At 48.3% G+C, this 510,252-nt stretch overlaps 3 protein-coding genes and 1 pseudogene across 11 annotated transcripts; 3 read left to right on the top strand and 1 right to left on the bottom strand.

The window, feature by feature from the left end:
* The first annotated feature begins 59,089 nt into the window (after positions 1–59,089).
* Positions 59,090–60,229, top strand: LOC101418714 (interferon gamma receptor 2 pseudogene; annotated as a pseudogene).
* An 18,563-nt stretch (positions 60,230–78,792) lies between these two features.
* ABCC1 (ATP binding cassette subfamily C member 1 (ABCC1 blood group)) lies at positions 78,793–214,289 on the top strand. Of its 4 annotated transcripts, none has more exons than XM_058286381.2 (32): positions 78,793–78,919; positions 114,386–114,562; positions 115,639–115,764; positions 118,905–119,042; positions 120,268–120,393; positions 133,147–133,208; positions 134,825–134,956; positions 144,197–144,427; positions 145,097–145,274; positions 146,324–146,485; positions 150,336–150,428; positions 152,011–152,214; positions 161,360–161,506; positions 163,205–163,292; positions 166,526–166,601; positions 170,156–170,282; positions 173,730–173,906; positions 175,286–175,453; positions 177,277–177,454; positions 182,905–182,934; positions 185,665–185,755; positions 189,902–190,022; positions 192,284–192,491; positions 194,574–194,884; positions 200,028–200,227; positions 201,718–201,844; positions 202,380–202,481; positions 206,480–206,626; positions 207,856–208,014; positions 209,279–209,445; positions 210,445–210,639; positions 212,705–214,289. In XM_058286381.2, exons 1-32 carry the CDS (start codon positions 78,872–78,874, stop codon positions 212,811–212,813), a joined length of 4,605 nt encoding a protein of 1,534 aa, XP_058142364.1. In that variant the 5' UTR covers positions 78,793–78,871; the 3' UTR covers positions 212,814–214,289. The 4 variants fall into 4 exon arrangements, with proteins under 4 accessions (XP_058142364.1, XP_058142363.1, XP_058142366.1 ...); XM_058286380.1 differs by having other exon boundaries at positions 177,277–177,460; XM_058286383.2 differs by lacking the exon at positions 182,905–182,934.
* A 3,613-nt stretch (positions 214,290–217,902) lies between these two features.
* On the bottom strand, positions 217,903–268,272 carry ABCC6 (ATP binding cassette subfamily C member 6). Of its 6 annotated transcripts, none has more exons than XM_058286375.2 (32): positions 268,151–268,272; positions 267,632–267,814; positions 266,091–266,216; positions 265,844–265,972; positions 262,805–262,930; positions 261,606–261,667; positions 259,783–259,914; positions 255,419–255,622; positions 254,452–254,629; positions 252,234–252,395; positions 249,208–249,300; positions 247,731–247,934; positions 246,237–246,383; positions 245,405–245,492; positions 244,539–244,614; positions 242,423–242,549; positions 242,051–242,227; positions 239,887–240,054; positions 239,281–239,455; positions 237,900–237,975; positions 236,342–236,462; positions 234,802–235,009; positions 232,767–233,077; positions 232,401–232,538; positions 229,925–230,124; positions 227,886–228,012; positions 226,453–226,554; positions 225,151–225,297; positions 222,133–222,291; positions 221,887–222,053; positions 219,718–219,912; positions 219,102–219,352 (listed from the first exon to the last, which is right to left on the bottom strand). In XM_058286375.2, exons 1-32 carry the CDS (start codon positions 268,184–268,186, stop codon positions 219,244–219,246), a joined length of 4,653 nt encoding a protein of 1,550 aa, XP_058142358.1. In that variant the 5' UTR covers positions 268,187–268,272; the 3' UTR covers positions 219,102–219,243. The 6 variants fall into 6 exon arrangements, with proteins under 6 accessions (XP_058142360.1, XP_058142358.1, XP_058142359.1 ...); XM_058286376.2 differs by having other exon boundaries at positions 242,051–242,203; XM_058286377.2 differs by lacking the exon at positions 232,401–232,538 and having other exon boundaries at positions 217,903–219,352.
* A 3,373-nt stretch (positions 268,273–271,645) lies between these two features.
* On the top strand, positions 271,646–327,018 carry LOC101414346 (BOS complex subunit NOMO1). Its single transcript, XM_004471884.5, has 31 exons — positions 271,646–271,920; positions 277,606–277,695; positions 279,192–279,237; positions 282,508–282,608; positions 283,949–284,055; positions 285,929–286,001; positions 288,564–288,716; positions 289,257–289,394; positions 289,693–289,782; positions 293,292–293,397; positions 293,820–293,970; positions 297,757–297,931; positions 299,415–299,556; positions 300,629–300,760; positions 301,791–301,927; positions 303,498–303,585; positions 306,273–306,336; positions 306,886–306,981; positions 309,276–309,494; positions 309,599–309,681; positions 310,459–310,618; positions 310,731–310,857; positions 312,387–312,500; positions 313,347–313,474; positions 314,389–314,530; positions 317,370–317,453; positions 318,594–318,704; positions 320,571–320,672; positions 322,013–322,132; positions 325,932–326,024; positions 326,381–327,018. Exons 1-31 carry the CDS (start codon positions 271,756–271,758, stop codon positions 326,510–326,512), a joined length of 3,669 nt encoding a protein of 1,222 aa, XP_004471941.2. The 5' UTR covers positions 271,646–271,755; the 3' UTR covers positions 326,513–327,018.
* The last annotated feature ends 183,234 nt before the right edge of the window (positions 327,019–510,252 follow it).

Raw genomic sequence — 510,252 nt, 5'->3', positions numbered from 1 at the left:
AGTATTTTAGTCTTACCTTCATATTTGAAGGGCAATTTTACTGGATAAAAAATTCTCTGCTGCTAGTTTTTCTCTTTCAGTATCCTAATTGTATCATACCACTGTCTTCTCATCTCCATGGTTTCTGATGAGAAATTCCCATTAAGTCTTACTGGGTGTCCCTTGTATGTGATGGTTTGCTTCTCTTAGAATTTTATCTTTTTCTTCGATGCTTGACTATTATGTGTCTTGGAGTAGATCAATTCAGATTTATTCCGATTGGGATATGCTGCACTTCTTGGACATACAGGTTCATTTCCTTCATGTGAGTTAGGAAATTTTCAGCTATTATTTCCCTAAATATTCTTTCTGCCCCTTTTCCTTTTTCTTCTCCTTTTGGAATTCCCATGACACATATGTTGTTGTGTTTTGTGTTGTCATTCAACTCCCTGAGCCCCTTCTCAATTTTTTCCATTCTTTTCTCACTTCAATTTCAGCTGTTCTATCTTTGGTATCACTTATTCTTTCGTCTATCATTTCAAGTCTGCTGTTGTATGCCTTTAATGTGGTTGGTTTTATTTTTTTTAAAGATTTATTTATCCCCCCCCCCCCATTGTGTTTCCTGTCTGCTTTCTGTGTCTATTTGTTGTGTGCTCTCTGGGACTACTCATCTTCTCTTCAGGAGGCACTGGGAACTGAACCTGGGACCTCCTATGTAGTAGAGAGGTTCTCGACCACTTGAGCCACCTCAGCTCCCTGGTTTGTTGTGTCTCTCATTGTCTTTCCTCTTTGTGTCTCTTTGTTGCATCATCTTGTTGCATCAGCTCACTGTGCCCCCCTGTTGTGCCAGCTTGCTGTCTTGCTCATCTTCTCCAGGAGGCACCAGGAACTGAACCTGGGACGCTGCCTTGTGGTAGATGGGAGCTCACTCACTTGAGCCACATCCACTTCCCTCTAATGTGTTTTTTACCTTACCTATTGTGTCTTTCATTCCCATGAGCTCTGTTACTTTTCTATTCAAGTTTTCAAATTCTTCTTTGTACTCACTCAATGTCTTCTTGATGTGATTTATCTCTTTAGCTATATTGTCTTTCAACTTATTAATTTGATTTTGGAAACTTTGTGTGTATCTTGTTAATTAGTTTTCTCAAATTCTGCATCTCTTCTGGTGCTGTAATATATTCCCTGTCTTGGGCCATGTCTTCCATTTTCTTAGTATGGCTCATAATTTTTTGCTGCGATCTAGGTATCAGATTAGGATGGTGAGTTTACTCTGATGCCCAATTTCTCTCTTTCATAGGGATTTAGTGGTGGGAGGCTGTAAGTTACCGCTGTTCTTTGATTCTTGTTTCAACCTGGGTCTTCAGGATTGCCTCTGTTAGTTGCTCAAAACTGGGCCCTAGACCCAGTAATGGTTGCAGACACACTTTGGTGCTCTTTGGCAGCCCTCTCATTCAATGCCTGGTCAGAGTGTGGTTGCTGCAGTATGAACTGGATTGGTGTGATAGAGGATCCTGACTGGAAGCTAAGAGCTCATAATTCAAACTTCCTTGGAGATAGTTCTCCAACCTTTGCTGACAGCCTCCTCCTTTTTCCCAGGTACTCACCTCTGTGTCCTCAACAACTAGTCCCTGTCAGTAGAGGGGGAGACTGAGAGGGTGGGATCTCTTTAGTCCCTTCTTGGCTCCCAGGGAAGACAATGGCCCAGCTCCACCTGGCCTGGATGGGCTCCTGGGACACAGCACACCAAATCTGTGGGGCAAAAGCTGAATCAGCCTTAGGCTGTGTCCCTCTCTCTCATCTTTCCTGGGGAGGTGGATCCCTGGGGGCCACTTTGTAGCCCAGAGGCCTGAGAATTCACAAGTGTCTTTAGTGTGCGGAAGGGTGCCGGCAGCAGCAGCTGTGGCTTTGAACTTACCGTTTTGCCATTGCGATTATTTTCCTTTGTCCCTCTCTCTTCTGGGTGGTGTCCAGCCTTCCCTTGGAAGATTTTTTTCCAGGCTATTTCTGCCTGTCTTTGAGCTATTTTTCTGGGAGAGAAGAGAGTCCCTTGTCTTCCTACCCCGCTATCTTCCAGAAGTCTCACAAGCACTTTTTAAAAAAAAATATTTTTTATTTAGTTCTCCCCCCACTGCCCATTCCCCCTATTGTCTGCTCTCTGTCCATTCACTGTGTGTTCTTCTGTGTCTGCTTGTATTCTCATTAGGTGGCTCCAGCGACCGATCCTAGGACCTTCCGGAGTGGGAGAGAGGTGATTACTCTCTTGCAACACCTCCACTCCCCTGTTCTGCTATGTCTTCTTATTTTCTCTCCTCTGTGTCTCTTGTTGCACCATTTTGCTGCGCCAGCTCTCTGTGGCCAGCACTCCTGTATGGGGCTACTTTTCCCTTGCGAGGGAACTTTCCCATGCAGGGCAGCTGTCCTGCACAGGGCTGCATTCCCACATGGGCCAGCACTCTTTGTGGGCCAGCTCACCACGTGGGCCAGCTTGCCCTCACCAGGAGGCCCTGGGCATCAAACCTTGGACCTCTAATATAGTAGACGGGAGCCCAATTGGTTGAGCCACATCTGTTTCCCTCACAAGTGCTTTTTAAAACAGACTGGGAGGAATCCTAGGTAGATATTTTTTAATATCTGGAAGTCTCGTCATGTATACAATGTATAGTATGTCAACAAAGGTTTCAGAGAGAGGAAATACTATTTGTTTGTATATACATAAGATACCTCTGAAAAGATTTACAAGAAAGTGCTAACATCTAACTCTTTATATAAACCAGCATCACCCAATACCAAAGTGAATGCAACAGCACATTAAAAGGATTATACACCACAACCAAGCAGGATTTCTCCCAGGAGTGCAGGGGTAGTTCAGCATAAGAAAATCAGTGATTGCAGTACATCACATTAATAGAATGAAAGGAAAAATAGTAACACTTGATGCAGAAAAGGTGTTGGGAAAAAGGGGGTGCTCATTGGGACACAGAGACTGATTATAGGCAGAAAGTTTTTTGGGAAGCTCTCCCAAAGGAGGAGGTTTGAAGAATAGACTTTAGCTTTCCTGCCGGCATGGTGGGGGTCTGAAGAGAGAGTTTAGCCCACTTCTGGAAAGGGGGGATTTGAATTTATATAGTACCTTTCTAGGCAAGGAAATGATAGTCAGTGGGAGGAGGTTGAGGGTCCGAGAGAGGTGCAGGAGCCAATAGGAAGCCTTAGAGGTGAAAATTTTCCCTTGTATGGCTAAAGGGTAGTGAGTTAGGGAGTTATGCTTTCTTTGAATGCTTAAGAAGCAGGTGTTGCTTTGATCTGCAGGGAGTGAAGGTCTTTATCTCACTTTACTCCCATTTCCACGTGGTTTCTTTGTTCAGCCTTTGAGGAAGTGCTATGATTCCAGACTCATTTGGGAGGCAGGGACTTGTCTTTCCTCAAAAGCATGTCACAGGGAACTGAGTCACAGCTTGTTAATTATTGCAAACCTCATGAGAGGGATCCTCTAACAAAAGGCATTTGAAAAATCCAGGAACACTTTTTTAAAATGGTCTTTGAAAAACAATTTAATTTATTTGAACAAAAATAATGGTAGTATTAACTGCTTAATATGAGTCAAGCTTTCTTTTGATTACCTCATTTAATCCTAACAATATTCTGTTAGATATCATTATTCCTATTTTACAGGTGAAAAAAATTAAGGTGTAAGGAGGTTAAATTCTTAGGCCAGATCACACAGCTATTACTGACTGGAAAACACAAAATCTCAATCATCAGAATACACATTCATTAAAGATGCACTCAGGAAACGGATGTAGCTCAACCAATTGGGCTCCCATCTACCAGGGTTCGATGCCCAGAGCCTCCTGGTGAGGGCGAGCTGGCCCACACAAAGTGCCTGCCCATGCGGGAATGTGACCCTGTGCAGGAGAGCCACCCTGCATGGGAATGCCACCTCGCACAGGAAAGCTACCCTGCACAGGAGTGCTAGCCGATGCAGAGAGCTGGCGCAGCAAGATGACACAACAAGAGACAAAGAGGAGAGAAAATAAGAAGATGTAGCAGAATAGGGGAGCTGAGGTGGTGCAAGAGAGTAATCACCTCTCTACCACTCCAGAAGGTCCCAGGATTGGTTCTCAGAGCCACTTAATGAGAATACAAACAGACACAGAAGAACACACAGTGAATAGACACAGAGAGCAGACAATGGAGAGAATGGGGGGGGGGGCAGAAATAAATAAATCTTTAGGAAAAAAAGACCTACTCTGTGCTAGAGTTAATACTAAACATTAACCACTTGCATAAGTGGTTATTAACCTCTTCAAGGTCACAAAGTATTTTTGAAACTGCTGAAAGTTATGGAAGCTCTCTTCAAAAATGTCCCCAAAGCAATTATTTGCATACATTTTCAGGGAGTTCAAGGATCTTCTGAGCCCCATCCATGGTTAGATCTCATTGTAAGAACTGCTGTTTTAAGTAGCAACATTTTAAAAATAAAAACACTCAGAACACTAAGAATAGAAAAAAAATTCCTCAACTTGATAAAGAGCATATATGAAAAACCCACAGTTAACATCATACTCAGTGGTGAAAGACTGAAAGCTTTCCCTCTAAGAACAGGAACAAGACAAAGATGCCCACTGTCACCACTGTTATTCAACATTGTACTGGAAGTTCTAGCCAGAGAAATTAGGCAAGAAAAAGAAAAAGGCATACAAACAGGAAAGGAAGGAGAAAAATTATCTCTATTTTCAGAAGACATGATCCAATACTTAGAGAATCTCAAAAAATACACAGGAGAGCTACTAGAGTTAATAAATGAATTTAGCAAAATGATAGGATACAAACTTAACATGCAAAAATCAATGGTGTATCTATTCATTAGTAATGAACAATCTGAAATCAAGGAAATAATCCCACTTATAATAACAACTAAAATAATTAAACATCTAGGAATAAATCTAACCATGTAAAGAGTGCTTTTTGGGGTAAACCAAGCTGGGACAAATATATCCATCCATCCATCCATCCATCCATCCATCCATCCATCCATCCATATATATATATATATAAACTTTCATGGCATATCACTGGGGTGGCAGAGGAGGGGAGGCATTGAAACAGAAGCAGAATTCTTATGTGATTCCTCCATACAGCAATTATAAGTTTCAAGTTCTTGACATAGGAGAGTTACAGCCATCTTAGGTGACCATTCATGAACTTTGATCTGAATCCATGACTTCTTATGATGATAATTTGCAAATATCATCTTTTGTTTTGTCATCATTCAGTATATAAGCTGATGCAGAGATACAGAGATATGCAACTGGCCTCTACAAAGAACCTTCCAAGCAAGGGGGAGAGTGCTACTTACAGGAAGGGACTTGAAGTGCCTTCTCAAATAACAGAGCCTTGTTTTGATGTTTTAACAATCTAGTTTTGAGGTTTGGTGAATGGGGCCACCCCATTTCTGTAAATAAATGCTATTGGATCATAGCGATACCCATTCATTTACGCATTGTCTGCTTCTGTGTAGATTATGTGCAACAGAGACCATATGGCCCATGCTATGCTGAAAGCAAAACAAACAGACTTAGAAAGGGGTGCAGAGCAAGTTTATTGAGCTAAAGTGGCATTAATGCAGGAGCAGCACCAAAAGAGGTTCCTGCTCAAAGGGGTGAGCTGGGGAGCAGCTTATCTGGCTGCTTGAGACAAAGGAGAGGTTATGGGGGAATGGGGACAGATAAGGGGACATGATTTATGGTTAGTACGTGTGTTCTGTAAGCTGCGTGGGCTACAGGGCTGTTTGGGCAGGGAGTCCTTGAGGCCCAGATTATTAATTAGCAAGCAGGATGGGGATGTGGGATTGTAGCCATCTGGTGAATGTCAGCAGGCTTGCTGGTGTCAGCTGGAACCCTCTGTTACAGTCCTTCCTCTCAGGATGGGGCAGGGGGTTTTATCACCACCACAAAGGATTGTTGGTATGTCAGCTTGCTTCAGTCAACCTCTCTTTCTCCTTTATAATGTAACTCCCTGGAAAAAAATGGAAGCTCAAGCAAATCAAGATGGTTAGTAAATTCATTTACCATTCCAATCTCACACCCACAAGCTTAACATATTTCATCTGACCCTTCAAGAAAAATTTGCCAACTTCTGAATTCTTCCACAATTTTCTAGGTGAGGAGTAGATTATTAATGAATCAATCATTATTTTCTAAGCAATAGCCAATAAGAATAAAAACAGCAACTAGGGTTCATTGACAGAACTCTGTGTGTGTATTTTTTCATGTCATCCTAAAAATAACTGGGAGACAGATACTATCATCCCTCTTTTACAGATGAGGAAACTGAAGTTTGGAGAGATTGAGTAACTTGTGAGTAAGTAACTTGACCCTAAATCAGTTGTCTCCAGTTCTCCCTAACAGTGTCTCTCAGTCTCCATCTCTCTCTCTCTCTCTCTCTCTCTCTCTTTCTCTCTCACTGCTGGGTCTTTGCATGTGCTCTTCCCTTAACCTGATAACTTCCTCGCTTCCTCCCGCTATCCTCACTAATTTCTACTCATTTCTTCAGGTTCCAATTATATGTCATTTCTTCCTAACTCTTTCCTGGCTAGATTAGGTTCCTCTCCTTTAATCTGCTTGGGGAAGCAGAAGGAGCTTAGAGAAGGGAAGGGAATAGAATTAAGTGGACATGTACCAGCCACACACACTTTCCCAGGCTCAAGATCATGCTCCTTTCTTAGGGGTAGCCCCCTCACACAGCCTGGTGCATTTTGCATTGTAAAGGTCTGACCCCTTACACCAGTTTGGACAATTCTGCTGGGTCATCTCAACCCCAGAGTTTCCTAAGGCCTCGGTTGGGACTGCAGAGCAACCCAACTTCTTGTCCCCCTCCCCGAACCCCCCTTCCCTGGTTCTGTTCCCAAGAGCCCTAGCTAATAAACTGGCTGCATGTTGACATCTCTCTAAGAGTTGACTTCTCAAGGAACCTGAGACTCGATCCCAGAGACCAGTGACAGGCACCTACCCCAGTTCCTGGGTCTGACTCATCACTCTCAATTCCACAGCAAAGGGCGTTTCCTGCACTGCATCTGGAAGGCAACAGGAACAGCCAGCCCTCAGAACTCCCCAGAATTTCCCCACCCCACCCCAGTGCCCTGGCAGCACTGCCTCACCTGGGCTGTGGTTCTTTAACATGCGGTGCCCACGCTGGACTGTTTCATGGCCAGTTTCTAGTAGAATGATTATTTGTAGGATGATGGCACAAAGTCCTGCAAACCACCAATTGTCATGCTCCTCTCATAGATGAGGAAACTGCCACTCAGAGAAAATTCAGCAACTTGGCCCAAAGCGATTGGACTCTGAGTGGTGGAAATGGGATCTGAACCCGGATTGGGGTGGGTCCAAAAGCCAGGCTTTCCCCCTTTATGGTAACTGAGAACATGGAATTGATAGGAGCTAGAGGCCTCCAATTCTGAACTCTGTCATATATACAGATCTATACACCTCACATTTGAACATTGTCATGTTCTCAAGTGGTTTTAAAGTAGAGGTTTTTGGGGGTGGGGTCTGGATATGAATGTCACTCCTTTAGAGTAAAAGCAGATCCTCTGAGATCAGGTGGCTTTCTCATGCCACTTTCAACAGGTCATTTTCAGAAGGATGAGCAATCCATTCATTCAGTGCCTCCTTACTAAAAGGATTAAAGATTAAGGAATTCCTGTGGTAACTCTTGCTGAATTGTGTATTAGCTGAACTTGGCTGGACAAAAGCTGCCTGTTGAGTGCAGAAGAGTCAGATTTCCTTTACCAAGATTTAGCTAAATCTTTCATTCCAGTTGAAAGATTTCCTTAGCAGCTGCCAGTGAGACGGGACAGAGGACAAAGGGAAAACCCACAGGAGGAATTTTACAAATTGGAGGGGGCTGCTTTACAGAAACGGCATTACCTCATCAGACAAGCCCAGGCAACTTTTGCAAATACGAGACGCCTCTGCATCAACCCTTTGCAGCTCTTGACACAATGGCAACCAAACCCAAGCTGCTGGTTCAAAGGAATGGGTTTGCATCCCAGGGAATTCAGATTCTTTCTGAACTTGCTAAGGAAGAAAGCAGCAACTCTCTTTGCTCGCAATATTGTTGCGCTGTGTACTAGCCTAAGAATAGGAGGGGCTGTTACTTTTGAGCCCTCACCCTTATGCCTGTGCTATGTGAGGTATTTCATGCCCATCAGCCCAGGAGGTAGGTACTACTGTTAACCTGATTTAAAGATGAGAAAAACAAGGCTTAAGGAGGCAATGTGACCTGCCCAAGGTGAGACAGCTGTGGGAGAGACCTAGCCAGGATCGAGACGCAGTTTTATGCTATAGCCGGGGTTTTCAGTATTCGTCGTCCTAGCAAATGGGCAGAAGGTTTGCTATTGCAGCTGCACTAGGCATATCTAGTCTGGTCTAGGTGGCTGGTATAATGAGTTCACAGACCCACGCAGTAAGGACTCTTTCATGCTGGGGGGAAAGTGTAGGAGAAAGCAGAGGCCCTCTCCAAAATCTCTCCCAGGTTTCTTAGCAGTTGTCCCCATAAGGGCTTCCCTTTCCTCTCTGGTCTCTGACCTTTGCAGGGATAATAATACACAGAAAATGAAGACGCCGGAGGGTTAAGTACCTTGCTGAAGGTCTCGCTAAGCCCCCAGGTGGCTTACGGCAGAGCCAGGCTTGAGCCCAGCCAGGCAAGGCGGTGTGGGGAAAACCCGCTGCGCCAGCTCTCGGTCGCGTTCTTACAGACACATCCCTGGTCACCCTGAAGCTCTGATTTTTTGCCAAAGACACCACTGCAGGGCTCTGGTTATCTTCACAGGCAACCGAGTGTGAATCCCAGGTAGCTGTGTGACCTTGGGCAAATTGCTGCGCTCTTCTGTGGCTACGAGTCAGCTAAGGCACAAAAAAGCACTTAGCACAGTGCCCAAGACATAGTAAGCCTTCAATAAATGGCTATTTCTCTGGCATTCTCCCCTTTGGCAGTCCCCAGCCCAGCCTAATCCTCTTCTCCCTCCCTCTGTTGCTGTCCCCAGAAGGTTCAATTGCCTGGATTCAGGCTAGAAGAATACGTTTCTGCTCCTGTTACTTCTTGTCAGTTTCCTGGCCCTTCCCCTCTAACCTCCCCAGATTTTCCTCATTCTCCAGTTTTCAGCCTTACCTCCCCCTCAGCTAGGAAGACCTTGTGATCCCTCTACTTCGACCCTCAATTTCTCTGTCATTTAACCTTCTATTCGTTCATTCATTCATTCCTTCATTCCTTCATTCCACAAATATTTACTGAGCATCTGCTATGAACCAGTCATTGTGCTGGTCCATAAAGACACTGGGGTGGGCAAAATAGACAGGGTCCTGCCTTCACAAGGCTCACAGTTCAAGGGGGATGACAGCAATTAATCAAATAATCAGACAACTATTTTATTACAAACTGAGATAAGTGCTACAATAAAAAATGCAGAGGCTATGGGAATGACTAAGAGGGAGGTAACTAAGGGAGATTCAGTATACTGCTATGTAACAACTAGCCCACTCCTTTATGGCTTAAAACAAGAGTCATTTCTTGTGCCCACAGGTCTGTAATTTGGGCAGAAGGCAGCCTGAGCAGCAGGTTTGCTTTCCCCACAGCATTGTCAGGGGCAGCTTGATTGGCTGGAGGAGCCACTTTTTTTTTTAAATTGTAATTCATATCCCATAAAATTCACCAGTCTAAAAGGGTGTATTTGAAAAAAACAGGTGAAATATGGGGGCATTTCTGGGACTTGGGAATTGTCCTGAATGACATTGCAATGACAGATACAGGCCATTATATATCTTGTCATAACTTACAAAATTGTGAGGGAGAGAGTGTAACCTACAATGTAAACTATAATCCACGCTTAGTGGCAATGCTCCAAAATGTGCTCATCAATTGTAACAAATGCACCACACTAAGGAAGGATGCTGTTAATGTGGAAAGTGTGGGAGGGGGAGGGAGCAGGTCATCTGGGAATCCCCTATATTTTTAACATAACATTTATGTAATCTAAGTATCTGTTTTAAAAAAATTAAAGGTGTATGTAGAGATTTAAAAAGAGTGCATAGGAATGGGTTTCAGTGCATTCACAAGGTTACTCAACCATCAACACCCTCCAATTCCAGGACACTCTCCTCTCCCTCAGAAGAAACCCTGTATCTCTCAGCATCACTCCCCAATGTCCCTGGCAACTACTCCTCTGCTTTCTATCTCTATTCTGGACATTTTGTATCAATGGAGTCATACAAAATGTGGCCTTTAGCGTCTGGCTTCTTTCACTCAGTGGAATCTTCTCAAGGTCCTGGAGGACCCACTTGTAAGAGGGCTCCCTCGAATGACCGGCAAGCGGGTGCTGGCCGTAGGTGGGGATCCAGCCGGGGCTGTGGGCCAGGGTTCCCAGCCCCGCCCTGCCTGTCGTACCCACGGGCTGCTTGGGCTTCCTTACAGCATGGCTTCCTTACGGCACGGTGCTCGGGTTCCAAGAGTGAGCATCCCAAGAGAACCAGGGGAAGCGTTCCACCTTGTGCAATCTAGCCTCGAGAGACACAGCAGTCCCAAGCGTATCTAGATTCAAGGGAAGAGAACATAGGCAACATCTCTCCGTGGGACGAGTGTCAAAGTCACCTCGTAGGAAGAGCCTGCGGGATGGGAGAGATAATTGTGGTCATATTTGGAAAGTACAATTGCCCGAGCTCCCCTGAGGAAGTGAAGTTTGAGCTGACAGCTGAGGGATAAGTAGGTAATTTAGGTGGAGTGCTGGAAGAGCATCCCACGAAGAGGGACTAGCATGCGGACAGGCACTGAGGTGGCACGATTGGCCCCTTTGAGGACTGAAAGCAGGCCCACGTCCAGGCAGGGGTTGATGGAGCAGGACCCGGTCGGCTCTGTGTGCTTCCTGCTCAGCTTCCATCACCCATTCGTCCCGCAACAGCGCTCACTTTCCAGGAGCTGTTTACTCCCCACTGTGTTCAGTGCACCGCAGGAGTGGGCGTAAGACCCAAGACTCAAGACATTGCACACACCCCACCAGCCTCACCGATCAACCCAGAATCGGGCATGTGACCCAAGCAGAGCAGGGATGGGGGACTCAAACCGAGACGCTGCTGGAGCTTTCCAACAAGGCATACTCTTTTTCTTTTGGAGGTTGTTAGGCAGGATATAGCCTGGAGCATCTTTGCCCCTGGGCACAAAGAACCTGGCTGAGAATGACACCAGCCAAGAGAAAAGCAGGACCAAGTGATGGACTCTGTTGAACTCCTGGACCATGCCTAAAGCCAAATATATGGCTAGACATTTTAAATGCATGAGGCAATACATTTTGGCTTAAGCCGGTTCGAATTTCTGTCACTTGAAACAAAGAGTCCTCTTTAAATTCACTATGTTTAGGATCTGGGTTGTCCTGCTACTCACTGTATCTTCTTCCTTCCTGGTACACACCACTTTGAAAGTGTCCAGAACATCATCTGGTGATTTAAACAGCCACGGTCCCTGGCCTGTCTTTCTTCCTTCCATCACTCCTTTTTTTTTTTTTAATCGATAAATGTTTGCTTATTGCGTCTCAGTCTAAGTGTCAAAATAAGTTCGATGCTCCAACATTAACTATACAGAATGTTCCCTTCTTGAATAAAAATGATGTGTAATCACACCAATTGTCTTGTTGGACAGTAAGTAATCAAATAGAACATACATGCCATTTTATGGGGCAGTTTAAAATGCCCAAGATTTCTGTCTCCCAAAGGATTTGTTTAGATTAAAGACTTCTGTCTTTTCCGGAGGAGAGAGCACTCTTTGGCATATTCAGGCAGGTTTTCTGAGAGAAAGCTGGAGGAACGGATCAAATCAGCAGCTACCCGTCCGCTTTACTTGTTTTCACTAAATTCCCAATTCCCTCAGCTCAAACAAACCAAAAGAACTCTCTTGATTGGTCAGACTTTTCTTAGCTGCAACTTCAACTCTCCTATACAGGAAAACATGTAATAATGAACATACCTGGAAGTTTGGGTGCTTGGCGGCTCTAAGAGCTGGCTGGTTCTCACAGCCTGCTCCTTTTCTGTGGGTTCTCCTCGCTCACCCAGAGCCACCCCTGCTGTATATGGCATCCTGAACAAATTAGAAAAGGAGGCTGCTCTGGACAGACAATTGTTAAAAACATCTCCTTCCCGGGAATGACCCAACCTCCTGACAAGGGGAACCCAAGCTGACTTTGTCCCCAACCACCTCGTCAGTGCCCGTCTTCTCCCTCTTTCGTGGGTGGGCAGTTCCCTAAGGGTTGGTGAGATGGCTGCAGCTGCCTGGGCATCACATTTAACCACGACAATGTGAAGGGGACGAGAAATAACAACTCCAGAATCCCTCCCAGCGTCTGGAAGAACTTCCTCCAAAATGTTTCGCAAACCTCTCCTTAGGTCTCATGAACCTGAATTAGATCATGCATCTGTTTTTCAAAATGTTTTTTTTTTTTAAAGATTTATTTATTTATTTAATTCCCCCCCCCTCCCCTGGTTGTCTGTTTTCTGTGTCTATTTGCTGCGTCTTGTTTCTTTGTCGGCTTCTGTTATCATCAGCGGCAGGGCAAGTGTGTGCGGCACCATTCCTGGGCAGGCTGCACTTTCGCGCTGGGCGGCTCTCCCTATGGGGCGCACTCCTTGTGCGTGGGGCTCCCCTACGCGCGGGACACCCCTGTGTAGCATGGCACTCCTTGCGCGCATCAGCACTGCGCATGGGCCAGCTCCACACGGGTCAAGGAGGCCCGGGGTTTGAACCACAGACCTCCCATATGGTAGACGGATGCCCTAACCACTGGGCCAAAGTCCGTTTCCCTCAAAATGTTTTTGTTCTTAAACTTTTTATTTTTAAATGGTTTCAAGCTTACAGGATAGTTGCAAAAATAATACAAAGCCCATAGAGAGAACTCCAACATCTCACCCCCATCCCATCCCCCACCAGACACCCAGATCCACCAATTTTTAATATTGTGTTACACTTGCCTTATCGTTCTATCTGTCCATCTATCAATCCATATATCTATCTGTCTACCTAAGTATTTAATTATTTTCTAAACATTTGAGAGTAGGTTGTATAGATCATGCTCTCTGGACACATCCATGTACATTTCAGAAGATCAAGGATATTCATTTATATAACCAAAGTTCAAGAACTTTAACATTGCTATAAAGCTTATAATCTATATTCTTTTATTGAGGTAAAATTTACATAACTCAAAATTCACTATTTTAGCCATTTTAAAGTGTATAATTCAATGACTTTTATTAAATTCATTATGTTGTGCAATCTTAACCACCAGATATTTTCATCAACCCCAAAAGAAACCCTGTACCCATTAAACAGTAGCTCCCCTATTACCATTTCCCATACTCCCTGTCAACTACCAATCTGACTTCTATCTTTATGGAGTTGCCTATTCTGGACATTTCATATAAATGGAATCATATAATATGTGACCTTTTGTGTCTGGCTTCTTTCACTTAGAATAATATTCTTGAAGTTCATCCAAGTTGTAGCAAGTATCCATAACTTTTTTTTCTTCTCGTGTCTCTTGTTGTATCAGCTTGCCATGCCTGCCTGTCATGCTTGCTCACTGTCTTCTCTCGGTGGCTCTGGGAACTGAACCAGCAACCTCCCAAGGTGGTAGGCAGGGGCTCAGTCGCCTGAGCCACATCTGCTTCACCTCAGTAACTCATTTTTGTAGCTAAATAATATTCCATTGCATAGATATACTCTTCTGTTGTATCAGTTCATTAGTCGATGGACATGTGGGTGGCTTTACTTTTTGACTATTATGAATAATGCTGATGTGAACATTCAAGTCCTTGGGAGGTATATGCCAGGACTGTAATTTCTTTGTCACATGTTATGTCTATGTTTAACTTTTCGAGGCACTTCCTGTTTTCCACAGCAGTTGCCTCATTTTACATTCCCACCCAGCCATGTATGAGGGTTGCAATTTCTCCACATTCTTGAAAATGCTTGCTATTTTCCATTCTTTTCATTGTTGCCATTTTAGTGAGTATGAACTGGCATCTCATAGGTGGTTTTCATTTGCATTTCCCTAATGACTAAAAACATTGAGCATCTTTTCATGTACTTGTTGGCCATTTATATATCTCCTTTTTAGAGATTTCTATTCCAATCTTTGGCCCATTTTTAAATTGGGCTGTTTGTCTTTTTGTTGTTTAGTTGTAGGAGTTCATTAAACATTCTAGACATAAGCCCATGGCAGATACATGATTTGCAAATATTTTCTCCCATTCTGAAGATCATCTCCTTTTTTCTTGATATTAAAGAGTATTTTATTGTAAAGATAGAAAGGACCCACAATTTCACACTTTTCCAAGTTTACAAAAACTCTCAGGATAGAGAATTCTTCATGTCTGTCTTACCAGCAGAAATTAGGAAAGGAAAAATTCACTTCCTGCCAAACTGAGCAGAGGTGGTCACACCTTGGCCTCTCTCAAACATCTTTTCACAATCCACCAGGTAATTGACTCCATCAGTGATGATCTGAGCAAGTCCAGCCTCAGATCTATAAATCCCACCTATGTGGGAAATATTGTACAGATCTGCACTGTTGCAGTTTCCACACTGCCTACGTCATGCTTTGCGAGTCTTAGGTTCTCCAGGATCCTAGAAGAGCGGGAACCCTTGCTAAGCTTTGAGATGATAATGTGGATGCCAGCTCATAATCCTGTTCCAAGGTTGAAGGGGTAAGTCAGGATGTATCCTAGGAGCTCATTCCTCATGAACTCCCAGGCTTGTTCTTAGATTAATTGTTCTACTTCATTGAGCCTACGATAGAATTGTACACTCTTCATATTGGTTCCTTTTTCTATAGAGATGACCCTGATATGGTCTTCCTCATTATCCAGATGAGGAATATCTTGCCATAATTGGGCATTGATGAGCCGTTGCTGGTCCTGCTCTGTCATCTCTGACAACTCGTAGCAGGAGCTGGACAGATATCCTAAGGACCTCCTGTAGATTTCATTTTCACCCTCTTGATAGTGTACCTTGATACATAAAAGTTATTAATTATGGTAAAAGTTTAACTTATCCATTTTTTTGTTGCTTATGCTTTTGGTGTGATAACTAAGATTTCACTGCCAAATCCAAGGTCCTGGCAATTTAGCCCTAAATTTTCTTTTAAGAGTTTTATAGTTTTAACTCCGACATTTAGGTCTTTGATCTCTTTTGAGTTAATTTTTGTACATGGTATAAGGTAAGGATACAGCTCCTTTCTTTTGCCTGTGGTTATCTAGTTGTCCCAGCATTGTTTATTAAAAGACCATTTTTTCTCCACTTGAATGGTTCGATCTATATATCTATCCTCATGCTAATACCACACTGTTTTGAATAGTTTGTATTCAAAGTATTGTAGCTCTGTAGGAAGTTTTAGAATTTGGAAGTGAGAGTCCTTCAACTTTGTTCTTTTTCAAGATTGTTTTGGTTCTTCATTGTGCCTTATAATTCCACATAAATTTTAAGATGAGCTTATCCATTCCTGTGGGGAAAAAAGGCAATTGGAATTTTGACAGAAATTGCATTAATGAACTAGACCTAATGGACATATACACAATACTGTATGCCCATGGATCATTCCCCAGGATAAAGCACATGCTAAGTCACAAAAAAAGTTTAATTAAAAAAAGATTGAAATCATACAAACATCTTCTATAAACACAGTGGGATGAAGCTAGAGATCAATAATAGTAGGAAACTGGAAAGTCCACAAATATAGGGAAGGTACACAATACAATCTTAAACAATGGGTCAAAGAAGAAAGAACAAGGGAATCAAAAATTATCTTGAGTCAAATGAAAATGAAAATATATCCAAACTGATGGTGCAGTTTTTTTGCACTGAAGTGGATGGATGCAATAAAGTGAAGGGATGCAGTGAAGGAAGTGCTCAGAGCAAATGTCATAGTTCTAAATACCTACATTAAAAGAGAAAAAAGAGCTCAAATCACAGACTTAAACTCACACCTGGAGGAATTAGGAAAAAAAGTGCAAATTAAACCCAAAGCAAGTAGAAGGAAAGAAAGATTAGAGCAGAGATAAATGAAACAAAAAATAATAAAACAATAGAGAAAAAATGGAAAGTTAGTTCTGTGAAAAGATTAAAAAAAAACCAAACCCTTAGCAAGAACTGACAGACAAAAAGAGAGAAAATGCAAATAACTAAAGTCAGGAATGAAAAGGGGGACATTATTACCAACCCCACAGAAATAAAAGAATTTTAAGCATATGCTATGAACAATTGTATGCCAATAAATTGGATAATCTAGATGAAACGGACAAATTCCTAGAAGCACACATACTACTTATACTAATTCTAGAAGAAGAAATCAAAGATCTCAACAAACCAATAGCAATTAAAAGCAGGAATCAGTGATCAAAAACCTCCCAAGAAGCCTGTCCCAATGAAGATGGTGGAGGGAGAAGTCTTCAGGACTCTGTCTACCCACAGAAGCTTTGAACAATCAGCAAGAACTGGCAGAAACATCTTTCTCAAAGCTCCAGAACATAGGTAAAGGACTGCAGTAACAGGAATTGCTACATTCCAAGCAACAGCACCAAGTTCGCTGAAGATCCCTGCAAAGAGAACATAGCCTACGGGTCTCATAGAAGAGTATATCCCTGGTACTTTGGGAGCAGCCAATCTGCCATAACTAGCTTTTTGTATTGCCATGCAATAGAGAGAATTAACAAAGTCAAAGGTTGGTTCTTTGAGAAGAGTCAACGAAATTGACAAACCCTTAGCTAAACCAACAAAGAGAAAAAGAGAGAAGATGCAAATAATCAGAAATGAAAGTGGAGGCATTACTACTGATTCCACAGAAATAAAAGACATCATAAGACGATACTATGAAAAACTGTACTCCAAAAACTGAATAACATAGATGAAATGAACAAATTCCTAGGAACATATAAACAAGCACAATGATCCCAGAAGAAATAGAAGACCTCAACGAACCAATCAAAAGTATATATATTGCAACAGTCATAAAAACCACTCCAAAATGAAAAGCCCTGGACCAGGTGGTTTCACACGTGAATTCTCCCAAGCATTCAAAGAAGTATTTTTTTTGTTGTTGTTATTTTTTTTAACTTTATTTTGTACATTTAATAATTAAAAATATAAATAATAATTTAAAAATAAAAAACAGTTAATAAAAAACATACTTTTCTCAACTAAATGTACTGGATACATATAAAAAAATTTTGAATCACAAAATATGTTATACAATTTTTTTGGTTTATAGTAACACAATCATACAGTATTTGTCCTTTTGTGTGTGGCTGGCTTCACTCAGCATAACGTCCTCTAGCTTCATCCATGTTGTCGTATGCTTTATGACTTCATTTTTTCTTACAGCTGCATAATATTCCATTGTGTGAATATACCACAATTTCTTTATCCATTCATCGGTTGATAGAAATCTGGTTATTTCCATGTTGGCAATCATGAATAATGCCGCTATGAACATTGGTGTGCAGATGTCTGTTCGTGTCATTGCTTTTGATTTTTCTGGGTATATACCCATTAGTGGCATTGCAGTGTCACGTGGCAAGTCTATATTCAACTTTCAAAGAAGACTTAATACCAATCTTCCTCAAGCTCTTCCTAAAAATCGAACAGGAAGGAACACTACCAAACTCATTCTATGAAGCTAACATCACCATAATACCAAAGCCAGATAAAGGTACAATGAAGAAAGAAAATTACAGACCTATTTCCCTGATGAATATAGGTGTAGAAATACTCAATAAAAATCTCACTAATCAAATCCAACAACACATTAAAAGAATTATTCATATGATCAAGTGGGTTTTATCACAGGCATGCCAGGGTGGTTCAACACAAGAAAATCAGTGTATTACATCAGATTAATAAATTAAAGAAGAAAAATCACATGATCTTATCAATTAATGCAAAAAAAAAGCATTTGACAAAATGTAGCATCCTTTCTTGATAAAAACACTCCAAAAGATAGGAAATGAAGTGCACTTTCTCAAAATGATAAAGGGCATGCATGAAAAACCCACAGCTAACATTGTACTCAACAGTGAAAGACTGAAAGTTTTCCTGTTGAGATTGGGAACAAGGCAAGGATACCAAGTGTAACCACTGTTGTTCAATATAGTATGAGAGATTCTAGCTAGAGCAATAAGACAAGGAAAAGAAAAAAAAGCATCCAAATTGTAAAAGGAAAAAGTAAAACTTTTTGTTATTTGCAAATGATATGATCCTAAACCTAGAAAATCCTGAAAAATCTACAACAAAGTTACTAGAGCTAATAAACAAGTTCAAAAGAATGGCAGAATATAAGATTAATAAACCAAAAAACAGTAGTGTTTTTGTACTCTAGTAATGAGCAATCTGAGAAGGAAGTCAGGAAAAAATTCTACTTATATTGTGACTAAAAGAATGAAATATTGGGAAGCGGACTTGGCTCAACCGATAGAACATCCTCCTACCACATGGGAGGTCCGTGATTCAAACCCAGGACCTCCTTGACCCATGTGGAGCTGGCCCACGTGCAGCGCTGATGTGCGCAAGGAGTGCCCTGCCACGCAGGGGTGCCCCCATGTAGAGGAGCCCCACGTGCAAGGAGTGCGCCCCATAAGGAGAGCTGCCCGGTGCGAAACAAAAGTCCAGCCTGCCCAGGGGTGGCGCCGCACACACGGAGAGGTGATGCAGCAAGATGATGCAACAAAATAAGAGACACAGATTCCCAGGCTGCTGACAAGAATAGAAGCAGACACAGAAGAACACACAGCGAATGGACACAGAGAGCAGACAACTGGGGGGGGGGGGGAGGGGAGGGGGAAGGAGAAAGAAATAAACATTTTTAAAATAAAAAAATGAAATATTTAGGAATAAATTTAACCAAGGACATAAAAGACCTGTACTCAGAAAACTACAAGGTAATGCTAAAAGAAGTCGAAGAAGACCTAAAGAAATAGAAGGACATTCCATGCTCATGGATTGGAAGACTAAATATCATTAAGATGTCAGTTCTACCCAAATTGATTTACTGATTCAATGCAATTTTGATAAAAATTCCAATAACTCTTTTAAAGAAATGGAAAATCCAATTATCAAATCTTTTTAGAAGGGTAAGGGGCCCTGAATAGCCAGAAATATCTTTAAAAAGGAAGAACGAACTTGGAGGACTCTCACTTGTGGACTACAGTGGTAAAAACAGCATGGCACTGGCATGAAGATACAAACAGATCATGGAACTGAATTTGATTGTTCAGAAACAGATCCTCACATCCATGGTTATGTGATTTTTTAAAAAGGCTTTCAAACCCAATCAGCTGGGGCAGAACAGTCTATTCAACAAATGGTGCTGGGAGAACTGGATATCCATATCCAAAAGAAATAAAGAGGACCCCTGTCTCATGCCTTATACAACAATTAACTGAAAATGGATCTAAGATCTAAATATAAAAGCTAAACAATAAAACTTGTGGAATAAAAATATAAGGACACATATTCAAGACCTGATAGTAGTTGGTGGTTTCTTTTTTCAACTAAATTTTATTCTATTTTATTTTTAAAGAAGCTTTAGAGTACATAAATGTTACATCAAAAACAAGGGATTCCTATATTCTCCATCACCTCCCCCTCCCACATTTTCCCCATTAACAACATCTTTCATTACTACAGTACATGTTACAACTGATGAACCCATATTGAAGCATTGCTACTGACCATGGTCTATAGCTTATAGTATGGTTCACACTTTGCACCGCACAATCTTATAGGTTATGACAAAATATATAATAGCCTGTATCCGTCATTGTAATGTCATGCAGAACAATTACAATGTCCAAAAAATGCCCCATGTTACACCTATTCTTTCCTCTCCCTCCCCTCAGAAACTCTGGTTACCACTGCCTTTATATCAGTGTTACAAGTTCTTCTATTACTAGAATAATAATAAGTCTACTTTCGTCCATAGTTGTCCTCCCCTTATGTTTATTCATTCCTCAGTCTTGAGGATTTGGGGATGGTAATGGCCACTCTGCTTCCGATTGAAAGGAGGCTTAGATCCCAGGGGGCAGATGGGGGGAACTGTCTTGCTTACTGTTACAGATAATCTCTGTTTTGGGGAAATGGGTGTTGTCTCTCATCATCCTTTTGTTAGTGGTCCTGGGTGAGTCTGAATAAATGAAGAGTAGGTGTTGGCTGCAACTCTGCTGCAATTCAGGGCTCAACCAGCATATGATCAACCAGAAGATTTTACGGGACACGTATTTAATGGGTATAGTGCTAATTATATAAAATATACATATTCAAATAAAAAGGACATAAGAATCATGTGTAGGAAAATTATAAATAAGTCTAACTCTGATACATTGGGAGATAGGTTTCATATATTCCTTGACATATATTGACAGTGTGCCTAATTCCTAGGGTTGTGTGCCCTGCTAAAACCTTATACCCAAAGCACAAACAATGAAAGAAAAAATGGATAAATGAGACTTCTTCAAACTTAAAAGCTTTTGTGCCTCAAAGGACTTTGTTAAGAAGGTAAAAAGAGGGAAACGGACTTTGGCCCAGTGGTTAGGGTGTCCGTCTACCACATGGGAGGCCCGCGGTTCAAACCTGGGCCTCCTTGACCCGTGTGGAGCTGGCCATGCGCAGCGCTGATGCGCGCAAGGAGTGCGGTGCCACGCAAGGGTGTCCCCCGCGTAGGGGAGCCCCACGCGCAAGGAGTGCGCCCGTGAGGAGAGCCGCCCAGCGTGAAAAGAAAGAGCAACCTGCCCAGGAATGGCGCCGCCCACACTTCCCGTGCTGCTGACGGCAACAGAAGCGGACAAAGAAACCAGACGCAGCAAATAGACACAGAGAACAGACAACCAGGGGAGGGGGGGGAATTAAATAAATAAATAAATCTTTAAAAAAAAAAAAAAAAGAAGGTAAAAAGACAGCCTACTCACTAGAAGAAAATATTTAGAAAACACATTCTGATAAGGGTTTTATTTCCATGCTCTGAAAAAAAATCATATGACAACGAAAAAGGGGCAAGCAATCCAATTAGAAACCAAGCAAAAGACTTACATAAGCATTTTTCAAAAAAGGAAATATAAATGGAAAAAAGCACATGAGAAAATGTGTAATATCACTAGCTATTAGGGAAATGCAAATCAGAACTACAATGAGATATCAACTCACACCTCATAGAATGGCTACTATTAAAAAAACAGAAAAACAATAAGTGCTGAAGAGAATGTGGAGAAATAGGAACATTCCTATTGGTGGGAATGCAAAATGTAAAATGGTGCGGCCTCTGTGGAAGACAGTTTGGTGGCTCCTCAGGAGCTAAATATAGAACTGCCATATGATCTGGCAATCCCTCTACTAGGAACATATCCAGAAAAAATGAAAACAAGAATATGAACAGACATTTGCACACTGATGTTCATAGCGTCATTATTCACAAATGCTAAAAGATGGAAACAATCCAAATGTCCATCAACCAATGAATGGATAAACAAAATGTGATATATTTATATGATGGAACGCTATGCTGCAGGGAAAAAAAATTCGGACACATATGACAACATGGATGAACTTTGAGGACATTATGCTGAGTGAAATAAGGCAGACACAAAAGGACTAATACTGTATGGCCTCACCAATAAGAACAAATTGTGAAGAAACAACAAATGGAGTTAAATATCGAGTACAGGTTACTAGGAACTAGGATGAGCGTTGAGAAGGGGTACTAATGCTTAATGTATACACAACTTTTAATTAGCTTGACTGTAAAAGTGTGGAAATTGATAAGGTTGATGGTAAAACATTACAGTGAGTTTAACTAAAACAGCTGGCTTATAAATGTGATTGTGCCTGAAAGGGGACGTTTAGGGACGTAAATGTCAATTGAAAGAAAGCTAGGGAATGAGTAATACAGTGAACCTGGTGGGGATGAGGAGTGTGGTTAACAGTACAAATACAAGACTGTTCTTCTGTGAACTAGAACAAGTGTACATCACTATTACAAAGTGGTAAGAAAATGGTGATGCACGGGGGGAAAACAATGTAACTTATAGACTATGGTTGACAGCAATATCGTAATATTCATGCATCAATGTCAAAGAAGGTACTGTATCAATGTTAAGGATTAGGAATGGGGGTATGAGATTTTTTTATTTTGGATTAAGGAAAACATTCAAAACTTTACTGAGGCAATGACTGTACAATTCTATGATGAAAGTGAGAGTCACTGAGTGTGCAGTTTGGATGGATAGTACAAGGCATGGGCCTGCATAACACAGTGAATCATGCAGTGGATGACGGACTGTGGTAGACAGTGCAAATATGAGACTGTTCTCTCATGAACTACAACACATGTACAATACTAATACGTGGTGTTAATAATAGGGGGGTGTATGGAAAAATATACCAAATGTTAGCTGTGGATCACAGTTAGTAGCTATATTTTGATGATGTATGGGAATTCTGCACTGTATGTGTGATTGTTCTATAAACTCACAACTTCTCTTTAAATATTACAAAAAAAAAAAAAACAACTATAGAGGCAGACAGTCTGGGACAAGGGACGATGCAAAAATCCTCAAGAAAATACTAGCAAACCAAATCCAACAGCATATTAAAAGAGTTATACACCATAATCTAATGGGATTTATCTCTGGTATGCAAGTTTGGTTCAACATAATATAATCAATTAATGTAAATATATCACATTAACAGAATGAAGGAAAAAACCACATGATCATCTCAATTGATGTGGAAAAGACCTTTGACAAAATACAGTACTCTTTCTTGATTAAAAAAAATAACACATAGAATACTGGGAATAGAAGGAAACTTTTTCAACATGATAAAGGGCAGATATGAACAGCTCACAGCTAACATTCTATTTAATGGTGAAAGACTGAAGTCTTTCCCCCTAAGATCAGGAAGAAGTCCAGTATGCCCACTGTCACCACTGTTATTCAACACTGTACTGGAAGTTCTTGCCAGAGCAATTAGGGGCAAAAAGGAAATGAAATAAATAAAAGGTGCTCAGATTGGAAAGGAGGGAGTAAAACTTTACCTAATTGCAGATGATATGATCCAAAATAGAGAAAATACTTAAAAATCCACAACAAATCTCCTAGAGCTAATAAGGAAAGTCAGCAAAATGGCATGGTATAGGATCAACACCCCAAAATCAGTCGTGTTTCCATACACTAGCAATGAACAATTGGAACAACAAATCAAGAAAAAAGATTCCATTTACAATAGCAACTAAAATAGTCAAATATCTAGGAATAAATCTAACCAAGAATGTAAAGGACTTATACACAGAAAACTATAAAGCATTGTAAAAAGAATTCAAAGAAGAGCTAAATAAATGGAAGGATATTCCGTGTTTATGAACTGGAATACTGAATACTTTGAAGATGTGATGGCTACTTGCGTCAACTTGGCCAGGTAAAGGTGCCCAGTTATTTGATCAAGAAAGCACTGGACTAATTGTTACTGTGAGGACATTTCATGGATATAAATATTAGTAAGTTGTTTGCTTTTGTGGCTAATTAAATCTACAATTAACTGAGGAGATTGCCTCCAGCAATGGGAGCTGTCTCATCCAATTAGTTGAAGGCCTTAAAAGGAAAAGTGTTGATTTCAGCAGTCAGAAGAGAGAGAGTTTTCTCTCTAGTTTGGCCGGCCAGCTTCTCCTGGGGAACACAGTGAGGACCTTCATCGGACTTCTTGGCTTGGGGCCTGCCCGTTGGAATTTGGATTTGTGCACCCCACAGTCATGTGAGACAATAAATCTCATACTATTTACAGATATCTCCTGCTGGTTCTGTTTCCCTAGAGAACCCTGAGTAATACAGATGTCAATATTACCCAAAGCAATTTATAAATTCAATGCCATCCCAATAAAAATTCCAACAACCTTCTTTGCAGAAATGGAAAAGCCAATATTACAATATTTCCACCAACAGTCTTTTCCATCAAGCATCTCACAATTCTGCCAGCCTACCCAATTAATAAGTCATTTCCACATTTTTGGTTTTTGTAATAGCAGCATCCCACTTTCCTGGTAACAAAATCTATTTTATTCTGCTGGCCTACCAAAAGCAATATATCTGAAGCGGGTTGGCTTTCAACAACAGGAATTTATTAATTTATAAAGCTACAGTTTCAAAACTGAGAAAAATGTTCAAAACAAGGCATTGTCAGGTGATGTTTCGTCCTCAAAAACTGGCTGCTGGCAATCGTGGACTCCTCTGTCACATGACAAGGCACATGGCAGCATCTACTGGTCTTTCCTTCTCTTCTGGGTTCTGTTTCTTTCAGCTTCATGCTTCTGGGTCTTTCTCTATATATATCTGAATTTCCAGTAAGAGGATCAAGACCCACCCTGGACCATCCTTAACCAAAGTAATCTAATCAGAAGTTCCTACTTACGATAGGTTTACACCCAGAGGAATAGATTAGCTTTAAAAACATTCTTTTCTGGTTTCCATACACAAGATGGACTTCAAGATGGATTCAAACCATCACACAAATGTTCATGGTGGCATTTTTCACAATTACCAAAAGACGGAAGGAACTCAAAACTCCACCAACCAATGAATGGATAAATAAAATGTGGTATATACACATAGTGGAATATTATCCAGTCATAAAAAGGAATGAAGTCCTGTTATATGTGATAACCTGGATGAACCTGGAAGATATCATTTTGAGTGAAATAAGCCATACACAAAAGGACAAATATTGTATGCTTTCCCTGATTTGAAATAATGAGAATAAGCAAACTCACAGAGTCAAAATCTAGAATAAAGACTTCTGGGAAGATGGCCGATTAGAGATACACAGGACTCACTTCTCTCTCTCAGAAAAGTAGCCAGAGGACAGGCAGAAATGGCTTGGAAAAATGTTCTAGGGTTTAGAACACCGGGAAGTCTTGACAACACCCACAGACATAGGAAAAGAATTTCAGCAGAAAAACTGTGAATAGAAGCAGCAGCTGCTGCTACAGGCACCCTTACCCCACCCTCAGAGCAGTCAACTTTGAATTAGCTGGCAAAGGGCGGAGAACAGCACTTGAGTAAGTCTAATTTGGGAGGATCTACATAGCCTTGAGGCAGGATCCTCTGTCACATTTTTGCAGTTAGTGTTGCAGCAAACACACCGACCAGGGTTTGAACTCAGAGACCTCCCCAAGAGCACCATCCACTGGTGAAATGAGGATGTGTTTGCAAAGAAATTAAAAGTAGGTTAAGTAAAAGAGGCTTTTGCCAGCTATTTCAGCCTCCCTCCTCAAGGCCCTCAGAAGTGGGTCTGCAATTCATTACTGAGTCCATCTCCTGAATTTGTGCAACTATCAAGGACAATCCTAAAGACCTAGAACAGGTTGAACCAAGAGTCAAAGTTGCCCACAACCTCCTGCCCCTAAATCCCTATACAAGAGAGAGAAATTGAGCATCTGAATAAACTTGCCATCATAATCAGATGCCTAAACATGGGTAAAAAATTACAAGCCATACTAAGAAAATGGAAGAAATGCCTCAGCAAAGGAATATATCAAAGCCCTGGCTGAGACACAAGATTTGACATAACTAATCAATAAGGTTCATACAAATCTCCAAAAACAAATCAATTACTTGAAATACAATGTGGCTAAAGTTGAAATACAATATGACCGGGAGTGTCAAGAAGACACTGGGAGAGCACAAAGAAGACTTTGAAAACCTTAATCTGAAAATAACAATTTATGTGAATGAAAGACACAGTAGACGAGATAAAAAACATGTAAGAGGCATACAACAGCAGACTCAAAATGATAGAAGAAAGAATAAGTGATGCAGAATACAAAACAGCTGAAATTGAAGAGAAAGAAGAACAGAGTGAGAAAAGAATGGAAAAAATTGAGCAGGGTTGCAGGTAGTTGAATGATAATGTGAAGGTGGCAGACTTGACCCAGTGGTTAGGGCATCCATCTACCACATGGGAGGTCCACGGTTCAAACCCCGGGCCTCCTTGACCCATGTGGAGCTGGCCCATGCACAGTGCTGATGTGCGCAGGGAGTGCTGTGCCATGCAGAGGTGTCCCCCGCATGGGGGAGCCCCATGCACAAGGAGTGCGCCCCGTAGGGAGAGCCGTCCAGCGCAAAAAAGAGTGCAGCCTGCCCAGGAATGGCGGCACACACACGGAGAGCTGACACAACAGGATGACACTGCAAAAAGAAACACAGATTCTCATGCCACTGACAACAACAGAAGCGGACAAGGAGGACGCAGCAAGTGGACACAGAGAACAGACAACCAGGGTTGGGGGTGGGGGGAAGGGGAGATAAATAAATAAATAAATAAATAAATAAATAAATCTTTTTAAAAAAATGATAATGTGAAGTGCAACAATATATATGTCATGGAAGTTCCAGAAGGAGAAGAGAAAGGAAAAGGGGCAGAAAGAGTATTTGAGGAAATAATGGCCGAAAATTTCTCAGCTCTCATGAAAGAAATGAATTTACATTTCCAAGAAATGCAGTATACCCCAATCAGAATAAATCCAAACAGACCTATTCCAAGACACATTCTACTCAGAATGCCAAATGCCAAAAATAAAGAGAAAATTCTGAGAGCAGCAAATGAGAGGCAAACCATCATATACAAGCAACGCCCATTAAGACAAGGCAGACTTCTCATAAGAAACCATGGAGAAAAGAAGACAGTGATATGAGATAATTAGGATACTGAAAGAGAAAAATTGCCTGCTGAGAATTCTCTATCTGGCAAACCTGTCCTTCAAATATGAAGGTGAATTTAAAATATTCACAAACAGACAGAAACTAAGAGAGTTTGTAAAGAAAAGAATCTACCTTTACTGGAAACATTAAAGGGAAAGCCTTTAAGCCCAAAAGAAAAAGACAGGAGAGAGAGGCTTGCAGGAGAGTATAGGAGGCCAGGCTAACAGAAAGGATAACCAAAAGAGTAAAAAGACCGACAAAAAAAAGATATGACATATGAACACCAAATAATAAAATGGTGGAAGTAAATAATGCTTTTACAGTAATATCATTGAATGTGAATGGATAAAACTCCCCAATCAAAAGGTATAGGCTGACAGAATGTATTTTTTAAAAAAAGTGAGCCACTGATATGCTGCCTAAGAGACTCAACTTAGACCCAGGAATACAAATTGCCTGAAAGTGAAAGATTGGAAAAAGATACTCCATGCAAAAAAGAGCAGGGGTAGGTATTCTAAAACCAGACAAAATAGACTTTATTTATTTATTTATTTTAAAAGATTTATTTATTTATTTATTTCTCTCCCCTTCGCCCCCCGGCCCCGGTTGTCTGTTCTCTGTGTCTATTTGCTGCGTCTTCTTTGTCTGCTTCTGTTGTTGTCAGCAGCACGGGAATCTGTGTTTCTTTTTGCTGCGTCATCTTGTTGTGTCATCTCTCCGTGTGTGTAGCGCCATTCCTGGGTGGGCTGCACTTTCTTTTGCACTGGGTGGCTCTCCTTACAGGGTGCACTCCTTGAGCGTGGGGCTTCCCTACGCGGGGGACACCCCTGTATGGCAGGGCACTCTTTGCGTGCATCAGCACTGCACATGGGCCAGCTCCACATGGGTAAAGGAGGCTCGGGGTTTGAACTGCGGACCTCCCATGTGGTAGACGGACACCCTAACCACTGGGCCAAGTCCGCCGCCAAAATAGACTTTAAATGCAAAAAAAGTTGTGAGATACAGAAGGCCATTCATAAAATGGACAATCCACCAGGAAGATATAACAGTCACAAATATCTATGCATGTAACCAGGGTGCCCCCAAATATGAGACAAAATATGAGGCAAACTCTGGCAAAGCTGAAGGGAGACATAGACATCTCTATAGTAATAGTTGGAGACTTCAACACACCACTCACATAACTGAATATAACAACTAGACAGAAGATCAATAAGGAAACAAATAACCTGAACAATATGGTACACAAACCGAACCTAACAGACATATACAGCACATTGCACCCCAAATCAGCAGGTTACACATTCTTCTCAAGTGTTCATGGATCTTTCTCCAGGATAGACCACATGTTGGATCACAAGGCAGTTCTCAATAAATATAAAAAGACTAAAATTATACAAAGCACTTTCTCAGGTCATAATGGAATAAAACCAGAAATAAATAATAGAGGGGAAATTTCACAAATGTGAAAGGCTAAACAACACAGTCCTAAACAGTCAATGGGTCAAAGAAGAAATTGTAAGAGAAATTAGAAAATATATTGAGACAAATGAAAACAAGAAGATAGCTTATCAAAACTTATGGAATACAGAAAAGACGGTCCTGAGGGAAATTTATAGCCCTAAATGCCTTTATTAAAAAAGAATTAAGGGGAAGTGGACTTGGCCCAGTGGATAGGGCATCCGCCTACCACATGGGAGGTTCACGGTTCAAACCCCAGGCCTCCTTGACGCGTGTGGAGCTGGCCCATGTGCAGTGCTGATGCACTCAAGGAGTGCTGCATCACTCAGGGGTGTCCCTCACATAGGCGAGCCCCATGCGCAAGGAGTGCGCCACATAAGGAGAACCACCCAGCGCGAAAGAAAGTGCAGCCTGCCCAGGAATGGCACCGCACACACGGAGAGCTGACACAGCAAGATGAAGTAACAAAAAGAGACACAGATTCCTGTGCCGCTGGCAACAACAGAAGTGGACAAAAGAACACAATGAACACAGAGAACAGACAACCAGAGTGGGGGGGGAGGGGAGAGAAATGATAAATAAAATAAATCTCAAAAAAAAAAAACAAGAATGAAGAGCTAAAGTCAAAGACCTTAACAAACTAGAAAAAGAACAGTAAACCAATTCAAAGAAAGCAGGAAGAAAGAAATAATTAAGATTAAAACAGAAATAAATGAAATTGAGAACAAAAAAAAAAAAAAAAAAGGAGAGAGAGAGAGAAAATGACAAAACCAAAAGCTGCTTCTTTGAGAAAAATCAATAAAATTGGCAAACCCTTAGCTAGATGAACAAAGAAAAAATGAGAGAGATACAAATTTCGGATTTTATTTAAAATCATAAATGAAAAGGGGAAATTACAACTGACCCTACAGAAATAAAAAGGATCATAAGAGTATATTATGAGAAACTGTATACCAACAAACTAAAAACCTAGATGAAATGAACAGATTCCTAGAAATGCACAAATAACCTACACTGACTCTAAAAGAAATACAAGAACTCAAGAAACGAATCACATTTAAAGAGATTGAAACATTCATCAAATATCTCTCAACAAAGAAAAGTACAAGGCCAGATGGCTTCACAGGTGAATTATACCAAATATTTTGAGAAGAATTAACACCAATCCTGTTTAAATTCTTCCAAAAAACTGAAGAAGAAGGAAAATTGCCCAGGACATTTTATGAAGCCAACATCACCCTAATACTAAAGACAGATAAAATTCTACAAGAAAAGAAAATTACAGACCAATCTCTCTAATGAACATAGATGCAAATTCTCAGTAAAATACTTGCAAATAAAATCCAACTGCATATCAAAAGAATTATACATCTTGACCAAGTAGGATTTATTCCTCATATGCAAGGGTGGTTCAACATAAAAAATTCATTAACATAATATACCACATTAACAAATTGAAGGAAAAAGCCACATGATCATCTTGATTGATGTAGAAAAGGCATTCGACAAAATCCAGCATCCTTCATGATAGAAACACTTCAAAAAGATAGGAAAAAAGGGAAGCGGACTTGGCCTAGTGGATAGGGCATCCATCTACCACATGAGAGGTCTGCGGTTCAAACCCCGGGCCTCCTTGACCCATGTGGAGCTGGCCCATGTGCAGTGCTGATGCGCGTAAGGAGTGCCGTGCCATGCAGGGGTGTCCCTGCGTAGGGGAGCCCCATGCGCAAGGAGTGTGCCCCATAAGGAGAGCCACCCAGCGTGAAAGAAAGTTCAGCCTGCCCAAGAATGGCGCCATACACACGGAGAGCTGACACAACAAGATGATGCAACAAAAAGAAACACAGATTCCCACGCTGCTGACAACAACAGAAGCAGACAAAGAAGAACACACAGCAAATGGACACAGAGTGCAGACAATGGGGGAGGGGGGGCGGTTGGGGGGGAAAGGGAAGAGAAAAAAATAAAAAATAAATCTTTAAAAAAAAAAAGATAAGAAGGAAAACTCCTCAATATGATGACGCACATATGAAAAACCCACAGCCAAAATCATACTCAATGGGGAAGGTTGAAAGTTTTCCCTCTAAATCAGGAACAAGAAAATGATGCCCACTGTCACCACTGTTATTCAATCTTGTGCTAGAACTTCTAGCTAGAGCAATTAGACAAGAAAAACAAAAGGCATCCAAATAGGAAAAGAGGAAGTAAAACTCTCACTATTCACAGATGACATGATCCTGAAATGTCTACAACAAAATTACTTGAGCTAATAAATGAGTTCAGCAAAGTGGCAGATACAATATCAACCTGTAAAAAAATCAGTAATGTTTCTGTACCCTACTATTGAACAATCTGGGAAGAGAATCAGAAAATAATTCCACTTACACTAGCAACAAAAATACTCAAATACCTATGAATCAATTTAACCAAAGATATACGTGACCTATATTCAGCAAATTAAAAAAAAATGCCAAAAGAAATCAAAGACCAAAACAAATGGAAAGATTTTCCATGTTCATGGCTTGGAAGACTAAAGGTCATGAAGATGTCAATCCTACCCAAACTTGTTTATAGATTTAATGCAATATTAATCAAAATTCCAAAGACTACATTACAGAAATAGAATAGACAATTACACATTTATTTGGAAAAGAAAGTACACTTGAATAGTCAAAAGTAATGTGGGAGGAATTTCACTCCCTGATCCTGAAACATATTACAAAGCTACAGTGGTCAAAACAGCATGGTATTGGCATAAAGATAGACATATCCCAGTGGGATAGAATTGAAAGTACAGAAGTAAACTCTTACCTCTATGGCCAACTGGTTTTTGACAAACCTATCAAAGCCATGTTAATGGGACGAAACAGTCTCTTCAACAAATGGTGCTGGGAGAACTGGAAAGAAACTAGACAGAAGGTACCAATTAAAACTTAAAAAAAAAAAAATCCTTGGGCCAACACTACACAGTGAGCCCTAAGGCAAACCATTGACTTAAATTATAGTATGATAATTTAAAAAGTGCTGTCATCAATTGTAACAAATTTTCTACACCAATGCAAATTGTTTTTGGTGAGGTGGTATATGGGAATCCTGTATTTTTTATGCATGATTGTTCTGTAAATGTACAACTTCTCTAATAGAGAGAGAAAACAAAACAAAGCAAAAAAACCTCCCAACAAAGAAAAGCCCAAGACCAGAGAGATTCACTGGTGAATTCTACCAAATATTCAGAGAATTAACACTAATACTGCTCAAACTAGGGCAAAAAAATGTAAAAGGAGGGAACACATCTTCCCGATTCATCATATTAGGCCACTATCCCTGTAATTAGGATATCATAAGCAAAGAAAATTATAGACCAATATCCCTGCTGAATATAGATGCAAAAATTCTCAACCAAATACTCTCAAAACAAATCCAAAAGCATGTGAGAAGAACCCATGATCAATTGGGATTTATCCCAGGCATGTAAGGTGATTGAACATAAGAAAATCAATTGTTATTGTATACCACATTAATAGAATGAAAAGAATAAAGACACGTGATCATCCCAATTGATGCAGAAAAGGCATTTGACAAAATTCAGTACCCCTTACTGATAAAATTCAGTGAGAAAAACAGGAATAGAAGGAAATATCCTTAACATGATACAGGGTATATATGAAAAACCCATCGTCAACATCATACTCGATGGTGAAAGGCTGCACACTTTTCACCTAGGTACAGGAACAAGGCAAGGATGCCACTGTCATGACGGTTATTCACCATTGTACTGGAAGTTCTAACTAGAGCAATTAGGCAAGAAAAAGAAAGAAGTTGGAAAAGAAGAAGCAAAATTCTCCTGATTTGCAGATGACATGATCTTTTACATAGAGAATCTTGAAAAATCTGCAATAAATCTATTAAAGTTAATAAATAAATTCAGCAAAGTGGCAGGGTACAAGATCAACATGCAAAAATCAGTGGTGTTTCTATACACTAGTAATGAATAGTACAAAAAGGAAATCTAGGAAACAATTCGAATTACAATAGCAACTAAAAGAATCAAATACGTAGGAACAAATTTAACTGAAATGTTAAGGACTTGTGAATAGAAAACTACCAAATATTGCTGAAAGAAATTCAAGACCTAAATAGATGGCAACACATTCTGTGTTCCTGGATTGGAAAACTAAATATTATTAAAGATGTCAATTCTACCTAAAACAATTTATAGATTAAATGCAATCCTAATAAAAATTCCATCACCTACTTTGCAGAATTAAAAAAGTTAATAATCAAATTTGTTTGGAAGGGTAAGAGGCTCTGAATAGATAACCCATCTTGTAAAAGAAGAATGAAGTTGGAGGATTCACACTTCCCAGTTTTTAAATTTATTACGAAACTATAGTAATCAAAACAGCATGATACTTGCACAAGAACAGACATATAGACCAGTGGAATCAAACTGAGCATTTGGAAAGAAACCCTAACACTGCTGGACAATGGATCTTTAACTAGGGTGCCAATTCCACCCCATTGGGAAAGAATAGTCTCTTCAACAAATGGTTCTGGGAAAACTGTGTAGCCATATTCAAATGAATGAAAGTGGACCCCTACCTGATACCATATACAAAAACTAACTCAAAATAGATCAAAGATCTAAATATAAAAACAAAAACTATAAAACTCCTAGAGGAAAACATAAGAGAACATCTCCAGGACCTTATGTGAAGCAGTAGTTTCTTAGGCTTTACACCAAAAGGACAAGCAACAAAAGGAAAAACAGATAAATGCAAGTTCAAAATTTAAAACTTTTGACCATCAAACCTCTGTCAAGAAAGTAGAAGAAACCTACAGAATGGGAAAAAAATATCAGGAAGCCATATATCTAATAATGGTTTAATATCCAAAATATATGAAGAACTCCTACAAGTCAACAACAAAAAGATATACAACCCAATTAAAAAATGGTCCAAGAACTTGAATAGACCTTTCTCCTAAGAACATATATAAATGACTGTATTACTCAGGGTTCTCTAGGGAAACAGAATCAGCAAGGGATATCTGCCGATAGTAAGAGATTTATCAGAGTCTCTCACGCAGCCGTGGGGATGCACAAGTCCAGGTTCCACAGGCAGGCTGCAACCAGGAGCTCCGAGGAGAGTCCAGTGAAGATTCTTGATGAGTTCTGGGAGATGCTCGCTGTCCAAAGACGAGCTGGGAAATTCTCTCTCAATGCTGGAAGTGCTTCCCCTTTTAAGGGATTAGACTGATGGGGTTAAGCGTCATTCACTGCTGATGGCAATCTCCGTGACTGATGCAGTTATAACCAACTATCTATGATTTACCGCCGCAGTAAAGTCAATGGTGACTGAGGTCCACCAATGCCCCAGCACTACAGTCAGCCCAGTGCTCCCCTGACCAAGCAACTGGGCACAATTACCTGGCCAAGTTGACACAATAGCCTAACATCACAATGACCAATGAGCACATGAAAAGATGCTCAACATCACTAGCCATTAGGGAAATTCAAATCAAACCCAAAGAGATACACCCTCACGTCCACTAGGATTGCTCTTACTGAGAAAACAAAGAAGCAAACAGAAAACAACCAGTGTTGGTGAGGATGTGGAGAAATAGGAACCCTTGTGCATCTGTAGCAGTTTGATATAATTGATGAATTCCAAAAGGAAATACTGGATTATGCTTGTAATCTGATCTGTACCTGGGCATGGTTGAGTTATGATTAGGGCATTAAGTCCCCACCCCTTGGTGGGTGAGGACTCACATAAAAGACATGGTCAAGGACAGGGTTGAGGGTTCTTAATGTTGGCGTTTTAATGTTATAGTTTGATGCTGAAGTCTTAAGCAGGAGCCCCGGGGAAAGAGACAGAGCCGTTCACCTGATCGTGTACAGCTGACCTTGTGGAGAGAGGCAAAGCCTAGAGAGCCTCATAGTCTACAGCAGACCTTGTGGAGGAAACAGAGGAGCTGAGCCCACAGGAACCCAGGAAGCCTGAACCCTCGCAGACGTCAGCAGCATCTTGCTCCAACATGTGAAAATAGACTTTGTGAGGAAAGTAACTTATGCTTTATGGCCTGGTATTTGTAAACTCCTACCCCAAATAAATACCCTTTATAAAAACCAACCAATTTCTGGTATTGTGCATCAGCGCCCCTTTGACTGACTAATTCATGCATTGTTTGTGGGAATATAAAATGAGCAGCCACTGTGGAAAACAGGTTGGCAGTTCTTTAGAAAGTTAAATATAGAATTACCATATGAACTAGCCATCCTACTTCTAGGAATACATCCAAAACAATTGAAAGCAAGGACTTGAACTGATATATGCACATCAATATTCATAGTGGCGTTATTCACGATTGCCAAGAAGTGAAAGCAGTAGGTGAACAAAATGGCACATACATGCAATGGAAAATTATTTGGCTGTAAAAAGGGATGAAGTTCTAATGCGAGCTACAACATGACTGAAACTTGAGGACAACATGTTGACAAAAATAAGCCAGACAGAAAATGTCAAATATTGCATGATCTCACTTACGTGAATAAGCAGAATATGCCAGTTAATAGAGTCTGAAACTAGAACACAGTTTACCAGGGTTTGGGAAGAGAAAGGGGAGGTAAAGTTTAATTGGTACAAAGTTTCTGTTTGTGGTGATGGAAAAGTTTTGACAATGGGTGATGGTGATGGAGACACAATTTGGGAATGTAGTCAACACCACTGAATTGTATATTTGAAAAGGTTCAAATGGGATATTTTCGATTGTATATATATTAACACACACACACAAACCATAGACCTGTACAATGGAGTTACTGCATTGAATCTGTAGATCAATTTGGGGAATACTGCCTTCATAACATTATATTAAGTCTTCCAATCGATAAACATAGCATGCCTTTCTATTTATTTTGGTCTTCTTTAATTTCTTTCATCAATATGTAGTGTATTTCAGCGTACAAGACTTTTACCTCCTTGGCTAAATTTATTCCTAAGAATTTTATTATTTTTAATGCTGTTATAAGTAGAATCGTTTTCTTAAGTCCCTTTTTGCATTGTTCATTGTTAGTGTATAGAAATACAACTGGATTTTGTATGGTGATCTCATATCCTGAAACTTTGCTGAATTTGTTTATTAACTGAAGCAGTTATTTCGTGGATTCTTTATGAATCATGTCATCCAAGGATGGATGTAGTTTTACTTCCTTTCCAATTTGAATGCCTTCTATTTCTTTTTCTTGCCTAATAGACCTGGCTAGAACTTCCAGTACAATGTTGAATAAAAGTGGTGAGGTCAGACATCCTTACCTCCTTCCTAATATTAATGGGAAAGTTTTCAGTCTTTCACCTTTAAGCGTGATGTTATCTGTGGGTTTTTCATATATACCCTTTATCATGTTGATTAAGATTCCTAAAGTCCTAGTGCATTAAATGCTTCGTTATGAATGAGTGTGTTAGATATTGTCAAAGACCTCTTCTTCAACAATTGAGAGAATTGTGTTTTCTTTTTCCTTCATTCTATTAGTAAGCTGTATCACATTGATTGATTTTGTTATGTTAAATCACCCTTGTATTCCGGTGATAAATATCCCTTTGCCATGATGTATAATCCTTTTAATATGCTGCCAGATTCAGTTGGCTAGTATTTTTTTATGCGCCTCCCCCAGCCCCGGCCCCGCACCTTGAGGCTTTTTGCTTGCTGTCTGCTCTCTGTGTTCATTTGCGATGTGTTCTTCTGTGTCTGTATTTATTTTTCTTTATTTCCACCACCCCCTTGCGGCTTGCCTGCTGTCTGCTCTCTGTGTTCATTCGCTGCGTGCTCTTCTGCGTTTTTGCTTGTCTCCCTTTTTTTGTTGTTGGGTCACCTTGCTGAGTTGGCTCTTCACGGCACTTGCTAGCCAGGTGGCACTCTGTGGTGGCCGGGTCAGCAGCTCTCCGCAGCATGAGATTGAGCCTGCCTTCACAAGGAGACCCCGGGATGCGAACCCAGGGCCTCCCATGTGGTAGACAGGAGCCCAACTAATTGCGCCATAGCTGCTTCCCAGGCTAGTATTTTTGAAAATTTTTGCATCTGTAATTCATAATGGAAATTAATAGTAGTTTTCTTTTCTAGTGATGTCTTCGTTTGGCTTTGGTGTCAGGTAATGCTGGCTTCATAGAAGGAGTTAGGAAATTTTCTCTCCTCTTCTATTTTGGGGCAATTTGAGAAGGACTGCTGTTAATTCTTTGAATGTTTGGTAGCATTCACCAGTAAAGTATCTGGTCCTGGACTTTTCTTTGATTATTTATTCTATTTCTTTACTTGTTATAGGTCTGTTCAGATTTTTTCTTTCTTCTTGAGTCAGTTTTGTTTTGTTTTTTAAAGATATTTTTTATTTATTTCTCTCCCTTTCTCCCTGCCCCGGTTGCCTGTTCGCTCTGTCTACTTGCTGTGTATGCTTCTGTGTCTGCTTGCGTTCTTGCCAGTGGCACCAGGAATCTGTGTCTCTTTTTGTTGCATCATCTTGCTGCATCAGCTCTCCATGTGTGCAGCGCCACTCCTGGGAAGGCTGTGCTTTTTTTGCACGGGGCATCTCTTCTTGTGGGGCGCACTCCTTGCCCGTGGGACCCCCCTATGTGAGGGAAACCCCTATGTGGCACAGCACTCCTTGCGCACATCAGCACTGTGAGTGGGCCAGCTCACCACATGGGTCGGGAGGCCCTGAGTTTGAACCCTGGATCTCCCATGTGGTAGGTGGATGCTCTATCAGTTGAGCCAAATCCACTTCCCTTGAGTCAGTTTTGATATGTGTTTTCTGGGAATTAGCATATTACATCTAGGTTGTCTAATTTGTTGGTATACAATTTTTCATGGTGTCCCCTTACAATCTTTTTTATTTCTGTAAGGTTGGTAGTAATGTCCCCACTTTCATTCATGATTTTAGTAATTTGGGTCTTCCCTCTTTTTCTCTTACTTCTTGTTTGTTTTTTTCTTAGCTAAAGCTTTATCAATATTGTTGATCCTTCCACAGAAGTCAATTTTGAATTTTAAAATTCTATAGTTTTTCCATTCTACTTAATTTATCTCCACTGAAATCTTTATTATTCCCTTCCTAGTTCTTGCTTTGGGTTTAGTTTGCTCTTCTTTTTCTAGTTACATTAGGTATGATGTAACGTTACTGACTTAAGAGCCTTCTTTCTTTAAGAAAAAAAGTAGGCCTTTACAGCTATAAATTTCCCCTTGAGCACTGCTTTTGATGCATGCCATAAATGTTGTTATGTTGTGTTTTCATTTTCACTTATGTCAGAGTATTTTCTAATTTCCCTTGTGATTTCTTTTTTCACTTATTAATTGTTTAAGAATGTGTTTCACTTTCACATATTTGCAAATTTTCCAGTTCTTACTCTTTAATTGGTTTCTAGACTCATTCCATTGGGGTCAGAAATGATATTTCAGTAAATTTCAATCTTTTAAAAGTTTATTAAGGCTTGTTTTGTGGCCTAGCATGTGGTCCATCCTGGAGAATGTTCTCTGTGGGCTTGAGAAGAATGTGTATTTTAATACTGTTGGGTAGAGTGTTCTATATTTGCTTGTTAGATTTAGTTGCTTTTTTGTATTGTTCAAATGTTCTGTTTCCTTATCTTTTCTTTAGTTGTTCTATCCATTATTAAAAATGGGGTGTTGATAACTCCAACTGTTATTGTTCAATTATTTATCCCTTCAATTCTGTCAGTGTTTGCTTCATATATTTTAGGGCTCTTTTATTAGATTCATGTGTTTATCATTGTTCTATATCTTTCATGGATTATACTTTAATCTCTATATAATGTCTTTCTTTGTCTGTTGTAGCAATTTTTGCCTTAAAATCTATTTTGTCTGATATTACTAGAATCCATCTAGTTCTCTATTTGCATGGAATATCTTTTTTTCATCCTTTCACTTTCAAGATATTTTTTCTTTGGATCTAATGTGTATGGTATGTGTTAAGTCATGAGCCCCAGGGGAAAAAAAAATTCTTAATATTCTTTTTAAATGTTTAAATGTTTTTGTTATAGAAGTTGTGGGTTTAATAAACAATCATGCATAAAAGACAGCATTCCTATACATCACCCCATTACCAGCACCTTATATTGGTGTGGAATATTTGTTATAATTGATGACGGCACTTTTTTATAATTGTACTATTTTTAACAGTGGTTACCTTTGTTACAGTTGATGAAAGATTATTAAAAGAGTACTATTAACTATCATTGATGATTTACATTTAGGTGTATATGGAGATATACCACTCTATTAACAACTCTTTGTATTAGTATTGTATATTTGTTATAATTCATGAAAGAACATTCTTGTACTATGAACCATAGTCAATAATCTAAATAAGTTTCACTGTGTTATACAGCCTTATGTAATATCACTAATTTTTATTCTAGCATCATACATGGCATGAAGTTTCTCCTTTTATCCATGTTCACCTGTCTAAGTCAGTGATGTTAATTACACTCACAGCAATGTGCTGCCATCACCACCATCCATTTCCAAACATTTACAGTTAACTTAAATAGAAATTCTATGTAAATTAAGCATCAACTCCCCATTCTCTAATCCCAGTCTGTTCTCTGGTAACCTATTTTAACCTATATTCTAGAAGCTAACTCTGTAAGTTTGCTTATTATAATTAGTTCTTATCAGTGAGGTCATACAATATTTGTCCTTTTGTGTTGGGTTTATTTTACTCAGCATAATATCCTCAGTGCTCATCCCTGTTGTCACAGACATCAAGATTTCATTCCTTTTATGGCTAATAATCCAATATTACATGCTTGCCCATGATCAGGAAACATGCCTTTTTCTTGCTTAGTTGTATTCTGACTCTTGTAGGAAATAAATAGTAGAGTTGTATATTGAGGATACAGTGTTACTGGGTTTTGCATTTACACTTTTAGTTATCCTTTCTCATAATATTCGTTTTTTCACACTTCTCCAAGCCACTCTCTCCTGTCTTTTTCTTTCAACCTGCAGAAATCCCTTTAGTAATTCTTGCAGGGCAAATCTTTTGTTAGCACACTCTCAATTTCTGTTTATCTGTGAATATTTTAAACTCTCCCTCATTTTTGAAGGACAATTTTGCTGAATAAAGAATTTTTAACTGGCAGTTTTACTCTTTCAGTTGAATGTGATGAATCACTTTTCTCTTGCTGTTTTCGGAATTACTTCTTTATCTTTGGCATTCAACATTCTGATTAGTGCGTGACTTGGAGTGGGCCTATTAGAATTTACTCTATTTGGAGTACATTGCACATCTTGAACATGTAAATTTATGACTTTCATAAGAGTTTGGAAATTTGGGCCCCTTATTTCCTGAAATATACTTTCTGCCCTTTTTCATGTCTTTCCTTCTGGGACACCCACAGCAAGTACATCTGTGCACTTTATGCTGTCACTCAAATCCCTGAGACCCTGCTCAATTTTTTTTCTCTTCTATTTCTATTTCTGTTCTTGTGGTCGCATGCTTTTGATTGACCTGTCTTCTGATTCACTGATTCTTTTTTTGCCTATTCATATCTGCCTCTAAATGCCTCTAGTGTCTTTTTTTTTTTGAGTGATAAGAAGCCAATACAATGGTTTGTCTTTATTCCAATGAAGAAAACCTTACAGCACGTTTGAGTGAGTTGGTGCAGGGGATCACCGTGGCTCAGCTGGTGGGGCACCAGCTCATAATGGGCTTTACAGCGAGGGCAGCACTGGGCTTTGCCTTCATGCTGCCAGAACCAAATGATGACACTCTGTCCTCTTCACAGGTGCAGACTACTGTTTGCTTGTTGGTGACAGAGGGGACTAAATTAGGGTCTTCCTTGGTGCCTGCGGCTGCCTGTGGGGATAGTGTATTATTTGGGTCCTGTCCTTTCCAGGCAGCCGTCATGATCTCCCTCTCCAGCCCTGTGGCTGCTCGTCCTCAGGGAGAGCACCGCAGCTCTGGAGGCTGGAAGTCTGAAAGCACTGTATGGGCAGCGCTGGGTCCCTCTGAAACCCGTAGGAGGATCCTTCCTTGCTTCTTCCAGTTCCTGGGGCTAACGGGGTCATTGTCATTCCTTGGCTTGCTGCAGCAGCACTGCAGGCTCTGCCTCATGGTGACTTACTCCTCTAGTATTTTTTTTTTTTTGAGGTATTGCAGCTGGTATTGAACTGGGACCTTGTGTACAGGAGCTGGTCCTCAACCACTGAGCCACATCAGCTCTCCTGAGTTGGTTTTTCTGTTTGTTTGCTTATTGTTTGTTTTTGTTTTTTCAGGAGGCACGAAAGACTGAACCTGGGACCTCACGTGTGGGAAGCAGGTGCTCAACCACCTGAGCCACATCTGCTCCCCTAGTATATCCATCCCTTCCCAAGATGGTTCCCTTGCCTATTGGTTTCCTGTCTGTTTGCTGTGTCTGCTTGTTGCCTGCTCACTTTGTCTATTTGTTATATCTGCTCATTGTATCTGCTTGTTGTGTCTGCTGTTGTCTGTTGCTTTTCTTTAGGAGGCGCCAGGAACCAAACCCAGGAGCTCCCATGTGGGAGGTGAGTGCCCAACTGCTTGAGCACATCTGCTCCCCTCCCCTAATGTATTTTTCTTTTTTTCGTATTTATTTATTTTTTCCCCTCTCCCCTTGCAGCTTGCTTGCTGTCTGCTCTCTCTGTCCATTCGCTGTGTGCTCTTCTGTGTTTTTGCTTGTCTCCCTTTTTTTGTTGTTGTATCACCTTGCGGAGTCGGCACTCCATGGCGTCTGTGGGCTAGGAGGCGCTCCGCGTCGTACAGGCAAGCCTGCCTTCACAAGGAGGTCCTGGTACATGAAGCCAGGGCCTCCCATATGGTAGATGGGAGCCCAACTGATTGAGCCACAGCCGCTTCCCCCCTAGTATATTTTTAATCTATGTTATTGTGCCTTTCATCCTCATAATTTCTGTTATGTTTCTTCACATACTTTTAAATTCTTCTTTACCCTCATATATTGTCTTCTTAGTATCTTTTTTCTTTTTATGTTTATTTTCCTTCATCTCCTTGAGTTGCTTTATGAGGTTTGTTTGAACTTCGTTAATTTTTTCTAAATTCTGTGTCTTCTCTGAAGTTTTAATTTATTCCTTTTAGTAAGCCGTGTCTTCCTGTTTCTTAGTATGGTTTGATTTGCATGTAGGTGGTCCAGCCAACAGAAATTGGATTGATGAGTTCACCCCTTGCCAGCCCCATTTCTACCGTGGCCCCTTCTCCCCAGCCCTGGGGGCCCTTTTGTGGGCGGCACCCCTCAGTGGCTTTTGTTCTGCTCTGGGTCTCTGTGGACTTGGATCCTTGTGCCTGGATATTCCTGAAGTTCTAACTGGCTACTGTGGGAACTTCTACAGTCCCTGTCGCTGGTGGGAGATGAGAAGTTGGAGGGATCCAGGCCACTGCCTCTGAGAAATTCCCAAGCTGTACAGGACAAAGTGAGGGGGAGGAAAGAAGACCAGCAGTCCATGACAATGTCTCTACCTGCTGGTCTCCTTTTTCTTTGAGTTAGCCTTTGTTGAGTCCTTCTCCAGTCTCTACTCTCCTTCTGAGTTCTAAGCAAGTCATATTTTCCCTTTTCCTTTCTGAAACTCTAGGAAGGCGTTTAGTCAGGGCATGACTTATGCCACCTGTTGATGACATCCTCTAATGTGTTTTTGTTTTTACTGTTACCTGATATGTGCTAATAACATTAATTGAGCAAGGAATTTGGTTTAATTTATTAGTAGCCAAAACAAAATAGTAATATAACTGTCTTCGTTTGGAGGTGATACAAATTTGTCTGTGGTGATTTTTATGTCGTGATTTTTTTCAAAGAAGCTTTAGATTACATAAATGTTACATAAAAAATATATGGATTCCCATATACCTCTACTTTTCCCCTCCCACACATTTCCACATTGACAATGTCTTTAATTAGTGTTGTCATTTGTTACAGTTGATAAATACATATTGAAGCATGGCTATTAACCATGAACTATAGTTTACATTATAGTTTACTTTGCATCACACAACTTTACAGGTTTTGACAAAATGTTTAATGTTCTATATCTATCATGGCAATGTCATGCAGGACAATTCCAATGTCCCCAAAATGCTCCATGTTACACCTATTCCTCCCTCTCCCTATCTTCAGAACCTCTGGTTGCCACTGCCTTTATATCAATGATACAAGTTCTTCCTTTGCTAGAATAATAATAAGTCTACTTTGTCCACAGATGCACTCCTCCCTTATGCTTGTTCATTTCTCAGTCTTGAGGATTGGGGGATGGTGCTGCCCACTCTATTTCTGACTGAGAGGGGGCTTAGATCCCATGGGGCAGAAGGATGGAACTATCTTCTTTCAGTTGTAGACACTATGTTTTGGAGGATGGTTGTTGTTCATCATCATCCTTTTGTTAGCTGTCATGACAAGTCCGATGAACTGGAGAGTAGGTGTTGCAACTCTGCTGAGATTCAGGACTGAGCCAGCATATGAACAGACTGAAGTTTTAAGTCTCTGGGACATATATTTAACAAGTATAGTGCTAATTATAGGTTAAAATAAAAGGGGCAGAACACTCATTTGTAAGGAAATTATAAATGAGTCTGTTACATTGGGGAGCATATAATCCAAAGTAAGGCCTACTAACAAGGTGATGAATTCCTGAGATTGTCTGCCCTGCCTATAGTGTCTAGATGTCTCTAGAGCCCTCAGAAGCCCCACTGTTTGAGGCATAATTTACTGTGGCAGTCAAAGAGATCCTGCTGAGACCTGCATAAGTATAACCTCTAGAATAACCTCCAACTCACTTTAAAATATCTTAGCCATAAAAACTTATTTGTATTTAATAGTTCCCCCTTTTGGTCAAGGTCTTTTTCCAAATGCATCACTAGTTGGCACTTGGGAATAATCTCTCAGTACCAGGAAGGTTCATCCCTGGAAATCATGTCCCATGTTGGGTGGGGAACGTAGTAGGTTTATAAGCTGAGTTTGGCTCAGAGAGAGGCCAGACTTGAGCAACAAGGAGGCTTTCAGGAGGGAACTCTTAGGCAATATATAATACTAATCTAAATTTCAATTTCACAAAAAAAATTGTCATAAGTACAACCATCAGTATCAAAGGGCCCGGTGTAATGGGCTGTCCTTCTTCACTAGGGAATTCTTACCCCTTGTAGCAGTTTGATATGGTTATGAGTTCCAAAAATAGATATTGGATTATGTTTGTAATCTGCTTGGTACCTGGGCATGATTAAGTTATAATTAGGGCTTTGATTGGGCCATGTCATTAGGGCATTGCATCCCCACCCCTTGGTGGGTGGGAACTCACAGATAAAAGGCATGGCAAAGGACAGAGTTGGAGTCTGATGCTGAAGCCCCAGGAAGTAAGCTCACAGAGGAAAGAGAAGCAAGTCCCAGGAAGAGAGGAACCCTGAGCCCAGGAAGAAGCAAGTCCTGGGAAGAGAGGAAAACTAAATCCAGAGAGAAGCAAGATCCTGGAAGGGAGGAACCCAGGAAGCCTGAACCCTCACAGACATCAGCAGCTGTCTTGCTCCAACACATGGAAATAGACTTTGGTGAGGGAAGTAACTTATGGTTTATGGGCTGGTATCTGTAAGCTCCTACCTCAAATAAATACCCTTTATGAAGACCAACCAATTTCTGGTATTTTGCATCAGCTCCCCTTTGGCTGACCAATACACCACTTTATTAAATAATAGAATTCCCTGGTTGGGAATTCAATATTCTTTTGGTTATTGTATGGGTCTCCACCTACAAAGACAGCACCCCATGACCACTTGAACATATTCATATGCCATAGAGTCATGTTCCAGGTGCACTCCTTCCTACACATCTCCCATTACCAATCACCCTGCGTCAGTAATCCTCTCTTGCCACAGTTGTGACCCTTCTGTGAACAAACCCTTCCCAAAAACAAAACCAAAAAGCCCCCAAATAAAATAATAATAAAAAATTAAAAAACATTTTTTCATTGCATCTTTCATTACTGTAAGATCTGTTATCTTTTATGTACAGTGACAATTTCTTCCATATGTTCCCTCAGTGTGTTTTTTTTTTTCACATTATCTTCAAAGAAGGTTTAGGTTACAGAAAGTCACATAGAAAATATAGGGGATTCCCATATACCCAACTACTTTCCCCTCACCCACTCTCCTCTATTAATAACATTTTACATGTGTATGGTACATTTGTTACAATTGATGTACAAATATTGAAGCATTCCTACTAACCATGGCCAATGGTTTACACTATGATTTACATTTTGCACTGTATATTTGTATAGGTTTTGACAAAATGTAAAATGACCTGTATCCATTATTGCAAGATCATGCAGAACAATTCCCATGGCCTTAAAATGCCCTATGTTCTGTCTATTCTATTCTTTCCTCCCTCTCCCCTCAGAACCTGTGGTAACCACTAAGTTTCAAATTTTGAAGAATAAGGTTCATAGATACATGTAATAATATTGAGGGCTTGACATATTGGTCTGTTTCTTTTATTAAGTACTGCCTATGATCTTGAGAGATTCTTGCCTTCCTGATTGAGAACATAGCAGGACTCCCAGGATGAAGTTTAATATTTTCTTGTTTGTTGTGTGGGTCTCCACCCCGAGATAACACACTATGAGAAGATGAACACTTTCATATTCCACAGAAGCATATCCCAGAGCTTCCCTATCCTGCATATCTCCTTACCTCTGGTGCCCTGCATCAGTAACCTTTGCCTGCCATATTTGCCAAAAGAACATTCCCACCATTGTAGTTTTAACCACAGTTCTACAAATCCCAAGAGTTCACCTGTTCCTTCCTCCAACTTTCCCCCCAGTTCCATGGATAATCCAACCCATCCCTCCCACTCTACTCCCCTTCACATTCTTGCACCGTTGAACCCAATCACATCATAGTACCACTATCATCCCCATCCACTGCCCAACTACTCTCTTCCACATCTCATAGATTTTTCCCATATTGAGCATCAAGCATCAGCTTACCTCTAATGTACTTTTTTAAGGATTTATTTTATTTATTTCTCTGCCTTTCCTTTCCTGTGCCCCCCTCCCCTCCCTTGTTGGCTCTCTGTGTCCATTCGCTGTGTGTTCTTCTGTGTCCGTTCGCATTCTCAGCAGCACCGCGAATCTGTGTTTCTTTTTGTTGCGTCATCTTGCCGTGTCAGCTCTCCGTGTTCGCGGCGCCACTCCTGGGCATGCTGTGCTTTTTTCATGCAGAGCAGCTCTCCTTACGGGGTGCACTCCTTACGCATGGTACTCCCCCACGCATGCTGTGTGGCACGGCACTCCTTGCTTGCATCAGCACTGCATGTGGGCCAGCTCACCACACTGGTCAGGAGGCCCTGACTTTGAACCCTGGATCTCCCATGTGGTAGGTGGATGCTCTATGAGTTGAGCCAAATCCTCTTCCCTCTAATGCATTTTTAATGTGAACTGCTCCAACACTGTCTTCAGCAGTGATACTTCCACAGCAATGTAGCTGCTTTTGGAGTTCCCTAACCTGCCATTTTCATTCTCTTCCTTCACTGTTATCTTTGAAGAAGTGATGTGTATGTATCTGTGATCTTTTGCCCTCTCTACTTGTCTTCTTGATCCAAATTCTGCTTCCTCTTCCTGGGATATGCTCTAATCTACCAATATTTGTCAATGCCAACAATGCTGTAGCATAATAAGAGATCAAAGCATATACTTTGCCCTCAAAAGCTTACATTTTAATGCTAAGGTAAGTTGTTAAGAATTTTTTTACTGCTTGTAAGAAAGGAAACCCCCTCAAACTAATGGCTTGAACAAAGTGAGTCTTTATTGTTCTTAGTTAATGAGAAGTCCAGAGGGAGGAGGTTGATTCCATGACTCAGAGATGTCAGTGACAAGGTATCTGTGATTTTCTGTATTTTTTTTTATTATTAGGTTTAACTGCAAATGATAGAAAAACCCTCAAATAATAGGGGATTAAACAAGATAGAAGTTTATTTTTCTTTTATAAAAGTCTGTGTATGTGGTCCATGCCTGGTATGGTGGTGCTGTAAGATGCCAGAAAAACAAGATGCTTCTATCTTGCCCTTATCATGTATGACCTCCATTCCCAAGTCCATCTCAGCATCCAGCTGCAGACTCATTTTCCCATCTCAGAAAGATGGCATGGGAAGAGTAAAGAGGCCTAACAAGGTCATGCTATCTGAGTCTGCCTCTTTTTCAAGGAGCTTTCCTTAAATGTCTTAAATTTCATTGGCCAGAACCGTGTCCCATGACTACTTCTCCTCCAAAGAAAACTGGGAATTATAGTTTTTATCTAGGCACGTTGTCATCTTTAACAAAACTGGAGTTTCTGTTATTAAGGAAGAAGGGCGGATTAGATATTGAGTAATGTTTTAGTTAGCTAAGCTGCCAAGGCAATACACCAGAAATGGGTTGGTTTTTACAACGGGGATTTATTAACATAAACTTACAGTTCCCAGGCAGAGAAAAGTGTCCAGATCAAGGCATCTCCAGGCAACGCTCATCTGCTCGTCCCTGCCTTCTCCTCCAGGGCTCATGGCTTTTAACTTCAGCCTTCCTCTGGCTTTTTCTCCGGTCCAGTGGCTTTCTATTTCCTGGGTTCTGTTGATTTCAGCTTCTTGCTCTTGTAGCTTTCTCCCTCAACTTCAATTGCTCTCTGAGCACCTGCGTGTCTCTGCACTCCCTCTCTCTGTATTCATTCCATTTATAAAAGACTCCAGTAAGAGGATTAAGACCCGCCCTGGGTCATGCCCTACAGAAGTCATCTAATCACAAGGAAGTTCCCGCCTATGGTAGGTTTACATCCACAGGAATGGATTCGCTCTAAACGTGTGATCTTTTCTGGGGCCCATAAAAGCTCAGACCACCACAGCTAGGCAACTAGCAACCTCTGTCCTGGGAAGGCAGACAGGAAAAGGAGAAATTACTACACAAAGTGCATATAGGAGGGGCCCCAACCTAGCTTTGGGTAATCAAGAAGTGCTGAGTATGAATTAGCTGATGCAGAGAGAGAAGCTGGGTGTGTGTGCTGATAAGGAAAATGATAAGGTCATTCCAGAAAGAGTTGTAGTTTGGGGGATCAAGGGTAAGAGATGAAGCTGAAGAGACCAGCAGCCTCATTCTGCTAAGGGAAGTAAGACGCCATCAAAGGTTTATACATGTCTGTTTTCAAGTAGGGAGTCACCTAGTCATTCCTTAGTTTTTGTATCTTCAATCAACTTCTTTCTCTGTCTTTCAGTATGAGAGGAAAACCTGTCTCTTGGCCTTATAAAAAACCCCTTCCCTTTAAAAAAAATTATTTTATTTATTTATTTCTACACACACACAACACTTTGTTTGTGCTCACTGTCTGCTCTCTGTGTCTGTTTGCTGTGTGCTCGCTTTGTCTGCTTGTCTTCTTTTTAGGAGGCACTGGGAACCAAACCCAAGACCTCCAATGTGGGAGGGAGGTGCCCAACTGCTTGAGCCACCTCCACTCCCTGCTTGTTGTGTCTTTCATTTTGTTTCCTCATTGTGTCTCCTCATTGTGTCATCTCATTGCTTCATCTTATAATGTCAATTTGCCATGCCAGCCCATCACATCAGCTTGCTGTCTTACTCATCTTCTTTAGGAGGCCCTGGCAACTGAATTCAGGACCTCCATGTGGTAAGTGAGCACCCAACTGCTTGAGTCACATCTGCTTCCCCCCATCCTATTACTGCCTTGTCTCTCTCCTTTCCTTCTTGCTAAAACTTGAGGAGAATGTCTTTAACCATCGCCTATATTTCCTCATCTCTTGCTAACCCCTTAACATCTTGCCACTTGACTTCCACCTCAACCATTGCACTGAAATGGCTCACTCAGAATTCATCAATCTTTCCTAATCTCTTAATGCAAAGGATTACCTTTTCTCACTGTCTTTGGCCTCTTTGTGATATTTAATGCTATTAGTCTCCTTCTCCTTTCCAAAATTCTTTTTTTCCCTTAGCTTGTCTTATACCATACTCTAGTAGCTCTTCTTCAACTTCTGTCTATTCTGTATTTGGCCCTTCCTTTTTGCTCTGCTTCCTAAATAGGCTGGTATATCCCTCAGTTCTATCCAGGGCCCTGGTGTCTGCTAGGGATCTTGGATAGCAAGCAACAGAAAATGACTCTACAACCTAAGCAAAAGAGAACACGTCGGAAAGATACGGAGTTGCTCATGGGAAAAGGAAGAAAACCAAGCCTTAGAGAGAGTGGGAAGCAGGGCAGCTGTTGTATCCAGGTACAGGAATCAACTACGCAATCTCCTCTCTAACTTTGTTTTAAAAATTACCAAACCTGCTGGAAAGTTGACCCAGAATAGCTTTCACCCAGATTCACTTAGATTTCAAGGAGGCTCATCAATTATTAAAATCTTGTCATAACGTCATGTACCTATATGTTTTAACTTTTTTGTTAAACCATTTGAAATTAAGTTGCCGACACTATGACATCACACCATTGAATATGTATGCATGTTGTGTCCTGAAAGCAAGAAAGCTCTCTGCAATGCATTACCACTCCTCAGAAAATTTCTTGACATCTCTTGGGATATTTATTTACAACTTCAGTGTTTTTCTCTACTTATAGTAACACCTAAGCCAGTGAAGACTCCAGGAGATACTTGCCACCCTAAAAAAAGAGTTCAGAGCTGTTTTTAGAAGGAATTAGATAAGGCCTGCTTGGAGTCCTGGGCAGCAAGCAGCTGGTCCCTGTGGGACCTTTCATCACGCAGTTGCTATGACTTTTATCACGCAGTTGCTGACTTTTATCACGCAGTTGTTATGACTCAGGATAAATGCACTGTACGGACCACCTCCTGCCCTGAGGAGCTGCTGACTGTTGGGCTCCTGCTCAGGGAGGGACCTCACCACACCAAGGGCTTCTTCATTGCCTAATGATGGAAGCTTTGCAGGGCTTTATCAAGGGAGCGGCAGAGGAGCCTCCCCCATGTAGTTAAACTCATGGAAACACAACGGGCGGATTGCTACAAAGGTGGGCAGGCAAATAGGGCCCCGAGGCAGGAGCCTTCTCCTTGGACCAAGATGTTTAGATTTCTTTCTGGGGAGGCTGATAAAACAGTTACCATAGCCCAAACCCTCCCTGTTCTTCATCTGCAAACTGAAATGTTTTGAGGCATCTTCCTTCGGTCAGCAGTTTTTGAACTCTTGTTAATTTTGGGACTGCCCAGGGGGGCCTGCTGAATGCCAGGCCCTTCTCCGATATTCTCCCCGTGAACTTCTTGCCTTGGACTGATCGCAGGTGGCAGGTGTCTTGTCAATCTTTAAACCTTGCTCAAGCCCTCTTGTCAGGAAGTCCTACCCTGACCCCCTTACTGAAAAGTGCAACTTGCCCCCAACCTCCACCCCGCATTCCCAAGGGCTCTCAACCACCTTCCAGCGTGCGGTACAATTTAACTAACTACGTTTGCATCTATACATGAGGGGTACATCCACGAGGGTGGGAATCTTTGTCAGTTTTGCTCACTGGTGTATCCCAAGGGTCTACAGCAGAGCCTGGCTCATTAAATTGTATGGCTAGAGCATCGTTCCTTTAACCAGTCTCCCACGGATGGACACTTAGCCTATTGCCAACCTCTTGCTATTACAAACATACTGTGGTGAACATTCTTGGACAAATATCTTTGCACATTGTGCACCTACATTGTGGGATAGAGTCTGACATACAGAGTTGCTAATTCAAGGGATACGAGCAATCTAAATTTTGCTCCTGCCAAATAACCCTTCCAAAATGACTCTATCCATTTGTATTCCCACCAGTGGTACGTGAGAATGTCAACAAGTATTTATAAAATTTGGGTTGGTGGGGGGAGGTCCCAACTTCCCTGCTGAATTGCTGAGGCTTGGGATCATAGAATCTTAGTGTTGAAAGGGACGTAAGAGTTCGTCTATGGTTTGTCCCACTCTCCACCCCTATCACCCTCCCCCCACACCCCACCCCCTTCCCAAGGCAGCAATTCACCCCACCACAACCTCATCTTAAATTCTTCTCTTGTAAGGCATTGGGGTCAAAGTCCTCATCTCTGGTGTTTTTTTTAGAGAAAATCACTAATAGGGATTTCATTACATCCAGTAAGTTAATTATATCACTGGGCCAAACTCCACCTTCAATCAATTCCACCCCAGCTGCCCCAGCTCTGTTCTCAGGAACACCACAAAGCAGGTCTAATCCTTTTTCCACATGACAGACCTTAAGATATTCGAAGACTGTATAAAGTCTCCTCTAAGTCTCCTTCCTTCCAGGCTAAACCTCCCCAGCTCTGGCCGGATACATCTCTGGGATATGAAGATGCCGACCTCAAAGTCCTTTAGCCCAGTGGCCAAACACAAGAGTGTTAGAGTCCCCCAGCCCTGGGCTCAAGCCCCAGTTCCCACACTTTCTAGCTGTCTGCCCTTGGCCAAGTCACTTCTCAGACTTTATTTTCCTCCCTTGGATAAATCGTGTAACAATGGTGCCCACCTCATGCGGTTGCTGACGGGGCCACATTTGGACTTTGGTGGACCCCTTCTGCCATATAAAAAAGCTGACCGTTGTATTTTGCGACTGCTTTGGTGTAAAGACAAATGTAATCAGTCTGGATTACATTTATTTTTAATCCTGATTTTAAAAGAACCTAAAACATTTCTACGAGGCCCTAAAAGTAATGTGGGCCCTGGGTAGGCACTGTGCCTCCTGCACCTGATGGATACATGGGCTCTAGTTGCTGGGGACGGCGGGGGGGAGTGAAAAAGAGAAAATATGCCAAGTATATGAAGTGCTTAGCCCAGGGCCTGGCGCTTTGTAACTTAAGGAGTGATGATCAAACATAAAAAAAGTTCTGTGCAGAGAGCAAAATGTAACACTAAAGAATGTCTCCCCAGAGGTCTCTTTATCAGCACTTATTGAGAATGCAAATTCAACTTCTTCCTGAATGCAAGTAACACAGCCACCAGGTCCATGTTTCTCCTCTTACCACAAGTCTTTACCAAAAAGATACATAGTCTGTGGCACTTATTTTGAAAATAGAGGAAACTTATATCTAGGAGTGTGTGTTTAAAGAACTCTGGAAGAAAGAAAAAAAAAGAACTCTGGAATGATAAACAAAAAATGAATAATAGCAGCTACCTATTGGGAGCGGTCAGATACTATGTGAATGGGTATAGGAGTGGAAGAGAGATTTTCCATGGTATACCTTTGTATCATTTTGAAACTTGAACAATCATTATAGTACTGATTCAAAGAGCTTGTTTTGAAGAATATATGCATATGGTTAAAAAAAAAAATCAAACAGTTTGAAAGGGTGAAAATCAAGTCTCCTTCCTACACCCAAGAAGGATCTTATAAAAAGATCTAACACAAAAAGTGGGGGCAAAACCTTTTTGGAAAATATCATAAAACTTTGTTAAGAGACATTAAAGAAGGCCTAAATAAATATATATCATGTTCATTGATTGGAAGATCCAGAATGTGAAGGTGTTAATTCTTCTGATTTATAGGTCAAATGCAATCTCAATTGTAGCAGTTTGATAGAGTTATGAGTTAAAAAAATAGATATTGGATTTGCTTGTAAACTGGTCTGAATTTTCACATTTACTTAATTGAATTATGAGTAGCTATATACGGCCATACCCCACTGAATGGACTGGGAGAGAGTGTAAACTGCAATGTAAACTATAATCCATGCTGTGTAGCAGTGCTCCAAAATGTATTCATCAAATGCAATGAATGTGCCACACTGATGAAAGAGGTTGTTGATGTGGGAGGAGTGGGGTGAGGGGGGTGGGGGGTATATGGGAACCTCTTATATGTTTTATTGTAACATTTTGTGTGATATGTATCCTAAAAAAAAAAAGATAATTAAAAAATGAAGGTGGCGGACTTGGCCCAGTGGTTAGGGCGTCTGTCTACCACATGGGAGGTCTGCGGTTCAAGCCCTGGGTCTCCTTGACCCGTGTGGAGCTGGCCCATGCGTGGTGCCGATGTGCGCAGGGGGTGCACCCCATAGGAAGAGGCACCCAGCGCGCGAGAGAGTGCAGCCTGCCCAGGAATGGTGCCGCATACACAGAGAGCTGACACAACAAGAAGACGCAACCGAAAGAAACACAGATTCCCAAGCGTTCAAAGAAGACGCAGCAAATAGATGCAGAGAACAGACAACTGGGGCGGGGGAGGGGGGAAGAAATAAAGAAATAAATAAATCTTTTTCAAAAAATGAAAAAAATGATGATTAGGTTTTGACTGGGCCATGCCAGTAGGGTGCCAAGGGGTGGGGACTCATAGATAAAAGACATGGCAAAGGACAGAGTTGGAGTTTTGATGTTGCAGTTTTGATGCTTGAGTCTTGAACTGGAGCCCCAGGAAGTAAGCACACAAAGGAGCTTGGCTGTGAGGAAAGAGAAGCAAGCCCCATGAAGACAGGAACCCTGAGCCCAGAGAGAAGCCAGCCTGCCCCAGGAAGAGAGGAACCCAGCAAGCCTGAACCCTAGCAGATGGTGGCAGCCATCTTGCTCCAACATGTGGAAATAGACTTTGGTGAAGGAAGTAACTTGCTCTTTATGGCCTCGTAACTGCAAGCTTCTACCCCAAATAAGTACCCTGTATAAAAACCAACTAATTTCTGGTATTTTGCCTCAGAACCCCTTCAGCTGACTAATACACCAATCAAAATCTCAGCAGTTTTTTTTAGAACTTGACAATGAGATTCCAAAATTTATATGGAAATGTAAAGGGCCAAAAAAAAAAAACCAAGACTCTCAGGGAAAAACAGAACAAGTTAGAAATATTTACTTTACTGGATGCCAAAATTATTATCAGACTACAGTTAGCAAGACACAACGAACACTAAACAATAAAGAAATGTATTAATAAATTCAATGGTACTAAATTTAGAAACTCACATCAAAGTGCACTTTATAAAAAGAGGGCTAAAAAACCTACACAAACAGCAGATTAATTGAAGATATGTGCAATAAATCTAAGTGACAAAGCATTTGTATTCTTACCAAGTAAAGAGCTCCTTCAAATCATTAAGAAAAACGATAGAAAAATGGCAAAATGTCTTTTGCTTCTTTTAATGTGCCCTTTTGAAAAGGAGGAAATCAAAGGGGTGATAAGTATATGAAAAAGTGCTCAAGTTTCATTTGTAATTGGGGAAATGCAAATTCCAGCCACAATAAGATACTATGACACAGTCTGCATATATTATGTACTTTTCCTGGATGTATATCATATTTTACCATGAGCATACATTTAAAAAATGTATACATGCACCCCAAAATAAAAACAACAACAAAAACAATTCAAACAAAGCAAATGGGTGGAAAGTAAGTGTCCCTCCCCTGTGACCTCCAAGCCCTTTCTGTTACCAGTTTTCTTGTGTGGCCTGTCAGAGATACTCTTTGCTTGCGATAGTATCTGCTCATACAGTCTCCTTTCTAAGAATGATTACTAGCATACTTACATCAGTTGGTGTTTGACTAGTGAAGTGGAAACATTGGGAGTGATAAGGAATAAGGGGTTTATTATAAAGATTAGATTTTTCACAGGTGTGGGTGCCAGTGGACAAATCTATGGATATCTGCTACCTGTGCCTCGGATGATGGACATACAATGACTATAAATCAGCAAGGCCAGCAGATGGAAAGGACAAAAAAAGCTAGGCATGAAGTTGGGAAGAGGGAAGACAAAACAGAATCTGCAGGAGAAATTGGAACAGACCTTTTATGCCACTGTCTTCTTTACTACAACAATTCTAATATATATAAAATGGTATCTCACTGTGGTTTGCTGAAATATTTTAAAGACGCAGAGCTGAAACATTGCACCTTAAATACTTCATGATACATCTCAAAAAAATATTCATGCCCATCAGTTCCATTTCTTGATCATTTTCTCTCCTTTGTTTCCTCAATTTCACATTTCTGAAATTTTCATTATTCGGGTGATGGCCCTTCTGGTGTAACCTTCTAATGTTCTGTATTTTCTCTTCTTCCTGCAAGATTTCCTTATCATTTTCATCCCCTCCTCTCATTGAGTATGTTTTGTTTTGCTTCTTAATTACTTAATTTCCGAGAGTTCTTTTTCTCCTCCGAATGAATGTTCCTTTTAAAAGATACCCTGTTCTTGTTTCGGGAATGCTGTATCATCTCTTATCTATCTAAGGATATTGATGGTGGCTTTTGGGAAGTTTACTGCAGTCCCCTTGTTATCACTGTTTTCCAAGTCTCTTTTGCCTGTTTGTTTTGGATTTGCTTTTCATGATAAAAGTTTTTCTCTGATGTCTGGGGTCTTCTGCTGCCTGTTTATATTTTAGAGTAAGAATCTGCAAGCTGACTGGAAGCTCTGCATGGGAAGTGAGATTGTAGACTAGTGGGCTCCAATGCAGGGAGCTATGGAGGGTCCAACTTTCCATTGTACGTCTCCAAATGTCAGTATCCATAAATACTTTTATTGGGCTACCCAGTTTCGCAGAGAGTTCTCCAATGTCTCCTTGAAGGTTGTTATAGTCACTGGTGTTGTTACCCAATATTTCTGATTCTCCGTCCTTCTGGGCACATCTGGTCTCCTTGAGGATGGATGGCACTATGAGAGTGGTTCTAACCAATGAGCTGTAAGTAAAAGTTAGATACGTTACTTCCAATGGCATGGCTCACATGGGACTCTTCAAAGCTCTTTCCCCTTTCTCCTAATAATGGCCCACCCTTCAAATGATGGCTGCTCCATCCGACTGAGGGAATACAATGAACAGAACCCCTTTTAAATCTCAGGCCTGAGCAAACAATAAAGGTAAAGTGTTCCAGACTATGGAGATTTAGGGATATTTGTTACTGCAGAATACGTTAGCCTCTTTTGGCTATTTCAGAGATCTCAGCCTGACATCATTCCAGAGACTTGGGAATCTCCCCATTCCTGGGTACCTTTTCCTATAACTTTCCTGTTCTTAGGTCCAAGACCCACTCTAACCTTTATTGTACCTATTCCCCAATTCCAGGCTTTCTGATTCATTTTCTCCATAGAGTAAACCTCCTGTCTTCAGCTGTGACTGGGGAATATACAGTCACCTGGCTGCATGGGATGAGAGGAGAGGGCCTGGGAGTCTACCTTCTCTTTTTTTAAAGATTTATTTTATTTATTTCTCTCCCCTTCCCGCCCCCACCCCCACCCCAGTTGTCTGCTCTCTGTGTCCATTCACGGTGTGTTCTTCTGTGTCCTCTTCTATTCTTGTCAGCAGCACTGGGCATCTGTGTCTCTTTTTGTTGCGTCATCTCATTGTGTCAGCTTTCCGTGTGTGCAGCACCATTCCTGGGCAGGCTGAACTGTCTTTCATACTGGGCAGCTCTCCTTATGGGGTGCACTCCTTGCACATGGGGCTCCCCTATTCAGGGGACACCTCTGCGTGGCACGGCACTCCTTGCGTGCAGCAGCCCTGTGTGTGGGCCAGCTCACTACATGGGTCAGGAAGCCCTGGGTTTGAACTCAGGACCTCCCATGTGGTAGGCGGATGCTCTATCTGTTGAGCCAAGTCCACTTCCCTATCTTTTCTTTATATTGACCTTCAAACAATCCTTCAGTTCTCAGTCCCACCTCACCAGGACCAGCATAGGTAGCTGGCATTTTCTGTTTCTCAGAAGTTTCTGGCTTCTATGGTGAGAATAAGCTTGGGTTCTTGCTGAAGGCCAGCTCTGGGTTCTTCTAATCCACACTTTCCATCTGCTTTCCATCTTCTCAAATGTTGTTGACATTTTCTATCTGACACTGTTTCCTCTCCCATTCTCATTTTCCTCATTAATGTGAACCTTTTTTTATTCTTCAGTGGTCATTTCAGGCAGTTCATGGACAGAAACAGAGATAAAGAGTGTTTAATTTGCCATGACTAACTGGGGTCATGAGCATTTTCTTCTTGAACAGATGTAGAGCAGATTCATCATTTTTAATGGCTGTGACGTGTCCCACTATGTTGATGTACCATATCTGGCTTAACCCTGTTGATAGATACTTGACTCACTTCCTAGTAACGTTTGTATCTTTCTGATACTTAGATGTCTACTCGCTCAACGTAAAGACAAATCATTATAACCCTGCCATGGGATAGATATATCTTCTATCATTTTACATTAATCTTAAATTCTATTCTAAAAAGTCTCAGTGATATATATGAAAGTGGGTTTAATTCCTTTATGTTAACATGTAAAGGTCATTGTGTTTATGTACAATGTCTTTTGACAGATAGATGTTTGAAATCATGGTTAAGTATTTTTTCACAAAATGATATTATTGATTCACATTAATAAAGCATAAAATTCATCCAAAGTGTACGATCAGTGGTATTTGGAATAATCATATAGTTGTGTATTCATCACCTCAATCATCATCAGAGCATTTTCATTATTTCAATAGTAATAAAAACAATAATAAGCAAAAAGCAAATAAACTAACACGAAAATTCTTCACCCCTTGATCTCTCTATGCTTCCCCTGCTGTCCATAGCAGCTATTTCTGGCTATTCTTGTACAATTACCCATTTGTTTATTAAGCAGTTTTATTGAGATATATTCACATACCATATGATCTTTCCAAAGTGTATAATCAATGGCTTTTAGTATAATCACAATATTGTGCATTCATTAACACACAAAAAAATTTAGAACAATTTAATTACTTCAAAAAGAAAAATTCCACACCCCTTAGCAGTCCTTCCCCACACCTACATAATCACTAATCTAACTTCATCTTTTTTTTTAAGATTTATTTTTTATTTATTTCTTCCCCTATCCCCCCTTTGTCTGCTCACTATGTGTTCTTCTGTGTCTGCTTGTATTCTCAATCGGTGGTTCCGGGAAACAATTCTGGGAACTTCTGGAGTAGGAGAGAGGTGATTACTTTCTTGCACCACCTCATCTCCCTGTTCTGCTATGTCTTCTTATTTTCTCTCTTCTGTGTCTCTTGTTGTGTCATCGTGATCTTACTGTGCCAGCTCTCTACGCTGGCCGGCACTCCTGTGCTGGGTGGCTTTCCCCGCACAGGGCGGCATTCCCACACAGGGAGGCTCTCCTGCATGGCGCTGCATTCCTACATGGACTGGCACTCTGCATGGGCCAGCTTGCTGCATGGGCCAGCTTGCTCTCACCAGGAGGCCCTGGACATCGAACCCTGGACCTCCTGTATGGTAGACGGGAGACCAATTGGTTGAATCACGCCATTTCCCTCTAACTTCATCTTTATACATTGATTTATATTTACATTTTATATAAATGGAGTGATACAATATGTAGTACTTTCTGTCTGATTTCTTTCACCTAGCATATGAGGTTTTTTTGTCTGATATTAACATCTTGCAGTGTTAACATGTATTTGTTCAATTTCAAAGAAAAACAGTTTTATATATGCAATGTTACCCATATTCATATTTCACATGCAGTTTTACTATGCTATACAGGTCCATTTTATATTTTTTATCTTTCCTTTTAGTAATATACATGACCTTAGAGTTTCCCTTTAAACCCCTTTCATACTCACATAATAGTACTGCTAATTACAGACTTACGTTGCGGTTTCACCTTTTCTATTCATCTCCATGTATTAACACATATCCTTTTTACCAATTCTGCACAAGTTAACCCTCAGCTTTCCATTGTCAAATCTCATTCTATTTTTTTATCCCCTCCCCCTTTGTGTTTTTTGCGTAATGTCTGACCTCTGTGTCCATTTGCTGTGCGTTCTTCTGTGTCTGTATTTATTTTTATTTATTTCCCCTCCCCCACTTGCGGCTTGCATGCTGTCTGCTCTCCATGTCTGTTTGCTGTGCACTCTCCTGTGTTCTTGCTTGTCTCCCTTTTTATTGCATCATCTTGCTGAGTCGGCTCTCCGGGGCACTTGTGGGCTGGCAGCACTCCGCGGTGCTTGGGGACCAGCAACTCTCAGTGGCACTTGCGGATGAGCCTGCCTTCACAAGGAGGCCCCAGGACGTGAACCCAGGGCCTCCCATATGGTAGACGGGAGCCCAACTGATTGAGCCATAGCCGCTTCCAAGCCTCATTCTATTTTTCAAAAGTTTTTTAAAAATTTTATTTTAAAAGAAGCTTTAGATTACATAAAGGTTACATAAAAAATATAGGGGATTCCCATATGCCCCACACCTCCCCTTTCCAAACTTTCCCACATTAGCCACATCCTTCATTAGTGTGGTATATTTGTTATAATTGATGAATACACATTGAAGTATTGCCGCTGTGGACTACAGTTTACGTTATAGTTTGCACTCTGCCCCACACAATTTTATAGGTTTTGACAAAATGTATAATGGCCTATATGGGTCACTGCAATGTCATGCAGGACAACTCCAATGCCCCAAAAATGCCCCCGTGTTACACCTACTCTTCCCTCTCCCTCCCCTCAGAACCTCTGGTGGTCACTGCCTTTTTATCAATAAGAGTTCCTCCATTTCTAGAATTATAAGTCTGTAATAGAATAATAATAGGTCTACTTTAGTCCATTGTTCGTTCTCCAATCTTGAGGATTTGCAGATGGTGATGCCCACTCTGTTTCTAATTGAGAGGGGGCTCAGATCCCATGGGGCAGATGAATGGAACTATCTTGCTTGTAGTTGCAGGCACTCTGTATCTGGGGATGGTCATTGTCCATCATCATCTCCTTGTTGCTTGTCCTGGGTGAGTCTAATGCTGAAATTCTGCTGAGATTCAGGGCCCAACCGACACAGGAATGGACCAAAGATTTAAGTTTCTGGGACATTGGGTTGTTTGTCTTTTTATGTTGAGTTGTAGCATCTCCCTATATATCATAGGTATTAAACCTTATCAGGTCCTGCTCGCGCCCCCGTCCCTGCGCCCCAGGCCGCATGCCATGGGCGACCCGGCAGTGGCGTGAGCATCTCGGTGGCCCCACGCAGGGCCGGGCCGCACCCTGCGCCGCCACCACGCCCGCTGGGCGAGGGCCCCGGGGCCATGCGGTCAGGGCCGCCGCTCCGGCCCCCCCGCTCCTGCTGCTCCGCGGCCGCAGCGCCCGGGCGCCCCCGCCAGACCATCCTGCTCAGCTGCCCGCTCCTCAAAAGCCGAAGATCCACTGTACAATTCGGAGAGCGTCTGAGCCGGGAGCGTGTCCCTGGGCAATGAAAGGAGGCCAGTGCTCTACCACGTGCAGTATAAATATGCCTCTAGTGAGTGGTAGGACATCAACTTGAAAGGGGTGTATTGTACCAAGATCACGGAGACACAGTGTGACTTCACGGCCAGCCTTTCAAAGGGTTTCACACCGTACTTCAATATACTTCATGCCTCCTAGCTGAGCTGGGAGAACTCGTTTCTGCCTGGGTGGTAGTAGCTTGGTTTCAACACGACCGACCGGAATGTTACCATCGGGCCTCCAGAAAACATTTCGGTGACCCCAGGAGAAGGCTCACTGATCATCACGTTCTCCTCTCCCTTTGACGTCACCACCTCCATGGTCACTCTTGAGTATCATATCCATTATTGGGGAAAAGAAGGAATTCAAGAGGTGAAAGGCCCTTTCACAAGCAACTCCATTGTGTTGGTGAGTTTGAACTCTTAAGAGAATACTGTTGACAAGTCAAGGCAGAACTGATTTGGCCACAGCAAAACATCTGCAGACCCGGGCAGTTAAGCAACACATCTTGCTGTGAAACAGCAGCCAATGCCTCCACAAAGCTTCAACCAGCCAAGCTGATCCTCATGGGAACCTCCCTGTTGGTGCTGGCACCAACCAAGTCTGTTGCTTCCTGATGCTGAGATGCAGGGGCCTGATTAAATACTGGTTCCACTCTCCGCCCAGGATCCCATCGCAGAGAGAAGAGTATTTAAGGAACCCGGATCAGCCTACTTTAGAGGCCTTGAGCAAGGACAGCTCCCCAGAGGAGGATGCCTATGGCTCTCTGTCCATTGTTGCCTTTCCAGAAGGGGAGAGAGAAGATGACCCCCAAAGCACTGGCCTGGGCTCTCCACGTCCGAGAGAAGGACACTGAGCCAGTGAGGCTGCTGCCAGGCCTTCTAGACAATATCCCATGATATTGCATGGCTCAGAAGGCTGTGCCTGGTGAGAGGTGGTGGACCCAGTGGGAGACAAGCTTGCTTTTTTTTTTTTTTCCTGTAAGAACTTTCTAAAGAATACAAGTTCCTAGAATGATTCTATAGAGATAACCCAGAAAAATGAAGATTTTTCATAAACACTAAGAAAGTATCAACATGGCTGTGCCTCCCCTCCGGTATGTTTTTCAGTGTCGGTGGGGCTGGGCTGTTCTTCAGAAAGGGTTCTTTCTAACAAAATGAGCTGGGGAAAGCTGGGCAGGTCAGGTAACCTCTCCCAGTCTGTCCCCTCCGTGTCCAGTCTGATTTTTAAATGCGATTGGTCCTGTAAATATTTTCCTAGTAATTTAAGTATTTTTAAAGGTCTGAAATAAAAGATTGTATAGTGGAAAAAACAAACAAAAAACCCTTGTCAGATATGTGATTTCCTAATTTTTTTCCCATCGAGTTGGCTGCCTTTTCACCATTTTGACAAAGTCCTTTGAGGTGCAAAAGTATTTAATTTTGAGGAGGCCTTATTTATTTTTTTCTTTCTTGAATAGGGAGTGAAATAGGGGTCCTGTTTTGTTCTTTTTGATATGTATTTCCAGTTCTCCCAGCACCTTTTGTTGAAGAGCCCTTAACACGGCTTTGGTAGATTTGTTAAAAATCAGTTGGCCATAGAAGTGTGGGTTCACGTTTGGATTTTCAGTTCTGTTCTACTGATGATTATGTCTATCTTTATGCCAAGACTATGCTGTTTTGTCCACTGTAGCTTTGCAATATATTTCAAGGTCAGGCAGTGAGATTCCTCCCATGTTAGTCTTCTTTTTAAAATGCTTTTGGCTATTAGAGTGCACTTTCCTGTCCAAATGAATTTGGCAATTGCTTTTTGTGTATCTGTAAAGTAAGCTCTTGGAATTTTGATTGGTATTGAATTGAATTCATAAATCAGTTTGGGTAGGATTGCCATCTTCATGATATTTAGTCTTCTAATCCATGGACACAGAATGCCTTTCCAATTGTTCAGGTCTTTTGAAAATTTCTTTTTAGCACTGTTTTGTAGTTCTCTTTATATAGGTCATGTATTTCTTTGGTTAAGTTGATTCCTAGGTATCTGAGTGGAATTTTTTTCCCTGATGTCCTCCGCAGATTGTTCAGTACTAACGTACAGAAACATTACTGAGTTTTGCATGTTGATCTTGTATCCTGCAACTTTGCTGGACTTATTAGCTCAAGTAGCTTTGTTGCAGACATTTCAGAATTTTCTAAAAACTGGATCATGTCATCCACAAATAGTGAGAGTTTTACTTCTTTTCCAATTTGGATGCCTTTTTTTCCCTTATCTAATTGCTCTAGCTAAAACTTCTAGCATGATGTTGAATAACAATGGTGACAGTGGGCATCCCTTATTCCTGATCTTAGAAGGTTGACATCACATAGGTATTTTTTTTAAGATTTATTTATTTATTCCCACCCCCAGTTGTCTGTTCTCTGTGTCTATTTGCTGCGTGTTCTTTGTCCACTTCTGTTGTTGTCAGCAGCACGGGAATCTGTGTCCCTTTTTGTTGCCTCATCTTGTTGTGTCAGCTCTCCGTGTGTGCAGCACCATTCCTGGGCAGGCTGAACTTTCTTTCGCACTGGGTGGCTCTCCTTACAGGGCGCACTCCTTGCGCATGGGGCTCCCCTGCGCGGGGACACCCCTGCGTGGCATGGCACTCCTTGCGCGCATCAGCACTGCGCATGGGCCAGCTCCACACGGGTCAAGGAGGCCCAAGGTTTGAACCGCGGACCTCCCATGTGGTAGACGGATGCCCTAACCACTAGGCCATGTCCGCTTCCCATCACATAGGTATTAATCCCAGGCTTCTCTCCCATCTTTTACTTTCTTGAGAATTGCTGGAAAATTCCTTTGCCTTATTTATAGATTTAGGAGTCGGACAGACCTGGCTTTGAAACCAGATGCCTCTAAGCACTCTTGTGGCTTTAGGCAAGCTCAATGGGCCTCAACTGTAAAATGGGGATAATAGTCATCCCTGCTACATAGTATTCTTGGAGAAGGTCCAATGCCTTAGCATAGAGCTAAAACGTGCTATGAAGTAAGCACTAATAAATGCTACCTATGCTTATTCTTGTGAGTTATCACTATTCCTGTTTCGAACTTGTTTTCTTCCATCATATCTGATTTTCCAGTTTTTTTGAAGGCTTTTTTCTGACTTCAGGTTCTTTTGAGCGGTGAGCAAGTCTCCTCACCGAGCTGGTTTTCATGCTTCTGGAAGGTGCAGGAAAGGCAAGGAACTCGCCCGTGACCTACTGTGTCTGTGATGGCAGTACCACCTAGTTTTTACTACACAATTCTTCTCTTAAAACTCACTGGGAAGATCTTGGCTGGCGACGCCTTTTTTTATTTTTCACAGCAGCTCTTCTGGTCATCTGAAAGGACCCAGCTGAGACTGTGGCTGGGTAGAGCTTCAGCAGGAGTTAGGGTGGAGGTGTGGGAGGGGGGCGTGGCTGGGGAGAAGCTGAAAGTAAGGATTTTGGCTGGGCCAAAGAAGGCCCAGGAGGAACAAAATCATGAGGAAGACTGAAGTCCAAGCTCCATTGTAGTAGTTAAGCCTCTTTTGGTAAAAAAAGAACCAGGAAGTCTGATTTTGGAGCCCATACAAATGGAGAGTTCCTGGGTGGGTAGGTCTGGGTGCAGGGTGCGAAGGAAGTCAGCACGTTCCTTTCCCCCCATCTCTTGGTTTCTACTCGTGTTGGCCCCAGGCTCAGGCTTTGTGTGGCAACAAGATGGCAGGTGGGATGTTGCTTCAGCATCTATGGCCTCTCAGATTTCAGGTTCAGTCAGAAGGAGGAAAAGAGAGGCAGATACAAGATTCTCTTCCCTAAAATTCTTAGTCCAAATTGGACTCTGCCTTCTGGGCTGTGGTTGGGTCACATGCTTAGCCCTGAACCAGGATGTGTGCTCAGAGAAATGCTGTGCACTAATTGGCCAAGCCTGCATCACATGCTTCACCCAGGACTGGAAAATGTGAATGGCTTTTTAAAAATACAAATCAGGGAAGCGGACTTGGCCCAGTGGTTAGGGCGTCCGTCTACCACATGGGAGATCCGCGGTTCAAACCCCAGGCCTCCTTTTCCCGTGTGGAGCTGGCCCATGCGCAGTGCTGATGCGCGCAAGGAGTGCCCTGCCATGCAAGGGTGTCCCCACGCAGGGGAGCCCCATGCGCAAGGAGTGCGCCCCATAAGGAGAGCCACGCAGTGCGAAAGAAAGTGCAGCCTGCCCAGGAATGGCACTGCACACACAGAGAGCTGACACAGCAAGATGAAGCAACAAAAAGAAACATAGATTCCCGTGCCGCTGACAACAACGGAAGCGGACAAAGAAGAACACACAGCAAATAGACACAGAGAACAGACAACCGGGGAGGAGGGGAGAAATAAAAAAATATGTATATATATATGAATCAGGGAAGCGGATGTTTCTCATGTGACTGGGCTCCCGCCTACCACATGGGAAGTCACTGGTTCGGATCTCAGTGCCCCCTAAAGAAGACAGTGAGCTGGTGTGACAGGCAGGCACAGCAAGCTGACAGAACAAGAAGGAAAAAAAAAACCCAGTGAGAGACACAACAAAGCAGGGAGCAGAGGTTCCTCGAGCCTCCTAAAGAAGACAGAGAGCTGGTGCGGTGAGCTGACCCAACAAGAGACGTGGGAAGGAAAAACAGAATGAGAGATGCAAGAAAGCAGGGAACGGAGGTGGCTCAAGCAATCAGGTACCTCCCTCCCACTTCAGAGGTCCGAGGTTCAGCTCCTGGTGCTTCCTAAAGAAACAAGGAAGATGAATAGACACAGTTAGTGAAAAACAACAAGGGGGTGGGGAGAAATAAATAAATATAATAAATCTTTAAAACAAAATGTGAAACAGATCATGCCATTTCCCAGCTGAAATTTTTCTCCAGCAGTGATTCCCAACCACCTTGGAGCTTGCCAACCCCCATCCCCGCCCCCACAGGACATTTGGCAATTTCCAGAGACATTTCTGGTTGTCACCAGGGACAAAGGTGCTACCGGTGACTAGAGACCAGAGATGCTGTTAAACATCCTACAAAGCACAGGGCCGGCCACACAACACAGAATTATCCAGTTCAAAATGTCAGCAGGGCAGGGGTTGCTCTAAAGGCTTCCCATTGTTTTTAGAATAAAACTTAGTCTCCACACCATAGCCTACAAGGTCCCAGTCAACCTGTGCTCCCTGAGTCCCTGTTCTCCAGCCAGAGCACCTTCTTTCTATTCCTGAAACACATCGAGCTTGTTCTGCCACAGGGCCTTTGCGCGTGCTGTTTCCCCAGCTGCCACTTTCTTCCCTGGATTCTCTGGTTCCTGACTTCCTCATCATTCAGGTCTCAGCTCAAATGTCACTTCCCCTGTGAAACTTACCTTGACCAACCCATCTGCCCTCTGTACCTCCATGCTCACCCCATCCTCACCCAAGGAACTTTCTGTTACATTAATTGTGTTCTTCAAAATATCATCAGTTCCTGAAACTGGCTTTTTTCCCCCCTTTGTTTATACTTACTACTTGCTAGACATTGACTCCATGAGAGCTGAGAGCTTGTCAGTCTTGAGCATTTTGCCTGACACATGTTGGGACTCAACAGACAAGAGGTCTTTTTCAGTGATCTTCAAGCCTTTTCCCTATGTTACCCCGGAAAGAATTTCTGAGATTTGTGTACTCCTTTTACATTTTTTTAAGTTGATACCTAAAATTTGTTTATCATACATTTAAAGGGTTGCAAAGAGTATGTTTCACATTTATTATAAATGCCAACATTTTAGAATATAACATTTACTTTACACTTTAAGTATATTTAAATTTGATACCTACCATTTATATATTTTAAAAATCCATGAAAATTAATGGAATGATTTTGAAGAAAAAGTTTACAAGAACAGGCTCTTCATTAACTGTTGAAAATGTTATTTCACGCTTTTTTTCTCCTTAACTTGTATTTCCATTCTACTCCCCCACAGACTTCTAACTTAATGTAATATAATTGAAAGTTTTATTAGTCACTTATACTTTCTGCAACAAAAATATTTATATAAATTTATATTCATTTTTTTAAAGACCTGTGGCTCTAATTTTAAAGAATATCCTGTGATCATAAAGCTTTAAGTGTTAAAATTTTTCTTTTCATTATCGTTACAATTACTATTTGAATATAATTGATCAAACAACCTAAATATACTAAGCTGTGATCAGTAATTATTATATCTAAAAAGTATGTTTTTATTCTAAATGAGTCTTTTTTTTTTTAAAGATTTATTTTATTTATTTCTCTCCCTTTGCCCCGCCCCCAGTTGTCTGTTCTCTGTGTTTATTTGCTGCGTCTTCTTTGTCCGCTTCCGTTGTTGTCAGCGCCATGGGAATCTGTGTTTCTTCTGTTGTGTCATCTTGTTGTGTCAGTTCTCCATGTGTGCGGCGCCATTCCTGGGCAGGCTGCACTTTCTTTCGCGCTGGGCAGCTCTCCTTATGGGGTGCACTCCTTGCACGTGGGGCTCCCCTACGCGGGGGACACCCCTGCGTGGCAGGGCACTCCTTGCGCACATCAGCACTGCGCATGGGTCAGCTCCACACGGGTCAAGGAGGCCCGGGGTTTGAACCGCGGACATCCCATGGGGTAGATGAACGCCCTAACCACTGGGCCAAGTCCGCTTCCCTCTAAATGAGTCTTTAAGGAGATGAGTAGGGCCTGTTAGTTTTTTCAAGTATCTGGGTGAATATTACTTATTGCTGGATGAGACAGGATTTAAAATAAGTGATATTCCAATTTTTTGTTTTATAAAAGTAAGTATTGAGAAAAGTTTTTCACACAAACAGGAGTTGAGAATGGGAATTTTGTTATAGTCCTATCACTCACAGTCACACAGGTTTGAACTCGTATGGCATTTGCCAAAAATCATATTATGATCCATTATCACAAATTATTTGTAAAGATCTGTCAACTGACAACTCATGAAGGTTTCCCTTCTAGTTGGTTGAAGCAAAGAATTGGAAAACATCTGAATTACAAAAGGATTTGTTATCCAGCTCTTGCATCAGTTTCTTTCCCAACCCCATGCTATTATTTCACACTGGGCCCTGTTTGGCACCAGAGCTTTTTACAAAACCCCAAGCCAAGGCACCTCAGCAAGACTGGAGGTGAGAGGGAGGCACTCTCTTACTATTGTGAAGTGGAGGAGACAATGGCGAAGGAGGGCACACTTTGGATCTCCAGTGCTTTCTCAAGCACATCAGTTTTAGGACATGAAAAGACTCCACCACCACCTCCCCCCTTCATTCTCCTCTCTATCAAGATATAATTTAATCCAATAAAATGCACTCATTTTAACTGTCCTCATTGGTGAGTTTAGACAAATGTATACCCATGCCACCACAGCCAAGATATAGAAAGAACATTTCCACCAATTCAGAAAGTTCCCTCATGTCTCTTGGCAGTCAATCCTACCTTCACCCACAAGCCAAGCAACCGCTCATTTGCTTTCTGCCATGATTAATTAGTCTTGCCTGTCCTAGAATTTCACATGAATGGAATCATACACTATATTCTTTTGCAACTGGTTCCCTTCACTGAGCATACTGTCTTGAGATGTATCTACGGAGTTCTTTGTTCTTTTGTTTTGTTTTGTTTTTTTGTTTTTTGTTTTTTTATTCATTTTTTTAAAAAAACATTACATTAAAAAAATATGAAGTCCCATTCAACCCCACCGCCCCCACCCCCCACTCCCCCCACAGCAACACTCTCTCCCATCATCATGACACATCCATTGCACCTGGTAAGTACATCTCTGGGCATCGCTGCACCCCATAGTCAATGGTCCACATCATAGCCCACACTCTCCCACGTTCCATCCAGTGGGCCCTGGGGGGATCTACAATGTCCCGTACTTGTCCGTGAAGCACCACCCAGGACAACTCCAAGTCCCGAAAATACCTCCCCATCTCACCTCTTCCTCCCATTCCCCGCACCCAGCAGCCACCATGGCCACCCTTCCCACACCAATGCCACATTTTCTCTGTGGACATTGGATTGGTTGTGTCCATTGCACATCTATGTCAAGAGGGGGCTTAGATTCCACATGGATACTGGATGCAATCCTCCTGCTTTCAGTTGTAGGCACTCTAGGCTCCATGGTGTGGTGGTTGACATTCTTCAACTCCATGTTAGCTGAGTGGGGTAAGTCCAATAAATCAGAGTGTAGGAGCTGAAGTCTGTTGAGGCTCAGGGCCTGGCTATCATATTGTCAGTCTAGATATTCAAATCCCCTAAATATATCTTAAACCCCAACACCAACTACAATTCCAGTAAAGTAGCATGAAAGGCTTGTGAAAAGAGATCCCATCTGAGTCCAGTTCCATCACGCAGAAACACCAGCTCCAAAGAAGGGCCATCTGACATGACAGTGAACCCCATCTGCCATGACCATAGAACCCGTGGGTCTCTTTAGCCCTCAAAAGAACCAATACCTGGGGTTGTATCTACTTTATCTGTCTCTGAGACTCTGCTCAGGTGTGCATAAGGGCAATCCTTCTGACAACCTCCAGATCCTTTGTTCTTTTGTATTGCTACATGGTTTTTGTTGTGTGGATAGACTACAGTTGGTTTCTCATTGACCTTTTGGACATTTGGGTTGTTTCCAGTTTGGGGCTATTGTAATAGGCTGCCGGGCTCACCCAAGTACAAGAACTTTAGACAAATGTCTTTGTTTCTTTTGGGTAAATATCCAGGAGTGTATTGTATGGTAAGTTTATGTGGGATCCTCTTCAAACTATACTTGCCAGTTGCACCTATTCTGGGAGGAATGTTTATTAACTCAAATCTAATCAAGCCTTTAGATCTAAAGTTTACAGAAAATGCAGGTGATGGAGGAACAAATTAAACTGCACAACAAAGAAACAAACAGATAAATCCAGAATGTGGGGACATTCTGCCATATAATTGACCTGGTTTCTTCAACAAGGCAACGTCGTCAAAAATTAAAGGGGGAGGGAGATGTTCCATATTAAAAGACAGAAAAGAGACAAATGCAAGGCACGACCCTTAATGGTGAGAAAGGACAAATGGTTTGGACTGAGGGTCCAGAACTCAACCAGACCATTCCTCAGGATGGAATAACTAATGCTGGTAAAGCCAGGTGCAAAGTTAAAGAGAAATGTCTTTAAGTGACCCTTCTCTGGGCGACTACTGCTTTCTTACCCATGGAGAAACATTGTTCTCTAAAATCAAAGACTGCCAGAAAGTTCGCACTTTGAAATGATAATGGTATGAATAAAATATCTTATTCTTACTTGGAGATCTAAGTCGCTGTGACACAGGAAGCTTCCTCGATTTCCAACCCAGCTACAGAGCTTGAGAAAAGGGGCTTCTGAACACGATAGCCCCCATCTGTTTTTCCTCCAGGGATCCAGGACCTCTGGTTCATTTTGCAGTCCAGACCCGATATTGATCTTTTTACTCATGGCATTGAGCCTATCAAAATACCACTTGTAATTTCATCTAAACTCCACCCTTCCCCAATAACTTTTTAAAAATTTCTCTTCCCTCCCTCCGCCACCCCCAAGTTGTCTGCTCTCTGTGTCCATTCGCTGTGTGTTCTTCTGTGATCGCTTCTGCCCTTAATCAGCAGCACCGGGAATCTGTGTTTCTTTTTGTTGCTTCATCTTGTTGTGTCAGCTCTCCATGTGTGCGGTGCCATTCTTGGGCAGGCTGCACTTTTTTTGCGCTGGGTGGCTCTCCTCACAGGGCATACTCCTTTGCACGTGGGGCTCCCCTACGTGGGGGACACCCCTGCGTGGCAGGGCACTCCTTCTGCACATCAGCACTGCACATGGGCCAGCTCCACACGGGTCAAGGAGGCCCGGGGTTTGAACCCTGGACTTCCCAGATGGTAGACTGACGCCCTATCCATTGGGCCAAATCCGCTTACCTCCCAATAACTCTTAATGTTTCCCCTGTTTATTAGGATGCCCCATAGTTCCTCTGGTGTGCTCTCTCTCGTTGCAATGAATAAATACACAGGAATTTTCAGGTTTCTGGAACAAGCTTTGCCCTTAATTGCCTTTACTGATTGGCCCTGGCTTGAAAACCTTAGATTTTTTTTAAAAAAAGGATATTTTGAAGAAATAATTGAATTAATTGAGTATTAGAGGATATAAAGGAATTTTGTTAGGTGTGGTGCTGGTATTATGGTTATGTAAGTGAATGCCATTATCTCTTAGAGGCACTTTGTAATATTTAGGGGTCAAATGTCATGAAATCTAATTACCTTGAAATGGCTCTGCAATTTCAATCTATTAGTAAACAGATTTACAAGTATAGTTATCTATGAAGCGACTAGGGCAAAATGGTAACAATTGTTGAATCTAGATAACGGGTGTGCATTTACTGTACAGCTAGTTTTGTTTTTCTTTGTTTGAATATATTTGATTATAAAAACACAGAACACCCAAAACACACACAAAAAACCCCTTTTCACCTATGCTTGGCCCTGCCCCTGGGAAAGCCCTCGGGCACCCCGCGGATGCCTTGTGCCAAGGCCGCTGGTGGCGACTCTGCTTGCTTGCTTTAAGGACCCGCATCCCCTTGGTGCAATTCCAGGCCCTCAGCCTCGGTCTCCCTCAAAGACCCAACAGGGAGGTCTCCAAGCGGCAAAGCCCACGTGGCCACTCCCGAGCTGGGTCACGTGGGGCGAGGGCCTCACCTCGGAGCCTCCCGTTCTCATCCGTGAAACCAGCGTCATCAAAGGCCCGAACTGCCTGGGTCGCGGGGGGGGGGGGCTCGGACTGCACCCCGGGAAACCCTCGCGGTCGCTGCTGCCGCGGGGGTGGGCAGCAGAAGGGGAAGCCACGCCGTCGTTGCCCCCCGGGGACTGTGTAGGCGCCGCCTCCTGAGCGCCTCCCTGCTCGGGCGGCCGAGGCCGGGGCTGGAGGCGGGTTTCCCGCAGCGGCCCAGGGGCACTGCCGCGGAGCTGCCGGGCCGCGCCGAAGGCCCCCGCGCGCGGCCCCCGGAGCCGAGGCCGGAGGTCTGCGGTGGGCTCTGCCGCCTGCAGGGGCGGCCCCTGCCCTGCCTCTTTCAGGTTTGGGGCGTGTGGGCGATCCCGGGCGTTCCTGGCGTCCCCTGCGTTCCTTGGCTCGCAGCCGCAGCCCTTCCATCTCTGCCTGGGTGGGCGCGCTGGCCGTGTTCTCTCTGCATCTCTGTCTCCCCCTCTGATGGGGACACTGGTCCCTTTGGATTAAGGGCCCACCCTACTCCAAGGTGACCGCTCTTATTTTAACTAATTCCATCTGCAACGACCCTTTTCCCCAAATACAGTCACATTCTGAGGTACAGAGGGTTAGGACTTCAACAGAGGTTTTTTTTTTTGGGGGGGGGGGGGGAGATGACACACAAATCAATGCCTAACAGGCAAACTTTGGCTGTGCATGGTTATTCGAGAGTCAAAGTGACACCGGGGCATCCAGAGCAAGTGGGAGGGTGATTTTGCGCAGCCCGTGCTGGAGCCAGGCTCCGCGAGGCCGCACCGCTGGCCTCTGTCCTGGCCGGTTTGTGCCCCCCTAGACCACTTCTCAGCCCACTGCCGTCCCCCCCGCCCCTCTCTCCTGCCGACCTCCCTCCCCGCCTTGGTCCATAGGACAGCCATGGCGAGACCCTAGCTTTCAGAGCGGAAGGCAAATGGGCACACCCTCTCCCTGCCCCTTCCCACTTGGCCCTGCATTCGTTCACCAGGAGTGGGTCCCTAGCGTGGGGGAGGGGGCAGGTGCTGGGGCGACCGCAGAGTTGCGGTCTGTGGTTCCAGCCCAAGCCGGGGACTCACCCCTGACCTCTCTTTTGCTCTCCCACCCCTTATCTGATCTGCGAGCAAATCCTATTGGTTCTTCCCTCAAAATATACCCCGGCCAGGTGATCACTTCCCACCACCTCCACCTGTCACCCTGCTCCAGCAGCAGCTCCCACTTGGATTCCTGCAGTGGCCCCTCTGGGCCCTCCCTGCTCTCCCTACCTCCCCGCTCTCCACCCGGCAGCCAGAGAGCACCTGCTGGAACCCGTCACGGCTCATCTAGCGCAGAGGCCAAGGGCCAGTCGTCTCTCTGGCCCGCACCCTGCCACTCGATGCTCACTGGGCTCCAGTCCCACTGGGTTTTCTGTAGTTCCCCGAACTTGAACTTGGCAGTCATGTTGCAGCCTTCAGGTTCACACCTCTACCTAAAGGCCACCCTTCAGCCAGGCCTTCCCGGTCACTTGATCTAAAACAGCATCTCCCTCCCAATACTTCATATCCCCCCTCCCTGCTCAATTTTTTTCTTCCTAGCAGATCATTACACTGAAATTTATACACTAAATGGCATACATATTTGTCTTATAAATGTGTAACTCTTTTTCTCTTATCCACTAGAGCTTCAGTCTCTGAGGAAGGGATTTGGGCATGTGGAATGGGTGGAATAACATCCACCCGCATCCTCAGCCTGTGACTACTGGGAAGTCAATGAAAGGATGACGACAAGGTCCCACTGGATTGGGTGGGTCCTAAATCCAAAGAGAGTGTCTTTATCAGAGACAGAAAAGAGGACACAGAAACACGGAGAAGAAAACAATGTTCAGACAAGGCAGAGATGGGAGTAATGCGTCTGCAAGCCTAGGAATCCAGGAATTGCCAGGAGCCCCTGGGAGAGGCAGGGGAGGGATTCCCCTTGACTTGGGCCTCTGGCTCCTGCATTGGGAGAGGAAGCTCTTGTTGGAAGGCACCGTGCTGCAAATTACTACAGCAGCCCTACAGCTCATAAGGGATGTTTTGGTCACTTATGTGCCCCAAGCCCCTAGATCTGAGGTCATCAAAGTTTCTGTAAAGGGCCAGATGGTAGATGCTCTGGGCTTTGCGGGCCAGACGGTCTCGGTCACCATGACTCACCTCTGCCATCGTGGCCCCAAAGCAGCCACTGACTACGCATAAGTGACGGCCATGGCTGTGTGCCCATAAAATTTCAAACGCAAAAATGGGTCATCTTGCCCAGAGCAACGACTGACACTCAGTAAATATGTGCTGATGGAGCTCACGAAGGGAGCGGTGGTCACTGCTCTCATTCTAGCAGGAGAGGTGGGCAAACACATTTAGAAATTTCCAAGCACTTGCACATCTTAGATGCTCTGAAGAAAATAAGGCAGGGAGGTGATGGGGTGGATAGAGGAGATGGGCGGCTGCTCTGGGTGGATGAATTGGGGAAAGTCTCTCAGCTGAGACACAAATGAGAAGGCACCGGCCACTTGAAGATCTGAAGGCGGAGGGTTCCAGGCAGTGGAAGAGCAGGGGTAATGGCTGGGAGGCGGGAACAAGCTTGTGTGTTCAAGGAACAGGGTGACATCAGTGTGGCAGGGACATCTGAGCAAGGAGGAGGGTGGCACAAGAGGAGGTTGGTACTTTCTCAGGAAGTTCCCCATAGAGCTACCATAGAATTCAGCAATCCCACTTCTAGGTATTTACCCCAAAGAATTGAAAACAGGGACTCAAGCAGATCCTGGTCCACCAGCATTCGCAGAGGCATTATTCATGATCCCCAAAAGGTGGAAGCCCCCCAAGTGACCATTCACAGATGGTGTAAATCTGGTTTAAACACACAATGGAATATTATGCAGCTGTGATAAGGAAGGAGGTTCTGATACATGCAACAACATGGATTATTTGCGAAGACGGCCACAGTAACGCCTCCCAAAACTGTACGCATGCCCCTTGCAATGAGACTTCACAGCTCCTTCCATCAAGACGTGGCGTCTGTTTCTTCACTTCCTTGAATTGAGGCTGGCTGTGTGACTTGTTTGGCAGAAGTGACATAGGATGTTCCAGCGTAGGTCTCAGGAGACCCTGCGCACTTCCACTTGAACTCCCGGACTCCTGCCCCAGCCCTATGTGAGCAAGCTCCACTAGTCTGCTGTAGGACGAAGGACCACGTAAATAGAGAGTCCTAGCCAACTGCCAGCACCAGCCATCCTAGAAAATTCAGTGCTCATCAGGCCGCATTAATAACTCTAAGTGAGACAGCTGATCCCAGCCCAGAGTGCTGGCCCACAGAACTGTGAGGAGATAATATGCTAGGTTTTAGGATGGCTTCTTACTGGAAGCGGATTTGGCCCAACGAACAGGGTGTCCGCCTACCACATGGGAGGTCCAAGGTTCAAACCCAGGGTCTCCTGACCCATGTGGTGAGCTGGCCTACATGCAGTGCTGATGCGCGCAAGGAGTGCCCGGCCACGCAGGGGTGTCCCCCACATAGGGGAGCCCCACGCGCAGGGACTGCGCCCCATAAGGAGAGCCGCCCAGTGCGAAAAAAGCACAGCCTGCCCAGGAGTGGTGCCACACATGCGGAGAGCTGACGCAGCAAGATGATGCAACAAAAAGAGACACAGATTCTGGGTGTCACTGATAAGAATACAAGTGGACAGAGAAGAACACAAAGCAAATGGACACAGAGAACACACAACTGGGCAGGGAGCAGGGAAGGGAAAGAAATAAATAAAATCTCAAAAAAAAAAAAAGGATGGCTTCTTACAAGTGTGCTTGTTTTCTGTTTCAGCTAAACAAATGACCCCCAAACCCCAGGGCTTAAAACAATGCTAAACATTTGTTATCGCTCACGGTTTCTGTGGGTCAGAAATTCTGGACCAGCTTGACCAGACAGCCTTTGCTAGAGGTCTCTCCTGAGATTGCTGTCAAGATGTCAGCTGGGGCTGCAGTGTCATCTGAAGGTTTGTCTGGGTGGGAAGAGCTGCTTTCATGATGTTGCATTCCAGGTCAGCTTATCCATTAGGTACAGCCCCGGCTCACTCATGAGGCTGGCAGGTCAATGCTGGCTGTTGGGTAGGAGGCCTCAGTTCCTTGCCCTGTGGATCTCTTCCCCCAGGGCTGCTGGAGGGTCTTCATCACATGGTGGACGACTTCTCCAGACTGAGTGATCCAAGCGAGCATAGCAGTAACCACAATATCATTTCTGACTTTGACTCAGTGTCACACTCTCTCATTTCCATCATATTCGTCTGGTGACATCACTCAGTCTTTTTAAGCATGGAGGGGATTACACGAGTGTGTGAATACCAGGACGTAAAGATTGTTGGGAGCTATTGTGGAGATTTATCACATGCAGCAATAGATCGTTGATATAGACTTATTTGTTCCATCATCTGCTTCCTTCTCATAAGGGCAAGGATCTTTAGTTCACTGCATTGTCACAGCACCTAATAGAGTTTCTGGCACATGAGGGAGGGGCTCTCAATAAATATAGTTATTTAATTTATTTTCTATTTTCAATTTTAAATTGAGGTCTGACTTTCATAGAACAAAGCACACCTATCTTAATGTCCAGCTCAATTAATTAAAAACATCTATATGTATGCACATACATTTATATGTGTATGTATATATAAGCACGTGTATGTATATATATCCATGTAACCACCATCAGATCAAGTTATGGAACATTGCCAGCAAGCTAAATATTGCCCCAAAGGTAACTATTATTCTGACTCCCATTAATGTAAGTCTTGCCCATTCTTGAACGCCATATGAATGGAATAATGAAATAGGTCCTCTTTGGTGTCTGGCTTCTTTTGAACATTATGTCTTGTCAAGTTCATTCATGTTATGACCTATATGAGAAGTCTGCTCCTTTTTTTTTAATTGGCTGAACTAATTTACACTTCCACTAGCAGTGTGAGTTCCAGTTGCCCCACATCTTTGCAAACACTTGGTATTTTCAGTTTTTCATTTCAGCCATTTGGTGGGTATGTTATGATACTTCAGTGGGGTCTTTTTTTTTTAGATTTATTTTATTTTATTTTTTTCTCTCCCCTTCCCTCCTCCCCTTGTTGTCTGCTCTCTGTGTCCATTTGCTGTGTGTTCTTCTGTGTCCACTTGTATTCTTGTCAGTGGCACCGGGAATCTGTGTCTTTTTTTGTTTCATCAACTTGCTGTGTCAGCTCTCCGGGCATGCGGCGCCACTCCTGGACAGGCTGCGCTTTTTTCGCACAGGGCAGCTCTCCTTACAGGGCGCACTCCTTGTGTGTGGGGCTCCCCTACGTGGGGGACACCCCTGTGTGGCAGGGCACTCCTTGTGCGCATCAGCACTGCGCGTGGGACAGCTCACCACACGGGTCGGGAGGCCCTGGGTTTGAACCCTGGACCTCCCATGTCGTAGGCGGATGCTCTATCCGTTGAGCCAAATCTGCTTCCCTTCAATGGGGTCTTATTTGCCTTTCCCTGGTGACTAATGATGTCAAACACCTTTGCAGATGCTTGTTCATTTTTTTTAACACTTATTTTGTTTTTGTTTTTTTTAAAGATTTATTTATTTATTTTTCTCCCCCCTCTACCACCCCGTTGTCTGTTCTCTGTGTCTATTTGCTGCGTCTTCTTTTTTTGTCCGCTTCTGTTGTTGTCAGCGGCACAGGAATCTGTGTTTCCTTTTGTTGTGTCATCTTGTTGTGTCAGCTCTCCGTGTGTGCAGCGCCATTCCTGGGCAGGCTGCACTTTCTTTCGCGCTGGGCAGCTCTCCTTACGGGGCACACTCCTTGCGCGTGGGGCTCCCCTACGCGGGGGACACCCCTGCGTGGCACGGCACTCCTTGCGCGCATCAGCACTGCGCATGGCCAGCTCCACACGGGTCGAGGAGGCCCGGGGCTTGAACCGTGGACCTCCCATGTGGTAGACGGACGCCCTAACCACTGGGCCAAGTCCCCCGCCATATGCTTGTTCATTGAAAGGAAGAATGAATCAAGAGAAAATGGAAAACAATCTGACCACGTTTCTCTCCTTGCTCTTAGGGACAAGCGGAAACCTCTCCCCCTCTGACCAGAGCCTGTGTGCTCTGACTACAACTGCCCCAGACGGAGCACTTTTGCTCCCCACTCTGGATTCCTACCACCCAGGCCACATTCAGATTGTTCCTCCAAGCGCCTGCTCTTTCCAGCTTCGAGTTTTTTTTTTCCCCATGCGCTGTGTTCTTCAGCCCTGAACACAACCTAAGCCTCATGAACCCAGATTCATTGCTCGTATCTGCTCAAGAGCCTCTTCCTCCGGAAATCTTCCACGACCCCTGCACACCAAAGCAGGCCAGGCCTCATCAGGCCCTTCATGCCCACTTTCTCTTCCTAGCTTTTATCACAGCTATAAATACCTGTTTCTTTATGTGATATTTGAGTAAGTCTGACCCGCAAAGAAAGTAAAAAAACCACAACACCCCAATACTTTAAGCTCCGTAAGAGCAGCAACTTAATTTTGTGACTAGCCACCACACACCTGGAATATAGCAGATGCTCGATAAATATTTCTTGGGTATATAAATGTGAAACAACAGCACAAAGATCATTATGGCCTGGAAATAATTATCCCTTAAATTCTCACTCACCTGGGACCTGGGTCAATAAAAGAAGTCACGGAACTGTCCATGTGCCAGCTGGGTCCTGAGCCTCAGCAGAGTTGCCACACCTATTTTCTGGTTCGTTGGATGGACTTACCCAGGTCAGCTAAAAGGGAGGTGAGGACGGTCAGCCTCCACACCAGGGAACTGAGAGAGTCTACAGCTGCAAGCAGGAGAATCCCATCCATCAGCCATATGGGATCTAAGCCCATCTCAGTTTAGAGGTGGGGTGGACATTGCCATCCCAGGGTCCTTGGGATGGAGGAATAAAATATGAATTAGAGTGGAATTACTGATTTTTGTGACTCTAGCAATGGAAGAAATTGTATCATTGATGTGGAGACAGTCGCCATGGGAGTTTCTGAGGGCAGGGAGAGGGAAGAAGAGGTGTGGTATGGGGGCATTTTCGGGACTTGGAGTTGTCCTGAATGATATTGCAGGGACAGATGCAGGACATTATATATCCTGCCATAACCTGCCGAATGGACTGGGAGAGAGTGTAAACTACAATGTAAACTATAATCCACGCTGTGTGGCAGTGCTCCAAAACGTATTCAACAAATGCAATGAATGGTCCACACTGATGAAAGAGGTTGTTGATGTGGGAGGAGTAGGGGGTGTGGGGAGTGGGGCATATGGGAACCTCTTATATTTTTTTAATGTAACATTTTGTGTGATTGCCGTATCTTTTAAAAAAAGATTTAAAAAGTTAAAGGAAAAATATGTATAAAAAAAGAAGTCACGAAACGGGGTTCAAATTCAGTGTTCCTGCTTATTTGGGGCAGCTGTTGTGTGTGTATGTAATGGAAACCATACATTGACCAGGGAATTAAGGGGGACAAGAGGGAAGAAAATCATTAGTGGTTCACGGGAAAACTTCAGCCTTCCAGTGCCAACCCCAGCTCCTCTGTCCCTGGCTGCCTGTGTAGCTCTGAATTCAGCAGTTCTGAGGGACTGCAGCCCAGTGGCTAGCAGCTGGCGTCAGAGATTGCTCTCCTCCCCAGGAGATTGCCTGGGTTCAAAGCTTGGTTCAGTCCTTTACCACGTATATAATCCCCCACAAAGACGAAGAAGGGAGATAATAGCACCTGCCAGGTGAGGTTGATGTGATGATTGGAGGAGTTAATTCACGTTCATTGCTAAGAAGGCAGCCGGCCACACAGCAAGTCCCACTGTTTATTACCATGTCTCCACCCCAGTTTCTTTCCCTCTAATTTGAGCAGGGATAACCCGGTTATTTCCTAGAAATTGCTCAAAGGGGGCCCAAAAGATGCCAAGGGGCTTGGCACACAGGTGGGAACAAGTGCTTTTAGGGATGGAGGTGGAACCCTGGGGCCAAGAGGGCTGGGAGGGTGGGGGGTGGGGGGGAAGGGGGTTCCAATGCCACTTCCTCTCCTTGCTGTGTGGCCTTGGGCAAGTCCCTTTACCTCTGTGAGCCTCAGATTTCCCAGAATATATCTGCCTCCTAACATCAGCACCGGCGACAGCTTACTGAGTTCAAATCCCAGCCCTGCCAGTTGTGAGCCTGGTGATCCTGGGAAAGCCCCTCGATCACTCCGGGCATTCCCCCCTCCTCCGTACAGGGGAGTCATAATAGGGAGGACCCAACGGGAACGCGGCTAAGGGGTTTGGGACACTGCCAGGCTCAACCCACGAGACTCTGCTCGTTTGATTATTACCGTCGTCGTGGTTATTGGCACGGCTGCCTTCGCCAACTGGGCGCAGTCCGGCCGCAAAGATCCGGGCCGCTTCTGGAGGGGGTGGGATGCGGCGCCCGAGGAGCCGGGGACAGGCGCGGGGCGGGCCGGCGCGGGGTCCAGGCCGGGGTCCCCGGGGGCGGGGGGGGGGGGCACGCGGGGCCGGGCGGGGGCTGCCGGGCGCAGGCTCCCCGCGCCGCCCGCGCCCCGCCGCCGCGAGGCGAGCCCGAAGGCGGGCGGCCGGGGCGGGGCCGCCGCATCCCCGTGACGCGCGGGCCAACCAGGCGGCGTTGCGGCCCCGGCTCCCTGCGCCGCCGCCCGCGGCCCCTCCCGCCGCCGCGCCGCCGCCGCCGCCGCCGCCGCCAGCCGCCGGGCCCGTCCGCCCGCCCGCGCCCGCCGCCCCGCGCCCGCCGGTGCCCGCCGGTGCCCGCGCCCGCCGCATGGCGCTCCGGGGCTTCTGCAGCGCCGATGGCTCCGACCCCTTCTGGGTACGTGCGCGGCGGCCGCCGGGGCCGCGTGGGGCCGGCGGGAGGGAGCGGGGGAGGCCGGCGGGAAGGCCGGCCCGCGAGGGGAGGCGCCGGGCCCGGAGCCCCGGGACGCCCCTCGCCCACCCGCAGCCTCCTGCCCCGCTCTGCGTGCGGCCTGGGGGTCCCGCTCGCCGAGCCCGCCGCGGGCCGGGCCCCTTCGGGAGTGCAGCAGAAGGGGGAAACTTGAGCGACCGAGTTCCTGGGAGGCCGGGTGTGGAAGCGGCGCGGGGCGAGTGCTCCGCCGGAGGGTGTTGGAGTGGGGGTGGGGCTAGAACCTGGGGGAGAGGGGGTGCTGAAAAGAGGGACCCTTCCTGCTTTGGGGTTCCCTCCCTCGGTTAAAATAACCCTCCAGGGAAGGGGGCCTCAGAAGTGGGGGGCAGTAAAAGGGAGGTGCCTTACTGCCTTTTTCTCCATGTCTTGTGGGTTGGGGTGTCTGCTTTCAGAGAGAGCCCCTCGTTACCAAAAAGGTGAGCTGGGGACCCGCGTGGGCTGTGTTATAGAAGGGGGCTGCCCGCCGGGGTGGCTGGAGTTTGCCCGCTCCCTAGCAGTTTTTACACCCGCCTGACTCTTCGGTGGTTACATATTTTTGTCATCATTTTCCTCTCTTTCTGCCTTAGTGCTCCCGGGGAAGTTTGGGGAAACAGCCAGGAAAGCAGCACACTCCTCGGGTCAGGGTGGGGTTTAGGATGCAGCTGGGGAGTATCCGGGTCCCTGGTACCCGTGAGTAGGTCAACCCCACCCCTATAACGTGGGGCTCCTTTCGGTGGGAATGCACCCTCTGTCTTCCCCAACAAGTTTTCTTCTGAGTATGCCCTGCTGGGCCTGGCCGGGTCTCCAGAGTCTGCTTTCAGTGGTTCAATTCTCAGGGCTTTGGACTTGAGTGGCGCTGCCGTGCCCCTGGCCCCTTCACTGGGAAGGGCACTTGTGGGTTGTGCTTGTCTGGAATCCTGGAAAATGCAATAAGCGAATCCAGACGTGATAGTTTTTCACCTCTTTGTTTAGGAATCAGGAGAGAGAAACACCCTTGGCTCCTGGGAGTTGGTGATTAGCCATCCCCAAAGGCCTTCCTGCCCTGGCTTGTGGTCCTTTTCTTACAGGCTGGCTGTTTTTAGAGTGGAAAAGTCATTCTTGAGGGCCCAGGGGAAGACTTTATTTTATTATTATTTTTTGGGGTGGTGGTATCATATTGCTAGAACAACTAACCATACTGTGGTATGGCTTGCATTTTCAGGCCAGTGGGGTTGAAGTTTTACTCCAGGGCTGGAAATAGTACATATGCCTTGTATTTAAGGTCTGGGACAGATTGGGGAGCTGACCTTTTGCAAAGTCGCCTTCTTTTTAGGAGTGAGCAGAAAACCTGTAGATCCCTCCCTCGTCCTTCCCCCAGTTCTATTAACAGTGAGATTACATTTCTGCAAGGAACCAGATGGGGATCTGGTTTAGCATTGTGAATTACAGACTATTTCCTTTCCTTCTTCTTTCCTTCTTTCCGTCTTTCTACTTTCTGGGAGAAAAAAATGGGTGACCAAAAATTGGGTTCTCTGTTGGACTGTATTTTGATGGTGGTTGAAGGCTGATGTCTGATGAGGTTTTACAAAGGCCTTAGGGCATCTTCGGTTTATTTAGCTTAAGAAGCTTACCCAGGGAAACCAGTTATGTTTTTCCCCCTTCTCAGGACATTTTGCTACAAAAATTGCCAGGGTTTGGGTTTTGCTTGAGAATGGCAGGTTGCTTTGGGCCTTGCAGACTTTCCTTCCTCTGGATTCCCAGACTTGCTTGATGCCCCTTTTTGGGGCTGCCCTGGGAGTAGAGTTTAAGAGAGGGCAGCTTGGCAGGAGAACTTCCCCGTGGCAGGAAAATCCATGTGTGAATAGAAAGCAGGTAGTCCCCGTGGGAAATTGGTCCTCCCACCAGTCAGTAGCTGTGACCTAGGGCAGACCACTTCACCTTTCTGTGCTTCAGTATCCTCGTCTGTTAAGTGGGGGCAGGGGTCAGAAAGTACCAGCTTCGTAGGGTTGTTAGGAAGGGAAGTGAGTTAACCTGTGTCAGCGGCCTTGCTGTACCTGGCCTGCACAGTTAAGTGAAGGTTATTGTTATTACTCTTTCTAAAGATGAACTTGTGAGGCCTTCCGGGAAGATGGAGGATTAGAGAGGCCCAGGATCACTTCTCCCTCAGAAAAACTAGCTTGCGAACAGGTAGAGACTGTCTGGAGGGCTGCTCTGGGGCTCAGGACACCAGGGGAAGGCGAGGCACCACCCAGAAGAGAGAGGGGAAAGGAAAGGAGTCTCAGCCGGCTGAAAAATCCCATGCGTAGAGGTACGAAGCAGCGGTGGGGGCAGATGTCCCCACCTGTAGAGCAAATAGCACTCTGTGGACGGCAGCGGCTGTGAACTGAGGAGATTGCACAGGTCTTCTTCCCCAGGAAAGGCGAGAGGGAAGGACGCAGCCTGCAGCTGGATGGACTGGGTCTCCTGCATTGGAGGGGTGCACGCTTCCAGGTCTGGTGGGCTGCCACATTGTCTGTGCTGAGAATCCGCAGGGAACTAAGGGTAATTTGCTGTCTCACACACCCTCCCTGCTGCCTTGGGCTGGTTGCTGAGGAGGCAGAGGGAGGGAGGGTGCAGGCGGCCAAGGGTAGAGAACAGCTTCTGAGAAAGTTTGATGGGAGGCTTGGTCAGCCCTGAGGACATTGCTTCTGCACCACCTGCCTGCCCTAGGAATTACACTGAAGGCATTCCTCCTAGCACCTGGGGTCTGAGTGAGGCGTGCCAAAGAGCGCAATCTGCTGGCCAGGCCAGAAAGGTGCTTGAAAATGAAAATAAGAGGCAAGCAGGTGGCTTTACTGCCACCTTCTCCAAGCCCCTTGGAAACTGGCCTGTACCCCATTACTGGGTCCTTTGCCCTGGTTTGAGCAGTTAGATGGGCAATCCTAAATATCTAGAACAATTTGAACCACGAGTCAAAGAATAGTGGTAGCACACTGTAACTTAAAAGTAAATCCCTAGGCAAGAGAGAAAAACAGAGCGTCAGAGTAAACTCAGCATCAGAATCAGACTCCTTGATAGCAGCAAAAAATTACAAGCCAGACAAAGAAAAAGGGAAGATATGACACAGGTAAAGAAACCAATTCGAACTCCAGATGAGACACAGGATGTGAAACAGCAAATTACTGAAGTTCATACAAATCTCCTAAATTGTATCATGGAGTTGAAGGGCAACATGGCTAAAGAAATACAAGACATTAAGAAGACGCTTGGTGAGCACAAATTAAAATTTGAAATTTTAGATTTATTTTTCTATCTATTTTGGATTTATTTTTCAGAGCTTGTGGGAATGAAAAGCATTACAATAAGTGAGATATAAAATACAATAGAGGCCCACAACAGCAGATTTGAAATCATGTAAGAAAGAATCAGCGATGTTGAGGAAAGAACAACTGAAATTGAAGAGAGAGAACAGAGAGAAAGGAATGGAAAAAATTGAGCAGGGGCTCAGGGAGTTGGATGACAACATGAAGTGCACCAGCATACTCGTTATGGGAATTTCTGAAGGAGATGAGAAGGGAAAAGGGCTAGAGCGAGTGTTTGAGGAAACAATAGCTGAAAATTTTCCCAACTCTCATCAAAAACATGCATATCCATGTCCAGGAAGCACAGTATACTCCAATTACAATAGATCCAAATAGGCCTGCTCCAAGGTACATAATATGCAGAATGCCAAATGCCAAAGATAAAGAGGAAATTTTTGAAGCAGCAAGGGGAAAGCAAGACATATACAAGAGACATCCAGTAAGATTCAGTGTGGATTTCTTTTCAGAAACCATGCAGGCAAGAAGGCAGTTGTATGATATAATTAAGGTACTGAAAGAAAAAAACTGCCAGCCAAGATTTCTTTGTCTGGCAAAATTGTCCTTTAAATATGAAGGTGAGTTTAAAATATTCACAGCTAAACAGAAACTAAGAGAGTTGGTAAATAATAATCCAGCTCTGCAGGAAACACTAAAGGGAGTTCCACAGCCAGAGAAAAAAAAAAGAAGAGAGAAAGGCTTGGAGTAGAGTGTAGATGTGAAGATTATCAGAAAGGGCAACCAAAAAGCTAAAATGATGGGCAAAAATAAGATTTGACATATGAAAGCCAAAGCATTAAACGGATGGAGAAAGTCATGCCTTTACAGTAATAACATTGAATGTTAATGGATTAAACTCCCCAATGAAAAGACATAACTGATAGAATGGATAAGAAGACATGAGTCATCCATATGCTTACTGCAGGAGACTCACCTTAGACCCAAGGATGCAAATAGACTGAAACTGAAAGGTTGGAAAAAGATATTTCATGCAAATAGTAACCAAAAGAGAGCAAGAGTAGCTATACTGGTGTCAGACAAAACAGACTTTAAATGCAAAAAAAATTGAGATACAAAAGGCCATTATGTATTAATAAAAGGGACAATCCACCAGAAAGAAGTAACAGTCATAAATATCTATGCACCCCACCAGAGTGCCCCAAAATACATGATGTAAACTCTGGCAAAACTGAAAGGAGAAATAGATGTCTCCACAATAATAGTTGGAGACTTCAACACAACCCTCACATCAATAAATAGGAACAACAAGGAAACTGGGAGGGAGGACAGTAAGGAAACAGAGAACTTGAACGGTCTGATAAATGAACTGGACCTGACATATATAGAACATTGCACCCAAGATCAGCAGGTTATACATTCTTCTCGAGAACTCCTAGGTCTTTCTCCAGGATAGACCACATGTTGGGTCACAAGGCAGGTCTCAGTAAGTATAAAAAGATTAAAATTATACAGAGCACCTTTTCAGATCAATAATGGAAGTTATTGAGAATCATGGAAATCGTTAATAGGTGGGAAAGGGAAAATTTGTAAATATATGGAGGCTAAACAACACACTCTTAAATAATCATTGGGTCAAAGAAGAAATTGCAAGAGAAATTAGTAGATACCTTGAGACAATGAAAATGAGAACACAACTTAACAAAGCTTGTGGGATACAGTGAAGGCAGTCTTGAGAGGGAAATTTATAGCCCTAAATGCCTGTATTAAAAGAGAGGAAGGAGCCAAAGTCAAAGATGTAACTGAACAATTGGATAAACTAGAAAAAGAACAGTAAACCAAAACAAGCAGAAAGAAAGCAGTAACAAAGATTAGAACAGAAATAAATGAAGAAAACACAATGGAGAATATCAACAAAACTTAAAGCTGGTTCTTTGAGAAAATCAATAAACTTGACAAACCTTTAGCAAGACTAACAAAGAAAAAAGAGAAGATGCAAATAAATCAGAAATGGGGAAGTTATGACTTACCCCACAGAAATAAAAAGGATCATAAGAGGATATTATGAAAAACTATGCCAACAAACCTAGACAACCTAGATGAAATGGACAAATTCCTAGAAATGCACAAACAACCTACACTGATGCTACAAGAAACACAGGAACTCAACAAACAAATCACAAACAGGCTGAATGAGTCATCAAAAATCTTCTAACAAAAAAAAGTCCAGGACCAGATGGCTTCACAGGTGAATTCTGCCGAACATTTCAGGAAGAATTAATACCAATGCTCTTCCAAAAAATTGAAAAGGAGAGAGAATTACCCAACATATTTTATGAAGTCAGCATCACCCCAATAATACTGCAAGAAAAGAAAGTTACAGACCAATCTCTCTAATGAACATGGACGCAAAAATTCTCAACAAAATACTTGCAAATCAAACCCAATAGCACGGCTTTTATTCCTGGTATGCAAGGGTAGTTCACAATAAGAAAAATCAATTAATATACCATACCACATTAACAAACTGAAGGGAAAAAAAACACAGGATCATCTCAATTGATACAGACAAAGCTTTAGCTAAAATCCCAGCATCCTTTTTTTGATAAAAACACTTTATAGATTCAATGGAATAACATCAAAATTCTAATAGCCTACTTTACAGAAATAGAAAAGTAATTTATCAGATTTAATTGGAAGGGAAAGGGGTCTTGAATGGCCAAAACCATCCTAAAAAAGAAGAGTGAAATTGGAGGGCTCAAGGCTCCCTGACCTTGGAGTGTATTATAAAGTTACAGTGGTTAAAACAGCATGGTGTTGGCGTAAAGATAGACACATTGATCAGTAGAATCAAATTGAGAATTCAGAAATAGACTCTCACCTCTATGGTCAATTGATTTTTGATAAGCCTCCCAAGTCCACTTTTCTGGGACAGAAGAGTCTGTTCAATAAATGATGCTGGGAGAACTGGATATGACAAAAACAATGAAAGAGGACCTCTATTTCACTCCCTATTCAAGAATCAACTCAAGATGTATCAGTGACATCAACATAAAAGTCAGGATCATAAAACTCCTAGAAGATAATGTAGGGAAACACCTATAAGACCTTGTAGTAGATGGGGGTGTCTTAGACCTTACAACCAAAGCACAAGCAACAAAAGAAAAAATACATAAATGGGACCACCTCAAAATGAAGCACTTCTGCACCTCAAAGGACTTTGTGAAGAGGGCAAAAAGGTAGCCTACTTAATGGGAGAAAATATTTGGAAATCACACATCTGACAAGAATCTCATATCCATGGTATATAAAGATCCTACAACTCAACAATAAAAAGACAAATGACTGTATTAAAAAATGGGCAAAAGACTTGAATAGACATTTTTCACAATGAGGTATAATTTCACACCTACTAGAATTGCTGCTAATAACAAAACAGAAAACTACAAGTGTTTGAGTAGAGATAGGAACGCTTATTCACTGTTGGTTGGAATGTAGAATGGTGCAGCCACTGTGGAAGTCTGTTTGGCAGTTCCTAAGGAAGCTAGATACAGATCTACCACGTGGCCCGGCAATACTGCTACTCAGTATGTAGCCAGAGAAACAGTAGTGACACGAACATCTGCGCACTCATTTTCCTAGTGCCATTTTTCACAATTGGCAAAAGATGGAAACAACCCAGGTATCCATCTACTGATGAATGTATAAACGAACGGTGGTATATACCCATGATGGAATATTATTCGGCTGTAAGAAGAAATACGTCGTGAAGCATGTGACAACCTGGATGAACCTGTAGGACATTATGTTGAGTGAAGCAAACCAGGCACAAAAGGACAAGTATTGTATGATTTCGCTATGATGGACTAAATATAATGAGCAAACTCTTGGAATTCGTAGCTAGAATCTGTCACCAGAGAGTAGAAAGTGGCTAGAGAATGGAGAGCTGAGGTTTAATCTGCAGAATTCGTTAAAAGCTGTTTGTAAATATTTGGAAATGAGTAGAAATGGTGAAAGCACATCATAGGATTTAGGATTTGTGATTAGTAGTGCTAACATACGGGTATGATCGTAGTTTGCTTTTTGGTTGTTTTTTTTTTTTTTTTAATAATGAGAATGCTCTAATATTGATTGAAATGAATGAGCCACTTGGTGATTATACCAAATGCTATTGATTGTGCACTTTATATAAATTATATGTTTTAGGAACACAAAATGTAATAGGGTGGGTTGGGGGAATAATACATCAACTGTAAGTTTATAGTTAGTCCTAGTACCTTGACCAGGCTCTTTTATAATTTGTTACAAATGTTTCACAACAATGCCTGGTACTTGTGGACGGGTGATGTATGGGAGCCCCATGTGATGTACATGCTTGTTTTGTAAGTTCACAGCTTTTATTATACACTTATTGTTAATGTATGTTCTTGTGTGAATGGTATGCTTCCTTTATTGTGTCTAAAATGAAAAAACAAAAAAGAAACAAAACAAGGTGAAGTCGTGCGTCTCGAGTTGCATCCCCCCGGCCTGCGGTGCTGGGATTGGGCTGTGGAGCCCCTCCCCCTGTCCTGCACTTACAGTCATATGTTTAAAACTCGCGTGTTTAAAACTCGAGATGACCAGCCCTGGTGTGCCCTATCAGGGCTTTGTTCCTGGGCCAGTGCCTGCTGTAGAGCCCCAGGAAATGTCCAGAAAAACCAGAATGTACACATGGCCCAGGATGAGAGTTGTGCTGACTTATCAACTCTGTTCAGGCAAATGATCTGGGATGAGAAAAGGGGAAGTTCCTTATCTAAAAGGAAAACAGGGGCTGCATTCCCCACACTTGGTTTTCTTTTTCAGTTGGGGGTGCCTGAAGGGGGTGTCGGGCTGGTGGAGGGGTGTTTCGTGGCTGATGTCTGAAATGATGTTTGGGAAAAGGGGCCCGGGTCTTTCCTTGGGAGTTAATTTTTTTTACTGCTTGTTTACTAATGTGATACATGCCCAGTGTAGAAAAATCAGAACGTGTAAGAAAAGTAAAAATAAAAATGGAAAACAAATCAGTAAGCAGTGTACTGTGGTGGCTCAGAACCAGCAATTGCGTTCCCTGTGTTCAGGTCCTGGCTCTGCAGCTTATCAGGCTGGGCAGCCTTGGAGTTCCTTCTCCTCTTCGTGCCTCAGTTGCCTCATGTGGAAAATAGGGGTGATAATCATAGTACCCACGGAAGGGCAGTAATGTGAGAAATAAACGGGCGACTCCTTGGTGTGTCTGAGAACACTGCTCCTCGGTGCACTGTTGGCACCCAGTGAAGCAGTCCTCTGCAAGGCGAATTCTCGAGTTAAGTTTTGCTGCTGCACCTGCTGCCACGGGGGCGAACAGAAGCAGCAGACCTGGTCTCAGTTCTTGGAAGTTGGTCCTGGTGCCGATGTTGGCTTCCCAGATGCTTGGAGCATCTTCCAACTACGTAAACCCCCGAGGATTCAAAGTAGCTGCCAAGGGGGTGGGGACGGGGGTAGAGGCGATTAGAGCTTTCTCTAGAGGTGAACAGAGTCTGGCCTTGGAGTTGGTCTCATTCCTGCCTTAATATTTGCCCTCGGTTCTGCAATGGTCCAAGAGCCAAACTCTTTTCTTTCCTCCAAGTACTCTGGTGATTTGCAGACTCTTCACTTTGCCTTCCGGTACCTTCTTCTCTCGTCCGCCCTTCCTTTCCAAACTCCCCCCCTCTCCCTTCCTCATGGATTGGTGGGGCTGAAAGGGACCTCACAGCCACAGGGTCCTCTCTTTCTGTCCCCACTTGACGCATGTTGAATCTGAGGGCCAGAGTGGCCCCGCGGTGGGCCCAGGGGGACGCGCACAGGCAGTGGCCTTGGAAGGAGAGGTCACAGGGCAGGGCAGGGCAGAGTCAGTTCCGCGTCCCTGAGGTGGCCCTGTGGCCTCGGAAGAGGGCGCCTCAGCTGGCCCACGTGGCTGAGGCTCTCGTGAGGGGGTCCGCGTTCTCTTCCTTCGCCCGAGCTGGACCAGCTCCGTTGGTGATGATGGTCGTGGAGGCACCTCGCCTTGGAAGGTGGTGAGGGATGCGTACTCTCCCTCGTCGTTCACCGCTCGGCTTTCAGGAGCCGCTATCTCCAGCTGGGTTCCGTGGGTGTCTCAGGCTCACTGTGACTCACATGGAACTTCTGACCTCCCACGGCTCTCCCCAGCTCCGGCTCCGTGCAGGGCAGCTCCCCCGTCACAGAGGCTGCGGCCAGAGACCTGGCATCAGCCTCTGCGCCTTGCTTCCTCTCTTATTCTCCGTCGGATCTGCCAGCAAATCCTGTCACCCCGTCCTTCAAAATGTATCCGAGTCTGTTTGTGTCTCCCAGCCTCCCCGCCCGGCCCTAGCTGGCCCCAGCCATCCTTGCCTTGCTCGTCGATTTGAGCCGTGGCCTGCTCCCTGCTGTCCCTGCTTCTGCCCTTGACCCCTTGTCTCAGCCCAGCAGCCAGAGGCTGATCCTGTCAAGGTGCAGGTCAGATCCTGCCCCTCCACCCTCGAGGAGGGCTCCCCGTCTTCCTCAGGTAGAAGCTGACATGCTCAGGATGGCCAGCAAGGTGCTGTAGCATCCACTGCCACTGCCACACCCCTCTGACCTCTTCCCTTGCGACTTTCTATTTCATTCCACCCGGGCCACTGGCTGCCGGGCTCACTCCTGCCTCAGGGCCTTTGCACTTGCTCTTCCCACTGTCTGGAACATCTTCTCCCATATGCCCAGGTGGCTCCTTCACCCCCTTCCAGTCTTCAGGCAGCCTTTCCCTGTTGTCTTCCCTGCTCTTCCTTGCCTTCCCAAGCCTCTTTCCTTGGCACATGCCGTGCCTCCCCCCCCCAGCATAGGACTTACTCTTTTCTTTCCTTTTTTTTAAAGTGGTATTTTTTTAAAACTTACTTATACCTACCCCCCTCATTGTTCGCACTTGCTGTCTGCTCTCTCTATCCATTTGCTGTGTGCTTTCTCATCTTCTCTTTAGGAGGCACTGGGAACCAAACCTGGGACCTCCCCTGTGGGAGAGAGGTGCTCAATTGCTTGAGCCATCTCCACTCCCTGCTTCGTGGTGTCTCTCATTATGTTTGTTTCCTCTTTGTGTCTCCTTGCTACGTCATCTTGTTGCATCAACTCACTGGACCAGACTGTCGTGCCTGCTCTTCTTCTCTAGGAGGCACCGGGAACCGAACTCGGGACCTCCCATGTGGTATGTGGGAGGGCAGTTGCTTGAACCACATCTGCTTCCCTACTGTTCCTAATACACCAAATTTTTGCTTATTCATTTGTAAACCATGAACTCCCACCAGAAGGTCAACTCCAGAGGGGCAAGGAATTTATGTGCTGTGTTTGTTTATGCCTGTAATCCCGGCGCCTGGCACGTGGTAAGTGCTCAGTCATATTTGTCAAGTGAATGAGTGGTACGAAGCACTAGAATGGCTTTCTAGCTGGGCTGAAGCCTCTCTGTAGATCTCTGAGGGTGAAATTGCTACACACTTGTCAGGAGTGGACACTCAGGTAGATCATACCCTCCTGCATCCAGGATGGATGGCTGGTATTTTATCTTGCACACCTGTGACTCCTTCTGAAATTGCAAGTTGACAGTCATCGGTGTGGGGGAATCCGGAGAAGAAATGTGGGGCAAGACTTTTGCCCGCATCCTTGATTTCCCTAAGAGGTTCCCCGAGAGGCTACTGATAGTTCTAGTGTAATCGGCTTGTCCAGGTTGCCTTGGAGAAGCTTAATGAGACGTTAAGGAGGTTAAGTTCCACTTAGCTAGAAGAGGAACTTGCAGCCAGCCCATGCGTGGCAGTATGTGCGTCTTTCCGCTGAGGACTCCATTTTTCTTCCCTAATCCATTCTGGTTAGCATGCGTATGGCGGTTCGGTTTTGGCGCAATAGCACCATTCTTTGGAGGTCAGCTTTGAAGCACTAATCCTTCATCTGAAACTGCTTGAGGATAGGTGGACAGTGACACAGTGGAGAGTCTACCTAAGTGTCTTCCTTGGTTTAAGTGTGGGGTTCACCCCCAAGTTCTGGAAAACTGGTCCAGATGGCCAGGGAGGATGGCTCCAGATGGGCGTCCTGTAATCCTCAGGCAGCAGCTGAGGTTTTATGGGTTTGTTGCTCCCTTTCTGTGAGTTTTCTTGCTGCAAACCTGAGATGGTCCTTTATTGACCTCTTCCTGCTTGGGCATGCCCCCCTTGGAGAGCATGTATGACGAGTCTAAGTTTTCCCAGTAAGGACTTCAGTGTGGCCTTTTAAAATCCCGGCTTCATGCTCTCATAACCATTTTTCACTCATTCATCTATTCAATCATGTATTAGGAATTTAGCACCTACTGTGTGCTGGTACTCTTCTCAGTAACTTTTTGAACATTTTCCTTAGTCCAAAAGGAAAAATCCCATACCCTCCCATTATTGATCCTTTGCATTGATAAAGTACCTTCTTTGACATTGATGCAAGAATATTACAATATTGCTGTTAATTATAGTCCACAAGTTCCTTTAATTGTGCTTTTCCCACGCATCACCACATTCTCATCGCCTTGTGATAGTGACGTCTATGTTCTAGTTCATAGAAGAACGTTCTTGTATTTGTATGTTAACCACAGTCCTCGTCCACCACAGGGTTCACTAGACTGTTCTCTCGCTGTCTCTCAGTCGGCACTTTGGTTCTACTCTGAAAAGATGTGTTAAATTTTTTTCCTGACAACAATGTTTGTTCATTGAGGTAAGTCTTACCGCCTGCCAGGCCCTCTCTCAGGTGTTATGCACACCCCGTCTCGCTGTGTCCCACAGCAATCCCTGATGGAGGTACTAGTGTCATCCTTATTTTTTCAAAGCAGTTTTATTGAGATATGTTCACATACTGTACGATCTATCGAAAGTGTACAATGGCTTTTAGTATAATCACAACGTCGTGTGTGTTTATCACCACAAAACATTTTAGAACAATTAGTCAAAAAAATTTTAGAACAATTTCATTACCCCTTAGCACTCATCTCTCAATTCTCCTCTTTCCCCAGCCCTACAGATCCACTAATCTAATTCCATCTTTACGAATTGATTTATATTTATAATTTGTATAAATGGAATCATACCATGGGTAGTACTTTGTATCTGGTTTCTTTCACTTAGTGTAATGTGTGTGTGTGTTTGCCTGATATTAACATCTGGTAGTACTAACATACATTTGTTCAATTTCAAGGAAAAACAGTCTTATGTATGCAATATTACCCATATTCATGTTTCACATGTGGTTTTACTATGCTGTTCAGTCCCATGTTACATTTTTTAGCTTTCCTTTTAGTAATAGACATGACCTTAGACTTTCCCTTTCAACAACTTGCACACCTGCGTAATAATACTTCAAGTTACAAACATTATGTGGCGCTTTCACCTTTTCTGTTCATTTCCAAAGATTAATACACATCCTTTTTACCAGTGCTGCACAAGTCAACCCTCAGCTTTCCATTTGCTAACTTCATTCGATTTTCTGGTGACCCATATTCTACTTATTAACTCCATAAGATTACACAGTATATTTAGTTCATAATAATGTATTCATGCAGTATGTGTCCTTTCATGTCTGGCTCGCTTCATTCAACATAATGTCCTCCAGCTTCATCCATGTTGTCAAATGCTTCATGACTTCATTTCCTCTATAGCTGCGTAGTATTCCATCCTGTGTATACCCCACAGTTTATCCATTCATCGGTTGATAGACACCCAAGTTGTTTCCATCTTTTGGCAATCCTGAGTAATGCTGCTGTGAACATCAGTACGAAGATAATGTGTTTAAATTTTAAACATTCATTGGCTTCTCTATTATTTGAGATCAATGATTTAGCAATGTCTGAAGGCCCTGCTCATCGTCCCACCATTATAACTTCCATGCTAATGTTTATATATCAGCTTTCTATTTTACAGGTAGTTTTCTGATTACAAAAGTGACACAAACTCACTATGGCAAAATGAACAATATGCAGTGATTTAAATAAGGCCTTAATATGCTACTCTTGAGCTAATCAGTGTGGATATTCTTCCTTCCTCTGTAATGATATAAACAATTATAAGCATAAATAATATGTTTAAAACAAAATGGGTAGTTATTCTGCTTTCTTTTTTAACTTAAATATGCATATATTATTAATACATAGAATATCATTAGTTCTTTACTGTAGTTGTGTAATTTTCCAAGACAGAGATTTGCTAAAATTAATTCAGCCATTTCCCTTTTAATGACCATTAATTTTGCTGATTTCTCATTTTTTTATTCCTATAAAGATGCTTTAATAAATATCCTTGTACGTGGATCAAGCTCTGTAAATGGTCATTTTTAATAGGTATTGACTGGTTATTGTCCAAAAAGTTTGTAGCAAGTCCATCCTCAGGGACAGTAAAATAGAGTTCCCATTTCCCTGGATGTGGTCAGTTGTTAAAAATTGTTATTACAGTGCCCAGGAGAGTCCCCCACAACAGAATTTTCCAGCCCCAAATGACAACAGTGCCACTTTGAGAAGCCCTTGCTGAGGCCCGTGCATGAGCTGTGGGGCTTTCTAGAAGCCAGGTTTTGGGAATGCTGCGATTTGTCAGTGCCTTACGCCCCACAATCCTGGTCTGTCCGGCATGACTTGGTCCGTAGCGTCTCACATCTGTACCTGCTCGTAGGTTCCCAAAGCCTGTCAGGTCTACAATAGTCCTGTGCAGGAGTTTAACATCTAGATGTGAATTCAAGATATTACTGCTCCCCGAGCACCCTAAAAACTGGAGGGGCGCCATCTCGGGGAGCCTGCAGCCGAAGTGGTTGAAAGAACCCCGTTGCCAGGCACGCCCTGCCTGGGCATGTGCTTTGGAAGGGACATTGTGCTGGTAGTGAGAATTTCTGTGGTGGAGCTGGGCCGAGGGCAGCGGCCTGGTGGCACTGCTCCTGAGCCAGGGCTGTGCTTTGGGGAGGCAGGAGATTGTATTGCCTCCTCCCTGCCTAGGTTTGGCCAAAACAGCCTGTCCTGGGCCACGTGGGCCTTGGGAACGAACTGTCGAGACCAGGAGGCGGCCGGCCGGTGGCGATTATCCTCCACCCACTGCTGGCAGCCTCGTGGAGCAGGCCTGGTCAGGTAGCCGACAGCCACCCTCACCCCCCGTTAAAGCTAATTGAGCCTCTGTGGCGCCGAGTGGGCGACGGGTTAAGGCTTGGCTAAGAAATAAGGACAGTTTTCCTTTTAGGTTCTGGAAACTTGGAAGCCTCCGGCCATTCCTTTTTTTTTTTTTTTTTTTTTTTAAAGATTTATTTATTTATTTAATTTCCCCCCCTCCCCTGGTTGTCTGTTCTTGGTGTCTATTTGCTGCGTCTTGTTTCTTTGTCCGCTTCTGTTGTCGTCAGCGGCACGGGAAGTGTGGGCAGCGCCATTCCTGGGCAGGCTGCACTTTCTTTTTCACGCTGGGCGGCTTTCCTCACGGGCGCACTCCTTGCGCGTGGGGCTCCCCCACGTGGGGGACACCCTTGCGTGGCACGGCACTCCTTGCGCGCATCAGCGCTGCGCATGGCCAGCTCCACACGGGTCAAGGAGGCCCGGGGTTTGAACCGCGGACCTCCCATATGGTAGACGGACGCCCTAACCACTGGGCCAAAGTCCGTTCCAGCCATTCCTTTAACGTGCATTAGTTGAGGAAAGAGGCCGGGCTGTCGATGCAGGCAAAGCACATTCCATCAAATCTCGGAGGGTGTGTAGGCCGGACCCCGTTTTCAGGACCCCATTTTCACAGCCAACAGTGATTGTAGGATGTCACTGACTGGGGCCCAGCCCAAAGTCAACGATACTAACGCGTGAAGAAATGCGGCCCGGCCCTTAGAATCAGCGCGGTATGGTAATGCCTTCCAGGGTATTCCCTCCCTTCTCCCTTCCTTCATCTTCTCTGTACTCATCCTTTTGTGTTAAGTCTGACGCTGAGCACTGGTGACAGGTTCCACGGTCACTGTCTCTCAGAGGCCAGTCGTGAAGGTGTTCAGAGGAATGGGGAGCCAGCGTAGCCCCCGTTCAGATCCTGGTTCGGCCCCTCGCTGACTGTGTGACTTCAGACAAGTTACTTTACCTCTCTGAGCAAAAGGGAGATAATAGTAGTGCCTGCTTCAGAGAGTTGTGAAAATAGAATGGGTTCAGACGTTCCTGATCCGCTCTTCGTAGTTCTGGTAAGCACTGCGGCAGTCCCCTCGCTGGGCCGTGGCTGCCGGCACAGCTCTGTCTTTATTTTGGGCAGCAGTCTCTCCTAGACAGGTGAGGCGCATCCGAGGTGAGACTGGCAGGATGAGAAGGGGCTGCTGGGCTGGGGACAGCCTGTGGGAGCCCCGAGTGGGGGAGAAGCTGGATGAGTGTGGAGAATGGTTGGGAGGGGGTGGGCGGTGTGGCTGGAGCGTCACACAGGCCAGGGCGGGTGTCATGGCTGGAGCACGGGCCCAGCCTCGCCGCGCGTGGCGGAGAGGTCGGACAGCCGTGCTGGCTAGCGCCCAGTGATGCTTATTCATCCCAGGCACCACACAAAGCACTTTTCATTTACGCCTCAAAACAACCCTGCGAGCCGGATAGACTGTATCCCCCTTTTACAGATAGGGAAACCGAGGCCCAGGGAGGTCAGGTGCCTTGCCCGAGGCCACACAGCTCATGAGTGGCAGAGCTGGGATCTGAACCCTGGCCGTCTGGCCCAGAGTCCAGGCCCCCAAGCGCGACACCACCCTGCCTCTGGGACGTGGGTGCTCTGGGTTGTGGCACGCGGCCCGTTTTAAAATCCCCGATTGTGGGTGTTCCCCAGCTGGGTGGAAGTTGGCTCTGGAAGGCGGGTTAATACCCAGGCGTGACGGAAGGGTCCCGGGGTGGGCAGGGGGGCTCTTTTCCAATAGGCCGTGCCAGGTGGCTCGTCTTGGAGGTGTCCAGAGGGCCCCAGCACTCGGCACATGGCTTTATGAGCCGTCGTTTCCATGATGACAGCCGCCGCCACCACCGTATCAGCAGCAGTAACCCTCCCCCCTCCCCCACGCCGGGTGCCGAGGGGCGGGTGTTGCTCTTTCCCCTTCAGCCTGGGGAACTGAGAGTCCCCGGGTGGGGCGGCTTCCCTGAGGCCACGCGGCAGGAAGCCGGGTGCCAGGCCTGGAGCCCGGGCCTGCTGCTCCCCACCCACCTCATCACAGGCTCTGAGGCAGGGAGATGACACACCGGGGACACTCCTTGCGATGGAGGCCCTCGGGTGGGGACTTTTGAGGTTGGCGTCTCCGCTTCCTGTCTTCAAGAGAAGGCCAACCCGAAACCCTCCCAAGCCCTCCCATCTTGGTTTCACAATTCCTGGGAGCTTTTGCGGCGTTTGGGTGATGCAGCACTTTTCTGGTGGGAATCCCAAGTAGCTTGGCTTTCCCCGGCTTCGCTCGGCCGCGCCTGTCACCTGCTCCTGTCCGGCCCTCGCCTCACTCCTGGATGTCCTCGCGCACCGCAGGTTTTCCCGAGTTCTCGTGGACCCTGACGGCTCGGCTCCCCTCAGGGTCCTACACCCACTCCCAAGTGGCAGTGATCGTACTATTAGCAGCTCCCTCTGCTGCGGCACTCACCGCGTGCCATCCGGGCTCCTGTGCGTCTTTCTCTGGGTTGTCTCGGGAGCCTGTGCGTGCAGCCACTGAGGTTTGCAGGCTCGGGGCCAGCCTGTCTGCTCTAGAGTCTGCCTCTGCCACTTACAGGCTGAGTGCCCTTGGGCCAGTTGCTTTACCTTGCTGTGCCTTAGTCTCTTCTGCTAAATGGGAGCAGTAATAGTACCCACTTCCAAGGATTGGGGTGAAGATGAAGTAGCGTAATTTGTGAACTTCGACTTCATGACAACCGAAAAGCAGGTATTACTGTCCTCACATTATGGCTGAGGAAACCAAGGTTTCCTCCCAGGTGGGGCCCTTGCCTCCCAAACCTCTGTTCTCAGCCACAGTTTCCTGGAGATGGCCAGGAATTAGCACAAATGATTTTTAAAAGAATAATCCCATTATTTAAAAAGTGGGGAAATTTTATATAAAATTCCAGGTTTCCACCTTTTTCCAAAAAATGAGAGAAGTCCCGGCAATGCTGCATCCCCATTCTTACATATCAACAATCCCTTGAAGCTGCAAAGTATCTCTCCTTTTAGATAGTACCTGTGTGGTCTAACTTGCCACAGCCCCCACCATTCCGTCTTGCCTCCTCGGTATGGAGACCTTGCGGCAGTGGCCATTCATTGTTGTGTTTGTTTTGCTTTCCTTGTAATTGAGAACTGTTTTTTTTTTTTTTAAAGATTTATTTATTTAATTCCCCCCCCCCCACCCCGGTTGTCTGTTCTCTGTGTCTGTTTGCTGCCGTCTTGTTTCTTTGTCCACTTCTGTTGTCGTCAGCGGCAGGGGAAGTGTGTGCAGTGCCATTCCTGGGCAGGCTGCACTTTCTTTCGCGCTGGGCGGCTCTCCTTACCGGCGCACTCCTTGTGCGTGGGGCTCCCCTACGCGGGGGACACCCCTGCGTGGCGCAGCACTCCTTGCGCTCATCAGCACTGCACATGGGCCAGCTGCACACGGGTCAAGGAGGCCCGGGGTTTGAACCACAGACCTCCCATGTGGTGGACGGACGCCCTAACCACTGGGCCAAGTCCGTTTCCCGAGAACTGTTTTGTTTTTGTATGTTTATGCTTTAAAAATAGCTACTGCTTGTATTGTGGCGCTATTTTAATTGCCTTATATAATTTTTTAAACCCTCACAAAAACCCAACGAGACTTGTGTGCTGTTTTTTGTTTTGTTTTACAGCTTTATTGAGATTTAATTCACATAAAATAAAATTCACTCACTTAAAATGTACTGCTGAATGGTTCCCAGTACAGTCACATGGTTCTGTGCCAGCATCATCACAATCAATTTTAGATCATCCCCCAAAGAAACCTTGTAGCCTTAGCCATCACCCCCCAGCGCCCCCAAGACCTCAGTCCTGGGCAACCATTAATAATCTACTTTCCATCTCATAGATTTGCCTGTTTTTGGACATTTCATATCAGTGGAATCATGTGATATGGGTCCTTTGTGTCTGGCTTTTCTTTCACTCAGCATAATGCTTTCAAAGTTCATCCATGTGGTGGCAGGGCATCCACTGCATGGCTAGACCCTGTTCAGTTTATGCGTTCATCGGCTGTCTGCATCTTCGGGCTGCTGTGGATAAGGCTGCTCTGACGTTGTGAGCACGTATGTCTGTGGTTCCTCTGGGCACATGCCTAGGAGTGGAACGGCTGGATCATATGGGAACCCTATGTTCAGCCTTTGTAGGAACCGCCAGACTGTTTTTCCAAAGTGGCTGCACCGTGGTGCACGGGTTCTAACTCCATGTCACAGATGGGACATTGAGGCACAGACGGGTGGGTGACAAGTAAGTGCCAGGAAGGGAAGGAACCAGGGATTGGAATGCAGGTGGTCTCATTCTAGGAACTACCCCAGCTCCACTCAGCTGCCTCTCAAAACCGGGGAAATGGAAAATTATCAGGTGATTCTAGAAACACGGAAGTGAACCTGATTCCTCTGTTTAATATGCAGCCCCAAGTGTTTCTATGCCTAACTGCTGTTGCCCAGGCCACCTCTTAGTTTATCTGCTTGACCTCTAGGCCTCTGTGTTTGCTTCCTCTTTGTCAATTAACCCCTTTCTAGTCTCAGTACCTCTTGCCATTTATGTGTCTCTCTGATGACCCTTAGTGCTTACAACATTTTCTGTTGTAGCCAGTTATGTACCTGTCCTACCTCCTGTTCAAGATTCTGTGCTTCTTGAGGGTAGGACACAAATGGGATTTTTCTGGCTCCACTGCTGGTACTGAACAGGGCTCAGTAAATGTAGGAAACACATGGATTTGTGGGTGGATGTGTCTGTAGTCTCTAAGAGGCAGGAGCGGGGTACCGTGGAAAAACAGTTAATGCAGTGATTCCCAGAGGGGTGAGTCTGCCCCCCAGGGGGCAGTTAGCAGTGTCTGGGGACATTTTGTTGTTATGAATGGGGGGGGGGTTGCTACTGTTATCTAGTGGGGAGAGGCCAAGGCAGCTGCTAAACATCCTGCAGTCACAGGGCAGCCCCTGGAACGCCCAAGTCTCCAGCCTCACGTGCGAGTGCGAGGTGGGCAACCCTGAGCTAAGGGGACTTGTGGTCGCGTAACAAGTGGCCTAACAATGGGAAAAGACATTGAATTGACATTTCTTCAACAAATACAAATGTTGAGATGACGCATCCTCTTACTATGACGTTGGTGTGTGGCTGGTGTCTGTTGTTTTTTTTTTTTTTCAAGATTTATTTTTTATTTATTTCTCCCCTTCCCTGCCCCAGTTCTCTGCTCTCTGTGTCCATTTGCTGTGTGTTCTTCTGAGACCGCTTCTATCCTTATCAGCGGCATGGGAATCTGTGTTTCTTTTTGTTGCATCATCTTGTTGCGTCAGTTCTGTGTGTGTGCAGCGCCTTTCTTGGGCAGGCTGCACTTTCTTTCATGCTGGGCGGCTCTCCTTACGGGGCGCACTCCTTGTACGTGGGGCTCCCTTACACGGGGGACACCCGTGCGTGGCAGGGCACTCCTTGTGCACATCAGCACTGCGCGTGCGCCAGCTCCACACGGGTCAAGGAGGCCCGGGGTTTGAACCGCGGACCTCCCATGTGGTAGACGGATGCCCTGTCCATTGGGCCAAGTCCGATTCCCATGCGTCTGTTATTTTCGGGGGGGGGGGGGCAGGTTCTAAAGACAGCACGTGTAAGATGATGGTACATTGTCCCAGTGAGCCCTGGAAATGGGTCATTTTGGAAGGCCCCGTGCTGGCAGTGGCCTGTTGCGGCCGACCTATCCGTGGAGGTGGAACAGGTGGCTCTCTCTCTGGTCCAGTATCAAAGGGCTTTTTGGGTTGTGGGGGCAGGTTGTAGAAAATGAACCTTGCATTGCGGGGTGAGGGTCCCAGTTGTCCTGGAGTGGGTGCAGGAGGCGCACAGCCCCGTCGCCGTTCCCCTGGGCACAGGCTCCTGCAGAGGTGTGGCGGGGACGCGGGACACACTGTCTTTGGATACACCTTGAGCCGTCTGAATTGCAGCCTCGTTCAGTATTTGTGTGATATGATTCCAACCTCCCAGGGCTGTTTTGGCCTTGGTCCTGTCTCTGCTGGCCGCCTCGCTGCTATGGGTCACACGCGGGTGGGGCCTCCCCCCACAATGCTCTGTGGCCAAGGGGTGACTGACCACACGTGGGTGCAAGCCTCAGGCTTCCGGGCGTGGGGAGGGCAGCCCGAGGGTGACCCCTTACCGTGTTTTGAAATCTCTTTGCAATTTTGCTCTTGGGTGGCATTGCCAAGTGGCCCGTGTGTCTCCCCGGGCTTGTCTGGGATCCATGGTTTAGGAACGCCCTTTTCAGAATATAGATGTCCCTTCATGTTAGGTTTTCATTATCTTCCCAACAACTTTACAAAAAGGGGTGCTCACAGAACTTTCCTGGCCACTGCATGGCCAGTTCTCAGCTGGCTGGACAGAAACCCCCAAGGGCAGAACTAGGTGCTAGTTCATCTTTTTCTTGTTTTGAAAAGAGCTTTATTGAGATATAATCCACATATCGTACTGTTCACCCATTTAAAGTGTACAGTTTGGTGGCTTCTAGGATATTCACGGAACTGTGCACCCACCCCCACCGTCGGCTGTGGAGGGTTTCATTTCCTACTCTCTCACCTTTGTGTCCTTGAGACCTGGGGGGGCTCCTGGTGTGGAGGGACGCCACATGCCGGCTGCTCTGAAGTTACGTTTTGCTCAGGTCCGTTGTGGTGTCCAGTCTTAGATGCCCCAGGCGTTTCGAGCGCCTGCCGCATTCCAGGCAGCATGGAGTGTGTGTGGGGGGCAGATCAGGGGCAAAACACTGAGCATTCATGCTGTCGCGGAACCACCGGTATGGGGCGGGAGTACTGGGGGGAGAGCGCGATATGGAAAAATGGATATATAAAATACATAACTAGAGCTCAAGCCATATGAAATTGCTGACCTCCAGCCTGTTTTGGCTTACACCAGGGGTTGGCAAACTTTTTCTAAAAAAAAAAAAAAAAGTAAATAGTTTAGGCTTTTCATGCCAAGAGACAAAATCGAGCAATTGTTTTTAGCAGAAAGCAAATAGTTTTTCTTACATTTAAAAGTGTGAGACCCATTTTTAGCTCGAGGGCTGTACCACAGCAGTGGGCTGGATTTGGCTGACCCCTGATCTACACAAATGGCTCTTCCTGTCCATCTGACCCATGTGTATCCTATGTGATGCCCTATCACTAAATCGTCCCTTCCATGTCACCTGTAACATCAAGTTCTCAAATGAAACATGTAGCACTTAAACGAATAGATAACCTAAGAGCTGAAAGAAATACTTGACAGTGTGGTACCAAGTAACATACAGGAAATGTAGAAAAATCAGGGATTTGACATCGTCTGAGGGGGGGTGGGGACACGGGGGCCTCCCTGAGGAAGGAGGTTCCCCCGGAGACCCCGGGGACTTGTCTGAGTTGAAGGCAGGGCTGTGGAGGAGAGAGAATCCGCGTGCGAGGGCCTGGGGCTGGAGGGGCTCGGAACCACGGCCCTGGGTGAGACTGGCCCGGACCCCGAGGCTGTGGCGTGGATTTGGACTTGATGCGGAGAAGGCGTTTTAGGCAGGACGTGGAGGGCTCCGGGTTGCAGGTTGCAGCTACCTGCCCGGCTGCGTTACGGGTGACAGCCCGGAGGAGAGCCGAGCACACCTGGGCGACTCAGGTATCTGCCGGGTGTGCAATGAATGGAGCCAATCAGCTGTCTTCTACGGATACACTGGGTTTTTGTTTCCCTTCCTTATTTCAGATTAATAAATAAGATTTTCATATTTATCAAGCATCGTACTGTCTAGCATTCCCGGAAACACACATCCCGTCGTTTACCTGGTCATTTCTCCACCTTGCCGCGTTTAGACCTGCACTGCCCGGTCTGTATGTGGGCCACATACAGAGTTTTCTTTTTCTATTAGTCATTTTAAAAACAAAATGTGAAATGAAACAGGTGAAGTTAATTTCAGTGTATTTCGTTTAACCCATTATACCCCAAATACTATCATTTCCATATGTAATCTATAGAAACATTGTTAGTAAGCTGTTTTACTTTTTTTTCTCTTCTAATACTCAGACTCCTAAATCTGGAGGGTAATTCCTACTTATATACGGTACATCTCAGTTTGGACTGGCCTCATTTCAAGTGCTCAGTAGGTCCGCCTGGTTGGTGGCCACTTCATGGACAGTGTAGGTTTAGGTAGTTTCTGCATTTTGTAGAATTTTAATATTGTAGAATGCAGTTTTTAGCCTCTAGGAATATACACATAGTGCTTCTTCAGTGAGGTCTTAAAGACTCAATTTCGTAGGGATTATTGGGTCAGAGTTTATCGTTTCCTGGTTCCCACTGTGGATTGCTAGCTTATCAACCTTTATCTGGATCTTTCTCTTGGTTTTTTGTCACTACAAGGCTTGCAAACAATTACGCAAAGCTGTTTGGGCTGTGGATCAGGCTTTCCCCTGTTTTCCTTGGCTTAGGAGATAGTTTCTAAGGGAATCCACTGTATTGTTTGGAATAGCAAGATTGGCAGCAACCCAAGTGGTTTGTTCATGAGAAGTGTTAAATACAGCCTGTTCCACCCGTGCCCTGGAGGCGTGGGATACTTTAAGAGGAAAATAAGGCTGAGGAAAGTATGTGTGGATGTGGGGCTGGTCTCCAAGATCCAGTTTTTCCGCTGAAGTCTGGATTCAGAATGGCCTATTTGGTGTGAGAACTCTCGTGCATAAAGAAGGGGTGAAGTCAGAATACATAGTTGTATTGTCATAAAGTATTCCAGAAGGACACATGAGAGACTCACAAACGCGGTTGTGTTTGCATTTGGGGAGGGGGTACATGGGGGCAAAGGGGTGTGACTTTTTACTATTCCCGTGTGTATGTACATATGCACCCACGCATACATACGTTAAAATTGTTTTCGAGCCACGTATTACTATCAAAGTGAAATTTAAAAATTAAGTTCTTATCTTCCATTGTTCCATCTCCCTTGATTCAAAAGCATTTCCTAAATGACTACATTGTAGAGAGAGAACAGGGATGTGAGCCCGTAATTAAGAAAGGTTCTGAGAACGCCGTGGAGAGCAGAACCCAGGGCTTTGCGGAGGGGGTCCAGTTTGGCCGAGTCAGGTTTCGTAGCAGGGCAAGGCACTCGAGGCAGGGGCGTAGCACGCGCCAGGTGTTGAGGCACCAACGAGCGGAACGGATGCAAGCTTAGAGTGGACAAGAGCAAGCCTTGTTTCCTGGTGGGTCTTTCTTTCTTGCCTGCGGTATTAGTCTCCTCCTGCTGCTGTAACAAATGACCACAAGGCCAGTGGCTTCAAGCAACACAAAGTTATTATTTTTTATCTTGCCACTCTGGAAGCCAGGCATCCAAAATGCAGGCTGTGTTCCTTCTCCAGGGGAGAATCTGTTCCTCGCCTCCAGCTTCTAGAGGCCACCCACATTCCTTGACTCGTGGCCCTGCCTCCCTCCGACCTCTACCTTCTTTGTCTCGTCTTTTTCTCTACCTGGGACTCTCCTGCCTCCCGCCTTGGCTTATAAGAACCCTTGTGGTTAGTTTGGACCCACCTGGATAATCCAGGGTAACCTCCCCATCTCAGGGTCTTTAACGCACATCACATTGGCAAAGTCCCTTTGGCCGTGGGAGGTGGCTGGCCCTGCAGGCTCCGGGGATTAGGACGTGGGCGTCCTGGGGCCTGTGTTCTGCTGGCTGCGCTGCCCACCACAGTTCCTGGCACATCGCAGGGCCTCAGCGGCTATTTGTTGAGTGAAGTGAGTCATTTCATGAGGCTGTGAAATGTGGAAGGGACATAGTAAGAGAAGATTCTGGAAGCAGTAGTGGCATTTGTTGAGTGCTGACCATGTACCCTGGTCCATGCTTGATTAAGCATTTATTTGCACCATCTCATTAGCGTTCCCACTTTCCAGATGTGGAGATTGAGGCTTAGTTGCTTGGCGAGGAAGACGTGGCCAGGAGCTGACATCTCATCTGTCTGATAAGGGGTGTACTTGAGGATTGGACTGTTAGCCAGGTGAGGGCAGGGAGTTGGTAAAAACAGGATTTCTCAAATTCCCTGCCGTGGGAGCCGTCCTGTGCACTGCAGGGGGTTTAGCAGCACCCCTGGCCTCCACCCACAAAATGCTAAGTCCACACCCCTCCCCAGCCCCTCCGATTCTGACAACCCCAGATGTCTCCAGACATTGAAAAGTGTTCCCCCAGAGGCAGACATGCCCTGGATTGAGAACCACGGGGTTAGAACATACATCAGATCATGCCCCGTCGCATCCACGGTCCCCACATCCCCCAGAGTGAGAGTCGGAGTCCCTGCGATGGCCTGCAGTCCTGCGAAGACTGTCCTCCCGCCCCCACCCCACATTCCTCCCCGTCTCATCTACTGCTGCTGAGCCACGGTAGGCCTCCTGGCTGTGACTGCTCAGAAATGCCAGGCAGGTTCCCACCCCAGGGCCTTTGCACTCACCGTTCTTTCTTTCTGGAGCACTCTTCTCCCAGATGCCGTTTGATTTACTCCCTTGCGTCCTTCAATCCTTCGAATACCCCACTTCTCAGCAAGGCCTTCCCTGGCTTTGTGCTGCACCCCCCACCCCGTTCTTTTCTCCCTTCGTCTTGCATGCACACACGCTACCTAATTTCCTCCTGCCTCCTCCTTAGGCTGGTGACCTCAGGACTGCTGGGCCTTTGTCCTGCCTCTCGCTGCTGGGCCCCCTGCTCCCAGGCCGGTGCCCCGAGATCGCGGTGGAATGGGTGAATGCCGTCTGTCCTGTTTCCTGCGGTGTCCCAAACATACCCTGTGCCTGGAACTCTTCATAAGCCTCTGGAATGTGTCCCCAGAAGTACCCCCTGTACCTGGCTCCTAATAAGCTTCCGGAATGTGACCAAACGGAGGATTTGGTGCAGGTCAGGGGTCTGGAATGAAGAGAGGCTGGAGCGGGGGGCTGGGGAGGAGACGAGCAGATCTGTCAGGGCTGGGTGGCGAAAGCCAGGTCCAGTGTTTGCTTGCAGGCAGGGCCCCTGTAGGAGGCCCCGCACTTGCGGGGAGCCCCGGGGTGGGGGCGGCTGCTGCCCGCTGCCCGCTGCCCGCTGCCTGCACTCGGGCCGGGCCAGGCCACGCCGTGGCTCTGCTTGCTTTTCAGCCCCGAGAGTCCTAGTTCTGCAGGGAACTCCTTTCCTGTCCTGCCAGAGTGCCGGTTCTGCACCTTGGACTCGGGCCGGGTGAGGGTTTGGGGTGCTCAGCTGGGCAGGGTGAGGACCCCTCTTGGCGACGCCCCCCCGTCCGGGTGCCGGGGTAAGGCCGGGTTCTGCCTGCCCTGCCCACGTTTGAGCTTGTTTCCCTGCGCTGGCCAGCCGGGGGGCGAGGAAGGCCGGCCCTGCCCACGGGTGCTGCCCCGGCGCCGTTCTCGCCCCCATGCGCCTCTCGCCGAGTCGGGCAGGGCCAGTGCCTTTTCAGGACCGTGGCCGGGTGTGTGGCCCCACGCCTCCTTCTCTAAGCAGGCTCAGCGTGGCGAGCCGCGGGCCCCCTGCCCTCGCAGCGCCCCGGCTCCTTTCCCCGGCCTCGTGGGGCAGCCCCTCCCTGCCGTGGGTTCCACTCTGTCTCCCGCCTTCCTCCTTTCTCTCCCTCCCTTATTCTCTTTCTCTCTGCCCTGCTTCCTTCATTCTTGAAAAGGTCTGGACAGAACCCACTGGGAAGCGCCCCCAGTCCTGCCCCGGCCTGCCGTGTCCCTGCCCAGGGAGTCCTGCTTGTCCCCAGCTTCTGGGGTTTCCCACCCAGAGAGATTTCCTCACACGGGAGAGTGTGTGTGATTTAATTCTTTGCCCCCTTTTTTTCAGCCGGTGCTTGCATGCCACAGCCACAGTAGTGTAACTTGCTCTTGTTCCACTGGAGCCCCTGCCAGTTTATAAATGGTAACGAATGTTTTTATTAGTGGCCCCAATAAACAAATAGAGGTGTTCCTTGTGTTCCTAACTCAGCATCTAGAAACTTCGAGCCTTAGGCTCCTGCTGCTGCTGTTCGTTTATTTAAACTGTGAACTAGTTTCTTGATTATTCTTTTAGAGGTGATACACACAGAGTAAAAACTTTAAACAGTAGAAAAGATAATAAAACAAAACTCATAGTTGCCTTCCTCTCACCAGCTTCAGGCCTCCCGGCTGGAGATCGTCCCTCCTACTATTTTGTCCCCTTGCATCTAAGAAAATTTTCCGGCCTAGAAGAAATCTGTGTATATCCTTTTATGCCAGGGGTTCTTAACCAGGCATCTGTGAGCTTGAATTTAAATTTTAAAAAAAACATTATTCTTGTGGGGATGTGTTGGTGCGGTGTGATGTATTTATTAAATAATACACAGTGTAGTGTGGGCTTAGTAAGGGGTCCGTAGTTTTCACCTGACTGGCAAAGGGGTCCGTGGAACAAAAAAAGGTTCACAATCTCTGTTTTATGCTAATTTTCAAATTTTTTATCATATGATAAAAAATGCAAACAACTTACTTTTCTGGAGGCATCTACATCCAGACTTGAATCCTTGGCTGCGCATTTGCCGCTTGTAGGTCATGCAACTGGGCCTCAGTTTCTGCATCTGTGAAATGGGTTGAATTATAGCAGCTGCTGTAGGACCTGCCTCCCAGAGTTGTTGGTGGGAGAATTAACTGTCACGCAAAGCACTTGGGACTGTGCCTGGCACCTGCTACTGATGAACTTGATAAACCCTCACTCTTATCCTTCGTGTAGCTAGAAAGGTGACACATGTTTCTTTGTTTCCTTCCTGTCTTCGCTCCAATGCTAAGCCTCACTTGATGTGAAAATAGCCGCCAGCCACCCCCCACCGTTATTCTCTCTCCCCTTTCCAGGGCACGTCCTACCCTTGGATATAAGGTAGTTGTTTCTCTTGTCTGGCATCACTCCTTTCACTCGAATGAAACTCTCTGAGGGTAGAGACTTGATTTGGATGGAAAGTCGACTCTGGCAGGTTTTTTTTTTTGGTTAATGGAATTTTACTGAAGCATATATCCTTCGTATGTGAACATACATAAACAAGTATATAGTAAAAGTTGTGAACTTACAAAACGAATGTACATCACCCCACCGCCACCTTGCATTGTTGTGAAATATTTGTTACAAACTGTGAAAGAGCATCGTCAAAATATTACTATTAACCGTAGCCCATATATTACATTTGGTGTGTTCCCCCCCCAACTGACCCAGTCACTAACCCCCTGTGTTATAGTATTGTGTATTTGTTAAAGTTCATGAGAGAACATTCTCTGTCCCGTTAACCACAGCCCGTCATCCACCTCAGGACTCCCTGTGTTACACAGTCCCGTGCTTTGTACAGTCCATTCAAAGTGGACGCCCAGTGGCTCTCATTTTCATCAGAGTTGGGCTGTTATCCCCTCAATTTTAGAACGTTTTCATTACCCCAAAAGGAAAATTCCCATGCCCCCGTCTGCTCCCCATCGTCCCTTAGAATGGACGCAGCGTCTTCTTTTCGGTGGGTTGTTGATGGGACTCGGGCTGCAGGGGAACATGCGGCCCATCGCAGACCCCTGCACCGCGTGGCGTCGGCTCTGCGCTTGGCCCTTGACCCTGACTCTGGGCAGCGGGGCAGGCTCATGACCACGCCCCCGCCTGTCGCCCGTCCCTTCTGTCCCCGAGCCGGCCGGGTCCCGAGCAGGGCCGCTTCCCTCGCCCCCGCAGGCCCTGGCCGGGGAGACGCCGGGCACGGGGGCTTCTGCCCCGAGCACCACTGCTCGAGGGGCCCCTTCGAGTCAGGTCGGCTGGCCTGAGGCCGCGTCCCGGGCCCTGCCCGCGGCTGCTGCCCGCCTGTGCGGGAGGACACTGTGGCTTCTGAACCCGCCCGGCCGAGAGGACGTGGTGCTGCCCCGGGAGGTGCGTTGAACAGCCTTTGGGGTGGCCCGGAATAAACCCGAGGGGGTGTGGCAGCGGGACCCCCCAAGAGTGTCCACGGCCCGATCCCCGGAAGCTGCGACGATGGCAGGTGCCGCGGCGAAGGCGGGGTGCAGGTGGCATGGCGGGCCTCGAGATGGGCGGGGCGGGGGGCTCCAGCTGGCTGCTGTCTGGCTTGATTATCCCACCTGTCAATTCCTTAGTGAGGACCCAGTGGTGAAGTTCCTGGAGGACATCCGGGCTTTCCCCTGTTCCCAGGACGGCGTCTTTGTTCTAGGTAGCAGAATCCCGTCTCGGAGGTTTCTGAGGTCCACACGGACCTCTGGTCAGGTTCCAGATCCGTCTATTGATTCCTTATCTTACTGGCCTGCTTCCCTGCCAGCGCCTTGCTTTTAGCCCAGGAGACCCAGCGCAGACTGTGGCCACCAGGCTGGGAGGTGATGACTGTGTGTTGGTGAAGCCCCTGGGTTGTGGCAACTGATACAGGTGTTCGGTTCTGCGCTTGGTGATGTTTTTGGGACTCCTGTCTTCCCCTTGGCTCAACTCAAGTCTCCTGAGGGTAAAGACGTGTGCTCCAGAGGGCCCCTGTGGAAATTCACAGTGCCTCACTGGGAGCCAGGGTGGCAGGGGGAGCACTGGATGCAACCACCAGCCTTGCTGGGTTTGAGCCCCAGCCTCACCACTTCTGAGCTGTGTGACCTAGGGCAAGTTGTATGACGTCTCTGTGCCTCCTTTCCTCATGTGCAGAATGGGAATCAAAACAGAACCTATCCTGCAGGAGGTCATGAAGGCTACATGAGTTAATTCACATAAAATACCAAGAAACAGTCTTTGGCACATAGTGCTCAGCTAAGGCTAGGTGATATTGTCATCATCGATAAGGATATAAGATTGTTACATATGAGTATAATAATATAAGCCCTCATTTGTTTTTCTTGCTAATTTAAGAATTAAGATTATTGACAATAGCCCTGTATTGAGCATTTAATATGCTTCTTGACCTGCGCTGTATTCTGTATGTATTAACTTTTATTTGATTTTTAGAACAGCTCTAGGAGATAGGTATTTGTGGCTCAGAGAGGTTCTGTAACTTGTCCGAGTTTGCACAGCTAGTAAGTAGAGAGGAAAGCTGAACCTGTAAGATATGGGACAAAGGGACAGATACTCTTTTTGGAAGGTAAAGTGTGAGGATGGGGAAGGAGAATAGGAAAAGGAGAGAGCAGGAGGAAGAACAGAGGGAGGAAAGTGAGATCCAAAGAAGTCATTTGAAGAGAGTATAAGTAACAGTAACATCTGTCGGCTTTTATGAACCCCGTGGAGGAAGTGGTAGTAGCCTCATTTTTCTGGTAGGCTGTTTGATTCTCAGAGATCTTTGACTTCCCTGGGAGTGTGTGTTATACCCGTGGGCCATAAAGCATGCATGTCAGATTCTGAGTCATATTATTATAGAAAAGGTCACTTGTATTACCAGGATGTTCTGTATTGTAACAAGGGAGTTAATTTTAAACCAGTGTAAACAATGAAGTGAATGTGTTAGAGCTGCCCGGGGCGAGGGTGGGCTGCAGGCGAAGCTTGATCCAGCAGCCCACAGTGAAACCAAGCACCAGTATCTTTCTTCTGTACCTGTTACGATGCCAACTCCATTCTCAGCTCGATGCGGTGGTGCCGTCCCTTCCCTTTCCCTCCCAACCCCCCGGTGCTTCTCTTGTAAGTGGCTGTGGCACCTGTAAACCCTGCATCCTCGTGGAGGCACAGAGAGTGCGCAGTAAGAGTGCCTTACTGCAATTGGATCCTGTGCCCGTTCTGGAACTCGTCACCAGCGCGGGGGGGAGAGCACTCTGCTGGTGGAGGAGCCATGGGGGACCCGGCCCTGGAGCGTGGCCTGGGAGCAGCTCTGGCCAGGGTGGAGGAGGGGTGCTCATCAGCGCTGTCAGAGCTCCCTGCTTAGGAGGAGCGGCGCCTCCGGGGAGAGCAGGGTAGGGGTCGTTGTCGTCCCTTCCTTACGCCTTCTCACCACCCTGTGCCCAGGATTCCCCTCGGAAGCCCCGTGCAGAAGGGAGTCATGCTCCGGCCTACAGGGGCTCTCGAGGGGGTTCCTTGGTCCCAAGGACACATCAAGGTCCCGGCCCTTCCAGGGGCACGCAGGGGGCCCTGGGGTCATGATCTCCCTGGGGCGGCGTCGCGGGGCCTGGCCCAGCAGTGACAGCTGCTGCTCGGGATCGGGTGCCCCTGCTCCAGCTCCCGCCTCGGTCAGGGCCGGCCGCTGGCTGGGGCAGGAAGCCAGCTTTGCCTGCTCTTCACTTTGCCTTCCTCTGATGGGCCTCGCGCCGACCATTTCTCTCCCGGGAGTCCCAGTGCCCTCAACGCTCCCGTTGTCTTGTTGCTCTCTTCCTGACCTGAGCTCCTCTTCACTGCGCGACTCTGAGCGGTGCAGGTGCTATTCGCGGGATTACCGTGAAGTTTTAGCATCCTGCACGCCTTGACTGTGTGCCAGGCCCTGGGCGAGGCCCCCTTTGCACATCGCCCCCTGCACACCCAAGAAGCCCTACCAGGTGGGCGCGGCTCCTTGACTTTTTCAGGGGCAGCCACTGAGGCTGGGAGAGGTGAAGGGACTTGCCCAGGTTCTCGCGGGGTCAGGGCCTGAACTTGAACCCACCGCCACCTGATCGTAACCACTGCACTGGTGGTTCCACCTGGTGGGTCGTGATTTTTCAGCCAAGTCGTGAATAACGCTGGGGAGGGATGGGGTGGCTCGGACCACTTATTTCCTCACTAGCCTCTGGGTGCCTGCTGGGTGAGCAGTCACAGGTCCTCGCCGTACGGGGGGGGGGGGCAGACATGTAAGTAATTCATTGTGACCCGCTGGGGTCAGCGAGTTTCCTGGAGGTGGGAGGCCAGATGATCTGTGGAGTGAGGAAGATGGCTTCTTAAAGATGTCTGTGTTGGGTTTTGAAGGATAAGTAGGAGTTTGTCAGGCAGGAAAGACATTGCAGCTAGAAAATTTAGCAAGAAATATTCCAAAGAGACCGATCCTTTACCCAGCAGCTGGGAAACGCCTTGAGCACCTTCCTCAGTGCCGGGTACATACTCCTGTGAGCATATGCCTGAGCTGGAACAGTGGGGAATGGGGTGGGAGTAATCATCGGAGCAGAGGGCACCTGATGGCGGAAGGCCTGAGCAGCCGCGGCAGGGACTGGTTCCTAAAGGTAACAGGGAGCCATTGGAGGTTGTTGCCCAGAGGAGAGAGAGTTGAGGTCAGTCCCGTTCATTACTTGCAAGTATTTAAGTCTGAATTTTCCTCTAAGCAGGAATACCTTTTAAACAATGAAAGGGTCTTCAGTCTCATTCGTAAAGAGAAAAGGGAGTTTGAAACACTGAGATGTTTTCCACTTCTCAGATTGGCAAAGATCAGAAGCTTCTCCTACACTGTGGTTTTGGTGGTAGTTTCCCTCCTACGTTGTTAGGTGGAGTGTAGACGAGGACCCTGTCTGTCTACGCTGTGAACGCACCAACCCTTTGACCCGTAGGTTCACTTCTAGAAGTTCTCCTACAAATATGCCTGCTTGAGTGTGACATTAGCTCAAGCTAACGGTGTTCACTGCCACCTTGTTAGAGTGACAGGAACCTCCCAGCAGCAGGGACTGATGAGATCAAGGTCATCTGTACAGTGGCTACGACTTCGCTGCAACGAGGCAGCAGAGAGCACTTCATGTACTGTGTGGGATGATCTTCAAGGTAGATTATTAAGAGAAAAAAAGCAAGTGTCCGTACAGATATCCTTCCATTTGGTAACAGAAAAGAAAAATGTATTTATTTTGTTATATGCATAAAATATTTTCTGGAAGGGATACATAAGAAATGAGTCTCTAGGCTGGGGGGACTGGGGGGCTTGGGGAGGGGATGGGGAGGAGATTTGTCCCTTCTAGCCCTTTTGTTCAAAATGAATACAATTAAAGTAACACTAAAGCAGATCAATGTCACTCATAAAAATCAGTCTCCGAGATGAGCTGTTAAGTAAAAAAAGCAAGGTACGGAGCAGAGTATGTATTATAGTACCCTTGGGGGAAATAAAATACATATGCTGTCTTTGGAATGTGTCGAGAAAAACATACAAGAAGTTAGGAGTGGTAGTTTTCTGACAAGGTGGGTTATGGGCTGAGAGTTCAGGGAGAGAGACAGATTTTTCACTGTGTTTCCTTTGTGTGGTGTGAAAAACGTTAGCCCTGGCAAATATTACCTATTAGAAGTAAGGTAAAACAAAGAGCGAGAGCAGCACAGGTGCATGGTGTGTATATGTACGTGTGTGTGTATGTGTGTATGTGTGTATGTGTGTATGTGCGTGTGTGTGTGTGTATGTGTGTGTGTTTAACTCTGGCGCAGTGGAGAGGACTGAATGGGACCTGGAGGAGCCGGAAGTCTTGGAATAATCAGAGGAGAACTTGGGAAAGTATTGCAGGCATCCAGGCGAAAAACTCTAGCTAGGAACAGGCTTCTGAGATGCCTCGCACAGAAACCACACTTCTCGTGTCTCTGAAGGCATATATAAAGTCCCGGCATTGTTTTCTTCCTAGAAGGGCAGATTTCTTTTGGAATAAACTTTTTTTTTTTAGACAACTGCTTAGAAACTATTCTGTACGTAACAGCCACCTACAGTTTAATCCCTTTTTTCAGCCATCACCTCAAAAACTTTGTGTCGTGCGGAACCAATCAAAATAACCAGTCTTTGATATAATCCACCTTCTCCGTGATCAAAATTCTTATTTGCCAGGCTGTCTTCCAAACATCCAGAAAGGCAAGAACTTTGTCCTTTTAAGGGTTTCTTTGCATTAACGTTTCCCAGCAAAATCCCCTTGTGTGTGTGTTGGCCTTTTAATGTTTACTTTTCCATGTTTCCTTGTTCTTGGTTCTGAAAAAAAAAATTGTATCAAAGAATAGTTCTGCCCTGTAGAACCAGTTTCGGTCCTCACTAAATATCTAGATTTCCTTTTGTGAGTTGGTTTGGAACATATGTTTTGATTGTTCAGTGTTTCAGCAAAAACGTTTTGCTTATTGCCGTCACTGTCTCTTCTTGAACATGACTTGAAGTGGCCTTAAAGCTCGCAGGCGCCGGAGCCTTGGGTTCCCTGGAGTTTCTCGGAGGTCCCGGGCCTTTGACTGTGGGCAGCTGTTGGAATCGTAGGTATCTGGGAGGCACGGAGCCCAGTGGTGGAAAAGGAAGGCGAGGGGAGACGTGGGCTGGCTGGGGACTGCTGCCAGCCGGGACGCGAGGGGCTTGTCCGAAGACTGGTTATGACTCCTGATGGGCGAGAAGCTGGAACATGGGCCCACTGCTGCCAGATCTTCTCATTTTTCAAGAGAAGCCAGAAATCCAAATTTTAATTTGAAATTTCTTGACTTTAGGTGTTGGCAGCTAAATGTTAAAAATAAAGGGGGAGGGAGGCTAAATCTTAAAAAAAAAAAAGAGAGAGAGAGAGGTGCCTTTAACATTAACAATAACAACAAACTTCTTGTGGGCCTAGTTGCTCTGGGTCCACCTGTTCTGACCTCCAGTTTTATCCCACCTATTCATGGTAGAGATTGGAAATTGAGACCTTGAGATAGGGCAGCGACTTTTCTCAAAGTTATATGATGGTGGTGAAGATCCGGACTTGAATTCAAATGGACACAAGAGAGTAGACAGTGGGCAGGGGGAGGGGGGAAAGGGAGAGAAATAAATAAATAAATAAATCTTCAAAATTTTTTTCCATTATGAGCTCTGACAGCTAGTGGAAGTTTATTCTTGGACAGATATATCTGATCTATTTATACATCTGTATGTGTCTATTTGACATGTCTTTTTAACAAAGTACAATTTAAAAAAAATTAAAAGTAGCTTAAATTTTTTTGTTTCCAAAACTAGCTGTATTAGTTTTGTCAGCCAAAGGGGTGCTGATACAAAATACCAGAAGCCTGTTGGCTTTTATTAAGGGTATTTATTTGGGGTAGGAGCTTACAGATACCAGGCCATAAAGCATAAGTTACTTCCCTCATGAAAGTCTATTTTCACGTGTTGGAGCAGGATGGCTGCCGACGTCTGCGAGGGTTCAGGCTTCCTGGGCTCCTCTGGGCTCAGCTCCTGTTTTCTCCACAAGGTCACCAGTAGACTGTCAGGCGAATGGCTCTGTCTGTCTCCCTGGGGCTCCAGCTTAAGACTTCAGCATCAAACTCCAACATTAAAAGCCCTCACCTCAGTCCTTTGCCATGCCTTTTATCACTAAGAGGTGGGGACTCAACACGTTAATGACATGGTCCAATCAAAGTGCTAATCATAACTTAATCATGCCCAGGTATAGACCAGATTACACACATAATCCAGTACCTATTTTTGGAATTCATAACTGTATCAAACTGCTACTCCAGCTATCTTGGTCTCCATTCAGGGATTCCAGAACCAGACTGCCTGGGTTTGAATTCAACTCCAGATCTTACCAGCTGTATGAAACAGGGCAGTTCATTTAACCTCTCCATGCCTTTCTCAGCTGATAATGGAGATGGCAAAAAGTATTTATCTCGTAGAAATAAAAGAGCTAATTCATGTAAAGAACCTAGAATAGGGCCTGGCACACAGGAGCTGGGATTCGGGTGTTACCCGTGATGTTGACAGTGGTCATGGTGATAACGGTGATGGGGAACGATGGTGGTGATGACGGTGATGATTGTGACGGTGGTGGTGGTGCTGATGGGGATGGCGATAACGATGATGAGGGTAGTGGTGATGATGGTGGTGATGGTGATGAAGAAGAGTGTTGGAAAGCCCTCAGGTCACAAGGCAGCAAAGCAGGGGTGATTCGTATGGTCAAGGCTTCTTCCCTTTATGGAAGGATATCGTTAGGGTTCTTTTAAGTGGCAGTCTCCGTTTTTCCAACACCAGTGGGACTTGGCGCGGGCCCCAGGCCGGTGTCTGTTATGTCAGATGTTATTCCTCTTGCCTTGTCTTTCAGTCTCCCGCCTTAGCAAGGGCATGTGTTCGGCCTGAGGGGCTCTCAGATGGAGGGGTCCTGCCTGTGATCCCCACACGCGCCCCGTCCCTTTTGCTGCGCCCCATTGAGCCCGAGCCTGTTTGTGTCTGCAGGACTGGAACGTCACGTGGCACACCGACAGCCCCGACTTCACCAAGTGCTTTCAGAACACCGTGCTCGTGTGGGTGCCTTGCTGTTACCTCTGGGCCTGTTTCCCCTTCTACTTCCTCTATCTCTCCCGACACGACCGCGGCTACATTCAGATGACACATCTCAACAAAGCCAAAACCGTAAGTCACTTGGGATTTCATTGTGCTGGGCGGACATGTCTCTTCTCCTTCGCTGGCCTCAGGTTCCTTTTTCTAGAAGGCAGAACAACAATGTAGTAGACAAAAGCTGGGGCTCTGCAGTCAGACGTGGGTTCAAATCCCAGCCTGCCACTTCTTTGACCCTTGAGCAAATTTCTTAACATCACCAAGTCTCAGTTTCTCCACTTGTACAGTAGGGTTGATAGGATCTATTCCAAGGGATTGTCAGGAGGTCTTCCTTCCTTACCAGGGGTATCTCCTTTTAATATGTCAGTCCAATTTTGTCCCTGTGTAGCTCAGAATCCCCCAGGTAGCTTCCCACCACAGCTGAATAAAATGCGGAAGTCCTTAAACGGCCCAACATGATCTAGCTCCAGGCTTTCCTCCTCAAACCCACTGAGTCTGTTCCTACCCCAGAACCTTTGCACCCCCCAGATATCCACTTCTTTCAGCTCTTTACTCAGATGTCACCTTCTCCGAGAGGCCTTCCCTGACCACCCTCATCTTACCTATTTTATTTTTCCTCATAGCGTGTACTACTACCTGGCATTGCATTATGTATTGTGTAGTTGTTTCTTGCCTGTTTCCTTTCACTAGACTGGCAGCTTCATGAAAGCAGGGACTTTTGACCCTTTTGTCCACTGTTGAATCCCTGGCACCTAGAAAATGTGTGGTCCGTGGACACTGGACGGGTGCCTCCTGTTTTTTTGGGGGTAGATTGTACACGAGGGGCTGAGGTTGCAGATCTAGAAGAGCCTCGGGCTGAGCTCTTGCGTTACGAGGTGCAGGGCAGAGTGGTGAGCAGGTGGAAGTAGCTGTGCCTGGGGAGGAGCGGGTAGCAAGCCGGTCCTCGGGCAGTCCCAGAGCAGCGTGTGACGGTCCAGGAGGCGGCTCCTGTACCCGGGACTAGTCCGTGCTCCAGAGCGCTGCATCCCAGGACCACGGCTGGGCACTTGGGGGTGGGCCGGCTCCCCCAGGGCTGGGCTTCCTGTGGGGACCCCGGGAAAACTCTGCCGCGGAGCTCTGTAAAACGTGCACGTGCTTCTCTTCCGTTCCAGGCCTTGGGCTTTTTGCTGTGGATCGTCTGCTGGGCAGACCTCTTCTACTCTTTCTGGGAAAGAAATCAGGGTTTGTTCGTGGCGCCCGTGTTTCTGGTCAGCCCAACTCTCTTGGGCATTACCATGGTAAGTGTGAGTGGGGTGGACACCCTAAATCGTCCCGCCAGGTCCTGGCGAGGCCAAAGTTGGTGGCTGGCACGTAGAGGTGAGAAGCTTCATGGTGAAAGTCCAGAAATCTAGCTTCTCTTGAGAAGTTCAAAGACTGGCAATGTTGGACTTGGTTTTTTTGGTGCAGCAGTAGCTGGAGCCTCCGGGCCCCTGGGTTGAATGGCCGGTGCCATTTTCCACTGTGCCTTCCCTACTCTGTCCTTGTCCTGCGACCTTGGGCATTTATATTAACTGCCTGGGACCTCCTGGCCTCTTCAGGTTTTTAGGCTTTGGTGTAGAGGAGTGGGGATGCCGGGATAAGTAGCAAACTGCCCTTCCCCATGGGAGTCCACGATTTAGTGGGAGACCCAGGCAGAGAAACCCCTGGACTCGTTACAGCTGATCAGGTGCCTTCTGTGTGCCTGGCTCCATGCTAGGAGTTTTACACATCTTCATTTAATTCACAAAACAACCCCAATGAGGTAGGTGCTGTTGTGTCCCCATTTACAGGTGAGGAAACTGAGGCACAGAGAGATTAAGTGCCCAGCTCAAGGTCACGCAGCTCGCATGGGGGAGCAAGGGGTAGACCCCAGGGGCCGTGCTTTTAGCCCCTGCAGTCTACAGCCTCCGAGCATGCGTGGCGTGCTCCAACTCAAAGGTTGCTCCCACACATGGGGCTGCCGAGAAGCCTGGACGGCTCTAGGAGAATGTAGCCCTGGAGGGTTGTAGAATGAGGAGGGAGCAAGTGTAGGGTAGAACGTTCTAGATAGAGGGAACAGTTTGTCCAGAGAAGGCTTGGAGGCTAAATGGGAGTGTCTGGGGAAGGAGGAGGACGAGCAGTTCTGTGTAGTGAGAACACGGAGTAGGGGTGGGGAGGTAGACAGTAGCAGAAGAGGAGATGGGTCAGGAAAAGCAGGTGGAGCGGGAGCCGGATTGTGAGGGGCTGCGGGTCGTTATCACGGACACACAGGGAGCTTGCCCTGTGCCAGGCACCTTCCTGAGCCTTTACCTCATTAACTCATTAAATCCTCACATCACTTAGATGCAGTAGGTTTGCTTGCTTTGCATGTGCAAAAGTCCTGGGGTCGGAAGGAGGAATTGAAAGGAGGTCTGTGTGGCTGGAGTAGAGAGGGCAAGGAGGAGATGGGGGAGGCGAGGCAGGGGAGAGGGCAGAGGCTGAGCATCAGGGAGACAGGGCTTGTTTTCTTTTGCTTCATTTTTTAATGCCAAAGCTGGGGTTCTGGACCTTTTTGTGTATGTGCCATGCACCCCTTTGGCAGTCTGATCTCGCCAGAATAATGTTTTTAAACACATAAAATAGGTAGGATTACAAAAGAATACAGTAAGACACGCATGAAGATTTTATGTACATTTATAGATTTATTGAGTTTTAATAACATACAGTAAAATTTACTAGATTTTGGTGTACAGTTCTGTGAGTTTTGACATGTGCATGTTGTTGTTTAGCCACCACCTCCACATCCAGATGTAGAATAGCTCCCCGCCCCCCCCAAAAGTCCCCCCGGGTCTTCACCCAACCCCGCCATCCCCTGGCCCCTGGCAGCCAGCCCTCTTCTCTGTTCCTGTAGCTTTGCCTTTTCCAGAACACGTTGGAGTGCAGTCTTTCTGAGTCTGGCTTGGTGCAGCCAGGCTGCTGCCTGTTGCAGATCTTTCCTCGGTGTGGAGTAGTTTCGATTGTGCGGCTGCACCACAGACTGCTTCTCCGCTGCCCAGCTGCAGGACATTTGGTTGAGAAACCAATTAGATTTAAATACAGTCATTAAAATATCACAGAACAAACTTGTGTGAAAAGACATGCACTTCTCTGTTAATGATTAACAAACAAGAGCTAACTAGCGCCTTAATTTGCAAGCACCCATGAAGGTAAGGGATAGACCTCTGGCTCTTGCTAAGGGGTATGAAAACACCTGTGCTTTCTCGTGACCTCAGATCTGGAGGGACTGATTAGAGACAGGGAAGTGGAACTTGTTTCCTGTCCAGCCTCTCAGACCCCTGGATTCTATCCACAGCCCGAACTTGGACCCTGGGTTAAAACCCCCGGTCGTAAAGGGCAGGGTTTTGAGCAAGGGCGTGCAAGCCTCGACCTGCATTTCTCAGTGCGCTCTCCAGCCTGCAGTGGAGAGGGATTGTGGGGGACGTTAGGGTCACCCAGGAACGAGGTGACGGAGGCCGGGACCAGGTTGAGCAGCGGGTGAACCGGCCCTGGAGAACCCGGAGGGCAGGCGTGACTGGCTCGAGCTTCTCCTCAGGAGTGTGGCTGTGACCCGGCCTCGGGGACTTTCTCCTCCAGAAGACGGCTCTGCCCATCTGGGGAATGGCTGTGGTGCAGGCTTCTTTCAGAGGTTTTATTGTTTATTCTCTCTGCCTGATTATTAAGCCACGTGTAAAATGGGAGTAATAGCCCCGGGTATCAGGAATGAAATAAAAACCCCTCTACCATTGTTCTGGTGGGTTCCTTGGAGGCAGGCGTGGCACCTGAGGCAGCTTAATCCTCTCCCTTCGTTACCTCATCTGCACAGTAGGGTTAAGACCAGATCCCCTTGTGGAGCCGAGGGCGCTGCGCCTCCACCAGACAAACGGGGTGGGTGCTCAGGCAGCGTGAGCAAGGGCTATGGTCACCCAAAGGAGAAGAACCAGTGAGGGGTGGGTCTGGGATTTGAACCCTGGTCTTCCTGGCTCAACATCAAGTGTTTGTTAACCCACAGCCTGCTGCCTGTTCATGTCAATAAAATTTTATTGGGACGCAGCCCCATCCATTCATTTCCATACTGCCTGTGGCTGTCAGAAAGCTTAAAGTATTTGCTCTCTGGCCCTTTACTCGAACAGTGAGCCAGTCTCTGTTAAATTCCCACAGTTCTAGAGTAGTTCCCGTCATTGTCTCCGTTTTGCAGATGAGACCCCAGAGGCTCGGAGGGGTCCTGTGACTTGCCCTCAGCCACCTGGGGGCCGCAGCCCGCTCTTCCCCGGGGAGGTTCTTGTACCCCTGAGCTGACGTAGCCCTAGCCCGGGCCTTACCTGTGCCAGGCCCCTGGGCCCACGGGGACTTCCGGATTCTGACCTTCCCCAAATGACTCCCCTTGTATGCTCCTCTCTCCCAGCTGCTTGCTACCCTTTTAATTCAGCTCGAGAGAAGGAAAGGAGTCCAGTCCTCAGGAATCATGCTCACTTTCTGGCTTGTAGCCCTACTGTGTGCCACTGCCATCTTGAGATCCAAAATCATGACTGCCTTAAAAAAGGTAAGTGCTGGTCCCAATCAGTGTCTCTCTTCAGCATCCCTTGGCAGAGATTCTCGCGCCCTCTGGCTTGTGTAAAAATCATGTTGCCATGGAAACCGTGGGATGGGTACTACATGGGCCTGGCTTCTTACCCTGGTATTTCCTGACCCCATTAGACCCTCCCGAAGACAGCTGCAGCCTTTGCTCTAGAACTTTCTTTCCTCAGGGCCCCACCCATCTTTGTAGCTCTGGGGGTCCCGTGTGGATCCTGCCATGGCGGGGGCCACGCGGACATGGAGGATCAAGTCTGGGGCCTCTGTCGGCAGCACACAGCAAGGCAGGTCTGCCCCAAACGTCCTCAGCCTGGAACGGAGCCGAGGCAGGAACGGTGTTTGCCGAGTGGCTGCTTCCCCTTGGGACCCAGGTCTTGTCCCCACGTTACCTTTGTGCCATCAGCTGCTCTGGCTGGAGAGCTTGTTTACCTTGGCTGCCCTTTAGAATCCAGCCTTCTGTTCTTCCCTGCCATCAGCCAAGGGAGGAAAAGAAACTGAATATTTATTGAGCGCCTGCAGTGTACGGCACGGACCATCTCCCAGTAGCCCCTTCATCGTGGCGCCAGCCAACATTTGTTGAGCATATGCCTACAAGTGCCAGGCACTTTGTAAAATAAGTGTTGTTTGCGAATGGTCTTCTTGACTTCTGCAATCACTTTGACCGGGGTTCTCGCCCTTGGCACTATTGACAATGGGGTCAGAGCATTCTTGGTTTTGGGGGTTTGTCCTGTGTGTATTGATGATGTTTAGCAACATCCTTGGTCTTTAGATGCCAGTAGGAAGTCCCCACCCCCTCTTATGGCAACCAAAACTGTCTCCTGTTATTGCCACATATACCCTGGTGGGGGGCAGATACCTCCAGTGAGAACCTCTGGTCTATGAGATATGCCCTATTATGCCCTTTGACAGCTGAGGAAACTGAGGCACAGTGAGGTTAAGTCAGCGCTTTGAACATAGGGCTGTTTTACTCCAAGTTTGGAGGCCCCCTCCCATCGTGTGGGACCCCCTCACCAGGAGGTGGTTGAGCAGGGTGGACCCCCCACTGCTGTGTCCCAGGAGGCCGGGCCACAGCGGCGTAGCTAGAGGTTGGGTCTGAGGCCAGAACCAGTGGGCCTCCTGCAGCCTGCCCTCCGGCTCTGCAGGCGGCTCGCGGAGAGTGACCTTTCCTTTCTCCTTCCTCCCCTCACGTCCAGGATGCCGGTGTCAACGTGGTTCGCGACGTCACTTTCTATATTTACTTCTCCCTCGTGCTGATTCAGCTCGTGTTGTCCTGTTTCTCAGACCGCTCACCCCTGTTCTCGGAAACCATCAACGACCCCGTGAGTGTGACCGTAGAGACACGTGAGCGTGCGTGGAGGTGGGGAGAGGGTGTGCGCCTGCGAGAACCATATATAGCGCCAGCTGATGTTTGTTCTGATCCATCTGGGATCTCCTTCCATCCTCCCCAAATGCCAGGAGATAGTAATATCATCCTCCCCACTTACAGACGGGGAAACTGAGGCCTAGACTTGGCTGGTGGAGGGGGTAGCGTCCGTAGGTGCAAACTGCTCCTCCCTCCTTCCCTCCTTCCCTCCTCTCTCGCCTCCTTCCCCTTCCCTCTCCTCCTTCTCTCCCTCCCTCCTTCCTTTTTCCCATCCCTTTGAAGAGGAACCGCGCTGGTCCTTGCTGGTTCTTTGACTCAGCACAGCAGACTAGACAGATACACTGGTCTAGGCTGGGAAGGAAAAGAGGCGACCAGAGACGTACCACCTCAAGTCAGCCTCCCCCTTAAGGGTCGTCCTTACAACTTTTATACCTGGTTGAAACAAAGTTAATTATCAGGCTGACATTCCTAAGGAGTTTTCGTTTTCTTTGTTAATCTTAAAATCTGCATGGTGCCCGGGGTTGGGTAATCTTGGGGTGATGAGGGTGGAGGAGGTAGGGATGTGAAGGCAGATAACCAACAGGTGCCAGTAAAGATAGCAAGTGAGGAAGTGCCTAGTTGCACACGTTTGGTGGAACTAAATCTGGTGGCTCTGCCTGCCTCCTGTCAGGTGAACAGGAGTCACAGTGGCTTTTTCTAACACTGTAAGGTTCCGTGCAATGCTTAATACTTAAGGGATACTGGGTGTTTCCAGGACAACCCTTCAGGGAATACTAAGTGCTGAGCCCTGATCTGGGCTCTGGGGCTGTAGCAGCGGATTAAACAGAGTTCTGGTCTACCTGAGGCTTGCATTGTCGTGGGGGCAGACGATAGTAAACCAGAAACCCGAGTATCTGTCAGGTGGCAATAAATGCAGAGTTAGAAACGGAGAATGACGTTGGGGGGTGTGTGCAGCTTTTGTGAGAGGGGTCAGGGAAGGCCTCTCTGAGGAAGCGTATTTGAGCAGAGACCTAGAGGAGCGAGGAAGTGAGATGTGTGGATGCCTGGGAGGCTCGGGCAAAGGCCCTGGGGCGGGAGCTGTGGTGGCCTGTGGCGAATGTGAGGAAGGCAGAGGGGCTGGGGCAGGGGGCTAGGGTAGGGGGTCGGGGGCCGGGGACGGGAGCTGTGGTGGCCTGTGGCGGAAGGCGAGGAAGGCAGAGGGGCTGGGGCAGGGGGCCGGGGGCCGGGGGTCTGGGGCTGGAGCGGGAGCTGTGGTGGCCTGTGGTGGACGGCGAGGAAGGCAGAGGGGCTGGGGCAGGGGGCTGGGGGCCTGGGGCGGGAGCTGTGGTGGCCCGTGGAGGAAGGCGAGGAAGGCAGAGAGGCCAGGCAGCGGGCAGGGGGTGCTGAGGCACGAGGCCAGCATCCGGCAGGCCTGGGGCGCCGTCTGTGATGGGGAGTCTTCGGAGCATTTATGTGACGCTCTGTTCACCAGATGATGCTGGTTAAGTGGTGGACCTGCCGCGGGAGCTGTTGTCAGCTGCCGCGCTTCTGTTGGGTTTGGCCCGAGCTTCAGCGAGGGGCTGGGCTGGCCTTGTGGGCGATGACAGGGCCGCGGGGTCAGCCGGGAGGCAGGGATCGACGTTAGCCAAGGGACTTGTGGAGATCGGGGTGCCGGCGCGTCCCGAGGGCGCGTCCGCAGAGCTCCCTGCTGGAGGAGTGACTGGGGTGGGGAAATGAGCAAGGCCTGGGTTCCTGCGGGTCTGTGCTCACGTTCCCGTGCGTGCCACGGGTGTGTTCACAGGCGTGCTGGTGTAAAGGTGCGTGTGTGTATGTGTTGCTGGAAAGCGTGTGTTCATGTGCATCTGTGTCCAGCAGTGTGTGTGTTCACGTGTGTATGTGTGTGTTTTTTCATGTGCGTTTGTGGTCAGGTGCATGCCCACATGTGTATAGAGTTCACTTGGCTGCAGCCATGCCCGGGACCCCCACTGAGCCCGGGCGCGGCCCCACGGCGCTGACCTCTGTTTCTCGGTGGCGGTGGGCGTGCGCGGGGCGCCTCCAGGTTGGGGACGCTTATTAAGTGTGGTGCTGGCCTGCAGGCAGGGCTTGCCCTGAGCAAGCCCTACTCACCCCAGTGGCTGACCGGTCGAGGCGCGGGACGGGGCGCGAATCCCCCGACCCTCTGGGCTGCTTCTGAGCGGCCCACGGCCGAGCCCTCTCGCTGGGGACTGTCTGACACTGCTTTATGGGCTGCGGGAGTTCTAGTTCTGGTTTCCTTTAGGGATCTGGATACAACCCCCACTTCTTTCCGGGGCTCGTGTGTGTCAGGGCGACTCGTACAACTGACCCGCCCTCCCTTTGTGCTGTCCGCTCTCCCGGCAGCCCCGGGGCCTGCTCTGCCGGCCAGGGGCAGCGTGGAGACGGCCTGCCTCCTCCTGGACCTCCTCCTGGACCGGTCCCTTGGTCTCTGTCTTGGTCTCCCCTGCATCTCCTCGGCCACCCTGCTCCCCCATAGAAAACACAGCTCTTGGCCTCTGGTGCACGAGGCTCGGTGAGGCAGTCCGCAGGGTAGGGAGGATGCCTCCGGCTGCTGGCAGGCTCCACCTCCCTAGCCCATGCCGACCTCTGGGTTCCTTTCCAGTCATGTGGCGGGTTTGCCGCTTGCCTCTTTACAATCTGGAGTCTTGACCAGGAATTGGCAAACCGCAGCCCACGGGTTCAATCTGGCCTGTGTCTTTTTTAGTAAAGTTTTGTTGACCCACAGCCAAGCCCAGTTGCATCTGTATTGTTGGTGGTGGCTTGTGGAACAGTGGCAGAGTTGAATCATCAAATGGAGACCATCTGGCTTGTAGAGCCTAAAGCATTTGCTTACTTGGCCCGTTAGAGAATCAGTTTGTTGACTCCTGGTCTAGAACATTCCTTTAGCTCTGCTTATGTTTTTCCTTCCATGGTTGTCTCTTTTCCACTGTTCAGTCCTTCTTTCTTCCCTTGAAAGGTAAGGAAAGGGAATGGGTGTTTATTATGCACCTGCTGTGTACCGGGCACTGAGCTGAGCTCTTCAGGGCCAGCCCTGGTGAGGTTGCTACTGTCGTTTCCCAGTTTACAGATGAGGAAACGGAATTGCAGAGCAGCTAATCCCGAGTTTGAATCCCTGCTCCGCCACTTCTGCTGGCCAAGCAGGATCATGTGGCCTTTTTTGGACTGTAATCTACTAGGGAGCAGGGTCTTGGCTAAATAACAGCTTTATGTTAGGTTTTGAGGACCATAAGGCAAGGTACACCACTGTCACCTCTGTGCCGAAACAGGCCTGGCCCTTCGAGGCTCATAATGGTAACTCATTATTGTTATTGTTGTGTTGTAGTTGTAATACAAGGGCTTTGTGGACTTTAGTCACCATTGACTTTACCGCAGTGGTAAATCATAGATAGCTGGTTATAATTGCATCAAGCAGGGAGATTGCCATCAGCAGTGAGCGATGCTTAACCCAATCAGTTGAATCCCTTAAAAGGGGAAGTGATTCCAGCAATGAGAGAGAATTTTCCCAGCTCGTCTTTGGACAGCCAGCATCTCCCAGAACCTTCACTGGACTTTGATTGCAGCCCCTGGTTGAGGTCTTCCTGCAGAACCTGGACTTATGCATCCCCACGGCTGCGTGAGAGACTCTTGCAGAATCGCATGCTGTCGACAGATACCTCCTGTTGATTCTGTTTCCTAGAGAACCCTGACTAATGCGGCGTGGTCCCAGGGCGCCTCGTCATCTGGGGCAGGTGCTTGGTGTATGAGCCTCCTTTAAGGCCGAGGTCTGCCCTCAGCTGCCAGGGAGTCAGAGTCAGCCCCCTCCGTGCCTTGACCCTCTCCTGGCGTCAGCAGGAAGGAGGAGGGGAAGGCACAGAGATGAGCATCCGCGGTGGCCTGGCGGGCACAGGGAGCTTGTGATCTCGGTTCCAGGATCAACCTCTCAGCTTTGCCCCGGGCTTGTGAGAGATTCAGGACCTCAGGCTCCGCCCCAGACCTCCTGAACCAGAACCTGCATTTTCACAGCATCCCCAGGCGATTGGGAGCAGTGTGAGGTGTGACCTGCCTCAGCCTAGGGAGGGAGCTGGCTTTGCTTTCTTCTGCAGGTGTAAAGGAATTGCAGTTCTGAGAGGTTGGTGGTCGGATCGGAACTCAGTCCAAGGGGTGTGATGGAGGAGGAGCCGCATCTCAGAGTCAGGCAGGTCTTGGGCTTTAGTCCCAAGTGGGTCTCTTTATTCCTTCAATCAGCATTTATTAAGCACCTTTTGTGTACTGTGTTCAGTGCTGGGGACGTACGGTTCATGCCTTGCTCCAGTCGTCTATCCCTCCATAGCAAGCCACCGAGTTTATTGTAATCAAACAATCCCAGTTTTGGGGATGTTTCGCCGTCCTGGGTGCTAACTGGGCGCAGCGGCTCGGGGCTCACTCGGGGTCTCTGCAGGTGCAGTTAGACGTGGGCTGGGGCTTGCGTCATCTCAGCGGCTGCCTCACCGGTGCCTGGCTGGGGCTGGCCGCCGACTGGACCTGCAGCCGGGGCTGGCGGCTACACGTGACTTCCCCGGTGGCCCGGGCTTCCTCCCAGCATGGCCACTGGGTTCTAAGCCTGTGTGTTCCAAGGGAGAGCGGCAGGCTGGAGCCGCACCTGCTTTTATGATCTGGGCCTGGAAGTCACACAGTGTCCCTCCTGCCTATTCTAGTGCTCAAGGCCGTCACCAGGTCTGCAGGTGCAAGGGGAGGGCGCGCAGAGCGAGCCCGCCTCTCGAGGGCGGCGTGGCCGGGTCACACTAGGGAAGCGGGTGGGCTTTGGTCCTGTGGTCCTGGCTGTCGTGTGCCCCCTGGAAGCTTGGGGTGAAGCTGGGGAGACGTCACGGAGCAGGTCGACAGACACCTGCACGGGTACAGCTGAGAGGCAGGCTGGGAAGGAAGGAACCAGGCCACGCGAGGGCCCTGTGAGAACCCGCCAGGTTTGTAACTCGGGGCCAGTGTCTCCAGGTGCACCCTTGGGAAACAGGGTGGGGGTGCTAGTCGTCGCCTGCTGTGCCCCTCCCGTCCCAGGCCTGGGGCATGGGGAGGACGCCGCGATGCGCCTCTTCTTGGCTTCCCTCTGTCACCCTCCGTGGCGCTCGAGAGGTGGAGCGAGCCTCCCAGCAGCCGTGGGCGCACACGTGCCTGTCCTCAGAGCCTGGTCAGCTAGGCGGGTTGGCCCGGGGCAGGCGGCTGCGGGGGCTGCCCCTCCGGGCCCTGGTGCTGAGTCACCGAGGCGGGCGTCCTCGCCAGCTGGCCCTGCTCCCACACCCTGACTCAGATGCTATTCCGGCCCGGTCTTTGGTGGGGCCAGCTCCTGTCTGCCCTCCCTACCCTGGGGCTGCCTGGGCTCCCTGGGCCTCAGCTGCCTGAGCCTCGCAGGGTCCCCCAGGCACCTGCCTCTTCTTATCCCGCTGGTCACCAGGCTGTGGCTTAGCGCGGGGCCCGGGGTTTCTATTTGCAGGTGGGAGTATCAGGGTCAAGCGGGCATTTAGAGCCTCACGCCTCCAAGCGTGGCTCCCGGACCAGCCGTATCAGCTCCCCATGGGAGCTTATTAGAAAGGCCTGCTGAATCAGACCCCGTTTGGAACACTCAGCAAAAGCTACTCAATTTGGAATCAGAGGTATTTTTAGTACTGCCCGTAAAATATGCAATTTCCCCCCCCAACATTTTATGATCATTTTCAAAGCTCCAGAAAAGTTGAAGTAATTGTACAGTAAATACCTTTATACCCACTACCTAGATACTACAACCAACATTTTGTTAAACATGCTTTATCACCTAGCCAACCAGCCAGCCAGCTAATTTTTTTGGTGTCAGAAATGTCGTTTGAATCACATCAGTATCCTTTACCCAAACACTTCAGCACACAAATATTATCTAGAGCTCAGGATTTGTTTGCAGTGCTTTGGGAGTACATTTACACACAATGAAATTCACAGCTCTTAAGTTACTATATGGTTAGTTCTGGCAAATGAATACATTTGTGTAACCCAAGCCCCTCCCAAGATAGGCTGCTAGGTAGGGCCCCAGAAAGTTCCCTCCTGCCCCTGCCCTGCCAGTCTCCACCCTGTCCTGCCAGCGGCCACTGCTGTTCTTAGCCTGGTTTTGAAAGCCCTGGAAATTCCTTTCTCCTTCATGCTTCCGGTCATTTAGTAATTCTCCCTTGTGCCCCGCCTGAGCTGGGTTCTGGGGACCCAGGAAGGAATGAGATTTGGCCACTGCCCCTGAGCAGTGGAGGAACGGGCAGCAGGCAAGAGACCGATGGCCTCAGGACAGACGGCAGGGGCTGGGGGTTGCTGAGGAGCGGCTGGAACTCCGCCTGGGCTCCTGGACCGAGCTCGGGGCACAAGAGGTGCTGGCGGGCACTGGCTCAGGGCACGAGAGGTCTGGCGGGCACTGGCATGGAGCGGGGTTGCTTCTGGCCAAGTGTCAGGCAAGTTCAAAGGCCCAGTGTGCATTTGGGGGCCCACATGGAGTTCTGCTTGCTGGGCTGGGGGGCCCAGGGCTGAGTGAGAGGAGATGGATAAGCCAGGGAGCTGAGCATTGTGTTTGGAATTTTCACCCCACTGCCGAGAGCCAATGACCACTTTTTCAGCTGGGAGTGCCACGCTCTGACCAGGATCCCTTGGACACAGGAGGCAGGGGTGACACTTAGGAAGCCATTGCAGGCGTCCTGGCCAGTCGGGAGGAAGGCAGAGCCAGGACAGTGACTTTGATGCCGTGTGCCCTGGAATGTCAAAAACCAGCAGAGGAGAAGGGACAGGTTGATGGAGAATGGGCAGTTTCTTACAGGAGAGTGTCCAGTCCAATCTCCTCATTTTACCCATGAGGAAACTGAGTCCCTGGGCAGGGAGGTGATTTACACAGTGGGTCAGTGGTAGAGCAGATGAATCACCAGGGTTTACCTTGTACCAACAAATCTCTTACTGTGGGATAATAGCCACTAATAATGATAGGAGCTCAATGCACTATTTCTCTCTTTTTTTAAAAAAGATTTATTTATTTCTCTTACTGTATTTACTCCTCACGGCAACCCTATGAAGCAAGTCTGTCGGTATCCCCAGGTTATAGACGAGGACACCGAGGGTCAGAGAGGTGAAGGAGCTTGCCTCAGTTCACAAGGCTGGATCTGGAGCCTCCCTCTTGAGACCACGTCACTGGGAGGACTTGTTAAAACCCAGATCACTGGACCCACTCCCCAGCATTTCCCAGGCATCTCTAACAAGCTGCCAGGTGATGCCGACAATGAGAGGGGCCACACTTTGAGAAGCACCACCCTAAGCTACATTGCAGCTTCCCTTCTCCCTCACTGTTGGGTATTTAGGCGAGGCAGAGTGGGGTTACTGGCAGAAAGCTGATTAGAACAAAAAGCAGAATCAAAACCAGGGAGAGGTGGGGAAGGAGAGACCCAGAGAATTTCTGAAAAACAGGCCAGAGTGCTTAAAGATGGAAGGCCAGGTTCCCAAACTGTCCCACAAGGAAATGGGCAGTTCCAAAAGAACGGCTGCCTGGGGCCATTGCTCCAAGTTGGTTTAAAGCACGTGCCTTCTGGCCACTTCTGGCTCCAGCCAAATGCTAGTGCCAAAGCCCCAAGCTCTGTTTGCATGTCAGACTTCCCCTCCCTCTGCCTTCGACCAGGGGTTGTCTGAATCCTTTTCACTTCTCCATCAATGGGGGGACAAGTTAATCAGCCTCCTTCATCCCATCTGGAACAGGCGTTGCCCTGTTTCAGTCACAGGCTGGGCAGCCCCCAGCTGCGGGCAGCTCTGCGCCTTTGATGCTTAATGAATTACATCATTGGTTTTGCCTGCTATCAGTTAAAATAGAATGTGTCCTGGGTCATCATCCAGGGACTCTCCCCACCCCCCTTTAAAAAGTCATTCTTTGGCTACTTCAGCACTCCAGGGGTCTTTGTTACCAAATAAGCCCCTCTAATCAGAGAGGGACTGGATTTTTCTAATGAAGGGGAGGGGCATCTGAAAATCAGCTTCTGGAGGAAGGGCAGGGAGACGGTTTGGAGAGAAGAATTTGACAAAACTCTTGCAAATTAGAACCTGAAATGTACTTGCAGTAACAAGTCCACCTTAGGAACATTTGCAGGGTGAATTTTCTTGCGGGGGGGTGGGATGGGGTGGGGATGGGGTTCATTTTACAAACCAGAGCAAGGGCTAATCCTTTTCCTCTGGGGCATCATTTCCTCTGTCCCAGAGTAAGATTCCCTGAGGGACAGTTGGGTCTTGAGGGAATGAATGGTTCTTAAATTATGCAGTTGACAGATTGCCGCCTGCTTACCCCTAGCTGGAGCCCAATTTGAAAGAATTAACCCAGGATTTATGAGGCCCTTGTGTATGTTTATGTCTTAAGGCACCACCCCCTTCTACCCCCAGCCCCTCCGGTGCAGAGGCAGGTCTGCCTACCTGGGGTAAATGAATGACGGGGGGCTCAGGGGCCTAGTGGAGGTGGGCATGGTGGCATTTCAGCCCCTGCTTGGCCCTTCCCGTGGGCATCTTTGTGCAAGGTGCCACTTGCACAGCTGCACTTCAGGTGGATGCCAGAGCTGGCAGAAGGCTGGATTTGGAGTCAGAAGACCTGCCTTTGAGCCCTGGTAGTGATATGGGCTGTGGGTGAATAACCTGGGCTGAGTGTGTGTCAAACAATAAGAACTGCAGCCCCACTTTTCATAATCCTGCCAGCCCCTCCAGTTCCCGAAAGCCAGCTCAGCGATACAGGCTCTGTAAACTTTGAATACTCAGGGAGGATGCAAACTAAGTGTGTTAATTCAAGCTTACCTGGAATGCTTACCTAGCACTCAAACAAAGCACCATTTAACTCTTCACTCTTATATCCTCTGTATAAAAAGAACCCAAAAATCCTATTTTTTTAAACAGAGAAGTTCCCGAGCCCGGCCAGTTGTAAATAAATTTTTTCTCCCCAAAATTATTACTGAGCCCTGGCCTTCCATACACGATTATTGAATCTCTCTGCTTCCACAACAGGATCCTCCCTTTAATTAGTCCCTGTGTTTTAGGCTACTGTGAAGTTTGATATAAAGTAGAGGTAGGCGAGCAGTTTCAGTGACGTGTTCTGTAAATACTTTAGGCTGTGCAGGCCCAGTGTTCTGTCGCCGTCACTCAATACTGCCTTGACAGTGAGAAAGCGGCCACGAGGAGGATATACATGGGCAAACGTGGGCATGGCTGTGTTCCAATAAAACTTTATTTACAAAAGCAAGCAGGCAACCTGTGAGCTGTCCTTTTGCCCACCCCTGATTTAAAGCATCTGGGACAGTGCTTCTGTGTCATGCATGGATCTGTAAGAAATGAAAGCTGTTGTTACTCTTTTTGCTATTATTTAGTATTAATGACAAGACCGTGTCTTGAGCACTTAGCCTATGCGAGGCCCTCTTCTAAATGTTGAACGTGTTAGCTCATTTAGTCTCATCACCACCAAGGACGGTGCCCAAGGCCCCGCGGCTAGTAAAGGGCAGAGCTGGGATTCAAACCACCATGTTCTGCCTCCCACGTAAGCTGCCGCTTTGCCTCCTGCCTGCCTCGTTCTCTCTTGCACCCTGTTTTTCCTTTGATGCAGTGCTCACTGTTCCTAAGTCTTGCCTTTATTTGCACCTCGTTTGTTTACTGCCCATCTCCCTCCCAGGTGGGAAGCCACGGGTGGGGCCTCACTGTCTTGTTCACAGCACTGTCCCTGTCACCCAGCCAGCGTCCTGGCATGCAGGCAGGTCCTCCCGAAGTGTTTGCAGAAGAAACAAGTGAGTCACCGCCAGCCAGCTGCACAGACCCTCCTGCTCCCTGCTCTGCGGTGCCCCAGGCTTTCACCGCTGCAGCCCCCGAACTTGGGCAGTGGTTGAAGTGGATTGGCAATTCCCTGATAAACTCCCTGCAGAGGGTGGGAGCAGGCAGGCTTGTGGGCTGGGAGGCGTGGGCTGATCTGGAAGAAAAACCAGCCTGCAATTCACCACCTTCCACCCAGCCTGCAAAACAGAGCCCATCTCCTCCCCCACTGATAATGGTGGAAACCTCCAGTTGACACATCCCGTGGAGCTCATTTCTCTTGTCCCTCCGTCAGTCCTGTGTGATAGGCTGAGCATGTGGAATCACGCTTGTTTTCCAGACGAGAAAACCCGAGGCGCTGAGGTGAAGTGACTTGGCCAGGGTCTTTCAGAGCCGGGATTTGAGCCCTAGGCGGTCTGCTTGCACAATCTTGAGTCAGGTTGTTCTGGAATGCAGGTGTGTGCACCGCTGCAACTGATGCAAAATATGCCAGTGCCAGGTCTTCACCTTCAGAGATTCTGATTTAGATGGTCTGGGGTGGGCCCTGGGTACCGCCTTTTAATAACAAGTTCCCCAGGTGATCCCGTGGGCAGCCAGATTTGGGAACCTCATCCCTCGCGGTCCCACGCTAGAGTCTGGGTATTCTCAGGGAATCACTGGGGAGCCTTTCTATTTAGCTTTTTATAAGAGAAACTTTTAAACACATTAGACAATGTAGTTTAAAGAAACGCCACGTGCCCTTCCCCCTGCATTGCATATGCAAACAGGTCAGTATGCATCTCTGAAAGATAAGGATTTTTTGGTTTATTTTGAAATAGTTGGAGTCATTAGTTGCAAAATAGAAGAGTTCCTCTGTACCCTTCTCTCAACTTTCCCTAATCCAGAAGAGGGCTTTCAAATGTGAAAGATAAGGATTTAAAAAACTATAAGTACAATACCATTATCTTGCCTGAAAACATTAATATTTCCTTAATATCATCAGACATCTCATGTCCTTCATTCTTGCATTATAGCAGACCTTTTTTATTTCGTAGCTGCAATGCTTTTATGGAAAGATGCTTTTCCTCATCTCTTTGGTCACCCAGGAAAGGCGGGAGCATGCCGGCTTCTTTCCCTTTTTCTATTTTTTTTTCGTTATCAGCATGAACTTGTGTATTTAAACATATGTGGTATGTTTCAGTCCGTTGTGCTTCTTTTTATTGATGCTTATATTGTCGCATTTTTGGCCAACAGGAACCACTTCTAGTTGCTGAGTTGATTTTCAGTGATCCTATTCATCCTCAGTTTCCTTTTGTGAGCTGTGACAAGATGTTCTAGGTTTATCTCGTGCATGTGCATTTCCTGTCCCAGCCACTTCACCAGGGAGAATCTGGGAGTTAGAAACCAAGACAGAAACTCATAGCCAGGACCCATCCCAAACTAGTGGTGGGTGGGGTCCGGGATATGGTGTTTTTTTAAAGCCCTCCCAGTCTGGATAGAAAACCACCTGGCTAGAGTATGCTGTCTTACTGGGGCCTCATCTCTGCAAAATGCTACAACGTTCGGTGGCCTCCTTGCCTAACATCTCCTGGCTGTATGGTGTCCCCCTCCCCTCTGCTTTACTAAAGCTTGCATTTCAGAATTTACACTTGGGTTTCTTGGCATTGAAAGCCATCCTTTGCATGTACTCCCAGGAGCTCCGTGCTGGTATCCCCTTTCTTGTTTCTGTGTTGAGTTGAGGTTCATCTTTGGGTCCCTGGGAAAGAGGTTCTTTGAAGCTTGCTTCTTGGAATCTGTCACTGACCTTCCATTGCTTTTAGGATGAAGCTCAAAATTCCTGATGTGGCCTCCAGGGTAGACCGCACATGGCTTCCAGTGACGACCGTTCAGACCCCCTCTTGTTTCCTGAAGTAGGACATGCTTCCTTCTACCACAGGGCCTTTGAACATGCATTACCACTTCCCCTGCTGGGAGCACCTTAGCCCTCCTTTCACCTAGTTATCCTCTGCTCACCCTTCAGAAGCCAGCTTGAACTTCGGAAGCCTTCCTTGACCTGCTCCCCCCACCTTAAACTAATCAGCCCCCATGCCCTTACGTGGTCTCATTGGGGATATTTGCCTACCTCACGGCCCATATCCCAGTTGCAGTTGCGCATTTAGTCATGTGATCGTTGGATTTTAACAGCTGTCTCTGGAACCTGACTCTTGGGGCCTTGCATCCCGTCTCCCCGCTTCCTAGCTGTGAGGTCTCGGGCAAGTCATTTCACCTCTCTGTTCTTTAGGTTCTTTGAGTGCAGAATGAGGCATAATACCGTTACCTACACATCAGATAATTACGAGGATTAAGTTAGAACGTTAGCGAGTGCTGTTGGAATTACCCTGGTCGGCCACAGGCTTCCTGAAGGCAGGGGTCCTGATCTGTAGGCGTGGTGTCTGTCACATAGTAGGTGCTCAATAAGCAAGTGTTGAATGAATGAAGTGGGACTGATAGTAACACCATGCACATAGGGTTGCTGTGGGGATGTAAGATAAAGCGAGTAGGTAGTGCATTATCCTGTGTCTGGCACATAGTAGGTCCTCAGGGGTTATTTGTTGAATGAATGAGTAAAGTGGGGCTCATAGTAACAGCATGCATATGGGGTTCCTGTGAGGATGTAAGATCAGGTGGTTGGTGGCTCATGGTCTCATGCCTTGCACATAGTAGGTCCTCAGGAAATATTTTTGGGTGACTGGAGGAATTGCTGTGTGTTCCTTTCAAGGCTGCTGGCGCTCGGGAGAAAAGTCCATTTGGGGTGCCGATCAGTGGAGAGGGGGCTGGCGGGCCTTTTGGAGGAGGTGTGGGCTGCTGCCCGCTCCTCACTGAGCTCTGGTGCGGGTGAAAAGCTTAATCTTCCTTTCTCCTCCCCACCCTGTGTTTTCTCTAGAACCCTTGCCCGGAATCCAGTGCCTCCTTCCTTTCTAGGATTACCTTCTGGTGGATCACAGGGTAAGGCCTGGCTCCTGGGACCTCGGGGTGGGCAGTGGGTGAGGCGCGAGGGCTTGGGCCCTTTGCTCCCCTGGCAGCGCGCTGTCCCGAGTCTCCCTGGCCCTTTCCCAGGGGCCCTTTCCCGGGAGCGTGGACGCAGCCTGCCAGGCACGTGGACCACAGAGGGCCTGCACCCCTGCAGAGGCTTGGCCCGGAGCCGCCCTGCTCCCGGCTAGTTCTGGATCTGTGTCCTTTTGTATGTTAGGCATCATCACTGTTATTGGCACTATTTTTCACCCCCTCCCATCACAGGAAAGGTGGGTAAAGAAACATTCATAGATTAACAACAACAGAAAACCCAGAGCCAGCCGCTGTCCACATTTGGGCACGCCTCCTTCTGGTCTTTTTTTTTTTCCTCATCCCTCTTTGTACATTGTCATCATCGTCCTGGGCATGCATGATCTGAATCTTTTTTTCCTCATTCTGGGTTTTTATAAATTCTATACAAACATCTTTTTTTTCAATTAAACATTTTAAGAAATTCATTTTTTAAAATGTTTAATTATTTTTCATGTAACTATTAAAGATCAGCATGGGTGTTTCTTGAACTTGGGCTGCAGATGAGATAACAGCGGCCAGCAGCGCTTCCTGCTGAGAGTCCTGATTTGGATAATTGTGCTCTGGTTATGTAAGAGCACGCCCTTGTGGGTGGGGGTGGGGGCCCACGGCCAAGTGTTTAGGGGTAAAGGGGAACAGAACCTGCAATTTACTCTTCAGTGAGTCAGGAAAAAAACCCGTGTTTGTGCATGTGTGTGTGGGGGGGGGGCTGGGGCGTGTGTAGTGCGAGAGAACGATAAAGCAAATGTGGCCAAGTCTTAGCAATGGTTAATCTAAGTGACAGCTATACGGAAGTTCTCTGTGCAACTCACGTGATATTTCTGTAAGCTGGAAATTATTTCACAATAAATTAAAATATTAGGGTTCTTTCACAAAATCTTTTTTTGGACTGGGGTGAAATTCACATAAAACGAGCAATTGAGTGACAATTCTTTGACAGTGTTGTGCCACCTCCACCTTTATCTGGTTCTAAAAACATCACCCCAAAAGGAAACCTTCTACCATGAAGCAATCGCTCCCCATTCTCTCTTCCCCCAGCCTGACAACCACCAGTCGGCTCTCCTTATCTCCAGGTCTGCTTTGTATTAGGCAAGTTTTCAAACATGCAGAGATGAGTATAATGAACCTCAAAAAACCCATCGCCTAGATTTGACGACTGGCTGACGCTTTGCCGTATTTGTTTCACTTTTTGAAAAGCATCTTGAAATAGAGCCATCTGGGTATTCCCTCCAAAATATTCTGTGGGCATCTCCAAAAAATTAAGGACATTTTCTTGCTAACAAAATTAGCAGTAATTATTTAATATGACCGGACCTCCATCCACCTTCTGCTTTTCCCAGCTGTACCGCCGCGTTTGGTTGCGGTGGGTGGACCAGTGTTGGCTGGCGTGCGGCTCGAGTGCTGTGCTCCCCCTCCCCTCCCTCCCCTCCCCCTCCCCCCTCCCCCTCCTCCTCCTCCCCCTTCTCCTCCTCCCTCTCCCAGACTTTCACTGCCTCCCTCCACCTTGTGTCCTGTCCCAGGTTGGTGGTCCGGGGCTACCGCCAGCCCCTGGAGAGCACAGATCTCTGGTCCCTGAACAGGGAGGACACTTCGGAAGAAGTCGTGCCTGTTTTGGTCAAGAACTGGAAGAAGGAATGTGCCAGGTCTAGGAAGTAAGTGTGAGTCCTCTTGCCGCGGAGGAAGCCAGACCCTCTCTGGGGTGACCCAGCCCCCTGCCCACGCCTGGCCTAGGCGGTGGGAGGGTCGGAATCGGGCGTGTGCCCCGGCAGCCCTGCAGGAGCCACGTGGTCCCAGGCAAGGAGCTTCCTCCTCCAGCATAGGTGGCTCCCCTCCAAGTGGGCTGACGTCTCCCCTGCCATTGAGGCAATTTGACTCAATGCACTAGGCCGAAAAGAAAAGAGAGAAAACCGTCCCAGGTGAGCGGTGGATTCTGTTGGCACACACGCGTGAGCGGGTGCCCAGGCACGGTGTGTTCTCGAGGCAGCCTTGTTTCCACACCTCTGCCAAGCACCTGGCAGCCCGAGGGGTCCTGCTCCTTCTGGGAACGTGTGTCTGACCCAGCAGCCACCCACCTCCGCAGGTGTTCAGCTGAAGAAACACCAGTCAGAAGCGGGGCTGTGCGGCCCGCAAGCCGCTAACCGCATGGGACCTCTCTCGGCAGGTGTTTTGAGAGTTAGGCCAGGTCCTCCCTAGCACATGCCGTATTTCATCAAATCGAAGTCTCTAGTTGCAAGCTGTGCAACCAGAAAGAGAGAGGAAAGAGAGAGAGCCGCCAGTTAGGCTAGGACGTGCCGTTGACTTGAGATGCACCCAGGTTCCAGAGAACCTAGCACGTGAAGTCACGCCGGCTTGGGGGCGGCAGATGGCGGGAGCAGGGGCAGCGCAGAGAGTAGTAGCTCCTGCCCTTCTTACCGCTCATTGGGGGTGGGCTGCAATCACCCTGCAGAGCTGGGTGGTGATGGGGCTGGCCTGGTATGTCAGGCCCCGTGGACCGGTCGGCTTTATGGGACGAGTGCCCCGGGCTTGAGATCTGATTCCTCACCCCATTCCAGATTGCAGGTCATAAGTCAAGCAGGGGCAGCAGGTGGGAATCTGGGGCGCCGTGTTGCTGCTGGCCACGAGGACATCGGCTGAGGACCTCGTGACCCTAAGCTGGGGGTCCCCCGGGGGCAGCCATGGGCTGGAGAATTCTGTCCACGGATGGCAGGGAGAGCCTGGGCCCCTGCGGTTGAGTGCCGTGCACACGGTTCTGGCAGCTGGGGTGCGTGGCCCAGGGGGAGGCCCTTGGCAGGCAGGAGGGGTCCCTCCACGATGAGAAGGTGACGTCTCACCTGGCTCTCACCGTTGGTCGTCACCCAGGCCGGCCTGGCGCCTGGGGCCCACCCTTCTTCCCATGGCGGTGGCACGGCACAGGGAAGCAGGTGAGGCCCACCCTTGGGTTTCCTGGAGGTTCCTTGGTGAGCCGATGCAGGTGGCCTTTGCGCAAGAGACCTGGCAACGCCACCACTTGGAAAGAGGGCAGGGTTTAAACTGGGAAGCTCCACCACGCGCCTGTCCCTTCCTGGGTTCGTTCAGCAGCTCACAGGCCTGTCCCTTCCTGAGTTCGTTCAGCGGCTCTGGATTGACTTCTCATGTGCCATGCGCTCTTTGTGTCCTGGGTGTTTGGAGAGTGGAACAAAACAGATGGGGACCATTTACATTCTACTGCGTGGGAGACAGACAGGGCACTGGGTGGGTCAAGCATGCATTAGCGGTAAGTGCTATGATGAGATTACAATTAGGAAGCGAGGAGGAGAGTGACCGAGGGAGCTGTTTTATAGACCATGGTCAGGGAAGGCCTCGCTGAGAAGGTGGCGTTTGAGCAGAGACCCACATAGAGGACTGGAGTGAGCCGGGTGCGTGTCTGGGGAAATGGCTCTTTCCAATTAGAGGAACTTGCCAGTGCAAAGGTCCTGAGGTAGGGATAAGGTCAGCATGCTGTGGGAGCAGAAAGGGGACTGGTGAGGCTTTGGAGGAAGTGAGAGGGAGGATGGGGGAGATAAAGTAAGAGAAGTATTTGCAGGGTCTGCAGGCCATGGTAAGGAGTTAGATTCGATTCTAGGTGCGGTGAGAGTGGGGGCACTTAATGCAGGGCAGTGGTGGGACCTGAGTTCTGTATTCTCACAACCATTTGACTGCCCTGGTGGGGACAGTTCATAGGGGCAAGAGGGCCGGGCTGCCTGACTGTGGGCAAGTCCCTTGATGTCTTGGAGCCTCCGTTGTCATCATGTTTGACCTCAGGGTTTTCCGAGAATTCTGTGAGATAAATGTCATCTGATAAGCTGGGCCAATATCAGCTGCACAAATTGTGTTGGTTCGTTTGGGCGTGAGCCCCGGCTGGCACTTGCCTCCTGCTCAGGATTTGGCGAGAACTACCTATTGGGCTAGAAAGTGGGGCGCCTGCCACCCCCAGGTGGCCTGACCCATTGCCACCTTGGTCTTTAGGGATTCTGGGCTTGGGGTTGCACTGCCCTGGGACACCGGTGCGATGGGTCACTCACTACTCCCCGAGGCACAAGGCAGATCTGGCCCCTGTAACTCTGGGAAGGGAGAGGCTCCTGTTCTAGGCTGACATTTCCTGGTGTGGCCGCTCACTCCTGGGGCTCTGCCATTGGTCTGTGCTGGCCGTGGGCCCGTGGGGGACACGGAGACGGAGGTCTGGCCAGTGAGGTCCCACGTGGCTTCTTGGCCTTGGGTCCCGGCCCCTTCCAGCTCTTCTCCCAGAGCCTGAGCAAGTGGCTCATCTCAGAAGTCAGATCCGAGTGCCACGCCCCACACCTTGGGATTTCAAAATCCACTGCTTCATTTGTTTACGTGACTCGGTTTGGAGTTGAACAAGATGGAATGGAAATTTCTCTTGAATGTATAGTCATCCATGGGTTCAGGCCATTTTGGCCTCTCTCGGACTGGTCTGTGGTTCCTGCTGGCATGAATGTAAAATGGTACAGCGGCTCTGGGAAACGCTTGAGCAGTTCTTAAGATGTTAAACGTACATTCACCTGCCATCTGATCAGCCATTCCGCTCCTAGGTACCTACCCAAGAGGAATGAATGTGAATGTTCGTATAAGACTTGCAGGTGAATGTTCAGAACAGCTTTATTTGTGGTAGTCCAGAGTGGGAACAACAAACCCAGCTGGCCACTCACAAATGAACAGATGCACCAATTGTGGTGTATCGGTGCAGTGGAATCCTTCTCAGCAATACAAAGGAATGAGCTATTTTTTATCAATTCTATTGATAAACATATTCATTCATTCATTCATTAAGCTTACAGTCCATCCAAAGTGTACAATCAAGGAATACACTATTGATGCACCCCACCTGGATGCATCTCAATTAAGCTATAAGCCAGAAAAAAAGAGAACATGGGGGCAGAGGTGGCTCAAGCAGTTGAACACCCACCTCCTATATGGGAGGTCCCGGGTTTGGTTCTGGTGTCCCCTAAAGAAGATGAACAACACAACAAGCAGACAACGAGCAATGAGCAAAAACAATGAGCAAACAGCGAGCAAAAACTGAGCAGATGAGGGAGATGCCTGGGGTGGAGACACATATATACATAAAAAAAACCATGCTAGATGATTCTACTGATATGGAGTTCTAGAGAATGCAAGCTCATCTCTAGTGACAGAAATCAGATCAGACGTTGCTTGGGGTACAGGTGAGGCAGGTGGAGAGGCGGGGGGAGAGGTGACGGGGGCAGGAGAAACCTTTTGGGGGCAATGGGTATGTTCATTTTCTAGGTGTTTCAGGGGTATGTGCTCATGCCAAGGCTCATCAAATCGCACACTTTAAATATGTGTTGTTGTGCATCTCAGTAAAGCTGTATAGACATCAAAGTAGTACTGTTTAGAGAAAGGTTGGTCATTTTTCTTATCTATATTTTGAAAAAGAAATTGTTGCATTCCTGAAAAATCCAGGGTATATTTAAATTTGCAAAAAACACATAATGTCTATGGATTTGTGTCTGAACATGAGTGCAAGTCTAGACTTAGGTCATTTAAAATTGGCTTTTTACCTACACGGATGTCTAACGAGCCATTCTTTGTTTAGAACCATCCTGCACTTCATAGTATGTCTCCTCTCATATCCAGGCTCAGTCAGCCTGAATTAAGTAAAGGAAGAAATTGTAGCATTGATGTGGAGAAAGTGGCCATGGTAGCTGCTGAGGGTAGGAAGAGGGAAGAAGAGATATGATGTGGGTCCATTTTCAGGACTTGGAGTTGTCCTGGGTGGTACTGCAGGGACAGATGTTGGATAATGTATGTCCTGCCATGGCCCACTGGGTGGACTGGGGGAGAGAGTAAGCTACAATGTAAGCCATTATCCATGTGGTGCAGCAGTGCTCCAAAATGTATTCACCAGGAGCAGTGAATGTGTCACGATGATAAAAGAGGTTGTTGATGTGGGAGGAGTGGGGTGAGGGAGGTGGGGGCTAAATGGGGACCACATATTTTTGAATGTAACATAAAAAAAAATAAAGACAAAAAAAAAAGGTTGAAAAAAAAAAAAAAGACAAACCAGGAACATGCATTTGCAAAACAATCCTTCTTGACAACAGCTGGCTTTGAGGACAAACAGCAGAAAAAAAAGGAAGACTGCTCTTGAGTCATTTGCATTTTTAAGCAGCACATTTTAAATCCAGCCAGGGTGCAGTTTTGATAGGGGCTGATCTTTCTCTTTCTTTCTCAATACTGTTAGCTGTAAGGAGAGTAAGAATGTGCCTTAAGTGTGTGAAACCATTCTCTGTGACGGCAGGTCACATCTGCCCTTTCTGTGACACTCTGTGCATTGTGGGTCAAAGACCAGGCTCAGAATAGAACCAGAACATTGAGAATTTTATGGTACTAGGACAAGTTTTAAATTTGAGATCTTGCCGTTGCAAAAACCTTGCAGATCTTAATTTAAACGTGGCAAACCTCCTCAGTGGCTGCTCGCTGCCCTTCGTGTGACGGGGACGCAGCCCCTTCCTGCCCCTCCAGCCGTCCCAGCCTGGTGGCCCCCCTACCTCTGCAGAACCTTAGCTCGGCCCTTGCTCACTCTGTCCCCTCTCCCTGGCACTCTGCAGCTGACCTCGCTCCCTCGCTCAGATCTGGGCTCCCACGCCAGGAAGCCTTCTAGACCTGGCCCTGCAGCACCCCTACAGGTGGCCAGGCCCCGTTTGCTGCTCCTGGACAGCAGTGACCTTGGAGCCTGGCCCACAGCGCATGTGGAGGACAGTGGCGTTGCAGCGCCAGCCCTGCCCACGTTGAAATTGGGTCAAGCCGCAAGCCCCTTCCTCCCGCCCTCCCCCAGCTTTCCCCACTTGCTCGGTGCCCTGTTCTGGGCCCTGTTCCCCTGACTAACCCCTCCCCTGTCCAGCTTTGCTTCCCCTCCCAGCTGCAGCGCTCAGACACCCCGCCTTCCCCACCCCCCAGTTCCTTTCTCCCTCGCAGGCCCCATGTCCACAGCATCTTTTTCTTGCCCCACTCAGCTGTCCCTGATCCCTTCCACTGCCCTTGCCCTCCCCGCCTGCCCTAGACCTTCTCCCTGGCCCGACCGGGAACCCGTCTCCTGGCCACCGAGAGCAGTCAGCACAGCTCAGGAAGTGGTACAGAGCTCGAGTGAGGGCTGAGCCACTCCCTTCCTCTCCCCGCTTGCTTTTCCTCCTCGGTTTAAAAAAAAAAAATCATACTCAAAATCCCAGCCAGAAACCCAGCTGCAAGGGATGTGAGCAAAGTGAGCAGGTAAAAAAAGAAAAAAAAAAAAAAAAAAGCACATGGGGATACTGACAACACCAAAAACAGAAATAAGCCTCTGTGACTGGCTGAATAACGGTCCCCAAAGATGTCCATGTCCTCGTGGTGGAAACTGTGACTGTTGTTACATGGCTGGGAGGAACTAAGGCTGTTGACTCGCCGAACTTGGAGGCAGCTGTGTAACCAGGAAGGTCCTTAAAAGTGGAAGAGGGAAGCAGAAGAGTCAGTTCGGAGGATGTCGGCATTGACGATGGGAGGGGACCTGAGCCAAGGCATGTGGGCAGCCTCTAGACGCTGGAAGAGGCCAGGACACAGTATCCCCGGAGCCTCCAGAGGGAACCAGCTCTGCCGACTCCTTTGGTTTGGCTCATTCCGGGCTTCTGACCTCCAGAACGATGATATGATAAATCTGTACCGGTTAAAGGCACTAAATTTGTGTTACTTTGTCACAGCAGCTGTAAGACACTAACACAGCATTACACAGAGTTTAGATTTTACACTGGACGCAGTGGGAAGCTGTCAGTGAAGGCTGAGTCGGAGAACGATGGCATTTTTTAGGAAGATACCACCGTGCGGGGTAGCAAAGGTCCGGGAAGGGTGGAAGGAGGCAGAAGGCACCCTTGACAGCTGCCCGGGTGGGGCGCGGGGTGTGCAGATGGAGAGAGGTGTGTCGGGTAGGTAGGACATGTCCCAGGAGGAGGATAGGCGGGACAACTGGCTGACGGGACGGGGGGACGTCAAGGATGACCCCCAGCTTTCCAGTCCATTCCAAGGGAGGGATAATGGGTGACTGAGCTCTGGCCAGTGCCACAGTTTGGGGTGGGGACAGAGGAGAAAAAGGCAAGGTTGAGTCGGGAGCTTGTGCTCTCTAGGAAGAAGTTTCTCGTGGTTCAGGCAGTCAATGTGGCATCGATGTGACAAGCAGGTCAGATGCCATTCAGAGAATTCATCTTGGAAAAGTTTTGTAAACTGTAAATGTTAGAGTTGGGTGACAGTGAAGTTTGGGGATGTTTTTCAGCTTGGCCTTGTGATGAGGCTGCTTTGACTGCATTTTAGGAGGGAGCTGGGCTGAGGTGGGGGGGCCGGTGTATTGGTATCTACTGCTGCGTAACAAAGTACCCCCAAAATTTAGCAGCTAAAAACAGCAATGAACATTTATTTTCTTATACCGTTTCTGTGGGCCAGGGACCCAGGAGAGTCTTATTAAATGATTCTGGTCCCGGGTGCCCTGTGAGGTTGCAGTCAAGGTGTCCGTTGGCACCACAGACGTCTGAAGGCGGACGTGAGCTGGAGGAGCCACTCCCAGGGTGCACGCGGCTGGCAAGTTAGTGCTCGCTATCGGCAGGGTCTCACCACGGGCAGCTTGAGTGTTCTCACGACGTGGCAGCTGACCCTGTGCAGAGCCAGGCGTCCGAGAGAGGGCAAGACGCGATGTTTCTTATGACGTTGTCTTGGCAGTGGCACACCATCGTTGCTGTGACATCTTACTCCAGTTGGGAGGGGGCTCTGTAGTGACTTGCTTACCGGGAGGTGAGGATCGTAGGAGGCCACCTCCAAGGCTGGCTGCCACTGGGGGCAGCAGTGTGGGGCCTGGTACCCAGTTTCTCCAAATCTCTGTGGGTTGGGACAAGGCCTCGTAGCCTCCGATTCTACCTGAAAAACGAATGGGTCAAGTGGCGATGTTTTGCAGCCCCTTTGAGCCCTGGCATAAAGTGAGAATGCTAACATGTGGGGCTTACTGTGTGCCTGGCACTCTTTTTTTAAGAAAAAGATAAGGACACCCTCCCCCCCCATTTTTGGACACAGCTTTATTGAACTATAATTCACATACTATACAATCCACCATTTAAGGTACAAGTCAGTGGTTTTTAATATATTCCCAAGGCTGTGCATCCATCACTGCAGTCAATTTGATTGTAGTTTCATCTCCCATACCCTGCAGCTGTCGCTCCTCAGACTCCCCCAGACCCCAGCCCTAAGCAACCAGTGATCGGTTTTCTTCACATATATTTGCCTGCTCTCAACATTTCATGTAAATGGACTCATATAATACGTGATTTTGTGTGTGCGAAGGCTTCTTGCACTTAGCATGGTGGTGTTAAGGTTTGTCCCTCGTTGTAACTGTATTGGTTCTCATTCCTTTTCGTGGCTGGATAATGGCCCATTGCATTGTGTACCACATCTTGTTTGTCCAGGCAGCCTCAGACACTGGGGTTGTCCCACCTTGTGGCTCTTGTGAATAGTGCAGCTGGAAACATTCCTGGGCAAGTTTTTTGGGGGGGATATGTTTTCCTTTCTCATGGGTATACATCTAGGAGTGGAATTGCTGGGTCCCGTGGGAACACTGTTTAACCATTTGAGGAAATGCCGGACTGTTTTCTGAAGGGAATGTACCTTCTTTCATTCCTCCCACCAAAGCACAAGGTTTTGATTTCTCTGCCTCCTCACAAACACTTTCTGTTATGTAACTTTCTGGTTATAGTCATCCTGCTTTGTGTGAAGTGGTATCTCATCGTGGTTTTGATTTGCATTTCTCCGATGACTAATGATGTTGAGCAACTTTTTACATGCTCTTTGCCCATTTGTAGACCTTCTTTGGAAGCATGTCTATTCAAGTCCTTTGCCCATCTTTCAACTAGTTGTCTTTTTATTGCGTTTTAAGAGTTCTCTATTCTAGATATCAGCCCTTATCAGATTTTTATATTCTAGATAGATTTTTGATGTGTAAATGTTTTCTCCCATTCTGTAGGTTTTCTTTTCACTTTCTTGCTATTGTTCTTTGCATCACTGAAGTTTTGAATTTTTACAAAGTCCAGTTTATGTAACTTTTTATTGTATTGCTTTAAGAATCCATTGCCAAATCCAAGGTCACAAAGGTTTACCCCTGTGTCTTCTTCTCAGAGTTCTGCTGTTTTAGCTCTTACATTTAGGCCTTGGATCCTAAATGTAATTTTCGTATATGGTGTAAGATAAGAATCCAAGTCCATTCTTTTGCAGGTCTATGTCCAGTTGTTCCAGCACCATTTGTTGAAAAGACTATTCTTTTCCCATTGGATGGTCTTAGGACCCTTGGGGAAAATCTCTTGACTTTATTTCTGGACTCAGTTCTATTCCATTGGTCTCTTAAATCTATCCTCATGCCAGTACTATGTGGTCTTGATTCCTGTTTCCATAGAAAGTTTTGAAGTTGAGAAGTGTGAGCTCTCCAACTTAATTGTTCTTTTTCAAGATTGTTTTGGCCCTTCAAGGTCCCTTGAGGCTCCATGTGAATTTTAGAATTAGCTTGTTGATTTCTACAGGGAAGCCAGCTGAGATTCAGCATTGAATCCGTAGGTTGATTTGGGGGGCACTCTTTCCAGGCCCTTTGTCCTAAGCCCTTTGGGTATATTATAGTCTTCACAACAACCCTGTGAGGTAGGTCCTGCTTTTATCCTCACTGCACAGCTGAGGAAGGTTGAGAACTTGCCTAGAGTCGCAGCCGGCAAGCAGCGAGCCTGGATTTGAACAGCTGTGCTGAGCCGCCTGTCTGGGGTGACTGGCTTTTTGGGGTGCGCTTACCCCGAGGGGTGCGCTGCTCTGGCCCTCTCCCACGGACGGCGCCCCCTGTATTTCAGGCAGCCCGTGAAGATCGTGTACCCCGCCAAGGACCCCGCCAAGCCGAAAGGGGGCTCCAAGGTGGATGTGAACGAGGAGGTGGAGGCCCTGATTGTCAGGTCCCCGCAGAAGGAGCGGGACCCGTCCCTGTTCAAGGTGCTGTACAAGACCTTCGGGCCCTACTTCCTCATGAGCTTCCTGTTTAAGGCCCTCCACGACCTGATGATGTTTGCGGGCCCTGAGCTCTTAAAGTAAGCCCTCCTCCCTCCTCCCCCGCCCCCTCCCGCCCCCTCCCACAGTACCCGCAGCACTTAGGGTCCTGGCGTCTGAAGCCGCTTTCCGTGAGGTCTCGCGGCCTCACCCGCTCTGCCTCATGCTTTCCTTAATCCCACCGTAATTAAAGCCGCTGGTTGCAAGGAACAGAAACCCTCCAGACTAACCGAAGCCACAGTGAGTTGGAAAGAGGATGTTGTGGGGAAACTGAGAGTGAGGAAGAGCACCAGATCATGTGACAAACTGCAGCAGGAAACTGGACAGTCAGAAACGAGGCTGCCGCCCTCTCTGGCTCTCGGGGTCCCTATATTCATGCCCTTCCCTCCTCACCTCTGTCCCCTTGGTCACCGTTGGGGTCCTAAGACCCTGCTGGTGACAGGGCAGAGCAGTCCTATGCAAGAGGCCTGAGGCAGCACCGCTCCGTCGTGAGCTCCGGGGGCCCCCTGCACAGTCGGGCCACCTCTCTGGGCTGGTTTTATCATCCCTCATGGAAATCCTCACACACACACACCCCCTACCTCTGCCACTTTCACCCCCCCACCCCTCCTCCTGGCTCCGGAGGACGCGGCGACGCCCACACCATACTGAAGGCCCTTCCCCAGCGTGTCGCTGCCAGGTCATCTTGCTCCATCCCCGCTCCCTGGCAGGTTGCTCATCAGCTTCGTGAACGACAAGCAGGCGCCCAGCTGGCAGGGCTACTTCTACACGGCGCTCCTGTTCATCAGCGCCTGCCTGCAGACCCTCGTGCTGCACCAGTACTTCCACATCTGCTTCGTCAGTGGCATGCGGATCAAGAGCGCCGTCATCGGGGCCGTGTACCGGAAGGTGGGGGGGGCCAGGGGCTGGGGGCCTCAGCGTCTGCGTGACTTGGGGACAGGGAGGGGGGTGCCGGTATCGCCACCCCACTCCTGGAGCAGTGAGGATGGGGTGACCCCGGTGACCGCGGAGCGCCAGGTGCGTCGGGCATTGCGCCACGGCGAGGCTGGTTTCCAGGGTCCTTGTGCGGGGCGCCCCGAAGCCCCCGTGTCAGCGGTGGGCGGTGGGGTCTCTTAGACAGCTTGGTGGGCCTTGACTCAGGGAAGCCCACGCTCCCGTCCTTGCCCTGCTGTTAATGTTGTCTGTTTGAGCTTGTTCTCCCTCTGGGTTTAAGCCGAGCCGATGGTACCCCCCCTGGGTGGCAGTGCATCCAGCCTTAAAGGCACCAGGTCACCTTCTGGGTCCCTTCATTTCTTAGCCTCGGGGGCAAGCACACTGCCGGGGCCCAGGGGTATTCAGCGAACACAGGCTGGCCCGGTGGTTCTCAACCCTGCCAGCACATTAGCATTACCCGGAGGGGAGCTTACGGACTTCCTGTGCCCAGGCTGTGCTGCGGACCAGCTGGACTGGAATCTCTGAGGATGGGAGCCTGGGCATCAGGAGCTTAAAAACTTGCCCCGGAGACAGTGTGCAGATACGCTGGAGAACCACTGGCTGCAGGCACCGACTGGGGGAGCCCAGGACAGCCCCGACCCCCAGCAAAGAATGGGCCTGCCCCAGGTAGCAGTAGTGCCAGTTTGAGAAGCCCTGACCTTGGCCTCTGCTATTTCCTAGTGGTTTCAGGACCTGCAGCATTGGGGTCACCTGGGAACCTGTTAGAAACCCAGATGCTCAGGCCCCTGCCACACCTGCTGAAGCAAAACCAGATACAGTGTATAGACATAAAAGTGTGCAGAACCCGGGTGTAGACAACTTTTAAGGCCCCTTCCCCATTGCTCCTGCTGGGGAGGCAGTGGGGGTGGTCACTGAGAGCCAGGGGAGGGAGCGAAGCCCCGAGGGAGGCGTCCCGCCTCTGAGCCTGGCTTCCACATCCTCTTGCCCTCCCCTTTGTCCCGCAGGCCCTGGTGATCAGCAACGCAGCCAGAAAAACCTCCACGGTCGGGGAGATCGTCAACCTCATGTCTGTGGATGCCCAGAGGTTCATGGACTTGGCCACGTACATTAACATGATCTGGTCAGCTCCTCTGCAGGTCGTCCTGGCTCTCTACCTCCTGTGGCTGGTGGGTGTCCCCCATCGTGTGCAGGGGGGGTGGGTGGCGAAGTGGGCGTGGATGATAAGAGCATCTGTCGCCACTGCATTTTTGCTGTCGTTCACATTTTTATTTTCTGGCCTGTTAGCCAGTTTCTGGACCCTTCATCCCTTCCTGGAGTTGTTTGGTTTGTGTCTTTGGTGCCGTGGGGTGTGTTTGCCTTTGTCTCTTCTTGACAGTTCATGTCATTAACAACCCTATGACATACACATCATATTTCTCCTTTTGTCCTCCCAAACTCTGGCCAATCTCATTTTTTTTAAAAGTATATTTTTTATTTATTTAAAAAGATACTTAGATTACATAAAATGTTACATTAAAAAATATAAGGGGTTCACATATGCCTCCTTCCCTATACCTCCCCTCTTTTCCCACATTGACAACTTCTTTCCTTAGTGTTCATTCACTGCAATTGATGCGCACATTTTGGAGCATTGCCACCAAGCATGGGCTATACTTTACATTGTAGTTTGCACTCTCCCACTCCATTCTGTAGGTTATGGCCATATATATATAATGGCCTGTATCTGTCATGGCAGTGTCATTCAGGACAATTCCATTGTCCCTAAAATGCCTCCATATTACACTGATTTTTCCCTCTCCCTTTCCTCAGAACCTCCAGAGGCCACTGCCTCCACATCAATAAAAGTTCTTCCATTGCTAGAATAACAATAAGTCGATAGTGGAATACCACTAAGTCCACATTAGTCCATATTTTACTCCCCAGTGAGGATTCTGGGATGGTGATGCTCACTCCATCTCTGAGAGGGTGGCCAATCTCATTTTATTTGCTAGTCCCTAATTTTGTCAGTCAAAAGTCTCTCAGTTACAAGGGACAGAAATCTAACTGAAAATAGCCCAAAGCAAATCAAGAGAATTTCCAGGGAGCAAGTAGCTGAATAGTGCAGGCTTCAGGTGTGGAGGCATCCAGGAGTTGAAGCGATATTGGAAAAATTCCATCGCTCTCTTCCTCCATCTCTTGGCCCTGTTTCCCTCTTGAGTTGGCTGCATTTTCAGAGGGATTGCCCCAGCTGGCTTCCGTAGATTTTGGCTCATGTCTCCTCAGATAGGAGTACCAGAGAAGAGCATGTCTCATCCCTCTTTGCCTCAACCGGAGTCCCAGGGAGGACTCTGCTTGGCCTGGCCCGTTCCAGTTGACATCCCTGACCCAGGAGGCAGCGTCCTCTGATTGGCCAGTCTGGGTCCCACGCCTCCTCCCAGTGGGGAAGAGGTGGAGGCGTGACTGAAGCCCCCCCAGGGAGGGAGGAGCCATTCCCAGAAGAAAGAGCTGCTGCTTGCAGATGGCCAGGACGTTGCACACACCTTGCTCTTTCCCAGCTCCGAGCCTTTGCATGTACCTTTCTTTCCACCAGGAATTCCCTCCCTCCTCCACCCACAGCCGCTGCTAAAATCCAACCCCATCCTTCAAGGGTTGTGACAAACACTACTTCCGCTGTGTTTTTCCCTCTCGGTTAGATGGACTTCCTCCCTTATTTGAATCCCAGTGACTTGAGTGTGGGAGCTCATCTGATTTTACTGTTTAAGATAGTTCTCTGCATGCTGGATGTACGTCCCTCCTTGCCTGTTACCTTGTCAGCTCCTTGGGGCACACCGAGTCTTACTGCTTTTTGCATCCTCTGTGAGTGCGGGCCCAGCAGCAGGACGTGGTGCCTATTAAGTGCACAACCAATTAGCTGCAGATTCGACCATAGTTTACACTTTTAGTGTAGTTATAGAGTTAGTTAGTGTAGGTATTCACAGAAGGTGAATAATTATGAAGTGTGTCTAATAATGAAGCTTAGAAAAAAACCCAGAATTTAAATTTTGAAAGAAGTTATCTTTTTAGGCAGACATGTTGGGATATCCATCTCCCCAGAAGGTATTGCCATGGCTAAAAAGATTTTTGGAACCCTTTTAGATTGCCTGCAGGGTTGGCTTATGGACTGTTAAGAAAAGTGCTCAGCATCACGCCTTGCTTTAGAGTAGGGTTGCTCAGCCTCTGCACTCTTGGCATTTTGGGTTGGATAAGTCTTTGTTGTGGTGTCTGTTCTGAGCACTATAAGATGTTCAGCAGCATCTTTGGCCTCTGCCTGCTAGGTGTCAGGATCATCCCCCCAGTTTGATGATCAAAAATGTCTCCACACATTGCCAAATGTCCCTGGTGGATGGGCAGATTCGCCCCACCCCTGGCTGTAGAACCACTGCTTTAGTCCACAAATAGGATTTCTCTGTCCAGCAGAAACACATAACATGGTTTAGGACAGCGTGAGAGTACGGGCCCTGCAATCAGTCTGCCTGGCTTCTTTCATTTCCCTGCTCTGTGACCCTGGACAAGTCACTTCATGTCTCTGGACTTCACTTTCCTTATCTGTAAATCAATGATGAATTCATTCCAATCAAATGAGCCAATTAATTCGATCAAATGAGTTCATGCAGGTCCTACTCACAGAACGGTGCTGCTTGGTAGATGTGCTCGGTCTCTTCCGGCTGCTGCTGCTCTTTGCTGTCAGCATTGATTCTCAGTGCTTCGGTTCATCCTCCAGAGAGGACAGAACGACAGCTACACTCTTCTGGAATTACGAGGATAGCCTCTCAGGTTCACTGCTTGGGAGGGACTAACACATCTCTGAATATTTTCCAGAATGCCTAAGGGAGTAAGAAGGGGTAGGGAAAGAACTATCTTGTAGTTCCATCTGTATATATCAACTAAATGAATGTGTGCTGGGTTGGCTTTTACCTGCAAATAGGATGAGAGATTAAGGCTACACTTTTATCTACAAATCCCCAAATCTGAGTTTTTCTCAAATCCTTTGGTGGCAAAACCTGGTCTGATGTGAGGCTATCTATAATCCTGATTATCCCTCTCTCTGTGGGTACGTTGCTGGTTTGCTGCTGGAAAACTCAGTGCTTTTTGACACTGGGTGCCGTTCTGGACCTGCCAGAGTTGTAATGCAGTATAGGGCATCTGCAGCTGTGCCAGGGAGTCCCCAGGACCACCCTGAGTTTGACGAGTCACTAGGAGAGCGTACAGGGCTTAGCCTGTGGCTGTAGTCATGGCTCAGATTTATTACAGCGGAAGGATGCATGGGAAAATCAGCAACGGAAAAGGCACACAGGGAGAAGTTCATGGGAGACCAGGCACAAGCTTCTGAGGGTCCTCTCCCAGCGAAGTCACACGGAGCGTGCTCTGTTCCCTCAGCAGCGAGTTTCGACAGCACGTATGACGTGTTGCCAACAAGGAAGCCCACTAGAGACCCGGCATCCAGGGTTCTTAGTGGGGGCTGGTCAGTCGCCAGCCTCTGCCTGCCTATACCAAAGTTCCAGACCGGCAGAAGGCACGCAGGTGTTCAGCCTTATCCACCTCATTTATACAGTTGAGGCACAGTGAGCCACTCTTAGCAGTTCTGTCAATGGTGGGAACCTTCCTGAAATCTAAGTTGTGGATGGCAGCCAAGGGCTGACCTTGTAAGTGGGCCTTTCCAAGGATAAGCCATCAGGCCTAATCTGTTTACTTTTCTGTGCACATACCTTATTTCCTTTCTGGAATACTAAACTTGTGATTTGCAAAACTCATCTGGCCCCAGGGGTTTTGGAGAAGAGACTGTGGACCTGCTGCTTCTTAAGGAGCTGGGAGGACCCAGATAGATGCTTGGGAATAAGTTTGCAAACTCTCACCACCCTGTTCTGGGTTGAAGTCATGGCAACTGACCTGAATGTCTGTTGCAGAGCTGGCGTGGGGCGGATCTGCTGGGGTGGCCTGATGGAGGCGCTACTTCTCTCCTGGCTCACGTGTGATGAAGCATCTCCTTTCCTCATTTAGAACCTGGGCCCTTCCATCCTTGCCGGCGTGGCCGTGATGATCCTCATGGTTCCCATAAATGCTGTGATGGCCATGAAGACCAAGACCTACCAGGTGGGCTGCCTGTCCCCACAGGGCCGAGCTGCCGTCTTTCCATGCGGTCCCAGCTGAGCTCATTCTGCTCGAGCCCTCAGCTTCTCCACCTTGTCAGTACCACCTGGGGGAGCTTTAACAAGAGACTCTGGGTCCCTTCGTGTGGGTGGGGCCTGGGCATTGGGCCTCCCATGAGCCCATGTGATACCGGGGGCAGCGAGGTTGAACGCTCCTAGGTTAGACCCAGCAGACCACGGAGGGAAACCACGATGCCCGGGAGCCCGACAGACTCCGCATTTCCCATCGAACTTATTCATTTATGTGTGTCTGTGTTTTCAAAAGTTGAGTAAAAAAAAAATTACCCTGTGCTTTCACTCTATTAATCTCTTACCTTAAACTAGGCCATAGAGTGAATTCTTTCTCATTATAAAAAAAGTTCAAATGATAAAAAGTATACAGATTAAAAGGGGATGTCCCTTTCCCTATCCTGTCAACTACTGTGAACAAGTTGAGGAGAATCCTTCTAGAACTTTCTGTGCAGTTAGGTACAGGTCTGATGAACTACCTAGTTCAATTTGGTGTGAATGTACGTGTTTTGTGGTATTTTCACACTCTATTCTTTATACAAATGGGCCTGCTGATCAGCAAGTTTTGTCATTTTACCCCAGGTCTAGGGACTTTTCTGTGTCATGCCATACAGTCTGACTTCATTGTTATGAATTGGTGCCTAATGGATATTGCCATAGTAGAGCGACAGTTTATTCCTCCCCTCTTGGTGGATCCTTACCATGTGCCTGTGGAGTTTCAAAGGGGACCACTTGGCCTCATTGATGGTGCCACTGGGAGGTGAATTCCAGACTTGGGCCTGTTGGAATGAGGTGGGGGTGGGACAGACAGGAAGGGGGCTTGGGGCTGTGCCACTGTCATCCGGATGTGCAGGCTCCCAGGATGGCTCTCCTGAAATGGCTGCGTTCGTCGGCCGCAGCATTATGTGACTTCAGGTTTCCCCATCGGTGCCCTAGAGATAGGCCAAGGATAGGGATGTGGTGCGTGTTCACTGAATGCACGTAAAGCACTTAGAAAAGTTCTGGCATACGAGGAATGCCGGGTGATGTTACAAACATTTAACAACTATGTGGCACGGGCTCCCACCAGTCAGAGCCTGTGCCCACTGGCACAGAAATCGCTCGTTATCTTAGCAATTCCCTCCTGGCCAGAAGTCAATAAAGAAAATAAGAAAATGGAGGGGAAAAGGGACAGTAGTGCCCCCTCTGTTCGGACCACCTGAGTTGGGGCCGGGCCCCTTCTTCCCTGGACAGCTGACCAGTTTGTCTTTGTGTCTTCCGCAATTCTAGATTTAACAGGACTGTAACTTCTAATGTAACATGAGTCAGCAGTTTTCCCCCCTTGATCAAGGACTCCTGCAAAGTCATCTCAGGGTGAAAAGTCCATACCTGGAGGTTCCAGGGCAGTCTTCCCACCCTCAGGAAGGCCCGATTGTAATGGATGGTGAGGTTGAGCGCGGTGCCCCCACCGTCTTTGAGTGGCCCAGAAGTGAGGGGCCAGCACCCCACACGGCCTGCGATTGCTTTTCTCTTTGAAGGTGGCTCATATGAAAAGCAAAGACAACCGGATTAAGCTGATGAACGAAATTCTCAACGGGATCAAAGTGCTGAAGCTTTATGCCTGGGAGCTGGCCTTCCAGGAGAAGGTATCGGCCATCCGGAAGGAGGAGCTGAAGGTGCTGAAGAAATCTGCCTACTTGGCAGCCGTGGGAACCTTCACCTGGGTCTGCACACCTTTCCTGGTGAGTGAAGCCACATTTATCCTGGCCCACGTTGTTTAATGTCTTCCTTTGTTTGAAGGATTAAATATCTTTAAAAGGCCACTATCTCAGCAAGGCTTCTCCCCCACCCTTTTTAAAATTGCCACCCCCACCCTCCTTTGTTTTATTCACAGTCCATAGTAGGGCTTTGCAGCCCAAGGTTACTCAAAGTAGCCAGTCAGGAATTGTTTGTTAGAGGTTCACTCTGAGATAAAGAGGTTGGTGCCAGAACAGAAACCAAGTTCTCTGCTTCCTTTGTTGAGAAAGTCTGGCTAAGAAAAAAAAAACTCAGCTGAGCTGAACGGCCAGCTTGATGCCAGCTCCTTATCTCCTCGAGGACTAGACAAACTGCCGATTGACAAGGGGTCCACAGATCACTTTTGAGTAGCATGGCTGAGCACACTCTGAAATGTATTCACTTATTTTGTTTATTGTTGGTCTCTCTACTAGAAAGTCAGTTCCAGGAGGGCAGAGGTTTTTGCCTTTCCTGATCATTGCCAAATCCTCAGTGCCTACAATAGTGTACAACAAATAATTGTTGTCCATTATAAAACAATTCAAGCCAGACAGAAAGATATAAAGTGAAAAGGATATTCTCTGTCCCTCCTTCCAACCTCTAGTCCCATTCTTTCAAAATGACAGTTTAAGTGTATTTTTTTGGAAAAAAAACCCAGAGTATATATATAGGTGTTTTACAGTATATTTTAATATATTCAAATAGAGTCATACTATCTGTCATGTTCTATCCCCTTTTTTTTTTGTACTTAATAACATACCTGCTCTGGGTTTGCGTATTCACGTCTGCTCCTTTCATTTTAATGACCCCTGCTTGTTCAATGCATGGAAGTTTCCTTAACCCATCTCCTATTGCTAGATGTTTAGGTTGGTTCCCGTTTGCTATCATGAAGGATGTGCTTCATGGAACCTTCTGATATATGTGCCTTGGGGCACTTGAATGGGCCTGTCCCTAGGCTGGCCAGCTTGCGAAGCTGATCCCAAAGCACCTACAAATATGGAATGTGGAAACCCCCTAAGCCCAGTTAATAACAGTTGGGAATGGATACAGGTGACTTAAGGTCATGCCCTGTGTTTGCTTTACCTTTTTGTCTTTGCAATATTAATGGTGTCCTTTTTTACTTCTTAATTATGTTGGCAACTGTATGTTCTCAGGGGAAGTTTTTATGAACAAAGATCACACATTTTCATCAAGATGAACCTTTTCTATGAGTCTGTTATCCACTTCATGCCAGCTGAGTTGCAGACGGAGTGTTTGTGTTAGGCTTGGCATAGCTTCAAAGCGCTTCTCAAACAGGCATCAGAATCACCCTGGGGGCTTGTGAGACTGCAGCTTGCTGGGCCCCACCCAGAGTTTCCGATTTGGAAAGGGGGTGGGGAGCGGGGTGGGGAGGGCTGGGAATCGCGTTCCTGGCACCTTCCCTTGTGCTGCTGATGTGCGCGTTAAAGACCACCCCATGTACTCAAGGCGTGGCTGGCAGGAGCCCCGTAGTCATAGAAATGAAGACACGCCAGATCAAAAGAATCAGAGTCTGCATTTTACCCAGCACCCCAGAAGCGTTCACAGGCACCGTAAAGTTTGAGAAACACTGGCCAAAGGAGAGGCCTGCAATCATTTCTGTAAAGGGCCAGATAGTAAACACTGGAGGCTTTTTGGGCCATCTGGGCTCCACTCCGCCACCCTGATACGGAAGCGGCCACCAGTAACCCGGAAGTGAAAGGGTGTGGAATTTCATGTAAATTTCACAGGTCATAAAATATTCTTCTTTTAGTTTTTTCCCAATGATTTAAAAATGTCAAATCCATTCTAAGCTTGTGGGGCTGTACATAGGCAGGGGCTGGACTGGATTTGGGACACGGCCCCCGGCCGACCCCTAGCGCAGCGGGATGGAGTGCTGCTCTCAGGACGGGACTCCTGCCGCAGTCGGCTGCCGACTCACGGCGGGACCTTGCGCCGGTGATTTCACTTGCCTGGCTCTAGTTTTTCTCATTGAAAGGAGGTCCCAGCACGAGGATGTCAGGTATGGGCCCTGCCCTCCTTGTCCCAGGCCATGGCAGACGCCACAGTCAGTCGGGTGCTCTTCCCCATCGGGTTATGTTCCAGCCACGCTCCAGGTGACCGCCGTCAAATGGCTGGAGCTGGCACAAGAAAGGACATCTCTCTGCTGTTCTGGGACTCCATGTGCCCTCATCTCCTTCCTGCTCACGTGCCCCGTCGTTCTGGATGGAAAGATTATGCTGTAACATTCTTCTCATGCTCCAGTCTTCCTGAATTTCCCCAGAGCTGGAAAGAACATCTTTATTTTTCAAAAGCAAAAGTAGAAAGTAATACAAGACTGGGTGGTGGTTCTATAGAGTGTTTGTTTTATTATATTTCTTTTAACTATTAAGTAGTCTCTGTTAAATCTAAATGCTGAATGTTCTGTTTTGTGTATGTGGTACATTTCATTTTTAAAATGTGAAGCAGTGCATTCACATAGTAAAAATAATTAAAATCATACCAGGGGAGTAGATGTAGTTCAAGTGATTGAGCGCCTGGTTCCAGTGTATGAGATCCTGGGTTCAATCCCTGGTACCTCCCTCAAAACAAACAAACTGCAGCAAACAGTCTACTGCAGGGATTCCCCGCTTCGGCACTCCTGACGCTTGGGGCCAGGTCATTCTGTGTTTTGGGCCTGTCCTGTGTGTTGCAGGATATTTAGCACCACCCCTAGTCTCTAACCACTAGGCCCCAAATAGCACCCCTATTCCTAGTTATGACAACCAAAAATGTCTCCAGATGTTGTTAGATGTCCCCTTAGGGGTTTGAAATCATCCCCAGTTGCTAAGTTACTGGAGTACAGTGCAAGGTACAGCTGCTTCCCAAGTCCTGGCCACCTAGCTTCCCTCCCCATACCAGTCTCTTTTGTGTACTTCCAAAGGGAGAGTTTCCGTGTAACCCAGCATTGCTGTGACTGTATGTGATAAATGTCATTATGCTTATATAGCTCTTATTTTCTTTTACATAAATAATGGCACATATATTGAAACCAGTGTGCATTGAATCACTTTCTTTTATAGGAAAAGATCTGCAGCCAAAGTGGATAGGTGACCAGGCTTAGTTGCAAGTTGTGTCACACTTAGGACAGGGAGGAAAGTCTTCCCATGCCCTTTTGCTCTGCACACTAGGTCCTTTGATGAAAACTACAGTTTCCACATGGCCACCTGGACGTACTGGCCCTTGGTCATTTTCTGTCCTGGTTTCCATTAGGAAACCACAGCACAATTGTATAAGAGTGGGACAGGCTTGTCTTGGCCTCTGAATTTGCCACTTAGTTTCAGGGTAGGCAGGAAGGGCAGGGGGCAGTAGGCTTCCAGAGACAGTTAGTTGAGCTGTTTGGCATAAAAACATGAACCTGTGTGTCATTCGGAGACCTTGACCATGGATGAGACTTCCAAGCATCTGACTACATTAGGATAAAATATGTGGTCTTCGGATCCCTTGAAAGGTGTTTGCATGATTTTTCCACTGGTGAATTCCTGTGCTTCAAGGGGGATGAGGTGTTTACCCAGGGATAGGTGTGATGGAAGGCAGAGGCCTAGAGAGGTTGGACAAGAGTGGGGTGCCATCCAGCAGGACTGATGGGGTGTTTTTCTGAAATACAGAGCCTGGCATTTATCAAGTTCACTTAATGCTCTTTCCAAAAATAGCATCACCAGGCAGCCATCAATATTTTGCATTTTTTACCTTGGAAGATATGCCAGTGGCTTACCTTGTGACTCCCACACGGTTGATAAATATCAGATTGGAAGGTTCATGGGGACAAGGACCTTGACATTTCATGCTTATATCCTTAGAACCTAGGGAACTCGGCAAACTGTGTACATTCAGTAAGTGGGTGTGAAGAACAAAAAATTGAAATAAACTGCATCTGCCAGGAACTGTCTCGTAGGTGACAGAAATCTCACTCAAATTGGCTAGCGTGCAAAAAGAAATGGGGATTTTTGAGTCACAAACTGAAAAGTCTAGGAAGGCACTGGTTTTAAGCATGATGGGGGTTTCAGGCATGGCTGGATCTAGGTGCTACAAAGTCGATTTGGGGAATAATTCCCTTTGTCTTTCAACTCTGCTTTCTCTGAGGTGGTTTCTTTGTCATATAGGTGCGGTCACCCCTCAGGCTGAAGTGTGGTTTGCTGGCCTGGCGGGGGAGCGGCCGCGGTAGGCCTAATTCCGCTGCCCCCGTAATAGGGTGGCTGGTCGGACTCACCGCCACCCCTGAAGGAAGCTCGGCATGGGTGCAGAGTGCCCTCGGGTCTCCCCTTCTCGGCAGCCATGCTTCCGTGGCCGCCCCTCCTCCCGGATGGCGCCACACGATGCCTTGTGGGGCGGCACCCTTCTTCTTCTTTCTCCCTGCGCAGGCGCAGGGCAGAAAATTCCAGTCTGCCCTTTTCCCCTCCCCCAACAGCAGCAACAGCCAGGCGTGGGCGGAAAAATCCAGTCTGCCCTTTTCCCTCCCCCCGACAGCAGCAATAGCCAGGCGTGGGCAGGAAACTCAAGTCTGCCCTCTACCCCAGCAACAGCAGCCACCAATCACTAAGCCCTGCCACTTCCCCCAGCAACAGCAACAGCCAATCCCTAATCACCACCCCTCCCCCGTCCAGTACCGCCCACTGACCTTTCTCCGGCAACCAATCAGAACAGGGCGTGGCTTCGACCAATCAGCCTTCCCCAGCCCCTATAAAACTGTTGCCTCTCCCTCAATAAAGTGGACTTGCGTGTTTACCTTGTCTCCGCGGTAGTTCTTCTGCCGTGCGCCCTCCAGTCCTGAGAGCCCCCGACAAGGGCCTGGCCTCCCTTGTCCCCAGTTCGTCGCCTGCTTCTCCGGGCGACCCCTTCGTCGCAGGCTTTGCCGGGCGACCCCGTCAGCCGAACCACGCAACCCCTGTGAGACCGACCCCTCATCTGCTGCCGGACCGACCCCTCGTCCCGAGCTGGACCGACCCCTTGTCCGCAGCCAGACCCCACCTCTACCGACCGAGCAAACTGTCGCATATAGGTGCTCACCGTGTGATGGCAAGGTGACTGCCAAGCTTTTGTCTGGTCACCCCAGAAACCCCTCTTGGCAGAGAGCCCCTACTCCCCTGGGAGTTCCTGCACAGGTGTGAGATTGAAGGATGGAGCCTCATTGGTTGTGGTTGGTCACATGCTTATCCCTGAACCAGGGAGATCAGATGCTTGGATTGGTCTGACCTGGGTCATGTGTCTTCTGTTGGAGCTTGGGGGGGCAGTGGGGGACAGCTAGGGGTGAAGCCTGCAGACCAAAATTGGGGAGGTTGAGTTGCCCCAAGGAAAACTGAGGTATTTTCACCAGAAATGGAGGAATGGATAATGGATAGATGTTGGGCAGGCAAAAATAACAGATGTCCATAAAGAGAAGTAGGGTTTTGGCTGGAATGGCCAAAGTAGATGGCCCAATTATTTATCACCATGTTTCTCAATGGAGGCATTAATAGCACTTTGTGTAGGACAGTTGTCCTTGATTTTGTATGAAGGACTTCTTATCTCTTGGTCCTCACTGGTTACAAGGTGTGGCAACCCCCAGACCTCCCCCCAACACCTGCAGCCCCAGTCTCTATGATAACCCCAAACACACATTCCCAAACACCCTCTGCTAGAGAACCGTGTTTCTCACCAACCAGAATTATGAGACTGTCTTGCTCCCCAGCACACAGGGCCTGGCACATAGTAGATGCTCAGTTAGTAATTGATGGATGAGAGTTACCTCCGCTTCCTAGAGAAGCAAGGGCCCTGGATCTTACCAGGGCCACTTCCTGTGTGATCTGTGCTGCCAGCAGCCCCCTCTTCAATTGTGCCTCTTGTCACCAGGGGGCTGGTATGATCTGGGGTAAGAGGCTATTTTGGTTGGCTAAAAAGCTGCTGAGAGCAATATTCCATAAATGGGTTGGGTTTTATAATGGGAATTTATTAGGTTAAAAGCTTACAGTTCTGAGGCTGTGAAAATGTCCAGATCAAGGTACCTTTGGAGATGCTGTCTCACCAGAGGTCGGCTGCTGGCCATCCTGGACTCCTGCCTGCTGGCGAGGCACGTGCTGGTGTCTGCTTCTCTCCCGAGTCTCGCTGCTTCAGCTTCTGGCTGCTCCATCTGTGACTTCCCCTCTCCTGGGGTCTTCTTGGATCTCCTGGGTTCCTTCTCTCCGTCTCTGTGGCTTTTTCTGCGTGTGTCTCTGCTTTCAGTCCTCCATTTATAGGGGACTCCAGCAAGAGGACCTAGGCCCATCCTGGCTTGCCTCACTGAAGTGATCTAATCAAAGGCCCCCAATTGAATCCAATTCAGTCAAAGGGTCCCGTACCCACGTAATGGATTAGCCCTAAGGACATAATTTTCTGGCCTCCCAGCTTCAAACTGTACAGGAGCCTCGAACCTTGGGTTTTCCTCTGCTCTTAGCAGGTGCTCTCCTGCCTTGGACAGATTCATCCATTCTTCTGTCCATCCATCCATCCATCCATCCATCCATCCATCCAACAACCCTTTACTGAGTGTCTCCCATGATCCAGAGACTGTCGTAGGCATGGGGAATAGATTTGGGTGAGAGGGATAGGGAGGGCTTGCAGTTTTACGTAGGATGGTCAGAGGCCTTACTGAGACAGCCACACTTGAGGAACCACCTGAAGCAGGTGAGGGAGCGAGCCAGGTGGAAGCCAGAGAGAGGGAAGAGCAAGCGCAGCGGCCCTGAGGCGGGACTGTGCCTGTCTGGGAGGGGAACAACCACAGAGGCCCGTGGGCTGCAGCTGAGGGAGCGGGGGGCAGGCTGCAGGAGGGGACGTCAGGCAAGGGGCAGTGGAGGGATGTCTGCAGGTCAGGGGACCCCCGGGCCGGAGTCTAGGCTTGGCTTCTACACCAAGTAAAACAGGCTGACTTTGGAGAGGGTTTTTGGTAATTATTATTTTTATTGCGATACAAGTCACCATTTTAAAGTGTACAATTCCGTGGTTTTCAGTATATTCACAAGGTTGTACAAGCATCCCCACTCTCTGATTCCCTAACATTGTCATCACCCAGAAGGAAACCCCACATCCGTTAGTAGTCCCTCCCCATTCTTTCCTCCCCTGGCCCCGCTCAGCTATTTTCTGTCTATGGATTTGCCTGTTGTGGACATTTCATGAAGTGGAATTGTACATGACCGGAAAATACGTGGATTTTTATGCCTGGCGGCTCTTGGCATGATGTTTTCAAGGCTCACCCATGTTGTACTTCATTCCTTTTTACGGCTGGAGAACAGGCTGTGGCATGGATATGCTTTGAGAGTTCTGAGAGTAGAATACCTGTGGATAAGGTTGGTGCGTCATTACTACCTGGATGAGGAAAGCCACTGTCGGTGGCTGTCCTGGGACCATTTATCAGTGCCCTGCCTCCCTCCCAGCCTGGGAGCCTGGAAAGTTTCTCCAGAGCCACCTTGCTTGTTGCTGTTGGAGCCAGAACAGGAACCAGCTTTTCTTCCCAGTCCCTTGCCCTTGGGTCCAGGTCCATAGATTCCTGGGAAGAGCATACCACAGAGTTTGGACTGAGTCCTGGAACAAGAAGCAGATGCAGCTGAGCATATTGAGTTTTGCTGAGCCCAGGTGCTGTGCGGCGAGCTGCACGGAAGCAGCCGTATTTCCCATTCAGCTGCCCTGGGAAGGCGTGTCTCATGGTCCCCATTTCATGGGTGGGAGCACAGAGGCTTGCTCAGAGAGGTCAGAAGACACGTTGAGGGCCACACAGCCAATAGGCAGCCGAGCTTACGATTTTAATTGTTGAAGCTGTGCCGCCTCCCGGGTCAAACAAACAAATGATGCAGCTGAGATCCTGAAAACCCACTGGACCAGGGTCACCCCAGAGGCAGGGCTGAAGTGTCTGGCCTTCTCGACAGTCTACCCTGGGCTAAAAAAGCAGGGACAGAGGCAGTTTATTTCCCCCAGAGACAACTTCAGGTGCATCTGGGAGCATGGGGCCAAATGTCTGTCTGCCATTCGCTGTGTCCCAGGCGTTCTCATGGAAGACCTGTGATCACCCTGGCCCGGGACACCAGGTGCTGCCCTCGTCTGCAGTGGTGAGGGCAGGGCAGGCTGGCCCAGAGCCCCTGGGGCCATGGAAGTCCTCTTGTCCACCAAGAAGCCTGGCCCCGTGTGACCCAGGAGGCCTGGCCTTCTCCTGGAGAGGGGAATAACGGACTGCGTAAGAGGCTGTGGTCTCACACAACCAAGCCCAAGTTCAGGCAGTCTCTGAACTTGGTGTGTGAAATGCTGGCAACCACCACAAGCCTTTACAGAAAGCTGACTTTGTTCGTGGGGGAGGGCGTGGCCTCCAGAGAACCATTGACCGTTTTCCTTCAGTTCTTTATAATTGTTCCTTCTCTTGGGGCATAAAACCATGTATCTCGTGAGTTGGCAGGAACTTTAAACTGTGGTGTTAATCCTCCACCTTCACCCCCCATCTGACTGATGAGACAGCTGCAGCACACACAGGGAGAGGAGGGAGCTTGCCCAAGGTCACATTCATTTGTTCATTGTCAGTGTTTAGTGAATGGGCTCGTAGGCACTGAAGACACAGCGGTGCATGAACAAGGGCCCTGCCTTCGTGGAGTTGACGTTTCAGTGTAGGGGACAAGCACTTGACATCAGGGAGGGATAAGTGCTCAGAAGAAAACCAACCAGGGTAGAAGGAGAGAGAAAGCAGAGCTAGGGTGGAGTGGCAGGGACAGGCCTCTCCGAAGGTCATGGGGGAGTGGCCAGGCCACCTTCTGGGTGGGAAGGTGGTTTCAGCCGAGGCAACTACAAGGGCAGAGGCACGGAGGTGGGGCAGTGCTTGGCATTGTCAAGTAACAGTGAGAATGCCTTCCTGTGTGCTTGGAGCGGGTCGGCGGGAGAGGCCAGGCCTTTGGGCTCCCGGTCACTTGTTTATTCATTTTTCGAGTGACTGTCTAGTGAGTGCCTGCTGTGTGCTGGACATTGTTCTAGGCTTTTACCGTTGCGTCCAGCGGCCAGCTGTCGCCCATTGCATCCCTCGTGGAGGCGGTGAGTGTAACTGCTCCTAAGATTGTGACCAACTGGTGCTGCGCCTTGTGCTTCCAGGTGGCCCTGTCTACATTCGCCGTCTACGTGACTGTTGACGAGAACAACATCCTGGATGCCCAGAAAGCCTTCGTGTCCTTGGCCTTGTTCAATATCCTCCGGTTCCCCCTGAATATTCTCCCCATGGTCATCAGCAGCATCGTGCAGGTACAGGGGAGGCGAGGGAGGGTCAGCAGTGTTAGCCCTTTTAAGGGGGGTGGCTTCTGGGCTCAGGGAAATGAAGCAGCAGGTGTTGGAATTCCCCTCGATGCAGCCCCTTCTCTGCCACACTTCCCACTTGGCCCAGGGGCCTGGACAAGGCTTTCAGACCTCGAAGAATGCTCACTTATATTTGAAACAAAAGTATAATGCAGTGAGACTTTCCTTTGCTCTGTCAAATTTATTTCAAAATACTTCATTGTATTGTATTCTGTTCTTTTTGGGCTGGCCCCCCATCTAGCTTTTTTTTTTTTTCATGACTCTAGATCCACTAAATTGACTTCACAGCCCACTTATAGGCTTTGACGTTCATTTGAAAAACCTCAGCCTAAAAGCCCTAGAGTCCCTAAAATGCATGTGGGCAACTCCCCCAGGAGAGGAAATTTTCTGATTTGTCCCACTTTTGTGCTATTTGGAGTAGCTCCTTCCACCTTTTTTGGCACCAGTACTTTTTGCACTCTTCTCGTGAATCTGGCACATGCTCATCTCGAAAACTCCAATTTCTGCCACGTAGAGAAGTCAGCCTTTAGATTAAATTACTCCAGTTGTAAGTTGTATTAAAAACAAAACAACTTTTCGTTATCAAAAATGTCGAATGTTCGCAGAAGTAGAGGGACTAGTATAATGAAGCAGCCCTGTGAATCCAGCCCACCATGGGTTCAGCACCGTTGACAGTTTGCCACTCCTGCTTCATCTCATGTTTTTTCTATCTCCCTCCCTCTTTTCCTTTCTTTTCTGATGAATTTTAAAGCAATCTCAGACCTTTGGTCATTTCACCCTAACTATTTTGGCATGTGTCTTTTCTTAAATCACAGCATCATTATATATCTGTATTAGCCAAGGGGGTGCTGATGCAGAATACCAGAAACTGGTTGGTTTTTAAAAAGGGTATTTATTTGGGGTAGGAGCTTACAGATATCAGGCCATAAAGCATGAATTATTTCCACATGTTGGAGCAAGATGGCTGCTGATGTCTGAGAGGGTTCAGGCTTCCTGGGTTCCTCCCTTCCAGGGTCTTGCTTCTCTCCAGGCTCAGGGTTCCTCTTTTACTGGGGCTCCAGCTTAAGGCTTCAGCATCAAACTCCAACATCAAAACTCCAACATCAAAAATCCTCAGCTCTCTCCTTTGCCATGACTTTTATCTGTGCCTTAACGATATGACCCAATCAAAGCCCTAATCATAACTTAATCATGCCCAGGTACAGACCAGATTACAAACATAATTCAATATCTGTTTTTGGAATTCATAACCATATCAAAGTGCTATATCATCCCTAACACAATTAACAGTAATTTCTTAAAATAATACTCAATCCACATAAAAATTTTCTGAATCATCTCAAAAACTTTACAGTGTTTTTGAAGCACGACCCATAGCACCTGGCAGTTCTGTTTCTGATTAGTTCATCTAGGATGATCTCCCTGCCTTTCTCTTGGATGCCCCTTGTAGGCATTTAAAGGAAAGCAAGCAAGAACCAAAAACCTGTTTTACTTTTTGTTCTAAAGTACATGCTTATTGTAGAGAATTTGGCACCTTCCGCATCAAGGAGGATGTGGTCCCCTCTGCACCCCGTGGTAACCACAGAGAGTCAAGCCTCAGTGTGTTTTTTTAAAAATAACTACGCCCTGTAATTGCTTCCCATGTAGGCGAGCGTCTCCCTCAAACGCCTCAGGATCTTCCTCTCCCACGAGGAGCTGGAGCCTGACAGCATCGAGCGGCGGCCTGTCAAAGACGGTGCGTGTCTGGTCCCACAGTGTTGGGGGGCGCCCTCTGTCACGGGCCTCCCCTGCGGCCTTTTGTTTTCCTTGGCTGCCCTGGGGTTTGTCTCTGCCTGGCAGCTCCTCCACCAGGCCCCAGGGAGCGAGGTCTCCACAGAGACTGTGGAAAGGAGGGAGAGATGGGCCTCCTCAGGCTCCTCGGGCCTCCTTGGGCCCCCTTGGGCCCCCACTGGCCTGCTTGGGCCTCCTTGGGCCTCCTCAGCATCCTCAGGCTTCCTCGGGCCTCCTCGGGCCCCCACAGGCCTCCTTGGGCCCCCTCAGGTCTCCTCAGGCCCCCACTGGCCTCCTCGGGCCTTGGGCCCCCACAGGCCTCCTTGGAACCCCTTGGGTCTCCTCAGGTGTTCAGTGACCTCCTTGGGCTTCCTCAGGCCTCCTCGGGCCTCTTCAGCCTCCGCAGGCCCCCATGGGCCTCCGCGGGTCCCCTCAGGTCTCCTCAGATCACCACAGGCCTCCTCAGACCCCCATGGGCCTCCTTGACCTCCTCGGGCCTCCTTGGGCCCCCATAGGCCTCCTTGGGCCCCCTCAGGTCACCACTGGCCTCCTCAGGCCCCCACAGGCCCTCTTGAGCCCCCTCAGGTCTCCTCAGATCACCACTGGCCTCCTCAGCCTCCTTGGGCCTCCTTGGGCCTCCTCGAGCCCCCACTGGCCTCCTCGGCCTCCTTGGACCTCCTCAGCCTCCTCAGCCTTCTTGGCCCTCCTCAGCCTCCTTGGGCCTCCTCGGGCCTCATTGACTCCCTCACCTCCCCATCCCAGGAGGGTAAACTTGTACCTTTGCTTTCCTTCTGCACGCAGGGCTCAGAGCCCAGGGCCCCGGACCTCATGTCCATCCTGGGCAGATGGGGTGCCCAGCCTCCTCCAATCCCAGCTGTGTGTACACGGTGGGCCATGTCGCGTACCTGGTCCTCAGGTTCCTCGTGGATGGTGGGGATAGAAGTGCCACTTTGTCAGGGTGTGGTATGGATTCTTACTGGTAGGTTTGTTTATTTTGCCACTAACTCATTCGTCCTTTCCCAGTTGACTGGGCAGGGCTCTTGACTGCAGCCGGATCTCCGGGTACTTATAACAAATTAACAGCCCTGAGCGGCAGTGGCCGTGGTCGCTCCTGCGGTGCTTGTGCTGGGGTGTTCCCTTCTCAGGAGGCAGCGCACCAGTCCTCCCGAGAGGAGAGAAGGGCTGTTTCCACCCCCCCTTCACAGATGAGGAAGTGGCCTGGGACGCTGGCCTGGGAGCCAGGAGTCCCACTCGCAGCCCACCGGGGAGGCTGCCCCTCCCCTCGCTCCTCCTGCGTTGCCCCCTGAGATTCACCGAGCACTGGTGTGTGCGGACCCCCTTACTCCTCACACAGCCCTCGGAGGTCCATTCCGTCACCCTTGACCGTGTTTCACAGATAGGGAAAGTGAGGCACAAAGAAGTGCGGCGACTTGCCCAGGCCGCCAACTAGGAAGTGGTGGTGGGGGATGTGACCCACACAGCCTGGCTCCTGAGCACGATAGGTACCGTCAGAGGAACGGGCGTGCGGGTCAGTTAGTGAGGACGGGTTATCAGCGCGGGCGCCTCGGAGGCTGTCCTGTGCTGGCCGTGGTTCGGGAGCCACCCAGCTCGGTCCCTGGGGCACGGGCCATGCCTCTGAGGCGGTGGTGACTTCCCAGCGTGGCTGAGGAGTGTGCAGCATCCCCGGCTCAACCTCCTGGATAGGCATTCTCGCTCAGTACCACCGGCACGTGGGGCTGGAACAGTCTTTGGGAGCTGCCCTGTGCGTTGCAGAAAGGGCAGCAGCATCCCGGGCCTTGATGCCAGCGGCACCCCCGCCCCGGCTGCGACCACGAAAAATGTCTCCAGATAGTGCCAGGGGTCCCTTATGGGGAACAAAACCACCCCCTTGAGAACCCCTTCCCTGATGGATGCTGGAATCTTCTCCCACCTTCCCTGGCCCACGGTCATCCGGTTTCTCTGACTGCAGGTACTGAGTCCCCTCCACGATGCAGGCATGACGCCCTCTACTTGGGGGTCAGATTTCTCTGCAGAACACAAGGACTGAAGCGTGAGGTGGCCAGGCGAGGTTTTGCCTGGCCACTGAAGTTGTTTCATTGCAAGGGAAACCCCGGCCCTCCCGGGGCTGTCTGGGCCTCCCCCACTCCTTCCCGCCCCAGTGGGGGTTGCCGAGGCATTTTTGCTTTTGGAGGTGTTTGTCCACATGCCCCATGTGCCAGGCAGGGCCCCCCACGTGCCAGGCAGGGCCCCCCATGTGCAGGCAGGGTCCCCCATGTGCCAGGCAGGGACCTCCAGCCTTCTGGCAGTGCCCACAGTGCCCTGGAGCTGTCCCCCAAGTGGCTTTTCTTAAATGCCTTAAATAGCACCTAGCAGGTTCTTCCTTCGTTCTGATTTTGGAGAGGAAGCTCAGGTTAACCAGTGACCTCTTTCCACTGCAGGTTTTTGTTTCTTTAATATGACTGGGAGTTTGTTTCATTTGACAGCTTCAGAAAAAGACCCCACCTTGCCTCCAGATGGCTTTCAGGTGGCTTATGGTTCCAAGACCATTTGTTGTCTAATTTTCAGCAAGGGACATGAAATAAAAGGGAAAAGGAGGGCACGAAAAGTAAATGAACTGAAGTGCAAGGAGGCAGCTACGGCGACGGCCGCGAGGCCTAGGCTGGGCCGCGCCCCTCCCCCACGCCTGGCCCTGCACTTCCTTTCCTGTTCAGTGGCCTGCTGCGACACGCGGCGGGGGGGGGGGGGGGGGGGGGGGCCTGGGGGGGGCAGGTGCCTGAGGCTGCGCTGGGACCAGGGCCCGAGGAGGCCCAGCACCCCACTCTGGATATAAGGGCAGCTGAGCCCGCAGGCGGGCATGTTCACGTGGGGGCTGCTCTCCGTTGCCCTTGCGCCCATCCTGCCGGCTGAGGGGTCCCCTGCCTCTGGGCGTGGAGCTGGCATGAACCCCCGTGCCTCAGGGCACCTCCCTCTCGTGGTTCCCTGTGCTCGCTGGGTCCAAGGCTGGCTCAGAACTGCCGACTGGGGCTCTCCTTGCGGAAACCTGGAGACCCCCCTTCCAGAAACCAGCCAGTGTTGCCAGGTGACGCCTAGCGGCCGCTCCTGCACTCCAGGTGCTCCACTAGCAAACAAAAACCGCGCCGTGGGTGCCGCGCGGAGCCTGCCTGCCTCTGCGCCGGACACGCTGCCTCTGCTTTCCAGGCGGGGGGACGAACAGCATCACCGTGAGGAACGCCACCTTCACCTGGGCCAGGGACGACTCCCCCACGCTCAGCGGGTAAGCCGGGGCGGGTGCCCTGGTGGCCTGCCAAGGACCTCGGGCCTTTGGGGGTGGATTCCAGCCACGCACCAACTCTCACTTTGCCGTCTGAGCCTCAGTTTACCTGTGTGAAAAATGGGGCCAGGCACCCTCCTTGGGCTGTGGTGAGGAGCAGATAGGAGGGTGCCTGGCACAGAGGTTTCCCTCTGGTTATGACAGAACCCCACAGGGTCAGGCTCAGGCAATATGGCAATTTTTTCTTCCCATGACTGGAAAGTTGCGCTTTGAGGTACTGTGGGATCCAGGGACTTAGATCCCTCAGGCCTCTCTCCCTGTCTTTGCTTCACTCTCGGTTAGAGCCTCCTCGTGTTGGCAGACGCCCCTCGCAGCTCCAGGGGTGCATCCTACCTTGTCAGCACATCAGCCACCCCTTTTTGGCCCCAGAGAAGTGGCATGCCTTTCCTGAACCAAACGCTGTGCCGGGAGGGGTGCGGCTCGAGGCCGGCCAGTGTCTTTGACAGGTGTCCTAATCCTCCTGCAGCTGCTGTCAGAAGAGAAGTGTCCTTCCCCGTCCTCTCCAAGGGCCTAGGGGTGCCCGGCTCACCCTTTCTCACCCTCCCACCACCTCCCCATCTGGGCCTCAGCCCACTGGCCCCACGCTTTTCTCTCCAAAGCACCCAGCGTCTAGGGAGCTGGCCTTGTCCCCGGGCAGCTTGTCAAGTGCCTCTCCTTTCTGGCTGGAGACCTTGTTCAGCGGCTCTTTCAGGCCTCCTTTCACGAGTCCCCAAAATGCAGGGCCAGAGGGGTCTTTTTAGGAGGCCAAATTATCTCCTGCCCCACTGAACAACTACCTGCTGGCTAAAGAGCCAAATTGTTGCTGTGTTTTATCTGGGGAGGAGATGAGAGCAAAAAACAAAGTTCTCCAGGGAGCGGAATCTGCATAAAACCTCTCTTGAAAATTCATGGTGAGTTTGCATGTTTAAGAAGTTCTTCCTTATGGCTAACTTAAATTCTTTCTGCTTCAGTTTTTTGGTTTTTTTTTAAGGTTTATTTTATTTATTTCTCTCCCCTTGCCCCTCCCTCCCCCGTTGTCTGCTCTCTGTCCATTTGCTGTGTGTTCTTCTGTGTCCGCTCACATTCTTGTCAGCAGCATTGGGAATCTGTGTCTCTTTTTGTCGTGTCATCTTGCTGCATCAGCTCTGTGTATGTGCGGCGCCACTCCTGGGCGGGCTGTGCTTTTCACATGGGGCAGCTCTCCCTGCGGGGCGCACTTCTTGTGTGTGGGGCAGCCCTACGTGGGGGGAACCCCTGCGTGGCACGGCTCTCCTTGCTCACGGCAGCTCTGCGTGTGAGCCAGCTCACCACGTGGGTCAGAAGGCCCTGGGTATTGAACCGTGGACCCTCCCATATGGTAGGTGGACGCTCTATCAGTTGAGCCACATCTGCTTCCCTTTCTGCTTCCCTTTCTTCCTTGTCCTGCTCCCCTCACAAAATAATCCATGTCTGTACCCCATCCTTCTCTCCAGACTTCCATTCTCAAAGGCCTCCCTGTTCTGGGTTGTCCTGCCCCCTCAAGTCCCCAAGACCTTTCTCCACTCGCACATCCCCTCTCTCCGCCTGTAAAAATATTCAGATGGCTCCTGGACAGTGGCAGTCACTGCCTAACTGGCTTTCTGTTCCATTCTGGCCTCAGTCCATCCCCCACATGGCACCCATAGCATGCATTTTTCATTTTGTAAGAACAAAAGAATGCTCTGTTACCCTGCAGCGATTTTACAAGAATTAAGTGATCAGTGACATTAAAATCTAACAGCATTTCCACCAATATATTCAAATGTAATAGCCACTTTCAAGAAGCATAGCCAACGTGAGTCAACCCAGCGCAGCCTGGGGACTCCCACCCTCCCAGCCTGGGTGGCATTGAGCTCACGCTGCGGTTGGCATGTGCAGCCCTTCCTGCTGGCACACACCGTGTTCGTTTAGCATCCTTGGTGAATTTTTGAAAAGCTTATTTTGTTTTACTCTACCTGCTGGTTGGTTTGTTTTTTAATTATTTTATTGTGGTAACATGTAATGCATAAAGTTTGCATTTTAACCATTTTCTTACTGTGGTAGCATGTGTCTATAGCATTAATTTCCCATTTTGGCCATTTTAAAATGTACAGTTGGGTGGCATTAGTCACATTCGCAGCGTTGCGCTGCCATCACCACCATCCATTACCAAATGTTTTCCGTCTTCCCAAACAGAAACTGCACCCATTAAGCAGTAGCACCCATTCTTCCTTCCCCACCCCAGTACCTGGTAACCTCTAATCTACTTTGTCTCTATGAATTCTAGATGTTTTTAAAAAGTGGACTCGCACAGTACTTGCCTTTTGTGTCTGGTTTCTTTCACTCAGCACCATGTGCCGCGTGTATCAGAACTTCCTTCCTTTTTATGGCCAAATAACGTTCCATTGTCGGGATAGCCCACGTCGCGTTCATCCTTCCATCTCTTGCTGCACACTTGGGGTGCTTCCGCCCTTTGGCTGTTGTGAATAATGCCGCTGTGAGCAATAGCGTGCAAGTACCTGTTCGAGTCCCTACTGTCAACTCAGTGACTTCCGACTTCTGAGGGAAGGAAAGGCACAGGCTGATCCTGAAGCTGGAACAGGCATGGGGGAGGAAGGGGCAGGCTGGAGGCCGAGGTGGGCGGACCTGGGAGGACCTCGAAGGAGGCAGTGCTGCAGCGCCCACCGCCCACTGACGCCAGTTAGAGGGAGTGAGGTGGGGTGTGGCACAGATGAAAGTGACTGGGTTCCATAAAGACGTCTCTGGTGAAATCATTCTTTAAAAGTAATGGTTAGCACGTGGCTAGTCCAGAGATTCAAGTCTCCTGAGCGTATACCAACCCCAGCACCAACCACAGGTTCAGTAAAAGTGACAGAAAAGGCATGTGCAGAGAGGTCACATCTGAGGCCAACTCCATCACACTCAGGAGCACAAATTCCAAAGTAGGGGCCACTGGCACTGAGCTCCAGAGCTGGTATTCTACTATAGAACTATTGTGACTCTAGCAATGGAAGAAACGGTATCACTGATGTGAAGACAGTGGCCACGGGAGTTGCAGATGGCAGGGAGAGGGAAGAAGAGGTGTGATATGGGGGCATTTTCGGGACTTGGAGTTGTCCTGAATGATATTGCAGGGACAGATGCAGGAATTATATATCCTGCCATGACCCACTGAATGGACTGGGGAAGAGTGTAAACTACGATGTGAACTATAATCCATGTGGTGCAGCAATGCTCCAAATGTATTCACCAAGTGCAAATGAATTTGCCACACCGATGAAAGCGGTTGTTGATGTGGGAGGAGGGGGTGGGACGTGTGGGGTATATGGGAACCTCTTACATTTTTTAATGGGAGATTTTTTGTGATCTATGTATCTTAAAAAAAAAAAAAAAAGACCAAAAGAAATGTGGAAAAATAAATGGTACCCTTGAAAAATTGAAATGTGGAATTTCCGTGACCTGGCAATTCCACTCCTAGGTATATACCCCAAAGAGCTGGCAGGGGTGTTGTGTCGTTTCAGCATCACCTTCTCGGTTCCGGAAGGTGCCTTGGTGGCTGTGGTAGGCCAGGTGGGCTGTGGAAAGTCGTCCCTGCTCTCAGCGCTGTTGGCCGAGATGGACAAGGTGGAGGGACATGCCGCTCTCAAGGTATGGCCAAGACCTGGGGGGATCGGGATGGGGGTGGGGTGGGGCAGAGCGGGCCGCCTGAGCGGGGGCCTCATCTGGTGACTGTCCCCGTGCGGGAAACAAGAGCAGCAGGGCCTGTCTCTCTCTCTCCCTGGTCTTTCTCATTCTTCCTGCCATTCTCTGGGGCATTCTGGGAGGCAGGGATTTTGATGTCATTTATCCCCTGCTGTATCTGTGCACCTAGAACAGCGCCCAGCGTGTACTAGGCCCAGTAAATGCTGCAGAAATACCCGAAGGCTGCCTGGCGTGTTCTTTGTCCCCTCCCCTCCCCGTGTTGTCCCTCAGTGTGTGCATCTTCATGCACTGAGTCTCCGGCTTGCTCTTTCTCTATATGGATCTCCAGGTACCTCTTTATATAAACAGAACACAATTTAAAAGTTTTGATTTATGTTGTTGAATATTTTCTTAGAGGATTTCTATTAAAGGAACAGTTGAAATTCTATGAGTGTTGCTTGAATTCTTAATATGGGGCTAAAAGAAGACTGCAGTTTTATTGCTTTTAAATACACAGAGTACCTGGAACTAAGTAGAAGCACCCCCCAAGGAGAGAGTTTAAGAGGACTGCTTGAGGGAGTGAACGAGTGCCACTGGAACCCAGGAGCATTGTTTCTTTTGGTTCATTCCCCATGAAGGCCTTCCCCTGGTGTTGAAATATTTCCCTTAAAGTTTTGTTGACACTCGCATTTCCTGAAGTGTGTTCTGCAGCATATTTGTTTTTTGGGGTGTTTGAAGAATAAAAAGGTTCTGAGTTCAAACCAACTTGGGAAATACTGTCCATTCTGACTCCACTCTCGATTTATAATAAGAATTAACAAAATAAAGGCTCTGCGAAGTCCTGCAAGGAGAGGAAGAAAACCATTTAACTTTCTTTAACCCATTGTGGCCCAGATGTATTTCACTGCCCCCTTCTTCTGTCTGTACAGCTCCTATTTACATAGACCTACTGTCTCTTGGAATTTGGGAAATGCCGGTTTATGCCCTTGTTTAAATTTCTGAGCAAAATCCTTTCTTTGTTGATTGAATGATGCCCGTTAGCCCAGTTGAAAAAGTGTACATGGTGTAGTTGGGTCCACATTAGTAACATTTAGCTGTTGATTTAAGGCATAGTCTGTCGTTACTTCCAAGTCTGTGGTAAAATCACACCGATGTGCAAAGCAAGCTAGGCTCATGGAGGGAAACGACCAGGCAAGGTAGCGCCCAACTGCCTGGCCTTTCACTAGCCCAGGATTCCCTCACGTTTCAGACAGAAGTTCTGTGCTGTGTGCGGCGGGTCCTGGCGTTGTAGGGCATTGAGCAGCATCCTTGGTCTCCACCCACCAGACCCAGCAGCACCTTCCAGTTGTGACAAAACTATCTCCAGGCATCGCCCAGTGTCCCCTGGGGGGGAGGGGCAGGGCAAGATTGCCCCCAGTTGGGAACCACTGTCTTAGAGTAAAACGCCTCTCAATACAGAATGGCGAAGCCAGGAGTTGAGGATAAACGGAGCCCTTCCTTGGTTTGACAAGATTTATTGGTGACTCATTATTTTGCCGGGCTAAGGGAGGTGCCCGATGTGTTTAAAATTGTAATTTTCCCAGGCGTTCCATTAGGTATGGCTTGTGCATCCGGTGTCTGAATTATCTGTGTTGTAAATTAGGGTGTATTCCCTGCTGAGGTTTGGGAATATGATGGCCTCTTGTAGATGAGGATATTGGAGTCCGCAGTTCAGTTACTTCTCTGAGAATTACGATGACGCGTTGGGGCACCTGGGTTCCATGCACAGCCTTGTTCCCCCTGGAATTTCCTTACTCAAGGACCTTCAGTGGCTCCCCATTATCCCTCCAATGACGCCAGCATTCCTCTCCATGACCCCTCGCTGGGCGGGAGCTGGCCTGCCTCCGTCTCCGGCTCATCTCTGCTGTCTTCCCCTCACACAAGTCCAGGCATAGCGGCCCTCGGTCCATTGAACGTGCTGTGTGCTCCTCACCTCCCCAGGTCTTTGCATGTGCTGTGCCCTTGCCCGGAATGCTTTTTCCCCTTCTAGTTGTCAGATTGGCTTATCCTCCTCTTTCCATCCTTGTTTAATTTCTTAAAAAACAATTTCCTCCTTTAAAAATTTTTTGAACTTGTTATTTGAAATACTATCAAACTTTGAGAAGTTACAAAAATAGTACAAACCCAAGAAAGAAAACTTCAACACACCCTCTATCCCCCAGGTACCCAGATCCACCAACTTTAATATTTTGCCACATTTGCCATTCCTGCCTTCCTTTCTCTCCTTCCTTCCTTTTCTTTTCTTTCTTCCTCTTTCTTTCATCGCTCTATCTATCAGTCCATTTTTGGACACTTGAGTATAGGTTGTGTATATCATGCTCCTTGAACACTTCATACTGCCTAACAAGAATATTCACTGTGTAATCACTTTAACTGCCATTTTCAAGTTCAAGAAATGTCAAATTGGTATAAAGCCTACGTTGTAGATTCCAATTTCATCAAAGGTCTGGTAATGCCCTTTTGAGCCTTCTGTCCTCCCTTGTTAGTTCCCAGCCAGAATCCTTTGTTGTCATTGTCTCTTTAGTTCTTTCTTTTTAATTGTGAGAACAGATTGGCAACATAGATCTTCCTACCCCGACCCTCCCGAGCATTCCATCTAGACGATTCATCCCATCCAGTACATGGCAGTGCCCTCCCCACCTTCCATTACAACAGCGTTCTTCTCCCCGAGACAGAAGGCCAGTGCCCATTATGCATTGACTCCCATGCCCCTGCCCCTGCCCCTGCCAACCTGTACTCTATATCCTGTCTCTTAGCTTGCATAGTCTCTGGTATTTTCTTCGTAGTTAGTATGGGGCTTAAATTTAATATCATATTTCTGTGATGATCTTATTTGTTTGGATACCAACGTAAGTTCAGTGGATACTCAGACTATGTTCCTATACTCCTCCGTCCCTTCACCTTTGTGTAGTTCTTGTCACAGATTACATGTTTATATATTATAAGTCCCAAACCACTGATTTCTCCTTATATTTTATGCATTTGCCACCTAGATCCTGTAGGAAGTAAAATGTGGAGTTACAATCCAAAAATGCAGTAGTACAAGTATCTACATTTACCCCTGCCATTCCCTTCCCTGGAGATTTTTCTTTCTTCATGCAGATTCCATCTGTTGTCCACTGTCATTTCCTTTCAACTGCAGGACTCTCTTGAGCATCTCTTGTAGAGTCACGCTGGTGGTGACGAAATCTCTCAGCTTTTGATTATCTGGAAATGACTTAATTTCGCCCTGATTTTTGAAAGATACTTTTGTTGGGTACAGAATTTTGGTTGGCAGGTTTTTGCTGTCAGCACTTTAGATATGCCATTCTTCTTGCTGCCTTGTTAATCAGCTCTTTCTGTCTCATTTGCCTTCTTTTTTCATTCGCCACGTAGGGCTCAGTGGCCTACGTCCCCCAGCAGGCCTGGATTCAGAATGATTCTCTCCGAGAAAACATTCTTTTTGGACGCCAGCTGCAGGAGCGGTGCTACAAAGCTGTAATCGAGGCCTGTGCCCTCCTCCCAGACCTGGAAATCCTGCCCACCGGGGACCGGACAGAGATCGGGGAGAAGGTTAGTATGGCTTCAGCAGTGGCCTTTGTATTGGTCAATATTGCTGTGTAACAAATGACCCAAAGTCTCAGCGACTTACAGTAGTAAATGCTTTTTCTTATGTCTGTGGGTCTTTGATTGACTGCATCTAGTTGACCAAGGCTGGGCTCAGCTGGGTGCTCTGCTCCAACCTGCAGGTTTGGCTCAGGTCTGTCCCACGTGGGTTTTTGCTGGGGCCTGCGCTGAGGGTGGTAGTAGCTACCCAAGGAGGATGCTCTTCTGATGACTGCAGAAGTCCAGAAAAGTAATCGAAACATGTGTTGTCTCTGAAGGCACACTGACCCTTCCACCCATAAAGCAAGTCACTTGGCTGAGCCTTGGGGTCCCTAGCCTCAAAGGGAAGTACATTCTACCTTTGAAGTCACATGACTGAAAAGTCACATGACAAAGGGCATAAAACAGGGAGGAAGGGTGAAGACTTGAGGCCAATGATTCAAATGTCGCAGCCTCTTTAATAGCGATGACAATAATCGGCAATAGTATAATAGCCAGCACCTATTGGGCGTTTACTCTGTGCTACTTCCAGCCCCAGCTTCTGTGCTGCGGCCCTACTCCCCATCCCAAAATCTGGAGGGAAGGGCTTGATTGGCTTGGCTGGGGCCAGGCGTCTGCCTCAGGTGTGAGTGGGCAGGGTGGGCAACCCTCGGGAGAGGGCTGAGCAGTTAACCTGGGGGCTGTCCACTCCAGTGCCCCAGCCACCTGCAGAAATGACCTTTGGCTTGTCTGTCAAAGGAGGATCAGGCCTGCCGCTGGTCCATGTGGTGCCTGGTGCGAATTAGAAAACAGCACCCTTCATCCTGGCAAGCGGATAGGCTGTATTCCAGCCCCCACAGGGTGTAGCGGGTCACGACTACGTGTGGCATCGCCCATGAGGACAACCCAGAGGAAGCTCTCAATACCTGTTAGCTACTAGCAGTTGCAGCCACGGCAGTCATAATAATATCCACACCCACCAGGCCTTCGGTCAGCCCGATAGGCTGGGAGCCTTCCCTCTAGCCAGCATCATTCGGGGCCAGTAGCCGCTCTGGAGTGAGCCTCTCCCAGGCTGCTGACTCTGCTAAGCAGCTGGCAAGAGGCTCAGGTTCTCTCATACACACCCGTTTTGCAGATGAGACAGTAAAGGCTCCGCGAGGCTTAGTCCCATGCTGTGTACAGGGGAGCGGGGACTTGAACCCATGTTCCTGTGGTCAGAACAGGAGGCAGGGCAGCCCCACAGGGCCCTGGCCTGGCACACAGCATCCTCATCAGCCAAGCAGGTGCCCTCTGGGTGGCCTTGGCCGCGTTTTCCCAGTCTCCAGGCCTCCCAGGAAGCCCCCCTCCCTGGCTGTGTGTCTCCCCAGGGCGTGAACCTGTCAGGGGGCCAGAAGCAGCGCGTGAGCCTGGCCCGGGCTGTGTACTGCAACGCCGACATCTACCTGCTCGACGACCCGCTCTCGGCGGTGGACGCGCATGTGGGGAAGCACATATTCGAGAACGTGGTCGGCCCCAAGGGGCTGCTGAAGAACAAGGTACAGCAGGGGCTTGAGGCCACAGCTTGTCTCCTCCCAGGTTGCGTTCCCTTCAGGAATCTCTCCAGGCCTTTTAAAATCAGCCTTTATTTTATTTATTTTTTTAAATATTTATTTTTTTATTTCTCTCCCCTCCCCCGCCCCCCCGGTTGTCTGTTCTCTGTGTCTATTTGCTGCGTCGTCTTTGTCCGCTTCTGTTGTTGTCAGCGGCATGGGAATCTGTGTTTCTTTTTCTTGCGTCATCCTGTTGTGTCAGCTCTCCGTGTGGGCGGCACCATTCCTGGGCAGGTTCCTCCCTCCCTCCCTCCCCTTCCTCCCTTCCCTCCTTCCCTTCCTCCCTTCCTTCCTCCCTTCCTTCCCTTTCTTTCTTCCTCCCTTTCTTTCTTTCCTTCCTTCCTTCCTTCCCTTCCTTCCGTTCCTTCCCTTCCTTCCCTTTCTTTCTTCCTCGCTGGGCGGCTCTCCTTACAGGGTGCACCCCTTGCAAGTGGGACTCCCCTACGTGGGGGACACCCCTGGGTGGCACGGCACTTCTTGCGCGCATCAGCACTGCCCATGGGCCAGCTCCACACAGGTAAAATCAGCCTTTAGAAGCAAATCCCTGAGGCATCCTTGCTGGTGTCTGTAGGGGAAAGGCCTCTGCACTGGCTGGAAGACACGGCCCCTACCTGGCCAAGAGGAGACCCTCCTCTGGAGGAAAGAGCGGGAGTGGCTTTGAAGAGGATCGGGGAAGTGGCCCCAACACCTTACCACGGCAGGAAGTAGTTCCTGCAGGCCATACTGCATTATGTCACTTAACCTGTCATAAGCATCCCTATACCAACCTCTAAAACTCTATGTAAACTGGATTTTTAAATATGAAAAAAAAGATGATCATAGTAATAAGACATCCGTGGTAACAAAAGCAAAGAGTATGTAGAACATAAAAAAATAAAATAGAACCCCATTATCCTGCACCCCTAAGTTCCCTCTCTAGAGCTGGGGTCAGCAAATTTCTGCCCCGGGCAAGTCTGGCCACAGCCTGTTTTCTTATGGCCTGTGAGCTAAGAGTAGTTTTGACATTGTTGAATGGTTGGAAAAATAAAAGGATTGCGTGACAAGCAAAAGCTGTATTAAACATCCCCAGTTGAGGTTAATGGGCACACAGCCACGCCCGTTCATGTCCTTCCTGCCACCGGCCTCTCAAGGGCAAAGGCAGCGTTGAAGCAGTTGCCTCAGAGACCACCCGGCCCACGAAGCCTAAAATATTTATTCTCCAGCCTTTTACAGAAGAGCTCTGCCGACCCCTGCTCCAGAATAACTGCTAACTTTGCCGAATGTCCTCACAGACCTTTCAGCTGCTTCCGTGCAGTAGAGACGCACACACACGTGTTGTCACGTTCCTTTTGGGAGGTGGGGCCGGGGGTTGACCTGCAGCCGCATCCTTCTTTCACTCATTCACACATCAGCACGGTCCTCTGCCTCTTATTCAGAAAGAGCCTTCCCTGGCCCCTCCCCGAGCTCCCCCAGTCCCTCTCCTGCTCTTCTCACCATCCAGGGCAGCAGGCATTTTGTTTCTTATCTCCTGGCATGTGGGGCAGGGATCTTCGCTCCCTGCTGCGTCCCAGTGCCGAGCACCGTTTGTGGCGAACAGTAGGCCTCAGGCACACGCGTGCAGAATGGGCGCACACGCTGGTCCTGGCTTTGTGCCTACTGTCGTCTCGGAGCATGTTCCCGGCTCTCAGACGTCAGGGCCACCAGCGATCCCCCCCTCAAGCCGGCACAGCGTCGGGCGGGGCCTTCGCGCACTGGGCGCTGACGCAGCCGCCTTTCCACTCTGCCCGCAGACCCGGATCCTGGTCACGCACAGCGTCAATTACCTGCCCCAGGTGGACGTTATCGTCGTCATGAGTGGCGGCAAAATCTCTGAGATGGGCTCCTACCAGGAGCTGCTGGCCCGGGACGGGGCCTTCGCTGAGTTCCTGCGCACCTACGCCGGCGCCGAGCAGGAGCAGGCCGCGGAAGGTGACGGTAGGCGCCGCCCGCGGGGCTCCTCTAACGCGGGCTGGCACCTCCCGGAGCTGCGGCGGCCTCCTCGGGCTGTGCCCGGGCAGGAGCTGGGCACAGCTCCCCAAGGACAAGCTGGGGGGCTTGTCTTAACTCTCTCGAGGCTGAATCAAGAGGGAGTCTGGAGGCCTTATGGCCGGTCCAAGGGCACTGGAGTGATTTCAGGTCACCAGCGCCTCCCCAGGCCTGCTGGGCTTCACGTTCCTTTTGGCAAAGATAGGGAGAATGATAGCGGTAGTCATCCCAGGGAAGGCCGGGATGCACGTGGTGTAAATGAGAATGGGTGTGGGGCAGGCAGCCCGGAGGCTGAGTGCAGGTGCGGAGCCGTCAGGACCTGGGTTCGAATCCCAGCTGCTGCTCTCACCAGCTGGGTGATCTCAGGCAGGCCAGCCTTTCAGGCCCCTCCAAGCCTCAGTTTCTTCCCTGGCAAAGTGGTGTGATAACAGACCCAACCTTCCAGGTTCAGGGTAGACTCGATGTGCTAAAGTGTGTAGAGCCTTTGCCGTGGTGCCTGGAGCTTTGTAAGCAGCTGTAAACAACAGCTGTTTGTGTTCCTGCCCTGGAAAGATGTGTCCCTCTCTCACCCTGCATGCTTGGCACCTGCCAGGTCAAGGTCGACCCGCCCATTTCCCAGCCTGGTCTGTGCTTCCAGACCGGGATTCCAAGGGGTGCCCTTTGAGTCTCAGGCAGAATTCTGGGCTGGGTCCTTACCCTGACCTTATTTGGAGCAAACAGGGTGGCAGGGTGAGGCTTCTGAGGAGTCTGTCCTCTTTTTATCGGATGGTTGAAGGTGCGGGGGATTGGTTTGCAGCATTTTGGGCTGCCCCGTGTTTCACTGGTCAGATGGACATCTCCAGTCGCCTCTCTTTTTTTGAAGTTTTGACCCCGTGCTAATGTTGGAGAGGGAAGAGGGCATCAAATGCTTTTCCTGGGACCCAGAGGACCTCACCTATGTCAGATGGACCCTCCTTGGGTTTCAGCTCTTGCTAAAAGGAATGGGGCGAAAGTGAGGTCACCAGCTCCGCCCTGATGGCCACTTCCAGAGGCTAAACACAGACTCCCTGAGCTCTGGGGCGTCTGCTAGGTACCTGGTCCCCAAGCAGGTCTCATACCAACTGCCCTTAATTGAGGGGCACAGGGTAGAGGGTGCTGGGCCGCCTCAGTGCACAGCTCCTGTGGGCAAAGTCGATGTCCTGATCTGAGTGAATGGGGCCCCTGAGAGTTGTGCAGTACAGCAGCTTGTGGGGGCCATGGCAGGGGCTTTGCGGTTGCCAAGAGCCACTTTTTATTCATCTTGTTAGTCACTCAACAGGTATTAAACATCTACTATGTGTCAAGTACTGTTCCAGGTTTGGGGGATAGGGTGGTAAACAAGAAGGATGGGAAGGCAGCGTAAGGGAAAGGTCTGGGGAACAGTATCCTGGGCACAGGGAACAGCAGGTGCAGAGGCCTCAGGGCAGAGCAAGCTTTAATTTGTCTCCGGAACAAAAAGGAGGCCAGTGTGAACAAGGGGTTGGGGTGAGAGGTGGGGCGACAACAGGGCCACCCTAACACTGCAGGACCATCAGGTTGAGGAGCTGAGGTTCTGGTCTAAATGCAGGGGTATGCCACTGAGTCTCAGAGAGGCGCAGCGACTTGCCCAAGGACACAGAGCAACCACAGCAGGGCTGGAACCGGGAGCCTGGTCTCTGGGCTTCTGTTCATTGCTCCTGTGTGGTTTCTTGGTCTACTAAAGGGGGCGGGAACTCGGTTACTCCCTGCCTTAGAGTTTCACTATAAAGGGGTCCTGGTGTTTTATTTTGTTATTTGATTAACAGCTAATTTGAGATATAATTCACAAATTGTGCAATTCATCCTTTTAAAGTGGCTAACCCAGTGCACAGGGTCGTGCACCATCACCCCAGCAATGATGGAACATTTTCACGACTCCTAAAAGAAACGCTGTACCTATGAGCAGTCACTCCCTTTTCTCCTCAAGTTCTGGGCAATCGCTCAGCTGGTTTTGGTCACCATGGGTTTATTTATTTATCCATTCATCAGTTGATAGACATTTGGGTTGTTTCTACTTTTTGGCCTTTGTGAACGATGCTGCTATGAAGCCTTGTGGTTTTAAAAGAAAACCATTTTCTTTTGCCAGCAAGTGACCTTCCCTCCAGCTTTTAGATTCTCCAATTGGAACTTGTTTCTGTGTGTTAATTTCGGGCTTTCTAGGTTGGAAATTTCCACTTTAAGTCTAGCCTGTTTTCCTCTTAACTCCAGTCTCCTTCCTCTCGTCTCTTTAGCTAAGGCTGTGCCATGTGTAGGGTCCGTTTTGCCATAAGTGTAATTCACCAGCCTGCTTGGTGGGCTGTGTTTAGGCTAAAATAACCCTCTGTGCTTTTTTCTAAATGAACATTTGGAATTTCACTGAAGCTTTTCCAGAATGAGGTCTCCTCTTTCCGTCCAGGTGAGCAGGGCAGGTCTTTAAACCATGTGGGCCTCAGACCGTTTCTCCCTCTCCCTTTCTTTCCTGCTGAAGTAACTTCTATGGAATGTGCAGTGTTGCCAATTTATTATTTTTTGTGCAGGTCAGCACTTAATTTGGTGATGAAAATGCCACCCACTGCCTAGCACCTCTCGGGGTGCATTCCGTGATTCAGCCCCCCCCCGCCTCCTGCCAGGCGGGGCATGGAAAAGCCCCGGCCTATGGCGTTAAATCAAACCAGGGCAGCCCTTCTCCTTGCACCTCTCTGGAGGGCCCATCTATGGGTCTTGTCGTAAAGGTCTAGTCTTGCTCAATCCCAAACAACTCCAAGCACCAGTGACCTTGGATTTGTTTGAACCTCATATTTGGCTCTTCCTAAAGGGAAGCTTTTTTTTTTTCCTGGTTGGATTAATCAAGTCTTTTTCAGAACACCCAGGCTGACATGGAGGGACTGTGTGGTTTCAGGGGACTTTCTCATCATGTTGGAGAAGGAGAGACGTAGCAGGAAATGAGCTTGGGAGGCCCTGCCTTTCCTCCCAGTATTTATAATATGGAGTTCTAGAAAACTTTTTTTTTTTGGATGGCAAAGAGATTTACAAATCGTCTATTAACCAATTTAGTTTGAAATCATTTTTATGACCCTTTTTTTAAAAAAAAGTTTTTTTATAGGAACCAAAAATCTAGAACAGTGACTCTCAACCTGGGGTGATGTTTGCCTTCACCCCCGGGGGCCCTTGGCCCTGTCTGGAGACATTTAGGGTTACTCTAACTGGGGCGGGGGTTGAGGCCGGGGAAGCCAGCATCCTACTTTGCACAGGACACCCCACAGCAGAGAGCGACCCTGCCCAAAGTGTCAGCACTCCAAGCTGAGAAAGCTGTCTTCACCCTGGCTTCTCACTGCCCAGGGGCCTTCCTTTTTTCCAACAGTGTGGCCATTTCATAACCTCGTTTAAACCATCTCTTGTCCTCATTACTGATTTTTTTCCCTTTATTATATCTTGTCACATTTTCCCCCAATTATTAAATTAATACATGCTCATTGGAGACAAAACTGCAGGAAAGGGTGAAGATGCCAGGAAAAGAAAATCCTTCCATTATCCCACCACCCGGGCAGCGAGCTCTCTTGGCCTTTTGGTTTCTTTCCCCCCTGTCCTTTTTTCCTAGACGTTTTTCCTTGACAGGATTGAGATGATACTGTACGGCACTGTCATCTCTTCTCCTGACTGCCTCCCCCCTTTTAGTTTTTTTAACCTCGGGTCTTAAGCACCTCTGAGCATTGCAAAAATGTGTTGTAAACACTGACCAGCTGCCGGCGGGTTTGTCTACAGACAGCGCGTTCCTTTTCGCTGTCCTCACGGCAGCGTTTCTTCCTCTTTTGAGTATGAAGAACTTTCAAAGGTGGGTGAGGTTGGGTGATGCGGCCGGCCTCTTCCGTTTTTGGTCAAAAACGAGGCGTTGACTGTATGGCAGTGAGTTGGACTCTTCCTTCTCAGGGGAGGCTTGCCACTGGCCCTTGCCCAAGTGGAGTTCCAGAACCTTCTTGAGTAAAGGCAGCGTTGCCCGAATAAGCAGCGAGCCTCCCGAGGCGCCTGCTCTGAGAGCCTGGGTGCTCTCGAGGTGCTGCGAGCTCAGGGAGGAACATTCATTGAATGACAAGTTAAATGTGTTTGTCTTTAAGAAAAAAAAATTCTTAATTTTTACAAGTGACTCCCCGTCATTCTTTTTCCCCTTCCCCTGCTTTCTTTTCCTCTGTAGCAGTCAGCACTGCCTGACAGTAGGCTGTGGATCTGCTAATTGGTTTGTCTGGTATGTGTCCTTCCCCTTGAGGTTTAGGCTCCACGAGGGCGTTTTGGTCACCAGTGTATCCCCTGGACTGAGAATATTGAGTGCCTTGGACATAGTAGGCACTCAGTAACTGCATTAAATATGCGGTGAGTGGATTGTTCCTTGACTATTGAAGCATGCTGTCTGTATCAGTCAGGGCTCCGGACGTGAACACAGCTACAAAAATATCCCAGGACAGAAAAAATGAAGAGCTGATTTCCCCATCCCTGCCAGGGCCCATTTAGAAACCAGCTTTGTGGGTTTGGGCTGCGAGGTAGCCCCTCCGTGGTCGACATGGTAGCCCTCCTGGACCTTGGAAGGTCCCTTCATTTGTTCATCTGTCCGTTTGCCACGTGGTGTAAGCAGAGCACCTGCCATGCCACGGGACCACCTGGTGGATGGACGGCCTCATGGAACGGGACGCCCCGGAGTTGGGCAGTGCACGTCCCATGTAACTGCACGTGGCAACTTGACGGACCAGGAGCTGAGAAAAGAGTGGCTGAGCAGCCCGCTCATAGTCTGATGGGGGTGGCATGCCGCTAAACAATCCGGGGCCTCATGGTGCTGAACACAGGGTGGGAGCCTCGGCGGCGCTGTGGGAGCCCAGAGCAGAGGCCCCACCCCGCCCGGGAGGGCCCCCGGTGATGCTGCGCTGAGTCAGCTCCCCTTCGCCTTTCTCGGGTGCAGACCCACTGACTCAGCGTGAGGTTCTGTGGACCCCAGACCGTGTCTGCCCTCCAAGCACCAATGGGCACCAAAGGCAGTGAGGCGGCGGCTAGAGCCAAGGCCAGCTCCCCTCTGAGCCCCCGGCCCCTGCGCTGAAATCAGTCATTTCTCCCTGTGGCGGTGAAGCAGGCGTGGAGACAGCGCTTGCCCTGCACGCTTCCAGCTCTATGTTTAAACAGTCGCCGTTAGGATTGCGGGAAGCAGCTGATCGGGGGCAGCCTGTATGTCAGGAATCCATCCAGCAGAAGTGGGACGGTGTGGGGAAACCGAGGCCACCCTCCCCCTAAAGACAACAGCCGGTTCCTTCCTGCTGGGTGTTTAAATGGGGGGTGGGGGTTCCGGGAAGGCTTTTGACTTGGTTCTTAACCCTTTCTTGGATCTTGTGAATTCCCAGGCAGCAAAGTGGTGGACAAGGAGGAGGAAGGTGAGTGACGCCTTGGTTAGTCAGGCTTATGCTCCTGCTGCATGCCTGGGAGGGGACCCTTGAATGTCTGTGTTTCCCCCTCCCCCATTTTTCATTCATTCAACAAACATTTATTTTTTTGAGCACCTACTAAGTGTCCGACTTTGGCACTTAGGGATGTGCAGTTGGAGTCTCCAGCTCTGCCACTCATCAGCTGGGCGACCTTGGCCAGTCTTTCCTGGCTGCCAGCTGTCAGTCGACCATGGCAGTGCACGCCTTGACGGGGGCCACGGTTGCCACGGGCTCTGCACGCGGAGGTGGGCAGTGCTCGGCAGCAGCTGGCCACTGAGATGCTGGCCAGGCCCTGGGATGCCTTCTCCTCCTGGGCGCCTGGGCAGGGCCTAAGTGGGCCAAATCCACAGTGGGCCGCAGGCCCAGGGAGAGTTGGCATCCTGCAGGATTGTGGTGGGAAGGCCGCGTGCCGCCCTGTGGTGGCGAAAAGGTGTGGCCTGCAGCTGGAGTGGGTCCCGATCAAGGGCTCTTCTGTGCACTCCAGAAGCGACCCCGGCCTTGTAAACAAATAGGGCCCTTGTTGGAAGGCTACCGGGTGGCTCACGAACCAAAGGCAACACTGAGCACCCGGGTCTCGGGGAGCAGGAACCCGGGGATCTAGACCGTGGGCTCCCAGGCAGGTCATCTGCACAAGCTTTGGTCCTGGCCAGGCCTCTTGACAGTTTGGAGTCCTCGGCAGGCAGTTCTGATCGGTCTACCTTGGGCAGGGCCCCCTTGCCTGGGGGGCGCTGGGGACACCCCAATTGACAGGCCTCAGTCTGCAGGACCGTTGGAGGTTCAAGTTGCTTTGCTGTAGCAGCTCAGTCAGTCCTGCCCCTGCAGAGGAGACTTTTCCAGGCGCCCCAGCTGCCACATCGACCTGGGGCCAACCGGGTGGGTTGCGCAGGTGACGTAGCCACAGTGGGACACAGTGGAAGGTCCTGTCTGGACCTGGTAGGTGGCTCTGAGTGGTGAGCAGGAGAAGGGAAGGCTGGGGTGCCCGTTTGGGGGTTGGCATGGCCATCTCAGAGGGACGGGCTCCCTGAAGCCCACCACATACAGGTTTCTCAGGGAGTGTTTGGAAGCACCCCCATTCCCTGCACAGAGAAAGGTGGTAAAGGCCATGCCTGAGCCCCCAGCCCTGGGCGTCCTTACGAGCACCGGCTGCCTTCAGCTGCATGGAAAGTCCTGCTTGTTATCCTTTCTTCCTGGCTGTTTTGTCTGCTTCGTTTTGTTTTACTTAAAACAAACAAAACTGACTTAAGGGAAATTCTTACAGCAGTGATTCTTAATCCTGGTTATGTCCCAGAATGATCATAAAAATGGAAATAGTGAGCATGGCTAAGCCCCACAGTAGTCTCTCTCACTGAGGAATCGCTGCTCCCATCACTGCACTGGGTCATGTTTCTTCCTCCTGCCAGGCTCGTGAGGGCAGGTGCTGTTGCCATCCCCATTTGCAGCTGTGGAAGCGAGGCTCAGAGAGGTTCCGGGCTTACGCAGGGCACACGGCTCGGAAGCGAGAGCACGGCCGTGTGTCCAGCAACCCACCGTGCTCCAGCTCTGGGTGGTGGCGCCTGCCTCCCCCTTGGGGTCACTGCAGGGAGTGGGGTTGCACCCTGGTCTCTTCTTTCACGAAGCTCCCCGGGGGCTTTGGTGGCAGGCAAGGTGGCAGGCAAGGTTGAGAACTACCAACCTCGAGATCCCCCCCAGGAATGATCCCCACCAGGCAGGTGCCTCTCAGGCTTGTCCGCCTCTTCCCGCGGCTGTCATCCAGGAGACCCTGCCTCTTGGGTTCCACTTTTATTCATGTCACATCAGCCTGCCCCCAGGACCCTCCCTGCTGATGGCATACCTGTGGCCTTTGCTTTCCTCCCCCACCTCCTCCCCCTTTGGTGGGAGCTCTGTGTTGCCAACCATTCCACTTCTCTCTTACTCTTTCTCCTGGCATAAAGAGGGAGGAAATCGGTACAGAGTGTGGGTGTGGGGTGACATCCCCAGATGAAGGAACTGTGCGGATGCGAGGAGGTAGGGTGTTTAGACGCAGCACAGTGCCCACCCTGGGTAAACGCCAGCCGTCATGCCCGGGGGTGGGCGGTGGCTGCTGCTGGTGCTGGATGGGTGCTTCCTGGCATTGGGGCACATGCCCAGCTGCTGTGCCCCAGGGTGACCCCGTCAGCTGTTAAAATATTGGAATTCTTCCCTCTTAACTGGGGACTCTGCCATGATGCAGCCACCACAGGTTGACCCCTGGCCTGGCCGGGAGCCTCTGGGACCCCGCCTGTTGGCCCTTTACTTCGAGGCTCACTCCGGTTTGGGTGCTCAGGGACCGAGGGCTGAGCCCTCCCTGCTGTGGGGCTCCTTGCGTCCTGGCCCCATTAGCTAAACGTGGTGCTGCAGAGACACTGTTGGCTAAGCTGGATTTCTTCCACTGCTGCTGACACAGGACACCTGCTCAGGCCCAGCGCCCTCAGCCCCTGGGGCCCTCTGAACTGTTGTGTTTGCATCACCCCTGCCCAGAGGGACTGCGTTCCCTCCAGATCTCACCCGCGCCCCAGGCTGGGGAGCCTGCCATGGCCTCAGCGCAGCAGCTTGTCCTTCCGCACTTCCTGGCTGTCCCCCTGTGCGGTGGCATGCTTTCTTTGTCTTTGGTTTTGGTGTCTGGCTCTTGAAATCCCAACCCCTCCTTTTCTCCTCTGCCAGGGCCGACGGGCATCAGTGGTCCAGCGAAGGAGGCGAAGCAAATGGAGAACGGAATGCTTGTGACGGACGCCGCAGGGAAGCAACTGCAGAGGTACGGCAGGAGGGAGCCCAGTGCCCACGGCTTCTCTGGCCCCACGTTCAGCCCTGCCTGGTGGGGAGAGGAGGGACCCGGGGCCAGCCGCTTGGCCACCCAAAAAGGGCTTCAGCGCTGCAGGTCTGGAGAGGTGCTGGCTTTTTGCCTCCCCTCCTGGATCCGCTGGGAACCTCGCTCTCCAGCGGCCCCGAGAGTGGGCCTGGCACCTTTCCTGCCAGGTGGCATGACACACACAGGTTCGTGATTTAATCATCCCTCTGCGCTTCTGACACCACAGTCCCCTCCTTGGCAGGGATCTTTGCTCGGGTGACTCGGAGGGGCCTGGAACGTTCAGGCATCAAGAGCCTGCTTGGATTCAAAATAGTAACAGTCATGTTGCCCGCATTTTGTGCGCTGTTGGGAGCCAGGCACCACGCCAAGCCCTGTAGGGTCTGTCAGACCCCATAGTTACAGTCATCACCCCATTTTACTGGTGGGCACACCAAGAGCCCCCTGCAAGTCCCGCTGTTGGAGAGAAGCTGAGCTTGGATTAGAGCTCACGCCCCGCCTCTGCGGCAGCACCTCTGTGCTCTGCTGCCTTAAAGGTTACTTTTGCCTGGATCACTGGGGACCTGCAGCAGCTGCACCCTGTGGGCTTTGTTGCTTGGCTATGCTATGCCTCAGTTTCCTCATCTGTCAAGTAGGGTTGGCAGTAGTGCCCACCTCGTAGAGTCATGGTGAGACCTACACAGTAGAATCACGGTGGGCCCGTAGGGCAGAGACGCGGGGGCATGGGGCGCAGATGGGGTCAGGCAGGTGGGAGGCAAGATGCAAATCAGGCACAGCGGCTGCCAGCGAGGACTTTGCAGTCTGATGGCCGAGATTGGGCAGTGCCTGAATATGGCCCTGGGGCGAAGAGCAGGTGATGGTGAGAGATGCCGAAGGGACCCGGGGTGGGCTGAGCAGAAAAGTAAAGGTCACTGTGTATTAGTTACCTCTTCCTGTGTAACGGGTTACCACGGACTTAGCAGCTTTTCTTAGTGTTTCCACAGGCCAGGAGTCTGGGCACAGCCTGCCTGGGTCCTCAGCTCTGGTCTCTCCCAGGCTGCAAATTGAGATGCCAGCCGGGGCTGGCGTCTCGTCTGAAGGCTCAGCTGGGGAGGGCCTGCTTCCAAGCCCCCGTGACGCCTTGAGGGCTGTGATCACTAACGGGCCACGGGCTGGAGGTCCCCTCGGTGCCCAGTTCCTGGGCCTGTCCCTCAGGGATCCCTGGTTTGCAACGGCCCATGGGCCGAGAGGCAGGAGAGTCCGTCCCAAGACGAAGGCACGGGTCCTCGCCGTGGCTCGTTCCACGAGTCAGAAGCAAGTCCCAGGGCTTGCCCACGTGTCGGGGAGGGGCAGGTCCCCGTGTCAGGGGAGAGGCTAGCAGAAGAGTGACCACCAAGGGGCGGGGTCCCTGGGGGCCTCACGGTCTGCCAGCTGTCCTGGGTGGAGGTGGCATTTCCATCCTCCTCCAGGCCTTCATCTGAGAAACCCCACCGTGTTCACTGCTCCACGGCCCACCCTCAGCTGTGGAGACTCTCCCAGGGGCAGCGCAGGCAAGCGGGTCCCCAGCTCGGGGCACCAGGTCAGATCCCAGCCTTGCCACCGGGAGCCTGTGGGACTGTTTCCCCACCTGCCCAACGGGCTCACTAACAAAGTGCTGTATAAGTAATTCCAAAAGCTAGAGAGCTCTGAAAACTTTCCTGGTAGAAAATCTATTTAGTGGCAAAATCTGAACTGCCCTGATAGTTACTGCAGAGTTGTTGTTTTTTTTTTAATTTTTTATCCTCCCCCCCTTGTGGCTTTTTTTTTTTTTGCATGCTGTCTGCTCTCTGTGTTCATTCCCTGTACGTTCTGTGTCCGTATTTATTTTTTTAATTTTTAAAATTTCCCCTCCCCCTTTGTGGCTTGCTTGATGTCTGCTCTCTGTGTCCAGTTGTTGTGCATGCTTCTGTGGGGTTTTTTTTGTGGTTTTTCTTTTTTGCTCGTCTCCCTTTTTTGTTGCATCACCTTGCTGAGTTGGCTCTCTGCGGCACTTACAGGCCGGGCGGCGCTCTGTAGCGTGCAGGCCAGGCTGCCTTCACAAGGAGGCCCCAGCACGCGAACCCAGGCCTCCCATGTGGTAGACGGGAGCCCGACTGATGGAGCCACAGCCGCGTCCCTACTGTAGAGTTTTTCCATTTCATGGGTCTCTGTGTTTCATTGCAGACACACCAGTGTGCTTGACTGTTGGGGGGGCAGGGTCCTCAGGCCCCTGGGTTTGTAACGTGAGGTGTGCTCACCACGTTAGCTGTCTCAGATCAGCCAAGCTGGGACCCAGGAAGAGTAAAACCTTAGGTCCTGGGCAGGAATCCCCGGCTGCAGCTCCTCAATTTGATTCTAGCTTCCTCCCGGGGCCTGGCCCGCAGCTGGGCTGGATGCCGTCGCTGTCACTCACCTTTAACTCACTCTTGCTCTCGGATCTGGGGCAGCGTCTTCCCCCTGGTGAGGAAAGGTGGTCCGTCCTCAGGCCTGCTAAAGGGGGCTGCCGTGATAACTCACAGGCGGGACGCCTGCCTGCCGAGGGCGTGTGGTGTGTGGGGATGAGAAGGCAAGCCGGCGGAAGTCGGCAGAGGCGGCCCCGGAAGTTCTACAGCGAAGACCTCCGGCTGCGTTTTGTTTGGCTCCCCCATTTCATGTGCATAGCTGGGGTTTTTTCCTAGCTTTTCTCAACAGTGGGCAGGACTGGCCACGCAAGGCACCGTTGTGACGGAGCACCGGTCGGCAGGGTGCTCCGGGGTTCCCCCCGGGCCTGCCGGGCCTCCACGCGGTTTGCCAGCCCGCCAGCCCCTGCAGAGGCGTGGGCCGGCCCTGCCTGCCTCAGGAAGGCCAGGAGGTTTCTGGAGAGCGGGCGTGGTAAAGCGGGCCTTCAGAGCTGGGGGGGGCCCTGGAGTTGCTGTGGCAACTGTGGTGGCAGGCTTGAGGCTCCAGGCCCCCCACCCCCCAGCCAGAACGGTCCTGCTGCAAGTGTTGTGAAGTCGTGTTCCCCTGGAGCCTTTCGCCAGAAGAGGCGTCTGATCGGTCCTTGGCGTAGCAGTTAAGCACCCAGGGCAATGCATTTTATGACTTAGGGGCATCCACCCTGGTAATAAAAGTATAAAAAGTAGAAATAGAAAGGAAGCCCCCCTCCCCCAGCTGAGGTCACCTCTGGGCATTGGGAAGAGGAAAAAGGGTTGGAAGAGGGAGAAAGTGGTCTTCGTTTTCAGTTTAGTGGCATTAGTACTTGTTGAATGAGCTCCTTTTTAAAAAGAGGAGTTAAAGCAAATAGGGCAAAATGTTACCATTTGTTCCCTTTGGGTAGTGGATACACAATACCTCTTCTGTATTTTCGGGCTTATGTTAAAATATTTTGTGATTAAAACTAAATGGCAAATGGTTCAGAAAAATGATAAATTTATATACAGAGAATATTGAACGTATATTTATATATTGTACTATTAGGGTTCTCCAGGGAAACAAACCGACAGGAGCTCTATATCTATCTATCACGTAAATATTATGATATTTATTATAGGAATTGGCTCTTGCCGCTGTGGGATTGGCCAGTCCGAATCCTGTAGGGCAGGCTGCAAGCTGGGCATTCTGGTGACAGTTTTAATGAATTCCCCAGGAGAAGCCATCTTTCTGAAGTAGAACTAGAAATTCTCCTTTCTGACTGCTGAAATCATCAGGTCTCCCTTTAAAGCTTTCAGGGACTGGATGGGACTTCTCTCCTCGCTCAAGGCAGTTTCCTTTGTTGATTGTAGATGCAATCAGCTGGCTAATGATTTAAATCCAATTATAAAATACTCTCAGTCACATTCAGGCCAGTGCTTGCTTGGCCAAACAACTGGACACCATGACCTGATAGCCAAGGTGACACGTGTATATGAACACGTGTAGAGAGAATGATAAAGCCAAGGGGGCAAAACGTGAAGCCGGTGAATCTGCACGTGTGTACACGGGGGCTTGTTTGTGGGGTGTGTGCCATCACCTCTGACCTGCTGTCCGGCTCGGACCATGTGGGCAGTGCCAGCAGTAGGGGCGGCAGGCCCTGCCCGAGGCTTTGATTTGGTTGACACTCATGTGCCTTGCTTTCCCCAGACAGCTCAGCAGCTCCTCCTCCTACAGTGGGGTCGTCAGCACTGCCGAGCTGCAGAAGGCTGGGGCGGAGAAGGAAGACACCTGGAAGCTGATGGAGGCCGACAAGGCTCAGACGGGGCAGGTGGGGGCCGGCTCCCCAAAAGACGACACAGGCCGAGCACTCTCTGTGTGCTGGGCATTGCGCTGAGTGCTGCATGTATACTGTCCCATGTGCCCCTCACAACTTACCTAGAAAGGTGCTGCTTTACAGGTGGGGAAGCTGAGGCAGACAGGCTAAGTAACTTACCCAGAGTCACAGCTGGTGAGTGGTAGAGCCAGGATTTGCAGCCAAGCCACTGGAGTCCAGAGGTGGCCTGTGTACTCTCTGCCATCCTGCCATCTTGCTTGGAGCATCTTGAGGCTTGTGTCAGCTCTAGATGACCTGGAGGCTTTATATCTGGGTTTTCCACAGTACAGCAAGTTTGAGAAACATTCCAGAGCACCTAAGATGGTTCTAGATTATACGCCTGCATGGCATTCAAGAGCATTAAATTACATAATCAGAGAAAGATCTTTTTCTCATTTTTTAAGTTGCTATTATTACATCAGTAGAGGAGGCTCAGCTGGGTGCTGGCTTGTCTTCAGCGCCTCACAATAGCTACCCCCCCCCCTTTGTCACCAGGGAAGCAGCAGATCCTGAGCTCTTGTTTTATTGTTTTCATTTATTACTATTATTTTTTTAAGATTGTCTATTTTGGGCATATGACAATAATTTTCCATTTATGGTAGTGATCCAAAGTTTATTTTTAAAAACAAATGTTTTAAAAAAACAGTACACAGGGAAAGAAAAAAAAAATCATGAAAGGGGGTGCTGGAATGAGCGCTGTTGGGGGGCGGCTCCCTTAGCTCCACCCATCGGCATCCAGAACCTCCCGGGAGCCCCGCACCTGACTTCTTCCCTTATCTGGCCTTTGCACCTGTGCCAGGGCTGGAGTCAGAGGTCACTGCAGTGTCTTCTCCCCTCTTGTCCTCTCCTGCCCTCCATGGGGCCAGAGAGATTACCCCAAATGTAGGACTCAGGAAGGAAGGGCCAGGGATGCCCGGCCGTGTAATGCCCGTTTAATCCCCACAACCAGAGCAGATGGTCCCGGCATTATCCACCTTTTACATCCCGGGAAAACTGAGGCCCAGAGGCCTTCATACTTGCCCGAAGTCAGGCCAAGCTCCAGTGGAGCTGGCCTCAACACACACAGCCATTTCTGATTGCTGCACTGGGACCTTTACCACCCTGATCTAGGGTGTCCCCTGGCCTGCAAAGCATTCCAGGGACAGCCGAGCTCGGCTTTCATCACGAAGCCAGGTGGCGAAATAAGCATGCTTTTACTTGGGCACCCCCCCCCCCCACCCTCGAGACTATTTCTAGTCGAAGAGCAGAGGCTTGGAAAAGAAAAGTCAAAAGGAAGTACTCATTTCTACATCAGACCCATTATTCACGTACCCAAGGGCAGCCAGGCAGTGAGCTCAGGCTGTTATTATTGTCAGATTCAGCATGCAGGGGTTGAAACAAGCACAGAAGCCAGGAGGGGCAGCTGGAGTCTGTGGAAACCCACGAGCAGGGTGGGCGGGCGCTGGTCTGAGTGGACCGCCCGTCTCTAGGCCGCAGGTTAGGGACCAGGCATTCACCCCACCCCGTGCCTGACTCCGCAGGGAATGCAGGAGTGAAAGACCCTTCACCCCTGCCTCGCGGAGCCGAGGCAGCGGGCCAGGCGGCTCCCGTGTTCAGGCAGATTGGGTGGTGGGAGCAGCAGGCCCATCTTCAGGGTGGAGATGATGCTTGGTCTTGGTTGCTAGGCAACACGTCACCCTTCCCTTTCCTCGAAACCCTGTGAGGCCTCACGGAGGTTCTGGGGTAAAGACTGGAATCCTGAACAGTGCTTATGTCTCCGCGCTGCTGCTCCACGCTCTCCTCACTCCAGCCACCCTTGCCTCCTTCAGTGCCCCAAGCGGGCGTTCCCTTCTGCCTCAGGGCCTGTGCACCTGCTGCTGCTTCCACTCCAAGTGTCCTTTCCCCACCTTCACCTGGGCGACTCCTCCCTGTTGCTTCCTCAGGGAAACCCCTGACACCTCCCCACCCTGGGTTAGATCAGGAACCCACGTTTACACTCCGAGAGAGTCCTAATGGTTGACAGCCCTTCTTTGTGGGGAATTATGTATTTATGTGGCAGCGATTTGATTAAGCTGTGACCTGGCTTGCTGCTGGCCTCATTCATCAAGTCGCTGAAGGGGCGGGGCAGGGTCTGAGCAGAGGTCTGCGGGCTGGACTGCACGGGGGCTGCCGGTGTCCCGGCCTGGTGGGGTGGCTGGCACATTTTCTAAAAGGCCTGCTCTGCCCGTGTTCTTAAGGTCAAGCTCTCCGTGTACTGGGACTACATGAAGGCAATCGGACTCTTCATCTCCTTTCTGAGCATCTTCCTGTTCTTGTGTAACCACGTGGCCGCCCTGGCCTCTAACTATTGGCTGAGTCTCTGGACCGACGACCGCGTCGTCAACGGCACCCAAGAGCACACCCAAGTCCGGCTGAGCGTCTACGGAGCTCTGGGCATCTCGCAAGGTGCGCACCCCCCCCCCCACCGTTCCCGCCTCCCCTGATTCTGGTGTCTGTCGCTGCTTCCAAGGCTGAAGAGCAGTTAATTATAGCACTGGGTGCCCAGAGGCCCCAGAGTTTTGTGGACCCCCAGGGTATGCCAAGCCCAGATGAGCAGTCTAGCATGTTGTAGACGCTCAAATATTTGTAGAAAGACTGTTTCTTAAGTGCTTTGCTTCAAATGGCCTTTGAGATTGGGGGGTGGGGAGCTTCGAGTGCCCATTTTACTGGGAGGTAGGTTGAAAACAGCGGCCCTGGGGAACATTAGTGAGTTGGGATCTCTCCTACCTCTTGTCAGCTCTGTTAGGGTGAAGGGGCTTCTGCAGAGTCTCATTTGTGGAGTTTTACTTGCTGGCTGAGGGTGAGAAACGGAGGTTCTCCACTCGGGGTGATGTCGGCCCCCAAGGGGCATTTGCCAATATCTGGAGGCTTTTTAGTTTTACCTCCTGGTGAGGAGGTCTCTACTGACATCTGGTGGGTAGAGGTCAGGGATGCGGCCACTGCGGTGCACAGGTAAGGCCCCCCAATGAAGAGTTCTCCAGCCCCATGGGTCGGTAGTGATGAGGTTGAGAAGCCCTGGTCTGAACTCGTCTTTGCAGTTCCGCAGAGGCTGCCAAACCCAACAGCGATGATAGCATTGCTAGCTCAGTTTACTGAGCACCTGCTTGGTTTTGGGCATTTACTTATTCTGTCCTTGCAGCAAGCCTATGAGAAAGGAGCTAATATTGCCCCCATTTTAGAGATGCAGAAACCTAGACCCGGGGAGATTAAGTTGACCAAAGCTAGGCAGCTAATACATGGCAGAGCTGGCGCTTGGAGGCTGTCTGGCTCAGGAGGCTGTGCTCAAAACCACTATGCTGCACTGTATATAATCAGTGTGTTCATGTGTTCCTACTAACTACCTATGTCTGTATATTATGTGTACAGTGTCTGTGGTACATACTGTATATAATAAATGTAAATGCTTGACATTTTTGAGTACTTTCTGTACATCAAGCATATTGTAAGGCAAGTACTTTACATTCAGAGTGCTACAAGGTAAGTATCATTGTCCTCATTTTATATTTGAGGAAACTGAGGTTCAGAGAAATTAAATAACTTATGGAAGCACCCTCAGCTGTGAGTGGCAGAGGCAGGGTTTGACAGTGTTAGCTTCAGGGCCTGTCATTTTAGCCCCTACCTTTTGGGTTTCTACCTTGATTAGGGAGGCCACGGTACAGACCTTTCCACCCAATGCAGTTGCTGCTCTGCAAGGAATAGTTGCCCTCCTGTGGGTTATGAGGAGCTATTAATGTCCCATTGTCTCCAGGAGGCAGCTTTGAAAAAGCCAGAAGAATGGACATGGAATTCTTGAATTGCTCAAGCCGTAAAACCCCCATAGGGTTAAGGACTATGGCCTGCCTGCAAATTATAATCGAGGGAAAGTGAGAGAACAGAGAGGGTGGGATGTTTACCTGGGCTTACACAGCATAACATCTGTTCTAAAACTTTGCTGTCTAGTACGGTAGCCACTAGCCACCTGTGGCTTTTTGAATTTCAGCAAATTAAAATGGCATAAGATGAAAAATTCAGTTCTTCAGTTGTGCCAGCTGCATTTGAGGTGCCCAGTAGCCATATGTGGCTACTATCTTGGACAGTGCAGCTATGGGATGTTCCCTTCATCAAAGGAAGTGCTGTTGGACCGCACTGGCCTAGAGGACCGTGGCTTCCAGATTAAGAGCACGGCCCCGGAGCAGGCTACCCAGATTCGGATCCCAGCTCTGCTCCCGATTGGCTGAGTATGTTGGCAGCAAGGGAGTTCACTTACCTGAGCCAGTTTCCATTGTCAAATAGGGTAGGCCTAAAACTACCCAGGGCAGTCAAGGAAAGCGCTCAGCCCGGCGTTTGGCACGCAGGAAGCGCTCACTGGTGTTTGTGTCATCGCTACGGTCGCCGTTAGATGCTGGAGGCCCAGGCCTGCCTCACCCACCTGGCCACCCCCCTGCAGTCCCCATCCCCGGCTGGCCCGCTGCCCTGCCCCGTGGAGTTTAACGCCCGGCGTGTTTGTAGGTGTCGCCGTGTTTGGCTACTCCATGGCGGTGTCCATCGGGGGCATCTTCGCCTCCCGCCGCCTCCACCTGGACCTGCTGCACAACGTCCTCCGGTCGCCCATGAGCTTCTTTGAGCGGACGCCCAGCGGGAACCTGGTGAACCGCTTCTCCAAGGAGCTGGACACGGTGGACTCCATGATCCCGCAGGTCATCAAGATGTTCATGGGCTCCCTGTTCAACGTCATCGGCGCCTGCGTCATCATCCTGCTGGCCACGCCCATGGCCGCCGTCATCATCCCGCCCCTGGGCCTCATCTACTTCTTGGTCCAGGTGAGGGGCTCGGGGCTGGGTGTCCAGCTCGGGCCCTCCTGTGTGTCGCGCTCCCGCGTGTGCCGAGCGCTCATCTCATCCCACCCCTTCTCCAGCGGGGCGCTGCGGAGGATTTATTCGAGGAGCCTTAGGTTTGTTTTTATTAATTTTGAACAACCTTAGTTGCTTGCTTTTTAGCTTGTGATAATCAAATGCACTTTTTTTCTAATGATAGGTTTTACTTTCCTAACTGTAAGTTAGAATTTTTAAAGCTATCGCTCTAAAAACACCTTTCTTACTGAAGTTTCTGTGTGTCTGAGATTCTTTAGTTCCTAAGTCCCCTGAAGGTAATGGAGACGTTTTAGTCTGCTGGGCGGCCAAAAGCAGCATACCAGAGATGGGCTGGCTTTTACAGTGGGGCTTTATTAGCTTACAAGCTTGCAGTTTTGAGGCGACGGAAAATGTCCAGATCAAGGCACCATCAGGTGATGCTTTCTCCCGGAGCCCGGCTGCCGTAATCCTGGGCTCCTCCATCACAAGGCAGAGCACATGGCAGCGTCTGCGGGGCTGGCCCTTCTCTTCCTGGCTTCACTGCTTTTGGCTTCTGGGTTCCATGGCTTTCTCTCTGCTTCTGTGGCTTTTCTCTCTCTCTCACCTGAATTTCATTCTCTTGTAAAGGACTCCAGTAACCGCTCAAGACCCACGTGGGCCATGCCTTACTGAGCTGATCTAATCAAAAGGCCCTACTTAGACTCTCAGGATGGATTAGCTTTAACAACATGATTTTCCGGGGTCTATATAGCTTCAAACCATCACAGGACTCACATCATAGCAGCTTAAACATTAAAGATGATCTCTCTGCAAAAATTGTTTTCTAGTATGTTCTTTGAATACCTGCAGTTTCTTAAGCTACTGTAGAACAGATTATGTTTCCATTGGACAGATAAGTATGTTGAAGCTTAAGAGAAGTAAAGCATCTTGCCCAGGTGGCAGAGCTGGGGCTACGAACCCAGGTCTGTCTGATCCCTAAAGCTGGGCTGGTAACCTCAGTGCTACTCCACTCACTCTTGCCCCTAAAAGATAAGCTACAGGGAATTCCCAATGGGAAAGGGTTTTTAGAAGGGGGTATTCTGACTGGCACAACATAAGGGTATGAAGCCACCAGAGGCCTTGGTCCAGCCAGCCAGACCCCAGGATCCCCCCACCAGGGCCCCAGGACTGACGAGTGTGAACAAGGTTAAATCAAGGCAGATACAGGGAATGGGTTCTTACCCTGGCCCTCATTGTACTCTCTTTAAATCGGTACCGCCTTTTTTAGAAAACCGTCCAACTGCATAAACCAGAAATATTACTTGTGTTCATACCCTTGCAGAGAATTGTCCTAGAAAACCCAATTCAAAAGACTGAAACAGGCCGGATTACTGATTATGACAGTGTTAGTGACAGTTTGAATATCTGCTGATAGCATGACCTCAGGTTCACGTGGAGCAAGTCCAGGGTGGCATGTTATGCAGTGCTTTGCAGCGATAATTTTTTTTTTTAAGATTTACTTATATATTTTATTTCTCTTCTCTTCCCCCCTCCCCCAGTTGTCTGCTCTCTGTGTCCATTCGCTGTGTGTTTTTCTGTGTCTGCTTGTATTCTTGTCAGCAGCACCGGGAATCTGTGTGTCTTTTTGTTGCATCATCTTGCTGCGTCAGCTCTCCGTGTGTGTGGCGCCACTCATGGGTAGGCTGTGCTTTTTTCACATGGGGTGGCTGCCCTTACAGGGCACATTCCTTGCGTGTGGGGCTCCCCTACATGCATGGCATAGCACTCCTTGCACGCATCAGCGCTGCACGTGGGCCAGCTTATCACACAGGTCAGGAGGCCCTGGGTTTGAACCCTGGACCTCCCATGTGGTAGGCGGATGCTCTATCCTTTGAGCCAAATCTGCTTCCCTGTAGCAATAATTAAGAAGCCGCAGTTGCAACACTGACGTTTTATTTTTTAATGACGAAGTAACTTTCAGCCAAGGACTAAGTTGTATGTTCAGTGTCTATTATAACCAAGATAAAACACGATGTACATGGACAGAACTGGAAAGGCAGGCTGAAGAAGGAAAACAGCTTTTTTAAGGGTCAAGACTAGAAGGGGGACTCCTGCCCTCCTTTCTCTCTTTCTCCCTCCTTCCTAATGGCTTTGAGCTAAATATACACCAGCCCTGTGACCCAGGCCTCTCCTACTTACATATGCAAAAGAAATGAGAGAACGAGAGCAGATACTCAGCATAAAAAGAAGTGTTAGAACATTCTTAGCAGCTTGATTCATCATAGCCCCAAACTTGAAACACCTCAAATATCCATCCACAAAGAAAAAAAGTAAACTGTGGAAGGTTACATATTTCCAAAATGGAAACAGCTCAACAATAATAAGGAATGAACCGTTTACGCACACCACAGAGAGCACGAAGCTCACAGATACTCTATCGATTAGAAGAAGCCTTATGTGCACCTACTGTGTGACTCTATTTACATGAAGTTCAAGAACAGGAAAAACTGATTATGGCAACAAGTTAAATAGTGGCTACCTCTTGGGGATGGGCATTAACTGCAAGGGATACCAGAGAATTTGCTGGGATGCCGGAAGTGTTCTGTATTTTGATTATGTAGTGGTTACTCAGGTATCGACAAATGTGAAAAATTCATTCAGATGCACTTAAGGTTTAGTTCACTTCCCAATATATGTTTGTTATATCTCAGGAAGTTTTTAGTATGACTCATAGATGTGTAAGCTGTATGGCCTTTGGGAACTCTAAAATTTATACATGGAAATATGAATAGAGCTTATCTCAGAATAATGGACTTAGGTCATTTTAATCTATCCATAACATCCAAATATTTTAAAAAATAAATATATATTAATGTTTTACTTAAAAATCAAATCATTGTGTGAAAAGGTCAGCCAAGAGGTAAGACGGTGTGGACTTCCGTTAGGGTGCACCCGTCTTGTCAGAATGAGGCATTTCTGCTTTATGGAATGATTTGACATCCATCAAGGCTACTGGGCCACATTCTCCTTATCTTAGCTCTTGGCCCACTGCCTGGTCCAGTGGTGCCGATCGAGCTGGTATTTTTCTTCTTGAGCATCAGGCATCACCTTGGTCTCTGTAAAAACAATCCAAGTCCAGAAAGTGGCTTTCTCCTCAGCTCATGTCTTCTGGAATAGAGCTGAAAAAGAGAAGCTAAAAAAAATCAGCCCTTAACAAAAATTCATCTCGGGTTAGATTTTTCTGGTAAATAAAATTCTAAGTATGCGATGGGTGAGTTGAGTGGGTAAAGCATTTTAGAACGATTTCCACCGGAAGTGGCTAGAAGGCGCGTGAGGTCGGGGAACAGGTGGCCGCAGGTCTCACGGGGCTTCTGGCCGCGCCGCAGGGTCTCAGCTTCCCTCCCAGCGCAGGGGCAGGCACTGGGGAGTGGCCTTGTCTGTTCAGAGTCTGGCAGAACAGCGTGCTGAGGATTCCTGGGTTAGCGCGCCCGGCTTCGGGGCCCGCGAGGGCTGCCCGCCTGGGGGTTCCAGTTACCATGGGAGCCCCCAGCAGAGAGGAGCTGACGGCTTCGGGCCCCGTGGAGGCCATGGCTTACGCTCAGAGCTCTCTGTGAAAGGGGGGAGCCGGGAGGCCAGCTCCCCAGCACCCGCTCGTGAACTGTTCCTGCTGCAACGTGTATCATGCAGTTTCACGTTCATCGTCTCGTTAGCACCTTCAGGGAGCCTCATCTGTTCAGATGACGAACTTGAGTCCAGGAGAGCTCAGGGCGCCGCCAGTCCCCAGTCCAGCGTCTGTTCCACGGCCCCTCGAAGCCCCCTGGGGACGGTTGGCTTCTGTCCTGTCTTCAAGTCCCCCCCGAGCACCTCTGGGCCCACGGTGGGCCGCTGGCTGGGATAGAGGAGCGAGCGGAGCCGGGTGGGGTCTCCTGTGAGGACGGGCAGAGCGTCCCGCCGGACAGTTCTCAGCCTCAGCCAGGCGTCTGGGTTGGGGAACCCGAGAGGCCTCCAGCCTATGGGGAGAGGCTTCCCCAGGGAGGGACGACTGGGTGGCAAGTAGTGACGTGGGCAGGATGGGGGTGACCAACGCGGGGAGCAGAAGTAGGGAGGGAGGCTAGAGGGCCGGTGGGCCTGCGAGGCTTCGTGTCTTTTCTAAGAGCAGTGGGTCCTGGAGGGCCCGGAGGGCAGGGGTTGACTTTCTCCTCGGGGGCACGTCGGCCCGCGTGGGTGCCCGCACAGCCCTAGGCTGGGCCCATCTCTGCTGCTCCTGGGTCTGAACTGCTGTGACAAGCTGGCAGAGCTGTCACTGAATGATAACAGCGGCCCCTGTCCTACGGAGCCACAGCCTGCTGCTCTGCTGATGTTCCTTCTCTTTTTTTTGCCTACAAGAACAGCAGCTTCTTGTGGTTCATGACAATAACGGCAGGTCCTGTGTTCAGTGATACAGGAGGCGTGTGAGAATACCTGATTCCTGCTTACCTGCCATCCCCACAGACACCCTGCAAAGCAGACCTTACCCTTCCCGTTTGACAGATGAGGAAACTGAGGCTCAGAGAAACAAACTAACTTCCCTGCAATTTCATTGTTAGTAGCAGAATGAGGATTTGAACCATGGGCCTAAAACCACACCAGTGGGTCCATAAAACCCTCGCCCTGAATGGCTTCAGAGAGCCACACTTTGTAGTCAGACTACCTGGGTTCAAATCCCAGCTCTGCCATCCCCTACCTGTGCAACCTTGGGCAGCTTAATTAACCCCTCTGTGCCTTCATTTACACATCATAAAATAGCAATAAGAACCTTATAGGGTTTCTGTGAGGAGAAATGAGTTGATTTGTGTAAAAGCACTTAGAACAGTGCCTGGGATAGTGGGCTCCATGTTAAGTATTAGCTATTATTATTGTTGCCACTGCCATCGTTGTTGTTGGTATTAAACCTGCAGTTCAAGAAAACCAGTGAGGGGGACACGGGTGTTTGACTGCCACGGGGGTGCCCCAGAGCAGCCAGCTCCGTCGTTTGGCCTCCTGGAGGTCTTTCGGGAGCGTCTGCGTGGCCTAACATCTGGACTTGACGCAGCCTGGCCCGGGAGGGTGGGGCCAGGGGACCCGCGCCCACGCTTGCCATCTCTTCTACCCCTAGAGGTTTTACGTGGCCTCCTCGCGGCAGCTGAAGCGCCTGGAGTCGGTCAGCCGCTCCCCCGTGTACTCCCACTTCAACGAGACGCTGCTGGGCGTCAGCGTCATCCGCGCCTTCGAGGAGCAGGAGCGCTTCATCCGCCAGAGCGACCTGAAGGTGGACGAGAACCAGAAGGCCTATTACCCCAGCATCGTGGCCAACAGGTGCGGGCGGGCCCCTGCCCTCCTGCTGGGGGGCGGGAGACACGCCGATCTTGGGGCCGCGCGGAAGGTGGGCCAGTCGTGTAAGGGCTCCGGGGGAACGTAGATGCCGGGACAGGTAGATCTTGAATGAGAAAACCCTGCAGGTGCTGTCTTCTAGCTGCCAGCCCTGGCGGAATTCTATCCTTGTGTTTTCCCACCACCGCCCCCAGCTGTGTGGCCACACCACTGAATGTGCTGTCGGAGGAATTCATAAGTGCCAGGTGGCACCATATGACTTTGCCATTTTGTCGATCAAAAGCGATTGAATAGGGGAGTGGGGATAGCTCCATAATTAGTTGAGCACCTGCTTTGCATGTACAAGGTCCTGGGTTCAATCCCTGCTGGCCGGTACCTCCAAAAAAAAAGAAAAGAAAAAAAAAAGCAATTGAATAGCATTGACAAAAAAATAAGTGGGGTGTGGGGCAGAACTTTGCCAATCCTGCCCTGACTTAGAGCAGCTCCCCTTTAGCCCTGTGATTGCTTCCTCCTCACCTGCTGGCCTCCGGAGACACACCTTTGAGCCATGGATGGAAAGTGCGTGAGGAGGGTGGGTGGTTCCAGTGTGCTGGCTGGAAACCACATCCCATCCACCTTGTGTCACCCTCGTCGGTTCCCCCTTTACTGCATGGGTGACCATGAATAACCAGCGACCTTGCCTCCTTTTGCCAAATTTTTCGAGCACTTGTCAAAATTTCATTCATGAGCGCCAGTCACACTGCTCTTGAAGGCGATTGTGGCAGAGAAAGGCTGAAAACCAGTCTTCTCCCTAGGATGCTGTACATTTTAAAACATTGAAACAATATTCCTGAAGCTTTAATTTACAGAAGCTACCCTTAAGCCACATTTTAAACGATAAAATCTTATATATATATATATTCAGTGCTCATTTTCCTTGATTCTAACATGCACTCCTCCCCAACCACACACTTGAACGTTTCTGAAATATCTGGGCCTGGGAACATCACTGACACATTTTAAAAGGGATTCTATGTTTCACCTCCATTTCCCACCCCTGCCACCAAGAGAAGGTTATTTGAAACCAGTGGTTTATCTTACGGTTGATGACTTTTTGGAATTTCCAGTACATTTTTTTTTTTTTTAGTGTTATGTGTATATGTTTTAAAGGCTAAAATGAGAAAAAGTTTCTTTAAAAAGGCAAACTGCCATTTCCTTGGAAGATTGCTTCTAGAGAACTCTAAATCCTTGGGGTTGCCAGATTAACAGGGCCTTCTTGAGGCCTTGTCCCGCAGCCCGCTTTCCCATGCTGCCACACTGTGGGTGCCATGGGAGCGAGGCCGGGCAGGCCCGTCTCCAGGGCCCTTGAGGCAGTGTTCAGTTGGCAAAGCAGATTCCCTCTGCCCTGCCTTGAGACTCAGAGCTGGAAGCCGAACGTCTGCCTAGCTGACTTGGCACGTGCGTGTCTGTCTGTGTGTCCGCGTGTCTCCGTGCAGGTGGCTGGCCGTGCGGCTGGAGTGTGTTGGCAACTGCATCGTCCTGTTTGCGGCCCTCTTCGCGGTGGTCTCCCGGCACAGCCTCAGCGCCGGCCTGGTGGGCCTCTCGGTGTCTTACTCCTTGCAGGTAAGAGAGGGGATGGGACACTCCCTGCCACATTTCTCCGTTCTCTTAATGGGGAAGCCAGTTTACAGGTTCCTGGGTGTTAGCTTTGGATTTCCATCGGGATGGGGTAGTGGAAAGGGGCTGAGGTTAGAGGAGTGACCAGGACAGGAGAGGACTTTGACACGTGGCCAGGATTTCCCCATCAGTCAGTGAAACTCCTTGATGGCCCACAAGGGTGCTTGCAGTTAGCTGTAAAAGAAATGCTCTTGAAACTATACATTTTCTTCTAAGTACTGCTTTAGCTGCAGCTCACAAATTTTGATATATTGTGTTTTTCTATTATCATCCTGTTCAGAATGTTTTCTAATATCCTTTGGGATTGCTTCTGTGGCCTGTGGGTCATTTAGAAATGTGCTCCTTCATTGAGAAATGCAAATGTGACAAATCTGCATTTGATGGTACTATTTTCTGTAGCTTCTTTATTTGAAATATTTCATAATTCCTTATTTCTTACTTAAAATGGAAGTAGCCCACACTCTCCCTCTTCCAATCTCAGGTGACTGCGTACTTGAATTGGCTGGTACGGATGTCGTCTGAGATGGAGACCAACATTGTGGCCGTGGAAAGACTCAAGGAGTATTCAGAAACCGAGAAGGAGGTAAAGCAAGGGTCTTGGCCTTGATCTTCAGCCTGGCTTTGCCCAAAAGAAAGCCCAAGCCACACCTTGTGTATCCCTTGTCCCCAGTCACAAGAGTAAGTTGGATACTCCAGGTAGAACCCAGTTGACTCTTGTCCAGTCCCTGTGTAGACCTACTTAGCACCATCTGCTTTTAGAGGAAGACAATGTTTTGTGGTTAATTTGACTTTCACCAAGATGTGGGATGCCTATGTACAAGCTTATGGTAGGCTGCCAGGGTGTACAACATTCATTACAGAGTGAGGAAATTATACCCCTCGCAGTTTTCTTTCAAACCTTTTTAATGACGTCACAGAGGAAGTCTTGGCTTCGTGCTTGGAGGTCTTTAGCACCTTACTGACTTGAGCTGATCGCCCTTCAGTTAGACAGATGGCAGCCTTCAGATCAGAGCCTCAGCAGGCAGCCTGTGTCGTACAGAAGTAACTGTTCTTCCTTGTGTATTTTAATGGGGGGCTTTCTGTTATGCCAAATGATTTGTGGCTATATATAAAATTTCTATTTTAAGTAAGTTTTAAAGTAAAGCAAAAAATGAGTTGATTAAAGGTGTTAAAAGTAAATATCAGGAGAATCTATACGTGGATATTGGAAAAATCGTGTGATAAGAAAGTGACCACAATGTGGGAAACCCTGCAGTCATTTAACCCAAGACCCCCTGTTACAGAGGTGAACTATGCCTTCTTGTCTTTTTTTTTTTTTTTAAGAAGGTTCCAGGGCCTGAACCCAGGACCTCGTACATGGGAAGTAGGTGCTCAGCCACTGAGCTGCATCTACTTCCTAATGAGAGTTGGTTCGCTTGTTTGTTTCTTTGTTTTTTTTAGGAGGTGCCTGGCATAGAACCCGTGACCTCATATGTGGGAAGCAGGCACTCAACCACTTGAGCTACATCTGCTCCCCTGCCTTGTCTTTTAATGCTCTGAAATGGTGAACCAGGTCCTACTTCATTAGTGGACATTTTCAGAATGGTGCGAGGCCCCCTGTGTAAATTGGGATGCATTATACAGGGAGTTCCTCCCCTACAGTGAATGCGTTTATTTATTTTTCTTAACAGCTTTATTGAATATAATCACATGCCATACAGTTAATTCATTTAAGACGCATAGTTCAATTGAATTTATGTTCTAAAAGATTTTACTTGTTTTTGCTTCTTTTAATTATTTTCATTTGTTTAAATACAAAAGAAAAAGATCACCCACAGTTCTACCAGTGCTTAAAATACATATTTTTACATTTTATGTATTGAATATATATTGATGTATAAATATACATTATGTATAAATATACATTGTCCTATTCTCTCTAGTCCCATTTAACTAAACTCTTCCAGTGTAACCCCTTAAATTATAAAAGCAAGGTAGGCTTGTCAGAAAAATACAAATGACCCATACAAGAAGTTTAGGGAGAAAGAGTAGAAATCCTTTTTTACTGTCCCCTGCATTCCCTCCTTCCCCAGAGCCAGTCCCGGGGAAGACTGATGTGTTTCTTGCAGACCTTTTCTTGCGTGCCTTGCTGGCATATTTCTTTTTCTTCTGACATTTGCTTGCTTGCATGTTTCTTTTTCTTTTAAGGTAAGTGAAGTCTGCCTGTTATTCTGTGAAGCCTCCCTACTTTGTTTTTGTTTTGTTTCTTCATTCTAATCCTTATGCCTTTTTCCCCTTAACTTTTAATTTTGAAATAATACTTTCAAACTTGCAGGACAGTTACAAAAATAATATCAACTCAGAGAACTCCAACATATCCCTCTCTCAATTCCAGATACCAAACCCACCAATTTTAACATTTTGCCACATTAGCCCTATTCTGCCTCTCCATCCATCCGTTTGTCTATTTATCCATCTATTTTCTGAACACTTGAGGGTAGGTTTTATAACTCATGCACCTTGAACACTTAATACTGCAATTACATTTCCTAAAAACAAGGATACTCACTTATGTAATCACCTTAAGTACAGCTATCAAGTTCAAGAAATTTAACATCTCTCCATTGATACTGTGTGTTCATGTGTTTGTTTTTCTGATTTCCTTTAGTTCTTTGTCCATGTTTTCCTTTAGCTCTTTGAGGACCGGTTCTAAATGTCTTTGTCTGGTTTGGCCCAGGTCTGGTCCACCTTATTGGTGGTTTCTGATGCTTTAATTCTCTCTTTTGTCTGGGTCATCGCCTCCTGTTTCTTTATATGTTTCATAATCTCTTGTTGAAACCTGGACATTTTGATAATTTGAGGTGTTATCACTGAAATTTAGACTTTGGGGCATCTGTTCCTTAGACTTGTGGTGACAGAGCTTTCCTTGAATGCCGGGAGCTAACAACAAAATAAGAAAGGAAGAAGCAGGGAAAAAAGAAGCGACCTTGCTGGGTCTTGGTGGGTTGGCCTGTGGGAGCGGCTCCTCCACGCAGCGAGGGCAGCGACCAGCTCTCGGCAAAGCGGACAGTCCTCCCCGGGCCCTCTGCTCACGCCTGTCTCGGGCTTGCACATGTGGCCCTAGGAATTCCCCCGTTTGCAGAGGCCATGAATGTCCCCTCCTGCATGGACAACCGTTTCCTCACAGCCCCGGGCGCTGCTCTGTGCCTCCGACGCCCAGCAGTCCCTGGCCCAGGCAGCTCAGCCCGGCTCCTGGAGGGGAGCCCAGTGGGCGCCTTCCACACTCGGGGTCCTGGGAAAGTCCTGAGAGGGCGAGTCGCTCAGGCCACCAGCAGGCAGACGCGCTTCTGGGGTGTGCCCAAGGGTTGTTCCGCTTCCCCGGGACCTGGGAGCGTGGGGCCGGCCGCTCGCCGAGCTTGTGAGGGCGGGCAGGGGCCAGCCAGGGCGCCTCGAGGTCTGCGCCCTTAGGAAGCCTTTCCTGGCTTCGCGCTTGCCCTGCCCCTGCAGCCCTCTGACTGCTTTCTGAAGCTTTGAGAAAGACGTTTCTGCTGGTTCTTGCTGGTTCAGAGCTTCTGTGGGTGTGCAGAGCCCTGAAGCATCTCTCTGCCATCTAGGTCCTAAATGTGCCCCCGCCGGACCCCCTTTTTTCTAGCACCCTTCAGGGCCAAGGCGTTTTTCCATCAGCATGCAGTGTAGGTACTGTCTAGTGTCTGCCTCTTAGAGCGCTTTTTAAGGCTTAAATGAGACAATTCATCTCAAGCATGGAGCACAGCACCCAGTGTGTTGTAGGCGCATAATAAAAATGCTGTTATTTTGTAGAGCTTCCTCCGCGAAGCCGAATTTCACACCGAAAGGTAACTAATATTTTCTTCTGGCCGCGGGACCTCCTCTTTGCCCCCGGACTGTGTCCGTGGCATTCTCAGCCAGGGCACCTGGTCCCTGGAGGGCCTGTAGATTCCCGAGCCTGTCCCAGGGCACTTGTGGGCCTCAGGAAATGCTGAGCTGAGCTAAGAAGCTTTTTAGAAATAAAGAGCTGTGTGACCCTGGGCCAGTGGCTTGCCCTCTCTGTGTCTCAGAGGGCCTCGTGTGCCAACTGGGGCTAGTAAAGGGACAACTCCCCTGGAAGGCAGCCAGGGGAACTCGGCTTGACTCTGGTGTCTGTCCAGAGAAAACCCCTCATTCACTGGTTCAGTCCAGGTGTATTTGTGGAGCACCGACTGTATACTCTGGGCCCTGGGGACACAGCAGTGAGCAGAAGTAGAACAACCCGTCCTTATAGTGCGGCCGTTCCAGGGGGCAGGGGTGACAGGGAGGATAGATGTGTCAGGAGGTGGACGGATGTGTCAGAAGGTGGTAAGCGCTCTGAAGGACGCTGTGGCAGTCGGGGCCAGGGGCCCGGGGCCAGGGGCGGCCTGAATTCCCTGAGGTTGGAAGGGCAGGAGGGGCGGGCCCAGGGCCTGGGTGGGCAGGTCTTCAGGTGGAGGAAACGCAGCTGCAAGGCCCAGGCTCGGTGCGGAGGGCCGAGCGAGGGGCGGGGGCTCCTGGGCCCCGAGGGCGGTGGAGGCTCGCCGGGGACTTCAGATCCATCCTCCCCGCCCCCAGGCCCCCTGGCAGATGGAGGAGCGGGCTCCGCCCAGCACCTGGCCCCAGGTGGGCCGCGTGGAGTTCCGGAACTACAGCCTGCGCTACCGGGAGGACCTGGACCTGGTCCTCAGGCACATCAACGTCACCATCGAGGGCGGGGAGAAGGTAGGGGCCGTCGGCCTGCCCCCCGCTCCGTGCTCGCGGCGCCCGGGCTGCGAGGGCACCGGGCGTGGGGCTCGCAGGAGTGAAAGCCGCTGCAGGGCGGGGGCCCAACAGGGTTGAAGACCAGTGGCCCGCGGGCCAAGGGGAAAGCCCTGGAGGATCTTTAAAAAATGAAAATCCAATTTCCTACTTACAGGAAAAAACAGAACGTGTGGCCACACTGGGCCCACACACGCCACCTGCTTCTTCCTACTCGAGGCCAGGGCCTTCCATTAACCCCCTACCCCCATCCCCGTCCAGTGCCCATCCGCGTCCCTGCCAACGTCCCCGTCCAGTGCCCGTCCGCGTCCCTGCCAATGTCCCTGTCCAGTGCCCGTCCGCGTCCCTGCCAATGTCCCTGTCCAGTGCCCGTCCGCGTCCCTGCCAACGTCCCCGTCCAGTGCCCGTCCACGTCCCTGCCAACGTCCCCGTCCAGTGCCCGTCCCCATCCACATCCCTGTCAGTGCCTGTCCAGTGCCCGTCCCCGTCCGGTCCCTGCCCAGTGCCCGCCCCCGTCCAGTGCCCGTCCTGGGCCTGTCGCCCTGCAGACCTTGGAGGCTGCCGCCTCGGGGGCAGGAAGAGGCCGCCATACCACCAGGGATGCTCGGCGAGTGGGCGCCGTTCACGTCAGGACTTGTGGCCTGCCCCCCCCAGAGCTCAGAAGGTTCCCTTCCCTGCAGACCCCTCCTCTAGCTGTGCAGGGGCAGGAGGGAGGCCATGTTTAGTGGCCACAGCCTCTGATGTGTCAGAATTTCCGCCCCGACGCTGGGAACATCTATTGGAGGCGGTGGAAGCCCAGCGAAGGGAAGAGCTGTGACCCCTCTCAGGAGTGTCAGGCACTGGCTCTTACCCGGGGCTTAGTGGCTGTTCATCCCTTGCCGGGGTGAAGCAGAGCAGCAGCTGCCTGGCCCTTGGAAATATTTGAGCAGCTCCAGATGGGAACCTCACCCGGGGACTGGAAAACCTGTGTGGGGGGAAATACCTGAGGACTCCCTAGCTTTAGCCTTCTTCACCTTTGGCGGAAACAGCCCCTAGAAGAGGAGATTCTCAGGGAGGCTGGGGAGGGAGGGGCGGGTCGACCAGGTGACTCACCTGCTCCGGGGCAGGTGCCTGACATGATGGAATGGTGGGCAGGGGCTACCCCCAGGACCGATGTTCCCCCCCCCCAATGCCGGGCCCTTCCCGTCCGACAGGTTGGCATCGTGGGCCGGACGGGAGCCGGGAAGTCCTCCCTGACACTGGGCTTGTTTCGGATCAATGAGTCCGCCGAAGGAGAGATCGTCATCGACGGCGTCAACATCGCCCACATCGGGCTGCACGACCTCCGCTTCAGGATCACCATCATCCCCCAGGTGGGGTCGCCGGCCCGGGGTCTTTCAGAATGAATGGGCCAGGCGGCCCATCGGCAGAACAGACGCTCAGTTATTCTTCCCTAACGTGTTCATTGTTTTTGTTGAAGTTGCATTATGTTTCTTCTCCTGAATCTCCTCTTAGCACATAAATAACAGTGTAGGGATTAACTGGGTATTAGACGTGGCCTGTCATCTTTCCTCCCGCCATCCAGCGGGCAGGTTCCTACGCCTCCAGCAGAATCGAGGAAGCCATCGTCTTCTCTTTCATCTGGCTGCTGGGCCGAGGGTGATCACCTCTTACCCTCACAGGAGCTCAGCAAGAAATAGGAATTTTCTAAACTGATCCTTGCAGGTCACAGATTCTTAGCCAGGGGCCTATGGACCCCCAAGGAATCCATGGAAAGATTTCAGGGGGTCCGTGAGCTTAAATTGAAAATTAAAAAAGAAAAACTATTTTTGTGAGATGTGTTGGTACGGGTGTAATATATTCACTAGGTAAGATACAGTATAGTGTGGACTTAGTATGATTTTGGTTTTGATGTAGTGTGTTCTGAGTGCAGTGGATAACTGCCTGCAAAAAGGTGGGTAAGGGTGGCAGAGATGGTTTTAGGACGCTGTAGGAAAACTCGAATTTCTAAATGTTTGCAAAAATGACTGTTTGAACAGATGCCAAACCGTGTTAGGTTATCAGGTATTGAAATTATGGGAAAGTTGAAAACCTCATTTTGAATAATCCTAAAATTTAACCTAAAGACATGCTGATGTTGAGTGTTGTGAAGCCACGTTCTGAGAAGGGGTCCGTGGTTCTCACCTGACTGGCCGAGGGGCCCGTGGAACCAAAAAGGTTCAGAAGCCCTGCTGCAGGTGGTCATTCCCTAACCTGTCGCCTTTTAATGGAACTTTCTTTTTTTTAGCTAAAACAGCATTTCCTTAAAGTTTCTTCTAAGATACTCTTTTCTCTGGAGAGATCGGGGGTGAATTCCTTAGGACATTTAAGATTGGGAATCGCCCTGCTGCGTCTCCTTCCTCAGGGATCCCCAGCATGTTTGCCTCCTGAAGTCCTTGCGAAGTTCTGCCAAGAAGCCAGTTTCCTTCCCCTTAACCCAGGGTTTTCCAGCCATTTGTTGTTGTTGTTGTTGTTAGCATCCCCCAGTAGTGATTCTGAGGCGCTCTGAAACCCCGTCTCCAGCAATCCTGGCCAGAACTTTTCACGTCCCATCTGCCTACCGGGAGCTTCAAATGCCACCCGTTCTCCCCCGGGCAGGACCCCGTTCTGTTTTCGGGCTCCCTCCGCATGAACCTGGACCCGTTCAGCCAGTACTCGGACGATGACGTCTGGACTTCCCTGGAGCTGGCCCACCTGAAGAGCTTCGTGTCCGCCCTTCCCGACAAGCTGGACCACGAGTGCGCGGAAGGCGGGGAGAACCTGAGGTGGGCCGGGGCGAGGGGGCGCGCGGAGGCTCCTCCCCCGGGCCCGGGTTCCAGCGCCGGCTCTGCTGCGGCCAGCTGCCTGCCCCGGGGAAGTCTCTACCTCTCAGAGCCTCGGTTTCTGCATCTGTAAATGGATTTTGATCCAGGCTCTTTTTACCTTGGGGTATAAATAGGATGCCAGTGCATTTTCCTTTTTTAAACCAGATCCATTCAATTCAGAGTGGCTTGTTGTTAAAATTCCATAAGACTAAAGAGCCGCTGCCCTCAGCCTTCCCAGCTTGCCTTGGCCCTTCTCCCAGGAGCCCCAGAATCTGCGCAGGAGCTGGCAACCCCCGTGTTAATGCCTGGCCCAGCAGGAAGTCTCTGGGGTCCTTCTCCTGGGCCATTGGCGGCAGGACCCAGCCCGGTGTCCTTGGCTGTGAAAATGCTGCATCTCCACCAACCATAAAACCTCAGCGATACTCAGCAGGAGCAGCTACTGCTCGGCCCCGCGTGCTTGGCGAGGTGGCCCTGCCACTCTTGGCCGGGCTCACGCCCATGCCTGGGGGTCACCTGGCCAGCCGGTCTGGTTGGCCTCCGCTGGGATAAGTAATGTATGTCCCATGCATCGTTCATCCTCCCGTCCAACAGCCAGCCCAGGCCTGCCGCCCCTGCAATGGCAGAGGGGGCCCAGGGTGCAACCCCATTTCCAGCCTCTGCCGGCCTTACCTCTGCCCACATCCTGTTGGCCAAACTGAGGCTCGCAGCCGAGTCCAGCCTCACCGGCGAGGACGCTCCAGAGGGCGTGGGTGCAGGGGCTGAGCAGCTCACACATCTTCAGTGTCCTCTCCGAGCCCTGCGTTGAGAACCATCCTGAGCCTGCTCCTGGCTCGATGGAAAAGAGCGCTGTGACCGGAGAGTGCTGTGGTCCTCGCTCCTGACCACACGGTCGTGGCCAGGGGTGGGCCCAGGACAGGGTGGTTTGACACTCTGCCCCCTGGACTTTCTCTCCCGCTCCAGCGTCGGGCAGCGCCAGCTCGTGTGCCTGGCCCGGGCCCTGCTGAGGAAGACAAAGATCCTGGTGCTGGATGAGGCCACGGCGGCCGTGGACCTGGAGACCGACGACCTCATCCAGTCCACCATCCGGACGCAGTTTGACGACTGCACCGTCCTCACCATCGCCCACCGGCTCAACACCATCATGGACTACACGAGGTGACGCCCCGCAGCCGCCGCGGCCTGGGGTTGGCCCCTCCTCCAGCTCCTTCCTCCCTTCCTGACCCATCTGTGCCCTGCGACAGCCGAGCAGGCAGGACCCCCTTGCCCCCGGTATTTCTCACATCACTAACTCATTCACGCAGCCAGCACACACGTGGGAGTGTCTCCTGCATCCAGCGCTGCCCCAGGTCCCGGGGACGCAGCGGGGAGCAGTCGGACAAGGTCAGGGGGAAGCGGGCTGATTTCAGGGAGTGTCTAGTGCTGGGCAGGAAACAGAACCAGGTGACCAGAGGGCAGCAGGGCCGTACGTTTAGGGGCTTGTGACAGTGCTGTCATGTTTTTTAAAACGAGAAGAATCTAACTCAGCCTGGATTGCATGGATGCATGTCGCCTGAAGACATGGTGGAAGAATGGGCCACGTGAGTCAGGATGTGGCCCTGGACCGGGGTGAAGGGGCTTCCACATTTAGCTCGGGTGTCAGGGAAGGCCTCTCCGAGGAGGTGCCATGTCAGCCGAGGCCTGAACAACGAGGAGATGGCCCTGGAAGATCCAGAGCTCTTCTCGTAGAGGGCCAGAAAGGGACTGTTCGCAGCTCTGCAGGCCCCACCGTCTCCCCCACACCCACCACCTCTGCCATTGTAGCATGGGAGCAGCCCGAGGTAAACAGACGGGCATGGCTGCGCGCCAAAGAAACTTTTTTTTTTAAAGATTTATTTTTTTAATTTATTTCTCTCCCCTTCCCCCGCCCCCAATTGTTTGTTCTCTGTGTCCATTCGCTGTGTGTTCTTCCGTGACCGCTTCGATCCTTATCAGTGGCACCAGGAATCTGTGTTTCTTTTTTTGTTGCGTCATCTTGTTGTGTCATCTCTCCATGTATGCGGCGCCATTCTTGGGCAGGCTGCACTTTCTTTTGTGCTGGGCGGCTCTCCTTACGGGGTGCACTCCTTGCGCGTGGGGCTCCCCTATGCGGGGGACACCCCTGCATGGCAGGGCACTCCTTGCGCGCATCAGCACTGCGCATGGGCCAGCTCCACACGTGTCAAGGAGACCCGGGGTTTGAACCGCGGACCTCCCATGAGGTAGATGGACGCCCTAACCACTGGGCCAAGTCTGCTTCTCCAAAGAAACTTTTGTTTTAGGAGGTACCGGGATTGAACCGGGGACCTCGTCCATGGGAAGCAGGTGCTCAAGCACTGAACTATATCCGCTCCCTCTCCAGTGAAACTTTTTTCTAGAGGAAGAACATTCTAGTTAGAGAGCCTGGCCAAGTGCACAGGCCCTAAGTGGGCATAAAGGAGCTGGCCGGATTCAAAGGCCTGAAGAGGCCAGTGTGCCAGGGGTGGACACAGTGGGGAGAGTGGTCCGAGAGGAGGCCAGGAAGTTGGCAGGGGCTGGAGTGCGTGGGCCATGGTAAGGCGATTGGAACTTCCTCGAAGGCCACCGGAAGCCGCTGGGTTTGCCGCAGGAGAGTGACGTGAGGCTTTTAACAAGTCCCAGAAGCTCTTTGATGGAGAATGTGCTTCAGCACCTTCCAGGTGCCTGACCTGTGTTGGCACACATGAGACAGGAAAGTGAGGTCAGAGTGGACGCGGCTGCACCCCACAGGCCCTTCAGCCGCTGCCCAGTTTTGCAGTTTTATTGGCACACGACCGCTCCTGTTCTAGTGTCTACGGCTGCGTTCACATTATGCTTATCGCAGAGTTGAGGAGCTGTAACAGACAGCGTGGCCTGCAAAGCCAAAAGTATCAGTCTGGCCCTTTACAGGACGCGTTTGCCACCCCTTTTGTGGACAGTGGTGTGCTCTGGAGTGCGACGGGGCCCCAGTGTGAGCGGCTGGCATTGTTATCGCGCTCGTTACTGCTCTCCCCATCACTGATGTGGGGGCAGGTGGGAAGGGTGAGAGTTACGGTCCATTGTCACTGATGGGAAATAGAAATTGCGGAAGTGCCACCCGCTGGAAGGCTTCTGTAGCAGTCCTAGCAGAGTGACCCAAAGGTGTGACCTCCCCAGGTAGGTGCCAGCCCTCTCCTACCCCTCATGGCTGTGTCCCCTCCTCCCACAGGGTCATCGTCCTGGACAAAGGAGAAGTCCGGGAGTTCGGCTCCCCCTCCGAACTCCTGCAGCAGAGGGGTCTTTTCTACAGCATGGCCCGAGATGCCAACTTGGCTTGAGCTGCGGTGCAGTCGCAACTGCTCCAAACGGCAGGGCCCCACACCCCAGCATCCGCAGAAGGGTCAGCGTCTTCTGGAACCCCAGGTCTCCCCTACTGAAACCAAAAAAATAACAGAACCAAAAATCCGAAACACCAAACCACAGACAAGGCACCATCGGGCTCCCTGCCCGGAACTAGCCATGAAGGCTTGGGAGAAGACACGGCGACGCATCCCACCCAAAGCACACGCCCCCCTGGCCTCCGTCGGACCCGCCAGACACTCCGCCGCAACTTCCCACGGGAGGTTTTGGCAGCCGGACTTCCCAAGAAGTCGGTCGCGTAAAGTATGCTAGTGACCAAATCAGCCACCTAACTCAGAGCTCCCCAGCTGAAACCTGTCGGTTCGGAACCTAGGGGGAAGCCTCCCGAGGCCCCCAGCAGCCTCGGCCCGCTCCGCCCCAGCACTCCAGCTCCTGGGGCCTGGCGAAGGTCGCTCTCGCCCTTGGGCAGGGCCCCGAGGGCCGTGGACACTCCGGCCTGGACCCACCCTCTGGTCTTCCAGGCCCTCGGACGCTGCAAACCGACGTCTCAGAGCAGCCTCCGCGGGGGCAGAGGGGCGGTCTTCCTCACCTGCGCCCCTTCTCGTCCAGGGCCGTGGCCGAGCGCGCCGCCATCCGGGCCCTGGAGCGCCAGGGCAGCGGCTTACCTCTTCCTGCTGCTCGCCGCCCCGGGCGCTCCAGCCTCGCCCTGGCCTTCCTGCCCGCCTCTCCCCCCCTGCTCGAACGGGCTTACTTGTCGTGGTACCTGTGAGGGGCTAGGAAGCATTCAGAGTGACTGGCGCTAGGGACCCCCCAACGCCCCCCTTCCCACAGATACCACCAGTTGGCACTGGAGAGGGTCCCACTGCACACTCCCACCTCCATTTTAGATCTTTGTTTCTCCCCCTTGGAATCTGGTGAGCTGCCAAGGCGGCCGCGTGGAGACCTTAACATTTTGTTGCCAGGTCTTCAGGACAAGAAGAGAGCCCACTCACGAATATCAGTGATGGGTTGTTTGGGTTTTTTGTTTGTTTTAAAATACTGCTCCAGGGAGAAAAACAGTCTCAAGATGTTTGCTTTTTTGGGAGGAAGTGTCAGGCAGAGCAGCATCCCCAGGGAATAGGCAAGCGGGCCCTGCCTTCGGTAATTGGTCCCGGTGATTCTGGAAGTAAACGGAAGCAGAGTGCTTCAAGGCCCGCCTTCGGGTCTCTTGGTTGAAGACCAAAGTGAGACCCAAAAAGCAGAGAGAGGTTGGATTGCATTGCTGACTTCAGACCCAGAGAAGCATCTTTTTTCTTTTAGGTGAATATATATATTTATATATTTTTTGTAAGTTATACCATTCTGTCATATTAGGTAAACCAAAATTTTCATGGGTATCTGTTTTGTAATGACTTACACTGGAAACATGAACATTTGCAAATTGCAGTAAAAAACAAATTTTATTTCTTTCTAAATGACTCTTCTGGTTTTTGGGGGGGCATTTAGTAAAAGCTTTCAGCCATCTCCTCCAGGACAGCCAGGACAGGGCCGCCTCTTGTCTGCTTATCTTTCCCTTTGGCAAATGTGTGGGAGCTCTTGCCAGAAGCGAGGTGTCTAGAGGTCAAGAATCGGGGTGGGATTTAGTGGGCAGTCAGCATGGCAAGGTGGACAGAACCGGGGCTTTGGGGTCAGACCTGGGCTTGAGTCCCACCCTTCCCATTTGCTGGCTGTGTGACCCTGGGCAAGTCACTTAGCCTCTGAGCCTCAGTTACCTCGTCTGCAGAACAGGCTCATCATACCTACCTGATGGGATTATTGTGAAGCTGAACTGTATGTGTATGTGGTACCGGTGGCCAGATCAGTTTCTAAGACACGGGCAAGGCAAAAATCACATGTGGCCAAAATTACCCTGAAAATCCCTTTGTATTAGTCAGGATAGGCTAGGCTGTGCTGCAAAAACAAATGAACCATGAAGTCTTGAGAATTGAACATGAAGGCTCATACAATTTTGGTGAGGGTCAGATGCCTCTTCAGGGCGCTGTCTTCCATGCAGCAATGGAGACATCCAGATTGCTTTGGTCCTAGGACATCATCTTTCTGGGCTGGCTGCCGGGTCAGCAGAGGCAGAGAGAATGTGGATGACCCACATCTACCCCAAAGCATCTCAAGCCAGAAATGACACAAGTCAATTCCACTTACAGACCAAAATTAGTTCCTGAGCCCCAGAAAACCACAAAGGGAGCTGGGAAATGCAGGGGTGCATATGGAAGTGAAGTACCTTTCCCTTTCCTGAATTACTTTGTGTCTGAGTTTTGGATAATGGTGAGGTTGGGGAAAAAATGCAGTGGATCTATTTAGTGTCTCGAGTTCAAACTGGGCGAGTCTGGTTAGCGAGGAATTGCTGGGGAACCCAGCGCTTCTGCCATACCTGAAAGCCACACACCAAGTATTGGGTGCAGAGAGAATGTTCCAGCACTGCCAGCCTGCCTTCCAGTATTGCAGTCCCCAGTTGCAGTAGCTTATATTAGGGGCCACGGAGTCCGAAAGTGCTCAGAGCAGCTGGCAAGCTTCTCACTGTTAGGCTAAGTCCTCACTGATGCGCCAGGTGAGGAGTCTTAGTTCTAGATGCAGGTAGAGCCCTCACCCCTGTCTCCTGACCACCCATCTGCCCTCGCCACCCACCCGCACCCCAGGTCAGAGCCTGAACAGGTCTTAGAGGGCTGGCCTGGTAGGTGGCAGGGGCATCTGGGTGGTCAAGAGACAGGGGTCAGGGCTCGGGGGGCTTCGTGGAGAGGAAGGGGAGGAAGCATGGAGCAGGAAGCGCCAGGTTAGGACGGAAGGTGTGTGGAAGGAGAAGGGCAGTGAGCACCTACTATGTGCCGAGCCCTAGGCCCGGAGAGTGGGGAACCAGGCCTGATGCTCCCCAGTGCTGAGCTGCTCGTCCGTTCCCTGTTCCCCTGGCCTGCGTCAAATCCCGCTGACTTCCCCAGCACCTCCAGGATCGAGCCCCCTGCTGTCCCTCATTGCTGCCCCAACAGTCACCTCCCCTGGTATCGCTACAGCCTCCTCCCAGGTCTCCCTGCTTCTGCCCCTCACCACCAGCCCCGGTGGCCCCGTGAAAACACACAAATGTCACTCCTGTGGCTTCCAGTTTCCTCCAGGGTCACGCCAGCCCTGGCTTCCTGTAACCTCTGCCCTCTCCTGCCCCCACGACTCCACCTGCCTCCCCAGCTACGCTCACCTCCTTGCTGGCCGCCGTCCTGCCTCGGGGTCCTCCCTCTTGCCCAGGAATCAGCATTGCTTGCTCCCCTCCCTGTGGCTGCAGTGTGGCTCCATGAGAGCAGGGCCTCCTACCTGCTTATTCCTTGCTGTATCCCCATCTCAAGAGCAAGATGCACTCAGTGACCAGATTCTTTTGATCCGGGACCGAGCCGCGTGTGCCTGGCCCCGGGCTGAGGGTCCCTGGTCCTCTGGAACGGGCCCTTCTGGAGCCACGGTTTTCTCGTCAGAATGGGATTGTTGTGTCCTCCTGGTCGGGCGGATGTGAGGATGAAAACATGGAGCAAAGGACCATGCCTGGCCCCAAGGACACCTGCATACAAGATGCCATCCGCCCATCCCTTCACTCATCCATCCATTCATCCATCCATTCATTCAGTGGTGCGGTCAGCGCCTGCTGATATGCCTGTTCTAGATGCCGGGGTAAGCCATGAACAAACACGGAAATCCCTCGGCTCACAGGCCCTTGCCCATTCCTCCAGCGGGATTCGGGAGTGGGATCCCAGCTCTTACAGGTGAGCTGGTGTTTCTAGATCTAACGAGACGGCCTGGCCTAGTGGTTGGGAGCGTGGCCTAGAGCTAGACCTCCCGGGTGCAGACCCCTGCTTGTTTCAGCTCTCCGTGGCACAGGCCTGATATCCTCCCTGCCCCATCAAAGGGCCCGGGTGTGAGCGTCACACATTCCTGGGCACGAGGCACGGAGAGCCAGGGCTGGCACGCAGGCCTGAGTTTACACAGCTGAGGTTAAAGAAGCCGCAAGAGCGGGACGTGCCACCCAGGGCACAGGCCCGGGAAGGTCCGTATTACGGCTTTTCTGGATTTAACTTGGGTCCCCCTGCCTTCCGGGCTCCGTCACCCAGGCGTCTCTGCAGGCTTGCTCCAAGGACCCGGTGTGGGTGCTGGCCCTGCACATGCCGGCCACCCACGGCACACACTCCATGCCCTGGCACACTGGGTCCACGGAGAGGTTCTGGGAGGTTATGACCCCAGACACAGCTGCCACCGCCTTGGCAGGGCTCTCTGAAGCGGACGTTGGGAGGCTCAGCTCCAGAGAGAAGGAAAGCACCCATCCAGTGCCCTTCTTTTCTTTAAAGGCAGAGAGTCACCCCTGTGCGAGGACTGGAGCTTTAGTGTTAGAGAGATTGGGGGGCAACCCCCATTCTGCCACTAACGAGCTCAAGGCCTCAGGCAAGGGGCTGGACACGTCTACTCTCCAAGCCTCAGTTTCCTCATCTGCAGAGCAGAGCTAGCAGTGGCTCTTAACAGTGGTCAGCACTTTGTGGGCAGCTGAAGGCTGTGACTCCCGCCCCAGTTTGAAGGTGTCCACATGAGCTTCTGGCCAGACCCTGGCAAAGGGGGTAGAAGCTGGAGCTAAGTCAAGGCCTAGATTACTCTGTGCCCGAGGGGGGGGGGGGGTCACAGAGCCCTACGTCGTGCTGAGCCATCAGCCTGTGGTCCGGCTGAGGTGGGTCCTGTGTCCTGGCCAAGCAGGAGGTGGCCCTATCCCTCCTGGCTCGCAGCCATCGCTCAAGTGACTGTGGGTGCACTATTGATGGCAGTGGGTGAGGCTGGCCAGGGGTTCTCAAATGAGAGGATTCTGACCCCCCTGGGAACACTGGCCAAAGTCAGGACATTCTTGTCATAACTGGTGGGAGGGTGGCTACTGGCACCTAGTGGAAAAAGGTCAACACCCTGCAATGCACAGGACACCCCCTCCCCCAAGAGAGCATGATCCAGCCCCAGGATCAACGGCGCCGAGGCTGGGAAACCTCCTCTGTGGTCCCACGAAAGCCCCCAAACACAACAGCATTGAGAGTGGTCGCGCACGTTTATTGGACACTTACGCTGTGCCAGGTCTGCCCTGAGCCCTTACGTGTATTAGTTTATTCTATCCTTGCAGCCATCCCGGGAGGTCAAGGAGAAACCCTGCCCGGGCCGAAAGCGGCGAGCGAGGGGCTATCTGGTTCCCCGCCCTGCCTGTTCCAGGGGAATGAGCGACCTCAGGCCTGGCGACCTGAGTCCCTCAGTTCCTCTTTGCCAACCACTGTCAGAAATACCCTTCGTGAAAGCAAGTGGCAGCCTCCACCCACGGCCTGACCCTGGCTTTCACCTCCCGCTCCCCAGGGGTCCCCGTCGCTGCCAGGGCTCCCGCCGAGAAGCCGGAATCCAGGCTTTCGCACCCACGAGTATGAACCCTGCAAGCCCTGGCCCGTGGGGCTGAGTCCCCGCTCCTCGAAGCTCCTCCTGGGACCTGTACATGCCTCACCTGCTCGCACCCCGCCGAGGCGGCCCCTTCTTGGTGGGGACAGACCTGTCCTGTGCATCCCCCCGGGAGGACGCTCCGGGGAGCTTATCCACGGGGACGGAGCAGGGGCAGGACATGCCCAGCTGCTCCCCGTCCCGGCTGCATGGTGGCATCACATGATAAAAAGACAGTGGCCGAGATGGAGAGCGTGTTAGTGGCTGCAGGGCCGGGGAGAGAGCAGGTGCGGTTATGAAAGGGCAACACGGAGGATCTCGGTGCTGGAAATGTTATGTCTCGACTGGGGGTGGGTACGTGCACCTGCACGTGATGAAACTGCATGAGTACAAATACACCTGGAGAAATGTGAATGAGACGGGGGCGCTGCACCAATGTCAAAGTCCTGGTCGTGATGCTGAACTGTAGCTCTGAAAGAGGGACCTTCGCGGGAAACTGGAAACAGCATCCACGGGCGCTCCCCGTGTCATCGCTCGCAACCGCCTGGAATCTACCATTATCTCAACATAACAAGGTTAATAGCTTGAAAAAGTGGATTGCCGTGGCCTAGGCCCCACCCCCAGCGCTGCGGATTTAATTCCTCTGGTGTGGGGCCTGGGTCAGCTTTTTTTCGTTTTTTTTCTGTCTTAAGCTCCCCAGGAGAGCCCAGCGGGCAGCCAGGGCTGAGCAAGCCGCTGCAGGTTCAGTCTCCAGGAGCAGCAGGGCTGGGTGCGCCCAGACTGGGGGGCGCTGGGGGCCTCTGGGTCCGACGTTCCGGGATAATCTGCCAGTGGTCACCCAGAGAGCAGAGAGGAGTCCTCGCCGAGCAGGGCCGCCCACGAGCCCAGGGCCGCCAGCATCTCCAGGGCACAGCAATCTCTCCGGGCGGGCGCGAGGGCGAAGGGCCTGGCTCAGACCAGACCTGACTCCTGCGCCAGCCTGTAGAACAGGCCCTTCCGGGCCAGCAGCTGGGCGGGGCTGCCCTGCTCTGCCACCTGCCCGTCATCCATGACCAGCACCCTGCAGGGGCGGGGAGAGAGGCCGCTCTTGCGACACCAGCCAGCACGCTGCACCCCCGAGGGCCCAGCGTGTGTTCCGAGGCGCGCTGCCAGAAGCCTGGCCTTCCCGGAGGTTTCCAGCCAGCCTGGAAGCATCTTCTGGGCATGCAGTCCTGGGCTCATCTCTTGCCTCTGGCCATCGGTCTGGCATTGGTACAGTGGGCGCATGGTATCCACTCCCAGGGCCCATCCAGCCCTGACTCCTGTGGGCATGGACTGGCTGCCCATGGCCCCTTCCTCTGCCTGCTGCTGTGGGACCCTCTAAACCCAGGGTGCTGGGGTCGGCAGGGGAGGGGTGCTTTACCTGGTGCGGTGGGGGGGCTTTACCTGGCACAGTCCATCACCGAAGGCAGGCGGTGGGCGATGAGCAGCACGGTGCACCCGGCCAGCCAGCTCCCCAGGGCGGCCTGCATCTGCAGCTCCGTGCCAGGGTCCACGGCGGCCGTGGCCTCGTCCAGGATGAGGATCTGGGTTTTCCGGAGCAGGGCACGTGCCAGGCACAGGAGCTGCTTCTGGCCCACGCTGGGAATGAGTGGGGGAGTCAGGCCGGACATCTGTTTGCCTGCACATCAGGATGTTGAGGGCACGCCCAAGAAGGGGCACCCCTGATTGCGGCAGCAGCAGGTTGGGGGTGCGTGGGTGTGTACGGGCGTCCCCACCCATGGGGTCTGCAGTCAGACAAACGTGGCTGGAATCCCCATCCTGCCATTTTTGATCAGGGTGACCTTAGCAAGTGGCTCAAACCCTTTGTGCCTCGGTTTCCTGTGAAATGGCTGTTTTTACAACGAACGTGTCTGTGGTCTTCACCCTGTGCCAGAACATTCCAAGTGTTCAGAGATTTATTGACTCAATTCTCATACTGACCACAAAACTTGGCATCATTCTTCTCTCTTTTTTCCAGAGGAGCAAATGGACACAGAGATGATGTGACCTGGCCCGGGTCACAGTTGTTGGCAGAGCCGGATTCAAGCCCAGGACATGACTCCAGGGCCCTGGTGCTTCCCTCCCGCACCACCCAGCATGGCGAGGCCAAGAGAGTGCTGAGCGGGTGCCTAGCTTGGCCCTGGGACAGCTCTTCCCTTCCTCTCATTACAGGTGGAGAAACTGAGGCTCTGGACACAACGGCCTGTGAGACCCCTGACCCAGGGGGGAACTGGCCTCTGGGGCCCCCGTGCAGCTGGACTGTCCCAGGACACCCTCCACAAAGCAGCCTCTCTTTAAAGAACCAGAACCTGCTGTGGACAGGCCAAGAGGGGACACAGTCTCGGTGCTGGGGTAGGGGTGAGGCTGCAGGACGAGGGTCGAGGGTTGGGGTGCCTGGGCCCAGCGGGGTCCGGCTTCACCACTCATGAGCTGGGGGCCCCTGGGCAAGTCTCTAACCTCAGGCTGCAGCTCCGTGAAATGGGACTAGTGACACTGAGGGTTAAAATGAGCATCTATTGTCTCCCAGGCGCTGGGCACTGCATCAGCCGCTTCACACGTGTAGCTTACTTCGCCCTCACCCAGGTAGGCAGGGACTGTTACTGTCCTTCCCATTTCACAGGTGAGGAAACTGAAGCACCGCGGGCTAAGTGGCTTGCCCAAAGACCTACAGCTGGCAAGTTAGAGGAGCCTGAATTCCAGCCTACACTGTCTCGCTAGTGTGTGGCAACCATTTCTTATCCGGCAAGACCTCAGAGTTAATACAGGATGTCTCGGGATTTTAAAAGTCATAACCCAGGAAGCGGATTTGGCTCAACTGATAGAGCATCCGTCTACCACATGGGAGGTCCAGGGTTCAAACCCAAGGCCTCCTTTCCATGTGGTGAGCTGACCCATGTGCAGTGCTGATGCACACAAGGAGTGCCCTGCCACGCAGAGGTGTCCCCCATGTAGGGGTGCCCCACGCTTAAGGAATGTACCCTATAAGGAGAACCGCCCTGTGTGAAAAAAGTGCAGCCTGCCCTGGAGTGGCGCCGCACATGCGGAGAGCTGATGCAGCAAGATGACGCAATAAAAAGAGACACAGATTCTGGGGGCCGCTGATAAGAATATAAGCAGACACAAAAGAACACACAGCAAATGGACACAGAGAGCAGACAACAGGGGGCTGGGGCAGGGGGGAGTTGAATGGGAGAGAAATAAAAAAAATAAATCTTTAAAAAAAAAAGTCATACCCCATTTGTTGCTTACCCCCGGTGGGTCTCTGGGCTCAGCACCCAGTAACAACCACAACATTTTGGTAGTAAAATAACTATTAAGTGGAATAACTCAACACTAAATATACCCTCATGTCTGGTGAAGTTGGGTTTTGCCATGCAATATATTTAGGAGTGAAATTTAGGAAGAAGAAACTTGGTGTTCAGAGGCTTTGTTGGATTTGAAATTGCTGATAAGGGATCGGACTGGTGTTAGGATTGTTAACGGGCTGATACATCTACGAGGCAGGCAGAGGTCCCGTTGGTGCCCAAGGAGGGGTGCCGCCGCCCCATCGCCCACCCCTGGGGCTGGCCTTACCTGAGGTCGTCCCCTTGCTCGGCGCACTCGTACTGCAGCTGGCCAGGCAGGCTGGTGACCAAGGCGTGCAGCTGCACCGTCTCCAGGGCCGCCCAGATGGCCTTGTCCGCGTGTTCGTGCAGCAGGTCGAGGTTCATCCGCAGAGAGCCGGGGAACAGGATGGGGTCCTGGCCGGGGGTGGGGCAGCAGGTCCGCACGTGGCCCAGGCCTGCCCCTCCATCCCTGCCCCGCTTCCCCGCGCCTCACCTGGGGGATGATGGTGATCCTGGATCGCAGCGTGTGCAGCCCCACGTGGGCGATGGGAACTCCGTCGATCCAGATCCCGCCCTCGGCCGCCTCCAGGAGCCGCAGCAGACCCCTGGCCAGGGAGGACTTCCCAGCCCCGGTCCTGCCTACGATGCCCACCTGCCAGGGGATGGGAGGGCAAGGCCTGTGCTGAGCAGGGCTGGCCCGAGGAGGGACGCTGGGGCTTGGAGGGTTCATGGGCATTTCTTGGGAAGAGGTTTTCCCTGCACCAAGGTCCAATCGTCCATCCATCCATCCATCCATCCATAATCCTTTGGGCATACATCCTACTGTTTTTTCATCTGTCCTTTCATTTGTTCATCTGTCCATCCTTCCACCCAGCCAGCCGTCAACCTTTAGCATCCATCCTTCCATCTCTTCATCTGTCCTTCCATCTAACTATTCATCCATCTACCCTTCCACACGTCATCCTTCCATTCTAGTGTTCTTCTTTTTACTCTGTCTTGCCCTCATCCTGAAAAATGTCTCCTGACTTTCCAGCTATCCCCTCACCCTTCCTTCTATATCCCGACCTCTTTCTATCCTTCCCCATCCTTCCACCCTTACCACACCCTTCCATCCTTCTATCATCCCCTAGCCTTCCTTCTACCCCATCTTTTCATTGACACAGCACCTTTTATCTACCCTTTAACCTTCCTTTTCCCACTATCCATCCATACCTCTATTCTTCCATCTCTCATTTTCTCCAACACCATCTTTCCATCCATCCCTTGTCCTTCCATTCTTCCCCCATCCTCCCATCCCATTTCTTTTGTCTGCCCATCCTTTTATCTGTCCTCTATCCTTCTATCTGTCCCCTCCTTCTGTCCATCCCTTATCCATCCCCCATCTGACCATCCCTCACCCATCCATCTTCCCGTCCTTGTACCTGTCCCCCCATCCTTCTGTCCATCCCCCATCTGACTAGCCATCCTTCATCCTTCCATCCTTTCATCTGCCTCCCATCCCTCTTCCCACCCTTCCCTCTCCTGCTTACCATTGCATCCTCAGGACCTGACATGTGGTGGGGGTTCAATTTAATAAATGAATGAATGAAACACGTGGGTCACCCGCACCAAATGCCTGTGAGGCACCAGGAGTACCACAGTTAAAGAGCCCTTGCACCAAAGGCTCACTGTCTGGTTTTGGAGCAAATGGAATGTCAACTCAGCGTGATAGACAGTGTTCTCCATAATCAGGTTCCGGGCCGCAGCGGTGGACGTAAGCAAGGAGGTGGTGTTCCTACCACCTGGGACGGGGGTGGGTGGGGAATCAGAGGAGGCTTCATGGGAGAGGAGATTCCTGCGTGGAATCTTGACTAGTGGTGTCTTAGTTTGAGTCTTTTGTGGATCCCAGAAAATTATGTTCTCAAGCTAAGCCATTCCTGTGCCTGTAAACCTACTGTGTGTGGAGGCACATTTTGGTTAGATCCAGTTAAGGGGCCTGTTGATTAGATCACTTCTATTAAGGGCCTCTGCTTAGATTGTGGGACCGTTTGATTGGGGGCCTTCAGTGAGGCGTGGCCCTGGGTGAGTCTGGGCCCTCTTGCTGGAGTCTGATAGAAACAGGAGAAACATGCAAAGGGACACAGAGAAAGAGAACTGTAAGCTGTCACCCTGCCGTGGGAGAAGACTCCAAGATTGCCAACAGCTCCAGAAAGACAGAGCAACCCTGAGAGGCTGAGAGAGGTTGGAGGCTGGAGTCAGCAGAGCAGCCGGGAGCTGAAGAGCGGAGATGCAGGAGAGACGAGCCGAACGCCTCACGGCTCAGAGCTGAGCCTGGGGGAAGGCGTCTGGAGAGGGCACTGACCAGCCACCATCTCGCCCTGCCAGGAGGCAGGAGTCCCGGATGGCCAGCGGCCACCCTTTGGGGAGACAGCACCTCTGACCATGGTTTGATTTGGACACTCTCACAGCCTCGGAAATGTAAGGTTTTACCCTAATCAGCTCCCATTATAAAAGCGCCCCATTTCTGGTATTTTCGCATTGGCAGCTGTTAGCAAACTCAAACAGACGGGCGGGAGCTTAGGTACGACGCCAGGTAAGTCACGCCAGGCACCAGAACGTGATCTCGCCGAGGCACGCACCGTCTGCCCACTTGGCCCAGAGGCGGCTGCTCCACCAAGGCTGCCTGAGTCCTGGTGTAGCAATGAATCAAGTGGAAGCTGACGTGCCCGGGCTGGGCAGGGCCGTGAATGTCAAGCTCAGGGGGTTGGGCTACCCTGAGGGAACTGGAGCTGGTGGGAGAAGCGTGACATGCTCCCGTGAAGATCCCCGGGGAGCAGCCTGGAGGCGGTGAGCTGGGAACCGGGAGCAGTTCCAGGGAGACGGCGGGCGGCGGGGAAGAGCTGTTGGGGCGGGCAGGGCACAGGGACTCATCGAGGGCCCCGACAAGCATCTGTAAAATGGGGCCACACGGGCACTTCCTCGTACGGTTTTTAGGAGGGTAAAATTCATAATAAATAAAAGCATTAGCAAGCCTTTCTGAAGTGCTTGCTCTGTGCCCGGTGATATGAAGAGCTTCCATCTAACAGTTTATAGGTAAGAACTCAGATAATTTCACAACTCCGCGAGATCGGTGCTGTTTTTTCCCAATTTACAGATGTGGAAACTGAGGCCTCCCTCCTCCCCAAGCTGTGAAGTGACCTGTTCAAGGTCGCCCCTGGCAAAGCCAGGATTCAAGTCCGTGCAAATTGGGTGATGCCCGTGGAAGGAGCTGCGCGCTGCCCGGCACACAGGCGGCGTGCCAGCCGCGCTGGGAGAAGATGGAAGGAGGCGGGCGCTGCCTCTGTAGGGGACGCTGACGGGGACGGCGCGGGGTGTTGCCGAGATGGGAGCGGGTTTGGGGACACCGAGGAGTCCTGATCAGGGCCCGGTGAGTCTGAAGACCAGGGGCCCCAAGGTGGGGCCCTTGAGGTGGCCCTGCGGCCACCCTGCGGTCCGGCCTCTGCGCGGAGGCCGCTGTGGGAGAACCGCTCACCTTCTCGCCCGCCTGGATCTTGAACGACACGCCGCGCACGGCCAGCGGCAGCTCGGGCCGGTACCGCAGCCCAAAGCAGCGAAACTCGATCTGCCCCTGGCGAGGCCAGGGGGGCCGGGCTGCGCAGCTGGGCAGCCTCCAGGGGGCCTGCGGCAGAAGGGACACTGAGTCAGAGGAGCGTTCTCCAAGATGGCCCACCTCCCTGAGCCTCAGTTTCCTCTTCTGTAAAATGGGCACATTTGCCACTATTTCACAGGGTTATGGTGAGAATTAAATGAGAAAAGGCACAGAGCTTAGTAAGGCTAGAGATAAATAATAATATCCGGTACAAAAATGACGATGGGGGAGCGAATGTAGCCCAAGTGGATTAGCACCTGCTTCCCATGTATGAGGTTCTGGGTTTGATCCTCGGGACCTCCTAAAAACAAACAAAGAAACAAAAAAACACAGCTCTCATTGGGGAGTGGATGTAGCTCTGTGGTTCAGCGCTGGCTACCCATGTGCAAGGTCCTGGGTTCGACCCCCAGTACCTCCTAAAAACAAGTAAATGAAAAAAACCAGCTCTCATTGGGGAGCACCTGCAGCTCAGTGGTTGAGTGCCTGTTTCCCAAGTATGAGGTTCAGGGTTCAATCCCCAGTACCTCCTAAAAAAAATGATCGTGATGGCTACCCTTGACCTCTCGTATTATTATCAAGCCACTCTTTACTGTCAAGCCAGAATCTTCTCTCTCCTTCTAATGGGCACAGACATTCCTTTTTGTGATGAGAGGACTGTGTCATGGAAAAGACCAACACTGCCATTTGCTCTTCCTGTGACCTCGAGCAGGACGCTGCCCCCCTTGTGACTTGATTTCCCTGTCTGTAAAATGGGGCTCTCGAGAGCAGTGGACAGGTATTGCGTGCCTACGGTGTGCACACATGGAGAAGCGTGTGCCACTGCCTCTGCTCTGACCGTCCCGGGAAGTCCCAGCGCTGTTCCGTGGCTGTGACGTTGCTGGCCGGGGGCTCTGATGCCGCCGTCAGCCCGCCATCCCACCGCGGCTATGTTTCCCGAATGTCGCTGTCACTTGCTTGTTGGGTTGCTCTTAGGTTTCTGGAACGTTGCGGGTAGGTCCCTGTCACTCCTGTGTTCTCTGGAGGCTCAAGGGGGGAGCTCCCTTGCTCCAGCTCCAGGCCCCACACTCTTGACCCTTCCGGGCACCCTGGCTGGGACTTTGGCCGGGCTGGTGGGGGCTGGGTGGGGGGAGCAAAGGGTGCCCTGCTGCCCGCCCGTGGGACCCGGCGGGGCACCCGTCCCGTCACCTCCTTGGGTGTCCGGGCGTACTCCTGCACGCGCTCCACCGCCACGATGCTGCTCTCCAGGTCCGTCCAGCTGCGCACGGCCCACTGCAGGGTCTGGGTGACCTGGGCAAGGAGACGTTGGGGGCTGGGCCCCGGCCGCCCCCCGGCGAGCCTGCCTGCCTGCCCTCCGCCCCACCCCTGGCCCCCTCCTCTCTTTAGACTAAACTCGTGAGTCAGCCGTGGACGCCTGCTCAGCACCAGTGGAGCGGAGGTCTGGGCGGGCAGCACCTCTGTCCATCATGGGTCCTTGCCCCAGCCCCCCTGGGCAGAAGCTGGGAGGGGGGACCCAGAGCGGGTGCAGGGACGGGCCAGTCAAGGATCAGGGCACAAGGCACGGGATTTTCCCGCAGCAAACAGAACCCTGCCGCTCCTTCAGTAGAACCGGAGCAGGGAGGGCTGAAAGAGGTCCTCAGACTTCAACTCGCCTCAATACTGGTGGGGAAAGAGGACCAGAGAGGGTGTGCAGCCTGCCCCAGGACACCCAGCAGGACGCAAGCCTGCTGACTTCCAGTTCTGAGAGTTTTCCAAGAGCGGCTGGGCCTCCAGCGATTTCCCGTCCCCCTTGGGAGCACACCATGTCCCCGGGGCCTCCAGCCCTGTGTGCTCCTGGCCCGGCCCTCCTCACCCAGGCTCTCCAGCCGCCCTGGCTGCCTGCTGGTTCCCCAGACACGCCAGGCACGCCCTGCCGGCTGCCCCCTCTTAGGGAAGGCGCCACCCCCAGGTCCCGGCCTGTACTGCCTTCAGGCCAGAGCCCACCGGTCCCCTCCTCAGAGAGGACTCGCTCGGCCATGCAACTGAAGGATTATCCCCACCATGCTCTGTCCCTGTCTTTGCTTTATCCTCAAGTTCTCGAGGTCTTACTTGCCTCAACCATAAAATGAGAATAATAATAGTAATTCCTTACCGGGATTGTTGGCAGGATTAAATGAGCTACTGCTAGAGCCCTTAGAACAATGTCTGGGTTATATAGTGAGTGGTCCATGTGTCTCTGTGTGTGCAGGTGTCTCACATACACACACACGCACACACTTTTCTTCATAGCACTTATCGTGACCCCACATGGTGGTATCTTGCCTTTAATAGCAAAAGGGAACCCTCTGTGATGCGCTGGAGATGCGCTCTCCATGCTTCATCTCCACAGGCCTCTACGACACCTGGAGTGAAGGGGTAGGATTACTGCCCCATTTTTCAGAGGAGCACACTGAGGCTCGAGGGGCAAGGTCACGTCCAAGGTCCAGCAAGGTGGCCCCGCGGAGCCCAGGCTTACAGAGCTCTACGTCCCTTATCCACTGCTGGTGGGACTCCAGGTCCTGGCGGGGCCCCCCGGAAGGGCTGCCTGTCTCCGGCTCTGCCCGCGCCCCCAAGCCCAGGTCGGGGGGAGGGGGTGGGAATACCTGGAGGGCGGCCGAGACCGAGAAGCCCACGAGGCCGGCGCTGAGGCGCGCCCTGCCCAGCACAGCGCATGTGGCCGCCGCGAACACCAGGCCGTTCCCCAGGAGCTCCAGGTTGGTGGCGAGCCACCTGCGAGGGGAGGCGGCAGCGTCAGGCGACGCCCTGCCCCGGGCCGTGGGGCCTGCGTGCGAGGCCCCGGGAGGCCCAGCGCCGGTCCTCTCCACACCCCACTGGCCACTGTCCTGCCCCTGGAATATGCCAGGCCGCGGCCCTTCCCAGCGCCCCCGCCCTTGCTGTCCCCTGCCCGAGCCCGACTTCCATCTCCACGTGGCCAACTCGTCTTCACGCACCCATCAGCCCAAATGTCACCTCCTCCGCGAGCCTTCCCTGACTGCTCCTCCCTTTCCTCTCAGTCCCACTGCTGATGTCATCAGTGGGTAACTAAGCTCCTGAATCAGCCGTCACCCTCAGCATAGAGCATGAGGTCTGTGAGGCCAGAGACCGCGTCTGTCTGTCTCTTTCCCAGCTCTATCCCCTAAACCTAACACATAGTAGGTGCTCAGCCAATATTTATCAAATGCATGAATAAATATGCACCCGTTACTGAATGCCTATGCTATCATCCATCCAGCCAACAAATATTTATTGAGCACCTACTGTGTGTCATTCAACATGTACCTACTGTGTGCATGTTTGAGGTGCTAGTGTCACATCGTGAACCAGACAACAACGAGATCTCTACCTTTGGGGGCTCTGGGCTTTACTATACAAAACATCCAGTCCTCCGAACAACTCCACAAGGGAGGGGGGTTGTTATCCCCACTTGACAGATGGGAAAACTGAGGCGCAGAAGAGGTAGGCACTTCCCTAAGTCCATACACATAAGACCGCGAGGAGGTGCAGCCACATCTGCTAGCAGAAAGCCACACCTTTCCAACAGACCGTGCTTCTCCACGAGGGAACGAACATGAAGAAAGGAACCAAGACCCACGTGGAGGCTGCCACTTCCCAGCAGGCTGACCTTGGCGAAGCCCCTTTGCTCCTCTGAACCCCAGTTTACCCATCAGCACAATGAAGTAGTATCTGCCTTAGCACAGCAGCGAGGATCGAATGAGGCGTGCCGTGTGCAGCGTGAAAATCACCGAGCCCTGCACACAGTGGGTGCTTTCTAACCATCCGGGAGGCCCCTCTCTCAGCAGAAGGGCCCCACTGAAGCACCCTACTCTAGGACAGGGCCGCGGAACACTGCCTGCAGCTGCAGCGCCTGCTAGTCCCAGCTGACCGGGGACCTGGGCAGAAAGGAGAAAGGAATTCGCATTTATTGAGTAGCTACTGTGTGCCTGATCCTCTCCACATGCTGGCCCAGACTGTCTGGATCCAAATCCTGGCTCCACCCTGTATTAGCTGTGTGACCTTGGGAAAATTCATGAACTTCTCTGTGCCTCAGATTCACCATCTATTAGTCTCTGCCTCTCGGGTGGTTAAGAGGATTAAATAAGTTGATCCACGCAGAGTGCTCAGAGCAGTGCCAGGCACGGTGCAAGCATGTTACAAGCATTAGCTGTGAGTGTATTTATTTAATTCTCCCAGCCACTCTGGAACACTATTCCAGTTTGACAAATGAGGTTCAGAGAGGTTAGGTACCTTCCCTGAGGTCACCCAGCTCATAAGTGGCAGAGCCAGGATTGGAACCTATGTCTGCCTCTGCTCAAATCTTGTGCTTTTGTTCTTTCTTAGCACCAAAAGGAGTCCAGGGATGCTTATGTAGCTGCTCTGTCGCCAAGGCAACAGGCTGGGCTTCTTCCCTTTGCTGATACCTGTACCTGCTACTGCTCCCCTGCTGTCGAGGGCCCCTCAGGTCAGGTTCCATCTGCTCACAATGGGATCTAGCCTGAGCTTTGTCCTCAACTCACTGTGTGACCTTGTGCAGGCCACTTGACCTCTCTGGGCCACACAATTCGCTTGGACCTCTGGTCTCACCCTCTGGGGACACAGATGGAATCACAGGATCTTTCTTCTTTGCCCCCAGGCCCTTCATTACCTGTCAGCCACCAGCCGTGAGAAACTGACCCTCTGGCTTTTGTCCACATGTGCATTGCTTTGAGCCACAAAGGGGCCCTGGGCCCGGAATGCCCTGACCACTGGGCTGCCCTGGAACGTCTCAGCCACGTGGGAGCACACAGGTGAGTGGCTGGCTGACTCCAGGCGTCTCAGTTGGCACGAGCTGGCCACGTACAGGCTCTGATGGGTGGGGAGGGGGAAGACACAGAGTGGTGAGGTAGCTTCCAGAAACACAGGGAGCCCCAAGCACAGAGTTCCAGACCAAGCTCTGTTAAAAGCTTGCTGTGTGGCCTTGGGTCACTTGCTTTCCCTCTCTGGATGCAAAGCTCTGTGATTCTTTTTTAAAATCCCTTGTAGGGCGGCAGACTTCGCCCAGTGGTTAGGGTGTCCGTCTATCACATGGAAGGTCCGCGGTTCAAACCCCGGGCCTCCTTGACCCGTGTGGAGCTGGCCCATGCGCAGTGCTGATGCGCGCAAGGAGTGCTCTGCCATGCAGGGGTGTCCCCTGCGTAGGGGAGCCCCACGTGCAAGGAGTGCGCCCCATAAGGAGAGCCGCCCAGTGCGAAAGAAAGTGCAGCCTGCCCAGGAATGGCCCCGCACACATGGAGAGCTGACACAATAAGATGATGCAACAAAAAGAAACAGAGATTCCCGTGCCGCTGGCAACAACAGAAGCAGACAAAGAAGATGCAGCAAATAGACACAGAGAACTGACACCCGGGGTGGGGGTGGGGGAAGGGGAGAGAAATAAATAAATAAATCTTTAAAAAAAAAAATCCCTTGGAAAGATTTAAGAACCTCCAATGCCCTACTGTAGAACATTTGAATCAGAATCTCTTGGTTTCTCACCTTGGCTTTGGTAAAATTTTTAAAGGCCTTTTGAGTGAGGTCAGGGCTAATGTGTAGCCAGGGTTGAGCAACCAATAATCTAGCTTGTCATGATTAATTTCATATGTCAACTTGGCTAGGTTATGGTGTCCACTTGTTTGGCCAAGCAAGTACTGGCATGATTGTTACTGTGAAGGTATTTTGTAGATAGATTTGCATCTATAATCAGTTGACTGCATCTACAGTTGATTTCATCTACAAGCAACAAAGGAGAATGCCTTCAGCAATGAGGGGAATCCACTCATTCAATCCTTTTGAGGCCTGAAAGCCAAAACTAAGGATTTCAGAAGTCAGTAAAAAGAATCCCTGCCTCTATGTTAGCCAGCCAACGTCTCCTGGGGAATTCAACCTCACCTTCATCAACGTTTCCAACTTGTGGCCTGCACTACAGAAAAAGACCCCAGGTCATGTGAGCCAATTCCTAGAATAAATTTCTTTTAATATTTACATAGATACATATCTATCTCCTCTCAGTTATGTTTCTCTGGAGAAGTCTAACTAGTGCAAGTTTAAATATGTCCCATTTCACAGCACTAATGCCAAATGTTTCACTTTGGAAAGGTCATGGGAGGAAGAAAACAGTAAAGCGCACTGGAACCAGCTGGCAAGTGGAATCCACTCATTAGCCTGCGCGTTTACGTGACAGGTGCTGTGGACATTGTGACGCTCAGGTAATTTAATTGTCATTATCTGGTCGCCAGTTGTGTGCAACCAGCAGCAGGCAGGAAGCTGCACATGCTGAGTACCGGGGCTGCCAGCCAGGCTCTTTAGAAAGAGTATCTCCTTCATATTAGGTGGGCCTAGTGTCAGCTGCAGTTGCCAGGTGAGAACACGAGACTCCGAGAAATCAGGCAGCTGGTCCAAAGTCTCCACGGTGACGAGGGGCAGGGCCTGGACTCAAACCCCCTCTGCCCGACCTAAGGCACTCGGCAGAGAGGCAGCCCCACCCCAGTCCCAAGAGGACTTAGAGACAATCTGGGGTGGAGGAGAGGAGGAGGATGGGGGGTGGCCATGGTTTTTGTCTGATTACCATGTTTTCCCTATTCTACTTCCCGTTTCCTGGGGAGGAGTTCTGTCAGTCCTGGCACCTGAGCATGGATGTAGTCACATGGCCCAGCCTAGTTAGAATACATTATCCCTTTGGCCACTCAGATGAGATTGGGTGGGCACATGACCCATAAAGGGCCAATCGGAATCCTCCCTGGGGGGGCACATGACCCATAAAGGGCCAATCGGAATCCTCCCTGGGGGGGCACATGACCCATAAAGGGCCAATCGGAATCCTCCCTGGGGTTGCTCCATGAACGTGAAGCTTGAGAAGATCTTTGTGCTGGGATTGCTAAGGTGGGCTGGGGGCGGCCGGTGGCCCTGCCCCCGGACAGGGCGTGTGCCCAGCTAAGCCAGTGGTTCCCACGTGTGAGCGTGCGTGGCAGTTACCAGGAGGGTCTGTAAAGGCTGTCGGGCGACACGTCCAGCACGTCTGGGTCAGGAGGTTTGGGTGGGGCCTGAGAATCTGCGTTTCTAACACACTCCCAGGTGACGCTGAAGCCGCTGGCCCAGGGACCTACCCTGAGCTGCGACGTGGAGAGACAGACTCCAGGTCCCCTGCGCCCTATGGGCATAAGCCACGGCCCTCTTAAGTTCATCTGAGTCGGCCCCAGCCCCCGGTCTCCAAGACCTTGTGTGCCTTCTTGATTTCTGAGTAACTGGAGAAGAGGAAATAGGCCTGAGCATCAGCAGCAGGGCAAAGGAGCAGATAATAAAAAGAACGTTGACATAAATGAGCCAGAGACCGGAGTCGGTGTTGGAAGCAGACTGCGGTGCCTCCGCGCCTGGGGCGTCCTCTGGGGTCCCCGGGGGGCCAGCCGGGTGGGATCTCTTAGAGGCCTGTCCAAACACAGGGGCCCCAGGAGCCTCCCTGTCCTTCGCCCTACCTGAAACCCAGCGTAGAGGAGCAGCAGCGGCAGGATGACCGCGATGGCCAGGGGCGTGGCCACCGCCACCACCAGGCTGGCCTCCAGGAGTCCGAACGCGTAGGTCAGCAGGGCCTGGAGCTTGTCGGGGATGTCCACGTCCACCACGTCCGTCTCCTTGGAGAAGCGGTTCAGCAGGTTCCCGACCGGGGTCTGCTCGAAGAAGCCGACGGGCGACCGCGCCACGTCCCACAGGAGCCTCCGGAAGAGCAGGCTGGACGCCCGGGCGCCCCCCAGCAGCACCACGGCCATGGAGGCGAACAGTCCCACGGCTGGCGAGGGGGAGGGCAGGTCGGAGCACGAGGGCCTGAGACCCTCGGGGCCCGCCGCTGGGGCCTCGGGCAGGTCTCCCCCAGCCCCAGGGTGGCCGCCTCGTGGTTTGGCCACCCCGGGTACCCCTTGGAGGAACCACCCTGTCTCTCAAGGGTGCGGCCAACTCCACCCGTTGGCTCCGGGGTGGGACGAATTCCGAACCACTGCTGTTGGTTCAGGGATGGACCCCTGACCCAAGCTGGGCCCGTGAGCGTGAGGCCTGGGACACTGCTACAACTTTGGGGAGGGAGGGGCTCTCTTTGACGACGTGGCCACGCTGGAGCTGTGGGATACCCTCTTGTAAGGAAGGGCCTGCCTGGACAGGATGTGATTACAGAGGAAGGAAATGAAGCAAATTCTAATAGCTTCGTGTGAACCCCTGGATCCAGCTGTACCTGAAGCTATGAACTCCAGTTACATGAGCCGACAAATTCTCTTGTTGGTTAAACCAAAAGATGACAGGGCACTAATCGCCCTCTCTGAGTGCCAGTCTCCCAGTCTTTAGAATGGGGACAGTGAAGACCTGCCCTGACCTATCACATGAGGGAGGGATGGGAAAGAATTTCAAGAGCATAACGAACGTGCCACCCAGTGGGTCCTGGAGTTGACTCACAGGCTCGCTGACTGGGACAATTCACTTCCTAATTCCTCTTGATCAAGTCACAGCTCCCCCGAGGGCCCCCCGTTCACACAGTTCTGGGGACTCCTAGGACTAGAAGCGCTCAGGCCTGATGGGCCCACTTTACAGAAGAGGACACAGCCCCACGTCTCGGTGACGTGGCCAAGACCCCAGGGACGGGGGCGGACTGCAGAGCACTGAAAACAGGGAAACCACCTCTAAAAGGTGAGGCTACAGCCACACACCCGCCCCCACCACCGCCTCAGCCGGACCACCGGTTAAAGGACAGGAAGAGCCAGGGGTTAGGGCCGGGGCGGGGGGGGGCGGGCAGGGCACCACGGGGGGTCGTGTGTGGGCTCCCCGATCGTGGTGGTGGGTACGTGAACTTACACGGGTGATAAACTTGCACAGAGCTAAACACACAGTGACTTGCAAGGACAGGTCAAGGGCAAGTACAACTGGTGACCTCTGACTGCATCATTTCAATGCCCTGGTGGGGACGGTCTATCGTTTTGCAAAATGCTCCCAGGCCAAATGTCTGAGAGGGCTGCATTTTTTTCTTTTTTGAGGCTACAATTATTTCAATTAAATTTCAATAATAAAGAGGGGGGAAACGTGCTGGTGCGGGGGGTGGGGGTGGGTAGCAATACATCTGTTAGGCAGGAGTCTGGCTCCACCCTGCGGTTTGGGCTGGGGTGGTGTTGGCGGGGGGGGGGGGGGGGGGGGGGGGGGTAGCCAGCGGGCGGCCCTGGGGGCTGCTCTCTGCCTGGTGGACAGGCGGAGTCCAGCCAATCTGCAGGACGGTCCCCACCTAAGAGCTCAGCTGCTCCAACAGCTGGGGCCCAGAATCTGCATTTGAGACGCCCCCCCCCCCCCCGGCCTCTGTGTGTCCGATGAGGCTGGGAGAGACTCTGAGGGTTCCAGAAAAGGAAGGTGGGCCCAGCCCCCCATTCTCCCCAGGACGTGTCGCACCCATGTGCAGGGAGGGCAGGGGAGCCAGGACGGGGGAAGCCCGGGGAGAGAGCACGCCTCGGGGGGCCAGGAGAATGGGGGGGGAGTGCACACCTTGCAGGCAGCCGAGGAGCCCGAAGACCCAGCCACGCAGGGCGGCGTGGGCCTGCCGCCCGCCCACGACGGGGTCGTCCGCCCACAGGCTCAGCCAGTAGCCGCGGCAGAAGGAGGCCACTTGCTGGGCCAGGAAGAGGAAGAGCGCGTAGAGGCAGAGCGGGGCGCCCACGGCCCGCAGGTAGGACAGGTACATGGAGGCCTTTACCTGCGGCACACGGGGAGCTGGCAGCGGAGGGCGGCCCCGCGGGAGGGCCGGGGCGGTGCCCAGGGAGACTCCCGAACGGGGCACACCCTGCAGGACCCCAGCCAGGAGCACTGGGAGACCCCCCTCTGTGAACCCCCAGTGGGCCAGCAAGGTGGGCCATGACGGGCTGTGGGTTTCCTGGTTTGGGAGTGATTAATTGAACACCTACTATGGGAAAGGTTTGGGCCAGGCCTTTTAGCCATGCGTTCTCTAACCTCACATTAAAACTCCCCGTTTTACAGATAAGGAAACTGAGGCACAGAGAGGTTAAGTGACTTGCTTAAGGTCCTGCTCTTACGAATCTGAAGTTCTCCACCCAGCCTGCGCCAGAAGGCACTTTTAAAAACCTCCGTCTGATCCCATCTTGCCGTTGCATGACTTTCTCCAGCTCTTAGAAGAAATTCCAAATTCCTCGCCCACCTGTCTGACTCTACCTGCCACCTGCCAGCCTCACTGCAGCCCATCCTCTCCTCTGGCACGCCAAGCTCCTTCCCACCTCGGAGCCTCTGCTCCTGCTCTTCCCTCTGCCTGGAACACTGTTCCCTGCTCTTTCCACCACTGGGTCCTTTGCATCCTTCAGGGTTCCGCTCAGATGTCGGCTCTCCAGACCACTCTCAGCAGCCCCATCTAATCTCTGTCTTCCTCTCTAATCTCTGGCATCTGATATTACCTTACACCTTAGCCTAATTGATGTCTGTCTCCCTCCTCCAGCATGCAATCCCCACCATGGATGAGACTTTGCCTGGCACATAGTAGGTGCTCTGTAAATGTTTACTGGGTGGGTGAGCAGATGGTGGATGGGCGGATGTGTGGGATGGGTGGGGGGATGGGGGAATGGGGGCATAGGATGGATAGGCAGGTGGGTGGAAGGATATGTGAATGGGTGGGTGGGTAGGTGGGTGGGTAGAATGGATGGGTGAGTGGGTAGGTGGGTAGGTGTGTGGGTAGGATGGATGGTGAATGGGTGGATGGATAAGGCAGCAAAAAAAGAGAAGAGAAAGAGTACAAGCTTCAGCTTCAGACTGACCTACTGGAGTCCCAGTTGGGCCACTTACTAGCACGAGGACATAGGCGAGTCTCTTAACCCTTTAAGAGCTCGGTTCTTCACCTCTAGAGGGAGTTATCGCCATCTGTTTTCAGAGTGGCTGTGAGGATTCAGAACTATGAAGTGCCCAGAATCTCACTGGCATATAGTAGGTGCTCAGTAAAAGCGGGTTCCCTTCCCCGTGCTGTCTGGGGTCTCTGGGGTGGCAGCAACAGTGGGTGGGGAGGGAAGGCGCAGGGGGTGGTTACCCTGCCGTACGGCATGCTGTCCCCTCCCGTCGGCTGGCCTGTTCCCTCAGGGTCCTCGAGGGTGGCCCCTGACTGAGTCTTTGAGGTGGTGCTGTCCCTTCCAGGGACTGACCCCAGGGACCTGTCGATGAGAGGAAATGAAGACAATTCAGTGTCTCTCCCTCTGCCCAGCCCTCGTGACACGCACAGACCCTGAGCTTCGGGGACAATCTCCACTCCGCGGTCGTCGCTCACAGCACCTGAGCCCCGACCACACGCCACGGCCCTTGCTCCGGGGTGCCGAGCTAGAAGCCACCCATCGCTCTCCCAACGCCACTGCACGGACTGAGCCTCTTAGCCCAACTTTGAAACTGGGTTTTCAGAGCTTCGCTTTTGTCCCGAGCTTTGCAGCAGTCACTTTGCCCCTGCTGTTGACCCACAGGCTTGTCAGCCCAGCTTTGCAGAAGACCAATTTTGCATAATTCAGATTCTGAAGATTTCTTAAATGTTCCTTTTCATCGGTGGGCGAGGGGGTTTTCTCTTCCTAAATATAGATTGCCATCTTCAAACTGTGTGACCCTGGGCAACTGACTTAACCTCTGTGCTTCAGTTTGCTTAGCTGTAAAATGGGGATAATCTCTCTACCTACCTACCTAGTACCTTTATAGCATCAATCGATCAGTCAGTCCTTCATTTATCATCTCTCAATCTAGCCATCAGTCTGTTTATAAGCTATCATCTGCCTCTATCAATCTATCTACCCACCTAACTGTCATTTATCAATTATCTGTCTATTCAATTATGTGTCTGTCTAATTTTAGGACGATTGTATCCTGTGAGGACAAGCAGGATTGCCCAGTGCCTGGCCCAGGAGAGCTCTCAGGGGGGCTAGCTGGGAGGGGGCAGGAGCAGCTGGGCCCAAACTCAACTTTCTCCAGAGACGGAAGCCTCCAGGGTCTCCCCACCCTGCCTCCAACATAGAGCTCTTGAGCAAAACTCCGCTGGCACCCAGGGGAACAGCTGTTCTCTGTTTTACAAGGCCACCTTCCAGAGGAAACGGGAGCAGCAGGTGGGGATGCCTCCGCTGCAGCCAGCCCTACTGCAGTGAGTCCGGCTGTGCCCGGGGACCCCCAGCCTGTGGGCTCCAGCCAGCACCGAGTGAGACCGCGGGTGTGGACAAACTCTGCCCAGCGTGCCCATCGAAGCAGGCACAGCAGGGCCGGGCCGCCGTCAGCTGGGCTGGGGCTCCTGCTCTGGGACCGGGCCTGCCCCACCCCGGCAATGAGACAACTCCCACACACCGTCCGGGGCCCCCTTTTAGGCACACATCTGACCCGGCGGGCAAATGAGTCCCTCTGTGTGAACTGTACATTTGGGGACTTAATCATGTCGGCCACTTGATGTTTGGCTTGCATTTGGCAAATTAACTCACAACCGAGCTCCGTGGTGGGTATTCAGCAGGTACTCAGCCTGTCATCGCTCTGGCTGCCCCCCACCTGCCTGAGATGCAGGTGGTCACACAGCGGGCTCCGCGCACCGTCCCCTGGGCCCACCCCCCTCACCTCCATGCTGAACTGACCTCTCTGGCTCGCGTTCAGGCCTCCCGCCTCCAGCAGAGCCTCTGGGGTCCTCGGCACCGGCCGCAGGTTCTGCTTCTGCAAGGTCAAGGGTATCCCGTCACACGACAGGGGTCAGTGCCGCACGGTTCGCAGCCTTTGACCCTCTGGCTGAGACTTGGACCTCTCTGAGCATCTGTTTCTTCTCACCGGGCTCCTGCCACCTCGCCAGCATCCTGTCTCAAACCTCCCTGGGTTCTTCCAGGAATATCATTCATTCATTCATTCATTTAATGAATATAATTGAGCCTTTGCTACTAACTTGGCGTTGGAAAGCCAGCAGTGAACACTGTACAAAGTTCAACTGCTCCTGTTTCCCCAACACCCTTGCTCAAGCGGTTCCTTGTGTCTGGAAAGCTCTTCCCCAGCTAAATCCCACCCAAACTCAGGTGCCTGCCCTCCAGAAAGCCCCTGCCCCACCCCAAGCTGGGCTCTATCTTCAGACTCCAGGACAGTGACATGGTAAATCTGTCTGCTTAGGGTTTGGATTTGGATGGGCTGGTGCTCAGATGTTTTCAGAAAGGGCAGAGTCTGGGTTTGGGGGAGCCCAGAGGGGAGTCCTGGCTCTGCCACGGAGGGGCAGTATATAACCTTGGCGATTAAAAACACATTCTCAGGATTCAAGTTCAAATCCCAGCACTGCCACTTTCAAGCCATGTGACCTTGGGCAGTTCCTTAACTCCTCGGCCTCACAGTTCTTCCTCATCTGTAAAATGGAGATGATTACTCGACCTCATAGGGGAATTGTGACGATTAGATAAACTAACACACATGGAGTCCTGTCCGCTGTTGCTTTTCACGTACGGTGTGTGGGCTTGGCGTGAGTGCTTTCCTTCCACCACGGCACCGTTCTCGGAGCCGGCGTTGTGTCTGGATTATGAGAAGCCCTTGCTGGCGTGCAGCAGGTCTTCTGGTCTCTAGGGGACCAAATGCCCGTCCTGCACCTTCCAGCCAGCAGTCAAGAGCATAGACTCTGGAGGCCAACACACCCAAGTTCAAGTCTTGGCTCCATCCCTCGGACTTTGGGCAAATGATTTAACGCTCCTTGCCCCCGTTTGCTCATCTGCCAAATGGCAGCATAATTGCCCTCACACCCTCGGAGTGTTATAAGGATCCCTGAGTATAGGTGAGTATAGGCGCTCTTAGCCCAGCCCCGGCTGACAGAGGTGCCACTGGCTCTTATTGGGGTGATAGGATGGATGGCCTCTGGGGAGAGCCTTCTCCTTCCAGGCCGGAGCCGGCCGGAGGGAGGTGCCCAGAGCACGCTCATGGCAGCGGGGCCTCGGGGGGCCCCTCCCGAAGCGTGGCAGGAACCAGGCACAGAGAATCAGCAAAGCCCAGTACCTCCTTCTCCTCTTTCTCCTGGCTGTCTAGCCCGACCCAGAAGGTCCGCCAGGGCCCCCTTCCTGTGCAGAAGCTCCTGGTAGGAACCCATCTCTGCGATGGCCCCATCTGCCAGCACCGCAATCCGATCGGCCTGGGGCAGGACATGGCGCGCGTGGGTCACGAGAATCCGTGTCTGGGCAGGGAAGGGGTGCAAGTTACACTCAAAGTGCTTGACCAGCCTTCCAGAGCTGGGGGCGAGGCAAGGGGTCCCTGGGCTCAGAGTCGGGGAGACAGGTGTCTTGGCAGGCTCCCCCTCCTGTGCTCTTGCCTCCTTCTTGAAAACAGCATGCCCCAAATTGAGGGGTTCTGTCAACCTGGGTCTCAAAACAAGAAGACATATGGAGCTCAGCCGAACCTGGCCCACACCCCGGGGAGGTGGTAAGCAACAAATCACTGACTGTTGTTGTAAGCCACAGAGGTGTTGGGCTTATTTGTTATGTAGCACTGTCACAGCCAAAGCTGACCCATACAACGAGGAAAGCTGGACTTCAGAAGGGAGGTGGTGAGATAGATCAGGATTAGGACTGGACTACAAGGGCTTCCTCTGTCCTTTTCCAATCTCACCGTTCCCTGGAGCAGCCCATCAGGGCCGATGACCCGGCTGAAGACCTGTTGGCCGACATGGGCATCCAGGGCTGCCAGGGGGTCATCCAGCAGGTACACAGCAGCCTTCCTGTACACGGCCCGGGCCAGGCTCAGCCGCTGCTTCTGGCCCCCGGAGAGATTCATGCCCTGCGGTCACAAGAGAGGGACAGGGACCCCGGTCGACATCTGCGGGTGACGCTGGTGCCACCAGGCCCGTGGAGGCCAGAGGCAACTCCGAGCACCACAGTGAGGTGCAGCTCACTGTGTCTGTCCTCTGGGGCCACCTCCCAGCTTTAAACACCTGTTCTCAAGCCAGGTGCCCTCTGGCCTCCACCCACCTCTCTCCTCCCATTCCAGCCAAGCTTTCTAGGGGAGGGGGCTACACGCTCCAAGGCTACTTCCTCCCCTCCCACTCCTCTGTCCCCGTCAGGCCAGCTTCTGTTCCCAGCACTCCACCGAACCCGCCTTCACCGTGGACACCAGCCACTTCCTGGTTCTGAATCCAGTGGTTGCTTTTCAGTCCTTGTTTTCATTCACTCGTTCAACTAATATTTACTGCACGTCTCCAGTAGCCCCAGCAGCAACAAACAAAAGTGACCAATTGTTTTTATAAGACTATTGCGATAAACAAGATCAAGTTCCTGTTCTCACGGATCTTTTGTTCTGATGAGGGTGGGGGTGGGAGACAACCAAATGAACAAACAAAATACATGGGCTATCAAACAAAGTGCTATGAGGAATAATAAAGCAGGGTCGGGTGGCGGGTGTACTGGAATGGGCAGGGCTGCTGCGTTGGGTAAGGCTGTCAGGAAGGCCCCTCCACTAAGGTGACAGGATCCAAGTGGATGAGACGGGGGAGGAGCTCGTGCAGCCCTAGGGAAGAGCTTTCCACGCAGAAGGCACAGCAGGTGCAAAGGCCCTGAGGTGGAGCATGGGGTGTTCCCAGAGCACCACAGAGACCCACGTGGCTGGAGTGGAGGGAGAAAGGGGAGCGGGACAGGAAGATGGGGTGGGAGAGATAACAGGTCATGCGCCAGGCCATGGGGAGCCCCGGCTGGTGACTGTCGGGACTTGGGGAGACCCTGGAGGCTTTTGAGCAGAGGAGGGATGTGATCCGACCAGTGCTTTAAAATAATCCCCCTGACTCACTGTGCTTGGACTGTAGGGGGTGAGGCTTAAAATAGGGAGGCCATGAGGGCGGCCACTGCCCCACGGAGAGGACAGCACCTTCCCGCGTGTGCCCTCACAGGATCTGCTGACAGATTAGACATGGGTGTAAGAGAAAGAGGATCCGAGGCAGACGCCGAGGTTTGGGCACTGCACCGTTGGGGGACGAGGGAGGTCTCGGGAGGTCAGACCTTTGCTCTGGGACGTGTCCCAGCAGGGGGGATTTTAGGAGGCACCGGGCGCCCTCTTCTTTTGAAACCCGCTTTTCTTGGCCTCCACGACATTCTCGTCCCGATTTCCCTCTGACCTCCCTGGATGCACCTTCTCAGTCATTTTCTGGCTCCTTCTGCCCTCGGCCCACACGGGACCCCCCAAACCCCCTCCCTCTCCTCTCCCTGCACCCCTAACTTTAACTGCCATGTTTCCACTGAAAATTCCCCAGCCCAGGGGTTGGCAAACTTTTTCTAGAAAGGGCTATATTTTGTGGGCTGTGCGGTCTTTGTTGCAAAGACTCAATCTGCAGTTGTAGTACAAATTCAGCCACAGGCAAAATATGTACCTGATGGGCGTGGCTGTGTTCCAATAAAACTTTATTTACAAAAACAAGCTGAAGGCCAGCTTTGGCCTAGGGATCTCCACTTGCCAACCCAAAGCCCCAGATGCATAGATAACCTGTTTATTCCACCCAGATCCTTGGATGAGGCCCAGAGAGGGCAAGCAGTTTGGCCAAGTTCCCCCAGCAAGACAGGGCAGAGCGGGAGAGAAGCTGCTCGCCGCCAGTCGGGGCCACGCCCCTCTGCCTCTTTCCCTGTCTCTATGTTCAGTCATTCGTTCCTTAATAATTGTTTCCTGAGCACCTACCTTGCCTTTCCCTGCCGCCCTGCTGCCGCTCGGCCCATGGGTTGGGCAGCGAGTGGGCCCTGCTGCAATGCCTCCCTGCCCGGAAGGGCCTCCCAAGGCGACCCCGAGAGCCCACCTGTTCCCCGATTTGGGTGTGGACTCCTGCAGGGAGGCCGCCCACGTCGGGCCACAGGGCGCAGGCCTGCAGGACCCGCTGCAGCCACGGCCAGTCCAGCTCCTTCCCGAAGCACACGTTGTCCAGCACGGAGGCGTTCTGCACCCAGGCCTCCTGCGGCACGTAAGCCACCGGCCCCTAAGACACAGCTTGGCCATTAGACGGCCCACGGGGACCACGGCGGGAGCAGCTTAGAGGGGACGGGGACCCTTAGCGGCAGGTGGGGAGGGGGCGGGGGAGGGGCCTGGCTGTGGGGGCAGGAGCAGGGAAGGGAGGGGGAGGTTTCAGGGTGGGGGGCAATTCTCACAGGCAGGCAGGGAGCAAGTGTCTCACCTTGATGCTCACACTCCCCTCCACCTTTGACAGCTCCCCGAGGAGGGCGGAGAGCAGGGAGGACTTCCCGGCCCCCACTGGGCCGACGACCGCCAGCAGACAGCCCTGGGGCACGGTGAGGGTGATCCTGGCGACACAGCAGGGGGGACGCGTCCCTGGGTGGGCCTGGCCTGAGACTGGCACGATGGGTGAACCCCACACTGAGCCAGCCCTTCCTGCTGACGGCTGATGCGGGAGGAAGCCAGGAGGCCCTGGGGCGCAGCTGGTCCCCTCGTCGGCCTGACCTGGCCCTCCGAGCAGTGCCCCCTGCCCTGCATCTGCCCCCCCACACCACATGCACGTGTGCACACTTGCACGCACATACATGCACATGGGTACGTACGTGTGCATATACGAGTACACACTCCACTGTACCTGTGCACACACACTCACACGCCTGCATGCACGAGTGCGCGCACACCCAGAGCTCAATGTGGCCGGAGGGCTTAGCCTGCATCAGCTCCTGGCCAGCTCGTTGCAACAGGCTTCTCGTTGCTCTGCCTGCTTCTGCCCTCGCCCCCAGGCCCTGCCCACAGGCGATTCTCCCCCCAGAAAAACCAATGAAAACCTGAGTCAGATTATACTGCGCCCCTGTATTCCAAAAATAACTTCCACTTCCCTTGGGATAAAAGCCGAAGCCCTGGCAATCACCGAGGACCAGCCTCTGCCCTCCCCTTCCTCCATCAGTTCTCTGATCCCATCTCCTCCTCCTCTGCCTGTGGCTGCCCTGCCTCGGCCACACTGACCCCCTTGCTGTCTCCTGAACACACGAACCCAGGGCTCTCAATCGAGAGTGATTTTGGCAATGTCTGGAGACATTCTTGGTTGTCCCAACTTGGGGGGAGGGTGCTCCTGGCATCTAGCGGGTGGAGGCCAGGAGGCTGCTAAACATCCTGGACTGCAGGGTTCACAGCCGCACGCCCCCCACAGAGAACTGTCCAGAACGCAGGAGAGGCAAGACTGGGAAGCCCTGTTTTGGCACACACCTGCCGCAGGACCTTTGCACTTGCTGTTGCCCCTGCCTAGAAAGCTCTTGCTGCAGGCCCCTCTAAGTCTTACTTCAATATGATCTCGGCTTAAATGTCAGGCTTACTCCCATCTCCTGTTCTAGAAGGGCTCTCCCTCCACTCAATCCTTCCTCAAAGCCCTGCTCGGTGTCTTACCCTGATTTCCTACTTGTGCCCTCCCCTCACTGGAGTGTCAGCCCCAGGAGAGCAGGGTCCTTATCCAGCTGGCTGCTCACTATACCCCAGTGCCCAGAACAGGGCCTGGCACATACTAAGTGCTCAATAAATACCGTGGCATAAGCAAATGATAATCCACATGAATGCCACCCAGGGTATTTTCTTTCCCTTCTTAGCGAGTTTTGGGGCCAGCAAGAATTTTCTGCCATAAAGACCCAGCCAAAGAGTTGGAGGCTGGAGGAAAGTGGATTTGGCTCAATGGATAGAGCATCCGCCTACCACATGGGAGGTCTAGGGTTCAAACCCAGGGCCTCCTGACCCATGTGATGAACTGGCCCATGCGCAGTGCTGATGCGCGCAAGGAGTGCCGTGCCACACAGGAGTGTCCCCTGAGTAGGGGAGCCCCTGCTTCCGGGTGCCGCTGACAAGAATACAAGTGGACACAGAAGAACACAGCGAATGCACACAGAGAGCAGACAACAGGGGAGGGGGAGAGAAATAAATAAAAAATAAATCTTTGAGGAAAAAAAAGAGCTGGGGGCTGGAAGTGACAATGCCCTGGGGACTGACACGGGACAGAGAGGCCTGGGCACAGGCTGGCGGCCTCAGCCAGGCCTCCCTGGGCATCGTCTCGGGCAGCCTGGGGAGCAGAGGGGGCCTCTCTTCCCTGATGGGGGAGGCTCAAGGGCCATCTCTTCCGCATGAACTTTCGTTTTCCCAAGACTTGCTCCACCAAACTTGGGGGCCTGGGACGCGCCCTGCAGATCAGCAGCCCAGCCTGACCTCCCCTGCCTGCCCCGGGTTTCCGGCACCACCTCTCCCAGAGGAAGCCGTGAGATCCCCACACAGCTCCCCGAAAACCCGAGGAGAGTTAGGGGGGCGCTGTTCTGTACCTCTGGAGGCAGGGAGGGCTTTCCCGGGACCAGGCGAAGGTGCCGTTGCGGACAGTGATACCAGCCTCCCCTGCAGCTGCGGGGAATAAAAGGCCAGTTACAGCAAAGACGCCCCCCCCCCCCCAGGGCCAGCCCCCCAGTGGCAGCAGGAAATCTCCTGACCAGGGAAGGAACTGCCCTGCTACTCACTCGCATGCTGTGCGACCCTGGGCCGGTCTCTTTCCCTCCCTGGTGCATGATTTATAATTCAGGGGTCCACGACCCACAGCACAGGGGCCAAGTCTGGCCCACTGCCTAGTTTTGTAAGTGAAATTTTACTGGCACTCATTCACATATTGGGTGTGGCTGCTTTGACAGAGTCGAGTCACTGTGACAGAGCGAGCCCACCAAGCCAGGACATTGACTATCATTGCCCTTGATAGAAAAAAGCTTGTGACTCTGACTAGCTAAGACCCAACCAGGGGCCCCTTCGCGAGTGACAGCTGGTGTCATTAACCTCACTTGGACAACAGGCGGGAACTGGGACTTTGATCTCCCCGTGTCCCCGTGTCGCTCCATCTGTACGATGAGGCAAGGGGCCAGATGCGTGACTCTCACCAGACGAACCCAAACCAAATAAATGGAAGCCCTGGGGGTGGCGCCCGAGTACTGGGGGCTTAAAAACCTCCCCGTGGTTCTAACGGGGCAGCCATGGTCTCCAGGGCACGGTTGCCCGGTTAAATGTGCATTTCAGAGGCACCACCAAGGGCTTCCGGCAGCCCCGCGGGTCTCCCCGCAGCTGGGAGGCTGGCTCTGCGGCGGCGGCCTGGGGTCGCGCGGCCAGCGTCCCCCACACCCGCCCTCCCGCGCCGCCCCGCTGAGCTCACGGCATCTGAAGGGCATGGAGACCACGGCACCAGGGTCCACTTCTTCCAGGCAGAGGAAGGCGGCCAGGCGGTCAAAGGACACCCGGGCCTGGGGAAACCAAAGCTCCAGGTCACCGATGCCGGAAGAGGGAGGAACTCGGGCCTCGGGTGTTGGCGGCCCAAGGGCGTGGGGAAAGCTTCCGGTCTACCACGTGCAATGCATGTGCAAGGCATTCGCGCAGTGTCCTGGGTTACGGGAAGACGAGGCCCATTGCAGTGATGCGATGGCGGTGGTTCGGGCCATCGGCTCGTTCCTAATTAGCATCATTGGAACCACCAAGCTGCCTTTTTGCAGGCTCTTTTTCTAAGAGCATCATCAGGTCATTAAAGAAATAACTCCAAACTTCATCCACCTCCCTCCTTCTTCCTACCACCCAAATGCCATCTCTGATGATTAAAGAAGCAGCAATTAAAATTTGCATGACTCAGTTATGCAACCATTTACTTATTCCCATAATGCCCATTTAAAAAGAGCGGAAATACAATTGCTCTGTGTACAAGGGGGCCGGGAATGAAGTCTTGCATGTGAATCGATGAGTGCGTATTTCAAGGATGTTGGCCGAGGTCGCCATATTGCCTCCTGGACAAAGGTTCTCTCTTTTCTGACATCTTGTCCCTATCCTCTCTGCCCATCCCCTTGCTTGCCCCAATTCTCTGGCCCCTTTGCCTGCTCCGTGTCATTGCCCCCCTCTTATGCCTCCTCTGCTGACAGGGGGCACAGGGTGGATGGAGTCCAGGCACAGCCTATACTCCTGGAGGGCTCTTCCAAGATGGCGCCCCCTTCTCGTCTTACCTGGACAACGGAGTGGATGGAAAACGGCAGGAAGGCCTGGGCTTTGTTGAGGATGTTGAGAACCGTGAGGGTCACAAAGGCTTTCTCTGCATCCATGGCATTCTCCTCGGCCACCAGGGTATGGACGGCAAACACAACCAGTGCGACCTGGGTGCAACACATGGCAGGGGGAAGGGGACGGTGAGGCTGCCTCTGCAGCAGTGGGATGAGGCCAGGAAGCCTGGGTGAGCTGCTGTGTCGACAGTGGTCCTTGCAGCCAAGCACGCAACGCCAGAATGGGTTCCCCTCTGCAGAGACATCTCCCCAGATTGCGTCTCCCCACAGTCCTCATGCCTCAGCCATAAAGGCATGCAGTTCTCTCTTAATGTGTAAGAGGGAGGTGAGGAGGGGGAGTGGAAGTGCCGTCCCCCGGTTGCAGGCATCTGAAACACTTGGTTTCAGGCTTTGGGGGACGTTGCAGTTTTAGACCTTGGTGACGTCTTTATGGGCCTAGACACGGGTGAGACTTGTGATTCTAGAATCCCTCAGAAGACGATGCTCAGGTGTCAGCGGCAACGGAGAGCTCTGGGTGTTGGTGGTGGTTGTTGTTCTTGTGTCACCTGGGGATAGTTTGGCACTAGGTGTTGGCTCTGTTTTGGTTCTAGGTGTCACGTGGGGATGATGGTCACTTGGTTTGATAGTGACTGTTACTTGGTGTGATGGTCACTTGGTTTGACAGTGGGGTGGTCCCTTGGTGCGAAGGTCACCTGGTGTCATGATCATTTGGTGTGAGCGTGTGATGGGCTCTTCTAGTGATGGCTGCTTGGTGTCACGGTCACCAGGCCTGGTGGTGAGCCCGTGAGCCCGTTTGGTGGAGCGCCCTTGGCTCTGTGTGTCAGCTGAGTTGGTGATGCCTGACAGGCTAGCGGTGCCCCTGTGGCTCTAGATCCTGGAGGAAATTGGCAGTGCCCATTCTTGAGTGTTGGTCGAAGAGCGGGATTTTATGCCGGGAGCAGGGCTGGGTCACTAAAGGTCTGCGAGCGAGGGCACGGCTGCAGCCCAGCGGTGCCCACAGAGCTTCGTGGCTGCCATCTGTGCTGTCAGTCTGAGACGGGGAGGACAGACACCTCGTCCTGTGGGGGGCCTCTGAGCCCTCTGGCAGCCAGTACCAGGGAAGCTGCAGTTCCTGGTGATTCCGGCTCTGCAGGCCCCCGCACCTGTGACCTCCCCATGTCAGAAGAAAAGCCTCCCAGGTGCCTGGAGCTCGCTGGAGAAGTGCCAGGCCCTCGTGGCCACGGCCACCTTCACAGGAGTGCTGCGAGGGACCAGCTAACCCGGGGGACGGCCGCACCCGCGAGAGAGGACAGGCTCCAGCCTGGCGGCTGTTGGACGGGTCCGCGGCGGGGCTCCCAGGAGCGAGGGGCCGTCGCCAGGTCCTGGGGGCTCCGCGGCATCACCCCGCCTCCCGCAGTCCCTCCCCCACGCCCCGCGCTGCAGAAAGAGGGGAGGCGTCACCAGAAACGTGGACGCTTGGAAGGACACCAGAGACACGGAGAAGAGGAGGCCGGAGGTCCTGAGGGCGCCCAGCTCCCGGCGGCGGCTCTGCAGGACCCTGTCCAGGAAGGCTTCCTCCCAGCCGTGGAACTTGATGAGCTTCGCGTGCCTCAGGATGGAGCTGGTGAGGCGCGCCCGGGCGTCCTTCTGCCTCATCTGCTCTTCCTGGGACCAGGGAGGGGGGACACACGTTACCCCGCCCCACGCCCACCCCGGCAGGTCCTGCTGCTTCTGCCTCAGGCCCGTCCCCAAGCAGCCTCTCTGTCCCCAGGGTCCTGGCCCAAGCCAGGTGGGGGGGCAGGAGGGGAAGGTGAAGGGGACAGCTCAGACCCGGGTCCAGGGGACAGCACGGCCAGGAGGGGGTCTAGGTGGCCAGTGTGCTAGGGCAGGGGGTGGGGGGTGGGCAGGACAAGCAGAGGGGCCGGTTCCCCCGTGTCTCCCCAGGGGAGGGGCGCTGCCAGGGGCTCATAGAAGAGCCGGGTGGGAGGCTGGAGAGAGAGTCCAGGCCAGAGGTGGACAGGGGCCTGGGGAGTCAGGGGAAGAGGAGGCCACGGCCTGACCCCCTTCCCTTTCTTGCCTTCCATCTCTTCCTCCTTTCTTTCCTTCTTTTCTCCTTTCCTTTCTTCCTTCCTCCCTCCTCCCCCCTTCTCTTCCTTCCCCAACTCACCAATACGTATCGAGCACCTTCCCCGTGCCAAGCCCTGTTCTAAATGCTTGTCTACATCCCTGCCGCGCGTACCTTCCAGGCTAATGAGGGAGAGGTGAACCCCACGGCAGGTGAGCGAATGCGGGGTGCCCCAGAGGAAACAGCGGAGCTGCCAGGGCGGAGGGCGGGCGGGACTCGCTGGCAGCAGGTGGCCGGGCGGGGGCGAGGGAGGGGGGCGCGGGGGCATCTGGAGCCAAGAGCAGAGCCCTGAGGTGGGAGCACATCTGGCAGTTTGAGGGCTGGGAGGGGCCGGGGGGGTTGTGCAGTGAGAAGGGGGAGAGGGCAGGAGGCGATGGGGCCGGCCACGGCCTCCTGGGCCATGGCAGGGGGCCGCCTTGGGGTCCGAGCGGGGAGGGACGCCACCTGTCCTCTCACAGGTTCCCCCTGGCTGGTGGGCGTGGGGGTGAGGGGCAGAAGCAGGAATCAGCCGGGAGGCCCCTGCCACGTCCAGGCGAGCGAGGGGCCGGCTCAGAGTGGGGCGCATTTGGACGGTGTCCCAGCCGGAGTGTGAAGAGATGTCAGAGGGGCCCCGTGGTGTGTGACTTGAGCAATCGGAAATGCCCCAGCCCCCGAGACGGGGTGACGTGGGCGCAGGTCTGAGTGGTGGAGAAGCCGTGAAGCGGGAGAGACACCCTGCAAGGGCCAGCCCGGGCCCCCGCTCCCCAGTGCCTCCCTGCACCCCTACCTCCTGGGCTGCTCCAGGCAGCACTTCCCTTCCTCCCATCACCAAACCTGATGGTGCTTCCTCTTCTTGGTGATGAAGAAATTCAGAGGGAGGAGGCTCAGGAAGACGGCAACAGCGGTGAGGGCAGAGGGTCCTAGAAGCTGGAGATGGGAGGGGGCAGGAGCCCGGCTGGAGACCCTGGGGCTCAGGCAGGGGTGCTGAAACGGGGCTGCCACCAGGCCTGCTGAAAATGGGGTCCTCCTCCGTCAGGAGCAGGCACGGCCTCCCAGTGGGGGATCTTATTTTCAAGGCTGGTCACACATCCGGATGGGTGGGGTGGGAGGTGTCCCCAACCAGAAGAGTGCAGTTGAGACCTCTGAATCAGGACCTGGGTTCAAATCCTGGCCCTGCCCCTGACTGGCATGGCCTCGGGCAAGTTCCTTCCCCACTTCCTCCCTCGAGCCGCAGTGTCCTCATCTGTGAAGTGGGAATGGAGCTGTTCCCACCGCTGAGAGTAAGAGCTCGTGTCACAGGATCCACTATCATCCTAGGCTTCATTTCACCCTTGACTAGGGGCCAGATTTAGCCAATAAACATACAGGATGCCCAGTTAAATTTGAATTTCAGATAAGTAGCAAATAGGTTTTGAGTATAAGTATGCCCCATGTGATATTTGGGATATATTTATACTAAAAAATTATTCCACTTTCTGAAATTCCATATTTAACAATCCCCGAGCAGCCTTGTGATTTTGGGATAGTCCATTTCCCTCTCCGCTTTTGTTTTTTTTTAACCTGGGAAACGCAGAGGTGGTGAGTAGAATAAGTCATTTTTAAGTTCCTCTCAAGCTGACTTTTGGAGATTCCTCCAGAGGTCGTGTGGGCCCATTCTCCAAATGACCTCTGACCCTGCTTCAGCCTGTGGGCCTCGGTTTCCCCTCTCAGCCCTCAGGAAAGACTGCCTTCTAATCGGAATTCAGCCACCTATTTTATTGTATTTATGCGGCACTGGCGCCACCAAGTGGCGACATGGAGAAGCGTCCAGAAGGCAAACACCAACCCAAAGGCAGGCTTGGAAAAAATACTCAAGGAAATGTCAACACAACACGTTAAACTCTTTGCCTCTGGCAAAAACGGCAGCATTTGGCTGTAACATCCCCACTATCCACCCCTCCATAACCGGGTTCTCACAATGACCCTGTAATGCCAAGGACAGTCTGATTTTTATCAGCCTGGATCACGGAGCTGCTTGCTCCACTGCCCTGCATTTTCCCAAGTGTATTTCCTCCCTTCCTCTCTTTCTTCCTAATAATAACAGCCAGTCTTTATTTACTGCAAGCCAGACCCTGTTTGAAGTGCCTTACGTGCACTTGCTGAGCACCGACTGTATGCTTACACCCTGGGATCCAGCGTGAGCAAGTCAGAAAAGGTCCAGACCCCACTTCCTACAGGGCGGTGGCAGCAGTAGTAGAGGCGCAATAACAACAGTAACAGCCATTATGTGGCATGGCGGAGTCCTCAAAACTCATTCACGACCATTATTTCATTGCTTGCCCTTCCCAGGGACTGAAGAACTATGGCCCACGAGCCACATCCCATCGGCTGTTTTTGTATAGCCCGTGAGCTGCACAGAAATTCTAAGGGGCTTTTTCATTTTTAAAAGGTTGGGAAAAATCAAAGGAGAAATCATATTTTGTGACATGTGACAATGGTATGAAACTCAAACTTCACCATCCTCTCATCCAGCTTTCCTGGGGCACAGCCACTCCTCTTCACTCATATTTTTGTCTGTGGCTGCTTCTGAGCTGCCAGGACGGTGCTGAGTAGTTGGGACAGAGACCCCAGGGTCCCCTACACCCCGGCTCCCTATTATCTGGCCCTTTGTGGAAGAGTTTGCCGAGCCGGGCACCACTGCAGAAGCAGGGCTGGAGTAAAAGCTTCAGGAGGTCATGAGAATTAACCGCCCCCCCCCTGCACAATTTATAATAATACTAGCAAATATCTGGAGAGTAAAACTGTGTGCTGGGCATTGTTTTATGTGCTTTATGTGTTTTAACTCATTAAATCTTTCAGTGACACTAAGGCTGTGGTACAACTGTTCATTATTATCCCTGTTTTAAAGATGAGGAAACTGAAGCACAGTACGTTTAAGGTTTTTCAAACAGTTAAATGGTAAAAGTAGGATTCAAAACCTAGCAGCTCAGTAAAAGGGTCTGCATTCTTAATTAAGAAAAAAAAAAGAAAATCCTCTTGTGGCAGTTTGATGTGGTTATGAATTCCAAAAATAGATATTGGATTATGTTTGTAATCTGATCTGTACTTGGCGATGATTGAGATAGAGGGCATGGCAAAGAACAGAGTTGAGGGTTTCTGATGTTGGAGTTTGATGCTGAAGCTGGAGCCCCAGGGAAAGAGACAGAGCCGTTCACCTCACAGTCTACAGCTGACCTTGTAGAGGAAACAGAGGAGCTGAGCCCAGAGGAGCCCAGGAAGCCTGAACCCTTGCAGACGTCAGCAGCCATCTTGCTCCAACACATGGAAATAGACTTTGGTGAGGGAAGTAACTTATGCTTTATGGCCTAGTAACTGCAAGCTCCTGACCCAAATAAATACCCTTTATAAAAACTAAGCAATTTCTGGTATTTTGCATCAGCACCTCTTTGGCTAATACACCTCCGCCACAAAATAAATGTGAGGCAGTTGGGCAAAGTTCAGATTTTTTGTTTGATGACAACTTTCTGCTTTTTAGAAAATTAGATACAAATTCATCGCCCTAACAGTTTCTCTTTCTGTTTGCTGTTGTTGGTAGAGGTAGCCTCACTTTCCTGGTATGTTCAGTTCATGCTTAATTATGCCTGTTGGGCAACCAATACTGCACCCACAGAGGGTTGATGCCGTCCTCATCATCAACTGCACCCTGACATGACAGGCGAGGAAACTGAGGCCCAGGGAGGGTAAGCATTTTGCCCAAGGTCACATGCAAGGTCATCCCCTACTCGGCCTTTCCCCATGTACAGTCCGCCACACGCAGACGGAGATGGGATGAAGGAGGAGGAGGAAGAGAATCCAGCACAACCGCCCCCTCTGCCCCGCACCTGCCAGAGGAAGACGAAGCAGATGATGATCCAGACGAGAGGCAGCCACAGCCCGTTGAGGAAGAAGATGCTGTCCATCAGCCGCTGCACGTCCACGGACACCAGGTTGACCACGTCCCCCACCGCGCTGGCCTTCCTGGAGCTGCTGGACAGAGCCAGGACCTGGGCAGGGCAGGGCAGGAGACCTGAAGTCGGAGGTGCAGGGGAGAGGAGCCCCTGTGAGCCCCATCCCCACGTCTGTCAAGTGGGCTAGAAAACTCTCCGTGGCCAGCCTCCCAGTGCCATTGTGAGACTTGAGGGCTAGGACAGGGGTGACAATGCTCCCCAATCCCTAAGGCACTGGCGCTATGATGACTTAAAAGACAATACAGGGAAAACGGACTTGGCCCAGTGGTTAGGGCGTCCGTCTACCACATGGGAGGTCCAAGGTTCAAACCCCTGGCCTCCTTGACCCGCGTGGAGCTGGCCCATGCGCAGTGCTGATGCACGCAAGGAGTGCCCTGCCACACAGGGGTGTCCCCCGCGTAGGGGAGCCCCACGCGCAAGGAGTGCGCCCCGTAAGGAGAGCCGCCCAGCGCGAAAGATAGTGCAGCCTGCCCAGGAATGGCTCCGCCCACACTTCCTGTGCTGCTGACGACAACAGAAGCGGACAAAGAAACAAGACACAGCAAATAGACACAGACAACAGACAACCGGGGGAGGGGCGGTGGAATTAAATAAATAATACATCTTTAAAAAAAAAAAAAGACAATATAACACTGGGCCAGTGACGGCGGCTGAGTTGGTTTGAAGCTGGACGCACCCCAGCAATGTCTGGGCGTGACGTTGCCCCATTCCTTTGGGCGTGGACCCGTTGTAAGCAGGCTCCTTGGGTGAGCAGGATCTTGAGATGTGCCCCACCTCACTCGGGTGGATCTTAATCCTCCTACTGGAGTCCTTTATAAGAAAACGAAATTCAGAGAGAGAGAGAGCGAGAAAACCATGGAAGCAAGAAGCTGGAAGCAACGAAACCCGGAAGAGGAGGGAGAGCCCGCCACGTGTCTTGCCACGCGACAAAGGGGTCCAGCCTTCAGCAAGAAGGTGTTGTCTTGATGGGACAGATTCACGGCCTCGGAACTTTAAGCTTGTAAGCTAATAAACTCCCACCGTAAAAGCCAACCCATTTCTGGTGTGCTGCTTTCAGCAGCCCGGCAGACTAGAACGGTGGCGACCGTCATCATTCGCTGAGCGCTAACGATGTCCCCAACCCTGTGCTACGTTTAGTTTCACCCTTTCTTGTGACGTTCACAAGCACCCAAGGCAGGCACTGCCGGATTTCATTAAACCCAAAGTGCCATTGGTAAGAGGCTCTGTATTTTGTACCCCTGAAGAGGAAAACTCCCGTCAGCTCGTCAGGGCCTTGAGGCCTGGCAGGTGCACTCTTCCTCCAGGCTCACCTGACACAGACCCACGGACAGCCGCACACCCAGCTCCCGCGCAGGGGCCACGGGTCAGGGCAGGCCGGCGGGGCGCAGGCCGGCGGGGCCCAGGGGAGACGCCCACACAGGCCCCCAGGAGCTCTCCTTTTTGTCCCCCTTTCCCAGGGGCAGCTTAAGTGCGAGAGAGACGGCTGTGGGGTCTGCGCTGGCTCGCATGTGGGTACCCACAGGCCTCCAGGGGACAAGAGTCACTTTCCTCGGGGGCAGCCCAAAGCTCTGGCTTCCCACCAGCTGTTTATAACCCAATGACAGAACTTCCAGCCTGGGTGCAATTCGCCTACCAGTCAGGGGTCGTTTTTACTACAAGCATCGTCTGGCAAACCCAGCTGACGGCCCACTTTTATCTCGTTTTCACAGAGTCAGAAAGAAGAGTGGGAAGAGTGCCCTGGCAGTGGGAACAGCAGGTGCAAAGGCCCTGAGGTGGGAGGGCGCTTGGCACATTTGAGGAAGCAGAGGATGACCCGTGTGGCTGAGAGGGGGGTGGACGAGGGAGAAGGAGGCATGTGAGGGGACAAGTTCAGAGAGGTATCCAGGGGTCGGATCACACAAGGCCTGATGGAATAACCAAGAAGGTTAGACTGCAGTGTGAGCGACCACGGGTAAGTAATGAATGAGTGTGTTCTCAGCCACCGCAGTCCCTAACGGCTCATGATGTGACCCTTGCGGGCTGGGACATTTGTTTATAAGTTGGGGCTGCAGGGAGAGAGGAAAAGGCCTGGGCCGCTCCTCCTCGAGCTCACCTTTCTGTACACCAGGCCAGTGATGGCCGTTCGCAGCCTTATCTGCAGCACTTTCATTCTGTACACGTGCTGCTGCTCAAACAGCGTTTGCAGGCAGGCGGAGAGGAACATCAGCGCCGCAAGGAAATAGCCCTTCCAGGCGGGGGCCTTGGGATCGCCAATGAACTCCAGAAAAAGGCTGGCAGGGTGGGGGGGAGAGAGGGAAGTCACAGCACGGAGGAGGAGGAGGAGCCCAAGGCTGCTACCGTTCCCCCAGCCTGGTCAAGGGTGGAGGGGCCCTCTGGTAGATCATTTGCAAAGAAAGGGATGCAATTATTCTACTTCCTGCACACCCGTTTGCAAGGTGAATTTGCAGCTCGCCCCACCAAGTGGTGGAGTTTTTGCTCCCACGCCTTGAACCTGGGCTGGCTGTGAGACCGGCTTTGGCTGGTAGAATACAGCGGAGGTGAGACTGAGCCAGTTCCAAGCCCAGGTCTCGGGAGTGCATGCAGCTTCCGCCATCTCTTGGAATTTAGCAAGGCCGCCGTATGAACACAGGGTCTTTTGGAGGATGGGAGGCCACAGGGACACTGGCCATCCCGGCCGAGACCCTCCTAGATCAGCCCGTCTCCAGCCTCCCCAGCAGCCGACTGTAGCCGCATGAGTGGACCCAGCCGAGGCCCGAAGAACCAGCTGTGCCCAGCCCCAAAGTCTGATCCATATTATCCAGAGCTAAAAAAATCTGTGTCTGTGGTTTTAAGCCACTAGCTTTCGGGGCGGTTTGTTACACAGCAAAAACTAACTGATACAATCAGGTTAGAGTTAACTCCTTTTCCCTCCTTAAGATCAGTTACTTTCTCATTTATTTTTTTTTCTTCCTCTGCATCCTCCTCACCCATCCTCTGATGCCCTGCTTGGAAGGAGGTTTGAAGACCCCTGCTGTTAAGGGGCCACCCACCTTAGGAAGGCACCCGAGGCTTGAACCCACCTGAGGAGCTTGGGGACAGTGAATCTGAAGGCATCACCGATGACAAGGCTGAGGGTCCCCAGCAAGAAGGTGACGCGGGACACCTGCCAGATGGCCCTGAGCAGCGGGCCCCTCTGGCTCCCTTCTTGCCGCAGGAAGGCCTCGGTCTCCGGCACCTCGGGGCCAGCGCCCCCTTTCCTTTTAGATGCCTTTGCCTTGAGGTGCCTTCGGGAAGAAGAGAAATCGGCTCAGCGTCTTTTGTCCCTTCTCACAGCAGTGGCGGCTGACTTGCCAGCAGCAGGACCGGCTACTAAGGGGGATGGTTTTTAGGGAATCAGCCTTGTTTCCCCCTTGTCCTTCCTTATCGCCCAGGGAATCCGCTTTAGAGACGACCAGCGGGGGCTGCAGGGGTGGGGCAGGAGGGTGGCTCCGATGCTGTACGGGTGGTGATGGGAACGATGGTCTACTGCCGGGCACCCCTTATTCCTTCATTTCGCCGATGAGGGAAACTGAGGCTCAGAGGGGTGTCCAAGGTCACGCAGCTAAGAAGGGGCAGGAGTGGGATTTGAACCCACGTCTGTGACTCTGCTCCAGAGCCCATGAACTTTGGGGTCCACCAGGCTGCCTCTGTGGGGTGCAGAACAGCCCCCCGAGCCAGCCAGCCCTTAGCTGCCGGCATGTAAAGGCAGGGGTCGGTTCTGAATCGTGGCCGAGCCCGTGGGTGCAGGCCCTGCGCTTCTGGGTTAATCCACAGACAGACGCTTAGGCAGCCCCGACACAGGAGGACCCCAGGCTGTGGGAGCAGCGCAACAGTGAGGGAGGGAGAGCAGCAGGTGGGAGAAGCCAGGGCCCTTCCAGAGGCGCCCGGCCAGCAGGGAGGCTGCGGGCGAAGCTGCCGACAGCTCCACGCCCTGCGTGGCCTCCACCACGCCGGTCCCTCCGTGCGCCTCTGTGTCCTCGTGGGTCAATGGAGGGGGCTGGTCCCGCTCCGAGTCCCTTCTGGCTCTGACACGCTCTGGGCTTCTTAGTAAGGTCAGCGCCCATTTGCAGAGCTGGGAGGCCAGCGGGTGCCGCCATCAGCTCTCTACACGCGGGAGCTCATGGGAGCCTCGGGACTGCCTTGTGGGTGGGATCATCAGGGGCCCCGATTTGCCGAGGAGAAGACCGAGGCTCTGAGAGGTGGTGTCAGCTGCCCAAGGTCACACGGCAAGGGCACTGGAGCCCAGGTCTCCATTCATGGTTCATGGGGTGCCTCTTTGTGCACCAGGGACTCCCCACTAAAAAAAAAAAAATAAAGATGGAAGGAAGGGAAGGTGGGAGGGAGGGATGGAGGGAGAAAGGGAGGAAGGAAGGGAGGGAGGGAGGGAGGAGGGGAGGGAGGGAGGCAGGCAGGCAGGCAGGCAGTCTGGCTTAGTGAGCTCAGGTGGCCAGACTCTCAGTGACCGGGCCAAGGTCACGGCGCTCATCCCGGCCCAGTTTGGAGTTTGGTTTGGCATCCACGGACTGTTGTGGCTCAGCCTCGGTCACCGAGGGGGGCATGGCCTGCTGCTCACAGACTTTTTGGTATTTGGGTCTCAAGTGGCAAAAGAATGTCCCCTCCTGACAGGGGCTGTCCCTGATCACCCTCCCCACTGGACCCCGCTGTTTAACGCCCTGCTTTCACAGCCACGTCACTCTTGTTTTGTTATTTGTCTTGTTTGAACTCCATGTGGGAATTCTGAGTCAGCGTTACAGCCCACAGGCCCTGTAGCCAACTTCCTCTTTTCCACGTCAAGCCCACCTTCCATCAAGGATGTGTTTTAGATTGCTGTCTGGCCTCTGGTCATTTAGTGCAGCACTAGCAAATTCAAATGACCGCGGGGTAAAGCCAAGGGTGTGAATGAGTAGTGTGGGCTGGGTATAAGCTGGGGGATACAAAAGGGAGTAGTGAGGACTGCGGCAAACTGAAGTTGCCTATGCCCTGTCCAATGGGGCAGCCTCTATCAGAGCCGACTTCCTGCTGCCAGGCAGGGACATGGCCCAGGGCTGCAGATTTACTTAAAGAGAAGCCAGAATCCAAAATCCAGATTTTCATGTGAAACCTCTGAAGTTTTAAATGTTGGCAACAGAGTATAAAAAAAACAAAAACAAGGGGGGCCGATGTAGTTCAGTGGTTGAGCACCTGCTTCCCACGTACCAGGTCCCAGGTTCGATCCTGGTACCTTCTAAGAACAAAACAAAACAAAACAAAACAAAACAAAACACCAACTCGGGGAAGCCAACATAGCTCAATGGTTGAGTGTCTGCTTCCCATATACAAGGTCACGGGTTCGATCTCTGGCTGTGGTACCTCAAAAACAAAAACAAAAACCAACAGCTACATAATAGGTGAGCCAAACAGCCCTCATGAAACTGACCTGGCCGGCAGGTGGCTGGCTGGTGACCTCTCACGCGAGATCCTCTCCCTTCCCCCAAGAGTTGCAAAAGATTTCAGATACAGAACAAAGTTCCCTCTGTGTGTGATCAGTCAGCTCAGAAAACGATTGGGCAAGGCTTTTGCATAACCTTTCCTTTCCCCTTTCTTTCTCTCAGTTGTTTATGGGGGTCCTCAGACTGTTCTGGAGAATATTTCTATCTTCTTGCCCCAGCTCTCACCCCAGGGGCTGGGAAAGAGTGGGTTAGATCGCAGGGCCCCTTGGAATGCCTCGTTGCGGAGTGGAGGGCCAGGCAGCCCAGCAGGCTCTGTTGTTTCGGTTTGCTCCTATCAGTTCTCCCCTTTTTGAAAACAACACCCCCTTTCCTTTGGGGGGCAGCCCCTCCCCTACTCCGTGTGATTCTGAAGGGGTCACAGCCATGAGACCCAACCCTGGCCATGGGATTGGCCGCTGGCAGGCACGTGACTCGAGCCAGACCCCCCCTGGGATTTTCTACAGAGACGCCAGGGGAGAGGGGCTGGCTCTGCTGGGGCGGCGGAGCTGGTGTGGGAAGGGCCAGCCCTTCTGGAGGGGCCGGTACCAGATGGAGCGGGAGGATGCGGCCGTCACACGGAACCCTGGATTCAGCCGTGCCTGAAGCTGGAGCCATCTTTTCAGTTCTGTGAGCCAACAGATTCTCTCTCTCTCTGACTTGTGGGATCTGGCTAACTGCAACGCACAATAAAATCCTCTAGGGCTTTGTAACTCTCCGCGCAGAGCAAAACGGCTCTCGTTCTGGCCCCCGAAACACTGAGGTCCAGCAAGCTCAAGAGACCCGGGCAGGGAAACGGACTTTGGCCCAGTGGTTAGGGCGTCCGTCTACCACATGGGAGGTCCGCGGTTCAAGCCCCGGGCCTCCTTGACCCGTGTGGAGCTGGCCATGCGCAGCGCTGATGCGCGCAAGGAGTGCCGTGCTATGCAAGGGTGTCCCCCGCGTGGGGGAGCCCCACGCGCAAGGAGTGCGCCTGTGAGGAGAGCCGCCCAGCGTGAAAAGAAAGAGCAGCCTGCCCAGGAATGGCGCCGCCCACACTTCCCGTGCCGCTTACGACAACAGAAGCGGACAAAGAAACAAGACGCAGCAAATAGACACCAAGAACAGACAACCAGGGGAGGGGGGGGGATTAAATAAATAAATAAATCTTTAAAAAAAAAAAAAAAAAAAGAGACCCGGGCAAAGCCATCAGCTCCTCGATGGCAGGAAGGCAGGCTTACCCACCCCTCTGTTGAAGCCTCGTTGCTCTAGACCGGCGGTTCTCAGACTGGGGGTCCTCAGACTCTGAGGCCTCCACGGAAGTTTCCAGGGATGTGGAAGGCAGGAGGAAGGCGCTTTGTGCAGGGCTAGCACAAGCTGGAGAACCCCTGAATAACTCGTACTGCTTGAGTTCACACCACTTGCCAGGAATGTGCTATGCTCACTTCTAAAAATCGTCTCTTTTCACCTCCCATTAGCCAGGTGCTAAAGGCATCCCCATAGAACAGATGAGGACACGGCGGAGTGGGTTTAGCTCAGTTGGTTGAGCGCCTGCTTGTCATGACGAGGTCCAAGGTTCAATCCCCAGTACCTCCCTTAAAAAAAAAGGAAAACCGAGAACCAGGAGACTCATTACCAAGTATTAACTAAGCAACAAATAAGAAGCTGCTTGCCTGTTACGGCAATTGTCCACCCCTTCTGTTCCCTGCCTGTCCCCCCTCCCCCCATGAAAGCTCCTTTCTGGGGTCTCTGAAGACCTCCCCATTGTCAGTCTCCTTTGGGAACCTGCAAAGTCCTCTGGGAAAAACCGTATTTTGAGCGTTGCCAGTCAGTGCTGAGTGGGGTCAACCGGTGAGCAAGGGGGTGCGGGGGTGCGGGCTAGGGCAGGGCCAGGGGCTGGATTTGGGGCTGAATGACGATGAGCTTTGCTGACCGAGCACAGGGTCTCCCACCCCACTCACCGCTGAGCTGCCCTGCGGTTCCTCGTCCATTCCCTTTCGAGCCTGGACACGAGTTCTTCTGAAGAGCTTTCCTTCCCAAGCGACCAGAGGTCTTTAGGCCCCAGAGGCCTCCGGTAGCCCCTCCAGACCAGCCTGTAAGAGAGGACGAGCCGGGCAAGTTCCTCCTGCCATCTGCCCCCTCCAGGGTAGCCGGGCAGCCCTGAGTAACTCATCGTACCTCTCTGTGCCTCAGCTGGCCCCTCGGCAAAAAGGAAAGTAAACTGCCCCTGACGTTTTTGAGGCGCGTCTCAGTTTACAACATGCATCTCGTTTCATTCTCATGTGAATGCCTAAGGTGGATTATTATCGACCTGTTTTACAGGTAGTTCCCCCGTTATAAGCTCCCATGGTTACCTGAGCCTTTTCTTATGGTACGTGCCACAATTATGAGTATTTACTTTTCTGGCCTGATTATTTATTTGGTGCCTCCCTCCCCACTGGGTGGTAAACTCCATGGAGGCCAGGGCAGTGTTTGCCTCAGTTTCCCCCTTCTACCTCCTAGCAGCGGGTACACGATTCATCAAATAAAGGCACTGATGAGCCGTGTGGCCTTGGGCAAGTCACTTCCCATCAAGAGACTTCAATTTCCTTTCCTTAAAATGAAGGCGTTTCCCAAGATGTAGGGCTGGTCTCTGAGGTGAATGTCAGCTGTACCCGTAGAAGAAACTAAATACTACAGCCTTCTGTAGCAGGAGTGCCATTACCTTTTTGGATCTCTTTATTCTATCAGATGATACCAAGGAGAAGGCCTTTGGGCACTTGTCTTTCACTCCTCGCTAAGATTTGCTAAGTTCCCTTTTCTACCGCAAAGCAAATTTGGGCAAGCAATGGCTCCAATCTAGAAATTAACTTTGACCAAACTTTTGGAGTTATCTCCTTTATGGCAAGTGAGTCTATGGATTTTCTCATTTTGGCAGTGACAGAAAGTTTCCTTTTAAAAAGGATTTATTAAAGTAAAAAAAAAAGATGGGCCAATATAATGAAAAGCATTCATTTCAGTGAGTGAAAGAGTACAAGTGATACACTGATAAGGCAATGAGCAAGAAGGGCCTGTAAATTCCTAGTTGGGGAAGCAGAAAGTTATATCTCCTCTAGAGCTTTTTAGCAAACTTCTATGCTCTTTCCACCAATTCTGAACGCCTAGAGCATTATTTTATTCATGTACTTAACAACTCCTTTACAAAATGCTTACAGTGTGTGAGGACCTGTTCTAAGTGCGTCACAAACCTTATCTCATTTAATTCTCACCACCCTTTGGGGTACTTATTATCCCCTATTTTACAGGTGTGGAAACTGAGGCACAGAGATGTTAAGTTGCTTGCTCAAGGTCACACAGCCAGGAAGAGGCGGGGCCAGGATCCCCAGGGGGTCTGAGGCTGCTGGGCCTGCTGGGCCTTTTATCTCCTTACCCCCCATGCTTAGTGCATCACAGATGCTTATTAGATGTTGGTGGGGTGGCAGAAGTCTAGTAACAGAGGCCATCTTACGTGTGCCTGCTGTGTGTAAGCACCGGGCACTTTACATCTAAGGCAGAGTTGCCCCATTACAGGGCAGAACTCTGAGGCCTGGACGTTTGTGAAGCTGGCTAAGAGGCAGAGCCCGCTTCACACCCAGGGGTCTCTCCACGCGATGAACGAGGGCGGGAGGTGGGCGATGGACACACACCACTGAGAGCGAGGCGCGGAGGCGGGGCTCTGGAGGCCGGCGGGAAACCTCAGTGGGGGCAAACAGGGGTGAGGAATTAGAGCACCAGATCCGGTGGGTGGGGACACCTCTCGACTTACCCAGAAACCCACCAGAACGTGGCCTTGGAGGGGAAGGAGGCCCCAGCCTCTGGACATGGGTTCTGGAAAAGATGGAGAAGGAGGGGCCTTGGTCTTGCATGTCACGGCAAGCAGGTGGCAAAGGGGAACCCACGGCAGGAGACAGAATGAACCGACCATGAACTTAGACCTGAAGATGCACACCAAGGTGCCAAGGGGCCCGACGGGGCAAAAGGGGATTGCGCACAGGACAGATGGCATCCACAAGGCAAGGAGCAGTTGCTCAGAAGAACAATAATTACTAATATCGAGGCACAGAAGTCTCAAAGCAAGGACCGACCAGAACCTAGAGAACGAGTCCTCCCTCCCTGGGTGAGTGTGGTGGGAACGGCGAGGGTATGCCTCGTACTTTTGTCAGCCGCTCCAGGTAAACAGCGCCAAATTACACTCTTCACCAGGCGGGTATGAGGACGCCCAGTTCACTACATCTTTGCCAGAACAGCTTGTTACCAATTAAAATATATATATTTTTTGCCATGCTGATAGGCAAAATCAAAAAAAAAAGACCATCCCGTTTGCGTTTTGACTCGATTACTGGAACAGCTGAATGTTTTCATGTGATCTCCAATCAACTGTTTCTTCCTCAGAAAGTCTCTTGGCTTCTCAGACTTGTTGGGGGTGACCTGCTGGACGCCATCACGGACCACCCACGCCCACCCGAGAGCGCTTACCCCAGCTGTGGTGTCCCTTGCACTTGTGTAATTACGTGACTCATGCCTGGCTCCCCTACTCAGTCCCCAGCTGCAGGAGGACAGGCACTAGATCTGCTTGTTCACTCCAGAATCCTCAGCATCGCTGGGGCACAGGACAGGGGTCGGCCAACTTTGGCCCACTGCCTGTTTCTGCAAATGAAGTTTGCCTGGCACACGGCTGTGCTCATTTGTTGACCTATCGTGTGTGGCTGCTGTCGTGGATGATGTCTGAGTTGAGACTGTCTGGAGCGGAAAGCCTAACGGAGTTACTTTCCGGCCCTTTACAGAAACCGTTCGCCACCCTCTGGCCTAGGGGAGACATCCGGCACACGTACACATTTTGCCGAATGATTGAATGAATAAAAAACAGAAGACCTGGGCTCTCCTTCGATTCCCCGGGGCCACACGGGGAGACTGGCGTGGAGCTGGGCCCAGGGAGGCAACTGCGACGGCGGCTCGGCGACTTACAGGCTGCTGGGGGGCTTTCGGGAAGAAGGGGGGCCAGTCGGCCAGGCAGGACAGCACCAGCTGGACCGCCACTAGAGACAAGCACAGGAGGGTCGACAGGTGGCGGAAGGCGTCCCTCTGGAAGTCCTGCGGGAGAGGAAGCAGGAGTCAGCCCACTTGAGCCTCACGGGTAGTGGAGGCTGGGAGGGTACCACGGGGAAGGGTCAGGCGGAACTGCGTTCCCCGTGGTGGGAGCAGCACTGACGGGGCGACAGGGCCCCGGTTTGAAAGCCAGGCTACCGTCATCCCTGGACGCCCCGATTTGTGACTCATGCACACTCTGTCCCTACAGACCATGGGCCAGGGCGGTGCCTGGGGTTTGCCTTTAGCTGGGTGACAAGTGGCCACACCAGCTGGGACACGAATTGAAGTGACCCTTTGCCTTCCTCTCTGTGCCACACAGGAAACCCTTTCCCCAGCCCAGCCCCCACCCCAGTCTCCCATCCCAGCTGGCTCGTGGCCACCGTTTTTGGATGGAAGGGGAAGGGAGCTGATTTTAGGGAGTGTCTGCCCCACCCAGAGCACGTGCCCTGTTGCATCAGGTCCCTCCTCACCGCTGGCCCCGGGTGGGGTTCTCTCGCTCTGTTTCCCTACTGGGGAGACCAAGATTCAGAGAAGTGGTGGCACCTGGATCAAGGGCACCCCGATTATCAGACCCGGATCATGAGCATCTGCCGCTAGACCACAGTCATCCCTGCTTGCTTCTGGGAGGAGCACCAGTGGGCTCTCCCCGGGCGTGTGGTTTGTGCAGAACTAACGCCGCTCTGGGAGGAGGGCAGGTGATGGAGCCCGGGCAGCGAGCACATTCTAGGCCCCTGGCTCCTGCGGTTGGTTTGGGAATGGCCAGAGGACCCAGCCAGGCCCCCAAGAGCTGGCCCATCGGGAGGGCTGTCCCCTGGGTTTGCTCCCCTGGAGCCTTTACTTGCCACCTCATCCGAGAACGAGGCCAACACAGAGAGAAGCCGAGCCAGGAGAAAGAGGCCAAGGCCTGAGCTAATAAAGGCCCTCGTAGTTTACCCAGTTTTTCTTTCCCTCAGCTAGTGCGAGTTGAGGTTTTGGTGCTCGAGGCAAGAGTCTGAATTTCAAATCACGTCCTCAGCTGGATTTTACACTCTTCTGGGGTTTTGTTTGCAGAGAGCAGACAACCTGAGGCCTGACTCCCCTACGGCCCAGCGGCCCCAGACAGCCACTTTCACGGGTGTTGATGGGAAAGCTGCTTAACGGCTTCGGGGGAGATGGACGTGGGCTCTGCGTTCCCAAGGACGTCATTAACCGCCCTAGCCTCAGATTCCCCATCTTTAAAAAGAGGTAGTTTGAATCCGCCACAGAGCGTTATTGAGAGAATCGGAGGAGAAAATGCCCATAAGTTGCGTGCCGGACGCCCTGCCCATAGTGGGCGCGCCAGACCACAGGGAGCACCGACATGATTATTTCTGTGCGTGTCCCGGACAGCTGATGGATAAGTGAGCTGTAGGAACCCTCTCTTTTGTAAGTCAATAAATGGCCAGTGGAGTTTTGCCTTTAGATGCAAAGTTATTCTTTTTAAAATTCTCTGTGCGCCAGGACAGAACCATCTTCTCTGCTTCCTCCTTCAGGAGTTTGATAGAATAACCATTTGGTTCCAGAAATGAACCGTAGCCTGCCCCTGGTGGTCTCAGGACGCCCCTCCCCAGAGGCCCGGGGGAGGTCAGCCAGGCACGTGTTCTCACTTGGGGCAGGTTTTGCTCTCCAGGGAACACGTGACTCCATCTGGGCACCTTCTGGGTTATCACAGCATGGGAGTGGATGGGAGAAGCTACCAGCACCCAGTGGGTGGAGGCCAGGGGTGCCACTCAACAGCCCACAATACACAGGACGGCGCCCCAACAACTAAGAATTTTCCAGCCCCAAACGTAACTAGCACTGAAGTTGAAAAGCCCGAGGCTAGACTAGGTATTTTTGTCTTCGCAGAGAAAATGATCGCTCCTGTCTCTGAAAGGCGAATGCTGCTTCCTAGACTGGGAAGCAGAAATGTGGGTGGGTGTGTAAAATGAGTGTACACACGCACTCCCACGTACAACCACATGGGAGAATGGGTGAGGGTGAGAATGAGGGGACCCGTGTGTGCACATGGAGGAAGGGTGGCCTTGAGTGTGTAGGAGGGATGTGCAAATGGATGTGTGGTGAGGGGGGTATACTTGCACACGTCTTGTGGTAGCTGGAAGGCGTAGCCAATGCACTGTGAGTGGACATGTGTGGGTACGTGTGCGATGCGTGGGAGTCTGTGCTTGTGCACTGCATGAGTGGGGCATATGAGTGTTATCTCTGGTGTGAAAGCAGAGTGCATGATGTGCGTGTGTAAGAAACGGGAATTCAAAAAGATGCGTAGGAGGTTATTCAAAGTAGTCAAAAGGGAGAAGCAACCCACGTGTCCATCAGCAGATGAATGGATAAACACCATGTGCTCTGTCCACACAGCGGAATATTATTCAGCTGTGAAAAGGAATGACCTGGTAAATGCTACAATATGGATGAACCTTGAAGACGTATCGTTGAGTGAAATATATCAGACCCAAAAGGACAAATGTACGATTCCACTTATATGAAACAGCCAGAACAGGCAAATTCATAGAGACAGACAGTAGGTTAGAAGGGGTCGAGGGGAGGGGGAATGCTTCATGGGGGCAGAGTTTCTGTTTGGGGTGATGAAAACACTTTGGTAACAGATGGTGATAATGGTTACACAACATTGTGAAGGTAATTCATGTCACTGAACTGTACACTTAAAAATGGTTAAAACTGCAAATCTTACTTTCCACATATGTTACCACCATAAAATCTTTTCACAGGTGTGGAAGGATGGGGACTTACTAGTGAGGAGGGGTTCCTGTGCCTCTAGACTGTGGTGTGTGTGTCTGTGTGTGGGGAATGAGTCGAGCATGGGAAGGGATGGAGGGAGAATGGGACCCGAGGCTTGAGGCCGCCATATTGGTTTCCCCGGTGGCCCAGGCCTCGACTTACCCCTCGCAAGACCAGCTGGGCAGTGTTGGTGGCTGGCAGGAGGCAGCAGAGCAGCCAGTACCCAAACAGCACCCCGGATGCCTGGACCCCCTTCCTCCTCTCCATGTGGATCACGAACATGGCAAAGCTCTGGACAAGGGAGTCGGGCGGCTTCCGTGAGGCCGGGGCAGGGAGCTCGACTCTGTGCCCCACCGCGTCCTCCATCGGAGCAGGGAAAGCAGCAGCCAGAGCAAGCCAGGCTCCTTACCATGGTGGTGAGCCACACGGTGGGGTAGATGAGGAGCTCTGGGGCCTGCGGCGTTCCCCGGTGGATTTTCCAAAGAGCGACAGACACGTTGGAGGTGGACAGGACTATCAGGGCGAAGCCGAGCACCTGGGGAGATGGGCTTAGATAAGGCTGGTGGGTGGAAAGAAAGAGGGTGGCAGACCGGGTGGTGACCCCTGTCCAACTGGGCAGTGGCTGCGCAGTTACGTCCAACGTCAACTGGGAACAGCGGCGACATGAAGAGGGTATAAGAAAATGTGGCAAGGGACGCGGCCGGTCAGTCCTGACTTGGAACTGTCGGATGCGTGAGGCGCAACTGGGACCTGAGCCAAGCCCGTGCGTTCCAGAACGCGGGAGGCAATTTGACTGTGTGCGTGCAAGATAGCGGTAGAGTGAGAACACGGCAGGAACCGAATTTTACTCACCAGGCGAAAAAGTTATACGCTTCGCCAGTCTCTTTCAGTCCCTGTTATTAAGTCAAGGAGAAAGTCTGTGGGAAACCGTGTCTCTTTAATGCCACTCTAATACATGTTGGTCCCACTTTTGAACAAGAGAGAGCAAGAACATGAGAGCACACGCGCACGCATGCAGGTGAGCAGGGCACTATAAAAAATAAGCCGGGGTCAGCAAACTACCACCTGCAGGCCAACTTTGTTGGCTGCCTGTTTTTGTGTGGCCTGTGGGCAAGGAATGGTTTTTCCATTTTTAAACGCTTGAAAAAGTAGAAAGTCATGACCCACCAAAGGGATGTGAAATTCAAACCTCAGTGTCCAACCTGCAGTTTTATTAGCACACAGCCACGCCGCTTCGCTTAGGTATTATCAGTGGCTGCTTGGGAGCTACAGCTCGAGTAGCTCAAGCTGTAAGTAGTTGCAGGAGATGGTGAGACCGTGATGTCTAAACTCGCTGCTATCTGGCCCTTTTTAGAAAGAGTTTGCCGAACCCTTGATAGGTGGTCAGGGATTCGGCGGAAATTAAGAAAGAGGCCTGGAAAGGAATGAAACTTGCAGAATATTCTTGTAGAAATATGAAGGAGATGCAGGCTCATGCTTGCAATGCCAGTGTTACTCAAATACCTTACAATACATGCCTAACGATTTAAAAAATCTGGTCTGCAGTACTGCTGGTGGGGAAACATAAAAGTGTCTACCTGTTAACATTTTTAGAAGGTTCTTCCTTAGTGCAGGCCTAAAAATCATGCCGTGGACCCAGGAGCACACATGCCACGCTTTGGGAAAGGCCAGGTCACCGCTTCCGAGGAAGACGAGCGGTTCTGGAAGCGTGGATTTGCGCGCGCATGTTCAGTCACGAAATCAGTTTGGAGGAATTGTGTTCCTCCGAGTGTCCTCCGCAGCCCGGAGTCTGGCTTTGGGGTTGGGTAACAGGTTCTCTTTTCCTGTCCCCAGCCTGTTTGCTCTGGACAGAAGCGTCCACCCCCTGGGGGTGGCCTCCGGCTCCCAGCCCGACTGCACTCCCACGCCCCTTCCCCCCATTGTCTGACAGGTTCCCAGCAGGCTGGTTACCATTTTGGCCTTGAAGAGGGGGGACATCTGGATGTAGCCCCTGCTGTGGCAGTGGATGTAGAAGAGGTAGATGGGGCCGAGGACCCAGAGGTACATGGGGGGGCCCCACGCCCCTGCCGTCGTCAGGAAGCACAGGCTCAGCAGGCCAGCCGTGGCAGGCTCCAGTTCTGTCTGGTTCCAGACCTGAGGGAACACCAGGGGGCCCCTTAGGCGCGAGGGTCCCAAACTCACCTTCCAGGGGGGCCAGGCAACCTGGTGCACCCCAAACACCTACGCAAAAGGTGCCGGGTGAGCTCAGGTCATCTAACCCTCACCTCCTTCCTAGGAGGTGGGTGCAGCTCTCCTCCTCTACTGGTGCTCGACTCTCCACAGGGTGGCTTGTTATAGGGGTCGCCCTCCCCTGACTTTCGGGGACCACAGCAGGTCTCCTCGCTTTCCAGGGCAGGGAAATTGGCGGGGAGGGGGAGGGAGAGCTCTGCCAGGACGAGCCGGGACAAGGGGAGTGGGGCGAGAACTCACCTCCGGGCCCGCGCAGGGCTCGCCAGGCGCGGCCATCGGGACAGTCTGTGGTCCGTCTGTCTGTCGGTCGCCGGGCAGCCTCCTCCGCCGCGGTTCTGACCCGGGAAGGGGCGGGGCCGGGCAGGCCTGAGCGGGAATCTGGAGCCTGGAGGGGAGGCCGCGGGGCAAGGTCCGTGCGTGCGGCAGGAGGGGGCGGGGCGAGAAGGGGGTTAACGAGGCCGGGGGAGGGGGCGGGAGGGGGGGCTCGAGGGCCCCAGCGAGCACCTGGGGAAGGAGCCTCCCAGCGCCAGAAAGTGCAGTGGTGCCCCCCATCCCAAGCCCACCCCCCCAGCAACAAGTATCATCCCAAACTTCCCAAACACTTTGGAACCAGCAATTCCATTTCTGGGAATGGATCCTGATGAAAGGGCCCGCCAGGTGTGCCGAAGTTTATACTCAGAACACAGGGCGATGGCCTGAGTGTCCCGCAAGGGGAGACCCCTGGCCGCGGCGGAAGGGGAGTTAAAGCCACAGCCTCGCCGGTGGGCTGGACGCCGTCTATACCCGCAGGGTGATGGACAGAGTTTAAAAAGATAATAGTTTAGCACAGTGTCCACCATAAAGGCTCAATAAGAGCATTATTAGAATTCCTGTTATTATTTCATTCATTGGTTACTAAGTAGTGGTTTAAAATGCTCTTGCAGAAATATATTAATGTGGAAAGATGTTAAGATGGTTGTTAAATGTGAAGTGAGAAAAGAGATTGTATAATACTGAATAAGCTTTGATAGTTTTGCAAAACAAAAAACTCCAAAGTATGTGTCTACATTGGGGAAAGTGGAGAAGAAAGTCATGTCATAATTCTTCTTTTACATCTTAAAGTGAGGTGCATGCACCAGGTCGGTGATCCCAGCCGCTAGTTCTTTTCTGGAAATGACGCTACATAATATGTATAATATAATATAACGTGATATAATGTAATAGCATAGATTAAAAGGTGAAGGTGCTCTAAGTGATCCTAATTTTCTTCCTTTTACTTTTATTTTCTTTCTCTCTTCTGTGAGCACGGATTCCTTTCAAGATAGCGATGAACACGTCAGCTCCTTCAGGTGGACAAGCCTGGGGGCTCCGTTTGGGTGAAGAATTAAATCCCCCTGCCCTTCTGCACTCTGCCCTGTTACCTCTCGGGGGTCTTGTCCTCTCTTCACTCCCGTCTCCTGTGGGGGTTTCCTCAGATCTTGTTTTTCTCTTTCTCTGGAGTCTCCCCAGCTCAGGTCTGGGGCCCAGAGGTGCCCTGTCAGCTGTCCTCCCGCCTGGCTCTTCTGGAAGACCCCCAAGGCTTTCTCCTGAAACCGAGGGTGGCAGGCCCTGCGACCTGCCCTCCCTGCCCCGCCACTGGCGTTGTCACAGCCTTGAGGCTTTGTTTCTTTGTATTTGGAAGGGAATTTGAGGGGAATGGTCAGGAAGTGAGGAAGAACGCAGAGATCGGTCAGGATGAGCTGGGAACGGGACTCAGGGGCCCCAGTTCTTAGTTTCCGACTCTGAACGGCAGATGGCTGTGTGGAGAGAGGGCCAGGCAAGTCCCTGTCACTCTCTGGGCCTTGGTTTCCCCTTCTGAACAACGAGAAGTTTCCACAGGCTAGCATTTCCCAATTGGTGGTTTCAGTATTCGGTGATTTGACTTAACAAACCAAGGACTCATATCGAGGAGGGCGGTACGGGCATTCTGGGCCCCAAAGGTCTGTTCAAGTCCTAACCCCAAGCAGCGGTGAGTGAGATCTCACTTGGAAATAGAGTCATTGCAGATGGAATTAGTTAAGCTAAAATGAGGTCACACTGGCCTAGGACCGGCCCTTCTTCCTTATAAGAAGGTGGAGCAGGCCCAGAGGGAAGACGGTCATGTGACGATGGAGGCAGAGGTGGAAGTGCTGCAGCTACCAGCCTAGAAATGCCAGGGACTGGTGGCAGACACCAGCCAGGAAGAGGCAAGGAAGGAGACTTCCCAACAGGTTTCAGAGGGAGAGCAGCCCTGCCAACACCTTGACTTCAGACTTCTAACTTCCAGAACTCAGACATTTCTGTTGTGTCAAGAGACAATGTGTGGTACTTTGTGACAGCAGCCTAAGAAACTAAGAACTAAGACAGAAGGTAGAGGGCATCTGTTTTAATTCTGGTTATAAAGGACAAACTGCGGGGAAGCAGATGTGGCTCGAGTGATTGGGCTCCTGCCTACCACATGGGAGGTGCCGGGTTTGGTTCCTGGTGCCTCCTAAAGAAGATGAACAAGAGAGCAAGCTGGTGCAATAGGCTGGCACGACGAGTGATGCAACAAGATGATGCAAGAAAGAATAACAAGGAGGAAAACACACTGAGAGACACAACTTAGCAGGGAGTGGAGGTGGCTCGAGCGATTAGGCACCTCCTTCCCACATGGGAGGTCCTGGGTTCGGTATCAGTGCCTCCAAAACGATGAGCACACAGCAAATACAAACAATGGGAGGGGGGAGCACAGAAATAAATAATAAATCTAAAAAAAAAAACAAACTCCAATAAATAAAGTAATTATCTTCTCTTTACAACTAAACAGTTGAGCATCTCCCTGAGTTTCCAGTGAGGCTGCAGAGTGAGAAACTGAAATCAGATGTGCACACATTTGGCCCTGGATCTGAACTTGAGCTGAAAATTTTTGACCATTCTATTTTTTAAACTCGTTGCTATTCTTGGTTGTTTGTTGTATTAAGTTTTAGTCACAAAGGCAAATTTCAGTGGGAAATCTTCTCTCTTCTCTTATAATTTAGAAATAAAACATAAAAACTATTGAAACAAAGTACCTGATTTCTTAAAGGAGCAAAATGGAAGAATTCCAAATATCAAGTCAGAAGAGAAAGTTTTTTCTAATTTTCGTGGCAACTCATAGTTAAAGTCAATTTGCCCTAGGGTGTACATTCAGTCTTGGGACAAAATAAAATAACCTGATATTTGGATTATTGCAGACGAATCACGCTTCCTCTTTCAGAGCTAGTTCCGAGTCAATTAAACAGCATGCCCTTGTTTGGGGGGGTACCTCAAAACTTATTATTCAAATGTTATCCAAATTGTGATGAAAATAAAATGTAAATACCTTCTTTAATATGCTGAACTTAAAGGCCATTTACTTTCAGTCACGTATTGATCATTTTACCATGGAAAACTGCACTGACACATTAATTCTTAAAAGGGTTTATAAGATTATGTATCACTTTGGCTATGGAGTCGAAGATTTAGGAAACTTGAAGGGTACTACGATCAGCAAAGCTCCTTGTCCTTTCCGTCTGTGATACTAAATTCCAAACTAGAATTCCACTTGGCAGCTGTGCCTGTGACCCTTTCGTTTGGGTTGCACCGGCCAGACGGTGCGCGGAGTCCTCCCGACCGGCAGAGGGCGCGAATGGGCTCGGCTCGCTGAGCATGCGTGATGGTAAGTTTCGCGCAGGAGGCGGGGCGGGGGCGGGGGGCCGGAGCGCGCCTGCGCAGCCTCGGGGGCTCGGCTGGGGCTGTCAGCGGCCCCGAGAGGAGGAAGCGGTGGGCCGCGCGCGGCGAGGGGCGGGGCCGGCAGCCTGCGGGGGTCGAGCGGCCGAGGCCGGGCCATGCGGGCGGGCCGGGGCGCGGGGCCTCCGGGGCCCGCGGTGGTCGCTGCCGCCGTCGTGCTGCTGCTCGGCGGCGTGGGGCCGGCGCGCGGCTCCGAGGACATCGTGGTCGGCTGCGGGGGCTTCGTCAAGTCCGACGTGGAGATCAACTACTCGCTCATCGAGGTGAGCGCGTGTCCCCGCGGCCCGGCCCGGCGCGCGCGGTGGGACCCCGGGCCCGGCGCGCCGCCTCTCGGGGCCGCGGTGGCCTTGCATCTGCCGGGCGGTGTCCTCCAGCCCCGCGTTGTGGGGCTTTCCCCCGGCTCTCCAGCCCCTGCTCCCCAGTCCCGCTGGAACGGAGTTTCCCATCCGGGGCCAGCTCCGGAGTTGGCGGGGAGGGCCGTGAAGGCCCCTTCGCTGATGGTGATGATGGTGCACAATTTTTACCAGATCACTCACAATCGAATTCTCCCAAACCCCAGATCTCAAGAGTCCAGATCCCATATAAAGGGGTTCTTAACCTTTTTTGTTCAAACCTCGACCCCTTTGCCAGTCAGGTGAAAACCACGGACCCCTTCTCAGAATGTAGTGGCAGATAGTTGTAGGACACCCAACGGGCATCGGGTGTAACAACTACCATACTTTCGAAGTATGGATCGGCCTAAGCAATTTGGAAACATCTGGAAAGATGTGCAACAACTGTAATGTGATATGAAGTGAGTACCACTGTAACTTATTGCATATATTCATAAGGGAAGGAAATGCTTGATTTAAGTTAGAGGTCAGAGAAAATAAAGATAATAAGTTGATTTTTTTCAGTTCAAGCTCACAGACCCCCTGGTCAAGAACCCCTGCCATAGAGCTTGGAACGCAGAGTATCCTCAGAATCCAGACCCCAGATCTCTTAAAACCACATCTTTGCAGTGCCCAAACCCTTCAGGACTTAGACCCCAGATTCCTTGAAACCCAGATTTAGATCCCCTTGAGGAATCCAGTTCCTCAAAACTCAGGCCCCCAATTCCCTTGAACCCGGACTCTAAATTCTACCAGAATCTAGACCCCAGTTCCTCAAAACCCAGATTACCCAGAACCAGAGCCCCTGAAACTCAGCTCCCCTGAACCCATATTCCGGAACATCGAGACCACAACTCTTATTCCCAAACCTCACAATCCAGAACCCCCAAATGTCCTAAGCTGTTATTCACTCACACCACCTAGGGTGCTTTTAAAGATCATGGAATCCCATCCTGGAGATCCTGACTGACCCAGCAGATCTGTATTGGAATCTTGGGGGCTGGGAATCTGTATTTCAACACTCCCCACCTCCCTTTTACCCCACAACACCCCATCCCCTCATCCTCCTTGGGCCTCCTTTTCTTCTGGAAGTTGAGTTGCCAGCCACCCTGATGGCCTTACTGGTTAGATATTAGAATTATGCTGTAGAGATTAAGTCTCTACCAAGTGGTAAAACCTATTCAGTAAGATGATTATCAGCCCAGTAGGATTATGACCCAGAAAGCTTTGGGGAAAAGGAGGAGGGATTAATGGAGGTGGGGACAGGTCACTTGTCAGGGAAGTTGGGACAGTCCTGAGGGAGGGCTGGGCCTCTTTTGGGGGGAGGGACCTGATGATGGGCAGGAGAGGGGAGAGAAGTGGAAAGATGGAAAGAGCCTGAGAGCAGGTGCTTGGGAGAGAACAAAGGAAGAGGAGGGGAAATGCTGAAGACAAGGGATGGAAAAGGCCTTTGGCAAGCACCTGGGGGACTGAAGGGCTGGTGCCAGTGTGTTCTGTAAAGCGGGATGTTGAGGACTTGGGGGCTGGGGTAGAAAGGAGGCCCCACACCCCACTAGCTCTTTGACCTGGCCTGGCCCCAAGCCCCAGTCTTAATCCTTGTAGGATGGTGAGGGGGACGTTGGGAGAGAAGCAGCAGAAGCCCGCCCCATATATTTCCCAAAGAAGAGTACCCATTCTTATCCCCAGGGCCCCTCTGTCTGCTGCTCTTCCCCCTTTATGGTCTAAAGAGGCTGGGTTGTTAGGGAACCTACTCACTGGCAGGACAGGTATTTTGGCAGCTACCGGGTGCCTAGGCCACCTCCTGGGATTGCCCCGGGGTGTGTGTGCGGCATTTCTGGAGCCACCTCGAAAGGCAGCCTTTCACATCTGGTAGTTTTGTGGGGCTCCTGGAGGAAAGAGAAGGCAGGAGGGGCAGCCCATCCCAAGCGCTCTAAGTACCTCAAGAGCAGAGAGCAGGTATGTGACCCAGTACGAAGTGTGTTCCTTGAGCCCTAGGGCTGCCTGTCCAGAGGGTTTGAGACCTTCATTCTTTCATAATTTCTGAACCCAGACTGTCCTCGGCTATGAAATCAGACACTTCACATGTGTAATCTTGATGAAGATTTATAGGGCCATCCTTCGTCCTGATCTGCACTTTATGAAAGAAATGGGCATACTCAAGTTTTCCACAACCATGTCTTTTTTTTTAAAGATTTATTTTTTATTTATTTCTCTCCCCTTCCCCCTCCCCCCCACACAGTTGTCTGCTCTCTTTGTCCATTTGCTGTGTGTTCTTCTGAGTCCTCTTGCATTCTTGTCGGTGGCATTGGGAACCTGTGTTTCTTTTTGTTGCATCATCTTGCTGCATCAGCTCTCTGTGTGTGTGGCGCCACTCCTGGGCAGGCTGCACTTTCTTTCGCACTGGGCGGCTCTCCTTGCGGGGGCACACTCCTTGCACGTGGGGCTCCCCCATGCGGGGGACACCCCTGCGCGGCACGGTACTCCTTGCGCACATCAACACTGCTCATGGGCCAGCTCCACACGGGTCAGGAGGCCCTGAGTTTGAACCCTGGACCTCCCATGTTGTAGGCGGACACTGTTGCTTGAGTCAAATCCACTTCCCTCCACAACCATGTCTTGATTGTTTTTTTTGTGTGTTCAAACAGAACTACCTTCGCTCTTCAGCCTTCTTTCCTTCGTTCAGTCAAGAGCTATGTATTGAGCACCTGCGGGGACTGAAGCCTTGTTCTGGGTGGAGGTTAGCAGTGCAGTGAATAGGACAGATGAAACCCCCTGCCCTCATGGAACTTACACGCTCTTCCTCAACAGTGGCCTGGGCTGTTCAAAGAAAAATCATATTGTTTGCTAGTACCTTAACAGTCTGGAGATTTCACATTAAAAAACTGGATTCCTGGCTTCTCTGTAATACTCAGCTGATCCTTGGACCATTTGAGTGTAATCTGTCTCCCCTTCTGATCAATGTCCTTTTTTTTTTTTTTAAATAAATCTACTTTTTTTCCCTCTCCCCTTCCTCCCCCCCCCAGTTGTCTGTTCTCTGTGTCCATTTGCTGCGTGTTCTTCTTTGTCTGCTTCTGTTGTTGTCAGCAGCATGGGAATCTGTGTTTCTTTTGTTGTGTCATCTTGTTGTGTCAGCTCTCTGTGTGTGCGGCGCCATTCCTGGGCAGGCTGCACTTTCTTTTGCACTAGGCGCACTCCCTGTGCGTGGGGCTCCCCTACGCAGGGGACACCCCTGTGTGGCACAGCACTCCTTGCGCGCATCAGCACTGCTCATGGGCCAGCTCCACACAGGTCAAGGAGGCCCGGGGTTTGAACCGTGGACCTCCCATGTGGTAGACGGATGCCCTATCCTCTGGACCAAGTCCGCTTCCCTGATCAATGTCCTTTGATGGTTACCTGCCTGGCCCCTCTAAGCTGGTGAATTTTCAGTCCCTGCTTCAAATGTGTGCACTTGAATTACCATATGGTCTTTAAACAAAATTTTCAAGTATTAAGTGCTTACAGTAAACAAGACACAGGCACTATGGAGCATGCAAAGGAGAGTAATTTGGGATCCCTGCCCACAGGGAGCTTACAGTCTGCATTTTTTCACTTTCTTCCTTTCCCAGGTGTGTGCATCTTGGCTGGTAAGACTCGATGCTCTTGTTTCTCTTGGAGCATTAACATTTTAGAGGTGAGGGTCGTTGAGAAGGTTGTGTTAGTCAGCCAATGGAGTGCTGATACAAAGTACCTGAACTCTTTTGGCTTTTATAAAGGTATTTATTTGGGGCAGAAGCTTACAGTCACAAGGCCTAAAGAGTCCAACTCAAGGTACCATAAGAGGTACTTTCTCACCCAAAGCCATTGGCCGTGTGTTAGAGCAAGATGGCGGGCGATGTGTGCGAGGGGTCAGCCTGCCTTCCTCTTAAGGCTCCTTGGTCCCAGCTTCTTCCAGTCTCAGCTGTAGGCTGGTATAAGGCTTGTCTCTTCCCATAGCTTGTTTCTTTCTGGGTTCAGCTGCTCTGTTCTCTCCAGGAGGTCAGCTGTAGACTCTCAGGCTCAACTCTCTTCCTGGGGCCATGTCTATGGAGTACTCTCTCTTCCTGCGTATCTTCTGTGTTCTCCTTCTCCCGAGTATCTGCTTCCGTGTGAACATCTGTTTTATCAACTCAAGGGGGCTGGGACTCAATGCTGAGTCGAACTCTAATGATGTGGCTGGATAAGAGCCCTAATCTTAACATAATTTAATCAGATGGCTCAGCTGAATCTAATAGTCAAAGGGTTATCACACCAGAGGAACCAACCAGTTTACAAACATAATTTGTATTTCTTTATGGAAATCATAAATAATACCAAACGGCTACGGAGGTCATCAGCCCTAACCACTTCCCCTTCAGAGGTGGAAACAGGCTGAGCTGTTAAGCCATGCGGGTAAATTTAAGAACATTTTCTTGGGAAGCAGATTTGGCTCAATGGATACAGTGTCCGCCTACCACATGGGAGGTCCAAGGTTCAAACCCAGGGCCTCCTGCCCTGTGTGGTGAGCCGGCCCATGCGCAGTGCTGATGCGCAGTGCTGATGCGGGCAAGGGGTGCCCCCTGTATAGGGGAGCCCCACGTGCAAGGAGAGTTGCCCTGTGTGAAGAAAGTGCAGCCTGCCCGAGAATGGTGCTGCACACACGGAGAGCTGATGCAGCAAGATGACGCAACAAAAAGAGATACAGATTCTCAGTGCTGCTGACAAGAATCCAAGCAGATACAGAAGAACACACAGCGAATGGACACAGAACAGACAACAGGGGTGGAGGGAGAGAAAGAAATAAAAAAAATAAACTAAAAAAAAAAATTGACCCATTCTCTGCCCTAGGAGTTACACTGTGTTGCCGACTTGTTACATAGTAATACAAAGTACTTTTTTGTTGCGCCTACACTCTATCCCAGGTGCCTGATACGCCTCCATGTGAGTCTACAACCATGATGGGGAGGGGCTGTCTTCACAGATCGAGATGCTGAAGGCGGGGAGATTGAATGGATGGTCCGAGGCCACAGTTCACTTGCAGAAGCCCCGGTTCCTATCTGGGGGTGCTTAGAATGCAAGACTTTTGGAGAGCTCCTAAGGAGAGGATATACATCAGTATCTTTTTGATTGGTTGTTGTTCTCAGAATAAACATAAAAGAGAAAATTAAAAGCTCCCAGATGAGTGTGACTGTAAGTGTTTGAGTCATCTGGGCTTAAGAATGCAGCTCCCTGGGTCTCGCACGTGAGGTGATACCCAGGAATCTGCATTTTAACAAGCACCTTACTTACATCAGTCTGAAAATAGCTGCTTTGGACCCAGAAGCCTATATGAACAACCTAGAGATAGTCACTAAAATTTAAAATGGAAAATATTTTTAAAAAACATGACATTGGGGATGCGCTTTAGATGTTTTCTAATTTGAAAAAACATGAAATTGCACTATGTGGAGGACATTTGATCTTCTTTCTCTCTGTCCCTGATGGCAAGCAGCAGGCCCTCAGCTAAATGAGTTTAGACCTGGCACATGTAGTTAATTCTCAAAGGCGATCTTATGACGTCTGTTTTCTTTCTTTCCTTTCCAGATAAAGCTGTACACCAAGCATGGGACTTTGAAATACCAGACAGACTGTGCCCCAAACAACGGTTACTTTATGATCCCCTTGTACGATAAGGTAAGAGGGGAGGGCCCGTCGGTCTTTATTGCTCATCTTGTATGTTGGGAAGTGGGCCGCCCCGCCAGGCTGGACGCAGCAGGAGAATGGCCTTCCCCACGGGAGCGGACTGCCCAGCTGTGTTCTAAATGGTAAGTGGAATATAGCAGTACCAGCCGTATTCCGAGGGAGATGCCTTGTATGTAGACAAGATTTAATACCGTGGTTTTCCCTGTCCCCAGGGGGACTTCTGGCAACGTCGAGAGAAAAGTTTGGTCGTCTTAGCTGGGGTGAGGGGTGCCGTTGGCATCTGGTGGGTGGAGGCCAGAGATGCTGCTTGCCATCCTGCTGGGCACAGGACAGCCCCCGAATGTCAGCAATGCCAAGGTCGAGAAACACTTAATAGAACCCTTTACTTTCAAGCAGCCTAAAATAAATTTTTAAAAATTGTGTAAATAACGTGAATTCATGGGCTTTATGGAAAAAATCAAGTGCTTTGGAAGTGTATGAAGTCAGTTTGTACTCTTTACCCCCTCATTCCACCTCTATATCGAGACAGGGCTTAGATCCCACATGGTTGATGGATGCAATTCTCCTGCTTGCAGTTGTAGGCACTCTCGGTTCCCTGGTGTGGTGGTTGACCATCCTCACCTCCTTTTAGCTGACCTGGGTAAGTCCAGTGAGCAGGAGAGTAGGAGTTGCAACTCTGCTGAGGTTCAGGGCCCAGCTGGCACATGGCCAGTCCAGAGATTCAAGTTTCCTGAGCATACACCAACCCCAGCACCAACCACAGGTTCAGTAAAAGTGACAGAAGAGGCAGGTGTAGAAAGGTCACATCTGAGTCCAACTCCATCACACTCAGGAACACAAATCCCAAGGTAGGGCCCACTGACAGGGCACTGGACTCCAGAGCCATCTGCATGAACAACTCAGTGAATGTGCTGGGGGAGAGTGTAAAGTACAGTGTGAACTATTATCCATGTGGTACAGCAGTGCTCCAAAATGTGTTCAACAAATGCAATGAATGTGCCACACTGATGAAAGAGGTGGTTGATGTGGGAGGGGTGGGTGGAGTGGGGTGTGGGTTATATGGGAACCTCTTATATTTTTTAGTGTAACATTTTTTGTGGTCTATGTATCTTCAAAAAAATACAATTAAATAAATAAATACTAAAATAAAAATAAAGGCAATTACTGAAGAAGTCTTTAAGAAAAACACAAAAAAACACAAAAACATAACATCTGGTTGAATATAGTGTCTTCAGAACTCCTGAGCTGGCTTCAGTGTGGTATCTTCTTGTGGGTCAGGTGGCAACTTCTGGAATTTAACTTCAGCTTGCAGCTTCTGAAGGGAGTTAAGGAACTCATTACATTCGGAAGAATGCACCTTAAACTTGTAATTTCATTTCACATGTAAATGTTTTAAATTAAATGATAGCATGAAACTAAACCAGTTGAAGGGCCACCAGTTCTTATTCTTTTCAATTTCTTCTTTTTTTTTTTTTTTTGTCTTTTAGGGAGATTTCATTCTGAAGATTGAGCCTCCCCTTGGGTGGAGTTTTGGTAAGTAAACGAAATAACCAGATATACTCTCTAAGGGACTCACTTATATGCTAAATATTAATTTAAGTTGGTAGAGTATATAGAGTATTAAAATATTAAGGATTCATTTCTTTTGTGGAAGAGGTGTTTTGTTTTTTTTTTAATTTTCTTGTCGTTTTAGCGTAGTTTGGATGTAGCTTAGGTGGCCTTGAGGCTTATATAGACATCTTTCTTTCTGTCCTTCTCAGGAAACTCTCCTTTTGACGTGTCATTCCCTAAGTGGTTGTAGAGCAGCACAGAGGCCAAGAGTGGGCGCTTGGCTCCTGCTCAGGACAGTTTCTTAGCCCCTCAGTGCTTGTTTGTTTTTTGTTTCCTTAAATGAATTAATTGCAATATTTAAACATTGTGAAGTTTCACATGAAAATCCAGATCTCCTACTTCTCTTAAGAGATCAGAGGAAGGAAGAATTTCGTCCCTCCTGTCATGAAGGGGCACAGTGGAGCTCAAGCAGCCAACAGCTCACTTGGCTGATGTATTAGTCAGCCAAAAGGGGTGCTGAGGCCAAATACCAGAAATTGGTTGGTTTTTATAAAGGGTGTTTATTTGGGGTAGGAGCTTACAGTTACCAGGCCATAACGCATACGTTACTTCCTTCACCAAAGTCTATTTTCACATGTTGGAGCAAGATGGCTGCTGACGTCTGCAAGGGTTCAGGCTTCCTGGGTTCCTCTGGGCTCAGCTCCTCTGTTTCCTCCACAAGGTCCACTGTAGACTATGAGGCTCTCTAGGCTTTGCCTCTCTCCACAAGGTCAGTTGTAGACTATCAGGCTAATGACTCTCTCTCTCTCCCCGGGGCTCCAGCGTAAGACTTCAGCATCAAACTCCAACATCAAACCTCCCATGTTAAGAACCCTCAACTGTGTCCTTGGCCATGCCTTTTATATATGAGTCCCCACCCACCTAGGGGCAGGGACTCCACGCCCTAATCATAATCATGCCCAGGTACAGGTCAGATTACAAGCAATCCAATATTTATTTTTGGAATTCATAACCATATCAACCTGCTACAGCTGGGAAAGAGGTTCTTTTGCGTTCCCAGGTTGGTGGGTTCCTTGCTGGTGTGCTCCAGAAAGCTCGAGGGGACTAAACCAGCCAATGGCTACTGCGGAGGCCACCAGTTGGCAGCTTCTGGACCTTTCCCCTCCTCTCCCAGCCAGTGCTTTTTCTTTTAATACATTTTCTGTTTTTTGTTTTTTTTGTTGTTCTTGACTTATAGATTTAGATTAGAAAAACATTCTGATTGTAAGTGTAAACTTTGATGAATTTTCAAAGTGAACGCACCCATTAAGCCACCACCCAGATAGTGAAAGAAGACTTCCCTGCGGCTCTGAAGCACCCCATCCTCAGCCCTCAGAACCCATCACCCTCCATCACCCTGACTTCTAAAAGTACAGATTAGCTTTGTCTCTTGAACTGTGTGTAAGTGGGTCATGCAGTGTACTTTTTGGTATCTGGTTTCCTCTTGGCATTATGGTTTGAAGAGCCATCTCTGTAATGTGTAGCTGCAGTTTGCCCATTCTCATTGCTCTGTAGAATTCTGATGTATGAAAATAAAACCATTTATCTGTTCTACCATTGGATGTTTGGGTTGTTTCCTGTTTGGGGCCACTAAGAGTAGTGCTCCTATAAACATTTGTGTGTGCATCTCTTGGTACACGTGTTTGCATTTCTGTTGGGTATTTACTAGGAGTGAAATTGGTGCACGTGCTCAGATTTAAGTAGATCCTGCCAAATATCCAAAGTAGTTGTATCAATTTATGATCCACCAATGATGCTCAAGAGTTCTGATTATTCCGCGTCCTTGCCAACACTTGGCATGGACGGTCTTTAATTTTAGCCTCTGTGGTGGGCTGTGGTGCTTTCTCATTGTGGTTTTGATTTGCATTTCCCTGGTGGCCAACGAGATTGAGCAGTTGTCATGCACTTATTGGCCGTTTGGATAGCCTCTTTTGTGAGGTGCCTGTTTAAGTCTTTGGCCCATTTTCTTTAGGCTTCTCCTGTGTGTGTGGGTTTAATTCTTCATTTTACTTGGGATTCTCTTGGTTTTTCCATTTTCTTCTCTACTTAACACTTCACATTCTTCCTAGCCTTTTCAAACCTCACCTTTCACCCCTTTCGTGGTAAGCTCCTTAGTACTTTTTCCCTTGATTGAATTAGTTTCTATAATAGAAAAATCAGGAGTTTGCACTTAAAATTCCAGATTTCCAGTTTTTCTCGAGAAGTTGGCTTGGGCCCCTGGTAGCAGCTGGGAGCTGAGTAGTGGCCGCCTCATTCCCCTTCACGGTAGCTACCCCTTTGCCGCTGGCTTGGTTCCCTTGGGCGTGGACGAGCTTGTGAACTTGGCGAGGTCATGGGACTGGAGCCAGGGGTCAATTGGGGCTCTTTCACTTGCAAGCTCTATGACCTTGGAAGGTCCTTTAACTTGTCCATGCCTCAGTTTACCCCTCTAAATTGCATTTATTACTACCTACTTCTTAAAATAGTTGTGAAGTTTAAATGCACTTATTAGCTCAGCTCCTGGTCTGTGGTAAGCATTCAGTATATCAAACTGTTTGGTGCTCACTGAGTTTTTTTTTTTTAAGATTCATTTATTTATTCCCCTCCCACCCCTGCTTGCACTCACTGTCTGCTCTCTGTGTCCGTTTGCTGCGTGTTCTTCTGGGTCTGCTCGTCTTCTCTTCTCGTCTTCTCTTTAAGAGGCACCGGGAACTGATCCCAGGACCTTCCGATGTGGGAGAGAGGCTCTCAATTGCTTGAGCCACCTCAGCTCCCGGGTTTGTTGTATCTCTCACTCTCTCTCCTCTGTGTCTCTTTTTTGTTGTGTCGTCTTGTTGCGCTAATTCTCTGTGCCACGCAGACCAGCTCGCTTTCCCCGGGAGGCCCCAGGAACCGAACCTGGGACCCTCCATATGGTAGATGAGAGCCCAATAGCTTGAACCACACCTGCTTCCCCTCTCTGAATTTTAATGGCACTCGGGATACACTTTATTTGAAAGACTTTTACAAATATTACATATTCGTCACAGTGGCTCCCTTTGGGTGACTGGGGTTAGGGGTGGAAAGGAGACTTTTCCTTGTATACTTTTTTATGTCTTTGGAGTTTTGAACTATCTGAGTGTATTAAGTGTTCAAAAATGAAGAAAATGAAAGCAGAGCAATAAACTTGCTTTACTCAGTTTCACAGTCTCCCAGATCTGAAGCTGCTCTTGTGTCTTGAACTTGATTCCTCAGAGCCAACGACCGTGGAGCTCTATGTGGACGGCATCAGTGACATCTGCACCAAGGGCGGGGACATCAACTTCGTCTTCACCGGCTTCTCCGTGAATGGAAAGGTCTGGCTTCTTCTCGTCATTTTTTCCGTTTGCTCCGTGAGATATACGAAGTTTTCCCTTAACTCTCAGAAAGCAAAACTTTTTAACTCAGAGGCTTTGATCCCACAAGGGGCCCACAGATGCCTTTCCAGAGGATCTGTGAACTCGACAAAATCGTGTGTAAAATGTAGTGAGTGTTTCTCAGGGTAAGGCTTGGGTTGTGGTCATTCCCCTTGGCTGCCTTACCTGGGTCCAGGCTGTTAGAGAGTTAGCGCAGGGGACAGGCTTTTATAGTGACCCGGAAGACTGCCTCCCCTGCCCCTCCAGGGCCTGGGGGTGGTCCTTTCCTCAGGGGCAGAGGCCAGAACCCAGGAAGAGCAGGCCCAGTGTACTTCTCCAGCACGGCGGAAGGAGCTGAGCACTAGCTCTGGAGCCAGCCCGTTGGAGTTCGAATCCCTGCACTCTCACTCACTATAACTTTGTGGCCTTCCCACGTCCCTTTCTCTCGCTGTTCTTCAGTTTCGACACCTGAAAAACTGGTGTTAGAGTGGTACCCACCTCATTGGGCTGGCGCAGGATTGAACGACATACTGACTGGAGAGGACTTTGCATCAAGCCCGGCTCACCTGAGCACTTTAATAGAACATCAGCTCTGACCGCATTACAGTCGTGGCATTCCCTGTGTCTCTGATTTTAAGACAGATTTCCCTCCCACATTTGCCATCTCTGAAATTTTATAGTTTTAGTGTCAGTCACTAAAGGTGAATTGAAACTGGCTTCTTCCAGAGAGAATTTGCCTCTGCTTCTGTCACTCTCCCAGGGCCCATTGCTCAGTATTCTAAATCCTCTTGGTATTTTTTTGCCCACCTTGGTAGTGTGAATTTAGAATGTCATCCTGTTTGAACAGCAGCTCCCAGTTCAGATTCTCAGGGGGGAGTTTTGTTTTTTCCTCCCTTCCTTCAGCACCGTGGTTGAGGTATGTACTTTTCCTCACTGTCCTTTTCTTCCTGGCATGTTTATTTCTCCTCTACCTTTTCATTTAGAGTGTGGTTCTTTGGCATCCCAGTTTTATGAATGGGTTTCTTATCAGTCCCCATCTTGTTTTTTTTTCCTTTCTTAAGGTTTGTAAAATAACGGTGCATCTATGACGGTGTCATGAAGTCACTGAAATAGAGTATTATCTGCGATTGCTATTTCAACCCCTTGGGAGAGGTCGCCATGGTTTATATCGTATTTTCAAAGGGGACCTTGACCCTGAGAAGATTCTAGACTCCATCCTGGGAGCGTGGGTGGGATTGCCGGCACCTCTGCAAGGAGCTCTTTGCTGCCAGGGCACAGCCTCACCGTCTTCTCCACCGCAGGTTCTCAGCAAGGGGCAGCCCCTGGGCCCGGCGGGAGTGCAGGTTTCTCTGAGGAACACGGGGACCGACGCGAAGATCCAGTCGACAGTGACGCAGCCGGGCGGAAAGTGAGTGGTGCCCGGGTCGCCCCGCGCCGAGCGGGCTGTGGCGGGCAGGGCCTCCGGCCTCAGGGGGACCTGGATTGAGTGCCGATCCGGTCTCCTAACTTCAAGCCAGTCCCTGCCCCTCAGAGCCTCCAGGTCCCCATCTGTGAAGTGGGAGTCATTCGACGCATCATCAGCCCTAGCGCCGATGGGATGATTGAATATGAGGCCTCGCCCTTGAAGCGACCACTGCAGGGCCTGGCCCGTGCGCGACGCCCGTCCAGTGGTTGGGGCTGACGCCGGAGCCCGGAGGCCTGGGTTTGAATCCCGGCTCCCCCATGTGCTAACTGTTTGGCTTCAGGCAAAGTTACTTAACCCCACTGTACCTCAGTTTCCCCATTTATAAATGAGGATTACCATGGTACCTACTTCATGAGATTATTGGGAAGATTAAGTTAATGTATATTCTATATTAACTGCCTGGCTCTTAGCAAGTGCCTAATAAATGAGAGCTCAGTATAGGCTAGCTCAGTTACTTTTAAAAGTCATTTTGTCACTATTACATCAAAAGTGCTTTGTATTGGAGCTATAATGATTATTTAATTAACTTTATAGAGTCAGAACACTTTAAACAGATTTGTATATTTGAGTTGTAAATGTTAATAGATGTGCCAAGATTAATATCAGAAAACATTCAGATTATCATTAACTATTTTAATATACAAAACTGATTGAATTGCAAATTAAAAGTCAGTAATGAATCTGTCGGTAAATCATTCAATTACTGTTTTTATCATTATTGAAATTATTCTTCATTTTTGAAATAACATTTACTTCTGTTAGATCGATGCCTCGCCAGCGCTGGTCTCTCCAAAGGGATATGGAGCCTAACTTTTCTCTAGGCTCGTGGTTTGCTGTTGACCTTGTTGGTAAAAGGGACTGAACTTTCTGAATCTCTTTCATCTACAATTAGAGTAACTTACAGAACTGGGATATTCTGGAAAGGAAAGAGAAGCTAAGTCTTAATAAGACTTAATCCAGTGGCAATTTCTGTTTTATTAGAAGAAAGTGATTCCCAAATCCTAATCTAGTTATCACAGGCAGTACTTAGTATACTAAAATACCACTGTGAAGAAGAAACAAAGTAATCTTTGTAGTTTATTTCCCCAGAATCAGCCCTCTAATTGTTAGATTCTTAGCAAATTGAAAGGGTTCGGCGTGTCAGGATCTTGGTGCAAGCATTTCCAGCCTTCGACCAGAGCCTCACTCTGGGCTGGTTTTGCCCACAGCTGCTAGAACTGTCTTCATCGGGTACTGATTTTGCCACCGTTGCTTTGAGCAAAAGCCCAGAAAGGCTTATATTTGCTTCTGAGAGCAGATGTAACTCGTTTGCATTGGAGTCAAAGCTTTTGTCCTTTATCCTACACGGATCGCCAGCATCATCTTCTGCAAGCATCCTCCTCCTCGGCCAGTCTGACCTGCACGCTGTCCCTTACCCCCGCCTCCTCCTTCCCCACTTCTGTTCCTCTGGACACGTTGCTTCCCTTTTCCTTGCCTCTTCATGCTGATGACCCCTGTCAAACCCTGTCGAAAATTCTGTGACTGTTCCCTGCTAAACCTCTACAACTGGTTTTATGCCAGAAATCCTTGCAGTCGAGGGGAGAAATAAACCCTCTGTATTAGCACCTGGAGCACCCATCCTTGCACACAGTGAGTGCTCAGCGCGGTTTGATGAGGAGTTGTAGGCAAAGGATAGAATTTCATTCATTCTCATTTCACCACCTGACGGCAAGTTTGTGATCATTCAGATGTCATTTTCTTGTACTGCCAATACTAGTCAAAATCAGAAATACTCTGGTTGTTTGGAGAAAGTTAAGTGGTATTTTGTATTTCTTAGGTTTGCATTTTTTAAAGTTCTTCCTGGAGATTATGAAATCATTGCAACTCATCCAACCTGGGCATTGAAAGAGGTGAGTGTTTCAGCCACGGCTAGAGCTGTGCCAGCAATGTGCTAGTCTGGGGACAAATGTAGGGGCTTTCAGTGTAGGGTCTGAAATGAGTTTGTGGTTTTTCAGAATTAGATAAAGAAACAATTTTACTATCATTGGGGATGCTGATTAGTTTGCTGATATTTATGGGGTAAAACATCTCGTTGAAACAGATGCTGCTTATGTTGGTTTCAGCTTTAGGTGACAATGTAGTCTTCCTGCTGTGAAGCAGGTCTGGTTTTAACTGTAACTATTTTAAGCTAAATCAACACCAGAAGGACCTGATGAGATTCATTTGTTGTTCTTTTTCCAGTCTGAAGCAGAAAATTCTATAAAGATACTAATCATTCTAGAAACGGTTGTATATTACATGTGCCCGGGGAGAAATGTGTAAGAATGTTTATCGCAGCTTTGTTTGTAATAGCAAAATATTGTAAACAACCTAAATGCCCATTAAGAGGAGAACGGAATATGATTTCCTCGCACAGTAGAATTCTATACGTCAGTAGTAATGAATGAACCACAGCTACATGTATCAGTGTGACTGCATTTAAAAACTAAAATCAAAAGAAAAAAGCAAATTGCTGAAGGATAAGGAAATAGGCTATACACATTACATTCATAATAATGCTGTTGACGCATAGATCCATTCATATGTAGCTGTGCAGGGAAATGGCCAACCCCCTGTTCATAAGAGTACGGATGCCCGTGGATGGCGAGAGCCAGGGGACTTGGGGCTCCACGGGGTGCGCTTCCACTCATTTCTTTAGCTGGCTAGAGGGTGTACAGGATTCTGTATATCTTTTTGTTTGGCTGAAATAATTTTTAATAAAAGACAAAAAAGGAAGAAACAAACTAGGTAAGGTTTTGAAATTGCAGAAAGCAAAATTCTCAGTTATTGAAATCCGACTTACAGGAAGCTTTGACATGTTAGCTTTTACATTCGGGTCGAGGCCATGTCTCATTCTTTCTGAAGAAGCTTCAGGGCCAGCGTTTTGGTTTTTACTCAAGAGGTTGTATTTACTTACAATCAGTGGTGCATCTCACACCAGGATTTGCTTAGTGTCTGTGACTTTTGATTTTCAGGCTTTTTTCTCGTCGGGGCAATATTTTAAAATGTTTTATTTAAAACGCAACAGCTTACACATTTTTACTAGAGGACCATGGAAGGTTTACATTGTATATTAATTGTATGCATAAAAGAAGTTGAATTAGTGAATTTAAAATGGTGTGTTATAAAAGTAAATCACGGGGAGCGGCTGTGGCTCAATCAGTTGGGCTCCCGTCTAGCATATGGGAGGGCCTTGGTTCACGTCCTGGGGTCTCCTTGTGAAGGCAGGCTCGCCTGCACGCTGCGGAGTGCCACCCAGCCCCACTCAGCAAGGGGACGCAGCAAAAAAGGGAGACAAGCAGAAACACAGAAGAGCATGGAGCAAGTGGACACAGAGAGCAGACAGCAGACAGCAAGCAAGCCACAAGGGGGGGGGAAATAAAAATAAATACAGACACAGAAGAACGCACAGCAAATGGACACAGAGCAGACAGCATGCAAAAAACCACAAGGCGGGGATTAAAAAAAAAAGTAAATCACACTGTTAGAAGTCAGGACAGTGACGACCTTTGGGGGGGACAGTGATGGACTCAAGTGTGAGGGGGCCTCTGGGGTGCTCGTACCGTTCTGTTTCTGGGTGCTGGTTACGTCTTGTGTTCAGCTTGTGAACATCACTGCACCATATACGTAGGGTGTGTGCGCTTTTCTGCCTGTAATTTATCTTTTTTTTTTTTTTTAAAGATTTTATTTATTTATTTAATCCCCCCCCCCCCCCCCGTTGTCTGTTCTCTGTGTCTATTTTGCTGCGTCTTATTGTCTTGTTTCTTTGTCCGCTTCTGTTGTCGTCAGCGGCACGGGAAGTGTGGGCGGCGCCATTCCTGGGCAGGCTGCACTTTCTTTCGCACTGGGCGGCTCTCCTTATGGGTGCACTCCTTGCGCGTGGGGCTCCCCTACGTGGGGGACACCCCTGCGTGGCACGGCACTCCTTGCGCGCATCAGCACTGAGCATGGGCCAGCTCCACACGGGTCAAGGAGGCCCGGGGCTTGAACCGCGGACCTCCCATGTGGTAGACGGACGCCCTAACCACTGGGCCAAGTCTGTTTCCTGTAATTTATCTTTAACATAAAGTTAAAACACATGTGTAACTATTCTGTTAAACAGGGAAAAAAAGAAAACAGGCTCATTTAAAAAAATTGGAACTTACAGAAGAGTGTGAAGGATTAGAAACAAAGTTAGAAAATTTGGAAGGTGGAAAGGCATAAAAGAGGTAGTATCTCACCACATAGAGGAAATCATGGTTGATTTCCATGTTGCCAGGTTCCTTTTCACTTAATTTTGAGTCCTAAAAAAAACTAGTTGGGATCTCATTATATAGGCAATTTTATATCTCCCTTTTCTCCCAGGTACCCTGTTGGCTGAAGCCTGCCTTCATGTTGTTAAACACTAGGCAAGTAGTTTCTTTTTTGGAAAGATGAGGTCTTGTCTTTCTCAGGCCAGCACCACCGTGCGAGTGACCAACTCCAACGCCAACGCGGCCGGCCCTCTCGTCGTCGCTGGCTACAACGTGTCCGGCTCTGTCCGAAGTGACGGGGAGCCCATGAAAGGGGTCAAGTTCCTTCTTTTTTCTTCTTTGGTAACTAAAGAGGTAAGGGAAGAAAAGTGAAGAACAGAAGAGGTTGTGTGTGTGCGTGTGTGCGCACATAAACTGAGAAGGCGCTGCTCGAGTGTAAGTGCAGGTCAAGGTGGAGTTAGCCTGAACCTTTGCGGTCATTGTGTCTCGGCTGGCTCGCGAGAAGTTGAGTGATGGGCCCTGGGAGGCAGTGGAATTCAGTGGAAAGTGCTCAGCCTTTGCCGCCAGGCAGGCCTGGGGCTCAAACCCCAGCTCTGTCTCCTGCTGGCTCTGTGGCCTTGTGCCGGTCCCTTGGCCCTCCTGAGCCTCCGTGTCCTCTGGAGGGTGGCTAGCCCATTGTAAGGAAGGGCAGATGTCGTTTTTCCCAAGAGGCCTGCCAGTGTTTCACTTTTCAACTTGATTGTAAATAATTTTGTTCCCTTGGTCTTGTGACCAAGATTTCAGAAATCTGTGCTCTGTGACATCAAACTTATAAAAGTTTTCCACTGGTGTGACTGTTGGATGATCGTCAGAACATGTCAGTGAAAAAGAAAGCCTTTGTTTTTCCTGGCATAGGACGTCCTGGGCTGCAACGTTTCCCCAGTGCCTGGCTTCCAGCCCCGAGACCAGAGTCTGGTGTACTTGTGCTACGTGGTCTCCAAGGAAGATGGCTCGTTCTCCTTCTATTCCTTGCCAAGTGGGGCCTACACTGTGGTGAGTGAAACAGGTCCCTGTTCCAGTTATCTTTGGGACTCTTAGGACACGGCGTTGAAGGCACAAATGACCTGCAGTTCTGGGAATATTCTGTTGAATGATTGCTTAAGATAAGACCCCGACCCCTCCCCTCAGCCACAGCTGCAAAAAAAAAAAAAAAATTGGCAGCCGTTATGGCTAATGGGGTGCCTGGGCCTCCCTGGGCTCCTTGTCATTTGTGGGCTGCCAGGTGGGGCATTAGCATTGATGACCAAATCATGATATTAGCTCTTGGTAATTAATAGACGCTTCCTTCCAGATTCCATTCTACCGAGGGGAGAGGATTACTTTTGACGTGGCTCCTTCCAGACTTGACTTTACAGTGGAACATGACAGCTTGAAAATTGAGGTAAGATCTCCCTGGCTTCTGGGGGGGACAGGTGTTGCAAACAAGTTTTAAAAAAAATCAGTATTTTATCTAGAAGAGCTGTGGGGAAAAAATGGACTCTTGTATTGTATCCAGGTTTAGCCTGTGGTTCACTCGATACCTCACCTCCCTTACATCGTTTCTTCATCGCTGGAGAATTAGGTCCTGGTTCTGTCTTCTTCATTCACGAGGTCTATTTGCTGAATACCTGTGATGTATGTGCCACGTGCTCTTCTAGGGCAGGGGGGACAGCAGTGACCAAAGAGGCAGGCAGTCCTGTCCTTGTGGAACTCATGTCTAATGGGACGGAAGAGGACAATGGCCTCATAGATAAGTAAGTTAGAAAGTATATCAGAAGATGAAAAATAAAGTAAGGAAGGAGACGATGAGATTCCCGGGGTGTCCCGGGCCTGGCCTCATGGTGGAGGCGACCTGTGAGCAACGACCTGACGGGAAGAGGGGTGAACTGCGCTCAGGTCTGTGAGAAGCGTGCGCCGGGTGGGAGATGGCAAGTGCAAAGGCCCTGAGGTAGAGAGACTGGAGAGGGCTGAGCCAGGGGGAGAAGGAGGAGCAGAGAAGGTCCGAGAGGCGAGGGACCAGATGGCGCAGGCCTGGGGGACCACGCTGTCTATGGCGCTGACTGAGAATAGGTACCACTGGAGGTTCCTGAGCAGGGGAGGCGCGTGGTCTGACTGGGTTTTTAAAAGGCTCCCTTTGGCCGTTGTGTTGAAATGTGTTTGTGGAGACAAGCGGGAAGGGGGTGGGGATCAGACAGGAGGCTGCGGCAATAGTCGAGAGCTGGCAGAGCTCCGACCAGGTGGTCGGAGCGGACGGAGGACGATGGGACCTCAAAAACATGGTAAAATAAACCCGAAAATCTGTGGCAAATGTGTTTCTCATCACATTTGTGCTGTCTGTAATTACAGAAGTGCAAAATGGTTACTGCAGAAAATTTGCTAGATGGAGCAAATCCCCAAAGAAAATAAAAGACTTTCATAAACGGACCCCCCTGGTGTTCGAGTTATTGAAAAAATGATATATATATATTTTTTAAAAAGATTTATTTATTTATTTAATTTCCCCCCCCTCCCCTGGTTGTCTGTTCTTGGTGTCTATTTGCTGCGTCTTGCTTCTTTGTCCGCTTCTGTTGTCATCAGCGGCACGGGAAGTGTGGGCGGCGCCATTCCTGGGCAGGCTGCTCTTTCTTTTCACGCTGGGCGGCTCTCCTCACGGGCGCACTCCTTGCGCGTGGGGCTCCCCCACGCGGCGGACACCCTTGCGTGGCATGGCACTCCTTGCGCGCATCAGCACTGCGCATGGCCAGCTCCACACGGGTCAAGGAGGCCCGGGGATTGAACCGCGGGCCTCCCATATGGTAGACGGACGCCCTAACCACTGGGCCAAAGTCCATTTCCCAAAAAATGATATTTTAATCATTTTCTCTTAATGTTAAATTTAAAAATCGTGTGTTAAAGTGGCTTAAACTGGTGGTGCTCGCTTTCGGGTCACGTGCACAGTGGGATGTCGGCGCTGCTCCTCAGGGTTCGGTTAAGTGTTTGAGTGTTGTGCTGTGTGCTGGGGGGCGGGGGATGAAGCCCTTGCTTGCTCCGGGGGGGCTTGCAGAAAAGGAGGGAGTGGATTTGTGGGGAGAGACGTTCCCAGGTGACAGCCAAGTCTACGTTTTTAAACAGAAAATGAGCATTTCAGGGAGAGAGAGCGTGAGCCTGTAAGTTCTGTGAGGTCAGGAACTGCTTGTCTATATTCCTAACGTGATTTAGTGCCTACTGATTGTTGAGTGAATATGTGAATTAAGTAGTGAATGAATGGCTTGCACAAACCATGTTTTTTGAAAGGGTCCAGAGCAACTTCCTGAAGAAGGAAGCCGTTGTAGTTTTATAAAGCACTAATTCCAGTGCTGTTGCATAGTGTCTGCATTTGTTCATTCATTCATGAACCATTTATTGAGTACCAACTGTGTATCAGGTGATTAAGACAGAAAAAAAGGCCCCTATCTTCATGGAACTTAAATTCTAGTGGGAGGGAGACAGACTATAAATAAGAACTGGAAGCGGACTTGCCCCAGTGGTTAGGGCGTCCGTCTACCACATGGGAGGTCCATGGTTCAAACCCCGGGCCTCCTTGACCCGTGTGGAGCTGGCCCATGCGCAGCGCTGATAATGTGCAAGGAGTGCCGCGCCACACAGGGGTGTCCCCGCGTAGGGGAGCCCCACGCTCAAGGAGTGCGCCCCATAAGGAGAGCCGCCCAGTGTGAAAGGAAGTGCAGCCTGCCCAGGAATGGTGCCACACACCCAGAGAGCTGACGCAGCAAGATGACGCCAAAAAAGAAACACAGATTCCCGTGCCGCTGACAACAACAGAAGCGGACAAAGAGGAGGACACAGCAAATAGAGAACAAACAACCGGGGTAGAGGGGAGAGGGAGAAATAAATAAGTAAATCTTTAAAAATAAAAAAGAACTCAAACAAGGTACTGGTAAATCTGATGAAGAGAATAAAATAGGGTAGTGTGCTAGACCATGCCTGGGCAGGGGCTGCTTGAGGTGGGGTAGTCAGGGAGAGCTTCTTGGAGGTGGGGGCAGTCTGAGCCGAGCCCTGAGGGCCGAGAAGAAGTGGCTTCCTCCAGAGGCTCTCCAGATGTGGGAGAAGAGTGATCCGGGCTGAGGGAGCAGCTGGCATGAAGCCTCCACGCACGGAAGGCCTGTGGGGTACTCGAAATTGGAGGCCGGGACTGGGTGCAGCGGCCACTGAGAACGCCAAGGCCCGGCGCTCAGCAGCGAGTGGGGCGGGGCCCACAGCAGCCCCTTCCAAGGCCGTGTGGCGAGAGCAGAGACCGAGGTGGAGTGGGGGGCTCCAGGTGGAGTTTCCAGCCCTCCCCAGGCTGCGGCAGGGGAGCAGGCAGCGGGGAGGGGCCTGCGGGACCCTGCAGGGTGGAGCCCACTGGACTGGTGGGCTGGTGGGGAGGCAGGTCTAGCGACTCAGGGATTTGAGCGCGGGGGCCGGAGGGCAGCGTGGCTGACCGAGGGGGAGTCCAGACGGGAGGAGGACAAGAAGGGAGCAAGCCCAGCCAGCAGTCTCAAACTTGGGAAGTGAGACTACCGATCCTGTTCATTGAATTGTTCAACACGATCCTTGTCCCGGGAATACGACCAAGACGATCTCACTTGAGCTGCAGTCTCGACGACCAAGACGATCTCACTTGAGCTGCAGTCTCGGTGCCATTTGGGAGGGCAGAACGTGCTAATGGAGCATGTGCTTCGTGACTAGGGGTCTTCAGGGGGCTCTCCCGGGGCCATGGCATTTCCGCTGAGCCCTGAAGGACGTTTAGGGGTTGGTGGGTGCAGGGGTGAGGGGAGGGTGCTGCACTGTGGGCGCAGCCCGCGTGGGAGGGCAGTGAGTGAGGGTGCCGTGGCGTGGGGAAGGCTATTGCGGCTCAACCAGGGGAGAACCTTCTCCCTGTTCTTCACATTCCAGCCCGTGTTCCATGTCATGGGATTCTCTGTCACTGGCAAGGTCTTGAACGGACCTGAGGGAGAAGGTGTTCCGGAGGCCGTCGTCACTCTGAATAATCGCATCAAAGGTGGGCAGGCTGACTGGCTCCCGGGACTCCCAGCCCAGGCTACTTCTTGATCCCGGAGAAAAATGGAAAGGAAGCGAGTCTTGTCTTTTTCTCTTTTTTTTCTCCCCCTCTGAGATGGCTCCCTCTTCTGTTTGGTGTTTTTTGCTCGTTGTTTGCACGCATTTGCACTCATTGTCTCCTTGTTGTTTTTGCTTGTTGTTTTTGGCTCATCTGTTTTTTCTTTAGGAGGCACTGGGAACCGAATCCAGGACCTCCTGTGGGGGAGGCGGATGCTCAACTGCTTGAATCACATCCACTTCCCAAAACAAAAGTCTTAATGACCCCTGAGCACGTGCCAGGTTTTGGCTCACATTCTCTCGCCGATCCTTAGGGTTAGGCAGTTGTATGGGTTCATCTTTTATCTGCTTGTCTTCGCTTTACAGTCAAAACAAAAGCTGACGGCTCCTTCCGCCTGGAGAACATCACCACGGGGACCTACACCATCCATGCCCAGAAGGAGCACCTCTACTTTGAAACTGTTACCATCAAGATTGCACCCAACACGCCGCAGCTGGCTGACATCATCGCAACAGGGTAAGGCCGAGGTGCTTGGCTTTGGACTCGCCGGTGGTCCGTGACCCGAGGGGGCGTTTTGCAGCTCAAGCCAGTGCAGAACCATCAATCTAATGATGGGCTCTTCTGCCAGCAGTCAGCATCCAGCCGCTCCTTTAGACTGTTAGTCGCTCAGTGTCCCCGCGGAAGGCGGCCGTGTGTGCTAAGGAGAGCTCCCTGGCTTCTCAGCTAGGATGGGTCTGTAAAGGCATGCCTGGCTTTGCATCTGTGGGCACTTTCTTCACTTTTTCCTCGAGGACCTTTGAAGATGATGCAGTTGGTCGAGAAAGTTGGTTGTAAGATGCTTTGGGTCTTTTTCATCAGTCTTCCTGCTTTTAACTATGCACAGTAATCATATAGAGGGGCCGGCCGGGGCTGGAAGTGGCCAAGTTACGTCATGTGGAGCAAAACTGTGCAGTGCAGGGAAGCAGGCCTTGGACCCTGCTGCAGGGGGATGCAGCCTCCTTCCTTTTGGGCAACTGTGGGTGCTCACCTACAAGGAGAGGTGCAGGTTCTCCCCGACAGGCTGGCACGAGCAGCGGCGTCTAGTCTCCAGGCAGCACCGTGCAGATGGGAGCGTTGAGCTTGGTGTTGATGGAACAGGAGAAGGAAAGCGTGGAGGCTGGGATGCCTGGAGGGGCCGATCTCAGAAGGCCACACTGGATTGGAGGGCAGGGCTCTCCCCTCTCAGGGGCCAGCGGCTGGGGAATGGTTCTGAGCATTGAGGCAGCCCGCTTAGACGCTCGTTTTCAGTAGGGCACTCGGGGGGCCCAGACCAGGGCTCAGGAGGCTGCAGAGTCTCAGGGGAGGGCTGGAGGAGCTTGGAAACGTGTTTAGGGGTTCAAGGCAGTGGGGCTTGGTGTAGAGTTCGATTTAGGATGGGGGTAGGGAGAGTCAAGGTTGGTTTCTGGCTTCCCAGCTCGAGTGGCAGGAGGGCTGTGGGTGCCATCGGCTGTGGATGAGCAGCAGAACCAGAGAGGGGACGGGGGCTCGGGGACCTGCAGGGATCGAGGTGTCTGGGGCCACCAGCTGGAGCTCCCAAGCTGGGCTGTACGTCCTGACGATTTGGCCACACGTGGCAGCCAGAACCTTGTGTACACAGGAGCAGGTAGAATTGGAAAAACAGGAGGCTCAGGCCAGAATGCCAGCATTTAGGGGCGGCCTGAGGAGAGCCGAGGCTGTGGGGTCACAGGAGCTAAGGATGGAAGGTTTAGCCTGAGGTAGAGCCTGACAAGCTGCCATCTGCCGGGGAGGCCCAGGGAGCTGAGCCCTGGGAGCAGTCCGTGGCCTGGTCACTGAATCAGTGAACCAAACCGACACCCTGTGCAGCTTCTGTTTTACTGGGGAGACAGAAAACAAGGAAACTGGTGATGCGAGGTTATGGTCAGCACCGTGCAGGGGTGCCCTGGGATGCCCGTACTTACTTTGGGAGCTAAGGAAGGCGTCTCTGGGTTGCGGAGCCCTTGTCAAAGTTAGCCGAGTCGAGAACTTTCCGGGCAGAGGCAGCAGCATGTTCAGAGGCCCAGAGGGGACGAGAAGAACTAGAAGCCTGTGTGGCTGGAGGCCGCTGGGAGGGTGGGGAGACGGGAAGGTATGGGCCGTGTAGCTGTGCGGGGAGATGGAATTGAATCACTGATGCCGTGGAAACCCGTTGGGTTAGCGGGCAAGTGAGACAGGTCAGGTTAATTGAAGAAGTTGTTTTCCTGGCTGCCGTGTAGAGAATGAATTAGAGAGGGACCAGAGGATTGTGGGGGGACCAGGAGGCTGTGGCCGTTGTCTGGAGGAGATGGGGTCGAGGTGGGGACCAGGTGCCAGCAGGGCAGGGAGCCGGAAGGAGAAGGACTCAGTAGATGCTTTAGAGTAAGATTCAACGGGCCTTGGCGACATGGAGTCCAGGTTTCTTGTTTGAGCAGGTAGGGCACTGGAGAAGGTGCCATCTTCTTCTATGTGGACTATCAGGGCCAAAGAAATAGAGTCTAACCAAGTGACACTTGTGGAGCATCTTGGAAACAATCCACCATTTTCCTTTTGGACCAGCAGAGTATATCTGCCTTTTAATTCATTGGTCTTTCTTACTTCTCTTAAAAAAAAAGTCTTCCAATCGATCTTAAAAGCAAACTCATTGACATCTCTCAAAATGGCTATGAGGATAGTTATCTCAGTGTACATCAAAGTTACCAATTTCTATCCATAAATGTACCAAATCCTAACAACATAATTCATTGATATTTATCAGATTTTAAAGACTTCATTATAAAAGAACTTCTCCTAAACTGATGAGCGTTTGAGGTTTGGGGCAACTGTGTATATAAAAATAGACACTTCTCACCAGTTTAGAATATGAGCTATGTTATGGTAGAAATATTTAAAATTTAGGGAGGCAAAGAGCTTCAACTGGGAACAAATAACGTGATGCTCCCCTCGACATGTCTACAAATCAAGGAAATGTGGAAGGTCCTTCAGAGTAATTCCACCAATATCCATCTCCTTCCTATGCTTTTCTCTGGAAAGTGCTCCCTTTGGGAAGGTGAGAACGAAAATGCATGCCTTTTAATTAGACCAGGGGTCAGCAGACATTTTCTGAGAAAGGTCAGAGAATAAATAGCTTAGGTTTCATGTGCCATGAGGCCTGGTGCTGACTCCTCAGCGCTGTCCTTGTGGTGTGAAAGCTCCTTAGACAGTCCGTAAATAGTCCGTAAATGATGAGCACGGCTGGCTGCCAGCTCAACTGTATTGATAGACACTGAAATTTGAATTTCTTGTAATTTTCATAACTTGCCCGTGGTTGGCCGACCCCTCTTCTGGGCTGAGCTCTGTGGCTGGGCCTCGTTACTCTTCTCTAAAGAAAGGGCTGCATTTAATTTATCCCCTGACTTCAAATTCCACTCCTTTGCTGTTCCCTGGGCTATATTTTATTTGAGGGAGAGTGGGTATTCCAACTTTAAGTGTACCCCATCATTGTCAGAATCCAGCGTTCATTATTATCTTTCTGTCAGAAACAACCTCTGATTTTTATCTAAGATTATTCTTTACCATTAGAAAACATAAGCTTTAGCTGAAGGAACCGTCGTGGGCCCCAGCTGTGGTAGGTTGTTACCCTTTAGCGCACCAGCTGCTGGAAGCAGAGCGCGGGGCTCCCGGGCGCTGGCCTTTGGCGTCTACCCCGGCAATGGCTGTACTCCCCATGTCCTGGAGGTAGGCTTCACGGCACGTGTTCCCCTAATAGGGTTTTTCAATTATAATTTTTTTTCTGTGGCCCTTCACTCCTACAGAGTTCAATTGTAGCTTTGTGGGTTTTTTTTTTCACGTAATTACTTTTTTCTGTTCAGATCTCTTAGGTTGCTTTTATCTGTGCGTCCCATAGAACCAAGAGTGAGGAAGGCGTCTGCTGGCCCTGCCTTCTTTCCTTTGGCAGCGCACAGCCCTGCATTTAAGGACTGGCCTTCACAGTCCGAGGCAGCTCCGCTCTGAACAGTCCGATTACCTGAAACATTTTTATTGTCTACAGGCTTTCTGACAATTGCCAGATGTCACCCGCCACACACAGCACCACCTTGGGTCCCCACTCTGCCTTTTCCCTTATGCCAAGAAAGAGCCAGTCTTCATTCTGAAGGAGGGGCTTTTAAAAACTTGAGTCACTTGGGCCGCATTTCTGACTGTCCTTTGAGATTAGCCTAGTTTCTGGAACGAGGGCTGGAAGAGGGGTTTGTGTTTCGGTTGATAAGAGCCTTCTCCGTTTGCTGGAATGAATGATTGTCTTTTGGGCAGGTTCAGTGTCTGTGGTCAGATCTCCATCGTCCGCTTCCCTGACACAACCAAGCAGATGAGCAAATACAAAGTGGTCCTGTCATCTCAAGACAAGGACAAGTCTTTGGTCACCGTGGAGTCGGATGCTCATGGATCATTCTGTTTTAAAGCAAAACCAGGGACCTACAGTGTCCAGGTATGAGGAGAATTTTGTTTTCTTTAAAACATCTGAGAAAAGCAATGCTTTTTAAATAAAAGGGTTATTTTAGCTAAAATGGAATGGAGAAAGGAGCATTTCAAGTCACATCTTATACTGGAAGTTTTTTTGTTGTTGCGGTGGTGGTTCTTTTGTTTTTTTGAGGTACCGGGGCTGGGGACCGAACCCCCAGACCTTGTATGTGGGAAGCCGGGGCTCAGCCGCTGAGCCACACCACCTCCCATCAGGTCACAACTTGCTTTGAAGTCTTTGCATTCCCGCCTGTCACAGTTAGAGCAGACAGGCAGCCAGTTCAAAACCGACGGGAGTGACGGGAGCGGCCTCTCTCTTTCTAGTCAAGATGCTTATTAGGGGTTAGTATCTGGCTGCCAGTCACACCTCTGCCTTCTGAAGCGTCTGTCTGCTGTAGAATATTCATGAATCCAAAAGATAAAAATAAACTCTCTATTACTGACAGCTCAATTATACCCGAAGTACTTCGGGACCCGAGGCCAAATCGCAGCTCCCCATTGTCTGCCTGGCCCCGGCGTGTAGACAGCTGGCAGGCACGGCCTGCTTTCCCCCAGGAAGACAGGAAGCCGGGAGCCGCTGGCCTGGGGCCTCACCACAAGGGTGCATGCCTGGGCACGGGGGCCAGGAGGGAAGAGTCGAGAAGGATCCAGAGGTCGCCCGCTTTGCCTTTCCAGTGCAGTGGGCCTGCCCGGCAAGGCCTGGCCTCAGGCTCTCACCCACCCATCTGGCTGCTGCTCCTCCTCCGTGGAAGGCAGGGAAGGGGAGGGGCGGGAGGCAGGTAGACCCCACTAATGCGCCCTCTCCTGGAGGGACACGGAAGGAGGGAGAACAGTGTCTCCCTTCCACCAGACAGTGGTGCGTGGGCTGACGGCTGTCTTTACTAGACAGCCAGCTTCTCGCCATATTGGCCACATTGACAAGCCTTTCGGAAGCACGATGAGGGACTTTGCCAAGGAAGAGCAATTCTCTTACGAAATCGTTACCAGGGTTAAATCGGTGACGATTGCCCCTTCCCCAAACTCTCTCCTTACCCTGGAAGAGGCACGCAGAAGAAAATGGCTAAATTCCACTAATGAGTCATCCATGTGGTGTTGACAAGCTCACAGCTTATATGACGAGTGGCCTAAAGCCAGGACAGAGCCCTGGGATGGAGTGTGGTTTCCAGCCAGTGTCCAGGCAACCGGTGCCAGCCTTGTGTGCCCACGTGACCTCCGTCCGACAGCTTTCGCATATACCCACGGGTTGGGTGAAGGCTGGCTTCTGATGTCTGATTAGAAATGCGTTTTCGTCACACAGGCTGCGTGCTGATACGTTGTGATTCTAAAACTAGGCTTAGAAATGAACCTTTGCCCTTGAAAATATACTTAGCGTTGGGCCCAGGCGAATGTTCCGGCAGACCAGGGAGCAGCAGCCCACGCGCAGCCGCTGACGCCCTTGCCTGTGTTCCCAGGTGACGGTTCCCGAGGCGGAGGCCAGAGCGGGGCTGGCGCTGAAACCCCCGGCGTTTCCGCTCACTGTGACCGACAGGCCTGTGATGGATGTGGCCTTTGTGCAATTCTTGGCATCAGTGTCTGGGAAAGTCTCTTGTTTGGGTAAGATGTCCATTGAAAGCAAGAGCAGATTGTTTCAAAGCTGTTGGCGGGGAGGGGTGGGATTTTGGTGAACTTTCCCTCACGGGGTAGCATTAAGGAAGAAGAATGCAGAAAGTCTTCCCAGGGAGGGGGCTTTTCTTTTTGGAGTTACCAGGGGTTGTTGAGCTCAGGACCTGTGCACGTGAGGCAGGCGCTCAACCACCGAGTTACACCTGCCTGGTCAGGGAGTGGTTTTTGAGAGGCCATACTGCGTCCAGTTCTTCCTCAGTAATATCCACAGAGAGCACAGGAGTATTTCTGCTTTGGAATGCCTGTGTTCCTCCTCCATTTCCACTTGACTCTCCAAGGAAGATGGAAGCGGCTCAGGCTTCAGTCCCAGCTCTGTTACTGCCAGCTAAGAGACTGAAAACCTTTTACTTGCCCCCAGCCTCCATTTTTGTTCTATAAAATGGAATCCTTCCCCTCAAGAGACTTAAGTGTAAGCCTGTCAGGAGGCAGTGTGGCACAGTGGTGAAGAGCATAGACTCTGGAACCAGATTCCATGGGCTTGGCTCCTTGCTGTGTGACCCGGGGCAAGGTCCTTAACCTCTCCATGCCCCTAGTCCCTCGTCTGCGATGCGGGGACTAGTCCCTCCCTCACAGGGTGGTTGTGAGGACGCGATGCGTTAGTGTGTGCATAGCCTTTAGAACGGTACCCAGGACACGGCAAGAGCCAGATTACCTTCACCCTCAGCAGTAGCATCAGACAGGAAACAGCCCTGCGCCTCGCCTGGTGCGAAGTGCTACAGATGTTTCTTCACCTTTCCTCCGACTCTTGACGGGCTCCCCCACCCCACCCACGTCTCCCTTAGCAGCTGCTCCCTCCGTGGTGCTTTCCCTTTCTCCTCTGGCGCCCACCGGGGGTTCCTAAAGGAGGGGCCGCTGTGGGCGCTGCGGCCTTCCCGGTCCCGTCCTGCTGACGTGCCAGCAGGGGGCTTGTTGGGTCGCGTCGCTGCACGGTAGGTCAGGAAGGGTTCCGACGTGCGCCTCTGGCTCGCCGGGCGCCAGACAACGCCCCGTCTCTTCTCTGCAGACACCTGTGGTGACCTGCTGGTGTCCCTGCAGTCCCTGAGCCGCCAGGGTGAGAAGCGGAGCCTCCAGCTCTCCAGCAAGGCCAACTCGATGACTTTCACCTTCGACAGCGTGCTCCCGGGAAAATACAAACGTAAGACCGAGTGCTGCACCGCGGGGCCCTCCCACTTCCCGGCTTTCTAAACCCTCTAACCCCCTGCGCTCGGAACGGCAGCACAGCGCTCCTGCGGCTGCCGACTCTTCTTTGCCCTTGACTGGAGTGTGCATTATTTAGCTTTGGGCCATTGTGCGAGAGCTCTGTGAACTAATTGCCATCTTATCAGGGCAACCCACATGCTTTTTTTCATTGGGGCAAGTACCCTGACTCAGCCATTTTATTTCTAAATGCCAGAAAAGAAAGGGAAATAATTCAGCTGAGGTGCTCTGCCACTTAGCTGTGTGACCGAGCCAGGCTCCTTGACCTCTGTAAGACTCAGTTTCCTCATGTGCAAACTAGAAGTTGTAGAACCTTTCTAAGAATGTAAGACTAAATGAAATAAAATTGGGAAAGGGCCTTGTACAGTGCCTGGGTGGTAGTAGTTGCTGGCATGTGTTCATTCCCTTTTCCCTGCCCTTCTTTGCCTGCCTGCCTTTTCAAAAACCAGGTGGCACTGTAAGTAACTTGAAAAGTAGACTACTTTTTTCCGGGGATTTTATCTTTCGTGTTTCAGGTGTTGGTGCACTGTGACTCGAGGACTAACTGCATCTTTTTATAAAGTTTTATTGGAATACAGCCATGCCCATTTATTTACTTATCATCTGTGGCTGCTTGTTCACTTCAACAGCAGAGTCGAATAGTCAAAGCCACGTGGCCCACAAAACGGAAAATTTTTCCTTTCTGGCCGCTTTCAGAAAAATTTTGCTGATCTCTAAATATCTTACTCCATTATAGCTGATCTTTTAGCCCTAACTGAATCTCTATTTGGTGGTTTTAATGGCCATTCATTTCAGTTTTCTTCAGCAGTTACTTATTCTAAACACTGCTCTGTCTCGTCTCTTTATCTATCACTGATCGATGGATCGATACCGCTTTATTAGTTAATTCAGTATTATTTTCCCTGGTGGTATGGAGAGAAGGTGGCGCGCTGTGCCCACGTGTCTTTGTTGTGTGCTTGCTTTCCCAGTAAGCATCGTGCACGAGGATTGGTGCTGGAAGAACAAGAGCCTGGAAGTGGAAGTTCTGGAAGACGACGTGTCAGCGGTTGAGTTTAGGCAGACGGGCTACATGCTGCGGTGCTCTCTCTCTCACGCAATCACTCTGGTATGTGTGGCCTGTGAAGAGTCTCTTATTTGGACGAACACTAGTCTTGTGGGATACAAGGACGAGCATACCAAGAATTTAGAACCATAGTCAAGTCCGATTTTCTCTTCCGCCCCTCAGTGTGCCCACCAATTATAGAAAGCATAATCAGGAAGCATTTCAAGTCCCCTAGTGGAAAGACATTTATTGAGGAGACTTGCTTGTCCTGACCCCACCGGAAATCCCAACTTTGAATGGCAGTTTGGGCAAGCTGTTCATAGGCATAGCATGCTGGTTTCAGTGCCTTGGGCAAGTTCAGTGGATACGTTCAAACCTCGGCTTTGTTGTCATAAATTGGGATTGTGATACTCACATAATACAGTGAGGTTCAAGTAAAATTTCCTTGGCATGCAGTAGGTGGTATATAATGGCTCTTATCAACAGGTACAGATGAGTAAGTTTTTCTGGTGGCTTTTTTCATATGCAGAGAAAAGAGCTGTTAAACAGGTCCCCTGCCCTTGTCACCTGTCGTTTCTGCAGCCTTGTAGGCGCACAGCGATGGGTTTCAGGAAGGCAGCCCCTTCTGGATCCTCTCCTGAGTTGCATATAACCTTTTGAGGTCCAGCATTGGGGGTGTCACTGCCAGGTCCCAGTGGAGAAGCTGAGGCCCATGGCAATGAAGCACCTGCTTATGTGTGACCCCAGAGGAGCTGGAAGCTGGTGTTTCCACTGTCAGTCTCCTGCTGCAGCCACTTAGCAGCAAACTCTCAGCAAACAGCTTTATTACTGGAGATGGGTTCATTAATATCCAGTCAAGAAACTTACTGCAGGAGTTAATACCCAGTTGAAAATAAGTGGTAGACGTTCAGGCGACCTTTGCTTTCCTTAGAACCCTCCGGGAGGTGTCCGTTTCCCTTGAAGTAAGAGCTGTATTCCTTCACCTTGGCCTGCAGGACCCTCGCCTAGCTCCCTCCTACCTTCCACCATTCTCTGCCTAGCTCACTGTGCTCTGGGCGCGCTAATCTTGTACCCTGCCCCGGGCCTTTGCACGTGCTCTCCTCTGCGTGGAAGGCTACATCGTCTCCAAAAGTGCATGGCCACTGGTTTTCTTTGGTCATTCACGCCTCAGCCCCAATGTCGCCAGCTCAGGAGAGGCCTGTCCCAAGCCCAGCAAGCTAAAGGAGCCTCCCTCGGTGATCACGCTTCCCCCTGCGTCCCGTTTTTCTTCTTCACAGCTCTGTTACCCACCAGCTGACTTCTACTCATCCACCTGTCGATGTGTTGCATTCCTGTCTTCCCAGTGTAGAATGTGAGCTCTCCCACCAAGAACAAGGGCCATGTCAGTCCCTCCCAAGGCCCAGCGCTGTGCCTGCCACATAGCAGGTGCTCAATAAATATTAGCTGAGTGAAGGAAAAAAGAGCATGTTTTCTTGTTGGAAATTTTGGAAGGTTTTTAATTTTCCTGTGGCACCCAAGTGCTCGAATGATTAATGGGCAAAACAGATGACTGGTTCGGAAACAGAAATATTATTAATCATCTTGGTGTCTCCGTCTCCCCCAGTAAGTCATTGTATTGGCTTTGGTCCCCTAGGAGTTTTATCAGGATGGAAATGGACCTGAGAACGTGGGGATTTATAACCTCTCCAAAGGAGTCAACCGATTCTGCCTGTCCAAGCCTGGTAAGTTTGGAAGGATTGATGTGCTACCAGTTAGAAAAATGGGAAAGCACCCGAGGATGGCTGTAAAGGCATTTCTCTACTTTGGTTCTGTTTGTATCAAGCTATTAATTTTCGGCTGGGTGGAGGGTACTCTTGTTCTCCTCCCTCCCCGGGAGGGAGCAGCATTCTTACCCGGAGAGGAAGAGCCGGCCACGGGAACGTGTGCTCCTGGTGTCTGGGGTTTGAGTTGGGTAGAGAGCACTGGGCCCTTTCTCCTCTACAAATAGGATACCACTGGCCAGTGACTGTGCTCCTATGGGTGAGCGCTTTAAAATGAATTGGACCATCTCCCCCATTGCTTAAACTCCTTCTGTGACTGCACTCCTCCTTTTTCAACATCTTTATCCAGGTATAATTTACATACCATGAAGTTCACCCGTTTTCAATGTACAATGCAATGATTTTTAGCACATTTACCATGTTGTGCAACCATTATTCCGATCCAGTTTTAGAGTGTTTCCGTCATCTCAGTAAGATCCTTCGTGCCTGTCGATGGTTAACACCCGTTCCCAGCACCAGGCAGCCACTGCTCTGCTTTCTTGTTGTCTCTAAAGATTTGCCTTTTCTGGACATTCATATAAATGAAATCATACCATATGTCCTCATTTGTCTGGAATCCTTCGCTTAGCATCATGTCTTTGAAATTCAGTCTTTTTCCTTTTTTTTCCTTTTGTATGAATGTACCCTGTTTGTTTATCAATCCACCAGTTAGTGGACCTCTGGGTTGGGCCATTATGAATAATGAATGTTCGCTGCTGCAAACATTCATGTAAAGTTTTTGTAAGGACATATGTTTTCATTTTTCTTGGGCATAGATCCAGGAGTGGAATTGCTAGGGAATATGATACCTTTACATTTAACTTCTAAGAAATTGCCAAGTTGTTATCCAAAGAGGCTGCACCAGTATGCATTCCCATCCGCAATGCATGAGAGCTCCTGTTTCTCCACATCCTTGCCAACACTTAATTTTGTGTGTTTTTGATTATCCCATCCTGGTGGGCGGGAAGTAGTTTTATTTTGCCTTTCCCTAGTGACTAATCCAGTGGCTTCTCTTAGTTTTCAAGGTCAAATACAAAATCTTCACCTGATCTTGAGATTCCATAATATCATCTAGCACCTGCCTGCTCTTTAGTGTCTTATCCTGTCACTCTGCCATTCCCGCTAGTCTGCCTTTTTGTTAACTTCCCTCTCAGGGCGTTTACTTGTTTATCAGTTAAGATGCCTTTGCTTGCAAGTAACAAAACCCATACAACAGTGGCACCAACAGCTGGGGGTGTGTTTGGCTCGATAAGCAGTCTGGAAGTGCGTGGCTACCAGTGGCTTTATCAGCTGGTGGATGTTGGGGCTGATGTTGTTGGGATTCTTTGGGCCTTTTCCTCGTGTGTTTGTTTTATGTTTGCAAGATGGCAAACCTATGTTTAAGGCAGGAAGGCGAGGAGAGGGATGGGCAGAAGTCCTGTGCCCCTTCTCCAGTAAACCTCTATGGCTTCTTGGCCGGAACCACTCCTAGCTGCAAGGGAGGCTGGCGCAGTTGGCTGCTGTGTTAGAGGCTGAGCACTCAGCTGCCCTAGGCCTAACCAGGGTCTGTTAGCAGTGGAGGGAGGGCAGGTGCTGGGGAAGCAGATGCAGAGGCTGTTCTTGCTTCCGTGCTTCTCCCTTCTCGCACCCTCTCTCCTCCCAGCTTGTACGTTCTTATCCTTTCCATTTAGGTCTCTTCCATTTTACACTTTCTCACTTCACTCCATTCTTTTCCCTTACTACACTCATCATAATTCGCACTTAGGTGTTTGTTGAATGCTTCTTGCTTGTGTCAGGATCATTCTCTCTCTCTCTTTATCTCTTGAGCTCCATGAGGCAGGGGTCATACCTATTGTGCTCCCTGCTGTGTACCAGGATCTAGCACAATACCTGGCCATATTAGGTGCTCTGTTGATGTTTGTTGAATGAATGATCAAACAACATGAATAGAGAAACAATCGTTTTTCTAGTGATAACTGCACTGGGGCTTGCTCACTGTGATGAAAATAACAGGGGCAGTTTGAACTATTTTCAGATTTTTGTAACAAGTGTGGCCAAATTTTGGTTAATGATCATTTGGGGAGGATAAGTTGTTACACTCTGCTTCTTTCTGAAATGGACTGTACTCCTCTGGAAAATGATGAAATATGCCTCTAATCTGCAGGTTACCACTAGACTAATTGTTGTGAAAGTGTTTTTTATGCGTTTATGTAATAATTTTAGAGATGTTTATAGAAAAGCATTTAGGCTGTGGTTATCTTCTGGATCTTTAACAGAATCTTTTAAGTGGAAAGTTTTTTCTATCCAATTTGCAGTAGAAACGGACTTTTCTTATGCATGTTTTTGCCAGCTTGGTGTGTGCAGATTAAACTCTTTTGAGCTTTTAAGTTATGGGAAATGAGAAACCTTTGCTTGTGAGTGGGCTGCTAAATGGATAGGGTCATCAGGAAGAAGGCGTTGTAGGCAGACGGAAAAGATGTCTGCCTGGCGTGCCTCTGTCTGCTATCGCAAATCTGCCATCCTTTGGGAGTCTTCAAATGGAAGGGGCTGCCTTCGACTTTCCAGTGCTGGAATTGCTCTGCATGAGAGACACCATTCTCTGAAAATTACTTTTGATTTCCTGTCTGTAGGTGTGTACAAAGTGACCCCGCGCTCCTGCCACCGGTTTGAGCAAGCTTTCTACACCTACGACACGTAAGCCTGGCTTGGTTATTAAAGACCCGGTGGCGTCTGTGTATATTTTGTGGAGGAGGGTGACTATGTACCTTTTCTCTGTTTTATTTTTTTCTGAGAACAAAAAGAATTTTCTGTTTTTCTCAGGAAGAAGTAAGATTGGGCATTAAGAAGGATTTCTAGATAAGGGTTTTAAGACACTTGGATAAATTACTGAGCAGATGGAGATGGGCTATCTACCCTGAGAATTTCGTAAACCCAGGATAGAAGCTTGTGTTTTTGAAGTGGCCTAAATATAATCTTGGTTAAATTTCACTGATGGGATTTTCGCAAGCTTGTGTCTGCCACTTTTATATTTTTACAGATGTTGGCGGGTTTAACTGGGAATCGGACGTGTACAGTTTCGGAATAGAGAATTAGTTTACACTTTAAAATATGTGGGTGTATCTCAGGAGCTATTTTATCCCATGTAAAAGCACTTCCACATGGAATGTTTCAGGATCAGGTGGTTGTCCCGCAGGCTGTGCGGTCGTGTTGCTAGTGCTTGCCTCTCCACTTCCTGGTTTATAGGTCTTCACCCAGTATCCTGACGCTGACAGCCATCCGCCACCACGTCCTCGGAGCCATCACCACTGACAAAATGATGGATGTCACTGTGACTATCAAGTAATACGCGTGGGCTGGGGTGGGAGAGTGAGTGGCCAGGTGTGGGGAGAGCTCCAGTAGAGGCTCTGAAAATTATTTTTGATTCATATCTCTTTAAGTATTTACAAACGGCCTTCCCTCGCTTATATTTATATGACACACCCGTAAATTCACAAGCATCTCCATCCTTTTCTTTTATGAGAATTAACTGTGGATGAAGAAGAGCCATCAAACAGCCTTTTCGGTGTCTTAAATTTCTGTTTGAACTCTTGACACTTCCTATCTTTGCTAAGGAAAACAAACCAAGCAATCCTTGGTGACTGTTCAATGTATTTCAAGTGTTTAAGCAAATTCAAAAGAATTTCCTTCAGACCTTTTCTTTAAAAGGTCTTGAGATGGCATCTGCTCTACCAGGGGTCAGGGGAGAGACAGTGTTTGAAAGACATTCCCTCCCCTAGGGCCAGGGTCATGCGACTGTCGCCTCTGAGTGAAAGTGAATGTGTGCAGTGTGGGGAGGTGACGTGCACCTGTCGCGTGTTCATCCGACACCCCAGCTGAGATGTCAGCAGTGTGACCCTCTTGGTTAAGTAGAATGAAAATCTGAGTGACTTTCTCCCTCCTCACTTCAGTCGAAGGGTTGCCTTTCTGGGCTGTGTTTCCATCTTTCCATCTGCTCTCTGTTCGTCTCTCTGTCCATGCAGAAAATTTGTACTGAGACTCTTTAGGGTCCATGGGGGGGCAGACAGTAGCCCACGAGTCACTGGCAGCGCTGCAGCAGCACGGCTGCTCTATGGAATCGGGGGTGGCCCCAGCGTTGGCTCGGGACCTGGTTCAGGGGGTTGCCGCTCACCCAGACACCCAGTGCTCAGGGGCAGCGGCTTGGTGATGTCTGGTGTGGGCCAGGCCCTGGGCCCGGGGCTGGAGCCACGCCTTCTGCCTCCTGCTTGGAAGTGATGAATTCCTGGGATGTCTGGAGGGCCAGAGTCTTACCAGTGGTGACTCCATATTACCTTTCAGTCGCTAGTAAATTCACTTTTGTAAATACAGAAGGTGTTTTTTTAAAATTTTTGTTATGGTAATGTATATACAATGTAACATTTCCCACTTCACTTTCAAGCATACAGTTTAGTGGTGAATTGCATTTACAGTATTGTACTACCATCACCACCATCCATTACCAAAACTTTTCCATCATGCCAAACAAACTCTACTTGTTTCTTTTCCCTCCCCCCCTCGCATTTGTAGGTTTACAGAAAAAAACATGCGGAAAGTAGAGAGTTCCTCGTTGTTTCTTGACTCTTTACTCTCTCGCACCCCTTTTCCCGTCAATCCGTCAGTGAGCCCTTGGCTGTACAATCAGATCCATCCTAACGCAGTCCCTCCCCAGCGCTGCCTTTACCGTGTTTGGTCTGGGCCGCAGTCGCCTCTTGCCTGGCTCACTGCAGCGGCTTCCTAACTGGCCTTCCTGCTAGGGCCATTGCTTCACTGCAGTGTGTTCTCCCTGGGGCAGCCAGAGTGATCCTTTTCTAGTAGAGATCCTGTCATTCTTCTACTCAAACCTGCGGCTTTCCTTCCCACTCAGAGTCGACTGACGCCCGAGGCCCAGCCCAAGGTCTGCAGACCTCCAGCGGGCACCTACGACCTCTGCCCAGCGGGACTCTTCTCAGGTCCCCACTCCGGGCTGCAGGGCCGAGTGAGCGCCCTCTGCAGGGGCTTTGCCCTCAGAACCCCCTTGCCTGGGACTCTCTTCATCCAGAGAGCTGCGTGACTTGCTCTTTCCCTTCATTCCTGGCTTTGCTCAGATGTCACTTTCTCAGGGGCCTTGGCTGAGCCCCTCATCTAAAATACAGACCTAGTGCCCCGTCACTCTCTGCTCAACCCTGCTTAATTTCTCTTCCTTGTCTGCCGCTTCCCACTAACACGTGGATTCCGCTGAACACTTAACTGATGAGCGAGTGAGCGAGTGAATGAATGGACAGAAGGCGCTGGCTGTGGACAGAGCTCCACGTACCACATGAAAACTGATGCAGGTTTGCACCCCGTCAGCACAAAGTCAAGGGATATTTTCTTCCATCTCAGATTGGCCAGGTCTACATTCTACAACCACTAAGAACTTCACTTTTTATTTTTTAAAACTATAAGCTTATACAAAACAGGAGAAGCACGTGCCACTTTGGTGTCATTGTAAGATGTTTGGCCACCTGCTGAGCCAGCTCTGGTTCCCTGAGGAGTCGGTCCTCGTAGAAATGTCAAGATCCCACTGGCCGCAGGGAGACGTGGCCACACCCACGTGGCCCCCCCCCTCTCTCCTCCAGGTCCTCCATTGACAGTGAGCCGGCCCTGGTCCTAGGCCCGCTGCGGTCCGTGCAGGAGCTGCGGAGGGAGCAGCAGCTGGCTGAGATCGAGAGCCGCAGGCAGGAGAGGGAGAAGAACAGCCGAGGAGACGGAGGGGAGGGCGGCGCCAAAGCTCCCGTGCAAGAGATGGTGGATGAGCTCCAGGGCCCCTTCTCCTACGACTTCTCTTACTGGGCACGGTAAGCTTCCGCGTGCTTTTCTCTCCTGCCCGGTCCCCGGCTCTGACCTTCTTTCTTGTGGGAGGGGCAGAACCAGCCAGACTGAAGCCTTTGTGTTATTTTAGGTCTGGAGAGAAAATCACTGTTACGCCCTCGTCTAAAGAGCTGCTCTTCTACCCCCCCTCCATGGAAGCCGTCGTCAGTGGAGGTAAATATGGCTCAGAGCAAATGACACACGTTTCCGACTGTTCCTTTGCCTGCATTAGACATTTGTTTTGTAGGTCTTTGTAAGCCACCTCCAACCCTCTTGGCAGGTAGATGCTACTATGTGAATGAATGAATGCATGAAAGGTCTAAATCAATAAAAGTAAGTTTTGCCATTAGAATCGAGGTGATCTTTAGAAAAGGAGTTGGTTTTCTTTGACCTTGTTGGGTTGACCTCAGAAGGCAGGCAAACAGTAAAACCATCAATTACTGAATTGTTCTTCATACGTGTGAACCGTTTATGTTCTTTACATTTTTCGGCAGGGGTCACGGGAGAGTCTTTTTGGGAATGGATAATTCTAAGTAGTTGCTTATGGGGTATTTATCTTTTGCCCCCTGATTCCATGCTTTACAGGTTCATTAAATACTGTGTACTGATTTGGTGAGGGTGTGGAAGTGGACAGTGCTAAGAGCTGGCTTTCTAGCGGGCAGGCTCTTTGGATCAGTCTTCTGCCTTGGGTCCTCTCAAGACTGAGTTCATAGCCTCCTCTCTGCTGAAAGAGAGATTTTCAGCCTCTGTCAGATGACCCTGCTAAATTCCTTGCCTCTGAGCAAGGTCTTTCGGGGATGCGCGAGGCTTGGGCCACTTGCAGGTGTCGCAGCTTCTGATATATTACATAACCTCATTTGTAGCTAACTTCGACTTTCTCAGTTCTGGAACTGCAGGCTCCCTTCCCTTGGTCCCCAAGTCCAGACTTCTGTTTCTTTCCTCCCTTTTTAGAAAGCTGCCCGGGGAAGCTGATCGAGATCCATGGGAAAGCAGGCCTGTTCTTAGAAGGGCAGATCCACCCGGAGTTGGAAGGGGTGGAGATTGTCATCAGTGAAAAGGGCGCCAGTTCACCCCTGATCACTGTCTTCACTGACGACAAAGGTACCTACAGGTAAACGTGCGATTCGGAATCCTTGGCCGGGGAGCACTTGGCGAGCCCATGTCCTGGGGGCGGGTGGTGCTTCTGCCGGGCCACTCGCAGCATGTCGCTCCCTTTGCTCCAGCGTGGGCCCCCTGCACAGCGACCTGGACTACACCATCACCTCCCAGAAGGAGGGCTACGTTCTCACCGCCGTGGAGGGAACCGTAGGCGACTTCAAGGCGTACGCCTTGGCAGGCGTGAGCTTCGAGGTAACGCTGTGCTCTTTTCTTAGAAAACACTTTTATTGACGTATAACGACGATCAAGTCTGTCTATTTAGTAAAGGCTACGATTTGATAAATTTTGACGTGTGAACACAGCCATGAAAATACCACCCAAATCAAAATCATGAACATACTCGTCACCCCCGGAGTTTCCCTGTGCCCCTTGCTGATCCCTTCTTCCCCCATTCCCAGGCAATCGGCAACCCGCTTTCTCGATGAGTTTTCATTTTCTAGAGTTTCATACAAATGGAATCATGTAGAAAGTGCTCTCTTTTGTTGTTTTTTTTTGTTTTTTTGGGGGGGTGTCTGGCTTCTTTCACAACATCATTTGGAGATCTGTTGACCAGAGGATGTTTGTGTACCTTTCAGGGAGAGCGTTAAGCTTTCATCGCTGACTGCTCTGTGTCGAAGGACACAGAATGTTCCTATGATGGTGTTTGAAGTCTTTCTCTCTTTTCCTAGTCCTTGGGAAGAGGCTTGTGGTGTAACATACAAAGTGAACCCGGGGATCCATCAGGCTGGATATTTACAACCTAGAGGCCACAGGAAAAAAATGACAGATTGCATCACATAAAAATTGAAAATTCTGTATTGCAGAATACTTTTAAACCAAATTCAAAGAGATCCAAACCAGGAAGAAATATTTGGCCCATAAATAACATCCCCACCTTACAAAGAGCCCCTACAAATGGATAAGAAAAAGACCAGTAGAAATAAACCAAGAAAGGCTTTGAAAAGGCAGTTCATAGAAGTAATGCAGATGACTAATAAACCGAAGAAATGCTCAGCCTCCTTGGTTACTGGGAAAATGCAAAGGAAGTTGCCATCAATATTGCTTTTTAGGTTTAGATTTACAATTACAACAATATCCATTTTTTGGTGAGCATGTATTTACCCCACACACAGATCATTCATAGACCGTAACTGGTCACAACCTCTTTGGAATGCAATTTGGTAGTAGCTTTCTGAATTTAAAGTGCCCATATCCAACAGTTTTCCTTCTAGGAATTGATTATTCAGAAATAGAGAAAAACTCAAGTGCACGAAGAGACATGTTTCAAGGCCATTTAGATTGTCTTTCCTTCTCCACCACAAAAATAGGTGGCTGGGCCACGTGCTGCGGTTTGCCGACCCCTTCTTTAGAATGCTGTGCTGCTGCAAAGAGGCAGCGTGGCAGCGCTCCACGGACGGAGGGGAGGCACGCTACGCACCTCTGTGTAACGTGCCATTCTTGTTTCACCTCCTCCGCCTCACCCCCCCATCAACTTGCCAGTCTGTCACCAGTATATGTAATGTTTATAAAGTGTTCATACTATTTATAAAGGGCACACAGAAAGTTCTGGAAGGCTACATATATTGGTTACCCCTGGGGATGAATAATAGATTTCCTCCTCCCCCATCCCCAATGAATAATAATAAACGGAAAAGAGCCCCGTCGGCCTGGCCTCTTGGTGCAGAGTTACCGTCACGGCGAAAGTGCGCGAACCTCGCTGTGTGCTGCTTTCTCACCCCCAGATCAAGGCGGAAGATGACCAGCCCCTCCCTGGGGTCCTGCTCTCGCTCAGCGGCGGCCTGTTCCGCTCCAACCTCCTGACCCAGGACAACGGCATCCTGACCTTCTCCAACCTGGTAACGTGGCCTTCCACGATTCTGCCCCTGGAGGGACGGGGAGGCTGCCCCCGCCATGTAGACAGTTCTTGACAACGTGAGAACAGAAACCCGACTTGGCGTGTTTTCACTTTCCCCGGGGCCAGATCTAATTAGAGGGCTGCTCGTGCTAGAGCTGACGCTTCCACGGGCGCTCCTTGTCTTCTGGTCACCCATTTGTCACTTAGACAACGTAGTTAATTACCCTGGCACAGCGGCTCCTCCCGCGGTGTCCCTTTGCTCTCCCACCAGCGCGTGTTGTCGGTAGTGTTGGTGGTGGTTTGCTCGTGCTGCTTCTGTGGAGCACGTTCCGTGTGGGTAGCACCCGTCTTTCATTAGAGCTGTGGTCTGACGCCCTGAGGGGCGGGCTCAGGGCATGTGCTATAATCGGCTGTCTTGTCCGTCATGAGCATAAAGTTGACGATCATAGGGATGTTGCAAAGGGGTGGTGGGATGTGTCAGGGAGGTCACACGCTTTGTAGTGGTAACACACTCCACTTTGAATCTTCCTGCTATTTACTCGCTGTGTCATCTCGGGCAAGTTACTTTACCTCTCTGAGCCTCAGTCTCTTCACCCAAAAAATTGAAATGCGGTTTCTACTGCACAGGGCTGTTGTTGGCACAGAGCGATCGCAGCTGCCTTCGTTATCCCTGTGACGGCCGGTCCTGTGATTATTTACTGTGGCGATAGGGGGACCACTTCCGTCTGTCTAGGGAGCCCTGCACCTCTTGTGGCATCATCCTGGTCGATCAGAACTGGAGCTGTCCCTGCTTTAGCCCCGTCCCCGGGTGGGGTGCCTCAGCTCAGTGTGGGGGTGTCTCCCGCAGAGCCCTGGGCAGTATTACTTCAAGCCCATGATGAAGGAGTTCCGGTTCGAGCCGTCCTCGCAGATGATCGAGGTGCAGGAGGGCCAGACCCTGAGGATCGCCATCACGGGCTTCCGCACGGCCTACAGGTGAGCGCCGGCCGGCTGCCAGCCGGGCTGTCCCCACGGCCCGTGCCGCCGGCGCGCTGCTTTCAGCTGGGAGACTGGGGACATCCAGGTTTTGTGAGGCCCAGGGACTTTCGACCGCCACTCTTCCCTGCTAATGGCGCAAACTAGCCTTTCAGCCACAGATTTCCTATTTTGAAATTGGCTTGAGCGGGCCTGTTTCGTTGCTTTAAAATTGTACTTTTAGAAGAAGTTTTACACTTGTGTTAAATCTTCAAAAGGAGGAAATGCATTCAGTTAAGTAAAGATTTAGAATGTCGAATGCATGCAAAGCATATTCGAGGTAGTTTCCCTCCCTTCCGTGTCTCCCAGCCCCCCAGATGCCCCTTCCAGGAGGCACCCAGTATTTCCAGCTTTTCTGTAATGCTTCCAGAGACAGTTGATGCAAATACTAGCCCAGTCTGTCTTTTACCTATTTATCTACCCATCCGTGTACACACAAATTTTTATATGCATATACAAAAGCACTTGAGAAATAATCAGAGTAGGTTTAGAAAAATAGGCCCATTTCAGAATGTGTGGAGTGAATGGGAAAGTGATTTATTTCCTGTTTATTGAATGCTCCATTATTTAAGATAAAGCTTAGCAAAAATAAACTAGGATTAAATAAAGCGTAGCCCATTTTAGTTCCTTTTTTCCGGAGCCTCCCTCAAAATATCTGAAAAGAGGCATAGATTGTGGCATATCCCTCTGGCAGGAAGGTTAGATTTGGAAGTGGCACTGCCAGAACGGAATTGCCGGGGTCATTGGAGTACATTCTCCACCAGGCTCTCGCACCCCATGAATCATTGGTAAATGCAGGACACTCTGCCTGGGTCCTTTGTGTGCCTCAGGACACCAAGCGGCTCTGATGGGTGTTTCTTCTCTTGACACTACAGTTGCTATGGAACAGTTTCTTCTTTAAACGGAGACCCAGAACAGGGCGTTGCCGTGGAAGCAGTGGGACAGAACGACTGTAGCATTTATGGAGAAGACACCGTGACAGATGAAGAGGGCAGATTCAGATTACGTGGATTACTGGTGAGACCTTGAGCATGTTTTGTTAGTGGCAGTTTTTCATACTGTCTTGGCATCTTCGGCGTAACCAGACAGCTGGGAGTGGGCTGGGTGAGGCTCTGAACCCTCCAGTGTCCATCCCAGTGGGCACCTTTTACCCAAATACCGCTTGAAAACCGTAGGCTTGGTGCCACCTTGACCTAGCATTGGGCGGTTATGCCTTAGGCTGGGAGTCTCAAACCACCTGTCTGCAGGACTAGCATGGGTAGACCATAGGGAGTGGTGGGGACTCTGGTGAACTGGAGAGGACAAGGTCCAAGGAGAGGCACCAGCTCCCTCTTGGTTCCAGCTTGTTATCAGTCATGGCAAGACAGGTTCATTGTTGCCAGATAGTTTGAGGCTTTCAGAAATTCAGATTTCCAAGTGAAAACTCTTGATTTTTAAATATTAACAACTAATTTTTTAAAAGCCCACAACTTCTTTGCTTGGGCCAAATTAAAAATAAAAACAACTGATTTGTACTTACGGCTACTAAATTATAACACCTGGCCTAGGATTTGTGGTGCTTTTTCCCCTTGATTTTTATTTGCTGGTGCATCCATTTGTTCATCAGCTCATTGGGCAGAGTCCAAGTGTGTGTTGTAGACGTCACCGAGGGCCGCGGGGTTTCAGACGCGCTCACTGGCTGGGCTGGTCACCCACGGGCCGCAGTCACGTGCGCTGAGGTCCCGTCTGTTCGCCTCCTCATTTATCCAGGGGGGTGGAGACAAGAGTACGTGTGTCTGGCACCCCCACTCTCAGGTGTCAGGGTGGGAGGTCACGTGGTGAACACACGGTTCCCAAACCAAAGGAGGCGGAGGGACTTGGGGGCAGTGGGGGCTAAGGACTGACATACACGGGCTCTTAGCATCCGTGGGGAGGGCTCCCCGTGCCCTGCGCCACTCACCACTCCCCTTCTTTTGGTGGGTTTTTATCAGATTCATCGGTACGATGGTTAGCTTGTCACCCAGAGGTGACAGGTTTCCTGCTGATGCTTATTTTCTGCTCTGTGGGAAGACCCAGCTCCTGCGACACAAGCTGCCATGGTTACTTCCAGATATTCCCAAGGCATGGGAGAGTGCCTCTGCTGTCCCCAGCGCTGGGCGCCTTCTTGTCACAGAGGGAGAACGTGCGGGCGGCGGGGCAGCACGACGTCCAGCTTCCTCCCTCCGGCTGCTGGGAGAGGCAGCAGGAGAGGTCGCTAGGGCCAGGCTCTCAGCCTCGCGGTCAGCACAAGCACCGCCTCTGCGATTTCATCCCGTGTTCACCGCGCAAACGTCCCTCCTCTCCCGTCACCGCGCAAATGCCCTTGCCCTCCAGTCTGCCTGGGTTTGAATCCTGCGCTGTCATTTCTTCAGGGGGTGAAACATATACTTCAGGAAGTGTTTGTCCTTTCTGTGCCTGTCTCACCTGTGAAATGAGGGTAAGAATAGTATCTCCCCCATCGGATGGTGGTGACTGCTAAAGGAATTAATACAGCTGAAACACATAAAACGGTGGTGCCTGCGGAACGAGTTAATACAGGTGAAACACGTGGAAGGGTGGTGAACGCCGAATGAGTTAATGCAGCGGAAACGCCCTGAACAGTGCCTGGCACATACCCCAGCCACGTCTAGAATAACAAAACGTGAATATGAGAAGGACTCCTGCAGCCCCCCTGCAAGGCGGGATTCTCCCTTCCCTTGGTGGACCTCTGTTCTTTGCTGACCACACTCTTGTGGCCTCAAGAATGAAAGTTCCGCAGCACCTCCTGTGTGCCTCCCGGCACCTCGCTGGTCCAGACGTGCCCTTCCAAGCAGGTTTCAGTGCATTGGGCTGATACGGTTTCCTCCTCCCTGCGGCCGGTGCTCCCCAGGGCCCCTCCTCACTGGAGCCTTCAGAACTTCGTAGAGTCGCCCCCTTGTGGCAGGCAGCTGGTACCTTCCACGCGCAGAGCCTGCGTGAGCCCAGGTTCTGACGGCCCAGCCTTTGGGGTTTCTCCTCGAGGGTCTGGATTTGAGTCTGCCAGTCTCTGCAGGCGCCGAGCTGGAGGTCTGCTGTTGAAGGTTTCCTCGGGATTGCATCCCAGTTCCTAATCGAGTCCTCGAGTCAGTTGTATTGTTGGTGATCAGAAATTGTGTTAAAAGATTTTTTTTTTTTAATTTTAAAGTAATGTCTTTATTTTTGTACACATGATCGATGCCTCTAAATTCTAGCTGTTGAGTAAGAAGTGTGAAGAAGAAAGTATTCAAAGAAGGGAAAAAAAGGAGACCCTGTGTCCCCAAAGTAATATTCATTGTTAGCCTTTGGAAGTACCATTCTTGATACTACTCAGAGAGAGGGGCGGGGGCCAGCAAGGAGGTAATCATTTTACAAGAACAGGACCGTGTATGATCATGTTGCAGTTTTGAAATAGAAACTAAATTTAATTTCCCTCGGGTGGAAGAAAATGTAACTGAATTGGGATTGAAGGAATTGCAGAGCTTGGAGTACATGTCCCTTCGTTGTGGGTGCTTTTTTCATCTTTTATTGTGGTAAAATAGACATCACATGAAAATCATTTTAACCATTTCTAAGGGTACAATTCTGTACATTAAGTACATTGACAGTGTCATGCCTCCTTCACTGCTGCCTTATTTCCTGAATGTTTCCATCACCCTAAGCAGACGCTTGTACCACGAAGCAGCAACCCCCCCCTCCCCCAGCCCCCGGTACCCTCCACTCCTGGGGGCTCCTTCAAGCAGCCCCCGAGGCGGCTCCCGTGCTGCAGATGGGGAAGTCTCAGGACGTGCAGCAGACCTCCGCCAGGAGCCTTCTAGAGAGCTGACCCCGGGTCTCTTTGCAGCCGGGGTGCGTCTACCATGTCCAGCTCAAGGCAGAAGGCAACGACCACATCGAGCGGGCCCTGCCCCACCACCGGGTGATCGAGGTGAGGCGTCCACCTCTTCCGCGGCGTCTGGGGACGACGGCCTCCCTCTCGCCTCGTCCCTGGTGCTCCTCGAGCTGACTGTTGGGAAGAGCGGGGCGAGGCTTTCAGTCCTAGTTAGGGTCCTTTTAGAGCAGTGTCTTCCCCAGCAGCGTCTTAGGGGGTGTTTCTAATGAACAGCCCGCTATCCTGCCTCCGGCAAGGACATTCGAGCTGTTGTTTCCCACCCCACCCCCTCTTCCCCCGCCCACCCTGATCATCATCCTGCAAGTAAAGCGTCTTCAGGCCTAAGCATTGCAGATCCAGGGATGTGGTGAAGAGGACACGGGATGGGGCCACCCGCTTTCTGGACTCGGGTGACCTTAGTGTCCGCTGATGATCAGGGGCTTAGCTCACTCCGTCCCTGAAGAGGAGGCGCTCGGTTCTCAGTCTGCCCGTGAGTTAGGCTTTCTGCTCACTGACCAGCTCGCGTTTTCTAGACTCGAGGCCTTGGGGAGGAAGGGGTGCCTGCCCCTTGGGAGCCTTATTAGGTAGATGGTTCTGTGGGCTTGGGGTGGAGGATGGCGGGCAATTTAGGACTTTTTGTCCTAGAAAATGCATTTTCTTGATATTTTTACTGCATCCGGCATATTAAATGACTGTGAAGACTGTGTCTCACACCAAGATGCTTCCCAACTTCCGTGTTTTTCCTCTGCAGGGACTCAGGCCATGATACCAGCGGTCATATGGGCTGTGGCCAGGCAGGTGTGGAGGAGAGGGTGGGCCGTCCAGGCTCTCACAGACGGGCAAGCATGCCCCCCCAAAGGGGGCCGCTGGGACTGGGCTCCCTCAGCCCGTGGCCAGACAAGAGTGTCTTTCTCTCTCTTCAAGAGAAGCTAGAAAATCTGACATTGTAGATGAAATTTCCAGCTTTCCTAAATGTTGGCAACTAATTAAAACTTAACAACAAAATAGAGGCAGTACTTTGCCTGTCAAAGAAAATGTGCCTATGGGCCAGGTGCAGCCCCTGTGCTGTCAGGGCTTGACCTTGGACTTCAGTGGCAGACTTGGCTCCCTAGTATAGGAAATGAAGCGCACTGTGAGATGGTGACCTGGAAGAGAGGGTCCTCCTCCTGAACCCCAGAGACTCTTCTCTCTTTCTAGGTCGGGAATAATGACATCGACGATGTAAACATCATAGTTTTCCGGCAGATCAATCAGTTTGACTTAAGTGGAAACGTGATCACATCCTCCGAGTATCTTCCCACCTTATGGGTAAGCTAGAGACCAGCGTTTTGAGATGAATTTACCATGAGATTTCTTTTCTCTTTTCCCCTGGCTTTTAGACAAGCAGGAAGGGGATGCCTGTGCCCGTCTAGATCTTGCTAAAGGACTTTAGCATCCGCTGAGGGTAGGAAGGTGCTGCCGAGGGTGGGGTTGATATCTGAGAAACTCTGGTCCCGACTTGTGTTTGGGAGAGCGTGCGAAGGCTGGCGCGGCGTTGGCAAGAGCTGTTTCAGTGCGGGGGCTGTTTGCCAGCAGCCAGGCTTGGAAGGCTTGTAACAGAAGCCCAGTGAAGAATCAGCACAATCTAACGTGGAAAGACAACTGCGTGGCAAAATGCCTCGTGGTTTTTAAAATTCTATCCGGATAAGAGTGGTGGGAAGTGTCCTGGAAGCCAGACAGTACCCGGTCCTCTTGCCATCACCTGGAGGTACTTGCGTGTCACCTTGGGCAGGTCACTTCATCCCCACGTGCCTCGGTTTCCACCTCTGTAGAATAAGGAAGTTGGACTAAGTGACCTCTTAAGATCTCTTCCAGCTGTAACAAAATCTCCATGCCTGTGATTAGTGAAGAAATGTTTCCAAAATGCCCTGTGAGTCCTTGAAACATGAAGAATTGCCATGAGGGTGTATTGCTGGGATGCACTTGCAGTTTTATGTACAGTGAAGCACTTGGCTTGGGTGCGAATGTGTGCTTAGGTTTTCATCACCTCCTAAGCACCCTAGTGTCCAGGGGTTGCAAACCTGTCTGCTGCAGGGGCCCGGTGGGCAGTGTTGGAGCATAAAGAAGCACTTAAGGGTGGGGGCTGGAGGGGGTGGAGTAGTCTTCGGCCTCCTCTGATCGTTGCCCTGGTGGGTTTTTGGCCTGGGGTTGCCCTCCCTTCCCAATGTTTCAGAGGACCTGGGCATCAAATTATTTGAGATCTCCTGAATTTTAAGTATAGACACCAAATTAAAATGCACTTAAAACACTGTAGGGGGAATTTCCGGGTACACGTCTGTGGACTGGGATGTGGGCCAGAGGCTTCCAGTCGTTGCCTTTTGTTTTAGGAAAATCCCCCTTGATTTCTGTGTCATAAAACACAGGAAAATGGCAGCTCGTGCCCTGGGGAGGGACGGCTGGCCTCTCCTGTGGCCGGCGCGGGGTGGAGCCCTCATGGCCTTCCCCATGGCTGGGGCGGGCGGTCTCGTCCTCTCACGCCTGTTGCATACGCTGTTGAGATCAGGCAGCACAGCCAGGCTGGAGAGAAAGGCCGGCCAGCAACAAAGCACCAGCTTCTCGAGGCAGCCAGAGAACAAATGCAAAACAGGAACGCAAAGTGGGAGTTAAGGTTCCCATATCACCCAGAGGGGCAGCTTGAGGTGGGCAAGGTCCCCGCGAGCTGGGCTCGGCCCCAGGCTCCGCCGTCTGACTTAGCCTGAGCCAGTGCATCCTCCATTGTAAAGTGGGACAGTGAGGCTCCTCGTCTGTGGTTCAGGTTGATGATAATGATGGAAAGTGCCCTTGGCAGGCCTGCCTTGTCGTAGATGCTCAAGCCCTGTTAGCAGCTATTTTAGATCTCATCGCCGTCATCATAACGATTATTTGTTACTATTTTGAGTGATAACGTAGGTAGTCAGACTCTTTTTTTAAAACCTTCCATTTCTCTGCGTGGCATGAGAGTCTCCAACAACTGAGGAATGTCTTATGCATGGCCTCCCAGGGGGGGAAGTTTTTTCTTTCAAATATGCATGCTTCCAAAGATCCTTTCCCCTGCTTCCCTCCCCAAGAGATGTGCCATCCTGGGGGTGTCTGCAGTGAAATTGGTAATCATGTTGCAATTTCAAAGGCACATCCTGCTTTGTTTCTGCTCTCCAGGTGAAGCTTTACAAAAGTGAAAACCTCGACAATCCAATTCAGACCGTTTCCCTCGGCCAGTCCCTGTTCTTCCACTTCCCACCGCTGCTGCGAGACGGCGAGGTAACGCCACAGGCTCGGGCCCAGCGCCTGTCTTCATTCTACTAATTCCCCTGTTTAGTTTAAGGAAACACAATTCTTGCATTTTTTTGCCCAAATACCCTCCGTCCTGCAGAAATGGTTGACCTTGTGCTCGGAATCAAAGGGGGTTGGGCTCCGTGGGGATTCTTTTTCCTTAATGAGCTGGTTTTCTATTTACAAAAATAGAAATTCATGGCAGGAGATTTTGGAAAGAACAAAAACCAGACATAATCCCATCACCTAGAAATAACCACTATTAACAATGTCGAAAAGTACCCTTTCGGTAGTTTTTCATTGTGTGTGTACACGCGCAGGTGTGTAAACATACACATACGTGTATTCTAATATATAAAAATGAGACCATTCCAAACTTTGTTTTGTAGTCTGTGAAGAACAGATCATAAATCTTTCTCCCTGCCATTAAAAGCTTGTTGTACCATGATTTTTTATGATTGCATAGTATAAGAAATACCATAATTTACTTACCCAAAGCCCTAATCCTGGACAGGGCTTATTGACTGTGAAGTGTTTATCATCAACTGTAATTGGAGAGAGCAAACCGTTGTAATTGGCATGGCGGGCACAAACTTGGCAGAGAATCTGGTTCCTTTCCCTGGTGGGCTAAACTGAGGATGTTTTGGTGAACCTGAGAGGTGGCGCTCGCTCTCCCGGCTCCTCACCCCCGCTGCGGGCTGATGCACAGGGGCCTTTCTCTGCATGGAATGGCTGCAATTTTATGACATAATTTTGGGGCCTCCCCTCCCCAAACTTTTCCGTATGGGTGTTACCCTTCAAAATCGTCACTTTAGATAGCAGTTTTCCCATCTCAAGAGGCAACACGGCACTGGGTCACCCTCCTAGCCGGGCCCCTCCTAACTCCTCCAGACTTCGCTCACATCTGGAAAACGGTGGTAATTATCCCGACACGGCCAGCTTTCGTGGGCCTCGGGGGTGCGCGGCACCTGGCCCACGGCAGGGATTCAGCGCAGGGGGCTGTGACCGCCGCTGCTGCTGTTCCAGAGATGCTGTGTTCTTAGACCTTGCCAGTTTGAGAGCCACTTCCGTATCACCCGTTTAAAGAGTGCTGCAGGCTCTGGAAGGCTTGCCAAGGACCCCACGTCAGGGACTTTGGGGCACACTGTTGTTTGACGCAGTGAGAGCCCTGAGATTCCTACTCTGAAGTTAGCAACTTGGTGTGGGTATGTATGCCTGGGAGTTTCTTAAAAAATAAAAGCTGCTCTTTGTATGACAGCTCTGTGTTAGGTTTTAGTTTTGCCAGAACTCTCTTTCACAAAAGTAATTTTTTTATCCGTTATGCACAGAATTATGTTGTACTCCTGGACTCCACACTGCCCAGATCCCAGTATGACTACGTCTTGCCTCAAGTTTCTTTCACTGCAGTGGGCTACCATAAACATGTCACCTTAATTTTTAACCCTACGGTAAGTGAAGGGGGAGTTCAGAAAACAGATGGGGGTGGAGAGAGAGGGAAACTCCACGCGACCTGTGCTCCAGGTCACACGTACGGGTTGGAGGACTCCTGGGTAAAGGTCTCGCGTGGGGCACTTTGGCGTTCTAGAATTCTCCAGGTGCTCTTCTGTTTTTCCAAGCACTGCTCCCTCAGCTCCCTTTGAGGAGGAAAATGGCAAGAAGGGTGATGTTTAGATCATTGGCTCAGGTATGGTTTGGGGGGAGGGGGCTCCCCAGAGCTTCATGATCGGTGGTGCTATGTGCTTCCATCAGGAGGCCAGTGAGACCTGACCAGGTCAAACGTCTAGAACCAACTGCCAGATTACAGGAAATGTGGAGTTGGCAGGGCATGTAAATGAACCACGGGGTGGCAGTCAGCAAAATGTAGTGTGGAAGCGCTACAGGACAGACGGCCAGGAATCTGATTTCTTTTACCAATTATTGCAAGAGGAAAAAAATAGATAGAGGGGATGCCTCCAGATGGAAAGAAACTTGTTCTGTTTACCAACCAGTTGCCGCACATGGGCCTTACTGGACCCCACATTCACCAAATAGACTGTAAGAGCAGAATAAAGCAGAGCGGGTGCGGCACTTGCACATCAACGAGGTGATGGTTCAGAGCAGCAGCCTGCAGGGGACGCCCCCGAGGACTGAACGCACCCGTCAGCGACAACAGAAAGGGATTCCAGGGCTCCGTCTCTGTCCTGCTGGTTCTGAACTTGGTGGGGAGTGAGAAGGGAGCCCAGGAATCAAAACTCAAAAAGAGAACTTGGGCCTGTTGGCCACTGGGTTTGTCATCGTTCCTGGCTTTCAGTGGGAAGAATAAGAATTTTACTTTTTTTCTTGGTAAAGGAACTGTGTGCGGGACCCTTACATGTAGATGATCATCCCAGATAAGATCCCTAGAAGAGACATTCCTAATTCCCCATTTATAGCTCCGTAGCACTGTGTTGTGTGGCTATACCAGAGCATGTGCAGTTAGTCCTCTCCTGATGGAGCCTTGAGTTGTTCTACTGTTTTGCTGTTAGAAATAATCCTTTAATGAATTGCCTTATGTGTACGTGGTTTTGAGTTTCTGCCAGTGTATTCTTGGAATAAATTCCTGGCAGTGGAGTTGCTGGATCAAAGGGTAAATGCATATAATTTTGCTTGATATTGCCAGTTCCCTTCCACTGGGGTTGTACTATTTGTCATTCCCCCAGCAATGTATGAGAGTACCTTTTTTCCCAACAGAGTATGTTCTCAAATTTTTGAGTTTTTTAGCATCATAGATGAGAAGTGGTATCTCAGTGTAGTTTAATGTGCATTTTCCTTATCTTTTCCTATGGTTAGGAGCCATTAGTTTGTTTTTACCAGTGAACTGCTTATTTCTCTAGCCCCTTTTTCTTATACGGAAGTTGGTCTTTTTGTTTCATTTTAGAAACTCTTTGTATTTTAGAGCTATTTACCCTTTGTGATATTTGTTTTACACATTTTTCCCAGTTTATCGCTTTTCACTTTGGTTATGCAAAAATTAATTCTGTTTCCAAGTTAAATGCACTACTCTTCTCTTGCTTTTGGATTTTGAGCCCCAGTTAGGAAGGTTTGCACACTTCCGGTTTTCAGAGGAATCCGTCGTGTTTTCTTCTGGTTCTCTTAGGGTTTCGTTTTTTACATTCACATTTATCTGTCTGGAATTTTTCCAGGTGTAGGGTATGAAGAATGGTTCTAAATTTATCTGTTTCCGCTTGCCATCCAGTTCCATTTCGTGATTTTAGAACCGGAGCTGTGTGGAGGTTGGCAGAATTTGGGGCCCTCCTTTAGAGATGAGAGGATGGGGCCCAAACGGGAGGCGGGGCCAGCCGAGGCCACCAGCTGGCGCGTCACACCGCCGGCACGGACACGGCTCTTCAGCTGCTTTCTGGGTTTCTTGGAGGCGTGGCCCTTGCCCAGAGACTGGGCAAGCGGGATCTCAGCTGCAGGGCACAGCCCTCCCGCGACCCTGGAGGGAGCACCCGCCTTAGTCCCGCTGTCGAGACCTGGTGAGGAAGGGCCGGAGACAAGCCTGTCGGGGAGCCCGTGTCCCCGAGTGGAGGCTCCCCCCCGCCCCACAGAGGAGGGCCATGGAGACGCTGGGGCAGCCGGAGGTGGAGACGCCTCTTGGCGGTGGCCCAGTGGCCGAGCCTTGAGCTGCTGCCAAAAGTGTGCCTGTCCCTTCTGAGAACATGACAGAAGGACAAGCCCACGTGAGGCCAAGTGGGAAGCGAAGGATGAGGGCGTGCTGCGCCCACCATTTGCCAGTCCATCCTTGCAGCACACCCCTGAGTGGAGAGGCTGTTCCTCCTGATTTTGCAGATGAGAAAATAGAAGCTCAGAGAGTTTAAGTAACTTACCTTGGGCTAACCAGCAGAGCCACAACTCAAAAGGGGGAGGTTTGTCCCCAGACCCAGGCAGTGCCATTGCATGATGAACAGAGCACTTGGGATCATTCCTTTAAGTGTGAGCTCACATTCTTGATTTTACACTTGGTATTCCACGCCCTGCTACGCACTTCACTTCCCTTGCCTCGCTGACTTGGCTCGATGCCCTCTGTGGTCAGTTCTTTTCACGTCATCTCCTTGTTGTAGTCAAGTCAGTTGAGTCATAAAGCGGCTGCCTGAGCCACTGGGAGGATGTGGTGCTTGACCCCAGAGCAGCTGGCCTCAAAGCTCTGTCTCCTGTCCACTACGCGCTACCCCTCTCCACTGAACACAGGTTTAATTAATTTACATCCATGGAAAATGAGGGGCGTGGACATCTGTTCCTGCCCCTTCTCTTCCATTTATTAAATGACCGTCCCGTCCAGCCTCAGCCGTCTCAGGTAAAGTGGCCCCTGCAGTCCCCGTGAAAATAGTTTTGACCTTACAAAGCTCCTGAAAGACAGCGTCCCCAGACCACACTTGGAGAGCAAACGCTCTGGCCCGTTGGTCTGTTCTGTCATCATCTGAAAGTTCTCACGGAGTTTATTTCCTTTTGCAAGGGCTAGTTCTGCTGCTGTTACAGAGACCCAAAATGTTGGGGGTTTTAGCCAGATAGAAGTTTCTAGCTCCTGTCAGTGTCAGGCACCCAGGCTCCTTCATTCGTCTTGCTCTCCCGGCCTCTAGCACGTTGCCTTCGTGCAGAACAGCCCGCTTGGCCAGCCACTGTCCTGCTGGCGAGGAGGGAGGGCACGCCATTTCCCCTTTAGGGTCCTGCCGGGGTGGCGCACCCATCACTTCCGTTCATTAACCGTTGGTCAGTTCAGTTCTATGGCGACATGTGCAAGGGAGGCTGGGCAGTGTGGTCTTTATTCTCAGGCGCCCAGAGAGAAAGGGGGTTCTGGCAAGCACGCAGTCGTCCCTGCTGCGCCTCCTCACTGGGATGGGATCCCCGGGGCCACCTGGTCCGGCACTGTGCCTCCTTGTGGGAAGAAGTCCCTGTCGTTACCTGGGATTTCACGAAACGAGACCCCCTTACCTTTAGCCACAGAGCCCTTGCCATCCAGAGCTCTTCGGGTCCTCCGTTTGCTGGGTTAAAGTTCCGCGGGTCAGGGATACCGTGCCGTTGAAATCCCTTGGTCCCTGCGTTTCAGGTAATGAGTAATGAGTGTCAGAGGGCCATCTGAAAAACTGTTCCAGTCCCTTCTGCTCTTTAGTTTGGCTGGTGAGAGTCCGGCTCGCCAGGGATGCCTGGCTTCCCGGGGTAGCCAGGCCGCGGCGCCGCTGGGCCTGTGGGAGGAATTACTGAGGGTGGATGTGTGCTTGGTGCTTGCAGAGGAAACTGCCGGAGCAGGACATTGCCCAGGGATCGTACATTGCGCTGCCTCTGACGCTGCTTGTTCTGTTGGCCGGTTACAACCACGATAAGGTAGGAAACCCCGAGGCCGGAGAAAGCAGCTGTGTCAGGGAGAGTGGCTCTTCTCGGCTGTAGAAGTGACAGCTGAAGAACGCCCAGCGTTAGGGAAATTACAGGATTTTGGTGTCGGGCAGGACCGTGGCGGCACCAGGTCTAGTCCCTCGGCCGCCTTTCAAGGCCGTAACCTTTTTCCTAGTTCTGAAACCTGGGCTAATTCCAGGAATGTGTTACCCCCTGAGAGAGCCCCATCTGCCTCTTTGGGGACTAAAATCCCCCCACTACCCCCTGGCTGGCAGGGCCTGTACAGAAGAAGGGAGGTGTGGCTGCGCTCTCGGCATCCCTCTCACAAGCCCGCGCTCTCTTTCCAGCTCATTCCTTTGCTGCTGCAGTTCACAAGTCGGCTGCAGGGAGTCCGCACTCTCGGCCAGGCAGCCTCTGACAATAGCGGCCCGGAAGATGCAAAGAGACAAGCCAAGAAACAGAAGACGAGGCGGACGTGAGGAGGAGGGGGCAGTTGAAATCTCACTTGGGATGGGCCAGCGAGGGGCCGCGACCCCACACCTGGGGCCGAAGCTCGCATCTGACCACCTGCAGACGCACACGCTCTCTGCCCCGGCACCCTCAGTCAGCCTGGCTGCCTGTACCCCGTCCCCGCTTTGTGCGCCCCTCATCACAACGCAGTGAATGGACCTTCCTGTCACTCTGCTGATCACAGTTTATTTTCTGAGTTGAAGATAATTTATTTTTATTTTTTTTGGCAAAGAAGTGTTTTAAGCTCTGTTAATGATGTGAGAATATAATTCTTAATCTTGAGCGTTCGATTGCAAGGAGAATTCCGGTAAACATGTTGTTTTTTTTCCATTACAGAGTACATTTTGGATTTACCTTTTCCCTTAACTTCCCTTTGCATCAGGATCCTTGCTGGAAACTGCAGCAACCTGTACCCACCAGTAGGAGGGGAGCAGGGGTGAAAAATCAATAAAACGGCTCATTCATTTGTGTTGTAGCTCATCTCAGCTGTGTTTCTTGGATGACGTTGTCATAATGCTGGGGTCACAGACTGAGATGCCCACAGGGGTGACAGGAGTCCTGAGTGAAGTGGGCTGGGGTCAGAAAGGTGAGCTGATAAACACAGCTACCTTTTGACTGCTGGGAAAGGAAAACAGGTGAGTGGGGACTGTGGCAAAGCGAGGAGCACCTACCCCATACGGAAGGAGCCGCGAGTATTCGGCTCTAGACCACGGCTGCCCTGCAGGAATTCGCTGTCCCTTTTTCAAGAGAAGCCAGGAAAACCAAGGTTGGTGTGAAATCCTCCAGGCCCTAATGTTAAACAGCAAATGCAACTTAAAAAAAAACAAACTACACACTTTTGGTTAAACAAAATACAGGATGGGTGAAGCTTGAAGGCTCCCGCTTTGCAACCTCTGGCATATACATGGGGGTCCACAGGAACTCCCAGCATTTTAATGGCATTAACCTAATTCTTGTATGGAAGTAATCAAGTTACACTGAAGGAGGGGAAACACATCCATGCAACACTGATTGAGTATGACATTGACAGGCACTGGGGTGTGAAGTCCAGTGGAACAGACACTAGAAACAGTTCACAGGGGCTGGGGCCACTGCCCCCTGCTCCTCACTGCATCCCCAATGCTGGGCATGTGGTGGCCTTCAGGAAAGAGTGAATTAACAAACGCGTGCTTGAGTGGATGGGCCCACGGCACCTGCCTCCACTGCGCACACGGCCAACTCCCTGTTGAGTGCAAGACGAGCCAGTAAGCAGGAAAGCGCACTCTGAGCTGGACGCCTCCTGCTGGGGCTGAAGGAACACAGAGCAGAGGTTAAATCTGACCTGGGGGCTTAGCGAAGCTGCCAGAACATGAAGCTTGAGCTGAGAGTCTAGAAGGACAAAGAAGAGAGAAAGGAAAGACCAGGTAGGAGGTCTTGCTGGGATGACTGCCAATGCAGAGGGCACCCGGATGGATCCCCTGGCTCTTGGTGGCCCCCCAAATCGCTGTGTTTCCAGCCAGGGCTATTGGAATGTTGGCCATTTCACAGGTTTGCTTTTACGCAATGGAAGGAATGGAAGTCTTGGAAATCTGGGACAGGTGTGATATGTCACCCATTTCCTGGAGTGTTTTCTAACTTATTCCAAACTGACACCCAGAAACATCCCTTTTAAATGTTAATGGTGAGGGGGGCGGGGAGAGGAGGGGAGAAATTGCAGGTGTAACTCAAGTAGTCGAGCACCTGCTTCCCATATACAAGGTCCTGGGTTTGATCTCCAGTACCTCCTAAAGAAACCAAGCAAACGAAAAAAAACAGCTCTCAATGGAGATTGGATGTAGCTCAGTGGTTGAGCACCTGCGTCCCATGTACGAGGTCCTGGATTCAATCCCTGGTACCTCCTGAAAAAAGAAAAGTTAATGAGGCTTTTTATTGACCCAATGTAAAGGTTACGAGCTTGTGAAAACACAACATCAATATGTTCCATCCAGTTCCGGAAACTGCCATTAAGTGGCAGTCTTCACCTACTGGTCACTTATGTGTTGGTGGACTGTCCAGTGGGCTCTGCTCCTTAAAAAAAACAGCTGATATGATATTCTTCAGTCCATTGGTAAGTTGGACCCATTCCGTTGTATGTAATTTTCTTCATTTTCTGGCTAGAAATCATCTGATCTTCCTGGGGGAGATAAGCATTAATGTAGAGGATTTTGAATGGGCAAAAGTTAGTTTTGTGGGTTCCCCCCTCCAACCCTGAGGAATGAATAGCTGCCTAAAATGTTGGGTTCTTGAATAACTCCGGGGCTTACATGTTTTTGCCTGTTAGAGTAGGCATTTTGAGGTTGGGGGTTCTTGGTTAAAGTAAAATGACTGTGGATCCTTAATTAGGATTCCTCATAAACCTTCAGAGAAATAACCCTTCTAAGGTGATGGCTTCACCTCAGTCTGATTTTCTGGGTTGTCTTTGATTTGAATTTTATCAGCCAACCAACAAGCATTGTTGAACTTCTGCTCGATGTGGAAGTGGGATTGGAGGGGCCGGGGTGAGCATGAGAACGTGTGTGGTTGGAGGAGCCAATGGCTGCAAGAGCGGGTTAGAGGGGAAGAGACAATCCTTGTGCCTAAGTACCTAGCCGTCTAATTGTGAGGAAGGAAGATAGATGAACGAGCAAAGTGAATGGTTGCCATGCTGGACCAAGAACCCCTGCAAGATCTGAACCCAAATCCAAGTGTCCTTTACCGCTATGCTCTCCTGCTCCTATTCCAAAATGAGAGTGTCTGGGGAAGAGCCCGAGGTTCAGACAGCGACTGCCTTGTGAAGACGATGTGGGCAAAACTGTAGTAAAGTTAGCGAAGGCTGGTGATGTGTGTGCACTTGAAGGTTGAGTCACAGGAAGGAGGGAGATGGTGGAAGGCCTTTGAATTGTCCCAGCAGCATTGTTTCTGGAACCAAAGAGTTACCCACCATATTTTATCTTTTCATATGTAAAATGGCCATGACCTTATCATGCCTAGAGGAGGGAATAAAGTAATTTTACTGGGGCCTACCCTGCAATCAGGTCAGGAGACCCCTTGCTTTGCAGACCTGGAACTTGGGGCCGGGGAAGGGATGATACTGACCCCTTCATTTCCTGTCTTCAGTGGGAACTGGTGCTTATCCCTCGTGATAACTGGTGAGCGCTTGGCTGGATCACCAACATGGGAATTCCGCCCTTCCTCCTGCTTTACCGTATGCCTGGGGTTAAGATGTCACTGATTGCCACGTCCTTTCAAATGAGTCAATGTTTCACTGTGTGGTTGAAACAGCAGCCCTTCTTGCATTTGTTTTTCTTTTTTGAAACTGAAGATTTAAAAAAATAAGGTGAGATGTATTCACCAAATGCAATGAATGTCTCATGATGATGGAGGAGATTGTTGTTATGGGGGGAGGAGTGGGGGGAGTGTGGTGGGGGGTATATGGGGACCTCATATTTCTTGAATGTAATATTAAAAAAATAAAAGACGAAAAAAAATAAGGTGGACGCATGGGACCAAGTGATCCTCAAATCTATGTGGAACCTCGGCCTCCAGAGACTGGCGGCTGCCCCTCCCCGTCTGGCCTTTGCAGGGGAGGCGGCTGGCAAGAGGAAGGAAGCCGACAGCTGTTGCGTTTTCATCCTGTAACTGGTCTTCAAGCTGCCAGGGAAAGGTTGGATCACTAACAGCCACCAAGTGATCAAACTTAGGATGTATCTCTCTTGCTTCTCCTGGGTGGGGGTGGGCAGAAATATGAAAAAAAAAAAAAAGAGCATTTTGCTGCGTACTGAAAATGCTTCTGACAGAGTTTCAAAGATACTTCACCTCAGTGATGAGTGAAATTAAACATGTATTTGTTGAATGAATAAAGAGCTGTTCTCATATAAAGATGATGTCAAAGACAAACATTGGTCTAGTGGAGGGTTATATCACAAACTATGGCTTCTCGGGCCAAATCTGGCTGGCCACTTGTTTCATAAATAAAGTTTTATTGGAACCCAGCCATACTGGTTCATTTATGCATTGTCCATGGTTGCTTCCACACTACAAGGACAGAGGTGAATGCTTGCTATAGAAACCATATGGTTTGCAAAGCCTAATGTATCTATTTATTTTAAGATTATTCTAGCCCCCCTCGTTGTTTGCGCTCACTGTCTGCTCTGTGTTCATCTGCTGTGCGCTCTCTGTGTCTGCTCGTCTTCTCTTTAGGAGGCACCGGGCACTGAACCTGGGACCTCCCACGTGGGAGAGGGGTGCTCAATATCTTGAGCCACCTCAGCTCTCTCCTTTATTGTGTGTCTCATTGTCATTCCTCTTTGTGTCTCTTTGCTGTGTCATCTTGTGTCAGCTTGCCGCACCTGCCTGTCACACCAAATCATCTTCTCCAGGAGGCACCGGAAACTGAAACTGGGACCTCCTGTGTGGTAAGGAGGGAACTCAATCGCTTGAGCCACACCCGCTTTCCCCTAATGTATTTATCTGACCCTTTACAGAAACCATTTGCTGACCTCTAGTCTAATGGATGCCTTGCAAGTTTTAGTTTCTTGGGGAGTCATTAATTCATTCAATAAGTATTAGTGGAACATCTACCCAGCGTCAATAGTTGTATTAGTTTACTACGTTGCCAAAAGCAGGTACAATAAAATGCATTGGCTTTAACCATGGGAATTTATTAGCTTATAAGCTTACAGTTTTGAAGTCATGACAATGTCCAAGTCAAGGCATCATGAAGATGATGCTTCCTTCCTGAAGCCCGGCTGCCAGCGATCCTGGACTCCTTTGTCTTATGGCAAGGCACAGGGCAGCATCTGCTGGCTTCTCCCTTCACTTCTGGGTTTCATTGCTTTGAGTTTCTTGCTTCTATGGCTTTCTCTTTTTGAATTTCATTCTCTTATAAAGGACTCCAGAAAGAGGATGAAGACCCACCCTGACCAATACCTTAACTGAAGTAACCTTATCAAAAGGTACCACTTACAATAGGTTCACACCTTGGGGCCTATCACAGGGTGAAGCATAACAGCTACTGATCTCTGCCAAGGTCCCTGCTTTCCCCTCAAGAATCTCCCATCTCCCAGAGCTCAGCTGTGGGCAGATAGAGGACTCGTCTCCTTCCGGGTATCCTCTCTCAGTCTTGGCTGCTCTGCTTTCCTCCCAAGTTCAGCTATTGGCTATCAGGCGGATGACTTGTCTCTTCAACCGTGAGCTGCTCCGTGGGCCCAGCCTCTTGTGGCTTCATGCTTAAGCTTTGGCTGCTGTCAGTCCTCGAGTCCTCTCCCATGGCAGGACCAAAAGTGGCAGAACTCCTTTTTCCTGTGCCTCTCTCTGTGTCTCCATTTATATGAGATCCAGCAAGAGGGCAGAGACTCAATTGGAGTCACGGCTCACTGACATAGTCCAATCAAAAGGGCCCACACCCTCAGGAGTGGATTAGTTTAAGAACAATCTACTTCTGGGATTCACAAAATTCACTCTGTCTCAGTGAGAAAGAGAGTCTGGGCCTCTACTTTTAATGTAGCCAGGAGAGGAGGAGGACAGCAAACAAGTTAATTAAAATTTCTTTGACAATTACAAGTGCTATGAAAACAATGGATCAGGGTGATGTGATAAAGGGTGATTGGTGCCAGGGAAGGGCTCTCTAAGGAGATGGCATTTGAATTGAGGCCTGAGAAGAGAGGGGTCAGTCCTGCAAAGATCTGGAAGAAGAGCTGCCTAGGAGAGGGGTCAGCAGTGGCAAGGCCCAGAGGGGGAAATGGGCTTCATGAATTTGCAGAAGAGCAAGGAGGCCAGTGTGGCTAGAGCAGAGTGCCCAAGAGGGTGAGGAGGAAAGGTGGGTGAGGGAAGAGGACTTGGCCCAGTGGTTAGGGCGTCCGTCTACCACATGGGAGGTCTGTGGTTCAAACCCCGGGCCTCCTTGACCCGTGTGGAGCTGGCCCACGTGCAGTGCTGATGCGCGCAAGGAGGGTTGTGCCACACAGGGGTGTCCCTGCGTAAAGGAGCCCCCCGTGCAAGGAGCGCGCCCCATAAGGAGAGCTGCCCAGCACAAAAGAAAGTTCAGCCTGCTCAGGAATGGCACTGCACACATGGAGAGCTGACACAACAAGATGATGCAACAAAAAGAAACACAGATTCCCATGCCACCAATAACAACAGAAGTGGACAAAGAAGAACACGCAGCAAATAGACACAAAGAACAGAGAACAGACAACTGGGCGTAAGGGGAGAGAAATTAAAAAAAAAAAAGGTGGATGAGGGCCACATCATGTAGAGGCCATGGGAAGGAGTTTGGGTTTTATTCTAATTGCAATGGAAGCTTTTGAAGGGTTTAAGTGGGGAAAGGAGAGTGATCTAATTTACCTTTTTAAAATAATTCTTTAAAATTGGGGGAAACTGGACTGTTGGGGAGCAAGATGAAGTGCAGGGAGGATATCCAGTTGGTCTAAGTGAGACATGAAAGTGCCTTAAATTAGAGTGTTGGAAGTGAAGATGGTGAGAAGTGGTCAGATGAAGGCTAAAATCTTACTGATTTATTTGATAGTGGAGGTGAGGGAAGGGCAGAGCCAATGGAAAGTCCTATGTTTCTTGCTTGGACAGCTGAGGATGGTGCCATTCACTAGAAATGGGTGGGAAAACCAAGAGTTCTGTCTTGGCTATTGTGAATTTGAGAAGCCTGTTAGATACCCAAGAGGCTTAAGACTAGGTGAGAAATAAGGCTGGAGTTGACAAGTGAGATGTCAGTGTTTAGATGGTGGATGAAGCCATGGGAATGAATGGCATCCCTTACAAAGACTAAGATGAGAAGAAGATTGGGGCCCAAACCTGGGAGCATTCCAGATTTTGGAGGATGGGGAGAGGAGTAGGGGCCTACCAGGGAGACTGAGAAGTGGCCAGTGAGCTAAGGAGAAACCCAGGAGAGGTTGGTGGAGAGATGATAGTTGATGCTCCACCCATTCACTGATGAATAAATGAATGCATACTCACTAGCAATAATGTAGATCATGACCCTTCAAAACAACTCACCTTAGTGTTCTGTTTAGGATGAATCATATGAAACCACCATTTTTATAGGTCAAAATGGATAAAAAATACTATACATGTATACTGGACTTTAATAATTAGGTAAGTGGATGGGGATTGTTGCAGTGGTGATTACAGACAGCAAAGAGAGAAGGCTAGAATGATCCATGTGGTAATGGATTAGAGTTAGAAACATTAGTATGAGTTTACATTTTGCTTAATATAGATACAAATAGTTGCATATTGAAATGTTTTTAGATACACGTATGTGCACACATTAGTAACACAGATTTCCTTGCTCTGTCATTTGAGAGGGTCAAGTTACCAGGAGACCCCAGGAGCAATGAACATACCTAGTGTCACAATCTCCATTCTCCATTAAATACCACTCTCTAATAAAAGGGACCAAAGTTTATTAAAGAGTATACCTGATTCATAAGATGAGTCTGGAGCATCTTGTAGTGTCAACAAGTAAGGAGGTGCTATAAAACAAGAACAACAACAACAAAAAATCCACCCAAAATCCCCCATTGATGGGAACACAAAAGTCAACTGAAAGAGCTCCAAATGGGCAAAGCTGGAACAATTCGTGCAATAAAATCAAGTAATGTTGGATTATAACCCAAAGTATAAAACAGATATCCAAAGAGTCCATACTGATTGTGGTAGTTTGAGTCTTTTGTTGTCCCCAGAAAAATTGTGTTCTAAAATGAATCCATTCCTGTGGGTGTGAATCTACTGTGGACAGGATCCTTTGGTTAGGTTACTTCAGCTAAGGGACCTTCCTTTTGATTGGATTACTTCATGAGGGCATGTCCCAGGGTGGGTCTTAATCCTCTTCTGGAGTCCTTTATAAATGGCATGAATATACAGAGAAAAAAGGCTGCAGAGGTAGGAAGAAACCCCCAGAAGCTGAGAGAGAAAGTCCCAGAAGCTGGAAGCTGAACTATGGACAGAAGCTGAGAGGACACCACTGAAGCCAGGAGCTGAAAGCCATGAGACCAATAGGCAAAGAGAGATGAGCAGATGCCGCCATGTGCCTTACCATGAGAGGGGACTCCAGGGCCATGAGCAACTGTCCTCAGGGAGAAGAGCATCATCTGATGAAGCCTCGATTTGGACATTTTCACAGCCTCAGAACTGTAAGCTTATAAATTCCCATCGTAAAAGTCGACCCATTTCTGGTATATGGCCTTGGAGCCCTTAGAAAACTAAAATAGTATTGTAATGATTGAATAAATGGGGGAGAAGAGACAGATCTCCTTGCGGAAGAATTTCAAATAGTTTTTGTAGATACCATGCCCTTGCCTTCAAGAAGGGAGAGGATGACTGTCTTCTCCTTAAACGTGGCTGTGCGTCATGACTTCCCTCTGAAGATTACAGTATGGAAAGGGGAGGAAAGTAGGAATGGTGCAGTAGGGAAGCCTGATGAGCATGACCTCAGCCAGGTGATCAAGGTCAACATCGACAGTGACAAGGCATCTTGAGAGTGAATACCCTTGATAGGAAGTGGTGAGAAAAGCACTTGACCTCTGTGCTCTTCCTCCCCCAAACCAAGAACATCAGTCCAATCACAAGAAAAACGTCAGACAAATTCCAGTTGAGGGGCATCCTGAAAAATCCCTGACCAGTCCCCCTGAAAACTGTCACAGTTATGAAAAACAAGGAAGTCCGAGAAACTGTCAGAGCCAAGAGGTGCCTTGTGGAGACATGGCATCTAATCGTAACATGGGATCCTGAATGGGATCCTGGATCAGAAAAGGGAAGTGAGGAAAAAACAAAGCAGATCTGAATAAAGCACACACTTTAGTTAATAATGTATCAGTGTCGGTTCATTAATTGTGACAGATATACCATCCTAATGTAAGATGGTAAGAATAGGGGAAATTGGGGGAGGGGCATGTGGGAACTTTCTGTATTCTCTTTACAATTTTTCTGTGAATGTAAAACTATTCTAAAATACCAAGTTTATGTTTTTAAAATGGGTGCATACCAGCAGTGCCTTGGCTGAACCTAATATGTGTTTTGCCCAGTTTAGTTTGTGGGCAGGAATTTTATTGACCCATCTAAACTCTGTGGCCTGATTCTCACCATAGCCAATGAGCCAGGCTAAGAGACCAAAAACCCAAGTTAGGGATCTGCCCTATTGCCAGGAAATGGCCTAGCATCCAGATTACACCACTGGAGTACCTGAAGAAGCCAACAAGGAGGGGGACATGGCAAGAATTTTCAAACTGTGTGGCCTGTGGGCCTAATCTGCCTGGCTGCCTGCTTTTGTAAATAAAGTATTTTGTAGGGGAGTGGATGTGGCTCAAGCAGTTGGGTGCCCACCTCCCACATGGGAGGTCATGGGTTCGGTTCCTGGTACCTCCTAAAAGATGATGAGCAGAAACAGAGAACACACAACGAACAGACACAGAGAGCAGATGTTGAGCGCAAACAATGGGCGGGGGGGATAAATAAATAGATAAATCCTTAAAAAAAAGTTGTATTGGAACCCAGTCATGCCCATTCCTTTATGTGTTATCTATGACTACTTGCACCTGACCACAGCAGAGCTGAGTCTTTGCAACAGAGATGGTCATGGCCAGTAAAATATTTACTCTCTGTCCCTTAACAGAAAAAGTTTGCCAACCCCCAGGAGAGGGAAACACAAGTTCTGTCAACAGCCCATTCCTGAGGAGGAAGCGAGAGAAATCCCTATCCAGGGACAAATCAGTCTGTTAACAAAAGGGCAAAGCTCAAGGCTTGCTTCTTTGGGACTGAAACGGATCATGAGTTTTGAATGTTTACAACCTACTTGCTCTAGATGATTCCATTTAATTTCCACCGTCTCTCCTAACAGGGCTCCCGCATGCGGGGACCAAGGCTGCTGCCTTCACTGGCTTTCTGAGGCTTCAGAGCATATTGATTTTGCAAAATATACATTTATCTGCAAAGAGCGTCCCCTGACATGACAGCACACCACACGGCGCTTGCTTCCTGTCTCTTGCATTCCTCTCAGAAGGCGACAAAAAATCATGATCCGAGTGTCACCGAGGGACCCTTGTGTCTCTTGGAAGCAGGATTTCTTTTGCTTTCTTTCCGTTTTAATCTCTTTCAAGCCACGGAGGGAGAGCGAGCAGTTTCACTGGCCTTGGAGCCAAGCAGCCTTGAGTGCAAGTCCTGCTTCTGGACGGGGTGGCTCCTGGCGAGAGCCTCACAGCCCGAGCCTCAGGCTCTTTGGCCCTAAAATGGGGGATAATACCAGCCCTCGAGGCTGGCTGTGAGCAGTCAGTGAACGAGGCTCAAGAGAAACTGTCGTAGTACTCCCTTTGTGGCGGTAGGGCTGACAGAGTCCCTGCCTTCTTCAGCATGTGGCTTCTAGGGTCACGCTGGACACAGAATGTGGCAGAGGATTTTATGGGCCGACACAGGAAGTGGCCCATCGCTTCTGTTCCTGTTCCACTGATCTGAACTCTGACCTTGTCCCCACCGAGAGGCAAGGGATTCTGGGAAATGTGGTCTAGCTCTGTGTCCAGGAAGAATGGCAGCTACGGGTCTCTGTACATGTGTCTCATTATTTTGACTTCAAGTCCTTCTTCCTAAGTAGTTTTCCTGTTTGGAACCATAATATATGTGCTAGTTTTTATTGGTGTGATTTCCTTTATTTTAAGCTTTTCTCTGCGTGGCTCACTTGAGTTTTCACATGGTCATGGTTATGGACTGTATATGCTAATTGTCGGATAGTTAACTTGTTTCCAGTTTTTCAGATAATAAAGCCGTGAACATCTTTATGCATGGAAATCTTTGCTGCTGCTGAAATATTTCATTAACTTCTCAGGAGTGGGCATGCCAACTCTAGTGAGTGAACGTTTCCATGGCTCTTCGCGCTGTGACCTCCTTGCTTTCCAAAGGCTTTGTGGCCATTTAGGGCGAAACTTGCAGTTTCACTGGCATCAGATACTATCGTCTTTTGTTTAGTTGTTGTGAAAAGGTTCCCTGGTATATTAGGAAAAATCTTTAGGGACAATCCTAGGCAGACTGTTTCAGGTTTCAATTTTAGGGTATGAATTATTTTTGTGTGTAACTGGGCTAAGCTGTGCCTGCTGCAATTTTAGCTTCTTCTTTTGTCTTTGAGGGTGACAAAATTACTCAATAAAAGTTCAGGGAGTATCTGTTATGTGTCAGGTAGAAGGCTTGGCCCTGGGCAGATGGTAAATAAAAAATGGTCCAGGGAGCGGATGTGGCTCAAGCAATTGAGCGCCTGCTTCCCACATGGGAGGTTCCAGGTTCAGTTCCTGAGGCCTCCTAAAAAACAACAACAAAAGCCACAAGCAAACAAACAAGAAAACCAACTCCGGGGAGCGGATGTGGCTCAGTGGCTGAGTGCCGGCTTCACACACATGAGGTCCCGGGTTCAATCCCTGGTACTTCAGAAAAAAAAAAAAGGCCGGCTGCCCATGAAGCCGGCCCTGCCAGCAGCGTCAGCGCCACCCCGGAGCTTGAGGGAGATGCAGACCCCCAGGCCCCACCCGGGCCCACCTGCTGAACGCCTGGGGTGGGGCCCAGGGCGCTCTCCCAGTGCTGCTTCTGTGGACGGAAGTTTCAGGCCTGCCTTCCTCTTTCAGCCGGGCGGAGGCACCGGAGCCAGGCCACCGACAGCCCGACGTGCCGCTGGGCTGCCCCAGGCCGCCGTTCATCGTGTGACCGTCTCCCTTTCGGCGAGTGGCTGTGACAAAGGGGGCGTGTCTTCAGCTGGTCTGGGAGCAGCCACTTCACTTGCTGCACCTGTCGACGCGGCGGCTGGCGCATCCTTCAAGTGCCCTCCCCTGACACCGGGCCCCTCCGCTGCCTTGGCTGTGGTGGACCGACTCCTCCTGGGCAGGCAGTTGGCTGTCTGAACCCCATCGAGGTCGGTGATGTGGGGCTCGGTCAGAGCAGTGGTGAGCTCCCCGTTGTGGGGGATGTGCCAGTTGAGTCTGGGTGGTCACTTGGCAGGGATGGAGGGTTCCAGCATTGAGTGTGGGGTCAGACAGGGTGACTGTGAAGGCATATGACCTATGCTGGACCAATCAGAGCCCTTCCCTGGGATTTTCAACTTGGAATAAGAAATACTGTCAGCCAACCCCTTTTTATGGTTGGAGGTGATGAGAAATGAGGCTGGGGGGCTACTGGAAGCCACTTTTCCCATCTTTTGACAATAGGAGGGAAACTAATCTGTTGTGAGGAGGAAAAGAGTTGACAGAGACCAGAGATCAGGAGGAGTCCTATTGAACTTCAAGGCTTGATTTCGTGATATTTGTATGCTTCTCCTCTTCCAACAGCTCTTCTTTTGACTGAAGTCTAATGGTGCCAGCCTCCGGAGCCAGAACATCTGTGTTCAAATCCTAGCTCACTTACTAGCTGGTTGACGCAGTTTTTAATCTTCTATAAAATGAGGTAAATACATAGGGAGGTAGAGCAGTTGATATGGTTCAAGAATTCCAAAAATAGATATTGGATTATGTTTGTAAACTGGTCTGTGTCTGGGCATGATTAAATTATGATTAAGACTTTGCGTCATATCAGTAGGGTGTTGAGTGCTCACCCCTTGGTGGGTGGGGACTTACAGATAAAAGACATGACAAAGGACAGAGTTGGACTTTTTGATGTTGGAGTTTTGAGCTGGAGCCTAGGAAGTGAACACACAGGAGAAGAACACAGAGGAAGAGAGATGGCTCTTTGGACATGGTAGAAGCCCTGGGGGAGAGGCAGAACTGTTTGCCTGATAGTCTACAGCTGGCCTTGTAGAGGAAACAGAGGAGCCTGGATGTGAGGAAAGAGAAATGAACCCTGGAAAGAGAGGAACCCAGGAAGCCTGAACCCTGGCAGACGTTGGCAGCCATCTTGCTCCAACACGTGGTAACAGACTTTGATGAGGGAAGTAACTTATGCTTTATGGCCTGGTAACTGTGGGCTTCTATGCCAAGTAAATACCCTTTATAAAAACCAACTGATTTCTGCTATTTTGTATCAGCACCCCTTTGGCTGACTAATACAGGTGAATTAAATGAGATACCTGTACAGTTCTTGGAATAGGATCTGGCAAGTCGTATATGCTTAATCAAGATCTCTTCTCCATCCTCTTCCTCTTGTTGTTGTTATTATTAAATACTTTTCTGGATCATTCCAATAAATTCCCTTAGTTCAATGTGGATTTCTAACACTTGCAATAAAAAAGTATGGAGAGACTCTTGAGAGATGAAAGTCATTCATGAGAATCCAGAGAAGTGGGCAATGACTGGAACCAAAGCGATCATTCATTGGGTGCAGGGTGTGACAGTCAAATCTCCACCAATGACCTGAGGGCTGACTGCTCCCCTCTGACAGGAAATGGAGCCTCGGCTGTAGGGTTTCGGAAACAGGAAGAGGCGGGGCTTCTGCATCAGCTGCAGGAGGGAGAGGAGATGGTCTGGGGCAGGGAGAGGGGGTGAGGGTCAGAAGGCAGAGCCACAGCGCAGGCTTACATTGGAAGGAGAGATGAGAAGCAGAACCTCCCTGCAGGGCTGAGCTGGGCAAATGAAGAAAACTGGGGGAGGACTGAGGGCAGAACTCCGGGCTCTTGGTTCAGCTGCTCTAGCTAACTGCACCCCCTTTGCCTTGTCACTCTGTCTGGAGGCTTCTAATCAACTTTCAACTCCAGGAGTCACCAGAGCCCCCCAGATGGCTCCAACCAGGGAGGAGAACAGAATCAGAAGATGGAGAAGTTGGTCCTAAAGTATAGCTTGAGCCCCTGGATCCAACTGTACTTGAAGCCAGAACTTTCCCTGGACTCTTCACTGTCTGCTTCAGCTGATTCCAGTTGGTTTTCTGTCACTTAGCAACAGAAAGGGACCTGGCCGATATCACCTCCAAAATCAGCCGGCAAGAGCAGAGGCCAACTATATTAAGACATTAGAAATAACCACTTTAAAGCTTAAAGGAAAAAGGAAAATCCCAGGCCTGTGGTCTCTGCGAACATGTCACTCTGGAGAACCTTCTGAACCAAGGGGGAATATGGGACTCGTCAGGTGAAGTCAGCAACCCGAATCCACAGGCGGGGCTGGGCCCAGGCGGGGGAAGAGGGACTCGTGCTGCTGACTGACGGGAAGGAACGGCAGAGACGTGAATCAAAGCTCGAGGGCCGGGCGCGTGTATTTTCGGAGGAGGGAGTGCAGCGCAGTCCAAGATGGATTGACGAGAAGAGCCTGATAGATGGTTGTTCTGGGGGGCTTTGCTTTGTGTAGGGAGATTCTTGTTGAAAAGATGGCGGAAAAGGGAAGAAAACAAGGTTTTATTTTCCAGTTGGTTTCTGTACCAGCAAAGCCTTATTTGCTGAGGCCCTATGATGTGCTACACACTCTTGCTTGTTTCTTTCATACATGGCATTTACTCTTTCCAACCAGGGCTTCCGCTTACATTGCTCATGTTGTATACTGCACAACCCCAGGGGATGCCATTCGCGTCATCGTCTGTGTGAACAGCACCCCTTGGAATTGTGCAGGGCACAACATTTGTAGCAAAAGGAGTCAGTTCTGTGTCTAACAAACTGTAAGACAGGTGGTATTAAATACCCTTTTTTTTTTTAAGATGAGGAAAAGTCACAGAGAAGTTAAGTGGCCTGCCCAAGATCACACAGCTAGTGGGTGAGAGAACTCAACCCAGGTCAGCCTAATGCACTTTCCATGATCTCACTTAGCTCTTCATGAGTTCTAATGCTCTCTAGGATAGGTTCAGCTGCCTCTCATATTTCGGACTTCCTTGGAAGGTGGACCAGTAAGCTCCTGGAAGGCACTGGCTCTGTTTTATTTTCTTGATACCCTCAGCTCTTGGCACAGTACCTGTGTCGATGGGCTTTTGGTAAGTGCTTGCTGAAATGACCTGGCAGTGAGTCGGTCACAGGGCTCTATGACAAAAACCTCCTGCAGGGGCCTGGGGAGTGGAACAAGGACTTGGAGAGGAAGGGGTGTTTTCTGGTTCTAGTAGTAGCAATAAATCCAGCAATATGCCTTGAAGTCTGTGATGAAGGGCTGCTTTCCGCAGACAAGGACCGAGCCTTGAGACGTTCCTGGGAGCTGTCCAGCATTCCGAGGCAGTAATGACCTGGCCCATCTGGCTATGTGGTGGAGACTGGTTTATTAACCTGGTGTCTCCTTTGCTGTCCCTGAAATTTCAATACACTGCAGACTCACCAAATGCGTGTGGCTCACGCTTTCACTGGGAAATGCTTCTTCGAGATGCTTTAGCTGGGTGAATTTACAGTCCGGGAATTGTAATGCAACCTGGAGATAGAGAAATCTACGTGTAAGAACCTAAAGAGATTTGATTGACCCTCACTTGAGGCTACGTTTGATCTCAATATTGTTTTAAATAAATTTTAATGAATTTCAAACATATAAAAATTAGAGAGCTGACATAAAATCTGGATTTTGAGCTCCTCTTAAAAATCAGAAGGGGTAATGTGGAACCACGTTCCTGCAGAGCAGCAGTCAGTGGGAGGGGGGTAGCAGCTGCCCCCTTTACACAGAGCATGGGCTCTCCAGTTCACCACAATCCCCACCACTCCCCTTTGTCTTATGCCCAGACTGTGTCTCTCATTTTTCGTCCTGACTGGTTGTTACACACTCTTAAGTTTGGGATTCCTGTCCTGGCGTCTAGCCTGGAAGATACTTTTTTGGGTACCAGGGAACTGAGTCGAAGAGAGGTAAAATGACTTATCTGGAGTTATGTGGCAAGACAGTACTTTTCCTAGAGAGTATTTCTCCTTGTGGACCATGGGAAGTTTCTGTTGCCCTTTTTTGCCTTGGCTACCAGGTAACTCAGTTCCAGTTTCGTAACTGACCTGCTGGCCTGTATATCTTTATTATAGCTTCCAGCCTACTCTATTTCTCAGTCTTTACCTTTCATTCTAAATTATTTTTCTCTAGTTCTGATTTTAACTTACATTTTGTAATTTTGTTTTACATATTTCCTTCTTTCATTTTAAAATTTTATAATTTTGTTTTACATATTTCCTTATTTGATTTAAAATTTTTTGTTGAAGTATATCATGCACATCTGAACACATAAATAATACGTGCCTAGTAAAAGTTGTGAACTTCAAAACCAACACACAAAACCTGCAGGACTCTCCGGTCTACCACCAACACCTTGCATTGTTGTGAAACATTTGTTGCAGATGATGGAAGAGCATTGTCAAAATATTACTACTAACTACAGTCCATTCCTTGGAATCCACTGTGAGTTCTATGTGGGTAGTGAATGAATAAGTAAAATGTAATGAGCAATGAGTTTGAAAAGTCCAAGAAAGACCCAAGCCGCACAGTTTCTTCTGGATGGCTTGTCATCGACCCAGGCTCGGGTCCTGACTTCATCAATTACTGTGAGGATTTTGCTTTTGACCAATAATACATTTTGCTTTCCTGGCGTCCAAGTGGCCCAGGCTGACGGCCTCCAGGCTATGGCGGCTCCGAGGGGGCATGCTGTCAGGAGGGAGTTGGCTGAAACTGTCCTCAGATGGGCAGTGGGGGTGGAGGTGGGTGGGGGCAACTTCACCGTCCATCTGGGCTCGATGTGCCAGCTGGAGAAGGACTTCTGGGCTCTTCTGCCTCTCACAGGTCTGCATGGCTGCTCCTGCAGAGCTCTAGTGTGAGCATTTCCTGTCAGCAGTTTCTGGCTTGTTTAAAATTTGAAGACGTTTCTTCCCATCCCCACCCACCTCACCCCACCAGTCCACGGCTGGCCATTCTTTTAAGGAAACCCTTTCCAAGCAAAATCAAACCCACAATCCAAACAGAGGGGGCCATTCTCATTGAGTTTGGCGGTGTCAGGGTAGGGAAGGAGCTTAGGTTTGTTGAGCTCTTGTTCCGTACCAGTGTGCTGTGTCCTTAGACGCCTGCTTCTCTTTGATTTCAGAATAACTTCGAGATGTATTGCAAGACTCCACATGAACCGTCCTGGCTGGCTTCTCTAGCTACGTTTCCTTTCCTTGCTTTCTCCAGCCATGTTGGCTTCCCTTCACTTCCCAGCCTCTGTGCCCTTGCACACGTTGTTCTCTGTTCTGGGAAGGCTTGTCCCTTCCTGACCTTTGCATGGCTGGCTCCTTCATTTCCCCAGGTCTCAGCTGGAAATATCCTTCGGGGCCTTCTCTGATGCTCAGTCTAAAGTAGATGATTCTCTCCCAGAAAACTCCTCTTCCTTTACAGCACTCTTCAGCACTTCTAATTATTTGCATGCTTGATTTTTAAAAAAATGGCTTTCTCCTATTATGCCATAAGACTATTTGTTCCCTTATGTTGCGTTTCACGACAGTGGAATCATGCGTTTTCTTCTGAGTACCTAGCGCTTAGTAGGTGAATGAAGGGACACCTAGTCTCCCGAGTCAAATGTTACCACGTTGTAATTAGTATTACTTATTAGGCTCTGATGATGTGCCAGGCACAGCGCTGGGTGCTTTATGTTCATCCCTTCATTTCCCCAAACATCCTGTGGGGACGGATTGTATTATCCCCGTTCCTCAGAAGAAGACGCTGAGGTTTGTTTTCCTGTTCAAGGCTCCCAGCCAGGTAGTGATGACAGAGCTGGAACTTGAGCTCAGGTCTTTTGAGCCCCGAAGCTGAGCTCCGTTCACCCTGCCTCAGTGCTCCCTTTCCACGGAGGTGTCCTTGCACTACCGTGACTCACTGACTGCCGGGTGCTGAGGTCTGTGGGTCCTAGGGGAGGGAAGGACAGAAGGAGGACTGGCTGGGTGGGAAACTCCCTGACATGGCAGTGAGGAAGGAAGGCTGAGTGGGGAGGGGGCTGTCAGGATGGGCTGGCCTGAGAGCCGGGCTGGGACCGGGGTCATATCAGCTCCCAGAGGACTTTGGGGAGCCCAGGCTTTGGGGCCAGAAAAACATAGATTCAAATCCTGCCTGGTCACTTCCTGGCTGTTGGACCTGACTTTTCTGAGTGTCAGTTTTCTCATCTATGAAATGGGGATACCACAACCTGCCTGGTGATTCCTGTAGTGCTCAGATGCAAATTGGGGTGGTTTGGAGCTGTAGGTACCCCAGCAAGACGGGTTCTTAAGCTTATCCACTTGAGTGGGTGTGAACCCATTGTAATGATGAAGTTTTGAGGAGGTGACTTAAGTTAAGGGGTGACCCACCTCACTCAGGGTATGTCTTAATCCTTACTGGAGTCTTTGATAAGAGAACGAAATTCAGACAGAGAAGCTGCTGGAAAGAAGAAGCTGAACCCAGAAGAGAATGGGGTAACCAGGGGACGAGCCAAGTGCCTTGCCATGTGACAAGCCAAGGACCAGGGGTCCACCGGCCACCAGCCCCAGAGCGCCACGGTCTTTGGGGAGAAAGCATTGCCTTGAAGGTGCCCTGACTTGGACTTTTTCCTAAGCTCAAAACCATGAGCGAATAAATTCCCATTGTTTGAGCCACCCCATTGAGCGGTATTTGCTTCCTCAGCCGAGGAAATGAAAACATATGTGAAAATATAGTTTTTATTTTTATTGCTTATTGTCATGATCATGCTTCTCCAGCAAGCAGACTGTAATTTTTTTCCTCTCTTTTTCTTCCACCCTTGAGTTGTTTGGGTGTTATTTTTAAAAGTCTTTGAAGTGTCCTTTTCTTTATTTGGCAAAAGCAAAATGGGAATTGATAGCGTTGTCACCGCCAGTCCCTCCCTGCCTCCGGCTGCTTGGCTTGGGGATCAGCTCCAGGGACATGTGAGGGCGACTGGCTCGTTATTGCGGGGAGTTTACCAGCTTTCTTCCAAAGCAACTTCTCCTTTTCTTGTCATCTTTTCTTTTCCTGCTGGTGTCAGATCCTCCACATCATACCTGTATTCAGAAATCCAAATCCATGCAGCAGAGCCAGATTCCAGTCTAGTCTTCGTAACTGGTGGCTTCCAGCTGAAGAGGCTCCAGTGGCGTCCCTTCAACGTAGTGGAACATCCAGTCTTCAACGTGGCTGGAAGCCCAGCTCGAGCAACTCCCGTCACGCTCTCCTCCTGCCCTCCTCTCTGCTCACATAAACTCCCTCTTCTCCCCAAATGTCTCTTGCTCTTTCCGGCCTCAGGACCTTTGCATGGGCTTTGCTGCCCTTCTCCTCCCCACGACTTTTGTCACGGAAGCCTCCTTCTCCTCTTTGACGTCTTTGCTCACATGTCACCTTCTTAGAGGGGCCTTCCCTGGCCCAAATCTCAAATAGTTTCCCTTTGTCATTCAGTGTCTGGGCATAGACGCCCTCAGTTAGGATGGCCAGTTGCAAAGAGGACACCTGGCTAAATCTGAATTTCAGATGAAGAGCAATGAGCTTTGGGTGTTGCAGGTGACATATCCTAAAACATTCATTTGTCGTTTATCTGAAATTCGAATTGGACTACTTTGTGTTTTCATTTGCTGAACCTGGCAACCCTACTCTCAGGAGGTAGGTGTTAAATGATGAGTGTCCTGGCTCAGCAGAGAGCAGAGAGCCTGGTGCCCAAGGGGCTGGGGAAATGCTAGTGATCAGCTCCTTCATCCTCCTCATCCACCTGCCCCTTGGCACTGCCATCTCCTGCTCCTTCCCCCCTCTTGGAGAGGGCCAGGCCCCCGCTCCTTAGCATCCAGAATTCTCTGCCCCAGCTTTGGACTTCGGCGGCAAGGCTGTTTGGCAGGGAATGCAGTGAGCTGTCACAGAGCGCTGCCTCCAGCACTGGGTCATGCAAATATTTATTGTGAGCATTAAATAATAAATGGAACAGCCTGCCCAATGGTAAATCTGCCGCGTTTGGTCCTAGTGAGGAGCTGTGATGGCTGCCCATTCCATGGACTGCGCCGGAGTTCTCCAAGGGCGAAATCAGCGGGTCTGGCCAGGCACCTGGATGCTAGAAGGGGGCGCTCACCCTGGCATACAGGCTGGCAGGTAAGGAAGGCAGGGGCGGGAGGGGCAGGTGCCCTGGAGCTTCACGGTTACACTGCCGCCACTGCACAGTTCTCAGGCGGCACAGTTTCGTTGTTCATGTCTTGGGTTATCTTTTTCAATTTCCCCTGATGACTGGGTCAGTTTAACTTTGGCTGGCTGGCCGGGACGCTGGCAAACTTTTCTGATCCCTTTTAGAGACTGAGTGGTGGGTGGTGGGAGAAGAATGAGACCATCACGTGTTAGGCTCAGACGCAGTTGTGTTTCCTGAGCCCCTGACGGATGTCGAGGCCCTGGGCTCGTCTTCTCTCATTAACCTTGGCTTTGCAATGCAGAACTCAAACACGGGGGCTCCTGACAGATCTGAGCCTGAGTCCTGTCTCTGCACTTACAGGCTGGATGACCTTGGGCAAGCTGGATGACCTTGGTGGGCCACTTCACCTCCCAGAGCCTCCGTTTCCCCAGCTGTTACGGTGCCCCTTGTAGGGTGGCCATGAGGATTAAAGGAGATGACAGACAAGAGGTGTTTGGTGCAGGGCCTGGCACCTCGTTAATAATGGCCACTAGTGAGCCAGAGAGGACAAGAACTTGCCTGGAGCGGCATACAAGGCTGCTCGGGCCAACCATGTGGGCCATATCGCAGAGGTTGAGGTGGACGCTGCTCCAGCCTCATGGCGACTGGGGGGTAGTCCAGGCGCCAACCTGGGGTGCTCTGGCTCCTCGTCCTACTCCAGATCAGCCCCAGCTCTTGAAGGATGGGGGGAGCGCGGTGCAAGGGCTGATCCCAGCCCGCCCGAGCTGGGATGGGGGTGTCCCCACAGAGGCGAGGGGTGGGCTTGGACCCCGGCGTGCGGTGGCACAGAGCAGGGATGCCAGGTGGGTGGGCTTGACTTGAAGCTATGCCAGGTGGGTGGGCTTGGCTTGGGCCATGGCGACAGCTCATTTGCTGGCTCGGCCGCGTCCTGGCGGAACTGGTTTCTTCCCACCTTTTGCTCTGGCATCCTCAGCAGGTGACTCTTGTCCTCAGTCTGCCCCCACCCTGGTCTCAGGAGGGCCTTGGAAGCATCTCCACCACAGGGTGGGGTGAGAGCTGGCCTTGCCACCCGCTCCTTTTTAGGATCGCTGTCTCAGAAACACCCCAGCTGATTTCCCTTAACTTTCACTGGTCAGAACTGATTCACCTGTCCTTTCCTAAGCCAGTCGCAGATGAGGGAAGTGGAATCAGCATGATTAGCCTGGACCAGTGGTCCTCCAAGGGTGGTTTGTGGGTTGGCGTCATCCACATCACCTGGGAACCTGCTGGAACTACAAATCCTCAGGCTGCTGCCCCGACCCACTGAATCAGAAACTCTGGCAATGGGGTCAAAAATCGATGGCTGAAAAGCCCTCCAGGTACTTCTAATGGGCACTAGGTTTGAAAGCCTCTGACTCAGAGCAGGGGCCTTTCTGCAAAGGGCCAAATAATAAATATGTGCGTCCAATGATCTCTGTCGTGACTACTCACACTTGCTATTACAGTGGGAAAATAGTCGCAGACAATACAGGAATTCATATGTTCATTTGTGGTCACTGAGACTTGAATTTCCTATGATTTTCAGGTGTTATGAAATACTATTATACTTTTGATCTTTTTCAGTCACTTAAAAGCATAACAGCCAGTTTTTAGCTTTAGCTCCTGGGCCACTCAAAAACAGGCAGTGGGCTTGTGTATTTGAGTTGTTCAGAAAAACCGATATATAGGATTTATTATAGGAATTGGCTTATGACTATGGGGATTGGCAAGTCCAAATTCTGGAGGGTGGGGCACAAGTTGGAAACTCGATGGTGACATTGAATTCCTCAAGTTGGGAACTCCAAAGAAGGTGAAAATGAATTCTCCAGGGGAAGCTGGCTGGCTGAGGTTGAGATAGAAATGCTCTTTCTGATGTCTGCAGTCTTCCATTTCTCCCACGAAGGACTTCAGCTGATTGGATGAGGAGATTTCTCTAGTTTCTGAAGGCAGCCTCCTTTGTTAATTGTAGATGCAGTCAGCCATAGATGCAGTCAACTGATTGATAATTTAAATCCATGAAATACCCTTAGAATAACAATCAGGCCCCCAGTGCTTGCCGAGCAAACAACTGGGCGCCATACTCTAATCAAGCTGCCACATGAACTTAACCATCACAGCTGGTTTTAGCCCATGGCCTCTGGTTTGCAGACCCTGGCTTAGACTGATCAAGATTTATCCCTCTGAGGCTGGGACAGGGCATAGAAATCCTGAATTGCCTAACAAAATTGGGATCTGGTTTTCAAAGAAGGGACAAAGGTTGTTTTATGGATACCCCCGGCACTGGCCATAGCACACCCCAAAGTATCAGTCAGCAGAGCTGTTAAGAGTCCATCTATTTAATGTCCTGCTTTTAAAAACCTCAGTTTAGTTTTACTTTGGAGGCAGATTTTTCATCTTTCTCTGAAGGTAATCTTCATTTCCCGAAAAGCCTGAATGTCATCTGTCTTCTTTTCTGAAACCCCAGCTCAAATCCCCAGGTGGCGTCAGGGCATGGGAAGTGATGGAACGTGGTGGCCAAGACATTCCAAGCTCTCCACACATTATCTGTGACCCTCTAAGACAGCAGTCCCTACTCCCACTTTGTAAATGGCAACTGAACCACTGAGTATCAAAATGGTTAGAGACCCCGTGTCCATGCTGCAGCTGCCCACTCGTGTGATTTCATGCCATTTCCCTGGACTCGATGATCCCTGGAGGGGTAACAATCCATGGATCTGTCCACCTGCCTTGCTGTTTCTTGAGTGAAAGATAACAATGATACTGATAAGGACAATGACAGCACTGGGCATAAATAGCTACCAGGTACTGAGTGCTTTCTATGTTCCAGATACCATTCTAAGCACTTTGTGTACCTTCCCTCATTGAACTGATATCCCCACGTTATAGATGAAGGAATGGAAGTACAAAGATGTGAAGTAACTCGAGGTCACCCCTAATGAGTGGGTGGCTGGCCCAGATGTTGAACTCAGGCTTGGCCCCAGAGCCCAAGCTTGATTAATTCCTATAAGGAGGCCAAAAACGAAAATCAATGCCCAGAAGAGTTGAACTTTGCCCTTCCTTCCCCTACTCCTTGCCTGAACTCTTCTGAATAAGAACATAATGATTTTTTTTTGTTGTTGTTGCTGCTTTCTGCCTGGCTTATGGAGATCCAGTACCCCTGTTAAAGAAACTGCCCTCTAAACCTTAGAGCTGGCTACAGCCCTCTATAAATAAGGCAGTAGGAAAGAAAGGAAGGGGAGCACTTTGTTTTCCTCTCTCTGGTTTACAGAATAGGGAATTAGAAGTTTCTTTCGTTTTCATGGGAGGCTGGTCTGGGCCTGTTGGAAATAGCAGATCTCTCAGTATAAAGGGTGAAAGGTGCCTGCTTCAAAGCTTCCCAATTTGGCGCCCTCTACCCCTCATCTCCATCAGTCCCTCCAGGTCACGGAGGAGGTGTAGCTGGTGGGGGGTTGGGAGGAGCCTTGGGAAATTACAGTAAAAATAGCATCCTAGGCAATAGCTGTCTTTATTTAGAACTTGCTGTATTCAAGGCATGAAGCTTTAAAACCTTCTAGCTGTAGGTACCAGGAAAGGATGATTTCAGCAAATAAGAGGTATTTTCCTCCTATAACAAGATGTCTGGAGATGAGGGCTTTGGGTTGTTTCTGTGGCTCTGATTAGCATTCGTGAGACTCTCTCAACCTCCCTCTGATGGCTCCAGGATGGCTGCCGTGGCTTTACCCTCCCACCCTCCTCCTGACCCAAGGCAGGATTGGGGGCGAGGAGGTGTAGGGAGGCAGATAGAGTCTCCTTGTATTAGTTATCCATTGCTGCATAACAGATTATTCTAAAATGTGCACCTTAAAACAATAAACTTATTATCTGTAGTCTGGAATTTAGGAGCAGCTGAGCTAGGTGGTTCTGGCTCAGTGTGTCTCATGAGGTTACAGACCAGATGTCATCTAGAGGCTTGACTGTGGCTGGAGCATTCACCTCCAAGATGGCACCCTCACACGGCTGGTTGCTGTCAGCGGGGGGCCTCTGCTCCTCTCTGCCTGGGTCTCTCCTTAGGGCTGCTTGAGTGCCTTCACAACATGGTGTCCACCAGAGCAAGTGATATGAGAGAGTACAAGAAGGAAATTACCTCATAGTGGAAGCCATGCATTGTAACTTCTACCACATTCTACTCATTAGAAACGACTCACTAAACTTAGCGCACACTCAAGAGGAGGGGACTTAGACTCCACCTTTTTTGTTTTTGGAGGTACTGGGAATTGAACCTGGGACCTTGGACATGCCAAGCAGATGCTCAGCTACTGAGCTACAGCAGTTCCACAGGCTCCATCTTTTAAGGGGAGGGGTATTAAATAATTTGTGGACATGTTTTAAACTTGCCATACTCTTTATCCACTTCTTTTATCAGAGACAGAACTCTTTCCCAGGGGGCCCTTCCCTCAGATGCTGCTTATATATATATATATTTTTTTTTTTTTCTCTCCCCTCCCCCCACACTGCTATTTTTGCTGTGTCCATTTGCTGTGTGATTTTCTGTGACTATTTCTCTTTTTGTCTTTTCTCCTCATTTTCTCCTCTAGGATTCACTGGGATTTGATCCTGGGGACCTCCGATGTGGAGAGAGGCTCCCTGTCACTTGTGCCACCTCAGTTCCTGGTTTCTGTTGTGTCTCGCCTTGACTCTCCCCATTGTCTCTCTTTTTGTTGCATCGTCATCTTGCTGCGTGGCTTGCTGCACGGGCCTGGTTCACCACGTGGGCACTTGACTCACCACATAGGCACTGGCTCGCTGCACAGGCACTTGGCTTGCCACACGGGCACTGGCTCGCTGTGTGGGCCTGGCTCGCTGCACAGGCACGCCTTTACCAGGAGGCCCCGGGGATGGAACCTGGGTCCTCTCATATGGTAGACGGAAGCCCAATCACTTGAGCCACATCCGCTTCACACTGCTTTTATTTTGTTGGCAAGTCCTGTGTCACCTACCCACTCCCCACCCAGGGACTGGGCTCAGCGTTCCTGAGGTAAGAATCCCTGGACGTAAATGGGGTTCTCTTAGGGTCTCTTAGAGCTGCTGTAACAAAGTCCCACAAACTGGGTGGCTTCAAATATCCGGGAGGGACTGCCTCACAGTTCTGGAGGTGATAAATCTGCAGTCAAGGTATTGGCAGGGCAATGGTCTTCCTGAAACTTTTGGGGAGAGTCCTTCCTGGCTTCTTTGAGCTCCTGGTCTTTACTGGCAATCTTGGCAGGGCCTGACTTGTGGATGCCTCACTCCAATCTCTTCTCCTGCCTTCACATGGCCTTCTTTCTTGTCTCCATCATCACATGGCATTCTCCTGTGTCTGTCTCTTCCCTTCTTAAAGGACACCAGTTTTATCAGATTAGGGGCTCACCTGACTCCAGTATTACCACATCTTCATTTAACCAATTCTATCTGCAATGACTCTGTTTCCAGACAAAGTCACATTCTGAGGTCCTGGGGGTTGATTTCAGCATATCTTTTTTTTTTAGTTGGTATTGGAGATTGAACCCAGGACCTCATATGTGGGAGGTAGGTGCTCAACCATTGAGCTACATCTGCTCCCCCAGCATGTCTTTTTGAGGAACACAAGTCAGCCCATAAAAGTTAGCAAGAAGAAGTGGGGCAGGGAAGGATGGCTTTTGGGTGGCTGGTAACAGTGTCAGCCTCAATGCTTGACATGTATGCTCTCCAATTCTCCTAACGACCTTGCAAAATTTTTGCTACTACCTATAATTTGCAAATAAAGAAACTATGGTTCAGGGAAGTTTACATATTTCCCCCAAGATCACACAGCTAATAAACGGGAGGGCCAGGCACACCTAGCTCTGAAGTTCACGCTCTCTCTGCTTGCTGCTTTCCCCATTAGAACAGTGGTTCTCAACTGGGGCAGGGGATGGCCCCCAATAGACATTTGGCCATGTCCGGAGACATTTTTGTTGTCACAGCTGGGTAGGGGGTGGGGGAACAGTGCTCCTGGCATCTAGTGGGCGGAGGCCAGTGATGCTGCTCAACATCCTGCAATGCTCAGGACAGCCCCCCACAACAGAGAAGGCTCCCCCACTCAAGATGTCAGTAGTGCCAAGGTTGAAAGACACTCTGCTGGAACAAGTTCTTTTGAGGGCATGGGCCATGCAATCTTGCTCACCTCTGGCTCCTCCATGTCCACGTTGTAAGTACTCAGTAAATATTGACTGAGTAAATAAACAAATGCATGACACCATATTCCAGAGTCGAATTGTCATAGATGTGATGAGCTGCAGGTGGGGGGTGGTGGAGAATCACACAGTCTGCTGGCTGGGTTCCAGGAGCGTGTGCCCCAGGAGACCCAGATGGTAGCCCTGTCCCCTCTAATGACAAGACATAGCATCTCGTCCGCCATGTCCTATTGGCTAAGCACAGCGCGCAGATTCAAGGGGAGGTGACAAAAGCTCTTCCTCTGGGTGGGGAGGGGTATGAGAGAATTTGTGGCCATGATATGAAGTCACCGTGTAGTGGCGGCTATATTGTTTATTAACACAAAGTCAAGCAAAGAGCATCAGAACAACTGTCTGCTAGGGAATGGCTATGATGTGCTAGGACAGTGCTGGGTCTTGTCCGCCTGCATCTCATTCCTTCCTCCCTAAACCGTGGGAGGCTCAGGGAGGTGACATAAGCTGCCTACACAAAGCCAAGAGCTAGGGAGCCCTAGGGCCAGGATTTTGAACCCAGTGCCATCTGCTTCTAAACTGGGGGTGTGTGCTAGGTATCCAGGGAGAGGCAAGGAGGGGACTGGAGGAGATTAGAAATGTGTGAAGGTGAGCATGGGATTTGGTACTGCGTCCCCTCCCCTTGCTCATCATTTCCCACTGGTCTCACCCCTGCACTCTCACTGAGGCTTTTCCTCAGCCTTGTCCCACGGACCCCACAAGGTCCTGTCTGGCTTGCTCATGGCATGGAGGAGAGAGAGCCATCTGCGCTCCTCCCAGCCGCGATCGCAGCCTCTTTCCGGTTCTCTGGGCCATCTGAACATCCCGGCCGGCTGTCGCGCGGCCAGCTGGCAGGGAAGCTCCGTCGTTCTCTGGCTGTCCCGGGGGTCTGATTTGTGGAGCTGGTTGAGATCAGCCAAAGCCTTGGGGTCGGGGTGGGTGGGGTTCCGGCTCCCTGGGCTGCTGGCAGGTGCCATCTGGCTGCCCCTTGACAGTGTCTGGGAGAAAAGCTGGCGGAGGGCTGGGCGGCAGCTGGGGTGGAAGCTGCAGGTGGGGCGGGGGGAGTGCAGGAGCAGGTGCAGAGGGTGCCTAGGGAGCTCTGGGCACAGTCTGCCAGGAGGCTGCGTCTAGACAGCCCCTGGCTCATCTGCCCCGCCTTCCCCACCACCCCACACTGCACCGCCCTGACCTGAGATGCCCCCTCCAGGCAGGAACATGGTGCCGGACAGGACTGGTCACTTCTGGGCCGGGTATGTGCACAGTGCGATGAGGAGGAGAAGCAGCTCCTGACACGCAGCTCGGTCCCCGGGGACAAGGAGCTCCCTGGCTTCCTGTGAGGCCTAATGCCCTGATGAAATGGGAGGTGAGCTCCCCCAATACACAACCACAGGGTGTGGGCACTGCAGAGGGCATCTCTTCCAGCGCCCTGCCGAGTGCTGAGCTCAGCCAGAGACCTAGAGATCAGAGAAGATGGGGTCAGGTGGGGGGGCGACTGCATGGGATACATGCGTGGGATGGATGAGGAAGGGCCAGGAGAGGCAGGCAGGGCCAGGTTAAGGCCTGGGGGTAGCTGTGGTGGGTGTGAGGAGCTGGTCTGGGCGAAGACTCAGTGAATCTCATAGAGACCCATGGGGGACAGGTGCTCAAATGTGTCCCTGCACCTGGCGTATCTCCACTGGAGTGCAGCAGGTGTCCACATACCTGTTCTCCATTCAGGTTGGCCTTGGGTATGGGCAAGAGCAGAGGACCTGAAGCCAGGGGTCAGGGCTCAGTCCTTGCCCTGCCTCTTTTCCCAGCCACGTGGCCAGCTGCTGAGTTACCAGAGCCTCAGGTTCCTCTTTTGTAGAATGGGGGAGAGGACCTTCGTAACTCACATTGCTTTCATGAGGAGCTTGGCAATGATGGATGAGAAGGTTGTCATGGAACCAGTAAAGATCTTCAAACACATTTTCGGAGCATCTTCTTTGTGCCTGGCCACAGTACCAAATGCTGGGTCCATAGAAAAGTTCTTAGATGGGTGGTGGATGGAATCAGCTGGTGGGTCATGGCTCGGGCCTCAGGCTGACTCTGCCATAGGCAGGAGTGAAAAATGCTCACCTCACTGCAGACTTCAGCCAAGCTGATGACATCTGAAAATTCTGGCATGGTTGAAGCTATTTTTTGGGTGCTGTACCCTCTCTGTTGGGGGCTCAGTGGAGGCTTTAACAGGTCCTGCCCCTCCCTCTGGCTGACCCAGTGGCATAGAAGAGTGAGTTTTATTTCATTGGTCCATCAGGTCTATCTGTTCATCCAACCATTACCTTCCCACCCTCCCTCCCATCCATTCGTCCATCAACCCATCATCCTTAGAATGAATTTCAGACTTGGAAGGGACCTCGTTTTGCAGGCAAGGAGACTAAGGCTGAAAAAGGGGAATATTTCTCCACATAAATGACTCAGCCCTTTCCCTGGCCAGGTCCTATGTTGAGGATTCAAAGTTTGAATCAGGTTTCTCTGTCTCCACGTTGCTCACAGTCGAAGGGCAAGAAACACATTAACAGGCAGAGACATGAAAGCGAGTTTGTAAACCCAGCCTTGGGTTTAGAAACTTTCTAAGTTGCTGGATGAGTGAGCCTTCAGTGGGGAGCATCTCCTTCCCCCTCCCTGCTCTCTATTCTGGGGTCCCCTGTCAGGATGGTCATGTGGCCACACCTGTGCTTCCTCTGGCTTTTTCCACCCTTCTTGGAGGTGCAGTTACACTCTGAGGGCGAAGGTCATGTTGGGCGATCTGGCAGCAGGGATCGTAGCTGGGGAGTGCCGGAGGGCACTGAGTATCCGTCTTCAAGTCCACTTGCCCTTCTGGTCTTGGACCAGTGTTTTGAGGCTGCCAAGTTGTGGATAACAGGAAGTAGGGAGTGCTGCAACTTATTGCTTTCTGCCAGTACTTGCTTCCTGAACCTCTTCACCTTTCTAGAATGAGGGCTGAAGGGGCAATATGATAGGACAACAGCACCCTTTCTTTGATGCTCCACTTCCTCTTTGCCTCTCTTGTAGGGCCTCCTGCTCTCCTCTGGGGGAGCTCAAGCTGCTATGGACAATGTAATCAATTCGTTTCCCCAATGGAGTTGGCAATTTCACAAGCTACCCTACCCATGGACATTGCATTCATAGAAAGGGGGGCATGGGAAAAGGGCAGTCAATGGGTCCCGAGGCTGAAAAACAACTGACCCAGAACTGGAAACTGGGCAAGGGATTGTTGCTTGTAATTGGGTGGTTGCCATTCTTGATTTCTTTGGATTGAATAGATTGATCGATACCCTCCTTGGCTGGCTTTCTGTCCTGCCCCTAGGTCACCAAGCTCTATTAATCATCTCCATACCTCCTTATAGGTCAGGCACCCTGGCTTCCACTCCAAGCTTGCCACCTATTAGGATAATTGCACCCACCTTACTTCTGATGATTAAGTGCCCCCATCTGGCCTCTATTCATCTGGGATTCCAATATCCCCCATTGCTATTAGAAAGCCCTACTCAACAATATCTTCCTTCTTCCATCCTGGCCTGCAGAGGACAGTCAATACTGAGCAAGTCAATGGTGCCAGGGACTCAGCACATTCCTTTTTGCTTTGGAAAAAGCACCTCTTCTAGAGAAGAGCCCATTTGTGGGTTTCCTAGGCTTGTGTAGGATATCCACTCGAAAGTTCCCACTTCACTGAGATTTTGGATTTCTTCTTCCACTGTTTGCCATGGCTATTCTGGCATCTCTTCTCCACTTAAAGTGGACCCAGCACCCTCTCCATGCTTCTAGATGCCCTAAGCAGCATGTTTGCTCCATCTCCCAGGGGCCTCACCAGGTTATGAAGTCCCATGTCATTGGAGATTTCTTCCGTCATGATAACTTCTCCTTGATCCAACGCAACCTCCCACCTCTCTTAATTGAATACCCTTGGGATCCAGTCCCAATAAATAATTAGCTGGCTTCTGCCAGTATATTTTGGCTGGGTCCCAGGGCAACTTCTTGGGATAGTCCTTTTTCTCCCTGAGCACGCCCAGAATTTCCCCAGTTGGGTGATGTTTTGTCTTGACTCTAGTTTTTGGTCTGGTGGCCAGGAGGTGAGGCAGGGTCCTAAGGGAAACACCTTTTGTTTCATAAGGTGGAGCCCTCTGTGTCATTTTAAGGCAAGGGGATAGAGACTCCTCCCTTAATCAGGGGGACTGGACGACTTTGAGGAGCCTGGGGTTTTGCCATTATTGAGTGAGTTGATATTGGTAGACCCATGCCAAATCTGAGGTTTCCATTCCTTTTCCACTAGTGACCTGACCTTGGCATTGCCGACTTGCTGAAGCTGAGAATTCAACCATCTCCAGTGTCCACCACTTTTATTGTTAAATCTTGGGCCTGACCTTTAGCTTTTTCTACCCTCCCATTGCAGGAGACAGTCTCTTTATATCTGCCAAAGAGGCCCTCTAGTTTCCTCAGGCAGCTTGTTGGTGATTTATCACTCTCAGGCATTCATTGTCTTTCTTTCATTGTCTTTCTCCATGGCATTGCATTCTCAGGCATTCATTGTCTTTCTCCATTGCATTCTCCATCCCCTTTCCCCCAGAAAAAGCCACTGGATTCCATTGTCCTTGTAATAATACTCCCTTGTAGGCTCATGCAAGTGCAACATCTGTCCTTGAATGACCTTGGCAGTGAGTGCCTCTTTCAATGTTGCACTGAGGTAGCCTCACTTGTTTCATCCTAGTCCTGGTCCTGATACTCCTCCCAAATTTTCAATTTCCTGAGCTGTTGCACCTGCCTTTCACCAGTACCCCATCCCAGATCACCACTAGTGAAAAGTGACCAACTGCACTGCTACAGGATGCCAAGAGAGATTGGCCTTCCATTGACAGTGGGGTTCCAACTACCAGCCAGCCAGTGGTTGATCCAGCTCTCAAGCACATTTTTGTCTGGTTCCTGGGACCACTCTTTGCATCATTTCTCCTGGGCTGAGTTCCTTAGAAACAGACTGAGATGGAGATTTGCAGTTTAATGGGGAATGCTCCTAGGAGAGACCCCTATCAAGGAGCGACCATGAAAGGATGATTAGAGAAAGGGAGAGATTGAGCTGCGATGAATTAAAACAGAGGCCTCAGCTCATCCCACTGGAGCTCTGAAGCTGGAAGGCTCTTCAATTTTGCTCTAAAGTCCTTAGTACCTGACAAGGACCACTCATGAGAAATGGAATGCTTCTTGGGGTGTGGCCTTGGGTGAGAGCTCCCTGTGGCCAAGAGAAACTCTGGGAGTAACTTGGCTGTGAAGCAGTAGGAACCAACAACACTGCTGGCAGGAGGGGGATGATTTCTGCAGGGCAGTGGGGAAATTCACATAACATAGGATTTTTACCTTCTCTTAATGTGTGGGAAGCACTGGAAACAATTGGTACAGATAAAAAGCTGTCATTCCTATTTTTTTGATGGGCATCTTCTCAATTTGCCACAGACCCCACCATTCTCTACTGTTCAACCCTCCCTCTTGCTTCTTTCATGTTGCCTTCCTGAATTCTGCAGGCATTTAAGTCTGTGATTTCTGTTTTATACAGACTCCTGGATGGTGTGGCCTTTTCTGACCCTGTCAAAATTCAGGTTCCCAGAAGGAAACAAAGCAGATAAAGCACATTACAGGCAGATCAAATGAGGTAAAGCAGATGGAGAGTTCTTTGAAAGCCAAAACCTCTCTGAAATCACAAAATTCTCTGCACATGTGAATTATCATCATATCATTAATAACAACTGAAAGAACTGGAGACCAGGAAGGCAGCCCCCACTGCTCCCCCCTCAGGCCCAGAAGCATATTTGCACCATCCTGGTGTCATTTGTCATTGACACTGACATTCTTTATTAAATCACGTCAACTTGGAAGTGCAAAATATTTACCAGACGAACTCAAATTAGCTGGCAGAAATAATATCTAGGCCCTGTCTACCTTTAACTGTTCTTTCTGTAAATTGCTGTGGCATTTCTCCAGGGCCCAGAATCCACAAGGAAGGGGGAAAAATGACTCCCCTGACTTGTTCAAGGAGCTACCTGTAATTCCAGCTCATACCCCCCTCCCCCATTGCTGGTCATTGCTGGCCAACTCCCAGGATGTATTTATTCAAAAGTGGGTGAATTGTCACTCCCTTCACCTCTGTCTCTTTGCCCAAGTTAAAGTTGATTGACTGCAACGGGCCATTTTCAAGTGCAAAGAACAGGCAGCATTTAGGTTAAGTGTATAATCTGCAGGTGGGCTGCACCTGGAAAACAAGTTTTATATAATCATGCCAAGAGGAGGCCTGGGGTGTGTGCCTGTGGCTCCCTGACCACTCGTTGCTTGCGGGTCACCGTGGTTTTAAGGCACGTCCAGAACTCGTCCGCTGTGATCTACCTCTTGTCCTCTTCTGAAGCCCCATCCCCTGCCATATATGTGGTCCTGGAAGTGCCACGTGATTCACTCCTCTGTGCTGTTCCTCTGTTGTGACTTGTGGCAAATGTGTTCTCTTTCCAGACTTTCTTAGATGATTAAGGAGATTGCAGGACCCGAGGTTTATAATTCTGAAATCATCTCCTAAGTCTCAGGACCACAGATGGCATGACTATTGCTTAGGGATAGAGAATGGTCTTTGGAAAGAGACTCTCATGGGGTTGAGTCTTGGGTTTGGCATTTACCAGCTGTGCCATTTGGGACAAGCTACTGACCTCTCTGAACTTCACCTTGTTCATCTGTAAAATAAGGATAGCATAAAAATCTTGTTGGAGGATTAAATGTGATAGCCTATGAAAAATGTACATTAGTACAATGCCAGTTATTACATAATGAGTGATTATATGAACAATGGAAGTAGTGCATAAGATGTGTCCAAAGAGGGCGAACCCTGGAAGTTTTTAAAAATGAATTCATATCACTGTGTGTTTGGGCTTCTAGGCTTTCTTCACCTTAAAAGGCAAGTGCAGGGGGAATTGTGGGAACATGGCGTTGGATTAGCAGATAAGGCTCACTGCTCTCACAAAAACAATGGAGAAAAAGTCTAAAGCTGTCAGAGGGATCTGCTTTGGGGGTCAGCAGACCAGGATAGTGCTTCACAACTCCCAGGAGGTTGAGGGACAGAGAGACGAAGAACCTGAAACAATGAACTGTGAGTTACTAAACCTCCTGGCCACCGAGAAGGTCTCCCCTCCCCCACCCACAAGATAGTCAGTGGTGGTAAAACGTGCATCGCAGTGGAGCTGACTGAGAGGGTAGCAGACGTCTTCTTCTGTTACAAAGGAAAAGGGAGGGGAAGTAAGGGGGCTTTTCTTTAGTGAATTCGGCCTGTGGAGCCCTCTTTGGCTCTTAGCTCTGGCCAAACAAAAAGGAATATCAAGAGAGATACACCTCTGTGGAAGTGTGTGCCAACAAGTGCCATCTGCTAGCTGTTCTGGAAATTACATGGACAGAAACTGCTTTTAGAGCTCTCTTTACTCCACCCCTGGGAGAAAGTCTGCATCCCATTAGTGAGTCCTGGGCATGGTTTTTGCTAAATTAAGGGGGGCAATCTTAAAGACTTAGGATAAGTTGAACCAAATATCAAAGAGCTATGAAAAAATAATAACAATAGACAAAAGAGAGAAATTGGCCATCAAAGTAAATTCACCAGCATATCAGATGCCTAGACATTAGCAAAAAATTACAAGCCATACTAGGAAACAGGAAGAGATGGTCCAGCCAAAGGAACAAACCAAACATCCTGAATAGATTCAGGATTTGAGACAATTAATCAATGATAATCACACAACTCTCATAAAGAATTGAAAGGAAATATGACTAAAGAGAAAGGATATTAGGAAGACACTGTGTGAGCATAAAGAACAATTTGAAAGTCTGCAAAGAAAAGTAACTGATCTAATGGGAATGAAAGACGCAATATATGAGATTTAAAATACAGAAGAGGCACATAAAAGTGGATTTGAAATGCTTGAAGACAGAATCAGTGATTTTGAAGACAGAACATCTGAACTGGAAAAGACAGGAAAATGGAAAGAGAAGAGAATGGAAAAAATGGAAAAGTGTCTCAGGGAATTGAATGACAACATGAAACATAAAAACATACATATTATTAGCATCTAGGAAAAGAGAATGGACGAGGGGCAGAAATAATATTTGAGGAAATAATGACTGAAAACTTCCCTACCCTTATGAAGGACATAAATATCAATGTCCAAGAAGGACAACACACCCCAAACAGAATAAAATCCTAATAGACCTACCCCAAGACAACTACTATTCAGAGTGACAAATATCATAAATAAAGAGAAGATTTTGAAAGCAGCGAGAGTAAAGTAAAGCATCACATACAAGGGAAACTCAATAAGATTAAGTGCTAATTTCTCATCAGAAACCATGGAGGAGCGAAGAAAGTGGTATGATATAATTAAGGTATTGGAAGAGAAAAACTGCCAGCCAAGAATTCTGTACCTGGCAAAGCTGTCCTTCAAAAATGAGGGTGAGTTCAAAGTCTTCACAGACAGAAACTGACAGAATATGTTACCAAAAGACCGAAATTACAAGAGACACCAAAGAGAGTGCTGTAGCCTGAAAGGAAAAAACAAGGATGAGAAACTTGAAGGAGAGTATAGAAATGAAGAATATTAGGAGGGGTAAAAAATGGAGAATATTATGATATGAAAACTAAAAGCCAAAGGTCAAAATGGATGAAGTAAGTAATGTCTTTACAGTTATAATAGTGACTGTTAATGGCTTGAACTCCCCAATCAATAGACACAGACTGATAGATAGAATGGATTTTAAAAATATGATGCATTTATATGTTGTCTACAGGAGACTTATCTCAGATGTAAGGACATAGCCAGGATAAAAGTGAAGCACCGAAAAAGATATTCCATACAAATACTAACCAAAAAAGAGCTGGAGTGGCAATACTAAAAATGAGCAAAATAGATTTCAAATGAAAAACTGTTAAAAGGGATGAAGAAGGTCATTATACATTAAGAAAAGGGCAATTCAACAAGAAGAAAAAACTATTCTAAATATTTATGTACCAGGGAGTGGGGTATATGAGAACCTCTTATATTTTTAAATGTAACATTTTGTGTGATCCATGTATCTTTAAAAAAGGATAATAATAAAAAAATTAAAAAAAAATATTTATGCACCTAATCTGAGTGCCCCAAGATACATGAGGCACACACTGGCAAAGCTGAAGGGAAAAATAGATATCTCTATACTAGTAGTTGGAGACTTCAGTACACCACTTTTAGTGTTGAATTGAACATCTGTACAGAGGATAAATAAACAGAGAACTTGAATAACATGATAAATGAACTAGACCTAACAGACATCTATAGAGCATTGCACCTTCAAACAGCAGGATATACATTCTTTTCAAGTATTCATGGATCCTTCTCCAAGATAGACCATATGTTGGGTCACAAGACAAGTCTCCATACATTAAAAAAAATTGAAATTACACAAAACACTTTCTCTGATTATAATGGAATGAAATTGGAAACCAATAATGGACAGAAAATGGGAAAATTCATAAATATATGGAGATTAAACAACACAATCTTAAACATCTTAAACAACCAGTGGGTCAAAGAAGGAATTGCAAGAGAATTCAGCAAGTATCTTGAGATGAATGAAAATGAGAACACAACATATCAAAACCTATGGGGCACCACAAAGGCAGTGCTGAGAGGGAAATTTATAGCCTTCAATGCTTACATTAAAAAAGAAAAAAGAGCTAAAATTGAAGCTCTAACTGCAAACCTGGAAGAACTAGAAAAGGAACAGCAAACTAACCCCACACCAAACTGAAGGAAAGAAACAGTAAAGATTAGAGCAGAAATTAACAAAATCAAGAACAAAAAAAACAATAGAGAAAATCAACAAAACCAAAAGTTGGTTCTTTGAGAAAATCCACAAAATTGATAAACCCTTAGCTAAACTGACAAAGAAAAAAAGAGAAGACAAATAAAATCAGAAATGAGAGGGGGACATTACCACTGACATTGTAGAAATAAGAGAGATCATAAGAGGATACTATGAACAACTGTGTACTAAAAAACTAGAAAATGTAGATGAGATAGATAAATTCCTGGAAACACATGAAGCACCTACATGACTTCAGAAGAAATAGAAGACTTCAACAAACCAATCACAAATGAAGAGATTGAAACAGTCATCAAAAACCTCCCAAAGATGAAAAGCCTGGGACCAGATGGCTTCACAGGAGAATTCTACTAATCATTCAAAGATGAACTAATACCAATCTTGCTCAAGTTCTTCCAGAAAATTGAACAGGAAAGAATGCTACCAAACTCACTCTATGAAGCCAACATTACCCTAATACCAAAACCAGATAAAGATAGTACAAAAAAAGAAAATTATAGACCAATCTCTCTAATGAATACAGATGCAAAAATCCTCAACAAAATACTTGCAAACAGAATCCAAAAGCACATTAAAGGAATTATACACCACGATCAAGTGGGTTTTATCCCTGGTATGCAAAGGTGGTTCAACACAAGAAGATCAGTTAGTGTAATAAATCACATTGATAAATTGAAGAAGAAAAATCACATGATCCTCTCAATTGATGCAGAAAAGGCATTTGACAAAATACAGCACCCTTTCTTGATAAAAACAGTCCAAAAGATAGGAATAGAAGGAAGCTTTCTTAATATGGTGAAGTGCACATATGAAAACATACAGCTAGAGGGCAAGGAGAGGGAAGAAGAGGTGTGATATGGGGGCATTTTCAGGACTTGGAGTTGTCCTGAATGACATTGCAGGGACAGATGCAGGGCATTATATATTCTGCCATAACCCACTGAAAGGACTGACTGGGAGAGAGTGTAAACTACAATGTAAACTATAATCCATGCAGTGTAGCAGTGCTCCAAAATATATTCATCAAATGCAATAATGTGCCACACTGATGAAAGAGGTTGTTGATAAGGGAGGAGTGGGGATGATGGGGAGTGGGGTATATGGGAACCTCTTACATTTTTTAATGTAATATTTTTTGTGATCTATGTACCTTAAAAAAAAAAAGACAATAAAAATTGATAAAAAAAGGAAAACGTACAGCTAGCATTGTACTCAATGGCGAAGGACTGAAAGCTTTCCGGATGAGATCAGGAACAAGACAAGGCTGTCCATTGTCACCATTGTTATTCAGTATTGTGCTAGAAGTTCTAGCTAGAGCAATTAGGCTAGAGAAAGAAATGAAAGGCACCCAAGGACAAAAGGAAGAAGTAAAACTTTCACTATTAGCTGGTGACATGACACTATTTCTAGAAAATCCTGAAAAATCCACAAAAAAGCTACTGGAATTAATAAATGAATTCAGCAAACTGGCAGAATACAAGGTTAATATGCAAAAATCAATAACGTTTCTATACACTATTGATGTGTAATCTGAGGAGGAGATCAGAAAAAAATTCCATTTGTATTAATAATAGTGATAAAAATAGTCAAATATTTAGGAATAAATTGAACCAAGAACATAAATGACACAAATAGATATCGACACACTGATGTTTATAGCAGCATTATTCATGATAGTCAAAAGTTGGAAACAACCCGGGTGTTCATCAACTGATAAATGGATAAACAAATTGTAGAGTATACATGATGGAATATTATGCAGCAGTAAGAAGAAATGAAGTCGTGAAACATATGGCAACATGGATGAAACTGGAGGACATTATGTTGAGTGAAGCAAGCCAGACACAAAGGAAAAATACTGTATGCTTGCCCTATTATGAACTAAATATATTATGAGAAATATGAAGATGGGTAGAATTGCATATATAAGACTATTTTTCCTTAAAGCTGAACAAATGTAAGTTAATACTACAAAATGTTAATATCAGACAAAAAAAAAATTATACTAAGTGTAGGAGACCAGATACAGAGTACTACATTTTGTATGATTCCATTTATATAAAATGTAAATATAAATCAATTCATAAAGATGAAAGATTAGTTGTTATGTAGGTCTGAGGAAGGAATGCTAAGGGGTTTGGAGTCTTTCTTTTTGGAGTAATGAAATTGTTCAAGAATTTTTAAGATTATTAATGTACAACATTGTGCTTATACTAAAAGCCATTGATTATACACTTTGGATAGAAAAGCCAGAAACAGCAGCTGTGTACAGTGGGGGAAGCATAGAGAGATTGAGTGGTGAGGAATTTTCTTGTTTGTTTCTCTGTTTTTTTGGTTTATTATTATTATTACTGAAATAATGAAAATGCTCTAATAATGACTGAAATGATGAACATACAACTATGTGATTATAGCAAATGCCATTAACTGTACTCCTTGGAGGAACTGTATACTTTACTGACATGTATAAATAAAATTGATTTTATAAATCCTGTTGCATTGTACAGAGCACTGTAGCTGACGGTCATACCCTCTTCCTCCCACGTAAGCCTCTGGAGGTTGGAGAGAGCATTGGAGAAATGTTAGGAGAGTTACGGGCTGAGCCACAAGCAATTACTACATGGGGCCCATCTCCTAAATAGCACCAAACCAAAGTAAGTATTTTTCTGGAGTATGTATTATTGGTAGCATATTCACAAACTTGATGTAATTTCCCTAGGGCTCATCCTTACCTCTCCTTTTCCCTATGTCACCATACCCAGCCCTCGAAATAGCCAAGAGTCATGTACCATAAATATTTCTGGACACAATTTGATCCTTATCCAAGATCAAAAAGAAAAAAAAAAATGTTTCATAACTGTAGAGTAACAGGTTAAATTTGTAAGGGAAGGACAAAATATTGTTTTAAATAATAAATAAGTGAAGGGTGTGTAGACATAAAAACACCATTGAATACAAAGGAATAGGGACTCTCGAGTCTGCTGTGGTCTTTGTCAAGTCCCTAGAGCTGGCATGAAAGGTTGATAGACAAATTACAGAGCCCTGGCTGAATCTGTGCAAAAGTCCAATACTTCAATACCGATGCATCAAAGAATTTCACCTGCCAAAATAAAATGCCAAACACACACACATACACAAGGCAAGTGCAGTAAAGGATCTAGCTAACTGAAGTTTCTGATTAGCCATGGGGCTTGCTACCTTCTAATGGGTTGGCATTGATTTTAGGAGGATGATCAAAATCCTCAGTGTGGCCCACCAGGCCCTACACGGCCCAGCTCCTGCCCACCTCCAGTCTCGTCTCCCTGGGCTTTGGCACACTGCCTCAGGGCCCTTGCACATACTGCTTTCTCTCCTGGTCTGCTCTGACCACTCTCATCTCCATTACCTTCCCATTTAACTCCTCTTCATCCTTCAGAGCCCAGGCATATCCTCTGGAAGCCTTCCCCCATGCGTGTGAGGCTCCTTATGACCCACGGCCATCAAACCACATTCCTTTTCCGTGGAGCTCTGAGCCTGGCCTCTGGTTGCAAGCTCGTTACTGAGCTTTTGTGACCAATGTTTGATTCCGCCCTGGGACCATGACTCCATCAGGGCAGGGATGGAAGCTTTGGGCTATTCGCTGTGGTGCCCCCAGCTTCTGACCCATAACTAGGATGTACAGAGTAATTTTTTGAATGGATAAGTGACTGACCGACTTACTGTTTTAAGTGTGGCTGCAGTTGAGATGCTTGCTTGGAATGGCAGAGCTCTGCTCTTGAAAAAAGAAGGATCAAGAGACAATCATTAGGAGCGGGTGTAGCTCAGTGGGGTCCTGGGTTCAATTCCCTGCACCTCCTCTAAAAAAGAATGAGAGATACAGTGGTTGGAAGACAGGAAAAAGAATGTTGGAGGTAGCTTGCTCCTGGCATCTGGGAAATAGGGAATTCAGGAAGAGCTGAAAGCCACACCCAAGCAACTTCCTTGTCTCCATGGCTAAATCGCTTTTAACTTGGGGACTAAGTTTTTTTGAGAATTGGGTTGCTTTGAGTGAAGTAAGCCAGGTACAAAAGGGTAAATGCTGTGTGATATCACTGATATGAAATAATTAGAGTAAGAAAATTCACAGAGGCAGAAACTAGAATACAGGTCACGAGGGCTGGGGCCGGGGTAGAGAAATGGAGAGTTCATGCTAAATTGGTACAGGGTTTCTCTTTGGGGTTGTTTTAGTTTTCCAAAGGGCTGCTGATGCAAAATATCAGAAATGGGGTGGCTTTTATAAAGGGGATTTACTTGGGGTAGAAGCTTACAATTCCAAGGCTGTGAAAAGTCCAAGTAGAGACCCCACAGGAGGTGCTTTCTCAGCAGTCAGCGGCCCCGGGTTGAAGCAAGATGGTGCTGGAGCTCGGCTGCGGTTTGAGCTCAGCCGAGGGCCGCCAGGCACTAGGCTTGTCTCTTTCCGGGCCTCCTCTATCAGTCTCCGCTGCTCCACATTCTTCCCAAGTTCAGTTGCAAATTATGGGGCATGAGGCTCGTCTCTCCCTGGGCCTCAGCTCTTTGAACCTCTCAGGAGTTTTTTCCTTGCAGGGTTGAAAACCTTTCGCATGGCAAGATCAAACACTGAGGCTTCTTTTTTCTCCGTCTGTCCCTCTGTGTCCCTGTTTTTATCAGACTCAACCCGAATCACACCCCCTGACGTAGTCCAATCAAAAGCCCCAAATCAATCTTACCGAGTAATCTAATCAAAGGGCCCTAAACAGAATTTAATGTAGTCAAAGAACAACATCACACCCACAGGAATAGATTAGTTTGAAAACATCACCTTCCTCTTTTTGTAATTCATAAAATAATCTGGAAACTGCCACAGGGGTGATGGAAAAGTTTTGGTAGTAGATAGTGGTGATGGTAGCACAACATTGTGGATATAATTAACAGCTCTGAATTATATATTTGGACGTAATTAAAGGGGAAATTTTAGGATGTATGTATGTTACTAGAATAAAATTTAAAAAAACCCACAGGACTGTGGGCCGTTATGTAAGCTATGGACTATAGTCAATAATACAATTAAATAATACAATTCTTTCCTATTTGTAGCACACTAGTGCGAGGTGTTACTAATAGAGGGGATATACTGGAACCTTGCATTTTCTGCATGATTTTTCTGTAAACCTACAAATTCTCTAATTAAAAAAAAATCATATTGAAAACTAGGGCTCCGGCTGGTGGAAGCGTTTCCTCCGCCTTGCGCAGCCCGGGTAAGCGGGAGGTTGGTGGATGGCGGGCTCTGTTGGTTTGGAGCTGCACGAACCTCAGAGAAACATGTTCTTGCACTTCCTCCATTGCCGTGGGTGTGACCCCACTGCATTCTTTAAGGGGTGACCCACCTCGGTCAGGGTGGCTTTGAATCCGAAGACTGGAGTCCTTTATAAGAGAATGAAACTCAGAGAGGGAAAGCCATAGAGGGAGCAGCCGGAGCTGAGCGACAAGGAGCCCGGAAAACAAGGGGGAGGCCCGGAGATGCCGCCCCGGGGGCCCGGGCCCGAGCTGAGGACCGAGGACCCCCAGCAGGCAGCCCCAGGGCGCTGGTCTGCGAGAGAAAGCAGCGCCTTCGTGGTGGCTTGATCTGGACTTGCTTTCAGCCTCAAACCGTGAGCTAATAAATTCCTATTGTTGAAGAAGACCCACTGCATAGTATTTGCTGGAGCAGCCCAGGAAATAGGACCCCCGCCCAAGCCATCGCAGGTTCTCACAGGGTTCAAGGAGAGCAGCCTTCTCCTCTCGAGTGCCTGACCTGCTACCAAGAGCGCTCCTAAACAAGCCCTAGGAGTTTATTCCAAGGCATATCAGTTCTTTATAAACAATTAGGAGGAAAAAAAAGAATAGTAAAAGCAAATAAAATAAAAACTATCCAGCGTTCCATTAGCAGAAATACCCATAGTGACATTTTGGTGCATATCTATCTTAAAAGAAAATTATGGTAACATATATAACAAGATTTGTCATTTTAACAATTTTTAAGTGTACAGTTTAATGTCATTAATTGCATTTACAATGTTGTGCTACCATCACTACAATTCATTACCCAAACTTTTCATCACCCAAAACGGAAATTCTTTATCCCTTCAGCAATAAACCCACATGCCACCTTCCCTCAGCCGCAGTTAATCTCTAATCTACGTTCTGTCTCTATGAATTTGCTGATTCTAAGTATGTTATATAAGTAGAGTCATACCCTATTTGCCCTTTTATGTCTGGTTCATTTCACTCAGCATAATGTTTTCAAGCTTCATCCACATTGTAGTATGTATCAGAATTTCATTCCTTTTTATGACTGAATAATAGTCCCCTGTATGAACAGGCCACACTTTATCCATTCACCTGCTGATGGACATTTTGGTTGTTTCCACCTTTTAGCTATTAATAATGCTGCTGTGAATATTGGTATGCAAGTATCTATTTGAATTCCTGTTTGCCTTTGGATATATGTCAAGGTGTGGAACTGCCAGATCGTGTGGTAATTCTATGTTTAACCTTATGAGGAACTGCCAAACTGTTTTCCACAGGGGCTGTGCCATTTCCCATTCCCATCAGCAATGCATAAGGGATCCAATTTCTCCATATCTTCACCAACAGTTGTTATTTTCAGGTTTTTAAATAATAAGCATCTTAGTGGGTATAAAGCAGTATCTCACTGTGGTTTTGATTTTTGTTTTGCTGATGACTAATGACACAGAGCACGTTTTCATGTGATTATTGACCATTTGTATATCTTTTTGGAGAAATGTCTAAGTCTTCGGCACGTTTTTTAAAATTTAAAAAAATTTTTACTTGTCTTTTTTAAAAAAGATACATAGATCACAAAAAATGTTACATTAAAAATATAAGAGGTTCTCATGTACCCCACCCCGCACCCCCCACTCCTCCCAAATCAACAACCTCTTTCATCATTGTGGCACCTTATTGCATTTGGTGAATGCATTTTGGAGCACTGCAACACCACATAGATTATAGTTTACCTTGTAGTTTACATTCTCCCTCAATCCATTCAGTGGGTTATGGTGGGATATATAATGCCCTGCATCTGTCCCTGCAATATCATTCAGGACAACTCCAAGTCCTGAAAATGCCCCCACATCATACCTCTTCTTCCCTCTCCCTGCCCTCAGCAACTACCATGGCTACTTTCTCCACATATAATGCTACAATTTCTTCTATTATTAGTCACAATAGTTCTATAGTAGAATACCAGTAAGTACACTCTAATATGTATTTTATTCCTCCATCCTGTGGACCCTGGGGTCCACTCCACCTCTAAATCAAGAGTGGGTTTAGATCCCATATGGCTGATGGATGCTATTCTCCTGCTTGCAGTTGTAGACACTCTCAGTTCCCTGGTGTGGTGGTTGACCATCTTCGCCTCCCTGTTAGCTGTCCTGGGTAAGTCCAATGAACTGGAGAATAGGTGTTGCAAGTCTGCTGAGGCCCAGGGCCAAGCTGGCACATGGCCAGTCCAGAGATTGGGGTATACTCAAGAGACTACACACCAACCCCAGCACCAATCACAGGTTCAGTAAAAGTGACAGAAGAGGCATGTGTAGAAAGGTCAAATCTGAGTCCAACTCCATCACACTCAGAAACAAATTCTAAAGTAGGACCCACTGGCAAGGCATTGAACTACAGAGCCATCTGCCATCACCATAGAACCTGTGTGTCTCCATAGCCCTCAGGAGCACCAGTACCTGGGATTGTATCTCCTTTGATTGTCTTTGCGATCCTGTTGAGTTGTGCATAAGCACATCCCCTCTGATGACCTCCTGACTCATTTTGAAGTCTCTTAGCCATATAAACTCATTTGTCTTTACCATTTCCCCCTTTTATTCAAGGTCTTTTTCTAGTTGCATCACCAGCTGGTGATTGGTAGTAATCCTTTGGTGCCAGGGAGGCTCATTCCCAGGAGTAATGTCCCACGCTGGGTGGAAGGTAATGCATTTACATGCTGAGTTTCGCTTAGAGAATGGCCACATTTTAGTAACATGGAGACTATCAGGAGGTAACTATTAGGAACCCTGCAGCTCTAGGCCTAGTTTAAATTTCAATCATGCAGACTCATAAACATAGTCATCAGTATCAAGGGTCCATCATTGGGCCATCCTTCTTCACTGATCTTTGCCCTTGCACTTGGGGGATTGTTGCTGTTCCACTGGGGAATGTGACAGAGTTTCCCTGGCTAGGAACTCAGCGCTCCTTCAGTTGTCATGTGTAGCTCTATCTACTATGACAATACCCAACGAATATCTGAACAGTTTTATATGCCCTATATATATGCCCTGGAGAACTCCCTCCCAACCTTGTGTCCCCTATCAATGACACCCCACACCAGTGCTCCTCCCCTGCCATAGTTGAACCCCTCTGTGATCCAAAACATCTTTAACAATGAAGCTTAATATATTGCCAAATTCAATTAGTAGGAAAATGAAATAGTAATGATAGGCTTAAAGACTAGAAATAGAATACATACTAATTTAGAAAAACTAAAATAAAGTAAAAAATAAATTGGGGTATTAAAAAATGAAAAATATCATAAAACTTTGTTTTTGATGTTTTGCCTTTCATCACTGTAGTAGGTGTGTTATCCTGTATGGCAAGACAATCTCTTCCTTCCTTCCTCAATGGCTATATCCTTTTAAAAAATTTTTTAATTTTGTCTTCAAAAAATTTTTAGATCACATTAAAGTCACATATACAATATAGGGGACTCCCATATACCCAACATCAAACCTTTTTCCCCCTTCCCCAGCAATGATATTTTTACATGTGGATGTTATATTTCCTACAGCTGATATATGGATATTGAAACATAGCTACTAACCATGGTTCCATTTTGGTTTACATTATGGTTTATATTTTAGACTGTATACTTTTATAAATTTTCAGTTACATCATGGTTTACATTATGTTTTACATTTTAGACTATAGACTTTTATAAATTTTTTTGGAAATTTAACAGGGCCTATATCCATCATTGCACAATCTTGTGGAACACTTCATTGCTCCACAGTTAACCCCTCTTCTATCTATTGTATTTCTCTCTCCCCCTCCCCAGGGACCCACAGTGACAACCAAGCTTCACTGCTTGAAGGACCAGATTCATAGATACTTGCAACAATGCTGAGGGCTTGACAAACTAGACTGTCCTCTCCAATTGGGAGCCACCAGTGCTCTCGAGAGACACTCTTCCCTCTGTTTGAGAACATCAGGCCTCCCCAGGATGGGGGTACAACACCTTCCTGCTCATTGTATGGGTCTCCACCCAATGATATAATACACTATGATAAGATGGGCACTCACATACTCCCTAGAAGCATGCCTCAGGTGCACCCTGTGCCAGATGTCCATCATCAAACACCTTAAACCCTTCCTTATTATATTTTCTAAAGAGTTTTCTCAACATTAGTTTCAACCACATACCTGACAATCTCCCATATTCACCTGATCCCCCCAAAACCTCCCCCCAATGTCATGGACCATCTGACCCATCCTCCCAACCCTAGCCCCCCTCAAGCCTGCAAAGCCCCACCCAATAGTATCCCTACGCCCCCCTCTTATCCCTTGCACAACTGCTTACCTCCACTTTATCATAGATTTCACCCATGTAGGTGTCAGCTCACTACCTTCCTCTCCCCCCTATTTCTTGTAAGCCAATCTTCCAGTCTCTAGCTCTCTGAAACAGCTTCATTTGCTTAATTCATATCAGAGAGGTCATGTAGTATTTTTCCTTCAATGTCTGGCTTGCTTCACTAAACATAAGTTCCTCAAGCTTCATTGATGTTATTCCATCTGTTAGTACAGTATTCCTTCTTACAGCTGAGTAGTATTCCATTGTATGTATATACCACATTTTGTTTATCCATTCATCTGTTGATGGGCATTTGGATTGATTTCAACTTTTGGCAAAAGTGAATAATGCCGCTATGAACATGCATATATTGGTTTGTGTCCTTGTTTTCAGTTCTTCTGGGTATATACCTAGCAGTGGAATTGCTGGGTCATAAGGAAAATATATAGCTAGTTTTTTGAGGAACTGCCAAATTGTCCTCCAGAATGGCTGGATCCTTCTGCATTCCCACCAGCAGTGGATGAGTGTTCCCATTCCTCCACATCCTCTCCAACACTTGTAGTCTTCCATTTTTTTAATAGCTGCCAGTCTAATGGGTATAAGATGGTATCTCGTTGTAGTTCTGATTTGCATTTCCCTAATAGCTAGTGATGTTGAGCATCTTTTCATGTGCTGTTTAGACATTTGTATTTCTTCTTTGGAGAAGCATCTGTTCAAATTATTTGCCCATTTTTTAAATGGGTTGTTTATCTTTTTATTTTTGAGATATAGGATTTCTTTATATATGCTGGATATTAGTCTCCTATCAGATATATGGTTACCAAATATTTTCTCCCATTGGGTAGACAGTCTTTTCACTTTCTTGATAAACTCCTTTGTTGTGCAAAAGGCTTTAATTTTGAGGAGGTGCCATTTATCTGTTTTTTTCTTTTGCTGCTTGTGCTTTGGGTGTGAATTTCATGAAGCCACTTCCTATTATCTACACTTCCTGTAGATGCTTCCCTACATGGTTTTCCAAGGCCTTTGTAAGTCTTGGCTCTTATATTTAGGTCTTTGATCCATCTTGAGTGATTTTTGTATAAGGTCTCAGTTGGTAATCCTCTTTCATTCTTTTGCATATGGATATCCAGTTCTCCAAGCACCATTTGTGGAAGAGGCCATTCTCCCCCAGTTGAGTGGGCTTGGTGGCCTTGTTGAATATCAGATGACTATAAATGTGAGAATCTATATCAGAACTCTCAACTCAGTTCCATTGGTCAGTATTTCTATCCTTGTGCCAATACCATGCTGTTTTGATCACTGTAGCTTTGTAGAATGTTTTAAAGTCAGGTAGTATGATTCCTCCAATTTCATTTTTCTTTTTAAATATGTCTTTAGCTATTCGGGACCTCTTTCCTTTCCAAATAAATTTCATAGTTAGTTTTTCTAGTTCATTAAAAAATGCTGTGTTGATTTTTATTGGGATTGCATTAAATCTCTAGATCAGTTTGGGTAGGATATTTAGTCTTCCTATCCATGAACAGGGACTATTCTTGCATTTATTTATCTTCTTTGATTTTCTTTAACAGTGTTGTGTAGTTTTCTGTGTATGTCTTTTTCATCTTTAGTTAAATTTAGTCCTAGATATTTGATTTTTAAATTTACTATTGTAAATGGTATTTGTTTCTTGATTTCTTCCTCAGATTGCTCATTATTGGTGTATAGAAATGCTACTGATTTTTGCACATTGATCTTATAACCTGCAACTTTACTGAACTCATTTATAAGTTCTAGAAGCTTTGTGTAGACTTCTCAGGACTTTCTATGTATAGGATCATGTTGTCTGCAAATAGTGAAATTTTGACTTCTTCCTTTCCAATTTGGATGCTTTTATATGTGGTTCTTGCCTCAGTGCTCGAGCAAGTACTTCTAAGACAATTTTAAATAGAAGAGGTGATAGTGGGCATCCTTATCTTGTTCCTGATCTTAGAGGGAAAGATTTTAGGATTTCACCATTGTAAATGATGTTAGTTGTGGGTTTTTCATACACACCCTTTTTTTTTAAAAAAAAAATTGTTTTATTTTATTCCTCTCCTCTTCTCCCCTGTTGTCTGCTGTGTCTATTCACTGTGTGTTCCTCTGTATCCACTTGCATTATACTGCGGCACCGGGAAACTGCATCTCTTTCTTGCTGCATCATCTCACTGCACCAGCTCTCCTTCTGTGCAGTTCCACTCCTGGGTGGGCTGCACTTTTTTCATGCAGGGCAGCTCTCCTTGCGGACTGCACTCCTTGTGTGTGGGGGACCCCTATGCGGGGACGCGCCTGCATGGCATGGCACTCCTTGTGCACGGCAGCAGCACTGCATGTGGGCCAGCTCGCCACACCAGTCAGGAGGCCCCGGGGATTGAACCCTAGATCCTCCACATGGTAGAGGGAGGTTCCATCAGTTAAGCCACGTCTGCTTCCCTCATGTATACCCTTTATTGTGCTCAGAAAGTTTCCTTCTATTCCTTTTTTTATCAAGAAAGGATGCTGTATTTTGTTAAATGCTTTTTTTGCATCTACAGATATGATCATGCGATTTTTTCCCCTTCAATCTGTTTATGTGGTGTATTACATTGATTGATTTTCTTATATTGAACCATCTTTGCATCTTTGCATACCAGGGATGAAATCCACTTGGTTATGGTGTATAATTAGTTTGATATTATGCTGAATATGATTAGCAAGTATTTTGTTGAGGATTTTACCATCTAGGTTCATTAGAGAGATTGGTCTGTAATTTTCCTTTCTTGTGGTGTCTTTATTTGGCTTTGGTATTAAGGTAATATTGGCATCATATAATGAGTTAGGCAATGTTCCTCCTATTTCAATTTTTTGAAAGAGTTTGATCAAGAATGTTGTTAGTTCTTTCTGGAATGTTTGGTAGAATCCACCTGTGAGGCTGTCTGGCCCAGGGCTCCTCTTAGTTGGGAGGTTTTTAATGATTGATTCTCTCTCTTTACTTGTGATTTGTTTGTTAAGATCATCAATTTCATCTTTCATCAATGTAGGCTGCTTATGTGTTTCTAGGAATTTGTGTTCATTTCCTGTAAATTGTCCTTGTTGGCATATAGTTTTTCAAAGTATCCTCTTATGATAGTCTTTATTTATTTGGGGTCAGTGGTAATATCCCCTTTCTCATTTCTTATTTTGTTTATTTGCATCTTCTCTCTTTTTTCTTTGTTAGTCTAGCTAAGAGTTTGTTAATTTATTGATCTTCTCAATGAGCCAGCTCTTTGTTTTGTTTATTTTTTCCTAGTGCTTTCTTATTTCCTATTTCATTTAGTTCTGCTCTGATCTTTTTTCTTTCTTTTTTCCTTCTTCATTGGGGGTTAGTTTGTTGTTTTTTTAACTAATTCCTCCAAGTGTGCAGTTATGTCTTCCATTTTAGCTCTTTCTTCTTTTTTGATGTATGAATTTATGGCTATGAATTTCCCTCTCAGTACAACTTTGGCTATATCCCATGAGTTTTGATATGTTGTCATTTTCATTGGTTTCAAGGTAGTACTGATTTCTTTTGAGATTTCCTCCTTGACCCACTGTTTGTCTAGAGTGTGTTGCTTAACTTTAATATCTTTGTGCCTAATTTGGGTCTCTGGCCCTTGCAGATTTCCAGCTTTATTCCACTGTGGTCAGAGAAATTATTTCGTATTTCAATCTTTCTGAATTCAGTGAGATTTTCTCTGTGGCCTAGCATGTGGTCTATCTTGGAGAATGATCCATGTGTGCTTGAGAAGAATGTATATCCTGTTGTATTCTGTATATGACTATTAGGTCCAGATCTTCTAATATATTGTTCAAAGTGTTTGTATCTTTTTTTTTTTAAGATTTATTTATTTATTTAAATCCCCCCTCCCCCGGTTGTCTGTTCTCTGTGTCTATTTGCTGTGTCTTGTTTCTTTGTCCGCTTCTGTCGTCATCAGCGGCATGGGAAGTGTGGGCGGCGCCATTCCTGGGCAGGCTGCACTTTCTTTCGTGCTGGGTGGCTTCTCCTTACGGGGCGCACTCCTTGCACGTGGGGCTCCCCTACACGGGGGACACCCCTGCATGGTGCGGCACTCCTTGCGCAGATCAGCACTGCGCAAGTGCCAGCTCCACATGGGTCAAGGAGGCCCGGGGTTTGAACCGCGGACTTCCCATGTGGTAGATGGACGCCCTAACCACTGGGCCAAGTCCGTTTCCCTTTGTATCTTTATTGATTCTCTTTTGAGATGTTCTGTCCAATGGTGATAATGGTGTATTAAAGTCCCTCACTATAATTGTAGAGGCATCTATTCCTTCACTTAGTTTTTCCAGTGTTTGCCTCACATATTTCAAGATGCCCTGGTTAGGAGCATAAATGTTTATGATTGTTCTTTCTTCTTGAAAGATTACCCCTTTTACTAATATGTAGTGTCCATCTTTGTCTCTCACAATAGTTTTGCATTTAAAGTCTATTTTGCCTGATACTAATATAGCTACTCCTGCCCTTTTTTGTTATTGCTTGCTTGTAAGATTGTTTTCCAGTTGTTCACTTTCAACCTCCTTGAATCCCTGAGTTTAAGATAGATTTCTTGTAGACAGCATATAGATGGGTCATATTTCCTTATCCACTTTGTCAATCTGTGTCTCTTGACAAGTGAGATTAATCCAGTGACATTCAGTATTATTACTCTCAAGAAATTACTTACATTAGCTATATTTTCTTTGGATTTGTGTATGTCATATTTTTTTCTTCTTCTCTTTTTGTCTTTATGGTTGTTCCTACACTCTCATTCAACTCTCTCTCCTGTTTTTTTTCTTTCCTCCTGCAGAACTACCTTTAGTATTTTTTGAAGGGCAGGTTTCTTGTTGGCATACTCTCTTAGGTTTGCTTTATCTGTGAATATTTTGAACTCTCCATCACTTTTGAATGCCAGCTTTGCTGGATAGAGCATTCTTGGCTGGAAATTTTTTTCCTTTAGTACCTTGACTATGTCATACCACTGCCATCTTGCTTCCATGATTTCAGATGAGAAATCAGCACTTAATCTTATTGAGTTTTCCTTGTATGAGTGTCTCCTTTCTCTTGTTGCCTTCAGTATTTTCTCTTTGTCTCATGATTGGATAATTTGATAACTATATGTCTTGGGGTAGGCCTGTTGGGATTTATGCTGTTTGGGGTATGTTGCACTTCCTTGACATGTACGTTCATCTCCCTCAATAGCTTTGGGAGGTTTTCAGCCATTATTTCCTGCGACACCCCTTCTGTCGCCTTTCCCTCTCTTCTCCTTCTGGGAGACCTATAATGCATGTTTGTGTGTTTTGTGTTGTCATTCAGATCCCTAGTCCCTGATGGATTTTTTCCTATCTTTTTATCAATCAATTCTACTATCTGTTTGATGTACTGTCTTCCACATCACTAATTCTTTCCTCTGTGTCTTCAAATCTGTTATTATTTGTGGAGAGTGTATTTTTGATTTCTTGGATTGTGCCATTCATCACCATCATATCCATTATCTTTTTGTGTATCTTTACACTTTCTTCAGTATGCTCTCTAAATGTTTTCTTAATATCCTTAATCTCTTCCTTCACTTAGTTAAGTTGGTCCATGATTTTTGTTTGAAGAGCTTCAATTAGTTGTTTGATGTACTGCTCCTCTTCCCAGTTTTTAGTTTGCTCATTTGATTGGACCATGTATACCTGATTATTGGTATGGTTTGTAATTTTTTGTTTCTGTCTGGTTATCATTTTATCTTGATGGGTTTGTTCAGTTGACTAGCTTCTCCGTTCTAGTGTTTGCATTTATTTAGGTGCTGTTTTTGTGTGTGTGTTAAGTCTTCTCTTTGACACTTTGTTCTTGTTATTCTATTTCCTTGTTGTTGTCTAAGTTCCCTTGAAGGAAAAAGATTAGGGCCAGGGAAAGCAAAAGAGGTAACAAAAGAAAAAGTATAATAGTAGTATTGATAGTAAGTGTTAGTTGAAGAACCTAGGAGAATGAATATTAAACTCATGCAAGCTGGGGAGAGTTATAACAATAAAAAAGTGGAGTACCTACAGTGAAATGGGAAACTGAATATGGTGAAGAATATGGTATGAATTAAAAGGCCTGTGTGATCAGGAGAGAGGGAAAGAGAAAAGAAAGGACAATAACATAAAGAGTAAATAAAAGAGAGAAAACAGAGTAGAGGTGTTAGAAATAAAAAGCCAAAAAAATTGGGGGTTAAACAAAGAGAGGTGGAATGTAAGAGCAACAACAGAATTTGGAAGATAGAAAGATGTGAAGGAAAGGGGATATCATTGGTAGCCAAAATCAATATACACAGAAAAGAGAAAATTGAGGATGAGGAAACACAGCAAAGAAGAAACACTGCCTGCAGCACCTAATAGTAAAAATGAAAGAAAAAAAAAGGTCAGTGGGGGGATAAAGAGGAAGGAAAGACAAGAAAACAGGCCTCAAGTTTCCAAGGAGTCCTCTTTGCAATTGAATAAACTGCTTAGGAATCTGTCCTTTGCCCTTTCTCCCTTCCTCACTTCTCTCTCTCCCAGGGCTGCAGGCAGGCCATGTGAGAGCTTCCCTCCACGATTCAAACGGGATCCTGGTGAATCAACTCACCACCGAAAGCAATGACTCTCAGTCTCTTTGAGAGCAAGCACCCACACCTTGCTGGGAACCCTAAATTTGCTATTGGAAGCCTACTAAGTACTTCCTACTGTCCCCCTCCTTAGGTGTGTTACACAGGATTAGTTAGTTGCCTGATTCCACCTTCTCCAGGCCAGTTTTCCCTATCCCAGGGCCTTCAGATAAATCAGGCTGCCTCAGCAGATTCACCTCTCCTCTCTTCCTAGCCTCTTCCCAAGCCAGCTGACATGCTCCTCCAAGCTCAAAAAAGGGGGGACCAGACAAGTGAACCTGCACTCCTTGGGCCCCTCCACACCCCTCACTAGAACCTTCCCACTCTGGGAGTTTGTCCAAGACTGGCAGGCTAGGGGAATACCGGAGTTTGGGGAGCACTGGGTTCAGGGAACATGGGCTCAGGGAGCGTAGGGTATGGGGAATGCAGGGTTCAGGGAACATGGGCTCAGGGAGCATGGGGTATGGGGAATGCAGGGTTCAGGGAACATGGGTTTGGGGAACAAGGGGCTCGGGAATGCTGCCGTATGTCTGGTGGTGTTCAGGGAACACTATGGCCATCAGCCCTAGGGGAAGGGTTTACCCTTTCCACAGCTTCGGGCACAAGTGCCAGAAATCCGCGGTTTTACCTTGAGCAAGCACTCATTTTGTCAACACTCTCTCCAGATCGATGTCCAGAAACCTCCTGCTTTGTGGGTTCCCAAAACAGCTCACTGAGGCAGGATTCTGTCCTCACTCAGCCGGTTTTCTGCAGCAGAGATGACGAGGGTGCACTCACTCGGATGCCATCTTGCCCCACCATCCTTGGCTCGCTTAAAAAATTTCTTTTTTTGGTTTTTGTCTTTATTTTTTTAATGTTACATTAAAGAAAATGAGGTCCACATATACCCCCCACCCCCCTCACCCCACTCCTCCCATAACAACAACCTCCTCCATCATCATGGGACATTCATTGTGCTTGGTGAATACATTGCTGACCACTGCTGCATCATATGGTAAGTGGTCCACATTATAGTTTACACTCTCCCCCAGGCCACCCAGTGGGCCATGGGAGGACATACAATGTCCAGTAACTGTCTCTGAAGTACCACCCAGGACAGCTCCAAGTCCTGAAAATGCCCCCACATTACATCTCTTCTTCCCCCTCCCTACCCTCAGCAGCTACCATGGCCACTTTCTCCAAATCAATGCTACATTTTCTTTGATTACTAATCACAATAGTTCATGAATAGAGTATCAGTAAGTCCACTCTAATCCATACTCTATTCCTCCATCCTGCGGACCCTGGAATGATTGTGTCCACTCCACATCTATATCAAGATGGGGCTTAGATTCCACATGGATGCTGGATGCAATCCTCCTGCTTTCAGTTGTAGGCCCTCTTGGCTCTCTGGTGTAGTGGTTGACCTTCTTCACCTCCATGTTAGCTGAGTGGGGTAAGTCCAATAAACCAGAGTGTAGGAGTTGCTAGTCTGTTGAGGCTCAGGGCCTGGCTATCACATGGACAGTCTAGAGATTCAGGTTCCCTGGGTATACACTAAACCCCTGCGCCAACCACAGGTCCGGTAAAAGTAACAGGAGAGGCTTGTGAACAAAGATCACATCTGAGTCCAGCTCCATCACACAGAAACACCAACTCCAAAGAAGGGCCAACTGACATGGCACTGAACTCCATCTGCCATGACCATAGAATGTGTTGGTCTCTGTAGCACTCAGAAGAACCAAAATCTGGGGTTGTATCTACTTTATCTGTCTCTGGGACTCTGCTGAGGTGTGCATAAAGATGACTTCTCTGATAACCTCCTGGCTCTTTTTTGGAGACTCATAGCCATATAAACTCATTTATCCTTTCCATTTCCCCCTTTTATTCAGGTCAAAAAGCATTTCTAACTCCTGATATTACATGTAGGCTGAGATATCCTGCTGGTCTGAGTTGACCCTTTTATTCAAGATCATTTTCTAGTTACATCATCAGCTGGTAATTGGTAGTAATCACTCAGTGCCAGGGAGGCTCATCCCTGGGAGTCATGTCCCATACTGGGGGGAAGGCAATGCTTTTTAAAATCTGGCTGTCTTTTTGTTGTTGAGTGGTGCACATCTTATTATTTTAAAAATATATACATTTGTGCTTCTCTCTGCGTGTTTTGTTTATTCTGTATTATAACCCACTTCTTTCAATTAACAAATGAATAATGAATAGAAAATGTACAGGCAGGCAAGCGTTGCTCTCCTGTGACACCTGGAGTGGTAGCACTAGCAGTGTTCTACAAGGTCAGGAGTGCCGGGACTGCAGGGTGTCTGAGTGCTGTGAATGGAGGCCTTTGGGTGGAATGAGTATGATGAGGCAAGGAGACAGCCAATGGTGGAGGCAGAGGCATGATCTGGAGACATCCCTTGGATATGCACCAAGATATCTGGGGGGTGGGAGAAGTGTGTAGCTTAGGGACCTCAGTAGTCTGGAAGGGAGAGCTTTGGAGCCATTGGATCTTTCACTTATTCATTCAACAAGTATTCTTGAGTGCCTAACATGTTCCTGGTTTTGAACTAGGTGATAGGGGTGTCAAGTAACATAAATAGGACCTCATTTGAAATGTGCACTTTCTCATTTACATGTATAAAGGGCTTGACCAGAGTAGGAGCTCCATAGTATGATGGTTTGAAGCTATATGGACCCCAGAAAATTATGTTCTTAAAGTTAATCAATTCCTATGGGTATAAACTCATTGTTAAGTAGGACCTTTTGATTAGGTTACTTTAGTTGAGGTGTGGCCCAAGGTGGGTCTTAATCCTCTTACTGGAGTCCTTTATAAATGGGATGAATATGGAGAAAGAGAGAGAGTGATGGAAGCCAGGAGCTGAAAGCTGTGAAACCTGGAAAAGAAGGAAGAGACCAGCAGATGCCTCCATGTGCTTTGCCATGTGATAAAGGAGCCAAGGATCATTGGCAGCTAGTCTTCAGGGAGAAAGCATCACCTGATGATACTTTGATTTGGACATTTTCACAGCCTCAGAACTCTAACCTGTAAACTAATAAATCCCCATTGAAAAAGTCAATCCATTGGGGAGTGAGTACAGCTCAGTGGTTGAGCACCTGTTTTGTATATACAACATCCCAGGTACAACCCCTGGTACCTCTTAAAAAAGAAAAAAAACCCAATCTGTTTCTGATGTGTTGCCTTTTGCAGCTTTAGCAAATTAAGACACATAGCAATTGGTATTAATTACTTTTCCAGACTCTCAAGTGTGGTTGATGATTAATCCCATGTTGCCAAATTACTAGAAAGGACAGAGAATTAAATTTTTGCAACATCATGTGTCCATACAAAATATTGCTATAAATATATATTGACTCTCTTTAATTCATGTAAAACTGATGGTGAGCAGTTTATGGTGCAGTATCAATGAAGTTAGCTCTGCCACCATTCACTCTAGCTCTGTTATTATACATTATGAGAAAACTTTCTTTGGGGCATTGGGGTAAGTTATTGCTCCTTCAATCACATCTTAGTCCTTAGAGGACCAAATGGTAGGTCAACTTTTATTACCCGTCCTTGTTTTTTAAATCACAACAGGGAAGTGATGTCAAAGCATTGGGAAGGGACATTTTTTAATATGAGATGAAATGAACCACAATCGAAGATGCAAGTTTTATCTGCCTTATGTATGGAGTGGATGCACTGCAGTGGCTTTGTGAATGAGATGCTGATCAGAAAACCCAACCCATCCTCCCTTCCACAGGGTGGGAGGTTCCAGAGGGAATTGGAGTTAGCTGCTCTCATCTTTCTGTGGCAAGGAGTCTGGAGTTTGAGGGTAACTATTTCATGGCTAATACCAGTTAGCTGTGATTCCAGGCAAAATGCATGTTTTTAATCCAATAGGCACAGGGGCTATTTGGGACCTATGAGTTTTTCAATGGTCTACAAAAAAGTTTGAGATCTGAAAAAAAATATTGGCTCCAAAGTGCAAAAATAAAACAGCAAACTTGAACGAATATTTTTCAAAAATTACCTGCAAATTGCGCTACTTTGTCAATATCACTAATTGTTAAATTTAGTGTTCATAGGGATTTCATTACATTGGAGAATGTTGGTAGATTAGAATTTCTTACTTTCAACAGCTTCTGAGTATGCACATTTGCCAGGAAATCATATCCAATCAAAAATTAAATGTTACTCATTGCCAAACAATTTCAGAAGCAAAATTTCGAAATCTTCTCAAAACACTTTTACAGCAAGAAATCCATTTAATGTAGGATGTAGACAAACTTGGAATATGTCTGAAATGCTCTCTGGTGTGCCTCCAAAAGTAACTGTGTGTAGGGTGCACAAAATTCTTTAAAAGGTCCTGTCATCCTCCCTCTCCAGTCACCCATAAAATAGATTAGATAGAAGCTTTTGCTAAAAGTGACTCTTTTGTGAAGTGTTTGAGCTTTATGGAAGATTAGATTATTGTTCAGCAAATACTGCCTCCCGCATTACCTCATTGATGTTTGTCAAGGTTACATGACCTGCTTCGCACTGATGCGGGGTGAAGCGTCCTCCCCACCTTTTGTTGAATTGGCCATGTGACTTTCTTTGGTCAATGGGATGTGAAAGAAAATAACTCTATCTGAAGCCTGAAATGCACTTGCATGATCAGAATTCCCTCTTGCTTCCTCCCCTTCTCCACAAGAAGAGTGTGCCTTAGTCATTGGTCCTAGAACAACGAGCAAAGCCACCCCGGCAGAACTGCAGAACTGTGACTTCAAACTGCACTGCCATGGCCAACCCACAATGCATGACTGAGACATAAATGCCGGGGATTTGTGGTTGTTTTGCAGCAGTATTGTGGCCATAGCTGACATATACATTCCTACAACAGAGTGCTTACTCCATGTTTCTGAAGAAATAACAGTTTGCATATTCAGACACATTGCTATAAATATATGTTGGAAAAGAAGTCCAGCTACTTTCTTTCTCATTTTTGGATTTGACTTTAAGTGTTACTTCCTTGAAATGACCTCCTTGGATACATTATTAAGTACCATCTGTGGCAGAGCATAGCCAAACACTCATATTCTCTTTTCTTCTCTGAAAAGAAGCCCTAATTTTTTTCCTTTTTGGAAAAAATTTCGAACTGAGAAAAAAGGTGCAAGAATGACAGAAATAAATTCTTTTTCTCTAGAATCATTTGTGAGTAAGTTTCTGACATGATGCTTCGTCATCTCATAATACCTTAGTGTGTATTTCTTACAACAAAGGGCCTTCTGCTATATAACGACAGTATGGCCATCAAAACCAGGAAATTAGTTTTGATACATTACCACCATCTAATCCACAGATCCCAGTCAAGTTTCACTGACTATCCCACTAATATCTTTTATATAAAGGGCCCAGTCCAGGATGATACATAGCATCTAGTTGTCATGTCTTCTTCTGGAAGGGCTCCTCCATCTCTGTGACTTTCTTGAGCTTGCCACTTTTGAAGAGTACAGGCTTTTTATTTTGTATACGGACCATCATTTTAGTCTTGTCTGATGTTTTCTCATTAGATTCAGGTTAGACACCCATCTTAGGCTTTGAGATCCCATGCTGAGCCTCTGTCCCGGTTCCTGCCATGGATGTTTACCTTGCTTGGTTCCATTTAATGACTTCATGACTGAATTTTTGAGGGAGGAAGGTAGCCAAACCTTGATTTTAATCCAGGTGGTATGGACTTAAAAACCCATGTTTTCTCAGCTCTCATGAAGCTAGCTGTGGTCATGTGACTTAGTTTTGGCCAATGGGCTACAAAGAGAAGTAAAATATTTTGGGGGGGATTTTCCCAGAGGGAGAGCATAATTTTTTTGCCTATTCCACCTGTTGTTGGCCTGGGATAAGGATATGATGATTGGATCTCCAGATGCCATATTTGACCATGAATTTAAGTTCAAACGAGAAATAACTGTGGCCCAAATGAAGAGCATGGCTTAAGGAGGTAGATAAAAAGAGAATGTGACAATTGGTTGAATATAGAGTATAAGAGAGAAGGACTCAAAGATGATGTTGAGGCTCTTGGCTTGGGTGGCTAGATGAATAGTGATACTATCCACTGAGAAAGGGAGCCCGGAAATAGGAAACACATTGTATGGGAGGGAGAATAAATTCATTTTTGGGCGGTTGAGTTTCATGTACCCAATGGACATCTGATGGAAGACTCTAAGGTCACAGGCACTGGAAACAGATCATAAACAGAGCCAATGTGGATTCTTCTAGGTGGTAGGAAGAGAGGCTGAGGGCAAGACCTTGAGCCTCTTGTTCCTTCTCAGTGTCAGTCAAAATTCCTATTTACTGAGTACTGGCATGTGTCCAATACTGTGGAGACTGGGCTCCAGGGCTAACAAAGGCTAGGGGACGCTCACACAAATTTCTGGGGTTCATCAGTCTAGAACGGAGCTTGGGGTCAGATCCTTCTAAAGATCTTTAGCCAGTCTCTCCTTTCTGAGGCAAGAGGTTCAGATTCATCTTTCGCTGAGTCCTCACTGGCCTCTCTGAGTCCCTGGTGAAATAACACAGGCATCTTATCTTTTCCACATGCCAGCTTTAGGAGGAAGGTGCTATGCCCATTTACAAATTGGAAAAGTGAGGTTGAGAGAAGTTAAATTTCGTGAAGCCACATTGGAACCCAAGGAATCTGACTTAAAAGCTGGAGCGCTTAGCCACCACGTTAGACTGCCTCCTGGTGGCCGTGTCGAGTGAGCTTCTACTCTTGGTAGTGTTTTCTACTTTACAAAGAGCTTTCACATCTTGTTTTCATTTCACTAAAGCTCTGTGGGGCCAGGAAGGGCAGGTATTGCTATCCCCAGATTGCAGGTCAGGATTCTGAGGGACCAGAATGATTAGAGAAGGTGTCCATATGACCAACCAATGAATGGCAGAGTTGAGTAGGAACTGGGGTCTCCTGGAGCTTTCCAGAGCTTGCCCCACAGTACTGCCTTACCTCCCCTTATTAGCATCTTTGAAAAATGCAAGCCCTTTTATTCAGGCACTCCTTGCTGTCCAGAAGCAAATAATGTCACAAGCTGGCATTGTGATACTCATTTTGCAGATGGAAAATGGAGGCACAGTGGGTGGGGGAATTGGTTATCCTTTGTGTCTGGACTTCCAGTGGCATTGGCATTGCTGACCCACAGCTCAGTCAAGGCCAAGGCTCTGTCTGCAGTAAACCACTTCACAGCTGGCTAGTTGGGGGAGAGAAGTTCCAACAATAGAACTCTCCAAGGCAGAGAGCAATGTAAGCCTAGACATTCTCCTAAACTGGGAATTATCATAAAGAAAGGAGAAAAAATGGAGGGAATTACAAAAGCATTTCAGCATGGTTCTTACAGCAGAATGAGTCTGTCTTTATAACTTCTAATGCACAAAGACCTTGCAAAGAGTTTCTAATTGCACTAATCAAAATTGGCTGGCTCCTGATGTACCACTGACTTAAAGAAAACAGTTGCCTGTTTTCTCTGCATTGTACAAGGATTCAGGGCCATAATAGACAAGCTCAGGCATGACTTTTAAAAGAATAGAAAGCTGCAAGAAATTGATTTTCATTACTTGAATTTACATGTTTGGTGGCTCATGTTTTAGATTGCTTTTACTTCATGGGGGGTCACTTGCCTTGACCCTCTTTGTTTTGCAGACTGTGTTGGGAATAGTTTGCAACAAAAGCTTTTCTGACCTAAGCAGGTCTGCCAGTTCAGAGATCCCTGGTGCCCAAAGGGATTTCTGGTGAGAAGGTGCATCAGTTTACAGAAAGAACTCAGATAAATTTCTGTTAAATGGTTAAGAGCTTGGGCTCTTGTGTCAGGCTGTTTGGTTTCAAATCATGCTTCTGTCACTTAATTGGTTAACATATTTAATCTCTCTGAGTCTCACTGTGCTCATCTGTGGAAATGGGATGATGTAGTGATGATTAAAAGAAGATTTATAAATATACATATGTACATGTCTTAGCACAAGACCAGGCATGAGGAGTAAAACCCCAATAAATACAGTCATTACTGTTTTATTACTTTTAATGTTTCCATAATTTATTAAGTTGCCTTTTGTCTGTTATTTTATATTTTTAATTTGAAATAAAGTTAAAAAATTTTTTTATTACTCATTCCTCTCCCAGCCTCTTTATGATTTTCAAGATCTATTTGGATTGATGACAATATTCCTAATGAATCCCTAATGGTAATGAAAGGAAATGAAACTTTGGAAATGAAACGACCCCAAAGGAGAGGGGAGTCCCAGCTGTTACCTGGCTTAATGCTAGACTAAGATTGGATTGGGACGGTCCTGACTCACGTGTGCAGGGTGGGACTCTGAAGGCTCTGGAGGGGAGCCTGTGATGAAAGGTTTGAGTGTTTGCATTAAATTCAAGGAGCTGGAGCCTTGCAGCTGAGCGTGGAGCAGGAGCACCGTGTCCTGCGCCCAGGATTGGACCACACCAGTATTGTCACAGCAGCAGGCAAAGGCATCCCAGCTGGACTGAACTGCCTTTCAACAGCGACACCTGGTGGCAGCCTTGGGACCAAGGGGAGGTGACAATGGGCTGCCCGCGAGGGGTTCAGATTTCTCCGGTTTCTCTCCGCCTGGAGTTTGGAAGCCAGATCTTTGGCTCAACTGAGTCTTCAGGTTTTTTGGACCGTGGGAATGGAGACCTATAGGGAAATACTGGACTTCTTGCTCCTGTGAGCACAGGGGGAAGGCATGAGATTAAATGGAAAAGGAAAAGAGATGGGGCTCTTTTCTGGGTTAAGAGAATGGATCATGCTGGTTACAGAGGTGGGAGCTCTTTCAAGCCTCGGGTCAAATCATCAGGGTTTGTTCATATCTAGACCCCTTCTGAAGTCTGACCAGGCTCTGCTTCCGCTGATTCCCGCCTACACCACTGGTCACAGCCCTTATTACCCTCTTCTGCCTTATTAACTGTTATAGCCATCTTGGGTTCTGTTCTCTTCCACAAACAAGCCAGGCTCTTCCCCACCTCCAGGTTTTTGCATTTGCAGTTCCCTCTGCTCAGAATGCCGCCTGACCCCCAGATCTTTGCTTGCCACACTCTTTCTCGTCTGGTGGGGCTCATTGAAAATGCTACCCTTTCAGGAAGGCTGTTCCCCCAGTTAGTCTCCACCACATCACCCTCCCCGGCATCTCAGCGCTCATCATCTCAGAAGCTATCTTGGTTTCTGTCTGGTTTGCGTATGTAGAGGTGGTTTGCCCTCTGGAATGTGAGCTCCACGACGGTGGCTCTGCCAGTGTCAATCGTCATTGTATCCCAGGGGCTGGAATGAAGCTGGTCCCTAGTTGATGCTCCACCATTGTGTGTTGAAGGATAGAATAGATCCCCATTCTCAGGTGAAGTATTGGGGTCAGAGAGAGATGAAATAACTCCTTTCCAGCGCACAAGGTGTCAGCTGCTCTCCCTTATCCCTTACCTCTGCAGTGCTTTCTGGTCCATCCTGAGGCCATCTGCCTTTCTCTGCCGGGGGCCTTTCTCTGGCTGTGGAAAACCTACTTTGCTCACTCAATGGGCAGCATGGAAGGGCTGGAGGCATCAGCACCCCAGCCCCCTCACCCCTTGGGTGAGAGAACCGTGCAGTGTGTGCAGCGTGAGCTAGAGCTGGCTCGGGCCAGCCTGCAAGAGCTGACTGTGTGCCCCTTCCCGACCCCTCGTGCAGTGACGTCGCATGCGGAGGTTGAAGCCAGTCACAACGGGAGGGTTTGCACCACGCACGTCGGCAAACACGACAATGCCAGGCTTTTAAAACTCCCCCTGCAGAGTCAGTCCCTGAACATTTTCCAGCACCCCGCTGCCTGCGTTTTACATTTTCTCCCACGTTTCCCAGCAGGATGAAGTCAGTCCCAATTGTCCACACGGGTAACTGGCTTAGTAATCCATCCTCCGTGGCTGCCTTCCCTTCCCTGTCTCACTCCCCTCCTCGTGTCTTACTTACCTCCAAAGTAAATACTCGCACTTGGATTCTTATCTCAGGGTCAGCTTCTGGCGGGAACTCAAGCCAAGGCATGCAGCTTGCAAGGGATGGCGGTGGGATTTAAAACCAGTCCCATCTGCCCCCAGATCCCCGCATGTTTCCCCGCACCCCAGCACCTCTTGTGCCTTCCTTGTTCTTCGACTGTCAGAGGGGCAGAAGTTCCCTTGAGATGGAGGGGCTCTAAGGAGTGAGACAAATTCATTATATTGATGCAATTAGCCAGCAATTAAGGAGTTGTCTTTCTTATGTTAAGGGCTGGCTTAATTACACAAAACATGAGGAAATCTAATTTACTTAGTAGATTATTCTTTATCCAAAAAAAAAAAAAAGACTTTAAAACAGAGTCATGGTTTCCTTAAAACATATACATATAGGGGCCAAGACAGATTTGACTGCCTTCTTGTGTAGTGTTCCCCATCAAGCTTCCATGTCATGCTTGTCATAATTTGCTGTTTATAATTTCTAGCTCTCTGTTTAAAGCCTGGTTTGAATGTTCAGGGGCCATAGTACGTGGTTTAAGAGATTTGACATGCTGATGGTGTCAGGCTAAACAGACCCTCGGTGAGGTTTGTGCTGAAGGGCAGAGTGGCAAGAACTTGGCTTTTGGGGCCTTGTATTAGTCAGGACACTTTTGGTTACAGTTGAGAGGAACTCAGCTAAAGCTGGTCTATGAGGAAAAGGAAAAGAACTGATGCTTCGGGAAATTCGAAAGGTCAAGGACATATGCCAGCTTCAGGCATGGCTGGATCAAGGATTGCTTGCTAATAAATCTCTTCCTTACTAGAATATAAGTTCCAAAAAGACAGAGTCTTATCTGTCCTATTTACTGCTGCATCTTTCACCATTTAAAACCATGCCTGACACATAGTAATAATGATAACAAATATTTACATACATTTTGTATGGGCATGGCACTGTTTTAAGTACTCTACATATACTAACTCATCTGGACTCTCATCCCAAGGAGGTAGACACTATTAATTATGATCCCCACTTTAGATGGTGAAATTGGCCCACTGGAATAGCTGATCTAGCTAATAAGCAGGGCAACTGGGTCTTACAACCACAATGTTCTATTAACCTAGAAAATAATTGTTGATCGAGAGAATGAATAAGTGAATAATGAGGCATCCTGCCAGGTACAGAGCATTCAGTAATTATTGGTGATGACGGGCAGACTCTGTCTTCTGTAGCTCATCTGCTTTAGCGTCTTCCGTGCAGCATATTCAGCCTCATCAGCAGAGCCCTGGAGGGTTGGGATGAGTCGTGTCCAAGGAAACAAGACTGGAGGGATTTCTGGAATAATTTTCCTTCTGAAGAATTTGGGGTCCTGGATAGACAGGTCTTGGCCTGGGTCTTGAGAAGTCTTGACAGAATTATCCATTGGACCCACAGGGTCTGACGGATGGGAAACTGTTCAGAGGAAAACACCCCAAACCTATGAGTCTTTCTGGATAATTGTAGAGATGTTATGCTTTTGGGATGGGGCCAGGGGTCAAAAGTAAAGGCATGCGATGTTATGTGGCCGGGATGAAATGTGATGGTAGGAGGCCTAGTGACCTGTGCTGTGGTCATTAAGGCAGAGCCCGAGGATTTCCAGGGCTCTGTCTTCTGGGCACATGGAGGCTCCTCCCCTGTGTCCCCTCCCCCACTTAAAGTTTAGACAAGCCCATTCAGCTCTGGCCATGACATATGCACAGAGTGATGGCTCTCCCTCTCGGGTGCAGGTTTAGGAACCAGCATGCAATCCAGCACGCTCTTTTCTCTGCCACAGAGGCCGGTAACACTCCAGATAGAAGCTGCCTTGTCAACCCGAGTCCTGGAGTGAGGTCGACACTGGGCAGGGCCCCCATCTGGGCATGTGGCTTGAGCAAGAAATACAATTTTGTGGTTTTAAGTTACTGAGATTTGGGGATTGTTCATTACTGCAGCATAGCCTAGCCCATCCTGGATACAAGCTCTTCTGTAGCAAGTGGCAGTTAAGTGCAGAGAGAGGAAGGAACATCCCTGGCTTTAAAAGCAGATGGATTGAGTTCTGACTCCACTCACCAGCTGGGTGACCTGGGCTAAGTTCTCTAACTTCTTTGACCCACATCCAACAGCTTCCCCAATGAAAGTGGAACAGTAGTAACTGGGATTGCTGTGGGTATAAAACAGGAAACCTGTGTCAAGGGTGTGACATAGTAGGTGCTGATGAATGTGAGCTATTACATTTGTTATTAGGTAGCCAAGTGTAGATTGCTTTGGCTATTTAAAACATCTCTTAATATCAGTTAAGGTCAGAGTGTCTTAATTAAGAAAAGTCTGTAAGCGGATAGAGATGAGTTCTAATTCTCCTCCGCTCTCCATTTATGGCTGGGGATTTGACAGTCCCCTGCGGGCTGGCTGGCATATAGGATTTTCTTTTGTTCTTTTTTTTTTTTTTTACAATAAAATCTTGCTGGAATTTTTATTGAAATTGCTTTGAATTTATAGCTTAATTTGGGAAGAATTTCCCGTTTACCAGTCCATGAACTTGTTATATCTTTCCATTTATATTTTTCGTTTATTCACACTTTCCTAGAAAGCTATATGATTGACTCCATAGAAGTTTTTTCTTATATTTACACTTAATATCTTAGGAGTTTTCCCATTATAAATTATAGAGCTTCTAAAATTAAATTTTAATTATAATTCAAACAATATACTAATTGCTTAAAAATGCAATTCATTTTTGTATATCAGCCTTTTTATAATTACTTTTTTTAAAAAGAAGCTTTATGTATATCAGTCTTGTATCCAATAGCCTTACTGAACTATAGTATTAATTTTTTTTAATTATTTATTTATTTTTAAAAATTACATAAAAAAAATATGAGGTCCCATTCTACCCCACCGCCCCCACCCCCCACTCCCCCCACAGCAACACTCTCTCCCATCATCGTGACACATCCATTGCACCTGGTAAGTACATCTCTGAGTATCACTGCACCCCTAGTCAATGGTCCACATCATAGCCCACACTCTCCCACGTTCCATCCAGTGGGCCCTGGGGGGATCTACAATGTCCCGTAGTTGTCCATGAGGCACCACCCAGGACATCTCCTCGTCCCAAAAATGCCTCCACATCTCATCTCTTCCTCCCATTCCCCAAACCCAGCAGCCACTATGGCTACCCTTCCCACACCCATTCCACATTTTCTCTGTGGACATTGGATTGGTTGTGTCCATTGCACATCTATGTCAAGTGGGGGCTTAGATTCCACATGGATACTGGATGCACTCCTCCTGCTTTCAGTTGTAGACACTCTAGGCTCCATGGTGTGGTGGTTGACCTTCTTCAACTCGATGTTAGCTGAGTGGGGTAAGTCCAATAAATCAAAGTGTAGGAGCTGAAGTCTGTTGAGGCTCTGGGCCTGGGTGTCATATTATCAGTCCAGATTCCATTAAGGTAGCATGCAAGTCTTGTGAAAAGAGATTCCCTCTGAGTCCAATTCCATCATGCAGAAACACCAGCTCCAGAGAAGGGCCATCTGCCATGGCAGTGAACCCCATCTGCCATGATCATAGAACCCGTGGGTCTCTTTATTCCTCAAAAGAACCAATACCTGGGGTTGTATCTACTTTATCTGTCTCTCAGACTCTGCTCATTTGTGCATAAGGGCATTCCTTCTGACAACCTCCAGACTCTTTTTTAGAGACTCATAGCCTTATATTCTCATTTCTCCTTTCCATTTCCCCCTTACATTAGGTCAAACAGCATTTTGAAGTCATGTTATTATATGTGGACAGGGATATTCTGCTGATCCGTGTTGAACCTTTAATTCAAGGTCCTTTTCTAGTTGCATCTTCACCTGATATGTGGTAGTGATCCCTTGGTGCCGGGGAGGCTCATCCCCGGGTGTCATGTCCCACGCTGGGGGGACTGCACTGCATTTACATGCTGAGTTTGGCTGTGAGAGTGGCCACATTTGAGTAACATGAAGGCTGTCAGGAGGAAACTCCCAGGCACAGTGCTACTCTAGGCCTTATTCTTATTGGAGGTGTATAGGCTCAAAAGCATAGCCATAAGTATCAGGAGCCCACTGTTGGGCCCTCCTTCCTTCCTGGTTCTTGCCGTTGCACCTGGGGAACTGCCGCTGCTCCCCCAGGGTCCACGACAGTGACCCCCTGGCCAGGGGCCCAGTACCCCCCCCAGCTATTGTTTTTAATTGTTTCCACTATGAGTATATCTAGACATTACTATATACCCTGGGCATATGCCCTGTATAACTCGCTGTCAACCATATATATCCTGTCAATAGCATCCTATATCAGTATTCCTCCGCTGCCATTGTTGAACCACTCTGTGATCCAAAACTTCCTGTAAAGTCAATCCCAGCATAATGTCAGCTTCACAAGAGTCTTAGATCACCGAAATTCATATATACAATATACAGTACTCCCCAGATTCACCATAAAACCTTTTCCCTTCCACAGTGATAATCTCTTAACTTGTTCATATCATATTTCCTGAAACTGATGTACAGATTCCAAGACAATAGCTTTCAAACAAGATGACATCTGTGCTTACTATGTGGTCCATACTTTAGGTTGTACAGTTTTCTAAACTTTTTAGTTATCCTATGTTTTGCCATATTTGTTCTTTCCATTTGTGTCATTCATTGTTTTAGGACATCCCTGCTAATCTGTTCCCTGTCCCCCAATATCCATCGAGTCTGGAGCTTTAATGGCCCTGATAAGGACCTAGCATCTTTAAAATTAGATCATGTGGGATATTTAAAATTGAACCGATTTCTATCTACAAAGTCTTGAGATGGATAGAAATCACTAGGCCTGCCGTAAATGTTATAAAGGATGTATTACTTTGGCAGAATCAGACCCAGGTTTCATGGGGCCTGAAGCTTATACAATTTGGGGGTTTCTTTTTAAGAAAAAGAATACAAAATTAGGAATATAAAATTAGGTACAAAAGAGAATATTTATTTGGAATGAGAGATTAAATCAAAACACATTTGTAAAGCCTTGGGTATTTATGCTCCTCTCTTGAGATCTCTGTAGGTACTTAATCAGAAGGGTTAACCTGCAGGCCCTGCAGTCTTGCAGCTTGACTTCCCTGTGGAACCCTGCATTCGTCCAGCACGTGGAGGGACCTGTGCAAGGGAGGGCTCCAGAGCTTCCTGTAAACTCGCCTCTGCTCTCTGGAGGAGATGGAGCTGCCACCTCCTCTGACTGTCAACGAGATGTCCGTGACATCTGGCGCGAGCGCTTGAGGACCTGTCTGGATTTTCCTTTGAAGTGAACTTGAAGCTTTTGGTTGCTCCCTCCCAGATGATACAAAACCATTTCTCAAGGTAGTTGGAAGATATTTTGTCCCCCCTTTCCCCTCCATCCTCTTGTCTGACCTCACCCCAAGAGCTGCCATCGCGTGTTTCTGACACACGTCCCCAGCCACCTCCTGGGAGACGCCCTTGGCAAGTCCTGGGCTGGCGACTTAATATAGCTCGGCCCCTTACCTGATGTCTTTCCCTTTGCTGGGCTGGTTTCCTTCTTTTGCTTCGTTCATCTTTGCCAAGAAGTTAAAATATGATACAGAGTTTTTTCCATACAAAATACAGTAATGTGTCAGGTTACAAACGCCTCATCTTTATTTGGTTCAGAAGCTTCTTCTGACTGTCACGTGTGGATTGTTCACGTGGCTAGGTGTTCGTGCAAAGTGCTTCCCGAGCGTGTGTGAAGGGCCCGATGGGGTGGAAACCAGGAAAACAAACCAGATTTCCTGCATGAACATCAATTATTCATGAGCACTTATTATCAAAGAAGCAGTGTTCACACTTTCCATATTTAAAAATTGTGTGTGTGTGTGTGTGTGTGCACATGCACACCTACTCTGTGCCAGGGACCATGGCTTATTGGAGAGAGCACCACACTCTCCCTAAGCAAGCTGAGTGTGAGCTGGACTTTTCCGGGGCTACTGCTAACCATACCTTTTGCCTTGAGAAAGGCCATCTAATTAGTGTTCACCTGAGCGCCTTCTCCCCCTTCAGGGCCCAATTCTCCATCTTCCCCAGTCCTAAGGTTTATAACTTAGCGCTGATGAACTTGACCTCTGGGTATAAGTTTTGATTCTGCCCCGTATTAGCCGTTTGGGCCTGAGTAAGTCTACTACATTGTAGAGAGGATTGGATGGACTAATTGGCCTAATGTAATACATACTCATTGAATGCTAGCTATGATCAATAGTCAGGATTATTTTTGTTGCAAGGGACAGAAGTTCATTGGAAGTAATTTAGGTACTAAAAGGGGAATTTATTGGCTTCCATAATCAAATCCAGGATGGGTACGGGTGCAGCAGGCAGCAGGGCTAATTGAAACCAGCAGTAGACTGTTCTCTATGCCTCTCACGTGTGCTTTCCTTGCAGTAGTTTTGCTTTTCAGATTGGTTTTCCAGAAGCCATCAATAGGCTTCCATGTTTCATAATGGAAGAGGCCTTCACATGTGGCAACAAGTTGAAAAATCCCAGGGAAGGATTCTGATTGGTTCAGCTCAGGTCACATGACCACCCATGTGGTAGTTCCCACTAAAGCTGCTTAAGTAGAGCAGGGGCTGCTGGGTAGATAAAAGTAACAGACGCTTACTGTGTCATCTAAATGTTCACTGCACAGTTTCTGGATCTAGGTAGAAACTAAACATATTCCCTTTTGTCCTTTTCTTTCTGACCCTCATGGCCACTTTCTATTACACAAAGGAGTCATCCAGAAAGTAAAATTAGCTGTAAGGACCTGAGGAGTGAGAAGAATCTTTCTTAGAGGATATTAGGTAGGAAAGGTGGCTTAGGCTGACCTGGGCTCTGAATGGAAAAGGGACATTACAGCCTGTGGCCACCTGGGAGAAACCCAAGTCAGGCAGATACATGCCTTCCTGAAGAGGAGACAAATTTCAGACCATGAATCACTTTAAGTTCAGAAAGCTAATTGGCATTATGTATCAAGATTCTCAGTCCTTGACCCAGCAGCTTCACTTCTAGAGTGTCAAGAACTATGGAAGGGCCTGAGATGTTACTCTACAGGTAAGCTAACAAGTTAGCCTGCCCCAGCTTCTTGGATGCTGGCAGAAGACACAAAACTGTGGGTTATAGACAAAGGACTTTATCATGCATGGCACAACAGGCACCATGAGCTTCATGTCCATGCCTGTTCCCCACCCCCACCCCAGTTCCACAGAGGTGACGGGCGATGTGGAGGTGCACCGATGTGGAGGCCGTACACACAGTGGATTTGCATCACAGCTGAGGAACCCTTAGCTTAGGGATCCCAAAACTTTGAAGAAGGACCACTCAACCTGGTCGGCAAACAAATCTCTCCTTTGCCCTCTTATCTCTATCTTCCAATACTGTGAGCTGTACGAATATCTTGTAAAGATAGTCTGGAACAAAAGATGATATAAGACGTGCAGAAACGCAAGTGATCCATGGAGAATTGTTTCCCAACCTAGAGAATCTCTCCTACGGAAAAGATGTCTGAAATGCAGCAAAGATTTAGTCATATGCTGCCAAGAGTCCAACATTAGGGGAGAGGCTGAACAGATTGCTGTAGATTACTCTGCAGTTTCTTCTCTCTTTTTTTTAAAAAGATTTATTTATTTATTTAATTCCCCCCCTCCCCAGTTGTCTGTTCTCTGTGTCTATTTGCTGTGTCTTGTTTCTTTGTCCGCTTCTGTTGTCAGCGGCATGGGAAGTGTGGGCGGCACCATTCCTGGGCAGGCAGCACTTTCTTTCACGCTGGGCGGCTCTCCTTACGGGCGCACTCCTTGCACGTGGGGCTCCCCTAGGCGGGCACTCCTTGCGCGCATCAGCACTGCGCATGGGCCAGCTCCAAACGGGTCAAGGAGGCCCGGGGTTTGAACCGCGGGCCTCCCATGTGGTAGACGGACGCCCTAACCACTGGGCCAAGTCCGCTTCCCACTCCACAGTTTCTAAAAGTAGTTCTGAGGATCGTGGAATGACAAGCGGAAATATTCAACTTAAAAGACCACAGGTTGCAAAATCAAATACATGTTTTTGTTTACTATGTGGAGTGATCTATTATAGAAAAAAATTGGGAAGGAGGTTTGCTAGAATGTTGATGGTCTTTCACCAGGCAGGGAGTCTAGGGTCAATGGCTTTTCATCCTTTCCAGTTTCTATATTTTTTCAGTTTTTCAATAATGAGCATGTATTACTTTTAGGATAGGAAGCAAAAAGAAATTATTTTTAAAAGCAATGCCTGGCATCCAAAAAGAAATTATTTTTAAAAGCAATGCCTGGCATCCAGAATTTGGCAAAAACAAGGGAAGAAAGCATAAAATAAGCAGGGGGGAGAAAGGGCTTCGGTTAAATTAGATGTCCAATTAAGCGATCTGCTTGGCTGCAAAATATCTTTTTGACAGACAATTAGTTCTGGGCAAGTCAAATGTTTCAATGGGGCCTTCTTATGGGGCAATTGAAGTAATTCATATTTGATGTGCAGAAGTGTTGTGGTAATTGGGAAACTTTTCTGACAAGAATGGCAATTGAAGCTGGGCTGGTTGTGTTTTCTTTTTTTTTTCTTAATAAGATATTTTTATTTTATTTTATTTTATTTTATTTTATTTTATTTCTCTCCCCTTCCTCCCCCCCCCCCCCCAGTTGTTTGTTCTCTGTGTCTATTTGCTGTGTGTTCTTCTTTGTTCGCTTCTGTTGTTGTCAGCGGCACGGGAATCTGTGTTTCTTTTTGCTGCGTCATCGTGTTGTGTCAGCTCTCCCTGTGGGCGGTGCCATTCCTGGGCGGGCTGCACTTTCTTTTGCACTGGGCGGCTCTCCTTACGGGGCGCACTCCTTGTGCATGGGGCTCCCCTACATGGGGACACCCTTGCATGGCACGGCACTCCTTGCGCGCATCAGCACTGCGCATGGGCCAGCTCCACACGGGTCAAGGAGGCCCGGGGTTTGAACCACGGACCTCCCATGTGGTAGGCAGACGCCCTAACCACTGGGCCAAGTCCGCTTCCCTGGTTGTGTTTTCTTTTCCTTTCCTGAAGTCCTGGTTAGAGAGGAGGGGAGGTCATTTCCTTGACAAGCCATAGAGTTGGGTCTGGTAAGGGTACTCAGGCTGGTGGATTTTAGGGTGGAATTTTCCATTGATTAGAGGAAGCTGAGGGGGGACAGCATAGAAGGTTCAACAGTAACAGCATCAGCAACATTTATTATAATATAATTATTATCAACAGCAATCCACATATATTGAGTGTTTCTGCTATGTCAGTTATTGTACTAAGCACTTTGTGTATCTCTGAATTTCTACAGCTATACAAGCAACAGATATGATGGGGTCTCTATATTGCAGATGAGGAAACTGAGGAACAGAGAGGTTAGGTGCCTTGTCAAAAGATTACACAGCTTGTAAATGATGGAGCTGGAATTTGAAACCAGAGGCAGTCTGATTTCATATGCCTTATACATATGCCCCTGGATGTGCTTGCTGGAATTTCTTTGAAAATAGTCTTGGTTTATATCTTTCTCTATACTTTCCTAAACAAGGCCATCTGATTTTCCCCACAAGGTATGCAGAGCATATTGTTTCTGGTTCATTTGAAAGAGAAAAAATTTGAAACCCAAAATGGTTAAGGGATTTATTTAAGGCCACATAGTGACAGAGTAGGCAAATTCCATTTTAAATCAATGCTGCTTGTAAATTTAAATTGATAACGTCTTCTATAGTTCATGAAATTGAATGAGAGGTGGCACATTAGCTCAAACTTTCAGATACATCTTGCTATACTTCCATGTACTATAAACGTTCACAAATAGACCTGGCCTTGAGGCATGGCTGAATCCAGGTGCTAAGGTGCTATACTTTGGAATCTCTCTGCGCTTTGTCTCTCAGCTGTGTTGGCTTCATTCTCAGCTCTTTCCTTGTGTCCATCAGTGGCTCCTGACCTACCAGTTTAGTAACCCCAGGGCAGAAAGAACTTATCATTTCCATGAGTGTCGACAGAAGTCCTGGGGCTGACTCTTCCAGGAGAGCCATGGTCATGTGGCCACCTCTGAGCCCATTCTTATGACTATAGAAGTGTAATATGATGACGGTTGAGTCTTGGTCATGTTCATTCCTAGAGCCAGGGGCTGGGTCAGCCCTACCCGACTACATGGATGAAGAATGAAGAAGGGTTGTTGCTCAAAAGAAAATAGAAACACTGTTACCAGAAAAGGGGATAGATGTTGCTAGGGCAAAAATAACAGTTGTGTTGGCAACCCATCCAGAATACTGGAAAGAAGGTTACACCGGGAATCAGGAGACTTCCTGTCTATACTTGGCTTTGCCATAGACACATAGACACAGCTGTGTGACTGAAGTCAGTGACTTATCCTCTCCGTGACTCAGTTTCTCCATCTGTAAATAAAAGGGGCTAGACCAGAGGTCTGATGTTCAATATTATTCCAGAGATTTCTGAGTATAGTGGACACTTGGAAAACAATGTGTTCCCTGCTGCCTTACAGCTTTCCTTGGGAACTGAAGCTTCTGTTTCATGTCTAAAGGGACTCTCTTCAGTGTGGGAAAAGGTGATCTGTTATTAAACCAGGTATGTGCACAGGTAGTTGAAATCAGATGCTTGCAAGTTTTTTTCAGTTTCGTGCCTTAGCTTTTGAGATTGGGGTCTGCCTTGACCATTATTTCCCGTCAAAATGACTCGACTGTCCCGGGGGAGGGTGGGCTGCACATACAGCACTAAATTTAATCAGTAAATGTTTTTCCTTGACAATCGATTACAATGAAATGTTTGCAGCTTTGGTTTGGCTGTGGTTGTGGTGGTTTTATTTGTAGACGAAAGGAAAGGTGGGCAGAATTTGGGGGGAAAGAGGACCAACATGGAAGGAGTCCCTCAATAGCTGCTCCGATTTTCATGTCAACCACTCAGGGCAGGTGACAGTAAGCTCCCGTGACAAATGAGGGGCCGAGTTTAAGAGCGAGTGGGCTGTTAGCACGTCAAATGCATGTCTTGTGGATTCCTGCCTTTCGTTGATGTTCCTTCAGCCACTGGCTATTGGCCTCCTCCTATGAGCTAGACACTACTGCAGGCCCTGAGGACAGAGGGGTGGCAGGACAGACCTACTCCCTGGGCTCATGGAGCGCATGATTAGGGGAATAATAAATGAGTAAATATATAGGGATTGTCAAGAGTGATGAGTGTGATGAGTGAAACAACATCCGGGGAGGATTTGAACCGTGCGGAGGAAAGAACGGGGCAACGACCTGCGGGAAGATGTCCAGGTGGGGGGCGCGCACGTGCCCAGGTGGGAATCGGCTTGGGGCAGACGGTACCATGTGCTGGGCAAAGGGGGCGAGGCAGGGGGCGGGCCTGAGGGCGAGACCCCGCAGGACCTGCCCCTCAGCGCTGGGCGGGCTCGCTAAGGGATGCTGAAGAAGAGGTCTTCGTTATTGCTTCTATTGTTCGTTTTTCTTTACCAGCTTTGATTTTGGAGATAGAATTTACATACAGTACCAATCAGCCGCTGTGTGTGTACGATTCAGTGAGGTTTAGCAATTACGGCGACAGCTGAGCACCCATCGCCACCATCCAGCTCTGGAACATCCCCATCGCCGCACAAAGTTCCATCAGGTCCACCGCCACCGCTAGTCCTTCGGCTGTGCTTACGTCTAACTTTGAATTCTGAAGCTAAGTTTTGAATCAAAAGAATACATTCCTTTGATGCGCTGAACAAGTCATTTGGTTGAAAAAGGAAGGGTCGGTTTAGACACCTCAGTTGGAGAACACTTTCTCTGAACTCAATCTGGGCCCCACAGCAACTCTGAGATGTGGGGGTCGCCAGCCCCATTTTACAGAGAGGTTTCGCAGAGAAGTTAAGCGACCTGCCTGAGATCACACAGCAAGTGGCTGAGACTCTAGATCTTAAACCTGGTTTAGGTTTCTTGAGTCCCTGTGCAGTGCTATCTACCTCACATCCAACTACTATTCTGCTGATTTCTGAGCACCGTAAATTAACCAACCTGTTGATCCCTGACTGAATTGCATCCTTTAGCCTTTCTCTGCCTCCTGGGGCACAGTCAGACACTGCTCGGGCTGGAGATAGAAGGTTCTTTGGGCCGTGGCTTGACTGCAGAACTTGCATGAACTTTCTCTGAAGATATATTCCCCAGTGTCCACGCAAGGGATAGGAATTTGGAAGATAACAGGCTACAATGAAGACCCCTTTGTTCTTGGGGAGTGTTGGGCAGAAATTTCAGATCATGTCTTTTGGGAAAATGTTCTTATCTGCAGGCACTGGAGTCATGCCAGGATACATGTCTCAAGTTCATCGTGGAACATGGAAATCTCTGGGATTTGAATTGTTAAGACCCTGGGGGGGGGGATTGGGGGGGTAATAAGTGTTGGATTCAGGGGCTGGGAGCTGGGATGGAATGATACCCAAACAGCCAGGGTCTGGGAGATGTAAGTGAACGTGAGCTGGATCTCTAAAGCAAGAGGTAGTCTAGCTCCTTTGAGAAACAGACTCCAAGTTTAACCTGCAAGAAGTGCATTAGGGGGAAATGCCTGGGAGAGCAAATGGGGAGGACACAGAAAAGGCTGGAGGAGCTAATCCGGACAGTGATGCGTGTCTGACCCCAGTGCGTGTTGGTGGCACCGAGTCCTGTTTCTAGTCCCTGGTTCTCTGATTCTCATCCCTCCCTTTCTGGAAACTATTCCAGCTGGAGGAAGCAATGCATTCCTTTCTTGATTAAGTCAGCTCAAGTTGGGTTTCTGGGCATGCAACCAGGAGCTCTTCCTAACAGTTTCAGGGGGAGGAGGTAGAAGTAGAGAGAGAAAGAGATTGGGAGTAAGAGAGAGTTTACCTGGGACAAAGGCGCCTTTTCAGTTTATTAGCTCCTGTGCCTGAGATTTAAGGCCAGGGAAGGAAGGTGAGTTAGTTGATGGTGGAAAATTGTAACTGACCATTAACTAGAAAGGCGCAACTAAGGCCTGTGCCGGACTGATTGTTAGGACTTTAGACAACAATCGAAAAAGAGTTTTTAATTACTTAATTACCCATTCTTCTTCCCGACTTTTAGGTTTATGACTCTTGCTTCTGGGATAGGATTTTTATTGCCTCACTACAAATTAAGCCTAGCCAAGAGCTCTCCCCTATTTCTGCCTCTTCAGTTTAAATTATTTTTAGCGAGGTGACAAGAAATGCTACATTACATGCCAGGTGGAAGGACTAAATTTTTTAAAAAGAGAGACAGAAGAAAGCATTTATCATATGATCTCTCTTCTAAACACTTGGCAACTCAAGTTAATTTAGAAAAAAGATAAAGTTAATGCTGCCGCTTGTTGCCTTAAAAACAAAAAGATTTATCTGAAGTGCTCTAGAATAGGCACCCAAAATCTGTGGTGGTAAAAAAAAAATAATAGTAGCTGGCATTTGTTGAAAATCTTAGTACCCTGCTCCGTCTTTAACGTTTGATATCTCCAATCCTGGCCAAGAAGCTGTGAGGATGGTTGATCTCCACTTTCCACAGGAGGAAACTGGTACCTCTGAGAAGTGACTTAACCAGAGTCTCAAAGACAGAAAAGATAGAACTGAGATTTGATTTGCATTAAAACCTTCTGAACTCCAAAAAAATCCATGTGCTTCCCGCTTGCAAGACAGTCACCTGCAGGTGCCAGGTGTGTGTGTGTGCTTGGTGGGTGGAGGTGGTGGTGTACGAGCTGTGAATGTCGACACTGGGCACGTGCAGGACTCAATGACACTTTGACTCAATGAATTTTAGAATCTATGGGTAACCGAAATCTCATTAGACTGAGGGGTCATTTATCTTTACACTATTAGCAACGGGTTTGTTAGGCAATGTAATTATATTTGTGTCCCTATAGAAAACAAGGATTCTTATTTATTCCTCTCTTGAAAACCAAACTAAAATAACGAGACTTGTTGACATTTGCCCTAAGTTCATTTTCAGAACAAGCCAGAATACAAATAAATCTGTAGGAAGAGGTCCACACTGTCCTATAGTTGCACTGCACTCTACAGTTTGGAAAGCATTTGTTACCATGTCCCTTTTGACCCTCCCAACAGACCCATGAGGTGGAAAGGAGAGGTACTGTAATCCCCATTTTCCTGATGGGGAAACAGGTTTGGAGACGTTGGCCCTAAGGTCACAGAACAATTATGACGCAAAACCCAAACTTGAACCAAGGTCCGTGTAACACACAGGTCACACTTCCTGAACAGCATTTTGGAGTCAGGTAAGGCTGTCTTCAGAAAAAACAACTGTTTTTGTTTCTTTTAAAAAAATATTTCTTTTTTCTTTTCTTTATATATATTTTTCTTTTTTTCTTTTCTTTTTTTTTTTAGCAGCACTCAACTGCTGCTTCAGATCTATATGCTGATTTCAGATACACCTTATCTTTTACATAATCCCAGGGCATGCATGTGGATGCTCCTTGATTTGAAATCCTTAGACGAAATGCTTAGAACTAGTGGGGTTATAAAATATGCTCCAGAATTTAACTTCGCTAATTCAACCCGATAGCTCCCGTCCTTCCCTGTTACCAGGGCTATGTCCCTCTCTGCTTCTGCTCGTGATTGCTCGGCCTGGAAGCACAACGCCAGCCACGTCAGAGTGTTTCTCCAGAGTGCTGGATCCCAGGTCTGCAGATGGCAGAGGGTGGGACATTTGCACGGGAGAAAGACGCCCTATTTTCTTCCTGTGCTCTCCTTAACTTGGAAGTTACATGCCGTCTGGAGGGTGTATCTCCATTTTTTAAAAAAAGCAAAACAAAACACAACAGCGACAAACAAGGCGAGCCTCTCTGTCTCTAATTGGAGGAATTAGCTGTGTCCTCAAGTTGGAGCAGCCAAACCTGTAGTTGGTGGCAAATTGCTGGGGTTCAGGATGAGCCAACTTTATATCTGATAGTAAAAGTTATACTTGGTGGGAGTGGATGTAGCTCAGTGGTTGAGTGCCAGACTCCCACATACGAGGTCCTGGGTTCAATTCCTAGTACCTCCTAAAAACAAAACAAAAAACAAAATGTACCAATGCTCTTTGGGGAGTGGATGGAGCTTGTGGTTGAGTACCAGATTCCCATGTGTAAGGTCCTGGGTTCAACCTCCAGTACCTCCTAAAAAAAAAGTTATACTTGCTTAATATAGAGACCTTAGAATATGGGATATCATAAAGAATACAATTTTGAAAATTTTTTCGGTTTTTGTCAGTCAGTGGGCCTGTTGGTCAGTAGACATTTTTGTCATATATGGTTATATATTGTTATATACTGTTATTGGTATCTTTAATGAGAATTAATTTTTCTGAAAGCTTTTCCTTGATAATAATAATGATAATATTTATTGAATGGTATCTCTCGGCTGAGTCCTGGTCAAGAGGTTTACCTGATCTGATCTCAATATTATTCTTATTTTGACTGTTTCCAGATGAAGAAATGGAGGCTCTGGGAGGTTAAGAACTTGTCCAGGTCACACAGAAATCGGGAGATAAAATAGGGTACTAACAAGGAGAAAGACAGAACAAGGAAACCAAACTCCATGTGCTGGTCATGAGCTGTATTAAAACACAAAGCAAAATCATTGCTTTCCATAGACTGTCACCCTCTTCAAAATAGCTGCAATGGGAGCATGCGCCCTTACTCTGGTCATGTGGCCACCTAAGAACGTGGCAATCTGTTTTGCCTGTAATCTTTATAGTTAATGATACGTTGGTCCTCTGAAGGTAGATTGGATTTTTCAAGCAATGGAAAGTCATTTGTAGCCAAGTCAGATGAAAATGGTTCATTATCAAGTTTGTTACCTTAATTTCTATTGAAATGAAATTTATCTTATAGCAATGAGGTTGGGTCTTTTGTGTGACTCTGGAAGACAATTTGCCCGGAGCGGTGGTTTTCAAACTTTTAACAAACTACCCCTAAGGGGCAAGAAGGATGAATTCAAACCCTGCTGAGTAGAGCCTGAAATCGCCTCTCCCTGGGAGAAAATTTCTTTGAAGTCTCATGCTTTACCTTGGATTTTTGTGAATTCTGTATTCTCCTTTGAGCTCTATCTATTTTCAATTACTTATGGAAGAAAGTCTGTTGGCGCCTCAGGAAGCTGGCCATGTTGGTACTGCAGCTCTGCTCGTCCCAGTAGGGTTCCCCGGGGTACCTGAGCCACAGTTTGAGAGCCATGACTTTATTAGAGGAACTCTCAAAGTATGATCCAGGATGTTGGTTGCCCCTGAGGGCATTCTCTCTTTAAAATTCCAATGTTTTGTTTAGGAAATACAGTTTAAAGTACAAAAATGAAATAATGTATAAAAAGTAGGGTGGAAAGTCTCTCTCCTCCCCTAGTCCTTCCCCGAGGTAGCCAGTTTCTAAGATGGCGCCCAGTGATTCCTACACCTGGGAGCCACGTCCTTGTATTACCGCGTTGCTCTTTGTGACCAACAGCATGCTGCGGAAGTGATGCGTGTCACTGTCAAGATTAGGTTATAAAAGACTGCAGCTTCTGTTGTCATCTCTCTCTCTTTCTGTCTCAGAGCCCTTGCTTTAAGGGAAGCCAGTTGCCAACTTGGGAGGCCTGGGGCAGCCTGGGGACAGTTCTGTGTGGTGAGGAATTGAGGGGTCTGGCTAAGGCAGTGAGGAGCTGAGGCCTGCCACAGTCACACGGGTGAGTGCCGAGGCAGTCCCTCCGTCCCAGGCAAGCCTCGGAGGCATGCAGCGGCTGACCTCTAAACCGCTGACATCTCAGGGTCCTGGGAGACCCTGAGCCAGGACACCCCAGCTGAGCTGCTTGCAGAATCCAGATCCGCAGAAACCGTGAGATAATAAATGCTTGTCATTTTAGGCTGCTAGGTTCTGGGCAATTTGTTATACAGCAATAGATAACTAATACATCCTACCCTCAAGGGTGTCTTATGTTCTTTCTAGAATTTATTTATGGAAATATAAACGAATATAAATACAGATTCTTCTTTTTCCCTTTGCCCAAATCATAGCCTGCTCTATATACTGTTCTGTACCTTGCTTTCTCATTTAATATGATTTGGTATTTTGGAGAGCCTTCTATATTAGTACATAGAAATTTTTCTTGCTTTTATATATGACCGAATAGCATTCCATCCTTGTTGATGGCATTTGGGTTGTTTCCAATGTTTTCTATTACATTGTTTTCATGATTAATCTTGCACTTATACATGCAAATGCATTTGAAACATATACCACTAGAGGTAAGATTGGTGGGTCAAAATGGTGTGTGCATTTTTAATACTGATATTGTTAAGTCCCCCCCCCCCCCACACACATAGTGATTACACCATTTCACATGCCCCTCTCCCAGAAATGCACGAGACTGCTTGGCTCCCCACAAGGGAAGGGAGACCTGGCTGCCCTTGAAATCATGCAAAAGTGAAATTCTTCAGTTCAAAAGAACAGATAAAGCATACATTCAAAGGCTGTATTTTACTTATGACTAAGTCAAACTCCCAAATTTGTGTCTTCAAAATTTGATACTCAGAAATGAAATTAGTGTGTTCCTGGAGTTTGCAGAGGATACAAATTCCGTTTTCTTGTAAGACTGGCAGCCATGTAGAGTGTGTCAACGATAGCACATGCATAATGTGGGAATGACTAGGGCGCGGGGATTGTGGTCTCTTCCCCTGCAAGAGTGAACTGCCCCAACACGAACATCCAAGAAACGATCTGGAGGACTCCAGAAGGATTTTCAACAAGGGTAGCGTCATTGGCATAAGGAGGTACCTTCCAAAGGAAACACTTTTTTACCATATATCATTGTTTATAAGATACCATTGATTGTAGGTTAGACCATTGATTTGATAACAGCTCTTTACAGGAGTAAAAAAAAAAAAAAAGAAACACTACATGAAATGCTCACATTGATTGTAAGATGAATCTGTTTTTAAAATGATGAAATATGAAAAGGCCGGTAGCTTAGAATTATGGAAATGCAATTGTTGGGTTCAATTCTATTCAATTCAATCCAGTTGAGAGCTACAGCAAAACTACTGTGTACCTCTAAATTTAAGTTTAATTTCTCCATTTTTCTTTCTGTTCCTTTCTCTGTGAGAGGACTGGACTGGAAACGAGTAAATAAATCAATCCCGATCTGAGTGGCGTTGATCCGCTGAGGCCGAGTGAGCCTGCAGTGGACTCAGGCAATCCTGGGTTCGAGTGCCGGCTTCTGCCACTTACTTCCTGGGAGATCTTGGGCAGATTGCTTAATGCACTGTTTTTTGAGCCTCAGGGTTCTAATCTGTAAAGTAGGAATATTAACACTTGTCCTAGAAAGTTTGCGCTTTTTGGGTTGCTAGCACCAAAGGCCTAACTCAAGGTATCTTAAGTGCAAAGGAAGGCTTTATGGGGAGGAAGCTGGAGCTGTTCAGAGAACGAGAGGCCACAGGCAGGCAGGAAAGCCAGTAGGCCTTGGAAAAGTGGTTCTAGGGCTGGTGCACTTCCAGGATTGTTGATGTGCAAAGCTTTGCCTCCCTAGGCACAAATATCCATGTTTTGGCACAAATCTAAAGTTACATGTCTTCCAGACTCAGAGGCAAGAATGAGACTGATCCTGCTCTCTTGGACCTAAGATCCAAAATCCCAAAGGCCCAGTTTGGGGGATGTGTCTATCCTTGGGTCAAGCAACTTTGAACAGAGGAGGAACGGGGCAGCTCTTAAAGAAGGGATGGACAGAAAACCCCACGGATCTCCGAACAAGGCTTCCGAGGGGATTAAATGTCTGCGATATACCTAGCACATAGCAAGTACCACAGAATGGCTAGTACTAATAGGAATGATCAGCATGGATACTGATGACTGCCGTTTACCGGTTGCTTTTTCTATGTGATGGACTACAGCAAGCCTTTTCCATGCACACCCCACCAATAAAGCATTTTCATTTTCACGTCTCATCACTAGTAAATCCCTCTCCCCCCAGAACCATTAAAATATCCACAAGCCACAACTGAGTTCCCGAGGAAGGGCTTAGGGCCACAAAATGAGACAAAGCAGAATTTGAGTCCATGACTGCGCAGAGATGAGCAAGTTTCTGCTTTTTGTGCAGGAATGAGAGCCGCTGGTGCCGAATGACCCTGAACTTTGAAAAGTTATTGCTGCCTCCCGGGTGGAAGTGAAGCCAGTGCAATGACTACAGATGGGTTTTCTGCCCTTTGGGTGAGGGAAGCAAACCCGCACACCTGTTGGGGTGGCTTTTCTGTGTTGTCTGCCTGGAGTTCAGATTTCTGGCATTGATAAAACATCTTGGTGCTCTTAAGCCCTGAATCTGTTTCAAAGTCAGGAAGCCCCAAGACTCTGTAATTACTCTGGGCTTTGGAGAATAGTTCCCTTTATGAACAAAATAAAGTAACAGTAGAAAGCTGTCCAGAGGGAGGAGGTACCAGAGGGAGCAGCAGGGCTGCTGCCGCTGCTGTAGGTGGCAGGTGGGCGTGCGACTGCTTGAGCCACACCTGCTCCCCCCGGGGCTGGAGAGTCGAAGCGAGGTTTCTCCTAGTCTTTCCCCTCTCCAGACTGGATGTTTCCCATCTGCCCTTCTAGACCACGCTCCAACCCCTTGGGAGGCTGACCTCCAGGGACTGCATTGCCTGGGCTCCTTCGCCCCCTGGTGTCTGGTTGGGTTTGGCCAATGGGGTCCTCAGAGGATATTAGAGGGTGGGAGGTGAGCGAGGCTGGAACATTTATCCCCGGGGCTCCCTCTCCATTGGGTTACATGGGGTTGGCTGCATTTCCCTCCTGAAAGCCACAGCCCCTGCCAGGCAGAGATCTCTGACAGCTACAGCTCCCCTCGTGGGCTCCCTCCCCTCTCCCTCTGCCCATGTAGCAGCGGCTAGTGGCTCCTCACTGGTGCTAGTTCTGGGTGCTGCAACAACCCTTTTTGGTTTCCTTTAATTCTGCTCATACCTCTGTATATAGGTAGCTCTTCGTTGGCACTTCTTAATTACCCAACCTGCATGAATGCTGTTTCCTTCCATGACTCTAAATGATGTGGTGTTCCGGAAAGTGGAGTCAGGGCACTTAATTTTCTCACTCATTTATTCATTCATCAAACCTTCTATAAATACCTACTCTGTGCCAGGGCTTATGCGGGGGCTTCAAAGCATAAGATGTGGTTCTTGTCTGTATCTCTGAGTCCTTGGTTTTTCACCCCAGAAACGGGCTCGAAAGGCAAAAAGAAATATGAAGCACTTTGCTGAGGGGGCGTGCTGAAGGGCCAGTCTTGGACAAGGAGCCACAATTAAGGTAGGTCCAGAGGGCTATGCGGCAGTGACTGTGCCAAGGGCACATGGCAGGGACAGCCACATTCACTGGCCTCAGTTGCCTCCCCTGCAGAGAATCCCTGGAACCCCAATAGGCCCCATGTCCTTGCACGAAGGTTCCGGGTGAAGTCATCTGACTGGCTGAGCCCAAGTCACATCTCAGCACCCAGCCACCCATAGGGTGTTCCTGGGACTATCCCAGTTTTTGCACTGGAACTTCTACATCCTAGGAAAATTCTCAGTCGTCTGGTGTTGGAAAGAGGGAAAATCTGATCCCTTTGACTTCTGTTTCCCAAGACTGCACACAATGAGCGATTGGAAGGATGTTGCAGACAGAATTTGGATTTTTGCAAGAAACAGTCTAGCTAAAATGATAATTAATAAGTAATTAATTAATGCATTCAATAGGTATTTACTAAGGCAGCTACTATGTTATGTATCTGCCTCTATTGTCGGGTCTGGGTATAGAGTGGTGAATATAAAGACGTACTCTCTGCCCTCATGGAGTTTATAGTCCAGTATTAGAGATAGACACTGAGTGGACAGTAAAAAAAAAAAAAGATGTATAATTATAAATTTTGATAAGAGCCATGGCGGACAAGTATTGGGAGCTATGAGAATATATAAATCCTAGGGTTTTTCAATCTTGGGGGACAGGCCTGGTCAGGGATGGCCATCTTGAGGAAGTCACTATTAAGTTGAGACTTGAGGAAATCACTATTAAGTTGTGAGGATGAATTAGCCAAATGAAGTAGAGGAGAGTGGGTGGAGAGGGGAAAGCATTCCAAGCACGAGAACAATGACTCAGAAGCCACACATATTTGTTAGCAAGGAACAGAAAATGCACCTCAAAATGGCTAAACAATATGGGGACTTTTATCTTCACAGAAGGAGGTGGAGTGCCACCGGGTTCAGCTTGTTCAGTCGTTCAATGACATCATCAAAGACCTGGGCTCTTGCCATGACCGGCAGTTTGAAATTGTTCTGTGAATTCCCCAAAGAGAAAGACTGTTTGTGGGCTGGTCTGCTCCCGTGAGCAACTTTTTCAACTGGACGATTTCAGTGAGACGTGGCTCAGGTTGAGTCTCCGCCCTCTTGCTGGGTCCTATAAATAAAGAAGACACGCGGGAAAAGAGAGCTCTGCCATTTTTGAACCTGCCATGTGACAGAAAGGAGAAGCTCAAGCAGCTGAGGCCCTGGGGAGAGATGAGCCATTTGCCAGATCGCTTGCAGCTGAAATCGGGAAGAAAGCAGCACAGCCAAGCCCGAAAGAGGCTGGGGAGGAGACCAGCCCTGTGCCTGGTTGCCCTCAGCTGAGCTCGGGGAGATGCTACATCCAGGAGGGGAAGGCAGAGACAAGGCAGGGATCGCCTGCTATTTTGCTTTACCATCACGTGGCAGCCGACTTGGGTGAGAAAGCACCTCTTTTGGTGCCTTGAGTTGGACCTTTCAAGGCCTTGGAACTGTAAGCTTCTACCCCAGATAAGTGCCCTTTATAAAAGCCAACACATTTCTGATACTTTGTATCAGCAGCCCTTTGGCAAGCAAAAACACTATCTTTCTGCTATGACTTGTATAGTGTGGCTGTCTTAGTTTGCCAGGGCTGCTATGACAAATACTGCACACTGGTTGGCTTAACAATACCAATTTATTCTTTCAGTTTTGGAGGAGAGAAAACCAACATCAAGATACTGGCAGGCCATATTTTCTCCAAAGTCTGTAGCGTTCTGTGGCTTGGACTCTGCCTCCATCACACGGCAATCTGTCTCTTTCCATCTCTTCCTCTGGTTTCTTTTCCGGTGTCCAATTTCCTTTGCTTATAAGGACTTCTGCCATAGTGGGTTAAAGCCCATCCTCATTCAGTTTGGCTGCACCTTAATTAATGATATCTTCAAAGCTGCTGTTTACAAATGGGTTCACACCCACAAGACTAGGGGTTAGAACTTGGACGTGTCTTTATAACATGTCTTTACGATTTAATCCCCCAACAGTGGCCTTTTCCTCAGCCTTTCCCCCTAATTGTCACAAGATGGCTGCCACAGCTCCAAACATTTCAGTGTCCAAAGACTAGAGGAGAAAGTTTCCCTTCCTTGAATCCATTTTTAACAGCAAGGAGGAACTTCCCAGATGTCCTCAACAGGCATCCCATAAACTCTTATTGGTCATAATTCGTACCATACCTGTTCCTAAAACGATCACTAGAAAGGGGGTCAGTATTACTAGGATTGGTTTAGATCACTCAAGATTTAAAACTTGGTGCTCAGAAGGGGCCCAGCTTCTCCTGAATCATGTGGCTGTTCAATACCTAAAGAAATCGGGGTTCAGTTAGCAAAAAGGAAAGGGAGCTGTCTCTTGGATAAGCAACAGTAACATCTTCTGAAATGTAGGAAAGGACTTATGGCCAGGGGTGTGCTATGAGGCTGGTGACTTGGGAAGCTTCCAGAATGTGATACCCTGAGGAAGTAGGTGGGATCCAGGAAGCTCAAAAGGGACTGTCCCCACATCACAGTGAATGGGTGGCAGAAGTCATTTTCTCCACAAAAACTCTCTCTGCCTTCAGTGGAGAGACACCCTCACGGAGGCAGTGTTAACTTAGGCCTCCTCGTTGTTCTGGCAGTGCTTACAGTGGGACTTTCCCTGGACTTCATCCATCAGCAATGTAGGAAGCATTTCCAAGCCCAGGGTCTCATTTGCACTCTACTTTGTGGAAGGGAAACTAAGGTTCAGAAGGGAAACAAGGTCAACAGCTGGAACATAAGAGCATCTGCTCTTGAACCCAGATCTTTCAACTGGAAGTCCTAGTGTTCTGTCTCCCTTCTCTAGATGACTCTGTACGGCCTTCGGGGTTGGTCCTCAATGATGATGTACTGAAGGGATGAACGAATCCCCCTCCAAACACCCCCCCAAAAAAAAGGTTAAAAAAAAGTTTTGCAAAGATACAAGCCCAGTTGCGAATCTCACCGCGGAAGCATGCATACAACACAGTGATCAAATAGAGACGTATGAGCTGGGGAGCGGAACTCACCGTGCCAGGCCCTTTGACAACACCGGGTATTTACCTTGCAGATGAACAACTTCATTTCTCATCCCAAATGCATCGCTGGTGGATCATATTTATGCAGATCGGAAGCCATTCCTGTTAGTTTATTTTGTCCTGGGATGTTTGTACCCAGTTGATTTTCTACCTTTTGACTTGACACTGTTCTTTAGGGGAACGTGGTCTTGGATGCATTTCGATAAACAATGCTGGAATGACAGATTTTGGCTTTAAATGAAATTGTGTTCCATAAAGTGGGAGACAAAGGCTTATAACTCACCGTCGGCTGCAGACATTTCGGCGAAAATTATCTTTCAGGCTTTGATCTCCACTGTATCATTTTACTGAGTGGCCTCATGTGCTCTATCAATCAAACCCACTGAAGATGCGGGAGAATCACATTTAAAATCAAATACAAATCATAGATTCATCTGCCTGGGAGGAAGAGAAATGTGTCATGAATCCTGGTTTCAATCTTCTGTGATTACAACTGAATTAGTTTTTGAAAACTCTGGAGGATGAAGTTTCCCACTTCCCAACTTTCGTATTATTATTATTTTTTGAGGGGGCAATAGTAGATGGGTGTAGAGGCAGCCTAAAATGATTCCACAGTGAGACACAGTCTTGCTTTCTGCCTAACTGTAGGATAGAGCCTTTTAATATTCTCCTGATGGAGATTTTTCATGAAGGCAAGGATGTTAAGAAGAAAGATGTTTTCTAACAAGAAAACATTTAGGCAAGGAAGATATGACCTTGCTCATTCATTCTCACCTTTTTAGGGGTATACGTGGAGAATGAGGGAGAATCAGAAAGGCAATACGATCTGCTGATCTGCTTTCTCTGTGTGAGGCCCTGTACATGGATAATTTCATTTAATATCCACGTATCTGAGCAAGGGGGATAATCCACACCCCTGCTTTGCAGATAAGGAAACAGAGGTCAACGATCCCGTGCCTGCTCACTGAGTCGACATGGGATCCTGAGTCTACATGAGGTTGAATATCATGCTTTTATAAAATTTTTTGGTAAAGAGTATTTCTGGTTGATCACTTCCCCTTTCTATATCTATGTGCTTGGCACATAGGAGGTGCTTGAAAGCACTTGTTCAGTGTCTGAATCAGGGTTAGCAAATATTTACTGTGAAAGCCCAGGTGGTAAGTATTTGTGGCTTTGTGGATTAGTCTCTGTCACCATGACTGACGTCTGCCGATGTCACCCGAAAGCCACCATCGTCAATGGGTGACCAAATGACCGTGTGCCAATAAAACTTTATTTATGAATGCCAAAATTTGAATTTCATATAATTTTCACTTGTTCTGAACTATTACTCTTTAAAACAAGTTTTTCCCAACCATTTAGCTGGCAGGCCATAGGAAAAGAGGCACCAGGCTGGATGTGGCTTGCAGGCTTTAGTTCGCCCATCCCCGGTCTGAATAACAACCCCCTTAGGCACCCCGCTAGCAGGTGTCTCTCGAAGGTGCCCTCCATGGGGGATGCATCTATTTTGAGAGGGTTCATGTTCGCAGCCTTCCTGTCTTTAGAGGAGTGGTTATGCCTTGACCTGGCTGCATCCTGGGGCTTTTTGTGACCTCCAGTCTGGACAGTGAAGAGAGAGGATGAACTAACAGATGGAGCCAGAGAGGTGAAGTCAGCCTACTTGAGAGACAAGGTGTTGGGGAAGAAACAGAAAAAAATCTCAGCCGTCTTGAGGTCAGAGAGACCTTTTAGGGTTTGTTCTAGGGAAAGTGGCAAGGGCAGGAGAACTGGGGAGGCAAGAAAAGGCTTGGAGAGTGTCCTCGGGGCTTAGGAAGGGGGTCTCCTATTGTTGAGGTTCTCACTGGGGACAGAATTGCCCCCTCGGGCTTTTTAATTTGTGGGGAGCTTTTGGCTGTCCTAGTGGTAAGGTATCACTCATGATGGGGACAACTGTGTTGCTACTCGAATGATCCACCAGACACTCAGGGGCATTGAATACCTATTTATGATTATTTGAGTCAAGAGCCTTCTTCTGTTTTACTTGTAAAACACTCACTGAACACTGACTTTTCCGGGAATGCAACCCCAGCATGGATCAGGAGAAGACTGAACTTGTTTTGTATGGAACTTTGTCAAGAACGAGTCATCATCACGGAGAGCCTTGGCCCTCTTGATAACGCCAGTTGCAGTATCTGAGCTTCTGAGCCAACGCACTGCTTCAGTCTGCCTTCGTGCCGGCCACGTTCAGTCGTTCTACCCATAGGTGTGAGCGTCTGTGCTTCATTTTGTCTTTCCTGGTGGAAATCCATGCTGTTTAATGATACATTCACTTCATTTCATCTCTCCTTTTTATATTATAATTAGGGCATGGTATCGACTTGTTAAAATAAGGGTAGGTCCCTTATGTTACCAATGAATTTCTTTTCAGACGGGAAAGAGAGGTTTTCAAAATACTCGTTATAACATAGGGACATTGGATCTGATGGGGGCGAGTACCTCTGTGTGGTAATAATCTTTGAGTTGATGCATGAGGAACTGCTTTTAAATTGCTTTTGGATTGCTGGAATATGTTTCTTTGAATGCAAAGATTGGACCCCTGATTATATTTGGGACACAAAAGCATCACGGAGGGCTCCAGGTTGCTTCCTTTGGGAGCGACTGCTTCCTACCTCTGCTCTTCCTTTTGTTTGTGGGGTGTAAACAGATGCCTTTTACCTCTGCATCAGTACTGGTTATTCTGGGCAGAATATTAAGTGCTTTGAACTATCCTTTAGCTCAGTTTGAAAAGAGCGTTCTTCTGACAGTCAGCTTTGCTTCAGAGTCTGGCAGACCCGAGCTGCCATTCTCCCCCCAGCATGGATGGGCGTGGTGGCCTCGGACAAGCCATGGCACCTCTCTGAGCCTCAGTTTCTTCTTCTGTGGAATGGTGTCTTCATTTGCCAGGGTTGCTGTGACATATACCACAGACTGGTTGGTTGAAACAAGAGGATTTATTTCCTTTCCGTTTGGGAGGCTAGAATCCAACACCAAGGCCTCAGAGGATCCTATTTACAAATGAGTTCACACCCACGGGCCAGGGGTTAGGACTTGAACACGTCTTCGTGGGGGATGTGATTCAATAGGTAGTAAATGGGGTTGGTGATACCCGCTCATAGCGTTGTATAGGATTAAACATGGCAATGTCCATCACACTATGTGTTATGCTACGCCATACTGACATATTCTCACAAACATGTCATATGGTGTCAGGTAGTTGCCCTTGTGCTTTATACACATTAACTCATGTAATATAACAACCATGGAGCATAGGTTCCAGAATTGGCCCCTATTTTACAGAGAGGGAAACTGAGGCACAGAGAGGTTACAAAGCTTTCCCCAGATCTCACAGCTGGTAAGTGGCTGAGCCAGGATGTGAACCCAGGTCCCTGGCTCATGGTGGGTGTTGAATCCTTCTCTGGGAAACCAGAGAAAAGTCTTAAAAGAGACAGAGTGAAGGAAGCATGTGTTTTATCGGGGCACTTTCTACCTAGTTGGGCATCTCCTTACCAAATGTAGCAGTAAGGGGACACCCTCTAGTTCAATCAATTTCATTAATTTATAGTGTGCTTCAGGCTTGGAGCAGCCATGCCCAGCCTCCAGCTTTTGAAGGATGGAGGCCCTGCCCTTTCTTCCAGTGGAAGGAGCCATTGTTAATTTTCTCCTTGTGGCACCCAGAACGATCCTTCCTGTTGCCGCGTGGGACCTCGAAAAAGCTGGCATCTCTAGCCCTTCCTTTCTAGGTTAGTTTTTCATCCTCCAAGGGCCCAGAGGCATTGTAAATGAAAAGGTTGGCTGAGACTGTGCAGGCTATTAGTCTGATGGAAAATTCCATAGAATTTCCTACTACAATAGAGCTGGGTTTCTCAGATCAGACCACCTGGGATCAAACCCTGCCTCTCCACTTACTTCTTATAAGTGTGATTTGGGGTAAGCGACTTAATCCCTTTGGGCTTCATGTTCCTTATTTGTAAAATGATGGTAATAATACTGTGAAGGTTAAATGACTTAATGTCTAGAATATGCTTAGCACAGTGATTGGCACATATTACCCAGTCAATAACAGCTGCTTTATAATGGCAATTATTATCAATATTATCAAAAATAAAGCTATAAGAGTCCAAACTTACATTCTCTAAATTATTCAAACAAAAACCCTTCCCTCATTTTTTTGGGGTGAAATTTTAATATCCTTTTCTTAAGTTTTTCCAAGTTATTTTATGTTCTCAAGGATTTAATTCCTTTGACTTTTGCATCTTTCCAATATCTATAGGTAGCATAATGAGAGCAGAAATCCTGTCTCTGAGGTGTGCTTTCTTTCACTGTCCTGTTTGCCTTACCCAAGGTGGGCATTGGGAAGGAGAAATGGAGGAAAGACCAACCATCTCCTCCTTTAAAAAAACCCAATATGCAAACCCCTAAATCCTCCCTGTCATCATTACTATCTTCATTTGACAGATGAGGAAATTAAGACTGCAAGACATGGCTTGAGTTGCCCAGGGCTGTACAACTTACAAGTGCCAGGCCCCCAAATAATCCCATTCAGCCACAGAAGCAGAATTAACCACATCATCACATCCACCTAGGGAGACTAATGCCTTATTAATAATAATAAAATGAGGAGATCTAGCTTGAGTTTAAGATGTGTCTATAGCCAGGGTTCAGATTCATTTGATTTCCAGATCTACTGTTCAGCTGCGAGGTGTTGGACAAGTTATGTCGGATCTGACGCTCAATTTCTACGTCTGTAAAATGGGAATGATACTAGTGCCATTTTATTGTTGTAAAGATTTTATGATGCAATGCAGGTGAAGTGCCTATCAAGAGCCTGACATAGTAATTGTTGGATATATGTTGCGCATCATTAGCTAGGATGCACAATCAGCACAAGTTTGGTGTTGTCATTTAGGGAGCAGGAATCTAAGGGAAGGAGATATGAGTCAGCAGAGTTCTGGGGACGAGTGGACATTTCTGGCAAATGTCTCAATAATGGGTAAATCTGGGGATCCCATGAGAACCCTTGATGCTTTCCAGCAAAAAGTAACATGAAGAGGAGGAAAAGATGCTTGGGGGAGTGGTTAAGGACCACTTACTGAATGCACAGCAGATTGCAAGCCTTTTCCATTCACTGCATCACTTAGAGGCACAACCATGCTGCAAGGTAAGGGATGCCATCTCCATTTTACAGGCGAGAGAAAGGAGGCACAGTCAAATTAATACAACGGCTCACACCATCCCTGCTAGAGAGTAGTGGAGCCAAAATGTCAACCCATGACTGCTCAGACTCCAAAGCCCATGTCTAATAAAGCACATTTCCCCTCCACTTAGCCCAGTCAGGTAAACTGAGGCACAGGGTGATAAGAAGGGCTACAAAAAGAGAGGGTTGACTCTTTACTAAACATCTTTCCCTTTTCATTGCCAGTTGCTATCTATAAACTCTTCCAAACATGATAATGGTGTTGAATTTTCCTGTCATCTTGATTTGATATGAGAAATTTGGGATTTCCAAATTGACAGAGAAACCCGATTTTAAAGATGCTGAAAGGCAAACATCTGTGAAAAATCACAGGAACAATGTCAACATCTGTCCCTTTGAAAGGAAATTGCTGAGGTTCTCAATTTACAGCCAATCAATCTTGGAGACCAGGATGCCTGCAAATTTCAATTCATGGTGAAGCTATAGGAATGGCCAATTAATTTAGTCTGCATGCCTGTAAGATTTGTCATTGTGTCTAGTTAAAAACTCTCTTTTGAATTGGGAATGTATATAAATGGTAAAAAAAAAAAAATTAAACAGTACAAAAAAAAGTACAGCGAAATTAAGTGTTCTTCTTATCCCACCACCAATTCCTTTTTCCCAAAGATAACAAATACTGCTGGCTTCTTATAAAACCTTTCAGAGATACTCTTGATATAGAAAAATATGTATATATGGCCCCCTGCCAGTTAAAAAATATACAATAGCAGACTGTGCATATAATTTTGCATTTTGCTTATTTTCCCATGTAACGTATCTCTGGAGTCAATCCATTTCAGTACATGTAGAGGTGCCCCATTCTTTTTCATGGCTGCATAGTATTCTAGTGTTTGGATATGTGTGGCCTAGTTAACCAGCTCCCTAATGGTGAGCATTCAGGATGTTTTCTGCCATTTGCTACTGCAGTCTATGCTTTATCTACCTCTTGGTGCAATGTATGTGTACACCTGTAGGATAAATGTCTAGAAGTGGAATTGCTGGGTAAAAAGGATATGCCTTTATACCTTTTGGTTGGAAAAGAATGTTTTCTTCTTTATTTTGGAGGAAGCATCAGGTTCTTTAAGGGGACTGGGTGGAGGTGGGATACTGAACCTAAAAGCTTAGTGACCATTCACAGATGCTGGGGTTGCCCTGTTCTGACTCATCTTCTTCTTTGGGCCAGAGAGATGAAAGTTATGTCTGTTTGCTACATCTTTGGGGCTTTTCATTCTGCCATTGAGCTATCTTTACAGTTATCCCAGTCTGCAAGGTCAGATGTCTTTCTTTACCTTAACCCTCTTTATCCTGAAGTGTCCTTGTTCTCCCTAAATCCACACCAGCCCCCTCTTTTACTTCAGCAATAGAGCGCTCAGTCTAGTTACCGGGGGTCAGCCATGTAGACAGGCACTGCCCGTGTAGCTGACCGAGGTGGCTCTCTTAAAACCTAGTCTCTTGGGTAAATAGTTAATTCAGGATTCCCAAGTGAACCTGGACTTTAAGCCAGTCAACTCAGGAGCTTTCATGTCTTTCTCTTTCCACACTGGTCTCAGGCTTTGTCGTGGGTGCTGTGCTCTGCCCATGGCCGCGCAGGACGCTGAGGCAGCCTTTCCCCGCTGCCAGGAGGGTTGGCTGCCGAGGGCTCTGCTCACTGCCGACCCCGGGCCCAAGGAAGCTGCGTGGTTCAAGGACATGCCTTCCCCAGGGGTATCCCACATCCAGTGGCTGATCCCGAGGGTTCCAAAGGCCCGGCTCCTTGCCTTGACTTGGAATTGCCTCTGGTGTCTGTAGCCTCCGCACCATGGTCCCACTCCCCGCTTCTGCCTAACCCCACTTCCCTCATTTCCTTAAAGCTGTTGCAGCCCAGTAAACTCCTCATGCCCATCTCCAGCCCAGGGTTCGCCCCGCTGGGACCCTGACACATGAGCTTACACATCGCAGTGGGGTGTGGGTGCAGGGTGGGGGAGGTAGCTCTCTGGCCTCTTATTACTTCTCCGCAGTTGGCCTTTAGCAGCTGGCCCCAACCTGGTAGGTTCTCTGTAGGGGTCAGGTAGAGGTGGTTCCTGGTTCTATCTGCATGTGTCTTCTTTCAACCCGGTTCAATCTGTTTACTCTGCTACCTGGAAGCTAAAGAGTGTAGCGTCTTTCTCATCTCTATATTGTCCTTGTGCTGTAGAGGTTTGACTCAGCTAATCTGGGGTGTTCAAGGACCTTGAGCCTTCCAAAGAAGGGTCTGGCCTTTGCCCAGCCCCTGGGAGCTAACCGCTAAGTTCTCGCAGTGTCCTACCTGATAGGAGTGTCTTTATTTACCTGGGGGCTTGGGCCAACAGTGTGACTTATGGTGGTGGCCTCAGGCCATGTGGTAGTAGCTGGACCACCAGAGGGGCTGGAGACTGAGCAACCAAGGTCAGCCCCTTGGTGCCACATGTCCACTGACTGAGCCCCAGGAACATCCCTTATCACACATGAATGCTGGGAGAATTACGTGCTATCCATGCAAATCCACTGGGAGAGGGCAACTGGGAGCTCGCGCCTGGTGGCTTCTGGACCCTGCCCAATGTGTCTTTTGCCTTTGCAAATTTTAGTCTGTATCCATTCACTGTGCTAAATCATAACTGTGATTATAGCAGCTCTCCCGAGTTCTGGGAGTCCTTCTAGTGAAACTTTGAACCTGCGAGTGTTCTTGAGGACTCCTGACGAGGTCCCTGTAGGCAGGGACCCTCTCTGCTCAGCTTCCCAGTGGGGAATAGGCTGGGGTGAGTAGGAGAGCATTCCATTGCTCTAGGTATTGTTGTAAGTGTTGGTAACAAGGCTCTGACAAGGCCTTCAAGAAGCTTACATCCTAGCGGGGAGGGTGGACAAACACGCACGCAACCCAGCAATTGGACATGGAGTATTCTGTGAGGTCAACAGTTAACATCTCAACAGAGCTTGCCCAGTCCTGTCTGAGCCAGCTCCTGCCCGCCTCCCCATCACCCCCTTCTTCCACACTTCACACTCCTTCTCATCCCAGGGCCTTCGTCCGTGATCTTACCTCTGTCTGAACTGCTTTCCCTTCCCTCTATACTTGGCAGTCTTAGGTTGCCAGAACTCCTATCACAAACATCACACAATGGGGTGGCTGGAACAATGGGGATTTATTGGCTTATGGTTTTGAAACTAAAAATCAAGGTCTGGGCAAGGCTTGTCTTCTCCGCAAAGGCTGCAGTGTTCTGGGCTGGCTGCCTGCAGTCCTTGGAACTCCTTGACTTGCATTTCTGCCTCCATCACGTGGTGGTGTCCTCTCCTTCCCGGACTTCTGGGTTCTCTTTATGAGGTCTCCAGTAATTGGATTAAGGCCCGCCCTGCTTTAGTTGGCCACACCTTTACTAAAAGTAGCATCCCCAAAGGCACGATTTTTAAATGGGTTCACATCCACAGGAATTCAGAATAAGATTAAGGACGTATTTTACTGGGTGTAGTAGTCAGCCAAAGGGGTGCCAACGCAAAGTACCAGAAATCTGTTGGCTTTATAAAGGGTATATATTTGGGGTAAAAGCTTGCAGTTACAAGGCCTTGAATAGTCACCTGGAGGTTGCCCTCTCACCAAAGTCAGCTGCCCCCTTCTGAAGCAAGATGGTCTGCTCTCTGCGAGGCCCGGCCTTCGCCTGGGCTACCTCTCAGCTGCAGGCTGGCACAGGGCTTGTCAGTCAGGGCTTCCTCTCCCTCCTGGCATGGGGCTCGTTTCTTTCTGGGCCTACTTAGCAGTTCTGGTCTCTTCCCAAGGTCAGCTGCAAACTATCAGGGGAATGGCTCAACTCTCCCCAGGCCCCGAGATGCAAACTGACAGAGCTTCCTCTCTTCCTGGATGTCGATCTGGAGGGAGTTTCTGTTTTATGTCAGACCCACCGAGGGGATGGGGACTCCGCCTGAGTCATGCCCTACTGATGTGGTGGAATCAAGAAAGCCCTCAAAGCAATCTTAACAGGCAATCTAATCAAGGGCCCCTCCACTGAATCCAACACAGTCAAAGGGTATCACACCCAGAGGAACAGATCAGTTTACAGATATAATCTTTTCTCTTTTTGGAATTCATAAAATAATCTCAAAGCTCACATTGGGGTACATATGCAATCTACCACACTGGTTAACTCCCCACCATCCTTCTAGTCTTAGCATGTCATTTCCCCAGGGAAGCCCTCCTGGATTCCCTCCAGACCCATTGGAGCCTCCACCACTCTTTATTGTAGCTCCCAATGCTCTTTCTACAATGCTCTTATCCCAATGACCATGCGTCATCTTTCATTTTGATTTCAGTCATCTTTCTGAGTGCTTGGGAATTTGGATGTGCCATTTATCAAAATGAATCATTTAGGCAAAGTGTTATGGGCCCCTTCAGAATTCAGAACCTGGCCCTGGATTTCATCCCTTAAGTCTGCCAAGCCACACTCTCCTCCGTGGGAGTCTGAGCTCTGCACTCGAGACCTGCCAGCAGGAAGCTTTCCACTAACCAGCCAGCCCCACCATCTCCGGGCCAGTCCTCAGTTGCTGGCCTCTTCATCTGCTAACCTCTTTTGCTGCCTGTTGCCCTCCCTCCAGGTCAGCCGACAGGACAGCTGGTGAGGTGGAGAAATGTTCCCCACAGAAGATAAACGAGAGCTGAACCACAGCACGCAGTGAGCTCTGTACCCAACAGTTGGCAGTTGGGAGCTGCTAATTTTAGGCCCAGGGAGGAAGCTAATTTCTGCGATAGAGAGGCCACATGCCTTATCATGGACCAATTTGGCAAAGTCTAAAATGTATATGAAGCTGTGATAAGTCTGGATTTTCTCGGCTTTTATGCTGGGGGTTGCTTGTGAGAGTTTGTTGCAGTGCAGCATTAGTCACGGGGGGCATTATAAGTCTCCAAAATGACAGCGACAGTGGAACAAGGCAATTGGGGCTTGTATTAAGATGGGTCCTTTCTCTCTGAAGTTAGGCAACACGAGGCTGGTATGGGTTTTTTTGACATCATAGGGATTGCTCTGGGAATTCCCAGGCTCTCCAGGCCCTTTGGGTACCAAGAGTCTTCTCTTTGCCAGCCTGGCTCGTGTTCTCTGCTCCCTGCTAGGCTGACAGGTACAAGCCACACGGATGGATGTAGCCATCACCTTCTCTAAACTTTCCTGCTTGCTTCCAGGAATAACTCCAGCTCCATCTCTCGAAGATGACTTTTTCTTATTAAATGGATTGTTTGCAGAAATCCCATTTCCCCCCACACTGTATGGTGTTTGGGGAAAAGTCTGCTCCACCATTTACTAGATCTGCAAAACTGGGAAATCTCTTCATCTTCTTGAACTTCGAGTTTTGTATTGGATGCTGTTTTTGATTGTTTGCCTCACTTGTTCTAACTTCTTCCTCTAGGAAACCATTCTCCTTCATATAATTCCCCTCTCTTTGCTTTTACCTTGTCGTTCCATGGGGGATTGCATATGTTCATTTGTTCATTTGCCCGTTCATTCATTCATTGTATATTTATTGAGCACATATTATGTGAAAGGCTAGATACTGGGGATACAGTGATGAATAAAAAAAAATAGGGCCAGCCCTAGTAAATCATCGATTTATCAAACAACATTTGGGAGAGTGCCTAAAAGGTGGTATTGTAGAGGCAGCATTTTTAGGGTCCAGGAGGGATCCTAGTGAGGGCATGAGCTTCGGGGCAGGGTGGGGTGGAGAAGAAAGGCTTACAGTGGAGGAGATGCTTCAGCTGGCTCTTGAAGGGTGATCAGGGAGAGGGAAGAGCACACCAAGCAGCCCTGGAGAGGAATTTTGCACTTTTTGCTTATTTAGCAATCATCTGCTACTCTTCTAGTAAGAGCAAAATTTGCTTTGGGCAGTCGCTGCTCCCTATGGTTGATATTTAGCCAGCACACACAGGTATGGCCATACTAGGTATTTACCACCATCATCCACCCTAATTGGTGGGGCCTTGTGCCGTAGTAGTTAACTATTTTGAATATTACTCCTCTCGCCCCCCCCCCATTCCTTGACTGTGTGATTCATGAAAGACAGTTCCTCACCCACCCTCTTAGGAGTGGGCATGTGATCAGCTTACCCAGTGTCCTAGCCACCGTGATTGGTTCAGGGATGGACATGTGACCCAAGCTGAGCCAGTGAGCATCAGCCCTGAGACTACTGTTGGGGCTGTCAGTCTACGGGGGCCACTAAGCTGGTAGAGCATGAGCAGAAAGTGGCTAGGAAGAGGCAGTGTATGGGAAGAGCCCCCCGCACCGGGAAGAAGCCATCACAGAGGAAAAGAGAGCTGAGAGATGAAGGATAACTTCCTGCTCATGCCACTGGAATTGCTTAAATCTACTTCTGGATGTAAGTTAACAAACCGTCATTTTTGCTTAGGCAATTTTAATGTGGGTTTCATTTGCATCAGAAAGAATCCCTGACTGGTACAAATCATCCTTCCGACAACTGCTTTTATTCTTGAGTCAGAGATGGTCTCAGTGAAAATGACAACAAATTATGCCTGAGACACCTGCTGGCTAGCACCCACCAATTTCCTGCTCTCTGCTCCAGCTGATGCTATCCAGCAGGCAGCTTGGTTAGGTGCAAAAACAAGAGGGATTTAGAGTCAGATAGTCAAATATGCCATTTACCAGTTGAGCGATCTTGGGCCGAATACTTCAAGCTTTCTGCAACTCTGTTTTCTCATCTTGAAAAAATGGAATAACAATAGTTATTTTTACTCCCAACCCTCATGGGGTAGGTATGACGATTATATGAGTTAATGTCACCATAATGTAATGTACGAGCACACAACGAAATATAATTCTATCCATCAGATGCGGAGAGCAGTAGAGAATATCTTGGCAGCTCTCCTTCCCGGTGCCCTTTGCAGACTCCAGGAAGGAAGACAGCCACCCAGTCCTCTTCGTCAAAGTCAGGGAGGGAAGCTCCCTCTCCAGTCTGCTGAGATGGAGTCTGACACAATGAAACCTAATTGAAGGAGTGAGATGGTGTGAAGCTGTATGGACCCCAAAACATTTCATCCATTCCTGTGCGTGTGGACCCATCGTAGGAAGGAACTTTCCGTGAGTAGGATCTTAAGATGTGACCTACCTCATTCAGGGTGGGTCTTAATCCTCTTACTGGAGTCCTTTATAAGAGAATGAAATTCAGTTGAAGAGAGAAGGCCACAGAAGCAAGCGGCTGGAAGCAGCACAACCCAGAAGGGAAGGGAGAGGCAGCAGAAGCCGCCATGTGCCTTGCCATGTGACAGAGAAGCCCAGGACCGCAGCAGCCATTCTTTGGGAAGAAAGCATCGACTGTTGATGCCTTGACTTGGACATTTTCCTCAATCTTGAAACTGTCAGCTCGTAAACTAATAAATTCCCACTGTTAAAAGCAAACCCATTTCATGGTATCTGTTGAACAGAGCGTGACCTCCTAGCACCTTTCCATATAGTACAACCTAATCAGGGAGAGACATTCCATCACTTTTGCCCTTTTCTGCTGAAGAGGAGCAAATCACAGGTTCTACCTACCCTCAAGGGGAGGGGTATCCATGGGGCTCCCTTTGCTGTGTCTCCCACAAATGGATATAACAGTCATGAAATAAGGGCCGGCCTGGGACCTTGCCGGGCACGTAATGGGACTTGATTTGAACATGCTTATGTTATTATTAAGAGGGGCAGGCAGATGCCCAAACTAAATTCTGTTTGGGTGTTTGCCAAGGACCAGCCCTTCCCATGCATTCCCCTTGGAGTAAACTTTCTCGACTTGGGACTCACCTGAACTGTGAGAACTGTTTGGAGAACTTGCCAGCCAAAAATACAGCCCAGAGAATTTTGGAGCAGCTGCTTCTCAGGCTCCAGGCAAATGGTTCTGGCCTGGTCCTGAAAGCAGGGGATGGTTTCCTCATTCTGGGTCTCCCGGCAGCAGATGCTCCAGCGGAGGATGTGTGTCCACCCTGAGCGCGGTTGAGTGAATCACATTAATTTCTTTTATGACCCGAGGCAAGTTTGAAATTGGCTCTTCCGAGATGAAAGAGGAAAGGCAGTTGCAGCTCGCGAGGCCCCCCACTTCCCTTCTCCTCCGCCTCCTTCCCGCCAGGGCTCTAGCAATTTAATTGGGGTGGGATTCCTTCCACTGAGCAAGGCACTCGCAGCACGCGCCCTGCCAGAGACAATATTTTGCAGTGGCATCTGTGGGTGGACATTTGGGCCACCCGCTAGGCTGGTGTGCCCTGGTAGATCTTAGTGACCTTGCAATAGGAGAATTCGGGACCTGTCAGGAGCATCAGCAGTGGAAGGGGGCAGGAGGGGTCAAAAATAAACCTTGGCTGGGACATGTACCTTTTCAGTCCTGTAATTGCCAATTGTCAGGGTGAAATATTGTCTCCGAATTCCTATCTCCAGGGATGATGGTTTCCCCTCATTTTTGGACAGTGTGTTGGAGGTCGGGTAGGTCTATGTCCTGGTTTGCTGGGACAGTCCTTGTTTAGCTTGCTTTCCTGGGTTATTCCTGTCCCAGGAGCATTCAGGTTTTGGTAAACTCTATGGCCAGGATTCAGGGATTCGCAGCTTTGGTGCTGTTGACATCTGGGGCTGGATATTTGTTTGTTTGTTTGTTGGGAGGAGGGGGTGCTGTCCTGTGCATTGTAGGGTGCTTAGCAGCATCTCTGGCCTCCACTCCCCAATCAAGTAGCAACTCCCTCCCCAGTTATGACAACCCAAAATGTCTCCAGAAATAGTCAGATATCTGGGGACCAAAGTCACGCCTGCTTGAGCTCCATCACCTTAGTCACTTCACCACCTGGGAGGAACTGGAGCACGTGGTTCATATTCTGGAGGGAGACGCCTCTACATAGTGATTCTCTGTTGATTTTGCCTGCTCAGCCCCCATTCCCCCTTCTCTCGGGACAGCATCCCACTTTTCCAATGGGGAAATTCCCCTTTTCCATCCCTAGTCTATGTGGTTCAGTGACTTGAAGGACAGGGCTGTGAACCACCCAGGTTTGGCCAGTCAGGGAATACCAACCCCTTGGCTATGGTGATCTATTTAGGAACAGGCACCCAGTAGAAGTTGGGCTGTTGGTGTGAGTTCCTGCACTTCTGTTGGATCGGTAGGGAAAGAGATGTTCTCTTTTTTGGGGGAGGCAAAGGGGCTGCTGGGCCATCGCCATCACCTTGAGGGGGATTCTGCTGAGAATGAAGCCATAGAGGAAAGCAGAGCTGGGAGAGGATCGAGAAGGAAGCTGATACATTGTTCAAGAATCTGGATTCTATTGAATCTGAGTTAATTTCTTAACTAAGCCAATTTGTGTTGAGATTCTGACAATTTGCAACTCAAAACGGCCTTGTGCTTTCGGGGATATTTCTCCATTCCCTTTCTCACCCAAAGCCTTCATCCTACTCCTGGTCAGCCTTGGGACACATCAGACGGGAACATCACAGACCCCTCTGATCTTCCTCCGTCAACCCTTCCCATCATCACTAGAGTACAACCAAAGCTGCTGGTATCTGTCGCCTCTTCTTTTTTCATCTCTTTCAAGATTGCATTGAAATATCTATTCCTCTTCATCCCTTTTCACCTCCTTTCTCTCTTTCCAATCCCATACCTCCTTTTTTCATTATTATCACATTTACAAGGGGTCCTTGTAACAGCACATCTGAACAGAAATAATCTTCTTTAGGCCAGTTATCCTCTTGCACTGGATTCTGCTCAGCAATCTCTGAATTATAAAGGTGCTATGTGACTATTGAGGAAAATCTGAAAACAAAATAAACGCAAAACCATAAAGAAGTCCCATCCCAAGACCCAGAGCAGTTTAGATAACTTTTGGATTATCTCCTTCCTTTTTTTTCTTTCATATTTTAACATAATTGAGTTCATAATCTATATGAAATTATATTTGCATTTCTAAAAATATAATATTAAAACATAGAATCTCGGGAAACGGACTTTGGCCCAGTGGTTAGGGCGTCCGTCTACCACATGGGAGGTCCGCGGTTCAAGCCCCGGGCCTCCTTGACCTGTGTGGAGCTGGCCCATGCGCAGTGCTGATGCGCGCAAGGAGTGCCCTGCCACACAGGGGTGTCCCCCGCGTAGGGGAGCCCCACGCGCAAGGAGTGCACCCATAAGGAGAGCCGCCCAGCGCGAAGGAGGGAGCAGCCTGCCGAGGAATGGTGCCGCCCACACTTCCCGTGCCGCTGACGACAACAGAAGCGGACAAAGAAACAAGACGCAGCAAAAAGACACAGAAAACAGACAACCAGGGGGGGAGGGGAATTAAATAAATAAAAATAAATCTTTAAAAAAAAAAACATAGAATCTCAAAGTTAAAAGTTGTGACATTTTTACTAATTGTAGAAGAGTCCCTTGTATGAACATAAGTTTGAAAATATTCCCTGTTGGTAGATACTCCCTGTTTTACTATTTGCAATAGTGTGATAGCATCCTTGGGTATGGATCTTTGTTTGCCAATGAGATCGCTTCCCTAGGATCAATTCCTAGCAGTGAACTTTCTGGGTCAAAGTGAGCTCTTGATACATACTGCCAAATAGCTTTCTGGAAAAATTTTACCTGTTTGCATTCTCACCAGCAGCTTGGGTGGGTCAGATGGCAGAATCTTGATTGCAGTTATTGATTGGAATTCAGCTAGTTGAGGTGTTGCCAGTAATATTTTAATACTACCAGCGCCTCTCCTGATAATAATAATAGATAATAATAATAATAATAGACACTTAGGGGGAGCTTATGTCAGCTATTTTGTTAAGCATTTTACATGTCTTATCTCATTTAATCCCCCCAGTAACCTATAAATGATTATATTAACATTATAATCTGCCCATTTAGATGAGGAAAATAAGGCCCAAAGACATTGAGCAACTTGCCTGATGACCACCCCTGGTAAGTGGTGGATCCCAGATTTAAACCTGGGTAGTCTGACTTCTGCAAGTCTGACTTTACTTTCTCAGCAAGGTAGAGAGAACTATTTGAGAGTAACTCCCCAAATGGGGAGCCCTATTGTGCAATGCACAATGTATTAATGCTCTACCTTGAGCGCAAGCATTGCTACACGTTGTAAATAAAAATCAGGGTTCTGTATTACTTTTTTTTCCCATTCCCCACCTCTTAAGGAACTGGTCATCCTCCCAGCCAGGTGTGTGGCTGAGGGAATCAACTCTGTCCTGATCCTATGACTTCCAAAGAATTCCCATGAGCTATATTTCTAAGGAGGCTCATTTCCCTCCATTGTGCTCTCTGTGCAAAATGCCAGCTGCACCTGTTACCTTGCTCCTGCAGGCTGAGGTGGTGTGGTTTCTCACTGTGAAGGTGGGGTGCTACCTGATGGGTGGCATAACCCACAGAGGGCAGATAATTTCTTGATTAAATGCTTCTTGGAAAGTCACAAGCTTGGTTTTTACCACCTTTTCCTGGGCTAATGCCTGGCTCTCAAAGTGTGGTGCCTGGACAAGAGACATCAACATTATCTGGAAGCTTGTTAGAAACACAAATTTTCGGGCTGGCTGAATCGGAATCCCTGAAGGTGGGCCCAGAAATCTGGGATTGAATAAACCTCTAGATAATTCTGATGCATGCTACATTTTGAGATCTACTGCTCTAAACCTTAGTTTCCGCCTTCACAAACTAGTTGTAGTAGTAATACCTGCCTCCTGGGTTGTAGGCATATAATCTAAATGAGCTAATTTAAATAAAGCCCTTGGCACAGTGCCTGGAACACATTAAGCACAGAAAGTGGTAGCTGGCCAAACAATCTCTGAACTTGTCCAAGGTCATTACTGAACCTATGTAATTTAATCTGCCCTTCATCCCCCTCCTTGGGGAACTGCCTTCCGCCTATGGTCTGGTGGGCTGCCGAGCACAATTTTCTATCTCTTACCCTCATCCTGGTGTGAAGAAAGCCTGACCAATCAGATGCTTGTCTTCCGGGGATTTGCATCTCAAGGAGAGGCCTCCAGGGATATTTCATGGCACTCTGGCCAGGTGCTTCTCCACCTGTCATCTGTTTAAGATTCTCCTGGGAGTTTTGTTAAAATGCAGGTTCTCATTCAGAACATCTGGGATGGTCAGAGAGTCTGCATTTCTCACAAGCTCCTGGCCAGGAGGGTTCTCCTGGCTTGTGGACCACATTTGGAATAGCATCCCTAGAAAGTGGCTTTCATGTTTGAATCACCTGCAGGAGCTTTGAAAAGAAACAGCCCCACCCCACCTATTGAATCCCCATCTCTAAGGGCAAGGTCCTATCATCAGCGTATTTAAATAAAGTTCTCCAGTTGATTCTTACCTGCACTTCAGATGGAGAACCACTGCTGTAAGGAGAAGGTCCACGCATTTCTGTAGGCAAGACACTGGGAACCCATCCTGGGGCCTTCCAGAGTGGGAGAGAGGTGCTCAATCTCTTGCCCATCTCAGGTAGGGAGGTGCATCTGCATCTCTTATTGTCTCTCCTTTGTGTCTCTTTTCATTGCATCATCTTGCTACACCAGCTCTCTGCATGGGTCAGGACTCTGCGTGGGCCAGCTCTCTGCTTGGGCCAGCTTGTCTTCACCAGGAGACCCTGGGAATCAAACCCTGGACCTTCCATATGGTAGGTGGGAGCCCAATTGCTTGAGCCACATCCGCTTCCCTCTCAATCTTTCTTTCTTTGATGCTCTGAGATCCCTCTTTTTAATGTTTACTTAAGAGTTAGTTTCTGTTGCTCATAACCAAAGAATCTTAACTGATAAGCATCTCAAAAATAAAAACCCCAAATCGAGGCTACTATTTAGCTCGTCTGGCTTCTCAATGAACTAACCTTTGTGCTACACCTCCTTCTGGATGGGGTTTGACTTGGCTGGGGTAGTACCATGGGGATATGGAATGTCCCCTCTTCCCTTTGCCCCTTCAACACTAGGACAGCTTTCCTCTCTGCTCAGGCCCACGTCTGCATTCTGCAGCCTGCAGCTGCACTGTGTTTGAGAAGCCAGGCCAGTGGGCAGAGGTGAGAACTGGACTGCTCACCTGGCAGGTGGCGATAAGGAAAGCCGGTGGTCTGTTCCGGGCAGGCCAGTCGGCAGCTGGTATCGGGCCTTCGTCCTGCCTGGGGCGTGACTCGGACACCTCTGCCACCTTAGCCAGGAGGAGACATCCTGGCTACATCCACCTCCTGAAGCTGATATCCCGCCATTCCAAATGGACTTGTGCTGACCTGGACCAGCCGACCGTGACCGTCAGGAGACGGCGTTGCCAGGGAGACCCAGAAGCACAACAGGTGTCGGGGATCCCTTCACTGTTGCTCTGCCCGAAGGCTCGGATGTCAGGCTTTTCTCCCAGTCTCCCTGCTTGGAAGATTTCTTCACCTTAGAAGGTGGTGAACTCTTGCTCATTCGTGGCAAACAGCTGCCCCTCCGCTGCCACCCGTGCCCCCCTCTCCCCATGCTCCAGCATCTAAAGGTGAATGCCCAGCCCTGCTGTGGGACTCTAGGGCCTGCTCCTGCTCTCCCTTCTCACCCTCAGGGCCCTGCTGTGGACTGTCAAATAGGGACTCACCCCTGCCAGAGGCGCTGCTCTTTAATGCCAGAAGGACCGGGATCGAAGGGGCAGATGGGAGCGTGAGTGTGACAAGCCTAGCCTTCCAAGAGCAGGACTAAACAGGGTTAAAAGGGCTTGCCTTGAGGGGGCGGGTCAAATCAGGAGGTGGGTTAGGGCAAGAGAGGTTTGTTTTTCATTTCAAGTTTTTGTAACTCTGGTAAAACATTTAAAAATATTCTTGAAAAAATCAGAAGCAAAGAAATTTCTCTATAATATAATTAACAAAAAGAATAATAATGCTATATACTATTTTATACCAATGTACACTTTTTAAAAAAGACTTATTTATTTTACTTTACTTATTTATTCCCCCCTCCCTTGTTGTTTGCACGCGCGGTCTGCTCTTGGCTGTCTGGGGCGGCACGGGCCATCAGCTTGCCTTTACCAGGAGGACCCGGGAATCAAACCCAGGGCCTCCCATATGGAAGATGGGAGCCCAATCGCTTGAGTCACATCTGCTTTCCTGTACAGGTTTTTTATATACCATCTAATACACAATTAATTCTCTCTACAACCTGGGTGACCAGCCTGTCTTGGTTTGCCCTGATCTTTCCCAGTTTTAGTGCTGACAGCTCAATGTCGCAGGGAAACGCTCCATCAAGCAAACCGGGATGGTTGTTCACCCTACTACAACCCCAGCCGTGGCTGCTCTTAACCAAACGCATTTACCGGTGAGGAAACTGTACCTCCAAAAGCTTCTTAACTTGTAGAAGAGCTACACAGTTAGTTGGTAGTAGACACAATTAGTTAAGGATCATATAGCTAGTTTGTGGTGTGAAACAGGGGTCACACAGCTAATTAGTGGCAGATAGTTAAAGGTCACACAGCTAATTAGTTAAGGGTCATATAGCTAGTTAGTTGTAGACACAGTTAAAGGTAGCAGAGCTAGTTTGTGGTAGCCACAGTTAAGGGTACTGCTGTTAATAGCTGTAGACACAGTTAAGGGTCAGACCGCTGGTCAGTGCTCAGTTCGGTAGAACAATTAATTAATGGTTGGGCTTGGCCTTGAACCAGGCACAATGACTCCCGGCCCTGTGCTCTATTTGTTACCCTACATCGGGGCTTCTCAACAAGGGGTTGGTGAGCTTGAATTGAAATTGAAAATAACATTATTCTTGTGGGGATGTGTTGGTGTGATTTATTTATTAAATAATACATGGTGCAGTGGGGACTTAGTAAGGGGGCCATGCAGCAGAAATGGTTAGGAATCCCTGCTCCACATTATTGGAGTCTTAGGGCTGGAAGGTCTTTGGGGTCACGGTGTCCAACCCCCTCGTTAGTCAACGAGACTCTTGGCCTCAGTGTGGCAAAATGACCCGCCCAAGGTCACCGGTGAGTTCGTTTTGTGCTGCCAAGGGATCATCGGACTGGAAATGGAGGAGACTTATGCCCCGGCGGGGCCCTGCCGCAGGCTGCCAGTTGGCTTGGAGCAGGGCAGCTGGCGTCTCCCTGGCGAGGCTGGCACGGGCGAGGCCCTGGCTGCGCCCAGGGCTGGGGGAAGCTGCTTCCCCGTATAATTTACATACACAGCCGCAACCGCCTGGGGGAAAACAACCCAAACAGACTCTCAAAGGATGGTTTGGACTTAATCCCAGCATCAGAGGCAGCCCGGCAAGATAAATAAGATAAAGTCGGTTCGCCTCTAAGGTTGAGCGATCAAATCACCATCGCATTTGAAATATTCATGAGGGGAAGGGAGGTTTGAGAAACAGTCACAGAAACCTATTCTGCTTTGAAAACGCAGAATTCAAAGGCATGAAAAATGAATCAGGGGAAATTAATGTCGGGGCCAGGGGGGGTGGGTTAGTAGGGTGACAATTATTGCCGAGAAGGAAGGGGAGGGAGATGTTTCAGAGTGGGCCATGTTTGGAATTCTCTCTCCTGCCTGGAATATTTGAAATGTCAATCGTCTCATATATCATTTGAAGTCACCACTTGGTTGGAAAATAGATGGCTCTAGAGAGGATTAAAAAACCGAGTAGGGTGGGGGTAAGAGATGGAGAGGGTGGGATGGGGTGGGGGAGATGGAGAGAGATCAGCAAAGTGAACTAACTCCTGTAAATTATGGACGGATTTGTTTTACCAAGGAGGGCTGCACAGATGAGCGAAGAACTTCTAAACTTGCTTTGCCCCAAACGCCAGCAATTTCTTGCACATCTCTGGGCCTGTGTTTCTCCCTTTGTAAACCCAGGGTGGGGGTGGGGAGCAGGTACCCTGTATGTCCCCCTGCGCAAGAGTTAAGGGGCCCTGATTTGTGATGCACTTACAAATAGAGGGGAGCTTCAGGCAAAATGGCTGAGGGCGTTCCTTGCTGGTGGGAATACAGGCTGGAGGCTTGGTGGCTGTCGGCAGAGCCCCTCAAGTCAGGCTGGTGGTGTTTGGTCCTTGGAGTGAGGACCGCTGCAGCCGTTCTGGAGAGACCCCTGGTACTAAAGGAAATGAGATCTGCGCATACCCTAGCAGCATCAGCTCACCTGGGAGCCCTGTCAAAAATGCAAATTCTCGAGTCCTTTTTTTTTTTAAGTATTTATTTATTTATTTCTCTCTCCTCCCCGCCCGGCTGTCTGTTCTCTGTGTCTATTTGCTGCGTCTTGTTTCTTTGTCCGCTTTTGTTGTTGTCAGCGGCAAGGGAATCTGTGTTTCTTTTTTTGTTGCGTCATCTTGTTGTGTCAGCTCTCCGTCTGTGTGGCACCATTCCTGGGCAGGCTGCACTTTCTTTTGCACTGGGCGGCTCTCCTTACGGGGCGCACTCCTTGCATGTGGGGCTCCCCTATGCGGGGGACACCTCTGCGTGGCATGGCACTCCTTGCGCGCATCAGCACTGCACATGGGCCAGCTCCAGACAGGTCAAGGAGGCCCGGGGTTTGAACCGCGGACCTCCCATGTGGTAGGCGGACGCCCTAACCATTGGGCCAAGTCCGTTTCCCTCTCGAGTCCTTTTAATAAGATCCCTGGGTGAGTCATTGGCACGTTAAAGCCTGAGATGTTCTGTCCTAAGATACAGCACTTCCACTCCTGGACTTCTTCCCCAGAGGAAATTGAACCTGGGCGGTCCATCAAGGTGCATGGACAAAGGAGGTCGGAGGAGGTGGTTTTGTGATATTGGGAAATTGGAAGCAATCGAGGTGTCCATCAGAGGGGGAATAAATAAATAAAATATGATGAATGTGTACGCGCAATGCTGTCATACAGCAGTTAGAAGAATGAAACTGGTGTACCCACAGCAACACGCCAGGATCGTAAAGCACTTGGGGGGAAAAGGATAGGGCATAGAACTGGTTCTACAGCATGCTGCAATTTTTATAGGTTAAAAATGCACAAAACACAAGGCAACATGACGTGTTTAAAGCCCCACGAGAGCAAGGATTTTTTTTTCCTGTTTACCACTGTATTGCAGGCACATAGTAAGCAGTCAATATTTGATGGAGAAATGTGTTTTTAACAAGCATATGTACACATTGAAGAGAAAAGGAATCAATCAAACTGGAGGAAGTTGCGTGGGCTGATGACGGTGCTGTGCCATCATCCAAGGAGTGATGTCCTCAGCATTCTGCGTTTGGGGTGAAATAAAAGTCCAAGCTTATGCAGGGAGGAGGCTGGCAGACCAGGCGCCAGTTTGCCCTGCTCCCCAGTCGCTTGGCTGCCCTTCCTCTGGCGCTTCCAAGGCTTTGGCTCCTGGCCTTCCTGCTTTAATTCTAAAGCTTAGGAGCTGTTCCTGTAGAAACAGACTCTTGCTGTCATGGCTCTCTGCTGAGGGCTTTGTGTGCCTCACCTTGCTCAGCCCTGCAGCAAGCTCTAAATCGGAGGTTCTCAACTTGGGGCCAATTTTGCCCCTCCATGGGGATTTGGCAATGTCTGGAGACAATTTTGATGGTCACAACTGTGTGTGTGTGTTTGTGCGTGTGTGCACAGAGGCGAGGGATGCTGCTAAACACCCACAATGCACAGGAGAGACCCACGGTCAAGAATTTTCACGCCCCAAATGCCGACAGTCCTGAGGTTAATAAACCTGGCCCCAGAAGTAGGGTGCTTTCCATCTTTATAGGTGAGGAAACGGAGGCGTGGAGAGGCGGGGTCACCCTGCCCAAGGTCGCATAGCTGGTAAGCGACGGTGGTGGGATACAACTAAGGTGGGCTGGCTGCAGAAAATCGAAGCAAATAGAGTAGAAACAGCTTTACTCCCTTCACTGTTGTGATACAACTAGGGTGACCAGCTGTGTTGGTTTGCCCAGGAATGCTGGAGGCATCTGAGTTTGTGACCCGATTACTATATTCTATCTGTTGTGTTCATACTGTGTGCTAATTCCTATTGGTAGAGACAAAGTTTCATTCACAAGTTCACCTACAACTGTCATGTTCATGGCTGTGGTCAAGTTTCCCATAGTTCTGAACGTATTTGTCTGTTAGGCCCTCGAGCTGAGCAGGTCTGGGGTTGGGGGACACAGTGTAGGTCAGTATTCACCCTTAAGGATTGCTGAAGTCTGAGAAGTCATCATTTGGGCATGGTGTCTTAGGGAAAATCCCAAGGTATGTGATGCCAAGGTCAGCGTCCCTGTATGACCTTGGGCAAATCACTTAACCCATCTGGATCTCAGGATCCTCTTTTGGAAAGTGAGTTGCTATAACAAGAGCTACATTTTTGAGTACTTACCTTGGGCCATGCACAGTGTTAAGCACTTTATAGAAGTTATCCCATTTAAGAGTCAAAACCACCGGAGGGGGTGGCCCAAGGACACAGCTGATGAATGATAGATTCAGGATGCAAAATCCAGATTGTTCTACTCCAAAGACCACCCTTCTAAGTGCTATGTAATGCTGTCTTCCTTGACGGTTGCTGAGGAGATAGAAGAACATGCCAATTAAGGTCTGAGAACAGGAGGTGGCCTCAAGGGCAGCACAGTAAGTGTGCTTGCAGAGGAGGGTGTGTTTATCCAGCCTTGACATCCTGCGGCATCTTTGGCTCCCGACACCTGCCGGGAGGGGCTCCTCCAGCTCTGACTGCCTCGCTGGTTCCCCCAACCCCACCTCCCGACAGCTTGTGTTTGATGTTTTCGGTGGGTTTGAAGTATGGTTCAGGCCCCAGGAACCTGCTTTCGTGGGCAGAGGAGCTCGAGGCTCCCAACAGCAGCTGGCCTGTCCACTTCCAGCCCTACCGAAGGAGTCAGGCTTGAGTTGCAGGGTTGATGTGTTAGCTTCAAAAGCACCTGCTGCTATACCCAGCCAGGGACGTTCCTTGATCGGTTGCTCTGGTTTGCTGAGGGTTCCAAGCACAGGGGTTTCCTGGGAAGTTGAGAGACAGATTTTCTTTTTGTTTATAGCCAACTCCTCTTTCTTGTATGTTCATCATTCTAAGGATAAAAATGCCTGCTGTTTATCGAGTGTGTACGCTGTGCCAGGTACATAAAAAGCCTCCCTGCTCCTCCCCGGCCACTCAGTACTACTGGTCCTCTTTACCGGGCTTGATATTTCCTTTTTTCTATAGCTACTAACTGTATTCTAAACCCTCAGAAGAGGGTGTGGCAAATGTCGTTGCTCCATAACTGTTTGTTGAATGAATAAGCGAGTGAGTGTGCTAGGATCTATGCTAAGCCCATTGCATGTATTATCTAAACCTCACAATAATCCCAAGAGACAGGCACTATTTTTATGTCCATGTTACAGAAGAGAAAATGTATTCAGAGAGGCCAAGGCACTTTCCCCTGAACACACAGCTAATAAGTATCACAGCATGAATGCAAATGTAGTTCTCTTTCTCTAAATCCTACAGCATTGTCTCCTGTATGCAGGTAGAGTTTCAGTGTTTGGACATATTTATCTCCAAGTAACACATCCACAGATATGTCTTACATATGTACAAGTAGAATATGTACACGTATTTGAGTGTAAATGTATTGGTCAGCTCTAGCTGTGGGTCATAAAAATAAGCATTTATTTCTTTTTATAGCTTTGCGGGTTGGCTGGGGAGAACTCTACTTTTAAACTTTAGATCACGTTCGGGTCTGATCCTTATATTTCCTTCTGAGGCCCAGGCTGCAGAAACAGTTTCCTGGCAGAGGTCGGCCGTTTCCAGAGGGACACGCAGAAATATTTGATTCCTTTTAAGTCTTAAGCTGAGGATTGGTATGCTGTCGCTTCTACCCATGTTTGATTGGGGCAGGGAATTATATTCCTTTGATGGTGGAGGGAACAGGGAGCAAATATTCGCTGAACAGTAATTTACATCAATACATCCTATTTTTATTACATACAGATATACCTGTATACAATACCTGTACTTTTTTGCTCTAGTGAATCCAGCTTCTGGGTCCATTTTGTTATTTACTTTTACTGGGTATCAATTTCCTTGTTTGAAAAATGAGATAAAAATGACTAGCTTATGTTCAGAATTAAACTTGACTGTTTATTCGAGCTAGTCGAACACACATTCGCCTTGTCCGCATGGAATAAAGTCACATGGACACGGTCTTGAGTGCCACGGTCCGGTTTCCTGGGTTTTTCTGACTACCCGTGTGACCTGGTAGGAGCTACTTGGCCTCTCTACACCTCAGTTTTCTTCTTTGTGAAATGGGGATGAAACAAGTACCTGCTTCACAGGACACTGTGATGATTAAGTGAGATGTATGTAAAAGTTTAGCACAGCACCTGGCATAGTGGACACCTAATAAATATTAGCTATTATTACCACCACTATTAACACTCTTCTCACCCCAAGGGAAAGCGCAAGGGTTCTGGTGCTGCCCAAGGCAATTGACCCAGCCTGTCCCCACCTATATTCGTCTGATCCAATCCCTTTCCTAACGACGATCCCACCCTTTCCTTCTGACTTGGCTTGGGATCTGGACTTTGGCTCCCCTATGGAAGTGCCTGGACCCATCTTACCCATTTGTGGCTCCCTGGCCTGGTCAGACCCTTGGACCACACGGCCAGTCTGGCAACCACAGCAGGAGGGTTCCCCGGGGCCTCACAGGCTGACTGCGAAATTTCAACAAGAGGATGGGGGGTGGGTGACCCCTCAGAAGCCCGTAGACTGCAGCCTGGATGTGTGCCAGCTGGGACCCTTTCCACAGGCCGTGCTCTGGGGACTGTGGAGGCCGGCGTTAGCGGCTTACGCAGTGTGTTTGTGATGGTCTCGAGAAAATCCGTTCTGCTTACCAAGGCGGTGACCTTTACGATTTTTTTTTTTTTTTTAGAATTTTCCAGGATGCACACTGAGTCTTCCTGTCAGTGTGTCCGCTTGGGGCATTTAGATTACATTTGCTGATCGCTGACGGCTGCAGCCTATTTGCTCCTGATCTCAAGGTTGATTTTGAATAATTTTAACTGGGCTGTATCTCTTGCACTGAGTATCTGAGTGATGAACTTTAAGGTTAAGGAGGGGACAGGAGGGGGGAGGGCTGTTTCCCCTTTGTTCAGGCCCTTCGAGTTTGGTAAATGAGAAAGCTCCCTGCTCTGCCGTTAGTGGACCAGGTGGCCTTGAACAAGGATCAAGGGAATGGACACATCCCAGACACCTGCAGCCTGACGCCACCCTGGGTGCTCTGTACAGAGCGGCTATTTAATCCTCCCAGCTAACTTCCTGAGGAGTCAGGAACTCGGCTGGGATTGGGTCTGCCTGATGCCAGAGTCCACGCTTTTCTCACGCCCCCTCGCTCCCTCCTCCAGGCCAGGCTGAAAAGCCCTTCTCCCCTACACCACCCTCCCCAACAGCCCTCGCCCCCGCGCTGCAGCAGCACCCCCTTCTAAACAGGCTGCCTTAGAACGTATCACCTCCTTTTGGTCATCTCCTTTGGATTCCTAGCCCTGGGTCTGAGATGGTGCTGTTTCAGCGTGAATTCTCCAGCAGCTGCAGGGGCTCGCATCACCAGCTCCTCTTGGGAACCGTCCCCCTTCCCGCCCCCCAATGCACACCCAGAGGCAAGCACGGGGCAGCGCGGTGGGTTAACACCGGGCCTTGGGAGCGGGGGCCTGGTTCATTTCACCCCTGTGATTTGGGTGGGCGTGGTTTATTGAGGGGGACTCTTAGGAAAAGGGGAGTGAAGGAAGCAGGATGGAGAAGGCGAAAGAACGGACAAGGTGAAGCGGGGCCTTGGCCTGATCCCACGGGGAGCCCAGTACCCCGGGGCTGTCTCTTCCTGGGCGCAGGACGGCACTTTTGCACCCGCGCCGCACCTCCCTCTGCGTGTCAGTCGTCACTGGCCGTCCAGGGGTGGAGCAGGGCCGTGGTGGAAACCCCTGGCGAGCTGGCTGCGTCAGGTAAGGGCGACTCTCTGGAAGAGGTTTTGGCATAAGCCATTAACACAGGCTGACAACAGCTGGAGGACGGTGGGTCGGCTGGTCACGGGGATCTGGGTGAGGCATCGTGTAACTCCTCTGTGCCTTAAAATGGGGGTGCTCGTGATACTGATCTGAGCATTTACGTGACCACACAAGATGCCCAGCACCGCCCTTGCACAAACTGAAGTCCCTACAAGAGGAGGCTGTGCTTGTTATTGGTAATTTTGCAACAGCCACCACCACGACCGCATGATGGTCCCTCATTAAGCTCATTTAACCCTTATAACTTTTCTACCCCATTTTACAGATATGGAAACTGAAGCACAGTGAGATGAAGCACCTTGATCGAGGCCACAGGACTTGTAAGTGGCAGGGCTGGGAATTCCAGGCCAGGAAGTCCAGCCCCAGAGCCCATAAGCAAGTGGTCCCTTGGGACTGACTCTTGTGGTCATTGGGAAAACTCTTTTTCTCACTCGTTTCTTGAATTCTCCATCTTCTGTTTCTGAGCCTTTGTACCTTCTATTCCCTCTGCTGGAAATGCCCCTCTCCCTTTAGTCTGGTCTTTTTTTGTTCATCCTGTGCCTCTGAACTTACTTTTGGCCTCCTCCAGGAAGTTCTCCAGGTTACCTCCTCTCACAGCCCTTTGTACTTTCCCCAATCAAAGCATCTATTAGAATATATTGTGTTGCCTGGTCATGTCTACGTTTGCCACTGAGTCTATGGCTCCAAAAGGGCAGAGATTTCACCTGTTTCATTTCTTTTTGTCACCCTAGCATCTAGCACAGCATTTGTCACATCATGGATGTTTGATGAATGTGTGTTCAGTGACTGAGTGAGCATTAGAGCTTCAGAACTGAATACATTGGACATTTCCAAAAGTTCTCATGGAGGTGAATTAAAACAACGTTGTCTAAGTTCTTCCTGGGAAAGTTTCACTACCAAGTTCTCCAACCTTGGCCGGCTCAGATCTTCTGGAGACTGTGGGCACAGTTCCCATTCCATAGAAATTCTTCCTACCTGGGAGGCCCAGGGAATTAAAATAAGCTTCTTCTTCGGTAGGTGAGAGTTATTCAGGGACACTGCTGACATTTTTATTCAAGCACTGCTTAGTTCATTTATTTAAAATAATGAATTTGTTTATTTTTATCATATAAGTTAGAGAATCCCATTGCTGAGATTTGGGAAACCAAGAAAAGAAATCTACCTGCTATTGTTTGGTGGTTTGTTCTGCTAAATAAAGTGCTTTGCTAATGCTTTACTATATGCTATATATACATACATATGTATAATAACTCAATTAACTCAAGCATAAGAAAGCAATACACAGACACATATTTATTTACTTTATTAAACTTCTGTTAATAATTGGGAGAATATGAAATAAGCAAAGGACTGTCTACAAACAGGGGTCCAACTGTTTTTTTTATGCTGCATCATAATCTCTTACGATATACATACAGATAGATATAAGCTCACCAAATGGGGGGGCACACCAACTTTCCTGGCCCACATATGGCCAGAGTCCTGATTGGATGCCATGTAAATAAATAAATAAATATCTAGTCAGATAAGTTTATACTGACAATTAGAGTGAGAAACAAGAGTGACATAATCAGTCAAAAGATTAAATCAATATTGACCAGAATCACAAAATGACAGAAAAATAGAACAGTTTTACATACACACTCACCAACATCTAGCTCACAGCTGGGAAACCCCGAATCAACAGCTGATACCAGAGTCTTTTTTTTTTTTAATCTTTTTAAATTTTAAATTTTTAAATTTATTTTTTGATACCAGAGTCTTGATTGAAAACAACACCTGTGTAGAGCACCCTCTCCCAGGGTGGGACTTCAGCTGGCCTGACCAAGGACTGTCCCTTTTATTGAGCTCATAATCAAAGAGCTCGGTACTAGAGATGCCAACCTGCGAGCACTGTGTCAGTCCCCGAGGAAGTGGCCAGCCTTCGCAGAAAGGATCATGGTAGTCCCCAGAATGCCCCCTTCCTGTTCTCACTTGTTACAAACATCCCTCAGTGCGCCCACTGTTCTAGTTGTCATTACTCCTCCTGAAATATGAAAAGTGCTGACCGGTAAAACATTGCTGATTAACAAAGTTTCCTGCATGATATTCACTTTTAGGTTTGAAAAATACTAAAATTTTCCCCCAATACATGGGTCTTTCTCTCTATACATAGGCTTACCTTCTTTCATTTATTAAACATATTTGCAACCATACTATGAAAACAGTTTTTTTGAACCAGGGACCTCATATGTGGGAAGCCAGCGCTCAACCACTGAACCACATCGGCTCCCTTGAGTTGGTGATTTCATTTGTTTTGCTATTGTTTGTTTTTGTTAGGAAGCACTGGGAACCAAACCTGGGACCTCTTGTGTATGTGAAAGTGATACACACAAAAGGTACAAAGTAAAAGTACAGAAATGCTCCTAACAAAAGCAGGAGTTCCTGGCCCCCACTCTCCCTTCTCCCCTCCCCAAGTCCTATTTCCGAGAGGCAACAACTTGAAATGCTTCTATTTTCAGTTCTTCTGATATTTCTCTCTAACTCCAAATAAGATGCCTCTGCAGTTCTTCCTTGACTTATCAGTTGAAGACGTTTTCTTCTGACCTTGTCCCTCCTCTGCTCTTCCTCTCCCTCCACATTTTTTCATTTGAAAAAGTAATTCACACACAAGGAAAACGTGCCGACAGGATGTAAAGATTCCCTCCTGACCTAATGGTTGTGTCTTTACCCCATCCCAGTCCCAGATTCTTGGGAGCCTAGTGTAGATTACGGAAGGCTGTGAGGTTTTGGACATCCACCTGCAGAGAAGTGTGGTCTGTCTCCCCTGCCCTGGACCCCGGGCTGGCCTGTGATGGCTTTGACCAGTAAATTGCCATAGAAGTGATGCTGTGCGGACCTGATCCTTGCGCTCGGTGGTCTCTGCTTCTTGCCGCTTAGAGCCCTGAGCCACCATGTAAGGGGTCCAGTGACCCTGTGGGTGAGACCCCATGGAAAGACCCTGCGATCGTGTGGAGAGGGGGAAGGGGCCCCCCACCCAGCTTCCAGCCGTCCCTTCACGGGTGACCCTGCTTGATACCAGGTGGAGCAGAATTGCCCAGCAGGGTCCTGCCTGGAATACTGACCCTCAAAATCGTGGATTTAATAGCAGTGGTGGTTAAATTACCAGGGTAGGTTGGATCATGGACCCCAAAGGAAGACACGTTCTTCATCTGCGTTCCTGAGGGTGTGGGCTTGCTAATAGAACGCTTTGAAGATGGTAAGGTGCAACCATGGAATCAGGGTGGGTCTCAAATCCCTATTACTGGAGCCCTCATAAAGAGAAGAACCAGAAGCCAGAAGCCAGCGGACACGGAAAGGGCAGACACAAGGAGAGAGAGAGGGCCACGTGCCAGGGCCAGAGTGCCAGCCAGGGAACCCCAAGGCAGGCGGCAGGTCAGACTTTGGGGAGAAAGCCTCGCTGATGTCTTGAATTGGACGTCTGGCCTTCCAAACCGTGAGCCAATAAATTCCTGTTAAGTCAACCTGTGCAGTATTTGTCATAGGCAGCCTGGGAAACCAAGGATCTCTAAGTTTTGGGACATTTTGCTAACACAGCACTAGCTCATCGGAGGGGCATCCTTTCAGAGATATTCCACGCGTCTCTGGTTTAGTGAAGGAAACAGGCGCCTGCCACAAGGCGTGCGTGCTGGTGCGTTATTGGGCTGTGCAGTGCCAAGGAAGCAGGCCGGGGCCGAGGGAAGTGAGGCAGGGAAGGAGGGAAGGCAGAGGGATTCCAGGCGGTGGCTAGAGCTCTGCAGAGACACGACTTGTCCCATGCGATTCCTCCAGAGCGATTTTGGGGTTGCCGCACGGGGAACTGCCCTATCTTGGGAGAGGAGGGGCGAGTGGTCTATCTGCCAGCAAGCTCCTGCCTCCGCCCCCACATTGGCCCAGGTTTGCCCACTGCACCCGCCTCGACCAGGATGGGGAGCGAGAGGCTTCAGGGCTCCGCCTTGCGTGGAAGCTTTGAACAACTAGCAAGAAACATCTTTCTCAAAGCCCCGGGAAACAGTTAAAGGGCCGCAGGAACAGGGGGAGTGTGGAATCAAGGAAAACGTACCTCGAAACCAGCGGGATCTCAGGGGTGCCCTGGCTGGTCCCTCCCTGACCACTTGGGCTCCCAGGGACCCTGGACTTCAGGGGTATAGAAGGGGGAGCAGAGTAACATACTGGGGCACATACTGGGAGTGCAGGGATCTAGCCCAGTCTGTGGGGTGGCGGCCTGAGGGACTTGGTCCCCCAGCACTTGCCCTGTGTGTAGAAGGCACTTCGCAGACTGTCCTACAGAAAACTGAAGGAGAGCGTCAAGTCGTGCTGCCAGGGGCAAGGGACTGCTAGGTGCAGGACATGCCCAGGGAAGAGAGGACATTCCTAGGGATGCAGGTGCATGCCCAAGACAAGAGGCATACGCAGAAAGCCTGGAGCTCTTCTCCCAATTCACTGCAGGGATTAGCCTGAAGGACAGCATTTAGACAGGCCGAACTGCAAAGATTGGGAAGGTGTTTTTTTCCCTCCCCCATCCAGCATCATGAGCATAATCCTTTTTTTAGTAGCTCCTGGCATTCAAGGAAAGCTCTGCCATTGCACTAGTTAGATATAAGCTTAAGGAGCAGATGCCTCAGAGTCTGAATTCCCGTGATAACACGGTAACATATCAAAATGTCCAGGTTTCAACAAAAGATTATAAAACATACAAAGTTTGTCCCACCCTGCACTTGAGGGTTGTGTCAGCCCCTCCTAGCAGCTGCTGGGGGAGCCTGGACCTCTGGGAGTCGGTGGGTCTGATAGGCATCAAGCCTTGCCCCTCAGGGCATGCTGAGGAAGTTTTGATTGGGTGCTGGGTAGTGTGAATTTTACCTTGTTGGGTGTTGGATATTTTTGAGGTCGGCACTGTGCTAGGAGCTGGAGAGCCAGCATGGAATAAAACAAAGCTCTCCACCCTTGTGGAGCTTTCATATTAGTGTGGGGGACAGACAATAAACCATAAGCATAATTAAAGTTTGCTTTATTATCCTTATACATATACATCTTTCTGAATATCCTTAGTCAATTTTTAGTAGTTGCGCATTGATCAAATGAATAGAGCACAGTTTAATGAACCATTTCCCTCTTGATGAGTGCTCCTTCAACAAACTGAGGTTGAATTCATTCTGAAGTCCACTGGGGAAGCAGCCACTCCTACCAGTGGAACCAAAGATTGATCTCCCTGGTTCTATGAACTGGAACTATCCTGGATTAGACTGACGTACCAGGTGGGCCCGCAACCAGGACAAGAAATGATGGGGGTTCTTAGGATGGCAGGAGGGACCTTTGATGACCCCCCTCCCATAATCTCCAGTTCTGTGACTACAACCTACACCTCGACAGCCAATCAGTCACCCAGGCCTAGAGGCAAGGTCTTTGACGTCTCTCGAGTTTGTACTTTCCCCTCTGTCTTTGGACTCTCATCACTCTGCCTGCTGGCTTTGAATTGAACTTGGTGTCTCTCGTTCCATTGATCTCCAGTCTGCAGCAATAATTATGTTGCAGGCATTGGAGGATGTGGTGGATGCTGTCGGCGCCTCGTCCATATCCCCTTGGCGCTCACCATTCCTCCTGCAAGCTCTTGCCGCTCTGCCTAGGGCTTTCTTGGGCCAGTGTAACTAGGCCTTGTGGGGCAGGCTGGAAGTGAAGAGACATGAACACTCAGGAGAGAATCCCCATCCCACGGCTGATGTTAGTTGTCCTGGCTTCCTCGCCTCTAGGGCGATGCGTGCTCTGTGCTGTCTCCTAGAAGTCCCCCGTGGGACTGCGCTCCAGGTGCACACAGTAGTAGCCTGCTCATCAGCACATCCTATCTTGGCTTCTTTCCCTTCTCTGCTCACTTTTCCACTCTCCTACCAGTGTTTCCTGGGATCGTTTCCCTAATAAACAACTTGTCTTCAAGTTCTTGTCTTAGGATCTTCTTTTGTGGGGACCCAACTGAAGATGAAGAAGCCATGAGGATATGCAACTGGGGGATCCAATCTAGCTTTGATGGATGGATTGGCGATTGAATCATGGTCCCCAAGAAAGACATTTTCAAGTCTTAATCTGTGTTTCTGTGGGTGTGAACCCATTTATAAACAGGACCTTTGAAGATGCTATTATTAGTTAAGGTGCGGACTCAAAGCTCCTATTTAGATGAGGCCAAATTGAATCAGGGTGGGCCTCAATTCTTATGACTTAGAAGCAAAGGAAATTCAGAAGTATTTAGTCAGCAGGAGCCAGAAACCAATGGAAACCAGAGCAGCAGACACAAAGAGAGATGGACGACCATGGGATGGAGGATTGCCAGAGCGCCATGGTCTCTGGGAGAAAGCGAGCCCTGCCCATACCTTGATGCCAGACTTCTAGCCTCCAAAACTGTGGGCTAACACATTCTCATTGTTTTAGCCAACTATGACACATTCTCATTGTCATAGCAGCTCTGGAAAACTAAGGCAGGTGGAGAAGTATAACTCCCTTGGGGAGGTGATATTTCTAGGCTGGTACCTGGAGGATGTATAGGAATTAACTAGGCAGAGCAGGAAAGGGGAGAATAGCAGGGGAAGAGTCCTCCAGGCAAAGGGAGAAGCATGTGTGAAGGTCCTGGGGCAGGAATGTTAGGAGGCCGGAGTGCAGAAAGTGGCCCCCATAGTGGGGGATGTATGCCCTGATGCAGAATTTGTGTCCCTGCCTTGACATATGTTTCCGCTTGTGTTTGGTTCTCTGGCTATACATATTTTTTGAACCCCATTATGGTCTGACTTCATTTAAATGCATCTGAAATGAAATCTCTAATGTTAACAGTGTTGTCAGACTTGAAGGCCTCATCTCTCTTTCGTTCTTTTTCACCGAATGCTATCTATGAATTTCTGGGGAGGATATGAGGATTTTGATTGTTTAGATTTTTTTTTTTTTGGTTGGCCGCATTATGTTAATTTCCCCATTGTCTTAGGGTATGAGAACATAAAAGCAATAACTCATTTATATGAAGACTGAATGCTCCGAGAGGTTGTCATGGAAACCAGGGGCGGTATTCATGTTGGCTGGAGTAAATTGAATAACCCCGTTAAAAGATTGAACACAGAACTTATTTACCCAATTGTGGGGTATGTGGAAGAGATGAGAGAGCCAGCACGAGAAGAGAGTTTTGTTTCTTTTTTTATTCCGGAGGAGGAAGATCTGACAAGGGTGAATGAATGCTAGGAACATTCTGTTTTTATTTAAATAGTTATTCCCCTCCTCCTTCCAAAGACCACATTTGTTGCTAAATGGGAGAGGGGTTCTGGGGTGGTAAGGACAGAGTAGAGGTGGAGTGCAATTGCTCCCAGGAGAGAAATGCTTAGGGCGTTCTGACTCCTGATGCTGCGCAGCCAGCCCTGCCTGCAGTTCTCCCCTTGGAGAGTTCTCTGAAGTCTTGGTCAGAATGGTTGAATGGACATGAGCATTTTAAGCATATTCCCCTTTGCTTTTGGCATGATTGTTTACTCTTTTCCAAGCTGAGTTGCTTTTTTAAATCTTTTTTAAAGAATAGTTCAATTGATTTTTTTAAAAAAGAAAATGGCTTCAGCTCCTACTGAATAACTCCTTAAAAGGAAGGACATGGAAGACACGTGAGGAAGCAGGGCTGGGGGCGAGGGCTCACTCACTTGTGGTTCAGTGGAAGATGGCTCAGGAGGTGCAGCCTTCCATAAGTGGTTTGGGACCTACAGGGTCTTTAGAGGCAGCCACGTTGAGGATTGTGTGGGTTATCTTATCTTAGAGATCAGATTTTGGGACCCAGAAGGTACTAAAGGAGGTTTTTTCAGATATAACTCAGTGTTGCACCTGCAGGTCTCACTATGTGAAGGGCCTGTGTCTCAGTTTGCCAGGGCTGCTATAACAAAACACCACAAACTGGTTGCTTAAACAAGAGGAATTTATTGCCTCGTAGTTTTGGAGGCTAGAATTCAGTCCAAAATTGAGATGTCCGCAGGGCCATGCTTTCTCTGAAGTCTGTAGCGTTCTGGGGGTGGTTTGCCAGCCAGCCATTCACAACTCGATCTCTGCCTCGGTCACATGGAGATCTGTCTTCTGTCTCCTCCTCCAGTGCTTCCTCCTACTGTGTCCAATTTCCTTTGCTTTAAAGGTCTCTGGTCTTACTGGATTTGGTTCACCCAATGCAGTTTGTCCTTAGCATCTTTGAAGATCCTGTTTACAAATGAGGTCACACCCATAGGACTGGGGTTAGGACTTGAATACGTCTGTGTGGAGGATGTGATTCAACCTATCACAGGATTCCTATCTGTGGCTTACACCCCAAAGCACCATGGTCCCACCTCCTCACGTGTCTGCTTCTCACCATTCTGGGGAGCAGATAATCCAGAGCCCCACTGTTGTAGATGGGTTGCAAAAATGACCCCGATTATTTCTTTGCCACAATGTGACTTTGCAGCTTTTCTTTTTTTTCTTTTAAAGATTTATTTATTTATTTATTTCTCTCCCCTTCCCCACCCCCACCCCTGTTGTCTGTTCTCTGTGTCTATTTGCTGCGTCTTCTTTGTCCGTGTCTTTGTCCACTTCTGTTGTTGTCAGTGGCACGGGAATCTGTGTTTCTTTTTGCTGCGTCATCTTCTTGTGTCATTTCTCCGTGTGGGCAGTGCCATTCTTAGTTAGGCTGCACTTTCTTTGGCACTGGGTAGCTCTCTTTACAGGGCGCACTCCCAGCGCGTGGGGCTTCCCTACGCGGGGACACCCCTGCATGGCAGGGCACTCCTTGCGCACATCAGCACTGCGCATGGGCCAGCTGCACGTGGGTCAAGGAGGCCCGGGGTTTGAACCGCGGACCTCCCATGTGGTAGACGGACGCCCTAACCACTGGGCCAAGTCCGCCGCCCTGCAACTTTTCTAATTGAGAGGTATAACCTGTTTCCTCACTCCTTGAATCCAAGTTGGACCTGTGACTTGAGTTGAACGACAGAATGCAGGGGACGTGACAGTGTGCCAGTTCTGAGCGTAGACCTCCAGAGATCTTATATGTGACCCCTTATTTTCTCGGAACCCTGCCGTGCCATGTGAGAGCTTGGGTTGGCTTGCAGGTAGACAAGCAACCACATGGAGGAGGTCTCATTTGTCCCAGCTGAAGCTGCAGACACATGCAGAGGCCAGCCAAGATCAGTAGAGCGGCCTGACTACCTAACCCGTGGCTGACCGCAGCCATATGGATGCGATCAGCTGGAACCAAAGAAACACACAGCGGACCTGCAGCAATGGCAGATGTTTCTTGTACGCCATGGAAATTTGATGGCTGTTTGTTACGCAGCATTACTATGGCAATAGAGAGCAGAAAAACACATATTGTCTATCTCTTTCCCATGACAGTGAATCAAGGCATCAAGCATCTTCTGTCTTTTCCTGTGTGTTGCTCACCATCAGCATTAACTCATAGCATTCATTCCCTGGAGCCCCGTGCAGCAACTCCAAAATCATAGAAGGGACTGACTCATTCAGGTTGTTGGGTATTGTACTAGGGCCAGGATTTTTTATTTTCTTGGGAAGTCCAAAATCTCTGTCTCCACCTAGATTTTGAAAAGACACTTCAGAACTGTCATGAAATAGTTTCCCTTCAGCCAAGCCAATAGTTGTTCCCAAGTTACCTTTGTCTGGAGGATGTCCAGCTTCAAACACAGCAACTGTGAAGTTCTGCAGGTGCACTACTGGGGTTGTTGACTCCTTCTCAAGCAGCTTTCGGAGTTGGCATGAGGTCTGAATGAACTTTTGTGACCCAGCTGTTCACAGAGTTCAGGATTTCATAGGCATTTCTGGACAAATGCTGCCTACTACAAGTATCTCCCCCTGGGAGAGTCTCACTGCACTGCGTCATAGTTAAGGCTCTGAGGAGTCCTGCTAGCCTTGTTTAGGCTAGGATTCCCTAAATTTTTATGTGACTTCCCAATTTTTATTTTCTCTCTATAGGTATCTTACATCAAAATATTTGGAGTGGAGCAGGTGTAGCTTGGTGGTTGAGCATGCGCTTCAGATGTACGAAGTCCTGCGTTAAATCCCTGGTACATCCTAAAAAAGTAAAAACCAAACCAAACCAAAAACACGCTCTTATTAAAATGTTCAGAAATTGCCATAAATTAAAATTGATATTCACAAAGAATCCTTTTCTGGTATTGTGTCCATTCGATGAGTGAGGGAGCAGAGGCCCAGATAGGATGAATGACTTTTTCAGGGTCATGTAGCTAGGATGTGGCAGAATCAGAACCAGGTCCCGGTCTTCTGGTTCACAGCTAAGGGCTTTATTCTCTGTCCCAGGCAGCTCCTGAAATCCATCTCCCTGGCGGAAAAGCCCTCAGTCTGCCCATCTATTCTGAGTAAACCATACCAAAGCTCTCATACAAGGTGTTTATTGTAGCTCCACTTAATTAGGAAAAATATTGAAAAGACCCCGAATGTCCAACTAAAGGGGAGCAGTTAATAATCAAAGGCACTGCCATACAGTGGAGTGTCAGGGAGTAGAAATAACATGCATGGAGCTTAAAAATGTGAGGCAGCACGTATATTGTAATGCGAAATGGGGGGAAAGGCCAGATGGCAACGATATAAAGTAAACGCATGAAGTCAAAAAAGAAGAAAACACACACACACAAATAGCAGTTGTCTCTGGATGGTAGGTGTGTTCAGGTCCTCTGAGGAGCAGAAGCTGAAAGTTGCTCATCCAGGAAGCTTATTGGAGGGAATGCCTGTGAAGGACGGAGGGGGATGGAGCAGAGATGGGCAGGGGCAGCGTCAGACCAGGGGGCAGGTGTGACCCCTGAGAAAGGAGAGGCGAACGGAGGAGGAAGGGTCCCAGGAGCCAGCACAGTTCTGAGAACGTTTCGGCTGCCTACCAGGAAGTTCTTGGGGGCAAATTTCCCTGTTGGAAAAATCCCATATTTGGCAGGAATAGCCTGGGTCTCGTATTCCTGCCAGGCTCAGTACTGGCTGGGAACTCCCCGGAAGCGTGACCTCACACGGACACCACGTGGTGACCGGGGTGCAGCAGCTGGAGGCTGGAGCACTGCTCCTGCAGAAGGTTCTTCTGAAGCTCCGAGCAGGGAGCCTCCACGGCCACCACGGTGGGATCCGCGGTGATTTTTAACCCTCTTTCTACTCTTATACAGCAAAACACTCATTACAATAAGCATGAGTATTCTATTACTAGGGAAAAAACATCCAATTCTTATTTTCTAAGGAGGAAACAGTGTAACAACCAAGATGCCAGCAGCTAATGATGCTTAATAATTTGGTACAGTTCAGACTTGACGTCTGTGCTTGGTCCCGTTTCCTTTAGCTTCTTCGTTCAGCTGTGGATGGGTTATTCCAGCAGGACCATCTGGTGGGGGGACGTCTGCGGTGGTCTCGAGAAGCGTATGCCTGTGGGCTGCCTCTCTCCCTGCATTAGCACCCATGCGTTCCTATTCCTGAGCCCTTCCCCACGGCAGGAGCTCGTAACAGCTGCCGCAAAGTGGACGGAAGGACGCTGCAGGCTCGTCTTGCCTGATTTACTGCCCACATCTCATCCATTCTGGAAGAGACACTGAGTAGTACTGAATGGTCTCAGATTTTTAGTAAATGACTTTTGATGAGCACGACTACAGAGGAAGGTGATTTGGATCAGGAATGGGGCCTTAAACCTTCTACCTATTGTTTTGAGGTTTCCCTAAATACTCTGTAGTCGTAAGCTCCATGAGGGAAGGGTCTGGTTGGCTACTGAATATACTACCCTCCCCCTCATACCTGGTTCTCAAGAGGTACTTAATATATTGTTAATTGAATTAAAAGAATGGCTAAAAAGAAAGCGGATGATATGCAGAATTCATGTACCTCTAAGTCGGCAAATATTTACCAAGGATCTGTTGAACTTGGTCCTGTTCAACATTGTACTTGCCCATATTTCTTACCATCAAAACTCTAGAAAATTTGTTTCGTTATAGCCTTCCCCTTGTACCCTATCACATTATCATTCCTTTGGGCCCTCATGTCCATGCCTCTTGATCTCCAGCCTGACTTCTAGGGCATCACTTCTATAGTTGGGTAGTTTTTCATTTATTCCACTGTCACTGGGCATCTAGACCTCCAGGCACAGTGCCAGGCACTTGGTAGGCAACCACGAATAAGATGATGTTCAGGTCGTCTGTTGCTGTCCAGAAAACCACCCCAACATGCCATGGCTGGAAAGAAATATTTATTATTATTGCTCATGATTACTTTTTTTTTTTTTTTAGATTTTTATTTATTTCTTTATTTCTCTCCTCTTCTCCCCCGCCCCCACCCCAGTTGTCTGTTCTTTGTGTCTATTTGCTGCGTCTTCTGTTGTTGTCAGCGGCACGGGAATCTGTGTTTCTTTTTGTTGCATCATCTTGCGTGTCAGCTCTCCGTGTGTGTGCGGCGCCATTCCTGGGCAGGCTGCACTTTCTTTCGCGCTGGGTGGCTCTCCTTACGGGGTGCACTCCTTGCGCGTAGGGCTCCCCTACGCAGGAGACACCCCTGTATGGTGCAGCACTCCTTGCGTGCATCAGCACTGCGCATGGGCCAGCTCCACACGGGTCAAGGAGGCCCGCAGTTTGAACCACGGACCTCCCATGTGGTAGACGGACGCCCTAACCACTGGGCCAAGTCCGCTTCCCACTCATGATTCCTTGTTGACCGGGTTCAGTTGGCTGGTCCTCATTGCAAGTTTCTACTGTTGTAGTCAGATAGTGGCTGGGGCTGGAGTCATCAGAAGTCTTTTTTTTTTTAACTGATTTTTAAAAAAAGATTTATTTATTTTTATTTATTTCTCTCTCCTTCACACCCCCCACCCCAGTTGTCTCTTCTCTGCATCTATTTGCTTGTGTTCTTCTTTGTCCACTTCTGTTGTTGTCAGTGGCATGGGAATCTGTGTTTCTTTTTGTTGCATCATCTTGTTGTGTCAGCTCTCCGTGTGTGCAGCGCCATTCCTGGGCAGGCTGCACTTTCTTTCATGCTGGGCAGCTCTCCTTACTCCTTGTGCGTGGGGCTCCCCTACGTGAGGACACCCCTGCGTGGCACGGCACTCCTTGCGCACATCAGCACTGTGCATGGGCCAGCTGCACATGGGTCAAGGAGGCCCGGGGTTTGAACCGCGGACCTCCCATGTGGTAGACAGATGTCCTAACCACTGGCCCAAGTCTGCTTCCCATCATCTGAAGTCTTGATGGGGCTGACCTTCTTAGACACTCACACACATGGCTGGCAGTTGACCTTGGCTATCATTAGGAGCTCAGTTGGTGCTCTGACTGTGACACCTTCATGTAGCCTCTGCATTTGTCTTGGGCTTCTCACAGCAGCATGGCTGGCTTCCAAGAGTGAGTGTTCCGAGAAATAAGAAGTAGATGCTGACAGTCTCTTAAAACCTGGACCAGAGATGGGCATAGGGTGATTTCTGCCACATTCTATAGGTCATGGCCATCACAGAACTCACCAGATTCAAGAGAGAGGACAAAGATCCCACCTCTTGATAAAGAGGAGTGTGAAAAAGTGTGTGGCCACTTGAAAATGGCTACAGATGGTCTGTGCTCCTAAGGGGTCTAGAATTAATGTAGAGATAATGATGAAATCTGTAGAAGGCTGAATAATGGCCATCCAAAGATACTGGGTCCTAATACCTGGAACCTTTAAATGTTATTTTATAAGGCAAAAGGGTCTTTGCAGATGTGATTAAATTTGAGGATGTTGAGAAGAGAGATTATCCTTGATTATATGAGTGGGCCCTAAATCCAATTACAGTGTTCTTATAAATGAGAAAGAGACAGAGGGAAATGGCGCACCCAGAAGAGATGACTCTGTAAAGAGATTGGACTGAAGTGGCCCCAAGCAAAGGAATGCCAGCAGCCCCAGAAGCTGGAAGAGACAAGGGACAGTTCTCCCCTAGAGTCTCTGGAAGAAGCACGACTCTGCCAACACTTTGATTTTGGCTCAGGGAAACTGATATTGGACTTCTGTCCTCCAGAACTGTGAGCCACTATAAATTTCTGTTGTTTTAAACACTAAGGTAGAGATAATTTGTGACAGCAGCCTCAGGAAGCTAATACAAACTCAGATGGAGGGTACTGTGACCAAGCCCAGTGGGGAGAGAAGCTAGCAGGGAATGCTTACTTCAAGCATGACTCTTCTAGGGAACAGATGTAGCTCAAGTGGCTGAGTGCCTGCTTCCCAGGTATGAGGTCCTGGGTTCAACTCCCAGTACCTCCTGAAAAACCAAAAAAACCAAACGTGTCTCTTCTTAGTCCCTAGAAAATCTGGTGTAGTGGTTGGGTGGATCAACCCTGGAGCTGGACTTTTCTGCTTGTGTCTGCACTCAGCCACATACTACGTATGGTTAGGTTGTTTTGAGGTCTTAACGAGTGAATATGTGTTGATGCTGGCACATAGTAAGCACTCAGGCAAGTTCACTGTTATTATTTTCTTTGGAGTTTGATGAAGGATATTTTTCTGTGGTTCAGAGCTTGGATCCTCTTTCACATTTGATCTGTGTCTCCTTTTGGTGACTCTGTGTGATAGTGGAGCCTGTTGTTTCCCATCCTAGGTATATTAACTGCTCTGGATCAGCCCAAGGTGTCCTGCCCCTACAGAGCAGAACTAACAATTGTCGTCCAAAGGCACAAGGCTCGCAGACACGGCCCTCATCTACTTTCCTAATGAATACCTGTGTACCCACAACCCAGATCAAGATCTAGAACTCTTAAACTCACTCGAGCCCCTTCCTAGTCAATACTTCTCAAAGGTAACCCTATTCTAAATTCTTTCCCTTAGAGATGAATTCGTCTGTTCTTGAACTGCGTATAAATGGAATCATATTCATGGACTTTTTGGTGTCTGGCTTCTTTTTGTGCAACATGCTTTTTGGCCAGAGTCACCCATGTTGTTGCATGTACCTATACTTCATTTTTAAAAATTGCTGTGTAGCATTCCACTGTATCAAAGAAACTACAGTTGAGGGGCATTTGGGCTATTTTCAGTTTATGGCAATTATTAATAAAGCTGCTATAAACATTCTTATATCATACCTTTTGGTGGATGTGTGCACTAAATTCTGTTGGGTATGTGTTTCTGGGCTATGGGGTATACATATATTTAGCTTTAGTAGATTAAAACAGTTTTCCAAAGTGGTTGTACCAATCTATAATCCCAGCAGCAAAATATGAGAGTTCCAGTTGCCCCACATCACAACTGACATTGACATTGATATCCAAATGGTCCAGCATCATGATGTTGAATCACAGTGGTGCCTTTGTCATAAATTTTCGGACTTTCTCTTCCATTGCATTGATCTGTTGGCCTTCTTTGTGGCATTTCCTTACTGTCTTAATTGCTATAGCTACAACAAGAGTTGATATGTGGGAGTATGAGTCTTCTAGCTTTGTTTTCCTTCAAGATTGCCTTGGTTCTTTGTATTTTCACATAAATATTAGAATCATTTTGTCAACTTCTCAAAAAAACATATAACCCTGCTGGGATTTTGACTTAGATGGCACTGATTCTGTAGATAACTGGAAAGAATTTCCATCTTAACAGTATTGAGTTTTCCAATCCTTGTTCTCACTGTTACTTGCAGAGAGTTTATTTTAGTTTTTAAAAAATTTCTCTTTAGTATTTTGTACTTTTGGCATAGAGGCTTTATTACATCTTCCATTAGACTTATTCCTAGTTTGTGACATTTTTGAGGTACTATCGTAAATGGCATTTAGAATTGGCTTAGATTTTCTCATTGTTGCTGGTATTTAGAAATAGTTATTTTTAGATTGACTTTGCTAAACTTAATTTTAATGGTTTGTCTACATATTCTTAGGATTTTTTTTGTGTACACAATGTTGTCATCTGTGAACAATGACTGTTTTATTTCTTTCTTTCCAGTTCCTAGACTTCTTTTTACCCCTAACTTTATTGACTGGGATCCAGGACAATGTTGAATGGTACAATGCTAGTGGATATCCTTGCCTTGTTCCCAACCTCAGGGGGAAACCCTTCTTTTAAATGAAAAGTTGATGAAAGAACATTATGATGGACAAGGATATTCTCATATCTTCAGCAAAATCATCATGGAAGACATTATCCATCCCTTGGTTGAATTCTCCTTGCTTGAGGATCCAAGTGGAATTCCATTTTGAATTCCATTCCAAGGAAAACCATTGTCCCTTATGAATTATAGCTGTGCTCCCTTCTGTTGAATGATGATATCCATGTAATCTTCTATGTGTATTTTTTTTTTTTAGAAGGTACTAGGGATTGAACCCAGGATCTCATACATGGGAAGCAGGTGCTCAACCACTGAGCTATATCCATTCCCCAGTGAGAATTGTTTTTTTTTGTTTGTTTGTTTGTTTTTAGGAGCTACTGATGATTGAACCCAGGACCTCATACATGGGAAGCAGGCACTCAACCAATTGAGCTACATCTGCTCCAATCTTCTAGTTTTTTGCCCTGGCTGCCAGGAAGCTCAAAACTAAAGTAAATGCTCAATCAAAATAACTACATCTGATGAGGTTCTTTATATATTTGATATCTCAATAAGTTTCTTTTCTTTTGCCATTTGAATGTATCTTCTTTGATAAGCCATCTCAAATATTTTCCCCAAAATAAGTGGGGATAAAATTATCCTAAGTGAGTAATACCTGGGTTTATTTTACCTGGGTTTGTTTTATGCATCAAATGGTGAGGTTAGCAGATGAACTTTATGAACTGTAAAATGCTATGTCCCTTATTAAGCTGTGGATGAACATGCTTGTATTTGATTTTAACAAGCACACACTTGAGTCCCTTTGTTTGCCCTTATGGCTCTGAGGTACTTAATCAAGTTACCCAAAGCTTCTAAGGTCTCCCCTGACTCTCCCAGTCACTCAGAGCCTATTCTGCACTACCTTGCATCCAGGATGACCTTTTATACTTTATATTTCTTTTGGGGAGTCGCCATCTATTGTTTAATTTCAGCCACCCATGCATCCATATGTTGAAACTGCATTTATTGAGCATCTACTATTGTGCATGTGTCAGCTGCCTACTCAATAGCCATTCCCTCTTTGTCTTTGCTGAGAGTACTCTGGTTTTGTTCATGCATCTGGTCCCCATATACCCAGAGAAGGTGGGCCCCTCCTTTCCCCATGTCCCAGGGCATGGACCTCAATTGGTCTACATCAGTCATGCTCATCTTGCCTCCCTTCACCAGTGGTAGGTTTAGCATCGGGCATGTGACTCTCTTCGTTATTAGGATATGAAAGGCAGGGAAAGGGGAGAAGAGGCAGGGAGGGACAGCAGCCAATCCATTATCGGGGGTTACCATTGTGGGATCACAGAGTTTAATCTCTCTGGGAAACACTGGAAAATGCCATAGAGCAGGAGTTGGCCATCTACCGCCCATGCTTTTGTAAAGTTTTGTTGGAATACAACCATGCCAATTTTCTCATGCATTGTCTTTGGCTGCATTTGTGTTTTTATAGCGGAGTTGAGCAGCTGTGACAGAGACCACGTAACCTGCAAAACCTGAACTCAGGTGAGGCCCTCTTTGGAAACAGTTTCTTACATTCTGTGATTCTGTCAAAGCTCTTCCAAGTTTCATCTCCTTTGCCAAGTGGGTTTTAGGACCCACACAAACAAGTGCTGGGAACAGATTTTTAGCATGTCCTGCTTCTGTTTTGCTTTCTAAATTGGAGACCATGGTTCTAAACCAGTATGATGTTAGATCTGTACAGCATGATATCATTATACTGAGTTGACTTCCTAGAAGGACTGTCTGTCTTGTTTGCCTGATAGCTGGTTAAATAAGGCATCTACAAGCACTCCAGAAAGTTCCTTTCATAAAAATGCTCCAAAGAATTTAGGTCTTTGCTTGAAAAAAAAATTTTTTTTCAGATGGGGGAAGCAATTGGAGTACAAGTAAGAACTGATTAAAAATAAGGAAACTGAATCGAGTTAAGCAAATTCTGCAGAGCTAATTATACTTTGAAAAAGATATCTAACCAGCGAAGCATGCTCATTGGGGACTTGGTTCTTTCTTTCACACGAGGAAAATTCCAGTTCAGTTTTGTCACTTATGCTAAACAAATTGGGAAGGCAGGAATGTGGTTTTAGTTTCATATAAATTGTTCATTTTCATTCCTCTCAAATAATAATATTTTAAGTGTTTTTGATTCATTTAAAAATGAATCCATTAAGTCACTTCTCTTGCCCAGTCTGGTGTCAGAGTACTCCTCCAACCCACCTGTGTCTCTGCCATACATTGTTTGCATTTAAAATGAGAGATTATTTTTAATTTGAGTTCCCTACGTTTCAGAGAGAAACATCTTCCATCTCTCTTTTGTTTAAACTCAGAGAGTCTAGGAAGTGTTTCTTGCAGGCTTTGATATCAAGGTGAGCTGTTGAAAAACAGTGGGGCCCAGGAAGCTGAATTTAAAATAAGCACCAGAGCCAGGACCGGCCATTTAATTTACAAGGCCCAGTACAAAATGAAAATGTGAGGTTCCTTGTTAAAAACTTATTAAGATGACAACAGAGAGCAACTCTTCTAAGCTCAGGACTCTTTGCCACTGCACGAGGTTGTAAAACCGTATCCCACGATTTGAAAAATTCTATTTCAGGTTGTCTGCTGGGACACAGACACGATTAAAGAGGATGTAACTGGCATTGATTTTAGACATTTAGTTTTGCTTATGTGAATACAACATGGAAGAGTTTTTGAATAAAATTTCTCTAATTCTTATTTATGTTATGTGTTTGCACTTTGGTACATGCCAGTGGTTTTGTCCCCCCGAGACTTCTGGCAGTTTTGGTTGTCGCACCTTGAATGTTTTTGGGGGTTGTCTCTGGCATCTAATGGGTAGAGGCCACGGCTGCTGCTGAACGCCCTACTTTGCACAGGACCGTCCCTGGGACAATTAGTCAGCTTCAAGGGTGAACAGCACTCTGTGAGAAACCTTGCTGTGTGCTACATTGTGGGCTTGTACCCATTCTCTGGATGTGAAATCTGAGGCCCGGGGAGGCTAAGCACTTTTATTTAATATTTCTTCATAGTAAAAAAAAAAAAAAAAAAAAAAACCCAAAAAACACCTATCTTATTTCAGGAAGGAACAGTCTATAATTTCTAAAGATACAAACAGCATAAAATAATAACTAAGAAATCAGTGGAAATGTGTTTTCAAGGACAGTTTGTGGATTGAAGGTAACTATTCAGGCTTAAGTCTGCCTGGTGAGGGCGGCGCTGGCGCACGGGACCCAGCCAGCGTCCTTTCAGTGGTGTCTTGTCTCCTTCCTGATTTAGAAAAGGCAAACCCACCTGCTGTCATGAAAAATACCTTCTAGAAGCTACCGGGTAATTGGGTGATCTTTCTGGATTTGTCTCCCTGTCTAATGTACATCAGTTAAACTTTTGACTCTTCAGTGCTTTCTGGAGAAAGTAATAATAGGAAAGGAAATCGACTTGGTTTTTTTCCCTCCCCCTTTGCCCCGTCTTTGTAAAGATTGATCTCCGGTATCCGCGGGCGCCAGGTGATTCGCGGACACCGCAGGCGCTTCGTCCACACCGCCCGGCCCGCATGGATCACGCGCTCGCTCAGGCGCTCGCTGCGGCTGGCTGGAAGCAGCCCGGGGCGCGGGAGGAAGGACGAGGCCGCTCGGGCCGCACCTCGCCTCGCAGTTCCCGCCGTTTCCGGAGACGGGCTCGAGCGAGGCTGCCCAGCCCGGGCGGTTGCGGAAGGGCCTGGACGCGGGTGCCGGGGGCGTCGCCGGGCAGGGACGAGCCCGAGGGCGGCGAGCGCGAGCGCAGCGCCGCCAGCCCTCCCCGCGGGCTCGCCTCTGCCGGCCGCGCCGCCCTGCGCGCATGCGCTCGCCACGCCGGGCGGGCTTGCAAAAGGATGAGGGCGGCCTCTTCCTTCCGGGGCATGCTTCGTGTGCGTTCAGAGGCCGAGGGATACGAGGCTTGTCCCGTTGGGGTCCTCCACGGTCTATTGACACTTTATGTAGATGACTCTTAATCTTTCTCAGCCCCTTGAGATGAGTCCTCACTGCTTCTCTAATTCCATTGATGAAACCCTGCTGGATGGGATCCAGTTTACCTTCACAGTCTCACCGTTCACCACCTGCATTTTAGCCACTCCTTTGCACCCCACGGAAGATCTTTCCGTTGCCTGAATGGACTTTGCTCGCCCTTACCTCCGGGCTGTTGCACAGGCTGAGTGCCGCCCTTAGAACACTTCACTTTTACTCCCTCAGGCTCACTAATGTCTTGTTTGGGATGACAGGCTTGCTCATGGCTGCAATATGAGCTTACTACAAAAAACAGGCAGGGTTTTGTTTGGCTCGAACAATTCTAAGCTCAGCAGAGAGTAGGCCACAGCTGGTGAAGTGACTCAAAGGGGTCATCAGGGATCCAGCCTTTTCATTCTCCTCCTCTGCCGTGCAGCTTCCAACCTCATGGTTACAAAATGGCTGCTGCAGCCCCAGGCCTCATGTCAGCAGGCGTGGAATCTGAGGAAGGACAAGGGACCTAAGGGCTTGCAGTATACTTTGCCTTCCTTTGACTGGTCAGAACTATGTCAGGTGGCAACACCTAACTGCAAAAGATATTAATGAAGGGAGGTTTTTAGGTGGATGTATTGTCATCAGGAAAAAAAAAATTTACAGGCTTCTGTAAATAAGAAGGAATTGGATATGGAGAGAATTCCTTGTATCCTTCAGTTCTCAGATTCAATGGCACTTAGCTGGGTGGCCCTCCCTGCACGCTCAAGGCTGACTTTGGCTATATGGGGTGTTATGCACTCTTATGGGTGACATCTCATGGGTGGACATGATAAGGAGGCCCTTGTCTACCTGGTACATAATTGTATCCCTGGTACCTAACATAGTTCAGGTATGTAGTAGGTGCTCAGTAAATGCCTGCCAAATGATTGCAAGAAGTTATTATTTTTCCCATTTTGCAGTTGACACACTGAGATTTAGAGATGAAATAACTTGCCTGAAAAAACACTTTTCATTACTTCCTTGAGTCAGTAATGTTTACTGTGCACCTACTATGTGCCAGGCTCTTTTCTAGACACTTGGAATACATCATTGATCAAAGCAAATAAAATTCTTGCCTTTGGGGTGGTTTTTCCCCAACTTTTTACTATGAAAAATTTCAAACGAACAGAAGAGTTAGAACAGTTTTTCAGGGAAGATCTGTCTGCCTACTACCTAGAGTCTATCAGTCCTATTTAGGACTATTTAGATTCTAGTGGAAGAAGGCAGATAATAAAATAAGTAAGTAGAAGGCTGCACTACTTAAGGGAACATAGAGAGCAGGATAAGGGGTTTGGGATGTGCAGTTCGAGGAGTGGTCAGGCTGGCCCTCACTGAGCTGGTGACATTTGTGCGAAGGTGTAAAGGAGCTGCAGGAGGGAGCTATGCACCCAGCAGAGGGAAAAGCACAATTGAACAGCCAGCGCAAAGGTCCTGAGGTGGGAACCACGTGTGCACAAGGAAGAGCTGGAGTGGACTGAGCGAGGAGGAGCGTGGAGGGTGACCAGAGCAGAAGCTGGGGCCAGATCCCATAGAGCATTTGGGGTCATAGCAAGGATCCTGGCTCTGATTCTCAACCAGAGCTAAAGCTATGGCCGGATTTGGAACAGAGGACCGTATTTGTTTTGCAAAGAAACTGCTCTGGCTGCTGGGTTGGGAAGAGAATGAGCTGGTGGTCTGGGAAGCAGCAGGGAGCGCAGCAAGGAGGCTGTGGCAACCTCCCCAGTGACAGACGACGGGTGAGGTGGGTGAGGCGAGGGGTGGGGGCAGCGGGGAGAAGGGGTCAGGCTTGGGTCTGCTTTAAGGGTGGGGCTGAGAGGATTTCCCGACAGGCCGGATGTGGGCCTGGCACCTGGCGGGAGGGTGCTGCCGTCAGCTGAGGCGGGAGGACCCCGGCAGGCGCAGGTTTGGGGGAAGGTCAGGAGCTCCGTTTTGGGGGGTCATGCTTGAGCCACTCCGTGGCAGAGTGGGTTTTGGGCCCAAGACCTCCCAACACTTCCCACTGTGCCTTATCCTCTTCCCCGTCGTTCAAGGTGACGAGTGTCCAGGTGACAAGAGGGCCCGGACACAGACCTGAAGGGCTGTGCGGAGAAACCTGGGCTCCGTGCGGGCACCTGCTCGGCAGCCACGGAGGCTGAAAGGAGAGCGACTCAGGCCTCCTAGTTCTTCGAGCGGCGTCAGTGGCAGCGCCAGAGCCTCCCAAACTCGGGAGCACCTGGGCGCCCTTGTCCCCGAGCAGACCAGGGGTCATTTCCATCAGGAGGCCTGTGGTACCCAAGGGGCCTGACGAGTTCTTGTCACTTAAACTTGTGAAACCCCAGTAATTTCCGGTCACTCCAGAAGGCGATAAGTGTCTGCCTTCTCTGCGCTATCATCAGATTCTGCACACCATTTTATTATCATTTATCTCAGTGCTTTGCAACAAGTCCCAATTTCCTCAAATATAAAAGGGACAGCGCAATAATACCTTTCTCACAGAGTTATTGTGAGGATTAAATAAGATGATTCACGGAAAATGCTTAGCACAGTACCCAGGTCATAGAAAGGACTCAGCAAATATCAGCAATTAATCATAGCAGTCAGACCAGGTGAGCCCAGATGTCTGGGAGATAGATGTGCCTCTTCTTTTACTCATTCAACATACATTCGCTCATTTACCACCTGAGCCCTAAGGGCTAGTGGGAGACTGATTTTGTGTGTGGGGAAACTAAGGCTTAGAGAGGCTAAGTCCCCTAGCCAAGGTGATGTATCTAGTACGTGGAGGAGATGGGATTTGAACCCAGGTGGTCCGATGGTCGTGGTAGGCAGCCTCCAGGCTGGCTCCTGCTGATCCTCACCTCCCGACAGTCACTCCTTCGTGCCTAGGGCTGAGCTGCAGAACCAGTGGGATAGCGCGGAAAGGACAGAGTGTGGCTCCTGAGGCACCGGCTTCTGCCCCGCCCTCCCGCGGACCACGTGCTCCGGGGGATGTGAGTGGCCACGTTGTAAGGACATCCAGGCAGGCCTGTGGACAGGTCTACATGGCAAGGCGCCGAAGCCTCCTCAACAGGCAGCACCAACGCGCCAGGCATGGAGTGGGCCATCTCAGCGGCGAGCCCTCCTGCCCGGTGGAGCCCTCACACGACGGCAGCTCTGCCCCACGACTTGACTGCAACCTCACGAGAGCTTTCGAGCCAACAACCACCAGCTAAGCCACTTCTGAATCCCTGACCCTCAGAAGCTGAGAGATAATAAATGTTTATTGTTACTTTATTCCCCAAACACTCCCTTTCACAACCCCCCCCCCCAACATCCCCTGGTCACTTCTAATCATTCTATCTCTGAATTTGCTGTTTCTAGTCATCTCTTCAAGTGATATTATACAATATTTGTCCCTATTGCCGTGGTCATCTCACTGAGCATAATGCTTTCAAATTCTTCCATACTGCAGCATTGTCTCAGAACAATGCTTTTCTATGGTCACATAATATTCCATTGTGTGTGTGTATGATATTTTGTTTATCCATTTATTTGTTGACAGATACTTGGGTTGTTTCTACCTTTGGGCTGTTCTGAGCAATGCTGCTATAAACATGGGTGTTCAAGTAACTGTTAGAGTTATTTTCAATTATTCTGGGATATTTACCTAGAAGTGGAATTGCTAGGTCATATGGCAATGTCCAGTTTATCTGTTTGAGGAACTGCCGTATTGCTCCCACAGCGGCTGCATCGTTTCCTATTCCTACCAATAAGGCACTAGAGTTCCACTTTCGCCAAATCTTCTCCTGCACTTATTATTTTCTGTTTTGTTTTTTTAAAATCATAGACCTCTATATGGGTATGAAGTGGTATCTCATTGTGGTTTTTACATATCAATGTTACAAGTTATTCATTTAACACATTATAACTATAATAACAGTAAATCTGCTCTAGTCAGTGGTTACATACTCCCTTATCATCGTTCATTCCTCAGTCGTGTTTGGGACAATGTCCACTCAGCTTTAGGCTCAGAAGGGACATGGTTATTTTTGGCCAGAAGAATGGAACTGTTTTGCTTGCAGTTGAAGATACTTCTTGCTTTTGGAATGGGGCTGGCCCCTCTCCATTTCTCGTTAGTTGTCCAGGGCATGTCTGAAGAGATGGAGAGTAGGAGTTGGTCACATAGCTGCTGCGTTTCAGGACTCAACCAGCATAGGATGAATCCGAAGGCTTTAGGTCCCTGAGAAATATGCCTAACAGGTATATTAAAAATGATAGGTTCAAATAAAAAGGTAGAAGAATCGTGATTAGGTGACCTTACAAATGAGTAACTCTGTTATATTGGGTAAATAGATTTTCATATATTCTCATATAGAATCCTCTAAGGGGGTGTTGATTTCATGAGGCCCTGTGACTTGCCTTTGGTATCTGGACATCCTTAGGGTCCTCAGGAACACTGTTGTTTGTGGCTTTCTTTACTGTAGCATTTTGTGAAGTCTGGCTGAGACCTGCATAAAAGTTACCCCCGGAATTACCTTCCGATTCACTTTGAAATCTCCTAGCCATAAAAAGTCTGTTTTATTTAATATTTCTCCCTTTTGATCAAGGACTTTATTCAAATGATTTGTCATTGATAAATGTTTGGTCATAATCCCTTGGTGCAAGGGAGGCTCATCCCTGGGAGTCATATCCTATGCTGGGGAAGGAGGGAAGGTAGTGAGTTTATTTGCAGAGTTTGGCTTAGAGAGAGGCCACATTTGAGTAACAAGGAGGTTTTTAGGAGGCAGCTTTTATGCCTTAATTATGATTAGGCTTAGTTTTACTATACAATCACAAGATCGAATGTTTGATTTTTTAGCCTGTTTTCCTTTATTAGGCAAGGCTTATATATTCCATAGTTTTTGGCCATTTTATTTGAGAAAGTAGCAGAATTTCCCCAAGAGGGAAGTTTAATATTTTGTTAGCTACTCTCTATTCAGAAAACATACCTATGGCAGCAAGGATACATTTATATCCCATTGAAATATGTAGCTATATAACATTCAGGCTGTTTAAAAGACCCTGTTTGTCTGGACACCTGACCAACTGTATAAAACAGTATAACTTATAGGAAAATTTGATTGTTTCTATGACAGAAAACATTTTTTTCTAAGAATAAAATATGCAACATTCCCAAACCTCCCCTATTGTTGACATTTAACATTGGAGTGATAACTTTGTTACCATTGATGCAAGAATGTTAAAATGTTACTCTTGATTATAGTCCATATTTTGCTTTAGAAGCATTTTCCCCCACAAACCATATTAACTCCCTGTATTAGTGATGTACTTTTGTTTTAGATCCTGAAAGAACATTCCTATATTTGTATTAACCACAATCTTTATCTACCACAGAGTTCACTTTGTTATACAATCCCATGTTTTATCCTCTAGCTTTTCTTTTAGTAACACATACAGCCCCAAACCTTCCCCTTCAACCATGCACACATACATACCTCAGTGCTACCAACTACACTCACACCATCCTGCTACCATCACCTCTGTCTACCCCTGACCACTACAATCAACCTAGTTATAAATCCTGCACAGATTAAGCATCTGCTCCCCCTTTTTTACCCCCATTCTATCTCCTGGTGACCTATCTTCTAGATTCTACCTTGATGAGTTTTCTTATTATAATTAGTTCCTATTAGTGAGATCATACAGTATTTGTCATTTTGTGCCTGGCTTATATCATTCAATAGAAGGTCCTTGAGGGAAACGGACTTGGCCCAGTGGTTAGGGCATCTGTCTACCACATGGGAGGTCCGCAGTTCAAACCCCAGGCCTCCTTGACCCCTGTGGAGCTGGCCCATGTGCAGTGCTGATGGGCGCAAGGAGTGCCGTACCCCCGCATAAGGGAGCCCCATGCGCAAGGAGTGCGCCCGTAAGGAGAGCTGCCCACTGCGAAAGTAAGTGCTGCCTGCCCAGGAATGGCGCCGCACACACTTCCTGTGCTGCTGACGACAACAGAAGCGGACAAAGAAACAAGACGCAGCAAACAGACACAGAGAACAGACAACCGGGGGAAGGGGGGGAGGGATTAAATAAATAAATAAATCTTAAAAAAAAAAAAATAGAAGGTCCTTGAGGTTTGTCCATGTTGTTACATGCAGCAGTACTTAATTCCTTCTTACAGCTGAATAATATTCCATTCTATGTATATACTACATTTAGTTTATCCATTCATATGTTGATGGACATTTGGGTTGCTTCCATCTTTTGGCAATTGTGAATAATGCTTCTATGAAGGTTGGTGTGCACATACTGTTCATGTCCCTACTTTCAGTCCTGGGTATATACCCAGCAGGGGGATTGCTGGATCAAATGGCAATTCTATATTTAGCTTCCTGAGGAATTGCCACACTGTCTTCCACAGTGGCTGCATCATTCTACATTCCTACCAGCAGTAAATGAGTGTTCCTATTTCCCCAAATTCTCTCCAATACTTGTAGGTTTTCTACTTTTTAAATAGTGGCCAATCTAGTAGGTGTGACATCAAATCTCATTGAGGTTTGATTTGCATTTCCCTAATAACTAGTGATGTTGAACATCTTTTCATGTGGTTTTTAGCCATTTGTATTTCCTTTTTGGAAAAATGTCTATTCAAGTCCTTTTGTCCATTTTTAAATTGGGCTGTTTATCTTTTTATTGTTAAGTTGTAGGATCTCTTTATATATGGTGGCTTTAGACCTTTGTTAGGTACATGATTTCCATACATTTTCTCCCTTTGAGTAGGCTCCCTTTCCACTTTCTTGATAAACTCCTTTGAAGCACATATGTTTTTTAATTTTGAGGAGTTTTCATTTATCTATTTTTTTCTTTCATTGCTTGTGATTTGGGTGTAAAGTTTATGAAATTGTTGCCTGCCACAAGTCTCAAAGAAGCTTCCCTATATTTTCTTCTAGGAGTTTTATGGTCCTGGTTCTTATATTTAGGTCTTTGATACATCTTGCATTGATTTTTATGTAGGGTGTGAGATAGGTGTCCTCTTTCATTCTTCTGGATATGGATATCCAGTTTTCTCAGCAACATTTGTTGAAGAGACTAGTCTGTCCCAGTTGAGTGGACTTGGCAGCCTTGTCAAATATCAGTTGGCCATATTTGTGAAGGTCTATTTTTGAACTCTCAGTTTGATTTCATTGCTCGATATGTCTATCCTTGTGTTTTTTTGACCACTGTAGCTTTGTGATATGCTTTAAAGACAGGGTGTACAAGTCCTCCAACTTCATTCTTCTTTTTCAATATGTTTTTGGCTATTTGGGGCCCCTTATCCTACCAAATAAATTTGATAATTGGCTTTTCTCTTTCCATAAAAATGGATGATGGAATTTTTCTTAGGATTGCATTGTATCTGAAATCAATTTAGTTAGAATTGACATCTTAACAATATTTAGTCTTCCAATCTGTGAACATGGAATGCCCCTCCATCTATTTAGTTATGATTTGATTTCTTTTAGCAATGTGTAGTTTTCTGTGTACAAGTTCTTTACATCCTTAGTTAAATTTATTGCTAGATACTTGATTCTTTTAGTTGTTATTGTAAGTGGCATTTTAAAAAAAAGTCCTCCTCAGCTTATTCATTACAAGTGTATGGAAAATGCAACTGAATTTTAAAATATAATAAATTTTATTTTTAAAGAGGTTTTAGATTACAGAAAAGTTACATTGAAAGTATAAGGGATTCCTATATATCCTACCCTCTTACTCTTGCACATCTCCCCCTATTAATACAATTGTGTGGTATATTTGTTATAATTGATGAATAAATATTGAAGGAAATGCAACTGATTTTTGTGGTTGACTTTGTATCCTGCCATTTTGCTGAACTTACTAGCTCTAGTAGCTTTGTTGTAGATTTTATGGGACTTTCTAAATATAGGATCATGTGTTCTGCAAGAGTAAAAGTTTTACTTCTTCCTTTCCAATTTGAATGCCATTTATTTCTTTCTCTTGCCCAACTTCTCTAGCAAGAACTTCTAATGCAATGTTGAACAAGAGTGATGACAGCGGGCATCCTTGTATTGTTCCTAAAGCTTTTAGTCTTTTACCACTGAGTATGACGTTAGCTGTGAGTTTTTCATATATATTCTTTATCATGTTGAGGAAATTTCCTTCTATTCCTGTTTTTTGAAGTGTTTTTATTAAGAAAGGATGCTGGGTTTTGTTGAATGTCTTTTCCGTATCAATAGAGGTGATCTTGTAATTTTTTCCCTTTGATTTTTAATGTGTTGTATTACATTAATTGGTTTTCTTGTGTTGAACTACCCTGGAATACTTGGATTAAAACCCATTTGGTCATGGTGTATAATTCGTTTAACATGTTGTTGGATTCTATTTGCCAGTATTTTGTTGAGGATTTTTGCATCTAAATTCATTAGAGAGATTGGTCTGTAATTTTCTTTTCTTGTAGTATCTTTATCTGGCTTTGGTATTAGGATGGTGTTGCCCTCATAGAATGAATTAGGTAATATTCCCCCCTCTTCAACTTTTTTGGAAGAGTTTGAGCAGGACTGTTATTAGTTCCTTTTGGAATGCTTGGTCGAACACACCTGTGAAGCCATCTGGTTCTGGGTTTTTCTTTTTTGGGAGGTTTTTGATGACTGAGTCAATCTTTTCACTTGTGATTGGTCTATTGAAGTCTTCTATTTCTTTGAGAGGAAATGTGGGGTTTTCAGGTGTTTCTAGGAAGGTATCTACTTAATTTAAGTTGTCTAATTTATTTGCATGCAATTGTTCATAGTATCCTCTTATGATTCTTTTTATTTCTGTGGGGTCAGTGGTAATGTCCCCTCTCTTGTTTCTGATTTTATTCATTTGCTTTTTCTCTCTTTTTTCTTTCTTAGTCTAGCTAAGGGTTTGCTTGTTTTTTAAATCTTCTCAAAGAATCAACTTTTGGTTTTGCTCTCTATTTTTTAAATTCTCAATTTCGTTTATTTCTGCTCGAATTTTCATTATTTCTTTCCTTCTGCTTGCTTTGGAATTAGTTTGCTGCTGTTTTTCTAGTTTCTCCATGTGTGTAGTTAGGTCATTGATTTTAGCTCTTTCTTGTTTTTTTAATGTAGGCACTGAGAGCTATAAATTTCCCTCTCAGCACTGCCTTTGTTACATCCCATAAGTTTTGATATGTTGTGTTCTCATTTTCATTCGCCTTGAGATATTTACTGGTTCCTCTTGCAATTTCTTCTTTACACAACTGATTGTTTAGGAATGTTGTTTAACCTCCATGTATTTGTGGATTTTCCAGTTCTCTGCCTTTTATTGATTTCCAGCTTTATTCTGTTGTGGGCAGAGTAAGTGCTTTGTATAATTTCAGTCATGCTAAATTCATTGCAACTTGTTCTATGACCTCATGTGTTCTATCCTGGAGAATGGTTCATGAGCACTTGAGTAGAATGTATATCCTGCTGTTTTGGGGTGCAATGTTCTATACATGTCCTTTAGATCTAGTTCATTTATCATGTTATTCAAAGATCTCTATTTCCATATTGATCCTCTGTATAGATGTTCTGTCTTTTGCTGAGAATAGTATATTGAAGTCTCCCACTGCTATTGTAGAGGTGTCTATTTCTCCTTCCAGTTTTGCAAGTGTTTGCTTCATATGTTTTGGGGCCCCTGAATTAGGTGCATAAATATTTGATTGTTCTTTCTTCTTGGTAGCTTGCCCCTTTTATTGTATATAGTGTCCTTCTTTGTCTCTTATAACACTTTTGCATTTAAAGTCTATTTTGTCTGATATTAGCATAGCTACCCCAGCTCTTTTTTGGTTACTGTTTGCCTGGAATATTGTTTTCCAACCTTTCACTTTCAGCCTATTTGTTTCCTTGGGTCTAAGATGAGTCTATTGTTGAGAACATACAGAGGGATCATATATTTTTTATTCATTCTGCCAATGCATGTCTCTTAATTGGGAGTTGAACCTATTAACATTCAATTTTATTACTGGAAAGCAATATTTACTTGAACCATTTTATCCTTAGGCTTTTTTATGTCACATCTTATTTTTTTCTCTTTTTACCCTTTTTGCTATCCTTACTGATAATCTTCATTTTTACATTCTCCTCCAAACCTCTCTCATCTGTCTCTTCCTTTCATCCTTCAGGACTTCCTTTAGTATTTCTTGTAGAGTGGGCCTGTTATTGATGGATTTTCTCAACTTCGGTTGTGAATATTTTAAACTCTCTCACATTTTTGAAGGACAATTTTGCTGGATACAGAATTCCTGGCTGGTAGTTTTTCTCTTTCAGTGCCTTAAATTGTCATACTACTGCCTTCTCACCTCCATGGTTTCAAATGAGAAATCAGCATTTAATCTTATCGAGCATCCCTTGAATATGATGGATCACTTCTCTCCTGCTGCCTTGAGGATTCTCTCTTTATCTTTGGCATTTGACAATCTGATTAGTATGTATCTTGGAGTGTTTCTGTTAAGATTTATTCTGCTGATAGTATGCTGTTCTTCCTGAACATGTACGTTCATGTCCTTCATAAGAGTTGGGAAAATTTCAGCCATTATTTCCTTAAACATTCCTTTTGCCGCTTTTCCCCTTTTTTCTCCCTCTGGAACACCCGTAATGTGTATGTTTTTGTTTAATTTGTGCTGTCATTCAACTTCCTGAGACTCTGCTCAATTTTTTCCATTTCCCCCCATATCTGTTATTCTATCTGTATGATTTCAGATGTCTTGTCTTCTAATGCACTAATTCTTTTCTCTGCCTGTTCAATTCTGCTGTTGTGTTATTCTAATACAATGTATATTAATCTCTTCTTTTGCATATGGTGTGAGGTAAGGGTATATTTAATTATTTTGCACGTGGCTATTCGGTTTTCCCAGCACCATTTGTTGAAGAGAATATTCTTTCCCCATTACATTACTTAGCATGCATCATTATTTTACGCTGCTATGTTTTGGAGTAATTTTCTCTGCTGCAACAGATAATTGAAACAATGCTAGATCCTCCAAATTCCCAAAACGTCTCTCTTCCTACCCACACATAACACCAATACAATAGTGAGATTTGAGCAATTATATATTTGATAGTTGTCTTTGTCACAAGCAATAACAGAGGCCTGAAGATGAGAATGTCCTTACTAAAAGCAGTCAGACAGAGAACTTGATTTGAATCCTGGCCATGCCACTTATTTGCTGAATCACCTCAGGCAAGCAGTTTAACCTCTCTGAGCCTCACTTTCTCCGTCTTTCCAGTGGAGGTAATCACTGTATCCCTTCATTAGGACGGTGGAGGATTAAATGAGTGGGTGCACGTACATTGCTTAGCACAGCCCTGTCTCCTAGAGGCAGTCATAAGAGTGAAGTGTAAACCCCTGAATAAAGCCACAGAGAAGGTTGGGTGGCCTCAGGGAAACAGCCTTCCTCCTCCACCATCCTTCGTGGACCTGGGGAAGCAGTAGATGCCTTGCTTATTTCAGCTGGCCCTGAGCTATTCTTTGACTCTCACCATCTTGGACAGTCCACACCTCCCTAGGGCAGCCTCACACACGTGGAGGCTGAGGAGTGAGTCCTCACCGGCCCAGCCTGACCTTCCAGCTTCATTCCCACACAGCCCAAGGTTTCCGTGACATGCCATGTCCCTCATCAGGTGTGTCTTTCCTGCTGCTTGAGGCCTGTATATCTATTCCTTTAGGACCCAGCTCAAAAATCACCTCTTTAAAGATGCCTTTTGTTATTCTTCCAGCCTTTAGGATTCTTTTTCTTTTCCAGATCCTTTCTGCACTGCTTGCTTGGAGGCATAGCACGCAGGTTGAGCATTTGGGCAAGGGGGACCATGGACCACTCATGGTATGGTGGCAGGGCTCACCACAAGATGGTGCTAAAGAGCCATTGGCAATGGGGACACCCCAAGTCCAACATGGTTTTACGTTGTTTCCATTTTCTTTCTCGATAAGGAGTTTGTGCTTGCTAAAGGGACCCAGGAGAAACAGAACTCTGACTTATGCCCCACAGTTAACATAAATGATTTCACAGACCTCTGACAGTCTTATCACACTTTCATGAGTTAAAGATCCCACCCCATACCCAGGGCCGTTGGAAAGATGATATCACACACTTGCCACCATTCCCCATCCATGCTAATAGCCTGGAACTTGCTATAGACCCTTGGCATCCAAATGCACTCCTCTTTTTGGATTATGTTTTATACCTTACGTTAGAGTGTAAACTTCTTGAGGGCAGGACCTGGGACTCATGCCAACACAGTAGTGGCTTCAGAAGGTCCTGATGAGCGGGGCTAACCTCTCTGGCGTATGGAATCCAAACAGCTCTTTAAAGCCAAAAAGCCCAGCTGTGGAGTAAACCTGTTCCATTTCCACACTGATGGGAAAGAATAGCAATAAATCCTTCATGGGCCTAGAGACCGTTCTCTTCATTTCTTCCTGGACGTGCTCTTGGTGGTGGCTGGGAAAGTCATTTGTCTCATTATCTATTCCTTGGCAGAGTCTGATTACTTGTAGCTCCTCCCCAAGCTGTCCCAGTGATGCTGGGGGCAGTATTCAGGGGAGTGGTTTGTTCCATGAGAGAATTGCAATTTCAGTGAAGAAAATGGGATGGGCTCCTGCAGCCAAGCCTACTGGCAGACTAAAAGTCAAGATGCTTTTCACCAAACACCACAATGCTACCGACATATTTGACTAAAAATAACAAAATTTGTAATTGATTGTGTGCTTAGTTGGATACTGTATTATGCTAGATTTTTATATAGACAAGCAGAAGTTGGTGCCAAGATTTAAAGAAAAATCAATGGGAGAGAAACAGTTAAAACTTATTTTCATCTTTACATTGATACAAATTACTCATCCTCCCATCTAGTCATTCATGCATATAGCTATTTAATAAGGTTGTTTTAAAATTATTTTCATATTGCTATTTATTTTTAAAATAGGCCTTACCTATACATAGCTCAGAATTTGAAAGGTTCAAAAAGTAGCTGACACCCCCACCTTTATCCCAGCCACTCTGCTCCTTCCCATGAATTAAAACTACTGCTGCTGCTTTCCTATGTTCTCTTCTAGAAATAGTCTGTACTTGTGAATGCGTATCCATCTACCCGTCCAGCCGTCCATTTATCCACCCACCCATCTATCCATTTATCTATCCATCCATCCATCCATGCATCGTCCATCTATCTATCCAAATATTCATCTCTCTATAGATCTATACGTAATTTTTTTGGAATGGGGAAAAGGTAGCCATTATTTAGTTTTAGATGATAAGCCAACTTTGTTCCACTGATCCACTGAAAAAGAGTTTGGGAAGCCCTGTCACTCCAAGGTTGTAGTGTTGAAAAGTAAGAGATAAGCCAAGGTAGGTTGGACATCTTAAAACTAGCTAGGTGTGGCTATACTGATTTTCTTCTGGCCCAGCCCCATAGGCCTGTTTTTTATTTCTAGGGAGAGGGACACTTGAAATAAATGAGCAAAGAGAATTTAAAAGTGAGAAAGTAAGGTGCCATAGAAAGGGTAGTTGGAGTCAGACAGCCTGAGGTTCCAGTCCCAGCCCTGCTCCTTAAGAGTCTCAGTTTTCCTATCTGTGAAATGGGGCTATCTCCTTTGCAGGGAGGGAGGCATAGTTATATTTGGTTCTCATGCCATCGTAACTGCTGTTATTAAGCAGTGTTGTCTGGTGGGTTTTGCCTGAGACCGAGATCTTTAGATTGATGATTCAAGGTAGAGTGCTACACAGAGAAAGTTGGTGGCAAAAGGTGCATGATGCAGGACAGGGACCAGGAGCATGGGGTGGAGGGATGGAGAGAACATCTACCATCTTGAATGACGGCGGGTGCTGAGCTACAAAGCTCAGGTCTGTCGTGGAAGGATCCTTGATCCATACAGCACCCTTTTAACAGCCTTGGAGAAATCCTCCCATCCCACTGCTTCTGTGCAAGCTGGTCCCTCTCTGGCCCAGCTTATGGCCTCCCCTCCATTCACCCGCCCTGTGGACCCCAGAGGCCTTCTCCAGGGAGCCCCCTCTGATTCCTCCCAGTTCTCCCAGGATCGCTCCAGGTCTTGTGTTTTGGCACGTTGGCACGTACCGTGCCCTCTCTCTGGAATCTCTTCCTTTTCCCATCAACTGCCTCCCATTCTCCCTTCAAAACTCAGCTCAGACACTCCTCCAGCAAGTTTTCCATTATTTCTTAAGAGAAAGGTCCCCATCTCAGTTAACCGATGTCCTCACTGTCAAACGCAGTGCTTGGTTCACGACGGCTGCCTGGAAACGTCTCTCTCCATGAGAAAGCTCACAGAAGAAAGGAGGGCTCAGAAGGTAAGGGCTGGGGCTAGAGCTCTAACAAATCACCAGCAGGGACTGACCTTGTGGCATACACTTTTGTTGCTATTATTATCATTCTTCGGGATGGTGAAATTTGGTGGGAGTGGTAAGAAAACACTGTGAACGCTTTGCCATGGTTTCTTCTGTCCACCTTGATAAAGTCAGTATCTCCGTTGTATTTAAATTTAGTTCTATGGACTTTTTGTTGTTCTGTTTGTCTTTGCTTGGATTTAAAATGAGATTTGAAAAAAGAGTTGTAGGAATGGGTTTGCTCTTCACTTTTTTTGGTTCACTCTGGACTTGATGTTATTTATTTATCTATTTAATTTGGACCACTATATATCAAGTTTACTATAGAATAAACTTAAAGTGAATTATTTAATAAATGCTACACAGTGAGTTGTTTCAGGGTATATAGAATATTTCTAGATATATATTTTTTACTTTGAAATAATATTAGATTTATGGAAAAGTTGCCAAGATAGTGCAGAGTTCCTCTATGTCCCTCACCCAGTGTGTTTCCCTTAATGTGATCATCCTACTTTATAATGTGACAACTAAGAAGTCAAAATTGGAGCCTAACTATTAACTAAATTCCAGGCTTAATTTTATTTCACAGGTTTTCCTTCGAATATCCTTCTCTCCAGGATCTGGTTCAGAACCCTTGCTGCATTTAGTTGTTATGCCACCTTAGTCTCCTCTGGTTTGTGACAGTTTCTCAGTCTTTCCTTGGTTTCCATGATCTTGACTGTTTTGAGGCATACTGGACAGGTATTTTGTAGAATTGGACCTGGTGATTTTAACTTAGGTTTGGCCACCCACCAAGCACATTATCAACTTTCAAGAAAAGCTTATCCTGCAAGTTACCAACAGGTTGAAAATTTCAGAAGTGTTGGACCTATTTGGAGCTCTCGGGACCCAGGGAAGACCCATCTTGGAATCAGAGGCCTCACAAATTCAGGCGCTTTCTCTCTAGGGGCAGTTCTCAAAGTTGGATGAGACTTTGGCCAAGGCCAAGGTGGCAAGATCTGGGCTTTAAAATTCCAGATTTACTTCCTTGCCATGGGAGGCTGAGTTCCAAATCCCAGCCCGTGTGCAGCCGGCTTCACCGAATAATGAGGCACTGGGTGTTTTTTAAGGCAGCTGACCTTTGGAGCAAATTATCCAAGGAAATCTGATTAGCTAGTTCACTGGGTTCCTGCAAAATGGATGTTGGTATATTTCTGCTGTAGAAATGTCAGCAAATGGGAGCTCCTGGTGCTCAAAGGATTTCTTTCTCATTGTTTCTATCCTTTGACAAAAAAAACACACACAAACAAAACCCAAACCCCCAAAGAATTATTCTTTTACTTATATTCTTTGCTTTTGCACATGGTTCAGAAGCTGCTTCCGGCTGTTTATGACTTTATTAATCAGGGGAACAGCCCAAACATCATTTAAACAAACAAGCCAAAAAAAAAAATCCATCCCCAGATAGATGATTTGAGCTTAATAGAGATGGCCCAGCCAAAGACCTTAAATAAATAAACTGACTTTAATTCGAGGGAAAGAGCGTGGGGTGGTAATTACTTGAGGCTCTGTGCCATGAGATGTAACCAAATTAGAAACTCACTAATTTCATTATTTTAATGGAAGTCTGCATCCCATTCATTAGGCTGACATATGACTAGCCATTAGTAACAGTTCATTTCCAAAGCTATGGTGGATAAAGGGTGATTGGAAATGAGTGAGGGCCAGGCCTGGTAGAAGCTGACAGTGTTAAGAAGGGAGCTTCCTGAAAGGGGCAGGGAGCACAACTGGGAAAATGACCAATTTGAGTAGAGGCAGCAAAGCATAGAGTTAAAATACAGGCCTTGGATGCAGAGAGATCTGGGTTCAAAGTCTGCTTCTGCCACATACTAGTTGTATAACCTTGACAAGTTACATTCCTCTTCTGAGCTTCAGTTTTCTCATCTGTGAAATAGTGGTAATAATAGTACCTCCTTCATAGGGTTGCTTGAGATAATTCCATGAGATTATTGTTTAAAGGGCTTAGTACAGAGCTTGGCACATAGTAAGCCCTTAATAAATGATAGCTATGATGGTTGTGGTGGTGTTGTTGTTGATGGTGATGGTGATGATGGTGGTGGTGGTGATGATGGTGATGGTGATGATGGTGATGGTGTTGATAGTGATGGTGATGATGATGATGATGGTGATGGTGATGGTGATGGCAATGATGGTGATGATGGTGATGGTGGTGATGGTGGTGATGATGGTCATGGTGGTGATGATTATGGTGGTGATAGTGATGGTGATGATGGCGGTGGTGATGATGGTGATGGTATGATGGTGATGGTGATGATGGTGATGTAGATGGTGATGGTAATGATGATGATGGTGATAGTGGTGATGGTGGTGATGATTATGGTGTTGATGGTGATAGTGATGGTGATGATGGTGATGGTGATGATGGTGTTGATGGTGATGATGGTGTTGATGGTGATGGTGTTGATGGTGATGGTGTTGATGGTGATGGTGTTGATGGTGTTGGTGGTGATGATGGTGTTGGTGGTGGTGGTGGTGATGGTGGTGATGATTATGGTGATGATAGTGATGGTGATGTTGATGGTGATGCTGATTGCTATTATTAGGTAACAGTACTTTAGGGCTTGGAGAATTTGCTGATGAAAAAACTGAGACTGAAAGGGGATATAGATTTACAAATTCCTGATTCCCAATTCAGTGTTCTTAAAATATATTTTTTAATATTTCATTTTTATGGGCATTGCATTCACATAATTCTAAAATTTCAAAATAAGAATATCAGGATATCCAGTGTGAAAAGTCTCCCTCCTGCCCCTCAGAGCCCCTTTTCGAGGCAGCCATTGTCATGTATTAGCCGCTGCTTAATCTTTGCAGGCACATTTAATACCAGGCATATATAAGCAAATACAGATATATACCCTCCTTTTAAAAAATTATTATGCAGATAATTCTGTACCCTGCCTTTTTTATTCACTGTGTTTCTTGTTTATCTTTCCATATTGGTGTACAAAGAGTTCTTTCAATTATGTTTTTCTATTGTATGTATATACCATGATTTACTTAATTATTCTCCTCTTGAAGATTTAAGCTCTTTCCATTACAAAGCTCAGCCATTACAAACTACATGCAATGAACAGCATTACACATCTGAGGGTGTGTATGCTGGTGAGACTACATCTGTAGAGTAAATTTCCAAAGGTAGAATCACTGAGTCAAAGGGTGTGTGCATTGGCGATTCTAACGGTGCTCAAAAGTCCAGAGGTGAAGAGGAGTGGTGATTTAGCAGTCAACTTGAGCTGCCAGGTCATCAGAAGAGGCCACTTCCCAGGTTTCCAGTTCAAAAACAAAAAACCAGAATGATAGGCTGTTTAAGGAATATGGTAAGGTGAAGGCTCGGAGACAATGGTGTCACTGGCAAGAGAGAAGATGGGAAATCAGTATTGTGTAGGGAAGCAAGTCTGGAATTTCAAGTAGGATGGGCCTGGGTTTGAATCTTGTTTCTTCTACTCATGAGTACATGGCCATGGGCAGGTTGATTCACCTCTGTGAGCTTGGTATTCTCACCTGTAGAATGGAGATGCTCATCCCTTCGCTATAGGCTTCTGGGAGAACGAAAGGAGTCAGCATGATTCCTGGCACATAGTGGGCGTGCAGTGTGTAGCTGGGTCTACTGGATGAGCAACTAAAGCCATAATGCCTTACAGCTCACCAGGGTGAGGCTTTGGGGGGGATAGTCAACATTGTTTACTACATGCTAGGCACTATGCGAACTGCTTCCCATGAAAAATTCCATGCCCACCTCACAACGGCTCTGTGGAGTGCGCTAGTCATCCTCCCTTAACAGAAGAGGAAATTGAGGCAGGGAAGTTGAAGACGTCGTCCAGTGAAACACAGCTATGTAAGTGACAGAGCAGATATTCAAAGGGAGGCAACTTACCTCACTGGATCCACATCCTGTTCGCACAGTCCCTGCGTGATGGGGTAAGGAGCTGACTTCTGGAGGGACAAATACGCCATGGGTGGAGTCGCTGCCCCCAGGGCAGTCAGTTCCCTTCAGTCATCTCAGTGCCTCCAAGTTCAACTTCCTCACTCCAGGTAGAGACTGTTCTGTTCTGAAGGAGTCAAGGATATCTGCTCTCCTTTCTGGTCAGAACCAAATGGTCCTAAAATGCTCCAAGATTTAGGATTATGCTATGTGAGGAGTACAAAATCAGAAGATTTTTATGGCAACATGACGAATGGATGCACTGCCCAAACAACTTAACTCTTCATTAACAATACCCAACATCCCTCCCCTGCTCGCGGCCTTAACACGCAAGATCTCAAAGAAATTTAAAGAACACGTTAAAATGTAAGCTTTCTGAGGGCAGGGGTGTTTGTCTGTTTTGTTCATGGTTCAAAAATGCCTGAGACACAGTAGGTGTTCAGTTATATGGAGAGATGCACAAAGACATGAAGACAGGAGAAAGGGACTGGTTGCCGCTGAATCCTACGAGATTTTCTTGTCCTCGATGCCATAGAAACCAGGCAATAGCCCAACATGGCATAGATGAACACACATGCATATGGTGGGGTTTCAAGAGGAAAAGTGACCACTTTCCATGTGGGAAGCAGGTCTCTGAATCAGAGAGTGAACTATTTTAACCTTGCTCTTCTTGGCATTTGATGATCTTTGGCGTTTACTTGTAAGTGAGGAAGAATATGAAATCTACTTAGATGTCTTGGCATGCAATGATACTCCTCAAAACTTATTTATTTACCACCTAGGGGAGGCATATTCCCAACTATAATTTTATTTTCAGAGGACTCTAATCTGGTGTGAAGTTTGAGGGCATGTTTGTTTAATGTGCTACTCAATTAGCTACGGGGAAAAGAAAGTCATCATGCAGACGTATGCCCATTCAAAGCCATTCTGCCTATAGACGCTTTCTTTGCAGTGAATGGAGGAGGGACTCCCAAGTCTGAAAGTTTTCTGTCCCTGACGTGTTTATTGTAATTCTCTTCTAATATTAGGCCAGGAATGATTAATAATATTGCGTTTCAACACTCTTTGCTTTGTCATTTTTTCCAGTATAAAAGCATATAATTATAGATTACTTTAAATTCTGGAAGAGAAATTTAACCATGAACCACACTCTAACACATTCATAATCATTTTGCTATAGTCATTTGAGTTTTTTTTTTTCTATACATAATTTTAAATACTCGTAAACTTAGTGCACATACAACTGTGAGTATTGTATTTTCCCATCTCTCCTGTATTATAATTATCTTGACTTTTATTATGAAAATTTAAAACTTACAGAAAAGAAGAAAAAATAGTATAATAAACACCCAATATTCACCACTTAGAATTAGCAGTGCTAATAGTCATCATCTTTCTTTTATCTGCATCTTTTTGGAGTGTTTTAAACTAAATTATAGGCATCTTGATGGTTAACCCTAGATCACTGGTTCTCAACTGAGGTTGATTTTGACCCCAGAGGACATTTCACAATGCCCAGTGACCGTTAAGGCTTGGGGTGGTGGTAATGGGGTGAGCTTCTGGCATCTAGTGGATGGAGGCCAGGGGGCTGTTAAATGTCCTGCAATGCACAGGACAGTGCCCACCCCCCAGCAAAGAATCGCCTGGTCCCAGGTGTCAGCATTTGCTATGATTGAAAAAACTTGCCCTGAATTATTAAGAATGCATTTTAAAAATGTAAATTTTCATAAAAGCACATATCACTCTCATTCCTAACAGAGTTAAAAACAATTCCTTCAAATCATCAAATTATCAATCCATATTTCCTAGGATTCCTGTCAAAGTTTATTTCATTTTTTGAGGAACCGGGGCCAGGGATTGAACCCAGGGAAGCTTGACTCCTCTGAGCATTCTTTCTTTTTTTCCTTAGGAGGCACCAGAACCAAATAGGAAGCAGGCGCTCTACCTCGTGAGCCACATTCGCTCCCTCACAGTCTTTATGGCTGGTTATAACAAACATTTTCTCATTTTATTAGCACTCTATAGAATCTCACTCTGAATGACTATAAAATAATCTTCCAAATGGATTTGCCATTATTTATTCAATAGATGCATTATTTTTGGACATTATTTTTGCTTACAGTTTTTAAACAAATTATACTTTTGCAAATAATAGTTTTACGTCTTCTTTTCCAACTTTATGCCTTTTATTGTTTATACTTGTCTTATGTCCTGGCTGGGAACTTTAGTATGATATTGGACAGAGGTGTTGATAGGCATCCTTGCTTGTTCCTGATCTTAGGGGGAAAAACATTTAATATTTACCATTAACTATAATAGCAGCCTATAAATTTTTCATAGATGTACTTTATCATATTGGAGACATTCCCATCTATTTGTAGTTCATTGAGTCTTTTAACACAAAGGACTATTGATTTTTGTCAAATGCGTCTTCCAAATATTTTAAGATAATCATATGGTTTCCTCTTTAATTGATAAATAAGTTATCTTGATATATTTTCATATGTTAAATTAACCTTGCTTTCCCAGGATAAACCTCACTTGTTCAAAATGTATTATCCTTTATACGTACTGCTGGGTTCCATTTGCTAATATTTTGTTTAGAATTTTTGTCTCTGTGTTCATGAGAGATATTAGTCTGTCTTTTTTTTCCCCCTATAATCTTTTGCCGGATTTGGTATCAGGGTTATGATGGCCTCCTAAAATAAATTGGAAAGTGTTCCATCCTCTTCTATTTTCTGAGTTTGTGCAGAATTGTTACTATGACTTGCTTAAATGTCTTGCAGAATTTATTGATGAACCATATATACTGAAGGTTTTGTTGGGGAAGGTTTTCATTACAAACTCTGTTTCTTTAATAGATATGGGTTTATTCAGATTTTCTGTGTCTTCAGAATTGATAATTTATGATTTCATTTAATTAATATAAGTTGTTGAGTTATTGGCATAATATCCTAATATTCCTTTATTTTCTCTTTTAATGTCTGTCCTATCTGTGGTGATGTTTCTTTACATCTTGATGTTGGTAATTTGTGTTTTCTTTCTCTTTTTCTTAATCACTGTTGTCAAGACTTTATATTTCTACTTTGATCTTCAGTATTTCCTTTCTTCAGCTTACTTTAAATTTATATTACTCTTCTTTTTATAACTGCTTAAAGTGGAAGATTAATCACTTTATACCTTTCTTCTCCCATATAAGTATTTAAAGTCATAGATTTCTTCTAAGCACCTCTTTAGCATTTCTCATAAATCTTGATAGGTTGTATTTTCATTTAACTTAGTTTAAAATATTTTAAAATGTTCTTTTTGATTTCTTCTTTGATCTGTGTTGTTTAGAAGAATGTTATTTTATTTCCCAGTACTTGGACATTTTCTATATATTTTATTGTTAATGATTTTAAATTTCATATTGTGGGAAGCTAACTTGGCCCAATGGATAGGGCATCTAGCTACCACATGGGATGTCCACGGTTCAAACCCCGGCCCTCCTTGACCCATGTGGAGCTGGCCCATGCGCAGTACTGATGTGCACAAGGAGTACCATGCCATGCAGGGGTGTCCCCCATGTAGGGGACCCCCACGCGCAAGGAGTGTGCCCCGTAAGGAGAGCCGCCCGATGCAAAAGAAAGTGCAGCTTGCCCAAGAATGGCACCGCACACACGGAGAGCTGACAGACAAGATGACGCAACAAAAAGAAATACAGATTCCTAGTGCCGCTGATAAGGATAGAAGTGGTCACAGAAGAACACACAGTGAATGGACACAGAAAGCAGACAACTGGGGGAGATGGGAGAGAAATACTTAAAAAAATTTCATATTGTGTTCCTCTGTATGATTTCATTTTTGGTATTCCTTGAATCTTGTTTTATGGCCCAGACTATGATCTATTTTGCTGACTATTCCATGTGCACTGAAAAGAATGTATATTTTGTAGATGTTGGGTTATAGTATTCTATAATTCTATGCCAGTTTGATTGAGAGAGTTGATCATATCTTCCGTATATTTACTGAATATTTTGTCTGCTTGAGTTGTCAATTACTGAGAGAGTGGTATAAATTCTCCAATTATGATTGTGGATTTGTCTATTTCTCCTTTCATTAATGTCATTTTTCTTCATGAATTTTGGAAATCTGTTATTAGGTACATATATATTTATGATTATTTTATATTTTTAACACATTTTAAAAATCATTTTGAGAGGTTTTTTCTTAATCTCTGGTAATACTCTTTGTCTTATAATCTACTTTGATATTAAAATAGTAATGCCATATTACTTATATTTAATATTTTTATGGTACATTTTCCATCCTTTCATTTTATACCAGTCTGTATCTTTATAATTAAATTATGCCTCTTGAAAACAGAAGATAGTTGAGGCTTGTTTTTAATATCCAGTGTGATAATCACTGCCTTTTGATTGGAGTATTTAGTCCATTTATATTCAATGTAATTATTGATATGTTTAGCTTAAGTACCACATTTTGGTACTTATTTTTATTTGTTCTTTATTCCTTTGTTCCTCCTCTTCTTTTGGGAAGATTTTATATTTTTTCATATTACAGTTTATCTCCTGTGTGATAGTTAGACAATCGTTCCTATTTTTGTAATTTTAAAATGGTTGTTATAGAAATTAAAATGTGCATCACAATCTATCTTCAAACAATATTAAACTATTTCACAACAGTGTAAAAAGCATACTAAATTATATTCCCTTTATGTCCATTCTGCCCTTTGTGCTTTTCTTATCCTATATTTTACAGTTATGTATCCTATAATGTACCACATGGTACATTATTTCTCATTTTCACAGTCAACAGTCATTTAAAGAAATTTGAGAAAATACAGATATAAAAATAAAGGTAGAAAAGGTCATTGACATTTATCAAATAGTTACCCTTTCTAATGCTTTTTATTCTTTCTGCAGTCTGGGGGTCCATCTGATATAATTTCTCTTTGCTCTGAAGAACTTCTTTCAGAAAGTCTCTCATCCTTACTCTCTCTGAGGATATATTTATTTCATATTTTAGAGGATATTTTTACTGGATATATAATACTCTGCTTCTGTTCTTTTTTCTTTTAGTACTTTGTTTTCTGGTTTCTGTATTCTGCTTCAGTCTTCTTTGGATGAATGTCTAGAGTGCCTGAAGATGGGGTAGTCTTGGGAATCTGCCCTCCTTTCAGTCTGGAAGTCCAAAGTGATTTCTGGTTGACTTTTCTCTGCTCCTACTCTGTCTAACTCCTTTTTTCCACTTTAGATAACAGCTGCCTTGTACTTTGTGGAGGCCTCATTGTGCTAGGAGGATTGCTCTCACTTCTCCTTATATTATCCCCTAGTTTTGGCCTACCAGCCCCAAATATTTGTAAAGATCTGTTGGAAAGTTTTGGTACATACTTCCCATGTAATTGGGGTTCCTCAAGATTTGACTCTGTCTTGCCAGCTTACATATAGCCATTCTGTTAACAGTTTGGTAGAAGTTTGGTTATTTTCTCTTTATCCTGCCTATGGCCATTTCTCTTCCTGAAGTTCTCGCAGGAATAAGGACAGTGGCAAATCTTCTCTCTCCTCCAAAATGAACCTCATTTGGTTTCTCTGTGTCCTTAGCTCACCAATGGGGTTTTGAAAACTTATTTTATAGCTTATCTGGCTTGTTTTGGTTATAAGGGTAAGAATGGCATTATCTGGTGATTTTTTATTTCTGAATTGAAAGTGGAATGCCAACAAATTATACTTCAGTTAAGACATGTATTCATAAAGTATGTTTTTTTAAAATTACCTAGGATAATTTCCTTCGCATAGATTCTAGAAATGGGATACTGGGCCAAAATATCTAAAGATTTTCATGGTTCTTAATACATGTGTTCCTATTACTTTTCCAAAAAAGCTGTGCCAATTTTCAGTGAAGGAGAGTAACCATTTTTCTTCATAAGCTTTAAGTACTATAATTAATTTCATTTTGCCAATTTATTAGGCAGATCAACATGGGTTCTACACCTTTAATTTCATGTACTGTAAGTATCAAAATTCATTCATTTTATAGCAGGACTGACCTTATATGGAGACTAAATGGACCAATGAAGCACTGGAATTGTTTGAGCGGATGACAATTGCTACTGTGACCATCTGGGATTAATTTATGAATCCCCAAAACAAAAAGATTGTTTGTAAAGTAATCTATTCCTCTGGGTGTGATACCCTTTGATTTCATTAAATTCAGTTGAGGGGCCTTTGATTAGATTACTTGATAGGATCACTTTAGGGCTTTGGGTTGCACTATGGCAGTGAGGCATGACTCAGGTTGAGTCCCTGCCCCCTTGCTGGGTTTATATACATGGATTCACATGGACAGAGGAAAACAGGGAGCCAGCATATTTGATTTTGCAGTGTGACAGAGAGGATTGCTTAAGCTCGAAGCTGCAAGAGGAGACCAGCCCTGCTATATGCCTAACAGCTTACAGTCGAACTTGGGAAGAGAGCAGAACAGCTGAGACTGATATAAAAGGCCTGGAAAGACACAGGCCCTATTCCTGGTTGCTTAAAGCTGAGCTCCAAGAGACAGTAGATTCTGGAGGGGAAGGCAGAGACCTCTTCAGAGATCGGCAGCCATCTTGCTTCACCGAGTGGCAATGATGCCAGAATCAACAGTAGCTGACTTTGGTGAAAGAGCACCTCTTAGGGTGCCTTGAGTTAGTTGGACTTTTCACAGCCTTGGAACGATAAGCTTTTACCCTAAATAAACCCCCATTATAAAAGCCAACACATTTCTGGTACTTTGCATTTGGCAGCCCTTTGGCAAATTGAAACAGCTACCATTTATTGAGTCCTTAATTTGAGAAAAAGTGATAATTTGTCAGTTAACTGTGAGGACATATCACTTGATCCTTACTTTACAGTCTGAGTCCATAATCTCAGACACACGCCTTTGACTTGATTTTTACCGTATCTGAGCTCAACCACTATTATCTGTACTTGCTGGCTACTGCAATAATGCTACATAAGAAACAAGCCTTAAACTCAAGATTTAAAACAACAGTAATTTATTCTCATTCATCTGATGTCAGCTGTGGCTGCTGTCTTTCAAAAAGTTCCTCAAAATTTCCAAAAAAATTCCTCTCAATAATTTATTCAAGAAAAATGTATTGAGCACCTGTTGTTTTCTAGGCACTGTTCTGAGCTCTGCGGAAATAGCAGTGAACAAAATGGGCAAAAATTCGGCTTTCTTAGAGCTTATATTCTAGTAGAGAGAGACACAATAAACAAATAAAAATACACAGGATAAGATGCTGATCATTGCTAATAAGAGAAATAAAGCTGAGAAAGAGGATAGGATAGCTTGGCAGGTAGAGATAAGGGTTGTTCTTGCAACATGTTTTCTCTTATCACTTCACTTCTCAGAGTGTTACCAAACCCCAACATTTCTGTTCGTTTTTAAAATGCAGAGCTGTTTTGCTACCTCTTTGTTTTACTGTCTCCTTTTAAACTGTGCCCTGGGTTGGGGGTGGGGGGCTCACATTTCATAAACAAAACTGCCTACCAGATTATTTTTTTCTAAAGGAAATATATCTAGTCTGGAGCAAAATGTCTCCTTCCCCCTCAGGGTAGAAGCAGTTGCAGTCAGTTGTAGTTTTAAACAGCACTTTTTCTCTGTCACTTATTTAAAGTTGGGGGTCAGAGGTGAAGATGTACAGGGAATTTACTAAGGGAAAGGAAATATATTTTGAAAGTATTTTGAAGGTACTTGCCATATATCAGGCCTGGTGCAAACAGCTGTCTTCTCATGTGTATTTCCCAGTTATCCTTGAATTACGCATTATTATTCCCACTTCCCTAATGAGGAAACTGAGCCTTGGAGAAGAAAAATACGCTCCTAAACACATATCTGGTAAGTTGCAGAGGTAGAATCTAATTCCCGAGCGTGCCCCCTGCCCCATCCCTACAACCACCTCACCAGTCCTCCAGAGTGGATAGGAGAGAAGGTTATTTTCTAACCTTTATGGCTACACCTGGCATGCTGGACTTTTGACGCTGGGTCCCTCTCCCACTTCCCTGTTAAGTCTGTGTGTAGTTGGACTGACTGCTGCGCCAGTAATGGGAGGAGGCAGCCAGAGCTGGGGGAAATGAAAGGGTTCCCAGGATGCCAGGCAAATGAATGAATTCCACTGATCTTGTTTGGTTCCTTATGGGATCATCCATCATAATTTAACAACCTGAAGCCCAGAGCAGCTACAGGCATGCTTCCTGCTCAAAGCCACAGAGACTAAGTCATGGCTGGAAAACAGATTTGTTTTTCTGTTGCTGTTATCTGCGTCATGCCCATTACACTATATTATGTACTATATTATTATATAATTTAGAACCTATTCTGTTCCACTGCCATTTGCTCTTGAATAGCCCTGGTTTTCATCATCCTTTTGTGACTCACCAGGACAAACAAATTCCCTGGAGTTAATGTAAGCAGAGATTTGTTGAAGGCCCACTGTGTGCACAAGAAGCAGGAAGTGCTTCAGCTTTGCTCTTGTCCTTGGAAAATTTAGCCTCTTATTTTAAAATATTTTTAACACAATAATTTGAAATGTCAAAGAATATGTGGAAAATATATGTAAGTTATAAAACATTAATAAAGTGAAGGCCAATGAAATCATTGCCTAACATTAACTAAAATGACCAATATTTTTGGATCTAACTGGGTGTTAATTACCTTTCCCAACTCCTGTCCCATTCCTATAGAGAAATCCACTCTCCTGATTTTGTATTTATCATTCCCTTCCTTTGCTTTATCACAGTTGCATTGTTCACATACAAAAACATATTCCATTTTGCTTGCTTTTTGAGCTTTATAAATATATCACACTGTAAGTAATATTTTTGGACTTGCCTTTTTTATTTAATGTGGTTCTAAGACTTATCACATTTTTTTCTAAGTTCCTTTCCCCCCTTACTTTGAATTGAGGTTTTTGCTTGTTTTTGTTGTGTTTTCTTACTCTGTTTTCCTTCTAGTTGTTTGGAATCTAAACACCACTTTTTTATTCTTTTGCGCTTGAGAGTTTGCTGTGTGTACTTAACAAAATCTAAGGTCTGTAAACATCTTAACTTCCCCTTTAAGGTAATATAAGGACTTTACAATACAATGACTCCCTCCTGACTTAAATGTCAATGTTTCAACTATTTTAATTTTACAAATTTTTAAATCGCCTATATCAGACTGTTATTATAAATATTTTATATGAATAATGGTTTAGATTTACCCACTATTTTATGAGTTTCTTTGCTAACTGGTTCTTCCTGCACCTGAGTTCTTCCTTCTGGGCCATTTTCCATTTCCATTTCCTCTAGGATTCCCTTGTTGAAGATCTATTGAGAGTAGATCTCAGTTTTTGTTCTGTTTAAATAGAAGGGTCATCATTTCACCCTCGTTCTTAAAAGGTAGGCTTGATGCACAGTCCTAGAATGATGGTTATTTTCTCTGAGAAGTTTGAAGATATTTCGTTCCAGAGTCTTCTGGCTTCTACTGTTGGAGCTAAAGACTCAGGTGATGATGTAAACAAACACTGCTCTTTTGAAGGTCATCTGCCCCTCTCCCCTGGGAGCTTTTAGATCTTCTCTCAGTCTTTGGTATTCTGTGGTATCATTACAATATGGCTAGGAGTGGATATCTTTTTATCTATCTTGTGTATGCTGTGCTTGTTGTATTTGAATATTTATATCTTTTTCCATTTCTGGAGTATTCTTATCCACCACCACTTTAAGTATTGCTTCTCATCCAATCTCTGTTCTCTCCTTCTGGGATGCCAATTAGATATATATGGTAGATAGTTGCTTTCTTTCGTGTATACCTCTTTTTTTAAAAAAAAAAATGTTACCCCCCCCCATTGTCTGTTCTCTGTGTCCATTCGCTGTGTGTTCTTCGTTGTCCGCTTATATTCTTATCAGGTGGCACTGGGGATCTGTGTCTCTTTTTGTTGCATCATCTTGCTGTGTCAGCTCTCTGTGTGTGTGGTACCACTCCTGGGTGGGCTGCGGTTTTGCGCAGGGCGGCTCTCCTTGTGCAGGGGCCACTCCTTGTGCGGGGGCACCCTTATGCGGGGGCACCCTTATGCGGGGGCATCCCTGCATGGGCTGGCACTCCTTGAGCACAGCAGCACTGCTCATGGGCCAGCTCACCACACGAGCCAGGAGGCCCTGGGTATCGAACCCTTGGCCCTCCTATATGGTGGGTGGATGCTCTATCAGTTGAGGCACATCCGCTTCCCTCGTGTATACTTCTTAACCTCACTCTAATAGTTTTTATCTCCTTGTCTATTTGGGTTACATCCTGCATAATTTCTTTAGACATATCTTCATGTTTTAAATCTATTTTCTGCTATTTTTTTTGGTGTTAGGTTTTCCTTTATTAATAAAGCAATTTTTAGTCCTTTTCTATATGCAAAATATTCTAATATCCATTATTACATTTAATCTTCACAACAACTGAGTTAGAGGTGTTCCCATTTTACAGATGAAAATATTGTGATCCAAGGGAGCATGACTGCCTCAATATCATACAACTAGTAACAAGGCAACAGAAATAATGCTTAAAACCAGATCTTCCTTTTAATCAGGTGCTTTTTGCACACTCTTACCAGTCTACTTAAGTTATTCAAGTCAGGTTTATCACAGTGTCAGAATTAGAAGGGAGCTTAAAGATACAAGCGTAGCCCGTCATTTTATAGGTGTTAGAAATGGGCCCTGATTTGCTCCACTAGTACATAATGAAGTTGGGATCAGAACCCTGGTTTCTCGACAGCTTCTAGACTTTACACTTTACCACGCTGCCTCAAAGTTTTAAAAACAACACAAATATTATACGTGTCAATCAGGGCATGCCAAAAAGGTCACAGGAAATCAAACAGCAAAACATCTATTCCTTTGAAACTTGCCAGGAAAGCTGGTGGCACCACTACCTCTCCTCTGTTCTCAGGAATCTTAAGGCTTTTTCAAAGATCTGCTATTTTAAATCTGAATTCAGTTTTAAATTTCAACAATTATATATTCTATTTCTAAAATTTTATTTGGTTCTTTTTCAACTATAGCTAGGCATCTAAAAAATAAGCATTGATTACTTTCTCTTTTCCTAATTCCATCTTTTCTTTCTTTAAATATCTTGATCATGTTTATTTTATATGTATCTGGTTGTTTTAATTGTTCCAATATCTGAAGTTGGTGGGGGTAAAAATACGTTGTTTATTATTTCCACCAGTTCTTACTCAGGGTGGTTTATTTCCTAGTGAGTTGGTGATTGTTGTGAGCCAACAGAGGTTTGATCTTAATCTATGGACATGCTCAGGGCCTGAACAGAGGAAGCTTTCTACTAGAGAAGATTGTCACTACTTCTTCTAGAAGCCAGGGGGCACTACCAACCTGGGAGCCCTTTGTCTATTTTTAGGAGAACTGGCCTTATATGGGAGTCTTGGATTCCTATATCCCACCCTGCCGCAATCAATAATGATTGTTTGCTAATTTAATTCTAATCACTTATTGTATATGTAATGCTACCCACTGGGTGTTCTACAAACATTTTCTCTAAGGCTCACGATAACCTTGTAACCCGCTTCACTGATGAGGAGATGCAGGCTGGGGAGGCTGGGAATGTCCTATTCCCCTGCACTTCCACACCATCTCTTCCTTCAAAACCTTCCGAAAGTGCTGCCTCCTCAGCCACAGAGCTGAGCTTAAGCTCTTGCCCCTCTGTGTTCTCAGAACACTTAATTTGTACCAGCTCTTAGAGTGCTCATCCCCTTACAGGGGTGGTGCATTTGAGGTCACTGAGTCTCCTCTGTAGGCATTAGTGTAGCTTTTCCTAAACGCTGTGCTCTGGTAGCCAGGACAGAGCTCTAGTTATCTCTAAATTCCCCATCCTCTACCCCTCTATGCAACCCTCCCTCGTCACCTAAGAGTTCGCACATACAAAATCTAAGACTTAGAGGAAAACATTCAGAGATGACAGATAAATTTTACGAAATTGAGATGGAGAGACCAGGGACAAATGGAGAACATGCCACAAGCTTCTGTGATTGTCAGGTGATTGCTCTTGTCAGTGTGTGCTCTGAAGCACCGTCCCAAGTCTCTTCCTCATTGGACTTGCCTGGTTGCTTCGTGTAAACACTCCTTTAAGCGTAAGTAGGATTTTGTTTAAAGAGTGCCCTTGGGGTGTGTTTTAGTGGGCCTCCTTAGTTCTTCAAGAGTTTATCTGCACCTTTGTAAGCCAGATCTTTGGCAGTTTATAGACCCATGATTTCCTTGCATCATGTTTAAAGAGATATTTAGGACGTTTATTTTCACTTTTTAATTTATTGACAGAAATAAGTATTTCCACAAACATCTGCTTGCGTTCCCACCTTCCAGGTCGTTCAGAATTCTAGTACGACCTTCTCAGGGCTTCCTTCGCCCACGGATCACCCACAAATCCCAGGTTTTTTTTTATAGCTAATAAAAGAGGTCCTGGTCACTTGTACTCCCAAGCCGGGAAAGCTCCCTTGCTGCTCCTCACTGCCACGATGTGGTGCTGGTAAGCCCTGGCCCAGCTCCTTTGCGCCACCTTGCAGTGCAGCCTGGAACCTCAGGATAACCCTTCTACATACGACTCACTGAGCCCCCAGGTTACTCTCCTGGTACCAAACTTCCTTACATGCGCAGAGTCTTCTTTCCCAAGGACTCTCCCCTGCAGAGGTCCTGTTCCAGATCAGGTTCATGTATCCATCTATCCTGGGTGCCTTTTGTAGGAGGCAAGAGAGATAAACTTAGGGCCAGGACATTGTTATTTCTAACCCTGAAAGAAGAAGAAATTAATTCAATTCTCTTTCTTGGACAATAGAGATTTATGGTCTCTAAAATTTTAAAGACAATATCTGTTTATTTTCCCGCAGTGGGCAAGGAAGGCCAAGACCTGTGTGAGATCAAGGAAGAGGGCAGTTCATCTGATGTGGAAGACAGTGCTAACTGTACCCTGGCGTTTATTTTTTCCCCTTCCTTTTAGCAATATAACCTCCTGATCTTTAGCTGAGTGCATGACCATCCAGCTAAAGAAACATTTCCCAGCTTCTCTTGCAATGCTGCGTGGGTGTGTAAGTTAAGGTCACTAGGAAGGGAGCAGGAGTGAGGAGTGCAACTTCAGGTCACAGCACCAGAGAGGAAAATGCTTCGCTCCATCTCTTCTTCCTACAGACTAGAACTAAGCAGGTTCTGGTAAACCTGCTGTAGCCTCGTGGGAGAGGGCAATACTCTAGAAGAAAGCAGAACAGTGAGATGGAAGGAACGTGGGCCCCTTGATAACCGTGAAGGGTAGAGGGACCTGACAGCTCCAGACTATCTACCTCTGCACCAATTCCTGAAAGATAAATGGATTCCCATTTTGTTTGAGTCACCAGATATTTGAGTTTTGTTCTAGCTACTCAGCCAATGCCCCAACTTATTTACAGTCTCTCTTGAGGGACTGTGGAATATATAGTTTCTACCTTACCAATGAGCCAAACTCTTTAGGGAAGACAAGAAAAATTTCATGTACTTCTCTTGCTAAAGCAGCAAAAAAGCAAGAAAGTTAAGTGGGTCATTTCCATTACATGTTATGTTTGGGTTCTTCAGCCTGTCTATCACATTAAAGGAGGAAGAGGAAGATAGCACATTCTGGCACTATAATCACAAATATATGGAAAGAAAAATCATTTGGGTAGCAGTCTTGTCTATTGGAGAGCACAGGGCTTTGAAGTCAGGTATCCCAGGAATCAAATCCTGTCTCTACCACTTATTTGTAAAAGTCACTACTTTCTCATCTGTAGGATGAGAACGGAAACACATTGTCTATGTTTTCATTGCAGGAATTAAATGAGATAATAGGTTTAAAGTTCCTGATACCGGGTCTGTAAATATTAGGTGCTAAATACAAAGTAAGTGCTCTCCTTAGGTCTGGCCTTTTAGTCGATGTATCGGGCTGCCACTGCAAGATCTATATGCCTCTACATGATCTGACCCTCTCTTACCTCTTCAGCCCCATATTGGTCCATCTGCCCCTTGCCTGTGACTCTTTATCCACACTAGCTTCCTTTCAGTATTTCAACAGTCGAAATTCTTTCCTGCCTTTGGGTCTTTTTCTCTTCCCTGCCACTTTTCCTCATTGTCATATCTCGGAGAGGCTTCCCTGTAAGACCACTTTATCTGAAATAGCTCCTTGTCCATTCTGGCAGGCAGAATCATGGCCCCAAAGATGCCCACATCCTAATACCTGAATCCTGTGAATATGGTAGGTGACATGGCAAAGGGGAATTAAAGTAGCAGAAAAGTTACAAAGCAGCTGACCTTGAGAGGGAGGTCATCCTGGATTACCTGCGTTCCTAAAAGTGAAGAGTGAGGCAAAAGAAAAGAATCAGAGAAAGAAATGTGATGACGACGGAAGCTACGTGCCGGTTCTGGAGGTGGAGAAAGAGGGCCAGTAGCCAAAGGATGTGGGTGGCCTCGAGTTACAAAAGGTGCCTCCAATAGGAGTGCAGCCCTGGCAGCACCTTGATTTTAGCCCAGTGACACCTGGGCCAGATTTCTGAACTATATATCTGTTAAGATGGTAAATTTGGGTTGTTTTAAGCCACTGAGTTTATGGCCATTTGTTATGGCAGCAATACGTGACTAATACACCCACATACTAGCCCACTCACTTTCTAACATGTTACTCTTCATTTCTGTCAGAAGACTTATTTCAATCTGTAACTATCTGACTTGTTTATTTGCCCACTTGAAGACTCCACTGAAATGTGTGTTTTCTGAAGACAGAAAGGTTGTCTACCTTGGTCAGTGCCTCCCCTGCTAGAGTGCAGGGGGTACAGCTCACACCCAATAAACATTTACTGGATGCATACATGGATGGGAAAATGAATGGAACCTGAGAGCTCATTTTTCTCCTCTGTGGGGTTTCTGGAGTTAGCAGGACATTTCGCACCTCTGCCAGTGCTCAGGGAGATTGAAAAGGAAGGGGAGGAGGGGATCAGGTGACAGACTGTTAGGAAAACTCTGGACAGCTGGCCGAACCAGGTTCTAAAATTCAAGATCAGTTTGGGAGTGAGGCAGGGTGGAGGAGAGGGAAAAACCAGCCTATTTGGGTTTTGAACTTTTTTCCCCCAGCCTGCTTTTAATCCACTATAATCCTTCTGTGACCATCAGGAGGTGAAGTGAATGCCCTCTGTGCTACTGTTTCTCAGGAAAACTCCCCAGGCTGGGACACCCCACATTCTCAACTACCCACGACAGTTCTGCTAATTCACACCGAGCCCTGGTCCTCTGCCTGCCGTTGCTGGAGTGTGTGTGTGTTTAATTAGGGTGCCGAGTAGAGCCTCATCCGGTGGCAGATGTTGCCATGTGTAATATAATAAATAAAAGTCTTTATAGGACCCAGCAGGCAGTAGAGCCTTCAGTTAGCAGATGGCGAAATATTAAACTGGCAGAGCAATAACTTAACAGCCTGAATCAGCTGGTCCCTGCCCAGATTTGCTCCTACATGAATCAACTTCATATAGGATGTGTCACTCAGCCTCAGACTCATACCCTCACCTGCCCTCCCTCTCTTTCCCTGCCAGGACCCGTCTTTCGTTGGCATCCCATTATTAAAGGCAACTTCCTGGGGAGTGAAATCTCATATAACCCCATTAGCCGGTCGATGAGAGGAGCTTGCTGGGCTAGACCATGGGGTTCCTTTATGGGGAAAGGAAATGTAATAAGTTCAGTGGATGTCCTCCAGTGTCAGTTTCTGCTTGGCTCCAAATTAGCCAGATGGTATGTTACCTGGCCCTTGGGCCGTTGTGGTGTGGGAGGACAATTCCATTTGGCTTCAGAGGTCCTCTCTTTCAGGAGCAGGAAGATGATGAAGTTAGCCCAGGAGACCCCAGCAGATTGAAGAGAACAGGCCTATTTGGTTTGGAACAGCAGAAACCAAAAGGGATTGACTGACATCTACAAAATTGCTTAGGAGGTGGAGAGAAGGGCGTTGGACTTGTTTACCAAACACCCGGATTATAAAACTGATGTTGATGGAAGGCTCGCCACGTGCCGGGACTGTTGATAAGGACCTGGCAGGCACAAGTCCTCTCAATTTGTTACCAAAACCCTACGAGGCAGGTAGTGACAAACTGTTCTAGCAGTTACCATGTGCCAGGCACTGTGCTAAGAACTTTATGTACGTAACTCACGTAACCCTCTTGTGGTGGTTAATTTCACGTGTCAACCTGGCTAGGTTATGGTATCCAATTGTTTGGTCAAATACTGGCCTGCCTGTTACTGTGAGGGCCTTTCTCAGATGGGACTTGCATCTCCAATCATCTGATTGCATCTATAACCAACAAAGGAACTTGCCCTCAGTAGTGTGGGGAGTCTTCTCAACCCTTCAGTTGGAGGTCTTAAAAGCCAGAACTGAGGATTTCAGTGCTCAAAAGGGGAGTTCAGACTCCAGCATTGGCTCTTGTGGGAATTTCTAGCCAGCGAGCCTTCCCAAGGGGAATTTGGACTAAGGACTTCAGCATCGCCTTTCCTGGAGTTTCCATCTTGCATCACGTGCTGGGAGTTTGGACTTGCTAGTCCCCATGGTCGCACAAGCAAAATCCTTATAATAAATCATATATGTATGCATATATAGATAGATATATCTCCATATCCTGCCAGGCTCTATCTATCTGGAGAGAAACATCTCCCAATATTAAACCCTAAGCCTCTGTCCCATATGGGCTAACTGAAGCTGAGTGAGCACATAGCTAGGAGATACCAGGGCTGGGGTGCAGCCCCACTGCCTAAATCCAGAGGTGATCTTCTCAGCAATTACAATAACCTTGACTCCGTGAACTGGAGAGAATGTGGGCAATACGCTACCCAGAACATGAGATGGAGAACAGGCACTAGCAAAGAGGATCTGGGACCTATCATTTGTTGTTGACATTTATTGAACTAAACTTGACTGCTTTTTGACAGATATTCGAAATGCATTTTCTCCTTTACTGCTTATGGCAAACTTTGAGGCAGCTACTATTATTATCTCATTTGCCAATGAGAAAATTGTCATCAGAGGGATTGTGTGACTTGCCCAAGGTCATACAGCCAGTGAGAAGAAAGGCCTGGATTGAAAACAGAACCTGTTTGATCACAACTCTTGCTTTATTCACTCAGTTTTGTTTCAAAAGGCTTCTTGGATGAAGGCTTTGAAGACAGGAAGAATTTGAATAAGTGGCAATGAGAGGAAAATGTTCTAGGCACAGGGAATAGCACATGACAGGGCCTGGCAGGTGTGGACAGTAGGGTGTGTGTGTGTGTGTGTGTGTGTGTGTGTGTATGTGTGGAGATGGGGGCAATGGGGCTGGTTGTTGGAGATGGGATAGGGTAGCCTTGAATGCTGTGCTAAATGATTTTGACTTTCTTTTTCAGCCAACAGCAGGGTGTTGACGTTTGCTGAGCTGGGAAGTGAGCTGATGTGAACAAAGGGCTTTTTCAGATCAAGGTGTCTCCACCACTGTCTTCTCCATTAACTTCCATGGAGAAGACGATACCCAAGACTGTTTGTGCCATCAGGGTCAGTGCAGTGAAGGTTGAGCAAGTGCTTGGACTTGCTTTAGAGTCCTCCATCTGGGAGTGCTGGAGAGTCCTTGACCTGCCTGAGCGTTCGCTGCTACTGCTCTTTTTCACCTTTTGATCTCCCAGTATCTGGAATCTTCCAGTGAAGTTTTCTCTGTGTCCTGCTTTGCTAGACTCCTCTGGGTCAATGGCCCTTCTCTTCTGACCCCTGGGCTACTAGGGCAGACCCTCTGGGCCCCGTGGACTCCCAGCTTGGACATCTCCTCTCCAGCCTGCCCTATGACCCCTAAATTTTGACCGAAGGAGAGCAGCATAGCTCCTGGAGGTTGGGGTAAGTCAGGAGTGACAAATATACCCTCTAGTTTGCTGTAACCACAGAATCCTAGATATCAGAGTTGGTTTAGCTCACACTCATTTTTTTTCAAATTCATGGTGCCTATTTAAAAAATGACACTTCCCTCCTCCCATTGCAGTAGCAGTACATATTTATTGTATAATGTGAAGAAGATGGAAAAAAATAGTGAAATAACAGCCAACCATAATTCCATAACCCAAAGACAGCCATTGTTAACATCGGGTATATTTCCTTACAATCAATCAAACAGACATACACAAAATACACACACATCTATCTACATGTAAAATACATGTAATTGAAATGTTGAATACATGATTTTGTATTCTAATGTTTTACCCTCCTTAAAACCATTGCCGATTTATCACATCATTAAACCTTTTTGTAAAAATTTATAGATATTACTTTTAGCAGGTTTTCAAATGTCTTGTCTCAATGCCTCCAATCAGATAGACTAGGTGCCATGAAGCCATACTTGTGATGGGTGCACAGGAAAGTATAGCAGCCTAGCAGAGGGAGGACAATTTCCCATACAGACAAGGGTTACTAGTACAAGTGAAACAATATCATATTATTAAAATAGTATAATATTAAGGGAAAAAGCATATGTTCTACATTCAATATAATTTCAATTGTTTTAAGTAAACACATGTACACGTATGAATATCCATACACTTGAAAAATATCACAAAATGAAATATCATCCTCCAGAATATTAATAGAAGTTATCTCTGGGGGATAGGTTTTATTTTCTTTCTGTATTTTCCATATTTAATACATTTTTTAGTGAGAAAATTTTACATAGCTATATATTAATCTAAGATGTAAACATACCATTGTTTATTTTATTATTGCCCTCAATATTGAGGCTCTTTGGGTCATCTCCAGATTTTTACAATTATAAGTAACACTGCATTAAATATTCATTTATTTGTTCAACCAATATTTGAGAATCTATAGTGTGCCATATATCTTAGTGCATATATCTGCTTATGTTATACAACTCCTATCATGTTACTTATTGAAAACTGAAGAGCAAAGAAACAATGAAGTTAGCTGGGGGTGGAGATGGGTCTGTGCATTCAAACCTTTCATATCTGAGGCTTTCATCTTTGCCAGACCACCACTCCCAAACCTCTAGTGCTCTTTAGCAGAAAGGGGATTCACTTTGGGTATACTAAGTCACAGGTATCCTTGAATAACATGTGGTGCATTGACTGCTTGGAAGCCTCTCTATCCCCTTTCTTCTTCTGTACGAGCTCTTGGGCCAGTGGAACAAGGCATGCACTCTTGTACCCCTAACACTTGTTTTCATGGGAAGTTGTCCTTCCTCTGCTTGGCTGCTTTACTTCCCTTTGCACCCATTACAGGTGTGGCTTCTTGGCACCCATTCTGTCTGATTGATCATGGTTCTTGCTCTCCAGCTTGGTGCCATCTGAGTGGACACATCTGAAGCCCACCTTGAAGATCATCTCCTCCGTGAAGTTTTCCAGATGTTCTCAGACAAAGTTCACAGCTCTTTTTGTGTTTTCTTAGAACCTTGTTTATTGTCCCATTAAGAAAACATACCTTAGTATACCATGGCTATTTATCACTTTTCTCATCTAATAGATGATCAGGGGCAACATATTATTTGCTTCTGTTCCTGACTCTTGGCTTCTGTTTTCTCAACCTAGCTGAAATTCTCTTTACACCACTGCCACCACCCAAGTCCATCATCTTCCACCTGGAAGACTGCACCAGTGTCCTACCTAGCCTCCCCACATCCACTGTGTTTCTTTTACAAACCATTTTCCACACAGCAGGTGGAGGGATCATTTGAAATCATAAATCAGATTGTGCCACTCCTTTCCATGGCCCAACAAGATCTGGAAGACTCTGTCTATCTCTCTGGCATCATGCCAGTAAACTCACCCCTTGCTGTGCTCCACTTCCTCTAATTCCTCATAAATCACTTTTAAAATCACATCATTCTGAGTGATAGTTTGGAGTATTTTCCAGCAATACTCCAAACACTCTCCCTTCTCCCTGAAATTGAGGATGGAATATATTTCCTTATGCCATTGATTTTGGGTTTGGCCATATGACCTCTATTAGCCAATAGGATGTGAGTGGGCATGACATGGGCAGAGGTTTGGAAATGCGTTGTTGGACTTATCCCTTCATTCATGTGATAGTCATGAGACCATGCCATGGGTAATCTGTGGTCTCAAAAGAATGAGAGATGCATGGAACAGACCCGAACTGAACCAATGGCCTGGAGCCACACCCAGGCTAGACCAGCCAAACCCAAGCCAAATCCATAAACATATGAGCGAGATATAAATATTAGTTACTGTAAACAACTGGTTGTATGCTACACGACCATTATCATGGTATAGTTGACTAATATAGAATGTTTTTCTTCATAGTTTTATTACTTTTGAATTTTTATCATTTCTCATTAGGACATAGTTTCCATGAGAAAAGAGTCATTGTCTATTTTGTTCATTCCATATCTACAGCACCAATAAATACTTATTGAATTACTGAATACTCTGATTACTTAGCATAATACCTGTACCCAATCAGTATATGCTGAATAGAATTGTTGAGCCATCCAATCAGTTTGTGTTGTGTCCTAACCACTATCTCTTTAAACTCTTTAAAAACAAACTTCCATTTTTATTCCCTCTTATGAGAAAAGAGTTTCTTATTTTGATAAGTTTGCAAAACTTCACCTTTATGGTCTTCCTTCCATAAATCCTGTTTATAATGATATAAGACATCCTTGATAACTTTAACAAGTTCTGATGCCATTTTTGGCCAAGATATGTGGTTGCCTGTTCTATCTGATCCAGGATATTTTCTCATGTAAAGTGGTAAAATCAAAATCTTGTTTAAATCCTGGCCATCAGTTTCATAAGCTGAATCATTATCAGACTATTTGTCCATCTCTGCACCAAATAAAAAATCAAGTCTTTTAAAAAAAATTTTTTTAAATTAATAGATCACAAGGAATGTTACATTAAAAAACATAAAAAACACAAAAAACGTAAGAGGTTCCCATATAACCCACTCCCACCACATCATTTTTGTAAATTTTATTTTTTGAAGATATATACATCACAAAAAACTGTTACACTAAAAAATATAAGAGGTTCCTGTATACCCCCCCATCCCCCACCCCACTCCTCCCACACCAACAACCTCCCTCATCATTGCGGCATCCTCATCGCACTCAGTGAACACATTTTGGGGCACTGCTGCAGCACACAGATAATAGTTTACCCTTCAAGTCATTCTTGTACTTGTTCTTCTGGAGGCTGTAGCTGGTGCCTCATCAGGTACAGGCATGGATTCCTTTACTATCATCAGGGATGGGCGGTGTCTCTTTTTTACTTCTATCAAAGGCTTGGAGTTCAAGTTAGGCAAACTTGGACGGACCAAAAACAGTTGGTGCTGAAACTTCTCTCCCCTTTTGTGCCCCTGACAACAGAAGATCCTCCTTGTAAGAATACACACATTGAAAACAGATGATGTGTCAGCTCAGTAATTTAAACCATGAATCTGTACTTGCTTAAAGATGAACTTGTTTGGAAGAAAAATGAGAAAAATGTTTGTGACTGTCCAACAGAGTCCCTGGATAAGTGCATCAATTTTGGTTCTTGGCAGATCTAGCACACAGAAGAAAGGAAAACTGCTGAGGTCAGCAGCAGAGAGAAGCCACACTTCTTATTTTCACAAACACAGTTTTGGGGATGGTAATCATATCTATTAGCCAGGGTGACACCACCGTGGGTCTGGCAGAAAAATGAGCTCTTGCACATTGCAAAATGAGCAAAGTGGAGATCGATAAATCATAAAATTAGTTGAGACATCATCTATCTTTCCTGGCTTTCCCTTTATTCCCACTACAGTCCCTCAGGACACTAATTCATTTATTGCATTTTATCACTGGGAAAACATGTCAAGGTTTGGAGGCTGTGTTCAGTTAGGGGAACAGGGGCAATAGTGTGTGTCATTAATTAGGCAGGTTTGGGGGGTTCAATCCTCACTCTGGTCTCAAGTGACTTCCATAAATTGAGTTTTAGGACTGTTTTTGTGTCTTGTATTACTTCATCAAAAAGGAGTGTTGTTGAAATATGCCCTGAGAGGGAGAGAGAGGGGGACATGTCCGCTCACTCCAAAGAAGCAATAAATTTGGAGACAAACCAGGTGATAAGCGAGATGCAATCAGAGCTGTCTAAAGATTCTTTCTGTTATCTGCATGGAATTGAGTAACTGTGGCAATCTAGAGGCTACAGACCTTGGGAGTTTCTCTATGTGCTGCTGCTGGCTACCTCGATTCTAAGGCAAACATTAACCATATTTTTAAAGTTTCTAAAATCATAACGTAGTTTTCACTGGAAATGTTCATTTTATGTGTGTTTATTACTACATGAAAAGTGTCCTCGAATCATGGAAACATAGTCTTTATTAGAGGTGGGCTTCCACTTATTTGTTGCTGCATAATAAATCACCCCAAAGTTTGGAGGGTTAAGACTAGTTTATTATCAGTTTAATACTACGGGTTGATTAGACTCAGCTGGACGATCTTCTGCTCTGTGGGATGTTGAGTAGGGCTGCAGCCATCTGGGGACTCCAAGATGGCTCATTTACATGGCCACATGGCAGGCTAATTGGTGCTGGCTGTTGACTGGGAGCTCAACAAGAGTTCTCCTTTCTGCCTCGTTTCTCCTCCATGGGATATCTCTATGTGGTTTGGGCTTCTCCCAGCATGGTGGCTGGGTTACAAGAGGCAAAAAGAGAAAGTTGCAGCCCTCTGAAGGCTTGGACTCAGAAATTCCAGCACAACCCCTCCATTACATTCTATTGGTCATAGCTGGTCACAAGGCCAGCCTAGCCTAAAGTGGAGGGGAAACCAGCTCCAGTTTTTCATGTGAAGAATGGCATCTATGTCGGGGACCATCTTTGGAAATTGGGCACCTACTGATGTCTGGTGCAGTGTCTAACATGGACCCTCTTTTGTTGTCATCCTTTTGTGCAATAAAATAACTCCCTTCCCTTCTTCTCTTAACATCTGGATTTGGCTAAGCAAGGAAGGAGTCTATTGCTAGAAGGGAAAGGGCTGTATACTCTGAAGAGAGGAGTAGCTAGTGTTTCCAAAAGCTCATATTAAGCCTGTCTGGTCCCTTCAAGTTCATGGACAAAACAGGAACAACTCTTCATTCTCCTGCCCACCCCTTCAAGTCTATTTCCCTTGGATTCCTCATCTCGGTAAAAGCCGTTGCCTTGCTCAGGGCCTTGAACTTGGAGTCATCCTTGATTTTCTCTTTCTCCCACATTGTACATCTTGGTTTGTGGCCAAGATATATCTACACACCATCTACTTGTTTAGTGCCACCACTTTAATTCAAGCCACCATCCCATCTCCTTTAGGCTAATCCAAAAGGTCTCTAAATCAAGAGTCTCTGCTTTACTTCCTGGAGGTCAGTCTGTTCTTCACATAACAGCTAGAATGATCTTTAGACTAAACATAATCAGATGATGTCACTCCTCATCACACCCCAGCTTGTAACACTCCAGAGGCTACCTATTGTGCTCAGAATAAAACCCAAACCATTTGCCATGGTCTATGAAGTCTTTGTGATTTGGCCCCTGTCTACCTCTTTTAGCTCAGCTCTTGGCACTTTTTCTCCTGCCACACTGTACTTCTTTCTGCTCCTCGATTATACCAAGGTCACTTGTACCTCAGGGCGCTTGCACCTGTAGTGTCTTCTGAAAAGCTTTAGGCTCTGGGAATGCATAAAGTGGAAGTCCCTGCTCTTATGGTGCTTTCAAAGATGGGAGACAGCAAATAAGTCAACACAAGGTGACACGTCAAGAGATGGTAAAGCATGAAGATAGAAGAAGTGGGGTAAGGGGATTGAGAATGATGAGAGGGGCTGCCTCCATTTTGATGGGGTGGTGAGAGAAGGCTTCACTGAGGAGGTAGCTTTGAGCAAAGACCTGAATAAACCAAGGGATGAGCTATAAAGGTGTCTGCAGGCAAGTGGGAGAGGACTGTGCTATTGCAAAGACTCCAAGATGAGCAAGTACCTGCAGGACTTGGAAATGGTGGCTATTGCCATAGAACATGCAATATTAGAAGACTTCTATAGCCAAATGCAGAAGTCACACAGGTGAAGCCACAGGGAAACCACTAGGGGGGTTATATGAGGAGGGATCTTCCTTTTAAAGAAAACCCTGAGATGCTTGTGCACAAAGGAATCTTTATTGACTTGAAGGGAAAGGGCCTGTCTGCAGCCTTGTTCTGGTCTGCCCAGCTGCCTATCCGTGTTAGGTTCAAGTTGAGACTTTGCCAGTGTGATTTCCCTGTAAGAGCAGATGCCTAATAGGAAGGCAAAATGCCAGTTCTGTTGATAATGAAATCTTCTCATCCTTGTTGGCACTTTTGAAAAGGACAGAAGCCATTCTGATCTTTTATTCTGTCATTCCCCAAGAAGGAGTGTCAGAAAGCTTCCAGCATCTGGGGTCAGATGGACGTGGCTTTGTACTCTGCCATGCTTTTTCCTCCTAGGGGATTTTGGTGAGAGCTGCTGGAATCTGGACTGGAGTGGGGCCGGTGGTGATGTTTGGATTTGGGTTATTAATGCTTCACATTTATTGCTCTTTCATTTCTATTTTTAAATTTTGTTTCATTTCTTCTATATGCCAAATGTTTACATGGTTCCAAATGAAAAACTACATTGAAAAGGTATCTTATTTGCAGGACTATACAATGATGGGGTATGGGGTGAGTGGTCGGTCCTGGTGGGGAAGAGTGTTTTATTCCTGATATTGTTTACAATTGGCAGTTCATGGTAATAATGAAAAGCAGATGACCTTCAGTTGCTTTTTATTTTTCATTTCATGATGATTATTTTCATTCCTATGACACTCAACCATCTCAAATAGTTTTAAAAATAAAGTTTTATTTTGGAATAAGTTTAGATTTACAGAAAAGTTGCAAAGATGGCACTTTGCAGAGAATTCCATGTTTACCCTTCATTCAGCTCCTCTAATATTAGCATCTTATATAACCATGGTACATTTGTCAAAACTAAGAAAATAATATGGGTACCACACTAGTAACCAAACTACTGACTTTAAACAGATTTCACCAGCTTTTCCACTAATGTCTGGTTTTTCTTTCTTTCTTTCTTTCTTTTTTTGTTTTTTGACCTAGGATCCAATCCAGGACACTACATTGCATTTTATACTCAGTTTTGTTATTGGTTTTCAATTTCTCTACAGACAATGCACTGCACTATATGTACCTGGCAGGGCACACCACTCGTACTGCCCCCAATCCTAGTTGATCCATTCCTCTTCCATCCCTATGACCTTCCATCACCATGACCTTCCATCACAATGACTTTCCATCCTTGTGACCTGCCATCACCATGACCTTCCACCCCTATGACCTTCCATCACTGTGTACCTTCCATCCCTGTGACCTTCCATCACCGTGACCTATCCTCCATATGACCTTCCATCCCTATGACCTCTAACCCTGTTATTTCTCAGCCCAAGGGAATTATTTCCTTGTGCCTTATCTTTCCATTGTTCCATTATGCTAATACAAACACATATATATTCTTGTCTTTCCCACTTCTTTATACAGAACTGTATACTCTCTTCTGAACCTTGCTAATTTCATTTAAAAGATATAAACTAGAGACCACTCCATATTGGGGCAGAGAGAGCATCTTCATTCTTTCCAAGTGATTTCACAGTACTGTGGATATACCATAGTTTATTCAACCAAGCCCCTGTGATGGACATTTGGGTTGTTTCTATTCATTGGGTATTATAATACTTCAGCGAATCAGTTGCAGTTTGCTTAAGGACAAAGAGAAGCTGGGAGGGAGAAAAGTAGTATTAATTTGAAAATCCATAGGGAACGGCATCAAGGTGCCTTTGCTGTGGGAACTTGAGGACCCCCAATAATTTATCTTTCCTCCTCCCTAAGGGATTGCTCCTTCATTATGGCCCTGACTGGGTGGCAGATTTGGAAGACTATGCCCTTGGTGACACTTAGGTGAGGCGTAAAGATACACACTAGCATTTGCTTGGCAACAGTTGTTGGGGAAAAAATTTACGCCAGTTCAGGAAATGGACTTCAGTCAATAAGACCTTCAGTGCAAATATTCTCTTGGAATAATTCATTAGCTCCCTGCAGACCCTGTGGTCAGGCACAATTAGAGTCTTCTCCCACAGAGACCGCGTGCCGTTTAACAGGCTGGGGCTACAGCCTGCCAAATGGAATTGAGGTGGCCGAGGGGACTTCTGTGAATTAAAGAAGGGGAAGATGGAACTAAGGGAGACCCCTTGATGAGGGGCGATACACAAAGGCTGTGCATCTAGACAAACCTGGGTCTGAATCCATGCTCTGCTGGTGACCTTTAAGCAAGTCACTTTACCTCTTAGAGCCTCAGTTTCCCCATCTGTAGGATGGGGGTAAGGATTGCTGTAAGATTTAGGAGAGAAGTAATATGTAAAGCGCTTATCTTGATGTCCTGTTGTGGCAGCAATAGCCACAAAGCAGGTGGTAGTAAAGATGAAATAAGAGAGCATGTCAGGTGCTCATAGTAGGTCCTCTTTCCTCTGCTCCCCTCCCCCCACATTCCATCTCTCTCTCTCTCAGGAATCCTGCCCATGCAGTCTACTCTCTGAATTCAAAGCCAAAGGATAATAACTTACATTCATTACACACCAGCTATGTGCCAGGGGCTGGTGTGTGATATTAAGTACATTATATGCCTCACCCTTTTCAATCCTACAACAATCCTAAGGTATGTAAATATGATGTCCATTATACAGTTAAGACAGCTGAGGCCCAGGGAGGTTCAGTTCCTTCTCAATGTCACACGGCATGTAAGTACAGAGTTGCAGTAGAAACCCAGGACTGTCTGACTCTACAGTCTGTGGCTTTAACCTCTCTGCTACAGGGCCAGTTGAGAGAATGCAAGTAGAGATGGGGCCAAGCCTTTTAATTTCTGAGCAGACAAACCAGAAATCCCAGGTCTGCACCCCAGTGGAGTGTGATAGATTGAATTATTTACTTCAATTTAGTTATCTTCTTAATCTGAATTCTCATTCCTGTGGGTATGGACCCATTGTAAAGAAGATCTCTTGAACATAATTGCTTTTAGTTAAAGTGTGGCCCAACTGAATGAGGATGGGCCTTAATCCAGATTCCTCGAGTTTCTTATAAGCAGGAGACATTCAGATCCACAGAGAGGAAGCCAAGGGCAGGGGCTGCAGCCAAGTCTACAGACCCTGGAAGAGGAAGGAGAGGACATCACCCTGGGACAGGAAGGCCAAGGAACCCAAGAATCACCAGCCCGCAGCAGGCTTTTGAGCCGATGCCTTGATTTGGACTTCTGGCCTCTGAAGCCATGAGCCAATAAGACCCCACTGTTTAAGCCAATCCGTTGTGAGGTAGTTGTCATATCAGCCTACAACCTAAGACAAGTGGAGTGAGAGAGCGTCTTTCTGAGTTGGAAGTGGAGCCATGTGAAACCATGAGGAGATCAAGGGGGTTGGGGGACCCATTCCTGAGGGGTCTGCGATGGCCAGAAAGAACTCAGCCATCTGGGGGAGCACAAATACCTCCAGGGAGCTAATCCTAGCCAACCTGTCCATGCTTTAAATGTTCTTGGCTCTCCAGCTGATCCGATATGATGGAGGGTATTTAGCACGTCTGCATTCCGAATCTACAGACTGTCTGATTGAATTGATTGCTTGCCCAGTTTTGCAAACATTTTCACTTTGGTTCATTCCAAGCATTTCACTGAAATGCTCGAGGATGGTTATGTTCCCATCAAATGCTGATGGACACATTTGCATCGAGAGTCTTTAAGTGCCCAGCTCTGAGCTAGCCACATAGGAGGAGGTACTGTCTGTCATCAGGGTGATATGATCTAGTTGGCAGGGGGTAAAAGGGGAGGGGGGAATCTTAATAACATGGAACAATTTTCTCTATTTTGGCCCCGCAAAAGGATTGCATTTATTTAACCATGACTTGGTATTATCCTTCAATTTTGCAGTTGGTATATGTTTTGTTTTTGGCTCTTGCCAGCATAATGTCGCAAAACCAACCTTCCCCAAACTCTGTGGCACAGAACGATGAGCATGCGTTTAGGTCATGCACCCAGGAGAGGGCCGGGGAGGCTCCGATAAACTCAGCTGGGATTGTGCCTGCAGCTGCTGGTCAGCTGGGGGTCTGCAGATTGAGGCTGGGCTCAGCTGGTGGTTTTGCTGCAGCCTGCAAGTCTGTGGGTAAACTGAGTCAACTAGACTCCATGTATCTCTCACTCCCTTCAGACCAGTTGAGGCTTCTCCTGTTGATAGGAGAGATGTAAGAAAGCCCATCCAGCTGTACAAACACACCTAAACCCCTGTCTGTGCCATGCCTTCATCTCATTGACCAAAACAAGTGATGCGACCAAAGTCAAAGTTAAGAGAGGGAGAGAAGCTACCAAGTTATATGGCAAAGAGCATGAGTTCATGGAGGGGAGAACACAGAAGAAGTTACAAGAAGTAGTCATGAAAGACTCATGGTACATTGATGCTGTTGGGAGCGTTGCCTACTTCGCTCCCCAGTGTTCTTCAGGTATCAGCACCAAAGAGCTGTGTTTTTACTGCATGGGTGCCACCTTGTGTTTCCTTCTTTGCTATGGATAACAGGAAGCTCAGAATCATATTTTCGCTCATCTCTACCTCATGACTGTAATAACCATTCTTGATGCTGACCCTGATTCTTATCTGCTATGAACCGCTCCTCTGCTAATTCTTGCTGGCTCATCCTGTCTTCTCCTTCCAAGATATCCTTTTAAATTTTATTCTGTTTTATTATGTGGTTTTTGTTAGCATCTACAAAATCCTTTCTGGAATAAGGTGGAGGTATGAATGGACAACCTGAAATGTTGCATGAGGGATACGGATAATTCACTCCACTACATCCATTACTGAATATCCGCTGTGTGCCAGGCTTCTGTACTGGGTCTTGGGGTTATGCAGGTGAGTCTGGCACATCCCCTGCCCTCGGTGTGCTCATGTGACTGTAGGCTGTAGTGGGGTTTCTCAGCCTTGGCTCCAGTGATGCTCTGACTGGATCATCCTTTGTGGTGGTGGTGGCTGTCCTGTGCATCATAGGATGTTGAACAGACTCCCTGGCCTCCACCCAGTGGGGTCAGGAGCAACCCCCACCCCAAGTTCTGGCCACCAAGAATATCTCCAGATATGGCTGAAACCCTGGTTGGAAACCACTGAGCTCTAGGATATGCAGGTACAGGGGGCTCGGGAGCCCAGGCTAGCCAGCTCAGCCAGGGAAAGCCTTGCTAGAGGCTCGACCCATGAGCGGGGGCTGGGAGGGCTGGGGCTGGAGGGGCCGAGTGGGAGGGGAGGGAGAGGTCATTCCCCTCACAGGAAGCAGCGCGCCGGGGCAGGAATGGTGCGAAGTGAAGCTGGAGAGCAGGAGGAGCCGGGCCCTAAAGGTATTGCCGGGCCGGGCGGTGCCACAGTCCTCGAGTGAGTTTACTTCTCAGCCGTCAGGGGGCCTTGGAAGGGGCACTTTTGCTTTGAATTTGCTTGTAGAGAATAGCAGGGTCTTGCAGAAACAAGCCGTCTCTGTAAGACAATGGTAGGTCGTAGGAGCAGGGGCAGCAGGGGCAGCAGGGAGCATCGGGGGCATCGGGGGGCAGCGGGAGACAGCAGGGGCAGCAGGGGGCAGCGGGGGTCAGTGGGGGGCAGTGGGGGCAGCAGGGGCAGTGGGGGCAGCAGGGGCAGCGGGGGCATCGGGGGCAGCGGGAGACAGCAGGTGCAGCAGGGGGCAGCGGGGTCAGTGGGGGGCAGTGGGGGCAGCAGCGGGCAGTGGGGGGGGCAGCCGGGGCAGCAAGGGCAGTGGGGGACAGCAGGGGCAGCGGGGGCAGTGGGGGGGGGCAGCGGGGCAGTGGGGGCAGCAGGGGCAGTGGGGGACAGCTGGGGGCAGCAGGGGCAACGGGGGACAGCAGGGGCAGCAGGGGGCAGTGGGGGACAGCAGGGGGCAGCGGGGAGCAGCAGGGGCAGCGGGGGACAGCAGGGGCAGCAGGGGGCAGTGGGGGACAGCAGGGGGCAGCGGGGAGCAGCAGGGGCAGCGGGGGACAGCGGGGGGCAGCAGGGGGGCAGTGGGGGACAGCAGGGGGCAGCGGGGGACAGCAGGGGCAGTGGGGGACAGCAGGGGGCAGCGGGGGGCAGCAGGGGCAGCGGGGGGCAGCAGGGGCAGTGGGGGCAGCAGGGGCAGCAGGGCCAGCGGGGGGCAGCAGGGGCAGTGGGGGCAGCAGGGCAGCGGGGGACAGCAGGGGAAGCAGGGGGACAACAGGGGGCAGCGGGGGGCAGCAGGGGCAGTGGGGGGCAGCAGGGGCAGTGGGGGACAGCAGGGGCAGCGGGGGACAGCAGGGGCAGCAGGGGCAGCAGGGGCAGTGGGGGCAGCAGGGGCAGTGGGGGCAGCAGGGGCAGCGGGGGGCAGCGGGGACAGCAGGGGCAGCGGGGACAGCAGGGGCAGTGGGGGCAGCAGGGGCAGCAGGGGCAGCAGGGGGCAGCAGGGGGCAGCAGGAGCAGCAGGGGCAGCGGGGGCAGCGGGGGCAGCAGGGGCAGCGGGGGGACAGCAGGGGCAGCAGGGGCAGCGGGGGACAGCAGGGGCAGCAGGGGGACAACAGAGGGCAGCGGGGGACAGCAGGGGCAGTGGGGGCAGCAGGGGCAGTGGGGGACAGCAGGGGCAGCGGGGGACAGCAGGGGCAGCAGGGGGACAGCAGGGGGCAGCGGGGGACAGCAGGGGCAGTGGGGGCAGCAGGGGCAGTGGGGGCAGCAGGGGCAGCGGGGGCAGCGGGGGCAGCAGGGGCAGTGGGGGCAGCAGGGGCAGCGGGGGCAGCGGGGGCAGCGGGGGCAGCGGGGCAGCGGGGGGCGGCAGGGGCAGCGGGGGCAGCAGGGGCAGTGGGGGCAGCAGGGGCAGTGGGGGCAGCAGGGGCAGCGGGGGCAGCGGGGGCAGCAGGGGCAGTGGGGGCAGCAGGGGGCAGCGGGGGCAGCGGGGGCAGCGGGGGCAGCGGGGGGCAGCGGGGGCAGTGGGGGCAGCAGGGGCAGCAGGGGGACAACAGGGGGCAGCGGGGGACAGCAGGGGCAGTGGGGGCAGCAGGGGCAGTGGGGGACAGCAGGGGCAGCGGGGGACAGCAGGGGCAGCAGGGGGACAGCAGGGGGCAGCGGGGGACAGCAGGGGCAGTGGGGGCAGCAGGGGCAGTGGGGGCAGCAGGGGCAGCGGGGAGGCAGCGGGGACAGCAGGGGCAGTGGGGGCAGCAGGGGCAGCGGAGGGCAGGCGGGGGCGGCAGGGGCAGCGGGGGCAGCGGGGTCAGCGGGGGCAGCGGGGGCAGCAGGGGCAGGGGGGACAGCAGGGGCAGCGGGGGGACAGCAGGGGCAGCAGGGGCAGCGGGGGCAGCAGGGGCAGCGGGGGACAGCAGGGGCAGCAGGGACAGCAGGGGCAGTGGGGACAGCAGGGGCAGCGGGGGCAGAAGGGCAGCAGGGCAGCAGGGGGCAGCAGGGGCAGCAGGGGGCAGCAGGGGCAGCAGGCAGCAGGGAACAGCAGGGGCAGCGGGGGCAGCAGGGGCAGCAGGGGGGACAGCAGGGGGCAGCGGGGGCAGCAGGGGCAGCGGGGGCAGCAGGGGCAGCAGGGGCAGCAGGGGGACAGCAGGGGGCAGCGGGGGCAGCAGGGGCAGTGGGGACAGCAGGGGCAGCGGGGGACAGCAGGGGCAGCAGGGGGACAGCAGCAGGGGCAGCAGGGGGACAGCAGGGGGCAGCGGGGGCAGCAGGGGCAGCGGGGGCAGCAGGGGCAGCAGGGGCAGCAGGCCGGCAGCAGGGGCAGCGGGGGCAGCGGGGGCGGCAGGGGGCAGCGGGGGCAGCGGGGGCAGCAGCGGGGCAGCGGGGGCAGCGGGGGGCAGAGGGGGCAGCAGGGGCAGCAGGGGCAGCGGGGGACAGGCAGGGGCAGCAGGGGCAGCAGGGGACAGCAGGGGGCAGCGGGGGCAGCAGGGGCAGTGGGGACAGCAGGGGCAGCGGGGGACAGCAGGGGCAGCAGGGGCAGCAGAGGCAGCAGGGGGACAGCAGGGGGCAGCGGGGGCAGCAGGGGCAGTGGGGCAGCAGGGGCAGCGGGGGCAGCAGGGCAGCAGGGGACAGCAGGGGGCAGCGGGGGCAGCAGGGGCAGCAGGGCGGGACAGCAGGGGGCAGCAGGGGCAGCAGGGGCAGCAGGGCAGCGGGGGCAGCAGGGGCGGCAGGACAGCAGGGGCAGCAGGGGCAGCGGGGACAGCAGGGGCGGCAGGGGCAGCGGGGGCAGCAGGGGCAGCAGGGGCAGCGGGGGCAGCGGGGGCAGCAGGGGCAGCAGGGACGGCAGGGGCAGCAGGGGGCAGCGGGGCAGCAGGGGCAGCAGGGGCAGCGGGGACAGCAGGGGCAGCGGGGGACAGCAGGGGCAGTGGGGACAGCAGGGGCAGCAGGGGGACAACAGGGGGCAGCGGGGGACAGCAGGGGCAGTGGGGGCAGCAGGGCAGTGGGGGACAGCAGGGGCAGCGGGGGGCAGCGGGGACAGCAGGGGCAGTGGGGCAGCAGGGGCGGCAGGGGCAGCAGGGGCAGCGGGGGACAGCAGGGGGCAGCAGGGGCAGCGGGGGCAGCGGGGGCGGCAGGGCCGCAGGGCAGCAGGGGCAAGC

The sequence above is a fragment of the Dasypus novemcinctus genome, chromosome 23 (assembly GCF_030445035.2).
Source record: "Dasypus novemcinctus isolate mDasNov1 chromosome 23, mDasNov1.1.hap2, whole genome shotgun sequence".
NCBI lineage: Eukaryota > Metazoa > Chordata > Mammalia > Cingulata > Dasypodidae > Dasypus > Dasypus novemcinctus.
The sequence above is the reverse complement of the archived record's forward strand: the minus strand, read 5'-3'. Positions and strand labels throughout refer to the sequence as shown.

Coding starts and splice junctions, on each gene's coding strand:
- ABCC1 (XM_058286380.1), top strand. CDS start 78,872: ATGGCGCTCCGGGGCTTCTGCAGCGCCGATGGCTCCGACCCCTTCTGG. Junction 114,563..115,638: donor ATCTCAACAAAGCCAAAACC/GTAAGTCACTTG, acceptor CTTCCGTTCCAG/GCCTTGGGCTTTTTGCTGTG. Junction 192,492..194,573: donor AGCTCTGGGCATCTCGCAAG/GTGCGCACCCCC, acceptor GCGTGTTTGTAG/GTGTCGCCGTGTTTGGCTAC.
- ABCC6 (XM_058286375.2), bottom strand. CDS start 268,186: ATGGCCGCGCCTGGCGAGCCCTGCGCGGGCCCGGAG. Junction 237,976..239,280: donor AGGAGAAAGAGGAGAAGGAG/GTACTGGGCTTT, acceptor TTGACCTTGCAG/AAGCAGAACCTGCGGCCGGT. Junction 233,078..234,801: donor GCTCCTCGGCTGCCTGCAAG/GTGTGCACTCCC, acceptor CCCCCTCGCCAG/CCGTGGGACTGTTCGCCTCC.
- LOC101414346 (XM_004471884.5), top strand. CDS start 271,756: ATGCGGGCGGGCCGGGGCGCGGGGCCTCCGGGGCCCGCGGTGGTCGCT. Junction 303,586..306,272: donor ATTCTGCCTGTCCAAGCCTG/GTAAGTTTGGAA, acceptor TCCTGTCTGTAG/GTGTGTACAAAGTGACCCCG. Junction 306,337..306,885: donor GCTTTCTACACCTACGACAC/GTAAGCCTGGCT, acceptor CCTGGTTTATAG/GTCTTCACCCAGTATCCTGA.